This window comes from Castor canadensis, chromosome 1, assembly GCF_047511655.1.
Source record: "Castor canadensis chromosome 1, mCasCan1.hap1v2, whole genome shotgun sequence".
In the NCBI taxonomy this organism is placed as follows: Eukaryota; Metazoa; Chordata; class Mammalia; order Rodentia; family Castoridae; genus Castor; species Castor canadensis.
Window position 1 is genome coordinate 138,539,000 of NC_133386.1, and position 488,810 is coordinate 139,027,809.

Consider the following 488,810-nt stretch of genomic DNA (forward strand, 5'->3'; position numbering starts at 1 on the left):
TTCATACACACGTCTGTGGGGCCCCGGGAGGCCTTCTGAACTTTGTGAAGGACATCTAACTTTAGGTCAGTAAAGCTGTGAGTGGGAAGTGTGCAGGTCTCACAGGAGGCTGAGAGGGTGGGCCTGGGGCTGGCCCAGTCTTTCCCTGTCACCTTGTGCTTCTTGCTCCACACAAGGGACCAACACTTGGGCCTCCCCTTCCACCTGAGTCAGACTTATTTTACCTCCTGACCTGCTGGTAGGATCCAAATTACAGGTGAACCCTGCCTTCTGCCAAGATGCAGCCACAGGGGCTGCTGGAAGGATGGTCGTGCTGGTCACAGAGGACGGAGTGTATCTTTGGGTGCCACCCTGTGAGAAGACAAAGCCCTCCAGGGACATACATATTGCAGGAGTCTATAGTGGGGAAAGGGTTGCTAGAGTATGGCTGAGGGGAGAGTTGGGGTGCCTGGCCTGGAGAGGGGGCTCTGCTTATATCCTTGCATGGGCTGCATGGACTGAAAAACAGACATGCTGTGTCCCTAAGTCCTGGCTGTGAGGAGGCCTCTCCCACAGGCAAAGAGATGTTCAGGACAGAATGTGCTCCATCCCTAGCTAGGGACATGGGAGGCAGACATTATGACTCAGTCAGATGCCATCGCCTGGCTGGCACATTGTATTCTGTTCCAATCCTTGGTCTTGCCCACACCTCCACTCCTTACTCCTCAAAGTCGGGCTGCAACTTGATCATTTTCTTGTCATTCCACTGGCAACTCTAGAGACCCTGCTCTCATCTCATGCCGCTGCAATCAGCTCTGGCCACCAGGGGGCAGCAGCACAACACCAACCAACCTTGGGGCCTCAGTAGACTAAGCAGGGCCAGGGAAGAGCCAGTGCTAAGAGGTAGTGAATTGGGATGAAGCTCTGGACTTCTGTCAGCCTACTTTTGTTCCCAGGAATTTAGAAAACAGAAGGGGCAAAGGGGAGGGAGTGAGGAGTGGAGAGGGGAAAGGAAGAAGAGTAGGGAGGGAGAGAAGTGCTAGATCCTGTCTGCACTCCATCTCTTCCTGCCATTCCCAAGCTTGTTTTTGTCCCTCTCCTGGTTTTGGTTTGACCTCTTAGCATCTTCAAGGTCCTACTCTGACCTTCCACAGACTGGTTGCCCACCTGTGCCCTCTGGTCTCCAGGTATCTGCTCATTCTGGTCAGGACTTCCCCTCCTCCCCCCCACCCCCCATTCTCCCTGGAACACAGTTGTGATCACTCAGCACACGAGAACACATATGCACAGCACACACTGTGAGTCAACCCATGCAGCAGGCTTTGCATTTCTTCCCCTACATATTACAATCGCTGTGCTCATAAAAGCTAGCCTACACGTTTAATCCCACAGCAAGGGGCACTTTCCATTCATGTGCCTGCTGATTTGGTATTTGATGTCAGGACATAAGGCGGAGCACAGGAAGGCTTAGATACTGTGATGTTGCACTTTCTTTCTTTCTTTTTTTTTTTTTTTTTTTTTGGTGGAACTGGAGTTTGAATTCAGGGCTTTGTACTTGCAAAGCAGGTGCTTTACTGTTTGAGCCACATCTCCAGTCCATTTTGCTCTGGTTATTTTGGAGATAAGGTCTTGAGAACTATTTGCCCAGGACTGTCCTCAAGCCTGCCATCCTCTTGATCTCAGCCTCCCAAGTAGATACAATCACAGGCCTAAGTCACTGGCACCCAGCAGCACTTTCTAAGCCTTAAAAACTACTGAGTTAGTTGGCTCCTTAGAGTTCATTACCCTAATCCTCTACAACCTTCCATTTTCATTTTCCGTGCTGGATCCTGTGCTCCGTGGACTTGAAGACAACTCTGTAGCCTCAAGGTCTCAGCCTGCTGTGGGAATGGGGTGGGGAAGGGACAAGAGTTTTCCTACCTCAAGCCAGGTGAGGGAGTGCTTCAGGAAAATTCCTCAGGTGAAACTGAGGGTGTCAGTGGAGACCACAGCAGAAAAGATATGACACACTCAAATGGCGTAACTTCAGGATAGTTTAATGGAGAGACTTTTATACAGGGGTAGACAGGCATTTGAAGGGCTCCACGCAGAGGAGCCCTGATGGCCAGATTGTCAAGACCAGAGCAGCATGACAGCAAGAGAAGGTGGTAGCAGTATATTGGAAGAGATAATGGTCCCTTTCCTCCCCATCCTCCCCAACAGCCAGAGGAGAGGGGGCGGGGGGGAGAGAGGAGGGTCTCCCAACATTGGGAAGAAGGGTAAGCACTAAATCAAGTAGGGGTTGAAACCTTCAACTCCACTGAACTTTGTTACCAAAGTGACTCAGTGTTAGCATTTCCCTTGTGCAGTTTACGGATGGGAAAGGGAAATTGCACATCACCAAGCAGCCAGCGTGGCTGGGAAGGACACAAAGCAGTTGTGTGTTTGTGCCATGCTGTGTCCTCACTGTTCAATCACCTGACGGAAGAAGAAGAAACTGAGCTTGAGGGATGGTGGTGGCAGATCTGGGCCCAACCCTGCCCCTGTCTCCACTGCCCTATGTCCCCCAACCTCCTCTCTCTTTTCCCCAGAGATGATATTTGAATCCTGAGCCACTGCTTTCCTTCAGACTTCTCTAATAAAATATCATATTATAAACAGCAGACATTTATTTCTCATGGTTCTGAAGGCTAAACGTTCAAGGTCAGGGTGGCGCTCCCATAGCTGGGTTTTCTTGCGAGGGCTTTCTCTTCCCAGTTACAGACTGACAACTTCTTTCTGTAAACTCACGTGGTGGAAAGAGGTAAGAGAGCTCTCTGGGATTCCTTTTATAATGGCACTACTATAATTTGGACCCCAAAACCCATGTGTTAAAGACTTGCTATTCTGGCTATTGGGAGATAGTGGAAACGTTAAGAGGTAGGGCCTAGTTGGAGGTGTTAGGTTATTGGGAAAGGGGTATCCTTAAAGGGATAGTGGGTCCCTGGACCCTTTCTCTTCTCTTTCACTTTCCCATCATGAGGTAAATGGTTTTGCTGTACCACATGCTCCCACCATGGTGTTCAACAGAGCCAACTCATCATGGGATGAAACTTCTAAAATTCTGAGTCACAATAAACCTTTTCTCTTTATACATCAATTATCTCAAGTATTTTGTTCCAGTAACGGAAAGCTAATGCAAGCACTAATGCCACTCATAAGGGCTCTACCCTCATGACCTTATTACCTCCCCAAGGCTCCTTCTTCTAATACCATCACCCTAGCAATTAAGATTTCAACATACCAATTTTGGGGGAACACAAACATTTAGTTCCTAATAGCTATATTTGCTAAAACTAAAATTGAATGGGGGAAGAACGGGCTTTAAGCTCAGGCCTCTGCACTGTACTCACTTCTCCAAGGTCAGAACCCAAGATGCATTCCTCCCACCCCCATCCCACTCACACCACTCAGGCTTGTTGCCAGGACTTCCCTCCCGGGCCTCTAAAGGTGAGCTCTCAATTCTAGGAGGCACAAAGTAGAGTTAATGAGAGTGACGGAGGCAGGAGGAATAGCCCTAGTCTTATATCTAAGCTCCACCCTGACTGCTTTGTGACCTTGTGCAGAGCACAACCCTCTCTGGGACTTCCAGTCCCACTAAGAAGCCAGATAATCTCTGGAGTCTCTGCCAGGAGAGAAACTGAGTCCAACTCATTGTGTCTCATTGTGTGCTGTTTCTTAGTGGCATTCAGCAGTTAACAGCCCCAAGAAATGATATCAGGGAGGGGAGGGGAGGAGCAGGGCAGGGAGGCCCCGAGGGTGGGCACAGGGGCTATTTTGGGGCAGGCGGATCCCCCACATCACTGCTGGACAATGGTCCACGGCACCATTGTGCTGGGAATGGAAAGTGCTTTTTCTCTCCAACTGCAAGGGCTGAAAATAGGCCAAGGTGGTGGGTGGATCCCCAGGGGACAGGGTTCTGGCCAATGAGTGATAGGCTCTTCCTTGCCCTTTGTTCCTGGCTGGGACAGGGCAGAGATGGGACACCTGCCTGAGCTGGAGCCAAGACAGGGGCAAGTGTTAAGGATGGAGAAACTGAGGCTCAATGAAGGGAAGTGGGTCGCCCAAGCCACACAGTGGTTGGGGCAGAGGAGAAAGGGAGTTTGACCCTGGGGCTTGATTTTACCCCTCCCCCACCCAGCACCTCCCTCACCCTGCAATCCAGGCCCTGGCCAAGCTCCTCCCTGTACCCACAGGCAGTAGAGGCAGCCAACATTCTAATGTGTGGCCCTGTGTGGTGGCAGTGAAATCCATTCATCTCTCTGGTCACTTATGTCAGAGAGAACCACTACCTCCACTCCAGTCCACAGAACCAAGAGCCCAGTGTGGGCTTGGCAATGCCAGGGAAGCAACTGTTATTTGTGCCTTGAAGGTGTTGGTGGCTGATGCCTTAACTGAGGGACAAGTAGACCTCTCAAAGGGAGCCCAGAGAGGGCAGGCAGGCAGCTTCAGGTCACAAAAGCTGCCAAATTCACTGCCTGATTTGGCCCAGCCTCCTATCCTGAACCTCCAGGTTTTTGGTTGGATCATGGCGAGCATCAGCAGTCAAGGAGAAACAGCTGAGCTGGCTGCTGTGGGTGGGTAGGAGTTCTCCACCCTGCAGGGACTGCCTCTGCCACTTGATATTTGGAGTACTCTCCTCCTTTTCATCTTCTCCCTGTGCCCTCTCTCTGCTGACCTCTAGGCAGGCACCTGAACAGTTTCTGGAAACACACACAGGCCCATCTGCCTGAAAGCCACCCAGTGCCACCAGGGTGGAGGTGGAACCACACCATACACAGGATGGACCTGCATCTTTCTTCTCACAGCCTGGGAAGACCTTGGCCACAGGGGTTCTTGGACTAAGCAGGGCCCCTGTTGCTCACTAACCAGGCACTGTCCTCTGCTCCCAAACATTTACCCCAATGTGGTGACATATTCAATTGTGTCTGTTTCAGGAGGACATTAGTTTGCTGTTGTGTCCCTGGCGTATAAATGGTAAGCCATGTGCCAGGCTCTGTGCTGAGAGCTTCATGTATGTTAATTCAGGTAAGCCTCCCAAAGCCCTGCAAGAGAGGGAGCATCTCACTGACACAACAAAAGTAAGTGCTACAAGATGGAACGACTTGCCTAAGGTGCCATGCTGGAAAAGTGGAGGTGATATTCTGAACCCCATCCTCCCTACACTGCCTCTTTGGTTCTGAACTTCAGGAGTTGTAAGTGGTGTGAAACACTGGACAGGAAATGACTGTGAACATCAGGGAAACTGGAGTCCATCTCAACTCATCCACTTGTGGCCTGTGTCACTTAGGGCAAGCCATAACTGCTGCTCACTCCCTCTCTCCCATTTCCAGCTGCTAAATGTCTGGTGTCTGGGACATGGGCCACTACATGAGTTCCTCTGCCCATATGGCTGATTCTAAGCAGACCACCTCAAATTTGTCATGACAGAGGGAGGGAGGCAGAGGGGCAGCATTGGTGGCCTGAGCTGAATCAAGACTGCTGGAACTACTTGAGGAAAGCATGTTGTCCAGGACCATTCCTGACCTTGGAGGGTAAGGGTGGGATGTCCTCTGGGGACTCTATGAATACTGGGACACCCCAGGGAAAGACTTCTGCTGCCAGAGGCCATGCCCTATCACCTGGAGCTCATTGAGGACATCAGCTGCAGAAGCCCACCTTGCTCTCTTCCTGCCCCCTGCCCTACGCCCTGGTTGTCACAGCTCTGAAGGAAAAGCTGGGCAGCATAGGTGGCACAGGATTCTCAACACAGATGCAGACCTGCCCTGAAGGGGGTGGCCTGGAAGTAGGAGCAGCCTGAGCCCCTGGTTCATGCCCAGGCACCACACTGATCTGAGGACTGACCTTGGACAGGGCCCTGCCCCCCTTTGCACTTGAATCTGCAGCTGGGCTGGATAACCCCTATGTCCTGTCGGGTGACTCATGAGCCCTTTCATAGTGGCCTTCAGGAGTCAACAGCCCTAGGAAGTGATGTCAGGGTGGGGAGGTTGGGAGGGGGCCATGAGGTCCAGAGGGTAAGAGGAGATATTTTTGAGGACAGAGGGGTCACCCCACGTCACTGCTGGACAATAGTCTGGGGCCAGGAGTGGAAAATCTTGTTCTTACTTGGGCTGAAAATAGCACAAGGCGGCAAGGTCAGAAACCTCACCCTCCAGGCAAGCAGTCTAGCTAGATGTTCATATTGAGGGACCAGGCAGTCTGACTAGGCCCATCCCTGGTTCCTCTAGGGTCTCCATTCCCAAGCCCCACCCATGCCACAGAACTAGATGGTAAGTAAGCCCTCCCTTCTGTCCCTCAGGTTCCATGTCCTCAGAAATCTGCTGGCAGTGGTTTAGGAAAAGCTTCCTGGGACTGGGACCGCAGTGTGGTCTCCATCTACAGGGGATGCTGGATTATCCGGGTCACCAGAGCAGCTGTAGGACAGGAATGGGGACTAGGGGAACTTGGGCCTTTGATGACCATAGCTCCAGCCCCAGCCCAGATGCAGAGTAGGGGGCTCTCAAAGTCATGACACAACTCCCTACCTCCACGCCTCAGCAGGGCTGAGAGCTCAGAGCTTTTCACCGGGGAAGGGGCTCCTTCCCCTGGAAGGATGGGGTTCAGCAGCAGCTGGCAGGACAGAGATAGGCTCAGGCCAGCAGGAAAGACCCAGGACAGTCTGAAGAGGTAGTCACCAAGAAAGCTCAGAGGGACACCAGCTACATGAACAGAAACAAAGACCCTAGAATGTAGCTGGGTGCCAATGGCTCACACTTGTAATCCTTAGCTACCTGGGAGGCTGGCAGCACATGAGAACAGGCTGGAGAGGCCTTTGTGTGGATGTTGAAAGCTTCCCAGGCCATGTCCCTGTCCTCCCACCACACGACAGAGCACAGCTCAGCAGGCAACACAACCTTTAGTGTAATTACAGCCTCTAACACTCCCAGCCTAGCACAGCCTCCAGATGGTTTACAACATCGGTTTCCAGATGTTCATCTCTTGGGCCAGGGGTAGTCAGTCCTTTGAGCTGGGTTCACTGTGGCACCTAGTCCCACCCCAGACTACTGAAGGAACTCAGCCCTGACTATGTACTGGGGTTCTCTGGTCTGAGACTCCATACCCACTCCAACTAGCTCAGGCCCAGACTCCACCGGGTGATCTTGATAAGTTATCTTCCTCTCTGGGCCTGTTTCTTCCTTTGACTTGATTATGCAGGACCCCAGCCTAGGTACTGGGGCAGGAATGGCCAACTATCTGCACGGGAATCAGGTGGCACGGGCCCTGAACACTTGCCTTTCTCCAAACCTGATTCCCCAATTCTCACCAGCAAATGATGACTGGGGGCTATCTACGGAGCCGGCTGACTCTCTGGACCACATGGAGAGCATCCTGAGACCTTGCCAAATGACAGAGTCACTAATAGTCTGTATCTGGGGACACTGTCCTGTTTGAACAAGCCCTGATCCCCTATAGCTCTGCCACATAAACCTGCACAGGCCCGAGGAGCTCAGGTCCTAGAGTCGGATGTCTTTAGTGTTCTCACTCCCTGCTTGAATGGACCTGGAGTCCTCACTGCTGGCCAACACTTTCCTCTTGGTGTCACTTCTGCCAGACCTGTGCAGGCCTAGCCGGCAGTGAGCCTGGGGGACAGAGGTAGGGTCTGTGGGTGGCTTGGCATCTCGGGCAAAGCGGACAAGCCTCTGCCCTGCCAGGAAGTAGAGCACAGGGTCAAGGCAACTGTTGGCACTGGCCAGTGGCCGGGTGATCTTGTATGCCATGTTGATGGCATTGAGGGTGTGGCAGCTGAGATCAAGTGAGCGGAAGGAGTAGTAGAGGGTGCGGGTGACGTGGAAAGGCAGGAAGCAGAGGGTGAAGACAGCCAGCACCAGGGCAATGGTGCGCACTGACTTGCGCTTGGCCCGTGGCAGGCCTCCCGTGGTCCCGTAAGCTGGCTTGAGCAGCCGCCGTGCCATGAGCACGTAACAGACCAGGATGACAGCAAAGGGCACTGCGAAGAGCAGGCCCAGCATGACAGAGCTGTAGGCCACAAAGTGACTGAACAGGTCAGGAGCTGAGGTGTCATGGCAGGTGATACGGGCCCCGCGCACACTGGTGGTGACAAAGTAGAGCACAGGTGCCTGGCAGGCCAGCACCAGCACCCACACGACTGCTGCCACCCGGCGGGCATAGTGGGCCCTGCCCCAGCGCAGGGAGTGTAGAGGACGCAGGACGCCCAGGCACCGGTGCACACTGATGCAGGTGAGGAAGAGGATGCTGCAGTACAGGTTGGTGTAGAAGAGGAAGCGAACCAGCTTGCAGAGCACTGTGCTGAAGGGCCAGTGGTCACCCCGGGCGTAGTAATAGACCAGCAGTGGCAAGGAGGCGGCGTACAGTGAGTCGGACACAGCCAAGTGGAACATATACGTGGTGGAGGCATTCCAGTTCTTGAGGCGGCACAAGAAGATGTAGAGTGCCACAACGTTCAGACCCAGCCCGAGCACGCACACCACACCGTAGGACACGGGCAGTAGCACATACTTGAAGTCCTCGTTGAAGCGGCACCTGTAGCCCAGCTCATCTCCATCCCAGGTGTCATTGGTGGTGTCATTCCAGGGGCTCAGGTCTGTTGCCATCACCCTGTAGGGAAGGGATGTGTGGGGAGGAAGTCATCAGGTCACAGTTGAGGCTCAAAGTGAAGTAGCCTGACACACCCACCTCACCAGGGCTAAGAGGGACTCCAAGTGCCCAGAGATTCCCTGTTAAGATGTGCTTAACTATGTCTAGGGCTTTTGTTGTCATCTGACCTGCATCTCTCCCTGGACCCAGAACCTCCAAACTCTACCACCTCAAGAATGTGTGAGGTCCATGAATATCAGCCATCACCTAATTCTAAAACTTTAGAACAGAATGGGCAAACAATAGCCCAGGGCCAAATCCACCCACAAGTCTGTTTTTGTAAGTGAAGCTTTGTTGGAACACACCATACCCCTGCAAAGTCTCAAAATGTTTACTATGTAACTTTAAAAGAAACATGCTGACTTTGCTCTAGAACCTCAGGATAAGAAAATTCTGAGATCTAGAATTCTGAGCTCTAGAATCAGAGGGCCTAAGAGTGGGGTCCCAGAGAAGTATAATTTCAGATTCATGGGAAGGGGACCTGATGCGGACACTCCGTTGTACCCTAGTGCCCACTGCCTGCTGAGGTGTTTCTGGCCAGGGCAGCCCACATCTCTGGAGCCATCACAAAGTTCACCTTTCTCCTCTCTGGGGAGGCTAGAGTATTTCTAAGGACCTTCCTCTTCCATCATTCATTCTATGTTCAAAAAATTTTTCTTTTAGGTATACTTATACTCTAGAACTTTCTACATCTGCACACAGTAGTCCAGCCTACCAGATGGAATAATGACCTTCCTGAAAAGTCCAGGGAAGCCTGAGGTCTGGGGTAGCACTGGAGTAGGGAGTAGAGGAAGGCTTCTTTTGTAAGGCAAATTTAGCTTCTTCCAAGCCTAGCCAGTTTCTCCTTGCACACCATCACTGTCCTGATGTTCCCTTACTTTGTCCCTATTGAGTACATGTCACATGGTATCTGGTCAGCTAGCAGACAGTAAGGGCCTGGAGAGCAGGATGCCACCTTCTTCCTCTCCTCACCCTACCCATGGACCACTAAGAGCTCTCTCAGACCTCGATCTAGGTAGGTGGTGCACACCTGTAGTCTCAGCACTCAAGAGGCTGAGCAGGAGGATCATGAGTTCATGGCCAGCCAGGGCTACATGGTGAAACCCTGTCAAGAAAAAAGGAAGGGAGGGAGGGGAATGGAGGGCAGGGGAGGAAATAAAGAAGGTAAAAGAAAAAGAGCTCTCTCAGCTGGGAGGCAGGGGACAGATATCCCTGTATGAAGGTCACAGAAGTGCTCCAAAGTCCTGGAAGGCAATCTAAAAATCATAGCAGGAGTCCCAGGTAGATCCTCAGACCTCTTATGGGCCAAACCCCAATCTTGGAGAACTGTAGCCCCCAAACTTCCCTCAGAAGGAACTTCACCCCACTGAGAACAGGAAGGGTGGCTTCCTCCAGCTCCAGGTGCATACCCATCTCCCCCACACTGCTGCTCTGCTCCTGCTCCGGGGCTGAGCACAACTGGTCCCTCCTCAGAGGTGGATCAGGCCCCTCCTCCTCCACAGTTAACATCTCACCACTCTGCACAAAGTTTTCTGTCGGTCACTAATGGTGGAATCTCTGACACTGAGAGGTGGAGTGGAGACTTCCCTGTGAACGGAGAGCACTGCCCTTTCCACCTGTTTTAAGAAATCCTGGCCACTGCCCCAGGCCAGCTGGGGACTCCATCACTGTGGCTGTGGTCCAGACTGACCCTGCCTACCCTCTTCCTCCACAGGCCAGCTCACCAAACTGTGAGGTCATCTTCCTAGTCCCCAGTCCCTGTTTTCCAGAGATAGCCAAGTCTCTGGTCTTCTCCCTCAGGCCTCCTCTCTGCCTCTCCTGAATCCAGGCCGTGTGAAGACTACTCTACTTGACTTTCTCACCGGCCCTTCTCACCTGTCACTAGCCCTGCTGTGTCCAGTTCTGGCTGGTCCTGCTCCGGGAGCATGAAGATATGAACTGTTTGAGGAATCTTCCAGGCTTCCCTGCTTTGTAGATGCTGTACTTTGTGTGTGGAAAGTCTTTCCAGAACCCACCCACACTCAGGCTCAAATGTGCCTTATCACTGCAGTCCTCCCCCTCTTCCAGTGCCCCTCAGGCCATTCTCAGGACTTCTTGGCAATTTGTCCTTCCACCCTCTACTCCAATACATTCCAGGTGCTCCTTGAGGTCTGGGTCCATCTGATGCTTTTCTCTGTCCTTATTCCCCAGAGAGAGGCCCCACCTATGGTAGCTATTGCAGGAAATAGAGAATGAATGAATGAATGAGTGAGTGAGCTAATGAATGAATGAACAAATGAACCATGAGAGGCTGTGGGATCCTAGAGGAGTTGAGCTTGATAAAGGTGCCTCTCCTTTTCCTCCCACCTTGGAGGGCCTGGTCTATGGGAGATTAATGGTGCTTAAAGATTTCTCAGCTGCTAAACCTAGGTGGCCAGAAGTCAGCCCAACTGTCCTGGGGGCCCAGCCCTCCTGTCCCAGACAAATTCCTGAGCTGTCTCCCCTCCAACAGATTCAGGGGCCCAAAACCTCTGTCCTCTGCCAGGGCCAGGAAATCATCAGAGGGTCAGATGTAGGTATTCTAGAGACCAGTCAGCTATCTGAGGCCAGCCAGGAGATTGGCCCATCTCTGGCTTAGTTTGATCAGTTCTCCATCCTGGATTCCTTCTGCTATCCTCCCAGTTCTGTAGGGACCAGGCTAGGGCTGAGCAGCTTCTGTGAAGCATCTTTATACTTCCATGTCCACCCTTTGATAGATAATGCCATAAAGATTAGATTAAGTTATTTGTTTAAGGTCACACTGCCAGGAATTGGAAAAATTAGGCTTGACACACAAGGCCAGATCTATCTGGGCCAAAACCTGAATTCATCACAGTCTGGGATAAAGAAGCAGGGCAAGGCACCCATCTTTGATGCCCTGAATCTGACCCAGGTTCTGTGCGCACACGCGCAATACCAAGCACCAGCCCAGCCTCCCAACCGTGGCCCCGCCTTGCACACCTGTACCTGACCAGCCCCTGCTCTCGCTGTCAGGATGCTCAGCGCCTGCTCAGGTTGCTCACTCATGAATGCACAGGCTTGGACTGGCTGCTGGAAGCTCTGCAGGAAACAGGAAAAACAGGTTTCCCGGCCTAGGACCACACCCGGCCTCCAGCATTTTTCAAGGCAGGCAGCTGCCGCAGGGGGCTCCTAAAGACACAGGGAGGTGGAAACCGTGTGGGCTCCAGGTCATGGGAAGCCAGCCAGGCCAAGCCATCCCAGGGCTGCCTCCTCTGCTCTAACCTTGGCCAAAAGAGGCAGAGAAGGGATCTGGTGTGCTTGTCCTGGTCAGAGTACCCTCTGCATACCCCACTTCCCATCCTATCCCACTGTCTACACCCAGCTTACATGCTGTAGGGATGGTCTGTTCATAGCCTCCTTCCCAGACACTCCTTCTCCTAGGTTCAGGAGCGGGTGCTCCTGAGGAGAAGACCTCCTCCTGTATCCTGGAGGGCTGAGCCCAGTCTCCACTGTTCCTTCCCTCTGTCCTGGCTCTGTCTTCAGCCCCACAGCAGGAAGTGATCAATACTCTCTTTGCCCAGCATACACTGCACAGTACTGCCAACATACCTTTGCCCAGGCTAGATCTCTAACTAGAGTCCCCTCCTCGCCTCTTCCACCTCTAGGCATTCCTCCTTGGGTGTTAAAAACACACATATATACCGCACCTGAACACACAGGCACAGACATACCCAGACACATGGACCCACAGAGGTGCACACAGTCACACCCAGATGCTCAAGCAGTGCACACATCGACAGTCTGGACAGTCAGGGCATAGAACAACCTTTGGAAATCACTTGTGCTAAACCCCCATGCCCACCTGCTTCATTTCTCTAATAAGGAGGAGTGGGATCCCCAAGCCCCAAGGAAGAACAGTGCAAGGGTGGGAGAGGAGAGGAAGATGGGCAGCTGCAGGAATAGGCCTGGTGCCTCTGGGCCACTGTTTACTTAGTTCACATTGTCCTGTCATCTTGGGTTGACATGGGCCAGTGGGTAGGATGCTATCTACCTATTTACTCTAGAATCTAGTGACAAGATGAAAGAATGTCACCTTTTCACCCCTCTCCTCCCAAGTGCACAGTCTGTCTCCCCCCCTGGGAAATGCCTTGACTACTTGACCACTTTCCCAAAGTCATCCTCCCATTTTTGAAAAGGCCTCCTCAACCCAACAAGGTTTCAATCTCTCTCTTCCTCACTCCACTTGAAGCCGGTCACTCACCAAGTCCTCTTGGTTCAACCAGTGAAGTTCTTCAGACATGCCCCATGTGCTCCCTGGGCTTCTAGAAGGACTACTGCACCCACCTCTTTTTTTTTTTTTTTTTAATATATCTCTGTGCTTTACAGTCAGCAGAGTCCCTTTATTTCTTAAATTATTAATTATTATTTTTTTTTATTCATATGTGCATACAATGTTTGGGTCATTTCTCCCCCCTCCCCCCAACCCCTCCCTTACCACCTACTCCGCCCTCTCCCTCTCCTCTCCTCCCCACCCCCTCAATACCCAGCAGAAACTATTTTGCCCATATCTCTAATTTTGTTGCAGAGAGAGTATAAGCAATAATAGGAAGGAACAAGGGTTTTTGCTGGTTGAGATAAGGATAGCTATACAGGGAGTTGACTCACATTGATTTCCTGTGCATGTGTGTTACCTTCTAGGTTAATTCTTCTTGAACTAACCTTTTCTCTAGTTCCTGGTCCCCTTTTCCTATTGGCCTCAGTTGCTTTTAAGGTATCTGCTTTAGTTTCTCTGAGTTGAGGGCAACAAATGCTAGCTAGTTTTTTAGGTGTCTTAACTATCCTCACCCCTCCCTTGTGTGCTCTCTCTTTTATCTTGTGATCAAAGTCCAATCCCCTTGTTGTGTTTGCCCTTGATATAATGTCTGCATATGAGGGAGAACATACGATTTTTGGTCTTTTGGGCCAGGGTAACCTCATTCAGAATGATGTTCTCCAATTCCATCCACTTACCTGCGAATGATAACATTTCGTTCTTCATGGCTGCATAAAATTCCATTGTGTATAGATACCACATTGCACCCACCTCTTCATTGGATTCCTTGCCTCCTCCCTGCCCTGCCTGTCCAGCCCACTCTGCAGTCACATGGTCTTGCTAAAACCCAAATACGATCGACTATGTTGAACTCAAAACCCTTCCATGGTTACCTATACCCTCAGGCTAATGTCCAAGCTCCTCTGCCTTGTATTCAAGGATCTGGCTGATTTGGGCCCTGTCACCCTCCAGAAAACCCACTGTCACTGTCTCCATCCTTATCTTCCTGTCTCAACACAGCAAAAGCAGCCTAATGGTTCTATCTTGCTCAGGGACACCCTCCTTTATCTTATAACATTTATGTGATAGCAGAGTTGAGTGAGCACTGTTTGTGAGTTAGGTGGCTTCATGTCTCTCTTTCCACTTAATCCTGACACTCATCTAAACAACCTCTCCCAGGCCACAAAGCAAGCAAACAGCACACAGCTCTGGTTTGACTTCAGAAGCGGTGCCCCTGACTACCACCTCCTACCCTGCAAGACTCAGGCCCTGTCCCCAGGGTACTCCCTGGCCATTCCTCTTTGAGTTCCTTTGTTCTGCCTGTTTGGTCAGGTCTCCAGCATAGGTGTGCCCAACTGGCAGGGCCCAGAGTCTATTATTCTGAGTACTTTCCTAGTGTGGAGTGGCCAAGATGGTTAGTGTACCCATCTCCAAGTAGAAATACTGATAGAGATAGTGCAAGGTCTCACTCAAGGTTACCAGGGAGTCAAGGGCAGAGCCAAGCCTAGCAGGTAGACCATCTGTCCCTTTACCTGGCTCTGCCTCTCCCAGGTTTGAGTCTTTCTCTCTGTGGCCCCAGGCTAGTGAGCTTAGAGTCAGGAGGAAGAGGCAGGGGCAGTTCCCAGGCTGGCTGTGGAATTTCCAGGGTGGTTGGACAACATTCCAGCTCCTCCACTAGGGTGGCTTCAAAGTGTGCCATCCGCCTGGCTGATATTCCCTGTTCAGCTTGGCAGGGGAGAGTGTCCTGTCATCTTCTGGAGACCACTGCTGCTGCCTCTCTCTGCAGGGCAGAGATTCCTGAGGAGAAGCAGAGAATCTAGACCTGGAAGGAGGGAGGAGGGAGGGCACTGGGCAGTTGGGAAGTCCCAGTTCTGCCATTTCCCAGCTGTAGGCCCCAGACAAGTCTCTCAATTCTGAAACCCAAATCTCAATCTTCTCTTACTAGAAGAACAAAATCTGCCCCTGAGGTTGCTAAGATAGTTAAACAAGATGATTCAGACTCATTTTATGAAATAATAAGTTTCAGCACATGGAGAGGGCAAGAATGGGTGGAGCCATCCCAGGAAGACAAGAGGGCCAGGAAGCCTCACAGGAATTAAGGAGAGGGTACAGATAGACTGACCAAAGATCACACTGAAGGCCATCCTCAGGGGGAAAGCAATCTAGGGAGCCCCCCTAATTGTCAGAGCCCTACACACTCCTTCCCTCCTCACCCATCAGAGGCGACCATATCCATGCCTGTCCCTGTGTAGGGTACCTGGGGACTCTAAGGTCAGACACTTCTTTGGGAAATGCTTGTGTGTTTGTGTGTGCATGTGCGTGTGTGTGCGCGTGTCTTACTGAGGTTTGAACTCAGGGCCTTGAGCTTGCTGAGCAGGTGCTCTATCCCTTGAGCTACTCCACCAGCTCAAACCCTTCTTTAATCACTGTCAAGTGATCACTATTGAGATGGAGGGAGGCACACCCAGAAGCAGGCAATGACAACTCAGGGTGATTAGGCCTGAAGAAAGCCAGTGAGGTCCCTATAAGGAAAGGAGGGGTCATCAGGGCCTTCCCTAGAGGACAGGGCACCTGACCTGCATCTTGGAAGATGAGTAGAAGTCAGATGTGGAAAGAGAGAAAGAGAGAGAGAGAGAGAGAAGAGTGAACAAGAGCGAGGGCAACAACCGAAAATGTTAATCACCCCTGTAGCTTGAGATTAGTGGAAGGCAAGGCTGGCTGCATAGGACTAGGTGCGTAGAAGTCACCCCCTGTTAGTTCCCAAATGACCTCCAAGGGGCTACAGGCCAGCAAGCCCCCCAGCCTTGCTTGATGTGTTACACTATGAGGGAGGAAGCAACCAGGCTGGTTGGGGAAACAGTCGAGGGGTAACCTCAGATGTTATCAGATGGTGCCTTCATGGTAGGTGGCCTCCCTTCCAGAAGGACCTCAGGCTCTGTAGTCCCCTTCCGAGATTCCTTCCCTCTGAGATCTCAGAATCCTTGCTGTGGGGCCATTCACTGAGGCTGAGGTCAGAGTATCTGAGTGAAAAGATCTTAGATCAGCCAGGCTTACAGAGCAGGAAACCGAGACCCCCAGAAGAAGGACCTATTCAACCAGGGCAGGACTCCAATCACTGCTCCCACCAGGGCCAGCCCAGCCCAGCCCAGGGCTACAGAGACAAGCTGCTGAACTGAACAGGCTCAGAACCACAATGCCCTGGACTTACTCACCCCTCACCCCCAAGCCTATCACACCCAAATGCCTCCAGCAGACTCAAGAGGCAAGAACCCTAGGTTCCGGCTCCAACTTGGAACCTGTGATATGCTGTTAATCTTAGTCAAATCTTGGGTTCCTCCCTGGGCAAGCTGTTAGTCTGATTGTCTCCCTCGGAGTGCCCCCAGGATTCCAAGGTCATTGGTTCTCAGAGTTGAATTCCAAGAGTGCCTGGTTCTGAAGGGACTGCTAACTGTTCCTTCAGTTTTGTTACTGTAGTTCAGACAGCCTCTGGTTTGAATATTCTCAGACCCACAGGAGTTTGAGCTTGGTAACATGATCACAGTCGTGATCACCAAAGTCCCAGCAAACACTTCTTGATGCCGTGTGCCTGGCTTGAGAGGGACCCTGCAAACCCAGCCTCAGATCACAATCTGCTGGGTCCTTGAGGAGCTCCCAGGCTGGCTGGGGGAAGGACACTGGCATGGACAAGTCCACTTGGGTAATTCAGCATGACCAAGGAGCCCACAGAAATTCCTACCAGTCCAAGGCAGTAGGGAGGCTTCTCAGAGATGCTGGTCTTTGACAGATGATCTGGGGTTTGTCAGGTGGACAAAGACATGGGAGGGCATTGAAGGCAGGAGGGGCCAATGCTAAGACAAAATGGGTGAGGGTGCAGCCTGTCTGTGAAAAGCCAAGAGATCCTATGTGGCTGGCATGGAGGGTTAAGTGGCATGGAATGTGTGGGGGCCTGAGGAACGCCTATGAAAGGGCTCAAATGCCAGGCTGAAGAGCTTGGCCACTATTTTGGCTTAAGGAGAGAAAGTCATGGTTAGAGCTGACCTTCACAAAGATGTTACCACATGGAATGTAGTTATGACTGGGGAGTCCTACCCAGGAGATGAGGGAGGAGACTGTACATACAAGGGTGTGGTGAAAAGAGATGGTCCCTTGGTCCTGGCCTCCCTGTGAGATGGAGAGCATCTTTCCTGCCCCCAGACCAGCCATGGCAGGAGTCTTCCTCCTACAAACTGGCCTGAAAGGCTGTCCACTCATCTAGAAGCCATATTTATGAAGTCTGAGCAAGATCCTCAGTGCCCAGGCCTCTCCTCTGTAGAGCTGTAGTAACAGTGACAGGGTACCAAGATGGAGGACCGAAAGCTGCCCAGCAGGGCCTCGGCTCCCCACACTCCCAATAGGGACTCCTGCTACTCATCTCAAGCTAGAAATGACCCAGGCCTAGGAAGACTAGGTGATCCAGCATGGAGGAATTCCTCTACTAAAGAACCCACTGTGGCTCTCTATGGAATAAGGCCACTCTCCTCTGTATTTCACTGGATCAGTCATTTCCCAAGTGCTCCGTGGCACCTGCTCTGTGCTCCATCTGTGCTGGGGATAGGAACAGAGTGAAAAAAACCAGAGATGGCCTGGCCTTGTCCTGCAACTGACCTCTCTCTAGGATGGGTACAGAGGTCAAGGAGGGCCCCATAGCCAGCTTCCCCTGATTAGGGCCCAGTAATAAGGAAAGGCCAGACCTGAGGACCCAAGGGCAGTCCAAGAGGAAGGTGTGGGCAGAAGGGTGCACCAGACAAGCAGGTAGGGGAAAGGAGAGATATTGTTGGGGCACTTCTGCCTTCCCTCCCCAAATCAGCAAGGCTTCCCTGGTGCTATGAGCAGGCCACAAGAAAGCCCCAAGATAGGCTCTGAAGACAGGATTCAAACTCCTTTCAGCCTGAAAGCCAGAGGACCACCTTGCCCTGATGAGGCTTGTCTTGGATGGGAGGGCTAAGCTGGGGCAGGTAGGTAGAAGCCCCAGGTTTCACCTTGGCTTTGTAACCTTGGGCAAGACCCTCTCAGAGTTTCTATTTCCTTATCTGCAAAATGGAGATAATAATTATTTTCTCACAGGGTCACTGGAGGATAAAAGAGAATTTTTGTAAATTGTCAATAGCAAGCTATCTCTGTGGAGGAGGTTATGTGGAAAGGAAGGCATTCAATAATTAAATTCCAATAATGAGATAATCAGCACAATCCCTTGCTATTGCATCTGTGCTCACTAGAGTCTTCAAAAGGTCTTTAAGCCTACATATCACATTCCTCCCCTGTGTGCGCAAACCCCTTTCCCGGGCTGGGGGGTAGCTCAGTGGTACAGCACATGCTTGGCATACACCAGACCCAAAGTTCAATTCCCAGAGTGTGGTGCACGTGCAAGCTTATGCACGCGCACACACACACACCCCACCTGCCTGGTCCTGGCCTATGTCTTAAAAATCCACACAGCAACCTTGCTTTCAAAAATACAAGGATCATCATTCCCAACTTATAGATAGCAAAACTGATGCCCAGAGAGGCACAATGACCTTGCTAAAGGTTACAGCCACAAAATCAAAGCTCTCATGGGGCCACTCATGAGGCGTGGATCTGGAAACCTCGGAACTCTGCGCATTCTAGGCAAGAGGAGGAAGGTATGGAAGGGCCACAGCCTCACTCTGCAGCCACACTAACCCTTTCTAAGGGTTGCCTGCCTTGTCCTTGTCCTCCTTGAGTACCTATGTCCATAGGCTAGGTGACAGGCCTTCTCTGCAGGGCTTCCTCATGCACATACTCTCTCATCCAGGGCCTTACTGGTGCTGGCCTCCTTTTTTAGAGGCTTGTTGCTCACAGACTCTTCTTTCTCTTACTCCCACCCACAGATAAATGAGACTTCCCTGGTGCCTTAACCTGATCCTCAAAAAATCATCATTACCCCAGCCTAGATTCCCTGTGGACCCAGGGAAGCTGAGGATTCCATGCTGAGGAGAACAGGAACCATTCTGCCCATGGAATCCAGAAACTGGCAGTGCTACTTCCCAGCAGGACCTGCACTTGGGCCTGACTCCAGGGGGTGGAGGTGGGGGGAGACCCAGCTGGTCACTGCAGTCCTAGTAGGGGTTGGGCACTGTCTTTCTCCTGACTGATCCTTCCTACAACACCTCTTGCCAGTTTAAAAGTCTTCTGACAGATTAAAGACTTAACTGTCCTCTCTAGCCTCCTCCCCCTTTCAACGCGACTGCCTCCCTCCCACCCTAGGACAAATGGGCCACCCAGGGTGACCCTAGGAGGAGGATGTGAGCAGCACTCCAGGTTTCCAGGGTTCCCGAGTCTCTGGCCAGGGCCCCACGCTCCAGGGGCAGCCACCTCAGGACACACACAGACAAGTTCCACAAGTTCAGTTACTTGTCCCCCTGGGGCGGTGCACTCACCCACCAACACACAGACTTCCCCAATACCCGGTACACACACCCTGCTGCCAGGGAGACAGTCCACACTCACCGAGATCCACGCTCCAGCTCCAGCGGAGGCAGAGTTCAACCACCACTGTTCAGCTATGCGCTACACCTAGACTCGGAACCGGACCCCACCGGGTCACAGCCCCACGCACCCGGCTCTCTCCCTGCCCACAGCTGAGTCGGCACCCGCGCCAGTCGGACCGGCCGCCTCCCGAGACCGCGCCCTGCGACCTCTCGCCGTGTCCCGTCCCCTCCAGGCGGCCCGCTCTTCGCCTCCACGCTGGGCTACTGCTCAGCGGTCCCGCGTCGCCAGAGCCGCATCCCAGCGCCGCGCGGGGTCCCACGTGCCCGGGAGCCAGCGCCGGGGCCCCCGCCGCGTCCTGCCCAGCCTCGCCCCGCTCCCCTCCGCGCGGCTCCGCCAGGAGGGGGCGGGGCGGACTCTGGACAGACACTGGAACCGCCCCCCACCCGCCCGGATAGACACCTCGCCACCGAGTCACCCGCTTGGGGACGCCGCCCTGCTCCATGGCCTCCGGGTCAGTGCGTCCGCAATGGGTGCTGCGCAGGGATGGGCGGGTCGGCCGAGGCCACCCGCCTCGCTCCCACAAACAGGGAGCACGTGAGGAGAAGTTTTCGGAGTCACCAAAGTTTTACAAGGTTTGCTGGGTGCCTGTCACTGACCACTGTAGGACCTTTGCGCTGATCCGCTGCCTCCACACCGCCCCAGCCCCAGCCTGGCTCACCTCGGAGGGACCTGCTTGGGGACTGTCAGGGCAGTACTCAGAACAGGAAAGCCAGTGGGGGGCATTGAGGGTCCTGCCTCTTTCACCAGCTCCGGAGGGGTCTGAGATCCTTCATCTCACCAGCAGGTCCCTGAACTCCCCATTCTTTTTGGTCCCTCATCTTAAGCTGCCTTCATTCCTTTCTCTGCCCTACTCTAATGGTCTGCTATCCTTATGGACCCTGTTTCTGCCCCTGTCCTACTCTGTGAGCTCAAAAGGGCAAAGACCATGGCTGTCTCAGAGGTCCTGGGAAATGCGCAATCCTTGAACTTGTGGGTGGATGAATGAACAGTGCCTCCCACCTCCCACCCCATCTCTGGTCTAGGAGCCAGGAGTGTAGGTCTGGCCCAGCTTCAGAGACTCAGAGACCCTGACCCAGTTCAGTCCTCAGGACTTCCTTTTCTGTGAAATGGAGCCAGTCACACTCGACTTCCACTGCTCAGTGTTCATCATCTCTTCTTTGGATGACCCAATGGCTGGACAAGTGCAGAGCTGGCCTCTTCCTGTGGCCAAGGAGCTTGCCAAGGGACCCTGGGGCCTTGGACTCTGCTGGGCTCCACATCAGCTGCCTGGGGCCTGGCTGCCAGCCCCAGGAGGGGCCCAGAGAGGGTGCTAACAGCAGTCCTGCCAAGAGTAAGAACAGAGTGGACACACAGAGCTGTGTGGCTGAGTCCCCTCTGCAGTTCTCCTGGGACCTCTGCTTAGGAAACACAAAGACCTCTTGTCCAGCCTCTGCCTGTTGTCCAAGCTGTTCCATGCAGCTTCCAGAGGCCTAGGTATCCCAGTGACCCAATTTGTGGGGCCCAGGCCTTAAGGTTCCAGTGTGGGGAAGTCTGTTTGGTCACTGGAGACCCAGACAACTCCCTTTACTTCTTCACCTTTTCAAGACATCAAACTTATTGTCACTGCTGTGCACTGCAGGAGAAAATATCCCTTTGATACCAAGATGAGGACTCAGGCCTGGCTTTAGCCTTTAGAAGACACACTAAGTGGCCAGTCCAGGGCTCTGTGACCCTGCTGTGGTTCAGAGTCTTAATTTACAGCCAAAGAAATTGCATCCCTGAGGTGCCCCATCAGGCAACTTCGTAAGGCCTGAGGAGCAGAGGAAAGCCTTCTCCTAAGTCTCACTGTCTTCGGTTCAGATTTCAGTCTTGCTTCCTCTCTCCTGTGACTTCTCCTGAGCCTCAGTCTCCTTTTCTGCAAAATGGAGTTAAATAGTCCTGACCAGCTGGCCTGTCTGAAGTTCTTTGACCATCACCCTGCGCTGGCCAGCTGGCCATGCCTTGAGGAATTAAAATTCCCTTTAGTGAGGGGCTGGAGTCTAGGTCCCCTGACACTTCCCCAGACCTTTTGGGGGTCCAGTAGGCTTCACATCCCTAGCAGAGTCCCCCTTCCTTGGGTTGTCTGGGAGCCCCCTTTCCACCTCAACTTGAACACTTTTGCCTTTATGTTTTATTTACATTTCCTGGTAAGAATTTGTTGAAAACACATAGAAGATTCTAAGGCTACGAGAATTTAGAACTATTGATCCAACCAGGAAATTGAAGGCCAATGAGTCACATAGCGAGTGCCACCTTAAGGGGTAGAACAGCATTGAGGGCGCCTCCGGGAACCAGGAAGCCAGAGCAGGCTAAATGGTGAGGCCCAGGCACAGTAAGTCCCCCCCCCCACCCCGCCCAGGTGGGTAATGGAGCCGTGGGAGCACAGGGGAGGTTTCATTAGCAGCTGCAGGTCAGGAGAGGAAAGGCAAAGCCCCAGCGTTCCCCTGCCTCCCCCAACCCTGTGCTTTAGGAGGCTTCTTGGCTCTCCACTCCTGAGGAGGCATTTGGCTCATGCAGGCTTCTCATCTTCCCTCTTCGACTTCTCTTACCTCCCTTGAGAAAACCTTCTGCTCTGAGAATCCATGCTGGGGGTGGAGCTCCTGGCTGGCCTAAGCTCCAGCTCTCTGTCACATGCTAGGTCTCTATCCCTCTTCACTGCCATCCCGTTTCACGCTCTCTTGTGGCTCCACCACTCTCAGAACAGCCCAGCTCCCCTTCAAGCCTCCCACCTATCTGCCTCCCCTCCTTCCTCTGACCTAGCACTGAGCCCTCACTCATCTCCTGCCTGGCGCTTGCTGCTCCCTCTACCTGCAGAACCCCTTCATGCAGGCCTGAGTTTGGCCTTCTCCTCTCGGCCTCCCACCCATCAATCATCTAAGAGTTAGCTCAGGGGTCCTGCCACTATTTCCCCCTCTAAGGCGGATCTCTTTGAAGGAAGGGCTCCAGTCCATCCTGAACCCAGTGGAAAACCCAGCAGCCGGTACTCAACTCCATGAGGATCTGTTGTGAGTGAATGAGAAAGAACTATATATAGTGGCCCACTTCTTTGAGCTGGTCATTGTGTGAAGGCATCTCACTCAATCCTTGCCAGGACCCTGTGAGATAAGTGTTACCATCCCCATGTTTGATATAAAGAAACTGAGGTTCAGGAAGTGGAAATGAAAGTCCAAAGTCATGCCTTGAATGTGTGGTGGGTCCCTAGGCCCTGGAACAGCAAAGGAAGGCCCTGCTGAGTTCTTAGAGAATGGCTGGGCCATGGGTTGGAACCCACTGTGGGAGGTTCCAGTTACACAGAGCCTTGTGTTCCTTGCTCTCTGGATTGCTGCGTGGGCCTCTACAGTCCTCCCTCCCTCCCTCACTGAGGAAATTGTGCTCCTCGGGTTTCCCAGTGGGGGGCCAAAGCTCCCATGCCAAATGCAGCCTGAAAGCTCTTGGCATGCCAGGATGCAGGCACCCAAGGGAGGCAACCCTGGGAAGCAAGAAGCCTGGTCAGGCTTGGGCAAGCTTCCACTTTACCTCTTCCCATCTGGACCAGCTAGCTACATAATTAGTAGGACCTAGGGCAGAATGAAAATGTAGGCTTCTTGTTCAAAATTTAATAACAATTTCAAGGCTGGGGATGTAGCTTGGGGTTAGAGTGCTAGCTTAGCATGCACAAGGCCCTGGGTTTGATCCTGAGCACCACAAATAATAATAACAATTTAAAAAACAATCTCGAGATAATGACAGATAGTGCTTTAAAGTATGAGCCCTTGCTTTCCTCATCTGTCAAATGGGAGAATGGTAGGCACCTGCCCAGGCAGGGTGAGGATGAGGTAGAAATAAGGAGAAAGTGCAGTGAACAAACAGCATGAGGTTCAGTAGGGGACCCCATGGGCACCACTTTTTGTTGTGTTTCAGCACTGGGCAGTGGATGAATTCTTGCCAGGAGTTTGATTCTTTGCAGCAGTTCTTTTCACTGACCCAATCTATGTCTCAGAAGTAAAGTGACTTGCTTAGAGTTGCACAGAGACTTAGTGGGTAAAGACAGGATCAGAGCCCTGGCCTGTCTCTCTGCAAAGCAGTTGGTACTTCTCACAACGCAGGAGGGAAGCAAAGAGGGAGAGGGAAACAGAGAAGGGCAGCAGGAATGGGGGTGGCTGCTCAGTACAAAGAAGGCCACTGTGCAGACACAAAGGCATGACCACAGAGGCCCTGCGGGGGCTGGGCCTAACAGATGGATGGAGCTGTGTGACTCTAGCCATGGTAACTGGAGGAGCTGCCAGGAGCTGCCTCTCAGTCCCTCCCTGGTCATAGTGGAGGTGGAGGGTGACATGCAGGAGTCAGGAAATGGGTCAGCAAGGAGAACCAGAATCAGGGTCAGGCCTCCAGAGACAGAGCTGCCCATCCCACCTGTCTGCAGCTCCTCCTGGGCAGTCTGTCTAACACCACTCACCACCTCAGTGATGGTAGGCTCAGGCAATTGACCTGACTGTACCAATCCCATCATCCACAGGAGGGTGAAACCTAAGCCTCTCGGTGTATCATTCAAGGCCCTTTGTGATCTGCCCCATGCCCTTCCACACTCACCTGGCCAACTCCCCATAACCTGCCCACAAAGTCATATGGGCCATCCCACTATTCTAAACACTGCTTTGTCCTCACATACACAGCCCTGTGTTTGCCCAGGCATTTTCTTCCTCCTGGGGTCATCCTTCCCATGCTGCATGTGGGCTGAAATCCTACCTCTTCATAAACCAGCCAAATGCCACTACCCCTGCCAGCCAACCTTCCTCCACCACCACAGTCAGATTTAACCTCATTCATTAAGGTGTCTGCCACAAATATTTGATTTACCCACTGTCTTCAGTGATCACCCCACCTGGCTGTGTTGTGGTTGTCTGGATTCACGAAGCTGGTCTGGAAGGTGGGTAGCATTTGACGTGGGCCTTAGAGAGCAGGTGGACTGCACTAAGGGTGGCATTGGATAGCAAGGAACAAGAGCACAGAGAAGCAGTGACACCAGCGTCTCTCAAACATTTTTCTGAATCAGTCTGCTTCCTGATTTCAGATAGCAAGGAGTCCAGCATGGTAGGAGTTGAGAGTACAGGGTTGTTGTCAAGGGATAAAGTTTAGAGGATCACAAAGAGCTGTGTATGGTGGTGTGTGTGTGTAATCCCAGCACTTGGGAAGTCGAGGCAAGAGGATCTTAAATTTGAGGCCAACCTGGGCTGCACAGAGAGACCCAAAATAAACATAAAATACACCTGAATTCTACGGCTTGCCAATAATTAACTTCCACTTTTTCTTTATTATTTTCTTCTTACTTTTTTTTTTTTTTCCCCTCTTTGGCAAGACTGGGGTTTAAACTCAGGGCCTCACACTAGCTAAGCAGGTGCTCTTGACATCTGAGCCACTCCACCAGCTCTTTTTTGTGATTTTTTTTTTTTGAGCTAGGGTCTCATGAACTGTTTGCTGGGACTGACTTTGAACTACAATCCTGATCTCTGCCTCCTGAGTAGCTAGGATTATAGGCATGAGCCACCGGCACCCGGCTCCTCTTAATTACTTTGAGATAGCTTTCTTTGGTCTTTTTCATGGAAGTAAATGCCTATTTTGGTTGTCATTCTTTTTGAACAATGTAAACATTTAAGGCTACAGTTTTCCTCTGAATTCAACTTTGTCTGCATTACATACATTAAATTGGATATGTGAAGTTTTCTTTATCGTTATTTTGTAATTATTTGGTAATTGGATTTTTGATACTCTTTGATCCAACCAAAATGCTTTTAGATTTAGCCTTGGGAGATCACATTATTTATTTTTTTGTTTGTTTCAATGCATTCTATTTTTAGATTACCTATAGGACATGTTTTGGGTTTTCCCCCTTTAAAACAATGTCTCTACTCCACATAAATGATGGTCCAAATAAGTGAAGAGCCTAAGATGACATCAGTCCATTTGTCCTACATCTGGTGTGGTATGGATGACAAGCAGCAGGCAGTTATAACAACAGGTGATGCTCTGAGACAGTCAGGGGGACCTGAAAGTGGGATAGCATGATAGGATGCTGGGAAGGGAATCCCCACAGGAATTATAACTATTTTGTGCTTTCACAGCAAAGCCAAACAAGGACATAAATGGGGACTGAGGGCACACATGCAGCTGCAGAATTAAAAATACAACAGCTACAAACATATCCTACTAATCACAGATTCAAGCAAGAGCCAACCTCTTAAAAACCCACCTTCCCTAGTAGTCAAAGCTGACCAAAGAGCTGCCTAAACTAAGCTCAGACACTGAGCAGTCAGGACTGACACTCTGCAAGTTTGAATCCCTAATTTGCATGAAGGACCTGGATAGGAACCTTTGGCAAGAACTCATGCTATATTAGCTACCCCTGTCCCTTTGTTGGGGAGCCTCCTGCCTGACTTGCTCTTGGTCAGAGCTGTGTCTTCCATCTAGCTCAATGTCCTAATAAGTCTTTTTTTGAGGCTGGGTACAGTGATTCATGCTTGTGATCCCAACTACTCAAGAGACTGAGATCAGGAAGATTGTGGTTGGTGGCTGCTTGGGCAAACAGTTCATGAAACCCCAGCTTAACCAATGACTGAGTGCAGTGGTATGCATCTGTCATTCCAGCTATGTGGAAGGTGTAGATAGCAGGATCAAGGTCCAGGCCAGCCTGGACAAAAAACACAAAGCCCTCCCTGAAAAATAACTAAAGCAAAAAGAGCTAGGGCATGGATGGCTCAAGTAGTAGAATGCCTGCCTAGCAAGCACAAGTCTGTAAGTTTAAACCCAGTGCAGGAAAAAAAGAAAAGAAAAGAAAAAGTCTTTCCTGTATTCTTCTGTCTTGTTCTACCATTTATGGGCCCAAGAACCTGGCTCTGTAACAGATCCAAAGTAAATGCCAAATTTGTTAACATTTTTCTATTTCTATGCCATCCTTTAAATAAAATTAAATATGGTGGGCTGGGGGTGTGGCCCAGGTGCTACAGTGCTCTCCTAGCACACAGAAGGCCCTGGGTTCATTCCCCAGTACTGAAAAACAAAATCATTTGGGGATCATACCATGCTCATGATAGTCAGCAGAACAGCCATGCCATCTCGATTCATGTCTTCCCTAATAAAGTCTGGTCATAACATCTGGGGTGCTGAGGTAGGAGGAACATGAGTTTGAGGCCAGCCTGGATTACATAGCAAGCCCTGGCTTTAGAAAAAGAATGAATGATTTTACTCCTTCAGGTCTCTGTTCTGCAAATTTGTCTTTGGTTGATTTTACGTGATCTTTTGTGAAGCTGGTTTCTTTGGACTGCTGGTTCATGACAATATCAACCCAGTGATGACTGTGGTCTCAGGGACTACAACAGAGGCGGTTCCACCAAACAGTGAGTCATCAAGGTTGCTCTCTGTCCTACGGGCCCATCTTGTCCTCCACCTCCAGGCACAGCCTGTCCGTAGCTTCCCAGATCTCATAATTGGGAATGTCTTGGACTGATAAAGTTCTGGTAGATAAGCATGATGGTGGCCGGAAGGAGCCAAGGGAAGCACTTGGGGCAGGAAGGAGGGAGCATGAGGACAAAAGACTTTTTATTTTGACTTTCTAGTTTTAGTGAAGGTATGTGAGGGAAAGATGGCGATTAAACTAAAGTCAATAAAGAAATATTAAGAGCTGGGGGCATGGCTCAAGTGATAGAGCACCTGGTTGGCCAGGGACCTTAATCCTTCTACCAATGTCTCCCACTTAGCTGGGATTACAGGCATCTGCCTAGTTTGTTGGTTGAAATGGGGGGGGGGTCTCACTTTTTGCCTGGGCTGGCCTCAAGCTTCCATCCTCTTGATCCTCTTGGTCTCTACTTCCCAACTAGCTGGGATTACAGGCGAGACCCACCATGACTGATCCTTGAGCGGGGGAGGTTTGATGAATTTTTTGTGTATCCTTGAGTTTCTTTGTGCAAATATAAATGTTTCTACTCTTCCTTTTTGCTTTCTGAACATGAGATGTAGCATATGATACACTGACCTTGCATTTTATCATTTAACAGTGTATCTTGAGGATCTGTCCAAATCACTACACTGGAAATTTCCTCCTTCTTTTTAGGAACTACCTGGTATTCCATTGTATAGCTGCACCATAATGTAACATCCTTAACCAATCCTTCACTGGTGGACATTTGAGTTGTTGCCATTTTTTTGCTAATAGGAACAATACTGCGTGAATAATTTTATGCAGACTTTTTGCTCAGTTGCAAATCTATGTAGGAAAATTTCATAGAGATGCCATTTCTAGATCAAAAGAAAAGTGCATTTGTAGATTTTCAAAGCACTGCTGAATTCCCATGTTGAGTTTGCCATCCCCTCAGGAATTCATGAGAGTGCCTGTTTCTCCATTGCCTCATCAAACCTGCAATATGGAGCTATTGGATTTTTGCCAATGTGATAGGTGAGAAATCATGTCTAGGTGTAGTATCCATTTGCCTTTCTCTTGTTCTCAGGGCATCCCTTCATAAATAAAAGAGTCATTTGAGACCCATTTGTCGGCTGGGATGTAGATCTAGCATGCATATGGCCCTGGGTTTGATCCTCTGTACTGAAAAAAAAAAGATATATAGATTTTGTTGGCACATACCCGTAATCCCAACATTCAGGAGAATGAGGGAGAAGTATTATGGGTTCAAGGACAGCCTGGACTTACATAGTGAGACCCTGTCTCAAAAAACCCATTTGTATTTTCTTTTCTATTATATCCTATAGCCATTTTTCTTTTTTAAATTTTATTATTCATATGTGCATACAAGGCTTGGGTCATTTCTCCCCCCTGCCCCCACCCCCTCCCTTACTCCCCACTCTGCCCCCTCCCTCTCCCCCCCATCCCCTCAACACCCAGCAGAAGCTATTTTGCCCTTATCTCTAATTTTGTTGTAGAGAGAGTATAAGCAATAATAGGAAGGAACAAGGGTTTTTGCTGGTTGAGATAAGGATAGCTATACAGGGAGTTGACTCACATTAATTTCCTGTGCGTGTGTGTTACCTTCTAGGTTAATTCTTCTTGAACTAACCTTTTCTCTAGTTCCTGGTCCCCTTTTCCTATTGGCCTCAGTTGCTTTTAAGGTATCTGCTTTAGTTTCTCTGCGTTAAGGGCAACAAATGCTAGCTAATTTTTTAGGTGTCTTACCTATCCTCACCCCCCCTTATGTGCTCTCGCTTTTATCATGTGCTCAAAGTCCAATCCCCTTGTTGTGTTTGCCCTTGATCTAATGTTCGCATATGAGGGAGAACATACGATTTTTGGTCTTTTGGACCAGGCTAACCTCACTCAGAATGATGTTCTCCAATTCCATCCATTTACCAGCGAATGATAACATTTCGTTCTTCTTCATGGCTGCATAAAATTCCATTGTGTATAGATACCACATTTTCTTAATCCATTCGTCAGTGGTGCGGCATCTTGGCTGTTCCCATAACTTGGCTATTGTAACTAGTGCCACAATAAACATGGGTGTGCAGGTGCCTCTGGAGGGACCTTTGTCACAGTCTTTTGGGTATATCCCCAAGAATGGTTTTGCTGGATCAAATGGTAGATCAATGTCTAGCTTTTTAAGTAGCTTCCAAATTTTTTTCCAGAGTGGTTGTACTAGTTTACATTCCCACCAACAGTGTATGAGGGTTCCTTTTTCCCCGCATCCTCGCCAACACCTGTTGGTGGTGGTGTTGCTAATGATGTATAGCCATTTTTCTATTAGGGAGTTGGTCTTTTTGATGAGTACTGGCCTTTTAAAATTATTATTATTTTAGGAAGATTATTTCTCCCTGTGCCTGCCAACTAAATTGAAAATGATTTTTTTCCCAGTTTGTCATTTGTCTTTGTTTTTTTTCCTCTTTTTTTAATGTAGAAGTTTTTATTTCTTATGTTTTAATTTCTCAATCTTTTTTTCAATCTTTTCCTTTATGGCCTATGGATTTAGAAAGGTCTTTTCTATTCCACAATTTCTTCCACATGCTTCTTTCTTCTTTCCTTTCCCTTCCCCTTCCTTCCTTTCTTCCCTCCTTCGTTTCTTTCTTTCTTTCTGTGCTGGGGATCCAACCAAGGGCCTCATGATGCTAGGCACACACTCTACCAGTGAGCCATACCCTAGCCCCCAGGTTTTCTTTTTCATATTTTTAAATTTCTTTTTACATGTTTTTTTTTTATTCTTTTTACATGCATAGTTATATGTATTTTTAAACATGTATTATAATCTATATCATTATATTTCTTTTTTCTTTTTTCTTTGGTGGTACTGGGGTTTGAACTCAGTGCCTTGCAGTTGCTAGGCAGACGCTCTACCACTTGAGCCACACTCCAGCCCTTTTTGTTTGGTTATTCTTTGGGTAGGGTCTTGATTTTTTGCCTGGGCCGGGCTGAATCTTAAGCCTCTCATTATGCTTCCCTCATTGCTGGGTATACAGGCATGTGACACCATGCCCAGTTTACTGTTGAGATGGACTCTTGCTAACTTTTTGCCCAGGCTATCCTTGAACCACAATTCTCCAGCTTGCTACCTCTCTAGTAGCTGGGATTATAGGTGTGTACTACTGTTATATTTATTATAAACAACATATTGTATAGTTGAATCTTGTTTTTAAACTAAGAATGTGTGAGCTAAGCTCAGTGGCACACACATTAATCCCAGCTATTTCAAATGCTAAGGAAGGAAAATCTCAAGTTTGAAGCCAGCCTGGACAACTTAGAGAGATCCTGTCTTAAAACAAACAAAATCACGACAATGTTATTTTTGCCTTCAATAGCATAGCTTAGTTATTTATATCTGTTTCATAACTAATGTGGTCTCATTTTACTTCATTTTTGCTTCCTTATTGCCTTTTTTTCTTGTACTTTGGTATCTATACATTCTAGGTTTGTCTTGCTTTTATGTTCTATAATGATTTGGAAAGTGGAAATCAAGGTTATGATTATGTAAATCTTCAGATCAGTCAAGCATCTGTATTTAAATTTATGTGTATCAAATTACCAAAGCCAATAAAATGTCCCACTTAATCCACCATGCTGCCTGTTTTTCTTGAGTCTCTATTATCGCCTGCCTTGCTAATGAGAAAACTAAGGCTCACAGTGCTTAAGTGGCTTGCCCTGAGGTCGCCCCATAACATCTACTGAACTCCTCTGGATGATGGGAAATTTAGTAGGCTTGAGCAAGTCCAGGCTGCCCTGGAGCTGGAGTGGAGGAAATCTCAGCTGAACAGCATTGCTGAAAGAGAGGAAGGGCTGCATTCCCCAAAGCAAAATCCCCAGGGTTTCTTGGCCATTGATGTCCAACTCTAGGACTTTTGCCAGTCTGATAGGTGAAAATTCTGTCTCATTGTGATTTGCATTTCTCCAATGAGTGAGACCCAGCATCTCTTCACACGTTTGAGAGCCATTTTCATTCCTGTTTCTGCAACAGCCTATTCATACCCCTTGGGAAGTTCCCAGCAAATAGAATAACTACATCAAAGCTCCCTGGGCTGTTTATTTGAAGAATGCTAAACAAATGACCCTGAGTGTTTTATTCTGTTATAAAGTCATTTCCTGGATAAAAAGTGTTTCATCTGAAACTTCAGAACAAGTTGCTTCTTCCTTGTGCTGTAGGATCTTTTCCCAAGTCCCAGTTTGATTGTTTTTTGTTCACCCTCTCTTGATCAGGCAGAAATTAACCCTGACGAGGTGGAGGCACTACCTCCTTCCTGATACTTTGAACTTTATGCTGCATTGCTTAATAACGGTGGTGTCTCAACTCTACCATCAAATACACAGTGTAGACAGAAAATGAGAAGCTGATGGGGTGGAGGAGAGGAACTGTTGCCTTAGATAGCTATATATGTAAAATTTATTTATTTATGTGTATATACCAAACATGTATATACTAGATTTATACACATGGGTAAATTTAATTCTCACTACAATTTTTTTTTTGGCAGTACTGGGGTTTGAACTCAGGGCCTCACACTTGCTAGGCAGATACTCTACCATTTGAGCCACTCTGCCAGCCCTGTTTTGTGCTGGGTATTTTCAAGATAAGGTCTAGAGCCATTTGCTAAGGCTGGCTTCCAACCAAGCTCTCCTGATCTCTACCTCCTGAGTAGCTAGGATTATAGGTGTGAGCCACCAGTGCCTGTCTTCATGATAATCTTAACAGTAAAACAGGTACAATCTTACGGAGTACAATCCCCATTTTACAGATGACAAAAGTGAGGCACAAAGAGGCTCTATAACTTGGAGACAGGACTCTACTACTCTGTGACATCTGGCCTTAGATTCCGTGCTCTCGCCCACCCCATCTGGCTTCGAAGATCATTTCCGTATGTTAGGGTCTGACCAAAAGCCCATGTGGTCAGTGTTTCTCCAGGGTCCCAGAGAGGCAGTGAGAATCAGTCTGTTTTGTCAACTTTGGAACCATTGGTTCTTTATTGATTAATTCATTTCATTCTTTGATTCCTTCTTTCAAATATATTTACTGAGTTCTCACTGGGCACCAAGTCCTATGCTAGTTACCAGAGATATCAAGATGAATTAGGTATGGTCCTTGTCCTAAGGAGCTTGCAGTCAAGGGGATGGGAGACGGTTAATGGCAGGATGGCACATGCTGTTCTGTGTCAGAAGGAGGAGCAGGTGCTGTGTTAGCCAAGCATGTGTTTCTCAATTTGTCACCATCTGCTATCTGGTTAGCTGGTTAGAGCCCCCAGGCTCATCTCTTATCTCTAGTTTATATAACATCACCGAGAATCTTTGTCTTTCTGCATATCTTCCTGAGCATTTCCACAGGGTAGTCAGATTGGGCTGATAAATTATATCTGTTGTCATTTTTTTAATCCCAGAAAAGTGGCTTTGGTGAGGGCTGGGGAGTCAGGGAAGGAAGGCTGCTGAGTAGGGCAGATGGGCCCTTGAGAATGACCATCGTGGCTGAAGTGTGGCAAATGAATTGAATGGAGGAGATGAGGCAGGCTGCCCAGTCAGGAGACTGCTAGATAGTCCAGGGGGAAAATGAGATCAGAGCAAAGGCTGGAGCTGGGGGAGGGAAGGAGAGAATGAATCTGAGGAATGTTGAGGACCTGGCATAAAGGGACTTACTAATTCAATCAGCAATGTTTAATGAGCATCTAAGTGTCAGGCACCATGCCAGGTGCCAGGAATTCAGCAGGGAACAAGACAAGCACAGTCTGCCTTCACTGAGTCTAGAAGGGAGGATGGACAATTGGGGCTTTTATGATAAAAGATGATAGAAGATGTGACAGAAGTCCAGGTCACTACTGGAGAGCAGAAGGGGGCATGGGAGGGGGGGTATAGGAGGAGATCAGATTGGAAACTGGATTTCTGCTTTGGTTGTAGGACTACATGGTGGTCCATTGTCTGAGCTAGAGGGCTTGGGAAGGCAGAACCTTGTGGACATCTTCTGGGTCCCCCAAGCCCAGGACAGGGGAAACAGTGAGTACACAACTGTAGCTACTTCCCAGTCCCCAGTCTGACCTTGAAAGAGGAAGAGGGGCAGTGGCCAGAAAGAAACTTCAAGTTTCAGGAAACCCAGTGGTTACTCAATGCCCACAAACCATTACCCTCTTCCCAATTACCCACTGGACTTTATGAGGCAGTCATGACTTTCTTGATGTCCAAAAACCAGTGAGTATTTGGGCCTGGACAGTGGGAGGCGCAGCATGCCTCTGGCCATTCTGGGATCATGAGCACAGGCCCCACAGGTTGTTAGAGGCTTTTCTTGGAACTGGCAGTGAGAATAGAACCAGTCATGAAAAGTTCCTGGGTGTGTGTCCCCAGATCTGGGACACTTTCCCCGTGCTCCTCTGCCCCAGCATCAAGCCTCTGGGTCTGGGTCTTTCCACATCTATCTAAGAGCAGGGACTGACCATTACCCTCTGTGTCCCCAGTGCCCAGCCCAGACAACTCTTTCCTCAGCACAAGATAGAAAGTGGTTTTGAGTTAGTTCAGAGTTCGATGCACCCTGACTCCCAGAGAGTGTTCCCCAACTCCAGGAGGAGCTGCTTCAACACTGTCCCATTCTGGTGTGTGCTGAGGATGCTCCCAGTCACACTCCTGAATGGGGCACCCAGGCTCTGAAGGCCTCTCACCCCAAGCAGGCAAGGTACCAACTCATGCCCGCCATTGCCCCTCAATACTTCAGAGCCATGAACTTGTAGAATCTTTGAATCTGAAGAACAGAAAGTTCCTCTACAGTCATGTCATTGATGTCCCCTTGAAGAGTCCCAACTGTCTTGTCCAGGTTCTGATCACAATGTCCCCAACAATGGGAACTCTTCCCATTGCCTTCTGTGACTTGCCCGAGGGTCTCCTCTCTATCTGGAAGGCCACAGAGCCCCCGTCTTCCCACCAAGGCCCAGAACAGCCCACCACAGCCAGGACAGAGATGGGGGCAGGGTCTCTGCAGCCTTTGCTGTGGCACCCTGCCATCCCCGAGAGGTGAGGAAGTGAGCAGGAAGTCACTCTCCAAGGCCATAGTTAAAGTGTCATCATGCAATAGCCAAACTCTCTGTGAGGCCATACCAAAGTCACAAGAGCAAGAGACAGGCCACTATATCATGCAGGAAGCCAAAGTGTTATGGACGATTTTGAAGCAGTGGCCATAGTGGTTAAGTGTAGCAAGCTTTCACATGCTTCTGCTCCTCTGACCTAACTGGGGGCAACTGGAGATGCAGAAAGAATGAACGATAGACAAACATGCACAAAGCTGGGGTCAGGTGTGTTGGGTGCTCAGATGGAGACATACAACAGCCTTATTGCTTTTTTTCTCTATTATTCTCTTCTTTTACTTTGCTTCTTTTCTCTCTATTCTTTAAGACTTTACTTCTAAAGTCTTTCTTTAAGACCTTGCTTCTTTTCTACTCTTTAAAACTTCTTTCCTCAGACTTGCACTGTCCCATGTTCGCTCTTTAGCTTTCTTAAAGCCTCGGTGCTCAGGCTTGCACTGTCCCATGTTTCCTCTAATCTCTAGCATAACTCAGCCACAGCAGCAGCAGTGTCATTCAGCAGCAGTCCCCTCGAAAGCCACCAACCAATCAATCCATCCCCCATCAAAAAACCTCGCATCCTCCTTCAGCGAGTTTTTTTATATCCGGTGGTAAACAAGGAAGTGTTTCGGGAGGGGTGTGACACTGTAACAAGAGAAACCCGAGTTCTACTTCTCTGAATGTAAACAATTAAGGAACAGCAGCTGTGCTGCATGTTGCTTTCTCGCTCTCTTCTGCGGCTGGGGCCATGCCAAACTCAGCCTGTAGATCATTGAGCACAACTGTGTTTATGTCAAGTTTTCATAGGCTTCTCATAATCCGCTCCCCACAGTTAAGAACACCTGTGAGCTGGGCACAGTGGCTCATACCTGTAATCCCAGCACTCAGGAGGCTGAGGCAGGAGGATCTTGAGTTCAGGGCCAACATGGGCTATATAGTGAGACCCTGTGTCAAAAAAAAAACAAAAGCACCTCTGTTATGTCCAAGCTGTATGACTCTTTCTGAGTCTCAATTTTCATGTAGGCAAAGTGGAATAATGGCACTGACTTACCTGGCAGGTCAGTGTGAGGAAGAAATGACTGTGCAGAAAGTCAGCTCAGCTGGAGAAGTGCTCAGTCCTCTCACCTGGTTGTATCTGGAGACAATGTGACCCACACATTCCCCCTCCAGCTCCTAGGATCCCCTCTGGGCAGTGTTCCCCACCAGGGAATATTAGCCCTGCAGACCTTTGGCCAACAACAAATGCCATGGTGTAGTGGGGGGAGAGGCCTGCTCCACCCTGGCCATTGCCCAATTCTGTTTGTCAGCTGTACCTGTCTCATGGCCCCTGCCGGCCGGGTCCTTTTCTACCTGAGAGTAATCCTGGGCTCTCCTTCCTGTCCAGAATCACTTACGTGGATGGCTCTTCAGGCAAGACATTCTATGTTTACCAAAATTTCCGAAGTGCCTGCTGGGAAGCAGCCTGGTGGGGAGATCCAGGGACCAGATACACTGAGGGCAGAGAGGGGCTGGAGGGAGCCACACAATCAAAGAGTCTAGTATTGGGCAGGAAGTAGCCAGGCGAGAACTGCAGGCATAACTTCTGTGATAGGCCTCAGCTCTGCCAATCCAATCAGTTCTCAAATATTAAACAGTGTTTTGCTCTTGTCTGACTCTTAAAAATAATGCGCTTTCATTGCAGTGTTTGAAAAAAGCACACAGAAATAAACACACCCTTCAGTCCTGAAGGCTGAAACAGGAGGATTGTGAGTTTTAGGCCAGGCTACAGAGAGAGAGAGAGAGAGAGAGAGAAGGAAGAGAGTGGAGAGACGATAAAACCAACACCAGCACATTCATTCTCTGTGCCCCTCTCTCCTCCCACTCTGGCTAAATCTGTTTCTCAGTATAGAAAAATCACAGGCAGTCACTTGCCTCCAGGGTCACCTGGTTCATTTGATATCCTTCTGAGTCTTTCCTGCTCACCTCACACACTCAACTCTAAAAGAAAGGGCTACTCACTCCCTGCCTGGAAAAACCCTTCCTCTCCAGGGCCAGCTTGTTCCAGCCATGTCCTCCACACTCTTGTCACATGACCTGGTTTCCAGGCTCTGTAGCCTGGTCACCTTCTCTTGACTCTCAGCATACCCCAGCACATCAGCAAGGCTTCAAAACTCCAGGACAGGGTTGGACAGTCCCTTCTGTCCCGGTCACTGTGCCTCTGCTAGTGCTGCCTATATTGTTTGGCAGTCACCATGTTGGCTCTTGGAGAACCTGTGGTCAGCTCTAATTCTGAGCTTCTTCTGCACTGTTGTTAGTAAAGCAATTCTCCCATAGCCTGCACTGGGAAAATCTTTTGAAGAAACCACATGCAACACACCATGCTTTGCCTTTTTATATGTATTTGCATTGGCCCTTTTTATATGTTTGCATTGTGATTTTTAGATTTTTCCTGGCTTCTTGTTATGGGTGAACTTGATACATGTGCACCACGCCTTTATCCAGCTTGTTGATAAGATGTTAACATGAACCTGGCCCAAGACAGAACCCGTTCCTAAAGTCCTTGACCCATAACCAGAGCCATATGTTTGTCAGCTTCCCAAAAATCTGTGAAGCAATATTGCCTTCTTTAAAAAAATCTAGTCATGTAGGGCTAGGACTGTATAGCTCAGTGGTGAAGAGCTTGCCTAATAATACTAATAATAGTAATAGTCCAATCATGCATTAGTAGACACCTACAGAGTTGAAATCAGATACACAAGCAAATACTCTTACAGGAATGTTCATAGCAGCACTACTGACAATAGCCAAATGATGGAAACAGCCCAAATGTTCATTAATGGATGAATGGATAAAGAAAATGTGGCATCACTACAATGAAACATTAGCCACGAGCAGGAATGGAGTTGTGATGCATGCTTTCAGAAGCATTATGCCGAGAAAGAAGCCAGACACAAAAGATCCCATATTTTGTGCCTCCATGTATATGAAATACAGAATAAATAAATCCGTAGAGACAGAAAGCAGATTGGTGGTTGCCAGGGGCTGAGGGGAGAAAGGTACAGGGAGTTACTGTTGTGAGTCTGGATATTCTTTTGTGGTGACAAAAGCACTTTGGAACTAGATGTGGGGATTGCACCACACTATGTATGTAGGAAATGCATCTGCATTGTGTACTGAAAATGGTTAATTTGATGTTCTGTGAATTTCACCTCAATAAAAAATATATTTGCAAAAGAAAAAATCCAATTATGCATTCATCAGGCAGCCTTGTGCTGAGTATTGGGGAGACAGAAATGAATCAGACCCGGTCTCTGTCAAAGCTTGTGCAGCAAAGTGTTAGAGGCTGAGTTGGGGCAGCTGAGCCCAGAGCTCCAGTGCTGCACTATGCGCTTCACTTTCCTTGTGGGTTCTCTCGCTGGTTATCATTCTGACTGCCATGCAAACTTCTGGAGTACTGTCCTCCCACCTCAGCTTTGGAGAATGCATCCCTTTAGCAACCTGGCTCTAAAGAAACCTGACAAGTCCCTCAGCCATGTGACCGAGCTGAATAGCTACAGTGATGAGAATGCTGATAACATGTACTCTTGACACCATGTGATGCCCTGTGATGCCCGGGGCACTTTACCTCCATCATCTTCCTCAGAACCCAACTCCAATCATGAGGAAAACCCAAGTCAAGTGCCTGTCTACAAAGTAGCTGACCAGTACTCCTCAGCACTGCCAAGGTCATCAAAAACAAGTCTGAACAATTGTCCCAGACCAGAAAGTGGGAAAGAAAACAAGATGACTAAATATAATGAGGTGTGCTGGGTGGAATTCCAGGACAGAAAAAGGACATTAGGTAAAAACTAAGAAAATCCAAATGAAATATTGATTTTAGTTAATAATTATGTGTCAGTATTGACTCATTAGTTATGGTGACTATAAGAAACAGATGAGACAACCAGGCACTGGTGGCTCATACCTGTAATTCCAGCAACTCACGAGGCAGAAATCAGGAGAATCAAAGTTTGAACCCAACCCGGGCAAATAGTTCGTGAGACCCTATCCCGAAAAACCCATCACAAAAAAGGGCTGGCAGAGTGACTCAATGTGAAGCCCTGAGTTCAAGCCGTAGTACCATTAAAAAAAAAAAGAAACCAGATGGGAATATTCAAGAATCCTCTGTACTGTTTTTGCAACTTTTCAATAAATCTAAAACTATTATTTAAAAGACTTACGAATTTATTTTAAAAGTTCACTTTAAAAAATTATCTTGGAGGGCTAGAGGTGTGGCTGAAGCAGTAGAGTGCCTGCTTTGCAAATGTGAAGCCCTGAGTTCAAACTCCAGTCCCATCCCCTGCCCTAAAAAACCCAAAAACATATTGGGGATAATATTCCTTTATCTGGGGATATAGATCAGTGGTAAAGAGTTTGCCTAGCATTTACAAGGCCCTGGGTTCCATCCCCAGCACCACACACAAAAAAATCTTTTAAAAATGCCTTCTTATTAAGAAAATGTGGTATTTATACACAATGGAATTTTATTCAGCCACAAAGAAGAATGAAATTTTGTCATTTGCAAGTAAATGGATGGAACTGGAGAACATCATCTTAAGTGAAGTTAGTCAGACTCAGAAGGATAAAAATCGCATGTTCTCCCTCTATGTGGATTATAGACCTAAAACAAATGCAGTAATATTATTGGACATGGGTCACACACTAAGGGGAGACCACACACAGGAGAAATAGGGAAAGGGAAGGAAACCCAAAACTTGAATTTGGTTGATGTGCTCACTGTAGAGGAGTGAATATAGTAATCCTAAACTGGCAGAGGTCACTGTGGGAAGGGGACAAAGAAATAATGAAGAGGTCTGATAGGGATGAACCAATGTGGGTTGCAATACACAAGTGCATGGAAGCAAAGCTAGGAATCTCTCTGTATAGCTATCTTTATCCCAAACTAGCAAAAATAATATGTCTTTCTTATTATCTCTTATGTTTTCCCTTCTACAAAATCAGAGAACAAGAGGGCAGAATCTGTTCCAGAAGCCTGAGGGAGGATGGGGGGAAGGTGGCCCAAACAATGTATACACATGTGAGTAAATGTAAAAACGATAAAAAAAAAATGCATCCTTCCCTAGGTTTGATCACCAGCACTAAAAAAAGAGAGCGAGAAAGGAAGGAAGGGAGGGAGGAAGAAAAGAGGAAGAGAAGGAGGAAAGGGGGAAGAAAAGAGGACGGGAGGAAGGGAAAAAGGGAGGGAGGGAAGGAAAAAAAGCATCCTTTAAAAATCTTGAAAATGACTGAAATGTCTGTAAGAAGGCTGTTCGGACAGAGATAAGAACAGGGACGTGGACAGAGCAGAATTACTGGACAGGCGGGAGTATAAAGTGTCATTGATTAACTGAATCCATAGACACCACCCTACCTTTCAAGTTCCTAAGCTGACTCAACAAACACATGATTTGGGAGCACCCTTTTAGATACCAGTGCCTTTAAAGTCCAGATGGAGAGAATCAGTGTCTTTCTTCCATAGCTGTAGGACCTCTGTAGTGGTTCTGCTTTCCTGGCCCTGGTCACGCACCTTAGATGAGCCAATTCATTGCCCGCCCACAGGGGTGTGGCCTCACAGCAGATGGTTGTGCTCTAAATCAACAGCAGAATGATATCTTAATCTGGCATAATATCCATAGACACTCCCACCCACCAGCTGGGATCATTTCCGTCTCTACTAAGCAAGCATTCCACCGCTTGGTAAATGAGGACATCACGGATGCCTTTGCCTGGGGCATTCCTCAAACACCAATGCTGGTCAAGCTGTGTAGTGGTGAAGAGGTATGGTTTGGAATAACCAGCCTTAGCTTCCAATCCTGATTCTATGAATTCAATTTTCTTAAATGAATTCTATGAATTCAATTTTCTTAAACTCTGTGACCCTTGGTTTCCATGACTGTAAAGTCAGGGTAATAAAAATGTCTATTTTATAGGAATAATAGATTAGGTGAGATAATTCATGTAATGTGCTTGCTACAGTACCTGGCACAAGGTAATTATCCAAATATGATATCCCAAACTCACATTTACAGCTCCCCTCATCTTTCAGCTGTTGGATGCTGTTAGGATGGGAAGAAGCTATTTGGCTAGTGGGCATACATAGCTGTCTCCTGCTCACTGCCTTCCCCAGCCCCAAGGGCTCCTGAAATGGTATGGATAGAGGGTCTAAAACCCTCTCCTTAGTGGATCCCCTAACTGGCTCTCCATCCTGGTGTTTGTGCTCACTGTGAATCCTCAAAATCAACGGTGATGGTGCTGTAAGCAAAGTAGTGGGTTCTGTGTTATCCAGGGGTGTGGTTCAGTCCCAAATTCCCCTAGAGCAGTTGAGTAGGTTGGGAGCATCTAAACCTCTCTTGTCCTGGCCTTCCCACCCCTAAATCCTATGGTCGCTTCTGTCCCAAGCCTTTGGGGGCCTTGTCCCAGAATTCTTTTGTCTCTCTGAATCTTGTCTCAATAATCAAACCAGAAGTTCTTCCTAAGACATATCTCTTCCTCTTCTTCCTCTTCCTCTTCCTCCTCCTTTCTCTCTCTCTCCCTCTCTTGGAATTAGGGTTTGAACTCAGGGCCTCACCCTTGCTAGCCAGGTGCTCTACCACTTGAGCCATTCTGACAGCTCTTTTTTGTGTTGGGTGTTTTCCAGATAGGGTCTTGTGAACTGTTTGCCTGGTGCTGGCTTCTAACTGTGATCCTTCTGATCTCTGCTTCCTAAGTAGTTAGGATTACAGGCGTGAGCCACCAGAGCTGGCGTTCTCCTCTCTTAAGCAAAGGTAGTATCTGCTAAATACTAGCCCTCACACCTGCTGTGAACATGCCCAGAGAGAGGGGTCACTTCCTGGTTAAGGAAAATTGTCATTGCTATTGTCAGTGATAACTCCATAATCACTGTCAAGAATCACTACCTTTATCTCACCATCAATCCTGTAACAAATTCTGATCTCTTCACAGTGCCTTTAATGATAGTTATCATTTATTGAGCAAATATGATTTATTGAGCATGTACCAGATGCTGAAATAAAGGTTTTCCACACACAGTGGAATCATCTTAAACCCACGCTCTTCACATACAGTCCTGCCCAGCCCTGGCCAGGAGTACAAACCCCAGCCTCCTGCTGCAGAGAAGCATTTGTATCTGCTTTTGTTGCTGTGTTTCTGCTATTGTGGCTATTGCAAGGACAGTTTTAGAGGATGTGCGAGGGCCCCTTGGAGAGGGGGCAAGAAGTGGGAACCTGAGCTGGCCACTAGGCATGCCAAATGTCTCAGCCTGCCCATGAGCTGGTAAAGACTTTGGGCCATAAGCAGGAATTCAGTAAGGCTCCATGAGGGGACAAGGACTTTAAATAAGCTTCAGACTCCTTTCAAGATTCTTGGAAGGAGCTAATGAGAAGTCCATAGACTCCAGACAAACCCATTAGTGAACAGAAACCAGAAACAAGAGAGGGATAGCTAGAACCAAGAGCCAGTGAAAGAAAAGGAAGAGGTGAGAAAGCTGACCCTGAAGGTTACTGGTTAGGAGACTGTAGAAGCATAGCTGTCATGGTCTCATGCAGGTGTCCACATTTGGCAGGGTCACTGTCACATGAATAATCATTAAAATGCCCCACGTCCGCCCCAATACAGACCTTCTCTGCACCAGGCACTTGAAGATACCAGAGAAGGTCAGGAGGTCCAAAATGTGGATTAATGTGAGCTGAGCTCCTGGAGCTGGTCTGGTGTGCGACATTAGCCCTTTAGTGAGGAACCCCAGGTGGTTCACCTAGTGGAGCCTTGGAGGTCTCAGGGCAGCTAGGACCGCTCCATGCACCCAGCACTGTGCGTGGCACACAGTTGGTGCTTACTGAGCACACAAATGAGAGAATGAAAGGTCTTGCCCTTGAGGCATTCACAGTCTGGCAGGGGAGACACAGCACAGCACAAACACGGGAAGCATCTTGACCCTCAGTAGCAGCAGGTTTTACTGTTGAATACTTGGAGGTAGCAAAGCACTTCCAGGAGCAGGTGGAGACGATGTGTCTGGGATGGTGTGAGCCTGAGTCGCAGGGAATGCTGCCTGTGTGCATGCACACACAGGGCTCAGCTGTCCCAACAGTGCTGGAGCTGCATGATTCAGGGCAGGGCGTTGGACTTCAGGAAGGGTGGGGAGACTAGGGAAAGTGCCAGTGAACCCCAGGAGGACCTAGCCTCATACTCGCCTTCCTGCTTCCTTCCCTCCTTCTATAATTTACTGCTTCTGGGCAAAGGCCATAGCAGAAACTCTCAGACAAGTAACAGCTTTGATGACATCTGCAACATCAATTGCAAAGATCAAAATAAGATAAACTGGAGTGAGTTTGTGTCAAAAATAAGCAACATCTCCGAGATTAGTTTTTAGAAAATCGAGGCATCTCTGTGTAATAGGAGGAGCCTCCCAGCATTAGGCAACGGTGGATTACATTCCTGGTTTAGCCACTTACTAGCAACCTCTTCTTCTCCTCATTCTCCTCCCCTTCTTCTTCCCCCTCCTCCTCTTTTTTTTTTTTTTTTTCAGTGCTGAGGATTGAACCTAGAGCCTTGCACATGCTAAGCAAGTGTGCTACCACTGAGCTACTCCCCAGTCCTCAGCTTCACTTTTAATCTGTGCACTGGCAATGGTGTCTATAGAGGACCTGCTCATTCAATCTGGATTGGCTGAAAGGAAGGTAGACATGACCCTGTCACTATCACTGCACTGTCTCAGACCATGGCCATGAGGGGGCCTGGACAAACAGATGCTCAAGCCGCAGGGACCCCTTGAGAGGGTAGAAAGTCATTCACCTGTTGTAAATATTGCAGACAGTGATTATCTATAAAGCTGCCCTGAGCAACATCCAGGCAGAAGAGAGAACAATGTGATGTAACCGGTCCTCCCAGCACCTGGAGCAGAGTGTGCTTTCCCACCCACCAGCTGTCTATCAATCCATCTACTTGTCAGGTTCTCAGCCCAGCGCTAGAAGGGATGACAGAGGAGGAAGATCCAGTCATTGCCCTCTGGAAATACAGAATCTCACAGGGCAGATCAAAAGCAACTGTGGTGTACAGTGATACCAAGCCTCCCTGGGTCACCAGGTCACACACCACTAGCCAGCGCTGCCAAATTCTGGCTCTTTGCATGGTGACCTCTCATCCGCATCCCCACTGATCCTCCTCCATACCAGCCATACGTCTGTCCTCCCTCATCTTTCACAGCCTCCAAATCTGGAAAGTCTGTCTTCCAACCTCAAAGCCCATCTCTCTTTAGGAAAGCTTTCCAGATGCCCTTCCTGCCCTCTTTCTGTCAGAGAGAGACATTTTCATGAAGGCTGCTCTGCCATGGGACCCCGCCTGCACAAAGCCTCTAGTCCCATGGACCAGCCAGACCCTGTGAAAAGGCAATGATCTCCCCATTTGGTGATTGTTTGTTTGTCTGTCTTTCTATCAGCCTGTACTCCATGAAGGCAGGGGCTGTGTTTATCTTGACCACTGTTGTGAGAATGTAGAGCCCGCCATTGGGAAGTTGATTGAGTGGTTCTGTGACAAAGGTCTGTATGACTAATAAAGGCTGAGGAAGGGTTCCTCAGGTAGAGGTGGTGAGGGCAGAGTTTGTACAGGAGGGCAGGAACAGGGCTAGGACAAGACGAGGAGGTAGGACTGAGACACTGCTGTGCAGAAGATGTGGGCAAAGTGAACTGGATGGGGGGACAGAGGAATTCAAGTGTCACCTCCTGGAGCCTTGGGGTCTCTCTGCCTGCCTTACATAGCTCTCAGGTTCCCCCAACTCTGGGTCCCTTTACCTTCCAATAAAGTGTGGAGAAGCCCACGGATAAGGAACCCAGAGGGCGGCAAGGCAGCTGGCAAGAATTCTGCTGGACCAAGAGTCTAGAACCTTCCTGTGTTGAAGTCCCAGCTCCATTCACCTTCCCATCTTGAATGCCAGGTAAAGAGTATGACATCGAAGTTTGAATTTCAGATAAACAATGAGTAAACTTTTTTGCATAAGTAATATTTGAGACATGCTTATACTAAAAAATCATTCACTGCTTATCTGAAATTCAAATTTAACAGGACTCTCTACAACTCCCCCGATGTGACCCCCCCACACTTCAGAATCTGTCACTCCTGCCCTGAGGTTGAGGAGAATACCACATACTCCTCAGAACAGGATTTTAGGACGGCTTTTTTTTTTTTTTTTTGTCAGTACTGGGGTTTGAACTCAGGGTTTCACGCTTGCTAGGCAGCCCAGGACAGGAAGATTATCGAGCTCCATCCTTTCCCTCATATGTGACTAGGAGGCTAAGGCTCAGAGGGGCAGACACTGGGAAGTCAGTCCTTGGTCATCTCTCAACAAATTAGCTGCCGCTTGGGCCTCCCAGAGAGCGGGTAGGTGGGGGGCCAGCTTAGTAGAGATCGGGGCCCGCCCCGCCATCGCACTTGGGCAAGGCAGGGAGTCTGTATTTTCCGGCTCCCGCCCCTGGGCTGTTTCCCGGATCCTAACACCCCCGGGTGAGTCACTCCACCTGCCAGTCTGGATCTGACCTTAGTGCGGAAAGCCCCGGGCTCCTCGGCTTTACCTGGCTGGGGGAAGGCGCAGAGGGGGCGGGGTCGGGGAGGTGTCCGGGCAGCCTGGGTGGGCGGGGCTGGAGCTTGCGGGCGTGGCTTCCCTTCCCGAGGGCGGTCTTTTTTTTTTTCCTCCTTTTATTTTACTGTTTTTACATTTACTTACACGTGTATCCATTGTTTGTACCCCCTCCCCCGAAGGCGGTCTTACACAGAAGCCCGTGAATCGCCCAGCCGTTTGGACCGCGGGGCTCTTTCTTCCAAAGACCCTTCCTCGCTCCTGCTGTTTCTTATCTCACCTTTCCCTGCTTGGCGTTATGTGCAGCTTTGTCGGTCTCCCTTACACACAAATCCTGATCCGATCATGATCTCCAGAACAGGGCCAGGACAGGGCCTGGCACGGAGGAGGTGCTTAATAAACACTTGTTGAAGGAAATGCTCTTATCGCCTTTCACCTTGCTCAGGAACACAGCACGTGATGGCCGTCCTCAGACAGGCATTCGAGTCCACCTGAAGACCGGACTCCGTGCCCTCCTCCGCCTAGGGCCCAACTTGGGCCTGGACTGAGAAGGGAAAGTCAGAGGGTGGGGATGTACTGAGTGAGGAATGGCGGCTTCTGCTTCCTAAGGGGCTGAGCTTTCACAAGCTTGCCCCAGTGCTCCCACCTGGGCCAACAAACGGCCCAGGAGGGCAAATGCAGCATTGATGCCTCCCTACCTGGGAGCAGAGAGGGGGGACCTTTTTTTCAGCCCCTCCCAGTTCTAACCCAACATATTTTTGAGCCACCTTGCTGTGCCAAGCTTTCAGGGGTCAGAAGTCAGGGTGCTGAGCTAGTTGACAGAGTGAGAATTTTGGCCTCTGAGGACAAAGGGGTGGAGCCACACCTGGACATAGCCAGGGAGCTTAATCCCAGAGCCAGGAGCAGATGGTCTGACCACCCTCCTCCTGACATGATGCATCCCTCTCTGTGCTGGGCCTCCTTTTGCCTGTTTGTGTGATGGCAGCTCTGGACCAGCTTATCTCCAAGGTCAACCCCTCCCCCTGCAATGCCTCTCTTCTTTCTAATCTTTAGATACCTCCATCTTTAATCGTCTGCAGAGTCCACTTGAATTAGCTCATTACTCAAGGAGGTGACTCTCGGTGCGTGTGTCTATTTACAGAGTCGGTCAACATATTTATTTATATTCTCCTAGCTTGTTTCAAAAAGGATTTGGGGTAGGCCATTAAATATTTATTGCATGGCAACCAAGTGCAGCAAAGCCCAGCATGTGCACATATACACTCCCTCCCCCCACCCTGCACACACAAGACCAAGGCACCATGAGGAACAGGGGACAGATAGAGCCCCAAGGGACTTTAGAGGGTCAGGGTGAGTTAGAATAAGGCACGTGGGTTCAGAGGGAGAACCACCCGGTTCAAGGTGATACAGATATGAAGTTGAAGGTTCAAACCCAGAGTGTTCTGAACCCAGAGTTCCAGGAGCTGCCTTCGGACAGCTGAGCCCAGCCCTGCCTACAAGGAGTTCCTTGGTTATTGAAAGACTGGGGACTCAGGAAAATTAAATGAAGCTCACTGGCTGGCTTCCGCTGCCCTCTCAGTGCCCCACCTAGCTCAGCCCTCCCAGGAGAGGTAGCCAGAGGACAGCTGAGATTGGGAGCAAGAGGGACCCGAGGAAGTGGAAAGGATTTGGAAGCAGCAACAGTGAGAAGGGCTGACAGGAGGCAAGACTAAGGGAGCCAGAGCTGGAGGTGGGGGAGGGAGAACCACAGCCTCTCCCAGCCCTGCTCATATTTCCCTTCCCACTGCCCATGATCAAACTTCAAGATCTGTTCTGCTCTCCTCCTGCAACATTGCCTGGCTGGGGTAGGGTTGGGTAAAGACTGTGAGAGTCACCCAGGCTCTGGTTTCTCCATGGGAGGGAGCCTGGATCCCTGGGCAGGTGGCAGCACATCTACCTGTGTGGGTCCTGCACGTCCTGAGTCCCCAACAGGCTTTCCAGCCTCCTCTTATCTCCTCTGTCCCTCCCAACCATTCTGTGAGCATGCATCACTACACCTATCTCATAGGAGAGGAAAGGGCTGGAAATGAAGTTCAGAGGGAGAGCATTTGCCTAGCATGCACAAGAACCTGGATCTGATCCCCAGCACCGCCAAAAAAACGAACAGAAAGTTCATAAGGGAGGCAACCTAGGAACTGAATGTGGGTGACAGAGCAAGGGCTCCATCCTTTGTCTCCTCCCTCTGTCACCTACCCCAGGCACATCTGCTCCTGACCTGTGTTAGGCACTACAAGGTGGCTCAAGAAATATGCATTGAAGCTAGGTAATCTGAGCACTTAGGAGGATCAAGAGTTCAAAGCCAGGTAGGAGTCTTTGTGTGGCGAACAGGAAATGTTTCTCTCTCTTTTTCTCCCTTCCCCTAAAATAAATCCTTCAAAAAAAAAAAGAGTTCAAGGCCAGCCTGGGCTCCATAGTGATGAGACCATATCTCAAAAATAAAACAAAAACAAAAACAGAAAGGAAGTAAGGAAGAGAGGAAAGGGAAAAGGCAGAGAAAAGAAAAACAATATACATTGAGTTGGTCTCTGGGACCCTAAGAAGGACCCTTTCCTCCCTGCTGAGAGGCCTCCAGACCTGATCCTGCCCTCCTGGACTGTTTTAGATGCTGGGCCCTCCACACTGTCACCCACAGGGCACAGGGCATGGAGTCCAGTTGGGGGGGGTTTCGCACCAGCTCCACCATCATTGGCTGTGTGACCCTGCAGGTGAGGTGTGGAGGTAAAAGGTCTTCCGGGAAGGACCTTTTCTGTCCTCAGCTCTCTGATCTTTGTGACTTTCAGAGAGGGTTTAGTTTGTTTCTCTGCAAAGAGTGTGCCAGGCTGGAGCAGGCCCGGTTCCCATCCCATCCTGCCAGTCAGTACTGAGGCCACTCCAGGCAGTGGGGAGAGTAGACAGGGTACGGGGTTCTAGTTCCATTTCTTCAGCCAAAGCTGGGCTGATCTGGCCCACTCTTCCAAGACCCCAACTGACCCCAAGTGGTTGGTAACTGACCCAGGCTGAGCCAAGGCAACGTCAAGGCAGTCCTAAAATTAGCCCAAGGCAAAGGGAGCAGAGCTGGCCCAGGCTTCAGGCTCCCACAGCCCCAGGGGTCTGAGTCCACACCCCACTCAAGATGGGAGAGGTCAGCCAGAGTTCTGGCAGTGACTTGCCATGTTGCAGGGTGCAGAGTCACAAAATCATATGAACACATTTCAAAAGGGGCATGGAAGGGCAAGAGGTACCCCTGCTAGTTGCTTGGTCATTCCCAGTCCCCAGCCCTTCAGAGCCCTGGGAGGGACCAGGGAGGAGCATTGCTATTTATATCCTCCTGGAACAGGATTGAGGGGACCAGCCTGTCTTCTCATGTCTGAGTTGGATAACTTTGTACCTTAGGGCCAACTTCCAAGAGCAGAGGAGGAGCCAAGAAGCTGGATATAGGAGCAGGTAGGAGACGCCACAGTCAGTCCCAAAACCAGCCCCTTCCCAGCCACCCTAGGGTTGCAGCTTCACTTGCTTCCCTCTGCTCTGTCTGGGTGTTCTGAGGATCTTATACGAAATGCAGATTCTGAGCTGGGCACGGTGATATATACCTATAATCCCAGCTCTCAGAGACTGAGGCAGGAGGATCGTGAGTTCGAGGTCTCAAAAGAGGAAGAAAAGAAAAAGAAAAGCCAGGCCTGTTGGCTCAACACCTGCTCAGGAGGCAGAGGCTGGGAGGGTGGTAGTTCCTAGGTCAGCCTAGGCAAAAAGTTCGCAAGACCCCATCTCAACCAATAAAAAGCTGGGCGTGCTGGGCACTGGTGGCTCACACCTGTAATACTAACTACTCAGGAAGCAGAGACCGGGAGGATCAAAGTCCAAAGCCAGCCTGGCAAATAGTTCTGGAGACCCCACCTCGAAAATACCCAACCCAAAAAGGGCTGGTGGAGTGTCTCAAGAGGTGGAGTGCCTAGCTAGTGAGTGTGAGGCCCTGAGTTCAAACCCCAGACTGCTGGGCATAGAGGCACATGCCTGTAATCTCAACTACAGCAGAAAACTTAAATAGAAGGGTCAAGGTCCAGGTTGGCTGGGCAAAACCGTGAAACCCTATCTCAAATATAACCAAAGCAAAAAAAGGCTGGGTCTGCATCCCATGTGGTAAAGCACCTGCCTAGCAAGCACGAACTCTGCGAACTCTGCATTCAAACCCCAGTACCTCAAAAAACAAAAAATAAATAAATAAAATAAAAACCAAAACCCAAAAGCAAGCCCAATCTCCACCCCCCACCAGCTGATTCTGATTCAGAAGGTCTGGGGTGGAATGTGGGATTCTTCAAGATTCTAATAAGGTCCCAGAATGCTCTGTGGATAACACCTTAATCAGGAAACGCACTTCCTAGCTGGTGTGGGTGGACCCAAGGCAGAGCTGTCTTCTCCTGAGCCTCAGCTGTTCTCCCCTCCCCTCCACAGTAGTGCCTGGCAGGCACAGGCACATGGCATGCCAGGTGGCTGACCGTTCACAGGTGTGAACAGCAATCCTTTCTCCTCTACTGCATGTGGCTTGTGACAGATTTGGAGTGTACCAAGATGCATGTGCACAATAATAAAATAGAAGTAAAATTGAAAAGTACCTTAAAATTTCAAATAGAAAAGAGCAGCTGAAAATGCTGAGATTGAACCAAGAAGTAAACATAATAAGAATTATATAAGTAAAAACCAGCTAACTTTTATTAAGCATGATGCCCAGGTAAGGCGCTAAGAATATTTCACATAACCTTATTTAATTCTCTTAACTACTCCAACAAGATGACAAAATTGAAGCTCAGAGAGGTTAAGTGATTTGCTCAAGATCACACGGATGATAAGCAGCAATTAGGACCTGGATACACATTTGTACCTGTGTCTATCAAGTGTACCTATCTTGTTGCATGTGAACTTGGGAGTGTGTGTGCAAGGGCAGGGGGGAGCACTGATGCAGGAGAAAGCAGCAAGGAGGATGGAGTAGATGAGATAAGAGTTATGTACTGTGATCCACAGGTGGTTAGAAGGAAGGAGGTACCGAGGAAGGAGACAAGTGGGAATCAGATAAGCCTGAGGCTGAGTTTTCTCACTGCTGGGCTCAGCTCCCACTTCTTCCCCTGTGAAGTGATGTTTGCCTCATGAGGCTCTGCTGGGAGAAAGAAATGTGAGGATTCGAAGTGTCCCACCCAGGGCCTGCCAGGCACACAGTAGGTGCCCTGGCTGGGCGAGCTGGCCATTCCTTTCCCTTGGGACCTAGCTGATTTGCCATTTTTTTGAGTGACTTCTGCTCTGGCTGGCTGCAGCCACCTCACTGGGTTAAGAGGAGGCATCCTGGGGAGGGCCAGGGATGAGGGGCCAAGGCCCAGAGAGCAGCGTTGGGGTCTAGCTGAGAGAGTACCCCAGGGAGGGGAGAGGCAGACACTAGACAGGGTTCAGAGTCTGGCCTTTGCCCTGCCTTGGCAGAGACAGGAGAGGCTGCCATGCTGGAGACGTCCCCCAACTCAGGAGAAGCCCTCTCAGGAATGCAGACACCCTACGCTGGCCCTTGACTCAGTCCTCAGCTATGACAGGCATACACAGTCCTCCAGGCCAGGCCCCCTAGGGACCAAATCTCCTCTGAGCTGGGCCGGATGTCAGGCTGGGCCTTTAGAAGTCCCTGGTGACTCATTGCCTTTCCTCTACCCACAGTCCTGACCCTGCTCCTGGATCTGGGGGGGCCCTAAGGCTGGCGTCACCTGGGTGGCTCCCAGAGTGGGAAGCTGTGACATGTCCCTAGGAAGACTGCTTACCCATCAAATGCACTGCTTGGGGAGGGGGTAGGTCTGTGTAAAAAGGGGGAAACTGTCTGGGTGGATATTTGTCTCTTCTGGGACAGAATGTAAGGGTTCAGATAGGCCCCCTGGGCCCTCCAGAAGCAGGTGCCCAAGAGTGAAGCACCTGGCTGAAGAGTGCCGGCATTTACTGGGAAACTGGATTATGATGCTAAGTTGGCTCACTGAATCCGCCTCCACACATGGAATCTAGGGCCAGGAGAAGGCCATCACCAGGCCAAAGTCTCCCAGAGAAGGGACACAGAAACCACTCCAGCCTACCCACGTTGCTGATGAGCCAGCTTCCAGAGGCTGTGAAAGACTGGCTCTGGTGCCCTCGTGTGGCTTAGGGGGAGAAAGGCAGGGCCAAGTGGAGATGTGGTTAAGCCCCCTGGATGCACCATGAGGGCTCCTTCCTGGGTGCTGTGGTGAAGGGTGTTTCCAGTTACACAGCCTCTGTCCCTACTGGTCACTCCAATCCAAAATCCACCTCCCCCACTCCTGAAGACTAAGGTGAGGTCTGGTCCCTCACACCCCTAGGGCATGCTGGGAAGGCATTGTGAAGATTTCCGAAGTGGCCTGAACTGAATTGAGTTCAGTATAAATGGAAGGAAACAGTGGGGAGGATGGACAAAGATTTATGCACAAGAATAGTCATCGAATCAATGTTTATGAAAGCAAAACTTGTACTGATAATTGTTGAAGTGGGTGATGGGTTCATTACACTGCTGAATTCATTTGTGTGTGTTTGAAATGTTTTGAAATAAAGGAACTGATAGCAAACATAAAGGTCTGACACTAGAAATCTAAATAAATTATGATGCAGCTGTGCAAAGGCAGAATGTCTAGAGACATTAAAAATGCTGCCATGGGTGTTTTTGTTCTTAATCGTAACAGCTTACTTGATATGTAATTCACACGCCGTGTAATTCGCCCACTTAAAGCACACGATTCAGTGGTTTTTAGTGCATTCCCCATGCTTTCAACCATCACCAAAATCAATTTGATAACATTTTCATCTTCCCCAACAAAACTCCATACCCAATAGTCCTCACTCTCCTTTTCTCCCCAATGCTGGTCCCCCCACCCCCACCTCAGCCAAGCCTATAAATTAACTTTGTGTGTCTATAGCTTTATCTCTTCCGGATATTTCATACAAATAGAATCATACAATATACGATCTCCTGTGTCTGGTTTTTTTCACTTAGCATAATATTTCCAAGGCTCATCTGCATTGTATATGTTTCAGGACTTCATTCCTTTCTGTGACTGAATCATTTATCTGTTCATTAATTGATGACATTAAGGTTGAGTAGTGTTCCTATGACTATTCATGTACAAGTTTTTATGTCAATGTATGTTGTCATTTCTCTTGAATTTATACATACCAGTGACATTTCTGAATCTTAAATAACCCGCCTAACCATTGGAGGAACTACCAAGCTGTCTCCAAAGGGACCTGTACTATTTTATTTACATTTCTAGCAAATGTGTATGAAAGTTTCATTTTGTTGCATTGGTTATTATCTGTCCTTAGAATTCTAACCATCCTACTGGATATAGCCCATATAATTTTTTAATGTCATGGGAAAATAGCATTACTGTAATGCTGGATTTTTTTTAATGGGACTGGAGTTTGAACTCAGGGCTTTATGCTTGCAAAGCAGGTGCTCTAGTGCTTGAACCACATCTTCAGTCCATTTTGCTCTCATATTTTGGAGTTGGAGGAGTCTCGTGAACTACTTGCCTGGGCTGGCCTCAAACTGTTACCCTACCAATCTCAGCCTCCAAAGTAGTCAGGATTACAGGCATGGCCTCCAGCACCCAGCTCAGACAGTTGGGCTCCTAGTGTGCTTTTTTTTTTTTTTTGGCTGTGTCAGGGTTTGAACTCAGGGCCTCACACTTGCTAGGCAGGTGCTTTATTACTTGAGCCACTCTGGTAGCCCTGTAATGCAAGATTTTTAAAAGAAGGATAATGTCTACAGAAATCAAACTAAAAACTAATCTACAAAAATGGGCTGGATGTGATGATTCATTTCTGTAAACCCAGCACTTGGGAGAATGAGGCAGGAGAACTTCAAGTTCAAGATCAGCCTGAGCTACATAGTGAGAACTTTCTCAAAAATCCAAAATAATAATATCAAGATGTTCATATGGCTACTGGTGATAATTTTGAGTGATATTTAGCCTTTCCTAAATTTTTGACAGTGTGGACATGAATCAATATGGGAGGAAACCCAATATTGTAAAAGAAGGTTAAAAAAAATGTTGATAGAAAGTACAAGCTGGGCACCAGTGGCTCATGCCTATAATCCTAGCTACTCAGGAGTCAGAGATTGGGAAGATAGTAGTTCAAAGCCAACCTGGGCAAATAGTTCTTGAGACCCTATCTCGAAAACACCCAACACAAAAATGGGCCAGTGGTGAAGGCCCTGAGTTCAAACTCCAGTGCTGCACAAAAAGAAAGCAGAAATAAATGAGCATAAAACACCAAAAATGTAATGAATGAAGCTAATTAAGGGCCAGTGTGAGGGCCGTGGCCTGGACTCAGAGGGAATGGGGAGTGGGAGAGGCAAGAGTCTCCCCATTCATTTCAGGGTGTGCATTGTCCAGAAAAGGAACAGTCATTTGCAGTGGAAGCCAGGGAAGGCTTGGTGAGGGAGGCAGTCCTGCAGTTGGCTGGACTTTGGAGTGAGAGGACTTAGATTTATGGAGACTGGGTGGCGGGCAGGGGAGGGGGTGGTAGTGCAGATTGCACAAAGGCCTGACCTCTGGCACACAGCCCACAGGGACTGTGGTCAAGGGCACCAAGGCCTCTACAATAGCGGACATGGGAGTCTGAAAGACCCTGGCTCTGCCCTCACTTGGTGACCAAGTCAGTGCAGTGAAGATGAGTCCTTGTTTGTGAAATGACCCTGCTAACCTCCTTCTTTACACCTGTTTTTCCCAAGCCCTCTACACTGGGCAAGTGCAGCTTTTGTTACCCCAGGAAATGGCATACTTAGAGCTGTTTTTCTATCTATCTATCTGTCTGTCTATCTGTCTATCTATCTGTCTATCTATCTATCTATCTATCTGTCTGTCTGCCTGCCTGTCTGTCTATCTATCTATCTGTCTGTCTAGGCAGAGTCTCACTTCGTTGCTCAGGCTGGCCTGGAAGTCCTGGACTTAAGTGACTATTCAGCTTCAGCCTCCCCAACAGCTGGGACTCGGGGTGTGCACCAGAGTACTCAGTTTGTTGCTATTTTTTAACTATTTATTTTTGCTGGTACTGGAGGGTTGATCTCAGTCCCTTTTGCTTGCTGGGAAGGCACTCTACCACTTGAGCTACATCCACAGCCCTTTTTGCTTTAATTATTTTGGGAATAGGGTCTCAAGTTTTTGCCTGGCTGGCCTGAACTGTGATACTCCTATTTATGCTTCTCATGTAGCTGGGATGACAGGCATGTACCACTACACCCAGCTATTGGTTGAGATGAGGTCTCACTAACTTTTGGCCCAGAGTTGGCCTCAAACTACAATTCTCCTAATCTCTGCTCCTTCCTGAATAGCTGGGTTTACAGGCATGACTACTGAGCTAACCTTGTCGCTACTTTTTAAAGAACATTCCCCAGATAACTTGCTTAGATTTTGCAAAAATCCAGGGTTATAAAATCTGCCACTTATTATCAAATGTTTTTATGCAAACAAACAAACAAAAATATTCAGGGAGCAGGCACCTGTCATCCTAGCTGAGGCAGAGATCAGGAGGATTGAGGTTCGAAGCCAACCCAGGCAAATAGTTCCTGAGACCCTATTGTGAAATAAAAGGGCTGACAGAGTAGCTCAAGGGATAGGCCCTGAGTTCAAACTCCAGTACCAGGAAAAAAATATCCAGGGAGATAAAGCAAATGTGGCAAAACATTAACAACTGATGCACTGTGGGTAAGGGACACACAAGTGTCCATGGTACCATGCCATAGGCTTGAAGCTTTTAAAGAAAGTTTTTGTGCCAGGTGCCAGTGACTCATGCAAAGATTTTTTGGGAAAAAAAAAAAAAGGCAAGCTATAAAATTACACATGTAATGTGAACCAAACTTGAAGAAAGACACACAAAACAAAAAAGCAAAATCTTTGCAACTTAGAATTAGGCAAAGTTTTCATAACTAAAACATTAGAAACATAATCTATAAATGGAAAATATTGATACATTGGCCTTCATCAAAACTAAAAGCTTCTGCCCTTTAAAAAAGCCTGTTAAGAGAACAGAATGCATCTAGAACAAAAGTACCCCAAATTCATTGATAAGAAAACAAACCATCCAATTAAAACAACGAGCAAGATATTTGAACAGGTACTTCACTAAGAAGGTGTATGATACCAAATAAACACATGAAAAGACACTGAAGGGCTGGGAGGCTCAGTGGTACAGCAAGCATTTGCCTAGCAGTTGTGAGGCCCTGAGTTCAATCCAGTACCAGCCACACACAAAGCTCAAACACACCATTAGCTATTAGGGAAATGAAAAATCAAAAACACGATGAGATAGCACTACACATGTGTCAGCATGGATAAAAGGAAAAAGACTGACCGTAGCTCCAAGTGTGGGTGAGGATGTGGAGTCACAGGAACTCCTTACACTGCCAGTGGCAATGTGCTTATTGGAAAACCATTTAGGAGTTTCTTAAAAAGTTAAACACAAACCTACCACATAACACAGCCACTCTACTTTTGGGTGTTTACTCAAGATAAATTCTAGCCTGTGTCCAAACAAGAACTTGTACACAAATGTTCAAATGGCTTTATTTATTTGTTTATTTATTTATTTTAGTTTGTACACAGGGCTTCACACTTGCAAAGCAGGTGCTCTACCACTTGAGCCACTCCACCAGCCCTTTTTTTTTCAAAATAAGTTTTTTTCAAAATAGGGCCTTGCAAACTCTTTGCTCCGGACTGGCTTCCAACCTTGATCCTCCTGATCTCTGCTTCCTGAGTAGCTAGGATTACAGGCCTGAGCCACCAGTGCCTGACCCTTTTATTGTTGTTGCTGTTTTCTTGGGGGAGGATTTTTTGTTGTTGCTTTTTATTAGCTTATAATAGTTGTACAGGGAGTATACATTGTGACACCTACATATGTGCTTACAATATATCTTAATTAGATTCACCCCTCCAACGTTCTCCCTCATCCCCCCCCCACCTTTTTTAGAACAATTTCAGTAGCTTTCATTGTTCTAGTTTCATACATGAATACAAAATACAACCACCATATTCACCCTCTCCTTATGCCCTTTCCTCTTCACTGGTATCCACCCCCAGACAGGACCTGTTTTACCTTTCTGTCCTTCATTTTTCTTAAGTGTATATTGATAGTTCAAGGGGGTTTCACCTTGGCATCTCTTGACATGTATATATGGTGACAAATAGCTTTCTGTGTAATAGGCCAAAATGGAAACAAGCCAAACATCCCTCAGTGGGTGAGTGACCAAGCAAAGGGTGGTAATACAATGGAGTACTACTTAGCAAAGACCAATAAATGCTGGAGAGCTTCTGGGATGGTGGTATGAGGGGCTCTGCAGACTCACCAGACCCTCTCCTGAGTGGACAACTCTAATTGTTTAAAAATTATAGGTGAGTGTGGTGGTGCACACCTGTAGACCCAATACTCAGAAGACTGAGGCAGGATGATCATGAGTTCAAGGTCAGCCTGTCTTAAAAAAAAATAAAAACAATACACATACAATTACATGTCTACATAAACATTTGTTCCCTGGAAACATGTCCTAAGGGCATATAGCAAGTGAAGGAGCATTTATCCAAGCCAACCTACTAAGTCTCAGTGAGGACAATGAGAGCTTATCATTTGAGCCACAACTCTGTCCTGCCAGGCCCTATCCCCACCAGCTCAGCATGATAGGAAACTCAGCTCCAGGCGGGAACACAGGGCTCCCTCTTCTCCAGGCTCCCCATCAAAGGCTCTGGCACCACCCTGGGAGGGGCAGACCACCAGCATTTCTCATCCTTTCAGTCCTATGCAAAATAATTCAGCTGGACCCTCCCCTCGTTCCACAGACAAAAGTAACTTGAAGGGGACCAATGACCTGAACCTGTGCATTGAAACTATAAAACTCTTAGAAAAATGCAGAAGTCAATCAAATGACCTTGCATTCGGCAATCGATTTTTAGGACACCAAATGCATAATCAACAAAAGAAAAAAATACATAAATTGAAATTTGTCAAAATAAAAAACTTTTGTGCTTCAAAGAATGCCATCAGGAAAAGGAAAAAGCCCACAGAAGGGGAAAATATTTACAAGTCATATATGTGAGGGCTTTATATCTAAAATAGTGAACTATTACAATTCAACAATAAGGTAACAACCCAGGTTTTATACTTGATCTTAGCCAAAAGACAGAGAAGTGATTACATAAACCAATTTTTAAAGGGTTATAAGATATGATTAGGCTTTTTCTCAAGAAGATATGCAAATGGACAATAAATACAAGAAAAGATGCTTGATATTATTAGTCATCTGGGAGATGCAAATCAAAACCAGAATGGAGACCACTTCACATCCATGAAGATGGCCATGACAAAAACTTAAGCTGGGTATGGTAGTGCGTGCCTGTAATCCTAGCATTTAGGAGGTAGAAGCAGGATGATAGTGAGTTCAAGACCAGCCTGAGCTACACAGAAGGATTCCAATTATAAAGTAGCATTATTCAGGTTAGTGAGAAGGTGGAAATATGAGCACATGAACAAAATGTAGTGTATATATACAATGGAAAATTAGTTGGCCATAAAAATAAATGAAATATTGACATGTCGTATGACACAGATACTTCTTATAAACTTTGTGGTATGTGAACAAATGTCAGAAAAGACCATATATTATATGATCTCATTTATAAGAAATGTGTAGAATAGGCAAATCTATGGAGACAGAAAGTAGATTTGTGGTTATTTAGGGCTAGGCCAAGGGGCAGGAACAGGAGAGTGACAGCTAAAGGGCACAGGATTTTTAAAAAAGTGATACAAAGGTACTAAAATTGAATGCAATGATGGTTGTGTACATGGGTGAATATTGTTAAAACCACTGGAATCTGGATGCGTTGGAATAAACTATAGTCCTAGCTGCCGGGGAGGCTGAGGCAGGAAGATCACCTAATGAATTAGAGTCAGCCTGGACAACATAGTTAGATCCTGCCTCAGAAACTCCCACTGAAGCCAGGCTGCAGTGCCTCACGCCAGTAATCCTAGCTACTTGGGAGATTGGGAGGATAGCAGCTCGAGGGTAGCCCAGGCAAACAGTGCACAAGGCCCCATCTCCAAAATAACCATAGCAAAATAAACTGGAAGTGTGCTCAAGTGATAGGGTGCCTGCTATGCAAGTGCAAAGCCCTGAATTCAAACCCCAGTACCAAAAAAAAAAAAAAAAAAAAAAATTGGAAGGAAATACAATCGTCCCTTAGTATACATGGGAGATTGGTTCCAGGACCCCTACAGATACTACACTCTATGGGTGTTAAGTCCCCATATAAATTGGCACAGTATTTACATATAGCATATACCCACTCCCTGTATAATTTAAATCATCTCTAGATTATTTATAATACTTCATGCAATGTAAATTTGATGTAAACAGCTATTATATTGTTTGGGGAATACCAGTAAGAGGAAAATTCTGCACATGTTCAGTACAGAGGCAACTTTTTAAAAAATATTTTGAAAAGGAGGTTGGTTGGGTCTGAGGCCTCAGGATTTGTACATAGGAAGGGCCGACTGTATACCAACAAGCCAGCAGAGGGATGCTCAAGATGGTGGGATCACAGATTATTTCATTTTGTAATTTTTCCTATGTTTACTACAATTTTTCTTCAGTGAACAGAAAAAAATCTAAAGGTAAAAATAATATCAATTTGGCTGCAGGTGTGGCTCAAACCGTAGAGCATCTGCCTCACAAACACAAAACCCTGAGTTCAAAACTCCAGAACCACCAAAAATAATATCAATTTAATTGAAGAAAAAAGTAAGTAACTGCTCTAGATTTTTTTTGGGGGGAGTACTGGGGTTTGAACTCAAGGCTTCACACTTGCTAGGCAGGCGCTGTACCACTTGAGCCACTCCACCAGCCCTGTTCTAGATTTTTAAAGGGGGATTGGAGTATAGCCCACTGGTAAGTACTTGCCTAGCACTCCATGTTTGACTAATAGCGCCACAAAACACAATAAAATAGCCATGCTCTCGCTCATAGACTCACTCCTCTATCCCTTTGTGAGGCTGTTCCCTAAGCCTGGAACACCTGTTCTTCACAGGCAAATTGTCATTCTGCAAAGGCCAGCTTCAAAGCTTTCTCCCTGCCCTTCCCCCATCAAATCACAATGGCTTCCCTGAGGGTCCTCAAAGCATGCACAGTACCCGGCCAAAAAGGTCGTCAAGAGTTAGAACGATGGCAATTCCTCACCCCCCACCTCCTGCCCTGGACTTTCTCTGTCACAGCCTCCTCATCAGGAGTGGTCCCTCTAGGTGGGCCTTCTCCCCTGTATCTGTAGTCAGAATTCCTTTCTTTAGCCCAAGTGCCTAACTCAGCCTGGCACAATGGTCCCACAGAGTGAAGGCTGGTGGTGGATTCTGCAGCTGGATTCACGTCCCCCAGATTGGGCCCCAGGTGGCGCTGTCCCCCCAGGTAAAGAGGAGGGAGCCTTGGAGAGTCTAGGTGTGGGGCAGCCTGGCACCTGGAGATGGGGCTGTTATTCTTCGCCCCATCCAGGGTATCTGTGCCTGGTGGGGACCTTCCAACTCCACAGCAGAGAGGAGCAGTGGCCTTCACAAGGCCACACAGCTGAACCAAGAGGGGCCAGATCTCCTGAGAGGTTAAGGGTGGGGAAGCAGATGCCTGAGCAGTCATTCCTTCCAGACAGTCACCAAGGGCTGATCAAGCGGACTGCCCCTCCTCTCTCTGAGCCCAAACCCTACAACTTCCAGTTGGTGGAGACAGCTGAAAAGAATGGTCTGACTGTGGGTTCGGGTCCTGGTGTGCTGCTGTGGCCTGTGCCCACTCCCCTGAGTCTCAAGGATTCTACGTGTGAAATGAGGGCTGGACCCAAGTGCTCTGAGGCGCCAGGAGTCCAGGATCCCCACTGGGTGGGAGAGGCCCGGGTGTGGGCCAGTCAGCACCTTGGCCACAGACAGGCTGCCCTGGGAGTTGCCAGAAAGGAAGCATTTTCCGGGAGCCGGAAGGGCTGGCAGAACCCAGGGCCGGTCAGAGAGACCACAATGGACCCTTGTGTGGAGGTTTAGCTTGGACGCACCCTCAGGCCCAGCCGCTGGGCTGGGGTGGGCCCTGCTTTCTGATCCTCAGCCAGACCCAGCTCCTGAACAACCAGTCCTCCACTCAGGGACTGGGGCATGAGGTAGGCTCCCTGTCCTGCCCCAGGGTGATGCTCCCAGTCTTGTGGCCAGTGCCTGAGCTTCCACTGGCAGCCTTCCTGGAATCCTCTTGCCCAAATAACCTCATGTAAACTTTGAAGGCCCATCTCCCCACCCAGACAGCAGGTTTCCTCCTCAGCCCACCTCAGGTTGCTTAGACTGTGTAAGTCTGGCAGGCTAGGAGGCCATTTGGGAGACCTGGGTTAATGTTCAGAAGCTGGGGCTTCTGCCACAGGGGACACTTCACATTGGCCATCTTTGTGAGAACCAGCAAACTGTCCTGAGTACAAAAGGAGATGGTGTATAAAAGGGCTGTAAGGGAAACTGTAAAGTACCATCTCCATTTACAAGATGAAAATTAAAAGAGAATAGAAGACCCTGCACTTGGGTCAAATAAAAAAAGGGTTGAAGTCTGAGATGACCAGAACAAAATGAGATATGACCAGCACAAAGGTAGATTTTACGTCTGGCTGCATTAGCAGAAGCATAAAGTGTAGACTGTGGGAGGTGACCCACTGGCTGTTCTGTAGAGCTTTGTATACATTTCTTAGGAATGACTTCCTCACTGAAGTCTCTGCCCAGGTAGTAGCAGACCTAGAGCAGATCATACCGAGTCACTATCCTCTCAGCTTAATGGGGCCATTCCAGGGCTGCCTCTAGAGCCTCTAGGCAGTGAGGGTGAGAGAGCAGAAGAGCTGGGAAGTCTGTGAACATGATTTCCCCTCTAGCAGGGGAGACCGGAAACTGGAAGTTCCTTCCATGTTGGGACCGTGAGAGTCTAAGTTCCTAAATCAGTCTAAGAATCCAAGGTTCTGAGGTCAGTGGTGCCTGGCCTGAAACCACTTGATAGTGAGTTGTCTCAGCAAACCAGCAGCCAGGCCACCAGCTGTGTCTTCTGTGTGGTTTTATTGCTGGGTGTGGATCAATATACCTTTAAAAAGAGCAAAACCTGACAGTGGGAGGTGGGGCCTTGCTGTTCCAAGTTCTCTTCTATTGATCTTTTTTACTGAAACTGGACAGCTGGGAGCTTGGGCAGTGCCTGGAGTTTGCCCCTGGCTTCCCCTCCCCCATGTCCTTGCACTGTCAGCTCTGGGGCTCAAATCTGACCAAGGCTGGAAAGGACAAGGGCACAGGCTTCAGAAGTGGACAGGCCTAGTTCCTACATTGCTGTCTGCCTGCTGTGTTGCTGTGGGCAAGGTGCTTTGCTTCTCTGAACCTTTGTCCTCTTATTTGTTAAACATGGACGAGACCATCTACTTCCCAGGTTGTTATGGGAATTAGAGTGTGTCAAAGAACTGTTGCATAGGGAGGAAGGGATGTAGGGGAGCAGTGGAAGGGGCAATTCAAGTAAGATATATATGATACATTGTAAGAACTTTGTAAAGGCCACAATGTACCCCTAACAACAATAATAATAATAAAAAGAACTGTTGCATAATAGGTGCTTAGTAAACTGGGTGCCAGTGGCTCACACCTATAATCCTAGCTACTCAGGAGGCAGAGATCAGGAGGATCTCAGTTTGAAGGCAGCCTGAGCAAATAGTTCATGAGACTCTATCCTGAAAAAATCCAGGCTGGTGGAGTGGTTCAGGTGATAGAGCGCCTGCCTAGCAAACATGAGACCCTGAGTTCAAACCCCAGTACTACTGAAAGAAAGATAATAGGTGCTCAGTCAATGGGACTTCCTTTTCCTCCGTTCTTTCTTCTCTGCAGACTCTGATGCAGTGGGTGACCCTGCCTGGGCTGGGGGTCAGGACCCTTGGTGGGCAGATTTTGTGGCTCACTGGCTATGGCTCTCTGGCAGGACCACTGGATGGCCTCTAGAGGCCTTCCCTTTCCTCAGCTGCTAACAAGAGGCTGCCTAGCTGGGTTTGACCTACCTGAACATGGTTAGGAAATGGTCTAGCCTGGGAGATAAGACTCAGTTTGAGGCTGGACTCTGTATCTGACACACTGAGTGATCTTGGACATGCCTTTTTCCCCTCTTGACCCTAGTCTTCCCATCTGTGAAATGGGTTGGATGCAGTGGGCTCTGTGGCTTTTAGGTCTGGTAATCCAGAGCTCAGGGATTTCCACAGAGTTGTGAGACCCAGGCAGCATTCCTGTGTACAGACTCCACTGTCCACTGGCTCCTCTGTCCACCCACCTACAGCAACATTGTCCCTGCAGAATCCCCTCATGTCCAGCTTCATGGTCTTTCCTTCCTCATCTCATCCAAGATCCTGAGAGCTTCCTCCAGTGCTCCCTTTTCAGCACTCAGTGTCCCATGTGCCTCCCTAGCCTCTCTAGAATCTTCTTCCTTGAAATCATGGGGTTGCCTCTCGTAGGAAACCATCTTGCCTCTCCTTACTTCACAAGAGCACTTATCTGAGGAGTTCCCAAGCAGCGGTGCACACAACCTGCGTTCTCATGCCCCCAAACTCCCCTTTCCTAGCTCTGCAGAAATCCATGAACAGGCTGAACAAGCAGTCCAGAGGACTTCAGCATAGTGGTCACCCTTGGAGAAGTAGTCAAAGCACTTGAGGCGTCCTGAGCCCTGACACCTAGGGCAAGAAGCAGGCCCTGCTGAGTTGCTCTAGCTCTGCACAGCTGGCAAAGGGCAGTTTTACAGCATCACACCCATTAGGTACACTACAGAGGTCACCTGGAAACATGAGAGGCCACCAGGAGGCCCCTGAGCAGCGTCACCATGGGACTGTGCCCAGACACTGCCCTCCTGCAGGAAGAGAACTGCCCAGGTAGGAGGCCCATGTCACCCTGCCTGACCTGTATCTGGGCCTGCCCCCATTTGGACCTACTTCTGCCCTTAGAGAGGCAGTCAGAGGTAGAACATGTAGCTATCCTTCTACCTGAGACTGTTGATCGTGTTGGCTGCCCTGTCTACCAGGGAGTAGTGGGGAAAGGCTAGGGAGGTCTGGCTAAGGGGTCTCCCTAGCAGCTGGGTGGAGGCTTCCTCTAGCCACCTCCAGTCCTGGGTCCTGCTTCTCATAGACTAGCTGGCAACATCACTCATGGCACCCCTCAAAAGTGCTCCTAGGCACAGGGGCTCCCAGTCACCTTGAGCCCCAGGGCTCTTTGTGCCAGCCTCACAGCTTGGCACAAAACAGATAATGGTGCTTAAATTTCCCCCAATCTCTGCCGTATTTGGAGTCTCCCCACACTGACCCATAAGGGCCTAGCAGGAACCTCCTTCCAACAGAAACAAAGAGGCCTTGAAGTGGGCAGTCCTTGGCTCCAGTGGTTGAATGCTAATGTTAGCTCAGGGGCAGCTCCTGAGTGGAAGCAGGACCATGGAGGGCATGGAAAGAACCAGCCAGTTCCGGATTTTTTTGTTCTGGCCCCAACTTGGCTCTCTGCAGGGCTCCTGGGCCCCCCAACCCAGATGCCTGTGAACTGCTGGATTTCTAAGTTTTCCTTTTCAGTGCCAGGCCTCTTAGTATTTCCTCCTCCTGGAGTGCTTTCCTCATACCTTCTCCCTGGAAACTCTCCTGGCTCCAAAGTCCACTGACTGTGGAACACCAGAGTGACCTTTCATCAGCATTCCTGGTTTTTCTGTTTATCAGCTCACCCAGCCCCAGAGTACTGGTGTTGTTCATCTTATCTGTTTCAGGAGGCTGCTCTGTGGGAAAGCCACACCAGCTGCTGCATCCTGTTTCTCCATCTGTAAAATGGGCACAGTGGTTCCTACCCTTCCGCATTGACGTGAGGATGAACTGAAATGAGTCAGCACAGAGCCCAGCAGTCACTTCAGTTATCCACATATGACAGGTGATGAGAATACCAAAGACACAGGAACCTCAGGGCTGGGGTTCTCAGTCCTTTGGGAAAGCTCCTCTGAGCAGCTGAGCAAGCCTACTGCCCAGGAAAGGGGAGGAGTGGCCTGGGGATATAGGGCCCAGAGAGGGAGGCAGGCACATTATGGAGGTGTCCAGCTATGGGTGGGGTGAAGACCACTCACTGTCTTCCACTGGATACCTGTCATGTGCTGGACCCTCTGCTAAATGCATCACACACTCTGGCACAACCACTCACCCTGGATCACAAGATTCTTGAGGAGTTACAGCTGACACTGTCTCTGTCTCCTTTTCCCCAACCACACCAGTGCTGCCATGACACCTGGCTGAAGATGAGTGCTTCTTCACAAATGCAATTCCAGAAGTGGTACTCCTCCACCACAGGTGCTGGGAAGAAACTGACTTTTTAAACATGATAGACTTTATTTTGAACTAATTTTAAATTTATAGATAAGTTGCAAGGATAGTGCAGAGAGATCTCAGTCTCCCTCATTGTCATTGAGGGACATTACTATTAACTAAAAGGCACACTTTAATTACATCATCCACAATTTTTGCAGTGATGTCATCTTCCTGTCCCAATCCAATCCAGGGTATTATAGCACACTTAGTCTTCATGTCTACCCACTCTGGTCGGTAACAAGAGAAACTGACTTTTGTTCATTTTTGGGACATGGTCCCACTGTGAACTTGTGATCCTCCTGCCTCAACCTCTTGGGTAGTGAGATTACAGATGTGTACCACCACTCCCTGACACCAACTGACTTTTTAACCCATGGTTTCCTATAGGCAATAGAAGAGAGGGGCTTTGGGGGTTTTTTTCGGAGTGAATTTTTTCACTTTCACAATTTCCCTTCAGGAAATCCCTGTTAGACAAGATTTTTCTCCCAAAGCTGCCCAGTCCTATTCTCCCTTCATCTTGATGCCCTGCTCAGCTTTCAGAGCCCTGGATCCCCTGTAGGGCCTCTCACCCATCCCCTCTTTCTCCTGTCTCCCTTTTCTTACTACAGGGATATTTAATTATGCCCTGTCACACAGGAGCCATCATTTAAGATTAATGACTATTATTCTGGGAATTATGAATCGTGAAATTTTAGTGTTATTCCTTCCAGAACTTTACACTCTCAGATGAGTGAATAGGGAAAATCCCCCATGCAATATTTCACTACATTCTCCCCCCTTCCTCTTCCCTGCAGCTCCCACATTTCTTTTGGGAACACTGTGGTTCCAGGAAAGCCAACACCAGCAGGGGAAACATAACCTAAGCTTGACCAATCAATGCATTCCATCCTTTAGCTACAGTGATTGGATGTTCCAATCAGAATGAAGTTAAGGCTTGCTTAGCCATAGTGATTGGCTCAGGAATGGTCTCTTGACCCTGGATGCTCCAATCAGAGTGAAGCTCAGACTTGCTGGCATTTGGTTCACAGATGCTCCCTTTTGTTGGGGTTGCTGGGAGGCAGCACAGTGGAGGTAGAAGGTTGGTGGCCATGTCCTTATTGCAGCTGTTGTCGCAGGAAATGATTCTGCTTTTTCGGTTTTTGTTTTTTCTCCTTAGTCACTGCCTATACTCCACTCCCCCACCCCCAACATACTGTTTTTTCTTTTTGGTGGTGGTCTTGGGATTTGAAGTCAGTGTCTCACACTTGCTAGGCAAAGTGCTCTACAACTTGAACCATACCCCCAGCCCTTTTAGCTTTAATTTTATTTTTTAGATAGGGTTGATTTTGGGGTTGGCTTTGAGCCATAATCCTCCTCTCTCTCCATACTGCATAGCTAGGATTATGAGCATGTGTCACCATGCCCAGCTTTCCTCTTTTTTATTTTTAAACATAATGGGTAATTATGCAACTTCCTAGTCTTGTTCAGTTATTTACTTAGACCAGTCCAATTTAAAGCTTCTGTCTCAGAGGCTGCAGATGTAGTTCAGTGTTAAGCAAAGTGCCTAGCATGTGTACGTTTTGATCCCTAGCACCACATACACAAAGCAAGAACAAGGGCTCAAGGAATGGCTCAAGTGGTAGAGCACCTGCCTAATAAGCATGAGGACCTGAGTTCAAACCCCAGTGCTGCCAAAACAACAACAATAGCAATAATAAAACAGAAGAACAAATCCAAAGCTCTTCAGTCTCCTATCTAATTCCTACCTGACCCAAGGGGATGGGTATGATATGCCAGTGATACACTCCATTCTTCTGCTCCCCCCCTTGCTCCTCCCTCCCTCCTCCACACACACACTTGGGTTTGAACAAGGAAGAGAAACGTGGGAGATTTGGAACCAGAACCTTTGTTGGTTAAAATGTAAAACCACTAGGATTAAACGACCTGACAACCAGTGGGATTTTCATTGGAATTTTTGGGTCTGGATTCCTCTCTCACTTTCTCTGCTCTTAGAGAGGAGTCCCATCCTCACATCTTTGTTCACTGCAACATTAGGTAGGTCCCTGCCTGCCTCAGCAAGAAGGTCCCCCCATCTCCTGTGAGGGGACAGTGGTATGTTACTGAGCTGCCTCAGAAGTGCACTGCCATACTTGGCTTCCCTGGTCCCTGTGAAATGCATGCCCAGTGAGTCAAACTTATTTATTTTTTGAAAAGCAGATGCTGTATTGGTACTGCTTGAGTCACACCTACAGTTCAATTTTGTTCGTGTTATTTTGGAGATTGGGGGAGGAGGGTCCTCAGGAACTATTTGCCCAGCCTAGTCTCGAACTATGATCCTCCTGATCTCAGCCTCCCAAGTAGCCAGCATTACAGGTGTGAGCTACTAGCACCTGGCCTCCTTGCTGTTCTTTAATTTGTCCTTCATCTGACCAGATATTCAGAGACCTGTGAAGTGCCAGCAAGTACCAGACTCTCCCCAGAAGAAGAGAGTAAGCCTAGGGCTTCAGGTTGGCTCTGGAGAACCTTCTATTGGTCTCTGGCCTTCTGCCGGCCCCATCTAGATCCCCTCTGACTCCTCAGGTAGCTCTGGCTCCTCTCACCAAAACCTGGCGATCTGTTTTTATTCTCTGAGGTTGTGCCCAGCTCCTAGCTTCCTCCTCCCAAATTAGCTTAACTAACAGGGAGTATTTCAGGGCAGCGCCATTCAGGGTGCCAACAAGAAAATGAAAATGGAAAGAGGTTTTGTTTGCTTTTGGCGGCACTGGGGTTTGAACTCAGGACTTCATGCTTTCTCGGCAGTTGCTCAACCACTTGAGCCACACCCCCAGGTCATGAAGGCTTTGTTTCCAAAAGGACTATTGATGAAGTGTAAAGGACCCTCGGATGCAGTAACCTGGAGTTAGTAGCACAAAACTGTTGCTACCTCTTGGACTGAATGGCTAAGCAAAGGGAACTGTGATCAAAATCTGGAATGAAAAAGATTCGTGTAGAATCTTGGAAAGGACCAGTGTTCTTTAGTTGATGTACAGAGCAAGTCCATGACAGTACCACAAGAACAGGACCAGGGGAATAAATACCCTGACCTCACTCTTCTGCATCCCTCTGTTCTCTAGATAGGCCTCCTAAAACTCAGAGAAAACCTGAATACACCCTCAAGCTTCACTTGCTTTTAGTTACTTGCTTTTATCACCCATTTTAGAGGTCCCATAGCTAAGCAATATATTTCTGATAGCTTTGCCACAGATAACATAAGGATCACCGCGGAACTGGTTGTCTAAGTGGTTTTTCAGGAATTTAGAGCTACCGCAAACCAGTTGAAACCACCTGCCCCAGACTTGGGTCTGATGGGTGACCTTTTGACTTCAGAGGGCCAAAAATTTCCCCCTCAGAACAAACTCACGCTGCCATTTTCTGAGGAGCCATGAAGTCTGATTATACATGAGCAGACTGCTGATTGCTTCACTTTTTCCTACCTCCAGTCACCTTGCTCCACACCCCAGACCACCCTGCTTTCTATGAGTACCCAGAAATCCTATCCTTGGGAAGGCAGATTTGAGATTTGGGGCTCCTGCCTCCTCATGTTTGGACACTTCATCAATAAACTCTTTCCCTTTTGCACAATTCATTACTTCGGTGATTTTCATACACCACAGATGGCACAATGGACATGTTTTGTAACGTTTTCACTGCTAAATCCAGCTCAAAGCAAGGTGACACGGAGGTCTACAGAGGTCAGCTTCCTAAGGCAAAGAGTGAAGGAACAAGAAATGTTTCTCTCTCTTTTTCTCCGCCCCCCTCACCGCCTCTACTTTATCCTTGCTAAAACTTCTATCTTGTGAGACTCCTTGTGAGACACCTTGAAATGCTTTTCAATGTTTGTGGATCTCAGGGACCTGTGATTTTGTGTGGAAACTGGGAAGCTGTGGGAGCCCCCTTATCCATCCTCTGGTGACAAGAGGAGAGTTGAGGAGGGGAGAAATTGGCAGATAAGGGAGTCCGGTTGCCATGCAATTCTGATTTTTTTTCAGTAAAACTTCTCTATCAATTGCACCCATGGAAGCCAGGCATAGAGGTGTATACCTGTAATTCCAGCACTTGGGAGGCTGAGGCATGAGGATCATAAGTTCAAGGCCAACCCAGCTTACATAGCAAGACCCTGTCTCACAACAAAACCATCAAACAGCGCCCCCACCAAAAAAATAATGAACTGGCCCATGGATGCCTGCTCTAGTTGGGCCAGATTGTCCATGCTGCAGTTAAGCACATCTTGTCCTTGGACTCATGGTTCACAGCACAGGTCTCTTTAATCTTAATATGTGTGGGGAGTGTGCACTTCTTCTTCCTGGTATCCCTAAGTTATGTGAATCCTGGTCTCCCCTATCACTGCATCTTCCTGTAAGTGGTACTAGTCTTGCACAGGAGGAAGGCATTGATTTGGGACTTTTAAAAAAACTTTTTGGTGGGACTGGGGTTTGAACTCAGGACTTTGCACTTGCAAAGCAGGTGCTCTTCTGCTTGAGCCACACCTACAGTCTATTTTGCTGTGGTTATTTTGGAAATGGGGTATAGGGAACTATATTCCCTTGATCCTCCCAATCTCAACCTCTCAAGTAGATAGGATTATAGGTGTGAGCCACCAGAGCCGGACTGACTTGCAACTTTTGAATCATGCTTGATTTTTACTGCCAGAGCTCCACACCCCTTTTTTTTTTGCCATTTCTCTCCCAGCACCATCCTGTACTATTTTGGTGGGAAACTCTAGCCATAATTCAGCACCTTCCTCTCTTGTCATTGGGGCTTCACTCCTGCAAATGTCTGTTCTTTCTGGTAGCATGTGGCCTTGACCAAATGTCTCAGTCCTTGTCTGGTAGACAGCCCCACAGGGGCAGCTCCAGCTCCAGGAAATCCTGTCTCTGCTGCAAAGGCCAAAAGCAGAGGGAGTGGGAACCCAAATCAGCCCAAGGTATCTGCCCCCTGTCCACTTGGCCTCTTCCTGAAAACACTCTAGTTTCTTAATAAATCACATGTCCTTCAAGGCTGGATTAACTGTCAGTTTCCAGCCTGGGGTCACATAGGAAGTTTGGGGGTTTTCTGACATTAGTCTCCTGAGTTGACTTCATAGGGTGTGTGTGTCTCCACTTTTCACAATTTTGCAACTACCGTTTCTGCTATCAGCATCCTGGTTTCCTTTGAAGACTGTCCTGCCTCCACTGGCAGTTCAAGGAATTCCTGTGTGGCTGACCCCACCCTCTCAACTCCAAGGTTGAGGTATAACCCAGTCAGTCTCATGAGATTCAATTCAGTTCCCTTGGGAAGGTAAACTCTTTCCAGGAGGGCTGATGATATCAAAATGGAACTTTTGGAGTCATCCTGTTACCACATGGGGAGAGTAACTGAGAGAGAGGCCAGCACAGAGGATGGCAGAATGGTGAGATAGGGCCAGTTCACCCCTGGTGACTTGACGTGTATGCTTGAATCTAGCCATTCCTGAAGCTAACATATTCCTCGGTTTCACATTTATGTGCGCCACCAAGCCCACTCTACCCAGTCGTGTTTTGGAGTTTTGTTTGATTTGCTTGACATTAGGGATGAATTTCCAGATTTGTAGCCAAAAGAATCCTAATTAATACGCCTTCTGTAAAATCCATTCTTGGTCAGGCAAGAAGGCAGACTTCACAATCTCCCTCCAGCCTTGAGGTAATATTCCCAAACCTTCTCTGTTTGACTGGATTAGCCTGCCCTGGCACTTTGCAGTGATGGAGAGGGAGATGCATGCTTGGTTTTGTATTTAGGGGAATGACTGAAACCCATATTCAGCAGGGAACTGAGCTTCCCATCAAAAACCGTGGGCAGCTGGGCGCCAGTGGCTCATGCTTGTAATCCTAGCTACTCAGGAGGCAGAGATCAGGAGGGTCACGGGGTTCAAAGCCAACCCCAGGGCAAATAGTTCTCTAGACCCTATCTCAAAAAACCCTTCACAAAAATAGGGATGGTGGAGTGGCTCAAGGTGAAGGCCCTGAGTTCAAGCCCGAGTACTGAAAAAAAAAAAAAAGCCCTCGGCAGGACCCTAAAATGCAGTCTAGATGTATCTGTCCTTCTTCCTCCCCACCCTTCAACCTACATCTCACCAAGAAAACTCCAAAGCAAATATTTTCTGAAATATCTGAGTGAGGGGTGGTCATTGCATTGATGATTTGCGTAGAGCTGAAGTAGGGTTTTTGGTTTTGTTTCTGTTTTGTGGTACTAGGGGTTGAGCCCAGCTCCTAGAGCATGCTGATCACCACCTGAGCCACGCCCCCAAACAATCTGCAGCAGTTTTCTCTCTCCCCAAGCAACAGCATGGCCTTCTCCTCCAGTGTTCCCCCATTTTCTTGCATCCCACCCACCTATTTTTGCAGCACAATTAGCCCTATGCTTCTCTTCCCTACCAAGATGTGAGACTTCTCTAGCATAGGAAAGGTCATCACACTGACCCAGCTGCTCTCCACAGGGGCCTACCTCAGTGACAGAGTGCAGTGCGATTACCATGCAAGAATACCTGAATTCCATACCCAGCACTGAAAAAAAAGACTGTTTTCTACAAACCAAAATGCCTTGAGCTATCTGGGTTTTCTTTCTTTTGGTGGGATTTTTAAAAAAAAAAATTATTGTTGTACTGGGGGTACATTGTGACATTTATCAAAGTTCTTACAACATATCATAGTTGAATTCACCCCCTCCATCATTCTCCTTTATCCTCCCTCCCCTCATTCCTGAAATAGTTTCAACGGGTCTCATTTTTCCATTTACACACATGAGCACATAATATTTCTACCATATTCACCTCCTACACCTTTTCTTATATCCTCCTCCCTCCTCCTGGTGCCAACCCCCCAGACAGGTAACTCTGTTTTACCTTCCTGTTCTCTGTTTTGGAAAAGAGACATTTTTGTTTATATAAGATAGCTATACAGGGAGCTTCATTATGACATTTCCATGTATATATGTATTATAAACTCTTATTTTTCTCCTTTCTACCTCAGTCCCCTTCTTATGGTGATTTCAACAGGTTTAAAAACTCTATGTTCAAATTAGAAATAAGGGCAAAATAGTTTCTGCTGGGTATTGAGGGGGTGGGGGGGAGAGGGAGGGGGTGGAGTGGGTGGTAAGGGAGGGGGTGGGGGCAGGGGGGAGAAATGAACCAAGCCTTGTATGCACATATGAATAATAAAAGAAAAAGAAAAAGAAAATAAAATAAAAACTCTATGTTCATTGTTGTATGGAAAGTACAACAACCAGGGCTGGCAGAGTGGTTCAAGAGGTAAAACACCTGCCTAGCAAGCATGAGACCCTGAGTCAAACCCCAGTACTACCAAAAAAAAAAAAAAGGTACATTAACCATATTCACCCTCTTAACTTCTGAACCTGGCTAACTTCACTTAAGATGATGTTCTCCAGTTCCATCATTTAACCTGCAAATGACAAAATTTCATTCTTCTTTATGAATAAAATTCCATGGTATATAAATAAATACCACATTTTCTTAATCCATTCATCAGTAGTGGGGCATCCTGGCTGTTTCCATAGCTTAGCTACCGTGAACAGAGCTGCAATAAACATGGGTGTGCAGGTGTCTTTATTGTAACCTGATTTACATTCCTTCAGGTACATCCCTAGGAGTGGAATTGCTGGACCATATGGCAGTTCTATTTTTAGTTTTCTGAGGAGCCTCCATACTGTTTTCCACAGTGGTTGTACTAATTTACATTCCTGCCAGCAGTGCATGAGGGTTCCTTCCCCCAGCCTCCCCACTCCCCCACCAACATTTGTTGTTGTTTGTGTTCTCGATGACAACCGTTCTAATTTGCATTTCCTTTATGGCCAGGGACTTGGAGCATTTCTTGGACTTCTTCCTTTGAAAAAGCTGTTCATTTCATTTGTCCATTTCTTCATTGGGTCATTGATTTTTTTTTTTGGGAGTTCAGGTTTTTGAGCTTCTTGTATATTCTGGTTATTAACCCCTAGTCAGATATACAGCTGGCAAAGATTTTCTTTCATTCTGGTTGTAGTTATCTCTTCAATCTGCTGGCCATTTCTTTAGTTGTGCAGAAGCTTTTTAGTTTCATGTGGGACTAGGGTTTTTGAACTCAGGGCTTTATGCTCACAAAGCAGGCGCTCTACCACTTGAGCCACACATCCGGTCCATTTTGGTCTGGTTGTTTTGGAGATGAGGTCTTGTGAGCTATTTCACTGGACTGGCCTCAAACCATAATCTTCCCATCTCAGTTACCCAAGTAGTTAGGATTGTAGGAGTGAGCCACCACCTGGCCATCTGGATTTTTCTTAAAAGGCTTGGAGAAAGCTGTTATATATGCCCATACTTACTTGATTTTTTTTTTTTGTCTTTTCTTTTTTGGTGCTGGGATCGAACCCATGGCCTCACATATGCTAGGCAAGTGCTGTACCACCGAGCTATATCCCAGCCCTTTACTTGATTTTTAAATCATTGAACGTAACTTGGATGCCAAATTCTAGTACAAAATAATGATTTCCAGTTATGTACCCCAAGGGAAAATGCTAATATAAATCTGTATTTATTTTTTTTAGCTTTACTGAGGTATAATTGAGAATGAAAATTATATATAAGCAAGACATACAATGATGTATGCATTGTGAAATGTTTACCACAGTCAAATTAATTAACATACCCATCCTTTTACATATTTACCCACATTTTCTGAAATGAAAATTTTTTTCCTGTCATGTGTTGTAACTCTTTAGAATAAAATACATATTCCAATAGTAAATCATCTTCTAACTAGAGATTGGTTTATGAAGTTATCAGAACCCTTTGTTTTTGTGGTACTAGGGTTTGAACTCAGGGCCTTGCACTTGCTAGACAGGTACTTTACTACTTGAGCTACACACCCAGCTTTTGCTATTTTTCAGATAGGGTCTCACTTTTGCCTATAGCCAGCCTCAGACCAAATCTTTCTACTTTTGCTTCCCAAATAGCTGAAATTACAGACATATACCATCACACCTGGTTCCAGAGTCCTTTTAATAAATGATTTTTCTGCTTAACTTGGTTGGTTTATTCTATCACTTGTTTCCTCAACCCTGATATAGTGGATTGACCACCCTTCTCCCTTTCCAGCCCAATACTGCTCTCTCATGGCCTATACTGACTCAGATACCTCCCCTGAGTCAGTATTTCCCAAGACTCCTTTTCTTTGAGTCTTCTGACTCATCCTCTGCTTCCAGTGGCTTAGTGTGCACTCCTCAGGTCTCAGGCACAAATCCCCCAAAGGAAAGAAGAGCTGGATAATCCAATTGCTGTTGCCCTAGTTTGGGCAGAGATTTTTTTTTTAGGTCAGGTCATCTGTGAGGTCTCCAGAAAGTCCATGAACCAGTTTCCTTTAGGGCACTGTGCTCTACCAAATGGAAGGGGGAGTCATGAGGAACACACTGAACGGCAGCCCTTTCAGCAAAATGACAAGCCTGACAAACCCCTGGGGCTTGGTCTGTTCAGAACTGGAGGCTACTGTCCCCTTTCCACATCACATTTGGAATGTGGGACTCATTCAAATCCCAACCCAGGAGAAAGGCTTGGACTGTGTGGGGCCTGCCCAACCAGAGGAGAGAGGCTAGAGCAAGGGAACTTCACCCACAGGGACAGGTGAGGGGAACAGCCAGCCACAGAGCACATGGTCTCCATCTTTACCAGCTGGCACAGAAACTGCGTTGCTCTGGTGACCTGGAAGGCACAAGAACTAAATTTGGATGTTACCAGGGGGCAGAGTCCAGTTTAGCTTCAGAAATCTTTTTTTTTTTCACAGTAAGAGGTGTTCTAGGCAACCTTTGGAGATAGTGAATTCTCTAGCAAGGTTGTAAGGGACAGAATTAAGCCGCAAGGTTAAAGTGCTTGAAGTGGCCTTTTAGGTCTCTTCCAGCCCCGAGTTATTTATCTGTTTCATTTTGTTTTGTTTGAGACAGACTCTTACTGTATAGCCCAGGCTGGCCTTGAATTTGCAATCCTCCTGCTTCAGCCTCCCAAGTACTGGGATTACAGACGTGTACCACCACACATGGACAACCATGAGCTTTGATATTTAGAATACTTGGTTGAATAAATGATGATTGAATGATTAGTTATTGCCTTGTTGGTTGACTAAGGCTTCGGATGCACAAAAGACAAACAACTCAAGGCAGGAGGAAACCTCAATGGCTGTCTAGTTCAACCACTTCAATATTGTAGGCTACACCACCAGTCCTCTTAACTTTCTTTGTTCTTGATTAGGTTGATAAAAACAAAAACAAAGCCAGGCGTGATGGTATCCACTTATAATCTTTTGTTAAAGAAAGTGAATGAATGAATGAATGAAATTAGTTGATTGCTCTAATAAATACAGGACGCTTGATTGAATGAAGACTGGTTCATTCATTGATTAGTTCATTGGCTGGTTGCAGGACTGAATTAGTAAATGTAAATGAATAGTCTGGTTGAATAAAGGTTAGAATTCAGTTCCTTGGTTCCTGCTCCATTTTCTTACCTTGTCCTATATCTTGCTTGTCTTTCTTTTCTCCAAGTATAGTCAAGATTTTTTTTTTTAAATATGTAGTCTCCCTATGTTGCCTAGGCTGCCCTGGAACTCCTGGGCTCAAGCAATCCTGCTTCAGCTTTCTGAACAGATAGAACTGCAGTGTGTATCACCACACCTGGCTTAGAAGGATTTTTAACTGTATGCTGGGTGTGGAAAACATTGAAGATAAAAGATTTCTCTTGCATAATCAAGATTTCATTTTAGGCAAACCCGGATGCCTAGCACGTGCCCGTGGACTGGTCTAACCTGCTTCAGAACGGATAAGAAATATGAATTTAGCACCTTGGCCTAGGGAGTGGAACTGAGGATCACAGCTGGGCCATTTGGCCCTGAGCCTAGCACCTCATCTGGGCTTCCTCTTGTGTAGGCAGAAAAATGTTGTCTCCTCTGTGGGTGGGCAGAGGGCACCTGTTAGGTAAGAAAATATCTTCCCAAACAGTTTTTAGTAGTGCCTAGAATTCCACCAATACAATCAAGCCTTTGCACATAGAGCAGAAGTACTGTTGACGGGGCACATTCTAACCCAAGTTCCAGACTAGCCTGGGCTTTACAGAGACCCTGTCTTAAAAAACAAAAACAAGCAAACAAACAAACATCTGTTATCTGACCTTCTGAGAAAGAAATCAGGATTAGAGAGCCAAATTTCCCAAACAGACTAGCTTCAATCAGCATGATAATGAAGTTCCCTGTATTTTAACCCTTAAACAAAAGAAGTAACGGGAAGTAACCAATACTGATTAGTTAGCTTCTGATATTAATCAGGTGTTAATAATAATCCTACAGAGTGATCATATTCTGTTTCCTTGTACCCATTTTAGGAGAAAAGCAACTTTGCAATTACCAACATGCCTTTTTTTCTTCTTCTTTTGTTTCTGCTTTCTTAAAGCCCTTTCTCTATAAAACCACCTCTTGGGGCAGGAGGTGTAGCTCAGTGGTAGTGCACTTGCCTGGCATGTGGTTCAGCACTGCAGGGACAAACAACAACAAAAAAACCCCAGACAAGACAAGAAAGCTAGCCTTCTCTGCTTGGCTCATTGGAACACTTATTCTATTTATAGTCTGATTCTAGAATTGAAAATAAGCCAATTAAGATCTTTAAATGAAATTGTAATTTTATCATTTGACAGCTCCTCGGGTCAATTTGGTCTGACTGCTGAGCTCAGTGTCTGATGGGGAACAGAGGGACCTGGAAGCTGACTGAATAAACGTGACAGAGGAAGTTAACAGGAAACAGCCTGAGTGCTAATCTAGGCTCTAGCCCTAGGCTGGGGGCCAGGGTGAGCTCCTAAGGATGAGAAGCAGCAGGGGGCACTTGCAGGAGGATTCTCTCTCATTCTCCAGGGTTGTCTAGCCTAGGTACAGAAAGGGATAACATATTTGTCTGGTCCCCCTCACCCTGTTCCACCTCGAGGAGGTACAGAAGCAAAGAACTTGAGAACTAGATGTAACAGGTATGGTATGGTCACTTTACTAGCTTAAGGTAGAACCTATGGTCACATTCTCCACCCCCTCATTAATTTCTGGGGCTCCCACAAGAGCTTATCAGCAAGGAATCCAGTCTTCTGTGGCCTTCTCCTCCACCCCATAGGAGTGCTCAAACCCCTTGGGGGCTAGCTTGCTCTCCGCCCCCAGGTTCACTGTTGGGCACCCACCTTCCCCCTCACTGCTCAGAGCCCCAGCAGTCAGGCACATATGACCCCAAAGTCCAAGATGTCATTCACACTTCTGTGCTCAGGCAATTTTCAATAGCAGGAAGGACCAGAGGGGCTTCTAGGTCCTCAGACCTTAGTCATGAGCCCAAGGCCCATTCATACCAGTGAGTTCTCCTGAGGCTCTTTTGTGATGACCAATTAAGGAAGGTCATTTTAAGACAGAGTCAAACAATTCTGAGCCTTACAAGGGAGGGAGCTAGAATTTCCTGAAAGCTCCCATGTCCCTTGTCTTCCTCCCGTCATGTGTGAACTGTTGGATCTTGCAAGAGAGGCAGCCATTGTCAGGCCCAAAGGGCCCTGTTTTGCTCTCCTAGGGCCTGTTTACATTTGCTAATCTCAAGTGACTGCCAAAGCAGAGAGGGCCTCCTCCAAGGTGACTTGTTAAGTCCTCCTCCAAGGACAAAGGACAAGTTGCTTTCTGCCTTGGCCTTTTCCAGGTTAGTACTTTAGAAAGGAAGTGACCATTAGTCAGGAACTTTTACCCTGTTCCACAGGCTTCCTCAGAAAGGCCTCAGGGAAAGGGAGCTAAAATATTTTAATAACAACAAAATCCAGGCCAACCACCCATTAGGATGACTATTATTAAAAAAAAAAAAAAAAAAAAAGGAAAATCACAAGTGTTGCCAAGGATGCACTGTTGGTGGGAATGTAAAATGATGCAGCCATTATGGAAAACAGTTTGGTGGTTACCATATGATCTAGCAATTTTCCTTTTAGGTATGTGCCCAACAGAGTGGAAAGTTAATGTTCATAGAAACATTATTCAATAATCAAAAGGTATAAATAACTCCATTGTCCATTGCAGATGAACAGATAAAATGTTGAATATCTAAAAAGTGTAGTATATTTGGTCTCTGAAAAGGAATGAATTTCTGATACATGTGACACCAGTGAACATTGAAAACATTTATGCTAAGTGAAATAAACTAGGCAGGAAAGGATAAATACTTGACTTCACTTACCTGATGTTGAATGAGAATTACAGGAGGCCATTGTTTTAGATAAAGCTACTGAACTAGACTCGGACAGACAATGCTAAAAATACAATGGGATGAAAAATACAGTGGGATGCTAACGTTTCATTCATCAAGCTAAAATTAAGCTGATTATGTGACCTTCTGGGAAATCAAGTTCAAAGAGATAATAGCCAAAATTTCAAAACAGGTCAGTTTTATTTTAATTTTAGTTTTGGTGGTACTGGGGTTTGAACTCAGGGCTTCACACTTGCTAGGGCTCTCTGTCTCTTGAGCCTCACATCAGCCTTTTTTTGTTCTGGTTATTTTGGACATAGGGTCTTGTTTTTTTGCCCAGGCCAGCCTGGACCTCAATCCTCCTATTTATACTTCCCTCTGTAGCTGGGATGACAGACGCATGTGAAAACAACTAGTTTTTTCCCCTTGACATGGGGTTTCACGAACTTGCTGGCCAGGAACCTTGATTGTCCAGATCTCAGCCTCCCAAGAAGCTAGAATTACAGATGTGAGCCAGTGGCACCTGTTTTAATTGGCATGATCATGAAGTTCCTTCTGCCTAGTCCTTTCCCAAAAGGTCTGTAGTAACCTGATGTTAACCCATCAGTTACTTTTCTAGGGTTCTGTCTCCCTGTCCCCACCTTGAAAGGAAAGTAACTTCTTCCCAAAGGCATGCTTTTGAAGGGGCCGAAGAAGACTGTTTTCATTCCAGCTTTCCTTGGGCACAGTCATTTCTTTCTTAGTCCGTAGATGAGATGAGAAAGCATGAGAGACAGAAACATGAGGCCAGGACCCTGCACACAGTAACAGCTTCTTCCACTTCATCCTGCCTAGGGCCTATCTTAACTAGAGGGCCTTAGGGCTTACAGAGTCCTCCTTCATGGGGAAACTGAGGTCGGGGTGTAACCTGCCTAAAGTCAAACACTTTCTTGACTCTCTGCCAGTGCTCTATGCCCTGGCTGGGTGGCAAGAATGGACCACCTGGGTCTGGGCAGGATTTTTCTGGGAGGTGATAACCTATGAGTTCTGGGCTCTGAAGCCTCTTCAACTGGACCAGGGTGGAGAGCAGGTCACCTACAACTAGGATGGTCCCACACCCAGATGAAGATGAAGCCACCTTCACCTATGTGTGGTGGGGACACCCCACCTAACCCCAAGCACTTCCCTATGTACACCCCACTTCTCATTGTGGCTTTTCCTCCCATCTGACATTCCAGTCATTTCTCCAGCTTGTGTCCCCAGGAAACCCCTTAGGGTACAGAATAACAAGATAACCGATGGGCCAGAACATAAGGTTCTCAGATTAGTTTACCTGGTCAGCAAACTGTCACATGGAGGCAAAGCCTTCTCCAGGCACTGGTGAACACTGACTTGGAGGACAGGCTTGCCTGGGGCCCAAGGTCAGGAGAAGAACACAAAACAGACACTTCTTCCACCCCAGGTGCTCTTCCAGGCCTGAAATCTGGCCAAGGGACAGAGCTTCAAAGCTTTTCACAGAAAAGTAAGAGAGATTTAGCAGAATCCCACTCCCAACCCCAAAAGTAAATAGCAAGTTTCCTCTAGAGCTTTTCTGTTGAAAAAGGCCCAAGGGCTAGTGCTAACCTCTAGTACACTTGTCACATAGCAGTGCCCAGCACAGAGCTGATTTCAAGGAAGTTTCATTAAGTTAAAAACTCTTATTTAGTCCCAAGAGAGTGTCATCTCCACACTGCCTAAATTAGCAAAGGCAGTGGGGAGTCAGGAGGGAGAGAGAGGCAGGAAACTAACCGTGGCTCTGGGAAGGGACAGGTTTCCCGTGGGATGAAGGACCTCACCCTGTCTGGGGTAGGGGGTCTAGAAGGGCTTCCTGACAGAGGGGACTGTCTGAGGAATCAAGCAGGTACAAGGGTGGGAGTGGAGAAAGGTTCTTAAGTTAGAGATGGTGTCTCTGACATCTCAAGGGCTCCTGTGCTGTGAGAACTCATTGAGAGCTGGGAAAGGAGATGGAGAAGGTGGCTCTGGGTCCCTGGCAGGGTTGAGATGACATTGGATATCTCATCAGTAAACTTCAGAGGGGAATCCTACAAAGCTGAAGTGGGGGGGCTCCCTGACCTCCCAGGAGCTCAGGATGAATTGAAGTGGGCTCTCATCACGGGATGGGAGTGGGGGGATGGAGGGAGGGGAGCCTAGGCCTTGGTGGTGGGTCTCCACTGATAGCCAGCTGGTTGTAAGAGCTCTTTGGCCTGGTGGTATTCTTCCTGATGACCTTTCATCCTCTGCAGGTTACTTCTTTTACATCTGCCTGCCACCTGCCCTCCTGGAAGTGCCATTTCTTTGCCTTGGTCAGAATGCCCAGTGTAGTCTGGGGACCCAGGGAGGGCATGGGTGACAGAGCAGCTCAATTACAACTTGGAATTCTGGTATGTCAGAGCCAGAAGCATTGTTTAACCTGACTTCCTATTTTACAAATGAAGCAACCTTGACTTAGACCCAGAGAAAGGGAGAGAGTCCAAAGCTGTTCAGTGAGTTGGGAGCAGAGATAAAATTAGAACTCTGGCCTTCTGACCCTTGACTGAGAGGCTTTTTTCTCTACTCAGGACCTTGCAGGAAGGAAAACAAGCATTTTGGCTAGAGCAGCAAATCTCAGACTTGATAAGTCTGGAAGTTAAATTCAGTCACAAGATTCTTTGGAACCAGTTTGCTGATAAGCCTAGACTTGGGCATTGACACAGAGCAGCCTCTTCCATATGACATTCTGCATTCCAGCCAAGCCAGAATATTCTCATATTCATTTATTTAGATTATCATTGAAGTGGAGGTACAAAATTTAAAAATCCAGGTATAGGATTTGCAGATATCATGAATAAAGCCAAGGACCTTCAGGAAACTAGGGATTTCAGTTTGAGAAACCATGGGCTGGTAGGACACAGTCCTGGGGAAGATTCAGCTGCAGATTCAGTTGTGATGAGGCACAGTGTGGGGCTGGACTCTCACCCTTTCCCCACCCTGTGCCCCAGCTCTTTCTGATGGGAAGACCTGGGAGTGGGAGCCTGCAGGTTTCACACAGCTCAGAGTCCACCTGGGCTGAGCATGCCTCTGTTGAGTTTTGGGTCCTTGTCTGATGGAGTGGATATGCCTGGAGGGATTGGTGGAGATGGGGGTGGGGTAACTCTTCTTTAGAGTTACCACTGCAAACTGGACAATTTTTTGGTAGGTGTTAAGAGCTAAAAAGGATCATCTTGGGATGGGAGGTGTAGCTCAAGTGGTAGAGCACCTGCCTAGTAAGCTTGAAGTCAGTTCAAACCCAGTACTTCTAAAAAGAAAGAAAGAAAGATCACCTTACCCTTTACTTCTAAAACATCATCTTTCAGAAATGGTTTGCCTCCTAGCTGGCAGCTGGCATTTTCATCCATACATAATCATCTGGTCCTTGTGACAGCCCTGGGATATGAACTCCCTCCGAGTCCTCTCAGGCCCAGTCTTCCTCCCCTCTCACAGTGACTTTGAGGTGCTTTTGTCTCCATTCTCCTGCTACTCCCAAAGGATCTGAGGGGTAACTCCTTTCTATGCTGTATCCCTGGGGCCCAACATTTCACTTGAAGGGGGAAATGTACAAAAGAGCTCGTTGAGCAAATCAGTGGAGATCAAGTGCTCTGGACACAACACATCCTCTCCTTGAGGCCCCAAACACCTCTGTACCTGACTCCCAAGAAAGAAGCAGTCAGGGAAACTGGAGTTGCACACAGCAGGCCTGAACACTGATTTCTGGGAAAAGCAAGGTCAGCTGACCTTGGTGTAGAAAACACCAGGGCTCAGGTCACCTCATTTGGTTTGCTCTGTGCTGGCCTCTTAGCTTTTTTGGCTTAGCAACGCCCAGGATTCCGGGCATGTCTGTCTCTGTCCTTCTAAAAATACCCGGGCTGCCCAGCATCTCCCAGATGTCTGAGTGCTGAGTCTGTGATTTCCCTTCCTGTAATGGGACAGTCCAGACATGGGCAGCCATGGGTGGCAGGAGTGGCTCAAGCAACTGAAGCCACTTCCTCTACCTCCCACCCACCTACCAAGGACTTGGTCCTCCCTCCCAACACTTGCAAAGCAAAGGAGGGTAGAGGCCCTACTGCCTGAATGATAGATCTCAGAGACTGCTGACTCCAGTCCTTTCTTGAGACAGATGCGAGATCCCACTTTGCATGGTCAAACCTTTGGTGATCAATTTGGTTGTGAACAGTTCAAAGGTTACCTAGTGAATAGTGTTGGGGGGAGAAGCTGCTGCTGCTGCAGACAGGAAGACAGGTACTCACCAGGCAGCAAAGAGGAGGCATTTGCCAGGCAGGGAGAAGGGACATAGAAAAAATAAAATAGCCAGGTACAGCAGCAATGCCTGTGGGATCACTTGAGCCCACAAGTTCAAGATCAGCTTGGACAACATAGCAAGCCCTTTGCAATAAATAAATGAATAAATATAAATAAAAATGAAAAAAAATGCATTGGGGATATACCTCAGTGGTAGAGTGCTTGCCTAGCATTCATGAGGCCCTGGGTTCCATCCCTGCACCACAAAAACAAAACAAAGCAAACAACAACAAAGAGGGAGAGAGAGAGAAAGAGAGAGAGAGAGAGAGAAGCAAAAGCACTTCATGATCACCCAGAAGCTAGCACATAGACCATGGTTCACCTGCTGCCTAGGAAAGAGGTGAAAAGGAAGCCTGGCTGGGGAGAAACGGAAGTGCCTGAGGTCTGGTAGTTGCTCTCTGCATGTTGTATGCAGCCAGAAGGAAAGTAAAACTGTTGGGACATCTGGCAGCTTCTGCTCTGAAAGCCCATAGGATAGTGACAGGTGAGGCCTGATGCAGGCTTGTTGTCTTGTCCAGAGCCCTGGTCTAGGAACGGGGCCATCCTTGGAGAGTAGGCTGACTCAAGGATTTGGGGGAAGGTAAAGGAAAAAGCCTTGAAGCAGGTCCATGTTCTTGGGGAAAGCTCTTTGGGCCCAGTTCTCCCATTTGCAAAAATGGGGTTTGGGCTAAATTTGCCTATGCAAAAAGGATTTCTGGAATGGTGTGCACTGGGGATGCAGAGATAATTTGGGCAAAAGGAACCTGGCCTATTCCTCTGCTGCAAAGGACTCTTAGCATTGTGGAAGATAGTTAGGGAATCCTGAGGTAATCCTGATTACCAATGTGTGTGTAAGTGCTGAAAAACTCTGTACATAATGCACACAATTGAGAGGTATGGGCTGGGGTCAGGGAGAGCTGGGGAGAAGGTTGAGTGGCTTGCCCAAGGTCACATAGCTAATCATTGGCCCAGCTGTGGCCAGAATTCTGAAAGAGGACTTCAGAAAAGGATGTAGCTAATAGAAGTCTCTTTAGCATGTGCTTGGTGCCATCATCAAGATCAGAGCAAGGCAAGGCCAGCCTGGGTAGCATAGCGAGACCATGTCTCAAAAAAAAAAAAAAAAAAAAGAAGATCTGAACAAGGTTATGGAGACCTGGAGGATAAATTCTAAATTGGGGAAACAAGAAAAGGTATTGAGAAGCAACGGTATTTAGCTGGCATTTAAAGGGTAAATGAGGCCAGGTGTGGTGGCACATGTCTCTAATTCCAGCTACTCAGGAAGGTGGAGATTGGGAGAATTGAAGTTTAAGGCCAGCCTGGGAAAAAAACTTAGGGAGACACCCATCTCAACAAATAAGCACAGCATGGTGGGGTATGCCAAGCTACTTAAGAGACTTTAGGCAGGAGGATTGTTGTCTGAGGCTGACCCTGGGCAAAAAAGAGAGAACCGGTCTGAAAAATACAGGGTAAAACAAAAAGGGTAGGGGTAGCTCAAGTGGTAGAGCATTTGCCTAGCAAGCATGAGGCCCTGAGTTTAAACTCCCATACTACTAAAAAAAATAAATAAAAAATTTTAAAAATGCGAGCTTTCAGGCAGAGAAAGGCGGGGAAAGGTGTTGAGGGCACAGGAAAGAGCACATTGAGAGTGTGAAATTGCTACAAGAGCCTGAGGAGGAAGACCTGAAAAGGCACATGTCTATGGTATGTTTGGAAAACAAAATGGTGCACCTGAGAGATGAGGTTGGATAGGCTGGCTGGAGTCACTCAGCGAAGGGCCTTGAATATAAACATTAACATCGTGGTTCTGGCTGCCACCATAGCACTCATGAAAAAGCCTGTGAGGGGGACGAAAAAAAAAAAAAGAAAAAAGAAGCAAGTTCTGAAGTTCACCCTTCACTGCACCTATATTATTAGAAAAGGAAATGGTGGGGGCTGCCAATTTCAAGCAGTTTCTCCAAAAGAGAATCAAAGCGAATGGAAAAGCTGGAATTTCTGATAGAGGAGTTATAACCATTGAAAGGAGTGGGATCACCTTAACTTTTGAGGTACTTTTTTCCCAAAGGTATTTGAAATATATTTTAGTATTCCTGAAATATTTGAAGAATTATCTACATGATTGGTTGTGCATAGTTACTAACAGCAGAGTTACAATTTAAGTTACATCCAGATTAACCAGGATGAATAAGAGGAGGAAAATGATTAAAACTCATTCATCTGGAATATTTTGTATGATTTATTGAATAAAATTTGGGAACCAAAAAAAACACTTGGGCTTAATTTGGAGGGCAATAAAGAACCATGGAAGGGTCTTAAGCAGAGAAGTCTTGAGCAGCAACAGTGGTCATTCTGTTACTAGGACGGCAGAGGACAGGGGTTTAGGGTTGGGGAATAGGCAGGAGAGACTGCAAGGAAGCAGTGGCAGAGGATTGAAGGTGTCAGGCCCAGCTCCTGTTGAGAAATTGAGACTTTCAGGAGCCTACAGAGGTGAGGAGGAAATGAGAACTGAAACCTAGGCCCTGCTGTGGCTGTGGTCTGGGCAGGTGTGGTTAGCAAGGAAGTGAAAGGGCTGGGTGACTGGCAGCCCAGCCTTGAAGGAGAGAGACAGCTTGTGGGGAATTCTGGAGGCCTGCTTCTTGTAAGCTAAAGTCCTGTTCCAGGGTGGGGCAGGTGAGGGCCTATGCTCTGAGAAAGGCCATGGGGCAAATGTTCCACCAAGTGCCTACCCGTTGTTCCTGCCCTCAGGGAACCCACTGCCTTCTGCCAAGCCTCTGCTTGGCTCTTTCTCCTGAAATAAGCCACCCCCACTCCACCCTCCCCTCTATCTCTCCAGCACCTCAGGGCTCCTGCCCGGGCCCTGCCACTGCCCCAGAGAGCCCGTCCTGAGTTGAGGCAGTTCCTCAGCCTCCTGTTGCGCTTTTCTCACGGAGCCTGAGAAATGGAAAGACTATCATGTTCTGCCACTGAGGCACGTTTTGTTCTGTGGTCGTGCTTCACTACGTCAGTCACTTCAACCTTACCGCAGGTGCTCCTGTCTCATTCGACTGCCCACAAGAATTGTGGGGAGTGACAGATACACTGGAATCAGACCCTGGGGTCACCAAAGAAGCTGGGATCATGTTTGCCTGCTCTGAAGCAGGAACACAAAGGATTGGTCATGGTTTGAACTGGTTGGTTCTATGTTCTAGGAGAGTCTTGACCTGACAGATCCAGGCAGAGAGCCCTGCATCAGCCAGGAAGAGGTTTTAATGAAGGGACAACTACATTGGGGAATACACAGGCTGAGGGAACAAACAGAAGGACTGGAGGGATCAGGAATCATGTTACTGGAGCCCAGTGACAGGTAGGGCTGCCTGGCTGCCTGGGAACAAGGATGAAATGGGGAGAAATACTCCAGCCTCTTCCTGCTCTCTCCTTACTGTCTGAACCAACACGAGTGGAAGTCAGTTGGCAAGGGGGCCTGATGGCACAAGCCCTCAGGGGTTGGCTTTCTTGTAAGGGATGTAAGTAGAGACTAACCATCTCTACATGTGCCCGGAAGATTATCACCCAGGTGGAACATCTGGATGCAGTCATTTCCCTGTGATCAGAGTTGGGTTGGAGGAAGTTGTTGCCCCAGAGAGGAAAGGTGAGGCTTGACCTTTACATTTATTTTACTACCATCTTCAAAGCACTCTCTAATCCTTATGGTTAAAGAATTAGAGAATTTGGGCTGGGGGTGTACTTCAGTGACAGAGCACTTGCCTAGCATGCATGAAGCCCTGGGTTTGGTCCTCAGCACTGGGGAAAAGAAACCCCAAAAGAACCACCAACATCAACAACAACAGTACTAGAGAATGATAAAAGCTATGTGGGTCTCAAGGATGATGGTCCCAACATCCTCAGAAACTGAGGCCCCGTGACAGGCAGAGCTGTGCTAAGGGTAAGCAGGACCAGGGTGGAACCAAAGAACGTGGTGAAGGGAGATACCTGGAGATGGTATTCGTGAGGTACCAGTGTCTACCTTATACCACATAGCTAGAAACTGCAGAGTCAAGTCAAACAGATCAGTCTTAGAATTTGACTTAAGCTCTTAGCTAAATCCCTAAGCTGAGTGCAGAGAGGAAAGGTATGGGAGTTAGTGTAACCCAGCTTGTGGTGTCTTGTGCTTCAGATCGACCTCGTCCTCTCTTTATTGGCCACACACTCACAAGCCTGCCCCTGGGAGTGTGGCAGTGAGGTCACAGGCCCAGTGCAGCAGGTGAGGACAGAGGGCCGAATATGAACAGGGCAATGACTGGACTGTGCAGTCTTCAGGCAAGACCTCTCTCAACTTGCAGGACTAGGGCCTCCTATTCTGTGACTTGGCTGCCCACACTAATGTGTCACTCCTGGTCAACACCTGGGTCTTTAGACTTTCCAATTAATCCATCCAGCATGCCTGCTGGGTGCCACACCTATCTAGGTGCTGGGATACAGTGGCAAACAAGACCTTCCAGAGGTGTATTGGGATGGGGGCGATGACAGGATGGGTGAGACTGCCAATACATGGGGGCATGGCTCCAGTGATAGAGCATCTGCCTGACAAGTGTGAGGCCCTGAGTTGAAAGCCCAGTACCATCAAAAAACAAAACAAAACAAAAACCCTGAAACAAAGAACAAAACCCCAAAACCTACAAAACAGTGTGATAAGCATCATAAAAAGGTATTGTTTGTTTGAGACAAGGTCTCACTATGTAGGCCGGGTTGGCCCAGAATTCATGATCCTTTTGCCTTAGCCTTCTGATTGCTGGGATTATAGACATGCACCATCATGCCCATCTTTAAGGTGCATTACTTTTTAAAATTTAGAGCAAACATTCAAGAGGAGGACCCACTGGAGGCTCATTTCCCAGGAGTCAGTACTCAAGACTGTCCCCAAACATGGCTCAGACTCTTGCTATTCCTCTATGGAAGTAGCTAGCTCCTATGTATCAAGGCATACTTCCAATGCAGTCTTTCTGGGTTCTTCCCTTAAGACAGAGGAAGCCTCCCCCACACCCCACCTCACCCTCCGCCCCTGAACTACCATAGCACTGTACTTTGAAGTTTCTCATTCAGACTTAAACAATAGTAAGGAAATTCTAGGCCTTGTCTCTCCTGTTAATTCAATTTTTCATTCTCCCCTCCCTGAACACCATAGGTGCAGTCCCCATTTGCTCAATTAAACTTGGCAACCCAGTTCCCATGAGGAGAGGCTGGGTGAGTACAGCAACTATGATAGAGTACTTAACCTCAGGACACCAGAATGAGGCCATCTGGTGGTCCTGCTCCTTCCTAATTGTGTGAGCTCAGGCTAGTGACCTAACCCCATCTTTAAAATCAAGATAATGGAGGTTGAGAAAATCACTGGGTTAACACATCAAAGCCCTCAGAACTGTGCCTGGTGCCTCCTAAGCATCCAAAATAACGTTAGCTATTATTATGACAGCTATTGTTAGGAGCCAGCTGGGTGTGCTTGTGAACAACTCCTCATACCCAAGCAAAGCTGGTACAGACGTGCTTACTGGCTCAATATACTTAGACATGCAGGAGAGTGGGCAACTGAAACTTCACTTGGAGATGGACAGGTGCTTAGGGAAGTCAGGGGCCTTCATTCATTTACCAAATATCTATTGAGCCATTTCTTCCAGTCAGGCACTGCCTCTCCTCCCACACCAAATTTATGCGTCTTCATAGAGAGGGTTAAACAAGAATCCACAGGTGATTCCCAATTGGGCACACCTGGGAAAGTCTGCTTGGATTTTGAGATTGTAGATACACGGTACCATGCTCCAAGTGTGGATCCAGGCTTATGGGGGACACTGTCCTCCAGGGGCAGCTCAGCACAGCAGTGTTGACTGGACAGTCTGGCCCGATTAATTGGGTATACATCCCAATGTGCCACTTACTGGCTGTGTGCCCTTAGGCAAGTTACTTAAGCTACCAATGCCTCATCTATGAGATGGGGCTCTATTATTAAATAGTACCTACCTCAGAGCTGTTGTGGGAATTAAATTGGTTATCTGCGTGCAGTGCTTGGAATGGTGTCTGCCACATAGTAACTATAATAAGGCATGAGTTAGTATTAATGTGCCCAGTGTGTCTGTAGACAAGCATCAGACAGAAGGTGGGGGTGGTAGCAGATTCAATGTTCCTTACCCCAGGATTGGCTCTGCCTACATCGTGGGCGGCATCTGTCTCTTGGGGAGACTCACCACCTGCTCCTTTCCGCTGGAAGAGCTTTCCTGAGCCAGGGAATTCCCTCCCATGGCGACCGACAGCCACTCCAGGCATTCTGATGCCAGATGCTCTGCCCACAGCAGCACAGTGAGAATTAGATCTTGTCTGGGGGCCCAGGCTGGCTGGCCTGGGAAGACAGGCAGGCTCAGGAGTTGGGGGTGTCCCACTCAGGAAGGCCGGAAATGGGAGGGGAATGTGGACTGGGGAGGCTCCTCTGCACACCCTGGGCCAACTTTGGTTGAGGGTGGTGCTGCAGACAGGGGAAGGGCGGGTGCCCAGGGACGACAGGCCGGATGCCAGGGTGTCTGCCAGGCCTCCAGGACATTCATTTTGGCTCCCCGCCCTCCTGCAGGGAGCAGAGAAGCATGTTTTGTTTAGGCATTAACTGGGCAGGCTGTGGGAAAATAGGCAGGCAGGCTTCCTAAGCTGAATAGGGAGGGCCTGCTTCCTTCGTAAGCTAACCCATGTGTGACAGGGTTGCCACCTCCCTATCTTGCTATTCCTCCCTTACAACTCCATCTTTTTTCCCTGGTCCCTGTCTGACCTTTCTCCCTCAGCTCAGCTGGGTGTGTGTGGGGTTGTCCTCTGCATGGAAGATGCTCACAGACTGGCAGCATCCTATACTTGCCAGGATGGGCCTCAGAGAAACTACTTGGTGGAACCCCTGGTGTTACAGATAAGGAAACCGTGGCTAAGGGAGAATCAGGGACTTCCCAGGTCCTCACAATGAGTCAGGGGCAGAACTGGATCACTAGTTGGGCTCAACTTCCCATGTGGGAATTCCTCTTTTTGTTTCATGTTTTAATTTACAAACAAAACCAGAACATGAAGGAAAACTCACATTTGAGGGCCAGTACAGTAGCAGGCACTTTACATAAACATTCCAATTTAATTCCCACCACAATCCTGAAAATGATCATGATTCTGCTTTTACACAGGAGGAAAACCAGCTGCAAAAAGATTCCAAGACTCATCAAGAACCCAAAGCTAGTCAGAAGAGGATCCAGACATCTAACTCAGGTTTGCCCAACCCTAACCTCCAGAAATACCACACTTTCACCCAAACTGACTGTTTTGCTCTTTGGCACCTGATTTTCAGAGCTATACTCACAGTGTAGCTTTTTTTTTTCTTTTTCTTTTTCTTCTTTTATCACAGTATAGCTTTGGATGGAAGGCTCCATCAAGGCTGCATAGGCAGTCACTCAGCCTTCCCTGCCACATTGGTGGTCACAGGCTTACATGGCTCTTCAGTCCTTTACAGATCATATTCCTGACATTTCATTTAACTTGTGCATTTCATTTGACCCCACCTAGGAGGCAGACAGAGAGAACTTGCTATTCTCATTCTATAGATGTGGAAACTGTGGCTGAGAGGAAGTGATATGCCAGAGGTTGCACCCTGCAAGTGCCTGGCAAAGACATGGCTAGAATGTTGGTTTCTTGCCTCCTAATATCAAAATCAGGTGCTCATTGGGTTCTGGGACTGAATGCTAATCCCACCCCCTGCTCTGTAATGCTTACTTCCAGGTAGAGGCACCAGACCTATCACAGTGCATGCCTCTTAAGGACTTGCTTCTGGCCTTTGATCCCTGCTACCACCTGCTAGGACCTGGGCCCTGGCCTTGCACATCCCATTCACTGCAGTGACCTTTGGCCCAGGTGTTGAGATTGGGAGCTCCTGTAGGGCAGATCCTTGGTCTTACCCCAGGGACTTGCTCATGATTAAATCCAGAATAAGAGCCTTGATTATAACACTAGATGGAATCCAAGGCCTACTTCTGTTACAAACTCACTGTGTTGTCCAGGGAAAGCTCCTGCCCTCTTCTGGTGTCTGCCAGCTATGGAGCCGGGATTCTATCTTGAGAGCTGGCTAGAAGAGAAGACAGGCACATTCCCCCACCCCTATCCCCCAGGGTGACTGGAGGGCTGTGTTGAAGGAATTACCTCAGGGAAGAGCAAAGATGGCAGTGGAGGGTAGAGAAAGGTGACCAGGGTAGGATGGAGGTGAATGGGAAGGAGGCCCACAGATTGCATTGTCTGCAGTAGCATCCCCAGCTGGGCTTGGTGGGGCCCAGGCAGGGAAGGGCTGGCATCTGGATGTGCTGACGAGCATTCCTGAGCAGACTGTGCCAGTGGGGGACAGGATAATGACAGAGAGGCGAGGGAGTGGAGAGGGCTGTTGAATCCAGCTGTAGGAAGCATTGGGGATGCCTTGGTACAGTATGGGCAGGTGGTCTGGTGGTTACCTTCTCTGGAGAGGGTCTTGGATGGTGTTAATCTGTCTTGGGTGCCTGCCCTGAATCTGGAGTAGGGTGCAGCTTCTATTGTAGCCTCTAAAGGCCTTCTGTATACTTTGCCTTCCTACAATTTCTCCTAGGACCCTGTGGAATATCAGGATAGCTGGTCTTCTAATGCCTACCTACATACCTGTTCAGGCCAGGTTTTTTTTTTTTTTTTTGTACCTTTAACTGGCCACTTCCACCCATCCCATCACCAGCCCTTCCTTTTATGACTCCTCTTCAGGACAGCTTTTGATTCTGGCTCTGATTTAACCTTAGAATCAAGTTCTGGGAGAAGTGTATTGCAGCACACACTGGAGGGAGAGTCCAGCTTTAGAGCCAGAGGCAGCCAGGGGCAGGCATGGGTCTCCTTTATTAGCTGTGTGCCCTTGGGTAGGTCATTCCACTTCTGAGCATCAGTCTGTGAAATCTGAAAAATGGGGTCACATGTGTTATGAATGTTGTTGTGATGGTTGGAAACAATGTAAATAACAGCCCTTTTTCAATGCCTGTTGAATGGAGGCAAATAAATAATAGCTGTTATTAATTGCTTTCTAGGGTAAGAATTCCATCTGAGGCCTCTATGGAAGGGAGCCAGTACTTGCTTGCACAGCCCCAGGGACAGGGAACTCATCCTCCCCAGGGGCAGCTCTGCCTGGAAAACCTTCTTCCTGAAACCCAGCTGAGGCCTGCCCTAGTTCTGTCTGTAGGGCCACAGTGCATGCTGCTCTGCAACATTTTCCCCAAAGAATCTTAGGAGATCTTACTGGTAACACGGTGCTTGCCTCTATTGCAGAAGCAAGGCTGGGGAAGTACAAAGGGGTACTTTTGAAGTCAGGCTTACATAAGTCATAGAAATCTCTTGCTTTATCCTGTACAGTTTAGAATGTATGGATTATATCCTTCTGAGTCGATTTTCCTTCTGGGTGAACTCGCCCAGTTCCTTTAAACAGTCTTCAAAGTAGACCATTCCTCATGGAAGAGTTGGGTTCTGGTCCCAAATCCATCACATCAGGGCAAGTCACTTATCTTTACTGAGCCTCCAGTTGCTTGTTTGTTTCTTTCTTTCAGTTTCTCATCTGTAAAAATGAAGAAAGGACTGGGGGTATGGCTGAAGTGGTAGAGCACTTTTGCTTTGCAAGTGCAAAACCATGAGTTCAAACTTCAGTCACAGCAAAAATAAAAAGTTTGGGGTACCTGTTAGACAGGTGCTCTACCACTTGAGCCACAAAAAAAAGTATGGCTGAAGTGGTAGAGCACCTGCCTAACAAGCTTCAGGCCCTGAGTTCAACCCCAAGTACCATACATATACACACAAAGAAGAATGCTACCTCCTAGGGTTATAGTGAAGATTATCTCAGAAAAGTCATATGAAAGTTTAGGGTTTGGAAGAGGCACTTAGTAAATACTAAACATTAAAAAATCACTTTAGTTAATTTATATTTTGGCAGTGCTGGAGATTGAACCCAGGATCTCACACATGCTAGGCAAGCACACTGCCACTAAGCCACATCTCTAATCCGCACATTTTTGAAAAAGCCCTTAGCAGATAAGCCCATTTGGTATTGCCCAGAAATATAAAACCTCCAAAGGAAATCATTCCAGAAAGTCATTGCTACTCCTGGCTTTAGCATGGTGGCAAATCAGGTAGAGGATGCCCTCCTAAATTAATATAATAAAGACTCAGAGTCTATATTATTAAAGTGTTGAATGTGAAGAGCTTCACTCCCCCCTCCCTTTTTTTTAAATTTTGAAGGCAAGTTCTTAAAATGTAACCTAGGCTGGCCTCAATCTCACAATCTTCCTGCCTTAGCCTGAATGCTGGGATTACAGATGTACACCACTATGCCCAGCATCACTTTTCTTATTCTGCAGATGGTTCCAAGACCCAGATCAGTGGTCTAACTGGATCCTGTTTCCCAACATTCAGTATCTTTATATTCCCCAGTATTCACTTCATGATAGGGAGGTGAAGGGAGGATAATCTCTGGGCCAGAGTACTTGCAACCAGGACTAGGACTCAGCAAATTTTTGCTAGGCTCCTGCTATGTGCAGGGCACTGCATCTGGGCAAGTGCTGTTATCCCTCCCCTACTGATCCAGTGTCATTCACGGGACAGCTGGTCTGAAACTTGGCCCTAGTGGAGCCTAGGCTGATTCTGTCTTGCTCACCTCTGCATTCCCAGTACTTGGCACAGGCTTTGCACAAAGCAGGAACATAGTAAATTTTTTTTCCAGCAAATGATGAATCAACAACAGACCCTGCATTAGGAGAAATTCTAATTAATACAACAAGTCTCTCTGAAGATGGCATTATGCCTCTATTTTCTAAGTAGGGCAACAAAGGTTTGAAGGAGTGGACTATCTTAAGCCTTCACAATGAATCGGTGATGTGTCTGAGACTGGAGCCCAATCTTGCTACTTTTGGCCTGGCTTAACTGTTGCCCCACAGCAGTGGTCAGGGCTCTGGGCTCCCACCCACCTATGCCCTTGCCCCAAGTCTTCCCTCCTCTAATTGAGGACTCTGATGGGAGGCTGACTTTTGGATGGTCTCAAAGAAACTAGAAATATCAGGATAGGTGTCCTTGTTTACACACAGCTCTAGATAAATCTGACTCCAGCACAGCCCTGACTCTCATAGGCTAACTCAATGTAAACCAGCTGGGTTCAAATTCCACCTTCCCAATTTCTGGCCACATGTGGCAAGTTACATTGATCTATCCAGGCCTCACTGACCTTCCTCTTTTGCTTGAACTGCACTTCTACGAATAGCTGTCAGGGTCTCCAACTTCCAGAGAAACTGGGGGATGATCCAGCTCACCTCCACACAGCCCTGATACTATCATAGGCTAACTCCCTGGGCATGGGGAAGAGGCATTTTCACTCTTTCAAGGAGCTTAAGGGAGGCCGAAACTCCTCCTTCAGGTGGGCTGGACAGGAGTGGGGAGGACTCTGCCTAGATACTGATGCTGAGCGCAACCATCCAGTCCCAGGCAGGCAGGGTGGACTGACACCGAGAGGTCCTTACTCTCAGACAAGGGCTTCCTCCATGGCCTTGCTGCCTCCTCTACTCCCCCATGGTTCTTCTCATGCTACACCTGCTTCTTTCTTTTATTTTTTTTTTTCGGTGTTGGGGATTAAACCCAGGGCATCTAGCATGCTAGGCAAGCACTGTACCACTGAGCGGTACCTGCTGTTTCTTTATAACTTACAGACTCCTTCTTGACCTAGAGGTTCTAGTCCTGTTGTGTGGCCTTCTGAAAGTGTCCGCTTCTCTGCAGACTTCTCTGTGAAGGGGGTGGCGGAGCCTGACCCTAAGACCATCCTACGTTTGTCTTGAGTGCTCTGTAGCAGAAAGCCGTTTGTTCCTTCGCTGGACAACTGCTTAGCCCCTCCTCCTCCACTCCTAATTGCAACCGCATGGGTCTTGCGGCCAGTTGCAGAAAGGACTTGCTCATGCTCAACCTCTTCGTGCACGTATAGTTGGCAGGAAGGAAGGGATGTTGAGGGACCAAGAGGAAGCAAAAAACGCAACTCCCCTACTGCCACCGGCATGCTGTCCCCTCCCCACTGCAAAAATCTCACCGTGAGCGTCGCCCCCCACCCCTAGCATATCTCAACACAAACACTACAACAGCCTAAGCCTGCAGCAGGCAGGAATCAAGGGCTGCCTATGCGCGTGCGTCGGCGCGGAGCCCTCGCCAGCCCACGTGCGCGCCCCCGGCCGGAGACGCGCGCCGCGACGGGCTGGCGGGAAAGCGCGCGGGAAGCCCCCTGCTGCCTCCCGGTGTGGGGGAGGGAGGACGGGAGGCGTTTGGAACGTGCCACTCTCTGAGAGAAAGGGGGGATTTTCACGCTCCGCCAGCGTTTCTACGCCTACCCGCCGTCGACCAATCCGTTAGTTCTCCCCCCACCTCCAGTCCCCCGCCGCGATACTGAGATCCGCGCTTCGGCCTGGCTGTCTCGCCGCAGCCTGGCTGGGCCCCTTCACCCAGTGCAGGACTGAGCGCTTCCCGCGGCTGCCGGAGCGGGGCGCTGCGCCGCGCGGTGGGGCCGGAAATTCCCGCGGCCTGAGTGGTGGAGCCCTAGCGGGGAGCGCGGTGCCGTCTTCCTCCTTCCCGGGCCGGGCGGGGGCGTTGGATACTGCGAGCGCGGACCAGGCTGCCCGAGTGGGTGGGGTGGCGGGGGCGCCGCGGCCGGCGGGCGGGGAGCGCGGACTACGCGACTGCTCCTCACCAGCGGCTCGGCGAGCCGGGAGACCCTCGCGCCCCCGCTCCCGGCCCCCGCCCCTTCGCGGTCTCCGCCTCCTTCCCTCACACACCCTCCCCGGGCGGCCCGGGCCCCAGGCCTTCCCCGCGCTCCTCCTCCCTCTCTCCACATTCGCTCCGGCCAGGGTGCTCCTGCTGCCCGCCGGCCTGGCCGCCTCTGGGGCGAGTCCTTTTCCTCGGGCTCTCCTTTCACATACCCGCGCCCTCGCTTGCTGGGCGGCCCCCTTCTCTTCAGCTTGTCCTTTAACGCCGCCGTCGGGGGGGGGAGGATTGATGTCCCTTCAGCATCATGCAGCCGCCGCCGAGGAAGGTAAGGACGCAGCCGGGGTGGTGCTTTGGAGCTTGGTGGGGATGCTTACCACGAACGCGGTCCGGGCGACGACTGCGCCCCCTCCCCCTTCTCGCAAGGGGCTTCTGGTTTGTCACCGAGTTGCCGCCGGCTCCAGGCGGAGGGGCGGCAGAGGCTCGTCGCCTCTGCTGTGCTGGAGACCCCAAGACGTTCCCAGAGTTTCGGGTGTGTGTTTGTGCGTGTGCGCCTGCATGGCAGTGCTGCCCACTGCCAAGTGCATTCTCCGGGCGGCACCGAGGGGCGGCGGGAGTGGTGGTTGGTGGTGGTGGGGGCTGCAGATTTGCAGAGCCTTGTGTGTGATTGTTTAGTCTGCACCAGGTTGGAGCCCTCCAGTCGGTTGTCGCCACCCCCACACCCCCCTCCCCGTTTGCAAATGTGCAGGGGATTTGTTTCAAGCCTAGCGTGAGGTTTGGCCTGCTTTTCCCACGGGGCTGCGGAAAAGAAGTTGGAATAGGCACCGCTCTCCCACTCCAAAGGAAAGCAATTAAGGATTGACGGGCCCTGCCTCCGCTCCCCCCACCCCCCATTCTTGCCGTGCCCCCGGCTAGGGGGCAAGGAAGCCGTGGCACTTCCCTCAGGAAAGCGAGAAACCCGGCCATGCGTGGCGTGGCACGGCGATCTGGGTTTGCATGGCCTGGGTGGGAGTGACGGGTGCCTGAGCTGTGGCAGCTTCCCTGCTGTGCTGCGCCCTTCCCCAGCGTCCCCAGGGGCCGAGGCTGTGTCCTCGGCTCTTAGTCCTGCAGATGGACACTGGGTGTCTGTCTCCTCTGGGCACCGGTGGAGGAGGCCGTTCTCTCCTCCCCTCGTGGACAAACATTTGCCGAATGCCCCACTCACCCGTGCCTGCTTTCCCCTTTTCTCCTTTCTTAATCCGGGTTTCTCCAGGAAAGGGAATCCTTTTCTTTCGCACGTGTACCCCTACTCTCCGCGTCGCGGGGCTGCAGCGGCCGGGATTCCACCGCCGTGACCTGGAACCCTGGGGTCCAGCCTGGCGGGCGGAGCTCCGGCCAGCTGGCATTGCGGCTCTGCTGTTTGAAGTGCAGCGGCCGCAGGGCCTGGCTGGCTGGGTTAATTGAAAAGCGCTGCTTATGCTGGAAGGTCACTTTTGCGTTCTCCTTTGTGAGAAAGAGATTGTGATTTGATAACCTGTCAGCAAGTGGAGGGCACCGTCCCCAGCCTGCTTCCTCGCTGCCATCATGGAATAATTTATGTAGTGGGTTTAGGTATTTTATTTCGTGATTGTGTAAATTTCAGTGGTTAGACTCTTACACTGTCTTCCCCCACCCACACTCTGCTCACCTGTCCTGATGGTTAACGTTTGCATCTGTTTTTTTTTTTAAGAAATGGAAGACAGGCTCTTTTTAAACTGTTAGACCTGCATATTACTGAGCTTGTGCATGAAATAGAACGACTGGCAGTTTATTTTGCACCTCTTTAACCTGTCATTTTTATACTTATGTATTTCCATTTAGCTTCAGTTTCAAGTTATTTGGCTAATTTTTTCCCATAAATATCGTCAGTAATAAAACTAGATGGCAGGTAATGCATTTATGGTCTTCAAGGAGAGTTGAGCAAGAGGTATATGTTCTGACAAATACTGAGTTTTCCTTAAGGATTTTTTGTTAAAGTTGTATTACGGCCTTCATAAATATATGGTCTATTTTAGGTGAAAGTTACACAAGAACTGAAAAACATTCAAGTTGAGCAGATGACAAAACTTCAAGCCAAACATCAAGCAGAATGTGATTTGCTTGAAGATATGAGGTAAGGTTATAGTAAATAGTTTGAGTACTTTCTATATCTCTGTTTCAAACAACCTTTGAGTTGCCAAGCCCCAGATTCTGATGGTGGAATTTCCTTTTGGATTTCCTGCTTTAAGGCTGTTAGAACTTTGACTAAGCTGGAAATTATAACTGAAATTAACACAGTGCAAACGTTTTTCCCTCAATGGAGCTACCTGTAATGTACACATACTATTATGAAAAGACAAGAGCCTTGAAAATGTCAGTCATATTATAACCATTGAAGTAAAAATTATAAATTACATCTTCCCACTGAATTATAACAGCTATTTATTGATCTTAACAATTACACACAGATTTTTAAATTGACACCTGTGGTTAATGGTTAATATCTGGGGAAAGTCAGTCAACCCCAGATGATAATATACTAGCACTATTTGTTAAAACATATAATTTGCTTTGAATGTTTTTAAAATTATTTTACTTAAAGTTACCTATATTCAAGATAGCTTTGAATTTAATAGATAAGGCACCTTACTAACTTTGAGAAAATGAGTGTCAGAAATGAGTATTAAGTTGGGTGTGATTGTTCATACCTGTAATCCCAGCATTTGGGAAGCTGAGGCAGGAGGACTGTGGGTTTGAGGCCAGCCTGAACTACATAATGAGACCTTGTCTCAGAAAAACAAAATACAAAACAACAAAAAGAAATGAGGGTATTGTAACAATGAGGTAGAAGCATGATTTATTTTACTGAAAGAAATGCCACCTCTTTAATAATCCTGTAGTACAAGCTGACAGTATTTTTATAAAGGGTGGAATATTTTTATAAATATTAAACAATTTTTTAGATAAATATTTTTATAAAAGATGGAAGATGATTTGGATGTTGAAATAGAGCGGCTATCATTCTTGTTTCCTTTGAGTGATACAATTATCAAATTGGAATTAGGTCTGTAAGCCTCATCAGTTGCCTATTTTTCTTTTGGTGTGCTAACTAATTATATGTTGGTTTCATGAAAAATACTGTATATTGTTAGGATAAAGTTACATAATGTTTGATAGCTGAATTATTTATGGCCCAAAGATTTTAGCTTAAGGAGTTTCTTTTTGCCTCTCATATTTTACTTAGGTGCTATTTATGAACATTTTTGCTATAGGTCTGCCTTTTAGGATTTCTGACTAAGGCATATAAATCATTCTCATCCATTTTGGCAATACCAAAATTGTTATTTTTCTGACTGAAAAATACTCTTACTTTAATTCTGCATTTGTTTGTTTTATTTCCTTTTTTTCCCCTTTCTTTTCTGTGGCTACAAGGAAAAAAAATTGCAGTGCCACTGAACTAGATCTCCATCCCCCACAAGTAAGTTTTTAGATTAAAAACTTCCTGTGCAAGACATCTGAAACTTCATATGGTTAAAAATAAAAAAATTTAAACATCTGTTAAGTAAGCATATCACGATATTTTAGTAGAAATCTCTAGAGGAAGGAAGTAATTGATTGAAGCATTCAGAAAGGCAGAATTAGTGTGTAAGTGAAGATCCTGTGAGAGACGTGGATGGTCAGTGGTCATTAAGTCCTGTGTTTCTTCTGAAGACTTGATTACATTCTTTTTGGTTTTTTCTCATTGCCTGTACTGAGAAAGAGCTTAAGGTCAAGAATATGGACGTTGGAGTCAGAGTCATGGGTTTGTGTTGAGGACCTGTCACCTACTGGAAGTGGTGTCTTCTCAAAAATGTAATCTCTGTAAATTTCAGTTTTCTCATTTGTAAAATGGGGCCATAGTGGCCTTCATTCATAAGGGTTGAGCAGATCAAATGACAGGGCAAGTAAATGTAACATACGTTAAGCTAAGTTGATATGATTGTTGCTCCTCTGCTGATTTTTTTTTTTCTGATTCAGCAATTCTGCTTCCATTATTATAGCAATATCCCAAATATCACATTTGTGTCCTCATATCTTCCTTCCCCCAATGTCTCCTTTTCCTTCAGTCTGTCACCAGCTAGGGTTTTAGTTACCACTGTTTCACACCCATGCATCCTTGTCTTTCCTCTTTCCCTGGCCGCTCAGGGCATCTGATTATCTAACTGTGTGCTCTGCATTCATGCCTTTGCTTTTGCTGTTCCCTTTGCCTTTTTGTTGTTGTAGTTGTACTGGGACTTGAACACAGGTATTTGCCTTTGCTAGGCAGGTACCCTACCATCCAGACACACCTTCCCAGCCCCTCCCTTTTCATACCCTTCCTCCCACCTTTTCATCTGACACTTCTGGCTACTGCTACTTCTGCAAATTAATTGTTCCTGTGATCTTAAAGGAAGATTTTGATTTTACACATGCTTTTGGCTTCTTCTCTAACGTGAATTCTTGGAAGTTAGAGGCTAAGTATTAATCTGTATTGTTGTACCATTAGCTAAAGATGGCAAAATTGCCAAATTAATATAAATGATTATACTTAAATGTGCTTTTTTGTTCTTAGGTGAAATATTTTGTGAGCTCTGTTTGTAGGAGTCTATAGAGGATCCCTTGTGGTATACTTTGATTCACATGGGCACTTAAATATACTGTGCTATTTAATATAGAATATATATTTATATATAAACTATGAATGCAGAGATTGGTGGTATGCCAAGGACTAACAGATGATTATTTTAAAGGAGTCAGTGTGCTTTTCTATTCACTTTACTCCCATATAATTGTGACTAGAAAACTATTACCTGCTAAAACATGAGTTTAGGTTTGTCTTCTGTCTCTCATCTTTCTGTTCCACTGATTTAAGAGCTTTAGTGTTTGCTATGGCTAAAGTGTGCTTTGTCTTTTGACACAGTTTCTGAAATAAGGTGGCTGTACTATGTGTTACCAAACATTGTTACATAATTCTACTTAGTAGAAATAAGGATTTCCACCAGCCCCCATTATACAGAGCAAGGGAAAGTACTGAAAAATTTCTGTGGTTTCATATAATGGGAAAAGCTCCATATACTCTCTGTGGGAATACTGTACCTTACCCACTGTTACAGGTATGTCCATGAGTATCCTTAAGAATGCATTTTAAGCTGGGTATGGTGATACATGCCTGTAATACCAGCACTTGGGAGGCTGAGGCAGGAGGATTTGAGAGTTCGAGGTCAGCATGGGCGACATATTGAAACTCCATCTTAAAAAACCAAAACACCACCAACAAAAAGAATGCATTTTATAGAACTGTTTGAATTCCACAAAAGAAACTAAGGAATGATTGTTTTGATGCTATCAAACTCAGTAAGCCTGTAAAATATATTTCACATAAGCAAGACAGTTATTCATCTTTAAAAAATCCTTAAAAAGCCAGGCATTTCCTCATACTGCTATACCACAGACAACTGGGATTTGAAGTCTTTAGAACTACCTTTTCTATACATGTTAAATTGGTTATATATACATAATTTTGGTTGCTTTAGTTAAGAGAAATATTTGGAATTTTGATATTCAAGTGAGCAGTAACATTAACCTCAAAACATTCCCCAGTCATCATCTATTGCCTTCCCTGTTTTATTTTTTGGTGCTGGAGACTGAACCCAGTGATCTGGTGCCTGCTAAGCATGCACTCAACCATGAACTACACCCTCATCCCTTCCCTGTTTTAAACATACTGCAATTGAGACTAGATTTGTCAATTAGCTTCTAAATTGATTCTTCATAAGCAAACAGCTATTTATGGTAGAGAAATGATAAAGGCCAAGATCTATCCTGTGCAGGATTATACTCTACAGAGTGCTTGAAACTAGGTTCAGCATACCTACTTTCATTCAGGTTGTAATGGTCCTGTTGGAAATCTAGCACAGCTCCATTCACATGAATGTATCCTTCAGGTCTCAATTTCCACAAAACTAGCCCCTAGAACTGTATATGTAAGTTTATAAAATTTAGTGACAGTAACAATGGCTGTTTCCCATAGTTCTCTTCCAAGCATTTGAAAATACTGAAATGTCAGCCAAAGAGGTTTTTCTGCTTGTCTACTTTCTGCATCTTTGAGAAGCGCAGGCTTTTTTACCATGGATCATAATAAGAAAAAAATGGTACATGATAGCGTTCAGAGCTATATTCTTTTGATCACTTTTTTTTTTTTTTTGACGGTACAGAGAAAGTTTGAACTCAGGGTCTCACACTTGTTAGGCAGGCTCTCTACCACTTGAGCCACTCCATCATCCTCCAGAACTATATTCTTATTGTTGAATCCTGACTTGATTTTTAATTGGAAGATTGGGTGAGTTACAGCAATCAAGCAATAGTTCATACAAAAAAGACTGAAAATAATATTACCAATTTACAAAGTACTGCTTTTACAGATAAGGATGTACATAAAGTTAAAACTACAGCAAATTCAGAATTATAAAAACCCATTTAAAAGCACTTAGAAAGAGTTAAGACTTTGTGACTTTCTTTTTAAAAATAGACCATGTTACATATATTATATGGTGGTAAACACATTAGTGATATTGTTTTGTATGTTCTTTTCTTCATTTGTATCTTCTTGCATATCTTTATAAAAGTTCCTTCAGAAATTTTAACTTCATCTGATTGTTTTTTTCTTTCTTTTTTTGCAGTTCTAGGGATTGATCACGGGGCTCTGTGCTTGCTAGGCAGATACTGTACTGCTTGAGCCATGTTCTGATACTTGAGACAGGGTCTCACCATGTAGCCCAGGCTGTCCTTGAATTTGTAATCTTCCTGCCTTAGCCTCCTGAGTTCTTGAGTTACAAATGTGTACTTCTACTTTAGTGCTTTTTCTTTTCAGCTTTCACTACTCCCTTCCCTGGAACCCCACAGACAATGCCTGTTATCACCCAGGTGTCCTGCCAGTTTCATGCTCAACTGAGTTAACACGAATCCACTCAGAAAAGGGCACATAGCTTTTTTTTTTTTTAAATTACTAAAATATAAGTTTATAGACAGAAGTTATCCAGTTAGCCATTAACTGGAATACGTTGAATACCTTTTTATTCTTAATATAAAGAAATGAGTAGTAGACAAAGTTTTTAACTTCTTAAAGAGAGGTTAAAACAAAACACATACCCATAGCACATTAAGCTGTAAAGAGGACAGTTTTCTGCTGGACGTGGCTAGTTCCCATCCCCTCACCCCCTTCTCATCTTCTAGAATTTTGAGTGGAGGAGGCCAGTTATAATATAGTAGTCTTCTTTGATGTCCTCCCCTTCAGTTCATTTTTTTCAGGGGTGCATTTTGAGGCTGGTATGTTGGGAATGAAGTATGAGAAGGAATGATAACTCATTTGTTGTTAATCAGGGACATTCCATTCTTTGGAGAGATTTTATACTGATGCATTTCCTGTTGACATTTGTTATCAGCAGTAGACAAACATGCTTTACTTTTTTTTTTTTTAGTTTATTATCTTTTTCCTGTCTCTTTTCTAAGGCCTCTTACCAAGTAAGCTTCTAAATACTAGTGCTATATACTTTCCTTCTTAGTAATGTTTATCCTGAAGATGTGCTAAATAAGAAAGTTTCTTTGCAGGGACCCAGAACATGAAGAACTATCTTCTTCTTTTTTTGTGTCTGGTTTTGTTGGGTAGTTCTTCACCACTCCCACCCCCACATATTTTTGTTTGAAAGCTCAGCATCATTGACATTCTTGACAACTAAAGGACTACCTTCTTAGCAGATATTTTTAGGAGGTCATTATATAATATGGGAAAATTACAGAATTTCAAATTAGATGGATACCATTAGGTTTGTTTAGTTTATAGATGAAAGTGGAGACTGAGGCACAATTAGATGAAGTTGGTCATTTTGGAGAGAACTCTAAGCTATTTTTCCTAATTTCTATGCTAGTATACTGTCTCCCTTGTCAGTGTCTCTCAAGCTTTAAACCAAGGAACTCATCATGGGTACTGTCTCTTGAAATATTTTGCTTGTGTACATTGTTTTTTTTTCCTGTGTTTTTTTTTTCTCTTTTATTCATATGTGCATACAATGCTTGGGTCATTTCTCCCCCCTCCTTGTGTACATTATTAATTAGTGTGTTTTCTTTCTTTTTTTTTTTTTTTTCATACATTGAGCTGTCAGTCTTTTTTTTTTTTCTTTCTCCCTGGTCATTGCTGGGGATTGAACCCAGGGCTTCACATATACTAGGTGAATGATCTACCCCTGGGCTGCATCCCCAGCAAGGTGAGTCTTACGTGCATTAAATTTTGAGAACAGCTGATGGAGACCAGAGATCAAAGCTCAGCTCTGCTACTTACTAGCTGGGTAATCTTGGACAAGTTACTTAATTTCTCTGAGCCTCATATTACTTTTTATGTATGTATGTATATATGTTGTACTGGGGTTTGAACTCAGGGTGTCACGTTTGCAGGGCAGGGGCTCTACTGCTTGAGCCATGCCCCTAGCTCTTTTTTATGATGGGTATTTTCCAGATGGGGTCTTACAAACTGTTTGCTTGGGTTGGCTTCAAACCTTGATCCTCCTGATCTCTGCCTTCTAAGTAGCTAAGATTAACAGGCATGAGCCACTGGCACCCAGCTAGTAGTTACTATTACTAGTGGGAAGAATGTTGTCTTTATTCAAGGTAACAAAAGAAGTTGGTTTTTGCTGTAATGCCGTTGTCATTGTCTTAGCATAAATAATTGTAGAATAGGTATCAGCAGGGCTTGGAAGAAAATCCTAGAGATGGTGGTTGGAATACAAATGTTGGATCACATGACTTTTTTTTTTTTTTTTTGGTGGTACTGAGGTTTGAACTCAGGGCCTACACCTTGAGCCAGTCCACCAGCCCTTTTTTGTGGTGGGTTTTTTCGAGATAGGGTCTTAAGAACCATTTGCCTGGGCTGGCTTCAAACTTCGATTCTCCTGATCTGTGACTCCTGAGTAGCTAGGATTATGGGTATGAGCCACCTGCACCTGGCTCACAAAGGCTTTGGATGGCATAGAAAATGGTAATGTTTGGGAAAACTTGGATAGTGGTGACTGACTTAAAAAGTGGTTTAGAATGTGACCAGTTTATGAGCCAATTTATTTTGTTAATTTTTTATTATGCACAAGAGTATGCTATGCTACAAATTTGACTATATAAGTTTAAAAGAGGTCTTTTAATAAATAAAAATAAAAATTCTAAGTGATAAGGTGTTGCATCAATTTAACTGGCAGCATTTTTTCTTTGCTGGACATAAAATAATGTGTTGTACAATCCGTGCTATATTACATATGATGACAACTGGAATTGTGTATCAGCTACTAGATCTTTTCAGATTAAAACTGAAAACATGAGGAATCTTGACAGAGATAATTTTTTTTTTTTTGGTCCTGAGGCTTGAACTCAGTGCCTCAAGCTTGCTAAGCAAATACTGTACTAGGAGAATTTTTCATTTTTTTTCGTGGGACCAGGGTTTGAACTTGGCTTCATGCTTGCAAAGCAGGTGTTCTAGTGCTTGAGCCACATCTCCAGTCCATTTTTCTCTGTTTATTTTGGAGATGGGGATCTCATAAACTGTTTTCTTCAGCTGGCCTACAACTGAGATCCTCCTCATTTCAGCCCTCCAAGTGGCTAGGATTATAGGCATTAGCTATCGGTGTCCAGTTGAAGGAGAATTCAATAGTGAAGTTGATCTACTGGAACAAGCACTGCTTAAAAACTTACCACCAGGGTTCAGATCCTAGCTCTTAGCATGACTTTGGACACAAGTCACTTAAATTCCACTGAGCCTTATGTTTCTCATTCTTTGTTTTTGTTTTTTTGTGCTACTTACACTGGTTAGGCAGGCACTGTACCACTTGAGCCATACCACCAGCCCTAGGGTTATTTTGATAAATAAAGTAATGCACAATGCATACAAAATATCTCTTGCAGTGCGTAGAGTGTGGACTGTAATTTTGTTAAGTAATCGAGAGCATCAATTCAGAAATTATGGTCTTATCCTCCAAAGAGTTAAACTGAGGGTTGAGAAGTGTAATAGGCTCAAAGATAAACTGTTCCAGGAAGGTTAGAGCATCTTAGTCACCAAGGTCACTGGTGCCTTCCATCTTTCTCTGTTAGTAATGATTCTGTTCATCATTGCTGGATGGCTTTTGCAGTTCCAGTCATCATATTTTCACAAAACTGTTTGAGGTGGAAGAAGCGGAAAGAAGGAAAACTTATCCTTATGCAATTGTTTCCTTCTTCCCTTCCTTTTTTTCCTTCCACTAGGGAAGAATTTTACCAGGAGTTATCCCAATAGACTTTCCCTGATATCTCATTGGCCAAATTTGCTTCATGTATCCATGCATGCCTCACTGAAAAGAAAGCTGAGAATGTACTATCTTCTTGGAGGTTGGGCTTTGCCAAGAGAGAAAGTAATGATGGCAGTAGTGAAACTTTTGCTACATAAATTTTTTGTTCAGTTTGCCAAAGGGTCCTTTTCCAGTTTAATCCTATTGGTTCCCATAAAAGTATTAAAAATGTGTTGGGGTTTGAATATGAGGAATATTGCTGAAATTTCAGTTGTCCTAAGGCTATTGTGAATCAGAGACTCCATATAAATCATTTGTATCCCCTTCTCCCAACTCCTTTTGAATTCAGTTATGTTAGGAGTAGGATTTTGTATTTGCCAGAGGTAAAGTGGGCCAGTAGGCCAGTGGCCTTTTAGGATTCTCCTCTTAGGAATATAGAAGTGGTTAAAGTCTTGACGCTTTTGGTGATCAAAGGCTCCTGCAGGCAGTTTTATTTTATTGATCTCCTTTTGCTTCTTAGGTGAGAGTGGAGCGTTAGTGAAGTGACTGAACTGAAAGCAGGGAAGGACAAATGAGAGGTAGAACCATCTCTGCCTGGATCATTTGCCCTTAATAACTGAGGATTGACAGTTCAGTCTTGAACTATAAGATGTGAAGCATACTATCTTGTGATGGCAAGTTGGTGTTTATAAATCCTTGAAATGTTCGTTTGAATCTCAGGATGCCATTCTGTGCTGTTGGTGTCAGTCTTCAGAATGACCTAATGCACAAGCAGGAGTTTGTTTTGTAAGTCTGGGTTGTGCTGTTGGCTTTTCAGTGACTAATTTGGGAACTAGGTGCAGGAACTTGTATCTCTGTCCTTTATTCCACTGCTGCAGGTTTTTGTTATGTGCTGATCAGAACTAGTTTATAGATCCATAGCTGATTTTTTCTTTTTTTTTTTTTTTTTTTTCTTGGCAGTAGTAGGGTTTGAACTCTGGGTCTTGGTTTGCTGGGCAGGCACTTTGCCACTTGAACCATGCCTCTAGCCCTTTTTGCTGTAGGTTATTTTTTTTTTTCAGATAGGGTCTTGCTTTTTGCCTAGGGCTAGCCTGGGACTGTGATCCTCTTATCTAGGGCCTCCTGAGTAGTTGGGATCACAGGGGTGCACCATGCCTAGCTTATTGATTGAGATGGTGTCTTGCTTACTTTTTGCCTGGTCTGGCCTTGAACTGGATATTTTTATTTCATTTCATTTTGTCCTCACAGTATTCCTTGGGCATGGCTTTATTTTGACATTCCATTCGATTTCCTTTTTGCCTTTCATGTATGAATCTCTTGTCTTCCAAGTGTTTCCTGTTTTGTGAGCTTTGAAATGATCCCAATTTAAAAGAAAATGTTATTTTTGGTGTTACGAAAAGTGTTACTATGTCTGTGGTCCCAAGGAAACAATTGGAGTATATATTTCCACCTGGATTACATTTTGGTGATTTTTTTTCCTTTCCCATTGGTGGCTAGAGGATAAGAGCAGAAGGCAGAGACTTTTATTATATATCTTTTTTTGTATGTTTTGAATTTTGAACTATATGAATATTACCTAGTCTTCAAATTAAAAATTAAGTGATTTAGTAATATTGGTAAATGTTTCTTCACAGTATTACTATGAAACATAACGCGTGTTAAACATAAGTTTCTATAAAAGTTTATATTAGTTAATGCCAAAATGTCACTTTTGACTTTTTAATTAGCTTTTATTGAAGTTATTTTCATTATTAAAAGACTTTAAAATTTATTTCAAGTATGTACAAGTACATACTATAAACTTTTGCAAAGCCAATAATTGGTTTCCAGCTGGTGTAGCTCAGAGTTGGGGAAACAGGCTTTACTTACTACTACGTTCCTTTCTCTCTTCATTGCAGAATTCTTTTGTCCCTAAATAAGCAAACATATTAGGTGGTAGATTCCTGTGCAGCCTCAACATTATTTATTTATTCCTGTTTGTTTATTTTTTATGCAGTGCTGGGGATTGAACCCAAGGCCTTGTGCATGCTAGGCAAGTGCTTCCACTGAGCTATCTCCCAGAATTGGTGGATCAAACATTATATACTGTTTAAATGGCTGTTTATACTTGGTACCTAATTATCTTCACAACTGTCTATATAGGTACCTTATTTCCACACTGTCAGGAACAAGTATGGTTCAGTATCCCTTATCTGAAATGCTTGGGGCCAGAAATGTTTTGGATTTTTTCAGAGTTTGGAGTATTTGCATATACTTAATGAATCTGAGTATAAGCATGAAATTAATTAATAATTCATATACATCTTATAGATGTAGCCTGAAGGTAATTTTATACAGTATTTTTAGTATACCTGTGTTTTGAGTCTGACTTATCTCAAGAGATCAGATATGGAATTTCCTAATGGTGTCATGTCTGCATGTTCAGCATTATTGTTATTCTAGTGTTGTTTGAATAGTGGACATGATAATGAGCAAAATGTTTTCATTGTTTGAATCTGAATCTTCTTGGTTATTAGTAAGGTGGGATTTTTAAAATGTGTTTGACTGTTTTATGTATTTTTCTTTTGGCAGTACTGATGGTTGAATTCAGGGCCTCACACTTGCTAGGCAGGTGTTATGTCATTTGAACCACTATGCTAGCCTGTTTTATATATTTTGTTAATCTTTTTTCCTTAGCCTAATTTTCAGTTTGAATTTTAGTTTTCTTACTGTTCTTGAGTTTTTTAGGTGGCCTTGCACTTGCTGGACAAGTTCTCTACCACTTGAGCCATGCCCCAGTCTTTTCAGTTTGTTTTTCAGATAGGGTGTCAGACTTGCCCAGTGTGGGTAGTAGGTGGGGGGACCCAGACTGGGATCCTCCTATCTCCACCTCGTGACTAGCTGGGATTACAGGTGTGTGCATACCTTATCCAGTAATTTTTTTTTTCTGTTTTTGATGGTATTGGGGTTTGAACTCAGGACGTGGTGCTAGCTACTCATGTGCTTTATCCCTTGAGTCATGTCCCCAGGTCTTTTTTATTTTAGTTATTTTTTTCAGGCAAGGTCTCTCATTTTTGCCTGAGCCTGGCCTCAGACTGCGATCCTTCTACCTACAGTCTCTTCCTTAGCTGGGCTGACAGGCATATACCACCACACCCAGCTTTTTTGGAGATACGGGATCTTGCTAACTTTTTACCTGATCTGTCTTTAAACCATGATCCCCCAATCTCTGCCTTTCAAGTAGCTGGAATTACAGCATTATTTTTTATTCTTTAGGTTTTAGCTTTATTTCAAAAGCTTGCTTCCAATTTGTTGTTTTTATGTTTGCTCTTTCTTTTTCTTTTGAAACAGGATTTTACCATGTAGCCCAGGCTGGTCTCAAATTTTATGATCTTCTTGCCTCTACTTCTTGAGTGCTGGGATTACAGACATTCACTACTATTCCAAGCTTAACTGTGTTTTTTTACTTAAAAAATTAAAATCTAGGTTGCTACATACTTATGAGACACATCTAAAAAACATAGTGCTGCTAAAAATTGAAAATCAAGCAATAAAACATTGTAGAACACAGAATAAAAATGGTTTTATGTTACTATTAAGGGCTGGTGGAATGGCTCAAGTGGTTGAGTGCCTGCCTAGCAAGCATGAGGCTCTGAGTTCAAACCCCAATACCACCACCACCAAAAAAAAAAAAAAATACTATGTTACTATTAGGTAGAATTGAGGTTTAATCATTAATAAGGATAAAATACTTAAAGATGAGTAGAATAGTCTGTCTGGAAGCTCAATAAGCATGAGGACTCATTCACCTAATAGCATATATTTGAAATAAAATAATTACAAATTATAAAATTAGAAGGAGAAATTGACATCTGTAACCATAGTGAGTGGTTTTTAACATACCTCTTTCTGATTATCTATTTTTTGAAACAGAATCTTGCTATGTTTCTCAGACTGACCTCAAACTTCTGGCTCAGGTGATCCCACCTCAGTCTCTCCAGTAGCTGGGATTACAGGCATGCCACTATGCCTGGTTTTTACATTCCTCTTTCTCAAATTGATGGATCAAGCAGATAAAAAACATTTAAAAGTGTATAGAAAATTTCACCTCTGAAATAAGTTTAGTTACATAGAATTCTGAATTTAATATAGAGAAAATTAATTCTCTCTCTCTCTGAAATTCCTGGGTTTGGACTCAGCCTTGCAGCAAAACTGTATTCTTTTCAAATAGAGAAAAATTTTTTTTGATATCATACTTGTTGGCTCATAAAGTCTCCACAAATCCCATGGAAATGGCACCATATATTTTGTATAGTATGTGGTTAAGGGAGGGCTCATGAGCCAAATTGTGCTTGCCCTCCTAGGTCTCTGAACTTGGGTAAGTTACTTAACTTCCGTGCTTTAGTTTTCTCATCTGTAAAATGGAGGTGGTAACAAGGGTACTTCAGAATTGTGAAGATTTGAGTCTAGAACAATTCCTTGTGTATAGTAAAGGGCTCCAGAAATTTCATCATCATTATTATAATATTATCACCATATTCTCTGATCACAATGTAGTGGAAATAGAAATTAGTGATAAAGAGATAAACATCCTCTTTTTCTCTTTGAAATAGAAAAACCTGTGTATATATTATTCAGCAATAAAAAGAAATGATCTGTGAGCCCGGTCATTGTAGTTCAAGCCTATAATCCTAACTATTTAGGAAGCGGTGATTGGGAGGATCGCAGTTTGAGGTCAGCCTGGCCAAAAAGTTTGTGAGACCCCATCTCAACCTGCTGCTGTTGTTCTAGCTATGCAGGTACGCACAAATACAGGATTGTGGTCTGGGCTGGTCCAGGCATAAAGTGAGACCCTACCTCAAAAATAACCTGTGCAAGAAAGGACTTGAGGTATGGCTTAAGTGGCAGAATACCTGCCTAGCACGCCAAGGTCCTGAGTTTAATCCCCAGTACTGCCAAAAAAATTGAGTTATGAATGTACACAAAGTGAATGAATCTCAGAAACATGATGATTGAAAGCCTGATACCAAAGAGTGTATACTGTCCGATTCCACTTATATGAAGCTGTAGTACAGAAAAGAAATCAGAGCTGGGTGTTGCAGTGCACACTTGTAATCCTAGCACTCTGAGGCTGAGGCATGAGGATCTTGAGTTCTAGACTAGCCTGGGCTACATAGTGAGACCCTGTCTCCAAAAAAAGAAAGAAATGACTACGATGGTTTTCTCTAGAGGTTAACAGGTGGGGATTGACTAGGAGGTGGCATCAGGGAACTCTGGGGTGCTGCCATCATTCTGTGTCTTATAGATGTTTGGGTTACACAGGTGTTCATGTTTGCCAAAACTCAGATAATGTAGACATAAAATTTGTGTACTTAGTTATGTATATTTCACATAAAAGACTAAGAAAATACTGAACTCTAGTTAACACTGAATGCTGAAGTATTTAGGGGGAAGTGTACTGATGTCTACAATTTGTGTGAAGTCGCTACAGTTTGCACTTAAAAGAAGGTGGATTAATGGATGGCTCGAGAGATGGATAAATAGATAGGTATGTGATAAGGCAACTATAATAAAATGTTATGCCAGAATCTAGGTAGTGGTTATATGGGTGATAACTATAAAATTCTTTGTTGCATGCTTGAAAAATTTGACAGTCAACTATGGAAACTTTCTCCCAACCTCCTGCTTGTGTTTGGAAACTAAAATCAAACAAAACTACTTACAAATGTTTAGAGAAGAAATCAGGATGAAAATTAATAAATACCACACAATGACAATGAATGCTTTTCATAACAAAACTCATAGGATATAGGGCTTATAGACTGGGTTTAGCATGCACCAGACCCTGGGTTCAGTTTCTAGTATGCATGCATGTGGGCGTGCGCTCGCACACACACACACACACACACACACACACACACACACACGATATGACTTAAAAGGAAATGTATAGTTTTTACTATTTTTTTTTCTTTTTGGTGGTACTGGGTCTTGAACTCAAGCCTCATCCTTGCTAGGTAGGCACTCTACCATTTGAGACACTCTGCCAGCCCTTTTTTGTGTTGGTATTTTTGAGCTAGGGTCTCACAAATTATTTGCATGGGCTGGCTTTGAACCTTGATCCTTCTGACCCCTGCCTCCCCAGTAGCTAGGATTATAGGTGTGAGCCACTGAAGCCCAGCTGTTGTTGTTTTTGAGACAGGGTCTCACTGTGTATTCCAGGCTGGCCTCAAACTTGCTACATAGCTCAAGCTACCCTTGAATTGACTATCCTACTACTTGAGCCTCCTGAATGCTGGAATTACAGATGTGCACCAGGATGCCTAGCTTAAAGAATATGCTAGAAAATAGGAAATTGAAAATTAGTGGACTTAGTGTTTATCTCAACAAATTTGAAAAAGAACAGAATATGCTTTAAAAAGTGATAGGAAGGGAATAATAATAGAAAACTAGGGGGTACTATATAGTGTAAGAGTATCAAAAACCTATTGACATTATTATACATAATGATGATGTTTTAGAAGACTTCTTATTAAAGCCATAGATAAGATAAATGCACTTCTCTGTGATGGTTAGTTTTATGTGTTGACTTGGCTAGTCTGTAGTACCCAGTTTTTAATTATTATTCTGTATGTTGCTGTGAAGGGATTTTTGTGGATATGGTCAGCATCTATGGTCAGTTGGCTTTAAGAAAAGGAGATAGCCATCTATAATGTTAGTGTGCCTCACTAACTCATTGGAAAGGTGGATTCTGCCTCAAGATTGTAGCAACAACTACTGCCTAAGTTTCTAGCCTGCCGGACTGTCCTACAAACTTCAGACTTGTCAGCTCCTACAATTGTGTGGGTCAGATTCTTAAAATAAATCCCTGTATATCTGTCTGTATACCTACCTGTGTAGCTAGCTTTCTTCTCTTCTGTTTCTCTGAAGAACCTTGGTTGATATACCATCTCATATTAGAAGACATGAAAAGAGACACAGAGTATAGAATTAGAAAAAACACCTAAAATTCCCACTATTTAAAAGCAATAATGACCAGGTATGGTGGCACATGCTATAATCTTGGCACTTGGAATCTGGAGTTCCAGGCCAGCCTGGGCTACATAGCAAGGCATTTCTCAAAACAAACCCAACCAAGATGGTCTAGGTACATTTGCCTACAGTAGATACAAACTGTGAGGACTAATAGAGTTGGCAGGTTGTTAGTTATAATAAAATCAATATTGCTAAATACTCTATACATCTCTTTTTTTTTTTTTCCAGCACTGGGGTTTGAACTCAGGGCCTTATGTTTGCTAGGCAGGCGCTCTACCACTTGAGCCATTCCATCAGCCCACTTGAATACTCTAGAAACCAACAATTATAAAAGTAGTAGGGAAATGATCCCATTCACAAGAACAATAATAAACATAATCATAAGGACACCCAAGATTAAATGTTAAGTGCTGTGTCAAAACTTTATGAAGAGAATTTAAAAAGTACTTTTTGAAGCTGTAAAAGAAGATCTGAATTAATGTAGAACTTTGTATCTGTAAATTCAGTGTTATTTAAGTACAGACCTCAAAATACTTTTTTCTCATGTTTGTCAAGTGGATTCTAAATTTCATTTGTAAGAGCAAGATCTAAGAAGAGCTGTAACAACTCTGAAATATCAGGTGATGTTTGGGAGAATTCCCTTATCAGACAGAAACTTGAAGTGCTCTATTGACAGGGGATTATACTGTTTTTACATGACAGGCTCTGTGGTTCGTCCGTTATTAGGATGCTTCTGAATAAATGTATTCTAAATAAATGTATGAAGCTATTTTGTGCAATTTAGAATTTCACCAGTGAGTACTCTTAACTCTTTTGCTTTAAGTTAGCAATATTTGCACCATTTTTTTTCTGTTAAGGAGAGTCAGAATAAAGTGATAATATTTTGTGTGATATTTAATCGTACCAGGTGTAAAGTGAACACAGTGTTTCTCACTAAAGCCAAGTATCAGGCTAAGTGCACTGGACTGGAATTACACTGGTAGCCACTATAAAATATATTATAACCTGCATTTAAGATGAGTTCTGTACATAGTGGGAATGTGACTGTGAGGTCCTTGGGAACTGTTTAAAGGGTTTAATAACACAAAACATTTCTTTGTATTTTTGTCTTAGCATTTGTACTAGTGTAATTTACTAGGATCTAAGGCACCTTATTTCAGACATTGCAAAAGTAAAGGAAGCAGGAGTGCTTTTAAAAAATTTAAAGGCTATTGCAGACCTTTTCTGGAGGAGGATTTACTTGGTTCTTGGGACTCTCAGGAATAGCATGTCAAGTTAACGTGACTTGTTATAGTTAGATTTAATGAATATCTAAAATCTGTGTAAATATAAAATGACATGACAAATGCTGATGTTAACAAGCCCTTTTTAAATTTTTTTAACATTTCTTATTTCTTGATAAGTATATTTTTTCTTACTTGCCAACTTCATATAGATTCATTTCAGTTTAATTGAATTTCTGTGTGCCAGCATGAAGCTTTATGTTTGGGATTACAAAGTTGAGTAAGAGAAATAGGCAGAAATACAGATATTTTCAATGTAATAAAGTTAGTAACAGGACAGATACAGGCTATGGGAGTGTAGAAGATCAATGCTTAGTCTAGAATAGGGTTTCAGGTAGTGATTTCTGCAAGAGGTAATACCTAAACTAAGTCAATCAAAACTTACAAAAATGAAAGCAAGTTTTCAGAAATGAGGAACTCTAAATTTTTTTATTTCACTGCAGGTTTTGAACTAGTGGTACTTAAAGAATAGTACTTGTTATTTTGGTATTTACCCCCTTTATTATATTTTATTTTCCCTAACCTTATTGAGATGTAATTTGCATATAGTAAAACTCATCCATTTAGGTGTGTATAATTTGATACATCTTAATGATTATTTATACTACAGGCGAGTAATCAACACCATAACTTTTTTTTTTTTCATTTTTCTTTTATTATTCATATGTGCATACAAGGCTTGGTTCATTTCTCCCCCCTGCCCCCACCCCCTCCCTTACCACCCACTCCACCCCCTCCCGCTCCCCCCCTCAATACCCAGCAGAAACTATTTTGCCCTTATCTTCAACACCATAACTTGATACAAAGAACATTTCCATCATCCTAAAATGTTTCTTTGAGTCCTTTGATGCCCAGTTTCTAGGTCATTACTATTCTATTTTGTGTTTTTATAGTATGTCTTTCCTAGAGTTCCGTATAAATGGAATCATTCAGTAGATACACTTCGGTCTGACTTCTCTTACTCAGGATCATTTGTTTTTTAGTGTAATGTTTTTGAGATTTATCCTTATTTTGTATATTAATATTTATTTCTTTTTAAAATTACTAAATAGTTTTCTGTTGTAAGCATGTGTCTTAATCTATTCTGTGGAATTCCCAAATGAAGGTGCCAGCATCTGGTGAGGGCCTGCCTCATGCATCATCACGTGGTGGAAGGGCAAAAAGAGGGAAGAGGGCCAAAGCCATTCTTTTATAATGGCATTAATACTACTGGAGTTGCAGAGCCTTTATGGTCTAATTACCTCTTAAAGGTCCTGCTTCTTAATTATGTTACAATGCCAGTTGAACTTCAACATGAGTTTTGGAGGGGACAAACATTCAAACCATAGTGAGCTGTAACTGCAAGTTCTTAAAATCTCTTCATCAGGTGATGGGCAGTTAGGCATTTCCAGTTTGGGGGATTTTATAAATGATATTGCTATAGACACTTGGGTACAAGTGTTTGTGCAGACATATGTTTCCATTTCTCTTTGCTGAATACCTAGGAGAATAATCACTGGATCCATTGACAAAAGTGTGTTAGCTTTAAAAGAAACTGCCAAAATGTTTTCCAGAGCAGCTCTGCCATTTTGTATTCCTGTGAGCAAAGTGTGAACATTCTAGTAACACCTTAATGTCAACACTTGTTCGTTTTTTTAACTTTAATTTCGTCACTTGACGGGGCATTTAGTGATATTTTAATTGCATTTTCCTGGTGGTTAGTGATGTTAAGCATCTTTTCATTTGTATTGAGCATTTGGATTTCTTTTGTGAAGTGTGTATTCACATATTTTGCCATATTTAAAAATTGGGTTGTTTGGGTGGTTATGGCTATACATACCTGTAATCACAGCATTTGGGAGGCTGAGTAAGGCAGGAGGATCTAAATTCAAGGCCAGCCTGTGCACCATAGTGAGATCCTGTCTCAAAAAACAACAATAACGAGAACACCCACAAACAACAGCAAACCAAAACAAAACCACATTGGGTTGTTTGAATTCTTATTATTGAGCTGTAGGTTTTTTTTTTTATGTGCCCTTTGTCAGATACGTTTTTTCACCTGTCTATGACTTGTGTTTACAGGGAGTAAATGTTTCAAATTTTGATGAAATTGACTTAGTTTTTTCTTATGTTTTATTTTAGGAACTTAAGTTTAGCACATACTTTTATTATAGTGATACATTTCCAGTTAACTGATCTAGCATTATTTGTTGGATGCCTGTCTTTTCCCTTTGTGGGATGGATGTTTGTGTGTGTGTGTTTGTGTGTGTGTGTGTGTGTGTGTGTGTGTGTGTATTCTCTTAGGTTCTTGATTCATTGAGTGAGTGATAACGTTGATCTTTATGCCATTACCACACTGTTGGAGACAATAGCTTTATAGAAAGTCTTGAAATTAGAGTGTCAGTTTCCAATTTTGTACCTCTTTTTCAGAGTTGTTTTAGTTATTCTAATATTTTTCTTTTGCTTTTTTTTTTTCTGGCAGTACTAGGGATTGAACTCATGGCCTCCAAGCACTCTACCACTTGAGCCACACACCTAGCTCTTTTTGTTTTAGTTTGTTTTTGATAGGGTCTTGCACCTTCTCCCAGGCTGGGGCTCAGACCAAGATCCTTCTATCTCCTTCTTCCAAGTAGCTGGGATTATAGGCATGTACCACTCTGATATTTTGCTTTTCAGCATATATTTTAGTATAAGCTTATCATTTCTTACAGAAAGCTTGCTAGGGTTTTGATAAGGAATGCAATGCATCTATAGAACAATTTAGGGGAAAATTGCCATATTAAAATTTAACAGTGTTGAGACTTCTGGTCCATGAACATGGTATATCTCAGTTTTATTTAGATCTTTTAAAATTTCTCTTTGCAGCATTATAATTTTCAGTATATGAATATTGCATATATTTTGCTAAGTTTATTCCCAAGGCTTAAAAAATAAATTTATTTTGAATTATATATTAATGAGGGGGTTTCATTGTGATAATTCCATACATACATACAGTGTATCTCAAACAAGTTCACTCCCTGCATTATATTTCCATTTCCCCTCTCACCCATTCTTTTAAACAGTGTTTGTTGAGTTTCATTATGTTATTTTCAGTATCCTTTTCTTTCTTCCTCCCTCCCTCTGATTCCCCCCAGATAGTCCCCCATATATATTCATGTCCCATTATTATTATTGTTATCATCATCATCATTTTAGGTCTAGGTTCCACAAATGAGTGAGATCATGTGATATTTGGCCTTTTGGGCTTGGCTTATCTTGCTCAGCATGATGATCTCCAGTTCTATCCATTTTCTTGCAAATGGTATAATTTTATTTTTATTCATGGCTGAGTAATATTCCATGATATATAGTATATGTACACACGTATAAATTTATATTTATCTAATCTATCTGTATGCACGTACCATATTTTCTTTATCTATTCATCAGTTGAGCACCTTGACTGATTGATCAGTTTTGCTATTGTGAACAGAGCTTCAATAAACATGGATATGCATGTATTTCTCTTGTATATTGATTTACACTCCTTTGGATGAATGGCCAAGAGTGGTATGGTGGGGTCTTAAGGTAGGTCAACTTTTAGTTTTAAGAGGAACCTCCATACTGAATTCCATAGTGGTTGTACCAGTTCACATCCCCACTGAGAGTGTATGACAGTTCCTTTTTCCCTGCATCCTTACCAGCATTTGTCATTGTTTGTTTTTTGATCATGGTCAACTTGACTGGGGTGAGATGAAATCTTAGTGTAGTTTTGATTTCCATTTCCTTTATGGTTAAAGATGTTGAACATTTCTTCATGTATTTATTTATTAGCCATTTGTATTTCTTCTTCTGAGAACTGTGTTCATCTCATTTACCCATTTATTAATTACATTATTTGCTCTTTTGATGTTTAGTTTTTTGAGTTCTTTGTGTATTTTGGATATTAATTCCTTATTTAAATAGCTGGTGAAGATTTTCTTCTGTTTTGTGGGTTGTGCCTTGATTCTGGTAATTGTTTCTTTTGATGTGCAGAAGCTTTTTAATTTGATGCAGTCCCATTTGTCAATTCTTGCTTTTATTTCCTCGGCAATTGAAGTTCTAGTCAGAAAATAATTACATATGCCTATATCTTCCAGAATTTCCCCTATTTTTTCCTGTAATAGTTTCAGTGTTTTTGATCTTAACTAAGATCTTAGATCCATTCAGAGTTGATTTTTTGTACATGGTGAGAGAGAAAAGTCTAATTTCAGTTTTCTGCATGTAGATAACCAGTTTTCCTAGCAAGTATTTGTTGTTAATAGATTATTATTATTATTATTATTTGATATTACTTGGGTTTGAACTGAGGGCCTTGGACTTACTAGGTAGGTGTTCTACCACTTGAGCCACACCTCCAGTCCTTAGATGGAGCCTTTTTTTTTTTTTTTTTTTTGTGGCACTGGGGCTTAAACTCAGGGCCTCATACTTGCTAGGCAGGCGCTCTACCACTTGAGTCACTCTGCCAGCTAGTTGGAGCATTTAAAAGATATTTTCAAGCTGAATGTTGTGGAGCACACCTGTAATTCCAGGATTATAGACTGAGGCAGGAGGATCATGAGTTTGGGGCCAGCTAGGCTACATAGTGAGACCCTGTTTTAAAAATTTAAAAATTGTGGCTAATGATTTTGTTCTTTACTTTGTGTGTTTGTTTCCTGTAATGCACATGTTAACTTAAAAAAATAAAGGTTATTTTAAAAACCTGAGGACTGGCGGAGTGGCTCAAGTGGTAGAGTGCCTGCCTAGCAAGTGTAAGGCCCTGAGTTCAAATCCCAGTACTACCAAAAAAAATTTAAAACCTCAAAAAAATTAAAAGATATTTTCTAATTATTCATTGTGTATATGGAAGTGTAATTAATTTTTAAATATTAGCTTATATCCTGTGACCTTGCTAAATGCGTTTAACAGTTTAATAGCTTTTTAAATAGTCTGTAGTGTTTTTCCTCCACATGAGCATGTCATCTGAAAATAAAGTTTAACTTTTCCTTTTTAATTTATATGCCTCATTACTATTTCTTGCCTTTTTGCATGGTCTAGGGCCTCCAATACAATGGTGACTAGAAATGGTGAGAGTGGATATCTTTGCCTTTTACCTCCTTAATGTCTTCCTGGTTTAAGTAAAAATGCCGAGCCGTTCACCATTGCATTATGTAGCTGTAAAGTTTTCTTAGATGCCCTTAATCAGGTGGTGGAAGTTCACTTTTATTCCTAGTTTCCTGTGGCCTTGTTTTTTAGATGGGACCTTGGTATGTTTCCTAGGCTTGCTTTAAGTTCCTCGATTCAAGCGATCCTTCTGTCTCAGTCTTCTGAATAGCTAGGATTACAGGTGTGCTACCAAGCCTGGCCAGTGTTTATTATTTTTATGGCTTAATAATATTCCATAGTATAGCTATGTCACATTTTGTTTATTCCTTGATCTGTTGATAGATATTTAGGTTGTTTCCACATTTTAGTTGCTGTGGATAGTGCGGTTACAAACATTTGGGTATAAGTTTTTGTTTTAACATCTGTTGCCAGATGTTTTTAATATATACCTAGATGTGGAATTATTGTATCACATAGTAATTCTATGTCTGCTTTTTGAGTAACTGATCAGATGCTTTCTACAGCAGGTATACAATTTTACATTCTCACCAGTAATGTCTGAGGGATTGAATTTGTCCACATCCAGGCCAGTATTCCTCTTCCCCCTCCTCCTTTGTTCCTTGTCTTCCTCCTCTTTCTCCTTCTCTTACTCTTTTTCTCATTCTTCTTATTTGCAGTGCTGGAGATCAAACCTAGGGCCTTACACACATCAGGCAAGTACTCTGCCACTGAGCTAAATCCTCAGCTTTATTTATTATTTTTTTAAATAGCTATTCTATTGGTTATCTCATTATGGTTTTGGTATGCTTTTTCCTAGTGGTTACTGACATGGAACATATTTTCATGTGTTTGTTAACCATTTGTGTATCTTCTCCAAGATCAAACCTGGGGCCTCGCACTAGCATATGCTAGGCAGGTGTACTCCACCCTAGCTGCTTTGCCATTTTTTTTGTTGATGTTTTTGGCCATATTGGGGGTCATGCTTCACAGGCAGGTGTACACCACGTGAGCTGCTCTGTTAGCTCTTTTTACATTGGTTAGTTTTAAAGTAGTCTTGCTTTATGCCTGGCAGGTCTGAACTGTGATCCTCTTGTTTGTGCTTTCCTGCATAGCTGGGATGACAGGTGCACACTACCATGCCAGTCATTAGTTGAGATGGGGTCTCGTGAACTTTTTGCCCAGGCTGGCCTTGAACTGTGATCCTCCCAGTCTCTCCCTGCTGAGTAGCTAGGATTGCAGATGTGAGCCACTATACCCGCTTGGCCTCTGTCACTTTTTAAGTTGGGTTCTTTGTCTTTCTTGTTCTTAAGGTGTAAAAGTTCTTTAAATATTTTGGATATTAGACCTTGTCAGATATATGGTTTGCAAATATCTCCAATCCTGCTATGCTTATGAATATGAGCATGTCTTTGACGTTAAAAGTTTTAAATTTTGATGAATTCCATTTAAACTGTTTTTTCTTTGTTGATTGTGCTTTTTGGTGTCCCATCTAAGAATCTGTTGCCAAATCCAAGGTCATGAAGATTTACTCCTCTGTGTTTTCTTTTGAGAGTTTTAGGCTTTAATTGTTACATTTATCTTTGATCCATTTTCATTGAGTTTTATTTGGAATAAAATAGGGCTCCAGTTTCATTCTTTTGCATGTGGAATTATTGTCCTAGCACTATTTGTTCAAGAGACTATTTCTTTCCCAGTTATCATTGTTGTATCATTGTTGAAAATAACTAGCTATAGATGTTTAGTTTTTTTTTCTGAACTGTGAGTTCTATTTCATTGAACAATGCAGTAAACCAACTAGATGTAACAGATATAGATAGAACACTCCAGACAACAAAGCAGAATATGTGTATTTTTCTCAAGTACACTTAGAACCTTCTCCAGGATAGACCATATGTTAGGCTATAAACAATTATCAATAAATTTATAAAAATCAGAATCATGCAGAGTATTTTTTGTGCCCACAATGAAACAAAGCTAGATATCTGTTAAGTGAAGGAAATCTGGAAAATTTACCAACATGTGGAAATTAAATAACACGTTCTTTTTTTTCTTCTGGTGCTGGTACTAGGGTTTGAACTCAGGGCCTCATGCTTCCTAGGCAGGTGCTCTCCCACTTGAGCCGTTCCACCAGCCCTTTTTTGTATTGGGTATTTTAGAGATAGGGTCTTGCAAACTATTTGCCTGGGCTGGCTTTGAATCTTGATCCTCCTGATTTCTGCCTCTGAGTAGCTAGGATTATAAGTGTGAGCCACTGGTGCCTGGCTTAAACAACACACTCTTAAACAATTAGTGGGCCAAAGAAAAAAATCACTAGGGAAATTAGAGAAGACTTTGGGACAAATGTAAATAAAAACACAACATACCAAAGCTATGGTATGCTGTAAAGCTATTACTAAGGGGGAAATTTATAGTTGTAAATGCCTATGTTAGGAAAGAAGAAAGGTCTTAGTTCAATAACTTAACTTTATACCTTAAGGAACAATAACAACAAAAAAAGCAAGCTAAATCCAAAGCCAACAGAAGGAAAAAAAATATTAGCCCAGAGATAAATGAAATAGAGAATAGAAAAACAGTGAAGAGACTCAGTGAGACCATCCTTGATTCTTTGTAAAGATCAGCAAATTGACAAAACCTTATCTAACAAAAGAGAGAAGAGAGAAGCAAAAGAGAGGAGATTCAAATAACTGAAATCAAGCAGGTGCTGCCGCCAGCCGGGATTTAGGAGGAGTGTAAGAATATTGTGAACAGTGTTCTCCAGCAAGTTAGACAATTTAGGTGAAACCAACAAATTCCTAGAGACACATAAATTGAAACAGAAGAAATATAATTTCTCAACAGACCTATAAACAAGTATAGGCCTTAAAATACATTAAAAGGATAAATACAGCTAGGCACTAGTGACTCATGTCTGTAATGCTAGCTACTTATGTGGCTGAGATTGTGAGGATTGAGTTTCAAGGCCATTCCAGCTACTTTGCAAGTGTGAAGCCCTGAGTTCAAACCCCAGTCTCACCAAAAAAAAAAAAAAAAAAAAAGAATTAAGGATATACAGACACTATGACCAAATGAGGTTTATCCTGTGAATGCAAAGATGGTTCAAAATATGAAAATCAGTTAATGAAATATACCATGTTAATAGAACAAAGGGGGTAAAACATGATTATCTCAATAGAGGCAGAAAAAGTATTTGGCAAAATCTAACACTTTCACAATAAAAATACTCCACAGGCCAAGTGTGGTGGTAAACACATGTAATCCCAGCACTCAGGAGGCTGAGGGAGGAAGATCATGAGCTCCAGACTACATAGTGAGACCCCCATCAAAACTGGTTCAGCAGCCGGGTGCCAGTGGCTCACACCTGTAATCCTTGCTACTCAGGAGGCAGAGATCAGGAGGAGCGCAGTTCAAAGCCAGCCCAGACAAATAGTTTGCAAGGCCCTATCTTGAAAAAACCCTTCACAAAAAAGGGTTGGTGGAGTGGCTCAAGGTATAGGCCCTGAGTTCAAACCCCAGTATTGGGAAAAAAAAAAAAAGATCAGCAAATTGGGAATAGAAAACTTCTTTACTATGTTAAATAATACATGACAGGTCCACAAGTAACATCGTAGACAGTGGTGAGAGACTGAAACTTACCCCTAGGGTCAGGAAGAAGACAAGATGTATATTTTCATTGCCATTCTTTTGTGAGTTGACATTCTGTAATTCTATCTGAAAGTGGTATTTGTTTCACTAATTAAAAAGATTAAATTTAAATACTCATTTGAGGGCTGGGGTAGTTTGTATACACCTGTTACCCCAGGTATGTGGGAAAGTACAAGTAGGAGGATCATGATCCATACTAGTGTAGTTGTAAAGAGACCCTGTCTCAAAAATAACTAACACAAAAAAGGGATGGAGGAGTGGCTCAAGTGATAGATCACCTGCCTACCAAGCATTAGGCCCTGAGTTTAAACTCCAGTACCACTAAAAAAAAAAAAAGTCACATGGAATATATGATTACATATTATCTGCTCCATGGCAGACTTTTCCCGATGAGTGTGTTCTTTAGCTACCATCTTTTTTGTTTGTTTATTTGTCTGGTTTTTGAGACAGAGTCTCATGTAGCTCCAGGCTGGCCTCAAACTGGAGATTCTCCTGCTTCTGCCTCCTGATTGCTGGGATTATAGGTATGTACCACCATGCCTGGCAGCAGTCATGTTTTTTCTGTTCTGGTATTTTCTTTCTTTTTTTGGGGGGGAGGGGCTTGAACTCAGGGCTTCATGCTTGCTAGGTAGGCCCTTTACCCTTTGAGCCACATCCCTAAAACCCCCCTCTTTTTTTTCCCTTTAGTTATTTTTCAGATAGGGTATCACACTTCTTGTGTGGGTTGTCTTTGGACTATAATCCTCCCACTGATGCCTCTTGTGTAGCTGGGATTATAGATGTGCACTTTCATGCTCAACTTGTTTTTTGAGATGGGGTTTCACTAATTTTTTTTGCCCTGGGCTGGTCTTGTACCTACATCTTCCTATCTCCACCTCCCAAGTAGCTGGGGTTACAGGCATGAGCCACTGTACCCAGCTTTTCCTTCTTTAAGAATTTCTATTTGTATAAATCTTACTCCTTTTTCCTTTTTTTTTTTTTTTTTTGGTTTCTTTTTTCTCCTGTAGCACTTTTTTTTTTTTTTAAAGGCTATCAGATGTTGGTAGCCCAGGGTAGCTACTGTCTTCCAGTAATTTTCTTTATGAGCAGGGTTGCATGTATGAGTTTTAAAAAGTTTTCTCCTCAGCTAATCTGAAGCAGAGTTGCTGCAGGGCTGCCCACCGTGTGGGGCCTCATGAGCTTTTTGCCATACCAGCAGTCGGTTTCTGCCAGCATGGCTTGTTTGTGTGATTCCTGATTTAGTTCTGTCTCCTCTACTTCTCCAAACTATGAACAGGGATGTTCCTTCTGCCAGCCCATGTTCCCTGTTTTTGTTGTTGAAAGTGCTGACTTCTAAGTCTCATATCTCAGGAAGTATGTGTGAAGAAATGCACTCCTTCCACTTGAGTTTTGGAGCCTCGTGCCTTATCATTTCCTTTGTCTTGCTTTTTGACCTGTTGTCTGCTTATCTGTCATATATCTCCTAGTTTCATTGAAGGTCATGTGTGTACTTATGGTTCTTTGTTGCTTTTGGGCAATTTCTGAGAGAAGGGGGAGATACAGACTTTTTTCTTATTATTTAAGACCAGAGGTTATTTAAAATGTATTTTTTGCTAATGCTTTGTGTACTCGGTCCAAATGTTTAAACTGGATTAATCTTCATAAATTATAAATTGTGGACTGTGTTATTTTTGCATATTTAATAAATACTTTCATAGCGTTTGTCATGTGCCGAGTTTATTCCATACGCTTTACAAATATGTACTTAGTTAATTCTCATAATAATCCTATGAGGTAGGTATTGTTTTTATTCTCATTTTACTGATAGGAGATTAGGGCACCTGTCAGGAAAATTAACCTGCCCAAGGGCCCCTAATTGATAAGAAATAAGAGCACTTCCTACTTCTTATTTGTGGGTGTTGGCATCATCTGTTTATATCTTATGCTAATGAATCCCTAGAAAGAAAGGTCTTTGTCTTGTTCATCTTTATACGGGCATACTTTGTTTTATTGTGCTTCACAGACTATTGCGTTTTTTAAAAATTGATAGTTTGAGACTGGGTGTGGTGGTGCAATGCCTGTAGTCCCAGCTGCCTTACAGGCTGAAGCAGGAGACTATCTTGAGCCTAGGAGTTAAAGACTGCCCTATATAACATAGTGAGACTCCATCTCAGAAAAATTACATTAAAATAAAAAGAACACAAATGAGCAAAATATTGAGAGTTCATGACAACCCTCTTTTGAGCAAGTCTGTTGGTGCTGTTTTTCCAACGGCTTGTGCTCACCTTGTATCTCTAGGCCACATTCTAGTAATTCTTGAAATATTTCAAACTTTCATTATTGTTTTGTCAGTTATGGTGCTCTGTAATCAGTGATCTTTGTTACTATTGTAATTATTTTGGGGTGCTATGTAACATGGGGAACTTAATAAATGTTGTCTCTCCCTGTCCTTGGGCTTCCCTATTCCCTGAGACAAAACAATGTTCAAATTATTGAATTCGTACAGTGGCCTCTGAATCTTCAAGTGAAGGAAGAGTTACATATATTTCACTTTAAATTAAAAGCTAGAAATGATTAAGATTAGTGAGGAAGGAAGGCATGTCAAAACTGAGATAGGCTGAAAGGCCTGCGTCTTGTGCCAAATGGTTAGCCAGTTGTGAATAAAAGGGAAAAATTGTACTCCTGGGAACACACAGATGATAAAGAAAGTACTGTAGCCTTTTTGCTGACATGGAGAAAGTTTTAGTGGTTTGCTTAGAGCCAACCAGCTGCAACATTCCCTTAAGCCAAAGCCTAATCCAGAGCAAGGTCCTGAACTCTGTTCAGTTCTGTGAAGGCCGAGAGGTGAGGAAGCTGCAGATGAAAAGTTTGAAGTTAGCAGAGATTGGTTCATGAAGTTTAAGGAAAGAAGCCATCTCCATAGCATGAGAGCACCAAGGGAAGCAGCCAGTGCTGATGTACAAGCTGCAGCAGGTCATCCAGAAAATCTATCTAAGGCCATTGAAGAAAGTGTCTATGCTAAACAACAGATTTTACTGCAGGTGCATGCCTTATATTGCAAGGAGAAATAATCTGACACTTTGACAGCTAGAGAAAAGTCAATGCCTGGCTTCAAAGCTTCAAAGGACAAGCAGACTCTCCTTAGGGGCTACTACAACTGGTGACTTTAAAAAAAATTTTTATTTATTCATATGTGCATACATTTGGCCATTTCTCCCCCCGCCCCTCTCCCCCACCCACCTGTCTTCCAGGCAGAACCTGTTCTGCTCTCTTCTCCAGTTTTGTTGAAGAGCAGACATAAGCAATAATAAGAAAGTACAGCGTTTTTGCTAGTGGAGATAAAGATAGCTATACAGAGAGATTCCTAGCATTGCTTCCATGCACATGAGTATTACAACCTGAATTGATTCATCTTTACCAGACCTCTTCACTAATTCCCAGTTACCTTCCCATAGTGACCTCTGTTGTTTTAAGGTTACTATATTAACTCCTTTACAGTAGACACATCAAACACTTGCAAGTTTTGGGTTTCCTGCCTTTCCCTATTCCTCATGTATGTGTTCTCCCCTTAGTGTGTGACCCATGTCCAATAATATTACTGTGTTTGTTTTAGGTCTAAAGTCCGCATATGAGGGAGAACATATAATTTTTGGTGACTTTAAGTTGAAGCCAATACTCATTTACAGTTCCGAAGATCCTAAGGTCCTTAGGAATTATACTAAATATAGGGCAGGTGGAGTGGCTAAAGTGGTAGAATGCCTGTATAGCAAGTGTGAGGTCCTGAGTGCAAACCACAGTAATGTCAAAAAGAAAAAAAGAATTACACTGAATCTAATATCTCTGTTCTATATAAACAGAGCAACAAAGCTTGGATGATAGCACATCCGTTTACAGTGTGGTTCACTGGATATTTTAAGCCCACTGCTAAGACCTGCCACTTGGAAAAAAGATTTCTTTGAAAGTATTACTGCTTATACCCAGGCATGGTGGCACATGCCTGAAATCCCAGCAATTGGGAGGTGGAGGCAGAAGGAGCATGAGGTTGGGGCCAACCTTGGCTACATAGTTCAAGCACTCTGAGACCTTGTCTTAAATGTGTGTGTGTGTGTGTGTGTGTGTAGGTGTGTGTAGGTGTGTATGTGCTCATCTACCAAGTTCCTAGTTGTCCAGGAGCTCTGATGGAGATGTTCAACAAGACTAAGGCTCTTTTAATGCCTCCCGATAGTCTCTATTCTGCAGTCCATTTTGATTTTCAGGTCTTTTGATTTAAAAATGAATTTTGTAAGGCTTTAGCTGACATAGATAGTGATTCCTTTGATGAATATGGGAAAAGTAAATTGAACCAGGGCCTTATATGCACTAGGTAAATGGTCTGCCACTGAGGCATGGGCATGGTGTTGCACACTGCTGTAATCCCAGCTCTTGGGAGGTGGAAGCAGGAGGATGATGAATTTGAGGCCAGCCTGAGCTACATAAGCAGACCAGATTCCACCCTTCTTGCTCCCCCCCCCTAAAATGAACATCTGTAGCTGTAGCTGGCCATGGTGGTACATGACTGTAATCCCAGCACTCAGGAGGTAGAGGCAGGAGCATCCTGAATTCAAGGCCAGCCTGGGCTGCATAGTGAGACTTTGTCTCAAAACAAAACAAAACAAAAAACCAAACAAAATAAGGTACATTCTTGATTTATAGGAGGTCAAAATACCACCATTAACAGGAGCTTGGAAGAAATTGATCTTAGTCCTCACGGATCACTTTTTTTTTCTTTTTGTTGGTACTGGGTTTGAACTCAGGGCCTTGTGTTTGCTGCATGGCTCATGGATCACTCTGAAGGGTTTAAGACTTCAGTGGGGGAAGTAACTGCAGATGTGGATACATGTATGTGGATGAAACTTTAGTTGATGAGGAGGTACTTCTTGTCTATGAGTAAGCAAAGTAGTTTCTTGAGGTGGAATCTACTCCTGGTGAAGATGCTCTGAACATTGTTGAAGTAACAGCAAAGGATTTCAAATGTATGTAAACTTAGTTGATAAAATAGCTGCAGGGTTTGAGAGGATTGACTCCAGTTTTAAAGTTCCATGGGTAAAATTCCATTGCAGTTATGGGGGTAAAAGCAAACAGCAATATATGCTACAAATAAATGGTTCACACAAGGAAAATGTGACAAATTTCACTGTTTATTTATTTGAAGAAACTACACGGACACCCTGCCCTTAAGCATACACCACCCTGATCAGTCAGCAGCCATCCGTATTAAAGAAACACCCTCTACCAGCAAAAAGATAATGACTTGCTGAAGAGTCAGATAATTGTCAGCTTTTTAAAAGAAAAATGTTTCTAAGTTAACACATTTTTAGACGTGTTATTGCACACTTATTGGAATACAGTATAATGCAAACATAACTTTCCTATGCACTGGGAAACCAAAAAATTGTGTGACTTGCTTTATTGCAATATTTACTTTATTACATTTACCTGGAACTGAACCTGTAATAGCTCTGAGATCCTGAAGGTATTCAGTGAATATTGTTGGTATTTTAATATTTTTTATTACAAGCCAAATAATTTGATTTCTGCTAGACTTGTACAGCTTCAGTTGTTCATTTTGCTTGCTTAGGTACAATTTTTTTTGTATTCTCAGTCATTTTATTGCTGTTGCAATATTTTCTGTAGAAATACCTTTAAAAACAGCCACTGTATTCTAGAACAAAATTATAAAGATTTCTTTATGAAAGAGTTGTCAATGTGCTGATACCTAAGCAGTGGTTCCCTTATCCCATTTGCTGCCCACTTAAGAAAATATTTTTTATATCCCATTATTAGTTACATTTAAGCAGTGTCATTTGTGAAATACTAGGCCACCAAATTCAGCAAAAATATGGTGGTCATTTTGTACTTCGTTTGTTTTTATTGCCAAGTTTTATTTCATTGTAAGAGTATATCACTGTTTATCTGTTTTCCCATTGATGGACACCTGGACTGTTTTGACTGTGATTAAAAGTGTTATAACTGTTTTTGTGTAAGTGTTTATGGGCATATGTTTTCATTTCTCTTGGTAAATACTTAGTATTGAAATTGCTGTGTCAGGATAGATATACATTTAATTATATAAGAAATGACAGACTTTCCCCCAAAGTGCTTGTGACATTTCACATTCCTACCAACAACACGGTAGTTTCATTGTTCCTTATCCTTTCTGATATTTAGAGTTATTAGCCTTTTTAATTTTAGCTATTCTGGTGGATAAGTTTATTTTTAATATTCATAATTTATTATTGATATCCTATCTCTACTACTACTACTAAATTTAAACATTCTTAGCTGTTTGTTTTTTTTTTTTTAATCCTGGTGATAAAGTTCAGTGGGCTCATCATTACAGAGATAGGGAGTCCCTCAAGACCCTTCTTAATTCTGATACCAGCTGCAAGTTCAGGAGTCCTAAATCTATCTTCACTTTGATCCCAGCTTCAAGTTTGGAGGTCTCCAAGACTATTTTCACTTCTGACACAACTTACAAGTTTTGGGGTCTCAAAACTACCTTCAGATTGGATAATTTGCTGAAGAACTGTCAGAGCTCACAGAATCCAATATAAAACCAGCCAAGGGAAGAAGTGCCTAGGTCACAGTAGTTCTCGCCCAGGAGGCTTTTTTTTTTTTTTTTGTTACTTTGAATTGAACGCAGGACCTCACACATGCTAGGCAAGTGCTCTACCACTTGAGGTACACCCTCAGTGTAGGCATTTATTCTTATTCCTTTCTAAATAATGTGGATACATTTTTTCACTTTAGTGTATGAGTGGTTGAAAGTAATGTTTTCCTAATTATAGAAAAAATATGGGGTCTGGGGATGTAGCTCAGCAGTAGAACACTTGTCTAGTATGTACAAGGCCCTACTTTGATCCCCAGCACTGCAAACAAAAGCAAACAAAGGATAAAAAGTGATTATTGGGTCCCTCCATAGAATCAGAATGGAAATTAAGAAACCCATGACCCCTTCCTCTTAAGAAAATTTGGAGAATATTCTTTGAGTACTCCCTCCACATATATGTATTTTCCAGGTACTTGTAAGTATGTAGAGGTGTCTATATTTTATAAAGGTATATGTTAGTGTTTTTTTTTTAAATGACATCTTGGTTTATGATGACAACTTGCATTTTTTTGAGGGGGGAAATTGAATTCAGGGCCTCATACTTGCCAGGCAAGCACTCTACCACTTGAGCCATGTCCCCAGGCCTCTTCTAAACCTTAAAAAATACTGGATAATATAGCTTCCTTTATACTGATTCTAATTATTTCATTTAGAATTAAATATTATTTGTGTAATGATAAACTACTAGTCCTTCTTGATGTCTGTTTTATGTGCTGCTCTATCATCAGTACCTATATAGGGCCTGGCTCCTTCTAACCAGCCAATAAATGTATAGTATGAATTATTTGAGAACATCTTTCCATACCAGTATATATAAAGCTGCTATATTCTTTATAATGGACAGATAGGATTGTTCTGAACAAACACAATTAGTCAATTGCAGTACAAGGAATTGAACCCAGAGCATTACATGTTAGGCAAGCGCAGTGCCACCAAGCTGCATCCCCACTCCTTTTTATTTTGAGACAGGATCTCACTAAGTTGCCTAGGCTGGCTTTGAACTTGCAGTTCTCCTGCTTCAGCCTCCAAAGTAGCTGGGATTACAAGTATGTATCACTACACCCAGCTTATTTTGAAAGATTAGTTTGGGGCTGGATGCAGTGGCTCATGCCTGTCATACTCAGGGAATGGAGATTGGGAGGATTGCAGCTCCAGGACAGCCTGGGTAAAGAGCTTGGGCAAGACCCATCTCAATAAATAAGCCAGGTGCGGTGGTTTGTGCTTATAATTACAGTTACACGGGAGGCTGTAGGTAGGAGGACCATGGTCTGAGGCTGGCCTAGGTAAAAGAAATGCAAGACCCTATCAGAAAAATAACTAAAGCAAAAAAAAAAAAAGGGCTTTCTAGACAGTGGTATAGTACTTGCCTAGAAAGCATGAGGCCCTGAGTTCAAACCCCAGTACTGCAAAATAAAAAGATTGTTTTATTTAAGTATTAAATTTAAAAAGCTGTATGGATATAAAATGGTACAACTTTTATGGAAAGCAGTTTAGTAGTTCTTCAAAAGTTAAACATAGAATTACCATATGATCTTATAGTTCCACTACTAGTAATACACCCAAGTTAATTTAAAATGTATATCCACAAGAAACTTGTATAAGTATAGCAGCATTATTCATAATAGTCAAGATGAGAAACAACCCAGATGTCTATCACTAAATGTATGGATAAACAAAATGTACATTCACAGTAAAATATTATTTAGCAATACAAAGGAAGGACTATTGATACATGTCACAACTTGGATGAAACTTTTTAAAAATGTATGTTAAGTGATAGAAGCCAGACACAAAAGGTCACATATTGTGTAATTCCTTTCATATGAAATACCCAGCATAGGCAAATTTGTAAAGTTACAGAATCACATTAGTGGTTACCAGGGGATGAGGGAAGAGAAGAATGGGGAGTGATTATTTAATGGGTAAGGTGTTTTTCTGGATGATGAAGTTTGAACCAGAGGGTTGTACAACACAACATGGTGAGTACACTAGGTGGCATTAAATTGTATACTTTTTCAAATAGGTAATTGATGGGTTAGGGAGTGGCTCAAGTGGTACAGCAGGTGCTTGCAAGCGTGAGGCCCTCAGTTCAAACGACAGTACCACCAAAAAAAATTTTTTTTCCTAAAATGATGAATTGTATGCTATGTGAATTTCACCTTAATAAAAAGTATATGCATATGGTATACATTCAAGTATAAGTCTTTTCTCTGTTCTCATAATACATTAATTATAATGAATAGATTTCCAAATGCTTATTTTGTTAATTTTGGGTGCTAGTTATACTATATTTTTCTTTCTTTGGAAGAAGAAATTAATGGGTAGATATGTAACTATTCAACCAAAACTAAAAATGCAGGATTGGTAGAGTGGCTCAGGTGGTAGAGTGCCTGCCTAGCAAGCCTGAGGCCCTGAGTTCAAACCTCAGTACTGTCGAGGTGTGTCAGTACTGCCACTAAGACTATTTAAATCAGTTGATATGTATGTTTAGAATGAAAGAGTTAGCTCTTTTTTCCTTGTAGACTTCACATGAATATCCTTAACGGTTCAGGGATGTTAAATATATTGATATTGTTTTTGAAGCCATTATCCATCTCCAGAAATCTCTTCAACTTGTAAAACTACACCTATTAAACAATAACTTGCCATTTCCTGCTACTCCCAGCCCTTTCTGTCTCCATGACTTTGACTTTTTAAAAGTACCTCATATAATTGGAATCATCCAGTATTTGTTTTCTGTGTCTGACTTAATTTACTTCAGTAATGTGCTGACAGTTACTTATGTTGTAACATACATCAAAGTTCTTTCTTTTAATGTTGAATACTATTCTGTTGTATGTCTATTCTGTATTGTTTTCTTTTGGGGTGGGAGAGGATCTCACCTAGGGTCTCATGCATGCTAGACAAGCATTCTATCACTGAACTATCTTAGTCCTTTTCTCTTTTATTTTGAGACCCGGTCTTCCTAAGTTACTGAGGCTGGCTTTCAACTTGCGATCCTCCTGCTTCACCCTCCTGAGTAGCTGGAATTATAGGCATGAGCCACCATGCCTGACTCCCACTCACCTCTTTTTTATGGGTGAGGGGATGGTACTGGGGTTTGAACACAGGGCCTCATGCTTGCTAGGCAAATACTTTACCACTTGGGCCATGCCCTAGCCCTTTTTTGCCTTAGTTCTTTTTCAGGTAGGGACATGTATTTTTGCATGGGGGTCAGCCTTAAACCATGATCCTCCTACTTGTGGCCTCCTGTGAAGCTGGGCTCATAGGTGTGTACCAGCATACCAGGCTTATTGATTGAGGTGGGGGATCACATGAACTTTTTGCCTGGGCTTGTCTGGAACTGTGATCGTCCTGTTCTCTGCATCCCAAGTAGCTGGGGTTACAGATGTGAGCCACCACACCCAGATTTCACTCACCTCTTAATGGACACTTAGATGAATAAGTGAATAATGTGTATAAGAATTTTTTTGAGACCTTGCTTTCAATTTGTTTGAGTATATACTGAAAAATGGAATTGCTAGATCACATAATTTTATTGAACCACCATTATATTTTCTACAGTAGGTGTGTGTGTATATCTCTATCTATATGTTTTACATTTCCTCCAACAGTACAAAAGGGTGATACTTTATTATAGTTTTGATTTACATATCCCTGATGATTAGCAATGTTGAGCATCTTTTCATGTACTTGCTGGTTTTATATCTTCTTTGAAGAAATGTCCTTTGCTAAATTTTAGGAGTGCTCTGTATAATCTGGATGTTACTAGAGCTGTGATTTCCAATTATTTTCTCTCATTCTTTTTACTGTGTTGTTTAGTGTCTTTTGAGGCACAGAATTAAAAAATTTTCATGAAGTCTTGTTTATTTTTTCTTTTGTTCCCTGTGCCTTTGGTGTCATATCCAAGAAATCATTGCAAAATCCAACATCCTGAAGCTTTTACCCTATTTTCTTCTAAGAGTTTATAGTTTTAGGTCTTACATGTGGGCCATAGATCTATTTGATTTGGTTTCCTGTTTACAGTATTAGGTAAGGGTCATTTTTGCATGTTGATACAAGTTTTCTTAAGGTCACTTATTGAAAAGACTATCTTTTCCTGGTATTGTTTGGGCATTCTTCATGTAGTAACTAATTGTGTATACATAAGTTTATTTCTGGGCTCTTTATTCTGTTCTGTTGGTCTGTATGTGTGTCCTTATGCAAGTACCACACTGTTTTGATTGCCGTAGCTTGGTAGTGATTTTTGAAATAAGGAAATGTGAGTCCTCCAGATTTGTTCCTCTTTTTTAGCATTATTTTGGCTATTTGGAGGTCCCTTAGATTCCATAGCAATTTTAGAATGAGTTTGTTGATTTCTGCAAAAGCCATTTCTGGATTTTTGTAGAGATTGTGTTAAATCTATAGAGTGCTTTTGATGGTGTTGATGTCTTAACAAGAAGTTTCCCATCCACGAATATGGGACATCTTTCCATTTATATGTTCATCTGTTTTTTCCAGAATTATTTTTATAACTTTCATTGTTGAAGTCTTTCACCTTCTTGTTTAAGATTATTTCTAAGTATTTCATTCTTTTTTATACTGTTTTAAATTGACTTTTTGTTAATTTTATTCTTGGTTGTTTCATTGTGTATAGAAATGTAACTGAGGGCTGTGGATATAGCTCGGTGGTAGAGGATTTGCTTTAGCATGCTGAAGGCCCTGGATTTGATCTCCAGCATTGCCAAATAAAAAGCAACTGAATTTTATATGTTGACTTTGTATCCTTTTACCTTGCTGAATTCATTCATTAACTCTAATAGGTATTTTGTGGAATCATGAAGGTTTTCTACAAATAAGATTGTATCATCTGTGAAGAGAGATAATTTTACTTTTTCTGCTTCAATTTGGATGTCTTTTTTTTTTTCTTGCTTAATTGCTCTTTCTCTCTTAATAGGATTCTAGCATTACATTGAATAACAGTGGCAAAAGTGGGTGTTCTTTCCCTCTGATCTTAGTCTTAGTCTTTTATCATTAAATATGATGTTACTTGTGGGATTTTCATGTACAGCTTCTATTTCTGGTTTGTAAGTGTTTTTATCATGAAAGTGTATTGAATTTTGTCAAATACATTTTCTGCATCAGTTGAGTGTTTGTTTTTTTTTTTTGTCATAGCCCCTCATGCTTGCTAGGCAGGTGCTTTGCCACTGAGGTCCACACCCAGGCCTACTCATGTGGTTTTTCCCTTCATTTTGTTGTAATGATGAATTTTATTTATTTATTACTTTTCTTGTGCTAGGGGTACATTGTGGCATTTACAAAAGTTCTTATATCAAATATATCATACTTGAATTCATCCCTCCACCGTTCTCCTTTATCCTACCTCTTCACCAATCAATTTTTTTGTATGCTGAGTCATCCTTGCACTCCAGGAATAAATCCCACTTGATCTTGATGTATAGTGTTTTTAATATACTGAACTTGGTTTGCTGGTTTTATATTGAGGATTTTTGCCATCGATGTTAACAAAGGAAATTAGTCTGCAATTTTCTTTTCTTATATTTGTCTTTTTATGTCTTTGATGTCAGCATGATGCTGGCCCAAAGAATGACAGTTTTCCTTTCTTTCAATTTTTTGGAACGTATAAGAAGAATTAATGTTAGTTCTTTACATGTTTGGTAGAATTTACCAGTGAGGCCAGATCCAGGGATTACCTTTGCTGAGAGATTTTTGATTACTTACTTAATCCTAGTTATAAGTCTGTTCAGATTTTCTATTTTATTGTGGTGAAGCCTTAGTAGGTTTTGTGTTTCTAGGAATTTATTTAATCTAGTTTTTTATTCAGTTATTCACATGTGCATACATTGTTTGGGTCATTTCTCCCCCTACCCTCCTCACTTCCAGGCAGAACCTGAACTGCCCTTACCTCTAATTTTGTTGAAGAAAAGACATAAGCATAATAAGGAAGACAAAGTGTTTTTGCTAGTTGAGTTAAGGATAACTATACAGAAAGATTCCTAGCATTGCTTTCATGTACAAATGTGTTATAGCCCATGTTGATTCATCTCTAACTGATCCTTACACTGATTCCTGATCCCCTTCTCATGTTAGCCTCTGTCGCTTTAAGGTTTCTGTATTAGTTCCTCTGGAGTGGGGACATCAAATGCTTTCATGTTTTGGGTTTTCTCCCTATTCCTATATCTCCAGTATGTGTTCTCCCCTTGTCATGTGATCCAAGTCCAATCACATTGCTGGATTTGCCCTAGATCTAAAGTCCGCATATGAGGGAGAACATAAGATTTTTGGTCTTCTGAGCCTGGCAAACCTCGCTCAGGATGATGTTCTCTAGTTCCATCCATTTACCTGCAAATGATAAGATTTCATTCTTCTTCATGGCTGAGTAAAATTCCATTGTGTACAATCTTGATCCATTCATCAGTAGTGGGGCATCTTGGCTGTTTCCATAACTTGGCTACTGTGAATATCGCTGTAATAAACATGGGTGTGCAGGTGCTTTTGGAGTAACCTGTGTTGAATTCCTTTGGGTATATCCCCAGGAGTGGGATTACTGGATCATACTGCAGGTCTATATTTAGATTTTTAAGAAACCTCCAAAATTTTTCCAGAGTGGTTGCACCAGCTTGCATTCCCACCAGCAGTGTACGTGGGTTCCCTTTTCCCCACATCCTCACCAACACATGGTGGTGGTGGTGTTTTTGATTATGGCTATTCTAACAGGGGTGAGGTGGAATCTTAGTGTGGTTTTAATTTGCATTTCCTTTATGGCTAGAGGTGGTGAGCATTTTTTCATGTGTTTTTTGGCCATTTGAATTTCTTCTTTTGAGAAAGTTCTTTTTTATTTAATCTAGTTTATCCTTTTTGTTGGCACATAGTTGTTTGTAGCACATTCTTACAGTTTTTTATTCTATGGAATTGTTAGCATTTACCATTTTCATTTCTGATTTTAGTAATTTGAATTTTTTTTGGTTAGAATCTTTGGGATTCTTTTTTTATTTTCCTCTAAGTAAATCTATGTAAGAGTTTGTCAATTAAGTCTTTGCTAGATGTACTCTCAGGTATTTTTCAAGGACAGTTTATGTTGGTTTATTATTTTTTTCTTTTTCTGGGCCTTTGTAAAATTTATGATTTTTGTTGAAAACTGGAATTTGAAAGTAGTAATGTAGTAAGTCTGCAAATCTCCTTCCCTAGAGTTTGCTGTCTTTTATGTGCTGAGGACTGGCTTGAGGTGTTAACATGAGGTCTTCTCAGCTCTATTCTGAACCTGTACCTTCTCCTGGTTATGTGCAATGTTTTTCCAGTTTCCTTGGATATGCAGCGACTTCTGAGTTCTTACCTTCAATACCTGGCTCCCAAAGGGGAAGAAGAGAAAAATGAATGAAATTAACGTGCCTACCTTAAATTCTCTGAAAGCCACTTCAGCCAAAGAAAGAGGGACTTGCATCAGTGTGAGGGAGGTTCAAGCATGGTTAGCCCCTCTTTGTCTGCACTCCTGTGTTCAGCAGTGGCAATCTGTGATTAGAGTACACATCCTTAATGTTTTAAGGACAGGGTTCTTTTTGAGACAGAATCATCAGTGCCATTGTGGTCTAGGATGGCAACAGATTCCTGGTGCTTTCTTACCCACCGTCTTTCCAGAATCCTCTGCCCTTATTAACTCTTGAATACATGGAGACATTTATTATATAGAACCTTATGTTTATATAATTGGTTTTTTTAAAGCACTTTTAAATATGCATGAATCTTTAAAGTGAGACTTTTTCCTTTTGCTATTTTTAATATTAAGGGATTATTCACTCAAAACAAATCATAGTAAGATCTTAAATAATTGCATTTCTGAATCCACAGTCATATTGGTTAATTTATTTAATTTCCAAGTGATAATTTGGCTTCTTGTTTTTGTTTTCTATTCTAGTGCTTTCCCATCCCCTTTCCCACTTTTTCTCTCTTATTTGAAAGATATGGCCTTGCTATGTTTTCTAGGTTGATCTTGAATTCCTGGGTTTAAGTAATCATCCTGCCTCAGCCTCTTGAATTATACTTCTACATTGTACTGTAACTTTTATAAAAAACTGGAGTAAAGAAAATGATTTGACCATTTTTCTCTTTGAGAAGCTGATCATAAATTTGATTTTCACTTTGTTTTCTGCAGTTCTGTCTATATTGGCTGTTAAGTTCAGAAAACATTTTTAGTAGGTACTATATAATGACCATTCTCATAACAGTAGCTTATATCTATATAGGATTTATTATGTACTCGACACTATTTTGAGCCCTTTGTATATGTCAGAAAACTAAATTTTGCAATATCTCTATGAAGTGAGTACTATTATTATCAGCATTTACTGAGGGGGAAACTGAGGCATGTCGAAGTTAAAGGACTTCTCTGAGATCATACTGGCAGTGATAGAACTGGGCTTTGAATGTGGGTCATCTAACTGCAGACAACTATGCTGTTAGCAGTATTTCTAAACTTGTAAAGAGAAATAAAATATTCCTATTCTTTCTTTCACACATCTTATCAGGTAGTATTTGAAGGTGGTTGATAAGTTTACATGAAGTTGTTAAGTTGTACTTTTGGTAATTGATTTTCATTTGTATTTTTAGGACATTCAGTCAGAAGAAAGCTGCAATTGAAAGAGAGTATGCACAGGTAAGCTTGGAGTTGGAGGTCCCTGTTCTAGGCATGCCTTTCTTGCTTTGACCTAAGGTCAGATTGGCTGTGAGAGAGAAGCTTAGTACCCCAACCTTTGTTCTCATTTCTGCCTGTCTTCCTTCGATTCCTTTTTTTGCTGCATTTTAATCTTCAAGTGAGGTGCTCCTTATAAAAAAGATTGTGAATCTTCTGTGAGAAAACATTATTTACAGTATTTGTAAAGTATTTATAGGTATTAATAATAATGAGTACATCTAACAAGTATATTTATTCATTCTCCTTCATACACCCCATTGTCTCCAGTTTATGAAAGGTTATTTTTTTGTAATTTATTTAGTCAGATACTTAGTTTCATTAAAGCCCTATTGATGAGAGTGGTACACCTTCAGTGGAATGGTCTGGAGCTGTTCTAGGAAAATTTAAGCATTTCTTTCTTTAATTTTAATTAGACCCTTATTTGTGCTCTGATAGCTAAATAATACGAGAAGAAATTCTGTTGCTATATCATTTTGCTGATGTGTAGAAAAATCTACTTCCATATGTAAAAACAATTTATCATCGCTTAGACATTTTAGGTCCTTTTAGGCAGTTACTGTCTATGTACAGTTTCCTTCCCCTACCTTCAAAAATTGTATTTGCAGCAAAGATTTAAAATATGAGAGAAAAAAATAGAGTACTGTATTGTAACCTCTATTGTTGCTACTGGTTTTTTTTTTTTGCAGTACTGGGGTTTGAACTCACCTACACCTTAAGCTACTCCACCAGCCCCATTTTTTTTGTGATTTTTTTTTGTTTGTTTGTTTTTTGAGATAGGGTCTTGTGAACTATTTGCCTGGGCTGTCTTCACACCCTCCTAATCTCTGTCTCCTGAGTAGCTAGGATTACAAGCATGAGCCACTGGCATCTCTTTTTTCTTTTTTCTTTCCTTCTTTCTTGTTCTTTTTTTCCCCAGTACTAGGGTTTGAATTCAGGTCCTTGCATTTGCTAGGCAGATGCTCTACCATTTGAGCCAGGCTACCAGTCCTTCTTTGCTTTAGTAAGTTTTAGTAAGTCTCCTGCTTTTTTGCTGGGGGCCAGAGTAGGACTACAGTGCTTTCTGCATAGCTGGCATGACAGGCATGAGCCACCACTGCCTGGCTTCTTTGCTGAGATGAAGTCTTGCTTATATTTTCCCTGGTCTGGCCTAGAGCCACGAGCTTCCCAATCTCTGCTTCTGAGTAGTAAGAATTACACGTATGAACCACCACTTCCTTCTTATATAGTTATGTAGCCTGGTCTGGCCTTCAACATAAGATGCTCTTATCTCAGCCTCCTTGGTGCTGGGACTCCAAGCCTCTACCATATTGCTTAGCTCTTTTTCTTTTTGAGACAGGGTCTCACTCTGTAGCATATACTGGCCTTGAACTTAAGATCCTTCTGCTTCAGCCTTCCAAGTGCTAGAATTACAGGTGTGCACCATCATGCCCAACTAGGAATTTTTTTGTTGTTTTATTTTATTTTTGTTTGGCAGTGCTGGGACTTGAACCTAGGGCTCTTACGCATGCCAGGCAAGCACTGTACCACTGAGCTACAGCTCCAGTCTTGCTACTGTTAATTCTCATTATAAATAATGAAGTTGAGTCATGATATTCTTTCTTTAATGCTTTGTAGATTTTAGCTTTAATTTTATTCTAATTTTATTATAGTCAGGCCTGTTTGCTTTGTCAGTCTTTTTTTTGTCAGTCCTAAAATTATCTATTCCTTAAAAAGTAGATAGAGCTCATTAATTTGAGAAGTAGTTGTTGAGTGTTTATAATGTATCAGTTGCTTCACATAATCCGTAGTATTTCTGTTGAGCCTTCTTTCTGTACATACATAATAAATATTAATGATGATAGCTAATATATATTGGATCCTTACTTTGCACTGGATCCCAGTGTACTTACACTGTGTACTTTACAAATACTTTCTGGTTTAACCCTTTTAATAAGTAGGGGGCAGTGATTATTCCCTTTATAGATATATTTTTATAGGTAGATATACAATACATGTATGTTTATAAAATTGGAATGAAAGTCCATGATAGGCTTTTTTTTAAATTGTTGTTCTGGGTGGAGACTATGATATGCTATTAAAAATATAATACTACAAAGTAAAGCTTTTCATAGTACATTCTTCTGGAACAAGAGGATGTGGGGGAAGAAGATGGAGAGGGAGAGTTGTTGTGTGTCCTGTCCCCCCTCCCCGCCCCCCACTCCAGTATCTTGCTGTGTTGCCCAGGCTGGCCTGGAACTTACCATCCTTCTGTTTCAGCCTCCAGAGTGCTGGGACTGCTGGAATGCACCATCATGTCCTGCAGAATGGATGAATCTTGAGAGTATTGTTTGACACTTCTTTGTGAAGTGAACAGTCATGTAGCTACTACTCAACTTATGACATAGAACATTTCTGGGGCCCTAGAAGTAGTCAATACTCATAATTTTCATTGGTAACCAGTACTCTTTTACCAGGATAGTTGTTTTTGGACTTCTAAGGCTTTTTGAACTTAAATGGTATTTTGAAGTGTATACTCTTACGTGTTTGATTTCTTTAATTCAGCATTAAGTTTTCAAGGTTCATACATGTTTTTGTATCTTGGCTTTTCTGGTAAGTATATGGTAGTAAGGAATTGTAGGTTTGATTTGCATTTTCCTGATGAGTAATGAAGTTGAGGAACTTTTCATGTCTAGGACATTTAGGTAAGTTGTGTTACGAAGTTCCTGTTCAAGTCTCTTATCGGCTGTTTTCTTTTTGATTTATGGTTTTTTAAAGGTATATTCTGGATATGACTCCTTTGTTAGGCATATGTATTGCAGATATCTCTCAGTCTCAGGCAGAAATGTCATGTTGTGTAGCTTGCTTTTTTATATGTTATGGTTTCATTTGATGAAAATTTCTTAATTTAATGAAATAAATTTATTTTCTTTTATAGTCAGTGTTCTTTGTTTCCTACCCTAATCTCTGCTCTTGAATTTTTATTCTTTAGTCTTTCACATTTAGTTTTTGGTCGGTCTGAAGTAAACTTTTGTGTGTGGTGTGGGATTGGGGTCAGGATTTCATTTTCTATATGAATATTCAGTTGAGGAAACATACTGAAAAATCTACCACTTCACCCACACCCTACACTGCATCAAAGTGATATTTTGTAGTGAATTAGGTGACTATGTATGTAGAAGTCTTTTTCTGGACTTTATTCCATTGATGCATTTTTTGAAATATTTTTGTTAATGTTAGGTTTTAATTATTGTGGTTTTATAACAACAGGTCTTGATGTCTGAGAGTTTAAGAACCATCACTGTTCTTGGCCCTGTACATCTCCATATATCATTTTATAATTAATTTCCTCAATATGTTTCCTGGGACTTCGTTTGGAATTGCTTTGACTCTATGGACCAATCTGGGGAAAACTCATATCTTAACAATATCAAGTCCTCTAATTAACCCATGTCTATATTTATTGGTCTTTCAATTTTCTCAGTTTTTTCAGTATTTTAAATATACTAACTCATTGGCACATGTGTTTTGTCAAACATCTCTTTTCTGGAGACTGCAGCCTCTTGTCTCAGTCTGGGTTTTCTCTGCTGAATAATTTTTCTCCTGAATATATATATATATTTTTTTTGTGTTTAATTAATCAATTCTTGGGTCTTATTTTTCTTCTTAGTTTTCTCCCTTTTTTAAAACATTTCTTGCAGAAATTTCCTAAAAATGTTTTGTATTTATTTTTTTACTATAACTTAGTAATATTTTATGAAGAACATAAAATATTCATTATCACACAGTGCTAGAAATTGCTGATATAATTTCAAAGACTTCATAGGTTTCCTTTTATGCATATAACGAAAGTGAAAGATAAATTTTGAGGAAATTATAAAGAGGGAAAAGATAATCTGTTTCTTCCACTTTGTAGAGATAACCATTATTAATTAATTAATGTTCTGTCATATAACCTTTATAGTTTTTTCCTTATGGACATCTATACAATGTAAATATATTGAGTGAGTTTATTTCACCATGCTGGGCATGGTGGTACATTCCTATAATCCACTTATTCGAGAGGGAAGATCTTGAGCTCATGATTTTAGGGGCAGCCTGGGCAACATAGAGAGACCGTGTCCTCTAAAAAACAAAAGACAATCTACTGTTTTGTTTAGTGTATCTCTCTTTTTAGTTACCAGCATTTTTTCTTTTATGTCATCATTGAACTATCTTTGTATTACAATTTTGGATAATTACATTTTATTATTTTTTTGGTATGTTGTCCTTTAATCTTATATTGGATGTATAGGTTTTTGTTTTCTTAAAGTATAAATGATGTTATGCTGAACTGCTTTGCATGCATCTCTGATTATTTTCTTGTACCAGTTCCTGTAATTGGAATTTGTAGGTCAGAAGATGAATATTTTTAAGACTACTAATATTACCCAGTCTGCTACACAAAATATTTATGTTCTTGGTAGCCTGTTACATCCCATGTTATGACTACTATTAGATGAGAGATAGCATTAAATTTTTTTGACTTGTTTCTAGGAGAAATTATTTTTGTTGTTGTAAGAAACAGTTTCTAGTTAAACTATATGACACTCTGCTCTGTCATTTGCTTGCATATTTTGAAGGAGCTCTTTCAAAATTAATTAGAAGAGGTATTTTATCTTGGGCATTTGCCAAAAGGGGAAATATAAATGATAGTAAATTGGTTAAGGTATTTCTGAAATGTTTTTATATTCAGAATCTGACTCTTCTAAACAACTTTTAGATCAGAGCCATCCATTTCCTTGTTTTTCATAGTGTATTACCTTTTGTACTATTTAGTGATATCTTGTTTCTTAACAGAGTGTCCTTTATTGCCTCCAGAAATTTTCCATGTTGTTCACATTTTCATGCAGGAAATTTCTTGACATTAGCAAAATATTTCAGTGTAAGTTTTTCACACAGCAATTAGATAATACTTAAATGTTTGTTGATAGAAATATCTTGGACTTATGGTTATCTCCTCAAGCCAGTAGACCAATAACCAAATTCCTGTGCGTATTGGCAGCAGTTAAGAACTTTTGTTAGTGGTTAGTTGCATTTTGATTTCCGAGATCTCAAAATGTTAAAAAAAAGGGTATTTCATTAATAGAATTGATAAAACATATTTGTTGATAACACATATTGATAACACATATTTGTGTTTCCCTAATATAAGAATAATGAATGAAAATTGGGAATATTTGAATGTATTAGATTTTATGAGGAACATTTCTCTTGAAAGGTTATGAAACAAGGTAATTGGGGGACCATCTTGGCTTTCGATAAGCACTGTAAAAACACTCCCAATACAGGAATATTGACTGGTGTTTTCTTTTTGGAGGGGGGAAGGGGTCTTGCGATAGAGCCAGACTGGTCTCCCCCTGGAGATCCTCCTGCTTCAGTTTCCCAAGTAGATAGGATTACAGGTATGCACCATCACACCCAGCTTCGTTGACCATTTTATTAGGATAAACACTTAACTTTTTTTTTTTTTTTTGGCAGTACAGGGGCTTGAACTCAGGTCCTCACATTTGCTAGGCAGGCATTCTACCACTTGAGCCCCTCCACTTAACTTTTATGCCAGACTTTTTATTAAAGTAGCTGTCTCTTAAAATCTTTTAAAATATAGCTACAACTCAGAGTTTATAATAGAAATCTATACAGTAGGATCAGCTTATGGAAATTTTCTTTATGATTCAAGTTATCTAAACTATATAATAAGAATCAAGGATAGTTATTACTTTAAACCATAAGTGATGAATTTTCCATTGTGATAAGCAGCATTGGATTCTCTAATATTTTCAGAATTGAATGAATATTTTAGCCTAGTGACTTTTTTTTTTCTAGTTTCTTCTTTGGGAAACCCAAATCTGTTTAATTGTTGAAAGAATAGTACTAAAGACTTTTATTCATTCTTCTCTATTAAACAGTTACTAGCATTTTGTTACTTTAGCTGAGTATATTTTTTATGTTGTACCATTCGAAAGTAAGTTGCAGCAATTATGATACTCTACGTACTTCTTCTGAGAATATGAATATTTTCCAAAATAATTGTAATGTCATTATCATACTTAGGATAATGAGTGATAATTCTATAATATCACATAGTATATGTAGAGTGTGTATTTTGATTTCCCAAATGTCTTTTATAACTCTTTTTACCCAAAGATCCACTTAATGTGTACATACTACTTTGGTGGCGGTGTTGCGTGATTATCTCCTTCAACCTTTATTGATCTTTCATGACATTGATTCTTTGAAGAATCTGGTCTGTTGTCTTGTGGAGTTTTCTGGGCTTTTTAGTTCGTTATTAAAGTTAGGTTACATTTTAGCAAGAATGTTACATAGAGAATTTTGAGCCTGATAAGATTTTTATGGTTTGTTTTGGTAGCCGTAATAGCTTAGAAAACAATATTAGCATAGGGTGGGGTGGCTGAGGAGGATCATGGTTTGAGGCCAGCCCTGGCAAAAAGTTAGCAAGGCCTTATCTCAACAAATAAACTGAACAGTGATAGCATGTGCCTGTCATCCCAGCTACACGGGATGCAAAGGCAGGAGGATTGCTGTCTTGACACCAGCTGGACATACGAGACCCTATTTGAAAAATGGCTAAAGCAGGAAAGGACTGGGCAGTGTGGCTTAAAGTGCTAGAGCACTTGAATTCAAACCCTAGTATCACCAGAAAAGAAAGAGAGAAAGAAAACAACATTGACATTGGCCAGTTTTTAAGCCTGATTGATAATATTCCAAAATCAGTTGGATTTTGGATTTCTCTATCCAAAATTGATAAAATTTCCAAAATCATCTCAGCCATTTCTTTCTGTATTTTTGCTATAGCACATTTTGCTAGTGCTTTAAAAATATGAAGTTTTACTATGTTGAAGTATTCGGTAAAGCTTAGAGAAAAATCAAGCATGAGAATTTGTTTTAATTTTAAAACATTTCAGTTTAAGCCATTTAATATTTAAAATACTGAAGCTTATGTGTCTTTATTACATTTATAAACGTTTTAAAATCAGCTGAAAATTAGAGCACTTACCATATTGGGAACTTTTCTTTGGATAGTCTACTGGTGTTTATATTGGAAATATGTGGAACATCTTCTCCTACCACACTGTCAAACAGCAGTGTTGGTAATGACACCGCCACAAGCTTCCTTTTGGCAAGGCCACAGTTTTGGCTATTACTTATTGTTGGTACATCATCTAAACAGGGAAAAAGAAATGAAATCTCAGTTTATGTGCTTTCAACTTTTACTTTTCTTCATCAATTTTACCAGTTTTTTTCTTCCCCCTTGGTATTGGAGATTGAACCCAGGGCCTCATGCATGCTAGGCAAGCACTGTTTACTTGAGCTATGCCCCCAGCCCAATTTTACCAGTTTTAAAACAGTCTTCAGAAATATAGTGGTGCCTTTCAGTTCCTTTTCACTATATTCCTTTGTTGGCTGTCTCTGTCAGAAGCTGACATTGGTGTTTTCCTAATTTGACCCCATGATGAAAGGGAGTGTATGCTCTAGACTAGGATTGACCACATTTTATTTTTTTTGATAGTATACTATTTTATTTATTTACTTTTTGTGGTGTGGTATTGAACCCTGAGCCTCACCCATGTCTGGCAAGCATTCTAACACAGGGCTACATTGCCACCCTGATAATACAGTATTTTAAAATTAGAAGTTTATTTAAGAGTCTGTGAGTTTTCATATGTTGAGAAAATACTGAACACTCTTCTAGGTATTATTGATATAGCAATGCCCAAAAAGGGGGTGGGGGTGGGGGAAGTCCTTGTACTTAACAGAGCTTCTCTTCTGTGGATATGTGTGTCTTCCAAATATATTACCTTCTTTCTTTGAAAGCCACTTATGTGGCATTTTAGTCTATTGGAAAAGAGTGGCCTTTCTAGTGGCATATGCTGTCATCTCTGTACAAAAGACAAATTGGCCAAAAAGATTGAACATTTGTGAGATTTAGAGAGTATACAGATGAACCATTCGAAAGGTTTGGATTCATGTGAGTTTGAGGAAAGGAAATGGATTCATGTGAATTTGAGATTGATCATACGACAGCAATTTGAAAAATGGTTCTCAAGCACATACAAAGTAAACATGTAATCTATCTTTAGGGGAAGAAGGAAATGTTGCAGAACCTTATTTGCAGTTGATGGAATTTGAGCAGTGAACCTTTTCAAGTTGCTTTGGCAGTTTCAGTTTTCTACAAGAGTACTAATGTTTTGTTTTTAGGCATGGTTTGTGAAGTTCACTTTGTAATTCTCTGGAAATAACAGATGAATTTCGTATCTGCTTATATAAACAGAACAAATGGATCTCTAAAAGCACAGAAGCCACATAAGAATCATTGAACAGTGAGTGTTAGATCCTAGGGTAAAATCAAGCCTAGCTTGACTGAATATAGCTAACCACTGAGGTGTTGGTAAAATCATTTGCAGTAGTCAAACTGAAATTGCTGCAGGCAAGTTCTGCGTGTTAATGTACTTCCTGTGGTCTTTGGCAGAATGCTGCCGGTGAAAGAAGGATACAAAAGGTTACTGTGCCTGAGAGAAAGAGCAGGAAAAGATTGTGGACTTTAGGGGTGGCCACCTTGCTGAAGGACAAACACAGAGTAAACATGGCAGTGACCCTGTGGGGTCCCTCTGTTGCACCTAGAAACTTTTGCTTTTTTATTCTTAAATTTTAACAAATAAATTTACAGAATTGAGCATACTACCCAAGAGATTAGTGTTTGTGGTTTTTTGTTTGTTTGTGTTTTTGGTGAATTTCATCCATATAGAAGCTGCAGTTCAGCTTTATGCTGCTAGTGTTCTGTCCGTTGCTATTAAGAGAGAAAGGCTATACTGCATTCTTGAAGTTTTCTTCTGGCAGGCTTACCCTGTAACCAGTAAGGACATAGGGCAACTATCATGCAGAAATACTCCATCTGAAAAGTGAGGGTTAATTTCTATATTCATGTTGATGCTTTTTAAATGATTTTGGTTTTTTATCTTAATATTTTATCTTATTTTTCTTTGGCTTGCAGAGGTGTTTAGAGATACATTTGGAAAGAAGTGTAGTTTTTTCTGAAAATGCCTAATGTATTTTTATTTTTGAAGTTTTAAAATTGCATTAGAAGAAGGAATGGTGAATATAATTAAATGTGGGTGAATGTAGTACTCCTGGGCCACATAGATTTGCTTGCTTATATCTTTTTGTGGAGGTTCAAGCACACCTCTTAAAGGAGCAAGCAAAAATCATTGCTTATGCTGCTTCCTGTGTCCCGTTTCTATTAATGAGTTTAGTGATTAGGCCAGGATAAAACAGGGGTGAGTAGGGAGAAGAAATGAGACTCAAACCATGCTTTTGAAACTTTTATATGTAATGTGCTTCTCTTCTTTCTTGCTTCCTTTTTAATTTTAATTCCTAATTTTTTGAGACAGGGTCGTTCTCTGTAGCCCTGACTTGCAACTCATGATCCTCTTGCCTTAGTCTCCTGAGTACTGGTATTATAGGCATGTACCACTATACCTAGCTGCTTTTTTTTTTTTTTAACTTTTTATCCCTTTTGTACTAGGCTTAGTGGTCTGCACATGTTTTGACTAGTTATTTGCCTGGTTCTACTAGTTGAGTTTGACTCCCTTGCTCTAACCATTTGTCAAAAAAACATGACTAAAGACAATACACAGACTTCTCTTATTTCAACCTCTGTATATAGGTTTCAGTGCTGTGGACTCTTCTGTCTAGTGTAGGTCAAACAGCATATATTGAGACCTTGTGTGTCAGGCATTGTTCTAAGCACTTTACATGCATTAACTGGTTTCTGTTTTCTCAATAACCTTTTGGGAGTACTTACTACTATTTCTCTTTTACAATGTAGACATGGAGCAAGTAAGCAAAATTACTCTCAGTCTTCTGCCTTATGTTCTCTTCTCTCCCTTCAAATAACCTAGCCCCTGGGCATATTTTAAAAAGCTCAATAAAGAAACAGGATCAACAGGTGCAGGTGGCTCATGCCTGTAATCCTAGCTACTCAGGAGGCAGAGTTCAGGAGGATCGCACTTCAAAGTGAGCCCAGGCAAATAGTTGGTGAGACCCTGTCGTGAAAAAACCCTACACAAAAAGGGCTAGTGGAGTGGCTCAAGGTATAAGAGACAGGATAATTTTAAGAGAGACATTGGCAGACTGAAGTGCATTCCCAAGATGACCAAGATGGTTGGGGTGGAAATGATACAATGTGGGAAAATGGTTGAAGAAACTGCAGGTTTTCAGTAGCCTGCATTATACATTTCATGTGTGAGTACATTGTGGGGATTTGGCTGGTGTTTGTATTTGTAATTCTGAAGTGCAGAACTAGGAACAAAGACTAGAGGCATCAGTATAATAAAAGGCATTCTCTAGGTGGAGGAGCTCCAGAGTGGAAGGGACAGTGTCTTCCAGGACTGCTCAAGTAAAATAATAAGTAGGCCATCTTTTGTTGATACTGTAGTAGGTATTTATGTAATACAGTTTTTCTCCTTAAAAGTTTTTTTCATTTAATGTTCCCCACTGCTCATAGTATTGTAGGACAGACACAAGTGAAGCTTCTTCCTCCTTTGAAGGGTGCCACTTTGCAATTTCTCCTTTAATTGTTCTAGTTTTACTCCTGAATCAAACTGAATTCTTGTTTCCACTGAGGTATGTTTCGACCTTGAAGATCCACTTAATTGGTTCAATTTCCATCTCTTGAAAAGTCAACATTTATCAAGCACTTATTTTATGACTGCTGGAGATGTCAGGAGGCTGTGTGTGTGTGTGTGTAGGATGATGGAATGTAAGTTGCTCTTGAATGTTACCAAGTAAGACAAGGAGTGGTGGAAAATAAAGCTGAGTTGCACAGGAACCATGTCATGTAAGAAACATGAGAAATAGCTTTATGAGATCAACTGCTTTATTATATGAAGGCTGGGAGCATCTTTGTTTACCCTGTGATTTCTTCTTAGAACAGTGAAATTCTTGTAACTGATAATTATCCCTTTTTGCTTTGGCCACTTGGAAATTCACTTTAGCTGTTGAACAGGGTGATATTAGGGATATGGCAGATCTACTACTGACACAGTAGGGAAGTTTGGTTAATTTTAATTGTTTCTGGTTTATTTCAAGGTTGTGTCTGCTTTCTTTTGCTTATATCCTTCGACAATTCTGTGTAAGTCTTTGTTACTGGCAAGTATTGGTAGCATTTGTTTTCAGCCTCTCTTCAAGCAGTAGTCTCACCGTATTCCTTTGATTCAAGGCATGGACCTGCCTCCTGACACCTGTACTGCTTGGAACCCTTTTAGTTTCCTTTACATTCCTGGGGTCACACTATCCATCACCCTCTCTTTAATCTACATTTCAATTTTGCTCACAGTTTTGCTTTTCTGGTTCAGGAGGATAGTTACATTATTTTCTTCCCCATCTTTTTTTTTTTTAACGGAACGCTTCACGAATTTGCGTGTCATCCTTGCACAGGGGCCATGCTAATCTTCTCTGTATCATTCCAGTTTTAGTATATGTGCTGCCAAAGCGAGCACCTTCCCATCTTTGTCTTACTCATTTTCTCTTTTTTAATTTTAAAAAATCTTTTATACGTAAGGATTTTGCGAAGAATAGGTAGACAGTGCACAAAAGTATGAATTAATTGCATGATCTTTATTTGCAGCCTTTCTTAGATAGTCTTTATGGCTCAGATAGTCTCTTTTTGACTCTTGCATTGTGTGATATACTATTAAATATTTCTCCTGAAAAACTTTCTGGCTCTAATGGGTTCATTTCACTGCCTTTGATTTTTTGTTTTGTTTTGTTTTAACAGTACTGGGGTTTGAACTCAGGACTTCACACTTGCTAGGCAAGCACTCTACCACTTGAGCCACTCTGCCAGCCCTTCACTGCCTTTGAAAACTGGCATAAGAGAAACAAAAATTTGCTTATCCTGGTATTTTCCCACACTGTTGGTTTTACAGTGATAAAATGAAATGATATATATGTCTTGAGATAAATCATGAGTTCTTGGAAGATTATGTTTGAATTTGCTGGTGACACATGGTAGTAAAAATATGCATAAATGATAACGTGAATAATGTGTCCATCTTCTGAATGCCAGAATCTGGTACAGTTAGATATTTGTAAACTTAATGTGTGTTATTTTTCTTGAGGTTCAACTTCAAACTAGTATTTACATTTGAGTTCATTGAAAGAACACCTAGGCAGGTGTACTGCCACTTGAACCACCAGGGCAGGACTTTTTCATGTTGGGTATTTTCAAAATAGGGTTTCAAGAACCATTTGTCTAGACTGTCCTTGAACCACAGTTTCGGAGGGCTTTGGTTTTTAAGACTAGAAACTCAAATTTATCAGTTTATTTGGGGGGAAATGTCCCAATACAACAAATAAGATGTGTAATCTGTTCATATAGAATGGGAATCTGTCTGGTCAAGATATTAGCTTTAAACACACCAGAAGAAAGCTTACAGATTAGACTGTTTAGTAAGCATTTAATTTGAACTGAGGAAGTGAGTTTGTGGGTTTATTTTTAGGGTGGAGAGGCTTAGATTTTTTATGTACAATTTTATGTCCTGCATATTTTACATTTTGACCATTTTTAATGTAGAGTTCAGTGGCATTAAATACATGCACAGTATTATGCAGTGGTTATCATTATTTCCAATATGTTTTCATCGCTCAAAACCGAAACTTTGTATGTATTAAGCAATAATTCCCCATTGCCTTCCTCCTCAACCCCTGATAATGTCTAATCTACTTTCTTGCTATGAATATTCTCATTCTTTGTATTTCATATAAGTTGAATCACGATATTTGCCCTTTCTGAGTTCACTGTTCTTAAAAATATATTTTTTCCTCTGCTGCAGGATTGTCTGAGTAGTGGTCTTCAATTTTTTTGTAGTGCTGGGCATTGAACCCAGGGCCCTCACATGCTAGGCAAGCACTTTACCATGGAGTTGTATCCTTATCCCCCATATTTTGATTATATATTCTATGAAAAGTTTTAAGTGGTATACCTGTGTATATGTTTATTTCTAAGATGTATGCATGCTCTGTGTACTAATATATTGTGAATATTATAGACTGTTCATTAAACTTAAAAGAATGAATAAAACCTTAAAGAATGAAATAAACATTGGCAATACCTTTTGATGGCATCCTGCTATCATTGTCTCATATTTCAAGGTATAAAAGTTTATTTCTTGACAGATTTTATTGCTGAGTCATTAGAGCTACTTCATATTGCTTCTGACAAAGTGGCTCTTTTGTGGGGGTAGAAAGTTTCAGCTCTGTTGTTTGCTTGCATTTGAATTATTAGTATTTATTTCAGTCCGTGTTTCTTTACTAGAATCTTATAAAAGTGTTCTTACTCATTTTGTGAGGGAACATTCAATTAAAGTGATATTTAATCCACAAAATAACTCAACAGGTACATATAAACTGCAGCATGTTTGAATTTTTTGCAAGTGAAGGTGGTGCTATACTCCAGAGCTCAGTCTGTGTTCTAGAACGTCTTTTCTTTCCCAGAATATCTTGTGAATTTTCCATGGGATCAGACTGATACTCTGTCCAAGTAAGGAGCAGGAATGGGCTGCACCAAAGGTGTATCTGTACTTAAATGTTAGTACTGTTTAAGTGGTTTATTATACAGGTGATTCAAATATTTTCTTTATATATTTATATTGATTGGCCTCCATACTCCTCTGGGGCACATACATTGGTCTCAGTCTCACTGACCTAAAGTCACATGCTGGTCGTCTTAACACCTTTTCCTTAGAGTGGCTTGCTTAATCACTGTGATTATAATCTCATCACAAAATTAGAGGCATTAAGGCTTCAGGTCAGATAAATAGCAATAAATCTCTGTGTAGATTCCATTTTCCTTCCCAAATGTGCAAATTAGACTCCTTGTTGTGTGTCCTAAACACTATAGTATCTGTAGTAATAAGTTTAAAAGTATATATTGAGGTAAGGAAAATAAAACTTTTGCTTTCAGAAAGCATATAATTTTTAAAGGCTTCATTTTGAGGGGTAATTTTATTTTCACTTGTTTTTCTTATTCTCAGAAAGCAAGGTTTTGTACTGGGTTGGATAATGTCCCCCCACAAAATCATGTCTGTCAGAACCTGTGAATGTGACCTTATTTGGAAGCAGGAACTCTGCACATGGATTAGAATAGGCTGTAATACAGTGACTGATGTCCTCATAAGAAGGGAAATTTGGAAAGAGAGATACAGAGAAGAATTCTGAATGTGACAATGGAGGCAGAAATTAGATTGATCAATCTGTAAACCAAGGAATGCCAATGATAGCTGGCTACCTCCATATGCTAATAGAGATGTATGGAACAGATTCTCCCTCAGAACCTCCAAAAACGGAACCAACCCACTGGGGACTGGTGGCTCATGCCTGTAATCCTAGCTACTCAGGAAGCTGAGATCAGGAGGATTAAATTTCAAGGTCATTTGGGGGAAATAGTTTGTGAGACCCCATCTCTAAGATAATCAGAGCAAAATGAACTGGAGGTGTAGCTCAAGTGGTAAGTGATAGAGCACTTGCTTTACAAATGCAAAGCCCTGAGTTTAAACCCCAGTCCCACCAAACAAACAAACAAAAAAGGAACCTGGACTTGTAACCTCTAGAACTGTGAAAGGATAAATTTCTGTTGTCTTAACCCACCAGACTGTGTGCTTTGTTATAGCACCTATGGGAAACTAATACAGTAACTCAGTATAATTTCCCTATTCAAAATCAAGTTGAGCTTCTTGATATAGCTACCTGAATAAGTGTGATTGAAAAAATGGATATCGTAAAAAGAAAAAAATGAATGTCTGTCTTCTAAATTATAGTAATTTTTGGAGTATAAGTATGTGCCATTATTTTATTTGAATTGTTACACTAACACTATAAGGTAATCACACTTTTATTTTTCTTTTTTTTTTCAGCACTGAGGTTTGAACTTGTGGCCTCACACTTGTTAGGCAGGTGCTTTACCATTTGAGCCACTCTGCCAGCCCTTTTTTGTATTGGTTATTTTCAAGATAGGGTCTTGCAAATTTTTTGCCTTGACTGGCCTGGAACTGCAGTCTTCCTGATCTCTACCTCCCAAGTAGCTAGGATTACAGGCATGTAATCCTATAATCATAATTTTAAATTGACAGACTCTAAAAGGGTGGCTCTCACTCAGACTGAGCCTTATTATCCAACTAAAAGCCTGTGCTCTTTCCTCTGTCACTGTCTCTCTGTACACTTCAGAGGTCATGTTCTGGTAGTGGCAATCACTCGTACTTACAGTTTTTCTTCTTTACCTCATAATTTAACTTTGTAAATTCTGAACAAATAAAAATGATAACCCCTTGTAGATGTCTGTCTTTTCCAAACTCTGTGCTTCTCATTTCTAGCCAGAGACTAGAATATGGAACCAAACTATGCCATTCTAGTTCCATGAGATTGTTGAGTAGTTGAAACCAGGAAGTATCAGAGATTTATCATGGAAGTTCCAGAATTTTATTTAGAGAATCAGAATGATGAGAACACCCATTCTTATTTATTAATAGCTTCAAATACACTAAGCAAAGCCAAGTCATTGGATGCTTACTGTTTCAGTACACCCAGAAAGTAAACTAGCTGCCAATAAAGACTAGTATAATTGGTAAGGTCTAACATATTCTATTCTGTTTGTTTGTTTGTTTGCTCACTTACTGGTTTGTTTTTTTTGAGAAAGGGTCTCACTATATATCCCAGAGCTTTCTTATCCTCTTCACCCTGACTACTGGAGTTGTAGGTATATTCCACCATGCCTGGCAACATACTCCATTTATGATGGTTGGTCAGAAATAAAATTAAATCTTTCTTTTTTGGGGGAGAAAAGGTTTTTTTTTTTTTTTTTAACTTAGGGCCTTGTGCTTGCTAGGCAGGCACTCTTACCACTTGAGCCACAACCCCTTTCCTTTAGTTATTTTTCAGATAGGGGCTCACATTTTTGCTTGGGGCCTGCCTTAGACCATGATCCTCCTACCAACTGCTTCCCTCCCAGTGTAGCTGGAATGATAGGAAAGAGCATTACTATACCCAACTTATTGATTGATACGGGGTCTCACTAACTTTTTGCACAGGCTGGCCTCAAACTGTGATCCTCCTAATCTCTATCTCTCAAGTAACTGGGATTATAATCAAGCATGAGCCACCATGCCTGGACAAGATTAAACCTATTACCTATTTTTTTTTTTCTTGCAGTAGTGGGAATTGCATCCAGGGCCTCTGACTTGGTAGGCAAGCAGTCTACCACTTGAGCCACATCCCAGTCCTTTTGTTTTGTATTTTATTTTTGAGATAGGGTTTCACTCACTTTTTGCCCAGGCAAGCCTTGAACTTGCAATCCTGCTGCCTCTGCCTCCAAGTAGCTGGGATTACAAACACGTGTGTGCCTATTATCTATTCTTAGTAGAAGAGAATAAAATAAAGGGAAGAGCAATAGTCCTGGTTGTATTCTTACATTTGATTATAGATGTTTTGGGGAAATTTATGACAATTCAGAATGAACATTGAAACATTGCAGGGATGAAAAATGTATGTATGCAGTTTCTCCATCTAACCCTTTATTTAAATAATGTTTATTAATAGTATAGTTTGGCTAACACTGAGACCCTACCATGTAGCAGGCACTGTCAGGTGGTAAGGATGTTATGAATAAAATTAGATAATTTCCTTTGAAGAACATTTTTTTATTGTTAATTAAAAGAAGTAACATAATTAACTGCGTTTGAGAAAGATAAAAACTATTTGCAAGTGTGTTTTACAAGTAGAGTTTAAAAAATGGATGGAAAAAATGTTATGTGTGGATAGAAAATTTTATTTGATAATCCACATTTAAAATTTTGAGACTACTATATAAAGGGTCTTTTTGTTCATAAGCTGGAAGAAGAGAAGCAGTTTCTGCAAAATGAAGGTTCCCCCCCACTTACATACATTTTTTTCCTTGGCAGCACTGGGGGTTGAACTCAGAACCTTGCACTTGCTAGGCAGGTACTCTACGACTTGAGCCACACCACCAGCCCTTTCTTTATTACTTATTGTTGAGATAGGGTCTCATTTTATGCCTATGCTGCCTAGACCATGATCCTTCTATTTGTGCTTCCTCATGTTGCTGTAATGACAGGCATATATCACCACCCCCAGCCATTGGTTGAGATGGGATCTTGTGAACTTTTTGCCTGGGCTGGCCTGAAACCACAATTGTCCTGATCTCGGCCTCCCAAGTAGCTAGGATTACAGGCTTAAGCCACCATGCCTGGCTTTCATTTGTATTTGTTGAGAGGAAAAGTACAGCATTGGATTCTTTATGGTAGACTTCAATTGCAATACTAAACATTTTTTTCCTTCTTAAAATAAAAAACATCACATGGCTGTTTGTTTTTTTTAATAAGTCTCATTCTAATGGAGAAATAGACTCAAACAGTTAAAGGTACCTTGTCTGGTTTTGCCTAGGAGAATCCATTATCCCTCATGAAATACAGACATATCAATGCTCCTCATTAGAGAACTGCTTCATAGTGTATGAATAACCTGTCCTTCAGACCATCAGTTCAGGCAAGTTTAAATTTTAGACATGTATCTGAAATCACTTTTCATCTTTCCTTTTTATATATTGGCCTTTTGTTTGAGAATCAGTTGTTCTGAAGGAGGACTGCCCCCTTGATGTGCTCTGTGTAACCTGCCAGAGTGAATTTTGGACAAGCAACAGAAGCCTGTATTTTAAGTCAGTTGGTTCCACACATAGCTTCCACATTGGCTGAATACCACCTAACCTTTTAATATGTGTGCAGAAAGACTCACGAACCAAAATTTAATTTTATAAACCAAAGTTATTCTATCCCAGTCTGTTGCCTGAGTCAACTTAATTCTCTTAAGTTGTCTTGCTTCTTATTTTTTTTTCTGAGAAAGGAACAAGTGAGCTAATGCTTTTGTTGTTGTTGTTATTTTATTAGCATATATTCATTATACAAGGTGGGGGGGATTCATTGTGACAATTCCAGATAGCCTTACATTGTACATTGGTTCGATCGCCCCCACCATCTCTCCTCTACCACTCCCTCCCTGCCCCATTTAAATCAATTGCAAAAGGTTTCATCATTCATAAATGTGTATAAAGCCTATCAATCATATTCTTTCACCTTCATTTTTTCCATTCACCCTCCCCGCCCCCATGCTTCTTTAAAAGAGGGAACCATAACACTAAGCAGGAAACATTCTTTTTTTTTCCTTTTTCTTTTATTATTCATATGTGCATACAAGGCTTGGTTCATTTCTCCCCCTTGCCCCCACCCCCTCCCTTACGACCCACTCCACCCTCTCCCTCTCCCCTCCCCTCAATACCCAGCAGAAACTATTTTGCCCTTATTTCTAATTTTGTTGTAGAGAGAGTATAAGCAATAATAGGAAGGAACAAGGGTTTTTGCTGGTTGAGATAAGGATAGCTATACAGGGAGTTGACTCACATTGATTTCCTGTGCGTGGGTGTTACCTTCTAGGTTAATTCTTTTTGATCTAACCTTTTCTCTAGTTCCTGGTCCCCTTTTCCTATTGTCCTCAGTTGCTTTTAAGGTATCTGCTTTAGTTTCTCTGCGTTAAGGGCAACAAATGCTAGCTAGTTTTTTAGGTGTTTTACCTATACTCACCCCTTCCTTGTGTGCTCTCGCTTTTATCATGTGCTCATAGTCCAATCCCCTTGTTGTGTTTGCCCTTGATCTAATGTCCACATATGAGGGAGAACATACGATTTTTGGTCTTTTGGGCCAGGCTAACCTCACTCAGAATGATGTTCTCCAATTCCATCCATTTACCAGCGAATGATAACATTTCATTCTTCTTCATGGCTGCATAAAATTCCATTGTGTATAGATACCACATTTTCTTAATCCATTCGTCAGTGGTGGGGCATCTTGGCTGTTAGCAGGAAACATTCTGTGGGGGCACTCACACTGCACTGCTTACCTATAAAGTCCAGGAGTGCAGAATTATGTTTTGCTCATGATTTATTTCTAGTTCTTAGTATAGTACCTGGCACGTTTAAATGCTTAAATAATATTCCATGTATGAAAAATGAAGAATTCCATCTCCATATCTGCTCTGTTGAATGTTAACATTCTACACATTGATAACATGTTATTCTCAAGCTGAGAAACAGGTATCACTGCAAGGAATTCAAAGTGTGTCTTTTTACTAATAAGTAAAAGTTAGAAGTAGCTCATATCATGTAAACCCACTCCTTTACATTTTTAGAAATTAATCATTAATAAAACTTACATTTAAATAGCTTGCCAAAACTTTTTCTTTTAGTAGAATTAAGCCCTCATATCCCTTTAATAATTTATCTTTAAAGTACTTTATTGTGTAAGTATGTATAATTTAACAGAATTATACTTAGTCTTCATAAACTAACAAATGTGAACCAAACATTATTAACTCAAATACTTTTTTTTTTTTTTGTGGTGGTGGGGATCAAATTCAGGGCTTCATGAATGCTAGACAGGACTGTACCACTGAGCTATATCCTCAGCCTCAGAAACACTTGTTTTTAATGAACTATTAGCAAAGAATTATTAATTCAGGTAAATACTATTTTTATTGGTTTAAACATCGGAATTTAATTTGTTGTTAAATAATGAGAGCAACCTTTAGATTTTTAGGGTAGATGCAAAGTTAAATAAAATGTGATTATTTATCTTTGAAAGGATTTATAATCAGGTAGGATACAGTAGAAGACAGAATGAAGCAGTTTCCAAGTTAGAACTATATGCAGCAAGTTGATAAGCAGAGAGAAACAATCATTACTAATAGTGATTAGGGCACAAAGACTGGATAAGACATTCAGAATTAATTACTGTTGGAAAATTGTATACCAATTCCTGACCACTCAGGCCCTCTTTGGCCTATTTGGCTCAGTTCTTTCCCTATTTGGCTTAAACACTAATGCATGTCTTAAATATTTTTAGATTTTTTACATTAAAAATTTTGATAATTTGCTAAAAAAAATGAATTTTTGGAAGATGAGAATTTTCAGTTTACTTAATCACTCTATAGTTTACCTATCCGTAAAATAGGATAATAATAACAATGCCATGTAGAGTTGTTACTTGCCTTTTTTTGTTAAGTGTACTTTCTCATGGATAGACATTTCATTGTAGAATAAATTGTCTAGAGACTCTTTGAGTGTATCTGTGCCAAAAATCCTTTTGTAGACCATTGAAATCAGAACTACCCTGAAAACAATAAGAGGGGAGACTTGAGTGTTCTGAGCAGGTTTAAAAATTTTTTATTTTATTTTATTGAGACAGGGTCTTGCTATATAGCCCAGCCTGGCCTTGAACTTAGGATCTTCCTCCCTCAGCCTCTGGAGAGTTGGGATTGCAGTGCATGCCACCATGCCTGGCTTAGAGCAGGTTTTAAATTGGGGATTTTAAATCTGTGCCTGGGTTTTATGCAACTGCTTCTTTGCTATCAAAGATTTTTTTTTTTTTTTTGAGAACATTGACTTTTAGGTTGGAAACAGTCTTATCATTGAGGATTCTAGAACTGGATGCCATTTAATCTCAGTACTTCTTCCACTTTAAAAAACATTTGCTCACCAGGTGCTGGTGGCTCATGCCTGTAATTCTAGCTACTCAGGAGGTAGAGATCAGGAGGATCACAGTTTGAAGCCAGCCTGGGTGAATAGTTTGCAAGACCTCATCTCAAAAACCCTATCACAAAAAAGGGCTGGTGGAGTGGCTCAAGGTATAGGCTCTGAGTTCAAATCCAAACACTGCAAAAAAATTTTTTTTCTGACTCCTTAAGAATGATTAGAACAAAAGTTTTTTTTTTGTGTGTGTGTTTTTATTTCTTTTACTCATATGTGCATACAAAAAGAACAAAGTTAATGAGACCGTCTCCCTTTCTTCAATTTGATTAATTTAATTTTTGCTGTTAGTGGCTTCTTTATCTTTCTGTATTGTCTTTCTATCTTGACAGATCATTTAGATCTGCCCTTGGAATAAAATTTGACACATTCCAAGCACATTTTGTACCTAAAGTATTTTGAACTCAGTTATTCAGTTGCTATTATATTGAGGATGTGTGTGTTAAAGTTTAACATGCTTTTGCTTTCTTTTATTTTGGGTAATTCTGAACATCTAGCAAAGTTGAAAGAATGTTGTAGTTAACACTCAAAATACTCTCCATGTATATTTTCTTTATCAGATAGCTATCCATCTGTTGATCCTCCTACTATCCATTAATTCATTTTGTTTTTAGTGCAAACTAAATTATGGAAATTTGGACACTTAATCTCTAAATGCTGTAAGCTCCCACCAGTTTTGCTATGTTGCCTAGGCTGGCTGTGAATTCCTGGGCTCAAGGAAATCCTCCTCCCTCAGTCTCTACAATAGTCAGGACTAAATGTGTGCATAATGGGCCTGGTTCTCAGAGTTTGTTTTTGAAAGGTCTATCTTCTCCCTTTTTATTTCACTCAGAGTTGGTGTTTTAATTCTTTTTTCCTCACTCTTTATTTATATGTTTTATTTTAATATCAGGATGAATCTACTGCAGTCAGTTCTGTTACTAAGTTCTTCTCAATACTCAAAATTAGATTTACTTTTTCTCTGGGTTGGAATTTTATTTTTAATTCACTTGTTTTATTTATTTATTTATGTTTATTTTTTGGGAGACAGAGTTTCACCATGTCCTACGTTGACCTCAAACTCAAAATCCTCCTGCCTCCTTCACCTCCTTCATCAGTGCTGGGATTCCAGGTGTGTGTCACAACACCTGACTTTGGATTTTTTGTTTATTTGTTTAAAAAAAAAAAAGGTGCTTGACTGGGTATATAACTCAGTGGCGGAGTGCATTCTTATCATATGCAAGGTCCTGGGTTCCACCCCTGGCACCTAAACAAATAAATAAATAATAAAAAAAAGGTACTTCATAATCATTTTAGTTACTTTTGTGTGTTTTATGACTTATATAAGTATAGGACTTCTCACCTATAGTTTGCAATAGGAGTTTTGAAGACACAAATTCCTCTACATCATTAGACATAAGAAGCAGTGCTTGCTTTTAAATTACTTAGAAGATTTCATGTAGTTATGAGCTCTTTGTGGCTAGGGATTGTATATCACTGTTTCTTGTAGTTCACAACTTCACAAAGGGAAGAACCCAAATACTTGATAGATTGACTCTTTGATGTAAGTGTTCAAAATATTTTAGCACTGTTGTCCTAAGGTTGAAAATTTTAAAACAAATCTTATGTTTTTCAGTAACTTTCAAGAATCTGTGTTCATCATGTACACGATGTGTATTGTAATGGAATTAAAAAAATCATAGGAAATTATTTAATAAGTGTATACTAGGGAGGCATTGTTCTCAGAATAACAGGATATCCTTCCATTTTTTAGGCTTTGCATTTATAATACATAAAAGACTAATGACATACTCTGGGCATAATTTTTTATAGAAATCTTATTTTAAAATAATTTAAGTATGGACATTAAATTACATAGCCACAATTAATACCCTTAATACATTATTTTAAAATTGGAGTCTAAGTAGCTAGTAAAATCTAAAGCATATCAAACGAACATTACCTTCTGTACTGCTTTGATTGTTGTTTCTTGAAATCTCTATAAGATATAATGTTTTGAAAGTATTGAAAGAGCAGTTAAGTGAAAATTATACCAGGAGGAAGTCTTTTCTTTCTCTGCTATATGTGGGGACGCATACACACTCACTCCTATATTTGGAACTCTTGTTTTTGCCTGCATTCTTTTGACTCTTATCAGATTTAGTTTCTTCCCCTATCTGGAGCCATAATTTTGATTCTTTTAAAATTAAAATTATATAGAAGCTTTAGGATACCAAGAGACAGAGATCACCTAGAGGGTTTACATACCATTTATGTCCTGTCACAGATAATAAAACCCAAACAGTACCTAGACTTCATTTAAAAATAATCAGCTTAGCCAGACGCCGATGGCTCACACCTGTAATCCTAGCTACTCAGGAGGCAGAGATTACTAGGATCGCAGTTTGAAACCATCCCAGGCAGATAGTTCAAGAGACCTCATCTCGAAAAACCCATCACAGAAAAAAGACTGGTGAAGTGGTTCAAAGTGTAGGCCCTGAGTTCAAGCTCTAGTACCGCAATTAAAAAAAAAAAGATTAGCTCCTTGTTCATCTGTATTCACAACTTTATTCATTCATAGAAGGTCAGATCTTAGTCTCCTACCCAGTGCTATAAATGCTAATTCAAACCAAGAGTTGGCATTCTGGGCTCTCATCTGGAGCCTGGAACCTCTGGGGAGTTGGGTGGGAGGAATCACACCAGCACAGGCCCCTCAGGTTGGTCCAGAATCTTTTCTGGTTCCCTAACTCTGATAATTTCATTGGAGGACTTATCCCATTTGCTCAGATCTTGAATCTAGGTGCATAGTATCAGTAAAATTAATTCTAGAAGAAAAATGTGATATAGTTAACCTGGCTGTGAGACTCTGTTCTTTCATCTTGGCTGCTCTGTAATGACCCATGGACACCTCTATCTGCCCACTTGTGAGAAGGCTCGAGAAGGTCTGTGATAGCCAGGTCGTGAGCCAGGTTATGGAGAGCTTCAAACCTGGGTCGCATGTTTGTTGCAGTTGCACTCTGGTTGAAGAAGTAGAAATTGTAACAGTGGAGAGCAGGCACCTCAGACCTCTGAGCCAGGGAATGACTAGACCTCAGAGTTAGCAGTTCATAGTCAGCTTGAAGGTGTGGTTGGTTTTGAAGTCACAGTGATTGAGACCAGGGTGTGTGATTTTCCTACATGTGTTTCTGCCAGTTCCCCCTCCAGCATACATCTGCACCTGGCTCTTCTAATGTGGGACTTCTTAAACAAGATATTGTCAGTGCAGTTGTAAAACTTTTCAACACTGTGCCTGGCTGCGTTGAGGACTCCCTGGGTCATTGTCTTTATTGCTTTGGGAAATTATGTTCTTATGTCTTAATTAAAGTCCTGGGAGAAGGGGGCCCCTTCTCAAGACAAGGCAGGAGGTGAGTAGCATCCCAGCCGGCAGCTGAACATCACTTTTTCTTGCCCTCTGTCTGAAGTTAGAATGTTTAATCATCCAAAGGCTCCTGACTCCAGTGCTGCCAGAGCTTATTGAATAATGGGAGCAGGAAGATAGAGGAGGTGTCCCTGTGGGTTATGTTTATCCTCCCAGAGCAGGGATTGGCCACTGTTTTTTTGTTTTTGTTTTTTTGTAAAGGACCAGATAGAAAATATTTTATGCTTTGGGAGCTGTGTGGTCTCTGCCAAATTACCCAATATTGCTGATGTAGAGTGAAAGCAACCATATGCAGTTGGCAAAAAAAAAAAAAAAAAAAAAAAAAAAAAGGGCTCAACTGTGTTCCAAGCTTTATTTAGTGAAAAAGAACAGAAAGCAGGCTGTAATTTGATGACCTGGGAATGCTCAAACTATTTTTATGAAGGCCTCCCCTGTCCCTTTGTAATTTGTGGATAGATACTTTTGTAAAATTCAGTAAAATGAATTATTGAATAAACAACATAGACTTAACATTCAAGTTTAACATTTTAAATGCCACAGATAACAAATTACATTTCAAGAAGTAATCAAAGAAAAAAAAGAATTGGAGAATCTGAAATGTTGCTATGGAAAGTATGTTCTTGTCTATTAATTTGGAGAATTGCTAATAACTTTATCATTCCACTATATTAAATAAATCAAAAACTAGAAAACTGAATGAAATTGCAGTTCTGCATATATTAAATTCCTCTACACACACTAATACTGTGCATGTCAATATTTGAAATTTTTAAGGTAATAAATTTACTTCTTGATATTAATTTATCTAATATTGGTTGCATTGGTAGCAGTGCCATTTACAAAAGATAAGGTATATGTAAACTGTTACAGTGTTTTTTTTTTTTTTATAGCATTCACTATAGAGAAACCATGGTGCGGTTTTGAGAATTGGAGAATAGATTTAAGACCAGGCATGGTGGCACATATCTATAATCTCAGCTACTCAGGAGGCAAAGATTAGGAGGATTAGGAGGATTGCAGTTTGAGGTCAGCCAGGGCAAAAAAGTTAGCAAGACCCCATCTCAACAAATAAGTCTAGTGCAGTGGGGCACTTCTGTTATCTCAACTATGCAGGAGGTTTAGGTAGAAAGATTGAGGTCTAGGCCAGCCTTGGGCAAAAAGCAAGATCCTATCTGAAAAATAACTTTAAATAAATGGCTAGGTGTGTATGGCTCAAGTGGTAGAGGGCCTGCCTAGCAAGCATGAGGCCCTGAGTTCAAACTTCAGTACCACCAGAAAAAAAGAATAGATTTAAAAGAAATTTTAGCAAGCTTGGGATATTCATGTCTAAACTTTCCCCCCCCCAAAATGAAGCAGGTGATTATTTTCAGAATTCATTTTAATTTTTCACTAGTGATGAGTTCCAACAATTTTATGAAAATGTGTCTCTCAGTTAAAGAAATGGATCATAGATCTGTACATTTCTTATATATGGTGTTCTTTTGATGGGAAAGATACTGAAATTGCCTATCAAATTTGGCCAGTGATGGTCTTTCAACAATAACCTCTCTCTCTGTCTGTCTCTCTCATATGTGTGTGTATGTATATATATATATATATATATATATATATTTTTTTTTTTTTTAATATAATGTTTGTTTTTTTGAGACAGGATCCTGCTATGCAAATTAGGCAGTGACCCTCCTACCTTATAAGGCCTCCCAAGTGCTGGGATCATACGTGTGTGTCACTATGCCTAGTCTATAATATCTTTTTTTTTTCATTTTTCTTTTATTATTCATATATGCATACAAGGCTTGGTTCATTTCTCCCCCCTGCCCCCACCCCCTCCCTTACCACCCACTCCACCCCCTCCCGCTCCCCCCCTCAATACCCAGCAGAAACTATTTTGCCCTTATCTCTAATTTTGTTGTAGAGAGAGTATAAGCAATAATAGGAAGGAACAAGGGGTTTTGCTGGTTGAGATAAGGATAGCTATACAGGGCATTGACTCACATTGATTTCCTGTGCGTGGGTGTTACCTTCTAGGTTAATTCTTTTTGATCTAACCTTTTCTCTAGTTCCTGGTCCCCTTTTCCTATTGGCCTCAGTTGCTTTAAGGTATCTGCTTTAGTTTCTCTGCATTAAGGGCAACAAATGCTAGCTAGTTTTTTAGGTGTCTTACCTATCCTCACCCCTCCCTTGTGTGCTCTCGCTTTTATCATGTGCTCATAGTCCAATCCCCTTGTTGTGTTTGCCCTTGATCTAATGTCCACATATGAGGGAGAACATACGATTTTTGGTCTTTTGAGCCAGGCTAGCCTCACTCAGAATGATGTTCTCCAATTCCATCCATTTACCAGCGAATGATAACATTTCGTTCTTCTTCATGGCTGCATAAAATTCCATTGTGTATAGATAATTATACCTACTTCATAAAAGATATTGCTCAATAGTGGACTATATTGTTAGTATCTGTAGAGATGTTGATCTTTTCATCATATTCTGGTTTTGCCCTTTGATTTTAACTTGGCCATTTAGAAATACTTGTATGCCTCCCTCCCATGACACTGTAAAGATCATTGAAAATACCAAACTTATAATACAATGCCTGATTCAAATTCAGACTAACTTTTTAAAAAATTGTCTTGTAGTAACATTAAAAGCTAATGTCATTTTCTATAGAACACTTATGCTTGACAACCATGGAACGTTACAGTATGTATTAACAGCAGTGTATGACCGATTTTGACATCATCACTCAGAGAACACTCTCTAATATAAGTAATCTAATTATTCTTTGTCACCAAGTATGCTGTTCAGACTTATAGCAAGTTTCCCCATGAGATAAGCTGTCTGTTGGCTTGTATTTGAGTAAACTCAATTTGGGTAACGTCTCCAAGCATATTTCCCTGACATTATGGCTATACCATTAGAGTGCACTGTTATCTGTGCGTTTGTTAAGTTTCAGTTAAAAACACTACTAGGTTTGTCTGTTCTATGACTTGGTCTTTTGTATCATTAGCCAGTTATTGAGTGTTTCAAACTATGGTGTTGTTGAAAATTGGTTCTTTGTTGGATATTTGCTAAATATTTCCAAGCAAACAACTTTGGTGGATTTTTCTCCTTAATGCCTGTGTTATGTGTGTGTTTTAAAATACTAGTATTCCAAAGAGCTACTCTATAAGAAGCTTGGAAAATCTTTAACATTAATATGTGAAATATGGAGCATTTGCTTCTGTTGGCTTTGTAATTCAGAAGGCTTCAAATACATTTTTTTATTTTTAACTTCTTTATATTTTCTATATAAATGCTGCTTAGAATTTGATGATTTTGTTTTGTAGTCAGTACATCTCTGCAGATAGCACATTGTGGTTTTAACACTTCAACACTTTACTGTCAGTAATGCTATGTGAAATAGCATGGACTCTTTGGTCTTCATTTCTTTGAAATCACTTCCATACTTATTGTTTGGTTCACTGTTGCTGCCTCATTCAGAGAAGATAATTTCTCCCCAAAGCTGGCCAGGTAAGTCTTTTGCTACATACACAGATTAGAAGTTAAAATACCTAATTGCTTCCTTAATTCAACTAAAATTTTAAGTTATAAAATCTGGGCTTGATTAAAATTAAAGAAAATGATTATAAAGTGATAAATTATGAATAGAAATGCTTACATTTTCTCAGATTATTTTATATTTGCATTAATTACAGTTGAAAAACTAACCAATATCAAACTGCTGTAAGTTTCTAAGTACTTTTAATTTCCATGACAAGTTGCAGTTGGAGGACCTTTGTTCTGATGTAGGTCCTATGGAGGACCATGGTAACAAGGGGAAGGGGTGCTCTGACTTTTCAAAAGGTAGAAATTCCTGGTCTTTGCTGAAACCAAATTATAGTTCTTTCCTACTTTGTTTGGGTTCAGTGGGACAGTCTTCCTACATATCTTTGTATGTGTAACCAACAAAAATAAAAGCTTTAATGAACTAATTTGCAGATGTTCCCATTCTGGATATGGAAAGGCTTGTTGAGGAGAAGTGGTCTTAGTTCATATCTTACTTGTTCACTTGATACTGAGACATCATTTTGTTGGAGGCTGGGTTTCTGTGCCTGTTTTCTGATGACTCTGGTGTTCTTCCGTAAAAGGGCTCTATTTAAGAGCCTGAAATGTTTAGTAGCTAACTCTTGAATCTATTTAAATAAGGGTAACCTATTTCATATATGTTTATAATTTTATTTCTGTATGACTTTTATCAATGTTTATGTACATCTGCATATCTCTCCTGCCCCATCTACCTAAATAGGTTCTTTTCCACTTATTTCTGTATATTATTGAATTGCTTTACTGATTTCATGGGGCGTTGGAACTGGAAGCGGTGTGAAGATCATGTGGTTCAAACTTTTTCTTTTTTAATGGCACTGGGGTTTGAACTCAGGCTCATATGCTTGCTAGGTAGGCACTCTTACCACTTGAACCACTCCACCAGCCCAAGTCCAGCCTTCTTTGTATTCATTCTCTCTGTTTTGTTTTTGTTTTTTAAATATAGAAAAGAGGTTGGTAACCTCTTACCATCTGTCCTGACACCTGGTTTTTTTTTATTCAAAGTAAAGTTTTGTTAGACCACAACCACACCCATTTATCTACATGTTATCTATGACTGCTGTTTAGATACAGTGAATAGTTACCATGTAGACCTTCCCCGCCACTCCCCCACCCCGCCCCACACCCGGTGCTGGGGACCAAACTCAAGTGCTCTTCTACTGAGCTAAATCCCCAACCCTCCACCCCACCATGTACACCTTATGGTCTGCAAAGCCAAAAGTCTTTACTTTCTGGTCCTTTACAGAGAAGTTTGCCAACTGAAAGAGCCTCTAGCTGAATCTATTCAGTATTTTACCAACCCTCAAAGGATTCAGTTTTTAATTAGAAAGTTTTTATTTATGTTGAATAAAAACTTCTCTTTTAAGTAATCTTTCTGGGTATGTATTAGTCTTTTAGGAATTGGAAGAGAACTTCTTTTTTTTTTTTTAACCTGTTCCATCTTTCTACTGTTCTACTTCCCATTCCTAGTCTTCCTGGTCTTAAAAAACTAATTCATTTGAATCACACTTGAATGTCCTTTGAAATTCAGTTTTAACACATTTACTTATCATGTTGACTGTCATTACTCAAGCATTGGCACACAGATCACAACCTATCTAATATCCCTGCAGGTGTGGTTGGCTCAGACTTTTCATGTTTTTCTTTAAAATTTTGCTGTGCTTCATATACACTAGGCACCCAACTCTGTTCTTACTGTTTCTGTGGGCTATGTTACCGTATCCTTTTAGGTACTGTATATCACATTAATGCTCTTACTGAGCTTAAACTCATAACCATCAAGTTTTTCACATATGTTGCTGTGAAATCAGATCATCTTCTTCTTATGCTGAACCATAGCAGAACTTTTACTCCCATTGGATTCCCATTGTGCTAGTATGTTGAGAAATTTTTCATCTTAAGTAGTCTGTCATCCACATATTTACTGTTCCTCTTAGCTCTGTCATGTGAGATTCAGTAGCAGTGAGTTACTTCATCAACACCTTACTATGTTTGTGTGGCCATTATTGAACACAAGTGAAATTGTTCCGGGAATTTCTTATAGTTTATCTTAAGTTGAACTATTGCTCAGCAAATATTCCACCCTTTCCCTTGAGGTGAAGCATACATTCTTTGCTTCACTGACTTTAAACTTGGTCATATGATGCAGTTGGGCCAATAGAGTGGAGATGGAAGTGACAGTAGGCCTTTTCTGAAATGAGGCTTTAAAAGGCTTGGCAAGTTCTTCCTGCACTCTTGTACTTCTGCCATTCACTGTAAGGAGAAATTGCTTCCCCAGAATGAAAGAGTTGTAAAGAAAACCTGAACATGACTGCAGCATTGAAGCAGACGGACTCTAGCCAAACTGTAGATTCATGAGGAAGAAATTAACACTGATTATTATAATCCATTTGCATTTTGGAATTGTTTGTTACATAGCATTAACTTAGCTGGTTCATTCACAGTTAACCAGGCCATTCTGTTTTTGGAGAATATCTCTGAAATGCCTATTAACTGTAAGTAACAAATTAAGCCAGTACTGACCATCAGTTGTAAACTTCGGGCCCAGTATGTGCTGAGGCATATGGCATGAGGTGAGAGATCCTGATACACATATATCTTGCTGCTCTAGCTATGCTTAAAATGCTTTGGGCCAATTCTTTACATTTGCAGTTTGACTTACTACCATTGCCAAATTTTTGTATTATTTTCCATTCTATTTTTCCTGTTCCTTCTTATCTCTTGTGATTTTTTCCCCACTTCCTACCCCCTTGGAAATAACTCATGTTTTCACAGACAGTATTACTATGTAAAGAAATAACAGAACAAGAGCACTAGAGTTTTGATTCAGGTTCTACTATTTGTTGACATTTTCAGCCTACACAAGTTACTTAAACTCTTTCCTCCTCTACATAATATGGTATTGTTGCTAGACTTAAATGAGATGAAAAGTCCACTAGCCAGGGGTCATTTGTATATATAATCATTTAGTAAATATTTACATCCTGAATTATGAAGGATACAGTGCCTGACATGTCATTCAACACTCAATACATTTTAAAGCATTTTGATAGTCATAATCCTAAAAAAATACTTCTTGGTGTCACATGAATGCCAAGTGAAAGGAAAAGAGAAGAGACTCCATTCCCATTTATGGATGAAGGAACACAGATATACACCAGTAGAAATCATGGAGTTGTGTTTAGAATATAACATGGCATGATATTCTGTATCAGGACTTTTTTTTTTGCATTATCTTTGGCAGTGACTAGATATTGTCAATGGACAGTATTTTTGTTCTGAGGATGTAAATCCAAAACAAAATATAAGATTGCTTGTCCTTTGTTTCCTCTTCTTGTTAATGTTGTCAAAAATTTAAACCCAAGTACATATGATGATATTTAATATCATGGATGATCTTAACTTTTCTTATAACCCTGGGTAAGATGCAAAAAAAAAAAAATGAAGTAACTTTTCTCTCCAGTTATTTGAGCATGTACCTTCTGTCACACATTTTGACAGCCCCAATTCATAAGAATGTTTTTTTTTTAACTTTAAAAATAGTGGTGTTTCTAATAGCTCAAATTATGCACAGATACAAAGGAAAATTAATTGGCGCCTTTATTTCTTTTTAGATTCATTGTCATGTTTAGCATGAACCTTTTTTTAAAAAATCTATGCTCATTTAACTTGTAGTTTTCTCCTTTATAAAATAGTAGGTTTAGGGCTGGGCTATAGCTCAGTGGTAGAGTGTTTGCTGAGCATGAACAAGGACTTGGGGTTCCATCCCAGCACTGATTTTTAAAAAAGGACTATTCTTACATTTATCCTACATTTTGTCTCTTTTAATTAATTACTTATTTAATTATTTTTTGGTGGTACTGGAGTTCGAACTCAGGACTTCACTCTTGCTAGTCAGGTGGTCTACAGCTTGAACCACACCTTTAGCCCTTTTTTCTGTTCTGTTTATTTTTGACACAAGGTCTCCCCTTTTGCCCAGCCTGGTCTGGATTGTAATCCTCCTATTTATGTATCCTGCAGTAACTGGGGTGACAGGCATGTGTCTCCATGCCAGCTTATGCTGTTTGCTGAGATTGTCCTAGAACCACAACTCTCCTGATCTCACCTCCTGAGTGACTGTGATTACAGGTGTGAGTCACTGTGTCTGGCTTGGCTCTTTTTTGGTTTTTGTTTTTTTGATGGGACTAGGTTTTGAACTTAGGGCTTCCCTCTTGCAAAGCTGGTGCTCTACCTCTTTAGCCACACCTCCAGTCCATTTTTGCTCTGATTATTTTGGAGAATGGTCTCTTGAATTATTTCCTTGGGATGGTCTCAAACCTCTATCCTTCCAGTCTGAGACTCCAAAGTAGCTAGGATTACAAGTGTGAGCCACTGATGCCCGACATGGCTCTTTTATTTAACAATATTTATATCATTGATTTTTTTCCCCCCAAGTGAACACATAAAGATTTCATTTTTATTGTCAGTGTCATAGTTCATATTATGGGTGTAAATTATTTGACATTCACATCTATGGATCCACATTCCATTGATTGAAGTTATTGAAGACAATACTGTAATGAATGTTCATCCTCACTTTTCATGTTACAGTTGTACTTTTACTCTAATAATCAGAAAATGGCATCCCTGCAAGCAGAGCATACCTGTATTTAAGTTTTTAATAGACACTAATTGACAAAAAATTAATTTTTTTAAATTATAAAAATTTTAAAATGCTGTGTCAGATTTTCTACCAATAATCTATGAGGACCTGTTGTGACTTGCCCTTACCAGAATTGGATGCTGTCATTCGTTAAATCTTATGCCAGGCTGTGAAAAATGGTATCTAATTTTAAATTTCATTTCTCTGAATGCTGGTTTTTATTCACATTCCCATGTTTGCCTCTGTTTGCAATACCTTTTTGCTGTACTGACTATTTGTATCCTTTTTTAATTAATTGTTTTTCTCTCTAACATCATTTTGAAGGGGTTTTCTGAAAGTACTTGTAGGAATTCAGGCAGTAGGTCTTTTTTTTCCCCCATTGAGGAATTTTATTTATATGTGTGTTCTATATCCCTATTTAAAGGATCCCAGGACTTTCTCTCCTGTGTGTTTTTGTCTTGCTTCTTCATGACCTATGATGCCAGCTAAATTTGTCAGTATAGTGAAACCAAACTGATGGGATTAGAAAAGATTATTCTGCCATGTCTTTGAGCTGCACATCAAATCTGCGTCTGATCATGTCACACTTGTTTAACCTGCCTGTAAAGTTCATAACAATTTTCCCAGCTCTGTGATCATCAGAGATTTCAAATTACCCAGTATAACCGTGTTTCATCATCATAGTGAGAAACCAGATGATGGCAAAAAAGTCTTCTTTCTTTTCTTCCAGCTTTTGTTTAGAAGATTTTTATATAACATAACTTGAAAATTAAATGAATACAAATCAAATACATGCATTATTTGACTTCTATACAATATTAATTTACCATTTGCCTAATTTTAATGTATTTTTGACACATGTGCTCAGTCTCTAAAGAACAGAGTTTGGGGCAGGGTGTGATGTTCACATTCATAACCTCAGCTACCTGGGAGGTGGAAATAGGAAGATAGTGGTTCCAGTCTGGTAAAAAGTTAGACTGTCTCAGAGAACAAGCTGAGTGTGGTGGTACACGTCTGTAATCCCAGCCACACAGGAGGCAGAAGTACAAAGACTGCAGTCCGATGCTGGCCTGGGCAAAAGCAATACGCTCTGAAAAATGAGTAAAGCCAAAAAGTTGGAGGTATGGCTCAAGTTTGAGGCCCTGAGTTCAAATCACTAATAAAAATAAAAATAACAGAATTTGAATTCTGTTTTTATAGATTGGTAGAATCTGAGAATTCATATTTATATATATGTGTGTGTATGTGTGTGTGTCTATATATAAATTTTTTTTTTGTTACTGGGGTTTGAATTTAGGGCCTCATGCTTGCTAGGCAGGTACTCTTAACACTTGAGCTGCACTCAGCCAGCCCTGAGAATTAATATTTTTGTGACTTTGGACACATTGTAAAGTTTTAAAAATTGATTAATTCAACATTAATAAATAAGGCAATAGTCATAGAGGTTTACAATTGGGCTTAAGAATGAAATATTTATTCAGTATCTTCTGTGTTCCAGTCACTGTGCTACACTCACTTCATAGGCTCATTTTAGTTCTTAGGACAACTGTAATTCTAACAGCAGAGGGAGTTCTGAATCTCCCAGGGGAGCCGAGGACATTTTTGGTAGGATGCAGACTGGAGTTAGCCCCTGCAGTCCTTGTGCTATGCAGACGTGCATCCTGTGTGCCTGGCCTGACTGCTTTAAAACCACTTGCAGGTATCCTTTTTGTGAAGAGCCTTTCTGAGTATTTGCCCATTTCCATAAATTTGTATTTCTTTTTCTTATTGTTTTATAAGAGTTCTGTGTGTATTTAGAATTTTAAAAAAGTGTTAACATGGATTAAAGTACTTTCTTCCATTGTGTGGCTTATTTTTTATTCTTTTAAAAAAATTACTATTGATATGGTTGTCAAAAACAATGAAGGGTTTGAGATTTTAACCTTGGTATCCATGGTTCCAGGGAGACTGCCACTGAGGAAAAGCCAGGAATGCTCAGGATGTATAGAGTTCAGTACTCTAAAATTACTCAAATTTACCTGTATCATATGTACAGTAGATCTAAGCATCCATAATTTGAGACTGTATGAAGTAGGTACTGGCACAAAAATTACTTTTGTATACATTAATACTGCTCATCAAAAACTAAGTTCCTCTAATTACTCCATCCATTAAAAAAATCTTATTTCATGCTCTTTATCTTGAATACTGTGGATATTGATTTATTTTTTCCCATAAGGCTACCCAGCTTTGCTAAAGACATGCTGCTTTCAACAGAGCTAAAATTTTTCCTTTATCACTTAAATTAAGCACACTATATGCCCTTTTTTTTTTTGGCTTGGGAGGATTACCATAACTTTTACCTTGCTTTTTGGGAGGCGTATTTTCACAAATTAAGGGCAGGGAAACACTCAGCAGGTCACACAATGGTCTAATACAACCAACAATAATGGGACTGAGAGCTTCTCCATATCAACTGAACTGAGTAATGCATGTGTGGGAATTTAAAATTTTGTTTCTGAAATTTCTTTCAATTTTTAAAAAAGTTTTGACCATGCTTGGTCAAATAAATCTGCAAATAAAGGGGGCTTACTGCACTTTCAGGCTAACAAGTTTGCCTAACACCGTTCTAGATGTTGGACGAAGAAACAGGACTCCTGGGTGAGAGACTAAGGACTTCATTTCTCATGGCAGTAGCAGTAGCCACAGTGTCAGCACTGAGGTGCAAGTTCCTTGGACCTCAGTTTCCAGAGTCAAGTCATGTGCAACCCCTAATGGATTACATTAGGGAGGAGGAGTCCAGTTTAGGAAACCTCAAACCTGCCCTTTTCTCCCACAGAGACACCATTTCTGTCCAGGATATTAAGCAGACATGGTGAAGAGCTTGGAGCAGTCAGTCAGTGCTTCTGCTTTCAAGACAAGTAGAAAACCAAGAAGCCCAGGTCCCTTTTAATGGACAGCGGCACCTTTTAATAAGCAGACGCTCTTCACTTTAACATAGGTGATGCTAATCTCTTTCCTTTGTGATTATTCTTCATAATATGAAAGATATCCTCTAATACTTTCTTCCAAAATGTTTATGGTATTTTTAGACCCATAATTTCTCTTAAGTTGGTTCAGTGTATAGTATGAAGCAGAAGTCCACATCTGTTTTTTGCACATGTACACGCCCAGTTCACTAGCATTGTTTATTTAAAGTACAGCCCTTTTAGAACTGATCTGCAGAACCACTTTTGTCATAAATTGTCCATATCCATGGGTCTGTTTCTGGGGTCTTTTTTTTTCTTTTCCCGTTTCACTGTTTTTTGACATCCTTATTAAAATATTATGTTGCCTTAATTCATATAGCTTTCAAATAAGTTTTGATATCTTATTTGAGTAAGTGCTTTTACATTGTTCTTTGTTTTCACTCTTTTTGGCCCTTTGCATTTTCATATAGATTTTACAGTCACTTGCCAAGCTTTGCTAAAAGACCATTTGGGGTTTTGGTTGGGATGAGATTGCATTTATTCACAGATTAGTTTAGAAGGGATTAACAGCTTTATAATGAGATGTCCAATCAATTAATGTGGTATATCTCCCCATTTTAAAGGCATTCTTTAATATCTTTCGATAGAAGTTTTGTAACTTTTCAGCAGAAGGTTTGAACATTTTTATTGAATTTAGTTCTACATACTTAATGTGGTTTTTCATGCTCTAGGAATACATAAAGTTCTGCAGACCTTTAGGCTAGATATGTTTCAGAATCCAAAACTTGGGTTTTAGAAATGTTATGCAAAAATGTTCTGTATACACCATATCTTACATCTGAGATAGCACCCTGTGATCTAATACATTAATATTTCCTGATGAAAAATAAGAATAACTACTCCTTTTGGGGTACATGAAAACTATAAAACTATAAGTAACTCTACCTCAGTTCAGGGGAGACTTTGCTGTCAAATGAGTTAGAGATAAATTTTGTCTTCATCATTTTGTATTTTGGACTTGTGAACCTTTATTATAACAATGTCTTTAAAAAATGTTGGTTTTTATTTTTACTCATATGTAGAGCTTTGATTTCTGATTTTATATTTAACAGTCTTACTGGACCTTTCTTTTTGTAGTGCTGGGGATTGAACCCAGGAACTTCTGCATGGTAGACTCTTGAGCTCTACACTGAACTGAACTATATCCCTAACCCTAGAAGTGTGCCGCTATGTAAATTATCACAATTTTTTTTTACTTATTGTGTTAATGGACCAGTTTTTTTTTAAACAATTATAAAAAGTATTCCTTTGAACTTTTTGGTAAGTGTAAATTTGTGTGCATTTCTATTGGGTAGCTAACTAGGAGTAGAATTACCAGGCCATAGAGATACATCTTTTTTACCTTTAGTAGATCTGGCCAGTTTCCCAAAATTGTTGTCTAGTCTGCCCTCCCAACAGTAGAGTATGGTGGTTCCAATTGTTGCATATATTTAGATCTTGGTACCTTTAGTTTTTTCAATTTTAGCTATTGTGGTTAGTAGTCTTTGTGCAGATTGTGGAGGGAACCTGTATTTTTTTTCCTTTCTGTGGGCATCTGTCCAGCCTGGCTGCTGACTAACTCTTCAGTCCAGGAACATAAATTCAAGCTAATATGTTAGTTGGAGGACTAGCTTGAATTTATGTTCCTGGATTGATCAAAATGTAGGAATGAAGGAATGGAAGGACATTCATTCACTTGAAATATATTTATTAATCCCCATTACATGGTGCCACTGTCAGAAACAGAACATTGGGCAAGGTATACCTTGAGTCTGAGCAGAATAATGGATTGGATGTAGGTCCTCCATAATCATGGATAGTGGTTTCCAAACTTTTAAATGATCCACCCCATACCGATACATTATGCACATTGAAAGTATGCACAAGTAGAAAATAAAATCATAAGCTAAATAAACAGTATTTTAAAATATCTTACTTTTAAAGAGACAATCATGAGATGTACAAAAGTTTACTATGAGACTTTGTGGTAGCAAACAAACCTAAAATCCTAGTGGCTTACAAAAACAAAAGTTTGTATTTTTGGTCATCTTGTAAGTACATCGTGAGTTGGCAAGGGCCTAGCCCCACATTGTCATCACCTCATCTTCATTCTGGACTGTCTGATGGAGTGAGTGGTCTCTATTTGGAATGTTTATATATAGGAAATGTTATATATATAGCCCTGGCAAATCATGGCCTTATTCTTACAACTTTTATATGAAAGAGTTAATATATCATTTCTATTCATATTATACCAGCTAAAGTAAGCTACATTATTAATACTTCCTTACAGAGGGGCAGAGATGGTGTGTGTGTGTGTGTGTGTGTGTGAGAGAGAGAGAGAGAGAGAGAGAGAGAGAGAGAGAGAGATTCATTGAAATCATATGGTTCACTGCTTGGCTTTTTTTTTTCTTTCTTTCTTTTTTTTGCAGTGTTGGGGATCGAACCTAAGGCTTTGTACACGCTAGGCAAGCACTCTACTACTGAGTTATATACCCACCCTTGGGTTTTTGAGACAGGGTCTTACTGTGTAGCTGAGGATGACCTTGAATTTATAGTCCTCCTGCGTTTGCCTCCTGAATATGGGATTACAGATATAATCCTGGCTCAATTCACCCATTTAAATTGTGTAATTCAGTGGTGCTTAGAATATTCTCAGAGTTGTACAACCATAACTGCCATAATTTTAGAACATTTTTATCACCAAAAAAGAAACGTAGCAGTCACACTCTAATTCTCCACCCTGTTAAATCTTCCTGGCCTTGGGCAGCCATCAGTTTACTTTCTGTCTCTGTGGAGTTACCCAGTCCAGTCAGTTCCTATAAATGCACCCAGAATGTATGTGGTCTTTTGTGACTGAATTCTTTTACTTAGCATACTGTTTTCAAGGTTCTTCTGTGTTGTACATGAATCACTACTTCATTACTTTTTATTACTATGAAAAATATCTCACTGTATACATACAGTTATGGATATGATGTATGTTTTATTTGTCCACAAGTTGAGAACATTTGAGTTACTTGTACTTTTAGGCTATTATGAATAATGCATAGACATTTCACATACAAATTTTTAAGTGACCATATGCTATCAGTTCTCTTGGGTATATACCTAGGAGTGGACCATTTGGTAACTGAATTTTTAGTATTTTCAGAAACTTCCAAACTCTTCCAAAGTGACTCCACTATTTTGCATTTTTAGCCACAAAGTGTGAGGCTTCCCAATTTTTCTACTAATGTGGTATTAGCTATTTTTTTTTTTAATTTTAGCCATCCTAGTTGGGTGGTAGAAAATATTTTAAAATAGGAAATAGAATGTACGACATTAAGTTTGTCCACTCTATATCTACATGAGAATGTTTTGAATTTTTTTTGTTTCTGTCTTTCTTTTTTGGCTGTACTGGGTTTGAACTCAGGGCTTCATGCATGCTAGGCAGGTGCTATACCATTTGAGCCACTCTACCAGCTGATTTTTTTTTTTTTTTTTTTGAACCAGGCTGGGCACTGTGACTCAAGCCTGTAAACCTGGCTATGTGCCTAGGCAAAAAGTTCTTAAGACCCTATCTCAACTAATGGCTGAGTGGGATGATGTATACCTGTTGTATAGCTATGAAGCACAAATAGGTGGAATTGTGGTTCAGGCCTGCCTGGGCATAAAATGAGACCACGTCTCAAAAAACAACCAACACCAAAAGGACTTGGCAGAGTGGCTTAGGCAGAGTGGCTTAAGTAGAGTGCTTGTCTAGCAAGCTTGAGGCCCTGAGTTTAATCCCCACTACTGCAAAAAGAAAAAAAAAAGCATTTTCTCACTGTAGTCTTCGGTCTTTAAGAGCTGAGACTGTGACTCACTCATCTGTTTGAATTTAGGACCATGGGATGAGTGGATGCATGATTTAGACTTGTTAAAGACACGATAAGTGCTGTCAGAGACATAAAGTACTTTGGAAGAGCTGACCAAAAGTAACAGTCATTTTAAAGGTGAGCTAACTCATCTTGAAAAGAAATTTGAAAGGTGTTAATCTGTTTCATGGGGACAGTGTAGGAACTAGATTTTTATATTAGTACGACTACTGAGGTTAAAGAAATTATCTGCTTATGGTTGTCTGTAATCTTAATTCAACATTAAAAATTATAACGTCTTATTTTAAAATAATATATTTGATATCTAAGCATTCGAGAAGAATTTTCCCTTAAATAAATTTAGGGCAGGAGAATTTTGTGACTTTTTGCAGCATAAACATTCTAGAAACTTGAGATTCACAGGAGTAGAAAAGATATTTATGTCACCAAATTAAGCATGTGGTGTTCCTTTTACTACAGAAGTGAGGGGTAAGTAGGCAAGAGAGGTAAGAAAAATAAATTGGTTTTGAATCGTTTAGAATTAGAAACTCAGCAGCAGTATCTACTCCTAGAGAGAATTATAAAATCAGGTTTAGAGTGAGTAACTTAAAACCTGCCATATAGAAACTTAGGAACCTGATGACTTTACTCAAAAAACAAAAACCTCCCAAACTTTGATAACATAGCATTAACAAATGGCAGAAAATGAGTGTTCACTTGTTAATGTTGTATTTCAAATCTGATGGGATTCTATCTTTAGCCTGTTGTATTATGATCCTGATGAAAAAGAAAAATGCTTTTTACATAAATGAAGAAAGAATGATTTTTATTCTTCCTTTGCTAGAGGATATTTATCTCATGCCTAAAAAATGAAGTAGCCAAAATTTATAAATTCCTAACTCAGCTTCATGGTCCACACCTGTGATCCTAGCACTTGGGAGGCAGAGTCAGGAAGAGCTAGAGTTTAAGGCCAGCATGGACTGCATAGTGACACCCTAGCTCCAAAAAAAAAAAAGAAAAGAAAAAAGTTTATAAGTTCTTGTTTGTATCTCAATGATAAGAAGGTACAGATGTTCAGCCAGGAGAGCTTGGGGGTGAGGACGGGATAAACTGTGGATGGGGTTTGAAAATTATACATCAAACACACACGTGTGCATGTGTGTGGCTTTATATATCCCACATGTATTGAAGTAGTGCCCTTAATGAAAACACTCTGCCTCCAGCAATTAAGAAAAAAAAACAACAACAAAAAAAACCCAGCTCTGCTTGTTTTTCCACATGACTGCGGAACAATTGCAGCTTCTACTAGGAGCTGTACTCTTGCTTCTGGGAAAATACCAGGGTCGCTGGTATTTGCATAATCTTCTTTAGGGCTATTGTGGGCGGGCTTGGGCTGCTGACACTGAGCTGCAGACTGGCCACCTGTCCAAAACAAATGAACTCAGCCTTTGTGCCACATTATCTGAACTCCACAGTGTTACTTCTGAATAAAATGTTATGAAAGTATTATCTATGAAATTTTTGTGTTAAACTTTTGCCAGGAGAGAAATTTCCTTTTTCTTCTGCTGGCATAACTATGTATTTCCATGCTTTTCTGGCATATTTTTGTAACTATGTAATTAATATCCTCATTAATATTAAGTTGGGATATGAAGATTTTACAAGAAACTTTGAAAATGATTTGTATTCATCCTACCATAAACTAATGTTGCCCAATGTTTTCTAGCAGTCCACTTTACTTATGTGAAATAAACATTTAAAGTAAGTAAAGAAAGAGGAAATATGAGGGTCTTGAACTAGTAACCAGTCCTTCATTTTCCTTAATAATTAGTTCAGTGATTCATGCATGAATTTAGGGAGTCTTTGCCCTAAGAGTATTCCCTGATGTTAATTAATTTTTTATTAATCATCTACATTTAGTTTGTAATGAATATGTACATGTACATTCAGCCTATTTTTAATTACAGGTGACAGACTTGCATGTGACATAATGTTGATGGTTTTTGTACTAAATGGCCAACTGAATTGAATTTATATATTAAAATTAAATTTACAGACTCTGTCATCATATAGAAGTGTCAGTGCCAAATATGTGATCAGTGAATTAGTAAACACTTTTAAAAATTACTTGCCAGTTTGTTTTGCCTGGTCATGATAGTAACCACTTTTAGTTTTCATTAAATATTTAGTGAATGAATGGAAGGTTGAAATGAGCACATTATTAAATACCTGTAGTAGAATGTACATCGGATACTTTGTATTCATTATTTCATTTGAATATTCTAGCAGCCTTTTTATTAGCTCATAGTAAGGAGTTTCAACATGGCATATGCGTATAATGACCCTATTCCCCCTCATACTCTTTCTTGACCCTATTCCTTTCTCCTTTTCCTTTCCTATCCAGTTCCCTAGTAGTCTCCCTTTTACTTTCATGAGCTTGGTTTAGTTTGTTTTACTTTCCTATAGCTTCCACAAATGAGAGAAAGAATGTGGTATTTGTCTTTCTGGGACTGGCTTATTTCACTTAATATAATGATCTGATTTCCATCCACTTTCTAGCAAATGATGTAATTTCAATTCCTCTTAATGGCTGAGGTTAAATCCATTGTATATATACACCACAATTTCTATATCCATTCATCTGTTGATGGGTACCAAGGCTGATTCCATAACTTGACTATTGTGAATAGTGCAGTGATTAAAATGGGTACATAGATAATATCTGTAATAAGCTGACTTTGATTCTTTAGACTGTATACCCAAAAGTGAATGGCTGGATCATGTGGGAGTTTTCTTTTTAATTTAATTTTTTTAGGAACTTCCATACTGATTTCCATAGTGGTAACTAGACTAATTTACATTCCCACCAGCAGTGAATAAGATTTCTTCCCCTCCCAACCCCCCACATCCTCGCCAACATTTATTGTTGATTGTTTTCTTAATGATAGCCATTCTGACTGGGGTGAGGTAGAATCTCAGTGTAGTTTTGATTTGTATTTCCCTGATGATAGCAGCCTGTTAAGACATATTGGTATTGTCTTTTCATTTTTTTAAAAAAAGACTAAGCTTTTGAGTAGTTTTAGGATCCTAGCCAAATTGAGCAGAAAGTATGGATGAGTTCTCATAACCACCATCCCACACCTGCACAGCCTCCCCTATTGTCAACATCCCAAACCTGGGTTGCACATTTGTTACAGTCAGTGAACCTGATACACGTTTTCACCCCAAGTCCAAGATACTTTAGGGTTTACTCTTGGTGTTATCATTCTATATGGAATTTGATAAGTTTATAATGACATGTATCTTATATTGTAGTGATACACAAACTCACATATAATAGTTTTATTGCCCTAAAAATCCTTTATGCTGTTTGACCCTCTCTCCCCAACCCTTGGCAACCAGCTATCATTGTACTGTCTCTATAGTTTTGCCTTTTCCAGGATGTCATATAATTGGAACCACACAGTATGTACCTTTTCAGTTTGGCTTCTTTCACTTAGTTACTGTGTATTTAAGGTTCGTTTTTGATTATAATGATTTGTTAGCTCATTTCTTTTTGGCACTGAATAACATTCCGTTGTCTAGATATACCTCAATTTATCCTTTGCATATTGAAGTATTATCCCTATTTTATAAATGATGAAAACGAAGCTGTTCTCAAGTAAATTATCCAAATAAATAGATAATACATATCAAGTTTGAGAATAAAATCCACAATCTAAATCAGTAGTCTCTAGACAGGCACTGGCACTCAAATCAGCTGTCTCTAAAGTAGGATGCACATACATATTGGGTGAATACAAGATGATTATTTATGTACATGGATGATTTTTAGTGGCACCTGCACTTTTTGTTTGCTTTTGTGTGTTGTAATATATAGTTTTCATGTGACTAAGTAGATTTACAGATGATATTTTTCTTTCTAGTAAACTACTTATATAGCTTTAGAATATCACTGGGAACATAATAAACTCCTTGGAAATAAATAATGCAAGCACAAGCAAACACCAAGAAAAGAGCAGATTGTATTTTTTCATAAAAGTTGTTCATCATATTAAGTATAATATAAAAATTATAGCCCTAAAAGATCTGAAATAAAGCCCAAAATAGCTTGTCAAACCATTTAACAATTTATAGCCATTTTCATAATGGTAAGCTTTATCATAAACTTGTAATTCTTGAGAGAGCAGTCATTGATACATAAAATATTAACATATCTTGATTTGAAAGAAATTGAAAAAATTGTTTATTGTGTATTTATCTCATCTTTTAAAGTTGTGTTTTGTTTATGTTTTATGATGTATATAAATATGAAGTATCTGGATATGACTTACAACTATATACTTATGAATATACATGCCCCTAAATTACATACTTATTATATGTAAATATATGCTCACACATTTACCCATGAATTGCACATTTATTTTTATATAGTGTTTAAATTGATCTAGTATATGTAAATATATAAATTAAATGTTTTAAAAATATTTTATTATCATTGCACTTGGGGTACATTGTGACATTTACCAAAGTTCTTACAATATGTCATAGTTGAATTTACCCCCTCCGTCATTCTCTTTTTATCCCTCTTCCCCTATTCCTGGAACAGTTTCAGCAGGTCTTATTTTCCCACTGTCATACATGAGTTCATAATATTTCCTACATATTCACCCTCCTATACCCTTTCCTTATATTTTCCACTGGTGCCAACCCCTAGACAGGACCTGTTTTGCTGTCCTGTTGTCCATTTTTGAAAAAAAGTATTTTTGTTTGTATAAGATAGCTATACAGAGAGTTTCATTGTGACTTTTCCATGTACACATGTATTATAACCTGAATTGGTTTATCCTTTCTATTTTTCTCCTTTCCAACTTGGTCCCGTTTTTATTTTATGGTGATTTCAGCAGGTATAAAAATTCTGTATTCATTCTTCTATAGGAAGTGTACCAATCATATTATATTTAAATGTCTACATTAAATATGGTTTTTTTAAGGGGCATGTGTCTCTGATTTTTTTTTTTAACTGATGAATTATGTAATCAAAAGAGTTTGGGAATTAGACTCTAAACTGTATTAGTACATTTTGAAACATCTCTTGCCAACTTAATTATTTCAATGTTGTAGTCTTCCTCTCCCTTTTAATCTTAAATTTATTTGGATACATGTTATCTTCCTGTCTCTATTTTTTATTATTTTTATTTTGAGACAGGCCCTTGCTGTGTAGTCCAGGCTGGCTTCAAACTTGTGATCGTCCTGCTTCACCCTCCCTAGTACTAGGATTCCAGGTGGGCCCTACTCTTTCCCTTTCTTTTGTGATCATGTATGTTCATCTTTCTAACCACAACAAGCCCTTCCATCTGTGTGTTTTTGACCCTAACACTTCCAGTTTGGTTGACCTTGTTTTTATTACTCTTCTCCATTTTCTCCTGATTTTTAGTATTTTCTTTTTCCTATTGGCTTCTCCTCAGCCTACAAGTTTTTCTATTTTTAAATTAACCAGCAAAACCTTTAACATTTCTCAGACTTCTTCCATTCCTTCATATTTTATTTCCATTTGAAAGTCTACACTCACTAGACTTTTTGAGAGCTGAGAAAACACATGAGGATCATTTTCAGTCTTTCCAGCATCTGGTACATTATATGGCATGGAGCAAATATGTTCTAAATATTTATCTAATGGTGAACATTATATCATGAATATATCACAGTACTTGGCACAAAGGCATAGTCTTGGCTCTGTAGAAAGTTAGGCTCTATTTAGGGAGGCAAGACCTACTTGTAAGGAATCTGGAGATCAAGTCCAAGTAAAGGAGTTGTTTCTCTCCAGTGAACCAACTGTAAAACTGCATTGTAAGAAATAGAATTTGGAGTAGAAAGGTACAACTTGAAAATGGTTGTAGGTAAAAATAAGCAGTGTTTAAAAAAATTTTTTTTGTTGTTTTTTTGTGGTGCTGATGATCAAACCCAGGGCCTTGAACTTGTTAGGTAAATACTCTGCCACAGAGTTACATACCTAGCCTTTGTTTTTTTTGGAACAGGGTTTTACTATATAGTTCAGGCTGGTCTTGAATTTGGATCCTCTCGAGTGCTCGGCCTCAGCTCCTGAGTGCTGGGAATACAGACATGCACTACCACATCTAATGTGCTTCTGAAATTATTATGAAGACTTAGATAATGTTGGAAAGATGTAAGGAGATACATTGGGATATGCTAAGTTGACATTACTTAATAGAGGTTATGTATACTAGACTGGGAGTCAGTAGAGAAGTCAAGCCCAAAAGTTACGTACTGGAAAAAAAACTATACCAAAGTGGGAGCCATTTCATAATGTACATAAACATTACTTATTACCTAGTAAGGGATCTTGTTGAAGTGCTTAGTTTTCTTGGTCTAAGAGAGTTCAACTGGATAAATTCTTTTTTTAACTTATTTTTTATTATATTGTTGTACTGGGGGTACATTGTGGCATTTACAAAAGTTCTGACAATTTGTCATTGAATTCACCCCCTTCATCATTTCTTACCCCCTCCCCCAATTCAAGGGAATAGTTTTAACAGGTCTCATTTTTCCATTTTCATATATGAAAATAATACATACATAATATATAATATATACATATAATAATATACATGCATATATATATATACATACACATAATATTTCCACTACATTTACTCTCCTATACGTTTTCCTTATGTCCTTCCCACTTCCACTGATACCAACCCCCAGAGAGGACCTGTTTCAAATGGGCAAATTCTAAGTTCTCTGAATCAGTCAAAATTTATTAGAGATTGGTACAGTTGTATATAACATTTCATCTGAGAAGTTTGTTGTTTTTGTTTTTTTTTTTTTTGTGATACTCGGGGTTGAATCAGAGCCTCATGCTTGCTAGGCAGGTGCTCTTCCACTCTAGTCATTCCACCAGTCCTTTTTGTGTTGGTATTTTTAAGATAAGATCTCATAAACTTTTTAACTGGGCTGGCCTCAAACATAATTCTCCAAGCCCCACCGTCCAAGCCTAGCCTGGGAAGCTTTTTTTTGTATATAGCAAAAGACTTGTATATGGGAAAAAACTTAAGTTTTTGGTAAGTCTAACAAAAGTTAGAGTAGTCTCTATTTTTTGGAATGACTTTCATATAAAATAAAATAAATTTTCCCATTCTTTGGTATAGAATTTGGTTAGGAATTGGATATACTGTGATACCCCAGAGAACTACCCTCCTCTCTTCCTGTGTCACCCCTGTCTTTGTGAGTGTGCACTGTGCACAACAAGCTTGTTAATTTTTGTAGCGTTCTAAGGAAATTAGGACTTCTATATCAGAATGTAAAATCCAATTGACAAAGTAAGACAGATAATACACAAAAAGTTACAAAATAAATAATATCACTAGAGCTATGAGATTTACTTAATTAAATGCCTTATTAACGTCATCATGTATAAGGGCCCTAAATTTGTAGGAAGACATGAAATGTGGGTCAGAATATCCAGCGAAGGCAGGAATGTTGAGTGGATATGAAGGAGGAGTACATTCTTTACCAGTGGAAGGCTTTGCAAAAGTGCAAAGGTAAAAAATAATTGTGTGTAGAACCATAAGATACTAAAAAGGCCATTGATTGCCAGGAGTTGAGAGGAGAGAGGAAGAGACAATTAGGCAGAATATGGAGGATGTTTAGGGCAGCAATAATAATCTCTATGATTATTATTAATGGTGAATTTAGTCCAAATCCATGGAATCTGCCACACCAAGAGTAACCCCTAGCATAAACTGTGGACGTTCTGTTATGTGTCAATGTAGGTTTATCAGTTGTAACCAAAGTACCACTGTGGTGGTGGTGGATGTTAATGGTCAGGCTATGCATGTGTGGGGCAGGGGATACATAGGCACTTTCTTTACCTTCTGAGTTTTGCTGTGAACCTAAAACTGCTCTTAAAAATAATCTTTTATTTCAAAAGTCAAGAGAGAAGAATATAATGGAATTTTATAAATGCTTTCTAGGTGGTAGATCTGCCCAGTTGAAATCATGTATTCTTAAATATATGATTTAGTATCAGTATTTAGCAGTACCTATGTAAAAACATTTCAAGCAGATGAACATTTGCAATTGATTTTGATGACAGGGCATAGTAACTTTATACCCCAACTAAACAGAAGCTCCATATTACAAAAACTGTACTCTAATATATTTTGAATTTTGCCAATTAAAATTATGGAAAAAGTAATTGTGAGTGAACACAATATTCCTGGAGGAAGACTTCTTGTTGATTGAAGTACAAATGCTTTGTGTACAGAAGAGTTTGCTTTATGGATGAATAAGTAGACAAAAGGTACTTATTTATTGGATTAGTTAGTATACCACAAGTGGAACTAAAATCTGTAGGCTATATTTTGAACTTAAAAATAACTGAGTTTTTAATCACATTGATCATGAATATCATTTATCAAGTACTTGCTGTATGCTGAGTATTGTTCTGATCATTAGATTTAGATTCACTTATTATGAACATTTTACAGTTGGGGAAACTGAGGATCAAAATGGTCAATGAAATTATCCTAAGTGTTATTATAAAGCTGGGATTTGAACTCATATTTGTTTGACTTCAAAGACCAGGTGGAGGACTGGGGGCATTGACTCAAGTGCCTACTTAGCAAGCACTAAGCCCTGAGTTCAGCCCCTAGTACTACTACAAAAGACCATGTGTAATGCTGTGAAATATTGTACCAGAAGTTTTGTAGAACCATTTTCTAATCCCAGTTCTTTCACTGGCTTACTTTTCCTCCCTATCTGAGTTGGTTCATTGTTAGTTGCTTCACCTGAAAGCAAAATATTTGTTTAAATATTTGATCATTCTCGTTTTAATAAGGATAATGAACATTTCAGCAGTGTTCAGTACTTAGAGTAACATTCCCATCTAGTAGAAAATTCTCAGTAAAACCTTCAGTAGTTAATGTACGCCATGTATTGCCAAGAGGTGATGGTGGTGGTTACAACTCACTTACTTATTTAAACAACACTGCAGTAGATACTGTTACTGCCTTTATTTTTGAAATAAGGAAATGCAAGATAAAGGCAAGTAGCTTAACTTGCTGAAGTCCAGGGGTTATACCAAAGCATGTATGTCTGCTTATAACCAACATGCCAGTGGTTCTCAATAGTAACTGCACATTGAAGTCACTTGTGAAGTTTATTAAAAAAACAGTGTCTTAGTCCCAACATCTCCTGTCTGATTCTACAGGTGACATTTATTCTATAGTACTTTAGCTGCCCTGTGGCATGACCTTTTAACATTTGCTCAAAAAATTCTGGTGGTACTTTGTACCCAGGAGTCCTGAGGAGGAGGAGAAAGAGGAAGAGGAGGAGGCAGCTCATTAGTTCTGTGTCAAATTTACTTGATCTTTGATAAATAAATTGTAATACCCTATTTAATTTTACTTTAAAATTTATAGATAACCATCATCTTTTGCAGATCAGTTTATTGAAGTTTAAAAGAAATGAAAAACTTGCATTGTAGGTTATATAGTATCAAAAGAATTGAGGTTTACTGTGACTTTTTCTTTACTGTGAATGGATAAATTTGCTGAGGTCTGGATGTTATGTTTTATTGATGTAGTTCCTAACTTTAGATGTTTTTGTGAGTGTGGAAACTTTGATCTTTATTTTATTAATATGCACTCAGCTCCGATGCCTAATTTTAATATTAGTAACAGTTTCTTGTAAGTAATCATTTATGTTACAAGCTTAGACAGCTGGAAATTGCTTCTATAAAGAAGAGTAATGTTTTCATCTTTGCCCACAAAGTCAAATTAGACACACTACTTGAGTTTTTAGTTTCATGTTTTGAAGTATGTGTAAGTAGTTGTTCTTAAAAATCCAACTTTAACATATCTATAAATGCAATTAAAGCTTCAGAAGGAAAAACTGACTTTTTAAAAAGGCAATGTATTTGCTAATAATATTAAAAATGTCTCTTAAATTCCCATTATTTCGTTTGCTAGATAAAATTTCTTTAGAATATTATTGAATGTTTCTGTGCCATAAACAATGTTCATCACCATATGCAAAACTGATTTTTCCTTTTTCAGTAATCTGGTCCCTAAGACCTCTTCACTTTAGTTAATGAGAACTCAATGTTAAAATTGGATGTTAAATGAAAACTTGTGCTCTGTGGGAGGCACTATTAATAAAATGAAAAGACAAGCCACACACTGGGAGAAAATACTTGAAAACATGTATCTGATGAATTATTTGTTTAGACAATATACAAAGAATTCTTAAAACTCAATAATAACCAAACAACCCAGTTTAAAAGTGGGCAAAAGACTGGAACAAACACCTCAGCAAAAAAAAAAAAAAAAAAAAGACATATACAAATGGCAAATAAACATATAAAAGATGCTCAGTATCTTATATCATTAGGAAATTACCATTGAGATACTACTACACACCTGTTTAGCCAAATTCCAAAACAATGACAGCACCAAATGCTAGGAGATGGAGCAACAGGAACTCTTCATTGCTAGTAAGAATGTAAAATGGCACAGACACTTTTTGGAAGCTAAAGCTAAACAGTCTTCCATGATCAAGTAGTTATGTTCTTTGGCATTTAACTGAAAGGTGTTGAAAATACCTCCCCACACAAAAATCTGTACATGAATGTTTCTAGCTATTTTATTCATAATTGCCAAAACATTGAAGCAGCCAAGATGTCCTTTAGTAAGTGAATGGAGAAGTGAACTGTCATTATGCAGACAATTATGACAGAACTGAACTGTGGTAAAAAGAATTGAACTGTCAAACCACTAAAAGACCTGGAGGAACTTTAAATGCATATTACCAAGTGAAAGAAACCAAGTATTTGTATGATTTCAAATATACTCTGGAAAAGGCAAAATTATAGAAAGTGAAAAGATCAGTTACTGACAGAGGTTGTAGGGAGGAGGTGGAAGAAGGGAGAATGAATATGTGAAGCATTGGAGAAGTTTAGTCAGTGAAACTATTGTAATAATTTAATGGCGGATACATGGTATTGTCCATTTGTCAAAACTCAGAACTGAGCATTATAAGAGTAAACGTTACTGCAAACCATGAACTTTAGATAATAACCTACCCTTATTATTTCATCTGCTGGAACAAATTAGACGGACTATATAAAAACTCTACTCTTTCTCTTCTCTGAAAAATAAAGCATGTTAATTAAAAATGTATGTGTATAATTGTTCACCAAAATGGAGAATGGTTCAGTTCAACAATTATTTACTAAGCAAAGATTGTGAGGAATGCTAGGTTTTTATAGCTCTGTTCTTTAAAGAACTTACAGACAGACCTCAGTCAAAATATATAGTGATTTGAGGTAAAATATATGGTTATATCTGAATGAATTGAATAGTCTGAAAGTATTTTAAACTTTGAAATAAGACCTGGATTTGAACTAGCTGGGTGATATTATGCAAATTACTTAACCTTTTAAAACTTCTGTTACATCTCCTGCATAAGGAGATGGATATATAAGTTCATCAAGACGTGTGAGCCGTCTGACACATAGTAAGTACTCAGACATTAGCTCCAGAGATTAGTGATGTATGTTTTCCATCTGACAAGGGAAATGGAGGGAGAATGACTCTCATTTGCCTTGAATGTTCAATCATGTTTTGGTAATTTCTTCTGGATTTCTGCCTCTAAACCCAGATAACTGTGGTCAAGCACATGAGATTATTTGCTTGCTGATTTAATACATTCCAGTTTCTGCTTTCTAGAAGGAACTGCTTTTGCAACTGTCTTTGAGACCAAACAGACAGTTTAGTCCTGCTAATATAACACTTTTTTATTGTTTGAAAACAACAGAAGAAACCAGTTTATTTTCCTCCCCCATAAAAACTCCAAGTCAAGAGGCTTACAAATAGATGTTAATCTTCATCTTGAAAATATAACTTCAATTTAAAAAGTTTTTTATAATTACAATTTTAAGGATGTTTACTGACTCATTCATGTTGCAAAAAAAAAAAGGTCAAAACTATGGATGTTTTGCTCTAAAAATCTAGATGCTTTAATTTATGTGTTCCAATTGACTTTTTTTTTTTTTGTGGTGCTAGAGATCTTTTTTTTTTTTTTTTTTTTTTTTTTTTTTTTTTGTGGTGCTGGGGATCTAACCCAGGACCTCAAGCACACTAGGCAAGTGCTCTGCCAGTGAGCTACACCCCCCAGCCCTGATAGTGTTTTAATAAACTCCCCTAAATTCTTTGGAAGGTGACTGTAACAGTGAAAAAGACTGCTTTTGTAACTAGTAATTCCAGAAATTTGGAAAGAAAAATTCACAAAGTAGAGGGGGAAGAAATAGTCACAAAAGCATAGCTATCATTTCTTGGTTAAGCAATCTACTGAAAAATAGGGAACAAAAAACTTGAAATTGTAGCCTAAGGCTAAGTTGGTGCATTCTAGTTTGTAGGGTTTTCTCTTGATTAAAGCTTCCATAGAAATTGTATGAGGAGGGCTGGTAGAGAGGCTCAAGTGGTAGAACGCCTGCCTAGCCAGCAGCATAAGGCCCTGAATTCAAACCCCTGTACCACCAAAAAAAAAAAAAAAAAAAAAAAATTTACATTAGGACTAAATAGAGGAATTCTACAGGAGAAAACAAGATTTCATGGGGGAGAAGAAGGTTGAAGAAAACTTGAAAATAATTAATTCCATTTAATATTTAATATTGGATAAATTTGGTCTTGCACCTCCTTAAAAGGAAAAATATCTTTTTAAAAAATAAACTTTTAACTTGCACACTCACTGGCAAAAGCATTATATAAACTAGACCTCTACATGTTCTGTGTTCAAGTTCAACATAATTTATGCATATACTTTCTTGTAAGAAATAGTCATAATGATAGCAGCATTTAGTGGCGAATGAAGCATATGTCAGGCAGATCAGGTCTGTGTCTCTTGTGTGTGTTAAAGGCAACACTATAAGTTTTGTGTAAGCACGGTAAATTAAGATGACACATCCCCATCGTTACTAGAACTGTAACTTTCTAAGGAAATATCTTTTATTTAAAACACCTTTTAAAATATGTTTTTATAATCCAACATTAAGCACTATACTAATGTTTCTTTCACTCCACGTTGAGTTTTAAAAAGACATTGGTAGGGCTTTTTAGAAGGTTGTGGTTTTTGTGTTTTTGAGACAGGGTCTTGCCTTGTAGCCAGGCTGACCTCAGATCCTCAATCCTCCTGCCTCAGCCTTTCAAATGTGGAGTTACAGGTACGAACGCCACACATGACCTGGAGTGGCTTTTTAAAAGAAAGAATATCTTCATGGAAAACTACTTTAAGGATGGAGATTTTCTGAGTACTAAAGAAGAATTTATTATATAATTAAGAGACGCTTCAAAGAACAAGTTGAATGTATACAAGTAAAAATTTACTTCACCAGCGTCTTCCACATTTCCCCCACTATTTTTTACATCACCATTTTTTTTTCATCTAAGTTATGCCTTCTTTCTAGTCTTACTTGGTAAAATTTCATTGTGCTTTTTCAGACCCAGTGCCAATGAGTACCCAATTCTATGTAGGTTTTTTTTCACGTCCCTCACTTAAGGAAAGACAGTAGCTTTTCATCCTGTGCATCTGCCAAACCTAGTTTTGTCTGTTTTCTTATCCAACAGCTCTCTCTTTAATTAAATAGCCTATCTGTTTATTGACTCCTTAGGAGATACCATCATGTATCCAATTGTAGAATACTAAAATCCTAGGATCATCTTTGTTGTTTCATTCTTTCTTTTCTTTCCATAGCTAGACCATTACCCAGAATGTTATTTTTCTTGCTAAAGATCTTTGTAGTCAATCTGGTTCTATCTCCAAAACCTCTTCCACTGTTCTAGTTGTTGTCATGTCTACCAGAATATGCAGTAGTCTTCTCTGGATCTTAAAGTGAGTCTCTTATAGACAACATATGGTTGGATCTTTTTTCTTTGTTGTCTTCTTCTTGTTTGCTTCTTTCTTCCCTCCTCCTCTTCCTTTTCTATTACCACCATCACCCCCACCGTCATCAATATCAGCATCATCAGGTCTCACTATATAACCCAGGCTAGCTTTGAATTTATAATCCTCCTGCTTTAGCTTCTGTGTAGCTGAGATTATAGGCACATGCCACTGTGCCTAGGTTTGGATCATGATTTTTTTCTTTCAATCTGCATTTTTCTTTTACTGTTTTTATTACGCTATATTTGCTGTACAGGGGGATTCATTGTGATAATTCTGAATAGCTGATATTGTACATTGGTTAGGTTGCTCCACCATCCCCCCCCACAAACCCCTCCTTGTCCAACTTAAAGTAATCATAAGAGGTTTCATTGTTCTATTTTGTATATGAAGCCCATCAACCATATTCCTTCACCATCATCTCCTCCATTCACACTCCTCCCCCTCACAAGTATCTCCCCTATTGTACCTATTTTACAGTCCTATCTTTCGTAATTAATTCCAAAATCAGTGGTCAAAGGGTTTTCTCAGAAGTATCCCTGCAGTGGGTATACTTTACTTTGGTCAGTTCAAATCCATTCTTTCAATTTCCATTTTTTTGATTAGAGAGTTGGGTCCATTTATACTTAAAGTAGTTTAATGAGGAAAGAAGAAACTTACTTCTGTCATTTTGCTATTAGTTTTCCATATACCTGTATCTTTTTTTTGCACCTCGTTTCATATCTTTCTCCTCTTCTCCCCCCCCCCTTTTTCTCCTCTCTCTTGATTGAAACTGGGGCCTTTACACATGTTAACCACAAGCTCTACCACTGAGAGCTAGTCTTTTGCAACAAATGTTTTAATTCTTTTCCCATTTCTATTTGTGTATAATTTATAACTATATTCTTAGGCTTACTTGTTTTATTTTTGTAGGGTTGGTGGCCAAACCCAGGCCCTTGCATATGCTAGGCAAGTGCTCTGCCATTGAGCTACCCCACTCTCACCTATAACTATTTTCATTGTGGTTACACTGGAGATTATGTTTAGTGTCTTACAGTCGTAACATTCTAATTTGAATTTACATAAGCCTAACTCAATAACATATACAAACTCTGCTCATTTATAGCTGCTTCCCCACCCCTATCAGTTATAAGTGTCACAAAATTATATCTTTGAACATTATGTGTATCAAACATAAACCAATAATTTAATAAACTCGTCTCTTAAAATACGTGGAAAACAAAATGCAGAGCTACAAGCCATTGTTACACAATACCAGCTTTACAACTGCCTGAGTGTTTACCTTTATTGAGATCTTTATTTCTTCAAACAGCTTCAAGTTACTGCCTGGTGTTCTTTCATTTCATTTTGCAAGACTCACTCTAGCATTTCTTATAAGGCAGGTCTGATGGTATTGACTCACTTCCTCAGCTTTTGTTTATATTGAAAGGCTTAATTTCTCCACTTTCAAAGGAGAGTTTTGCTGCATGTAGGATTCTCTCTTGACAATCTCTATTTCTTTTTCATACATTGAATATGTCAGCCCACTGTCTTCTGGCCTCCAAAGTTTCTGAAGAGAATTCTGCTGATAATCTTGAGAATACTGTGTATGTGGAAAGTTGAATCTCTCTTGACACTTTAAGGATTCTGTCTTTGGCTTGTGAAAGTTTGATTGTAATGTTTTACAGTGTGGGTCTCGAATTCATCTTTCTTGGAATTTGTGGAGCCTCTTAGATGTTTATATTCATGTCTCTTGAAATTTGGAAAGTTTTGACTATTGTTTTTTCAAATAATCTCTCTGCCCAGTTCTGTAACTCTTCTTCTTACACTTCCACACTGTGTATGTTTTTACATTTGAGTATTCCACATGTTTTTTAGGTTCTCCCTCTCCCCACCAACCCCCTCTTTACATTTTTCACACATCCTTTTCTTGACCGTCTCCACATCTTTCTTTGGTTCTTTGAGGAAATTTAAGACACTTTTTAATTTTTTATTAACATGCATTAATTGTACATAGGGGTTTCATTGCGATATTTTCCTAGATGAACGCAATGTACTTTGTAAAGTTCATTCATTCCCTCTGTTAATTTTCCCTTATCCCTCCTCCCTCCTTGCTCCTTTTTCATATATCATTCAGTAGGTTTCATTTTGCTGTCTTGTGTATGTGTGTGCGTGTGTGTGTGTGTAATGTGCTTCAATCATGATCACCCCTCAATACCCACTCCTTTTCCTCTCCCCACTCTTACAGACCCCCCCCACAGTCCTCCTTTGCATTCATGTCCTGTTATTGTTATTATCACTTTTGGTATAGATTCTACATATGAGTAAAAAGATATATTTGGTTTTTTGAACTTGGCTTATCTTACTCAACATGATGATCTCCAGTTCTATTCCATTTTCCTGCAGGTGATATAATTTCATTCTTCTTTATGGATGAGTAGTACTCCATTTTGTGTGTGTATCACATTTTCCTTATCCATTCATCAGTTGTTAGACACTTAAGCTGTTTCCATAGCTTGACTATTATGAATAGTGCTGCAACCAACATGTGTATGCAGGTATCTCTTTTGTATGTTGACTTACACTCATTTGGCTATATCCCCAAGAGTGATACAGTAAGAAGACACTTCTTTTAAAGTCTTTGACTAGTATATTTGCCATCAGGTCTTTCTTAAAGCTGTTTCTATTGGTCTTTTTGTTTTTGTTTTTTGTTTGAATGAGCCATAATGAAATCGTAGTTTTGGACCCAAGACACAAACTCCTGAGATTCTATATGCCAGGTCTGGCCACCTACCCCTAAATGCCAAATAAAGAGGCATGGTGAAGGCAAAGAAAGGAGGTTTATTACACTGTTAGGGACATGTGAGAAGAAGCAAAGTAAGCACTTAGCTCATCTTCAGCCATCTTTAGGGTACAGACATAAGCTATTGGTTTAAGTAGACAAAAGATCTGCAGGCATGGGACAAAGGCATGCATAGTTAAACAGTCCAGTCACAGGTGTGACCTGATTGGTCATTATCTCAGTCTGTGTTCTGGGAGAGGTTCTGGAGCTGGGCAAGTAGTCCATCCTGAGGAATGTCTACTGATGGATGTAGTTTCTGCCCCTTGTCATGAAGATATTTTCTGTCTTTCCTGGAATCCAAGGTGATTGCAAAGTGACTGCAGAGAAAGATGTGAATTGGAGGACAGATGCCATGCTTTTCTCCTGCCATTAGTTAATTCATGGACCCAAGGGGGAGTCAGTGATTTTTAGAAAAAGCAGTTTGAGTAACTCTTAAAATTCCCCCTTATGTTTGAACATTCCTCAGTCTTGAAGGAATTAGGGTTTCTTGGCCAGTGATAAATTGCAAGAGAGGGACAGATAGCTATCAATAAAGTCAAAAGTAGACTTTAAGTCTAAAACTAGAAACACCTCTATAAAGCAGAATACAGTCAGAAGAAGTCAGAAACTTCCAGTTAAATAGACTGTGTAGGGGAACCCATTTTAAAATAACTCCATGAACATAGACTACTAAAAAAATAGTCATTTTTGTCTTTACTTAAATAGAAGACCTTGGCCAAAAATATGAGCTTGCCTTCTGTCAGAGGTGTCTGTAAGGGCCTGAATGCCCAGTAGCCATGGGGAAGAGTACTTTAAAACCTTTTGGCTTTAGTAAATGTTGGGAGGTTTGGCACAGGTGACTACATTTGGATTGTGACAGCTTTTCCTCCTTGTTTTTGAACTGTTTGTGTATGAACAGTCTCTTCTGAAGATTTTGCCGGTTAACTGTTCCTGGTTAATGAATGTTCTTCATTGCTAGGAATACCAGCTTTTCCCGGATTTTTTAATCAGGTCCCATGTTGAAGGGGAAGCAGCAGGCAGTTTAGGTGAGATCAGTGCCAGTAAGACCCATTTGGCCAAATTATAAGTACCTGAGAGGTTTAGAGGAAGTCGCCTTAGGTTGGCGTCCTTTTTTTTTTTTTTCTGTACTATAGATGCTGTCCTGACATCTTAAAAATGCTGCAGAGTATCAACAGACAGCAGTTAAAAGTTTCACAAGAAAAAGACAAAAAAACTGACAAAGATAAGTAAAAGATTGACAGATAAGTACTTGTTGGAGTCATTTCCACAAGTTTGATTGCAAATGCTCCAGAGAAGGACCCAGACTGCTAATGACAAGACTTAGACTAGGTATGGTTAAAATACTGAAAAGTAGTTTAGCATTTGTTAGAACATCTAGTTATTTCTGTTGTAGATAGCATTTTAGGAAAATAACTATGACTGGCAGCATTGCATCAGTAGCATTAAGTGTTCCTTGTTACAGTAAGACATAGACACAAGACTACAAAATCTAGCATCATTGAAAATTTTAATTTGGAGAATACCACCTACATGGTAGAGTTTCTTTCTAAGCTTTTCATTTCTGAAGGATCAGACATTTGGGGAGTATAAATATATTACAGAGGAACTGGCAACAATCAGCATCAAAGGTACATGGATGTCAGACATACATATTAATTAGCTTTTTTTCCTTTGGAGTAAAATTTAGAATTTTTGACTAGATAAGATAAAAGGTACAGAATACTGATCAGAAGACAAAATTCTAGATCTTTTACAAGTTAGGGGGCAGTGATCCCAAATAGCCTTTTTTTTTTTCCCAATGTACAAGTACATCTCTCTTAACGCTCACTTGGTGAAGACAAATAATTGTAGGCTAGATTTTAAATGGCAGGATTGCCCAAACAGCAGGGCTTTTTCCCTAAATATTACTGATTACAAACAGTATAAATGTTAAAGGGAACATTACTTGGTCATTTTATATATATTAAATTTACACACTTTTACTTCTGTAAATGTTTGCACAATATTTAGAGTCTAGAAACACAGCTCTATATTTTTAGTCACAGATATAGATTACACAAGTTGTGTTAGAATTATTTAGAATAGTGGTGGCTTCATCCCACACAGTTATAAGGTGGTCATTTAAGAGAATTTTACATGAACAGGTACTTAAATAAACTGATTTAGTTAAGGGTTAGCTTTTTTAAAGTTATCAAAAGCCTGACAAGATCACAAGTAACTGTTTTGATGAAATCTTTACTTTAAGCCAGTTTTTTTAAAAACAAATGTTACTAAGAGCAGAACAATATCGAGATAGCCTTGTCATTCTAGACATAGAGAATTAGGTTCTAGCTTTACTCAGTACACTAAATTTTGATGTTAGATTTTGAATTTGAAAAATTCTTTAGGCAACTTTTAAATTATAGCTGACTTAATTGCATACATAAACTTTTGATTAGATTTAAGGCTATTCTAATCGTCACTTTAAAATAATCTTTACAAAAATTTTGAACTTAGACAAAGTTTTTTCTTTTCCCAATAAAGTGAAATACTTTAACCACCTTATATTTCTTTTTTTTTGTCTTTTTTTTTAATCTACTTTTGTCTGAATATCTTTCTTTTTTTTTTGTCATTTTTCTTTTATTATTCATATGTGCATACAAGGCTTGGTTCATTTCTCCCCCCTGCCCCACCCCCTCCCTTACCACCCACTCCGCCTCCTCCCTCTCCCCGGCCAATACCCAGCAGAAACTATTTTGCCCTTATCTCTAATTTTGTTGTAGAGAGAGTATAAGCAATAATAGGAAGGAACAAGGGTTTTTGCTGGTTGAGATAAGGATAGCTATACAGGGCATTGACTCACATTGATTTCCTGTGCGTGGGTGTTACCTTCTAGGTTAATTCTTTTTGATCTAACCTTTTCTCTAGTACCTGTTCCCCTTTTCCTATTGGCCTCAGTTGCTTTAAGGTATCTGCTTTAGTTTCTCTGCGTTAAGGGCAACAAATGCTAGCTAGTTTTTTAGGTGTCTTACCTATCCTCACCCCTCCCTTGTGTGCTCTCGCTTTTATCATGTGCTCAAAGTCCAATCCCCTTGTTGTGTTTGCCCTTGATCTAATGTCCACATATGAGGGAGAACATACGATTTTTGGTTTTTTGAGCCAGGCTAACCTCACTCAGAATGATGTTCTCCAATTCCATCCATTTACCAGCGAATGATAACATTTTGTTCTTCTTCATGGCTGCATAAAATTCCATTGTGTATAGATACCACATTTTCTTAATCCATTCGTCAGTGGTGGGGCATCTTGGCTGTTTCCATAACTTGGCTATTGTGAATAGTGCCGCAATAAACATGGATGTGCAGGTGCCTCTGGAGTAACAGTCTTTTGGGTATATCCCCAAGAGTGGTATTGCTGGATCAAATGGTAGATCGATGTCCAGCTTTTTAAGTAGCCTCCAAATTTTTTTCCAGAGTGGTTGTACTAGTCTACATTCCCACCAACAGTGTAAGAGGGTTCCTTTTTCCCCGCATCCTCGCCAACACCTGTTGTTGGTGGTGTTGCTGATGATGGCTATTCTAACAGGGATGAGGTGGAATCTTAGCGTGGTTTTAATTTGCATTTCCTTTATTGCTAGAGATACCACCTTATATTTCAATATAGACTCAGGAAGAAAAGTATTCTTAATCTGTTTCTCTATATAATAGCAGTTAAAAAACCACATTTGTTAATGGATTCAACTATAAAAGAGTTGAACGCAAATTATACTTATGACGAAATGAAACAGATTAAGGTTACTGTCCATATAGTCCTTTTCTTCAGTCCTAAGGCAGAGGATAATTCTTGAGATTGACTGCCATAACCACCATTTACTGTCCATATCTTTTTTGGAAATTGTAAACCTTTTGGAACTCAGTAGAGTTCCAAAATAATTGCATCAGACACATTCTGCCAGTGCCATTGTTGTCTGTGCTGGGAGACAGACTCCCGGTGCCTTCTATTCTGCTTGCTTCCCCAGATCCTCTCCTCTTCTATGTGGTTTCCATATCTTTTGTTTTTCCCTAATGTTAAGTTCCACATAACTGTGAAAATGATCTTTTAAAAATGCAAATTGATTTTTACTTCCTTATGTAAAACCTTTCGCTAGCACCTTTTATTGTTAGTGTATATCTTATACTTAACATACCTCTCCTGGTCTTCACAGTTGTCTGTTGACTGCCTCCCCATTTATCTTTTGATTTTTAATCATACATACTTCTCAATCAACTCTAACTGTATATTCAGACCATTTACTCTTACTCATAGTTCCTTCTGTATTCTTTCTTATGGCACTATATATCTATATCTGCTTTTTTTTTTCTTTTTTTAAAGAAAGAGTCTCACTGTGTAGCCCAGGCTATCCTTGAACTCGTGATCCTCCTGCCTCATCCTCCCAAGTGCTCAGATTACAGTCATGTACTACCATACGCAGCTTTGTATCTCTGCTTTTTATATGATTCTGTGGTGTTACAATATTATATTTATCCACATAATGTTTTTAGTCAAACATAGCATGTATCTATGTATTTAGTCATATACATGGAATGATTATGAGAGCAACAGAATGTTATTGATTTTGTATATCATTTACCAGAACATATTTGCTTATGCGTTTTGACTGTTGTATAGCTTTTAAAACCTGTTGTAAGGATACACTGATACAGGGATATAATTTAATCAGAAAAATATTATAATTTTGTAAACTAATTCAAGATGATCTGTGTCAGACACAGATGAAGTATCCTTCATCTACTCAAATTCTTATAAACTAAAAACAAATATGTCACCTTGTTCATTATTGTATCTGTGTACTACACCAGATGTGTTTTCCTTTCAATTTTTATCCATTTTTAAAATTTTTTATTAGAAAAGAGCAGGGCAAAAATCCTGTCTTGTATTAAAGTATCTTAAAGTACTTAAAAACATTTTAAAAATATGGTAGCTATTAAATGCAATTTGACTTTTTACTTAGCAGTAAACCTGTACACATCCATACATATTAATTGATGATTAGTACTTCTAATAGCATGCTGCAGTCTTCTCTCTTGTTATTTAAAGTCTAAACACAGAAATTGCTGAAATAATATAACTTTTCCAAGTAATATATTCATGAATTCTAAGATAAGGTCCAAAAAACTTTTTTGTTTCTTTTTTTTAAAAGAATAGTTTTGAATTTACAGAAAAATTGTAAAGATAGTACAGGGTTCCTATGTGCCGCTTACTGTTTGTCCCTTATTACTATGTTAACATTATTATAGCACATTCCTCACAACTAAGGAATCAACATGGGTATATTACCATTATTGAATATTCACACTTTACCTACTTGGTTTCTTCCCTATCTAACATATCACATTACACTTAGTTCTTGGTCTCTTTATCCTTCATTGGTATGTGATAATGTATCATGCTTTCCTTGTTTTTGATGGTCTTGACAATTTTTTGAGGACACAGGGTCTCCCTATCTAGTCCAACTAACCTCAAAATCTTGGTCCTTCTGCCTCAGCCTCCCAGGTGCTGAGATTACAGGTTTGTATTACTCCACCTGGTACGATCTTAATAGTTTTGTTGGGTTATTAGTTGGGTATTTTGTACAGTGTTCCTTAACTTGAGTTTGTCTTATGTTTTTCTTATGATTGAACTAGGAATATGGGTTTGAGGTAGGAACATTATAGAGGTGAAGTACCATTCTTACCACATCATGTCAGGGGTATATTGTTTTCAACATGATTTATTACTGATGATGTTAACCTTATCATTTGGCCAAAATAGTATTTGACAAATTTCTTCAATAAGTTACTTTCTTTCCCTCTTGCTTTTTAAGTGACTCAGTATAGCTTCAAGGATTGAAGTTACAGTATTCCCCTCTTAACTCCTTATACCAATCTCTGAGGTTATATCATGTATCTATCTACAGATATATTTGTCATTGCATTTTGTCCTGGGTTCCCCTTACTTCCTGATTGAGTTTTAAAATTTTTCATGTATTAGGAAACATTCTTTGTATAGTATGGTTGGATGATTTTTGGTAAATGTGTAGTGTCATGTTTCCTTTACCATGAAGATTAGTTTATCACCCTCAAAGTTATCTGTGTTTTCATTACTGTGACAAAGTACTTAAGACAATTAACTTAAGGCAGGGAGGATATATTTTTGTCTCAGTTTCAGAGGTTTCAGTGCATGGTCAACTTGCTACATTGTTATAGTCCCGTGGTAAGGCAGAAACATCATGGTGGAAAGGCATGGTGGACAAAGGTGCTCATGTCATGGTAGCTAGGAAGGAGGGGAGGGGCAGGAGAAAGTCAGGGATAAGACATGTCTTTCAAAGTCATACCCCTGGTGATCTACTTCCTCAAGTGAAGTCCCACTTCCTAGTTTCCACCACTTCCCAATAATGCTGTCAGATTATGAATCTCAATGGGTTAACTCATTAATTAGGTCAGAGCCCTCATGATCCAATCACTTCTTAATAGTGCCACCGGCTGGGAGCCAAACTTTCAATACATGAGCCTTTGGAACCAATTTATATTCAAACCATAACATTCTTTGTACTTCCCCTAGTCATACACTTTCCCCAAACCTCTTGCAACCACTGTTTTCTGTTCTTATGATTGGTCTTTTCCAGAATATCATATTAATAGAATTATATAGTCTGTAACCTTTTTATTTTGGTTCCTTTCACTTAGATTAATTCAAGTTGTGTGAATTGTCCTTTCTTAATTGCTGTATAGTATTTCATTCAGTGATATACTATAGTTGGTTTATTCATTTACCTGTTGAAGGAAATCTTGGTTGTTTCAAAGTTTATGAGTAAACATTTGTAGGAACTGGAGACATGGCTCAAGTGGTAGAGTACCTACTTCACAAGCCTTGAAGCCCTGAGTTCAAACCCCAGTCCCACTAAAAAAATAAAAAACAAACCAGAAAACCCAGTAAACATTTGTGCTCTGAGTTTTATGTGTATATGTTTTCAAATCACTTGGCTAAATATCTAGAATATACTGACTTAATCAAATAAAAAAAGGTTTTATGTTTAGCTTTATAAGAAATCTTCAAAAAAGAAAAAAAAGTAATAAAAGCATTTTGTGCAATCTCAAAAAAAAAAGAAATGTTCAAACTTGTTTTCCAAAGTGGCTGTCCTATTTTTCATTTCCACTGGCAGTGAATTATCCTATTTTTCTGTCCTCTTTTACCATTTGGTTCTGTCAAGTTTTTAGGTTTTGGCTATTTTAATATATGTGTAGATAGTGGTTTCCATTCTTTGAATTTCTGTAATGCTTATCTGTCATCCTTGTAAAATTATTCATTAAGGTATCTGCTCAGATATTTTGCCATTTTTAAATGGGTTGATTTTTTTTCTTACTGATGAGCTTTAAGAGTTCTTCTGTATTTCAGATGTGTGTCCTCGTCACATAGGTGATTTGTGAGTACCTTTTCCTAGTTTGCAGGCCTTTTTATTCCCTTTAGAGTGTCTTTTGCAGAGAAAAGAGTTTAATTTTGATAAGGTCCAATTTGTATTTTTTCTTTCATGTATCTTCTTTTGGTGTCTATGTTATGACTCCTCACCACAAACAAGGAGATTTTCTCTTCTGTTCTTATCAGTACATTCAGATCTGTGAATCATTTAGAATTAATTTTTGTGTAAGTTGTGAGTTGTGTTGTAGAGATTGATCTTTTTTTTTTTTTTAATTCGGGGCATGTGGTCAGTTCTGTCACCATTTAGTGATAAAGACTGTCCCTGTCCTTTCTCTATCAAATCACCTTTGCCCCTTTATTTGGGTTTGTTTCTGGGGTCTCTGTACCACTGATCTATGTGTCCATTCTTTGGCCAGTACCATGGTTCTATAACTTTTATGCCTTGAAATCAGGTAGTGAGAGTCCTCTGATTTTGTTTATTTTAAGAATTATTTGACCATCTTATACCTTTGCTAAAAGCAAAAGTATATGTACAGAAGAAAGGTGTTCTGGGATTTTGATTGTAATTGTGTTGAATGTATAGATCAAATTGGGAACGACAGACATTGTAGCAATACGAAGTCTTCCAGTCTATTAAAATGAAACATCTCTATTTAGGTCTTCTTTCATTTCTTTCATTTTGGAGTTTTCTACATATAGATTCTACACATATTTTATTAGATTATACCTAAAGTGCTTCATTTCCCCCACATGCTATCATATTTTTTTAGAAAATTTCAAATTCCAATTTCTCATTATGGATATATAGGAGAGCAATTGATTTTGGTATATTGACCATATAGCTTACAACCTTGTTAAACACAATTATTAGTTCCAGGAAATCATGACATCTGTGAAAAAGAAGCTTTATTTCTTCCTTTCCAGTATCTCTACCTTTTATTTATTTTTCTTAAGTTTCCTTCTTTCAGTTTTTTTTAATTGTTTTTATATTTATTCATATGTGTATACACTGTTTGGGTCACTTCTCCCTCCCCCCACCCCGCTCCCTTCCAGGCAGAACCTGTTCTGTCCTCTTGTTCTCCAGTTTTGTTGAAGTGAAAACATAAGAGATAATAAGAAAGATAGTGTTTTTGCTAGTTTGAGGTAAAGATAACTATACAGAGAGATTCCTAGTGTTGCTTCCTTGCACTGTGTATTACAACCCACATTGGTTCATCTCTGCCAGACCTCTTTACTCCTTCCTGGTCACCTTCCCATAGTGGCCTCTACCTGTTTTAAGATTACTATCTTTGCTCGCCTACAAGTGGGCACTTCAGCCACATTCAAGTTTTAGGTTTCCTTCCCTTTCCGTATTCCTCCTGTATGCATTCTGCCCTTAGTTTGTGAACCATGTTCAGTGGTGTTTTTTAAAATCATGAATGAGTGTTAAATTTTATATATTTTTAATTCTGTGTTTGGCCAGTTAAAATGTCAATAGAGCCCAGGGTGTGGTTGGTACATGCCTTTAATTCAGGCACGCAAGAAGTTGAAGTTGGGGGTTGGAAGTTCAAGCTCAGCCTTGGCAACATAGCAAAATCCTGTCTCAAAAAAGAAAAAAACAATTAAAAAAAAAAAAAAACAGGCTAAGCATATAATGCTCAGTGGTAGAGTGCTTGCCTAGCATATACAAAACTCTGTGTTCAATCCCTAGAACATATACACACCCATAGTCAGTAGATGTTGTTTTTCTTAATAAATTTAAATAAAATTAATCTTTATTTCCTAAAGAAAAAGGCTAAAATATACCTTTCTTGTTTAATACATGTAACATCTATAATGTGAGATTAATATTTCACTTCATCTTGAAATTAATGGAAAAGTAAAGGCAATTTATTGTGTTATTTAAAATAGTACACTGTTTAATTTTTCCTAGTACAATTGCATATTGCACAAAACAATAAAAATATTTGAAAGTGTTTCCCTAAAGAGGATGGGAGTAAAGTTTTGCTACTATTAAAGTGATGGAAGACTATTGTAAAGGTAGTCATATCATCATATCACTTTGAGAAGTGTCTAACTTATGCAGTGTACTTGTTAATTTTAAAAGATCATTTGCACAACATTGGGGATTTCATGACAAGAAGGCATAGTATGTAAAGATTATGGTTTCCTAATATTTTAAAGAGCCATCTGATGGCAAACCCTTAGTAAAATTTAAGTATCAGTTTCACTCTATGCTGGAGGAAGAATAGATACAGAATAACCTGTGAGGGAGCTGTAACTAGTTTGCTCTGGTGAATGGGCTGAAGGTTAAACTATCAATCCATTTCCCAGTGTCTACTCAACAGTGGCTTTCTTTGTGTTTCTTCACTTGTTAGAGCAATACAGCAACTGTTATTGAGAGGTAAAACAAAGCAAGCCTTACATTAGACACTGACGGCTTTTTAAAAAGTTGGAATGGGATGTCACTGGATGTTCCAAAGGGTATATTGATAGTCCTGCATCTTCATGGAAGACACTTCCCAGAACGAACTGTATCAGCTTTACACATCAGTGATGCTTAAGTCAATACAAATAAATGTACGCCATGTCAACTAGTTTTAGAGAGTAATGCCATGGACCGTGAGTGATTTTACTTTAAAAAAAACACTTTTAAAAAAATGGCAGGCCATAAATTTATTTCCTTTAACAAATTAATTAAGATGGATAGTTTCGTATGCAAATAAACCATTCATCCATCAAATATAGCTCTAAATATAATGTTAAAGGCAAACCAATTAAAGTATAGAATGTCCTCAGAGGCATGAAATTTTATTTAGGACCTTTCTGATAACGGCCACAGAGTATTTCTAAACATCCATGCAGATTAGATCTTGAACAGCTGCACAGAGCACACAGAAGTCATGATTCCAGGCCCTGGGAACTAACTTGAATAAAGTCTTTCATTGAGAGATCTCACTGTTTGTCTATTTCATGAATCTTGTCTCATCTCTGAAGGGCTCATTCAGTTTAACACAGTTTAGCTTTGTGGTTTAGAGCTCTATAAAAAAATTTAACAGGTTAATGTAATTTCATAATTTTCTTGAGAATTAGATAAAATCCACTCTCAAATGATGTCTTTTGCAAAGATTTTTGATAGCTTGGGACTCTAGCTCAAACTTACCTGGTTATGAACTCTATGACCTTAAGTAAATTTTGAATCTCCTTTAGGGTCCTATTTCTCTGTGGTTCTAACAAGGACTAATAGAGTTAAAGAAAAATGATGTGTGAAAGTGCTTGTTAATTAGTTCATTCGTTCTGCATAAATTTAGAGTGTTGTCTTCTGTCCTTTGTCTTTGTCCTCCTCATAAAAGGCTCATGTCTTATCCCATGTTCTGTGTGACATGTTCTGTAAACACTTTAGTGGTAATTAAGCTTTAAAAGCTACTGACATATCACTTAGATGTGATTTGTTAAGAAAATGTCACAATCTTGTTCTTATCTGGTTACTTATATCATATTTTACCATTTTTTAAAAATAGAGACTTGTGTTGCTTTCATTTCATGTTGTATACTGATTTCCCCCTACAGATTAAACTCAGGGATCTTGACTTATTTCAGTTTTCACACAAATTAACATGTAGTTCCTTCTAGGTATGGAATAAATTTCTGATTTTTGTCATTTCTTTGAAATATTCACATACATGTTCATTTTCAATAGTGAGGATACTAAATTTGACTATAATTTTACTGAGAAACTTACTTGTAATACTAAGGCCAATGGCTCACTTTAGCAATCTGGTAGATTTTTTTTCCACCTTTGAATATACAAAAATTAGGAACCAGAGAAGTTTAGATCCAAGTATTTCTAACAGAATAGCAAAAACACAAAAGGAGATTAAAATATACTAGAAACATAATGTAGGTGGAATTAATTTATGTAATCACTGGATATTATTAGAAACAACTAAATGCTAGCCTTTTTACTATAGCCTAGGGATATAGTGATCTAAAAAAAATGAGTCAAGATCCCTGCCTGATGGAGCTTATAGTCAATAAATAGACAAAATATTTAAACCTGGCACTGACAGTATATAAGGATTATGAATAAACAGGATGTATGTAGGAGAGTAACTGGATAGAGGTGAGCTGATTTTTATACAGTGGGTAGAAAAGGCCTTTTAGGGAAAGACTTAAAAGACCTGAAGGATGAGGATATGCCTAGATTGTATGCTGGAAATATGGTTTCTCTCTTACAGGAATCAGGATTCCATGGAAAACTAACTCATCACAGGAAATGTAAAAGAAAGCTAAGACACAATCGAAATCTATTAGGGTCATAAAATGGGAGCCAACCTGAAGGGTCTCCTACAGATCACAGATGTGGCAGTTAGAGTATTAAAAGATTAGTGACTACAATTATTTGGAACACATCCATTATTTAGAATACATGAGTTTATAATGTTACTTAAAACATTTGTTGCTCATTGGTGGGCCAAAACTGAACAATCAAATACTGATCCTGTCTTTCCTCTAAGAACAGTACATCAGGGAAACAAATAGTTCAGAAGGAATAGTTCTGTATAGAATTACAGCCAATAAATGTAGGAAGAATGATAAGTCATTATAGTAGAATCAAATGATATTCAATGCCTATGCAATGGAACTTTTCACATTTTACTATGTATACTCATGAAGATTTTGTGTTAGGAAATAAATATAAAAATCTGTGTAAAGGGAGAGAGGAGGAATTCAGCAAGTAGGAATGGGAGTGGTGGGAAGATACTTCATGAGACAAGAATAGTGTGAACAAGGCACTGAAGTGACAAAATACTGTGCATATTCAGAGAAGACTTAGTAGTCAGGTTTCCCCAAAGTACAAGATATATTAAACGGAGGTATAGAGAATTATAGTTCATGTGAGTTCTCAGAATACAAAGTACCTGGAAATGGTGAAATCAAACTATATTGCTAAGTACAGGAGAAACTTGAGATTCAATGGTACTTCAGTTCTTACTATTCTTTGGACTGAATTAGTGTTATTTTAACAGAGACATTCAACAGTGAATTTAATTAAAACAAATTGATTTGGCCTCAAATCTTATTGGAAAGATACCATGTAAAGTGAAACATTGATTTTACTTGAGCAAGCTTTGCTTAGGCAATCTATTACTATGATTATTCTTCGTTTCAGCTTGATATTCTTTTTATAGCTGCAAGTAAAGATATAAATATCCCAAAGTCAGCAGTTTCTTTATTTATTACATTGGGCCTTGCTGTAGTATTAGGGGACCACATACATGTTTTACATGTTACATATAAATATATATGTTATGTATTTGGAATGACAGGTTTAAACTTACTTCCCAATAAAATGATCTTCTGTGTTTGAATCCCCATACCTCCAGCATATTACAGATACATATTCTGTTTTGTTCAGATTCATGTTATAAGGATAATAATAGTGAGTGAGTATATTTCTAGATAAAACTTTTTTAATCTGAAGTGACATGTCATGATATTTTTAAAAATGAAAAGATCCTTAAATCTGTCATAAGAATTACTAGTATGGAACAGCCTCAAAGTTTATTCATTAATTTTATAAGCCATTGTGTATCTGTCTGTTCCAAATTGAATGCATTTTTCCTCTCCTGTTATGTAAGAGTTTGGCTGCTGGGATTTAGAAATGCATTGTCCATGCCTCAGGCATTGTCCATGCCTCAGTGGAGGAGTGTTGAGACTGAGATGTCAAGGTGTGTAGTCAGAGCTTGGTGGAGATGGACAGCTGTGTTCCCTGTGACTTACCTGTTTTTATAGCTGGTGAATTGAAATGCATATCACTTAGGTTTCAATTTTCTCATCCTTATATTCATTTTTTCCTAACCAGCGAGACTAACCAATGAGAGAAGGTTGTAGTATTCTGTTATTTATTATTGGTTCTTTACTTCTGAATTAAATTTACATTTAGAAAAAATGGTATTATCTAAGTAATGTATTTTAAGGGAAAGAGCTTCCTTTATGTCATGATACTTATTTTAGAAAAAAATATATTTTTTAACAGGGTATCCAGAAGTTGGCTAGTCAATACCTGAAGAGAGATTGGCTTGGAATAAAAGCTGATGATCGGAATGATTACAGGTAACTTACTAAGTGGTTTTTCCTTATTTTCTTTAAAAATGGTTTCACTCAGAGCCATATTACATTTAGGTAACATAACGCTCCAATTTTTAAAAGAATTGCTTCTTCTGTGTTTTTAAATATTTCAAAATTTTTATGTTCCATGACCTATAAAGATATTCTCTATAAATTAGAGCATTTTAATATGTCATAAGCCAGTTATATATTATTTAATTGATACCCACATACTGAATTTAAAGAAGGTAGATGACAGAAGTTATAAATTGTTTTCTCAGGAACCTGTGATATATTATTGCAACAATAATGAAACAAAATTGTTGTGCACTAGCATGATCACTGGATTCTTTCTTTAAAAATTTTTTTGATGGTACTAGGTTTTGAACTCAGGGTTTTATGCTTTCTGGGCAGGTGATCTGCCACTTGAGACATGCCTCCTGCCTCTTTTGCCCCTTTGCTCTGGTTATTTTGGAGATAAGGTCTTGATTTTTCCCCAGGCTGACCTAGACTATGATTCTTTTATTTTATACTTCCTGCTGGGATGACAGGCATATACTACCATGCCCAGCTATTGATTGAGATGGGGTCTCATGAACTTTTTGTCCAGGCTGGCCTGGAACCACAATCCTCCTGATCTCAACCTCCCAAGTAGCAAGTATTACTGGTGTGAGCCATTAGCACCTGGCTATGATCACTGATTCTTTACTTCTACAATAAACTTTAAATCTGGAAAGGTGAGATTTTGTGAGACTAAGGGAAAAGAGTTGCAATTGATTATTTTAGTGAAAAGTGCTTCTGTTACAGCACAGTACATGTGTATATGTATAAAAATAGGGTGTCCAGCTAGCTAGCTAATATCCCACTTTGGGTTTTTTTCTGTACTAGGGATTGAACCTAGGACTTTGTGCATGCTAGGCAAGTGCACCACTGAACTGTATACCACTAAGCTATACCCCCAAGTCCCCTTATATGACTTTTAAAGAAGGTAGGTAAAGTAGAATACAAATTTTGTCTTCAGTGGTCTACCACTATCTTAAAAGTATAATTTTGGAAGTCTTTTTGACATCCAAAGTCTAAACAAAATGTCTTTGGGACTTCAAAATTTGAAAGTATTTGTCTTTTGTCTGAGGGCTGTCCTTAATGTTCAGAGACCCAGAAGTCCAAGAATTCAACTTTCAGTCTGGTTGGAATTAAGACTAATACACATGAAGCAATGGCAAAAAAAAAAAAAAAGTCCATGGTAAACTCAGTATTGAAACATATGGTTTAGAGTATAAATATGAAATCAAGCTGCTGAAATTGTCAATAAAGAATGACCTCATTGGAGAATGTCTTAAGAATATGGAAATGAGGTTAGGACACTGACAGATATACAAGAAACACTAGTAGTTCTTTAAAGTGGCAAATTATAACTCGGAAAGTGGCTGCTGGCTGTAACAGTAGAGTGGTATTATTTTAACTTAGAATATTAACGTGAAACAAAATAAAAACCGAGATTTTTTAAATAGGGTTTTCAGTATCTACGAATTTCAGCTAAGGGGGAAGAGAAATCAAATTCTAGGCAAAACAGACAGTGAAATAAAAGCTTGAGTTGAGACTGTACATGCTCAGTTTTGCTGTACGTGGTCAGCCTAAACAAGAAAGAGAATTCCAACTTACAGATCAACTATATTCCAAGTTTGTTTGAAATTCAGGATTCAAGTTACCAAAGAAATAAGGATAAAGGCTGTTATCCCAAGATATCTTATAAAATCAATTTTAAGTATTTTGAGCCATCATTTACTAAGTATTTATTGTATAGCAGACACTCTTCTAGAGACTTTATTCATGTCCATGATTATAAAAACAGTCCTGTGAGATAGATACAATTATTCTTATTTTGTATACAAGGATACTTGGTCTTGGCATAATGCCTTAACCAAAGACACACAGACTGTTTAAACATTCATTCACTCATTATCTTTATTCATGACATACATACAAAATAACTGTTACATGTCAGCTGTTAAACTAGACTTCAGGATTAGAGACACTAGAAGCTATAGTGCCTGTCCTTCAGGAGTTTACAGGAGATAGCCATTATAAATAGTTACAGTATTAGGAAGTACTAGAGGTGCCTTGGGACTGTAGAGGGAAATAGAGACTTGTAGAGCTTAAGGACTGTGCATGAGCTTGCTCAGCAGACAGCTGGTGAAAGGGATTTGAACCAGAAGTAACACCTTAAAGGCATGGAGCATGGGAAAACATGAATATTAGGTAATGGTGAGCAGCTCAGTATGACCTGGTGTGAAATATATAAGTTGGAGGTTAAATAAAGTGGTGGATGTGGAGAATGCATAGGCATTAAATAAGACTTTGCATATCACATCATGAAATTTATATTTTTATTTGGAAGATAACAAAAGCATTAAAGAATTTGCAAGAGAGAACTGATAGGATCTACTTCCCCTAATTGAAGTATGAAGATGGATTTAGATGGGCATAAGGAAGAATTTTGGAAGAACAGAATTGTAGGAATTTAATCCCTAATCATCTTCATTTGAACCATGGAAATTATAGTAAAAAATCATGTTGTGGGAGACATTTCAGAGGAAGTTAAGAGTCTGAAGCTAGAGGCTTAGCAGTTGATTTGGCAGAGATTTGTTTTTGGAGTTTGTCAGATTTGTTCTGAAGCAAACTATAAACAGTTTTCCTTTGGATCTAAAATAGCTCTTGGCACATAGAAGGCGCTTGATAAATATTTACTAACTGACTAAATGAAGGAGAAGAAGGAGAGGAAGGATTGTACGATGACTGCCAGTTTTTTAATTTAGGCAACTGAGAGGGTGGTGGTGCCATTCCAGGAAAATGCTATAGAAAGATCAGCATTGAGGGTGAGAATGGCAATGGACTATTTAGGGTTTTTTTTTAATTTAGGTTTTTTTGGTTTTAATCATTTGAAATCACGTGTTTAATTTTGTTACTTGTATTTGTATCGGTATTCTACAAAAATCATATTCAGGTTATACGTTTTTCATTAATTAGCTAAATAGTACAAAAGAGTATTAATGACATCAAGTCCAGCTTCATCATCTTTTCCAAACCTCTTTTAACAGAACTAGAATTACTGGATACATATGCTTCTGTAAGTTGTTTTCTCTCACCAAATGTGTGTGCACACATGCACATATACAAAGTCTATTTTAGATAATCTTTCTTGGCAGTATGTTCATTCTTTTTAGTGTCATAGTATGGATGAACTATAGTTTTGTTATCCATTTCCTTATTGTTAGTTACTTAGTTTATTGCTATTAAAAATAATGTTATAGTGTATAATTCTGGTATGTGCATATGAATATCTTTATACATTTTGAAAATCTATCTGTATGGTAAATTCTTAGATGGAGAAATGCTGGGTAAAAAGTTTGTACATTTAAGGTGTTGATGTTAGAAATGGTCCTTCATAAATTCTGTTACCAGAATATTTTACATTTCTTTTAATGTTATTTTTTTTACCTGTGTATTATCAATAGTGCATGTGATCAGTCTTTTAAATTATTCACCAGTCTGATTATACATGCATCATACATGCCATGAAACCACCCTGTTTGCCTAAAAACTAGACTGGATTGTTTTGTTTTGTTTTGTTTTTTCAGTATTGGGGTTTGAACTCAGGGCCTATACCTTGAGCCACTTTACCAGCCCTTTTTTATTATGGGTTTTTTAAAGATAGTCTCTCACAAACTATTTGCCCAGGCTGGTTTTGAACCACACCCCTCCTGATCTCTGTCTCCTGAGTAGCCAGCAGTGCCCAGTTTTTTGGATATTTTTTTAATCTTTGAGAACAGGTTTTCTGTTCTTCTTCTGTAAATGTTTCTCAGAGTTCCCTCAGCTTGCTCATGATTCTGCTCTGTAATCGTATGTATATCCTGGCTTCAAATATTGTATATAAACTGGCAGTTACGTATTTTTATTAACTTTTAGCTTGGAAAACAAAAAGTCAGGTGCCTCCAACTTCAGCTTCTTTCTAGGTCTCATCTTCTCTTTTCTGGAATGTTAAATAGCTTCTCCTCTACCTTTTACAATTATATTTGCTATAGTGCAGCAAACCATCTTTGCCTTTTATGGTCTTTGTTTGTTCAGTAGGCCTAGTACTATTCATCTCCTTGTCAGTCAGATGAAATTTAAATTCTTTTTTATGTTATTCAAATCCATGAAGAAACTTGGCCCCAAATTACATGTCTTTTCCACCTCTGGCCACTTCTTTCATCCTTGGTTCCTCCATCCTTGGGTGCCTTAGTTGTGCCTTAGTTCTTATCACAGCTCACTGGACTGCAATCTGTCTTTTTCCTGCCCTTATTTCTGTTATCTGGACTTCGAACATTCTTCCTTCATACTGCCAAAACAACAGTGCATGACACTTAATTCATTGAAACACCACACCTACTCCTTATTATCAGTTACCATATAAATTAATCTTAGATTGTGAACTTAGTCACATTGTTTAAAGTCAACCCAAGGTGTGGTGCTAGGGAAGATGGCTTTGTTTGTTAATTTAAAAAACTTTTTACTTTGAGATAACTGTAGCTTCATGTAAGAAATAATATAAAGAATGCTCTTAAATCCTTTATCCAATTCCCCCAGTGATAACATCTTGCATGATTATTATATAGTATCATAACAGGGAAATTGATGCTGGTACAGTCTGCCAGCCTAGTTCATTATCCATCAGTTTTATATACATTTATTTATGTGTATATATGTGTAAGTTCTGTGCAGTTTTATAACCACCGCAGTAAGGATGAATTTGTTGGTTTGCTTCATAATGAATGTTTGTGTGTTGAGAGTGGGGGGCTGGGAATTTAACACAGGGCCTCACACATGCTACACATGCCCTCTACCACTTGAGTTACACCATAGCCCTTTGTTTTCATATTTTGTTCTTGAATCAGGTTCTCCCTAACTTTGTCCTGACAGGCCTCCAATTTATGATCTCCTGCCTCCACCTCTGGAGTAGCTGGGATTAAATGTGTGAGTCACCACACCTTGCTTCATAATGAAAAGTTCTTTTTAGTAAAGTTTTCTCTGTTTTCCAGTATGATATTCATATAAGAAATAGTTTACAGCATGATCTTAGGTGTATGTGGACCAATGTTTTTGTGTTTCACTAATTATAACTTAATTATTATGTCAAGTGTTTTTTTATTAAGATACTGACAGATAGTTGTATGATATATATGTATTAGTTTAAAAGGTAAGTCAATTTAGTAAAATAGATAAGAACATAATGATACTGTAGTTATAGGACAAAAGTAGTGTAGAATGTATATAAAAAACTTTGAATGTACAAATCTTGGTATACTCTTACCAGAATGAAGAGACTGAAATAAGAGCTATCTTATATCAACAGAAGAGCAGAAGTTTGGGAGTCAGACAAAAGGGCTGAAATCTCGGCTCTCCTCTCCCCAGTTCCTACAATGCCATACCCCATACTCGGTACTGAGAATTCAGTGGCGAATAAAACAAACTTCTGTCATATGGAGCCTACATTGTAGTGAGGGAAGACAGTAGACAAGTGAATAATTGAATATACATGTCAGTTGGTGATAAGGACATAGTGCTGGGGAGCAGTGGCACTGCAGTCACTTCTGTGTAGAGCATAGACATTGGGAATGGGTAGAGGTAGAGAGGTCAGTTATGAGACTGTTGTAGTAATCCAGGCACAAGTTGATGGTGGGTTAAAATAGGTGGTCTTAGTAGAGGAAATAAGTTGTAGTCAGATCCTATGAGTCTAAGTGAACATGATTTCTTGAAGCAACACTTGTGGGATGTGAGAAAAAGAAGACTCGATTTTGGAATTTGGCGTTTGAGCAACTCGGTTTGATTAACTGCCAATGAGATGAAATAGAAGGCCCGAACAGAGTCTAAGGAAATCAAGAATTTGTTTTTGGCTCTGTTAGGTTTAGGATGCCTATTAAATATCTCATTGGGTGTGCTAATTAGGCATTTGAGGGTTAGGGAAGAAGTGGAGTCAGGGATGAAAAGTTCAGGAGTAGTCAGCATACTAATAGTATTTAAAGCTGTGATCCTGAATGAGCTCTTCTGATTAGTGAGTGTGAAGAGAAGCAGGAGACTGATTCTGGGGCACATCAGCATTTACAGGGCTGGGATATGAAGAGGAACCAGCAAAGGAGACTGAAGAATGGCCAAGGAGGTAGGAGTAGACCAAAGAGAGCAATGTCTCAGACGTCCAGTATTTTTATTTCCCCATTTGCATGTGCCCGGGCAAAAGTTAGTGAGACCCTGTCTCAAAAACAAGCTGGGTATAATGGTATATACCTATGGTCCCAGCTATTCAGAAGGTGGAAGTAGGAGCATCATGATCTGAGGCCAACCCTGGCAAAGTTAGCACAAGACCTTAACTCAGAAACAAAAAACTAAGGTCAAGGGTGTGGCTTAAGTGGTCGAGAACTTACCTAGCAAGTGCAATAACATGAGTTGAGTCCCAAGTACCACGAAAAGAAGTAATTGAAGGAAAAGTGCTGGAGCTTTGAACAGTTAACAAAGAGCTGCTTGTTGAGCCTGAGAGTTGGTTCCAAGGTGATCATGTAAGTCTTCCCAGAAGAAGTCCTATTTAAGTTGAAATTCGAAGAGTGAACAGCAGTTAACTAGGGGAAGGTGTGAAGGGAAGAGGGTGCTGAGGAAAGAACATAGACAGAGGGTCCCTCCCTCCCTTCCTCTGTGCCATCACAATTCATAATGATTATTCATTTTCATCATGCTTTTTAATATAAGTGTAAATTCGTAATTACTAAGTATATTACTAAGTTTGTCTCTCAGTACATTCTTTGGGAAAATCTGTTATTTGAGCTGCTTAGTAGTTTACACTGTAAGTCCCATCAAGCCATGGAGGATACCAGTTTTGCTGTTAAGTCTGTCAGCGCTTTTGTGCTGGCAATTTCTGCTCATGAAACACACTGAACCTTTTCAAAGGGATGGTGATATTTATCTGCCTAAATAAATAAATGCTGCCATCTAAAGTAATTGGTATATTACATGGACTAATCTCTAAGACTCCTGGGTCAAGAACTACAGTTTATCAAGTTTGTTTTTTTTCTAATAGGCTGGGATCCAGGCAATTTCACATTTTCTTCTTTATACATGGTTATGTGTTGACCACAGCTAGCATTTTATGTAGCATATGATCCCATGTAGCAAATCCATGTGAACACCAGAAAGGATGTCTTGACATATAAATGCTATAATCTATCAGATTACACTGTAGGTATCTCATTTTAAAAAACAAAATGCTATTTATTATTATGAGAAGTTGTAAAATACGTTTATAACTAGTAGATGAGCATCCTAGAATTGACCTAAGTCATTTAGCAAGTTAGAAGAAAAGATTTGAAAAGAAAGTTGACTAGAAAAAGCAAAGGATGAATAATTCTTTGACTTTACCAAGAGATTTCTGAACACATTTATAAGCAAGGTATGGGACTTGCTTGGAGGGCCTCCAAAGTGTAGTGTAATGCTGGCGATGCATGTTACAACAGAGAGACAGATGTACAGCATAGATGTAGTACCATAGATTTCTTTTATCATACAAAATAGACTTCTCAAAAATATAAGCAGCTGTGAAATATTTTTTCCAGCCACATCAGTTTATGTAAGACAGTGTAGCTGAAAGAGTATGTACTTTAGAGATATCCAGTCTTCATCTTTATCTTTATCTCAGTTTAGCCATGTTCTTGGGCAACCTAGAGTTAGTTATTCTCTGACCCTCACTCACCTCATCTGTAAAACAGGAAAAATACCTTAATGAAGAAATAAAACTTAGCATTTGTAGTGATAACCTTGTGACTTTGAAAGTCTGAAGTATAGCCAATGAAGCCGGGCGCTGGTAGCTCATCCTGTGCTACCAGCTATTTGTGAGGCTGAGATTGGGAGGATCATGGTTTGAGGCTAGCTCAGGCAAAAAGTTCACAAGATCTCAGCTCCAAAATTAGCAGAGCAAAATACACTGGAGGTTCAGCTGAAGTGGTAGAGCACCTGCTTTGCAAGTTTGAGGCCCTGGGTTCAAACTCTAATCTCTACCCCACCTCAAATAAAGTAGCCAATGAATCAAAATTCCCTGTTATGGAGGAATAGAGTATGTGCTGTGCTAAAATATTGCCTATAACCCAGTAAAAAAATGCCTAACAGTTATAAAGAAGATATTCATTCTCTCTGTCATTGCTAGACAGTGAGCAGAAGGTTAGCCAACTTTTTCTTCCTTATCCCTGCCTAATTCTTTTCTATCCCTCTTTGAATTTAGGAGTATGTATCCTGTTTGGAAATCTTTTCTCGAGGGAACAATGCAGGTAGCCCAGTCTCGGATCAATATATGTGAAAACTATAAAAACTTCATTTCTGAGCCTGCAAGGACAGTGAGAAGCTTAAAAGAACAGCAACTAAAAAGGGTATTGTTTCTATTTCTGTTCTTGTGTATATTTTAAATATTTCATTGCTACATTTGTAAGATTATACCAACTCTCGTTTAAAAGTTTGAGCTTTTAAAAAAAAAGGTCACATTATTTCTGAATGGCATTTTACTAGTATTTCACAACATGCTGCCTTTAACTACTCTATTTTGCTAACTGATAAAGATGAGTGTATTTTGAACCTGTGGAAATTAGGAAAGCTCAGTAAATATTTCAAAGAATTGGTACTTTTCAGTATAGCTAAAGTAAGTACAACTACATAGTTTCACAGTATTGGTTTGATATATATTAAAATAGTTACATTATTAATCCCACTAAGTCTTGAAATAAGTTTGTATTCATCAACTTCAGTTTCAATTGGAATCATTTCATTTTGCATAACTTAAAGAAAACTATTGTATCCAAATATACTAGTAACTTTATTTTTAAAAATCTAATGTACTCTAAAGTTTTATGATGAAAGTTACATGTATGAATTAATATTTTTCAAAAGGACTTACTTCTTTGATCATACAGAAATTTAACATTCATAGGAAAATGTCATTGTTTAATGTGATTTTTTTTTTTAAAGTGTGTAGTTGATGGTAGATGTTTAATCTCTGACAGCTATGTTCCAGAGCTGTGTTTTGCTATCCTTATTTGTTTTATAAATGTCATCTTATAAGGTAGTTACTATTTTAACTTCCATGTTACTGGTAAGAAATTTGAGACCTGGTGGGGTTAAATAAATTGTTCAAAGCCATGTAGTTAGTAAGTCGAAATACAAAAATGTGAACCCAGACTGTCTTACTCCAAAGCCCAAGTTTTTGGCTCACTGTAATGTGGGAAGTTGTATCCAGGAATGGTGAACACACCATTCTCCCTGGGATGTCAAGGGTTCTTACTGTTCTTAGCCTAAACTGTATGTGGTCCTAATTCACTCCGGCTACTTTCATCTCGTCTTAACCTGGGATAAAACTGCGTTAGGTCCTAGAAAAAAAAAAAGCAGATGTTTATATTGTGTTCTTTCTGGAAATAAAGTTACCAAAATGGAAATTATCATGGTGCATAATAAATAAAATTTTATAGAAGTTATTAATACTTCAGCAAATTTTAAATGATTTAGATTGATTATCATTTGGATTTTCAGAAAGTTTAAAGAACAAAAGCATAAAAAAATGCTTGCCAAAGATGATTTCAGTAGCATAAAATCAATGTTAAAATACATACATGTGTATAAGATTTTAATCTCTTTAGACTAGTCATCTAATATTAATTGGTTGAAACCATTTATATAAGAATGCCTATGTCTTATCTTTACTAAAAATTATCTCTTTGAAAGCAAATATGGTAAACAAATTACCACTCACCAAGTGTTTGTGTGTGTATGTGTGTGTTTATGTAGGATGGTAGGAAGAGAGAATTAGTATAATGTTCTAATTAGGAGGAAATACTGTGTTTTCCAGTTTCCAGTGCATTTACCAATTCTAATTCAGTGACTGGAAAGTTCTACCTTTTCCAGTATCAGAATCTTTTGAAAAAATTTAACTGTATCTAATGCTTTTCTCTTTTACTAGGTAGAATAGTCTCAGACTTGAATTTAACCTACATTCCTAAGCAAAAAATGTTTTGTGAGATTTGACAATTCCCTTATCTGTGAATTAACTTGTTTTATGTTATAGCTGATAATAATGGTGTTTATGTTCCATCTAGGCAATTTTTGAATAGTAAGAAGTACATATTGAGCATACTTTTCAGTCTTTGGGATTGCAAATGACTGGAATCTACTTCAAACTGGCTTAAGCCAAGAAAAGAATATTGGTTTGTGTAACTAAAAATTCCAGGACTTCAGGCATGGGCAGATCCAGGAATTCAGACACTGGTATTAGAATTCACTTTTTCTTTCAATCCATTGGCTCTGCTTTCACCAGTGGCTTCATTCTTTAGCAACTTTCTCCATATTGTGGTCCCCAGTGCTTCAGATTTATAAATCTTACTGATAGCAGTCTGAGATTTTCCATTTTCCCAAAAGTGTCCATAAAATTACAAGAATTGTTTCCATAATGACTGCATCATTTTTGTACTCCACCAACAGTGTATAAAGGTTCCAGTTTCTCCACAACCTTGCCAGTACTTTTTGTCACTTTTTAAAAATAACAGCCAGGTGTATCTAACAAGTATGCAATAATATTTCATTGTGGTGTCAGTTTCCCAGATGGTTAGTGATATTGAGCAGTTTTGTCATTAATTTTATCATTAATTTTTCCTCCATAATTAGCTTCTTAATTTTATAATTTTATATTTTTCTTTTAACAATTAGCTTAGAGATTATACTATACTAATTTATTCATTACCTTAAGTCAATAATTTTACTGTTCCCAAACCTTGTTCCAAATTACCTTTGTGGTCCACCTTGTGCTGGTGGTGCAGCTCAAGTGATAGAGTGCTTGCCTAGCAAGTTCAAGGCCATTACTTCAAACCCTGGTACTGCCAAAAAACAAGCAATTCAGTCATCCTTAAATTAGTATTTTACTACCTCATGAACAATAGAAAAATATTCCAGCAGTATAATTCTGTTGCCTCCCCATTATAATTTTGTGCTATTAGAGCTTTTAATTTTGTCCATTGTCTTTTACAATTTCTCTGTGTTTCCAATATTTCCACCCTTTCTTCTCTATACACCTCAGTCATTAATACCTTGTTCTAGTTAAACACTTACTTTTTGGAATCTTAATGTATTTTCCAGTTCTAGAATTTTTATCTGACTTAAAAAAAATATATTCTTCTATACCAACGAGGAACAAATTGAGAAAGAATATAGGGAAACAATTCCATTTATAATAGCCTCAAAAAAACCCCAAATACCAAGTAATAAACTTAACAAAAGATGTAAATGAGCTCTACAAGGAGAACTACAAACACTGAAGAAGGAAATCAAAGAAGACTACAGAAGGTGGAAAGATCTCCTATGCTTATGGATTGGCAGAATCAACATAGTAAAAATGACTATACTACCAAAAGCAAGTTACGTGTTTAATGCAATTCCCATCAAAATTCCAATGACATTCATCACAGATATTGAAAAATCTACCATAAAGTTCATTTGGAAACACAAAAGCCAAGGCAGTACTGAGCAAAAAGAGCAATGCTAGAGGTATCACAATACCTGATTTCAAACTATACTACAGAGTCATAGCACTAAAAACAGCATGATACTGGCATAAAAATAGATATGAAGACCAATGGAGCAGAATAGAGGACCTGGATATGAATCTATACAGCTATGCCCACTTTATTTTTGACAAAGGTGCCAAAAACATATGATGGAAAAAAGACAGCCTCTTCAACAAATGTTGCTGAGAAAAGTGGTTATCTGCCTGCAGAAAACTGAAACTAGATCCATGCCTATCACCCTGTACTAGTATCAACTCAAAGTGGATTAAGGACCTTAATATCAGACCTGAAACCTTATAGTTAGTACAGGAAAGAGCAGGGAATACTCTGGAAGCAATACGTATAAGGCAAAGGACTTCCTCAGTAGAACTCTGGCGGCCCAGCAACTAAGAGAAAGGATGGACAGATGGGACTACATGAAATTAAAGAAGCTTCTGCACAACAAAAGAAATGGTCTCTAAACTGAAGAGACCACCCACAGAGTAGGAGAAAATATTTGCTAGCTATACATCAGACGAAAGACTGATAACCAGAATATACAAGGAGCTCAAAAAAACTAAACTCCCCCCAGAATCAATGCACCAGTAAAGAAGTGGGCAACTGAACTAAACAGAAGTTTTTCAAAGGAAGAAGTCCAAATGGCCAAAAAACACATGAAAAAATACTCACCATCCCTGGCCATAAAGGAAATGTAAATCAAAACCACACTAAGATTTTACCTAACTCTTGTTAGAATAGCTAGCATCAAGAACAGTACCTACAACAAATGTTGGCAAGGATGTGGGGAAAAAAGAACCCTCATACATTGCTGATGGGAATGTAATCTAGTACAACCACTTTGGAAAACAATATGGAGGCTTCTTAAAACACTAAACATAAATCTGCCATATGATCCAGTAATCCCACTCCTGGGGATATACCCAAAGGAATGCAACACAGGTTACTCCAGAGGCACCTGCACACCCATGTTTATTGCAGGACTATTCACAATAGCCAAGCTGTGGAAACAGGCAAGATGCCCCACTACTGACGAATGGATTAAGAAAATGTGGTATTTATACACAATGGAATTTTACTCAGCCCCAAAGAAGACATTTACTTGTCATTCCCAAGTAAATGATGGAACTGGAGAACATCATCTTAAGTGAAGTTAGCCAGGCTCAGAAGGCCAAAAATCACATGTTTTTCGTCATATGCAGATACAGATTGTGGGGAGCTGACAGGTGTATTGAATAAGCTGCGTGTTTGAGTTTGGCACAGCCCCAAACCGCAGAAGGGAGCAAATACAGTTATGCCCAGTAAAATTGCACGCTTGATTGGCACAGCCTCAGCTGCGGAAGTGGGAAGATGCAGTACAGCTGTTTTTTTCTTTAATGTTTACATTTGGAGAGAAGCTGTCACAGGTTCCTCCTGTTCCCAAAGATCACACTGTCACCCCCACCCCCAAGAAATGCCTGTCTGCCTCGTGTTGCTACTGTGTATAATAAATGCACTGGAGGCGGCGGGGCTGGTGTGTCTCAATCAGAGCACCCAGCCTACCTGGCCCCAGCTTTATGCATGTTTTGTCCACTGTCTGTTGTCTTTCCTACATCTCCCATTGCCCCCCCAGTTAGGTTTCTAGGACAAGCTCGTGCAGGACGCGAGAATAGATCTAAAACAAATGCAGTAATATTATTGGACAGGATCACACACTAAGGGTAGGAATAGAAAAGGAAGGAAAACCTAAAACTTGAAGGTGGTTGATGTGCTCACTGTAGAGGAGCAAATATAGTAACCTTAAACTGGCAGAGGCCACTATGGAAAGGGTAGTAGGAAGTAGTGAAGAAGTCTGGTAGAGATGAATGTAGGTTGCAATACACAAGTGCATGGAAGCAATGCTAGGAATCTCTCTGTATAGCTATCTTTTTTTTTTTTTAAGTGGTAACAGTCAAGTCAGAAGTATTTAATTGATGAGAAGAAGATTAACTCATTGGGACACAGTGAAAATATCAACATAAGCCATCAGTTAGAAAGGCAATTATTTGGAGTAAGCAGCACAAAGAACTGTATATAATAGAATTCATATTCCCTTAAGATGTTGACTTATGTTTGTTGTTTATTCATTATTATTTTTAAATTATTTATTCACATGTGTGTACATTGTTCGGGTCATTTCTCCCCCCACCCCCCTCTCCCACCCTCTCCCCCCTCCCTCTCTCACTTCCAGGAAGAACCTGTTCTGCCCTTATCTCTAATTTTGTTGAAGAGAAGACATAAGCATAATAAGGAAGACAAAGCGTTTTTGCTAGTTGGATTAAGGGTAGCTATATAGAGAGATTCCTACCATTGCGTCCATGTACAAATGTGTTACAGCCCAGGTTGATTCATCTCTAACTGATCTTTACACTGGTTCCTGATCCCCTTCTCCTGTTAACCTCTGTTGCTTTAAGGTTTCTGTATTAGTTCCTCTGGAGTGGGGACATCAAACGCTTTCATGTTTTGGGTTTACTACCTATTCCCATACCTCCCATATGTGCTCTCCCCTTGTCATGTGATCTTTATCCCAAACTAGCAAAAAGTCTATGTCTTTCTTATTATCTCTTATGTTTTCTCTTAAAGAAAACTGAAGAACAAGAGGGCGGAACAGGTTCTGCCTGGAAAGGGGGGAAGAGGGAGGTGGCCCAAATAATGTATACACAGGAATAAATATAAAAACGATAAAATAAAAAATACATTCTGTATTTCAGGTACAATTCTCCATGTTTTTCCTTTATCCTCTTTTTTTCTTTTCCCTTCCTGCAGTGCTAGGGATTGAAAACAGTGCCTTGTGTATGGTAGAAAAGAACTGTAACACTGAATTACATCTCCAGCCTCTTTCCTTTACCCTAATCTCTTATAGTTCCACTATCTGAACCACATTGGGTCTCTGTTGTTTGCTGATTTTTTTTGTTTTCCATGACTTTGGGTCTGCTACATTAGTGTGCCTCACAGTGCTGGGATAAAAATTGTGGAGGCTCTGGGACATGTTATTTCCAAAAAGGTGAAAATTGGCAGGCAGATAGAATGCTAGAGCTTTTTCCTGATAGGTTCTGGTGTTTTGTTTTTTTTTAGGACTGGTTTATTTTACTCACTCCTGTGGTCTTAATTAAAAGTAGGAGGTGCTTTCCACTCTGACAAGCTTTGAACCTTGAGGTTTGTCTTCTCGGCATCATGTAGCTGCTATAATCTCTGATCTCTGCTCAGTCTTTGGACTCTCCGCTTCTGTTGTCTACTGAATTTCTCTCAATTTCATTCCACACATGACTGGTAGAAGTCAACTAATGACTGGGGAAAGTGCATACAGATTTTTTATTTGATCCTGTGTGGTATCCTTGCAAGTTCCTGTTCTTTTGGCATTCCTGGACTCTTGTGAAAATCCCATCTTCTGTTCATAGCCTTTTCCTTTTTTCCCTTTCCTTTCCTTTTCTACTAGAGTTTGGACTCAGGGCATTGCCCTTGCCATGCAGGTGTTCTACTTCTTGAGCCATGCCCCCAGTCCTTTTTGCTTTCATTCTTTTCAAATAGGATCTTGCCTTTATGCCTGGGCTGGCCTGGACCACAATCCTCCTATTTATGCTTTTCCCATAGTTGGGATGACAGGCATGCATCACTGTGCCCAGTGTTTATTCAGTTCAGATGGGGTCTTGCCAACTTAGTGCCCTGGCTGGCCTCAAACCACAACGCTCCCCATTTCCATCTCCCTTGTAGCTAGTATTACAGGCATGAGCCACTGCACCTAGCTTCTTTTTTTCTTTTCTTGGCAGTAGTGGGGATTGAACTCAGGGACTTATGCTTGCTACTACGCAAGCACTTTACCACTTGAGCCACACCCCTAACTATTTTGCTTTTGCCTCAGACCTCTGTCTCCTGAGTGGCTGGGTTTACAGGTGTGTACTACCATGCTTGGCTTATTTTTCAGTGAGGGTATTGCTGACCTTTTGCCAGGTTGACCTTTGAACCACAATCCTTCCACCTCTACCTCTTAAGTAGCTGGGATTACAGTTGTAAACTACTATGCCTGGTCTATTGTTTTGTGTCGTGATTCAGCAAATGCCCTGGGGAGGGGGAACAAGAAGCCAGGCTGAGTTTAGATTTTATTTAGGCGTATGCCCCTTCTCCCAGGCCTCACCATTCTGCAGTACAATGTACACTGTCTCCACCTTTTACACCTCCCTAACTACAGGCAGTAGTCTGATCCAAGTTGTTCTGTCATCATCAGAACCAGTTTTGACTCAGTATTCTCCATGACATTTTGAAGTTAATATTTCTAAATTTTTTTCTCTATTTTGGCTCTTTTCTTTTATAATACTTGTAGGTAAACATAGACACATTGAAATTACGAAGAGCTTGAGATTATAATGAAAATTATAGTGAGAGGGTATCATGAGAATTATACCATAACCTTTTCCAGATCAGAACAAAAGCCTCAGTAACTTATGGCTTTCTGCCCTTATTATATTTACTTACCCATGTCTTTGTCCATATCTTTCTCATTTATGCTGGAGTTTACTTACTTTCCTTGAAATCATTGTGATTCAGAGGCTGAGGATATAGCTCAGTGATAAAGTATGTGCTTAGCATGTGAGCCCTGAATTGATGTCCAGTACCACACACAGATAAAAAGAAATACTTTGTATACTGTCAGCATGTCTATTATAATGTCATTTGACTTTCATAATGACCCTGAAAGGAATGTATTACTATTTTTCAAATGGTGAAACTGAATGTCACAGTATACCTCCAGTACAGCAATATGATAATAAAAAATTACATTGTTAATTTAAAAAAAATTAAATACTAAAATTTTAAATTAAAAATGAAGAAACTGAAGTCCAAAAATGTTGCAGAGATTTAGTTAGTAAATAGGAACTTGAATATATTTCACCTAATTCTGAGGTCTATATGATCTTTTATCTGTTTATTTACTTTGGCAGTACTGGGGTTTGAACTCAGGGCCTCACATATGCTAACCAGGAGCTCTACCACTTGAGCTACTCCACCAGCCTTTTTTTGTGTTGGTTATTTACAAGATAGGGTCTTGAACCAAGCTCCTCCTGATACCTGCCTCCCAAGTAGCTAGGATTATAGGTGTGAGCCACTGGCACCTGTCTATATACAACCTTTTATTTTTTTTTTTAACTTTTATTATTTTTTTAAGTTTTTATTTTATTCATATGTGCATATAATATTTGGGTCATTTCTCCCCCTTGCCCCACCCCCTTCTTAACCCCTCGCCCCCTCCCTCTGCTCCCCTTGCTACCTGGCAGAAACTGTTTTGCCCTTATCTCTAATTTTGTTGAAGAGAGAGTATAAGCAATAATAGGAAGGACCAAGGGTTTTTGCTAGTTGAGATAAGGATAGCTATACAGGGAGTTGACTTGCATTGATTTCCTGTGCATGTGTGTTACCTTCTAGGTTAAATCTTCTTGAACTAACCTTTCCTCTAGTTCTGGTCCCCTTCTCCTATTGGCCTCTGTCGCTTTAAAGTATCTGCATTAATTTCTCTGCATTGAGGACAACAAATGGTATCTAGTTTTTTAGGTGTCTTACCTATCTTCATACCTCCCTTGTGTGCTCTTGCTTTATCATGTGGTCAAAGTCCAATCCTCTTGTTGTGTTTGCCCTTGATCTAATGTCCGCATATGAGGGAGAACATACGATTTTTGGTCTTTTGGGCCAGGCTAACCTCACTCAGAATGATGTTCTCCAATTCCATCCATTTACCAGCATATGATAACATTTTGTTCTTCTTCATGGCTGCATAAAATTCCATTGTGTATAAATACCACATTTTCTTAATCCATTTGTCAATGGTGGGGCATCTTGGCTGTTTCCATAACTTAGCTATTATGAATAGTGCTGCAGTAAACATGGGTGTGCAGGTGTCTCTGGAGTAACCTGTGTCACAGTCTTTTGGGTATATCCCCAAGAGTGGTATTGCTGGGTCAGATGGTAGATCAATGATTAGCTTTTTAAGTAGCCTCCAAATTTTTTTCCAGAGTGGTTGTACTAGTTTACATTCCCACCAGCAGTGTAAGAGGGTTCCTTTTTCCCCCGAATCCTCGACAACACCTGTTGTTAGTGGTGTTGCTGATGATGGTTATTCTAACGGGTGAGGTGGAATCTTAGTGTGGTTTTAATTTGTATTTCCTTTATTGCTAGAGATGGTGAGCATTTTTTCATGTGTTTTTTGGCCATTTGAATTTCTTCTTTTGAGAAAGTTCTATTTAGTTCACTTGCCCATTTCTTTATTGGCTCATTAATTATGGGAGCATTTAGTTTTTTAAGTTCCCTATATATTCTGGTTATCAGTCCTTTGTCTGATGTGTAGCTGGCAAATATTTTCTCCCACTCTGTGGGTTGTCTCTTCAGTTTAGAGACCATTTCTTTTGTTGAACAGAAGCTTTTTAGTTTTATGAAGTCCCATTTATCTATGCTATCTCTTAGTTGCTGGGCTGCTGGGGTTCCACTGAGAAAGTTCTTATCTATACTTATTAATTCCAGAGTATTTCCTACTCTTTCCTGTACCAACTTTAGAGTTTAGGGTCTGATATTAAGATCCTTGATCCATTTTGAGTTAATATTGGTATAGGGTGATATACATGGATCTAGTTTCAGATTTTGGAAACTGCTAACCAGTTTTCCCAGCAGTTTTTGTTGAAGAGGCTGTCTTTTCTCCTTCGTGTATTTTTAGCGCCTTTGTCAAAGACAAGTTGGTTATAGTTGTGTGGCTTCATATCCGGGTCCTCTATTCTGGTCCACTGGTCTTCATGTCTGTTTTTGTGCCAGTACCATGCTGTTTTTATTGTTATTGCTTTGTAGTATAGTTTGAAGTCGGGTATCGTGATACCTCTAGCATTGTTCTTTTGACTGAGTATTGCCTTGGCTATTTGTGGCCTCTTGTGTTTCCATATAAATTTCACAGTAGATTTTTCAATCTCTTTAGTGAATGTCATTGGAATTTTGATGGGAATTGCATTAAACATGTAGATTACTTTTGGAACTATAGACATTTTTACTATGTTGATTTTACCAATCCATGAGCATGGGAGATCTCTCCACTTTCTATACTCTTCCTCAATCTCTTTCTTCAGAAGTTTATAGTTTTCCTTGTAGAAGTCGTTCACATCCTTTGTTAGGTTTACACCTAGGTACTTGATTTTTTGGGGGCTACTGTAAATGGAATTGTTTTCATATACTCTTTCTCAGTTTGTTCATTATTAGTGTATAGAAATGCTAATGATTTTTCTATGTTGATTTTATATCCTGCTACCTTGCTGTAGCTACTGATGGTGTCTAGGAGCTTTTGAGTAGAGTTTTTTGGGTCGTTAAGGTATAGGATCATGTCATCTGCAAACAGGGATATTTTGACAGTTTCTTTACCTATTTGTATTCCTTTTATTCCTTCTTCTTGCCTAATTGCTCTGGCTAGGAATTCCAGTACTATGTTGAATAGGAGTAGAGATAGTGGGCATCCTTGTCTAGTTCCTGATTTCAGAGGGAATGGTTTCAGTTTTTCTCCATTAAGTATAATGCTGGCTGCAGGTTTGTCATATACAGCTTTTATAATGTTGAGGTACTTTCCTTCTATTCCTAGTTTTCTTAGAGCTTTTATCATGAAATGGTGTTGGATCTTATCAAAAGCTTTTTCTGCATCTATTGAGATGATCAAGTGGTTTTTGTCTTTGCTTCTGTTAATGTGGTTTATTTTTATTTTTTTTTATTTTATTTTTTTTTTTTTTATTTTTTTTTTTCATTTTTCTTTTATTATTCATATGTGCATACAAGGCTTGGTTCATTTCTCCACCCTGCCCCCACCCCCTCCCTTACCACCCACTCCACCCCCTCCCGCTCCCCCCCTCAATACCCAGCAGAAACTATTTTGCCCTTATCTCTAATTTTGTTGTAGAGAGAGTATAAGCAATAATAGGAAGGAACAAGGGGTTTTGCTGGTTGAGATAAAGATAGCTATACAGGGCATTGACTCACATTGATTTCCTGTGCGTGGGTGTTACCTTCTAGGTTAATTCTTTTTGATCTAACCTTTTCTCTAGTACCTGGTCCCCTTTTCCTATTGGCCTCAGTTGCTTTTAAGGTATCTGCTTTAGTTTCTCTGCATTAAGGGCAACAAATGCTAGCTAGTTTTTTAGGTGTCTTACCTATCCTCACCCCTCCCTTGTGTGCTCTCGCTTTTATCATGTGCTCATAGTCCAATCCCCTTGTTGTGTTTGCCCTTGATCTAATGTCCACATATGAGGGAGAACATACGATTTTTGGTTTTTTGAGCCAGGCTAACCTCACTCAGAATGATGTTCTCCAATTCCATCCATTTACCAGCGAATGATAACATTTCGTTCTTCTTCATGGCTGCATAAAATTCCATTGTGTATAGATACCACATTTTCTTAATCCATTCGTCAGTAGTGGGGCATCTTGGCTGTTTCCATAACTTGGCTATTGTGAATAGTGCCGCAATAAACATGGATGTGCAGGTGCCTCTGGAGTAACAGTCTTTTGGGTATATCCCCAAGAGTGGTATTGCTGGATCAAATGGTAGATCGATGTCCAGCTTTTTAAGTAGCCTCCAAATTTTTTTCCAGAGTGGTTGTACTAGTCTACATTCCCACCAACAGTGTAAGAGGGTTCCTTTTTCCCCGCATCCTCGCCAACACCTGTTGTTGGTGGTGTTGCTGATGATGGCTATTCTAACAGGGGTGAGGTGGAATCTTAGTGTGGTTTTAATTTGCATTTCCTTTATTGCTAGAGATGGAGAGCATTTTTTCATGTGTTTTCTGGCCATTTGAATTTCTTCTTTTGAGAAAGTTCTGTTTAGTTCACATGCCCATTTCTTTATTGGTTCATTAGTTTTGGGAGAATTTAGTTTTTTAAGTTCCCTGTATATTCTGGTTATCAGTCCTTTGTCTGATGTATAATTGGCAAATATTTTCTCCCACTCTGTGGGTGTTCTCTTCAGTTTAGAGACCATTTCTTTTGATGAACAGAAGCTTTTTAGTTTTATGAGGTCCCATTTATCTATGCTATCTCTTAGTTGCTGTGCTGCTGGGGTTTCATTGAGAAAGTTCTTACCTATACCTACTAACTCCAGAGTATTTCCTACTCTTTCTTGTATCAACTTAAGAGTTTGGGGTCTGATATTAAGATCCTTGATCCATTTTGAGTTAATCTTGGTATAGGGTGATATACATGGATCTAGTTTCAGTTTTTTGCAGACTGCTAACCAGTTTTCCCAGCAGTTTTTGTTGAAGAGGCTGCTATTTCTCCATCGTATATTTTTAGCTCCTTTGTCAAAGATAAGTTGCACATAGTTGTGTGGCTTCATATCTGGATCCTCTATTCTGTTCCACTGGTCTTCATGTCTGTTTTTGTGCCAGTACCATGCTGTTTTTATTGTTATTGCTTTGTAATATAGTTTGAAGTCAGGTATTGTAATACCTCCTGCATTGTTCTTTTGACTGAGTATTGCCTTGGCTATTCGTGGCCTCTTGTTTTTCCATATAAATTTAACAGTAGATTTTTCAATCTCTTTGATGAATGTCATTGGAATTTTGATGGGAATTGCATTAAACATGTAGATTACTTTTGGGAGTATAGACCTTTGTACTATGTTGATTCTACCAATCCATGAGCATGGGAGATCTCTCCACTTTCTATAGTCTTCCTCAATCTCTTTCTTCAGAAGTGTATAGTTTTCCTTGTAGAGGTCTTTCACATCTTTTGTTAGGTTTACACCTAGGTATTTGATTTTTTTTGAGGCTATTGTAAATGGAATTGTTTTCATACATTCTTTTTCTGTTTGCTCATTGTTAGTGTATAGAAATGCTAATGATTTTTCTATGTTGATTTTATATCCTGCTACTTTGCTATAGCTATTGATGATGTCTAGAAGCTTCTGAGTAGAGTTTTTTGGGTCTTTAAGGTATAGGATCATGTCGTCTGCAAATAGGGATATTTTGACAGTTTCTTTACCTATTTGTATTCCTTTTATTCCTTCTTCTTGCCTAATTGCTCTGGCTAGGAATTCCAGTACTATGTTGAATAGGAGTGGAGATAGTGGGCATCCTTGTCTGGTTCCTGATTTTAGAGGGAATGGTTTTAATTTTTCTCCGTTAAGTATAATGCTGGCTGTAGGTTTGTCATATATAGCTTTTATAATGTTGAGGAACTTTCCTTCTATTCCTAGTTTTCTTAGAGCTTTTATCATGAAATGATGTTGGATCTTATCAAAGGCTTTTTCTGCATCTATTGAGATGATCAAGTGGTTTTTGTCTTTGCTTCTGTTAATGTGGTTTATTATGTTTATTGATTTTCGTATGTTGAACCACCCCTGCATCCCTGGGATGAAGCCTACCTGGTCGTGGTGAATAATCTTTTTGATGTGTTGCTGAATTCGATTTGCCATTATTTTGTTGAGGATTTTTGCATCAATGTTCATTAAGGAGATTGGCCTATAGTTCTTCTTTTTGGAGGTGTCTTTGCCTGGTTTTGGGATAAGTGTAATACTGGCTTCATAAAATGTGTTTGGCAGTTTTCCTTCCCTTTCTATTTCATGGAACAGTTTAAGGAGGGTTGGTATCAGTTCTTCTTTAAAGGTCTGATAGAATTCAGCAGAGAATCCATCAGGTCCTGGACTTTTCTTTTTGGGGAGACTCTTGATTGCTGCTTCAATTTCATTTTGTGTTATAGGTCTATTCAGGTGATTAATTTCCTCTTGGTTCAGTTTTGGATGATCATATGTATCTAGAAATCTGTCCATTTCTTTTAGATTTTCAAATTTATTTGAATATAGGTTCTCAAAGTAGTCTCTGATGATTTCCTGGACTTCCATGGTGTTTGTTGTTATCTCCCCTTTTGCATTCCTGATTCTACTAATTTGGGTTTTTTCTCTCCTCATTTTAGTCAGGTTTGCCAGGGGTCTATCGATCTTGTTTATTTTTTCAAAGAACCAACTTTTTGTTTCATTAATTCTTTGTATGGTTTTTTTGGTTTCTATTTCGTTGATTTCAGCTCTTATTTTTATTATTTCTCTCCTTCTATTTGTTTTGGGATTTGCTTGTTCTTGTTTTTCTAGGAGTTTGAGATGTATCATTAGGTCATTGATTTGGGATCTTTCAATCTTTTTAATATATGCACTCATGGCTATAAACTTTCCTCTCAAGACTGCCTTAGCTGTGTCCCATAGGTTCCGGTAGGTTGTGTTTTCATTTTCATTGACTTCCAGGAACATTTTAATTTGCTCTTTTATTGCATCGATGATCCATTCTTCATTAAGTAATGAGTTATTTAGTTTCCAGCTGTTTGCATGTTTTTTGTCTTTACTTTTGTTGTTGAGTTCTACTTTTACTGCATTGTGGTCAGATAGTATGCATGGTATTATTTCTATTTTCTTATATTTGCTGAGACTTGCTTTGTGCCCTAGGATATGATCTATTTTGGAGAAGGTTCCATGGGCTGCTGAGAAGAATGTATATTGTGTAGAGGTTGGATGAAATGTTCTGTAGACATCTACTAGGGCCACTTGATCTATTGCATATTTTAGATCTTGGATTTCTTTATTGAGTTTTTGTTTGGATGACCTATCTATTGATGATAATGGAGTGTTAAAGTCTCCCACAACCACTGTGTTGGCGTTTATATATGCCTTTAGGCCTTTCAGGGTATGTTTGATGAAATTGGGTGCGTACAGATTGATGATTATTATTTCCTTTTGGTCTATTTCCCCTTTTATTAGTATGGAATGTCCTTCTTTATCTCGTTTGATCAATGTAGGTTTGAAGTCTACTTTGTCAGAGATAAGTATTGCTACTCCTGCTTGTTTTCGGGGGCCATTGGCTTGGTAAATCTTCTTCCAGCCTTTCATCCTAAGCATATGCTTATTTCTGTCGGTGAGATGAGTCTCCTGTAAGCAACAAATTGTTGGATCTTCTTTTTTAATCCATTTTGTCAAACGGTGTCTTTTGATGGGTGAATTAAGTCCATTAACATTAAGTGTTAGTACTGATAGGTATGTGGTGATTCCTGCCATTTAGTTATCTTAGTTGTTTGAAGGTTTGATTGTGTGTACCTAACTTGATGTTACTCTCTACTGTCTTGCTTTTTCTTATCCTGTGGTTTGGTGCTGCCTGCCTTTTCATGGTTAAGTTGGGTGTCACTTTCTGTGTGCAGGATCCCTTGCAGAATCTTTTGTAATGGTGGCTTTGTGGTCACATATTGTTTTAGTTTCTGCTTATCATGGAAGACTTTTATTGCTCCATCTATTTTGAATGATAGCTTTGCTGGGTAGAGTATCCTGGGGTTGAAGTTATTTTCATTCAGTGCCCGGAAGATCTCACCCCACGCTCTTCTTGCTTTTAATGTTTCTGTTGAGAAGTCTGCTGTGATTTTGATGGGTTTACCTTTGTATGTTACTTGTTTTTTCTCTCTTGCAGCCTTCAATATTCTTTCCTTAGTTTCTGAACTTGTTGTTTTAATGATGATATGTCGTGGAGTAGTTCTATTTTGATCTGGTCTGTTTGGTGTCCTGGAGGCCTCTTGCATCTGTATGGGAATATCTTTCTCTAGATTTCGGAAATTTTCCGTTATTATTTTGTTGAATATATTACGCATTCCCTTCGCTTGCACCTCTTCTCCTTCTTCGATGCCCATGATTCTCAAGTTTGGTCTTTTGATGGAGTCAGTGAGTTCTTGCATTTTCTTTTCACAGGTCTTGAGTTGTTTAATTAATAGTTCTTCAGTTTTTCCTTTAATTACCATTTCATCTTCAAGTTCTGAGATTCTGTCTTCTGTTTGTTCTATTCTGCTGGATTGGCCTTCCGTTTTGTTTTGCAGTTCTGTTTCGTTCTTTTTTCTGAGGTTTTCCATATCCTGGCTGTTTTCTTCTTTATTGTTGTCTATTTTTGTCCTGAGTTCATTTATCCATTTATTCATTGTGTTCTCTCTTTCATTTTGGTGTTTATACAGTGCTTCTATGGTTTCCTTTATTTCTTCTTTTGCTTTTTCAAATTCTCTATTTTTATTGTCTTGGAATTTCTTGAGTGTCTCCTGTACATTTTGGTTGACCCTATCCAGTATCATCTCTATAAAATTCTCATTGAGTACTTGTAGTATGTCTTCTTTTAAATTATTCTTGTAGGCTTCATTGGGTCCTTTGGCATAGTTTATCTTCATTTTGTTGGAGTCTGGCTCTGAGTTTCTGTTCTCTTCATTCCCCTCTGGTTCCTGTACTAATTTTTTGCTGTGGGGAAACTGGTTTCCTTGTTTTTTCTGTCTTCCTGTCATTGTCCTTGGTGTTGTTACTGTCCCTGTACTGTGTGTAATTAAGTATTTTCTAGCTTGTAATAATAACAATGGTAATATTGAGAACGGAAGAGTGAGCTGAGATGGAAAGCAAGAAGTTAAAGAAAAGGGGAAAACAAATATACAGACAAGAGGGAGAAAGCAGAACAAGGTATCAGACAAGAGAGTTTCAAAGGTATAAACAGGGAGTGTTAGTGTACTAATCGACAGTAAACTGAACAGACAATAGAGTGACAGAGAGAGGATTGAAAATCAAAGATAAAAAAAATAAAAAATAAGTATATGAAAGTAATATCTATTTATAAAAATGAATTAAAATAAAATGGAAAATAGAAAATTAAAAAGAAAAACAAAACCAAAAAACCAAAAAACTTCCAAGTTTATATGCAATGCAATTTCAGTCTTAATAATTTGGATGTCCGTCTCAATCTCCAGTCCTGGAGTTGGTGCCTCAGATGTTGTTCTGTAGTTGTCTCATCAAAGGGGATGCATAAAGTAGAACAAAACTACACTCACACACACACAGAAGAAAAAAAAAAAAAGCCCCACCAAGTGTCCCCAGTTCAAATGCAATACAGTTTCAGTAAGTTTTTCGGCTTGCAGGTGTAATTCGGTTGTTCTCTCATCAAAGGTAGGGAGAAAAAGAAAAAAAAGCGTCTGGAGGCAGTTCTGAGAGTGGTATCTGCAACTGTGGCTCGCCTGCCTGCTGCTCTCAGCCTGTAGCTGGCGGCGTTATTTATGCAGATCTCTGGGGTGAGCTTAGCACTCACCTGGTCCCACAGGCTTTGTTTGCTCAGAGTTCTCCTGTGCGGGGGAGGGGGGCCTCTGCTACAGGCTTTTCCCTTTCCAAGCACTGGGAAAGGCGACACTGCCCCGCGTTGTCAGGCCTGCGTGTTTATTTACAGTTCACGTGGGAAGTGGGTCTTCCCTCCTCTCACAAGCGTCCCGCTCCTGGTTGCTGGCGCGCCCCGCTCCCGCCAGAGCCTCTCCGGCCCGCCCGGCTCGTTTATTTACAGTCCCGGGAAGGAGTCCCTTCCCCCAATCTTCAGCGCTCAGGGCGCCCCACCCTCTTTCCAGCATGTCTTAACTGTTCTTATTGCTTAGTACTCAGTTTCTCTTTTTTTCCCGGGTGGAGGTCAGTCTGTCCAGGGGGCTATGCTGCTTGCTGCTCTGGCCCAGGCTTGTCTGTGGGGGAACCGCGGTACCGCGAAGCTCACCTGGTCCGCGTCTTCCCAAGCCGTATGGGCGCCGGCCACTGGCGGCCCGGGGGCCTCCTCGGTTCTCCGTTTAACGTGAAGTGGAGATTCTCTGTGCCGGCTGGAGATGTGGAGGAGTCAAAGTTATGCCTTTTCTCGGTGATTATGCCTGCAAAGTGTGTCTCCAGCGTCTCTCCAAGATTTCACTATAGGAGGCTCGCTTTCTGCTTCCTTCCTCTAGCCGCCATCTTGGAATCCCATCTGTTAATGTGGTTTATTACGTTGATTGATTTTCATATGTTGAACCATCCCTGCATTCCTGGGATGAAGCCTACTTGGTCGTGGTGAATGATCTTTTTGATGTGTTGTTGAATTCGGTTTGCCATTATTTTGTTGAGGATTTTTGCATCAATGTTCATTAAGGAGATTGGCCTATAGTTCTCCATTTTGGAGGTTCTTTGCCTGGTTTTGGAATAAGTGATATGATAGACTTTAACATCACAAAAAAATGCACAATCAGTTTATTTTATTGCTATTATACAACAGCAAGTGTCATTTCATAATCATTCTTCTCCTGCCTTACCTTAATGTCAGTCATTAGCAGCACTTGGGCATTTCTCAGAATGTGATTGTTAGGCAAGCCTGGTACTGTTCAGTACAGCCATTGGGATGGAACGACCAGCTGTTCACTGGATTTTAATTTGCAATTTGAAGGGTTCTAAGAGTGCTATTCGTCTCCTATGTTTCTGTCATGAAGGCGTGTGCATGGTCCTTAGGCCAAACTCATTTTCTGTAAGCCTGAAATAAAATTAAAATAATTGCACTTTTGTATTTTACAGTGTGTGGACCAGTTGACAAAGATCCAAACTGAATTACAAGAGACAGTGAAAGATTTAGCTAAAGGCAAAAAGAAGTACTTTGAGACTGAACAGATGGCTCATGCAGTACGAGAAAAAGCTGACATCGAGGCAAAGTATGTGTTTTAGCATTCTTAAGGAAATAATTATGCAGATAAATGTTATCTTTGCTAATACTTCATTCTCTGTTAATATAGGGCATTTGAACCTACAAATGTTAGGTACGTTAGATCACATTTTCTTTTGTGTTGACTGATTGTTATCTCTTCTTGTATAGCAAAATGGGAATATTTGATTATAAGAAGTTAAATTTTGAAAAGGAAAGAAGATAAATGAACATTATGTTTACAAATTTGAAAGCTTATTGGAACTTTAGTTAAAGTTGCTATGGTGTCTAAAAATCAGGGTTTAAGAACCTCATTTTTATCATGCTAGATTCTGAATTAGTGGTTGGAAATACTGTGATCCTCATGATGTTATTGAAGGACCATGGTCACGTCAGTGAGCAAGAGTACTGACCACATAGGAAACTGTGTCCCAAGCACTATGTTTTCTTTTACAACTGATTCTAATATTTATGCTTTTTAATGTATGCTGTAGTGACAATTGTGTCAATTCCACTTTATATGTGAATTATAATCCCTTTATTTTGCCAATAACAAGGAAAAGAAGGAACTGACAATTGGTGATAAGGTGATACAAAGGAAGTAATACAGCACAGGTTTTTGAATGAAACTTGAGGGAGTCTGAAGGTATGTTTTTAAGGAAAAACTAAACTCTTGTTATAGAACTAGACTCTCAAGAGGTCTATGAGCAAGAGAGTTGAGGTTCTTGTGCACTGTACAAGGTGCAAAACATAGGAGTCTGTATTCTTAGGCATAAAATGACAGCTTTGGACACTTGTACAAACAGTCCAGCAAGGGCAGGTGGCTTTCTAACATGTTTTTTGTTTGTAAGAAAGTTAAACAAGTACATAAGCATCTTGTAAAAATTCAGTGAATCATGGAAAGTTTATTTAGTATGATGGAATTGTAAATGAATGCTCAAATACTTAATGTTATAGGAAAGCATATTTAATATTTCCCTATTTCAGTTGATAGTTTTTATTGTGTAATTTTTTGAGCATACAAATATTTCCTGTATTTTACTGAATTCATCTTCCTAGTAAGACCTGAAGTTTTTAGATTTGGGGATGTCCATTGGGAATATCCTGTCATAATGGCTTTTAGCATCTTGTTTATTAAACTCTTAGGAATTCTAGAATTGAGAATTGACAAATTTGTAGGGCATATGTAAACACTTAACTCAGCCATGGCCCAGCGGGTGAAAATGAGGACAGAGGTCAACAGTTCCTGAGAAGTATAGATTTGGCAGAGTCTAATTCACAGAGCTGATAACAAGGAGCTGCCTTCTAATATGGCTCAAATCCAAAGTGAGACATTTTAGTTCAATGTGTAACTTCTCTAGAAAATTAATTCAGCAACAGAGTAAGAATTGCTTCTGTATCTTCATTCATTCACTAAATGTTTATTGAGTGATTACTTTATATTGGGTACCATGAGTATAGAGATGAGTAAGGTAAAGTAAGCTTTGTGCCCTCGAGGAGTTTGAAGCCTAGAATTAGGAAATGTGTTTAAAAGTAACTTTATGATTTGCTTATTCATAGTAAAGTCACTCCCTAGTAACTAATTATGGTAGATATATGAAAAGTTATGAATGCATAGAAAATGGAACGATTAATTTTGCTCAGTGATAAGGTAAGCCTTTATAGAAGCAGTGACATTTGGACCCAGTTTTGAAAATTAGTATGATTTTTCTAAGTAAAGATAGAAGAGGGACTGCAAACTGGACTACATGTGTGTTAATGTTATAGATCATGAGATAGACACCTTAGACCACAGAAGGAAGAAGGATGTAGTTTGAAAGAGACATGAACTTCATTTTGGATATGTAGATTTTTGAAGAGCCTGGGGGAACTGGCATGGATGTTTGATAGATAGTCAAATATCTGCTTCTAGATGAGAAGTTGGGACTGAGGATCTTACTTTGGAGGTCAGTTACCCATCAGATGGTAATTATAGGGGTGCAATCATGTATACAGTGAGGTGCGAATTTGAGTTTGGAAATCTAAGGAACATTAACATTTGAAGGATAGATGAAGAATAGTATACAGCATAGTTCATTATTTGTATAGTGTATCATTTTTTTAAATCCTGTCTATTTTTTTCTAGATTGTAGTCTTTGAGGACAGATACTGTCTTACTCTGCACTAATACCTACCTTAATACCATGCAAGAAATACATGCAAATAAGTCAGAATCCAAAAACTTGAAACTTACATTGAAAGATCCAGGTGCAGCTGAGCCTAATGACTATAAAAAATGGGAAAGTGAGAATATCTCAATCTTTCTTACTGTAAATAAGTGCTCTCTTATCCAAAGTTTGTGGCCTTTGCTTTTCTAGATCAACATGAATAGGAATCTGATTAATAAAACAAAAGGGTAGGAAGTATCAGGAATACCTTAGATCCATTTTTGTGTGTGTGTGATGCTGAAAACTGAACCCAGCTAGGCAAGCACTCTACCACTGAGCTACATTCCCAGCTCTAGAGCCAGTTTTCTTTCAACAGCAGAGAAGAGTGGGATGCATGTGTGTTCATCCTTGAATGTTTTCTCTCTTGTTAGCATGATAAGTAGTTGTCTTTGTTATCCTCTTTACAGTGTCTTTACAGAGATGGCTGCTTCCTCTTCCAATCCCAAGTGGTCTGCAAATGTATTTCATACAAAGGAATAGCTGACAGCACATACCTTGAATTCTCCCATGGCAATCACCATGACACTGCAGTCCAGACAAACATTGCAGCCTCAGAAAAGTCACTGGTCATGGAAGTGTTGCTCGTTTCTTAGTATTTGTCTGTTGACATTTGTCCTCTCAAACTAAAGGGGATCAAGGGAGATAAGAACATTAGAATGGGAGAAGATTAAATAGAGAAAACAAAATCTTAGAGTCTAAAAACCTCAGTAAGCTCAGAATATCTGTAGGAGTTGTGGGGCACATAGCCAGGCACCCAAACATGAATAGATTTTTGAGTGGAAGGAATAATGCAAGCAAGGACTTTCTAGAGCCTGTAGTTTGCACTCTGGGGTTGTTACAGCTTATCACACATAGCCCTGGAAGCCTGTTAACCTTTGCCTCCACAGGCTGTCCCTGAGTTTCTCCAACCTTTTTTATAACAACTAAAATGTGTGAAATTGTATGATATTGAGAATAACATGTAGTTTGATGACTCTTACTTATGAAGAGACACCAATAGATTTTGATTTTTTTGTTAAATTTTATTTTTGTCATTGAGAATATTTTCATTATGTTAATCCCAGCATTTTCTATTGTACCATAATATTAAATTCTTGTGTTAAAATAAAGGCTATTGCTCTTGGTTTTCTATTCTAAAATCAGTTTTAGAATAGGGTTGTAAAGTTATTAAAATTTTAGTATTTATGATATTCGGTAATTTTATTGTGATATAATTTATAACTTCATTAAACTTTTTTTCTATTTTTATTATAGGTCTAAACTTAGTCTTTTTCAATCAAGAATCAGTTTACAGAAGGCCAGTGTAAAGGTAAGGTTTTAATGGTATATTACACAATTGAGAAATCTCAGCTTATAAAATAAAGAATTGGATCTTTCAAGGATAGAGATGGGTTATTTCTACTTTAGGGAAGCATTTTAAGGTCAGTACGTTGGGGCTGGAACTTTCCCCCTGATTCATGGGGGTTTTTACCCAGATACCAACATTTTGGATATGGCTTACCTCTTGAGGCTGCTTTAGAGATAGTTTTCTGTGCCTTACCTGCTTAGCAGCCTGTGTCTTTAACTCTTAGTCGGGAAGACAAAGTGCATGGGCTTTAGGAGTGCTACAAAATCCATTTCACTCAGCTTTATACTACTGAGCAGATCTTCTGGACCAGATGTGAGTTTTCCTGTGGAGTTTTCAAGCTGTGGAATACCTGATAAATAAGCTAGTGACCTGGCTGTACTGCCAGGCTCCTCACTAACAAGCTGTTCCTCTGGCATATTAGGAGTATTGATGTTTTATAATTCCACTAGATTTACCCATGTCTTCAAAGATACAGTGCTTTATTTCAAAACCTTTGTTTTTCCCATCTGAATAAAATAAGCAAAATATTTTTGAATTCTCTAGACGGTTTTAGCAGTATGTTAAGTATAAATAATAAATACTTTAAAAATGTTCTTCCCATATATCTGGTCACTGTTTCATTCCTCAATAGTGATTAATAATTTATATATATATACACACACATTTATATGTATACATATATATACATATAAATGTTTTCTCCACATCTTTACTCTTGGTGGAAAGACATTAATTGTCAAGAAGAATACATAAATATTCTTAGGTGTTTTGCAGTTAAATGTCAGTTTGCACTGATTTTATTTTCCTTCCATTTTAGTTGAAAGCCCGGAGATCCGAATGTAATTCTAAAGCTACCCATGCAAGGAATGATTATCTTCTTACACTAGCAGCAGCAAATGCTCATCAGGATCGCTACTATCAAACGGATTTACTTAACATTATGAAGGTAATACAGTTTTAGAATCTGTGGTAATTTTACTTCATTAAAAACAAAGACAGCTCAAAGAGCTGGGTGTTAAGTATTACTGGATTGAGTATACATTGTATTTCACTGGAACATTTTTGATATTGTTTGGGTAACCTCTGTTTTATATAACTTGTACTTGGGATTGAACTCTGGGCCTCCAGCTTGCTAGGTAAGCTTTCTACCACTTGGGACCCTAGCTCTGGAATTAACTTTTAGTGTAAGATAATGTTTAAGGCTCAGTAATACGGTGCTCGTCTAACATGCAGGAGGCCCTGTTTGATCCCCAACACTGTAAAAAAAAAAAACGCAAATTGTTTAAAACTTAATCACAGTGAAAGGTTGTATTAGTCTTTAACTACTATACATATTTGCTGTGTAGTAGGTTTTGATATACAAGATATAAAATTGACATATGAGATATGAGATAATAACTCTTAAACTGGAAACTGCTTCTGAGCTATTTCCTGAGACTCAGGTCATTAGAATCCATAAAATATTGAAGCTATGAAGAATATTCAAGTACCTAAAAGCTGATATTTCAGGGTTTTTTGTAAAGGCTCTATCCTTATTTTCATTAAAACAAGTTTTATAAAAATTACATTTTAACAAATATGCTTATTTTTATAAAAGGAACATTTTAATAGTATATCCTAAGTAATCTAAATTCTTTATTAACCAGAATTTTGGCCTTCAACCATGTTGTTTTTAAATTTAGACTTTAAAAATCTTCATAATTTTATCTTTCAATAGGTTAAAGCATATGTTAATATTTGATGCTTTTGAGGTGGCAATGGGACAAACAAAAGAAAATTGTTTGAGGTTTAGGAAGCTATCTGTACTTTGGGTGTTTCTCTGAAATGCAGGTGTGTATCCAAACTCCATCTTCTCTTTTCCCATTTATACTCTGTAGTTTTAACGTTCACTGAAGTAAAGGAAAGGGGGTGGAGAAGAAAACCATAGTAACTTACTTTCAGTTGCCCATTGTTGCTGGCAGACAAACTCCAGTTTGGATTGCATCTCATTCTATCCTATTTTCTCAAGAACTGAAATGTTGGATTATTCTTTCTCTTGTATTTTTAACATTCCTTTCTCAAATGTAAGGTTCTTAATGACTCTCCAACACATGCACTGTTGAAGTTGAATGGCTTGCTAAGGAATCAGCATTTGAGAATGGGGGTACAGCTGAAGCAGATGCTCTTTTTTTCTACAGAGGCTCTGGAAAAGAGATCAACTCTGTCTAGAAACTATAAGTTCATTTCTTGAAAGAAGACACAGGACATTTCCTGGAACCTTCAGAGATAAACAGGAGTGTTGAATGAAGTCAAATTGGACTAAGAACTATCCTTTATAAAATTGTTTCTTTTGCTTTTATTTATTGTTTGAAAACCTCCGTTTAATACTGTCTGCCCTGTTGTGATTTCTGCTGGTTAGAAAATGAAATAGCAAGAGACGGGATTGTTTTGACATCCAGATGAGAGCTCTGCATACCTTTTCCCACAAAGGACTGGACCTAGAGGTTTAACTGTTTTATTGTCTTATTAGGTGTTAATAGTGCTTCAGACTTACAAGGACCAACTAGAAACCTAGTCTCCCATTCTAACATGGTTTCTGTAGGAAAATGTATATATTCAGTTTCAAATAATGCATTTATTAAAAGTAATTTTTAGCACAGCTTGTACTTAAGTTGTGATTCCTTATATCCTGTGTATGTCTACTATCAGATCAATGGTATGATAACTGCAAGTTGAGTGTACCTTGTCTGAAATACTTGGGAATAGAAGTGTTCATATTTTGGAGCATTAAAGGTTTCAGATTTTAAAATTAGGGAAGCTCAACCTGTATATATTTTCCCTATGAATACTTTATTTTATTTTTCACACTATTTATTTATTTATTTATTTATTTATTTATTCACTATGTAGCCCAGGTTGTCTTCAATCTCTGTCCTCCTACCTTAGGCTCCTAAGTGCTAGGATTATGGGTATGTACCATCATATCTGGATCCTAGGAATACTTTAAAATGAACATTATATTAACTTCAGTAGCAGCAACAATAGAATCCTTTCCTGAGGGTGTAGCTTAGTGGTAGAGCATATGCAAGGCCTTGGGTTCAATCCCCAGCACCATAAAATTAATAAAAAAACAAAATCTTGTGTGTTTAAAATTGAATCTGTGGGAAAAAAAAGGATAGCCTTCAGTAAACTAGGAAAGATTCCTTTCTTGGGGGAGGAATCTGTGTTTTATCAGAAAGAAAGAGGAGTAAGCACATAGGTAAATGTCACAATAAAATCCCCCATACAACTAATTGTATAGGGAAAAAAAGAGGAAGTTAATGGGCCTGGGTAACTCTCAGATTATTAAGTGTCCTTGAGTTTAACTTTGTGGTGATTGTACCCTAGTTAAAAGATCCTATGATCTTTTAAAAAGTGTACGAATAACTTCAAAGCAAGGGATTTGATTCAGTTATTTAATCATATACAGTTAATAGTCATTTACAGTGTGATACCTACTCTACTGGACCAGGCTTTGGAAACGGCAAAGACAAGTAAGACATATTACTCAGCTACAAAAAAGCTGAATCTTGTGAAAAGGTGTTTATGTGTGTGTGTAAATGATTTTAAATTAGAATAATGAAATAACTCACAACTAGAGGACTGATAAATAATAAAAGCTATCTTTTTATTGCTCAATATTTCTTTGACATTATCGTAATCATTTTAGAGTTATCTTTTATCATTATCCTGATTAGCGTTCATAGTTCATTATTTAAAAAATAATTTAATTAGCGTCTTTAAAAAAGACTAATTTGTAGATCTAATCTTTGACCTATGAATGAAATGAAATAAAATCCTAACTCTGTATGGATCCAAATAACCTCTTTTTCTGTATCTGCATCTAAGTAGCAAAGGAATGCTGAAGAAAATTTTCAGTATGACAGAGTCATGATCATAAATTGGAACCAGTCCTAAACAGACCCTCAGCACTGCTCAGATATCCTGTGTTTCCCTATTTAACGTTCCCTATGTTTTTTAACAATTATTTCAGCTTTTCCCTTCTCTTCAAACTTAATCCTTCTCTTTCACACTTTTTTTTTATTCATATGTGCATACAATGCTTGGGTCATTTCTCCCCCCTCTCCCCACCCCCTCCCTTAACACCCACCCTGCCCCCTCCCTCTCCCCCCCACCCCTTCCCCATACCCGGCAGAAACTATTTTGCCCTTATCTCTAATTTTGTTGAAGAGAGAGTATAAGCAATAATAGGAAGGAACAAGGGTTTTTGCTAGTTGAGATAAGGATAGCTATACAGGGAGTTGACTCACATTAATTTCCTGTGCATGTTCTCTTTCACATTTAACAAGTGAATGTTTGGGGTTTTGTTTTTGGTGGTGCTAGAGTTAGAACGTAATGCCTCATGCTAGGCAAGCATTCTACCACTGAGCTACACCCCTGGCCCCACATGGGAGTTTTTCTCCTAAATTGCAGAGAAAACGGTAGCCATTGAAAGGGAGCTCCATTGTCCACTGTCTGCCTTCATGTGTATTGAAGACTTTGAGTAGTCTCACAGCAGAGTTGTTCTTGTGCAAAGATGATCTCTTTCCCTCAGCTTTGGATCATGTCGCATTCCTTCCTCCCTTCTTAAGGACCAAAACAGTATTCTGTTTTCTGCTTATATTTTGTAGGCATTCTGTTGTTAACATTCACACTTGTTGGGATGTTGGTGATGGTTGACCTTATCATGCCTGCCTTTGGAGTTACACTCCTCTGGTCTGGATTAGTTGCCTTCTGTGTCTTATGCAAGCAGGGATCCTGAGGTCTCCCTTTGTCTATCTCCTGTCCTGGATCTCCAGTTTTTTTGATATCATATGTCTTATTTTTTCTTGGTTTTTACTTTGATGGAAGAACACATCCTCTGGTACCTTTTTGAGAGAGTAGGCATGGGAGGTAAGTCTTTTTGAGATCCTATGTTTATGAAAATGTCATTCTGTGTTTGTGCTTAGGTACATAGTTAAAGGTTGAAAACTATCTGTAGTCAAATGTTGGAGTCCAGTACTCTATTGTTTTTCATCTATGTAGGTATTGGGAATCCAGAGTGCTCCTTGCCCTTAATTCTTTGTGTCTACTTACCGCCCCCCACCCCCTGCTTTTTTTTTCCCCAGTGTTGGGGTTTGAACTCAGGGCCTTCACCTTGAGCCATTCCACCAGCCTTTTTTTGTGATGGAGTTTTTTGAGATATGGTGTCATGAACTATTTTCCTGCGCTGGCTTCAGACCGTGATCCTCCTGATCTCTGCCTCCTGAGTAGCTAGGATCACAGGCATGAGCCACTGGCGCCTGGCTTTTTTCCTCTTTGTAGAAGCTTATAGTGTATTCTTAGTATACTCTTTGATTTCTTAGATTAATTCTTCCCTTTTATTTTCTCTTTCTAGAACTCAGTAAGATGTTGGATTTCTGGGTCTGGTTCTTTTTTGGGGGGGGCGCAGGGGGTGAAGTGGGGAGTGTTGGGGCAGGGTCTTATTACATAGCCCAGGCTGGCCTCAGCCTGCTGAATATTAGATTACATGTGTGCGCCATCATGCCTGGCTTCTGGTCTGGCTCTTTAAATTCATTCATTTTCTCTTTTTCTCTTTCTCTCTCTCTCTCTCTCTCTCTCTCTCTCTCTCTCTCTCTCTGTCTCTTTTTCTCTCCTCCCCCCCCTCTCCTCCTCTTCCTCCCTTCTTCCCTCCCTCTCTCCCCTCCCCCCCTCTCTCCTTCTCTCTGCCTTACTCCCTCTTTCCTCCCACCCTCCCCTCCCAAGGCCTTGTGTCTCCTGTTTCCATCTTTGTATTTTCTGGGAGACTTCTTCAACTTTACAGTTCAACTTTTTAATTGTTTCAAAATGGTTACAATTTCCAGTTACTCCTTTTTGTTCTTTGTTTTTATGTGTTTCTGCGGTGTGTGACAATATATTATCTTTTTAACTCTGGTATCAGTAACAGAATTTATTTTAAAGTTTCTTCTCCTTGTATAGCTTAGTCTGTGGTAGGTCTTGTCAACTTTTGAGCTTCACTATAGGATGATCTAGTGAACCATTTGGTGGGGAAGCCCCTATGTCAGTATTCTCAACTTGCTCCTCTTGAGCTAGTCAAAAATCCTCTGTGGACCCTTTGCCACTTTTTCAGTGGGTTGTTTTCTAAGGAGGACTTCCTTGACCTTTTTAACCTGGTCACACCTCCTTTCCATGAAATGGTTTATCTCATCTTGCTAGTGCTTGCATAGTTGCAGCTTTACATGTATCTGTGTGTTTATGTGATAAATGCCTTATCTCCCACTCACCTGTATATCCCACAATGGTTATATCTGTTATACTTGAGACTTTCTGTTTAGTATAGTATATGATTCCTAATGCATGTTAACTGTTTATAAATTAATACTTACTGAGCCAGTGAATCACCAATCTTGTTTAATCCTCATAAAATAAATCATCCACATGTTATAAATGAGGAAATTATGGCAAAGTTTGATTCAAAAGGGCCAGTGTCATTAACTCTTTATAGAATACTGGTTCTTTGGACTACTTCTTCCTTTGTTAAATAGGGGATAATCCTACATTATCTTTCTGTTTTGGCTGTGTGAGGAGCAAATGAGATGATAAAAAGTCCTTTTGCTAATTTTCAAGCTTCATATACATGTCATATATTATTCTTTTTAAATAATAAAAGTCCTAATATGTTTTAGGTAAGTCTTGGATTTTTTTAAATTTGTTTTGATTTTTTGGTGAGAAGAAGAGTATAGAAGAGACTTACAGTTCTTGGGAGTAGTAATGGACCAACTATTTAGGGACCTAGCATTGTTAGGTACTCTGGGTACTTTTAAAAACACTATTTCATTTAGTTTTCATAATATCTTCCCTAATAAATGTTATTGTGCTTGTTTAACAGATCAGATATCAGGTCCAGCTAATATGTGTTAATAGCCAGGATTTAATCAAGGTCTCTGCCACCTCAAAGTCTATGTTCTCTTCTATATACCCTGATGGGTTTTTTTTCTACATACCTTTCCAGTTTCCTTAATAGTAAAAATTAGTGTAATAAGCACACTGAGAAAATCAAGAATTCTGACAGAATTGTAAAATAAATTTAGCAACTGAAAATTACAAATTTTGTCATGTTTTAATTATTCCAAAGAATAAGATCGTGTTGGTATCTGAATTTTAAGTATTTAGGCATGTTCTCCAAGTAATGTGTTTTCTTCTTTATGCCAGTGCTGATTAACTAGATAGTAAATATGCTGTTCTGGGTATACCATCAGGCAAGTTTTTGAGTATCACTCTAAAAACTATTGCTAGACTCTGGAAATCAGATAAGTGATTTTATCACATCTATAGGAAGCAACTCAGCTAGCTGCGGGGAAGTGGTTTGTTCCTTGAATGTTCTTTTTCTATGTCATGTTCTTGTATAATATACGACCTGGTACTTTTCTTCCTAGAAGCTTGTGGAATATTTTCATCAAGGTTTGGATGAAGAAGAATGAAGTACAGTGCATCAGAGTAGAGAAGATAACAAATGTCAGCCTAATGAAAGACTTTAAAAGCTTAGTAATATAAGACCTTATTTCTAGATAAATGTTCATTGTCTTCGGTGGAAGCTAAACATATGGGCAAAATAATCAAAGGTAACCATTTTTCTGTTTGACAGAAGTCTAGAAAATATAACTTGACATATCTTTTTACAGACTGTTGTACAGTCCCTTTTCTGGCTAAGTATTAATTTTTCCAAAAGTCTTTCTCAGTCATATTTGGGTTATATAACTTTCCTTTTTGATTTTGAGTTGTGGCTGTTCTGGTTTCTCTGTTATGTCTAGCTGTGTAATTTGTTTGCTTAGTGAATCAGCATAAAAATCATGTTTGGTCACTGAATGAATTCGCATGGAAGTCTCCAGATCTTAAGCCTGGCTCTTTCTTTCTCTTGCTTTACATCCTCTTTCTTTACATCCTCTTTCTTGGGAAGATTAATCATTCTGCCCAGTTTCTATTAATACTGTATGATTCTCAAGTCTTTTTACAACCTTGTGTTTGTAATTATCCATACATGTGCCTTTCCCCTTGGTGGCCTAAACTCTCTAACCTAGAGGCAACTTATCTACCCCCACTCCCCCCGTGCCCCATTCCCCCACTCTGCTTTCTCTTCAGTAAAAAGCCAGTCCTAGGTTTCAGGTAACAAGTACTATCAATCTAGCTTCAAAAGCTCTAAAGCTATACTTTCTAATATGATGGTCCTTAGATACATGTAACTGTTTAGCTAAAAATAAATAAATTTCAATGTTCTTTTATCAGTCACTGTAGCCACATTCCAAATGCTCAGAAGTCATATATGACCATACTACCATATTGGATAGTGCAGATATAGAATACTTCATTATTTCAGAGTTCTGTTGGTCAGCAGTGCTCTGTTCTCTTCCCATTGCTACTTGATCTGGCTGTCATCAACCCTGCTAACCATTTTTCCCAGTCACCACAGCCATGATTATATTCTGTTACTTCAGAATTAATTTTGCTTGTACCCCAGACCTTTAATTGTACCTTATAATAGAACAGAAATTGGAAGACATTTTCTGTAATATTTCTGATAGTAAGTATTTTAGGCATCTCTGTTGCAGTTCTCAACTCTGCTGTTTAGTACAGCCATTGACACTTCACAAGCGACAAAGGTGGCCATGAACCAGTAAAATTTTATTTCCAGAAATAGGTGTTGGGTTGAATTTGACCCACTGGCCTTAGTTTGCTGACTTTGGTATAGAACTTTAAAAACTGTACTATGAAATTTTCTAACTTCATAAATATTCCCAAAGAATAGTAAATACCCATTTGTTTTAAATGGCTTCAGAAATGAAGCACCATTAGTACAACAGAAGCCTCCTGTGTGACTCCAAAAAACCCATCCCTCTAATTTATCACATTGTAGTCTCTACTCTGATAAGAGTGTCACCTTAAATGGGTTGTACCCTGTTATATTTCTACAACTTGCTTTTCCCACTCAACATTATATTTGTTGAGATTCATCCATATGGATTTTTAAACTTTTCTATATACTATTCCAGTGTATGTGTTTGTGTGTCACAAATAACCTACCGGTTTTTAATGCAAATTTTAGTTGCTTATAGCTTTACTGTTATAAACAGTGCTGTTGTCATAGATATTATATATGGCTCCTGGTATACTTGTGCAAGAAATTTCTTCAGGGGAATATACCTAGAAATGGTATGCATTAGGACCTTTACCAAAGAGTGCCAGATTTTGTTACCTTTTAATGTTGCCTGCATATTATCTTCAACTCAGCAAGCATTTGTGTTTATGCTAGGCTATAGGCCTAGGCCATGCAGCGATGCACTGGACATGATCCATGCCATCAGTGAGCTGAAAAGCCCCCAGAATACACAATATGGGTGATAGATCCTTTTCCTGTTAGAGTGATTATTCAGAATTGGCTTCCTGTGATGCAGAAAGAAAATTAGGATGCTCCTCGCTAGTCTTTACCAGACTTCTTTTTTTTTTTTTTTTTTTTCATTTTTCTTTTATTATTCATATGTGCATACAAGGCTTGGTTCATTTCTCCCCACTGCTCCCACCCCCTCCCTTACCACCCACTCCACCCCCTCCCGCTCCCCCCCCCTCAATACCCAGCAGAAACTATTTTGCCCTTATCTCTAATTTTGTTGTAGAGAGAGTATAAGCAATAATAGGAAGGAACAAGGGGTTTTGCTGGTTGAGATAAGGATAGCTATACAGGGCATTGACTCACATTGATTTCCTGTGCGTGGGTGTTACCTTCTAGGTTAATTCTTTTTGATCTAACCTTTTCTCTAGTTCCTGGTCCCCTTTTCCTATTGGCCTCAGTTGCTTTAAGGTATCTGCTTTAGTTTCTCTGCATTAAGGGCAACAAATGCTAGCTAGTTTTTTAGGTGTCTTACCTATCCTCACCCCTCCCTTGTGTGCTCTTGCTTTTATCATGTGCTCATAGTCCAATCCCCTTGTTGTGTTTGCCCTTGATCTAATGTCCACATATGAGGGAGAACATACGATTTTTGGTCTTTTGGGCCAGGCTAACCTCACTCAGAATGATGTTCTCCAATTCCATCCATTTACCAGCGAATGATAACATTTCATTCTTCTTCATGGCTGCATAAAATTCCATTGTGTATAGATACCACATTTTCTTGATCCATTCGTCAGTGGTGGGGCATCTTGGCTGTTTCCATAACTTGGCTATTGTGAATAGTGCCGCAATAAACATGGATGTGCAGGTGCCTCTGGAGTAACAGTCTTTTGGGTATATCCCCAAGAGTTTTACCAGACTTCTAAAGCAGTCATTTTAAAATAAGTTTAGGAGCCAAACAACTTTTTAAAACCCCTACATGGAGTCTTTATATATAAAGTAGGTGAAAAGGAAGTGACTTGGTTAAAGCTGTGAATCTTCTTCATCCTTGTGCTTTTCCCACCCCCACACGTGCCTATACTGTCCTTATTTTTTCTGGTTCCTGAAGCATTATGCTGAATTCTAGCATGTCCTGAAATATATATTGGAAACAAATGGCTTTTTAAATTTATATTTTGGTTTTAGGAATCATTAATAGTACAAGAGAGTTGCACTGTGAAAATTTCATAGAGCAGGTTCATGCCCTTCATTATATTCCCTTCAGTAAGTATGTTTCCAGACAACACTGCAAACCAAAAAAATAAAAAAAGTGTAAGGAGGGACTTTGTGTGTGTGTGGTGTGGAGGGCCTCTCACATGCTAGGCAAGTACTCTACCACTGAGCCACACTCCCAGCCCCAGGAGAGAACTTTAAAGAAACTTCTTTTTAAGTCAGTTTTTTAAATTTTAAATTTTTTAAAAAATGAGTTTTATTAAAGTATAGTTAACATACAGTAAAATGCATTTTTAAGTATATAGTGGGTCAAATTTTGACAAATGTGTAAATATGTATAACTGAGCTGGAGTTGATAGCTTGCTTATGCCTGTAATCCCAGCTATGTGGGAGGAATATGTAGAAGGATTGTGTTGTAAGGCCAGACTGGGCAAAAATTTAGTGACACCCCCATCTTAACAAACAAGCCAAGCATAGTGGTAACATTCTGTAATCTCAGATATATGGAAGTCATAGGTCGGAGAATCATGGTCTGAGGCCAGCCCAGGCAAAAGCAAGACCCTTTCTGAAAAATAAACTAAAGCAAAAATGACTAGGGGTATGACTCAAGTGGTAAAGTGCCTGCCTAGTTTGAACTTGAGTTCAAACTCCAGTATTGCCAAAAAAGGGGCGGAGGACGTATAACCATGTAATTACCATCATAATCACAATCAGTAGTTCTAACTCCCCAAACTTTCTCTCTTATACCTTTGTAATTATGCTTGGTTTCTACAATAATGTAACACATTACACAAACCTACAGGTGTTTTAATAAAAGGAAGCCCCCCACCTTTTATTATCCCATAGTTCTGTAGGTCAAAAGTCCAGGTGGGCATAGCTGGGTTATCTACCTTGGTCCTCACAAGGCTGAAGTCAAGGTTGCCTGAGCTGGGTTTTTTCTGATGGTTCTGGGAACTGATCTGCTTCCAAGGTCACTTGGGTTGGCAAAATCCAGCTCTTCATGATTCCTTGCTTTTGATTCCTTGCTTTCTTGCTGGCTGTAGGCAAGGATCATTCTCCTAGAGGAGAGGTTGGCTCTGTCCTCTGCATGTGACTCTCTCCACTAATGACCCAGCAGTGGCATATCAAATCCTGCTTATGGATTCCTGTTTTGAATCTCAGACTTCAGGTTTTGCCACTTGATGAAGAAAACCCTGCTTCTTGGGGGTTCATCTGGCTCAAGGGCCGGAGTGCTTGCCTAGTGGGTTCCATTCCCAGTACTTCAACCAAATAAACAAATAAACATAAAAGGCTCTTGTGAGTAGGTCAAACTTACCCAAATAATCTCCCTTTTTCCATTTAACATAACACAGTCACAAGAATAATGCCACATTGTATTCATCTGTCCTACCTGTACTCAAAGGGGTAGAGATGTACAGGTTAGGGCCACTGGGACCATTTTATAATTTTGCCTATCTCAGCAATCTTGTGTATATTTTGTTAAATTTCATTCCTAAATATTTAATCTTTCTCAGTGTTCCTGTAACTGTTATGTTTTGTTCTTTCAATTCGTTTTGTTAATATGTAGAAATACAGTTTATTTTTACATACTGACCTGTTGCAGTTACTTTGTTGCTCTATGTAACAAGTTACTGCTGAGCTTGGTGGCCTAAGACAGTAACAGCATTTATTTTGCTGTCAGATCTGTACTTTGGTTAGAGCTCAATGGAGATAACTTATCTCTGTACCATAGCACATCAGCAGGCTAATTCCAAGGGCTTGCTTTCACGTGTTTGGTGGTTGATGCTGCCTAAGGGCTGAAACCTTCCAGGGGCTATCAGGTGAGGCTCTTGGCTTCACCACTTCTCTTAGCCTTTCTCACAATATTATGGTTGGGTTCCAAAGACAGATATGTGTGTATGTGTGTGTGTGTTGGATTGAGGGGGGTTAGAACACGGACTAGGCACAAACCATACCAACTTTTTGTGAAATAGTCTCAGAGATCATATTGTTTCTCTTCTGTTGCACTGCATTATGGAAGCAGTTATAGAGTTTTGTCCAGGATCCAGGGTCGTTGAGGGAATAGACTACTTTTTAATGGAGGCTGGCAATGTAATGAAAGTATATTTGTGAACAGAAATACTGCTTTGGCCATTTTTGACAAAGGCAGTCTGCCCATGACCTTGTATCTTTCAGTCTTCCTAAGTTTACTTACTAGTTTTAGAAGATTTGGTTTGGGTTGGGGGTTTCTTTGCAATTTTCAGTGATCATGTCAAGTTGAATTAAGATAGTTTGACTTCTGGGCTAGTGGAGTGACTCAAGTGATAGAACGCCTGCTTAGCAAGCCTAGCAAGTGGGATGCCCTGAGTTCAAGCCCCATTATCGATAAAAAAAAAAAAGATAGTTTGACTTCTTTCTTCCTAATTACTGTATTACACTAGCTAGTATCCTTTCACATACTGTGAAAGTGGACATCCCAGTTCTGAGATCTTCTGGGGAAACCAAGAAATCCACCTTTTTAAAAAAATAATGGTAAAATATCCTTAACATAAAACATGGCCATTTTAACCATTGTTAGGTGTGTGTTCATCGGCACTAAGAATGAGCTTATTGTTGTGCAGTCACTACTACCATCCATCCCCAGAACGTTTTCATCTGAAACTCCACAGCCATTAGACCATAATTCCCCATTCCTTTTGCCCCAGGCTCTGGTAACTACCATTCTACTGTCTGTCTGTATGAATTTGACCACTCTAGGTACCTCATATAAGTGGAGTCATACAGTATATGTTCTTTTGCATCTGGCTTATTTTACTTAGCATAACATCTTCCAGGTTCATCTCTAGGGCTATGGAGTGTAGCTCAATGGTAAAGTGCTTGCCTGGCATGCGTGAGGCCTTGGGTTCAATTCCTGCTGCTGCCTCAAGAGGTTTATCTGTATTGCAGTATTGTGTCAGAGTTTAGTTTTTAAGGCTGAGTAATATTCCATGTAGTTGTGTACTACATTTGTTTATTAATCCATTGATCCACCTTTTGGCTATTGTGAATAATACTGTTGTGAGCATGGATGTTCACATATTTTTGAGTTCTTATTTTCAATTCCTTTTGGTGTATACCCAGAGTGGGATTGCTAAATTAAATGATATTTCTGTGCTTAATTGTTTGAGTAATCACCATATTGCTTTGCACAAGACTGTACCCTTTACATTTCTATCACCACACAGAAATGCCACTTTTTCTGCATCCTTTCCAGCACTTGCTGTTGGCTTTGCTTTTCTCCCCTCTCTTCCTCCCTCCCTTCCTTCCTCCCCTCATCCTCTCTTCCTCCCCTCCTACCCTCTCTCCCTGTGAGTGCTTGGCAATAAAGAATATAATAACTAATATTGCAGTTTAGTGCCTCTGCCTAGATTTGTGTCAACAATCCACCATTACTTTTGTGCCATTGGTGTAAATGTCAACACAGTGGAAAAAGAAAATAGCATCTTAGTATTCATTTTAAAATAGTTTTGACCTGATGAACCCCCTGAAAAGGTTCAGCTACCTCCAAGAGCTTGCACATTACATTCTGAAAAACTTTGATTTAAAATATGAAAAGAACAGTTATGAGTGAAAACATGACATCAGAAGTTTTGCCAATTTTATTGTCTTTTTTTTCTGTATAACAATTATAAGTGCCTCTTTATCAAAGAATAAATGAGTGCTTTATGAACCATTGAGATCAGGGACCTTAAAACTAGAAGTAGAAAAAAATAGAAGTAGAAGAGCTAAGACATCTACAAAAATAATTGCAATCTAAAAACATGTTAGAGGGGTTGGGCAGGATGGCTCATGCTGTAATCCCACCTACTCAGGAGATGGAGATCAGGGGGGTTGTGGTTTGAACCTAGCCCAGGCAAAAAAAGTTAGCAAGACTCCATCTCAATAAGTCAAGCACTAATGAATATGTCTGTAATCCCAGCTATACAGTCTGAGGCTGGCCCCAGGCAAAAAGCAAGACCTGCTGGGTGCCAGTGGCTCATGCCTGTAATTGTAGCTACTCAGGAGGCAGTGATCAGGAGGGTTGCAGTTCGAAGCCAGCCTGGGAAAATAGTTCTTGAGACCCTATCTCGAAAAAACCCATCATAAAAAAGGGCTGGTGGAGTAGCTCAAGATGTAGACATAGTTCAAAACCCAGTACCACAAAAAAAAAAAAAAAAAGAAAGAAAGAAAGAAAAAGAAACCCTATTCAAAAACTAAGGCAAAAAAGGGCATGAAGCATGGCTCAAGTAGTAGAGTACCTGCCTAGCAAGCCCAGGACCCTGTGTTCAAAACTGCAATACCATCAAAATAAATAAATAGATAAAAGCATATAAGTAATAGCCATCATTATTGAGTTTTTAACTTTACATAGGATTTGTATTTTTTTATATAATATCTCACTTAATCCTCAAAGTGACCCTGTATGTATGTTTTTATGAATGTAAATGTTACAAATAGCTATAGGCCATCAGCTCTCATTAGAATGTAAACTTTTTAGTTGGATGTCTTAGTGCACACCTATAATCCCAGCACATGTTGAGTGAGGCAGGAGGATTGTGAGTTGGAGTCAGCCTAGGCTACATGGCAAGACCCTGCCTCAAAAAAAAAAAAAAAAAAGTTTCCTGAGAGCAGGTATTTTGTTTTGGCCTGCATTGTGTGCTTACCACCCAGAATGAGGAGGAGAGGTTGCAGTGGCCTTTGTTCATGGAGAACTTGTGTTCATAGAGGAGCTAGCCTCTCTAGAGTGGTGGCAGAGGATGGGTCTTCACAGGGTTAGACTCCTGTGAGTAGGAGTGGAAGAAACCACTACCTGTGGCCATGGGGAGAGGCATGAGAGTACTTGCTAACAGTGCTAGCAGGAGAGTTTTTAAGTTAAATTGGAAAAAGTTATTTGACCTTGAGAAAAGTATTCTAAAATACCACTAAAGTAGTACTACATTAAGATTCTATCTCACCCCAATTAGAATGGCTACCATCAAGAAAACAGCAGCTGGCAGAGTGCCTGCCTAGCAAGTGTGAGGCCCTGAGTTCAAACTCCAGTATTGCCAAAAAAAAAAAAAAAAAGAAAAGAAAAAAAACCAAAAATACTGGTGAGGATAGGGGGTGGGGTGAAGGAACCCTCATACACTGTTAGTGGGAATGTAAACTAGTGCAGCCTGTATGGAAATCAGTATGGACCCTGCTATACCACCTTTTGGCATATATCCAAAGGAATGTAAGTCAGAATTCAAGAGCGACACTTGCATATCCATGTTTGTCACAGCACTGTCACAATAATCAAGCTATGGAAACAGCCTAAATGCCCAACAACCTATGAATGGGTAAAGAAAATGTGGTACATATACACAATGGAGTATTATTCAGCCATAAAGAACAAAATTATGTTAGTTACAGGAAAATGAATGGAACTGGAAATCATCTTATTGAGTGAAATAAGCCAAGGTGAAAAAACCAAATAACACATTTTTTGCTCATATGTGGAATCTAGGTCTAAAATTTTGATAAAAATGGTACATGAGTATAAAAGGGGACTGTCAGTAGAGGATAGATATATAGATATATATCTATCCATATCTATTTATGGATAGATAAATTAATGAAACCCACAAAATGCTGTTTGCAAAAGGGGAGAGGAGGGAGAAAAGCTAAGGGAATATAATAGAGGAGGTGAACTTGTTCAAAGTCCACTGTACCCATCTATGAAATTTTCACAGTGAAACTCCCTTGTGCTGTTGATTCTTAACTTTTAAAAAAAAAATCATTTGACCTTGAAAGAATGCTGAACTACCACTAAAGTAGTTTTTTAAAAGACAAGCAGATTAGAATTTGAATACTTGACTATTACCATTTTTTAATGTAGTTTTATATAAAGTATATTTTTCCATCAGATTTTATTATTTAGTATGTTTTTGCATATAAAGGCCATTTTCATATATTAGAGATGTCAGCTGCTTTTTCTCACTGCACTGTAAACTGTTCGATTTTTGGCAATATTCCTAGATTCTGTAGCATCTCTTCTTAATTCAAAACTTGAGGCCTGGACTGTGGTAACATGACTTTGGAATTAAGAAAGGAAGTGGTATCTGAACAGAGAATTTTCAACATTTTTAGCCGTTTCTGCCCTTAGTAGACGTTCTTGTTTTATTATGTATCTCTCCGTGTGTTGTTTTTCCTTTTCTAACCATTTTGAAAAAGCAAATAGCACTTATTTTGCTGTTGTCTGGTGGGTGTCGTTTATGGTTCTCAGGCTGCTGTAATGATGTTACAAAATACAATATAAAGATTATATTCTATCACAGTTTAAAATATCCCTGGCCACATGTAAATGTTTTTTTGAGCAAAAGTCCCCATTCTTGTAATGAGGGTCAGGTCTCATTTGTGTGTAGTAGGTAATGTTTTACCTGGCACGACCAATAGGTAGATTTCAATTTCATTCAGTAATGTATTTAAACCTAATTGTTATATTTGTGTTTATATTTATATATTATATTGTGTTTATATATATTTGTGTTATATATAAACAATAACACACTTGGAATTTGCTGGACTACATTTTGCATTTCAGACATGGCTTTGTAATTTCTGATTGGATTTCATTTAAAATTGTTTTAAGTTAACCTAATCAGTTGATGCCATATTTCCTTGATACTAATATTCTGACTTTTTTTTTTTTTTTTTTTTTTGACGATACCAGGGGTTGAACTCAGGGCCTCATACTGCTAGGCAGGTGCTATTCCACTTGAGCCATACCCTCAGCTCTTTTTGGTTTTAGTTACTTTTTTTTGGATAGGGTCTCTTGCTTATTCTGGGCCCACCTGGACAGCAGTCCTCCAATTTAGGCTTACCACATAGCTGGAATGACAGGTGCAAACCACCATGCCTAGCTTTTTTTTATTGGTTGAGATGAGGTCTCCTGAGTTTTGGCCAGGCTCAAACCTCGAGCCTCCTGAGGATTACAGGTAAAAGCCAGCATGGCCAGCCTCTAATCTTTCGATGTTGTTTCCCCTTCCCCATATTCTCTAATGTCTTTAAAAAAGGGAAGATAATTTTGTCTAAATTTCCACTTGTATAAGACACAGAGGAAGAAGCAAACACGTGATGAATATTCACTGTACGCAAAAAATTAAGACAGACTATTCTTTTTCTATTTCTGTCTCTCAAATACATACTCTGAAAAGTTAACTAACAGTTAACACATGCTGTAAAGCCTTAATACCAGACAGCTTTTCTACACAATTCATTAATCTGATTTTTATTCCAGATATAAATAACTCAGAGCCAAATTAGATGATATGAAACCATTCTAACATGATCCAAGAAGGAGAAAGTCTGTAGATGAAGATAATAAGCATTGGGATACAGCTCATTCTCTCATAAGGTTTTTGAAGGGAGTAAGTAGACTGTTACCCTTGAATTTAACATTCTAACTAGAGACTTCAGTATTAGCTTAGCTCTGACAAGAAGATGAGGCTTTGGGAACTTAAGAAAACCAGCTGTCTAAAGTGATACCCTAGTGTACTATTCTAAATTGATTTTAAAGAAAAGCTATTTAAAGGTCACAGTATATGCACATATACATGTGTATATAGTAATAACCATGTTTTTTAAGTAAGATTAATTCTTGGACAAGGCCTTAATATTAGCTACCAATTTATGGAGAGAAGAATAGTTGTGTTTTGGTTTTGTTTGAATAGATACTATAAAAGCAAAAGTACCCACTAAGACCATCACAGTGACCTGAAGCTATGGGTGTAAAGCAGAGGATAGATTCAGAAATTACACAGAAAATTCTGCTTCTGATAATGATGATAAAAATTAACACGCATAAAAGGCTTACTGTGTGCCGGAAACTGTGCTAGACTCCAGATGAAAAGATAACAGAGATGCAGCCCTTGTCATTGAAGGAATGAGGAAAATAGATAACCAGCATTGTCTCATACAATAAGGAAGACTTCTCAGAGGTGGTGACATTTGTGTTAGATCTTGAAGGAAGGAGGGGTAAGAATCCCCATTCAACAAATTAGTATAATAGTATTTAAGCAGAGGAAAGAGCCAGTACTAAGGCAAGAACAGTACATGATTTGATGTAGTTGTGAAACCAGAGTTTTGGACCCACAGTCCCAACTCCTGAGATTCCATATGCCAGGTCCGGCCACCCATCCCAAATGCCAAACAAAAAGGCATGGTGAAGGCAGATAAAGAAGGTTTATTACATGGCTCTGGACATGCCGTGGGAAGAGGCAGAGTAAGCATTCAGCTCACTTTTAGCCATCTTCAGGGTACAGACATGAACTATAGGTTTAAATAGACAAAAGAACTGGGGCAGTGGACAAAGGTATGCATAGGTAACAATCCCAGTCACAGGTGTGGTCCTGACTGGCGGAGTTCTGGTCAGGCAGGTGGTCTGGTCCAGTTTTGGGAAGTTACCACCTGGAGGGAGTAATGTGCTTCCTGTTTGAGAGGATTACTCTGGCTTGAGATGTGAATTATTCTTATTGGGAGGGTGGCACCTCAGGTGGCTCTGGTTCCTTGTCATAAACATGTTATCAGATTGTCTTTTCTGGATTCTAAGGTGATTGCAAAGTGACTGTAAAGAGAATGGCTTAGAGCAAAGACAAATACAACATGGATGCAGGGATGCCAAGCTTCTCCTGTTTTTAGTTAATTTGTGGGCCTAAGTAAGGAGTCAGTGCTTTTTAGCAAAAACAGTTTGAACATGTCTTACAGTTGGTGTTATTGGACAAGAGATGAGGGTGATATCATTAGCTTCACAGTTGCTGCACAAAATCATAGAAACTTGAGATCCACAATGAAAAGCATTTCAAGAAGTCTCACAAAAAGAAGAGTCTCCTAAGGTGAAAGTTTTAGCAAGAATTTATTTTAGTATATTAGGATAAAGTAGGAAGAAATAGAAGAAGGAAAAGAGAAACATTTCCTGCTTACCATGAAGGAAATGGGAGTAAAGACTCAAAATGGTGATTCGTATCTACAGTCTTTATACTTTCTGAGATGGGGGAATACACATAGTCATGCAGTATAGCAACCCCTAATCATTAGAGACAATTGGTGAGGGTGGCCTAATAGGGTGACCTAACATGGCTGAGTGGGTACTGTTTATTATTCAGAAACATGGAGATGTGATTTGGGCCTACACAGGGACAATAGGTGAGTTTTAGGACTTCTTTTTATCAGACATGCCCTCCAATTTTGTCTTTACCCATTTATGAAGAGTTTGCAGCTTCTTAACATCTCAGAGGAGAAGGCAGATGCAAACAGCCTCTCTATGTCTCCCTGTTCTTGTAACTTAACTTCTAAAAAGAAGTGGTGGGAAGGGAGCTTGCTGCTTTGGTTTTTTACTTACTTCCCTCTAATTTCTGAGTTTGACACTTTTAATATTTATTATTTTTACTTTCCCTGAGGCCTCATCTATCCTGTTTAAGTTGAGAAATAAGCTTAGAGCCAACAACCAACTGTCCTTTTCCCTGTATACATTCCACTGTTTTTTTTTAAACTCAAGATATATTCTCATTTATTCCTTTAAAATTATTCCTTTTGATTTCTGTTCTGTCATTATAACTTTGAACAGATATTTGAATTCTGATTCTGTCATCTTCAGTATTAACCATGCTCTTCATCTTTGTATGATCCATAAATTTGATAAACTTTCCTTCAATTTATTCCTTCAGGGATTAATAAATCCTTGACATGGATAGAGCATGAGGCAGATAGAAGAGAAAGTTGAGGACTTCTAAAACTATGCAACTTAGTTTAGAGCACCTCAGATTATAACCCTCACTCACTCTCTCTGAGCCCAGAGAGTCCCTTTTGAATTGCAGATCCTTTGTTAAGCTAGAAAGAGTGGAAATTTCCTCCCACCTGGATTTAGGTTACCTGAAAATTAGCATAAGTATATGCATGAGGATGATTCCAAGATGGTGGCTAGAGGGAGGAAGCAGAAAGCGTGCCTTCTAAAGTAAAATCTTGGAGTGATGCTGGAGATACACATTACAGGAAAAACCACCGAGAAGAGGCAAAACTTTGACTCCTCCACACCTCCAGCTTGTGCATAGCATCTCCACATCATGTTAAACAGAGAAACCATGAGGGCTCCTACGCTGCCACCAAATGTCAGTGCCCAGACAGCTTGGGAAGATGCAGACCACAAGGTGAGCTAAGCAGCACATGGTACTCCCACAGACAACCCTGGGCCAGATCAGCATAGCCCCCTGGACAGACTAACCCCCACCCAGGGAAAAAAGGGGGAAAAAACTAAATAATCAGCAATAATGACAAAAAAAACACATAGCAAAGAGGGCGGGGAGCCCTGAGAGCTGAAGAGGGGGGAAGGAAAATCCCTCACAACAAGCCGGCTGGAGAAGGCAGGAGTGGCGGCACACACCCAACAACCAGGAGTGGGAAAGCTTGTAAAAGTGGTGGTGGGAGGAAAACGTCACAGGAGAGGGGGGAAGACCCTCTTCCCATGTGAACTGTAAATAAGCAAGCAGGCCTGAGAAAGCTGGTGCAGTGTCACCTCTCCCGCCCAGGAGAACTCTAAGTAAACAAAGCCTGTGGGGCTAGGTGAGTGTTAAGCTCACTCCTGAGATCTGCATAAATAAAGCCTCCAGCAACAGCAGGCTGACAGCAGCAGGGAGGTGAGCCACAGCCTCAGATAGCCATTCACAGAACTGTCTCTAGACTCTTTTTGTTTTCTTTCTTCCTTTGATGAGAGAACAATCGAACTACACCTGCATGCTGAAAAACTTACTGAAACTGTACTGCATTTGAACTTGGGACACTTGTGGTGTTTTTTTTTGTTTGGTTTGGTTTTTTTCCCCTTTGATGAGACAATGACAGAACTACTTCTGAGACACCATCTCCAGGACTGGAGGCTGAGGGACTAACCAAAATTATTAAGACTGAAACTTTATTGCATTTGAACTTGGAGATTTTTAAATTTTTTTTATTATTTTTTTATTTTATTTTTTCTCAATCCTCTGTCTCTCTAATGCCTGTTCAGCTTACTGTTGATTAGTACGCTATCTCTCCCTGTTTATATCTTTGAAACTTTTTTTGTTTCTTTCTTTTTTTTACTTGTTTATTTGTTTTTCCTCTTTAACTTCTTTGCCTTCCTTCTCCTCTCACCCTTCCATTCTAAATATCACCATTGTTATTATTACAAGCTAGAAAATACTTAATTGCACATAGTACAGGGACAATAACAACACCAAGGGCAATGACGGGAAGACAGAAAAAACAGGGAAACCAGTTTCCCCACAGCAAAAAATTAGTAGGGGAACCAGAGGGAAATGAAGAAAACAGATACTCAGATCCAGACTCCAACAAAATGAAGATAAACTATGCCAAAGAACCCAATGAAGCCCACAAGAATAATCTAAAAGAAGAAATACTACAGGTAACCAATGAGAATTATAGAGATGATACTGGATATGGTCAACCAAAATGTGCAGGAGACACTCAAGAAATTCCAAGAAAACAAAACTAGAGAATTTGAAAAAGCACAAGAAGAAATAAAAGAAACCATAGAAGCACTATAAACACCAAAGTGAAACAAAGAACACGATTAATAAAGAGATAAATGAACTCAGGACGAAAATAGACAAATTAAAGAGGAAACAACTCAGGACATGGAAAACCTCAGAAAAAAGAATGAAACAGAATTGCAAAACAAAATGGAAGGCAAATCCAGCAGAATAGAACAAACAGAAGACAGAATCTCAGAACTCGAAGATGAAATAGTAATTAAAGGAAAAAACGAAGAACTATTAGTTAAGCAACTCAAGACCTGTGAAAAGAAAATGCAAGAACTCACTGACTCCATCAAAAGACCAAACCTGAGAATCATGGGGATTGAAGAAAGAGAAGAGGTGCAAGCAAAGGGAATGTGTAATATATTCAACAAAATAATAACAGAAAATTTCCCAAATCTAGAGAAATCTATTCCCATAGAGATGCAAGAGGCCTCCAGAACACCAAACAGACCAAACTAAAATAGATCTACCCCACGGCACATTATCATTAAAAAAACAAATACAGAGACCAGAGAAAAAATATTGAAAGCCATAAGAGAGAAAAAACAAATAACATACAAAGGTAAACCCATCAAAATCACAGCAGACTTCTCAACAGAAACATTAAAAGCAAGAAGAGCTTGGGGTGAGATCTTCCGGGCACTGAATGAAAATAACTTCAACCCTAGGATACTCTACCCAGCAAAACTATCATTTAAAATAGAAGGAGCAGTGAAAGTCTTCCATGATAAAAAGAAACTAAAACAGTATGTGACCATAAAGCCACCACTGCAAAAGATTCTTCAAGGGATTCTGCACACAGAAAGTGAAACCCAACATAACCATGAAAGGACAGGCAGCACCAAACTGCAGGAAAAGAAAAAGCAAGAAAGTAGAGAGTAACCTCAACTTAGATACACACAATCAAACCTTCAAACAACTAAGACAACTAAATGACAGGAATCACCACATACCTAACATTAAGTACTAACACTTAATGTTAATGGACTTCATTCCCCCCATCAAAAGGCACCCTTTGATGAACTGGATTAAAAATGAAGATCCAACAATTTGTTGCTTACAGGAGACCCATCTCACCGACAGAAATAAGCACAGGCTTAGGATGAAAAACTGGAAGAAGACTTACCAAGCCAGTGGCCCCCAAAAACAGGCAGGAGTAGCAATACTTATCTCTGACAAAGTAGACTTCAAACCTACATTGATCAAACGAGATAAAGAAGGACATTCCATACTAATAAAAGGGGAAATAGACCAAAAGGAGATTACAGTTACCAACCTATATGCACCCAATGTACGCACACACTGTGATAAAATATAAAAATATATATTTGGTCTCTGTTCCCCTATTTCTTGGCATAGAGCTCCTAAAACTCCTGTAGGTAGGGGCACTAAATCTTTCATCCTGGTATTTGGTCATTGTCCTAACTTAGAGCTTCTGAACCCTTTGGAATTTCTTTTCAAATAAAGCCACTCTTGGTGAGCCTCAGGATGTGTGCTGGTTGCCAAGGTAACTGACCATGATTAGAAGTCATTCCTCCAACTTCTCAAGAGGAGAAAAAAGGTAAAAGTTGACTTGTTCCCCAACAGCCAGTATGTAGTCAGTTGTGCCATCAATAAAATGATGTCTCCCTAAAACCCCAAAGGACAATCAAGGGAGCTTCTGGATAGCGGAACATTTGGTGGTTCCTGGAGAGAAATGAACTTCTACCCTTTCTCCCATACCTCACCCTATGTACATCTTCCAACTAGTCATTCATCTGTATCTTTTGTATTATACTTTATAATAAATGAGTAAATGTGCATAAAGCATATCCCCAAGTTCTGTGAGCCACTGTAGCAAATTAATCAAATCCAACCAAGGAAACTCCAGTTTTCATATGTTCAATCAGAAATGCAGGTCACAATCTGGGACTTGTAATTGGCATCTGAAATGGAGAGGCCAGTCTTGTAGGACTGACTGCTTAACCTGTGAGGTCTTAACTGTCTTTAGGAATTAGAAGACATCTAGCTGATGTCTGCTAGAGAATTACATCCAGTGTTAGAAGTAAGAATATTGAATAGTGAGTGAAAGTAGAAAACACACTTTGGTTTTTTCCTATCTCTATGACATACACATCGATAGATCTGTCTTTTGTATCTATTTGTGGGGTATGTATGTGTGTGCATGGGTATGTGGGTGCACACATTTGTATGTATGTAGATATAAAGTAACATTGAACTGTTAATTCCAAACCAGTACTTCAAGGATTCTTTCTTGTCTCCCTCCTTTCTATATTTGTTTGTAAATAACCTTTTTGACTATGAGAAACTTGACTTCCATCAACCTAAGTACACTTACTTATTTGCTCAACCTCTGTGTATTACTTATCTCCTGTTCGTCCTGGTTTGGAAAAAGATCTTTTTCCAAAGATCTTTTGCTCTTCCCATTCACAGTAGAGGCAACTATATCCTCACAGTTGCTTAGGCTAGTTGTCTTAATGTCATCCTGTTGCCCTACTCCAAACCACACGTCATCCTGTCCATAATTCCTTTAAATAGACATATTTTTCCTACCTTCACTGCTACTATTCTAATGCAAGCCATTGTCTTTGCATGTACCTTACAGTCTTCTATTTGGCTCTCTGCTTCACCCCTAATCTCAGTATCTGTTGCCTACATGATATCCAAAATGAACCTTTAAAAACCAGGCAGATTATGTTTTGCTCAAAACCTACTAGTAGCTTCTCTTCTGAGTTTAAAATTAAAAATTCTTACCTAGGTCCTATGTTATTTACCACTCTTTCCCTCACTGTAATTATTGGCCTTCTTAGTGTTTTACATCAAGCACTTCCCATCTCAGGACCTTTATACTTGCTATTTCCCCAAACAAGTTCCCTTCCTGGCATGTATCCACATATCTCACCTCTCCCTTGCTCCATTCAGGTCTTTGCTGAAATGTGACTTTATTTGTGAGGCCTTTTCTATCTTATATAGTAAGATAGTATCTTTTCTTCACTCTCTATTCCTTTACTTTGTTTATGTGTATTATATTTATTACAGCCTGACAATATTTACAGAGCAGGACTTTTGTCTTTTTTTTTTTTTTACTCTATGCAAATATCTCTAGCACCTAAAATAACATTGAAAAATAGACTCCTTGTAAGCATTAAAAAACCAAGAACTTCAGGGTCTCATTCATAAGTGGGAATCTTTTAAAAAGTTTGTCTCATAGAAGTTGAGAGTACAGTGGTGGTGACCTGAAACTGGGAAGAGTAGAGGAGGAGTGGGAGAAGCTAATCAATGGATACAAAGTTACAGTTAGATAAGAGATTTTCTGGTGTGCTCCGGCACAGTGGAGTGACTATAGCTAACAAGAACATCCTGTAAGCCAGATGCTGATGGCTCATCCCATTAATACTAGCTACTTGGGTGGGTGAGCTTGGGAGGATCATGGTTCAATCAAGGCAAGCCCTGGCCAAAAAAAGTTAGCAAGGCCTTATCTCAACTAATAGCTGGGCATGGTGGTATAAGCCAATCAACCCAAGCTATAGGGGAAGCTGAGATCAGGAGAGTGTAAATATATAGTGGTATATGCCCATCATCCCAGTGACAGTGGGAAGTGTAAAATAGGAAGATTGTAGTCCGGGCCAGGCTGGGATAAAAGTTAGACTTTCTCCAAGTAACCAGAGCAAAAAGGACTGGGAATGTGGCTCAAATGGTAGAGTGCCTGCCTCACAAGTACAAAGCCCTGAGTTCAAACCCTAGTACTGCAAAAATTAATTAATTAATTAATTAATTAAAAACTATGCCTTTCAAAAAGCTAGATGAAGCATATTGAAAGTTTTCACCAGAAGGAAATGATAAACATTAGGAGAGATAGATAGATATTTTAACCTGATTTAAATATTACATGATTATACATGTGTAGAAACATTACACCATATTTAATTAATATGTATAGTTTTTATGTATCAGTTAAAAATTAAAAACAAAAATAGTAGGTTGTTTAATGACTTCTTGTGGATTCATGTTTAATAAGTTCATTTGGGTAAACTTTATTTGGGTGATATGTTAACATTATCTTTTATATAGCTATAAATTCAATGTTTTGCTTGTTTTACAAGAAGACTTAGTGTCACATAAGCTCTCAACTGACCTTAAGAGAGTTTCACTTTCAAATTGTAGATGTTTCAAAAAATTGAATTAGAGATTTTTTTTGAAACAGAAGCTGTTAATGGAATTGGTGAACAATATACTTACCTACAGCTGTGTGTGTGGAGCCCAAATATCTAGGGTTCGACTCACTGCCCTAATTTCTGGTGCTCATCAGGTCTCCACACCATGTCTCAAAGAATATCCTTCTTTACTAATCTTTCTTTCTGACCCAGTGCTGTCATGTGTCTCAGTGTTTTCTGGCACATTTATTCTTCTTAATGTCTGATATCAAATTTATCTCATCTTCTACTTGGAATACAGTAACTTAACAAGTTCTTCTTAGTCTTTCTACTTTCAGTAACCAAATATTTGAAAGTTCATGTATGTTAGAACCAGTGGAAGAATAGCTATGTTTGTGTCAGGGCAGACTAAGGCTTTAGAGAAAGGCGAAGTCTTGACTGTAAGAAAAAGGAGATCCTTTGCCAGGAAAGCAAGCCTTACTCCAGGAGGAGGCTTTCAGTGCTTTATTATGTTTCTTCATTGTTGAGATGTTGTCTCTTCATCTATGGATACAAGATTAATAGTATCCTTTCCATACCTTGTAAGTATGTGTTAGTGCCTAGCACACAGCAGGGATTTTTTAAGTATTCAATTTTCTTCTTCCCTTATCTCCCATCATCTTAATGTAACTTAATGTCTTGTCTACATCAATAAGCTTTTAGGCATATTAACTAATTTTTATACCAAAATAAAGGTGGTGAACATCAAAAACAACAAAAGCAGAATTGTTTTTTGCTCTAAAAATACTGAAGGCTAATATTAGATTAGTATTTTCCTTCACAGAGCTTATATATCTTCCTGGAACTAAAATAGAGAAGGGTTGCTTCATCTGAGTGACCAAGCAGGACAACACAAGTTACAGTACACAGGGAGTTTCCAACTGTACACTCATGGGTGCGCTTCCTCCTTAACTTTATCTTCATTTGGTTAAAAAAAATTATATATATATATATGTTAGGAAGCTTTGTGGGGATATTTTGGTTCTTACCCAAAATAAAAGCGCTCTCAAGTATACCTGTTGAGAGTGGCAAGAACATGTGGAATCTAAATGTTATCCTAGTGAAAGAATCATGGTTATTGCAGTAATCTTATCAACTAGTGTTTTCCCTCAGCCTATGAGTCAAAATTTTATTTACTGTACTAAATTCTTGCTTCATTTCCTCTGCAAGTATGATTGATTGCAGTTGGATATTAAGAATTTATAGAGACTGAAAAGGTAGACTTCAAATCAATGGGAAAATAACATAATGAAAGATAATGGTATTAATGTCCTTTAAAAAAAAAAGAAAGTTTTTGGTCTTTATGTCATACAAGACTAAAGTAAATGATAGGTTTGTTGACGATAAATGTAATAGATAATGGGTGAATACCTGATCTTAGTGTGAGGATGAGATTTTTTAAGTATGCTAAGAAAGGTAAGTACTTTGGAAATTGTAATAGATTTGCCACTACCAGAATTTTAAAATGTGTAATAATAGTAGTAACAATAATTGCTGACTTTTATTGAGCTAAGTGCCAAGCCTTATAATAAGTGCTGTAAGTCTAAAGTGCCAAGGTTAAGAAACCTTGCACAAAGCCACACTATTGTTTCCTAGTCTTTAGCACATTTCCACTCTGCTTGCTACTCTGTTGCTTAGCAAATTATATTAGGTTTTTGTTACAGCAGCATCCCACTATAAAATACTAATTCTGTATCAATTAAGATAAAGGATAGACAATTAAAATAGGGAGACCCAAAATGCAATGGCTCACACACCATAGATGTTAATTATTTCTCATGCAGTTTAGTAAGGGTAGAAAAGTGGGTTTTGCCTCACAAAGTTATTCAAGGACCCAGCTAACGGGGTGGCTCTGAAACTGGAGTTGTAAGCCCCAGGCCTAAATACCACATGTTCCACATGTCAGGTCCAACCACTTGCCCTATAATTAGACAAGGTGATGGGCATAGAAAGGAGTTTTATTATATGGCCAGGACAGCAGTGGAAAGAGGCAAAATAAGTACTTAAAGCCCATCTTCAGCCATTTTTGGGGTACAGATATGAGGTTTAGGTTTAAAAGAATGGGGCTGGAGGAGAGAGTTATTCAACAGTCTTGATCACAGGTCACAGGATTGGATGCTATCTCAGCCCTTGTTTTGGGGGGGAAATAGGGGGGCTCCAGAGAGGTTGTCATGGCTATCATCACTGGCCAGAATAAGCAAGTCATTGTTGCCTTGAGTGTGTTCTGCCCTTCAAGTCTCTGCTGTTTCTTTCCTTGGGGGCAGTTTTATCCATCCCTCCTAGTAAATATGTTATGCTAAGTCCTGTCCTTCCTAGATCCAAGATGATATAGGAGAGAATGACTCAGAGCAAGGGACAACAGAAACAAAATGGAGGCAGGGATGCCAAGCTTTTCTCTTGCTTTTAGTCAGTATTTTTCAGGAAAAGCTGTTTAAGTACTTGTTACAGCTCCACCCACCACTTTCTCTCATCACAGTCTTGACCAAAGCTGGGTCAAAGATTTACGTGAATTCTAGTCAGTGGGTAGGAGAAAGGGAATGTGAAGAAGATACAGCTATTGTCCTTAGAGCTAGTCTGGAAAGTGGCATATATTACTCTGCTCACATTGTAATAGAGAGAGCTTGGTCACATAGCCATCCTTAATAACAGGGGAGGCTGGGAAGTGCAGTCCCACCATGTACCCAGAAATCAAGAAGAGCATATTTTAGCAGTCAACAACAAGCACTTTGCAGCACAACCACTGTCCATGCTGCCTCTAAATATCTGATAAACCACATGATACCATGGGAGTTAAAATATTCTTGTAAGTCAGTAAGGGAAGTAAAAGCATCCTAAAGGAGTAAAAATACTAGAAATTCAGTTTTTAAAAAGGGAAATAAAATAGAAAAGTGACCATAAATCGGTGGTTAGTTGATTTCCCACAGAAGTACCAAAACCACTCAATGACGAAAGAGTACTCTTTCAACAAATGGTACTGGCACAACTGAACATCCACATACAAAGAGAATGAAGTTGGAGTTCTACCTCACATGATGTGTAAAAAATAGACAAAAGACCCAAATGTAAAAACTAAAACTATAGCTCTTAGGGAATAAAGAAGTATAAGTATATGTGACCTAGGCAATATTCTTAGATACCACCAAAAGCACAATCAACCAAAGGGGAAAAAAAAAAAAAGAGACAAATTGCAGAGTTTAAAACACTTATACATCAAAGGAATCTGTGAAGAAAGTGAAAAGACAGCCATGGAATGGAAAATATTTTAAAATTTCATATCTAGTAAGAGTTTAATATCTAGCATATATAAAGAAGCCTTATACTAAATAATAAAGACAACCCAATTTTAAAATGGAAAAAGAATTTTAATAGATGTTTTTCAAAGAAGATATGAAAAGACACTTAACATTAATCATTAGGAAAATACATATCAAAACCACAATGAAATGTCATTTCACAGCAAAGCTAGAATTTTAATTTTTGTCTTTCTTTCTTTTATTTTATCATTTTTACTTATATGTGTGTACCCGCATCCCACGTATCCCCCACCCCACTCCACCCCCTGCCTCTGGGCAGAACCTGTTCCTCCCTCTTGTTCTTCAGTTTTGTTGAAGAGAAAACATAAGAGAAAATAAGAAAGACATAGCGTTTTTGCTAGTTTGACATAAAGATAGCTATACAGACAGATTCCTAGGGTTGCTCCCATGCACTTGTGTACTGAAACCCATTATTGGTTCATCTCTGCCAGACCTCTTCACTACTTCCTGGTCCCCTTCCCATAGTGGCCTCTGCCAGTTTAAGATTACTTTATTCACTCCTCTACAGAGAGCACATCAACCACATTCAAGTTTAAGGTTTCCTTCCCTTTCCCTATTCCTCCCATGCACATTTTCCCTTTAATGTGTGACCCATGTCCAATAATATTACTGCATTTGTTTCAGGTCTATAATCCACATAGCAGGGAGAACATGCAATTTTTGGCCTTCTGAGCCTGTCTAGCTTTGCTTAAGATGATGTTCTCCAGTTCCATCCATTTACTTGTGAATGACAAGTAAATGTCTTCTTTGGGGCTGAGTAAAATTCCATTGTGTATAAATACTATATTTTCTTAATCCATTCATCAGTAGTGGGGCATCTTGCCTGTTTCCATGGCTTGGCTATTGTGAATAGTGCTGCAATAAACATGGGTATGCAGGTCCCTTTGAAATAACTTGAGTCTCATTCCTGCAGGTATATCCATAGGAATCGTATTGCTGGATCATATCGCAGATCTATGTTTAGTTTTTTAAGAGGCGTCCATATTGTAGTCCAAAGTGGTTGTACTAGCTTACATGCCACCAGTAGTGTATGAGGGGTCCTTTTCCCCCACATCTTCTCCAACATTTATTGGTAATGGTGTTCTTGATGGTAGCAATTCTAACAGGGGTGAGGTGGAATCTTAGTGTGGTTTTGATTTGCATTTCCTTTATGGCCAGGGATGGTGAGCATTTTTTCATGTGGTTTTTTTTGGCCATTTGGACTTCTTCCTTTGAAAAACTTCTGTTTAGTTCAGTTGCCCACTTCTTTATTGATTTTTGGAGCATTTAGTTTTTTGAGCTCCTTATATATTCTGGTTATCAGTCCTTTGATGTATAGCTAGCAAATATTTTCTCCCACTCTGTGGGTGATCTCTTCAGCTTAGAGACCATTTCTTTTGTTGTGCAGAAGCTTTTTAATTTCATGTAGTCCCATTTGTCCATACTTTTTCTTAGTTGCTGGGCTGCTGGAGTTCTACTGAGGAAGTCCTTGCCTATACTTATTGTTTTCAGGGTATTCTTTGCTTAGCTAGAATTTTTTAAAAAGAAAACATAACAAATATTGATGAAAACATAAATTCCATGAGAATGTAAAATGGTGCAGCCAATGTGGATTAACAGTTTGGCAGTTTCTTAAACTGTTAAACAGAACCGTATGACCTAGCAATTCCATTCTTAGTTGCATTCCAAGAGAATTAGAAAGGGGTGTTAGGACAAAAACTGTGTGCTTTGGGCTGGCAGAATGGCTGAAGTAGTAGAGCACCTGCCTAGCAAGCGTGAAGCCCCGAGTTCAAACCTCAGTACCACTAAAAAAACAAAAATACCTGTGTGCTCAAATGTTCATACCAATATTATTCATAATGCTCAAAAACTGGAAACAACCAAAATGTCCATCAGCTGATGAATGGATAAACAAAATGTGGTACATCCATACTGTAGGAATAGATCTTGAAAACGCCATGTTAAGTAAAAGAAACCAGGCACAAAGGGTCACATATTGCATAATCCCATGTATATGAAATGTCCAGAGTAGACAAAGACATAAAGACAACAAGTACATTAGTGGTCCTTGCCAACGGCTGGAGGAAGGGGAACTGGCAGTCAGTATTTAATGGGTATAAGGTTTCTTTTGTGGGGTAATGGAAATGGTCTGGAAATAGATAGTGATAATGGTTGTACAACTTTGTGAATATACTAAAATGGTAAATTTTATGTCATGTGATTTACATCACAAATTATTTAAAAACTAATAACTGAAAATCTTCCATCACACCACAATTTAAAAAATGGAAATTATGACAGTGTTAATATCAATTCTGTCTATTAAAATGGTAAGTTAAAAATTTGTTAGTACATTCTTACACAGTGGGTTTTTTTCATGGAACTGGCACTTGAACTCAGGGCTTCACACTTACAAAGCAGGTGTGCTACCATTTGAGCCACACCTCCAATCCTACACAGTTGTTTAGAGGGACCTGTTGGTACTGCATGTCAAGTGCCTTAAAGTAGACCATACTCTTCTGGAATGAGTAAGGGAGAGAGAGGGCTAGGGAAAGGTGGCTCAGTGGGTACTAAGTTATAATTAGATATAAGTGAAACATTCTAGTGTGCTAGTGCATAGTAGGGTGACTATAAATAACAATAATGTGCTATATATTTCAAAAAGCTAAGAAAAAGGATTTTGAGAGTAAGGGAATGATAACTGCTTTAGTAGATATGTTTATCTTGATTTAAACATTATACAGTATATACATGTATTAAAACATCACATGGTACCCCATAAGTATGTGCAATTTTATGTTTTATGTATCATATAAAGTTAAACAAACTGTACGTGCCTCAGCAATCATATCCTAGGAATTCTAAGAATATAAATAGATATCTATGAAAATAGTTGTTTATAGGTATGATGATCACAATAGGGTTAAAAATTGAAAGCAACTAGCCAGGCACTGGTGGCTCATGCCTGTGATTCTAGCTACTTGGGAGGCTGAGATCGGGAGAAGCGAGGTTCAAGGCCAGCCTAGACTGTGAGACCCCATCTCCAAAATCACCAGAGCAAAATGGACTGGAGGGGTGCCTCAAGCAGTAGAGCGCCTGCTTTGCAAGTGCAAAGCCCTGATTTCAAACCCGGTAGGTACCACAAAAGAAAAAAAAAATTGAAAGCAACTAGAATGTTTAAAAACAAAATATTTGATAATTTGAAGTAATTGGAAATGTGGCAATCAGTAGATAATTTATGATTTATCTAAATGATGTCATAAAAATTATGTTGTACAAAATTATTTAATGGCAAGGAAAATGTTAAACTGTATTAACTGATTAAAATGGATCACAAATAATATGTAAAGTATTCTTTAAAGTCTATTTTATATGCTCACATATTCATAAATTTTTTAGCATACATTAATAATACAAAGGTGTTTCATTGTGATATGCATATATTTATTTATATGTATGGATAATTGAGCTGGGGGTGTGGCCCAGTGGTAAAGTATGTGTCTGTCATGTACAAAGCCCTGATGAGTTCAATCCCCAGCACTATGAAAAACAAAAATTAAAAAAATGGAAAATGTACATATGTGAATAGTTATCAAAATACTTAGAAGTAACCAGGTGTGGTGGTGTATGTCTGTGATCTCAGCACTTGGGAGGCTGAGGCAGGAGGATTGCAAGTGTGAGGCTAGCCTATGCTACATCGGGAGACCCTGTTTCAAAACAAACAAAATATTTAGAAGTGACCTAGAGATAGTAAGATTACCTATGACTTTTGTTTTCTTTGGAGTTTTTCTATTGTTTTCATTGAACATGTATTCTATAATCAGAAAATTATTTCTTCAGTATGTTTTCACCTTAGTGATGCAATTTTTAATCAGGAAGTCTATGGACTAGCCTTTGGGAGATTTCAAAGTAAGGGCTATCCTAGCAGAATGTGCTGGCCGGTATGTGTCCTTTAGGACCAGCAGTATAGTTGGATGGTTATTAATCTTTCATTACAGTTTCCTTTCTTGCTACACTTGGTGACTAGGGCTGATTAGTTCATTTACTTAGAATAAGACCTTGTCTTCAGGCCAGGCGCAGTGGCTTACAGCTGTAATCCTATCTGCTTAGGAGGTGGAGATGAGGAGGATCATGGTTGGAAGCCAGCCTGGGCAAAAAGTTTTTGAGAACACATCTCAACCAATAAAAGCTGGACATTGTGGCTCATGCCTGTCCTCCTTCAGAGACCCCTATTGAAAAAATAACTGAAGCAAAAAGGGTTGGGGGCATGGCTCAAGTGGTAGAGCATCTGCCCAGCAAGCATGAGGCCCTGAGTTCAACCCCCCACTCTGGCCAGAAAAAATTCTTCAATTCCTATCTGTGCCTTTAGTTTTAGCTATAGCCAGACAACTTGAAGTGTGGATCCTAACTTGAGGGCTCTAAATGGGAGAACGTAGACAGATTTTTTTTTTTTTTAGATGAAGCATAGCTATGGGGAAACCTTAAATCTGTTTCTTTTTTCTTGGCTGGGTTGGATTCTAGATGTGAGTACGAAAGAGAAGAGTTCAAGTTTGTTTTGTGATACATTGAATTTCTTACCTAGGGAAAGTTTGAATCAACTTACAACTAGAACCTAGGTCTTCCACTAGATTGAAAGCCCTTAACTGAGGCAAAAGATGTATCAGAAGATGTTCAGGCTTTAGAATCATACAAACCTAAATTTAAGTTTTTCTGCCTCTTACTAGTGTGTAATGTTGTCATGATGTGAAGAAAGGTTTAAAAGTACTTTTTCCCCTTCTGCATAATATTTTGACCATTTGTTAATTTGTTAGTTTTATTATCATAGAACATGATTCCCTCCCCACCAAAGAGTTTAAGATTTTTCTTTCCTAATTGCCTTCACGCCATATAAAATGCTAATACCAGATAGACTATGTATCTGTTTATGTACTGTGGCTGTTTGGAGGGTCATGAATCATTACAATATCTAAGATTTCTTTTGACCCCACCTCACCTCACACACCAATTTTTGACCCTTTGAAGATTCTGTCACCCATGTTGGTAATGCATGTCCCAGAGACCTGATATTTGTGCTCTGTTAAGTATGTAACTAGGCAATGTTGCTTGGTAGAGATGATGCCTGTTGAGTAAATGGTATCTAATGGGAAAACTATAAATATTTGGTGAAAAACCATATTTTTGAGTTTAGGTGAGGGCAGTGACCCTGGTAATGGCAAATCCCTTGCAGGGACCTGCAATCTTTGCCAAGAGTGTTGTTATAAGAGATGTTAGCCCACAAATCTGTTAAACCCACTGATGGTTCATTTTCTTGGAGCTGACTCTCACGTGAGCATTGAGGAGGGGGCTGGGAGGCAAGGAGAGTAGCTCTGGCTGCTGTGTGAGGTATGCATGGACTACTGTGAGACTACTCCCACTAGGCACACCCATGCTGCCTGTCATTTCTGTTCTATGTCTTTCTGAGTATACTGGTGCCAAGCATGTCCTGTGACTGTGAATGTTTAATGGAGTCTGAGAAATTTCCTTCAGCATTATGCTTAACATCTTGAGATTCAGTTTCCTGCTCAGTGAAATGAAATTATTACCAACCATGCAGGACTTTGTGAAAACTTGAGATACTGTACAAAGCACGTAGCACAGAACAAATATTCTATAAATGGTAGTTATTATGCTGTTCGTATTTTTCATCATATTTTGATAGATGTTTTCATAATGCCTATTTTCTCTTGCATTAGAGGACATTGTCAGATGTTGGCATTTTGAGCATTAAAATTTTGATCATATAATTGTTTTAATTCCTTGTCATGGAGTTAAAAAGCTAGCAGCATCACAATGAATAATGATTAAAGCTTAATATTTATTAACAAATGACTTTGTAGCAGTTTGCAATACCCTTATGTGCCTTAGAACAAATATCTTGATTATAGATGTTCATTACCTTACAGCTAATTAATAAGAAATGTAGTGTCTTATTCATTCATTCAGTAAATATTTGTCAAATACTAATTGTGAGGCACCATTCTTAGTGTCTAAAATCAGTGAACAAAAAAGCATTCTTTCTCTTTTGGAGTTTACATCTAGCAAAGATAGATACAATTAAAATATAATAAGTAATTATGCTAAAAATGGTATTTTCCCAGTTCAGTTTTAAAAGTAGAGTTTTTCTTTATGGTCTTGTTTTTGTATTCATATCTGCTTTTTCCTGTAATGAAAATGTCAGTGTATCTGTTCATTTGTTTTAGTCTGTAGAATGCACCAAAAAAACCCCTAAAAGTTATAATATCAATGTCACTATTGAAGTAGAACCACAAAGTATAGTTTGATGTTTCCTTGACTTTTAAGAGTCTTTCGATATTGTGATCATTTATGACCCTTCAAACGGCCACAGTACATAAACAGATATGTAGTCTATCTGGTACTAACATTTTATATGGGGTGAAGGCAATTATGGTCAACTTAGGATTTTAGTTTTTTATTCTTTTTAAATATTATTTCATTTTTGGATATGGAAAACATTTAAAACATTTGTGTGTTCAGAAGTCAGATTTACTAACTCAGGGTATTCTCTCTTCCATCTCTAACCCCTGCCTACTTCCTCACTCACCCACTAATCTCATCTGTCATTCTCTTCTTTTTTTTTATTGTTTTATTATTTATATGTGCATATAATGCTTGGGTCATTTCTCCCCCCTGCCCCCACCCCCTCCCTTACCACCCACTCCGCCCCCTCCCTCTCCCCCCCACCCCCTCAATACCCGGCAGAAACTATTTTGCCCTTATCTCTAATTTTGTTGAAGAGAGAGTATAAGCAATAATAGGAAGGAACAAGTGTTTTTGCTGGTTGAGATAAGGATAGCTATACAGGGAGTTGACTCACATTAATTTCCTGTGTGTGTGTGTTACCTTCTAGGTTAATTCTTTTTGATCTAACCTTTTCTGTAGTTCCTGGTCCCCTTTTCCTATTGGCCTCAGTTGCTTTTAAGGTATCTGCTTTAGTTTCTCTGCGTTAAAGGCAACAAATGCTAGCTAATTTTTTAGGTGTCTTACCTATCCTCACCCCTCCCTTGTGTGCTCTCTCTTTTATCTTGTGATCAAAGTCTAATCACTTTGTTGTGTTTGCCCTTGATCTAATGTCCGCATATGAGGGAGAACATACAATTTTTGGTCTTTTGGGCCAGGCTAACCTCATTCAGAATGATGTTCTCCAATTCCATCCATTTACCAGCGAATGATAACATTTCGTTCTTCTTCATGGCTGCATAAAATGCCATTGTGTATAGATACCACATTTTCTTTTTTTTTTTTCATTTTTCTTTTATTATTCATATGTGCATACAAGGCTTGGTTTATTTCTCCCCCCTGCCCCCACCCCCTCCCTTACCACCCACTCCACCCCCTCCCGCTCCCCCCCTCAATACCCAGCAGAAACTATTTTGCCCTTATCTCTAATTTTGTTGTAGAGAGAGTATAAGCAATAATAGGAAGGAACAAGGGTTTTTGCTGGTTGAGATAAGGATAGCTATACAGGGCATTGACTCACATTGATTTCCTGTTAGATACCACATTTTCTTGATCCATTCGTCAGTGGTGGGGCATCTTGGCTGTTTCCATAACTTGGCTATTGTGAATAGTGCCACAATAAACATGGGTGTGCAGGTGCCTCTGGAGTAACCTGTGTCACATTTGAGTATATCCCCAAGAGTGGTATTGCTAGATCAAATGGTAGATCAATGTTTAGCTTTTTAAGTATCCTCCAAATTTTTTTCCAGAGTGGTTGTATTAGTTTACGTTCCCACCAACAGTGTAAGAGGGTTCCTTTGTCATTCTCTTCATTTCCTCCCTTTTCATTAAACTATTAATAACTAACTCAGGCAATGTAAGTTTCACCTCTACTACCTTCCTACAATCAAAGGTAGAAACCTTAATAATTGGTAAAATCAAGAACCAAATGGAATTTTTAAAGGCCTGTAAATTAGACATGAACTAGATTCATTTACTACAGCATTATAAGTCTCCACCAAGAGACTTGAGCCTTCCCGATTGCTTGAGTTCTGCCATCCTACTACCCTCTATTCAGTTTCTCACTAATCTTCCCTCTCACACCTTTCCATCAGGCATCCTAGACTAATATTCAGTAGTAACAAATCCCTCATTTCCTCAACCTTAAACATATATAGAAAATGTTTCAAACATATAGAAAAGCAGAAACTTTTCCAGCCAGGTGTTTTTTTTTAATTTACCTTATGTTTTAGCATCAGAATTTTTTATTTTTAATTTTTAAATTTATTTTAAATAGATAATATAAAAACATAAATTGTACATATATTAATGGTATATCATGTAATACAAGTATACATTGTGAAATTTTGAATTTTGATTTTCAAAACATTGTTCTTTTTTTGTTGATACAGTAGGCACACCTTATTTGCAGATATATTACATGTGGCTTTGACCAAGCACAGAATAAATGAAAAATTAATAAGTAAATAAATTTCAAAAACAAAAATTTTCAATTCCCATGTGTGCATCATGCAGTTCAATTGATGTGGAAAAGCTCTCAGTCAGCCCCTCATTACTGTCAGTTGTGCTTAAATCATCATGTGAGCTGCTTGTGTTTATGAAAATATGCCTCCCAAAAAGCCAGAAAAGTTGTGGTAATCCTACCAGGCCAAAAATGGCATGTAATGTGTTTAATTTAAGTGATAAAGCAAAATTTGGGGGTTGATTGAGAGACAGAATGTCTTTAGCAGAAATTGGGTGGCATTGTGGAAAAATGAATCAGACATTGCGGTGCAGTACTGAGCTCTGTGCATCAAGAGCATGCTTCATTTCTCCTCAGTTGTGGTCTCCTTGGAGCCATACATGGATACCAAGGGTTTACTGTACTTTTTGTGTCCCTACCTAAAGATCATAAAGATATTATTGTTGCTTTAATTTTCATTCCCTGATTACTGGTGAAGTTGAACAGTTCATTTTTCATGTTTATAGGTTATTTGGGTTTCTACTTCTGTAATTTGTTCATTTGCTTTTCTAGTTTTTCTTCTGAGATGGTTGTCTTGTTCTCATTGATGGTTTCATATCTTAAAAATTTGTCTATAAATTTTCTATAAATTCTTATAATGAACAATTGATTTTTACATAATATAATGAAAATGATCATTTTTCCTATTTTAATTTATACTTTTTGTATTTTATTTAAGAATTTCTCTCCATTCCCAGGTAATAATGATAGTCTGTTATATTCCTTTAATAGAATTTTCAAGTTTTATATTTTACTTTTTGAATTTACAATTTGTTTTGTTTAGTGTGAGGTAGGAATCTAATTTTATTTTTTCCTATATGAACAAGGAATTTTCTCTCCACTACTTATTTGACAGTTCATTCATCTTTCAGTGATTATATTGCTATCACTTTTACATAATGTGCTTTTATACATGTATTTACCTGTTTGGGAGCTTTCTGTTTTGTACTGTTTGTCCATTTTTTTGACTTATGCCAGGATACAAACTGTGCTCTGATTGCTCTATAAGAAATCTTCATCTCCAAAAAGACAAATCTTATTAGCCACCTCTTCCAAATTTATTATTCTTTTATTGGTTTAACTTAGACCAGGAGTGGGCAAACTGTGGCCCAGAAGCTAAAAATGGTTGAAATGGTTGTTTAAATTAGTGTTGCAAACAAATAAGTAAAGCAAAAGAAGAGTGTCCTTTGGTCTCACATCATCTGCAAAACCTAAAATATTTACCATCTGTCTATCCTTTAGTTTAAGCTATTTTTGATCTTTTAGCCTTCTATGAGACCTTTAAGATCAGTTTAAGTTCCTTGAAAAATCCAACAGATTTTAATTGGAATTGCATTGAATTTGAAGATTAATTTGAGAAAGAATTTAGAGTACTGAGGCTTTATTCTCATTCCTTTTGCTTTTTCTCATGTCTTTCAATAGAGTTTTATAATTTTCTCCTGGAAGGTCATCCAGATTTATTCCCAGGTACTGGAGAATATTTGTTGTTATTGCAGTTAAAATTTTTTAAATGTTTTAAGTTTTTTTTAAAAAGGATCATACAGATGTTTTTATTTTCTTCTAAATGTTCTAAAATTGTGTTTTATAAATTTTGATCTTTAAGGCATTCATAATTTGCTTTTATGTATGGTTTAAGGTACAGATTCCATTTTCTCCTTATGCATAGCTTTTTATCCCAGTACCATTTATTGAATAGTCTAGTTTGAACTGACCTCCGTTTTAAACCAGTATCATATCTGTGCAGATCTATTTCTCGATTTGGTATTCTATTTCATTGGTATCTTGTTTATCCCTGTGCCAATATCATGCCATCCTTCAAAATTATATTGATTTGTAATAGTCCACTCTTATCTTTAGAATCAGCTTGTGTACCTTGTGCATATTTTGGTTGGAATTACATTAAATTTATAAATTTCTTTGATGACATATCTTATTATTGAGTTTTCTCATGTCTGAACATCATTTTCATCTGAATATATTAAGGATTTTTTTCTTAAATCCTTCAGTTAATGTTTAAATTTTTCTCTCTGGTATCAAATATCTTTTTGTCTGTTTTGTTACTGTTTTAAACATTTTCCTCACATTTTAATTTATTTGTTGAGGTTGCATATAAACACTGCCTATATTACTACAGTAGTCTTTTTTAAAAGCAGCTTTCTTGATTTTCACACCATAAAATTCACCCGAGTATAAAAGTCAGTGATTTTTTTTTTTAGAAAATGAGTAGTTATGTAACCATCACAATTAAGTTTTATTAAATTTCTACCACCCCTTCAGATCCTCATGCAGCCAGTCCCTAATCCCACTCTCACACCCAGGCAACCACCAGTCTGCATTTTATCACTATAGATTTGCCCTTACTGGACATTTTATATTAATGGGATTATGTGATCAACGTACTGTGTGATCATTTGTGTTTAGTTTCTTGCAGTTAGCATATTTTCAAACTTCATCCACATTGTAGCATGTACCAGTAGTTCATTCCTTTTACTGCTGCATACTACTCCAATTATGCTAAAATAACACATTTTTTATTGTTGTACTGGGTGGGGGTGCGTTATGGCATTTACAAAAGTTCTTACAATGTATGAAATACATCTTACTTGAATTCACCCCCTCTATTATCTCCTTTAACCCCCTATCCCCCTTTTCTGGAATAGTTTCTCCAGGTATCATTTTTGTTTTTACATACAAGTATACATAGTATTCATCCTCCTACCTCCTTTCCCCACCACCTCCCCGCTTGCACTGGTACCAAACCCCACCTTCCTGTTCTCTGATTTTGTAGACAAGAAAAGAAAAACATAACATTTTTGCTTGTTTGAGATAAAGCTGGTTTATCTACTCTATTTTTCTTCATTCTACCCCTTTTCTTATGGTGGTTTTGGTCAGTTTAAAAATTCTATATTCACTCATGTGATACCACAGTTTTGTTTAGCAGTTTATCAGTTGAAAGACATTGGAGGGCTGGGAGTGTGGTTTATGTGACAGAAAGCCTTATAGCAAGTGTGAGGCCGAGTTCAAATCACAATATCACCAAATATAAAAAAGTTAAAAAGGATTTTTTGTGGGATTTGGCCATTAGGAATTTTTTTAACAAATAATTCATGTACAAGTCTTTGTATAGACAAATATTTTCATTTCTTGTGGATACTTAGGAATAGAATTCCTAAATCATATTGTAAGTGTATGTTTAACTTTTTGAGAAGTGCCAGGCTATTTTTTAGCTTACCAGCATGTGGCCTTTTTGATAATGGCCATTTGTGCCAGAGTATTATGGTCTTAACATACATTCTCTTAGTGATAAATGATTCTAAACTTCCCTTCAGGTTCTTATCAGTCATTCGTATGTCATTTTGGTAAATGCCTATTTGTATCTTTTGTCTGTTTTTTAAAATTAGATGTTTCTTTTTGAGTCATGAATTTACATATTACAGATATGTTTTTAATCAGATATGCAACTTACAAGTATTTTTCTCCAGTCTAAGGAAACTTATTTTCTTAAATGATGTCTTTTGAGGTGTGACATTTATAATTTTTTTTTTGGTATTGGGTTTTGAACTCAGTGCCTTATGCTTGCTAGGCAAGTGCACTACCACTTAAGCCACTGCCAGTCCCTAATTTTGATACAATCCAATACAGCCTTTTTCCTTTATGGGATCATGTTTTTGGTGTCATATCCAAGATAAACCTTACCTTTTTCAAGATCACAAAGCGTTCCTCCTAGAAATTTTGTAGTATTATTTCTTCTATTTAGGTCTGTGACTGATTTTGAGTAAATTTTTTGTGTATGGTGTGAAGTGAGGGCCTAAATTAGGTTTTTTGTTTTTGTTTTGTTTTGTTGCATAAGGGTGTCTGTCCCAGCTGCATTTATTTAAAAAAAAAAGTTAATTTGCTTTGCAATCAGTTGACATAAATGTAAGGGTTTGTTTCTGAACTCTCAGTTGTATTCCTTTGATCTATATGCTTATACTCACTTCATTACTGCACTATTTTGATTGCTGTAGCTTTACAGCAGTTTTGAAATTAGATGTACATCCTCCAACTTAGTTCTTTTTCAAAATTGTTTTGGCTATTTTATGTCTTTTACTTTTTTATATAAAGTTTAGAACCATTTTTGGTCACTTTTTATCAAAAAATAAATAAAAACCTAGTGAGATTTTGATTGCAACTGAATTAAACATCCAGATCAATTTGAAGAGAGTTACTATCTTAACAATAAAAAAAAGTCTTCCATTCTATGATCAAGGTATGTTTCTCCTTTATTTTTAGATCTTTTGTTTCTCTTGGGATAGCTTTGTAGTTTTGAGTATACAAGTCTTGTATTTTTTTTATTATTTTATAAGTTTATGCTGTTCTGAATGGAATATTTTTCTTTATTTCATTCTCAGTTGGTACTTTGCCTGATGTCTGAAAATATAACCAGTTTTTAAATACTGATTTCGTGTTGTATAGCCTTGGTAAACTCATTTATTAGTTCTAGTAGGGCTTTGTTGTTAATGACATTTGTTTTTGTATCCCTACATTTTTCATATATGTACATTAGTCATCCGAGAATAATGACAGTTTTACATTGTGCATGCCAGTCTATCTGCCTTGAATTTCTTTTCCTTACTTCATTGCACTGGTTGTTTCTTTTTTGTTTCTGTCTCTCCGTTGAGATTCCTTAGTTGTTCAGTCATTGTTATATTTTTCTTTAATTCCTTAAAAATAATTTCCCTTGAACATATTTATAAAACTTGCTTTATAAAGTCTGTATCTGCTAAATACAATATATGAGCCACTTCAGGCAATTTTTATTGGCTCCTGTTCCCCTGAGTGTGGATAACATTTTCCTTTAAATGGCTTATACTTTCCGTTAAAAAAATGGGCATTTGAGATAGTATGTTGTAGAATATCTGTATTATTTTTCCCTCCTAAAGGTGGTTTCTGTTTAGTTGGGTTTTTGATTATTTTATTGCATATTGAGACTAATTCCACAGAATCAGTATATAGCCAGTAGTATCGCCACTCAGTTTATTTGTTGTTTTTATTTTCAAGTTTGTATTCCATGATTCACCCCCATGTCTGCTTCACTCCCTTGTTTGCCAGTGACCCTGGAAGCCCTCAGACCCTGGAAGCCAGTTAAGCTTTTTACCCTCTTTCTGTAGTGGGTCTGTTTAGTAGCTTGGAACTGCTTTCCAAGTTCAGGTAGTCTGACCTTGCTTTTACTTTCTGCTGTGTCCTCTCCCAGTTCTCCATAGCCTGTGCCTCCTTGTCAGATAGTGATAAGTGGAGAACTTACATGCCTCTTTCATTTCCAGAATCTTTGTTAAATCTGGCTAATCTGCTGGTCATATGCCCATTCTGTCTGGGAGCTGAGACCTACCTAGTCCAACAGAACTGCTGGCCTTTCAGGTACACCTCACTGGACAGGAGTTTTTGCCCTCTGTTCCAGATTGACTTCCTCTGGCAATGAATCTGCTGATTTTTACTACTCGCTTTGTCCTGGTAGAGCTATTTCCAAACTGCACAGAAATGAGAACAGCCCCAGGTAGAAATACCACAAATTGCTACTGTTCTTACATGAAGTTTAGGAATTTTTCAATTTTTGGGTTTGCTTTGATTAATTTCCAAAGCCTGTAATGTTGATTGTGACAATTTTATCCAGTTTTATAGGAAGGGGCTGACAACCAGTTCATTTTGTCATACCAAAAGTTCTACCTTAATAAACCCACTTAAAAATCTGTCATCCTTAAATTGGTCGAGTTCTAATCGTTTGTAGATTCTCTTTTATATGTATATATGTATATATATATATATGTACACACACACATACATATACAGTCATCAGATGATAATAATTTATCATTAATTTTACAGCTCATTTCTTTTTTTTCCCTAACATACTATATTTATTCAGGCCGCTAATACAAGGATGCCTGATGTAATTGGAGAAATTTGAAAAAGTATGACATTTGCTTTCAGGAATAACTTTTTATCATAGTAAGAAAATTACCATTTACTACCAGTTTCTAAAAAAAATTATATGGTCATGAATTACAATGGAATTTTATTGCTTTTCCTGGACTTGGGGGTTAGTTTGTTGTTTTTTTGTTTCAGGGCAGATTTTCCCATGCTTTGGAAGATCACATGCTTTTTCTTTTTCATAATATATCAGTATGTTTTATAATCTTATTCTTGGGATGAATCTCACTTAGTCATGTTGTACTTTTAAAATGCACATTGCCAGATCTGTTTGTATCTTTTCAGATTTTTATATGTACTTTCACAAGGAAAATTGATACTTACTTTCCCTTTTTATTGTTTGAGTTGTTCCAAAGTTATGCTAATTCCCAAAATAAGTTTGGAATCTGTGTCTTTCTATTTTCTGGAATCATTTTTTATAAGCCAGGGGTGATCTGTTTGTTTCTTGAACTTTTGGTTATATATCCCTGTTAAGTTATGTGAACTTGCTGTCTTTGGGAGGTATGACTACGTTTATCCATATATGTTTCTGCCCCAAGCAACATTTATTTTCTTCTTAGACTTCTTGCAGTTAACTGTGATCTCTGTTCCCACTTAACACTGGACCTACTATAGTCTGGCTTCCACTCCACTTGCCATAAAACTGTTCTCGCCAGTGTCAGTAGTGACAACTTTGTTGCCTTTTATCTTTGTTATTCTTTACCTCCCAGCAGCATTTGATCCCACTCCCTTTTTCTCAGACCTTCTCTTTTCTTAAATTTGATGAGCCTACTTCACTAGGTTCTTCTATTTCTGGTTGTTCTTTCTTACCCTCTAGCACAGCTATAATAAAACTAAAATGAATACCATGATATACAGCATAACATTATTGATCAATAAGTCAGTATCTCTTATTTTTCTTTAATTTGAAAAAAGATGTATTTTTTGTTTGATTATCAAAATACCAAAAGAAAATCTGCCAAGTTCAGAAAAGCCTAAAGCTAAAATTAAAATAACCACACTGCACACACTAAACATACTGTTGATGTCACCATGCCCTATTCTTTCATCTTTTCTATACATATATTTCATACAGATATTTCAGAATTGGTACCATCTTCACTTAAGTATTTTTCTTTTTTCTCATAAAATACATTGTGACCTATTCCTGACTTCAAGCATTACTTGAAAATATAATTTTGGGGTTTTTTGTTTGTTTATTTGCAGTACTGAGGTTTGAACTTGGAGTCTTGTACTTACTAGGCCAACATTCTACCACTTGAGCCATGCCTTTTGTCCCCAAAATAAGATGTTAATAATTGAATGGTATTCAATCATACTAACATGCCACAAATTTTATCCCTTTTTTATGCTTTTGTAAATCTATAGTAAAGATTCTTTTGTACAAATCTTTGTATACCTCTTTGATAAACTCCTTAAGGTACCTATAAAAATGCATTCCCTGGTCAAAACATTATTTATACTTTACATATAGCCTTCCAATTGTGTTTCAGAAAGATTCTGTCAATTTACACTTTAAAAAGCAGTATATGAGCTGGATGGTGCATCCCTGTATTCCTAGCTTTTGAGAGACTAAGGAGTATTGTGAATTTAAGGCCAGCCTGGGCTATATAGCAAGTTTCAGACCCTGTCTCAAAAGAAAAAAGGCCAGTGTCTCTGAGTTTTATCATTAAATAACTATATATGTATATATATATATATATATATATATATATATTTGCATATATATGCAACAATTTGGATGGATATAGACTATTCTTAAGAGTTTTAATTAATTTTTAAGTTTTTGCTTACTAATAAGTTAAACATTTTCACTGTGTGTGTTAAACAACTCTCTGACCAGTTATGAGTTGAAGGAAAGGATCATTGAAAGAACAATGCTAAAAGTAGAATTGGGGTCTACAGTTTATACTAAAAAAACTGATACCCAAAATAATCTATTAAGTACCTAAATCCTCTTAGATTTTATTTTAGAAGTGAAAGATACAGTGACTATTAACAAATGTTTGTATTTCAGGCCATCTATTAACTCATAGTTTAACAAATATTTACTGGATACCTTCTATGTGCCACTCACTAAGGACCCATTAATAAGCAAGACCCATCTGATCTTGGTCTCCTGAAGAGAAAGAAAAATTTTAAAATAGCTTTATTTATTAACTATTTATTACTTGCTACACATTATGGTAACCTCACTGAATATATTATTTCAATATTAAAATCATATTTAATAACTACACTTTATAGACAAGCATGTTTCTGATCAAACCTATTACTTTAACTTAAATACTAATATGCTTTATTTATAAAGGGCTTTTTAGAAACAAAAGTGTGAATCTGTGATAAGCATAAACATATACAAAAGCCCCATTTAAATATTGTTGTGAGACTTCAGTCTTTGGAATCTTAGTAGTGATAAGTTTAAAAGGCTGATGGCAAAGCTGTTTCCTAATTAAAGCTAAAATTTATTTGTACTGCTTCTATGAAATCAGAGCCAAGCATCTTCTGTATTATACCATAAATGCCTTTTCAATTTGAATTTGCTTGCACTTTCTAACATAGAGGCTATTGCCGTGTCCCATCAGACACTAGGGGCTCTTGCCAGAGGACACTGTTTAAACTGTAAGCAATCCATAAGTGTTCTCAAAGAAGCTTCTTGGGACTATTTATTACTTACTTACAGAAAATGCTACCAACCATCTTCATAGGTTTTCTAAAAGCCAGGAAACTGTATAAGATCAAAATGTAACAGAGGAATTGAAATGTCTTTACAATTTTAGACAGTCAACTTTTAACATCTAAAGTTCTGTAAGTAACTCTTTAAAGAAAATTAAGTTATAATTGTAGTATACCTTAAACTTTGGAATAAAGAAGTCAAAATTTAATTTTTGTTTTATAATTTTAAGTTCATTCCTTAGAAAATAATTTGGGACACAATCTGTTGTAGCTGCAATCTTATAAAATTTGGGGGGAAAGTTTAGTTGCAGTTTTTTTTAGGGAAGAATTACTGTCATTGCTGCTGAGAAATGGATCCTGTGTTTCTTAGCCTTCCTTCTTAAATGTCCTTAGCTAATGTTCTTTTGTGTGTTTCAAATACTGCTTAGTATAGCAGAAGTTTTCGCTGGAATTGACTTCAGTCTAGACATGTGAATGTTTATAATGAGGAAAGCCAAATTCTTCTTTTGTAGACTCTGTTCTTGAAAGATTTGATATTCTAAATGCCTAAATATAAAAAAAAAGGTACGATTTGGCTATTGTATTAAAATTTGAAAAATACTCTATCTTATCTGTTGTTAGTAGCTTAGAAGCAATTTTATTAATTATAAAGACCAAAGCTTTTGTGACTCTAATCTTACCATATTTTTAGAGAAAATATTTATAGGGCTGGTGGAGTGGCTAAAGTGGTAGAGCGCCTGTCTAGCAAGTGTGAGTTCAAACCCTAGTACTGCCAAAAAAAACAGATACATAAATAAACAAAAAGAAAATATTTATAATCTTAAATCTACTTTACAGGATAACTCAAAGACTACTTTTAAAACCTTCTAAATCAACTCATTATGAAAACAAAAATAATCAAAATGATAAATTAGTCTTAGGCTAGCATTGATAACTAATCATTTCAGTAGTTAAGAATGGAACATTCTGTGAGTAAAATTGTGGCTCCTGTAGAGAAGAGAGTAGACGGCACATGGCACTGTGTTCAACCCTTTCTAAACGTGCTGTTGCTTAATTAGCTGTGTTTGCCCTTCGTTTTTTTATTTTAATTGTTGTGCTGGATATGGATACATTGTAGCATTTACAAAGGTTCTTACAACTTATCAAATATACCATACTTGAATTCCCATCTCCATTTCTCTCCCCCTGTCCTATGCCCTTCTTATCTAGACCTCTGAGACTTTCTCAGTTCTCCAAGCCATGTCAGGTTTCTTGGACTTCTGATAATGCCCTCATCTAACTATCTCTGCTCTCCTATCATCTGAATTCCAATATAAATCTTGAAATTCAAAATCCTCCATAATCTGAATCTACCTTATTTCCCCAGCCTTACCTTTGGCACTCTTATTTTACTTCAGGCATTGATATTCTGCCATTGAGGGCACTGGGGTTGTATTTCTCTACCTGGAATGCCTTCTTCCTTTCATTCATGTCAAGCTGGGAATATAGTTCCTGAAAACTCCAGCCAGCATTATTCTGTTGTTTCCCTTACTACTAATACATAATACTCATCCTTACTTCATTCTGTAGTTTTTATTAACACCTACCTTGTTCTTTAATTGTTTCACATATTTTATCTTGTGTTCTGTGTTTCCCATGATGCCTAGCATAATATAAGCTAAGAATCCCTTATCCAAAGTGCCTAGAAACAGACAGTTTTAAATTTTGGACTTTTTCAGATTTTGGAATAGTTGCATAAACTTTCCCAGTTGAGCATCCCTAAGCTGAAAATCTGAAATGTTCTAAAATCCAAAACTTTCTGAGCATCACAGCACTCAAAATGTTTCAGATTTCTGAAAGTTTCAGACTTTCTCATCACTATGGCAGAATACCTGACACAGACAACTTAAAAGGAAGAAAGATTTTATTTTGGGCTCAGCATTTCAGAAATATGACAGTACATCATAGTGGAGAGAATGGGGCAGACAGGAAGCAGAGAAAGGACAAGGGGACCAGATTAAAACCTTCAAAGATTTGCCTTTGATGACCTTCTTCAGGTAGGCCCCACCTCCAGAATACCACTACAGCTGGAGTCAAAGTATTCAACACACAAGCCTGTGGGAGACATTGCACATTCAAACAATAACATTTAGATTTCAGATTTCAGATTTTTTGGATTTGGATACTCAACCTGTACTGAACACCCTCAATCATCATTTCCTCCAGAAAATCTTCCTTAAACCTCCATGTTTACTTGTGCCTCTCTTCAATCACTCTGTACAATTAAAGTTATCCTATTATATGTTTGTTTCTAGTGCTTGACCAAGTTCTCATGGTTATGTATTAAAAACACACATCCAAATACAATCTCAACCATTAACATAACTCTTAGCACAGAGTAGGTTCTTAAGAAATAATTGAACTCTTAAATATGATTACTTTATTATGCTTATCACAAGTTTTTTTTTTATTATAGTATCCCAAATTGCATAGATAAGGCAGGCACAAAGAAATTTAGCTTCCACCTATGAGTGTACCATTAGCCTAAGATTGTTCCTGTTGGAGGCTGCTCTTAGGCTATAGAGGATCAGACCATATTTAATGTAACCAGCAATTGTTGTTTTAGAAGAGAACAATGGAAACATGTAAGGGTAACAGACTACTTCCTTTCCATTAATAGTCCCATATGTCTAAGAAATGTATGTTAACTTTTCTTTAAAATTTCAATGTAATGGACATTCATATTACCAAAATCAGTGATCCTGCTTCTGAACAAAGCTTGATATTCTTCATACTAACTACTTTGGCATTTCAATACCTTAATTCAAAAACACACAAAAAAGATACATTTAAATAACACAACCAAAGGATGACTAGGAGAAAATTCTAGGACTAAATTGGAATGCCAAGTATTCTTCTGCTTACAGCAGTCCATTTACTGTCTTATGTTTCTCTGGTTTCGACATCTAAAGATCTGAACTTCTGTCATACTTTCTTTTAGAAGCATTTCTCTACCAGGTCTTCTGTACATACAGCTTTGTACGTTTCCAGCTATGCATCTGTGCTCTACCTTCACTACCTGTGGGTCCTCAGAGCCAGTGCTAAGGAGGAGCTTCTCTTTGCTGCTGGGGTGGTATGGTTTGTAAGCAGAAATCTGCTATTTGAATGTTTAGTTTTTAACAAAAAAGTTATGAGATATGTAAGGAAATATGGATGTATGTCCCGTACAGAGGAAGAAAGTAGGCAGTAGAACCCTCTCCCCCCCACCCAGGAAACCTGTACCTGGGACTTACTAAACAAAAACTTTGAATTGCCAATTTTCGATATATCCAAAAAGTAAAGGGAACTATGTCTAAAGAGCTAAAAGAAAAATGACAACTGCCCCCAAATAGAAAATATCAAAAAAGAGATAGAATTTATAAAAGGGAGTCAAACAGAAATTCTAAGTTAAAAAGTATAATAACTGGGCTGGGACTGTAGCTTAGTGGTTGGGTGCTTGACTAGCATGTCTGAGGACCTGGGTTCAATCCCCAGCACCATAAAAGAAGAAGGAAAAGTGAAGTAACCAAAATAAAAATATATTAAAAAGGTTCAGCAGCAAAATTGAACTAGCAGATGAATCTGTGAATTTAAAGGCCAATAAATTGAGATTATCTCATCCAGGAAGGATTGGGTAAAATAATGTCTGCTTTAAAAGATAATGCATAAAACAATGATTATAAAACATTTTGATGGGCTTATAATTTTGAAGATAAATTGTGATAATATCATAGGGATGAAAGAGAATGGAGTGGTATAGGAACAAAGTTGTTCTGTTGAAATTATTTGTATTAATTCAAACCAGAGTATTTTGAATTAAGATGTTAATTGTAATCCCTAGACATGAACTACAACTATAACTCCTAAAATATAGTTAAAGAAAAAAACATCTCTTTAGCAGACTTCATAAGGAGGTATATCTCTTTTATTTTGTAGGTGAGGAAATAGGCTCAGAGAAGTTATACTACTCAAGTAACTAATGAAGCCAGACCCAAAAACCAAGTCTGTCATAAGAGCCTTTACATCAGCCTTATTAGGCAAATAGGTGAATTTTCTAGTAGGGATGGCTAAGTTTTATTACTTCATTAACTGTCATTTGCAAGTAGCATACTCTTGACTCCATAAAATCAGGAAATTAAAGTTCAAGAAGGTTCAGTGTCCTCCCAGAGTGATGTCACTAGCAAGAAGTGTGACTGGGATTTGAATGCAAATGTGTTATTCGAGGCTTTCTCTTGTCCTGTGCTGCAGTGGGGTTGCAGCCAAGGTACTAGGGGGTTATAGCACACTCACAGCTGGATGCCCATAAGCAGTACAGTGAACCTCTCTCAGCCTGACTTCTCTTGCCTGCTGGTTAGTAGTAGACAACAGAGACTTCAGAAAAGCAGTAATGAACTTTTTTTCACTTCTTGGCTTAGTAATTCATAGACCGAAACTTTATTATTGCTTTCTCTTTCATAGAACCTGAAATAACTCAGAGCTTTTAAGTAGAACAACTAAGTATATACTTAGGCTGTGTTTTTCTAATTTTACTTTGTATCAATTGACAAATTCAGCCTACTGTTAGGATATTTACTGTAATGCAAATGCAGCCCAGAATTTACTTTGATTTCTTTAAATTTATAAAGAGCTACTTTCTCTTTGTGAAAGATAAACTAAATCAGTTAGGCAATAGGTGTTTTCTTCCAACATCAGCAAAGGAAGACTGTAAAATCTCATGATTTAATTTTCAGACAGCTGATGTTTATCATCTTGATATTTATTTCCTTGACTTTTACCAGACTATTTTAGAAATGCCCATTGCTCTCAGAAAAAAAGAAAAGAAAGACAACTTTTGTTTTTCTAGGTTGCATTGAGGAAGCTTAGGAGATTTCAGCCTAACACTGAACATAGAATCTTTGACCTTCCTAAATCTAAATAAAGTTCTCACTTGAGGGGAAATTGCATCAAATGCTTAGAAAAAACATAGGTGTTTTTTTTTTCCCTCCTAATTCCTAACTCATCATAATTCACCTCTTAAAACAAGTTCTAGGGAATTTATCTTTCTCTGTAAAATAAATGTTGAGTGGAAGGAACATCCTAGAATTCTGTTTCTGAATTTGCCTTAGGATTCTTTTTTTTTTTTTTAATATTTTGAGAATTTTTTGAGCTTGAGTTCCAAACTCAACTGATTTTAGAGGTCAAGCAGATAGAATGAAAAATGTGAGCAGAGGTAACATGTGAGGGAACAGTTGTACTTAATCCAAGCTAATAGGAAAGAGCATGCCTAACGGCATTCAAATTCATTTTCAGAAACACTGCTGGACCACTCAAATATATTGCTGATTAAGACCCCATGTTTTCTCAGTTTAGATATTGCAGAATTCTTTTAGAAATTCATATCAAATGGTCAAAAGTTTGAATATTTTCAAAATGTACACTTGGATGAATTACCTTTGGAATTTTTGCATATTAGAGACAACCAAGGAACATATACTTCCAGATTAATTCATATTTGTATAGACCTTAAAAGAATGCCCTCTTGCCATTTCTGAGCTTGTGTGCATTCTAATTGTATCATTGATGAAGAAATTTATGGCTCTTTACACAGGTCTCTTAACTAAAGTTTGTGCATATCTGCTCATTGGAAATTGAGCATACATGTGTACTCTGAGAACATTTTGCTTGCTCAGTTAAATTCTGAGTTGTAGACAAATCTCAGTGCATATTTACTATTCATGCCCTTATCAAACTTTTATTGTTGTGATTCTTTTTGTGTTGGGGGGACTGAGATTTGAACTAAGGGCTTCACACTTGCTAAAAAGCCCTTAACCGCTTGAGCCACACCTCCAGTCCATTTTGCCCTGGTTATTTTGGAGATGGTTTCTCACGAACTATTTGCCCAGGCTAGCCTTGAATCATGATCTTCCTGATCTCAGCCTCCCAAGTATCTAGGATTACAGATGTGAGTTTTCAGTACCCAGCTGTTGTGATTCTTTTATCATTTATTATAAACTTTAAATACTTATTACTTGAAATTTATAAGAAATAAATGCAGCATTTGGATTGTATTTGATTCAGTTTTGAAATAAAAATTATCTACTGTAAGGTTTTTAATCTGTTTAGTTGAAGAGACTCAGGAATATAAAAAGGCAACATAATTTATCTCTTAAAACAAGTCCTTGGATTAGGTAGTTCCTGTACCTAATATCATTAGGCTTACATTTCAGTTATGGGGTTCAGTGTGACTTCATTTATATTTTTAAATCTGTGGATTCTGGGGTTGTCAGGGAGTGGCTTAAGTGGAGGGGCACCTGCCTAGCAAGCATGAGCCCTGAGTTTAAAGCCCTGAGTTCAAATATTAAATCTGTGAATTCTGATTCAATGTATTATTTGTTAAACGGGTTTTTTTGAACATTGCCAATATGTCAGACTGCATACTTGGCGCAGAAGATGCAGTGCTAAACATGATCCCTTCTTCATGGAGCTTAACAACCAAAGGAAAGGCAGACAGGTGTCACAAGTGCAAAGTTAAATGACATGAAGTAAAAAGAAGAAAGATATACAGAGTAGAGAGTGAAATGGGTGGGCAAGAGGGATACCTGGGTGCAGGGCCACAGGAAATTTCTGCAATAATGCAGGTAAGGACTAAGAAAAGGACTCTGAGGTCTGGGCATGTAGGTCAGTGGTAGAGTGTGTGCTTGACATGTGTGAGACCCTGAGGTTTGATCCTCAGCACTGCCAAAATAAATAAATAAATAAATAAGGACTTGTATTAAACCATTCTGATTCCCTGCACTCACATCCACATAGCTAGCACAACGCCTAGGTACAGGCAGTGCTCAGTGATGAAGTCATAGAGACCGTGGGGGCATTTGGTTCAGCTGAAAATACATGCCTTCTCTTTTTGAGTTCACAATGTCTATGCTATAATTTCCTATATGTAAGTAAAATACTTCAGTGACTTTCTGCAAATACAAGGCTATGACCTACCAAGAGCATTTTTAAGCCAAAAACTTTGTATCTGAATAAATTATGTGTTTCTTTTTTTATAAAACAAGTTCATGAAACTCATGTCTTAAGGTTGGAATTTTTATTCCAACTCAACACCAACAGTGTCTGGTGATTTTACATAACTACTACTACTACATAATACCTTAAATTAAAGGTATTTTGCACGGCCTGTATTTTCAAATGGTGTTCAATGGTGCCATCTAGTGGCTAAGGCTCCACAGAAGGTGAAACTTTATTACTCAATGTGTGGGGGACAGAATTATTTTTAAGTCAGTTTTATAAGTTTAATACAATAACCAAACATAAGAGAAAAAGAAATTTATTGGAAATTTTCACTGAGGAATCGTATATAGCACCAACACAGCAATAAAATAATAAATAACAGTTAGACTATATTAAAATTTTAAACTTGTTTATCAAAGACACTATCAAGTAAAAAGCCTGAAAAATGGAAGAAAAAATTTGAAATTTTTATCTTATAAGAGTCTAGAATCATATATAAAGAACTCTTACAACTCTTACAACTTGACAGCAAAAAGACATCCTGATTTTAAAAAAAATCAAGAACTGTTTCTCCAAAGAAAATATTAAAATGTCCAATAGGCACATGAAAAGATACTCAACATCATTAGTCATTAGAGAAATGCAAATTAGGGCCAAGGGTATGGCTCAAGTGGTAGAGTGACTGCTAAGCAAGCATGAGGTCCTGAGTTCAAACCCCAGTACGACCAGAGAGAAAGACAGATGCAAATCAAAGCCACAGTGAGATACCGTCTCCCATCTACCAGAATGGCTTGTATAATTTCAAAATTTAGAAAATAAAACACAAAAGAACAGAAAGTGACATGTGTTGACAGGGATGTGGAGAAACTGGAACCCTTATGCATAAGTACAGCCACTGTGGAAAAGTTTGACATGTTCCTCAAATAGTTAAACATAAAATTGCAGCATAATCTGGCAATTCCACTCCTAGGTATATTCCCAGTTGTCAAAACTAAAATAAAGGTAGAAGCAGATCTCCAAAACAAGAAAGGTTTTATTTGGAAGTAATATCAAAAAAATGAGGATTGCAGTCAGGATGCATGTAGATGGTCTGGGGTGGCCTCTGCAACTTCTGGGAAGCAAGTCATTATGAAAAGAAAGTTCATTGGCATTTTCAGTGCTTGAGGGAGCTGGCAGGCTCTGAATGGTGAGCAGAAGCAGTCACTCTGTAAGGCTAGCTGGGTGCCAGTCCTGTCGATTGCTAAGAAGAAAAAATATGGACTTAAAAGATAAGGAAGTTGGACTTCAGGTATGACTCAGATGGTAGAGTACCCTCTTTGCAAGCATGAACCTCTGAGTTCAAACCCCAGTACCACCAAAAAAAGATAAGGAAGGCTGTTTTGCTGGATTGACCTAGCAGGGAAGTTCCCAGAACAGTCATTGAGACCTGAGTGTTTTTCTCCCCATAACCTCTGGGCTCTGTTTTAGATATGTATAACAAAATGCATTCATTTGTATGCTCAGTTTCAAAAATTGTACATAAATGGTCAAAGCAGAATTATTCATAATAGCCAAAAGGTAGAAAGAAAAAAATTCCATCTAGTGATGAATAGATAAATAAAACATATTATATCCATGCAATGGAATATTATTCAGACATAAAAAGGAATGAAATATGATTACATTGATGAATCTGGAAAACATGCTGAGTAACAGAGGCCAGGCACAAATTACATGATTACATTTATATGGAATGTCCAGAGTAAGCAAATCTATACAAACAAAGATTAGTGGTTGCTGGGGGCTAGAGAGAGGAATGGAGAGTGGCTACTTAGTAAGTATAGTTGTTGTTTGGTGGGAGTAAGGGGTGGTGATACAAATGTCCTGGAATTAAACAGTGGTGATGGTTACACATTGAATAATACACTTTAAAATTATTAAAATTGTCACTTTTATATTAGATGGATTCTACCTCCTTTGTTCTTTTTGAAATAGGATCTTGCTGTGTAGTCCAGACTGGCCTGAATCTCATGATCCTCCTGCTTCTGCCCCTGTGTGCTTGGGTTACAGGCATGAACCACCATGCCTGATTGCTCAAGTTTTAAGAAAACCTCCATTGATTGGCAAGAATCCAGAATGCTATTTATTATTATTATAAATACAATTTTATTCTGCTTGGTCTGCTTTTTAAAAGAGTATTTGATACATACTTTTGATCTATTCACTTTTCTTAATTTTTAATTTTATGACTGTATATATTTTAATGACTATATGCATCATAGCTTAATCATTCCTCAAATGTTCATTGTTTTTCTCTTCTTTTATTATTTTTTTCAATTTTAGAATCTGGTTATAAATGCTTAAATAAAAGAATGAACAAGAATGCTAAAATAAAACCCAGAAACCTCCATTGATACTGTATTGGTGTTTCTTCCCCAAACTGGATCTCTGAGTCACTTTTTATTAAAACATTTCTATTGTTTGTTCTCTGTTTTTTAATAATCTATACTAATTTATAACTCTACCGGTAATGGATGAGGAAAATGAAGGAGACTGATGTTGATTGTCTATTCTGTCCTAGGCTCTGTGCCTGGATTCTTTCTTTTTATGATTTCATTTAGTTTCTGCACCTCACCTATCATGAAGTATCTACAGAAGCCAATAGGCATACAAGCAAGATCAGAGCCCAGGTGTTTTTGCTTCCCACTTGTGCCCTGTTTTCCCCTTGGCTTTAGCAATGTTGGATTTTACCTGTGTTCATTGCTATTTATTACAGAGATTTAGCATTTCCAAAGTGACATTAACTGTTCTTACTCTTGCATAATAATCTGTATCTTTTGTCCTTTATTAGTGTGTTGTAAACTGAACATCCCTAATTTTTTTTGTAGACAGACATTATGTGTGAAAGCTTTGTCATAATTTTTTTTTGTTTACTCCTCTATTCCAGGCTCTTGATGGAAATGTGTATGATCACCTCAAGGATTATTTAATAGTTTTCAGCCAGACTGAGCTAGAAACATGCCAAACTGTGCAGAACACATTCCAGTTTTTATTAGAAAACTCCAACAAGGTAAGGTGCCATTCGTGCAGTGGGTGGTATTACCATTCTAGAATCTATAATGTTTTTGCACACACTAAAAATGAAGATACCAGAGACATTAGAAGAATGCTTTAAAGAACATTTTTTGCAATACTGGGCATTGAACCCAGGGCCTCATACATGGTAAGCAAGAGGTCTACATCTTGAGCCATGCCCCCAGTTATTTTGTTTTTACTCTGATTTTGAGATAGGGTGTTACTAACTTTGCCCAGACTGACCTTGAACCTATGATCCTCCTGCCTCTGCCTCCTACATTACTGGTATTACAGGCATGTACCACCATACCTAGCTCAGCTTCCCTCTTAGCAACACTGGAGAATGATCTGTTCTCCTTGTGGATGAGTTGGTTAAATCAGTGCCACAACCAGGGGCAAAAAGAGAGATGATACAACTGGCTAGCACAAAACATCAGTCCGTTGCCTTATGCAGTGCCTCAGAGAAGAGTGATTTAAGAGTTTTATCTTCTACTTAAGTGAATTATTAAAAGTTTTTGTTTGTACTGGGGTTTGAACTCAGAGCTTCATGCTTGAAGGGAAGGCACTCTACCACTTGAGCCATACTTGCAGTCCTCAAATGAATTTTGAATGCACTCTCCTCAATCACTTGGGAGAACAAGGTAATATATCAATGCAAAGTAAATAAAGGAACACAAAGAGAAAATTGATAATTGAATTTTAAATAGATATTAAATACTTTAATATCTTGGGTTTTTGTTATAAATTAAATCTTTTCCTATATATTGTCATTCTTTTCACTTAAAAATTTTGATCTACCAACTTTGCAGACATGTCACACTATATACAGAGAAAATAAATGAAATTACTTTTCTTCAGGCTCTGATAGATTAACATTTTTTTGCAGCAGTGAAACTGTCCTCTAGAAGATACAGTATTTCTGTGATGAGTAAATGTTATTTTCTCTCAGATAAATGCATAGTAAATGCCTCCAAACAGTGCATTCATTTATAAAAATATATGCATTTTGTAACAACTACTTTAAAAGATCTAGTTCAATTCTCTTTTTTGGCAGGGGAGAGTAGGAACTAGCTAATACCTTTAGAAAATGTTTGGGAAGGGGTCAGGGTATTCATCTTCAAAAGATAGTGTTCAAAGACAGGAATGAAAGGGTGCACGGATTATCTTAAATACCTTCTTATGTATATTTATTTTTAGTGGATCTAATTCCCAATTTTGTATTTAGAAAAACATTAAAAATCATAAGTTGATATGAAAATAAAACATCAATTGTTTGATGTACATCTTGTTACATATTTATTTTCCCATATTTTTATCCCCCCCCCAATAATATACCTAAAAGGATTGATGTGTAGAAAGAAGGAATGGATGGATAGATGGGTAATAAGTTTTTAAAAGAAAAAACTAAAATGTTAATTGTAGAATAATGATAATGGGTATATAGCTGTTTATTAGACAATTCTTTTTATGTTAAGGTATGTGTATTTGAAATTTTCCATAAAAGATTGTTGGGAAAAAGTCAAATTGACTTTGTTCCTTCTATGGAATGATGTGTTTTTGACTACGGAGCATATTTTTTATTAGATACATTCATTGTATGGGAGGATTCATTGTGACAGTTCCAAGTAGGCTTATATTGTACATTAGCTAGATCACCTCCACCATCTCTCCCCTCAACCCCCTTGCCCCACTTAAAGTGATTCGAGAGGTTTCTTTGTTCTGCTTCATATAAGTCTATGAAGTCCATCAACCATATACTCTCACCTAATCTCCTTCATTCCCCCTCTCTCTCCCCCTCCCAGTAGTACCCTCCTCCCCACACACACTACCTATTTCACAGTCCTGTCTTTCGTTATTAATATTTAATATTCAAAGGTATTTCTCAATATATCTCTGCCATGAGTATACCTTACTTTGGTCCATTCAACCCCTTCCATTTTGAGCATATTTTTTTATGTTTATTGGTTAATTCAGGTTTTCTGGTATTATTTTTCCTAGTACATTTCAGTAATTTACATTTTCCTAGATAGCTGTCCATTTTCAGATTTGATGGCACAAATTTTTATAAGCTTGTTTGCCTCTATAGTTGTCTTTTTATTTGTAATACTGTTTGAACTTTATTTTGATCAGACATATCAGTCTATTTTAGTGGTTTAGTTTTGCAAGAGCCAGCTTTTGTTCTCCTTTTTGTTCTATTTCCTTAATTCTTGCTTCCAGCTACATTATTATTTTCTGTATTCTTATACTTTATGGTCTCATTCTTTCTCAAGCATATTCTTTTATTTAGGCCCTATATTTTCAATCTTTCTTAAAAGTAAATCCATGTAAAGCTAAAAAATGTATTTTGCTGCTTTAACTGCAGTCTGTGATGTGGAGGGCTTTTGTTATTATTTCTACATTTTTCCCTTCCCTTCCTTAACCCATAAATTATTTAGAAGTGACTATTGCAGTTTACATTCAGTGGGCATTTGTTGCAGAGTGACATTTTCATTTCTAATTTTATTAGAAACTATTTTATTCTAATGCATTTATTCTAACTTTATCAGAGATGTTATCCCCTAGTAAAATTCTTTGAAATTTCTTTTTCCAAGAAAAAGTTGGATTGGCTACATTGTCCTTAGTTTATAAAACAAATGTTTATGTAACAAATGGGTAATGTTGTACATGCACTTAATTTCCTAGGTGTTTTTAGCACGAGATTGGTATTCCCATGCTTATTTTATGAAGAAGAATACAGGGAGTTTTTGGATTTGCCTGAGGGCATACACTCACACTTAGTGCTTTCCTTACGGTCGTGCTCTTCTGCTGTATTATATTGTGCTGTATTACTTCTTTAGCTTATATTATTTTAACTGAAAACGAATTAAGAATTTATGAACCACTTTGGACACATAAAGAGATAAGCTTTCATTTTCTGTATTCACTCATGAGTGTCTCGCTGCCCAGGGATTAGGTACAAATGAGATGCCCTTATGAATAAAAATTTAATGCAAATGACATACATATCTGAGAGATGTGCACTTTTGTTCCAGGTGAGAAGAGCTCACACCTACAAGTTTTATGCCATGTGCTGTCCTGTTACAAAGAGCTTGTTATGCTGCTCTTGTTAAACTGCTGAGAACAGCTCAGTGATTGTAGTCTTTGTATTCTATATCTTTGTTACTTTGTCTTTTGGGGTAAAAATCTAGTTTTTTCCACATTCTAAAATGTAGCATATTCCTAAAAATATTTTGGGGTGATTTATACTGACATGACACACAATAAATTTAAGATGTTCTCTATATCTTTCATCCTGTAAATGGAAACAGCTGGCCTTAGGCGCTTTTATTAAAGTTTAATTATTTATTAAGCTTGTGTTTCCCCTTAATATTTTATGAAATTCTTTGTATATGTAACTGAAGCAGATGTTGACACAGATATTTTCTGTAGGATAGTAACTCCAAAGATAGCTTTGCTAGCCTTTATAGTGTGTTTATGTACTTCCTTTCTGTTTGCATAAAGAAACTCTTACCAATAATTAGCTTTTTGAACAATTTATAAAATAAAAATGTTACTCTGTATTTCTTTGGAAATTAAGTTATCCACTGTTAGCATGTTTAATACTTTAAATACTAAAGAAAAAAAATTTAACAAAATGAAGAGAAAAATCATCCGATCATTCCAGTGGACACAGAAAAAGCATTTGACAAAATTCAACATCCTTTTGTGACTTAAAAAAAAAAAGCAATAACAAGGAATAGAGGGAACTGACAGAACATGATGGCATTTGTGAAAAATTTACAGCTAATATCATACTCTATAATGAAGTCCTCAAAGGTTCCCCCCAAGATCAGGTACAAAATGAGAAAGCATACTGTCACTACTGCTATTCACTTAATTAGATAAGAAAAAAGAAGAATTAAAAGTACCTCTAGTCTTCTCACCCTAGAGATGACTCACTTTTACTACATTTCCACGTCTTGCCCAAATTCTTCTGACCTTCTGATAACATTTTTTGCTGCGGTGACTTGGATCTAATATATCTTGACTCAGATCTAATCTGTTCTTGTAAGAGGCATGGGGCCTACTGCCTGATCTTTCCAAGGGTTCCCTTTGTGCTATCTCTCAGACTCAATTAGATGAAATTCTCTATGCTACAAGAGACACTTAAAGATAAAGCAAGACTGTTCCTTGGTACAGATCACAGGGAAACATGGATGCTGGAAGAAAATGAGGCACCAAAGGAATTGTTGGCACTGACTCACATACCTAACCTAGCTGTCACTGCCTTCCAGCCTGAGATCAAATCAGACCAACCAGGACATTTCATCCCAGCAATGAGGACAATACCTACCATGACATCTCATCCTGGTGATAAGAAACCATTCAGAGACAAACAGTTTAAGAGAAAACTGTTGCTCTCTGGCTCAGACCTAGGTCCTAGTGACATGGCCAAATGTACCAAGAAGATCGGATTGGAATTGTAGGTAAATATGACACTGCTATGGTGCCTCCCTCCAGAAAATGGTGAAAAAACAATGAAATCAGCCAGCATGCCAAAGTACACCTGTTCCTTCAGTAGCAAAATCAAGATGAAGAGATGGGCTGTGGGAATCTGGTACTGTGGTTCCTGCTTGAAAACTGTGGCTAATGGTGCCTGGTACAACACCACTTCCACAGTCACACTCAAGTCTGCCATCAGAAGACTGAAGAAATTGAAGACCAGTAGAAGCTCTACCATTTGAGACATCCTTAGCCTACAACAACATGGGTTAATTTATATAACAAAAGTAAACAAAAGAAAATTGTGCAGACAAGTGGGGAAATTTTCAGATTCCAAATGAAGTTACTTGTGCTCCATCCATCCAAAAACAACTAAAGCTGAGCGGTTAAAAGAAAAACAAAAAGTACCTCTGTTTGCAGATGACATGATTATATATAGAAAATCCTATAGAATCCATATAAAAACTACTGGAGGTAAAACAGTTACAGATTCAGGATCAAAACAATAAACCAATTGTGTTTCCATACTCTTACCAATAAAGGATCCAAAAAGAAAATTAAGAAAACAATTCCAACTATAATAGTATCCAAAGAGTAAAATACCCAGAAATAATTTTTTTTGGCAGTACTGGGTTTGAACTCAGAGCCTCACACTTGGTAGGCAGGTGCTCTATCACTTAAGCCATTCATCTAGCCCTGTTAGCTTTACTTATTTTCCAGATAGGGTCTTAGGCTTTCTTTCCCATGCTGGCCTTGAACTGAAATCTTCCTATCTTTTCTTCCAAAGTAGCTGTGATTACAGATGTGTACCACCATACCCAACTTGTTTTTGAGATAGGATCTCACTGACTTTTGCCTGGGCTTGTATGCAACTTTGATCCTCCTCTTTCCACCCCCAAGTAGCTGGGATTAAAGGCATGTGTCACCAAGCCCAGATCTCAAATGGCCTTTCTTTTTAGAAACAGAAAAGTCAAACTTAATATAGAATTTGCACAGAGCCCTTAATAGCTATAGCAATACTGAAAAAGGGAAAATAAAGTTGGAGGACTCTCACTTCTAAATTTTAAAATTTACTACAAAGTTATAAGAAGTGAAAACAGTGTGGTATGGTTATAAGAATAGACATACACACCAATGGAATGGAATTTAGAGGTTAGAAATAAACCAGACTTCTGTGGGCAATTGATTTTCAACAAAGGTGCCTTGACCATTCAGTGGGAAAAGAATATTGTCTTCAACAAAAAGTTCAGGAACAAGTAGATAACCATATATGTAAAGGAATGAAGTTAAATCCCTGCCTCTGGCGGTTTCTAATGAACTGAAATGTGCTACAAATGAAAGACAGTGAAGGGTAGGCAATGGAGCAAAATAGAACTTGGGTTTCCATGCAATCAAATGTTGCTGTTTCTACCCTTTCCCAGGGTATATAATGCAATGAATTCTTTTTCAGCTGTCCATCTTTCTGTGCTGCCAGTCTTGCTGCTTTCTGTTTGGCAGAATTCTCCTGCATAAATTCCTTCTTAGTCTGTCTTCATAGTATGCAGATAGTGTTCAGGATACAGCCTTCTCCAAAAGGTGCCAAGAAATACTCTAAGTATGCTATTTTGTAGCCAAGCATGGTGTCTCACAGCTGTAATCCTAGCTACTTGGGAGGCGGAGATCTGGAGGATCATGGGTCAAGGCTAGCTAGGCAAAAACCAAAGTTAGCAAGACCCCCCCCCCATCTCAATTTATAAGCTGAGTGTGCTGGCACATGCCTGTCATCCCAGCTAGGCAGGATGGTATAAATAGGAGGATTGGGTCCAGGTCAGTCTGGGTAAAAGTGCTAGACCCTATCCAAAAAAACTAAAGCACAAAGGGCTGGGGTGTGTCTCAAATGGTAGAACACCTGCCTAGCAAGTGCAAGGCCCCGAGTTCAATATATGTGTGTGTGTGTGTGTGTGTGTGTGTGTGTGTGTGTGTGTATACATATATATATATACACACACAAATGTATATGTATCATATTGTCTACTCTCCGAATCTGGGCTGACTTGTAAACTAGTACTTACCAAATTTGGATTCTTGAGAAAATAGTACACGAGTAATAATTCTTACCTAAAGCGAAAATAAGATGTGTAGCGCGCTATCATTTCTTTTTGACAACATAGTGTTAGGAGATTTCTCATTTGTTTAGAAAATAGCTAAATATAGTTACTGGACATTTTATCCTTTAAAGACTTAAAAGTATCTTGTTTTCTCTTTAGGTGGTACGGGACTATAACCTTCAGCTGTTTTTACAAGAGAATGCTGTATTTCACAAACCTCAGCCCTTCCAGTTCCAGCCTTGTGACAGTGATACTGTAAGGGAGTTCCGGGTCCTTGTTTCACTCATTGTGCAGTTGTGTTTGTGCTCAAATAGCCATGATCCTTGGAATAGGCAGGAAAAGCTGAGTGTGTCTCATTAATTTTATAACAAAGCCATGAGGGTGCAGAGAAACCATGATGTATCTTCTATCTAAAATGTGGCTAATGCACCCAGTGTCATTATTTTCACAACCACATGAAGTTAAATTAGAAGATAACTTACTAAAAATCTGAACACAAGTGAGAGGAGAAAAATAGTCAATAAATTTATTCAAATATAAATTGTACTTCTTTCCATGAAATTCTTCATGAAGAACAACCAACCAGTGATTAAATTTTAACCAGAATGGAATTAATAAATGGGATAATAAATATGTGTGTGAAAACATTTTGGTTGACTTTGTAAAAATTATAGGCCCTTGATAATTCCCTTCAGATTTTAAAATGTTAACATTTTAGCATAAGCCCAATTGGCAACTTTTAAAGAGCAGACATTAAACATGCATTTTTTCTGAGTTTATGAAAAATGTTTGCCATTATTTGCATTCTTCCTTTTTTTGGCAGTACTGGGCTTTGAACTCAGGGCTTTGCATTTGCTAGGCAGGCACTCTAACACTTAGGCCACACTTCCAGGCGCAATTTGTATTTTTAAAAGAGATGAAATTTTAATGTAATAACATAAAAATGAAATTTGGTATTACAAAAGGAGAAAGCACATGTGGACATAACTAGCACATTCTGTCCTTTTAAGCAAATGAAGATGGATGTCAAATTACATTCATAACATCTTTTGGTAAATTTAGAGTCAGAACAAGGAAAACTTACAATATAGTTTCCAGAGTTTAATGGTAACAGTTTCACAGACATACATTTGCCAAGGATATTCATTACTTTTCTTATATTTTTGGTAGCCCTGTTAGTGGCTACATAAAGAAAGATAGGAAATCACTATTTGTCTCTGGATGATAGTCTTTGCCCTTTGTATTAGTGCCTTTCTTAAAAATCAACCTGCTTTTTCTTAAAGATTCAGTGACCACTCCTCTATAATTTGACCTTCTTTTAAGCCTGGGATGAAAGTCAGGGTATGAACAAGTTTATCAAATTTCATATACTTGAAATTATGACCAACTTGAAATGATTTTATCTTTACCCATTTGTCATTGAAATATCAGAATAACTTTGACTCTCATCTTACTTTTCCAAAGCCCAACTGTAGCCCTAAGTTCTTCTTTCTTTGTTTCTAGACACTGTGCTAAATGTTCTTAGCTGTTCTGTCCCTGTTTGCCTTAAAATTCTAACTCTGTGCTGTTTTCTGTCCTTGTGCAATCTTTACTGGGCAGAGTTTAAAAGCTGCCCAACTGGTGGATATTGAGCTCTCCCCTGTCAGTGCTCTGAGAATGACCATAGCTGAGGTATACGGGGGTGTGGGCCAAAGGTGGGAGGGATGGGATATTTGGGTATGCATGTTGATGAAGGGTGGGACCTGGTGTTGGGATGCAAGTCATATATATGTGTAAGGGGCCACTGAATGCATCATCCATGGCTTTCTGTTTTTACCTTACAAAGTAGGAATGTCCTTTACTGTGTATAGTGAAGAGATTGAGCTTCTCATTTTCATCCTGTCTGAAGCACCTTAATTTTCCTCAGCATGGTGTGCTAATAGTTAAAAGGGAAACTATAACCTAAGAAGGAAAAGTGACTTGACCGGAGTCATGTCATCAATGAATGGCACAGAGCTACTGGGATGGCAGTGCTCTTTCTACTATACATTCTGTCTTCTAAGAAGGAATGGTCAGTGGTAATGAAGAATGCCTATGCTTTTATAAAAATCACTAGATTGTGAATCATTAGGAAAGTCTTTAATGATTTTTAAAATGTTAACTATATTTTGTGTATAACTTGTGTTTTGCTATAAATTATTCTTACTACCCATGAAGAATAAAATCCCAAATAACCATTTTTTTCTTTTCAGTATAATGTAGTATTCCTTGTGAGAATGAATTCGTTGTTTACTTGCTGGGAGTTGGTAGCAGTCAGCCTACCATGAAATGAGAGTACCTGTTATTGCCATTAACTCACTCTTCCTGCAAGGCAAAACTTGGACATACAGAAAGAACTAATTGCTTCTGTCTTTGGTTATATTTCTGAAATTGTTCTTGTTTCTAATTGTTTTGAAGCATATTTCGGTTAAACAAACTCTGAGCCTCTACTGTATGTTCCAGTCCCTCAGCTAGATGCTGATGGTAGCTATTATATGCTAACCTGCAGACCCCAGACTAGATGAGCTCACTGACATGTACACAAATAAGTACAGTAAGGCCTGTTGTACATGATAGAGTGCTATTTGTGTCCAGTGATTGGTATAGTCAGTGCATCCTGATATGGTATGTTTTTTAAACAAATTTATTGAGGTATATATATTACCCAATTCAGGTGTATTCAGTGGTTTTTAGAAAATTTATCAAAGTGTTACAGCTGTCATCATAAATAAATTCTAGAACATTTTCATGACCTCAGTAAGCTTTCTCATCCTCATTCCCACTCCCTGCCACAGATAACCACCAGTTCTACTTTCTTTCTCCATACATTTGTGTCTTCTAGGCATTTCATATAAATCATACAATATGTGTAGTGTCTTACACCTTCCTTCTTTTTACATAATGTCTTTGATATTCATTCATGTTGCATAATGTACCAATACTTTGTTCCTTTTTATTTCTGATAACCATTCCACCGTATAAATATACCACATTTTGTTTATTTGTTCATAATTGGTGGATATTTAGGTTGTTTTCTCACTTTTGGCTCTTACAAATAATGCGTGAACATTTCTGTGCAAGATTTAGTATGAATATGTTTTCATTTCTCTTGGGTTGCTGGGTCTTGGTAAATTTATGTTTATGTTTAATTCCTTTTTTTAGTAAACTGACAAACTGTTTGCCAAGTGATCATTTTACATTTCCACCAGCATTTTCTGTGGGTTCTCATCTCTCTACATCTTCAACATTTGTTTTTGTCTGTCTCTTTTTTGTTTTGTTTTGTTTTTGATTTTGTGGTGTGAGGCTCAAATCCCAGGGCCTCATACTCTTTAGGCAAACATTCTGCTAAACTCCTTCCCCTGATTCTTTGATTGTAGCCATCCTCATTCTCGTGGATGTGAAATAGTATCTAATGGTGGTTTTGATTTGGATTTACCTAATGACTAATTATCGAGTCTCTTCATGAGCATATTAGCCATTTATATATCTGTTTTGGTAAAATATCTATTCAAATCTTTTGTACATTTTTATTGGGTTGTTTGTTTTTTCATATAATTCATTTCAGATTGCAATGTTTTCCTACAAAAGTCCAAAATATCCAGCTGAAAATATATAGTCACAGTATTCATGGAGGAATTTAATTAAGACTTAGAATTATTGAACCTCCTTTTCTGGCTTTTATTTCCTGCTGATAAAACTCATTTTCGTGTTATCCTAATATATGATTATTATTTTGACTCATGTTTTAGAATAATTTACCAAAAGGAACTGATCAAGATGGCTTTATAAAGCCATACTTATTTCTATTCTGTAAAGACAAACTAGGAAATATTAGTATTAACCATTAAATGATTATAAGCAAGTTTTGTTTGATGGAATAACTTAGTAGCTATCTCATGGTTAATATTGAAAGGAGATTTCCTTGCCTATATTTCCATATAGAGTTTTGATTTCTAAAATGTCCTTTCTTTACATCTTCATTATTAGTGTCTCTCAGGTTAAAAATCCAGCAAGTTAAAAATCCTTCTAAAATAGATAATATTAAGATCTCAATGTTGGAGAATCATTCACCTGTCTTCAGGCTATACTGGTGTTAGACATTCACACAGGTGTTTTATAATGGAGAAGTCATAGTTTTGGGTATCCAAAAATAGCTGTTTATTTTATATATATTTGACTTTTGTAATTCAGCTTCCTCATGTCTAAAATGACTGCCTTCTTGGGTATAAAAACTAAGCATTTGTCTCAATGCCTGGCACATAGTAAAGAATACAAAATAGATACAAAATACAAAAATACAAAATAGATGAATACAAAATAGATGTTGGCTGTCTTTCTTTTCTTTTCTTTTGGTATCTTTACACAAGAAAAGCATATTTTTTCCTTTTTGTTGTAGGTTTTCCCCTAATTGCTGTAGGAAGTACCAAAATATCAAACAGAGATGACATTACAAAGATTATGAACTCCAGCAGTACTCAACATTTGTATTGGACTAATTACAAGTCCCTTGGATCTCATTCTCTTATTCCAAAAAGTCAATCTTATCAGCATTTTCCATAGCATTTTATAAGCCTGAAAGGCAATTTGTATGGAATAAATAGTAACCAAATTGAGCATGGTGGCACATGTCTGTAGTCAAGGCCCTGGGACTGAATCAGGGGGACCACTTGAGTTGAGGAGTTCAAGACCAGTCTGGGCGATACAGCAAGACTCCCATCTCTAATAGCTAACAATTAGGAATGGGGGATGGCTCAGGTGGTAGAGCACTTGCTTAAGAAGTGCAAGGCCCTGAGTTCAAACCCAATACCACCAAAAAAAAAAAAGACCCAGAGCTAATAATTAGTGTCTGTTCTTACCTACTATTAGGACCTGTAATCTTCAACACCTCTGCCCTATGTACATCTCAGTGTGTCTTTTCATTACCAGAACTACTAATGAATGTCCTTCAAGACATTTCCCCACATCCAATGAAAAAGTATACGATCAACATGTATAAAACTTAGATACATATAATCTATACAGATGGGTTTCCTGATAGAAATGAGAAGACCCTTTCCTCTTTACCTTTCTTGAACTATAAGTAACAAGATCTTCAGAGATAATGGTAGCAAAAAGATAACATTAAATTTCTGATAGGATATACACAAAATATATACATATTTTACTATTATTCTAGCTATTCTGATATTTAGTTTTTCCTTCTATAGATTAATAGTTACATTAAGTAAAATATCCACTTGCTTTAGGGCTTTCCCACATTTAAGTTTTACTTAAGTAGAACATTTTATACGTCTATTAAAAATAAGCATTTAGTTAAAATTGCCCTTGTCTATAAAAGACTGTATCAAGTAAATATACCGCATGGGAAATTTATCAGAAAATTCTCAGTGTTTTGGTGGAAATTCTGTTTCCACTGGTGGAAATTTTGTGTTGCATATAACATTGTCTCATAAACATAAAAGACAGTGATAGACATTCTGTGGAAAATCCTCCTCTTGGGCAAATGGGTATCATCCTCTTACATATGTGCTGGGCACAGTATCTGAAAATCAAAGTCTAAAGACATGAGTGTCGCTTTCTAGAATCATCAGTGTTGACAGTCAAGAGTTCAAAGGGCTTGTTTTCATTTCTACAGCCTTTCAAAAAGGATTTACTTCCCTTTCCTAGAAAGCCTACCATCTATATGATATACCCTCTACTAGCTTAGTCACCTTTCACCTGTCTGGTTCCTTCTCTAAGCATCCACAGGTGTTGAGAGCTTTGCATAGATGCCTTGGTGACTTCCTGTGTTGTTTACACACTGGAGGCTGGAAATTTGAGGAGTGGAGTTTGTTTTTTGCTTATTTGTTTTTGCAGTACTGGGGTTTGAACTCACGGCTTCCTGCTTGCTTGGCAAGTGCTCTGTTGCTTGAGTCACACCTTCAGCCCTTTTTGCTCTGGTTATTTTGGAGATGGGGATCTCGCTTTTTGCTCAGGCTGCCCTGGTCTGCAATTGCCTTATTTTAGTCTTCCTGCCTTTGCTGGAATGACAAGCACATGCTGCCATGCCCAGCTTTTTCCCATTTAGATGGGTCTTGCAAACTTTTTTCCCAGGGCTAGCCAGCCACAATGCACACCACTGTTTGTACAGGCATGAGCCACTGATGCCGAGTTAGGATGTTTGTTTTTTATTAGGCTCCTACAAAGATCCAGTCAGTTTTTACTTAAAGAGGTTTGTTTGCTTGTTTGTTTGAGATGGAGTCTTGTTATGTGCCAGACTGGCCTGAACTTGTAGGCTCAAGTAATCGTCCTGCCTCTGCCTCCTAAGTAGCTGGGACTATAGGTATACACTACAAAGTCAGGCAAAAAGGTGATTTTGAGAGTAAGGAATAATTAACTGTGTTAAAATAACAATATGTTAGTAAACAACACAAAGAATAAGATCAAGTATTTAGCCCAGTAAATGCCTATGTATCAATAAATTGAAAGATAAAAGTAGTACAAATCCATTGAATGAGGGTTAATAAGATTGTTCCTGGCATGCCTCATTGACATAACAACTCTAACATTATCTTTTTTTGAAATTGGATTAGAATGGTAGTCTTTCACAATGCTGGTGTTTTTCATTGACCATAGATGACCATCACTTTTTCTGTTTTGCAAATGGTTATATTTTGGGTATAGTCTTAAAAAGTAATGACTGTTTCCTCTGTGAAAGCAGCTTTTCTCATCCAGCTGTTTTGCCCTTTCAGGCAGTGTTGAGTGGTGAGTTGGCCAGAATGTCACAGCTAAGTCTCTTTCTTTGGGGTATAAATGTACTTTAGATTTCAGTGCCTTTTATGGTGGGGGGTGGTGGTACTGGGGTTTGAACTCAGGGGTTTGGGCTTGCAAAGCGGGAAGCAGGCACTTTACCACTTAAGCACACCTCTAGCCCACTTTTGCTCTGGTTATTTTTGGAGATGAAGTTTCACAAACTGTTTGCCCAGGCTGGTCTCAAAATGTGATCCTCGAGATCTCAGCCTCCCAAGTAGATAGGATTACAGGCACAAGCCACTGGCATCTGACTCAATGGCTGCTTTTTTTTAAGGAATTAATAAATTTCACAATATGTTTTGTACAAGTTTTCCTTCCTTAGTCATTCATTTTCAATAGATTTTGTAGTGTATTTTTTTTTTGACAGTGCTGGAGATCAAACTCAGGGCCTGTCCATTATAGGCTAGCATTCTGCCACTGAGCTACATCCCAGGACCCCGTAGTAAAAAAAGGGTTTTGTTAGATGACATTTAATTGTATGAGCAAGAGAAGGCTCTCAGTCCTAAAGTCAGCTCTGAAAACTGGTACTAAAATATATGGCACTTAGTAAATTAGTTCCCTTTCTACTGTTCATTCTGCTCTTCCCTCCCCCTCACAATAATCTTTCAGAAAATTTATTCTGATATAGTGTGTATATTTTCTTATCATCTCTGGAGGCACATCCTAATAATCTGGTGCCTTGGCGCCCTCCCTTTGGAATCAGGGCATCAGGTTGTACTTGTTTAACCAGCATTCTTGGAGAGCATTCTGTGTCCTGTGTGGCATGGTCCTGGACGCCAGCAATGCAGGAAGTGAGATATTTCCCAGGTCTCAGATTGCCTAAAACCAAACAGGAACCTGTGCAACATTCAGCATAACTTGATGTTTGCTTGACCTCAAGTGGTGACTCAATAAATGTCTAACAAATGGATAATGTAATGGAGATATGTCAAAAGTAAAAGAGCCCCAAGTCTATCTGGAAAGGTCAGAGAGTTTTCCAAAAAGGTAGTACTTGAACTGAGATTTGAAGAGTATTTGTGACCAACAACAAAAAAAATTAAGAGTCATTCCAACCAGAGGGAATAATACTCAAAAGCTCAGACTTGTATTTAGACATTTATTTTCCAGGAAAAGATCTCTGTAATTCTGAAATTTTTTACTAAAATCTTATGATTTCTAAAATCCCGATGTTTCCAAAGATCAAGAATCACATTTACTTGACCTCCCCTACTTTATAGGCTACTCAAACTGAGCAAAATAAAAGCTACCTACCTTTTGTTTAAAGGTTGATAGGAAAGTCCTTTTCTAGCATTCCTCTCCAGGTTCTAATTTATTTGAATTATTTTGTGCTACTATTATTCTAAGAATAATAAAATAATCAAATTGAATAAGTGAACTTTCCCAGTGCTATTTGAAATTTAATTTTTTAATTTTTAACATTTTTGTTAACATATATTAGTTGTACAAAGGAATTTTTGTTGTAGTATTTCCATACATCCATACAATGTGCCCTGATCAAATCCACCTCCTCTGTTGTTCCCCATAATCCCTCCTCCTCCTCTTAAAACAATTTCAACAAGTTTCAGTGTTCTGTTTTTATACTGGTGTATGGACTACTTCAACCACATTCACCCTCTTCACTCTTTCCTTTCACCCTCCCCACTCCTACTGATACCCAACCCTAAATGGAACCTCTTTTACATTCCTGTCTTTTTTTTTTGGCAGTACTGGGGCTTGAACTTGAGGCCTTGGGCTTGCTCGGCAGGTGCTCTATCACTTGAGCCACTCTGCCAGCCCTTTTTGTGTTGGTTATTTTTGAGGTAGGGTCTCGCTTTATACCTGAGCTGGCCTACAGTATGATTCTATTTGTGCTTCACAGCATAGCTGGGATGATAGTCATTTTGCCCAACCATTTAGTTGAGATGTGGTCATGCAAACTTTTTGCCCTGAGTGACCTTGAACTGCAATCCTTCTGATCTCCACCTCCTGAGTAGCTAGGAGTACAGGCTTGAACCACTGTGCCCAGCCTTGTCATTCAATTTTAAGGACTAGATTCTGCATATAATAGTGAATATGCAATATTTGTCATTTTTAGTCTGGCTTATTTTATTCAATGTGATGATCTCTAGATCTGTCCATCTTCCTGAAAATAATTTCTTTCTTCTTTATAATAAGGCTGAATAATACTCCAATACTCCTGTGTGTGTGTGTGTGTGTGTGTGTGTGTGTGTGTGTGTGTGTGTGTGTGTCTCACATTTTCTTTATCCATTCATCAGGTGATGGGCACATAGGCTGATTCCATATTTTGGCTGTTGTAATAGTGCTGCTATAAACATGGGTGTACAGGTATCTCTACTGTATGTTTGTTGCCTTAAATTCCTTCAGATACATGCCCAGGAGTGGTATAGCAGGATCGTATGGTAGTTCTATCTTTAGTTTTTGGGGGAGCCTCCATATTGATTTCCATAGTAGCCTTCACTAATTTACATTCCTACCATGTATGAGGATTCCTTCCCTCCCCCTCTCCCACTAGCATTTGTTGTTGTTTGTTTTCTTGATGATATCCATTCTTACTGGAGTGAGATGGAATCTCAGTGATGTTTTGGTTTGAATTCCTTTATAGCTAAGGATGTTGAACATTTCTTCATGTATTTATTAGCCATTTGTGCTTTGTTTGAAAACTATTCATTTGCCCATTAATTGGCTTTTATTTTTGATGTTTAATTTTTGGAGCTCTTTATATATTCTGGATATTAATCTTTGATAACTAGCAAAAATTTTCTCTCATTCTGTAGATTTTCTTTAGAGTCTAGTAATCATTTCCTTTGCTGTGTAGAAGCTTTTTAATTGGATGCAATTCCATTTTTCAGTTCTTGTTCTGATTTTGTGGGCAATTGGAGTTTATTCAGGAAAGTTGTCACCTATTCCTATATCTTCAAAGGTTTTCCTCTAGCAATCTCAAAGCTTCTGATCTTACATTAAGATCTTTGATCCATTCATAATTGATTTTTTTTACAGGGTGAGAGATAGGGATGTAGTTATAGTAAGTCTATTTGAATAAGTGAACTTTTCTAGAGCCAGGTTACAGTACTATTTGACATTTAATTTTTAAATTCTTACATTCTGCTTCAAGAAGATAACAATGTTCTTTATGTACTTAATAGTTCATATATGTCACTATTCTTTTGTATGTTTCAAAAACATTTTAAAAGAACAAACAAAAAATTAAATTATCCCGTACTTTTAAAAAGAAGCAGTCACTAGCAGTGCCTTTGCTAGAATCAGCCACTGCAAATACTACATCTTATGTGAGAGTGATCTACTCTAGATCCTTGGGTGAGAAAATGTCTCATCTAGTGATGAGAAAATTTTTGTTTCAAGTAACTTTCAGTTTGGTCGTTAATAACAATGATTACCACTATTGAGATATATATATATATATATCTCCAATGTTTAAAATATGACCCCAACTTAGCCTAAGATTGGTGGCAGTTTTACCAAATTTTAAAAGTAGCTAAGACCCAGATTAATAAACATGCCCAAGATTATAAAGTTAGTAAATGGTATAGAGTGGATTCAACGCTAAGTCCATGTGACATAAAAACCTATTCCTAGACTCTTCTGAATACACCTTTCTACCCTTACACATCAGATTCCACTGGGTAACGTACACTTCATTTGCCTCTGCAGAAGAGTTTTAACATTTTAATGTTCCTGACTTCTGAAAACAGATGTAAATTAGAATGCCTAGATCCACATTCAAAGCAATACAGTAAAGTAGCCCAGAGTCCTGGTTTCCCAAAGAATTATTGGAATATAATATGTAATTGCAACATTTGGTTAGATTTGAATTTCATTATTTTACAATTCATTTATTACTACACAGTCTAGCTTTAACTGAAATGTCTACATAGAGTAAAAAATTTCACTATTGCCTCATCACAATCCCGCAACAAAAATACTAAAAATTTTAATCCAGTTTGATGGAATGACTCCATCAAATTCTGTTCTATCAATTTTGAGCTATGTGACCGTACAAATGAATCTCTAAGATTCTTTACTTTCTAAAATGTTCCTTTTTATATTAGAAATCCTTTTGGAAAAATTCATTTTTAAAAAATTGTTTTCTAATTATTTCAGTAGTTTTTTATGGATTTGTAGGAGTTTAGAGAAAATTAAAATAGTTTAGTGGTTAATAGCTCCGATTCTGGAATCAGAATCAAGGTTGTAATACAATATTTGGGAGAAACTTAAATTTTGTAAACTGTCTGCCTTGATTTCCTTTTCCATAAAATAGCTGTGTGACTCATAAGGTTGTTATAAAGGTTATGTGAAACACAATAAGGATTAATTATTACAGTTGTTTATTTAGATTTTGCAATTTGTTCTTTGTGAGGACGAATAAAAATGATTTTGATCTAGCAAAAAAAAAGCCCAAAGAAAGGGTGAACTACGCTGAGGTTTGATAGCAAGTTGGTGATGGGTCTCTAAAAATTGAACCCTCTATCTTGGGGAAGGGAGGCATGACTGTGCTATTACCATATTGCTCACCTCACTCACGTCCATTCAATGATTCTTTAATCATTGAAACTGGTGTTTCCATTCTCACTTGTGCAGTGGCTTCAGTGTTGTAGTAGGTTGACATTAGTACTGTTTTCTTCCTTCCTTAGCTTAGCTAGTGTATTCATACCCAAAAATCAATTCATAATTTTAGAGATGAAGCTGTCAAGTTCAGCAACATACAACAAAAAGCCTGAGGTCATTTGTGGTTCCGCACTGCCTTCCTTCTGGTGACTTTCTGTGACATGAGGCATTGCTTCCCATGTGGTAGGGCATACCTTGTGTTTTCAGTGCTGTTTATAGGAAGTCCCTCTGGTCCAACTACAGACTGATAATAGTTGCAATAAGGATAACAATACTTTTCTCTCTGTTCTCTCTTGTGATACAGAGCCGACAATTAGAATCAGAAACTGGGACCACAGAGGAGCACAGTCTAAATAAGGAGGCTCGGAAATGGGCCACACGTGTGGCACGTGAGCACAAAAACATTGTTCACCAACAACAGGTAAGTGTAGTAAAGGGTCCTAGCTACATTCTACTTAAGTCAAATGTCAAACAGTTTCAAGAAGTTGAATTTTGTTAATGTGAAAAATGTCTATTTTTTTCCTGTATTTTATCAGCAGTCATCATTATGCTCTTAGTTATCTGCCTTGAAAATTCCATAAGCCCTCTAGCAGGAGCACATGACATCATCTGTTTAGAATTGCCTAAGAAATGCTAGTAACGGTGTATGCAATCTTTGGGGCAGGGAAGAGACACACATATGTTGGGTAAAGGTAGGCTTTCAGCCCCCAAGACAGATTTTTTAGACACAATTGTAGATTCCATGAAACTATATTTCTAAGTCTAAACTCTAAGTAAAAAGCGTTTGTTTTAAGTATATATAGTTTTCTCAGTTTAATTTCTTGATATCTCTATCCTGTTTTTGTGCCTTCATTCCAACGTCTTAAATGAATTTCCCATACTTATTATCTCTATATCCTCACCTCCCACTTGATTACCAGCCCATTCATTTAGGCCTTCCCTCCCTTTCCTTCCCTTCATAAAGACTAAACTTTCAAAGTCATCAATAATGTCTGTATTGCAAGATCCAAAATGGACGCACACTGGTTTTTCACTTCTTAACCAGTCAGTGATGTTTGTGTGACATTTTATAAATTGAGGCATTCACAAAGGCCTGTCCACAGTTGGAGAGGAGATAGCAAAGTTCTGGAAGAATGCGTGAAATGGGAAGTACCGCAACATAGCAGTCTACCCTCAACATAGCTGTTCACTGCCTCTCATATGCAAACACACCCACCTCTTCACCCAAATCTCCAAAACCTGCTTTATGCTAAAAGCTTTAAACTCAATAAAAATTATAAACCAACAAACCCCAGGCAGGTAAGACACAAAGAAAATCACACCAAAGTACAGAATAGTCAATTGGTTAAAAAGCATTGATAGTCAGTGATGAAAACCTAAAAACGTTTCTTCTAAGATCAGGAGCAAGATAGCTAGTGTAAAAGATGCGATTTTCACTGTATCTCTTCAACTTTGTATTGCTAAAAATCCTCTCCAGAGCAGTTAGACAAGAAAAAAGTGATGCAAAAGGCATCTGAATTGGAAAGGAAGAAGTAAAATTATCTCTGTTCACAAGTGACATGATCTTACATGTAGAAAATTTTGATTCCACCAAATGACAAACAAAACTGTCAAAGCTAATAAAGGAATATGGCAAAGTTGCAGAATACAAAATCAATACACAAAAGTCAGTGCATTTCTGTACACTAGTAAAGAACAATCCAAAAGGGAAGTTAGTTCCCAGCACTATAATAACAAAGGAATGAAAGAAGGGAAGCAAGGAGGAAAGGGAGGGGGCGGGGTAAAAAGAAAAAAAAAAGTAATTCTAAAATGTTAATGAAAGAAATTAAAGGGGGTGTAAGTACATGGAAAGATAATGCATGTTTATGGAATGAAAGTTACTGTTGAGATGACAGTAACAGCCAGGTGTTGTGGCTCATGCCTGTAGTCCTAGTTACTCAGGAGGCTGAGGCAAAGGGATCACTTGAGCTCACAGGTTTGAGATCATGCTTGGCAACACAGTAAGGCCCCATCTCAAACAACAACAAAGAGATAATAGAATGATCTACAGATTCAAGACCATCCCTGTTAAAATCCCAGTGGGACAATGTCCAGTATTCATGGAGTGGAAGACACTGTTAAATGACAGTAGCACTCAAGATGATTTTCAGATTTAATGCAATCCCTGTCAAAATCTCAACCACGGTTTTTGCAAAAATAGAAAAAGTCATCCTAAAATTTATATGAAATCTGAAGGGACACTAAATAGCCTTAAAAAAGAACAAAGTTGGAGGACTCATACTTGAGATTTCAAAGCTTATATAAAGCCATAGTGGTTGAGGCAGTATTGAGACTGTGAGTTATGGCATATGGACACACTTGTATACCAATGTAGAACCATGTAGACTTTGAGACATGATTAGTTTTTGAAGTCTCAGTATTTTTTAATGCAATATAGTTCAAACACCCAGTAGGATTTTTTTGTACAAATTGACAATGTAGCCTGGGCTACATAGCTAGACCTTGTTTCCTGTGCTTGCCATGTGTGAGTCTCTGGGTCTAATTCCCAGCACCCTCCCCCCAAAAAAATATTAATGGCATTTCAAATCTTTGGGGAAAAGATTAAGTAAATAGTGTTAGAGCAATTGTGTGTATATATATACTTTTTTTTCTTTTTTTGCAGTACCAGGGTTTGAACTCAGGGCCTTATGTTTGCTAGGCAGGTGCTCTACCACTTGAGCCACTCCACCAGTACATGGGTGTATATTTTGGAAAAAATATACAGTTAGATTCCTTTTTTCTACTACATACAAAATGAATTTCAGAATAATTAAAGAGCTAAACACAAGATTATTAAAAACTGGAAAAACAAGAATATTTCTGATATATTACAAGTAACTTCTTAAACAAGACACAAAACTCAGAAGTATAAAAGAAAAAAATTGACACATGTGACTGTAAAAAAGAGAAAGAAGATGAGGAGGAAATGCTTTCACCATAAATAATAGGAAAAGAACTAATATGGAGAGAGAAAAGTGCTTAACTAATAACAAGTAGGGAAATGGATACTAATATGTGCATAGAAGGAGAAATACACAGGGCCTGCAGCATATGAAATGCTGCTCTCTTTCAGTCACAGACATGAAGATGAAATCATGTTTTGAAGTATGGTATCTGCGTAATTTTAAAGCCTGGCAGCATCCAGTGTGGTAGGATATGAGGAAGAGTAAATATAATCTTTTTGGGGGATAATTTGGCAATGTCTGTTAAAGTTCAGGTGTACAATATTGGTGCTGGGGCTGTAGCTCAGCAGTAGACCACTTGCCTAGCAAGTACACAGCCCTGAGTCTGATACCCAGCACCACTAAACAAGCAACCCAATGAATAAATGAATGAAATATACAATTTCCACCCTTCTGAAGTACTAGAATTTGAACTCAGGGCCTTGCATGTGCTAGGCAAGTCCTCTATCACTTGAGCCATGCCTCCAGCCCCTTTTGTTTTTGTTATTTTTTTCAGATAGAGTCTTGCATGTTTACCCAGGCCAGCCTTGGACCACAGTCCTCCCATATACTGTCCCCACATTGCTGGGATTATAGATGTGAACTGTTACACATGGTTTGTTCTTTGAGATACAGTAGGGTCTTGCTAACTTTTTTTTTCCTGGACTGGGTTAAAATTGAGTTCCTCCTATCTCTGCCTCCTAAGTAGCTAGGATCATAGGTGCAAATCACTGCACCTGACTTACCATTTCCACTTTCATGTTTTTATTTTAAATATTCCCAAATGTGTTCAGTCACTGACTAAGTTCTTTGTATAGTACTACGTACAATGTTGAAAAGTTTGAAAATTCAAACAGCAATAGATTAAACATGAATAAAACAGTTAGAGCTGGAGGTATGGCTCAAGTGGTAGAGCTACTTACTTACCAAGCACAAAGCCCTGAGTTCAAACCCAAAGTACTGCGAAAAGAAAATATGATACAGTTAAACTCTAGAATCTGTGGATTACTTAAGGAGAATGAAGTCAGTTTATTGTTATTAACACTGTAAGATTTCCTTAAAACTTCGAGGAAATGATAGGTCTCATTTCACTTTTTTTTTTTAGTACTGGAGTTTGAACTTAAGGCCTCATAGGCAAGTACTCTATCACTTAAGCCATACTGCTTGTCCTTTTTTTGTTTGTTTCTGCTTTAGTTATTTTTCAAATAGGGTCTTGTGTTTTTTCCCCAGGGCCATCCTTAGACCTTCCTACCTAAACCTCCCATATATCTGGGATTATAGATTTGTACCACCATACTCAGTTTGTTTGTTGAGATAGGGTCTAGCTAATATTTTGCCAGGCTGGCTTCACACTGTGACCCTCCTGATCTTCACCTTCTGTATATTAGGGTTTATATTGTGAGCCAGGCCAGCTTTTTTTTTTTTTCTGATGGGGTACTAGTTGTCTTGGGGTAGAGAGCACATGATAGATTGTGCAGTGTAATGGAGACTTGTATCATTTTACATTAGTTGTTTTGCGACAATACTGTATATTCATGTAAATTCTAAAAGTCAAAGGAATATATCTCAGGTACCCTCTCTTGGGACCCCCTCAAACTCTGGGGGCTATACTCTTCCCACTTTACACACACACACACACACACACACACACACACACAGGTATACATGTTAAAACATATGCAGTCTAAGTAAGGTCTCTAGATTGTGTCAGTGTCGATTTCTTGGTTTTTATCCTTTGCTGCAGTATTCCCCACTCATCACAGTTTGACCTTACATGGTTTCAGTTGCTGGTCAACCACAGTCCAGAAATATTAAGTGGAGAAGTCTTGAAATAAACACTCTGTAAGTGTTAAGTAAAGTGTCACTGAGTTCTACTCTGGGTGTGGATCATCTCTTTATCCAACATGTCCATGCTGGATGTTCTCCCCACCTAGGATATACTGAGTAGCTGCCTTGGTTATAACATCAGCCATCATGGTATCACAGTGCTGGTGTTAAGTAATCCTCTGATATACTTAATAATGACCCCAAAGCACAAGACTAGCACCCTGATGTAACATGGTTAATTTTGGTCCTAAGTGGCAATGTTGCAGGGCATGCAGGAAAAAACATAGTAAATACAGGATTCGGTACAATCTGTGGTTTCGGGCATCTCTTGGGAGTCTTGGAATGCATCTGCTGAGGACAAGGGGGTCCTACTATATAGTTATATAAGTTGGTACTATTGGGGGAAGCTTGGCTGAAGGTGTGGCTCAAGCAGTAGAGTACCTGCCTAGCACACACAAAGCCCTGAGTTCAAACCCCAGAACCGCCAAAAAAAAGAAAAAGAAGAAAACCCAGAGGGAAGTTAAGCAAAGGGACTCTGTTATAGTTTTGCAACTTCCTATCATTCTATAATTATTTCAGATTTTTAATTAATTAAATGAAACAAATATAATGGTTAAAAAAGGGATCATGGCTTCAGTCACTAGAGCTTTTTGAATTATCTAAATACTCTAAGTTACCTAAGGAAAGAGGATGAGAAGAGAGACAGTCATCATTCTCCTGTTTTCTCCAATAGGTTCTAAATGATCTGGAATGTCACGGAGTTGCTGTATCAGAACAAAGCCGAGCAGAGCTGGAACAGAAAATAGATGAAGCTAGAGAAAATATTCGTAAAGCAGAGGTAAGGTGGCAGGTAATTGTGGCATTTTGTCCAGCTGCAGTTACAGTGTCCCAGCTGTGATATCCACCTTTGAAATTGAATTTCTGTATCTGTATCAAGTTAGGGTGACTCACCATCTTCCTCTGTGGCCACACTGCTATTTATTGAGTACCTGCTTTATAGAAAGCAGTACTTATGACCAGTCTGAACCTGCTGTGAAGAGACTATAGTCATGAAACATAAATAATGAAAGAACTAAGTCACAATGAAGATATAAATTTTAAAGTTTTCACAAAGTACATAATAAATCAATCACAGTGATGGTAGAGAAATTGATTTATAGAAACTCAGAGCCTAAAAAAATCTCCCCTATATGAAAGGTTCTCTGGATCCAGGGGGAATGAACTGGGTTCTTAAGAATAAGAAAGATGTAGGACTGGATTTGATGGTACACACCTGTAATCCCAGCTACTCAGGAGATAGAGACAGGATGATCACAGTTCAAGGCCAGCCCTGGTGGTACTCTACCTGAAAAATGAACTAAAAGCAAATGGACTGTGGACTTGGCTCAAGTGAAAGAGTGCTTACCTGGAAGTGCTAGGACTCTCAGTACTGCCCAAAAAAAAGAATAAGAAAGATCTGGTTAAAATCCTAAGAAGAAAGGTAAGGCTGGGCATGGTGGCTGAAGCCTGTAATCCTGGCTACTTGGGAGGTGGAGATCAGGAAGATTGGATTAAAGGCCAGCAGGGGAAAACTGTTCTCAAGACCCCATCTCAACCAATAAAAGTTGAGCATAGTGGCATATCTTTGTTATAACAGCTAGTCAGGAAGCCTAAAGAGGATTTCAGTCCAGGCTGGCCACAGCATACAGAGAGACCCTGTGTCAAAAATAACCAAAGCAAAAAGGGCCATAAGAGGGTCTCAGGTGTTGATGCGCCTGCCTTGCAAGCATGAAACACTGACTTCCAACCCCTGGGTACTAAAGGACTGGTGGAGTGGCTCAAGCAGTAAGAGCGCCTGCCTAGCAAGTGTGAAGCCCTGAGTTCAAACCCCAGTACTGCAAAAAAAAAAAAACAAAAACAAAAAACAAAAAACCTTTACAACCCCTGGGTACTGGCAGGTAAGTGAATTTTGATGAGACAGAGAAAAGGGAACAGCACAAATTTATGCCCTGCAACCTCAAGAGGCAGAACTTGAACCAAAGGATGAAGATAGGAAGGAGGCAAGTTTAAATTTGGTGTCGGAGATGTTTTCTAACAGATCTTTCCAGTGGTAGAATATGCACCTCTGGGACATAACATAGCGCACTAAGTGGCAAGATGATTCTGGCAAGTGTCTGTTGGGGACTTTATACAAGGAATTTGCGCATTGGTTGAGAGTTCATCTAAACTAGTGATTTTTCAAACACCCTTTCAGACTCTAGAGATTTTTAATAAAGTGCTTCAGTGCCTATGGGGTTAGGAAAGTGGCAACATAGGCATGCACAGGGAATTCAAACATGTTTTTGGCACAACTCCAGGGAAGTGATGTGAGCCAGGGCAGGTTGCCCTCACCCCACCTCCATTTTGTTCTTGGCATGCTCTGACACATAGCCTCCCTGCTGAGGAGGGCAGGGTGTGCACTGAATAGTTATTTTCCTCTCCAGGTTCAGGGTCATGGCTAAACCACTACCCTACAATGGTGGCCAAATACTGTTGGCAGGCCCTTGCCTAGTGAGGGAAATTCTGACTTCTGGTTAAAGAGTTGTTCCTGTTTGTTTCTCTGTGCTCTGGATGAAGCCATAGTGGGAGAGGAGTGGTTATTTTGAGACAAATCTCAGACATTTTTCTGAAGAGTATATTCTTGTATTTTCCATTTCCAGGCTCCATCCATGGTGTCACCATCTAGTGCCTTAACTCCACCAACCTCCCTCATCCTTAGTATAAGTAGCAGTAATAGTTACCAGTCACACAGTCTTCATTTAGGCCTGTTACTTCCATTAGCAGGTGCTTGTTAGTTTAGAACTAAAAATACAAAGTGAGATTCCTACAGCAGAATGTCTCACTTCTCCTATTACAAGTATTTAAGTCTCCATTCTCAAAGATAATTTTCTTACCAAAATAATAGAATGTGCTAAAACCACAGTGTCAGATCCATTAACTTAATTGTGAATATCTGTACATTTTAATTAATCCTGCTGATGTCATAAAATGATCTCTTAACTTGGTTTCTCTTATCAGATATAAAAGTCAAGCTAAGCTAAAATTAGCTGGCAAATATGAGGGCAATATTTATTTTCTTATAGGATTGTCATAATGAATTTTTTATATAAACTAGACCATAGAGTGTTCAGAGCGATTGAATCATATCTCTTTATACCCTTTTCCTTTTTTTTTTTTTTTTGCTAGATTATCATTTACATTGGTTTTGTTAGCTACTTTGTTATAAGTGCCTAAACAAAACAAAGCTGGTTAAAATTCCATTACATCCTTCATATTTACTTTTTTCTGGTGGGATTGCAGTTTGAATTCAGGACTTCACACTTGCTAGACAGGTGCTCTACCACTTGAGCCACACCTCCAGCCCGTTATGCTCTGGTTATTTTTGAGATAGGGTCTCTATTTTTGCTCAGGCCAGCCTGCACCTTGATCCTCCTATTTTAGACTTCCTGCTGTCACTGAGATGACAGACACCTGCCACCATGCCTAGCTTTTCCTTTTGAAACGGGATGTCATAAATGTTTTGGCCCTATCTGGCCTAGAACCTTGATCCTCCTGATCTCAGCCTCCCAAGTAGCTAGAATTACAGGCATGAGCCACCAGTACCCAGCTCATGTTTGCTTTTTAATTCCAACTAATATGAATGATACCCTCCCTTGCTGATCAATCTGCTTCATACAGTCTTTTATCTATTATGCTTCCATTCCATTTTTACTGATAATTAGGATGAAAACCATGTGTGGTGCTCAATAGTAGATTAAAGAAACTTTTTCAGTGAGAATAAATTAAAAATATAAATGCCTTATGCTTTTCAAAATAATAAGGGTTATATAATGATTAATTATTTCTTGGCTGATTAATTTAGGGTAAATTAACCGATTAGCAATTTAATGACTACTTGTTATATGCTAGATAACTGAAGAAAAAACAAAGAATAAACAAACAAATCAAAAAACATAGCAAATGCTACCAAACAAATTATCTATGTAAAGTTCATGGGTTTCTTATGCTGGGAATTTGGTTCAGTAATAGAGTGTTTGTGTAGCATCCATGAGGCCCTGGCTTTGGTCGCCAGCACTGCAAAACAAAAACAAACAAACAGAAGAATTCTTGCATCTGTGTTCATGAGCGATATTGGCCTATAATAGGTTCTTGGTTTTGTTTTCTTAAAATCAGCTACAAATGCTCATAACCCTTCTGTTTTCTAAAAGAATTCCTGTAAGCCTGTAAGACTGAAGTCACTTCTTTGTAAAGTTTGAAGTATATGTTTCATGGCTGTGGCTCATGTTTTTCTGCTTTGCAAATACTTAGTGTTTATAAACAATTGAGTTTTGCTTTGGTTGCCAGGTCATTTACTTATAGGACAGCTTCATCATGTTGAGGCTTATTTTGAAGCTGTGTTTAGTATAATCAAGAGTAGCCTTTCCAGTAATGTTAATTTAGCCCTCTGTCAGTGCTGTGGTTGTCAAACAAGGTGTCTCAACTCAGATCTATGACATCTTTCAGCCTTGATCAAGCTCTGAGAACTTTTTAGTTCATAGCTCTACTGTAGATGCTCTTTTCCTGGTGGTTATTCTTTGCTTTTTCTTGTAGAGTCCCACTTCATATATTTTCAACTTACTATGAATTTGTATTCATTTCAAATGACAACAAACCCAGTTGTCATTTTTTTATGAAGTTCCATATTACCTAAATGTGGGAGTCCATTCAAGCCGACTTCTGAGTACTTTTCACCTTGCCCCCAGTAGTTTTGAACACTTTCTTTCTTTTTTTTTTTTTTTCAACTCAGTTCAAGGTATTTTTATTTTATTTTTTATTTTTTTTATTTTTTTTTTCATTTTTCTTTTATTATTCATATGTGCATACAAGGCTTGGTTTATTTCTCCCCCCTGCCCCCACCCCCTCCCTTACCACCCACTCCACCCCCTCCCGCTCCCCCCCTCAATACCCAGCAGAAACTATTTTGCCCTTATCTCTAATTTTGTTGTAGAGAGAGTATAAGCAATAATAGGAAGGAACAAGGGGTCTTGCTGGTTGAGGTAAGGATAGCTATACAGGGCATTGACTCACATTGATTTCCTGTGCGTGGATGTTACCTTCTAGGTTAATTCTTTTTAATCTAACCTTTTCTCTAGTTCCTGGTCCCCTTTTCCTATTGGCCTCAGTTGCTTTAAGGTATCTGCTTTAGTTTCTCTGCATTAAGGGCAACAAATGCTAGCTAGTTTTTTAGGTGTCTTACCTATCCTCACCCCTCCCTTGTGTACTCTAGCTTTTATCATGTGCTCATTGTCCAATCCCCTTGTTGGAACACTTTCTTTCTAGAACAACAAGTTGTCATAGACTCACCTTGTATCTTCTCTGCCCAGACTTAGAATTAGCCATTTCTCTAATGAGGTTTGATTTATTTTTAATAGATAAAGGTATTCAGACACCAATATCTGTTACTCAGACACCAGTATCTGGACTATGAAGGGCTGAGCTTATTGCTATGTCATTTATTCCTTATCTTTTCTTTGTTATAGATAGAAATTTATTACTGTTTTATAATTATGAGTTTATTTTGATATACCAGTTAAAAATTTGAGGGATTTTATTCATTGTATTTGACTTTATATCTGTTTTTTTTTTTCCTTTTACACTGAAAATCTTGGTTCCTAATAACATCTTACTTTACTTGCTTTATCTTGAAGTACATATTAAACAGTATCAGAACTACAACACAAGTAATACTGTTAATAGTAAGCTACTGAGCAAAATTTTATATTTCTTTGCAATTCTCTTTGAATGTAAAATATATCTCTAAAACAGTTTCTGCTTTTTGTTTTAAGAATGTGTTAGTCAGTTTTCCATTACGTAATAAGTACCTGAGATGATCAACTTATAAAGAGGAAGTGTTTGTTTTGGCTCACAGTTTTGGAGGTTTCAGTCCATGATCAGTTGGCCCATGGCTTCTGAGCCTGTGGCAAGGCAGCACATTAACCAGGGAGTGGGTATTGAACAAAGCTGTGTACCTTATGCTCAGGACACTAAAAAGAGAGCAAGAAGAGGGGACAGGGTCCCATTGTCCCCCTCAAGGGCACATCTCTCGTGACCAGACAACCTCCCACTAGTGCCAGCTGGGGACCAAGTCTTTAAAATTTAAAACATGGACCTTTTGGGGACCTATAAGATCCAAACTATAAAAAGAGGCTAGCTTATATAAGACTAATTCTTACAGATAAGTTATTAATCTGAGGTATAATATTAAAGCAAAACTATTTGATAGAACTGGGAAATGACCCAAGGCATTATATGAAAAACTGAAGTGGAATCACCTCTTGAAAGAACAGTCCCTCAGTTTGTTGAGGGGCAGCATGCTAGAACTCAAGCAGAGAGCCTCATTCTTAATAAGGGCTTCAGGATTGCTGTCTTGCAGCCCTCAGATTTGCAGATAAATTGCCATCCAATTCCTGAGTCCACATGAGGAACAGATACTCCAAGGAGCTTGGCAGGAAACAACAGCTGAAAGGCAAGAAAACTTGAGTAAAAATTTCATCTGTTGCTTATCACAGAAAAGCAAACACTAATCACTAGAATACTGGAGTGATTATATTAATGCAGAAAAAAATAGATCTGAAGACAAGGAATGTTAAGAAGGATTATTCATAATGATTTAAAAAAAAAAAGTGATCAGCCGAGCACCCCTGGCTCACACCTGTAATCTAGCTGCTTGGGAGATTGAGATTGGGAGGATCGAGGTTCAAGGCCAGCTCAGGCAAATAGTTTTTGAGACTCCATCTCCAAAATAACCAGAGTCAGATGAACTAGAGGTGTGACTCAAGCAATAGAGCGCCTGCCTCCTTCACAAGTGTGAAGCCCTGAGCTCAAACTCCAGTCCCACCAAAAAAAAAGGAGAAGGAGAAAAGAGCTTAGCTCATCAAGAAGATATAACAATCCTACATGTGTATGTAACTAATAATAGAGCTGCAAAATGTATGAAGCAAAACCAGGTAGAACTGAAAACAGAAACTACAATTGTTGTCAGAGATGTCAGTGCCCATTTGTTAATTGAAAATCAGTAAGACTATAGAAAACTTGAACAGCACGATTAACCAGCTTTACTTATTTGGCATTTATAGAACATTCCATTGCAAGGAGTAGAATATATGTTTTTGTTTAAATATACATGGACCACTTACCATTCAGCAAGACCATATACTAGAATATAAACAAGTCTCAGTAAGCTTATAAGGATTGATGTCATACAGAGGAAGTTCTCTGACCAATCAGAACTAAGTTAAAACTCAGTAACAAAAAAATAGCTGAGAAAAAAAAAAAAGCCATATTTATTTAAGACAGTTTTGTGACTTTTGCAATTTGATTTATGGAACAGTGTTTTCACATATCTTGAATATACAGGATTTCTTACAATATTTGTTGTGCACTTTCTGCTCTACCCTATAAAGAAGCACTTTAATTCAACTTCTACTTGGTCAATGGAATTTTATTATGCATGCAAAATAGAGTTACTAAAAGAAGAAAAGAAAAAGAAACATCAGTTCTTTTGAAAAATTACCCTAATAGAATGAACATGCACTGTACAAATTCTTTCAACTTTTTTATATGTTTGGAATTTTTTTATAATATCATGCTAGAAAAAAATTTTTAGAAAAAATATCTGGAAAATACCCAAACATTTGGAAATTAAGTTATTTAAGCACAGTAATCTGTTGTTTCCTTTAGTAGTCACCTCAAACTTTATAACAAAAGCATTGTTTTATTGCCTTTCACTATGCTGGATGTTGACTGTGCATTTCTTTTACTGGACTTACCTGAGATTGCTCAAACCTCTACATCCAGCAAGAGTGTTGGCTGGAGTGCTGGTTTAAACTGGGAGGGCTGGGTCCTTTCCCCATGGGTTTTTCACCCTCAAATTGGCTTAACTGGGCTTTGCCAAATGTTGGCACATTCCAAGAAGTCAAGCACTACAAGCACTTGTTGAGGTGCCTCTGCTTCCATCAAATTGGCATCCCATTGACCATACCAAATCACAGGAACAAGCCCAGAATCAGTGAGGAAAGGGGACTGCATGGGTAATGGGAGGAATGGTTTGTTGGGACGATTATTATAAGAATTTATCGCAACTGGTATTGCCTTGATTAAGTCATTCTTCTCATCTGTAAAGCAGACTTTATGACATCCAGCTATGAAATTTTTGTGATTTGTGAGTTTTTTTAGATTGCATGAAATAGTATAATCATATAGTCCCTAGTATATATAATAAAAGTTGTTTGGAATTTTTTAAGGTACCAAAAATAGACAGGTAAATATTATTCTCTACCACTATTGATTCACTATGATAAGTGCCCTAAATATTAGGGTTGCAGCAGATATAGTCCTTATCATTAAGAGAAATGATATTTCAATGGCAAGTGAATTGTGCCCTAATTAGATTTACAGACTTTAAAACTGTTGGAAAATTTCATAAACTCAACTGATGTGGCACTTCGATGTATTTATTTTAAATTTTGATCAAAATCAAGGCAATGGCTATATTATTACACCAATATCCTAAGAGATCTGGATCTTTAAAACATTATTTTAAAACCTCTACCTCTTAAAGGCTCCAAAAATGATTTGGTTACATTTTTGTTTAGTTGCATTTTGTGTACAGAGAACTGTTGTATTAGTCAGACTTTCACTGCTGTGACAGAACACTTTAAGCAAAACAACTGAAAGGAAGAAAGATTTACTTTGGCTCAAGGTTTCACAGATTTCAGTCCATCATGGCAGGGAGGGTGTGACAGAGCAGTTTCCATCATGGCATCCAGGAACACATAGAATGCTTATGCTAGCTGGCTTTCTCCTTTCCCTTTTTATTCCATCCTGTCCACACCCTATAGGGCAATGCTGCCGACATTCAGGATGGGTCTTCCTTGCTTGGCAGACACTCTACCACTTGAGCCACTCTGTCAGCCCTAAGCCTGGAGATTCTATCTTAAAACAATTCATGTGAAAATACCAGAAAGATTTTTGTTGTTGTTGTTTGTTTGTTTTTGCTTGCAATACTGGGCTTTGAACTCAGAACTCAGGGCCTACACCTTGAGCCACTTCACCAGAACTTTTTTGTGATGGGTAGGTTTGTCAAGATAAAGTTTCCTGAACTATTTGCCCAGGGCTGGCTTCAAATCATGGTCCTCCTGATCTCTGCCTCCTGAGTAGCTAGGATTATAGGCATTAGCCACCAGCACCTGGCTTGGAAAGTTCTACTTTTAAATAATTGTTAAAATATAAGCAACTGGAACCTCTGAGGATTTCAAGGAAAACAAACCAAACTCAGTTCTTCCTATTCTATACTCACAACACAGATCACTTCCATAATCCCAAAATGTTTGGGATCACTCCCCACCAGCAAGCAACCAAGTGTTCCTGTAGTGGGCACCAGATAGGCATCCTCTAGTGCAACTCATTTCTGATATTAACTGGAGGTAGTGTTAGAACCCACAGGCTCAGTCCCCAAGGCTTGCCTCACTTCAGATACCCTCACAAGTCCAGACCTCCAGAACTTCTGACCAACTAACCACAAAATTGAGGTTCTCAACAACTCCTTCTTTTAGGTTCAATTAATTTATTAGAGCAGTTCACAGAACTCAAACACTGTGTACTTACTACCTTATTATAAAGAATATTGAAAAGGCTACAAATAAGCAGCCAAATGAAGACACATACAGGGTGAGGTCTGGAAAGATTCCCAGCATAAGAACTTCCATCCCTGTGGAGGTAGGGTGTATCACCCTCCTGGCACAGCCCCTTTTGTTCACCTGTCCAGAAGTTCTTCATTCCTTTCCTTTAGGACTTTTGTGGAATTTGATTGAAGCTTAGATAACCATGGGAAATGTGACTGGAACAAAAAGGTATAAGCTGATGCTAATAGACTGAGGGTAACTCAGCAAGGCCTGTCCAGATTTTTCTTGGTCTCTCTATGCAGCATTCCATTCTTCCAGGTATGGAGCAGGACCCCTCTCAAAATGGGGGTCGTAGGATCTTCTATCAGACAGGGTACAGAAAGGCAGAAAAGATTATAGTTTTAATTACCTGCCTTGGGCCAAAGAGATTCTAGTTTCTATGGTCTGCCTTGGGAAGTAAAAGGCAGACAGAAGTAAGTCAGAGAGATTTTGCCTAAAGTACTCCAACATTACAACAAAAGACTATCTTTTACCTGTATTATTCTGAAGCTGCTCCAGGAGTTAAGGACAATAAACCAAATACGTTAATTGTTCTAGTTACTTAAGAAATTATAAGTGCTATGCAAGTTATTAGCTGGGAATGTGGACAAAAGCCAATATAAATACAATATCAAAACCAATACAGATATAATATCACAGAACTCTAAAAGGAAGACAGCAATACTTAATTCTGGAACTGCAACCTAAGTCTAAGTTTGCAAATACCATGTTCATCAGGTACAGTTCTGATTTCCAAGAAAAACCTTGTTGATTAACTTAAAATTTTTTTCATTTCTTTAAAATGTATAATGTTGGGGACAAATTGGCTATTCTTTTATTTAGAATGGAGTTAGACCCTGTTAAAAGATAAACTTAGGCACAGAGTTACTCTGAGCATGCTTTCATGATTGAGTACTACCAGCCTTATGCAGTTTGAGACTCAGGGAAGTCTATAGGCATAAAAGAATAATAATAATAACAACAGCAACAAAAACCATTTGATCGGTTACAATAGAGCAATAGCCTTATTTGGATGATTCCCAGTGGAAATGCCTAGTTAGAAGATAGTTGGTTAAGCTTAAGTTTCATTTTATCCTTTACACTGAGTAGGCCATCTTAATCTAGCAGCCTCCCAATTAGTTGTTTTAACACCTTCTACCTCACATTCTGTATAAAAGTTAATTCAAGCAAATACCTAAATATAACGAGTAAAGGTATAAAACTCTCACAAGAAACCATAGGGGCAAATCTTGGATTAATTTCTTAGATTTGACACCAGAAGCCCAATCAATAAATAATTAAGACTATCAAAATTAAAAACTTTTGAAAGGATGCTTCAAGAAAGAGAAAGCTCAGAGAATGGGGAAAAATATTTGCAAACCACATACCTCATAAGGGACCTGTTTCTAGGATATGTAAAAATTGTTTATCATGAAAAGAGAAAGATGAAATAAAAAGAACAATGAAAAGGCAATTAACCCAATTTAAAATGGACAAAGGATCTGAGTAAAATTTCTCCAAAGATGATGTACAAATGATCAGTAACATGCGTTGACACCATTAGTCATCAAGGCAATATAAACAGTATGATGAGATACCACTTCATACCACTAGCCTGGCTAGAATCAAAAGGCAGACATTAACAAGTGCTTGCCAGGATGTGGAAAAACCCTCATACCAGGTGCGGGGGTCAAATGGTACATCCACTTTGAAGAACCATTTCCCCAAATGATTAAACTTATGACCCAGCAATGTCAGTCCTAGGAATATACACAAGATAAATGAAAACCTGTGTTCACACAAAAACTCATACATGAATATTTATGGTAACAAAAAAATTTTTTTAAATGTTCATCACCTTAGAAATGGGTAAGCAAAAGTGGAATGTCCATACAATAGAATGCTAGTTGACTGTTAAAGGGAATGAAATACTGGTCATGTCACCACAAGATCATTCTTGAAAACATTCTAAGTGAAAGAAGGTAATCGTAGAAGACAACATATGATTTAATTTACATTAAATGTCCAGAAGAGGCAAATCTATAGAGATAGAAGGTAGACTAGTGATTGCCAGGGGCTACAGGGGGCATGGAGACAGGAGAGCAATAGCAAAATAGTACTGAGTTTCAGGGATGATTAAAATATTCTGAAACTGACTGTAGATAGTTGCATATACTATGAATATGCTATAAATTGAATTGTATACTTTAAATGAATGAAATGTATGGTACGTGAACTATATATCAATAAAGCTGTAACTGAAAAAGGAAGGGAAATAGAGAAAAAGAAATTATCAAAAAAAAAATAAGCAAGAGTATTTACCAAGTGGTGTGCCTGTAAGCTGAAAACTCTAGTTACATTATATAGAGATCTGTATGAAGCCAGGCACCAGTGGCTCACACCTGTAATCCTAGCTTCTCAGGAGGCAGAGATCAGGAGGATCACAGTTCAAAGCTAGCCCCAGCAAGTGTGAAGCCCTGAGTTCAAACCTCAGTGCTGCCAAAAAAAAAATCTATATGATTCTCAAAGCCATTGATTTTGAACTTTGAAATTGTTAAGATGATGGATTTTATGTAAGGTGAATTTTATGTCCGTTTTTAAATACAGCTTTTCTGTGTATGGTCCTAGGATCAAGTTCAGTACCTCAGGCATACTAGGCAAGTACTCTACAATTAAGCTATATCCCTTATCTCTTACCTCCATTTTTTTAAATTTATAACCTTTAAAATCTTAGGATGACAAAATTAATTCAATAATAAAAACCTACTGAAATACTCAGGTCAAAGCTCAAATTGTTTTTGATGCCAACTTCCCAAGCAGAGTCCAGATCCAAATTGTAATCAAAATTGCATACCAAATAGGTTCTGTGAGTACTTGTTTTTCCAACTCTCACAAGAAAGCCACTAAATGAGGGTCCTCAAAATTATCTCAGTGAAACTCCACTGTTAAAGAAGAGACCACCACTCTACCATGTGAAACAAAGGAGCTGAGTTTACTTCTTGCTAAGCAGAAGAGAATGATTCTTACAAAACATACTCTCTGAACAAAGCCAGGACTTGATATGTAGAATTTTGAGAAGTTGACCTTTAGGGATTGGCATATTTTCAAAACTTGGAATGTTTTAAGGAGTAGCTCATTTTTAACCATGGCTTTTATTTTTATTCTTTTATTTTTGGTGCAGGCAATTGAACCTAGTTCCCAGCACATGCTAAGTAACGTGTTCAACCCCTGGCTACACCTGGAGCTCCTTAGCATGTTGTTTAGAAATGGCAGACTATCAGAGGCATGGTGGTGGGAGGCTGTGGTTGTCTTTCAAAAGCACAGAGCTGTTACTGGGTGGATGATTTTCAGAGGCATGACTGTTTGACCAGAGCAGTTACTGTTTGATTGGGACAGGGTTAAAACTGGTTTTATGCTTACTTGCTCATGGTTTATGAAGAAGGGCCAAAGAATAGGCAGTCATTTCCTTTTTTGAATTTAGAGAAGAGGATCTTTTTACTCTGAATTCCTGGTATTTCTGACAGCTATGTCATAATTTAACTTAAAAACAAAAACACTATTAATCAACAAACAAGTTAATCACTAAAGACAACCAAATCAAAGGGGAATTTTTTAAGTTTATGCTGAAGAATGTTAGTATCATTAAAGAGAGATACTTTATTATCAAACATTATTATTAAAGGGAACCAAAAGTCTATATAACACAGTATCATTGAATGGCAGTCTTTCAAGATTAATTTCAACTGGAGTGCCAGATCTGTTCAAAATAAAATATTTTCTTGGAAGAGAAGTAGAAGTGCTTTTTAGTAGAGTACTCATTCAAAAAGAAAAGAAAAAGAAGACTACTGAACACATACTAGGAGAATAGTATTGAATGTCTGTGTTCCAGTCCTAAAGGAGCATCCAGTTATATAAAAAAGGAAAACAAATAGCTAAGTATAATATAATACCTATCACATTATAACTAGATCTGCATAGGGTGCTTTAGGAACAGAGAGAAGCATATGATTAACTGCCTAAGAACAGAGGAGGAATAGTTAGAAAAAAAAAATCTTCATACAAGGATAGTGTTTCAACTGATCCTCAAAAGATAAGGGCTCACCAGCATCTAAAAGCAATGTAGGTAGTCATAAAAGATAAAAAGCAATGAAAAAATAGCCAGATGTGGTGGGACTTGAATTTAATTCCAGCTACTCCTGAGACAGAGGCAGGAGGATCACAAGTTTTGAGACCAGCCTCGACAAAAGCAGCTACAAAATACTATCTCAAAACAAAACCAAAACAAAACCAAAACAAAAATAGGAGCGCAGTTCAAGATATAGAGCACTTGCCTAGCATGTGTAAGGTCCTGGGTGCAATCCTTAGCACTGTTGGAAAAAAAAAAAAAAAGCAATGAAAAGGCATTGTAAACAGAAGGACTGGTGTGAACAAAGGCACAAGAGTACATGGTGTGTCAGAAGAAGGGTCGGTGTGGGAGCACAAGGTGTGTGGAAAGGCATAGAAGAAAATACTTCCATCAAAGTGTGAAGATCCTTTATTCCAGGTTAAAAATTATTTGATTCTTCACTCAGTAAGTAGCCTACAGTCATGGAAGTTTTTAAGTAGGGGAGTGACATGATGAGATCATTCAGATGGTAAACCATGGATTATAAAAGAAAAGAAAAATGCCAGGGTTGGGTTAAAAAGCTCCTGAAAGGTGGTAAGGGAGGGGGTGGGGGCAGGGGGAAGAAATGACCCAAGCCTTGTATGCACATATGAATAAAAAAAAAAAAAAAAAAAAAGCTCCTGAAAATGCTGGATTTCAGAATGTTCTGAGGCATAGGAAAGGAAAGCAGACTTTATGGCACACCAGTCCCTTCCTTTGGTAACTTATATTTAATGTGTCATCCCATACTGTGCTCTTGTCAAGATACAAGTATGCCGACTGATAGCAGGTATAGCTCAGTAATAGGAGCAAATGCTTAGCATGCGTAAGGACCTAGGCTCAATCTCCAGCACACCCTAAATAAATAAATAAATAAAAGTAGGTCCATATTCCTGTTCTTGAGCTCATATCTTCTTCTCCCCTCCTATCCTCTCTGCAAGTGAAAAACTATCATCTAAGAATTACTAATGGATGTCAAATTACTAATAAGTGGGGATTAACTTAATCAATGTGTGGGCAATTGCCTTGATTTCTGACTAGTTTCTTGGTTTTCTTAGATAATTAAGCTAAAAGCTGAAGCCCGGCTGGACCTGCTAAAGCAGATTGGTGTGTGTGTGGACACGTGGCTAAAGAGTGCCATGAACCAAGTAATGGAAGAACTGGAAAATGAACGGTGGGCCCGCCCTTCTGCAGTGACCAGCAATGGCACTCCGCACTCGGTACAGTTTCTTTTCTTGAATGTAGTGGCTGCCTAACTTTCTCTGTTCTTTGGTTCTGTAGCCACTTAGCCAGAATTTAAAAGAAAAGATAATGATTTGCTAGAGGTGTGATTTTTTTTTTCCTTCATCCTGTCACTTTATTTAAACTTAGTATAGGAAAACAAGGAAAAATAGTGTGTTGGGATTTTTTAATGTGCAGTGAAAAATACATTAACACTAATTAGATTATCAGTGCCTGTCTACCAAACTCATTATTCCATTCGTGAAGTAAATATGCTTCTTGTCTGGAAGTATTAGAATAGAAAACTTATATTTTGGTTGGTTGGTTGCTTTTTGGCAGTACTGGGGTTTGAACTCAGAACTTCATGCTCAGAAGGCAGTCTCTCTATTATTTGAGCCATGCTTCCAGTCCTAATATAAAAAACTTAATCTAGTGTTTCTGAAGTTCTTGGAGGTCTTCTCTGTTGAAAATAAACATGAACATTCAGAGAGTTGTAAAACATCTTTTGAAAGTGTGTGGGCTTACTCTAAAGATGACTGTAGTCCTCAAGGGCTCTCCTGCTTCTGTCACAGGGAGCCAGTGCAGGTGGAATTGACAACACAAGCTTGTTTTCTTACTTCAGGTCCAGGGCTTTTTCTATTCCTGTGTCTTCTAGTTCAACCTTAGTTTGTCATATTGGACACCTGAGTACCAGAAAAGTTCAGTGATTTTCCTGATGCTACACAGGTGTGGTGTGATGCATACTTGTCAAACCAGTCAGCAATAATGCCTGCTGCTGTCTCCCACGCATTACTCTTGGTCATCCTCCTCTTTATTTCCTAAATGCTATTTACCAGTGTATTTCTTTTCTTTAGTTTTTTCTTTTGCTTATTATCTACCTGATTCACTGCTCCACACAACAAAGTACCTGGTACATAGTAGGTATTTAACAAATATTTGTTGAAGGAAGAAATGAGTAGATGGATGGAAGAGTGGAATAGTAGTAAGCTAAAAGCTAAAACTCTAATCTCCTGAGTTCCCACTGTACACATTGTGCCTCTTTAATACTTGTGTCCTTCAGATATAAGGCATCCTTGCTAGAGAAACTGGCCTAAGTTTGAAAACATTCCTGGAAGGTTTTGTCGATGTTTTCATATAGCATTTTGATTTTCTAACAGGAATGCACTTGCACATTTAAAAAGGGTTGAGTATGATTATACATTTTAAGGAAAATAATCTATTGAAGGTTTATTTTTATTTTTACTATTAATGGTAAACCAACTAGGGAAAAAACATACACATCATCCACTTGACTTTTGGGATTAGAAGAGCTTGCCCTGTTTTCACTAAAACAGAGCATGCTTGTGTCACCTGACTCTGCTTCCTTCCTGAATAAATCAGAGATGAACAAGGCTTGATCTCTCCTCAAAGAGTTTTCAAGCTGGGAAAGCAGACGGACTTTCATAGATCTAGTATGACTGGGCCACTGTGTGGCAAACTCAGAATTGCTCACTTCTAACTCATCAGCACACCTTGGAAAAAACCACTTCACTCCAGGTTTCTTAGGGAACATAAGGTTAAATGATTCTTAAGAGTTCCTTAAACCCTAAAGTCTCCTGATTTCTGTGACATGCTATCAAAAAAATCCAATGCTAGCTGTAAGAATAGGGAAGAATTTTGCCCAGTGAAGGAAATGTCTTTCTTCATTTGCACATGAAGAATTTTAACAGGCGATAGAGGACTCCTGAGTGTGAAGGAAGGGAATGAAGGAGATTTCAGCTCATCCAGAGGCATCAACTCATCCAGAAGGGCCATTTTGCAGTCTAATCACGCCTTTAAATTTTATCATACATTGATAACATGAGGGGATTAAATTGTGATAATTCTATACATGTGTACAGTGTACCTTGAACAAGTTCCTCTAGCCAGTCTTATGGAGTCTGTGTCTTCCTTCTTTCAGCTGACAGTTATATTTGGTAGATCTACCAATAATATAAAGGAGCGATTAAGTCACAAAGTAGCTTAATGAGACCCCAATAGTTATTTGAGCTGCTTTTAAATAATACTGAAATAAATTAGAGAGGATTATATCTCTTTATACTGACAGCTAACTGGCTGAGGAACATGAAGCAGAAATACACATTTTGGTGACCAAGTATGTGCTTCCATTATAGATGCCAGCAAAAGCATTAGTCGTCTGGAAAACATGATTAATATTACTGTTAGACATTAACAGCATTACTAAAAGTGCCTTCTGGAAGATAAATGTTTCTAAGTATGCAATCTATCTTATAGAATAAGGAAGGAACTATACTTGGGTGTTAACTCTTTGTGTTCTGTCTCACATTGTGGTACAGAATATAAGGTTGGGGAAAAAAAAGAAAAGAATTCCAGAATGTAGCAGCACTGTCTAAAAGGAGAACAGCCTGCTGATATAGCTAGTCAGTTATGAGTAACTGGAGCCTAAACCTAAGTTCCTGAGATTGGACTGCTGCCAGTGACCCAGTCAGCCTTTGTCACTCATCTTTCCCTTCTACTTACCTGCCTTCTCTTACTCAAAACTTGTACCCCATCTACAACATAACTTTTGAAATTATATTAATTTTATAATATAAAAATCTGTGTAAGTAAAATTACAAAAAATTAGAAAATACAATAAAGAAGCAAATGACCAATATCTCCATTCTTACAATACCACAGATGGCAATAATGGTTTATTTCCTTTCTTTTTTATTTATTTATTTGACCGACAAGGACAAATTACGCACATTTATGGTATACAGCATGATATTTTGAAAGGTATTCCATCCTTATTTTGCTGTTGTTTCTAAACATTTATCATAATTAAGTTAAATTTGTATATTTTTTCTGATATATAACATTCCTCATTACTGCTTGTCTTCGTAATTATCCTTGAATGTCTCTAGTGTTATTTAGAAAGGTATGCTAGAAATAACCTAACTGTTCTGTTATACATTCAGTGTTTACATTTCCTTCAGATTTTCAGTATTCTAAATAATGCTCTAAAAAAAAACATTTTTTACATCCAGTCAGTCCTGTGTATCCCTCAGTTCTGCATCAATTGATTCAACCAACCACAGATCAAAAAGATTTGGGAAAAAAATTACAACTGTGCTGAACATATGCAGACTTTTTTCTCTTATCAGTATTCCCTAAGCAATACGGTATAACAATTATACACAGCATTTGCATTATATTAGATAATATAAGTACTCTAGAGATGGTTTAAATTATATGGGAGGATGTTCATAGATTATATTGAAATGCTACACCATTTTATATAAGTAACTTAGGCATCTATGGATTTTAGTAACCACAGGGAGTTCTGGAACCAGTGTTCCTTAGATAACAAATGACTAAGTGTTTCTTTTTTTCCATATTGAGAATTTTTTCTGTAATGTAGATTCCCAAAAAGAAGTATGTTTAATAGAATCCTTTGAACTATTTTTATTCTTTCTGTTTTCTTTTTCTTCTAAGATTTTCTAGAGCTGACACGATTTCCATGACTTACCTATCTTTATTCAACTTCCCCCAACTATTGTACAAAAGCACACTGACAGTCTGCTTTGTTGTGCCTTACGAGTCTGAGCATTTGCAGAATTGTATGGAAATAAATTCTGACTGCTGGGTATAGTGGTACATGTCTGTAATCCCGGCACTCAGGAGGTGGAGACCAGAGGACCACAAGTTCCAGACTATCCTGGGCTGTAGTGAGTTTCAAGCCAGCCTAGATCTTTTCTCAAAAGAAAAAAGGAAGAAAAAAAGAAAGGGAAAGGAGGGAAATTCTGACGGCAGTCATTATGAAGACTATGCTGAATATGATTGAAAGACAACGAAATTAAATATTTTTAACCTTTGAGATGGCAGTTTAGTTCTCAGCTGCCTAATTACCCCAAATAGTCCTTGCCAGTGGTGAGTTAGTGTCTATGGATTGAGAAAAACCAGTCTCGCATACTGACAGCCAAGACCAAAAGGTGAGCATTGAAAAAATGTAGAGAATTTTTCAGAAGTGTCTCCAGCTATACTATACTATGCTCTTTGACTTTCTCCATAACCATAACAAGTAAAATACCAATTCAAGTTCTTCCTGTAACTGGCCTAAGGTAACCTGTAAAAATGGTTTACTACTCTCTTGACTCAGAAAACCCTACAACAACAAAGAGGATTCAAGTCTTTGTGTTCATTTTAAGAATACCTGGGGGGGTTGGGAAAGAACACCTGAGAAACTGCCCAGGCCATCAAAGATATGCCTATCAAAAAAACCAAAAAACAAAAAACCATGTATCTCAAAGATGACACTTTGAAGAAATCTATTGTGCCTTTCAGGTATTATAATGGTGGAGTTGTTAGGTGTGCCCAGGCCAGTGAAGCTGGACATAGGGCTGGTGGCCCAAAAAGAGTGCTGAATTTTTGCTGCACAAAATTTTAAACAAAAATGCAGACAGTAATGTTGAAATTTAAGGTTTAGATTCTCTGGTGTCATGTCCAGGTGAACAAAGCACCCAAGATGCACCACTGTACTTCTAGAGCCCATGGCTCAATTAACCCATACATGAGCTCCCCCTGCCACATTTGAAATTCTTTCAAACAAAAAGAGGAGTTTCACAAAACATACCCAGAAGAAACTGAAAAAAAATAAATAAATAAAAATAAAAAAACCCTTACAGCATGAGACTAAATTCAACATAAAATAAATAGAAATAAAAGTTTTTTAAAACTATCAATCCAAAGGCTGGTGGAGTGGCTCAAGTGGTAAAAGCACCTGCCTAGCAAGCGTGAGGCCCTGCAAACCCTAGTACTGCCAAAAAGAAAAAGTACCAATCCAGCATTCCCACTAATGAGTATATATTACAGAGGAAATAAAGTCAGTGTGTTGAAGAGATATCCACAGTCCCATGTTTATTACAGGACTATTCGCAAGAGCCCAGATAGGGAATCAACCTAAATGTCTATCAGAAGATGAATGGATTTAAAAATGTGATACACACACATGCATGGTAATATTACTCAGCTATAAAAAGAATGAAGTCCTGCCATTCATGACAACGTGGGTGGACCTGGAAGATATTGTGTTAAGTGAAATAACCCCAGCACAGAAGGGCAAATGCCATATGATTTTACTCATGTGGAATCTTAAAAAGTTGATCCCAAAGAATTAGAGAGTTGAATGGTGGTTTCCTGAGACTGGGATGGTTAGCAAGGGATAAGGGGAAATACCAAAGGATACATAATTATAGTGAGTCAGGAATAAATTTCAAGAGATCTATTGTGAAGCAAAGTAACTATAGAGAATGATAATGTGTTTATTGTATTTTCCCAGCACTAGGGGGAAAAAACCCATTGCTGATATTTATTGCATTCCTAAAAAATGTAAAGAAAGTGGATGCTGAATGTTCTTACCACAAAAATGTGAGGTTAAATAAGTAAATAAATAAAATCTGTATACATATGAAATTACTAGACTATCCAACAAAAAAGGTAATGAGCCAGGCGTTGTATCACGTACCTGTAAAACTCACTGCTTAGGAGGCTGATGCAGAAGGATAGCCAGTGGGAGGCTAACCTGGGCAACATAATGAAACTCTTTCAAAAACAAAACAAAATGATAATGATATTTCTAAGTAGTAAACTACTATGTGTATATCACCAACTTTTGTGTGTGATGACTGTTCTTAGGAAATGAAGTTCATTCTCAGTTTAAAAAACTTATGCTTAACTGTGTGCCGGTGGCTCACGCTGTAATCCTAGCTGTTCAGGAGGCAGAGATCAGGAGGATTGTGGTTCAAAACCAGCCCAGGCAAATAGCTCACAAAACCCTATCTTGAAAAAACCCATCACAAAAAAGGAGCTGGTGCAGTCACTAAAGGTATAGAGCCTGAGTTCAAACTCCAGTACCACAAAAACTTACGCTTCATCAACTATGATTCCTATGAAATACAAAAGTAAACTTAATTTCTTAAAAACAAAAAAAAGGCCCTGACGCAGTTCCTTATCTGTAGTGCATGTCAAAAAATACTCATCTGCACATGATAAAAGCGAGAGCACACAAGGGAGGGATGAGGATAGGTAAGACACCTAAAAAACTAGCTAGCATTTGTTGCCCTTAACACAGAGAAACTAAAGCAGATACCTTAAAGCAACTGAGGCCAATAGGAAAAGGGGAACAGGTACTAGAGAAAAGGTTAGATCAAAAAGAATTAACCTAGAAGGTTTAACACCCACGCACAGGAAATCAATGTGAGTCAATGCCCTGTATAGCTATCCTTATCTCAACCAGCAAAAACCCTTGTTCCTTCCTATTATGGCTTATACTCTCTCTACAACAAAATTAGAAATAAGGGCAAAATAGTTTCTGCTGGGTATTGGGGGGGGGGAGAGGGAGGGGGCGGAGTGAGGGGTAAGGGAGGGGGTGGGGGCAGTGGGGAGAAATGAACCAATCCTTGTATGCACATATGAATAATAAAAGAAAAATGAAAAAAAAAATACTCATCTGAACCCCAAGATAAGCAGTGACTCCAGTTCTACCAACCAAGTTTAAATTACCACCAAAAGGAGGGAGTTCACATTGATAAAGGGTGAATTGTGTCTCAGATGCTGTGTCAGGTACATTCATACCTTACCTGTACAAGCACAGTTAATTAATGAGCACAATAATCCTGAGGGTATTTACAGATGAAGAGATAGTCTTGGGAGAATTAAATATCTCTCAAGGGCACCCAGCATGTGAGGAGAGGTAGTATTTGAGCCCCAATGTATCTGCCTCTAAAGCCCTGATCTTATGTACTCCCTAACTCTGTGACTTTCCCTGTATTCTTCTAACCTTTGTCACCATTCATTTTAATTGCCATGCATTCATTTTTCTTTTTAAATAATTGAATGTCCTATATCCAGTGTAATTAATGGTTATGTAGCATCTTCAAGTACTGTGTAGCCAGTTGCCATTACAATTCCAAAGCTCTGTTAATATTTTAACTGCTTTACTGAGGAATAATTGACATACAAAGGACTGCACAGATTTAAAATACAAAGTCTGGCACATTTTGCCATATGTATACACTAGTGAAACCATCATCACAATTACAATAGTGAACATATTCATTGCCCTCAAAAGTTTTCTTCATTCTTCTTTGTAACCTTTCCTTCCTATCCCTCAGTCAGCCACTGATCCACCTTCTGTCACTTATGGATTGATCTGCATTCCTAGAATTTATATAAACAGAATCATATATATTCTATCTTATATGGCTTCTTTGGTTCAATGTGATTATTTTGAGACTCTTCATAAATACATAAATATCAATAATTCATTTATTTTAATTGCTAAGCAGTATTCTGTTGTATGGATATATCACAAATTGTTTATTCTTCTGTCTGTTGGTGGACATTTGGATTGGTGAAACTGCAATGGACATATGCTTTAGCTGGATGATATAGTAGGTATATGTTCAACTTCATTTTTTTTTTTTTTTTTGGTAAGACAAGAGTTTGCACTTAGAGCTTTACACTTGCAAAGCAGGCATTCCACCACTTGAACCATACCTGCAGTCCATTTTACTCTGGTTATTTGCAATGGGGCCTCACAAACTATTTATCTAGGCTGGCTTCAAACCATGATCCTCCTGATCTCAGCTTCCCAAGAAATTAGGATTACAGGTATGAGCCACTGGCACCCGGCTATGTTTAACATTTCAAGAAACTGACATTTTATGCCTGGCACTGTTGGCTCACACCTGTAATCCTAGCTACTCAGGAGACAGAGATCAGGAAGATCACAGTTTGAAATCAGCCCAAGAAAATAGTTCAGGAGACCCTATCACGAAAAAAAAATCACAAAAAAGGGCTGGTGGAGTGCCCTTTTTTGCCCAAATGGTAGAGTGCCTGCCTTGCAAGTGTGAGGCCCTGAGTTCAATTGTCAGTACCGCCAAAAAAAAAAAAAAGAAAATGAAGCTAGACTGGTGATGTGGCTAAAGTGGTGGAGCACCTGCTTTGTAAGTCTAAAGCTCTGAGTTCCAACCCCAGTTCCACCAAAAACAAAGGAGAAAAGAAAAGTAATTAAAATGTTATCTTGCCAGGTGCTGGTGGCTCACACCTGTAATCCTAGCTACTCGGGAGGCAGAGATCAGGAGGATCGAGATTTGAAGCCAGCCTGAGCAAACAAACAAAAAAAAAGATCCTTCACAAAAAAAGTGCTGGTAGAGTGATTCAAGGTATAGGCCCTGAGTTCAAGCCCAAGTACCATCAAAAAAAAAAAAACCTGACATTTTTTTTCCAACGTGGTTGTACCATTTAACATTTGTAGTTATTCTAAAACCTTGCCAACACTGTGGTGGTTAGTCTTTGTTAATTTGTTGTGCCAATAGGTATACAGTTGTGTATCATTGTAGTTTTAACTTACATTTTCCTAATAATGTTGAGCATCTTTTCATGTATTTCTTTCTGTATATCTTTGGTGATGTCTAGATTTTTTTTTCTTATTTTGACAGTACTGGGGTTTGAACTCAGGGCCTCACACTTGCTAGCAGGCACTCTACCACTTGAGCCACACCTCCAGCCCTTTTTGCTCTGCTTATTTTGGAGATAGGGTCTCACTTTTTGCCTAGGCTGGCCTGGACCGAGATCCTCCTTTTTAGGGTGCTTGCTGTTGCCACAGCACTCAGGTTTTTTCTATTGAGATGGAGTCTCACAAACTTTTTGCCCAGGCTGACCTCCAGTTATGATCTTCCTGATCTCAGCCTCCCAGGTAGCCCAGTAAGATTTTTGAATCTTTTTAGACCTACTAAGACTTCTTTCGTGACCCAGTTTATATCTTGGCAAATGTTCCACATGTACTTGAAAAGAAAAGAATGTACTTCCTGCTATTGTTAGATGTTGTGTTCTATAAATATTAAATAAGTAAAGTTGTTTGACAGCATTTCACATCTTTTCCTTCTTAGTACTCTACCTGATGGCCTATACCTTATAAAGTTTTCCACTCTTTTAGAGGAGAACAGGAGTTATTCTTAAACCTGTGTGAACTCTTAGGTCCATTTTCTCTAATCCTTTTTGGTTGGTCTATTCCCAGCTTCAGGTTCTTTCTTCACACACAGTGCTGATCAGTAGTCAGCTAAAGACTTGAGGGGGACCTTGTGTGACTTTCCCACGAGCTTTCTATGCCTCTCTCTCTCTCTCTCTCTCTCTCTCTCTCTCTCTCTCTCTCTCTCTCTTCGTCTCCCCCTTCCTCTCTCTCTCTCTCTCTCTCTCACTAGTCTGAATTCTGGCCTCTTTGGCCATCCCAGATTCCCAGTTCCACCTGTCAGTTCAGGGAGACTACCATCCTTTGTCTGGCTTCCTTCTCTTTGTGTTTCAGCCTGGAAACTTTTTCCAAAAGTACGTTAGGCAAATTGTTTGTTTCCCATCCCCTAGAGATCACCAACCTTCATTGTTTGATGTCCAGTGTATTGAAAACTGTTCTTTCATATATTTTGAAGTTTTAAAAACTGTTTCTGGCTAGAAGTTTGGATCTTATCCCTGATACACCATCTTGCTTAGAAGCAGAAACCTACTTTCCTCATATTTAAAATCTTTTATAACTACCTGTGTTGTATTTGGAATAAGGTTCAGTGTGACCAGTTCTCTGTCCAGATAGAGTTTCAGAGGTTTATTTCCTACAAGCAGCTGCCTTCCTTTGTATCTAGATTCTCTGAGCCTCATAAAAACAACAAAAGCTAATGATTTATTTAGTGCCTCCTAAGCATCAAGCATGTGTTAGAGGTTTAAAATGCATTGCCTCATGTAATCCTTATGATAACGGTGTGAAGTAGTAGTCATTAGGTGAGGAAATTGAATGGAGAAGTCACTTTGCCCAGAATCACACAATGAGAAGCGCATAGCTAGCATTCATGCGAGTCCACTAGCTCCAGACCTGCTGCTCCTACTCATTCCAGCCCACAAAGCTAATGATGCGCAGCAGGTCATTTTGCGGAATACAAGAAGATGGCTACTGCTAGGCTCGGGCAGCTAGCACCTGTAATCCTAGCTACTGGGGAGGTTGAGATCAGGAGGATTGAGGTTTAAGGCCAGCCCAAGCAAATAGTTTGATACACTCCATCTCCAAAATAACCAGAGTAAAATGGACTGGAGGTGTGGCCCAAGTGGTAGAGTGCCTGCCTAGAAAGCACAAAGCCTGAGTTCAAACCCTAGTACCACCAAGATACATAATAAATAAATTAAATAAATACATTAATTCTTCTTACTGCCCTTGCAGTACAATATACAAAGAAGGAAAAAGGGCTGGCGAGTGGCTCACGTGCCAGAGTGCCTGCCTAGCAAGTATGAGGTCCTGAGTTCAAGCCCCAATACTGCCAGGAGGGAGGGAGAGAGGGAGGAAGAATGGATTTGATTAAAGTTCTATCAAGTGACAGGAAGAAAAAGGGTTGAGAGAGGAGCAGTCATTAAATAGGAGAGAAAGAATGTGATTTTATAAGTGTTGGGTCAAGAAAACGTCACAATTATGAGGGTGGAAGAGGGAAAAGGAAGAAATTATTCTGAGATGACATGCTTTGGAGAGCTGCTCGAACAGCGCAGAAGCACGGGGCATTGCCTCTGTTGTCACTGCAGCCTTTCAATCCCTTCCATAAGTTTCAAAAAGGAACTCAAAATAGATGGGGGGGGGGATAGAGGGGAAAGGAATGTTTAGTATCAACTTCTGCTGTCAAATTAAAATGTTTTGGACTGATTCCCAGCGCTGAAGCACAGTACATGTTAGTATTCCATGTATGTTTTTGAAAACTTGGTCTACTCCCAGTTTTATAAATTCATGAGTGTTTTGTTTCATTGTAAGACCCAATTCTGTAACCTTTCTAGAATCTGAAGGCACAGTGTTCTAAGTATATGAAACTATGTGGGTTTCGGGGGGACTGGGGGGTGGCGGTACTGGGGTTTGAATTTAGGGCCTCACACTTGCTAGGCAAGTGCTCTACCACTTGAGCCACTCCACCAGCCCTTTTGTGTGTTGGGTATTTTTCAAGATGGGGTCTCATGAACTATTTACCCAGGCTGGCCTTGAATTGAGATCCTCCTGATCTCTGCCTCCTGAGTAGCTAGAATTACAGGGGTGAGCCACCAGCACCTGGCTGGTTTAAATGTTTAACTACGTTTAAAGTTAGTTTAATGGCAAATTCTAGAATGTGATCCTTATCTTTTAACATGACACAATGCCTTATTGGAAAATAGTAGAATCATAAGTCAGACATTTAAGAAGTAAAGATCTGAGCCTATTTTGCCAATAACCTTGCTGACCATAGGTGAATAAATTGTAAGATGAGGCACAAGATTACCTCACTCAGCTGCAAAGAATTTTTAGTAATAGTTATAAACAAAAATATTTCAGGGACCCTGGAAGCTGTGACAATAAATGTAGCAGGAAAAAATATAGCTTATTCTTCTGAAACTTCCTGAAATTCTATAGAATTTTATTAGGAAAATAGCAGTTAAGAGGAGAGTCACTTTTAAAACATTAGTGATAATCACACAAGGGAAAAAGTAGAACTTGACAACAGAGGTCCCTCTTCCTTTAGGGTCACTATAGGCAGAAACCCAATCCTTTTCCACACTCCTCTCCCACTTCTTCGTTTGGCCTTCATGTGGAAGCTCTTCACTCACATTGTGAACTCCTAAAGCAAATGCCATGTCCTTCACTTCGTATCTGTCAAAAGCCTCATATCATGTACAGCATATACTAGGAGGACCCTCAAAATTATCCTCTAATTAATTGATTAATTAATGGTTCTCTGTGTAGCCAAGTCCTTACCATTCCTTACAACTTAGTGTGTAAACATCCATCGATGCCTTTGTATGTTTGAACAGTACAGAGGTATATAAAAGGCAAATCAGTTATTTCCTGTATTCCCCAGTCTTGTTTCTTATTCTGCCCTCTACTGTCAAATATCTATGCTCATAGAAATGTTATTTGTATTTAATACATCATAAGGTAGTACTCTAGATAAATACATGTGAGTCTAAATCTTTTTTGCAGTACTGGGACTTGAACTCAGGGCCTACACCCTGGGTCAGTCTTCCAGCCCCTTTTTTGCTATGGATTTTTTTGAGATGGGATCTCAGGAACTATTTGCCAGGGCTGGCTTTGAACTGTGATCCTCCTGATCTCTACTTCCTGAGTAGCTAAGATTACAGACATGAGCCACTGGTGCCTACCATGAATCTAATTCTTTAACACTCAGTACCATTTTATTTAATATATGCTTTTATAGCTATAGTTTTAATCTGAGACTCAGATTCAAAATTACTTTTAGTATGCCTATAATCTCAGCACTTATTCAGGGAGACTGAGGTAGGAGGATCCCAAGTTCAAGGGCAGCCTGGGCTACATGAATTTATTGTCTCAAAAAAATTACTTTCCATGTGTTACATGGTAGAAAGGACTGCACCTGTTCATCTTTTTTTTCCTTTGGTGGTACTGGGTTTGAACTCAGGGCCTTATGCTTGCTAGGCAGACACTCTACCACTTAAACCACTCCGCCAGTCCCCCTGTTTATCATTTTTAAGTATAAAATTCAGAAACAATAACTAATATTCACATTGTTGTGGAACCATACATCTTTAGAACCCTCTTCATCTTAAAAAAGTAAAATTCTAGCCGACAGTGATGGTGCACACCTGTAATCCGAGCATTCAGGAGGCCTCATGAATTCAAGGCCAGCCTGGGCTATATAGGGAGACCCTGCTTCAAAAAAAAAAAAAGTTAAAACTCAGTGCATGTTAAACAATAACTCCTTGTTGCTTACTGTCAGCCCTGTCAATTGCCATTCTACTTTCTGTTTCCATGACTTTGACTATTCTAGATGCTGCATATAAGTGAAATCATAGTGTATATCTTTTTATGACTGGCTTATTTCACTTATCAGAGTGTCCTCAAGAGTTCATCCACGTGATAACATGTTAGAATTTCCTTCCTTTTAAAGACTGAATAATATTCTACTGTGTGTATATTCCACAGTTATTTTAACCATTATCTGTCAGTGGGCTCTTGCGTTGCTTTCCCCTTTTGGCTATTGTAATACTGCTACTGTGAACATTGGTTTACCAGTATCTATTTGAGTCTGTGCTTTCAGTTCTTTTAGGTGTATACCTAGAAGTAGAACTTCTGAATTATCTGTAATTCTGTTTACTTTATTAAGAAAATGCCATACCACTGTCTTCCACAATAGTAGTAGCTGCCATTTTACATTCCCACTAGCAGTGTACAAGGGCTTCATTTTTCCACATCCTCACCAACACTTGATATTTTCTCATTTTTTTGAGTGGGAAGTGGTGTTTCATTGTGGTTTTGGTTTGCATTTTCCTAATGATTAGTGATACTGAGCATCTTTTTAGCACTCAATACCATTTATTGATCATTTATGTTACCTTTTTCAGAGAAATGGAATCCTTTGCCTGTTTTTTAATTGGGTTATTTTTTGTTGTTGAGTTTTAGTCATTATGTATTCTGAATATTAATCCCTTATCAGATAGATGATTTTTCACCCACTGTGGGTTGCCCTGTCACTCTGTTGTCCTTAGGTGCATACAGATTTTTGCTTTTAATGGTCCCGTTTATGTTTGAATCTTTTGTTCCTGTGGTTTTGGTGTCATATTTACAAATCATTGCCAAATCCAGTCTCTTGAAGCTTTCCCTTGTTTTCTTCTAAGAGTTTAATAGTTTCAGCTCTTTTTCCTTCTTTCTTTCTTTTTTTTTAAGTCAGGGTCTCATTATCATCCTAGGCTGGCTTTCAGCTTACTATGTAGCCCAGGCTGGTCTCACACTCACAGTCCTTCTGCCTCAGCCTCCTGAGTGCTAGGATCAGTGATTACATGATTGTGCCACCATGCCCAAATGAGCTAACAGTTTTGCTTCTTATGTTTAGGTCTTTGATGCATTTGAGTTAATTTTTATATGATGTAAGGTTATATTTCAACTTCATTCTTTCTCATATGAATATCCAGTTTTATTTATTGAAAAATTGTTCTTCCCCCACTGAATGGTCTTGGTACCCTATTGGAAATAATTTAACCATATATGTAATATTTATTTCTGGGATTTCTATTTTATAACTCGTTTTTAATGTATGGTATTCATTTATAATGTAGTTATGTCATACTTCATTCAAACACTGCCCTGTTGTTGTGTCCTGGTTTTTGTTACTACAAGCAGTAAAACATCATAGAACATAGTCTTACAATTCTGGTGCTTTTGTTTTTCTGGTGCTTTTGTGATGTAATCGCAAAAGTGGAATTACTGGATCAAGTGGTATGTTATTAGCTTTAGACAGTGTTATTTTCCAAAAGAAATGTGTGAATTCACATTTCTGCCAGCCATAAAAGAAAGACTGTTTCTCTACATCCTTGATTGCACTTAGGAAGCATTTGTTTTTGTTTAGGAAGCTTTTTAATGTTTCCTCAAACTATCAGTTAAAAATGGTTAAGAGTAGCCGGGACCGGCACTCGCCTGTAGTCCTTGCTACATACAGAGATCAGGAGGATTGTGGTTTGAAGCCACAAGACCCTATCTCAAAAGAGCCAATGCAAAACAGGCTGGTGGAGTGGCTCACGTGGTAGAACACCTGCCTAGCAAGCATGAAGCCCTGAGTTTAAGCTCCAGACCTACCCCCGCAAAAAAATAATAATGATTAAGAGCTTTTGTCAGTCATTATTTAACAGTGAAAAGTGACAGGACACTGATAAATTACTTCTTATATATTGGAAAGATACTTTACTTTTAATTCTTAAAAATCTGTCCTTTCATAACATGAAAAATGCAAGTGAGAATAGTCACTTATGTATAGTTGAACAGGTAAACTTACAATTCGAAGCAATCAAATTTTAAGTATTTTTCCTGTTTTCCACCATTTTCTTGAAATAAGCAAATTAGCCAATGACTTCTGATTTTTCCTAGCTTAATACAGACACTGAAAGAGAAGGAGGAGAAGAATTTGAAGATAATATGGATGCTTTTGATGACAGCAGTTCCAGCCCATCTGGCACCTTACGGAATTATCCACTCACCTGCAAAGTTGTTTATTCTTACAAGGTTTGTATCTCTCCAACGTATTGCTGATAGTAAATTGTGACAACTCTGAACATACATATAACTGTATCTGCCAGCCTGTCTTACTGTGCCTAGCCTAAAATTGGTGTTGAGTTAGTATCAGAGGCAATATAACATAACAGAGTTTAGACTCTGACCTCTCTCTACCACGTATGAATTACGTGACCTTACACTATTCCCTCAGTCTCTGTACCCCATGTTATAGTGATAATATTTTAGGATTAATGTGAAGATTAAATGAGGTAGTTCTTCTATATCAAAGCACTTAGCACAGTACCCAGCATCTCATAAATTTCCAGTAACTAGAACTAGTACCCTTATTGTCACTTGCCTGCTTGGCATAGATCCTCCAGTAGGATGACCCTCAAATTGATATCACAGGAAAACTTTTACAAAGCAGTTTTGGGAACTTTGCCTTTCCTCATCCTAATATAATAATATCTTGTTACCCATGTTAAGCAGGGACTTAGATAAATGCCAGAACTTCCAAATCTTATTTGGTATAATAGTTTTTAATCTCTCTCACTCTTGCCTTGATTTTCCATTTCCTTTTTACTCAACACAAAGTAAATTGAGTTTCAGTTCCTTGGTTTTCTTAGCCTCCATCCACCCATCTAGTTCATCAGCCAATCCTATTGAGTCCACCTCAAAAACATGTCCTGAATCTGGACTGTGGATATGGCTCAGTGGCAGTGCTTGTCTCTTATGCATGAGGCTCTGGGTTCCATCTCCAGCACCACAAAAAATAAAAAGAAAAGAAAAGAAAATACACACACACATATACATATACATATGCATATGCATGAAGCTACTCTCTTTACCATCTTCACTGCTATCATCTTGGTCTCAGTCCAGGTGATTGCTTTGATGACTATACAGTGGGCCCTCATAATTAATATCCCTCTTTCATAGTTCCCGCCCTGCAGTCCATTTTCCACTGTACATCCAGAATTATCTTTAACACATAAAAGAGATGATGTTATTCCCTTTCCTAAAAACCCTTTTAAGCTTCTATCACATGTAGGAAAACAAAAACAAAAACAGACAGCAGTCTCTTTCCTGGAATCTGTAACATTCAGCCTGATCTGGTTCCAGTCAATCTTCCTAGCTTCATGTCCCACCTCACCCACTCTCCACACATTAGCCACTCTGGCTGCCTTTCAGTCTCCAAGAGCACCAGGCTCCTTCCTGACCACACATGTTTGTACTTGCTGTTACTTCTGCCTAGAACTCTGTTTCCCCAAATTTCAGTTGGCTACCTACTTCTCTCTCTCTCTCTCTCTTTTCTCCCCCCCCGCTTCCTCTCATGGGACTGGGGTTTGAACTCAAGGCTTCATGCTTGCAAAGCAGGGGCTCTACCACTTGAGCCACACCTCTAGTCCCTTTTTCTCTGGTTATTTTGTAGCTGAAGTCTCATGAACTGTTTGCCTAGGCTGGCCTTGAACCACGATTCTCCCAATCTCAGCCTCCCAAGTAACTAGGGTTACAGGTGTGAGCCATTGGCACCCAGCCTAAATCTCTTCATTGGCGCTCAGCTCAAATAGTGCCTCCTGAGGTCATCCCTAGCCACCTAAACACAGCCAACTCCTCTCAGTCACTGTTCTGTCCTGTTGCCCTATTTATTTATTTATTTATTGGCAGTGTTGGGATTTGAATGCAGGGCCTCACACTTGCTAGGCAGGAGCTCTACCACTTGAGCCATTCTGCCTGCCTTCTGTTGCCTTTATTGAACAAAGCAACGTGAGATGAAATCAAGCACAAGAGAGAACAGTGCAATCAAGGGATGCAGTAAACCAGAGATTGGTGGCTCTCACCTGAAATCCTAGCTACTCAGGAGGCAGAGATCAGGAGGCTTGCAGTTCAAAGCCAGCCCGGGCAAATAGATCTCGAGACCCTATCTCAAACAAACCCATCACACACACACACAAAAAAAAAGGCTGGTGGAGTGGGTCAAGGTGTAGGCCCTGAGTTTAATCCCCAGTTCCGTAATTAAAAAAAAAAAAAGAAAGAGATTGAGATGCAGTAAACATGAGATGTATAATGAGGCTGCTGTCCATCAGCATTATGTTTTCACATTATAAAACTTTTTTTTATAAATAGAAGTATACCCTAATATATATGCTGTAAATACATAAACCAGTAGCAGAGTCATTTATTACCAAGTTTTATGTTCGGTACATAATTGTATACATATACTCTTATATGACTGGCAGCACAGAAGGTTTGTCTACACCAGCATCACCACAAGCGTGAATAATTTGTTATGCTATGATGTCGTGATGGCTACAGGGTCATTAGATGGCAGGAATTTTTCATCCCCTAATTTTATAGGACTGCTGCATATGGGCAGTCCATTGTTGATCAACATGTCATCATTTTTTCTTTTTTTCTTTCTTTTTTTTTTGTGATACTGGGGTTTGAACTCAAATCATTGTGCTTGCTAAGCAGGCTCTCTACAGTTGAGCCACACCTTCAGCCTCCAATATATCATCATGAAGCACATAACTTTGTAACATTATGAACGGCCAAATGCTGTTCATATTTTTTTGGATCCCCTCTGGAGGTTCATGAAAGCAGAAACTTGGTGTCTGTGTACCTTGTGTGTGTGTCTTCACCTGGGACAGTGCCTGGCACATAGTAGGTCTTCAGTAAATAATTGTAGAATGAATAAGTGCATGATTTAAGGATGGTGTAAACAAATGAGCTCTTCTTTGGCCACTATCCTGATAGTAACACCAGTAGGAAAGAATGAGGCTAAAGGATTGCAGGGGGAAATTCTAGAGAGAATCTTCCAAGTGTCCTACACTCCTACCACCACCAGCCCTGCTACCCAAAACTTGGCAATATATACTCCTCAACATCAGTGATTCTGAGACTTTTTTTGAGTTTAATATCTTTTCATGATACTTAAATACATAATACTTCCTGTTTTCTAAAAGGAGTAGAATTTTTTTCCCAACATAAATTATTTTTGTTAGGAATGGAGTTTTAAACTCAGGGTTTGGTGCTTGCAAACCAGGCATTCTTCTGCTTGAGCCATACATCCAGTACATTTTGCTCTGTTTTGGAGATGGGGTCTCCAAGCTGGCCTTGAACCACATCTTAGCCTCTTAAATAGCTAGGATTACAGTTATGAGCCACCATGCCCAGCCCAATGTAAATTATTTTTAAAATTTGAAATCATTTTCTAAAATAACTTGGAAAGATCTTACAGGGTTATTATAAAACCATGGAAATTCTTTCCTGATATCACTTCTCATGGTTATATTTAGTGGAAAGTTCTAGAAGTAAGACTTAACATACTAAAATGAAGAGGGTCTGAATCTGAATGATTTTAAACAGCCTCACATTCATCCGACATTCCCTCCATTGGTATATTACAGGTATGTCCCTATGGTAAACCAGACTATAAAAATCTATTTAGGGACTGGAAAGTAAGCTCATTGATGAAGCACTTGCCTAACATGTGTAAGGCACTTGGGTTCAATACCCAGTACTGCAAAAAAAAAAAAAAAAAAAAAAAACCTATATAGTTAATCATTGAATAAACATTTATTGGGTGCCCAATATGTAGTTACTTTTGAAAATCAAGAATGGATATAATGTTATCCCTACACTCCAGGAATGAGTAGTCTTAGAGGAGGGGGTGGATATTACACTGAAAAAATAGAACATGTATGAAAAGATTTATAGTAACGGTAAAGCCACTGATTCTTCCTGTGATAGTCTGGAATTTTACAGATGAGGTGGCATTTAACTTAAGTTGCAAATAAGGTCCTTCTAGATACAGTGAGGAGAGAAAGGAACCTCCTAAGCAGGGAACAGAGGTTTCAGAAACAGTGTGGTAAGAGTATGGGTGTTTAGGGCAGGTTGCCTTTGGTGGTATGGAGCACTGAGAGAGGGGACAGAGCAGCAGACATAAAGTATTTGCTGTCAGACGGTAAGGACCTGGAGTACTAGGCTCAGAAGTTTGTATTTCCTCTTGCCTAAGAGGAGCCACTAAAATCAGATAGGACTTTGAAGAAGTAACCCTGGTTATAGTGTAGACACCCAAGATGATAAGTTAGAATTAAGAGACTTTAAGCCAAATCATGATTCCTGTGGTTCAGTCCAACAAAAAAAAAAGTGTAAATTAACCTGGTGAGAACAAAGAAAAGCTATATATAATGCTTAGATTCCAAAGCCTTAAAAATACTCATAACTTTTAACCATATTAACATCTACCCTAAGGAAATTAACCATAGTATAGAAAATGTTGTAGATACATATGTTCTTTCATTCTAATATACTTTATAATAGCTCAACATTAACAGTTCAAGAATTGAATAATTAATTAGTCATACCTGTAACATACCATAACATACAACATTACTGTGAAGATTATTGAAATTTACCTTAGTAATGAGTTTTTTATAAAAGAAACACTAGGAGGGCATGGTTGCAGGTACCTGTAATCCCAGAACTTGAGAGGCCAAAGCGAAATATTGTGAGTTCAAGATCAGCCTGAGGGCTGGTGGAGTGGCTTAAGTGGTAGAGTGCCTGCCTAGCAAGCATGATGCTCTTGAGTTCAAACTCTCGTACCACCAAAAAAAAATTAAAGGCCAGCCTGAACTACATAAGGAGACCCTGTCTCAAGAAAACAAAAAAGGGCTGGAGGGTGTGGCTCTAGCAGTAGCACACTTGCCTAGCATGTACAAAGCTCTGGGTTCAATCTCCAGTACCACCATTAAAAAAAAAAAAAACGTAAATTATAAATGTCAAATCAGGATATCAAATTATATGTTACTCAAAGATGTCAATTATGAATATTTTTCAGCAGTATACAATGAATATTACTACTTTTAAGTTCAGGAAAAACATATTGTCTCAAAATAAAATACAAGAAATTTGGAAAGGTATAGGTGGAAATGGACGTGTAGCTGCCACTGTATATTAGGACTTATGGAGACAGTCTGAGACCTGTGTCTCACACTGACTACTTGCTATCCATTGTTGGGATGAGAAGAAATGCAGTGTCTGCCTTAAGTAAATCATTCTGGTGGGAAGCCCACAAGGACAGACAACCTAGTGCCTCGGAAGTCAGTATTACAGGGTTGTGCAAGGTCTTACAGGAACAAAAGGAGGAGGAAGCAGCTACTTCATGATAGAGGTGGTCAGGGAAGGTATTTTGTCCAAAGCAATAATAATAGATATTATTCTAATAATAATTCTGATTTCTTCAGTAAACCTATAAGGAAGAGATTATCGAACAGCACGTACTCTCAACAAATATTATATGAGCACCTCCATGTAGCAACTGTGCTCTTTTCTAGGTTCTGAAATGTAGCTTTGATCAAAACAGGAATCTCTGTTTTCCTGGAGCTTGTATTCTAGTAGGAAAAAAGAAAAAGAAAACTGAAACTCAAAGACATCCTGTGATCACTGGCCCATAGAAACAGACTAGCACTGAACTTCCACCCACAGCAGTGCAGCCCATTCAGCAGATCACACTGCACAGAAGGAACACTCAGGAGAGCACAGAGGCAAGGAGGAACAGGGCGTCCTCGGAGAACACGGGAGTGTGCTGGTCCAGTTTCCAGAGGCTCTTGGAAACCTAAGTCTTAGGTCTTGAGTGCCAAGCAAAACTTGACCTTATTAAGTGAAAAAAATGGTCATCAGCGTGTGTGGATGGTGCACATGCTATAGGGCTGGACAACTTACATGGACCTCTGTGACTTATTCACAGAGGCAGCAATATATTTAAAGATGCTCTGTCCTTCTTTGCTGTCACACAGATTAAAGTCTGTTTGTGTGGACACTCTTAGGTCTTGTTATGTAATTAGGAAAATGTCTTTATCACAAAGGTGTCTTTTAGTTGGGCATGTCTGTGATCCCAGCTATGTAGGAGGCATAGGTAAGGAGGATCACAGTCTCAAAAACTTGAGTTATTGAAAAATAACTAAAACAAAAAAGGGGTGAAGGTGTAGCTCAAGTGGTAGAGCATCTGCCAAGCAAGTGCATGGCCCAGAGTTCAAAACCCTACTTGGGGGTGGGGTGGGGAATGCCTTTTGCTCATATGTTCAAGGCATAGTGTGCTTTGTGGGTTTTTTGCTTGGTTGGTTGTCATTGTCATTTAGTTTAGTTTTGTTGCCTTAGCTTCCTGAGTGCTGGGATTACAGGCATGCACCACCACACCCAGCACACAGTGTGCTTTCAGAATACCAAAGAAAAAGTGAATGGGGTTTTTTCTTCATATTTTGATGTCATAGATACTTTACTTAAAATCTGGTCCTGGCGTATTTTTGGCCATCTATCATCAATATTATTTTGGGGGGCAATACTTGGGTTTGAACTCAGGGTCTCACACTTGCTAGGCAGGTGCTCTACTACTTGAGCCATGCCCGCAGCCCTTTTTTGCTTTACATACTTTTCACTTAGGGTCTTGCATTTTTTGCTAAGGACCAGCCTCAGACCTTGATCCTCCTATCTACAACCATCCACACAGCTAGGATCACAGGCACACACCACCGTTCCCAGCTTATTTGTTGAGATATGGGTCTCACTTTATGTCTAAGCAGGCCTGGACCACAATCCTACTATTGATGCTTCCTCACATAGCTGGGGTGACAGGCACACACACACACACCATCACACCCAGCCATTGATTGAGATGGGGATCTCAAGAACTTTTTGCCTGGGCTGGCCTTGAACTGCAATCCTCCCAGTCTCCATGAGCCACCACACCCAGCCCTTCAATACTATTTTTGTCTAATGAATCATCCAGAATCTGAGTTTTGATTAAATGTTTTAATATTTCGGAAATGAAAACTAGGTCTTAGACTGTTTTTTTGCCTTTATAACTTGGAGATATTCTACAGTTTGAGATTATGAGATTTGTAAATCTGTATGGTCTCAGGTGATAGTTTTAACTGGTCTTGGGAAAAGCCTTTAAGGCTGTTTATTAGAGAGCCAAAAGATGCCAGTAAGCCCCTGTCTTTTACATGTGACAGGCAAGGCTCTCAAGGAAGCATTGACAGAGTTTTTAGCCCTTCTGTGAGTCTCTTCTCAGGTCTTGCAGTTTTGAGGGCAAATCTGGTGGCTAATGCTGGGGCGGGGTAGACTAAAACCATCCCAGCTTGTGCAAAAGCACCTAAGAGGATCAGCAGGTTTCCACACACAAGTTGGAGGAGAATCCAAACCTTGACCAATCTCAGTCATTGCTTTTCTCACAATTTTCTTCAATCCTAGGCACTGCTCAAGCTAACATCTAATCCATGTGCATAGTTCTCTGCATTTTCACTGCATGCACCGCCATGGTAGCTCTTACAGCAATCCATTCCAATGCCTTCTCTGCCTGTTCTTCCCAGATCATGGTTCTGTGCTTATTCATCCCACGTTGACTCCCCATCCTCAGAGAATGGCAGGACTGTCAATTTGAAGAAATGGATGCATCAAGTTGAGTAATTTACCAGTAGATACACAGCCTGAGTGGTGCTGGGTCCTCTGTATCCAGCACGGTGCTCTGCTCACTGACCCTGATCGTCTCTTGAGGATCCAGTTTTTGTTGCAATTTTATTTTGTTTAGTTCTTCAAAATAAAACTTCACCTCATTATGATAGTTTTACCACATAAAAATTTTTATGTTTCTCAAAATCATTTTAATATGCCGATCCCCAGTTTTTGTTACGTCCAGCTCACATCTGCTCTTTATCTAACCTTTTTAATTTTGTCCATGACCATCCTACATTGCAGGCTTCTCAACCAGATGAGTTGACCATTGAGGAACATGAGGTGTTAGAAGTGATTGAAGATGGAGATATGGAAGACTGGGTAAAGGTATATTCCTTTGCTCATATCACCCCTTCTTGTGACATTTTTAGGAGTTCGTTTTGGTTCTTGTTTTACACTGTCCAAATTGTGTGTGCAAACCTGTTTTGTCATGTGTCTTTTACCCAGGCTCGAAATAAAGTTGGCCAAGTGGGTTATGTACCAGAAAAGTACCTACAATTTCCCACCTCGAACAGCCTGCTAAGCATGCTGCAGTCCTTGGCTGCTTTGGACAGTCGGTCACACACGTCGAGCAATTCCACGGAGGCAGAGCTCGTTCCAGGCAGCCTCAACGGAGATGCCAGTGGTAAAGACTGACATAAGGCACTCTTTATTTGGTCATATTTGACATAAACTGTATTATCTGGGAGGTTAATTAGTTAATTATAATTAGTTCTGTACAGTAGAACCATAAAATTGATCTTCAGTTCATTAAAACATTGCAGCTTTACATTCCAACATTACTCAGCCTGTGTGATGCTGTTTGGTTATCATGGGAGCACAGGGGTGGTTACAAAGCAGTCCAGCTGTATTCTTACCAGATTTGTCTTTCTCTTGCTCCCCAGTCTGTTTCGTGAAAGCACTTTATGATTATGAGGGCCAGACAGATGATGAGTTGTCTTTTCCTGAGGGAGCAATCATCCGTATCTTGAACAAAGAAAACCAAGATGATGATGGCTTCTGGGAAGGGGAATTCAGTGGCCGGATTGGAGTTTTCCCATCGGTGCTGGTAGAAGAACTTTCAGCCTCAGAGAATGGTGACACTCCATGGATGAGAGAGATTCAGGTACGTGAGAGGAGGGAGAAAGCTGAATTAGAAGATGGTTAAAAAAAATTAATCCTGTTGATCCAGGCAAAAGTGGGCTGTACTCTGCCTCACCCTCTTCATTTGATCCTTTGTTGCTAGGAAACCAGAGACTTGTTAGTTAGGCCCTTGTAGGATATGACCATATTATATACCCATTCTCCCACATTCTGTTCCCGAATCCATTTCCAAAATACTGTATTGTATATAACACATGAAAGATTGGTTTTGTGGAAAGAAGGAAACAACGCTGGGGTGGGATGAGGGGAATGTATTGTCTCTGGTTATTTATGTAGTACAGCTCTTAGCTGACTCCTGTGCCCTCACTGTGACAGCCCCACCCCACACTCAAGTGCCCTAGGCTTCACACCTCCTCATAGGGACATGTGTCACAGCAGATATGGCAGTTGGAGGAATAAGGAACGTGTTTGCCAATTTTGTAGGCATGGTAATTGTGACCACTTAGCCTGACATGTAGAAAACCTAGGGAAGTCAAAAACTCAGCGAGATATTTTTCCTTCACATTCACACACAGGATACAACTTGTCTGCATTTTGTTCTTCACTGAATTGATCAATTTTGTTACATTGCCATATAGAAGAACCCTAGAGAATGGTTTGACTTGGTAACTGTTTAAGATACTAAAATCAGTAACATAATGAGGTCTGTGAGAGGGAAATGTTAAGTGTAACATAAAAATGGAGTTGGGGTAGATATTTTAGGCCCATTTGCTTGTAACAGTTTTAAGTTAGATCCAGAGAAGAGGAACTTGTGCTGAGGGGCGACTGCCTTCCCTTGCTGCAGATCTCTCCTTCCCCCTTGCTGCAGATCTCTCCTTCTCCCAAGCCGCACGCCTCCCTGCCTCCACTGCCATTGTACGACCAGCCTCCCAGCAGCCCTTACCCCAGCCCAGATAAGAGGAGCTCCCAGTTCTTCCCCCGGTCTCCTTCAGCAAATGGTGAGAGTTCTTCTGGGCAATAGTCTGAATGCACGTTCACTTCAGAAATCAACCTGTTTACCTGAAGGACAAACAGATCTGCATTAGCATTTTTTTTATTGCTCAACAAAAGAAATATATTGAGCCTCTTTGGTTCTCTCCTTAGAAAACAGCCTCCATGCTGAATCACCAGGATTCTCACAGGTGTCAAGGCAGACTCCTGAGACCTCATACGGCAAACTGCGACCAGTAAGTCTCCTAGCTGGAAGAATTATAGATCGCATAAGTAATTTTTCCCATAGCTTCTGTGTTACTGATTCTGCTGGGCAAGGGTTCAGGAAGATAAAAAGAGCAATTTTTGATCTGGGGACCAGTGGCTCATATATGTAGTCCTAGCTACTTGGGAGGCTGAGATCAGGAGGAACATGGTTCAAGGCCAGCCCAGGCAAATAGTTCTCAAGAACCTACTCCAAAATAACCAGAATGGACTGGAGGTGTGGCAGTAGAGCACCTGCTTTGCAAATGAAAACTCTTGTCTTCAAACACCAAAAAAAAAGTATTGAAAAGGAAGCGTATAAAGTTGACTCATCTAATCAACTCATTTCAGTTTTCTCACTGAACCATAGTAAGATCACAAGATGATTGCTCTGCAGGAGTATTGAAATTGTAACAAGAGATATGAACATTAAAGTGGTATAATTATGAAACAAAAGCAATTTTTTAAGCAAAAATTTATTAAAAACCTATTTCTGGCCTATATTTGCCTCTTTGAGGGACATTAAAATGAAATAATAAGATATAGCCTCAAAAACTTTCTGTTCTCAAGGAGAATATATTCTGACAAACAGTTACTGTGTTACTCTTTTGCCATCTCAATTCCACCCCTCCACTACACTCCAAGGCCATAACTTTCATACTGGTAACGCAGTGGATACTTTGTAGTTTTATTTTCTTTGGCCCTTTATCAACAATTCAGTCCTTAATTCCTTAAACCACCGGTTTCACTGATTAAGCAGATGTTCGTTTGAAGGACTTGTTAGGAGCTGGGGTTTTTATTTTAAATGTGCTAGGAAGCCATTGCAAGGTGGTAAGCAGGACAGTGTTATAATTGCTTTTGCATTTTTAGAACATTACTACTGGCCAGATGTAATGGTGTGCACCTGTAATTCCAGCATTTGGAAGACTGAGGCAGGAAGATTGCAAGTTCAAGGCTAGCCTGGACTACACAATGAGACCCTATCCCTTAAATATGTGCACACACACACATGCATTGCTGTATCTTCTAAGTAGAGAATAATGGAAAGTGGCAGAACAGACATGAGAAGCCATTAGGAGGCTGGGACAGTGGTCTAAGCAAGCGACAGTGGTAGCATGGGCTGTCGGAGAAGAGGGACTGCAGTGAAGGAGGCTAATTTGCTTATTTCACCACACTTCCCTGGCTTACATCTACCTCTATGGCCTTCCTTCTCATGGACCTTCGCAGGCTTCTCTGCCTCTGTCTTTGCTGATAGTCCTTACGGCTCTAACCCTGCACTGCTTCTCTTCAAGTTACTGAACACATGCTCCCAAGCAACCTCATCTAGTCTCATGGCTGTGAGAACCATTTATATTTGTAAATTAGATTTATAAACTTCAGACTTGTGGCCACCTCATCTTACATGTCCTGGTCTCCAAACAGCCAAGGGAGGTATCTTCCCTCCCAGCACGCTCCTCCTGTGTTGCCTTTCTGGTGAGTGACAGCCCCTCTCCCAGCGCTCTGGCATCATTCCCCATTCCCCGCTCACCTCCCAGTCACCACAGATCCGCTAGGTTTACCTGGGAGATAGCTCTCTAAGCTTTTTACTGCTGCTTCCCCACTCCTGGAACCCAGTTCAGATGACAAAAAGTCTCCTAAATCATCTTCCCCACTCTGTGTCTTCTCCAAATTCTTGTCTGACTCATTGTTTACATCTGATACTTATTACAACCCACCAAAGACCTCATTGTCTACAGAGTAAAGTGTGACTTAACAAGGCACTACACAGCTCGCCCAGCCCACCCCTCCAGCCTTCTAACTCCTTCAGCTCTCCTTCAGTACATGCCAGTATGTTTCCATTTTCCATGCTTTGCCATCTTGCTGCCAACTCCAGGGCTTTGCTTTGGAAGGGCTTTAGGGACCCAGCAACTCTTGTGCCCATGAGGCTTTCAGCCTAGGCAGTAATCTGATTTGTGGGATTGACATTTCAACTGGAACAGCACCTGCTTCTCAGGGTAGGAAACAGTAAAGATGTATGGAACTGCATGCTCAAAGCATTCCTGAGATCCTTGGGTGCCCTTCTCCTTGAAGACTGGGGTTTGTGGATGCTCCAGGCTCTGAGTCAGGAAGCTGACTGTCAACCCATATCATTGCCTCCTGCTCAGGTCCGGGCAGCTCCCCCTCCACCCACGCAGAACCACCGGAGACCAGCAGAGAAGATGGAGGATGTGGAGATCACGCTGGTGTGACGACAGTTTTGCCCTCCGTTACTCCTACAATCAAGGCCAGGCTTGGAGTTTGGCCAGTCTTGTGTTTTAGGCACCTTTGCATGATGATGACTCTGAACAGAGCAAAATCAAGAAGGATTCTATGTGACTGGGTGGCCTGGTGAACTCCTCCCACTTTTGAATCTTTTGTGCCTTTTTTTGTTGTCATTTTCTACATCATCTCTCCTACCATAGCACAAATCCTAGAGGGTCCTTGAAGCAAAGAGGGGAGCAGCCCTTGTAGCCTAAAAGTGGCCCATTTTTATATGAGACTCAGAATCCTGCCCCATTCCAGGGCACAGTCACAGAATTGCTGGTCATGTGCATTCGTACAGTATATTACTGTGGCCACAAGGATGTGGCAAAGATCTCGTCTTTCTTCAAGTGGCTTTTGCTCATCTGATTAAGTGTTAATCAGATCATGTCGGCTACACAAGGAAATAGATGGAGGGTTTTGGGAGAGGCTGGCTCCTCCCCAACCCCAGACTGAAAATGAATCCTTACCAGAAGAAAGTGGACTGCCCTGAGTTTAGCGCCATTCGCATTAACGCACATCTCCTCTACAACTAACAGATTTAAAATGATAACAGTGCCCTTGTATTAATATTTATGTCATTCATTTAGTTTTAGTGGGGCTAACCTGGAGGGGCTGAATGAATAGCCACATCTTGCCCATCACATAGACTAATAGGAGGCTGTGGCTAAAGCAGAAATGGAGCTTCCAGTCCTGAAATGAGCTGGGTTAATGTTGTTTTTGTCTTTGGGTATTTTTTCATCTTAGTTTGTACAGCATATACTCACTGACCAGTATCCTTAGAACCTGAATGTCTGACAAACTGAGGACACATGCTTACATTGCTGAGCTTCTCTACTCAGGAGGCCTAGCATTATTTTATTCCTAAGCCAGTGTGCTAGCTCTGACAGCTGGACTGTGGTTGGTGCAGACCAACTGTCACCCGTGGAAAATACAGCTTCAGGTCTCACTGCCCTGACATCTCCTTGGGAGGAAGAACCTTCATTTCCATGAAGGAAACCAGCTTCCTATGAAAAAGGACTGAGGATTGCACACCTGCACAAGTGAGATGGATAAGGATAAGACGAGCACCTTCTGACACCGCAGGAAAGCCAGGGCAATCGATCTTGGTGGCCTATAGCAGCAGGGCCCAGAATGAGCTCTGGCTGTCCACTCCGTGGAAGGTAGGGAGTGCATTACCTAGGAACAAAGGGATGTTTGCCAGTTCTTTTATTTTTGTTAGGAGATCAAATTTACAGAATTTAATCCAAAAGTTGTATTACACTTTGAAAATTCCATTCCTCTAAGAATCTTTATAAATTTGAAATGCTCACCTAATGTCCCCATGGGATTTTTGACCAAAAGTAAGGTCTAAGCTGAAGAAATTTTCAGTTAATTACTTGATCACTTCAGTGACTATATCCCTTGATGAATCTTCTCCAAGATTTTGGATTTTGTTTTTGTGTTTTGCATTTCTTAACCTGTTGATCTATTTGAGGTCTTTTTATGTTTATCAAACTTATTCTTAAGTTTAAAAACTAAAGGGTGGCTTTTTTAAGATTTAAAATTTGCCCATATTCCATATTTTCAAAGACCTTATTAAATAGAGCAGTTCTTGCCACCCAGTCTTGTATTCTCTCTTTAGCTAGCCAAATTGTCCTTAAATTTGGGTTTTCCATAACCTCAGAGAGTTATTTGAAATATTTTGTTATATTTTAACATATTTTTTGGAAGAGCTGCTAATTTTATTTTAAAAAACAAAGTTGTAAAAATATTCATCCTTTTTAAAAAATAACCCCTCCCTCCAGGCTATATAACCCAGTGTCACCATGCACAGGGCAGGCTCAGAGAGAGCCTCTGTCCAGATGTGCTTTCTTTACAGTGGGTGTAAAAAGTTTGTATTTATTATGTATAAAATGTTGAATAATAAAAAAATGGAAATAAGTTTTCCAAGTGTATTTATAAAAAGACTTATAACTGGTGGAGTGGCTCAAGTGGTAGAACACCTTCCTAACACATGTGAGACCATGAGTTCAAACCCCAGTACCACCAAAAAAAAGAAAAAAAGACTTGTACAAGCTTTAAAAAAATGGCTTATTACAAAAACACTCCTGGACCCTCCTTAAACCACTTATAACAGGATGATATCTTGGGTAGCAGAGATAGAAATAAATAGGTAATAGTCTTTGCCTTCAAGGTTCTTTCCCAGAGCAGAGAAATGACAAATACATATGTGAGGCCCATACTGTAAGATGTGCGCAAGAAAGGGGACGCAGCATGCTGGTGAGCTGAAGAGGGAGCTCTGATTTTGCTCACATTTAGGGGAAGGTCACTGAAGTCCCCTCAGAGGATGTGACTGCTGGCTTCCAGGAAGTGGTCATTCTGGATGCCTCTCCCCTTTCCTAAATCTCCACCCTGAGGAGCAATGAATTGTGTGAAAGGAGATCCCAGAAGTGAGTAGAGGATTCCTGGTTAGAGGCAGAGTCCCTCTGGCTTCCAGCCAGTCACACAGAAGACTAAGGTTCAGTCTATGGGGAGGGGCTCCACAAACTCTCCTCTTTCCCAGAGCTAGGGATGTATGGTATATACTCTTCCAAACATTTTTCTGAGCGTAAAACTCGTAAGTGTACACATTGCTTGTTTATATAGGTAGGGTTATGTAACATATTCAAGTTTAAGTCATCCTTTTTACTTATTTTATATTTTTGTTTTTGTTACTCATTCTTTTCATGGCTGGGTTTTTTTGTTTTTTGTTTTTGTTTTGTTTTGCAATACTGGGGTTTGAACTCAGGGCTTTGTGCTTGCTAGGCAGGCACTCTACCACTTGAGCCATACTGACAGCCCTTTTTTACTTAGGTTCTTTTCAAATATGATTTACAATTAAGCCCAGGCTGGCCTGGACCATAATCCTATTTATGCTTCCCACATAGCTGGGATGACAGGCAGGCACAACCATGACCAGCTTCTTACTGGTTGAGATGGGGTCTTGCAAACTGTTTTACCTGAGCTAGCTAGCCTCAAACTGATCCTTGCCTAGCTCAATGGCTGCTTTTTATGGCTTCTTTCTTTTTGGCGGGGGGATACTAGGGTTTGAACTCAGGGCCTCACACTTACTAGCAGACACTCTACCACTTGAGCCACTCCACCAGCCCTTTTTGTGTTGGGTATTTTTGAGATAGGGTCTCATGAACTATTTGCCCAGGCTGACTTCAAACCACAATCCTCCTGATGTCTGCTAGGATTACATATTTCTTTATAAATGTGTTCCAGTGTAAATTTTGGGTAAATTCCTAAGTGTGAGATTTGAGAGTCAGGTATGTGTGTTTATTTTTGTTAGATTTTTGTCAAATTGGTCTCCAAAAGAATTGCATTCATTTATATTTCCACCAACAAAGTATGAAACAACAACATGGACTTGGGAGTTAGAATGTCTGGTTTAAATCCTGGCTGTGCTACTTGACAGCCATGGAGATTGATCCTCAGTGTTGTCATCTGAACCTAAGAAGAAGGCTACAGGTCCAGAAAGGACATAGGAAGTGTGTAGCACAGGGTCATCTCCACAAACCATCATCTCTTCCGCCTTCAGGGTCCTCAACATCAGAACTGGGATCCTTGATATTCTTCTAGCCACCCAGTAACGCTCGGGTATCATGAGGCCTGTGGGAAGAACTGTGTATGAAGTGCCAAGCCATAAATCTAGGAAGAACTGTCAAAACACAAAATATTTTCATCTGCCTTCCTTGCAGTGAAAGCTGTTCACATTCAAGTCTAATGAAGCCTAGTGTGTAACCAGGAGCAGAGTTTAGCTAGTTGCCCAACCAAATGTAATAGCTAAATGCTGGCCTCCTTCGTCACAGGAACTATGCAGTCCAGCAACAGAATTACAGCATATCATCTGGGTCCCTTCATCTTTGAGCTCACCACCCCAGCCCACATCCACAAGCCAGAGACCAAGTCATCTGACTTTAGCCCTGCCATTACTTAATGAATCACCTCTCCCCTCAAGCTGCCAACTCTAAAGGGAATGGAATGAGGTGACTTCCAAGGTTATCCAACTCTTGTTCTGGTTCAGTTCGGTTATTCTAGATGTACTCTTTACATGAGAACATCACACAAAGGTCACAGTATTTAAGAACAGGCATATATGAACTTCTTGGGATGCTAAGACATTGAAAAGAAAATTCAAGTCACTGGACTCATCCCCTGGGACAAAGCAGATCTCATACCCTAGTCACAGTGCCATGCCAGGCTAGTCACTCACTGCCCAAGGAGCACAGCCACAGCTTTTGGGTTTGGTTCCATTTACTGCCCAGCCATCTCTAAGTGGCCTTATGACAAAATCTGTCTGCTCTGAATCTTTGCATTTATTTCATTTGTTAAGAGGTTGTTTCTTAAAGGAGAATAGTGGAGGGGGTGAATTCAAGTATGATATATTTGATAAATTGTAAGAACTTTTGTAAATGCCACAGTGTACCCCCAGCACAATAAAAAAATAAAAATAAAAAATAAATAAGTGGGGAAAAAAAAAAGTTGTTTCTTGCCAGGCACTGATGACTCATGCCTGTAATCCTAGCTACTCAGGAGGTGGAGATCAGGAGGATCATGGGTTCAAAGACAGCCCAGGCAAATAGTTCAAGAGACCCTATCTTAAAGAGACCCAACATAAAAAGGACTGGCAGAGTGCTCAAGTGGTAGAGCACCTGCCTAGCAAGGGTGAGCCATGAGTTCAAACCCCAGTACCACCAAAAAAAAAAAAAAGTTGTTTCTTGCTAGACTTAGTGGTGCATGCCTGTAATTCTAGCACTTGGAAGGCTGAGGGAGGAAGACCAACAGTTCCAGACCATGCTGGGCACTGGTGGTGCACACCTGTAATCCTAGCTACTCAGGAGACAGATCAGGAGGATAGTGGTTTGAAGCCAACCCAAGCAAATAGTTCAGGAGACCCTATCACGAAAAAAACCACCACAGGGTGGCTTAAGCAGTAGAGTGCCTACCTAGTAATGTGAAGCCCAAAAAATAAAAAAAGGGAAAGAAAGAAAACAAAGCTGGACTGGCGGTGTGGCTCTACTGGTAGAGTACCTGCTTTGTAAGTGCAAAGCCCTGAGTTCAAACCCCAGTTCCACCCAAAAAAAAAGGAGAAAGGAAAAGTAGATATTAAAGTGTCATCTTGCCAGGCGCCGGTGGCTTATGACTGTAATCCTAGCTACTCAGGAGGCAGAGTTCAGGAGGATCATGGTTTGAAGCCAGCCTGGGCAAATAGTTTGAGTGACCCTGTCTCAAAACAACTCAACACAAAAGAGGACTAGCAGTGTAGCTCAATGTGTAGGTCTTGAGTTCAAACCCCTGTACTGCAAAAAAAAAAAAAAAAAAGGCTAGCAGAGTAGCTCAAGGTATAGGCCTCAGTTCAAACCCGGTATTACAAAAAAAAAAAAGGAGGGGTGTGGTGATGAAGAGGCTCAAATGGAAGAGCACTGGCCTAGTAAGCATGAGGCTCTGAATTCAAACTCCAGTACCACAAAAAGAAACAAAAACAAAAACAGGAAGCCTAAGATTCCTAGCTAGTTACCAGGGCTTATGCCTGTAATCCTAGCTATTTGGGAGGCTGAGATCAGGAGGATCACAGTTCAAGCCAGCCCAGGCAAATAGTTCACAAAAACCCCATCACCAAAATAAGCAGAGCAAAACCCTGAGTTCAGACCCATCCACAACCCCCACAAAAATAAAATAAAATAAAATAGACAGATTCAAGTCAGGCTTGGGTGATGACCAAGGGGCAGTGGGGTCCCAGAATAAGGGCTTTTGTCATTTCTTCTTGAGGCGTCAGGCTCACTAAAGCCTGAGTTTGGACAGGCAGTGGCACTCACACCTACAGAATAGCCCCTAGGAGAGCTGTGTCACTTCTAGGGGGCACAGAGCTTTGGGTCTGAAAGTTTTACAAATGGTGACATAGAACCTGGATGCCACTGCCTTGCTCAAGATATTTCAAGAGACAGACTGAACCTAGATCTCAAGAACACCAACCAGCCACTATGCAGAACCTGAATCCATTTTCACCCAAAAAGAATCAGAGGTCTGAGTCCTTACCCAGTTGTGCTGTGTGACCCTGAGCAAGCTCTTGCCCACTCTGTGAGCTGTAGTCCATGCACAGCAAGGGCACAGGCCATTCCAGCTTTGAGTAGGACCCCAAACTGAGGCAGTGCCTCAACACCTGAGTACTAAATCCAGTAAGTTTACCAGAGCAGTGACCCAGGTAAGTCTGGAGGGGCTTTCAGCATGGACTCTGTTCTTGCCCCTCTGGTGAAAAGGCCCAGGGGAGCAAGCCTTTCAGGCCACTCCGCCTCGGCTCTTCTTCCTCCGTGAAGCATACTAACACAACCCTACTGAGAAGAGACAACACCACCCCACATATGTGGCCACATTTGTCCCCAAGAGGTAGAAGGAATCATTCAGGGGAGCAAAGCAGCTGCTGTCCCCAGGGGTGGGTCACATCATTGCCTGGGTCATCTAAGCACAGTGTCACTACAATCCTGTGAAGTACAACAGAAACACTTAATAGAAGGGACTTGCCCCACATGGAATCTCCCAGGATTCACATTTTTTACTCCTCTGTCCCTGCATGTCCCTCACTTCAAGACACACTAACTCTCCACACTCGGTTCAGAATGGAAGAGTGAAGATGCAGAGAGGGAGCCAGGTTAGACACAAAGCTAGAATCACATCCTCCCTCATGGACCACTAGGGGAGGAGTCCTATAGCCACCCAGCGGGGAGCCTGAAGTGTCACATTTTGTTGAAAAAGAGTATGATGCAGTCACAATCCATTTGTGTCACTAGCTGTATGATCTTGAATGACATAAATTTTAGGCAGAGAATTGAAATTTGTCCTGAAATCCTACAACTTGACACAACCTGTTGAGTTTCCTCCTAGATTCTTGCTCTGTTTGCTATGTTACTGGCGTAAGCTGCCAAGAATTATATCAATGCCAAAAAGCTCATTTTTTCCATTGATAGAAGAAATGGCACCTCCTTCACAAATGAAGCTGCCAAGAGCAGAGTACAAATCAGAGCTGACATATCCTAATGATCCACTAGGATTGTTGGTCCTTCCAGCCACCAGTCCCTGGAGGGAGGCAGGCCTCAGGAAACTGGCTGGTGACCCCTGGTGGCCATTAGGAGTCAGGGCAGGAGGACTGGGGCAGACCTAAGAGGGCTTAAGATTGGAAGAATGTTGGACTCCTAGAACCTTAGAATTGAGTCCCTGAAAAAGAATTTAACCACTCAGTAAACATTTCCTGAAGCTCCTCTGAGCCAGGCCTGATCCCAGGGAGAATAGTGTGTTCCCATCCTAGCCTCCTTCAAGAGCCAAGAGAAAAGCATGTGTCAAGCACATCCACAATAGCAAGGGAAGGCAGATGCAGGCTTACGGTGGCACCCAAAAGGTGGTATATTTCTCTGAAGGCAGCAGAGGAACTTCAAGGGGTTGGTCATGTGACCATGACACCTTAGAAAGCCACTGTGGCAAGGAGGGAACTACTAGCCAGGGGAGAGCCAGTCTGGAAGGTGGCCTACAGTGGCACCAGGGATGGAGTGTATGGCACAGCAGTCCCATGATCTGGTGCTGAGAAGCACAGGCCACACAGAGGAGGATAACAGCCAGAGCGGAGGGGCCTGCCAGACCAGGCCGGGTTAAGTGATCTGGGAGCCAGCAGTGCAGGTTTTACCATTTGACCAACACTTGTCTCCACAGGCCTGTGCCTGGCCCTAAATTGGAGAAGGAAGTGCCAGGTACCAGGCTCAATTGGCTCTGCCTCCTACTCAGAAGCTCATTGTGTGGATTAAATTTGGTGTCACTGTGAATGAAGTCACAAGCTCAGGCCTGGCCCCCGTTGCCCTCCCCTGTCCTGGCTCTGCCTTTGGGGAAAGAACAGGCCCTAATCTAAAGGCAGCTCTGGTGTATCAACTACTCTGGTATGCCTCTGGTTTGTTAGGATCCTTTCTGCCAGGATCCCTAGCTTACCCCCCTGTCCCTCCTCAGGCATAGTCTATCCTGAGTTCCTGAGCAAGAGAGCCCGCTGTGTTGGTTTGGCCTCAGGATTAGGTTGGACCAAGGGTCATATTCCCAAGAGTTGTTGCTTTTTGCTGCCTCTGGGCCTTTCTTCATGCTGTTCTATGGTTAGACTCGAACAGCCCATTTTCCTGATAGGGCAGACACTGCACTACTCAGCCCCAGTTCTGTACAGAGGGGAGGGGGCCAAGCCCCCAGCCCAAAGGTCTCCTTATTCCCCCAAATGCTGTAAAGAAACAACCGACACAATTTAAATATAATTTTGTTTTTTTCCACTTTAAGGACAGGAAGTAAGGAGACAAAGATAACAAAAACAACTACAATCCCACCAACCCACGTTTGCACTTAAACCAACAGGCCAGGTCCTGCCAGGCCTTCCTCCCCCTTAAACCTGGAGGCCCTCCATCCCTACCCCTGCTGACTCTGGAACCCTGTGGACTAGAGGGAAGCTGTTTAAGCCTTCAGACCAGAGCTCCAGCCAAGGGAGGGTATCATGGCCCTAGTGCCAGAGCACAACCTTCCTGCTCTGGTCCACGCTCACCACATGGCTCCCAGAGAAGCACCAGGCCACAGCATTGACAGCAGCACTGAGGAGAAAGAGGGACAGGTTTTGGGGCAGGGTGGGGGGAGTGTGGGGGGGGAGGGGTCAGCGAGAATGGGTCTGCAGCCTGGCTCTGCCCCTCACTATTGGACCTGGAAAGCCCGAGGTGCCTTTCTAAACCCGTTTCCTTATCTGTTAAATGGGCTCCCAGGGCTGTGGTGAGAATGGTCAAGGGTGCAGGTGGATGGTTTGGGGCATGTCAGAACCTGTTATCAGCTTGGCAGGACTAGGGCCAGGGCAGGCAGGTGGTAACCATGCTCACCAGTGGGGCCCCCGAAGGCTGCTCTCCAGCTTCCCAGTGTCTACATCCCAGATGTAAAGGGCTCCGTCCCAGGAGCCTGCCAGTGCATAGCTTCTGTCAGGGCTGCAATGGCCACAGCAGAGCATGAGAAAGAGGCTCAGAGATGAGGACACACAAACAAGAACCAGATGGGCACAGGCACATTCTTATGAACACACCTGAACACGGCTTTGGTCCAGTCAGAACCACACTTGAAGCCATCAGCCCTGAGGACAGACAGAGCTGGGGTCAGAATGGAGGTGGGTGCCAGTCCTGTCCCCAGCCAGGAACTTCAAGAGTGTCTTCTCTTGGTCAAGCAGTCAGGTACTTCAGCAGGTCCTGGTCTAGAGGCCAGTCAAGGAGGGCCCCACAGGGCCTCACACAGGAGAAGGCAGACCCAGTTGCCCCAGGCTGGTACCTGAACACCTGGCGGATATTGAAAACACGCAGGTCGATGATCTTGAGTGTATCATCACGAGAACAGCTGAGCAGATGCAGCTGGTCATGGCTGAGGCTCAGGGAGGTGACCCGGCCCTGCACAGGGATGATCTGGGTACAGCGGGGTCCCCTGAGGAGCAGGAACAAAGATGGGTGAGGAACTGCCCCTGTACCCCCAGGCCACTCCCACAAGGGGCTGGGTGCACCTGCTTTCCCAGGGCCTGGATCACTGAGGCTGAAGCAACAGTGACCACTCTCCCTCCTCCCGACTACAGCCAATCCCTCCATCACAGCACTACGGCAGACTGACTTCAGAGTCCTGGACACCCTTAGATCACTAAAATAAGCCCTGGAGTAGAAATAGGGAAAAGTCTAGCTTAAAAACAGAAGAGAAGGAAAGGTCTCAAAAGTCAATCATGCAGACCAGATCAGCAAGTGTGAGCCTGGGCAGGCCCAACAGTGGCTCTGGCTATGTTTTCTTTTTGTTTGTTTAATATTGGGGGTACTAGGGTTTGAACTCAAGGCTTAGTCCTGTTGCTAGGCAGGCACTCTACCACTTGAGCCATACTTTTTAAACCACTCACACCAATGCTGGGCTCTTTGGTTTAAAAAGCAACTAAAAAGGTTTTTTTGCTTTTGATTAAAAAGTGTTAATGAAATGCAAAAGGTGCTTGTTTTCGTCTTGGCTGTAAGGGTACAAGCACAGTCAATGCTGGGCTGAGAGCCACTAAGGTGATGTAGCATCCCAGGAAGGCTGAGTCTCAAAGGACTGTGCCCAGCAGAGGTCATCAGCCAATGGTGCCAGCTCCTTGGCCTCACTTCCCAAAATACCACCACAACCTTCCCTGCCATGGCCAAAGAAAGGAACAAGAACTCCAAGGCCCTGACCCAGGTTTCTACAACCCCTCCCCCACCCCCCAGGCAGCCCATGCCTGTCACCTGCTGTCCCAGAACCGGATCTTCTGGTCATTGTGGCCACTAATGATGATGTGGTCCCCACATACCACGTCATTACAGTAGGAAACGACGTTGATGGTCCTGGAACCTGGGGACCAAGGGGCAGAGCCCAGGGTCTCAGAAAGTTGTCGGGAGCCAGCCCATTGGACATGTGGAGTCACTGAGGTCCAGAGGGGACAATGTCTTCCCAAGACTGGAACCCAGGTCTTCCCAACCCAGGGCCCAGTCCACCTCTTCTTTACCTGCCTGAAAGCCAAGGTTACCAAGAAACCTGGCAGAGCACCAGTGAGGGGGACAGAAGGGTCTATGGGGGTTTCATCCCCCCAATGGAAATGAATCCCAGAGTGTGACGAGATCCCCTGAGCCTGGGGCTAGTGGGGCTCACAGTAGGCGCGGCCGAGGTCCCATTCCTTCACTGTCCGGTCTCGGCTCCCAGTCACCGCCTGGTGCTTCGTTAGCTTGAATTTGGCAGCTGTTACCTTGTCCTTGTGTCCAGACAGTGTCTCCTGCCCCCCATACCAGATATGATCAAGGGCGTGGCCAAGACCCCATAATAGCCGCCCCTCCCCAGTCCTGAGGCCTGATCCCTGGCCTCCCAGTCAAGGCCTCACCTTGGACTGTGCTTCCCCCACGTTCCAGAGCTGGGCGGCCTGGTTGTAAGTAGATGCCAAAACCTGAGCGCCCTGGAAAGATGAGTGGGGAGGGTCTGGGTCTGTGCCAGGCAGAAGCAACATCTCTAGGCCAGAGAGCTGTGGCGCAGACTGCCTCAGAGCTTCTCGTGCCCAGGTCACCAAGGACAGCAAGGAAGCCTCAAGCCCAGGGAGGAGGGTATGTGTAGCAGCCAAAGGACTCACTTCTAGGGCACTCATGATGTGCCCTCAGGTCCCAGGTCCCCAACCACCCAGTGTGTTGATTGTTCTCACCGAGGGGTCAAAGTCCACACTAGTGATGCTGCCACCAGCTCCCTCAAGGGTCTGGTTGGCCTTTAGGCGACCTGGGGGGAGCAGGGAAAGGAACAGATAAAATGAGGTCACCAATCTCATGAAATAGCAGAACTGAGACGAGTAGAGAGGTCAGTCTCTCCTGAGTTAGAGGGCAGAATTGCTGGGTCTCTCCTGGGCCTGGGCCAGAAGCTGCACCTTCTCTAACCGATAGTGCCCACTCACTTCTGGTAGAGGTGCCACTGCTGGTAGGTGGCAGCTAGACCATTTACAGACAGGGATAGAGAGGACCAGAGAGGAGGGACTGTCCCTAGGTCACATAGCAGGTAGAACCAGGCCAGCTGGAAACCTGCCTCTTCTAGGAAGCCTCCAGGAGTTGCAGAGTCCCCAACTCACCCCTACAGAGTATAGAACTCGGGACAAAGTAGACAGTCTGTGTTTGTCTCCTCACCATTGTTTGTTTTTGTTTTTATTTTTTCAGTGCTGGGGATCAAACCCAGGGCTTTCACATGCTAGGCAAGTGTTCTAGCACTCAGCTACTCCCCCAGGTCACCTCACTGAGCTTTAGGGGCTCAAGTGATGCTAGAAAAGGAGATGGCCTGGTGGTCCCAGGGACTTGCTATTCCAAGGCCTGACCCTGTAAGAACTCATGATACTGGACCTCACCTTCCCCACAGGGACCATCTAAGCTCAGCCCTCCCCACCCCGCAGGCCTGGACCCCAGATGCTGCATATGCTTCTTCAGAGCAGCAAGCAGAGCCAAGGAGTTCTCTAGCCACTGCCCACAGGAATACTCCAGGTGGGAAGCACAAAGACATTCAAGACCTTGGCCCACCCAGGAGCAAGCTGAGGATGGGGTCTGCAGAGAAAGCACTGGGTTGGCCTCCAGGGAGGGTCCCTACCTCCCACGACATTCCAAAGATGGATAAGACGATCAGCCCCACCAGTGGCCACAAGGCTGCTGTTGGGGCCAAAACAAACAGCATTGATCTCAGAGAGGTGGGCATCCTGTGGGGAAAGAGGACATTAGTACTCCAGTCTGCCCCATGAGTGCCTCTTTTGTGTCCACACATTGGCTCTCACTGGCTTGCTAGCTTGGTATCCTTACCCGGGTCTCTGTCCAAACGTTGAGTTTCAACCTTGGCACCAGCAGGTCTCCTCAGCTCTTCCCAGACCCCTGAAGCAGCCTCTCCACTGTGCCACACCATACGCCCTGCAGGGCAGCCTACCCTCCCAACCTGCTGTCTCCCTCTCCAGCCCATGCCCCATTGAAAAATGCCTGCGTGGCTCCCACCACAGGCTGTGAAGGCAAACTCCTGCTCCTGCTCAGGCTCGGCCTTGCTTCCCTGGCCTGAGCAGGCCACCCCTGGTATCTGCATTTCCAAATCACTACCCCACACACATGGCCCACCTCCTCCCTTACCAAGACATCCCGAGCATGGGTAGGAAGTCGGGCAGCCACGCACACAGGGATGCTTTGATATCGCTGCTCGGGGGCACCTCCAATTGAGTGACCTCTCCTCTTCTTGAAACTGCAGGAGTAGGGGTGTCAGAAGGAATTCAGCAGGACCTTCTGACATGAGTGCTCCAAGCTCCCCTGAGGCAGCAACAATAGGAAGCAGACATAGCAGGTGGCAGAACATGACCCTAAGGTAGAGTGTGAGCAGGTTCCCCAACCCAGCCTGATCCCTGTGGAGCTTAGGGGGGAGGGAGCAGTTCACAAAGACAGCACAGCAGTGGGGCAGGGTTGGTGGGAATAGAGAAATCTCAGGACTGGGGTTTCAGTCCTGACCTTGCCACTGTTTGGCTCTGTGACTCAACAAATCTTAGCCAGTCCTGAGCCTCACTTCCCAAAGGAATTCAGAGTTCCCATCCAGCACAGAATGGAGCTCTTGGGTTCCTGAGAAGACCTTCAATGAGAACAGGAGCTGGTGGCTCACGCCTGTAATCCTAGCTACTCAGGAGGCAGAGATCAGGAGGATCACAGTTCAAGGCTAGCCCAGGCAAATAGTTCACGAGACCCTATCTCAAAAAAACCATCACAAAAAAGGGCTGGTGGAGTGGCTCAAGGTAAGCCTGGGAGGTAGTTGGGCAGGAGTTGGGCTACTGTCTCAGGGGCCAAACAGAGACTCACACACAAGACATCAGGCACCACATAGATGAACAGACAGAGCTACATACACAGACCAAGCCTGGGCTCAGGAAGCCTGACAGGGGCTCCAACAGGCCTGAGCCCTTCACACACATGTGCACACACACTTACTCCAGCAGCCCCTTCACCACATCCACACAGCGGGACAGTGTCAGAGAGGTGGCTGAGGCAGACCTGGGGCAGAAGGGAAAGACACGCTAAGGGAATGACCAGTGGGTGTGCAAACAGCAGTTGTTTATCCCTACACTTGGCTCGAGGCCTGGAGGCTCATGACCTCTCAAGCCTGAAATAAGAACTGACTCCTTGAAGACTAGGAGGAGTGTGACCCAGACTAACCCAGGAAGGTGGAGGGACTTGGCGGTGAACATCTCCCCAAATCTCCACCATGATGGTAAGAACTTCCTCACCAGCCAAGTGTTCACCAACAAAAGCTCCTAAGAGGCTGAGCCAAGGTCTATGGGACAGGGGGAGGACGGTGCTCCCAAGCTGGGAGAGCACAACACTGGGGCAGTGGCCTGCTGAGCAGCCCCAGAAATGCCCAAGAAAGGTTTTAGATGGCCCAATGGGGCTGCCAAGAACTTTGGGGACCAGCCCCTCATGACCCTCCCCAAGGTTCCTTCACTGTCCCAGGGCCTGGACACCAAGAGCTACAAGGAAAGACTGAGGAATGGGGCTGGGAGGGGCAGCCTCAATGACAGGCAAATCAAGACATGGGGGACTGAGTGGAGGGATACCAAAGGATTCAAGTCCTTCTCTCCACGGTGTGAGCACACTCTACACATATTCGTTCATCCACACTCTCAGGTAAGCTCACCAAATGTACACACATGTGCCTGCGTCCCCACGTGGACACACACAGCCTCAGCCTTGACCAGTTTCCTGCTTGGTGACACCTATTCCCATGACTTATGCCCCACCCTCAGCGTTCTGGTCTTGGTAAGGAAAGAAGTCAGGGCACACTGACACCAACCGGCTCCAGGTACTGGAGGTCAGATCAGTCTTTGGACTGTACCCCAGGGCCTCTCCCCAAGTCCACCCACCCTCGCCAGAGCTGGCCCCAAGATCCTAGAGGAAGGCTGTAACAGCCTCTGGGGTGGAACCCAACTCAGAGCTCTGGACAGCCACCTGGGTCCTCACCTGAAGGGCCTCTTCCATTTCTCACAACCCTCACTCTCCAGGAATGCCGACTCACTGCCCACGGCCACAGTCTCCTTCCCCTCCCTGATCCCATCGCCTGGAGTGTTTGAGCTCCTAGGAGAGGAAATGAAGACCAAAGGACCAGGTCAGCCCCTCCCTGCCCTAGCATCCAACACGGTGATGACCTGAATTTCTAATGATGAGGTGCCCAGAGGGCACTCGTGATGGCTTCTATGACCACACAACTCTGCCTGTATCCTATGAGGGGCCCGAGCTGCAGCTGTGCACAAGTGCACTTCGATATACAGGTGGGGGGTGGGGCCGGAGGGACCGCAGGGGCGGAGGGATAGCAGGGTCAGATCCGGTCCCTTCCCACTCTTACTCGCTGATGCTCACAGTCCGCTTGGCAACCTTCTTCAGCTCCTGGGACACCCGCGCCTGGTTGGCCCTGTTGGGGAGAAAACCATCTTAAGGGCGGGACGCGACACCTTGCACCCAGGTTGGAGCGAGACGTCCGGCCTTCAGAAGGGGGGCGGACCCGGCTTCAGGTCCCCAAGGGGAGGTCTCGGCCCCCACTCTTCTGACCACCGCAAAGCCAAATTCCTCCTTGCAGGGGGCGGAGCCCTGCTCCCTCACCGCTCCCGGCGCTCATTGCGCAGGTTGCGCTCGGCGGCGGCGCGCGCCTTGCGCTGCACGAGCCGCTCCAGCAGGTCGCGCGCCTCCTCCTGGAGCCTGCGCAGTTCCGCCTCCCGGTGCTCGGCGTGCGCGCGCAGCGCCTCATAGGCTGCGTGCTGCGCGGCGTTCTGCGCCCGTCGCTCCTCCACCTGTAGGGCCTGCTGCCTGCGCGTCTCCTGCAGCTGCGCCACGCGAGCCTCCAGAGCTGCCAGCCTAGAGGGTCGGGAGAGCGAGCGGTAGGCCCCAAGCCTCAAAGTCCAGCTAGACTTCCCCATGGCCACGCGGCCAGGCAGGTGGTAAGCCGGATGTCCAGCCAAGCCTTCACCCTGTTCTCGTCCTCTGATCCCAACCACACGGCCTAGGGGAAGTGTGGGGACATGGGGAAAGCCCTTGGGCCCAGGATATTCTCCATCCTAGAATAGAGATGACTCCGAGCTTCCCAGCGGTGGGAACAGTCCCGCTAGCCCAGCCCACGTCTCACCTGCCTTGCCGCTCCTCCAGCTCCGACTGCAGGGTGCCCAGGGCTGCGTTCTTCTCCACCACCTGGTAGGCCATCTGGAGGAGGGGGGGGGGTAGAAGGTAGGGGCAGGTGGGCCTGGATGCCTTTGTATGGCCCACTCCAGCCTCTTGGGCAGAAGAGGCTGCTGGGCACCGAGCCTGCCACCCCACCGGCTGCTCCCTTTCTGACAAGCTGAGGCTTAGACGAGTGTGCGATCTTTTATGGATGCACTGCTACTTCCTGGAACAATGAAAGATCCTAGGATCTGGAGTCTGACCCCACGGTTTTAATCCTAGAGATGCCACTTTTCTGTGACGCAGGGATAGTTATTTAACCTCTGAGCAAAAGGAATCTGCTCAGTTTCCTCACCTGTAAAATGAGATGGGGGCGCTTACCTTGCAGGACAACCCAGAACTATTACAAGGAATATTTCAAACAATGGCAAACGCTTATGTAGCATTTACATGTGCAATGCTTTGTTCTGAGCACCGTACACGTAGTAACTCTTTTAGCACCAAAGGGAAGCACTGCCATTCTCGTTTTACAGATAAGAACATCGACAGAGAGGATGAATGTCTTGCCCAAAGTCACACAGCTGAGTGACAGAAATGATATATGAGCCCAGCCCACCTAACTGCATTATGCTTCATTGTTTACAGGACAGGTTCAAGGATGTGAGCTCTTCTGTACACCTCTCCAATTACTGACTTCCTGTGCCACCCTGACTGCTGGCCTGCCCAAGCACAGGTCTCAGCAGAAGCACACAGGGCTAATTGGAATACAAGGCCCAGACTAAATCCCGGAGCTGCCTGGACAGAGCCAGGAGTGGGGTAAGGGTCATCTCTGGACCCCTGCCTCTGAGCATTCCTGCAACTGAGAACAAAGGGGCTGGGGAGGCCACAGGGATGAAGCCCAACTCTTTCATTTTGGTGAAAGTGGGAGAGATGGACCCCAAGGCAAAGCTGTGCCCACCAGTGTAGCAAGAAATGTGAGAACCACAGACTCAGGGCCTCTAGCCCAGAAAATCACTGACACTGGGGACTTTTTTTGCTAACCTGTCCTGGCTCTTTGTCACAGGGGCCTGATGAGGGTGGATTGAGGAGCCAGGTTGGAGCTGCCCACTTGCCTTGGCACAGCTCCCTGTGTGGGGCCTGGGAAGGGATGTGCACATGCAAGTGGGCACCTACTTTTTTAGTTGGCCCAATTCATAATCACTCTGCAATCCAGCCACCGCCTCAACTTCCTCACCTGTCATTTGCTTTCATTTATGTTATGCCATTGGGTATTTTTTTTTTTATACTTCTCAAAATCCAAATGGTTAGAAGTAGAAAACAGATTAGTGGTTGCCAGGAGCTAGGGATGTTGGGGGGAGGGAGTGTCACTAAAAATGGGTAGCAAGAAGGGGATCTTGTGGTGATGAAATAGTGCCATATCCTGTTGGTGACACAAGTCTACACATGATGTCACATCATTGTCAAGTTGCAACCACAACAGTGCCTCTGGAGGAGAGGCTCTCCAATGCACTCATAACCCAACCCTACTCTTATATTGGCAGGTGACTTGGCCTGCCTTAATTAGATCTGTACTTACTGGCCCTTCAGTCACCTCCCATGGAAACTCCCTGGGGTCTTGTTTTCGGCTTACACTTCCCATTTCTTTGGATATAGCAATTGTCAAAAAATAGTTACTGAAAAAATTGAGTGGAGACCACTGGGCACCAGTGGCTCACTCACGTCTGTAATCCTAGCTGCTCAGGAAGCAGAAATCAGGAGGATCTGTTTGAGGCCAGCTTGGGCAAATAGCTGTTGAGACCCTATCTCAAAAATACCCAACACAAAAAAAGGGCTGATGGATTGGCTCAGCCCCTGAGTTCAAACCCCAGTACCACAAAAAAAAAAAAGAAAGAGTGGAGATCACAGAAAGTGGATCTGTGTGGATGGAGGTTCAAATCCAGGCTCAATCTAAGCCTCAGTTTCCTCTTCAGCAAGTTTAAAGCTGAGGAGAATTAACAGAGATCATACTTAGCCCTGTGCCCACAGGAAGTCAACGTCAATGTGGTTCTCCTCCATAGTATGGAGGAGATGGTGATTTTAGAGGTGATGTCCAAGAAGCAGCTGAGCAAGAGAGTCCAGAGCTCAGAGGAGAAGGCTGCACTGGAGATGGGTCTGGGAGTCAGCAAAAAAGAAAATCCCTAAGGTTGTGGGAGCCAGTGAGCCTACCCACACTCCAAGAACACCTCATCTTAAAGGGAGGGGACAGGTGAAGGGACCACATCTGCCCATAGACTACATCAACCTCAGTCTGCAGGTGTATACTGAGCATCACCTGGTGCTGGCCCTGGGTTTGGCTGGGCAAGGGGTGAAGAATGGGCAGGCTAAACAATCTGGAAGTGGGAACAGGCTGCCAGGCCCTACACACCTCCCTTTCTCTAGCCACTGTTGGAGCCACTTCATCTTGGGCTCTCAAGGGCATTCTGACCCCCTTCCTAGCTTCAAGTCAGAGCCCAATACACACCAGGGGGTCACTCAATGCCTGCAGCAGTGGACTCAGGGAAGGCAGTAAACTGGGTACCACTCACCTGCTAGCTTCCTTGACCATATCCCCCTGCCCCAGTATTCTGGATTCTGGCCCTGCCCCATTCTCAAACCAGGTCCAGCTTACCTCACCACAGACCAGCTGGAGACCCTCCTTCTCCTCCTGCCACTTCACCCTCAGGGTGGCTGGTGATGAGACTTGGTCTGAATCGAGCCCTGACTCCTCCCTGCCAACCAATCAGAGAGTGGTGCTCATGGGCCCTCCACTCACTTCAGTGCCCAAAGGCCCCTCCATGGGTACCCCCATGAAAAGTCTGAAGAGCCATTAACTTTCTCCTGGGGAAGGTGGAAGCCAAAGAAAGAGCAAGTCTCAGAAATGAGCTGTCCATTACCCCTGGGCTCTAGGAATTCTCAGACATTGGGTTCCCTGGCCAAAGACTCTCCTAAAGAAATACCTGCCAGCTGGGTGTAGTACACACCTGTAATCCCAGCACTGAGAGGCAGAGGCAGGAGGATCATGGGTTTGAGGCCGGCCTGGGCTACACAGTGAAACCCAATCTCAAAAAAAAAAAAAAGCACCTGCTAATTCTGGTCCCAACCCACTCCTGGCTCTTGTTGTCATTCCCTCTTTGGAATAGGTAGCAAGACCCTTTCTGTAGGCATCAGGGAAGACAGGGAGATGGAAAAAGACTGAGAAGGGAAAGACAGGATTGTGAGATCGAGAGGGGAAGATGGGCAAATGCAGAGAGAAGGGTGGGAGAAAGCAGATTCTAAGCAGCTGGCAAGAATGAACCCAGCATAGGCAGTGTGGGCTGGACCAGGCACAAGCAGCCCCTTGTGACCATTGATGCATAAACTCACCAGGAGCTCTGGTGGATGGTGGAGATGACATCGTTTGGCCCTCGCTGCAGCTTCTCTGAGAACTTAGCCAGCAGCTCAGCCTTCTCCAGGAGACTGTTATCTGGGGTGTAAGAGGGTGAGCCTGAGGCAGACACTCTCCAGCAGACCCCTAGCATACAAGTTACCTCTGGCTGGAGGACTGCAGGTGCCCAAGAACACTAGGAATGAGGAAGCTACTGGGAGCTGGGCTCTGCCCCTTGCCTGAGGGTCCTCTTCACAGCATTGGCCCCCAGGCCCACCCAGAAGAGGGCCTGTTCTCCCAGGGAAAGAAGGACCACTACTGTTGGGGACAGGATCTGCTGGCGGTCCTGAGGGAAGCAAGAAGCCTGGGGTGGATTCATCCCTGCCCTGGGCAGGGCCTGGCTCCAAAGCATAAGAAACAAAAACTCCACCTGCCTATGGCCTTCAGCAATTCACTTCCCCTCCAAGGGCTGTAATTTTGCAATAAAGTAATCCTAACTTCCCCAGAGTACAGTCCCCCAGGTCAGAATAGAAAGTCTTTGAGCAGTTATCCAACAGATCTTAAATTTGGTGGTTTAACCCTGGAATACCCCCTACCCCCATCCACAGTCACTTCCTCTTTTCTTACCAGTTCCAGGGCAGACTGGGGGGTGGTAAACCCAGGCCTACCTCCTCACCCCTTCCCTTACAGGGTGCTCTGCCTGTCACCTTGCCTGAGGTCCCTGAGTCTGACCTAGTTCTCACACAAAACCTCACCAGAGCCCCCAATGTGCACCACTGCTGCTACCTCCCCACCCCCTACCCACAAGAAATCTAAACAAGGTCCCATTATGCCTGATTTACAGGTAAGAAAGTTGCGGCTTAGAGACACAAACTGCCCAAACTACAGTGATGTCTGTTATCTGAATAGTCTCTTGGGTTTCAGTCCTCCGGAGTCTCTCCGGGCCCTCAGACTTGCAGATCCCAGAGTGGGGTTGGGAGGAGTGACTTTTCCCTCAAACTTGCATAGTTCACCATCCGTCAGCAGTGGAGAAGCAGGCTGCCTGGAGGTGGAGGGTTTTAAGCCTGAACAGAGAGGACCAACCCCTGGAAGGCTGCAAAGAAACTTCCCAGGATAAGAGCAGATTTGGTTGTGGGCATGCATCAAACCTTGCCCCAGTGAAGAAGGGAGGGTGGTTAAACTTTCAACCCCAAACATACAATCTCAGGTAACCAGAGGCCCTACACACAGCTGCACACCTATTTATCCGGTCTTGAACTGCCACTCCCTCGCCTGACCAGCTGCCCAGGAAGAACTGTATGAGACAAAGCGACTTTCCTGGATGAAACCATCTCCCTAAGCTGGGCTCTGCAGGGCACAGAGGTGCTCCATGAGCCTGCGCCAGACTCACCTATCGGTGGCAGGGCCTGAGGTTCAGAGTTTCACTACTTCCTTGGATCGGCTAGGTGGCTGCTCTGGACACGCCTGCCTGCCTGCCTGCCTTCACTGGTATACAGGCACCAAATGAACTGACAAGGCCCTACTCTGGGGGCTGCCCGAGAGGGAGGCACAAGAGATCCTGAAAAACTAATATTGGGGGACGACTTGTGTCGAGGATGCCCAGCTTGTGGAAGGCAGAGCTCAGCTTTGAGGGGTAGAGGAGGGGGTTCTAAGCAAAGCATCGGTTGGTAGGGGCAGGAATCTGGCCGGTCGGAAGCGGTTCAAGGCACAAGGCCTCGGAAGCGAGAAGGCGCTGGTGTACTTGGGTCACAAGTCAGACAAGCGGGACAAACCCTCTCCCCGCGCCTCGGGCCCCGTCTCCTCCGTGGCCATCTTCTAAGCCCCAGGGGCGCACTCACAGGCCGGCACCAGCTCCAGGAAGAGTGCTTTTTGCGTACGATCCCGCTGCCGCAGCTGCCGCACAATGTGGCGCTTCCAGCGGGCGGCGGGGGCGCAGGGGGCGCCGGGCCCGGCCATGGCCGCTGTGTCCCGCCCGCGAGCCGCTCACCTCCCGCCCGGGAAGGCGTGGTCGGGCGGGGAGGGGCCGCGCGGGACTCCGTGACGTCATGGCAGCGACGGGGAATCCCCAGGTGGTACTAGGGGCACGCGAAGGGGACAGCGCTGGACACAGATGTAGCGGGGAGCCGCCTCCGGGTCCACGCCGCGGCGGCCCCACCAAAACTTTTACTCCAGAGGAGGCTTCTGTTGCCGTCAGGGGTAATGAGCGGGGAGCGGGGTCGGAGGCCGGGGGACACCTCCCCCTGGCGTGTTGGTGCGCTCCGGAGGCGCGGCCTCCAGGGCCCGCCTTCCTTAACCCGCCGCGGCCCGACCCAGTTCAAACCTAGGGGACCCTCACCCCGCCCGGGGACAGGCTGCGCTCCAAGCCCGGACGTGCGGGCCCCGGCACCGCACCCACAGCGTGACAGAAGCACGGAGGCGGAAGAGGCTGCTGCGAAGAGGCCCCGCTTTCCCGAGACAGTGGCGTTGAGTTGGTTGGCGAGGGATCAACTAGGAGTGGGCCAGAGAGAGGAGGAAAAAAAGACTCTAGGCCGTGGGAAGAACAAGTGCAGAAGTTCCACGACATAAAAATTCCCAGCGAGGGCTGGGGTGTGGCTCAGAGGTACAGCGCTTGCCTAGCATGTGCGAGGCCCTGAGTTCAAGCCCAGCCTCCCCCTACCCCCACCCCACCCCTCCAAAAAAAATCGGAGCTGGTTGGGGACAGGAAGCAGACCCACCCATAAGAGAGGAAGGTTTGGGGACTCAGTTGGTTGCATAAAATCTAGGTTCCTAAGAGTAAAGGGATGCAGCCGATTTTTGTCTGGAAAACCCCTGGTCCTGAAGACAGAAGCGGCTTGCTTGCCTCAGGCTGCCTGGAGTGGGTGGCTGAGCTGGCCCGCAGCCCAATATCCTGGCTCAAGGCCTAACAGTTCCCTCATTTGGGCGGCCTCTGGAGGAGTAGAGGACATCTCTTGTGGGTACACTTGACAGTGAATCATGGGTTTGCAGGGAACGGTGATAAAACTCTAGCAAGGTGCCTGTCAAGAGCTCAGTGGACTCAGACAGGGTGGGGAATGAAAGGAAAGATCCACTGGACCCGTCTCCCTTCCGCATGCTGGGGAAGGCCCACCAGGCCTTGCTTTCAGTGAATTATGCCCACCTAGCCATTCTCAGAAAATAGGAGAAAAAAAATGGGCAATGGTGGGCAGTCCTCCAGACCCTGGAGGTAACAGGTCTGTGGAGGTTCTTACAGAAATGGGGCCAATGATACCCCAGGTCAGCTATGCTTTGGAGCCCCAATGACCTGGGCTCAGTCCCCAACATGTTACCATCTTGGATACTCATGGCCTTTGCACTGGCTTTTCCTGATGCTGGAACACCTCTTCAGTTCAATGGGCTCTATTCGTCCATCAACTCCAAGATCGCTTCTCTTCTCTGCCCTTGCACTGAGTTAAGGCTTCTTGACACCAGCCTGGGCCCCCACAGCGCTATGTATTCTCTACCACCAGTCATCACACCATGCTATGCTCTGAGGGGTTCCCTTGGGACAAAGCCTGATCCAGTTATCTCTGCACCTCTAGCAGCAGCCCAGGCCTGGCTTGTCTGTTGAAGAACTACTGCTGTGGGTTGTGACACTCTCCAGAAGGCATGCCCAGGAGAAGGGCATGGATGACTTGGGCACAGAGGCTGTATTAACAGGGCCCTGCCTGACTATGAGGTGAGCAAGCTGCTACTCTCAGGGGAGGGGTTGTGTTGGGGGTAGGCTTCATAATCCTTTTTGACTCACAAAATGTTCCCAGGAAATTGGAAATAATTTTGTCATTTTTGAATAGCATATGACAAAGAAGTGATTGACTTTGAATAAAAATGTCTCTACCTTTAGAATATGAAAGACTGTGTTACACAGTTCACTTCAAATGAAATTTTAGATAACGTGAAGGCAAGTTTCTACTTTTTTTACATTTAATATGCTGTTCAATTTATGTAACAAAAATATGATTCATTAAATATAAAAAATTACATCATAATTTGGGGACCTAATGTACTTTTTTTTTTTTTTTTGGTGGTACTGGGGCTTGAACTCAGGGCCTACACCTTGAGCCACTCCACCAGCGCTTTTTAATATGATTTTTTTTTTTTTTTTACGATAGGGTCTCAGGAACTATTTGCCTGGGCTGGGTTCGAACTGTGATCCTCCTGATCTATGCCTCCTGAGTAGCTAGGATTACAGGTGTGAGCCACCAGCCTAGGTGTAAGTTTGAAACCTAAGCATCTCCAGGCAGCAAGTGTAATTGTTCAAAACAGAGTTTAGTCAGCACAGCGTGGTACTCGCAGAATAGAGTTGAGACCCGGAAATCAATCCATACATCTACGGTCCATTGACTTTTATTGTTGCTGTTTGAATCGGGGTCTCACTATATTGCTCAGCTGGCTTTGAACTTGCTATGTAGCCCAGTCTGACATCAAACTCAAACTCACCATCCTCCTTTCTTCATCTCTGGGATTACAGATGTGTGTTCTCATGCCCAGTTGTGTGGCTACAATTTAAAAAGAAAAAGAAAAAAAGGACTCCCAGGCCAACCACTGTGGCTTACATCTGTAATCCCAGCTACTCAGGAGGCAGAAATTGGGTGGATTGCAGTTCCAGGCCAGCTGGGGCAAAAAAAATTAGTGAATAATGAATTTCAAAATCTCAACAAAAAAACTAGGCACGGTGGCATGCATCTGTTATCCCAGCTACCGACAGGCATAAATAGGAGGTTTGTGGTCCAGGCCACGTCAGTAGAAATTCACCACCCTAGTCAAAACATCAGTAAAACAAAAAGGGCTGATGGTGTGGCTCAAGTGGTAGAGTGCCTGCCTACCAAGCATGAATTAAAAAAAAATCCCAGTTCCGCAAAAAAAAAAAAAAATCCCAGGTATGTAGTGAGGCCGTCTCTAAATAATAATAATAATAATTGTACCACCACCAATGGACACTCATTCATTGCTGGTGGAAATGTATCCTGGTACAGCTAACTGGAGAACTGGAAGCTTCTTAAAGGGTAAACAGATAGCAGTCACATGAGCCAGTGATTCCATTCCTAGGTGTACACCCACAGGATCCAAGGCAGAGACTTGAACAGACGTGCGCGTGCACACAGTCACAGCAGCGTTACTCACAAAGTAGAAGCAGTGTCCATCAACAGCTGAATTGATAAAGAAAATAGGATGCTATACATACAGTGGAATATAATTCTGCCATAAGAAAGAATGAAATTGTAGCAGGGTGCTGGTGATTCACGCCTGTAATCCTCATGAGGCAGAGATCAGGAGGATAGTGGTTCAAAACCAGCCCCAGGCAAATAATTCTTAAGACCCTATCAAGAAAAAATCCATCACAAAAAAAGGGCTGATGGAGTGGCTCAAGTGGTAAAAGCACCTGCCTAGCAAGTGAGCGACCCTCAGGTCAAACCCCAGTACCATGAAAGGTTAAAATGACAACTTTTGAGCTGGGCGCCAGTGGCTCCGCCTATAATCCTAGCTACTCAGGAGGCAGAGATCAGGATGATCGCAGTTTGAAGCCAGCCCAGGCAAATAGTTCCGTGAGACCCTATCTCGAAAAACCACCACGGAAAAAGCTGCTGGTGGAGTGCCGCAAGGTGAAGATCCTAAGTTCAAGTCCCAGTACCACACACAAAAAAAGAGACAACTTTTGTGTAACCTATATTTTGCCACAATTTTTAAAACTCACTAGAGCTGGGTATGCAGACTACTTTGCCATTGGTTCCAGGTATTCAGGAGGCTGAAGCTAGAGAGTCTTTTGAGCCTAAGAGTTCAAGGCCAGCCTGGGTAACATGTTGAGATCCAGGCTCAAAAAAGAAACAACCATCTTGAGACAATTAGCAGGGCTTTTGTTGTTGCTGTTGTTGTTGAGATGAGGTCTTACTATGTAGTCCAGACTGGTCTTGAACTCACAGTTGTCCTGCCTCAGCCTGCTAAGTGCGGGGATTACAAGCATGTACCACCATGCTCAGCTCTGCAGTTATTTTTATGCTTCTTATTAATTAGTTGTTTATGTCCATAACCAATTTCCCACCAAAGATTATAATTAATATCTAAAAAGTAAATAGTTTAAAAAAATGTGAAATGGCTAAAAACATCCAGAGTCTGGGGAAAGTGAATTCATCTGTGGTTATCTTCATTTGCTTGGGCTACTATAATAACATACCTTAAAGGATAATTTATAAACAACAGAGGTTCATTGCTCACAGTTCTGGGCTGGGAAGCCTAGGATCAGGGCACTAGCAGATTCAGTGTCTGGAGAGGGCGTGCTCTCTGCTTGCAAACAGTGCTTTTCCTCTGTGCCTTCTTTGGGTGGAGAAGGCCAGGGAGCCTCTTCCAGCCTCTTTTTTTTTTTTGAGACAGGGTTTTGCTACATAGCCTCCATTGACCTCTAATTTAAAACCATCCTGCCTCAGCCTCCCAAGTGCTGTGAGGCCTTAAACCTATTTTATTTATTTATTTATTTGTTTGTTTGTTTATTTATCCTGGGACTGGGGTTGAACTCAGGGCTTTGTGCTTGCAAAGCAGGTGCTCTATCACTTGAGCCACACCTCCAGTCTATTTTACTCTGCCTATTTTGGAAATGGGGTCTCTAGAACTGTTTGCTGGGGCTGGCTTTGAACTGTGATCCTCTGATATCATTCTCCCTATTAGCTAGGATTACAGGCGTGAGATACCTTTGTCTGCCCTTAAGCCTTTTTATAAAGGCACTAACCCCATCCAAGACGTTGGAGCCTTTGTGACTTAATCACTTCTGAAAGGTCCCACCTCTTACTACTGTCATTGGGGATTAGGTTCCAGCAGACAGAGTTTAAGGGGGATGCCAACATTCCACCGTAGCCCTACTAATGTGCCCAAACGCCACAAGCACGCCCTGTAGACTGTTACTTTAAAAGGAAAACAGTATTTGGGATGGGGCAGAAAGAAAGTGCACCGCCTTCTCCCCAGGGGAGGAACTTGCAGGGACAAGCATCATCCAGATTGGCTAATGTGAAAAATGCTTTGAAATGGGCAAAAGGGTGAAAATGACCCCATATTATTCAAGAAGTCAGGTCAAAGTTATGTGAGTAAGAGGAATACAAATATCTTCAGTAGATGATTTACGGCAGAAGTGGAGTGGGGTGAAGTGGCAAGAGGGTCCTTCACAAGGAAGTTAAACCCTCAAGTTGAAGTGTGTTTGATTTCAAGAGATGTTAGGGAGGGCTGGGGATGCAGTTCAGTGGTAGAGTGCCTGCCAGCGTGTGTGAGGACCTGGGTCTGAGCTCTAGCACTGTAACAGGAGAACGAAGGACAAGGAAGAGGAGGAGGCTGGGCACAGGTGGATTATAGGTGAGTAACCTATAATCCTAGTTACTCAGGCAGCAGAGATCAGGAGGATCGAGTTTCGAAGCCAGCCCGGAAAATACCTCACGAGACCCTATCTCAAAACACTCAACACAAAACAGGGCTGGCTGAATGACTCAGGTGGTAGCACCTGCCTAGCAAGTGTGAGGTCCTGAGTTCAAATTCCAGTACTGCAAAAATAAATACACTACATCTTTCTAGAAGTGGGAATCTGGTAGAAGATGGATCCCATTTCTCCAGTTCTTCCTTTAGGGTAGTTTTCTGTACATGGAAAAGAACAGAGTTGATAATTCTACTTAAGAACTTACTTACGAAAATATCATTTCCCTAAATTAAAATAGCAGTTGCTTTTTTTTTTTTTTTTTTGGTGGCGGTACTGGAGTTTGAACTCAGGGCTTCACACTTGCAAAGCATGTGCTCTACCACTTGAACCACATCTCCAGGCCACTTGCTCTGGTTATTTTGGAGATGGAATCTCATGAACTATTTGCCCAGACTGGCCTCGAACCACAATCTTCCTGACCTCTGCCTCTTGAGTAGCTAGGGTTTCAAGAGTGAGCCACTAGCTCCCAGCTGAAATGACAGTTTCTTGATTGAAAAATTATACTTTACCTGGCTACCTTCCTAGGAACAAGTAGATATTTTTGGTACAGCCAAATTTATTTTACCATTGCCCCTAAGTTTTAAAATATTTGCATTATAATAGTTTATAGTGTTCCACAGTAAAATAATATCTGTCATTTTCTACTGTAACGTGGAGACAGACTCTTGAAAACAAAACAGTCTTTCAGAATCCATCCAAGCTGTCAGCATCATCCACACAGTAAGAACAGCCACACAGAGCCAAAAATATAATTGTCAACCCCTGGAGCCTACTAATAGCACGTACATATCAGCCATATATATGGAGACTGCAGGGCAGTGCTCCAGAGAGGCAGCCGGCGCACCTGTAGGGGAAAAGTCACAGTGGAGAATTAGCCAGCCCTGCCCAGTCCATTTGTTTATTGAGAGATTGTGGCGTCTCGTGGAGGAGCCTGCAGCCTAGGTCATGGGCCACACTGAGAGCAAGCTGGGCCGTGTCCTGCCTTGTCCCACTCTTGACATCTGTCTAAAGTATAGAGGTCTAGGGCTGGAGGGGTGGCTCAAGTGATAGAGAGCCTGCCTAGCAAGAGTGAGACCCTGAATTCAAAGTGCAGTACCACCAAAGAAGTAAAGTATAGGGAAAGTCTCAGTTCAAGTCGGCACAGATATGGAGACTAATCTGCAATCAAGTGAAAACCGCCACCTTGCGAAGTACCGATTCTCAAGTGCGGCCCCATGAGCTGCATGTCTTGCACCAGTGCCACAAAGCGGCTGGGCTACGTCAAGACTTTCATGGTGGCCTGCAGGCAGCTTCAGCACACCTGACGTTGAGCTGACGATGAACTGCTCAACACCGTCCTCCAGCGGGAGATCTTCCTCTGGCAGTCGTTGGTGGCACTGTCTTTACAGTTCCAGGAATGAAGTCAACATGAAACCAATAGCAAAGACCCCAAGGACAGCACTGACCTTTCTTGCTCAGGACCCAGGGACCAAGGTTTTATACCTGTGTGGGCTGCTATAGTGGCCTCGGCCAAGGACAGCAGGAAGTAGTTGTTGGATATCTGTAGTGCTCAGTGTGCCCGCTGCCTGCCACTGACAGTGTGACAATGGCCAGCTCCAGCACCACATACAGTGTGTCCTGTGCCTTCTGCAGCATGTCCATTAGCAGGGCCCAGCATTGCTTATCCCAGCCTCAGGCAACCACATCTGGTGATTAGGTGAAATTTAAATGAAGCAACATTTTTTTTTTTTTTTGGTGGGACTGGGGTTTGAACTCAGGGCTTCATGCCTGCAAAGCAGGCGCTCTACCACTTGAACCACACCTCCAGTACATTTTGTTCTGGTTATTTTGGAGATCGGAGTCTCTCAAATTATTTGCCAGGGCTGGCCTCGAACCACGATCGTCTTGATCTCAATCCTCCCAAGTAGCTAGAATTACAGGCGTGAGACACCGGCACCCAGCAAATGAAGCCACACTTTGATAGGCTCAAAGCAAGGTATTGCCATGTATAAAGTGGTAACAGCAGGTCTGGCTCACGCCTATAATCCTAGCAATTTAGGTGGCAGAGATCAGGAGGGTCGAGGTTGAAAGCCAGCCCATGCAAATAGTTCTCGCGACCCTATCTCGAAAATACCAATCCCAAAAAAATGGGGCTGGTGGAGTGGCTCAAGATGTAGGCCCTAAATTCAAGCCCCAGGACTGAAAAAAGAAAAAAGTATAGAGGATTATGTTCAGAAATTTTAACTGGCCGGGCATCAGTAGCTCACACCTATAATCCTAGCTACTCAGGAGGCAGAGATCAGGAGGATGGAGGCTCAAAGCCAGCCGGAGCAAATAGTTCACAAGACCCTATCTCAAAAGAAACCCTTCACAAGAAAGGGCTGTGGAGTGGCTCAGTGTGTAGGCCCTGAGTTCAAATCCTACCGCAAAAAACAAAACAAAACTCTTTATCTGGATCTCTGCACATGGATTGTAAATTCTGTCATTTAGTGACTTAGATCCCACCAGGCAAAACTTTCATTCTTGTTCATATAATTTCAAACAGCCAAGCTTCTGATAGCCTATGATTTTAGAAAATAAGACTGCTCCGTTAGTAAAAAAGAAGTAGTGACTCAAAGCAGGGGTCATTATGTTACTAATCAGCCAGCTGGAGTCCTTCTGCTCTACCTGAATAGAATTGTGGGTAGGCGAGGAGGAACCCGCCACTAATTCCCCCACCCCTGGCAGGTTCTGTAATCCTCACCCAGCAGCAGGTGGTGCCCTCTAGTGTCACAGCTCTTGTTTGCTCCCTGGGTGTCAGTATCCTTTAGCCCAAAACAAGAGTTATGACTCTCACCCCTGCCATGTCAGGACCTGCAGAACTTGGACAGCAGTGGCAAGTTGTTACAGCTCTCTTCCTGTGACCACCGTCAGTAGTCTCTCTTCTTTCTGGTTCCCTGTAGCTTTTATCTTAGCTGTTGTCACTGCTATGGCAGCTATTACCACTACACTGCTGGTGCTACTGCCATTTCTGGCTCTGCTACTGCCTTTTATCACTGTCTATGCTGTCACTACATTGGAACCCTGTTGCTACAACTGTTGCTGCAGCCACTAGATCTGCTTGGCCAGCTCCACTGTTGTTTCTGCCACTACCAGCCTGCCCTGCCATCATGGCAGCCAACGCCAGCCCCACAGCTGCTCCTGCCACTGCTGGAGCCAATGTCACAGCTGACAATGTTGACTCTGATCTTGCTACCATGGTCACTGGTGCCAGCTTTGCTGCTGGGACATCTATGGCTACTCCCACCTCTGCTGCTGCCTCTGCCACCACTTCTCTTTCCTTTGTGTTACCAGCTTAGCCACTCTACTAATGATGAAAATCTAAACATTGGCAAGTCTTCCTTGGGCCTAATGTTACAACACCTGGGGGGAATGTAGGGGCACACAGGAAGGTGCCTCCTGTCTCACTCACAAAGTGAGGCAAACAGTCTCCCTATATAGCCGGAAAGGGGGTGTGACATGGGTGCCAGCACCAATCATGGAAGTCCCTATGCAAATGAAGGAGTATTTGCACCAATCACAGGTCTTCTGTGGGGCCAAAAGGGGAAGTGTTCCCCTCTGGCCTGGGTGGAGGTGGCTGCTGGGTCATCTAGAACTTGCCGAGGCTTGTGATGGTAAAAAGTTCAGTGGAAGATGTTTGCTGGCACAATGCCTTCAGGAGCCAGAGCTGTGCTTTGGCAGCAAGCAGCTGTGGTTGTCCTGTAGCTTCCTCAAGGTGTCTGTGTTGTGTCCAAGGCAGATGGTGCTGGCATGAGGGCAGTCCAACTGGCTACCTGCCAGAAAGCAATCAGACTGCAGGGGAGGACCTAACAGCTGTCAATTAGGGAGTCAAATTGTCCCAGCCCTCGACATCTTAGCTTATTTAAAGGAAAACTAAACATTAATGAGGGCGCTTACAATAACAAGTTATCATTAACTTCAGCAGTGTTTTAACAGTACTCTAATAATGCTTGACTCCTGCCCCAGTGTCCCAGGGAGAGGCAAGTCCTACCATCTGTTTCAGTTATGACATTTATAGCTACAGCATGTCCTTGAGAAAAATATTTCCTGTTAACTTTACAGCTGGCGTTCTCTCTGTTATTCCAGCCAAATGAACAACATGGGAGATTTTTACAGTCCAAACTAAGTTTTAGGTTTCTAGGGACAAACAACGGAGGAGGAATCTGCAAAAACTGTTAAGAGCAGTGAGTAGGCAGAAAGAAACTAAAGTGTGAGCCTCACAAAGCAAGGAGGGTGACTGCTAGTGTTAAAGATGAAACAGGTCTAGTTCACTGAACTGTCCCACATTGTAGCTCTATCCACAGGTGGTCATTTAAATTAAAGTTAATTTCAAAGTACATTCAATTATTTATTTATTTATTTATTGCAGGTGGGGATCAAACCCTGTACTTGCTAGTCAAGTGCTCTATCACTTAACTGCAGTCCTAGTTCTTGGCCTTTTTTTGTTTGTTTGTTTGGTGGGACCTAGGTTTGAACTCAGGGCCTCAGGCTTGCAAAGCAGGCACTCTACCACTTGAGCCACATCTCCAGTCCTTTTTGCTTTAGTTATTTTGGAGATAGGGGTCTCAAGACCTGTTTGCCCCTGCTGGCCTTGAACTATGATCCTCCCAATCTCAGCCTCCCTAGGATTACAGGTGTGAGCCACCAGCCCCTGGTGCCCTTAGACAAGGTCTCAGTGGTACTGGAGTTTGAACTCAGGACCTCAAGCTTGCTAAGCATACACTCTACCACTTGAGCTACTCTGCCAGCCCTGTTTTAGTGTTGGGTTTTTCGAGATAAGGTCTTGAGAACTATTTGCCTGGAGCGACTTTGAAAAGTGATTCTCCCGATCTCTACCTCCTGGGTAGCTAGGATTGCAAGCGTGAGCCACAGGTCCTAGGCTGGCCTCAAACTCTCCATCCTCCTACCTCCATGGAATTACAGGTGTGGTCCCCCACACCCAGCTAAAAAATTTTAATTCCTCCATGGCATTTAGCCATGTAACAGGTGTTCAGTAGTACAGACTATTGGCTACCATATTGGATGGTGCAGACACAAAACATTTCCATCATCAGAGAAAGTTCTATTTATTGTTTATTTATTTATTTGGCAGGACTAAGGTTTTAATTCAGGACCTCATGCTTGCTATGCAGGCACTCTACCACTTGAGCTACGCCTCCAACCCAGTAAGCTCTATTTAACAGCAGTAAAATTAAGGAGCCCCAGGCAACGGTGACCACTGTGGGTGCAGTCTCTGAGGAGTGTTGGTGCTGCAGGAGCCCTGTGGGAGGTGCAGACAACCAAGGAATGGTGTTTCTTCAAAGACGCGAGCCCGAACTGCTGTGCGCTCCTGGGCTAGCTACCGTGTAACATACGTAACTCAAACCTACCACCCCAGGCTCAGAGCCCTAGCTCTGATACCCCGCTGCTGGCACAAACCCTCCAGCGTCCCCAAACTCCATTTCCCACAATGCGGCGGGCTCTTCCATGACTCTAACTCTTGGACTTCTAGGAAACGTAGTTCTTAACAGCGTTTCACCTCTGGAGAGGTGCTAACCGCGAACTACAGTGCCCATGAAGCTGTGCTTCGACCGCTCTGTTGGGATTCGCCTCGGGTTTCGTGTTTACGGTGATGTATTGCAGAATCGGCACCTGGAGCTTAATGAAGCGATAACTGAGATGCAAGACTCCTGGTGACAAGAAGGGCTGCGGTCGTGCCTCTTGCCTCTGCTCTGATCGCAACTGCTCCTGGACACATGGAGCCGGCTGGGGCCCTAGGGAGCCGTGGTGGCATACCCACCAAAACCACCAGAGGGCGCAGGGCCGCCATTAGCCCTAGAGCGAAGAGCTGTGGGCCCCGGGGCGGCCACTGGCAGGTAGCGCACGCTCAAACTCGGGCCGCGAGGGGCCGTAAACTCCGAAGAGCGCCTGCGCGGCCCCAGCGCCTAGGGATCCACGCGCGGGGGCGCTTCAGCAAAGATGACAATCTCAGATAGTAATGCAATGGTCCGGTCGTCAGCCTGTGGGCCTTTCTCTTACGGTTTCAAAGCACAGCCCTCCTCATTGCCTCTCCTCATTCGATCCTCACACGGTCCTTTTGCACTGAGGGCAGCAGGCTGAAGAAATGCACATAGATAAAGAGTCCCAGCTCAGGATTCCAGGACTCTAGCCCAGCCTCTGCCACTGACTTGCTGTGTGTGACTTGGGTAATACTGTTTCCTTGGGAACCTAAGCTTTCTCGGTATAGATGGGATTAGCTTGTTGGGAGGATCAAATGAGATCCAGGGATGAAAATGAAATTCCCAAGCAGTCTATTAAGACAAAAGATTATTATAGTCAGGTCATTGCAGACTGAGGGACCCATTTCCTCTTCCTGAGAATTGCAAACTTGAGGGTCCCAAAAGGGGCAAGGGCTTGCCCCAAATCTCGGCAGTGTGGAAACAGAGCTAGAGCCAAGCCTTCCTACCTTTAGGCCTGGAGCCCTTCCTTGCACCCCAAGGACCAGTGTCTGTTGGTCCTTAGACACCACCTGTACTGGAAAGGTCTCGGACAGCCCCTGTTCCAATGCTTCTCCTGTCCCACCCCTGCTTGATGGAGGAGGGCCCTGCTCCATTGACATGATCACCAGAGTCCTGAAGCTGAAGAGAATCTGGAAAATCCTGCAGGAAGAATAGTACTGTTGGAGATGTACAGACCCTACCTACTTCTCAGGACAGTGGCCTAGATGTGACAGATGAGGGGACCAACTTTGAATGGAAAGGAGTGTGTGGGTGTGGGTGGGTGACATTGGACTCTTTCTGAGCCTGGGAGTTACTAGTGCTCAGGTGACTCCAGTTGGGGCCGGTGCGGCAGGAGGTAATAGTAGAGCTGGTCTGGGAGATAAGGAGAGGAAGTGATGCACATTGAGCTGAGGCACGAGGAGCCATTGGGGCAGGTGGGGGAGCGAGGTGTGCCATGGTCTCACCATGCCATCTGTAGTGGTCTTGCAGCTTCCCCTAGGGAGGTGAACTTTTCTGTCTTTGTAATGGTGGATCTGGGCTGTACATAGCTGTTTATGGAATGTTCTCAGAGGTTCTGGGGAAGGTGAGGGTAAGGACTGGAAGACCCTGAGATTTGATTGCAGATGAGGCGTCCTCAGCAATTCAGGAAAGGTAGGCAGAAATAAACATCCAAGATCCTCCTCATTTCTAAGTATCTAATTCTCAGGCCTTCACTTATCAGTTCTGTTTTACAGCCAGGGAAACTGAGGCTAAAGAGGGAAAATGACTGCCTTAAGGACACACAGAAGTTGGGACGAGCTGGACAAGGATAGGGATCTTTCCATTACATGGTTGTGATCAAACATCATCAGGGATCACCGGTTTCCGGGTCCCCCTGCATTCTCCAATATGCAGTCTTTCTCTTCTCTTTTCTCCAACTAAATTCTCTACAAATAAAATCTTTCCGACCTCTGTTCATCAAACATTTATTGAGTGTCTAATGTATACTCTGAGAAGAGCTTCCTTAGAGTAGCAAATGGGAGGCAGCATGGCAGCCAGACCTGGTTTTCCACCAGCTCTCTGAATGACAACACAGTGACCCTGGATGAATCATTGCCCCTCTCCAAGCCTCCAATTGTCTGTAAAGTGGAGCTGGCAAGCCTTATCCAGGGTTGTCTTGAGGTTTAACTATAAATTAAATGAGTTAAGACCTGTCTAGTGCGTAGAAAAGCACCAGGCACGGGGTCAGCACTTAATGAATGCTGGCCACCATTGTTCTGGGGAAAGACAGGTTGAGACAGGTTACAGATGGAGTCTGCCCATCCCTCCAGTACTTCCAAACCATGCCCCAGGTGCCTGCGTTTCTGGAAGTGAAGGGCGTGCCCAGGCCCCCATCTTCTCCTCTGGCCTGGGGAGCCTGGCAGGGACAAGATGTCTCATGTGTTGACACCTCCATGTGCACACAGTTCTCTTCTCCACAACCTGAGACCCATAGCAAAGATGATTCTTTCCCCAAAAGCACATTCCAGCCCTGGACAGACCAGAAGCAGACCCTGGGCTTCAGTCCCTGAAGGGCAGAAATCCGGGAAGGCTGAGAGCAGGTTCTCAGCCTGTTTATCCTGAATGGAGACAGGACTTGCCAGACCAGACATCCGAGACCCACCCTGGCCCACCCTGCCAGGTGGATCTGGGTCCTGTGGTAATTTCAACTTTGTTTAGTGTTTTTAGTTTTTGTTTTTGTTTTTGGTGGTACTGGGATTTTAACTGAAGGACTCACGCTTGCTAGGCAGGCATTCTACCTCCAGCCCTTTCTTGTGTTGAGTATTTTTTTTTAGTGGCACTGGGGTTTGAACTCAGGGACTCACTTGTGAGGCAGGCAATTTTACTGTTTGAGCCACTCCACCAGCCCAAATTGTCTTTTTTTTTTTTTCTTTTTTTTTTTTGGTGACTCTCAGGTTTGAACTTAGGGTTCCATGCTTGCTAGGCAGGTACTCGGTAATGTCAACTTTGGCCCAAGCTTCCCTAATGGAAGTCTGGTTCAACTCCCCCTTATTTACAGAGGAAGAAAAAAGCCCAGTAGAGCCAATAACTCAGCAGGGTCTCCACATGAAGGAGGGAGGGAATCTGGTCCAGAACCCAGCCTCCTGACTTCAGGTCAGGAGGGCTCTGCCTGGCAGCCTAATGGAAGGGGCCAGCAATTGGCTCCACTTCTCCCCTGAGAGCCATCACAGTCCTGTTTGGAGCCAGCCCCTGTGTGGCCACCCCACCCAGATTCAGGGCTCTGGTTGGAAAGCAAGGAGTTGGGAACAAGGAGACATAAGGAGAGGGAAGTATAAGACTGCTCAGAGCAAAGCCCAGAGCTAACCTGGAGCATGTGGGAGCCTGGAGCTCTTCTTGGTGTGTGGCTCCTGTAAGATTCTGGGGCCTTATTAATCAGTCTAAGGCAGCAGAGGGTAAAAATACCGTGGGAGCACAGTCCTGGAGGAGAAAGCAAAGCAGACTCAGGAATGAGTCACGGAGCCAAGCCCTAAATTTAGAAGGTGCTGAAGGAGGCAGCCTCCCCCAGGGAAGGCTTGGAGATACCCGTTGACCAAGGGTGTCAGGGACTCAGGGTGGCAGGAATCCCCTGAAGAGCAGTGCCTCATGGCTGCTGAGCCTCTTGCAGGCCTAACGCAGGAGTAGGGTTTTGACCCCAGAATGAACCTTAACCCAGGGCAGAGACTTCAGCCCCATTCTCAGACAGAGCCTCCATGGAGCCCACCCACAGCAGCCCTTTACTCACCGGGTCCTGGGCCTGGGACCCAATCCCTAAAGCAGAGAGCTCAATGCTATGCTGCTCCATGGCTGGACATGGCTGGGCTCCTGGTGCCCAGCTGCTGTCCCAGCAGCCAGTGTCCCGCGCTTTGAGTGAGGCCTCCCAAAGGGGGACAATCGGGCCTTTTCCAGCTCTTCTTGGAATTGAGATGAGGGAGGGGGACAAGATGTCATCCTACCCACCTCTGCTTCACTATTTTTTTTTTATTTTAGTGGTGCTATTTGTTAGGCAGGCGCTAGGAGGGACATGCTCCCGGTTGAGCCATGTCCCCCGGCCTCTGCTTTACTTTCAACCCTCCAGGCACCAGGTTAACCCAGGTCAGGAGAAGAGAGAGGAAGAAAGGAGGCCTGGCCTTGGGGACAGATACCAGACCTGGAGGGAAGGAGGCTCAGGAGACAGGCAGTGTTGGCAGCTGCAGCACTTATTGGGTACTCATTGTGGGCTAGGCCCTGAGCTAAGCACTCCATATGTGGTAACTTGCTCTGTCTCCATTGCTATGACATAAACCCTATTAGTCTCACCCATCTTAGAAGTGGGACAATGGAGACACCGAAGTGATTCTAGACCACACACTGAGTACAAGGTTCTTTATTATTATTATTATTAAACATGATTTTTTTTTGCAGTACTAGAATTTGAACTCAGAGCCTCATGCTTGCTAGGTAGGTGCTCTTACTGCTTGAGACACTCCGTTAGCCCTGAGTACAAAGCCTGGCTCCCCAGTCCAAGCTATTTTCCTGGATTGCTGAGCTGGGTACTTTACCTCATCCACTCAGTCTCCTCCCCCATCCTTCCTGCAGTCCTCCGGTCCCTGTATCCAGAACCACTGGGGCTGCCTTCTGGGCTTTGCTGCTCAGAGCACCACCAGGCTCAAGGGACTTTACAATTTACAGGTCCCTCCCTGTGCTCTCCTGCCTTACTCCTGCCTTAGTCCTGGGAGGTTACTTCTACTCTGACAAGACATCAGGCCTAGAAAGGTGCAGGTAGGCAGGGCTTGAGCAGAATTTTGGGGCTCCCCGCTCAGGGATGGATGGCCACTGCTACTGGGACCCCTGCTGACAATGTCCGTTGGGCACTGCTGCCTGCAGGAACTTAGTTCAATCTTCAGTTTCATTGTTGGGTCGATGCAGCCTTCCAGAAGCCCTGGGATTTCCTTTCACAAGCATCTGTGCCCAGTCCCTCTCCTGGGCTCTGTGCTCAGGCTGGGTGGGTGGGGGTGTCTTGAGTTTGTTGGGGAAGCACAGAGTTGTCTAGGCCTTCTTCTACCAGGGTGGGCAGGAACTCCAGTCCTGGGATAATGACCCCTTTCTCACAGCCCACACAACTTGCCTCTTTTAGTTCCTTCTTTATTTTCAAAGTTGAGCCCTTAGGGCCTGACTCAGGACAGTTTTCACCTCCTGTAAAAGCTCGGGATCACCCTTAGGTGATGAGAGAGGGCAGGGGCCCATCCCCTGAGGGAAAGACTCCTCTGGGAGGCTTTGTCAGCCTGAGGGCTAAGGTGGCTCATTGGAGCTTGGACATGCCCAGGGTTTGACTTCCATACTCAGGGAACCACACGCTGGAACACCTAGAGAGGTTGTTTCTTGCGAGGTCTTATTTTCCTTAGCTGTCAAATGGGGTGGATGGTCTCTAACTTTAAGGTTGTTGTAGGGGAAGTGAGACAGAATGAGTCTGAAAGACCTTCCCTGGCCAGCGCCTCCTCACGCACGCACATGACAGCGTGTGCACCCCTGTGACCTGCAGTGTGTGCAGAGTGCCAGAGGTCTGTGTGGAAACGGGTGTGAGACTGTGTGGCGCTACAAGGTTTGGCGACGTGGATGTGGCAGTGCCTTGTATGCAAGGTTGCCAGATTTAGCAAATATTTGGGATGTACTTGTAGTTTAAAAAAAAGTTATTCATAAATTGAGTGTGGTGGTGAACAGCTGTAATCCCAGCATTCAGGAGTCTGAGACAGAAGGACCAAGAGTTGGAGGCCATCTGGGATACATAGTGAGACCCTGTCTCAAAAAAAAAAGCATAAGGTATGGTGATGCATTTCTGTAATCCCAGGTATATCAGGGGTAGAGACAGGAGGATTGTGGCTCCAGGCCAGCGTGAGCAAAGATAGTGGGAGACCCTATCTAAAACACAAAGTAAAAAATTTTAAAAAATGTGGGGGTCCTTGGGGCATAGCTCAAGTGGTAGAGTGCTTATGAGGCTCTGATTCAATTCCCAGTACTGAAAAAAAAAATAGTGTGTTTTTTTTTTTTTTCCTTTTTTGCTAGTCTGAAATTCACATTTCGCTAGGCACCCTGTATTTTTATCTGGCACCTTCACTCTTGTGCTGTGTGTGACACGTACGTACACACACCTGTGTCAGGCTGGCCATGTGTGAGAGCAGAATGATGTGTATCTGTGTAGGGCTGTGATAGGATGTCAAGGTGTCACCAGCAGGAGTGAGGAGTGACGTGACCCTGAGTAACTATGACTCCCTGAGGCTCTAGCAGGTCCCTTGGGCATGTTTGGGCTGTTAGCTTAGTGAGGCCCAGGACAGCCAGGAGACCCACCCTAGGTAAACATTTTAGATCCGGGACCAGGTGGGGCTGGGACAAAGCTCCTGCTCCTGTACAGGACACATCCCTCTCAGGGCCAAGCCAGCCCTGAGTCCTTCAGAGTGGTCTGAGCCTTCCTGAGGGCTGATGGAACCACCTCTCCATTCTACTGCTTCCTGGTGACATCACACAAGTCACCCTGTAATCCTCTAGAACATTCCTCCCCACTCCCCATCCCCATACTGCCGAGTTTCCCTGGACAACCTGGGAATTTGCTCCACCAAACTGGCAGGCAGGGTTATCCCCTGGGGGCTGGGGAGAAGAAGGGGTCAGTGTGGGGGCCTTCTCATCTCCCAGAGGGGAGATTGAGGCAGCCATCTGTCTGTCTGGCTAGATGGTGAGTATGGGTGGGCACTTAGGAACAAGGTAAGACTTGCAGATCCCTTATTGTACAGGGGTGACACTGGCAGGGTGACAGGGATTGGGGAAGTGGGTTGCTGAGAGAAGGCAGTAACTTGCCAAGGTCAAGGGGAGGGGTGGTATAAAACTTGGGGTAGGGGAAAGGAACCTCCGGTTAGGAGCCAGGACACCTGGGTTTTTTATTTCTGCTGGTCCCTGCTAGCTGGGCCTTGGTTTCCCATCTTCGAGGGTTGGGTCAGATGACTTTAGTCTGAGGGTCTTTAGACCTGGTGCAGGGAGTTAAAGAGAGTGTTAGGGACCAGGTCAAGGGGTGATTCCAGACAAATGCCCTGTGATCCCTACTCTAACAACTGTCGGGGACAGTGAGCAGAGTCTGTGTGAATCTCTCTCAGTGACCCCCAGAGTCCCCCATTCTAGGAGTCACAGTCCTGAGGTACTAGAGGTCCCCCTAAGGAGGACTTGCCTTGTGATTCAGGGCCCTCCCACAGCTTCAGCTGCTCCCTCTGTGAGGGGCACATGTAAGGGCCAGGCTTGCTCAGTGCGCTGGGTAATGACTTCACACTCCGTGAGCTTCTCAGTTTGCTAAGCGCCTTCTCTACTCACTTTCACCTTGTGTACACACACACACACACACACACACACACACACACACTGCCTCCCCATGCTGTCCTTTCTAGAGCTGGAACCTAGAGATGAGCCAGACCTGGCTCTGCTCTGGGGCTCACAGAGGTGGTTCATCTACCTCTGGTGGAAGGGCCTGGCTCTGGGGCAGGAACCTGAATGAACGCAGTAGTTATCACCCTTTACCAACCTTTCCCACTGTCTAATCTTTCATGACAATCTTACCAACCACATCAAGAAGTTGCCTTAATTTTTTTTACAGGACCCACACATTTCTGGACAGTTCCAGAAATTCCTTCCCGCCCTACCCCACCTTCTAGTTATAGTTTTGGTTACTTGTCTGGAGGTGAAACTTGTACATTTGCAACTCTTCATTGCAATTATTCTCAGAGAGTAATATTATTCCAGATGAAGAAACAGACTGTGCCATCTGCTTCTGGTCATATAGCTAGGGAAGGGTAGAGTCAGGTTTTGAACCCAGGTTCACTGCCATGCTGTGGAAAGCAGGGATGGCCTGTTCCAGGACTCTTCTCCAGAGCTGTCCTCACCTCCCGGCTTCACTCTGAGCTGTGTGCCTTTATCTCTGCTGCTCAGGGTGTGTTGAGACAGTGTGGATCTACTTTGTCATGTTCAAGAGGCTGTCAAGAGCCTCAGAGCCAGGGACACCTACATTTCCTGGGGGAGGGGAAATGGAGGTTTGCAGAGGCACATTAATGAGTAGGATGGAGTAATACCCTTCTGCCCACCCACTGGTCAACTAGCCTGGTCTGAACATGGACCCAGGGGTGAGCCTGGGACATAGTTGCCTGAGCCTATGGGGCCAGGTCACATAATTTTTCTGGTCTTAAGACTCCAAAGATTCATTCTTTTTATTTTATTTTTTAGGTGGGATGGAGTTTGAACTCAAGGCTTCATGCTTGCAAAACAGGCACTCTATTGTATTGCTTGAGCCACACCTCCAGTCCATTTTGCTCTGGTTATTTTGAAGATGGGGTCTCGTGAACTATTTCCCTGGGTTGGCCACAAATCTGGATCCTCCCAAATAGCTAGGATTACAGACATGTGCCACCAATGCCCAGAAAAAAGATTCATTCTTGGTTAATCTCTGTTTGGATGTGACTGATGGTTTGGTTCCTGCCATTTGCACCTCCCTGGATTTCTGTCCCTCAGACTGGCAGCCCTCTGGGATGAAGAGGGCCTTCTGTCAGTTTGCCCTCCCAGCCACCTCCTGCTGTCACCTCAGCCTTATCTTTTCCCCCTACTGCCTACCCTCTGTCAAGATGTGTGTTATTGGGCCCTGGAAAAGGCAGGAGCACTGGTTCAGTGTTACCATCTCTTTTTCTCATGGCTGATACCAGAGAGTACAGTTCACAAAGCAGGCTTTGGCTCTGCAGGGGTCCCCTTTGCGTCTTCCATCAGCCTGGGAGTGACTGAGGCCTGGAGAAGGCAGTGACTTACATAGAGTTGGAGTTGGAGTTGGACCAGAGGCAGACGGTAGCAGATCAGAGAATCAGAGCCTGGGCCTCCTGAGCAGAGAGCCAGCCCCCCCTGCCACCTACTCATTCCTAGACACTTCTAAAGAGTGTGGGTTTGAAGGGTGTGTGTGATTATCTGGCTCTACCTCCCACACTGCAGATGGGAGGCCTGGAGATCTAAGGTCATCACACAGGCCTCATGGGGACCTGCAACTCATTTTACAGTACTCATTATGCAGAATGCCCTTGCTGTCATGGATCCCTGTTTGCTCCTGCTCATTTTTAGATAGAGCCTGATTTACAAATATCTCAGTCCTAAGCATTTCAGGAAGAAACACCTCTATCTGTGAACCTACCCATGCTGACTACTTGTTTTTCCTCTTAGCACTTGTAAGAAAAGCTATTCTATCCCAGAGCTCTGGATGGTGAGGATAGGAGGTGCCTTTTGATGCCCTCCTCCTATAGATGGGAAACTAAGACCCAGAGAGAGAGGGCAGAGGGCACAGCAAGGAGCCCTGGGTGGAGGAGGCTGAGACCTGGCTCTGGTCAGACAGCCATAGACTCACTGACACTGGGCCATTATCAGAGTAATTGTTAGGCTCTGCCTATCCAGAGGAGCTAGCCGCAGGGCCTCCCTGTGGACCAGGGCCAGTGATAGGGACAGGCTTCCACACTCAAACTGGCCTGGCCTGGGTTCACATGGAGTAGCTGGAGGCAGATCTGGTTCTAGGATGCAGCGGGCAGGGGTGCTCCCAGGTTGGAAAGAACGCTTGTGGACAAATCTCCCCCCAGGCTATAGAACTCTGGTCCTGTCTGCTTGGGAAGGGACAGGGGAGTTCCCAGAGCTCTGGGCCCCTATACTCTTGAGAACCTAGTCCAGTCCATGGGAGCTGTGTATGCACACAGGTGTGCTGAGGAGGGGTGGGTGTAGACCAGGGCCAGAGTCAGGGGCTGGAGGAGTCTTAGTTAAAGCTTTTCAGTGTGAGTGAGACTGGAGTGGAGATTTTGCCCAGGTCGGGCCAACCTGTGAACCTGGAGTGTTGGGGGTTGTCCGGGTTCGCACTCACCGCTGGGAATTGGGGTGTGTGTGTGTGTGTGTGTGTGTGTGGTCTTTGCCAGCTCTAGGTTGTTGGGGGTTGCAAACTGTGGGCATTACTGAGTTGCTGTGGGCTATCATCCCTGCAAATTGGTTTCTTGATTGTCATTGGGGGAGGGGGTGACCACTTTTTTATCTCTGAGGTGTTGTGGCTATCGCATGCCTGTGTGTAAATAGACTGTTGCAGAAGTGTGTACCCGCGAGGGTGGGAGGGGGTGGAGAGATGGGGTTCATAATTAACTTCCAGAGTCCCTCTCCAGCTCCTCGTCGTCCTTCCTCTGAGATCCCACTCTGCCTTGGCCACCGCACATCGGATCCCCAGTCCCCGCGGGAGGACAGCCCCTCCGGGGCCGGGTTCTCTCCCGGGGCGGACGGGGGCGGGCGCTAGGACCCGGCGGGGCGGGGCGGGGCGGGGCTCGGCGCTCCGTCAGCTTTACCTCCGCAGCCTGGAAAATACCGAGCGAGGCGAGCGCAGCCCGGGAGCCCTCAGCCCAGCCCGGAGGGAGGAGGGCGGGAGGGGGCGCGCGGGGCGGGGGGCGCGGGGCGGGGCCGGGCGGCGGGGACCCACTGCTCCTCCCCCCAGGGCCCCCGCGCGGCCCCCGGTCGCCCGGGCAGCGGCGGCAGCGGCGGCAGCGGAGGCGCTCGCACCCCGGCCCCGGCGGGCCCCGGCGGAGCAGCGGGCACAGGTGAGCGGCCCCGCCCGCGGCGCCCCAGCCCGCCCCCACCGTTCACCCGCGCGCATCCCGCGCCCGCGCCGCTGCCGAGTTAGTTGAACCTGTCCGGTCAGCACTGCCGTCCGTCACCTCGGGTCCCCCGGGTCCCGACGCGCTCCCGCGGGCCATCCGCACCCGTTACGCAGCCCCCGGGCCAGCCCCAGGGAAATCCGGGGTCGCTCCTTGGGGGGTGGCCCCAGTCACTGTCCTGTGCCTGCCCGCCCGCCCTGCCCCGGGGGACAAACCCCTTCCGAGCTCCAGCCGTCCACCAGTCCAGGACCCTGGGCAGCCCCACCCGCGCCCCCAGCGCACTGACTCCTGTCCCCAAACCGGTCTTGCAGGTCCCAGGAAGGTGGCGTCAGCATCTGCAGCCGCGTCGACTTTGTCGGAACCTCCACGGAGGACCCAGGAGAACCGGACTAGGACCAGGGCCCTGGGCCTCCCCACGATCCCCATGGAGAAGCCCGCGGCCTCCTCAGAGCCCCAGGGGCCTCGGCCAGTCCTGGGCCGAGAAAGTGTCCAGGTGCCCGACGACCAGGACTTCCGTAGCTTCCGGTCGGAGTGTGAGGCCGAGGTGGGCTGGAACCTGACCTACAGCAAGGCCGGTGTGTCAGTGTGGGTGCAGGCTGTGGAGATGGATCGGACTCTGCACAAGATCAAGGTAAGGTTGCCTTATTGTACCTGCTGCCTCCACTGCACCTTACTGACTCTGATCCTGCCTCAGCCGCAGATACCTGGGGGGTGCATCTGGGCCAGAGTTTCCGACTAGGAACCAGGAGGAGGCCAAGCCCCATCACACAGATGGGCCAACTGAGGCCAGCAGAGGAAATGTGACTCATCTGGCTCATTCAGCTGGAACCCAGGCATGCCCCTGTCTGCACCAGGGACCCCTCTCCCCAGAAAGCCTCCACCTTGTCCCTGACTTGAGCCACCTCAGGCGGAGACTGACCCCATTTTCTCCTTTTCTGGTTCTCTCTGCCTGAACTGGGTCTCCTGCAGGGCTTTGCACCCTTGGGTGGCAAGGATCTGATTCCTCCTGCCAGATCTCCTGCTCTTCCCTTCCCTCCCTGGCTGCTTCCCAGTCTCTGAGTCTCCAGCAGGGGCTCAGCATTGTAGCTGGCTGTTTCTGAAGGCAGGCCTTGGATGTCACTGCCTTTGCACAGGGCCAGGCTGGGGGTGAGCTTGGGGTGGAGGAGACTTGGGGTCAAGGGAAGTCAACTGAGAGGGCATTGACCTCACAGCTATCTCCCTGCTTCTGGCAGCCCCACAGTTCTCTCTCTTGGCTATGACAGGGCAGGCGCGGAGTTTGATGGGACAAAGGCTGGTGTGAAAACTCTGGTCTAGGGGCCTCAGTAGCAGGCTCTGACACATCTGTCATTGCTGTAAGTGCCACATTTTGAAGGTATCAGTCTCCCTGAAGAGGGCTCCTAGGGTAAGGCTGTGCCCCTACTCTCTTCCCCCTTCTGCTGTCCTCCCGAGGCTGGGGCGGGGGGCACATTCCTGTTGCCAGGGCCACGACACTAGATACTTTAGAGAGGTTCCCCCTCACCCCCTACCTGGAGCCTGGTCTCTGATTTAGCTCAGGCACCCTGGCCTCACACTAGGACTTGAGGTGTCTGACCTTTCCCCTTTGATCCTGTGCCTTTCTGCCTCACTTTGTCTTAATCATTTACAGCTTTGTCCATCTGCCCAGATGATCTGGCCTGCTCCTTTTGCCTTCCCCTTTCCCCTTCTATGACTTTCTGTCTGTACCCCTGCCATTTGACTCTGTTTGGGTTGACATGTGCACCTTCCCCTCTGGATGTCTGTCCAGGCCTGAGGACCCTAGGCTGGGCTGCTCCAGAGCCTGACATGTGTCTGAGCCTAAAGAGCAGAGAAGGGAGGGCAGGTGGTAGTTCCAGCTTAGTGCTGGCTGAGCTTAGGGTCCTGTTCTCCCCACAACATCCACCTACAGGACAGGGGCATTGGTTGAAGCAAGGAAAGAAAGGGGCAAAGGAACAAAGTGAATGAAGAGTGAGCAAGGAGCCTGAATGGGACCTAAGAAAGGCTTAAGGCTGAGAGGGTACAGAGTGGGGGGTATAGCTTCCTCTTGGGGCTGGCTTTCCAGAGGGGAGAGGAGAGGAAGGTGCTCCCACCCTCGGTCAACAGGGCGGAGCTGTCTCCTCCATCTGCCTTGGTTAATGAGTAAACCCAATCCAGTTTAGGGCTGGAGTTGGCAGGTCTTGGGACCAGGCTGCCATAACAGACCCCTTGTGGCCAGCTCAGACTTGGGAGTAAAGTTGTCTTGGAAAACTGGGTTATTGTGGGCTTTTGGGCAAGGTATTACATTCTCCCTAATAGCCAGAACCACAGCCTCCTTCCCTCTCAGGTTGAGCAAAGGCTGGAGGTGCAAGCCCTGTTTTATATTCCCCTCCTCTTACCTGGGGTGCAAGTGAGGATATTGAGGCCCAGAGAGGGACAGGGGCCAGCCCAGACACAGCCAAATTCCAGGAGAGTGGGCTTAGAGCCCAGATATGTTAGCCTTCTAGTCTCACCCCATCTCTTACTTTCTTCCCCATATTGCCCCAGCTTTGTTCCACACAGTGCAGGAGGTGAGCAGAGTCTGGGCTCTGGGAAGAGGCTGACACCTTGGTTATGGGCATCACCAGGGTCCAGCTCCCCAAGTCAGGCCTCTTAATATAGCAGATAGAATTCTGGGAGATGGGCTGAGGCCTCTGAGCTTCCTGTCCCCAAGATTCCAGGACTCCCAGGTTGCTATGCAGCTAATCCTGTTGTGATCAGAGCCCTTGCTCTGAGTCAAACCTTTTCTCTTTATCATCTACTTTACCCTCAGGCCAGTCCTGGGCAGTAGTAGACTTTCTCCAGGTTACAAAGAAATTGAGGCTGAGAGAAGTAATGACACTTGCCAAAGGTCATACAGTAGTCAAGGCAAGAAATGGAACCCAGGCCAGCTTGGCTTCAGAGCCCCTGTCCTTCTGTGCATGGCTCACATCCTTAGGCAATACTGTGGCCTTTAACCTCATCAATAACTCTTTGAAGGACTCCATGTTCTCATCACCCCATTCTTTGATGAATGACAAAGCTGAGGCCCACAAAGGGGAGTGGCTTTCCAAGGTCATACAGCAGGTTGAAGCCAGTCTCAGGGATGATTGGGTCATTCCAGGAGAGACTGGGACTCAACTGCAGGTGTCTGCTGAGTTTCTGCCCACCTCCCCTTCTCTTCTACCCCAGGAAATGCCTTATGCTCATGATTGGGGTGAGGGGGGCCCAGCTACCTATTTACCTGATTGATTTCTTCCTCCTCTTCTCCTTACCCCTGTGTCCAGAGGTTCATGGAAGCCACCATGGCTCTGGGCCTAGCAGAGCCAAGACAAAAGAAAGGGGCTGTTGGTGGTCATCTCCACCTTTTCCCTCCCTCCTGGCTTTCAGCCTGGCCTGGCTGCAGGCCTGTACTGTGCTCTGGGTACTATACAGGAGGCAGACATGGGCTCCTGATAGTCCAGGCCTTTTGCCAAGGCAAATGCTTGTATATGGATTCTGAGTATGAGGCAGAGGGCAGCTTGGAACCTGAATCCAAGTCTCCCAAAGTCCAGGACTGCTTCCTCACAGTGTCCTTGGTGGTGTGAGACATGGGAAATGTGAAGGTTGTCAGCCATTTAGCCAGGGCCAGTTGGGCTGTGGTGTCCTTTTGCTGTATGTGACCTTGGGTACATCCCTGCTCCACTCTGGGCTGTTTGTTTACCCGCCATTGGGCCCTCCTGACTCCAAAGACCTCTGAACTCAGTGCCTGGGCCAGGGCATGAGAGAGATGAGGAGTAGGGTGACAGACACCAGATGACCTGGCCTGTCTACCCCTGCCCTGCGTACCATATGCTCAGGTCTCCTGAAGTTTACTGCATGCCCAGGCTTGTATGTGACTAGCCATGTGAAACACAGAGAATACCTAGACCATTCCTCAGGTTTTCAGACCCTGGTAATTCCAGGTGACCCCTGCCTGCTGTACAGGCCACAGGTTCACAGGTAGATTCACAGGTTCACAGAGGTAGGGATAAGCCTGTTAGGAGCCAGAGCCCACAACAGGAGCAGGATGGATGGGCAGGGGCTTTGAGGGGCTTGGGTATAGAACAGGTGTAGGAGTTCTCTTGGGGAGTATGACTGAGAACCTGAGGTTCCTCTTGCCACAGGAAGCTGGGCAGTGGGGACCTGTCTCCACTGACTTCCGGTCCTACAGCCCCTCCTCTTCCCCTTTGAAGGAAGCTCTAGCTGCCCTGTCCCAGCCATGCCTCACTGTCCACCTGCCCTATACCACAGGTCTCCTGCATTCTGTGCTCTTAAGACAACACTCTGAGGGCAGGTAGAGTGGCTCAAGTGGTAGAACATCTCCCTTGCAAGTGTGAGGCCCTGAGTTTAAAGCTCAGTGCCAGCAGAAAAAAAAAAAAAAGACAGCATTCAGGTCTTACTCTCTGCTCCCCTTCCCCACCCCCAGCCCCTCATTCTCTCCCCCATAGCATTCTTGGGGATGTCCCAGGACTCTCTTAACAGTCTGTATGACTCAGAAGTCCTGTGGGGTAATCTCATGGAGCAGATGTGAAAACTGAGGTTCAGAGCAGGAACCTTTCATTTGTGAAAGGCCAAGTAGCTACACCCTGGATCAGAACCAAGGTCCTTGGGTCACCAAGGCTGAACTCTCTCCACTCCTTGGCCTAGTTATTAGTATGGGTGGGTCCTTCCATCTCTAGGATCCCAGGTAGTCTCACTCTCTGTCCTTGGGTCTCCCTGTGCTGTATCATTGTGGGAGGTATCCTGAGGGGACCCAGCTGGCAAGAGCCCAGTCTTCACTATGTGACTTTGGGGGTCACTTCTCCTTTCAGGATCTGTTTTCTTATCTGTGGTAGGAGATAAGGGGTGGGAGTTAGTCTGGTGTTTTGGCTTTGAACTAGGTGAGTTCAGGTCCTGGCTTGGCCTTTACCCCACTCTGAGGCTCATTTTCCCCATCTCTACAAGAAGTTGCTGGGCAGGTGATTTCTGGAGGCTGTCTGAACCTTAGGCCAGGATAAGGGGGGACTGTACTGCTGAACACAGGGTAAGGATGGACAGCTAAGGCCTTGACAGTCTGTGCCAGCAAAGAGGTCCCTGGGTGAGGACTCTGAATCCAGGGTTAGATCTGAGGATCCCTGCCCTGGCTCTGGCTCTGACTTGGCATGGAGGCAGTTGGAAAAAGATGTTCTAGAACTGGCATGGGGGACCAGGCTCCCAAAGAGCATGCTCCAGATAGTTAGTGTCCAGACTTTGGCATTGGAACTCAGAGAAGGGAGGGTCGGAGGTGGCTGGGAATGTTAGGGAAGCCTTCCTGGCAGGTGCCTGGTTGAATTGAGGATATAGGGAAGGTAGCACAGGATCCAGAGTCCTTACCATGTGGCCCTGGCCAACCTGCCCTTGCCTAGGCTTTCAGCTCCCTCATCTGTTATATGTGAGCAGTAGTGCTGCCAGGCCTGTCTTCTGGGACTTCTGGGACTTTTCATTTGCTCATTTAGTGACCATCCCCTGATAACCTCTCTCTGCCTTTCCCTGTGCTGGAGGTGGGGGATAGTTGGGACTCGTACCCTACCCTCAAAGGGCTCCAAGTTGGGTGCTGAGACAGACACTTGTTACAGGAAACCTAGAGGCATCTGAACTGAGCAGCCTTGGGGGTCAGGGAAGGCCTCACAGAGGAGCAGTACTCAGGTGGTCCCTTTGGAATTGGACAGAGAATAACGAATACAAGTCTGACAGCAGTGGGAGCATTCCATACACAGGGATGTCCAGAGACAGGGCAGTGCGTCTGTAGGTGGTTGAGTATGGGAGTTGGAGGGGATGAGAGGGCTAGACCAGGGCCCCAGGCCTCAGAGCTTGGAGATCCTAGGGTACCAGGGTTTTATGCAAGGAGGGTGGTGGGAGAGGCCACTGTTGTTATATTTGTCTGCCTTGGGAAATGGAGCTAGGGTTTGCGTCTAGAGAGATTTAGGAGAGACAATGGAGGGGACATGGTGACCACAGAAAACTGCAGTTATGTAAGCTGTGGCATGGGTTGAGGTGTAAGATGGTAGGGATGTGTAGCCCCCTTGGCACCTGCCCTGGGAGGGGTAGCATGCCTCCAGTCTGTGTCCCCTCTGGGAGCAGGGGAGCCCTCAGTTCCCAGGCTGGCTCTGTGCCCTCTACACCCAGCTCTCCAGGCTCCAGCTTTTAAACTTTAACGAGCCTCAGCTCGGTTTCCAGCTGAGAGTCTTTAAAGTTTCAGGAGATGAGAGAAAGGAGTGAGTCCTGGAGACAGCTGGGTTTTCTTTCTTCCTCTGCGTCCCCATGCCTGACTGGACCACCTGGAGCCAGAATTGTGGGTGCTATGGCCCCAGAGGCCTGGCACTTGGTGAGGATCTGCAACCTTGGCTGGTTTGCTCCAGATTGTTCCTGAGGGGCCAGTGGCCAAAGGCCTGTGTGCCAGGTGGCTACTGAGCCTGAATAGAGATAGAAACCTATTCCAAGACTGACCCCTCACCTTTACTCCTGACCTAGGCAGATGATTGCTGCTCTGGCAACAGGTAGGGTGAATTGGCTTAGACCAGGTTTCAGGCTGGAGGTGTCCCCACCCTTCTTGGTGCTCTCTATGTCCCCTCTGGCATGCTAAGGCTGGCCAAGATGCTCTGGGGCCCCAGGAGACTTACAAACATGGGCACAGAGAGTTCCATGCCAAATAGAGACTCCTCTAACCTGTCATTCAAGGAAGCCCCAAGGCAAGTGGCACCGGATAGCTGGTGCTGTTCTCTGGAGCTTTACCCTATCTGCCTTTCTGCCTCTCAGCTTGGGCTCCATGAAGGTAGGCATGTGCCTTGTGTCCTAGGGCAACTGAACGATGCCTGCACATATGGGAAGTAGGGGGTGACTCCCACCTTAGGTCTCATCTGTGGCGCCTGGGCCATTTAGTCTCACCCTATAGGTTTCATGTCACTACACCCATCTGCCACTGGCTCCCTGAGACCCCCTCCACCATCCCTTCTGTCTTTGGACCCTTCTAGATCTCCTGGGACCTGGTATTGGGTAAGAGAAACTGAGTCTTGAGGCAGAGGCCTGAGGCAGAGGGGATGGAGCTCCATTGTGTCTCCAGCATTCATTCATTCATTCATTCACACATGCACATATTTTTGGATTTTATATGTTTATTGAGTACATGCCAGAATTGTGTTATGTCTAGGAATTCAGCCTCAAACCACATGGACCAGATCCTGCTGTCATGGGTTTTACATCCTGAGGGGGAGCCAAGCAAAACAGAAGCAAACAACTAAAGAAGATGCCAGAGGATGGCTCTGTGTTATGAGGATGATGTGATGGGAGTGAAGGGTTCCATGCCTGGGGTTCTGTATGAGGAACTGGATTGTGGGTGGCTGTGGCTGCGTGTGTGTGACATGGCCCTCAACTGGGTGGACTATAAGCTCCCCCCTCCCCCCACAGAGGCAGGTATCAGGGTCCCCACCTCCTTTTTCTGTCCAGGGGACTGACTGACAAGGCTCAGTCAGTTCGTATTGAATGCTCGTGCCTGTGCCTACAGTTGTGTCTGTGTCTGAGTGTGAGACTGTATATCTGTGTCTGGCATTACTCTGTGTGTGAGTCACACCCCCTCACTGCAGGAGCAGAGTTGTCTCTGATCCAATTATGTCTCCTTAGCTGTCTCCTGGCAGCTCCACCCCCTGGCCCAGCTCTGGCTCTGCCATGGTTTCCCCTTCCTGCCTCCACTGCAGCCTCTAGGGCTCAAGATCCCCCTTTGACTGTGTTTTCTCTCTCTCTATCCCTAATGTCTCCACTTGTCTTTTTCCCTTTAGTTTTTCCCTGTTGTAGTTATTTACTCAACAAACTTCTTATGCCTTCTATCTACTCAGCCATCCAATGTACTGATGCTGGGGGCCTGGAGACAGATCAGACCTGGGTCCTGCTACCAAGAGATGCAAGGCCTGGCATGGGGAGACAGATGGAGACAGCGGCAGTCCCTTTAGAGAAGTGCTGGGATGGAGACTTAGGCTGAGGAAGGCCAGTGACTGACAGCATGGTGGAGGGAAAGGGGGCTTCACCAGGAGGCAGTGTTTGGGTGGGGCTGAGGGCCCAAAAGGAGTCAGACAGCGGGGAGAGACGGTCTGTGAGTTCCCCAGTGAGGCAGTCTGCCCAGGGGTGGGAGTGCAAGCTGAAGAAGAGGTGCTGAGGACTTCTTGGAGTTTGGATTTTATCCTGAAGGGTGAAGAGCGTGTGGAGAGCAGAGCCTTTCAAGCTGGGCAATGCTGTCATCACCTCTGGGTTTTAGAAAACTCACTGGCTGCAGGGGACAGATTGGTCGGAAAGACCAGAAAAGAGGATGTGGCTGCAGGGTCCAAGCAGTGATGGTGGGGCCTACTGGGGTGGGCAAAGAGGAGCTGCCAGGAAGTCTGTGGCTGAGCAAGGGGCAGAGTTGGTAAGAGGTGAGTAAAGGATGAGTGTAGAACTATGCCCAAGTGCCAGCACAGGAAGGGGTTGGGGAAGGGGTGGGCACCTCGGGAAGATGGTACCATGCCACTGGACATGGTGAGTTCAGGGGCCCAGGCATTGATGCCCAGGAGGGTGCTGAAGATGAAGAGGGTACTTACTAGGTCTTGGGGGTCATCATCAATGGGTGGTCCCTGAAGCCCTGGGAGGTGTTTACTTTCTTTATCTGTGTTAATGTCCAGTGGTAGACCTGACCTCTGCCTTGTCTCACTGGTTCCCCTGCCCCCCGTTCTCTGTCTGTTCTCCCTCCTCCTGTCTGGTTCCCCCCTCCGTCCCCAGGGCAGGAATGGAAAAGCTGGAGGACCAGAGCAGGAGGTCAGCCTCTGCGATGTCAGAGTAGGATATTCATCACTGCTTTGAGCTGGGGCCTGCTGCCTGATCCTGGGGTGGGGGTGGGGGTCCAAGGAAGCTGCTGGAGACCAAGGGAGGGAGGGGATGAGGCAGAGCAGGGATGAGTCACTCACCCTGGATGGAGAGCAGCAGAGAAGGGCTTGGCTGGGTCCTCTCAGGGAGCTCTGTGTAGGGGAGTCATGGCATGACTGCCACTCTACATCACAGTCTTGGGAGGCCCATTTTTGGAGAGAAGATGGGTTGGAAGTAGCTTCTGCCAGAACCTTTTCCCTTCAGAGGAGAGGGCCACAGGGACTGCCTGGCTATTTTGCAGGTGGGAAAACTGAGCAAAAGGAGGGGAAAAGAGACTTCACATTGGGCTCACAGCACATATACTCTGTGTCCTTCTAGCTAGCCCCCCACCTCTGGCAAAGACAGCCTCAACATCCCCTTCCTACTCCACCCAGTCTCCCCCAAAAAGTTTGAACTTCTAGCATGGATACCTCTGTGACAGTCCTCATCTGGCCAGGCACTGGCCCACTGGGATTCCTTGGATACCTCAGAGAACAGAGCCTGGTTCTAGGGGAGCAGTCTTGGGGTGGACTTTGGGTCACACTGGTCCCAGGTTGGTTCCTCCACTTTTCTGAGCCACCATTTGCCAAAGGCCATGATCTTCCCTCCTCCCAGGTAGCTGAAGGGATGGAATTAGATGAAGCTGTTAAAGCCTAGCATGGAGCCTGGCACAGTGGCACACCATTGATAACTTAACTGAATGGATGAATCAATGAATGGTTTGAGGTACCCAAGGGACGGCTCCATTTCTGGCCTTGTCCTTGTTCACTCAGGGTCACAGAGGTTACCTGGCTGCTGTATGTGCTTCTCCTTCCCCTGCCAGTGGCTGTTTCTAGTTCTCAGGCATGTGCCAGCACCTCTGCCAGGAGTTCTTCCCTGTCTTTGATCTGGGTGCCATCTGCTCTCTGGCCATTGGTTGGGATTCAGCTTTAATGCCCCTCCCTGTACCTGTATCTCGGCTTCCTTCTGTCCCTGCCCTGACCCTGCAGGGACATCATTGCTTGTGTACCTCCCCTTCATCCCCTGGCCAAGGGTGGGTGGCCTGAGTGCCCTCTGGCTCCCACTCCCAGCACAATGCCAGTCTTCTTTTATTGGTGGTACTGGGGTTTGAACTCTGGGCCTCAATGCTTGCTAGGCAAGCGCTCTACCACTTGAGCCACTCTGCCAACCCTACAATGCCAGCCTTTGGCAGAGCTCAAAGGCACATAAGCCCAGCCATACTCTGTGGAGTACCTCCAAGTTACCTGGCCGTCAGAGCAGGCAATATTAGACCTGGCTCAGCTGAGTCCAGGTAATAAGGACTTGGGAGTTCCATATGACACTTTTAATTAGGAAAAGAAAGTGAGGGTTTTGTTGTTTTTGTTGTTCGTTTATTAGAGAGGGTCTCCTTATGTAATGCAGTTTGACCTCAAACTCACAGTCTTCCTGCTTCAGACTCCTTAGTGCTGGGATTACAGGCATGTACCCATACACTCAGTGAAAGTGTGTTTTGTTTATATCTTGTATAAACTGTATTATAGCAATAGTAACAGGAATCCAAAAATGAGAGGTGATGCATATCTGTAGTCCTAGTTACTAGGGAGGTTGAAGTAGGAGGATTGCTTGAGCTCAGAAGTTTGAGGCCAGCCTGGACTATATAGCAAGACCCCTGTCTCAAAAAAAAAAAAAAAGAAAAATAAAAAATAAATCACTTAGAGCCTTTGTTCCCTGAAGTAGAACTTTTCCTTGGTTCTTCCAGCTCTCCTGCAAAGATGAAGATAATTCATACAGGTTTAAACCGTGGCATAGGTACCAGTTTGTATCCATTTAAGTTTGTATCTGTAGATGTTTCTCATATTGGTAGATTTATTAATTCACTAACATTTCCAGAAGCTGCTCCCCACCAGGCTTGTTCTCGGTTCAGAGGGTGCAAAGGCCCAGCGCCCTTGGTGCCTGCTCAGTCATCATTAGGGTGATGTGTCATTCTAACTGAGCTAGATCTGCTGATGCTGGTGTTCCAGGTTACTCTCCAATATAATTTGCTAATAACAAATGCAATAATATATCATAAATATTGTAATGACTTTCTCCTTGTTTTATTTTTTCCTGAGTATAAATTTCTAGTCTTGGGATTCTGGGAACTAGTTTGAAAGACACATTTTTATGATTTTTTAAGTATTTGCCAAAGCCAGGTAGAGTGGTTCATGTCTGGAATTCCAGCACTCAGGAGGTGGAGGCAGGAGGATCTCCAGTTGGAGGCCCACTGGGTTACATAGCAAGTTCCTGTCTCAAATGACCCAAAAAAAAAAAAAAATTGCCAAATTGTTTTCTAGAATAGTGGAACTATGTTTGCTGCCACTGTGTAACAGTCTTTTTTGGAGTACCTCAGGTTCTCACACATGCTTAGCACATGCTCTGCCACTGAGCTACACCGTAGCCCTAACTGTGTAACAGTATTACCTTATCCTCACAGGCAGTGGGTATTTTCTGTATTTTTGTTAATTTACTAAGTATCAATTGATACTTCAGTATTTTGTTTTTTCAGTACTAGGGTTTGAACTCAGGACCTATACCTTGAGCTATTCCACCAGCCCTTTAGTGTGAAGGGTTTTTTCAAGATAGGGTCTTGCCTGGGCTGGCTTCGAACTAGCGCCTGGCAATAATTTTTTTTTTTAAGATTTTTTTTTTAAGACAGAGGTTTTTTATTGTGTTGCCCATGACTGTCTTGCCTCAGCTTCCCAAGGAGTTGGGATTTATAGGCGCTGTATTATATCTAGCTAATTCACTTTTCTTTATCAAAACTAGTAAAGATCCTTTCTTTGCCTAGGGAGGTGGGGGTAGTCAGTACTGGGGTTTGAACTCAGGACCTCCAGCTTGCTAGGCAGGAGCTCTACCACTGAGCCATTCTGCTAGTCCTTTTTGTGTCAGTTATTTTTGAGATAGTCTCGCTTTTATGTCTGGAGTGGCCTGTACTGTGATCCTCCTATTTGTGCTTTCCCCATGTAGCTATGATGACGAGCGCATGACACTGTGCCCAGCCATTGGTTGAGATGGGGTCTCGTGAACTTTCTGCTTTGAACTTCAGTCCTCCCAATCTTCACTTCCCAAGTAGGTAGGATTACAGGCTTGAGCCACCATGCCCAGCTCAGAACTAGCAAAGATCTTAAAGCCAGTTGCAGAATCTGCCTCTTGGTATTTCTGAGACACCTCAACACCTGTACTCCTTTGTAAGAAGATGACAGCAGAAGTAGCAGTGATCCTCAAGACAGATTTATAGGCATCCAAGGGATTCTAACAGCTGCACTGTGCTATGGAACTGCACAGGAGCATTGTGGGCCATAGGCCTAGGCCCTGCTCCTTGAATTAGAGAAGCTCACACAGGTGCAGCCTCACAGCCTCTCTGTTGGCTCACTTGTCCATCCTCAATCAAGGCAGCAGGTCTTTTTTTTTTTTTTTTTCTTTTGCTGTACTGGGGTTTGAACTCAGGGCCTCAGGCTTGCTAGGCAGGTGCTCTATCACTTGAGCCACTCCACCAGCCGTTTCTTGTGTTGAGTATTTTCAAGATAGGTTATTGCCTGGGCTGGCTTCAAACTGCATCCCTCCTGATCTCTGCCTCCTGAGTAGTTAGGATTACAGGCGTGAGCCACCAGCAACTGGCAAGGCAGCAGGTCTGATCTGAGCATCGTTATATGCCAGGGGCCACCAAGATGAACAAGGGGCCACAACACTGCATGCAAATGAATGCAGTGAGCGCATGCCCACTGGGAATTTAGGGACAGGACAGGTTGCCTGGGTAGGGAACAGGCTGAAGTTTGAAGAGACATAGAAAGGAACCACTAAGGGGAAATCCCAGGGAAGCATTTGGGGCAGACCTGGAGGAGAAAGTACCTCAGGACCTCGCACAGCAGGGCTGATAAACATCTTCCCTGACCCCTCACGTCAGCTCCTTGAGACATCTCTTTTTTCCTGGGGAGGGAATAAGGGGAAAGTCTTGGGAGTCTCCATTCTAGGGACCCAGAAACAAGGGGCAGATGCTCCCTCAGCTCATCCTTGCGGGGCCTCTGGGAGGCGCAGAGTGGAGGGCCCTGAGCGGAGGGCCCAGGTACTGAGCCTCTGACCTACTATGCCCAGACAGTCTGTGCCTCTCAAATCTCTCCTGGTCTGACATGGTGACGGCAGGTCTTGGCGACAGGTTGTGGATGCGGAGGGCTGTCTGCCCCTCTCTGCCCACCCATCCTGTAGGGGGATCTTGGCATTTTTGGGGTGACCCTATATACCCCACTTTGGGTGTCAGCAGGAAAGCGCACCTCATGGGCAGGGCCTACAAGGTCAGGGAAGACTGTTGAGGCCTGGGCGGGAGGAAGGGCAGCCACTGGCCAGGGCTTTATGTGCAAGTCTGCCTTAATCCTCACAGTACCACTCCAAGGGAAGGAGGATCCCTGTTTAACAACGAAGATAATGCGACTCAGAGATTCCCTCATTTGTCCAAGCTAAGGCCACATAACCGGGAGTGGCAGGGCAGAGACCTGTCCCATGCAGACAGCCTAGAGCTGCTGGGTAAACTGTGAGCCTGGGGGTGCCCCATGGGGCCTGGCAGGGTAGTGTGATGGCCAGAGGGTCCTCAAAGCAGCTTCCATATGCAGAGCCCCAGTGCTCAGTTTCAGAAAAGATGCTTTTGAGCCCAGAGAGATCCCAGGATTGAGTCAGAGATTTTGCTCAGAGAAAGCATCGTGAGCAGAGCTTCCCTGGTCAGCAAGCTCTTCTGAATGCAGGGAGTGCTGTGTCATAACAACCACTTAACCAAGACAATTTTCATTTGTCAGCAGGTTCGGTTTAGCTGGGTGAGTGTCCTGACACTTTGGAATCAGGAACACCTGGACTCTGGTTCTCTGCTCCACACTGTTAACTGTGTGGCCTTGGCCCACCATTGTTATCTCTCTGGGACTCAGTTTCAGCATCCGTAAAATGGGGATAGTGATCCTCACCCACGTGTTTGGAGGATAAGAGCTAATGTCTACAAAGTGACCTTGAACTTCACTAAATTTCAGCTCTGAGGGGTCCATGGTTCAGGTTCTCCTGTCTGCACTGTGGGATGATGAATGGGTCAGTCAGTTGGAGTACATGGTAGTGGTTATTGAGGTTGGGATTACTGGTTAGGTTTGAGATTGATTTGATCCTTTGGGCCCCATCCCCATTCGGGAAGCCTTCCTCTCATTTGAGTCTGGTTCTGTTGGGAAAGAGATTAACAGCTACTCCCCTGACTGAACTGTCTGCTGAAATGCTTTGTGTTGAGAAGTTAGTTAGAACAGCCTGGGGGATATATCCCTTCTCTGGGCCTCAGTTTCCCTAGTAGTGATCTGCAGAGTGGTGGTTGAAGACATCTCTTCTGGGTTCCGAGGACTTTGGGATAATCCATGTGATCCACAAATCCCATGGGCAAAGATATTGGGGACCTCTGTGGGAGGTCTTGGGAGGGCCAGACTTGGGGCCACCTGGGTGCGAAGTTGCTGGTTACTGCCCTGGCCTTCGATGCTTTTTTTTTTTTTTTCGAGATACTGCGGCTTTGAACTCAGGGCCTTCACCTTAAGCCACTCCACCAGCCCTATTTTTGTGAAGGGTTTTTTGAGATAGGGTCTCGTGGAACTATTTGCCTGGGCTGGCTTCATACTGCGATCCTCCTAATCTCTGCTTTCTGCGTAGCTAGGATTACGGTTGTGAGCCACCAGCACTGGGCAGCCTTTGACTCTTAAAGCCAGGGATACAGCCTCATGCAGGGGGACCCGACTTTCTTTCACACCTCAGTTCAGCCTGCCCCCTGGATCTTGGGAGATAGGGCCATCCTTCCCCCAGTGCAGAGCCCTGCTTCTCTAATGCTGAGTGAGGGCCTCCCCAGAGAAACTCAGGGCAGGGAGAGGATCATGAGGGCTGATTGAGACACAGTCTGGGCCCTGGACCCTGCTCTGTATTTATCTATGTCTCTGACCTGCCTGAAATGCCCTACTCTGCCCTGTCAGCGGCTCAGCTCCTTATGTGTTAGACTCACTTGCTTTCTGCCCCCAGTTCTTGTGCCTCATTCCTCCAACCCTGCTCCTTCTGTTTTGTGAAATTATGTCCCAGCCCCTCTTACCATGCTACTTGGTGGGACCTCTCTGGGGCAGGCAGGCCTCAGGTCTGGCTCGCCTAAAGTTGGTTGCCTGACACACAGCAAGTTTCAGAAAGTAATCAATGGGTATGGAAGGGCTGGGACCCAGTTGAAACAAGAGAAGAACCAGGCACAAAATCTAAGAAGGTACATACAAATTCTACCTAGTCCTTCCTAGTGTGGAAGGGCTTCTCGTACAAGCCTACCAAATATAATAGCTATTTTTTTGAGTCTTCCGTTCTGTGCTAGGCATATTACATCTGTTATCTCATCTAATGATAGCATCCTCAATGATAGGTACTGGATAACATTTTATTTATTTGTTTTTTTGGTGGTAGTGGGGTTTGAACTCAGGGATTCACACTTGCTAGGCAGGCACTCTACCACTTGAGAGCCACTCTGCCAGCCCTTTTTTGTGTGGGTTTTTTTCAAGATAGTGTCATGTGAATTATTTACCAGCCTGGCTTTGAACCTCTATTTTCTTGAGCTCTGCTTCCTGAGTAGCTAGATTATAGGAGGGAACCACTGGTGCCCGGCTATCATTTCCATTTTTCATGCAAGCAAACTGAGACTTGAATTAAAATCTTGTGTCCAAGGAGAAGAGCTGGGATTGGACGGTAGGATTGCCTACCCCAAAGGCTGCAGGGATCTCTTGACCATCTTCCTTACTTGTCCATTCCCTTCTGCCTGTGGCTCTTGGGACCCTCAGGGTGCCCAGGGGTTCTGAACAACCTCACACTCATGGGGATGTCCATGTCCTGGGGATTTGGAGAGAATGAAGTGTTGGGGACACATTCTTTAATTTCTCTGGTGTACTTGCTCCCCTGGACCACAGGTTTCTCAGCTATAACATGGCTACAGTCAGGCTCTCTGACATAACCAGGCTTTAAAGGCAACTCTAAAGTAGAGAGCAACTCTACTTCAGTCCTGGTTTCCAGGGGTAGCGCCCAAGGTCCATCCAGATGAACTGACTCACCCAGGGTCCAATAGCTGTGGGTTCCAGTCACAGGTCTGCCCACAGTCTGTAGTGACTCAGTTCTACCCCACCACCTGTTCCTCCCAAAGCCTCTTAGAATTACACCTTGTGGGGTGTGGCCACTGCCAACAGCTCAGGAACAAAGCCAGATGTAATTTCCTCTGCTTGGTGCTTGACATCAGCAGTGCTGCCTCCTGGGGGCTGTAGAAGGGGCCTGGGCCAGGAACCAGGCCCGCTACTACAGGTGGGAGGATGCCTGCCCACACTCACTTGAAACGGGCCACCTGGCCTGCCTTTGTTTCCTTGGCTGTACCACAGCCCTACCCAGGGATCTCTCCTTCCCAACAGAGCCTTGCTGCTGGCTTTCCTCCACAGAGTCTGTCACCAGCTTGGGAAAACTTTGAAGTGTTCCTCTTTATCTTCAAGATAAAGTATTATGCAATGTTTAGGCCTGAGGGGTCCCTCTGCTGGCTTGTGGCTCAGTGTGCTTTCTGGACTTTTGGGCTCTGTAGCCACAACCCCAGCAATCTGGAAATGTTTGGAAGAGGGGGATGGGCAATGTCAGGGCAGTGTCCCCTTCCCTGCAGCCCTGGGTGCAGCAGGGCTGGACTGGGGGGTGGGGGTAAGCTTGACCCGAGGGCAGGCGTGATCCTAGGCTGGAATCTAACCTATGTAACTGAGTTGTATGGTCCCTTCCCTCCATACACTCACTGTCCAGGATAACATGTTTGAGGAGTTGCAAAGCCAAACCAAACATGGACTTAGAGAAATCCTGGTTTCCTTGGAACCAAACTGAGTGCTGCTTGATGGTAAGAGCACAGAAGAGCCCATTTGGAATCTGCTGCGTTCTTGCTGTGTGATCTGGGCCAGTGACTTCATCTTCTGAGCTCCAGGTTCTGTTTCAAAGCACAGGATTGGTAGATAACAAAAGTTTGTGTGAAGAGCAAGCATGTGCTGAATGTGGTACAGCCCTTGGACCTCCGAAGGTTGTTTGGATGCTAATAGCGATCTCCATCCTGCCTCTGTTGGCTTCTCCAAGCCCCTTTCTCACCACCAAATCCTTCCCACCCTGCCATTCATTTATTCGTCCGCTCGATCATTCATGTCTAGGCAGTCTCCTTCAATCTGGCACCCTTCTCCGCAGTCTAATTGAGCGTCTTGATTTTCACAATCATGGCACTTACGGGTCAGTTCTTTTGTAAAATGCCCCCCATTTGGGGTTTGTCTGATGTTTCCTGTTATTACTATTATGCACCCTTGGGGAGCTATCTCATATGTGCTATCTGTATTCGTTTTATCCTGTTTGTTTTCATTTCATGGTTGTAACTTGTCCTCTTGCTCATGATGTTCACCTTGAGCATTTGATTGACATCTGTCAGCCTTCTCCACCGTGAACTTGCTGATTTCTCTTTGTAATTAATAACTACTTGATAGGAAGTTACTTTGAAACTATGTGAATTCCCTATTCCTCATCAGACATTCCATTTATTCATTCATACCTAGATATACTTACCTTCCTTAGTTTACTCCATGGAATACAATGTTGCTATTATTATTTATTTTAGTACACCTTGTTTCAGATTTAGTTCCTGGTAGAGTGTTTAGTTTGCCTGGAACTATGGTTCCCAGGACTTCAGACTTTCAGTAGCAAACCCAGAGTTCTTATTAAACCTTGAGGGAGTTGCTCACTTGACCAGTGGGAGCCTTTCAGACTGGATCCTGTCTGCTGGATAGGGTCTTATCATTCTTTTAGTTATTTCCTTACTTGCTGGCTAATAAGATGTTACAGGTTCATCCTATACTGCTCTTGACCCAGCCCTGGAATCACCCATTTCTCCAAGAGACTATACCACACCACACAAAGTCATTTATAGCTGGTGTGTCTAGATCAGTCTGCAGTCCAGGGTCACACTTTACATGTGGTAGTTTCATCCTCTAAGTCTGTCTTGTCTGTTTTCTTTGTTACAACATTGACCTGTCAATATGAAACTGACCTGAAGAGACTGGGCCAGTAGCCCTGCTGAATTGCCCCTAGCTGGCTTTGTCTGGTTATATTCTCGTGGTATCACTTAGCTGGTTCCTCTGTCCTTTGTATTTTCTGTAATCTGAAGTTATGTGCAAGGCTTGATGAGTTTCTTGGTGCCTATAATATCCAACAGGTGTGGCAGCCTGTCCTCACTGGGAGAAGGAAGAGGCAATTCGACCCCTCTTTAATATGGTTGCTCTGTTTTTTTTTTTTTTTTTTTGGCTGTACTGGGATTTGAACTCAGGGTCTCAGTGCTTGCCTAGGCAGGCACTCTTACCACTTGAGTCACTCCACCAGCCCTTTTTTGGATTGGGTTTTCTTGAGATAGAGTCTCGCAAACTATTTGTTCCAGGCTGGCTTCAAACTTCGATCCTCCTGATCTCTGCCTCCTGAGTAGATAGGATTACAGGTGTGAGCCATGGTACCCTGCTTCATTTTCCCTGCTGAGTAAAAGTAGTATGTATGGGCTCCATGCACTTTCTGAACATACTTCCTGGGACATCTTTGTAGACTACACAAGAAAGCTCTTCTATTTGCTGAGGTGAACTTGATCTTGGGGTTGGGATCTTGAATGAAAAGAAAAAAAAATCACAGACCAAAGACACTGAGTTTCATCTAGCTGAGTGCAAAGTTAGGGAACCTGGTTCTGTTTTTACTTGCTTTCCAGACATGTGAACTGGGTTAAATCCCAGCCCTGCTGCTTACCCTTGGGCTTGGGCAAGTTACTTAACCTCTTTGAGCCTCAGGTTCCTCCTTGGATTTCTTATGTGACAGAGTTGTTGGGAAGGTTAAATAAAAGAACGTATGCTCGCCTGTTTTCTCCCCTAGATGGAGAGCTCTTTGAAGATGAGGCTAATAAGTAGCAAGATCTACAAAGATGTTTGTTGAATGAATAATAAAACATGAAGAGGAAGACAAGTAGTAGGGCCAAGTGATAAGGATTATGAGAAGAAAGAGGTCATCTTTTTTGCCACTTGCTTTTTCATTTCTGCTTCCATTTAACGTGTACCAATCTCAGGCTCCATGCTGAATCAACTGAGTCTCTGCCCAGGAGTAGCTCACAAGGGTGGGAGGGCACTGATGTAGATTCATCCTGGAAGGTCTGCCTGGAAAGGCTTCCTGGAGGGGGGTGGGGATGAGACAGGCAGGTTGTCCCTGGATAGTGACTTCTGGTGTAGCTAAACCAGGCTTGTGGGAAGAAGTGAGTCCATGCTGGGTCAGAGGCCCGTTCCTTCTTGTCCTACCCCTATGCTTATGTGTCCTCTGGTGCCCTGGCCAGGGCTCTGAGCCCTGTGTGATCCTGAAAGTCCATGTCTGTCTGCAGTGCCGGATGGAGTGCCTCGATGTGCCGGCAGAGACGCTCTACGATGTCCTACACGACATTGAGTACCGAAAGAAGTGGGACAGCAACGTCATCGAGACTTTCGACATTGCCCGCTTGACAGTCAACGCTGACGTGGGCTATTACTCTTGTGAGCACACTGATTCCAGCCCCCTTGGACTCTATCCTCACCACTGGCTAAGCTGCCTCTTCCCCACTCCCCTCTCTGTGACCACTCCCATGGCCAGGCTGCCCAGAGACCTGAGTGCTGAGCTCAAGGGCAAACACAAGAGTACACTCACCAACACACAGGCCTCACATGTTCATGAAGACACACCATACACAGACATGCACACACACCATTGAATGCAGAACCCACAGTCACATGCCATATATTCAGACAACTTTTTACGTGTACACACACACACACACACACACACACCACACACACACACACACACACACACACACACACACACACACACGCTCCCTCCCATTGGCTTGCATTCATATATGCAAACAGACCAGACTAGCAAGGAAAGGAGCAGGGATAAGCAGAGACAGTAGGGACAGTGTTCTGCTCTGACTTTGCCCTGGGTCTAGCTGTGGGACTGTGGTGGTGGTGGGGTACCTGTTGGGATGAGGAAGAGCTGACAGTTAACTAGGCATCCCGTTTCTGGCCTCTTCCTCACTCTCCCTTGCAGGCAGGTGGGCCAGTGGTCTAGCTGAACTGTCCCTTGCCGTCCACAGGGAGGTGTCCCAAGCCCCTGAAGAACCGTGATGTCATCACCCTCCGCTCCTGGCTCCCCATGGGCACCGATTACATCATTATGAACTACTCAGTCAAACATCCTGTGAGTCTACCTGTCTTCCCTGCTAGGTGGGCAGGGGAAGGTGAGGCAGGGTCAGGCCATATCTACCACCATGACTTCAGTGTGACTTTGGGAAGGCATAGGCCCGCTGGTCCCCAGTTTCCTTCCTGTACAGTGAGATAATGGCTTTGTATCCCTGATGGGACTCTCAGGATCAGAAGGGGGCAGCATGGACATCTCTGTGGATAAGGGGATGGGATGAACTGACTTCAGTTGTCTGGACTCTGGGACAAGGCTGGTGGGGAAATGGGCAAGTAAGAGGTGATCAGCAGGGTATTGTTGCCCTCCTGGATGGGTGGGCCACCTTGGTCTCCCTGGGCAGGAAGGATAGATAGGACAGGCAGGTATGGCTGATCTGGACCAAGGTTAAGTGCCCGTGAGCACTCATGAGCTCTGACCCAAGACTGGGGACTTTCCCGAGGAAGCAGGGAAAGGCTTAAGAGGGGCAAGGATAACTTGCTGTTTCCCTTTCTCTTTGCCCATATCAGGTCTGGCCTGGCACAAATGCTGACGATGTGAACTGGTGTGTGTGTGTATGTGTGTGTATCACAAAGACATCTCCTCTGTCCCCACCCTGAGTCTTACCTCCCTGTGCCTTCCATTCCCAGAAATACCCACCTCGGAAAGACTTGGTCCGAGCTGTGTCCATCCAGACGGGCTACCTCATCCAGAGCACGGGGCCCAAGAGCTGCGTCATCACCTACCTGGCCCAGGTGGACCCCAAAGGTGAGGGCTTGGCCCTGGCAGCCTGTCATGGGATCCTTCCTATACCCCAGGGGTTGGGCCTGATCTACTAGCGATCTGGAAGGCCATCTATTAGGAGCTGTTTTGTATTTGGGGGTATCTCCATCTCAAGCCAGTGATTTGAAAAGAATGGGCCAAGGTGACAGCCCCATTCCTCTGAGGAGGCTCAGAGCTGTCTTCTTGGGTTCCAATAGTCCCAGCAGACCTGTTTCTGCTCACTGGCTGCTCCTGTTTGCTTTGTCTGTCTTTCGGGCTCTTGCTTTGCCCATCCTGGAGCCTTGGGGCTTCCAAGCCTGTCCTCACAGTGGTTTAGCTACTCCCATGGCTGCTGTGTAGCTGACCACATGTCTCTGTCTGCTGAGACCCAGATCACTGTGGCCATCACCTCCTGTGTATCTACCTCAGTATGTCTTCAAGGTACCTGAGTTGCACTATGTCCAAAGCTGGACTCACTGTCCCTCCTCCGGGCCTGCACCTTCTCCTGAGTCTCCACCTTCCAGTCATCCTGCTGAGCACCTTTTGGCCTGCTCCTTCTTTCTCAGCTCCCAAGTCCAGTCCCTGATTCTTCCTGATTTGCCTTCTAGGATAGCTCCTGATCAAGTCATGTCTCTTCCTACTCAACCACCTTGTCTGGCCATACCAGCTATTGGAGGAATTTTTCTAAAATGCTCCTTGTGGCGCTCATCTGCTTAAAATGCTTCTGTGACCCACTGTTGCCCTTAGAGTACAGTCTGAGTCCTTCTCCAGGTTTTCCAGACCCTCCATACCTTACACTTTCCCACCCTGCTGTCCAGGCAGCCTTTTCCTCAGCTAGATGTCTACACCTGTCCTCCATCTTTAGCACTCCAGGGCTGTGTTACTGTCCCCTCTTCTGCCCCTGATGCCCAGGGGAGTGTGTCTCTGCTCCTTCCTCTGTGGGCCCATTCCCTCCACAGAATATCTTGCACACAGCTGGGCCCCCAGACAGTCAGTTCCTCTTTGGGTCCTCCCAAGGCTTGCCCAGGGTAGGTGACACATTGAATGTGGAGTGAGTGGTTGACTGATGAGTGAATAGAGGCTGGTTAAGCTTTGAGCATCTTTGCTGGGTACATCCCAAGTCCCACAGCACAGTGGCCCAGGCCAGGGCTCCCTGGTCCTCATCAACTGTGTGCATCAGGGAGTAAGACAGGTGGAGAGCTGAGTTGTGGATTCCAGGTCTGACCAGGCTGGGGTATTCAGCCAAGGGTCCTGGAAGGACAGGCAGAGGAGCGGCTGAACATCAGGGCCTCCTGTTAGAGGGGTTAGGTAAGAGAAGGGGTAACAGTGTGAGGGGAGGAAGGCTGTAGGCTGGAGCTTGGTGGGTCAGAATTTCAACCCCCAGTAGCTTATGGTCACCTAGGACCCTGTGCCTCTTCCATGAAGCCTTGAGGACAGAAGGGACAGAGTTGAGCCTGAGGACCTTGAGCACCTCATGTAGGAAGGAGTGAGGAGAGCACAGTCTTGTAAGATTGCGTCACTCACCTGCTTCTTTGGAGAAGAAGGTGGCCTCCCTGAAGCCCAGGCAGAGGGAGGGATTAGAAGTGGAACTGCGTGCCTGAGGCCACCTCTTCCTTCTCTCCTCCCTGCCCTTCCCTGCCCCCATAGGCTCCTTACCCAAGTGGGTGGTGAATAAGTCTTCTCAGTTCCTGGCTCCCAAGGTGAGTGCCCTCGGCGGGAATGGATGCTGGGGGCAGAGCTCTCTGGGGTGAGGGGGTGGAGTCAAGGATGGAGCTGGGTGTGGCTAAGACACCAGAGGGCCCTGGAGGGGCTGGGACAAGCTCTGGTCGTCACTGCTGCTCCTGATGCCTTGGTGGGTCAGCAGGCCATGAAGAAGATGTACAAGGCGTGCGTCAAGTACCCCGAGTGGAAGCAGAAGCACCAGCCGCACTTTAAGCCATGGCTACACCCGGAGCAGAGCCCGTTGCCCAGTCTGGCGTTGTCGGAGCTGTCGGTGCAGCACGCAGACTCGCTGGAGAACATCGACGAGAGCACAGTGGCAGAGAGCCGGGAGGAGCGAGCAGGCGGCGCTGGTGGGGAGGGCAGCGACGACGACACCTCTCTCACCTGAGAGCGCCCTGCTATCAGGACCGAGACTGGACTGGGGCCAAGCCTCGGGCGCAGAGCTTCCCGCACCTCCTTCCCTCCCCCACCCTGCCTCCTGGGGGCGATGGGCTCGGGCCCAGGTGGCGGTGAGGCCTGGCTGGATACAGCCCCAATAAATGATCCCACAGCCTCAGCCGGCTCATTCCTGTGCCTGCTTCCCACCCGCTCCTGGCCCGATCTACAGTTAACTTTTTTTTAACGCTATTATTGCTCTTCTGGCCTTTGATCCTCAATTTCCCCATGTGTAGTTGGGAGGGGGTTTGTCACCTCCTTGTCCTTTGTTCCTTTCTCCCTATCCATTAGCTCACTCTTATCACTTGGTTGTTTTTATGTTTACTTTGCTTCTGCTAGGCTCTTTGGATGACATCTGCTCTGAGGGAAGGAGAAGGTCTGGTCAGAGGTCAGGGTTCTCCTGGGTGACCTCTGGTCCAAGGCTCCTTGGGTCCAGCTGGGCATATGATACTCTCCCTAGCCTGGAGGAGGGTGGTCAGGGTTCAGGTGAGAGTCATGACTCCAGTGCAGTGGAGGGACCAGGCTCTGTGATTGTCCCCTTCCTAGGTCATGTCAAAGATTCGGAACTTTGTTAACAGGAACAGTCGGGCCCCTGGGACCCTATCCCTGGCCAGATGCCACCCCCCTCACCCTCTGCTCCACCTGGCTGCTCTGAGATCTTGAGGGAGGCTTGGGCCTACCCTGATCTCTGTGGCCCCTCTGCTGCCAGGTCCAGAAGTTAGCCCTGTATCCTGCTTCTCCCTAGTGTTTTTCACCTCAAGTTCTCTCTAAGGTCTGGCGCTGTTCTCCTCTCCTGGCAAGCTGCTGGCCTTAGTGCTTCCTGTATAAGGCACTATCTACTCAGAGTCAAGTCTTTCCCAGAGGAAAGGTAGATGGCAGGGGGTGGAGGGGCAGATTTACTCACTGAGACGGGTTCCAGTTCCACTTTGCCTAGTACTGGCTCTGTCACTTTGGGCAAGACCTGGAACTTCTTAAAGCTTCATTTCCTAATCTATGATCTGAGCTAATAAATTTTGCCTTCAAGCAAGGGTGCGAATTGAGAGAAAAGGATCTGCCCAGTACTTGGCCTGCCATGTAGCGGTGCACTAATTAATAACACCTTCTCCTCTTAGGGTAAAGCCACTATGCCCACCCGGGTTAGAGCTATTCTTCCAAATATCCCCATTATGCATATGGAAAACTAGAAGCCCTGAGAAGTTAAGGCCTCTGGCTTGGCTGGTCCCAGAGGTGCCCTGGACACAGGACCCAGAATGCCTGCTGAGCTTGGGGCTCTCACCTGTGTAAGTGCTGGGAGGAGAGGTGAGAATCTGTTTCTCTGGCAGGAGTATATAGCCTCAGGAAGGGAAACGAGGTGCCCTGGAAGAATGCGGTGTAGAAAGGCTTCTGGGGAAGGTGGTGGGCCATGGTGTCCCGCCTGACTTCCACGCCCCCTATCGTCCTAGGGTCGTGCGATTCACGGCTCCCGGGGCAGACTCACCAGTACCGGGGCAGACTCGGGGAGAGATGGAGCCTCAGCAGGTGGGGTTCGGGGTGGGCCTGGGCCTCAGGAGACAGAAGAGGACGTTCAAAGCAGCGAGAGGGGCAGGGCAGAGCCTCTGACCGACCGGACCGGCTGGCGGGCCAGGGGGAGGGCTCCAGGACCGTGACCAGGCGGGGGGGCGGGGCCGGGCCGGGCTCCCTGCCCCTTCCCGGCGCTCCCCTCCCTGGGGCGTCACGTGGGGCGGGCGGAAGCGCCCCGCGGGGTGGGCGCGCCGGGCCCGTTGCCGCGAGTTGGCGGCGGCGGCGTGAGTCAGTGGCGGCCCCGGGTCCCCGCGTGGAGTCTTCGCTCAAAACAGGTCAGTGCGGCTGCCCGGTGCTCCCGGTCCTCAGCCCCCTCGCCAGGTGTGGCCTGCAGTGTCCCCATTCCGCAGAAGGGAACGCCGAGGCGGCGCTGGACTCCGTGACCGGGGTCCATTTCCCGGGGTCATCTTGTCTGTTTTCCTGCCTAGTGGTTGGGGTGAGGGTCACCTCCTGAGGATGGGCTGCCGGGTCAGAACCGTAGGGAGGACGGCGAGCTGGCAGACTCCAGCTTCCAGCCCTCAGCCCTTGGGCATGATGGCCCCCAGTTTTCTGGAGCCAGCTTGGCCTGCGGGCGCCTTGTTTTTTGTCACCTGTAAGGTGAAAAATCCCATCCCATTGACCGCGGAGACCTTTCATATCCTACAGCTCCGCATGACCCTGTGCCCAGGACCTGGGGCTCCAGTGACCTTGGGCAGGCTACTTCCGGTCTCTGAACCTCAATTCCCCACCACCAAATGGGGGCATGGCCTCCCCAGAGCCTACCTGGCCCAATTGCTGGCGAAAGGAGTGTGTTCTGTGAATGGGGTCAAGCTGGGAGTGGGTGGTTGGGCCTGGAGAGAGCGGCCTTGAAGTACAGCCAGGGGCAGTGGAGTGGGTTTTGGTACTGTGGAACCCTGATCAGGAGCTTTCTCAGATAGGCTTCTGACATATGCACTCCCCCCAAATCTGGTGTTGGTGGAGAGCTTCCCTGATCCACAGCGGAGAGGAGTCAGGGAGGAATACAGGGTCCGATCTGCCTGTTCTCAGGGAAGAATTTGGGTGCTGGTTTCAGGGTCCCAAACTGAGACATTCATTTCATGATGCCTGTCCTTGAAGAGCCCAGAGCACCCAACTCCAGGAGACCTTCTATCAGGATCATTACAGGGTAGAAGGAGCCCAGCAGCAGAGACAGGTGTGGTCCTGGGGAGGCCCAGGGAAAAGAGGATCAAGGTTCAAAGCTAGCCTGGGCAAAATAGTTCATGAGACCCTATCTTGAAAAACACTTGTCACACACTCACACAAAAAGGCTGGTGGAGTGGCTCAAGGTGTAGGCCCTGAGTTCAAATCCCAGTATTGCCAAAACAAGGGGAGTGTCCCTATAGCTCCTGCAGAGGCAGGTTCTAGGATGGTGTGTTTGAGGAATGGCAAGGAGATAGGTGTGGCTGCTGGGGGTCGCAGGGGAGGAGTGTTCAGAGGACTCATCCTTGTGTCCCATGGCTGGTTGGGGATTGGGTAGACCTTGTTCTGGGGACCCTGCCTTTCCACTGGCTACTTGCTTACTGGAATAGGGTGTAAGAAGGTGTTCCAGGCAGACTACTGATGACTGGTGAGGCAAAGGTGGCCCGATTGCTCCTGGGCATCATTTGGGCATTCAGTCCTCCTCACTAGGGCCCAGCCACCCCACCACCTGGGCTTGGGTGAAGCAAGAATCAGCCTTTTGTGTGTGTCGTGTGCACCCCTTCCCCAAGTTTTCTCCCTGTCCAAATTCCCAGGTCCTTTGGAACTTCAGGGTTCAGAGATAGGCTCCTTCTTGCCACTGCTTCTGTGCTTTTGTCCTGTGTAATGGCACAGCTTAGGAAGGGTTTTCTTGGAGCTCTGTGGGGAGGGGTCTTTCAGAGCCACAGGACTGTCTGGGATCTGAGTCCTGGAATTCCATGGCAGCCACCAAGTACTGTGTGACTCTGCAAGTCCTCATACTTTTCAGAGCCTCCATTTCCCCATCTGCAGGTTGGGGTGATAAACCCTGGCTTCAAGTCCCAAAGAGAGTCTGGGCTGGGGCAAGAATCAAACCTGAGTCTAGATCCTGCTCCCAGCATTGAGCACTGGAGGGAAGGGCAGGCAGAACCAGGGGAAGGGGCAGTTCAGAGGAGTGGGGGTCCTCGGTACTGAACTTAGTGGTGGATGAGGCCCAGGGCATGGGCTGGAGGGAGGGGAGTCCCCACCGCTCTCCAGCTGTCCGGGGCCTCTTCTCTTCCCACCCCACTCTCCCTTGGCTGAGCTCAAAGCCAGCCGCCAATGCCCAAACAAGTGGCCTCTGTTCCCAGGGGAGGGGGAGGGGAGAAGTCCCTGGGCTCCAGGCCCGTCTGTCCAGCACTGACCCTGGCCCCCCGCTCCACACTCTAGGTCTTAACTCTTGGGGGCCTGGACTGGGCCCTGGGCTGCCTTAGGGCTGGTGCCCCGAGCCCACCACCTGTCCCTTCCCCCTGCTTCAGGCTCCAAGGGTTCTGAAGGCAATGCAGTAGGATACCTTCCCTCAGGAGCAGCATCCATTCTCAGGCTAGACTCAGCTCCCACCACAGCCCTGTGCAGAAAGGGGTGTTTCCTGTTTTAAGGTTCTGAGCATAAGGGTATGGGGGGACCCCAGATATCCCCCTCCATTGAGCATTCCCCACAGAACTGAGGGCCTGAAGCCAACTCAACACCAGACCTGCAGGTCTGATCAGAGAGGACATGACATCTTGTCCACCTACCCGCCCCCCCCCCCCACCGCTAGCCAGGCCCCCAAATCTGTACAATTTAACTTGGGCTCTGGGGAGGACAGTCCCTGCTCAAAAAGGCAGGGATGATGTGAGGGCACAGTGTGTGACCCACATGTCTTCCACTTGACCTTCCTGTCAAATGTCTGTCTCTTACCCTATGGGTCATAGTTCAAAAAGCCAGCCTGTTTCATAATTAAGACATCTGTTCTAGATCACTGGGACAAAGTGGCTGGGAGGGGATATAGAGTTAAGTGACCAGTTAAACGACATTATTATTTAGTCCAGTGAAATAAATTATTTAATTATAGTAGTAATAGTAGCTATTGTTTCTTGGAAGCTATTTGCGCGAGGCAGTGTGCTAAGAATGTTATGTACTGATGACATTCAATCTTCAACAATAGTCAGAAAATCTGAAAAATGAGAATGGTAAGCACCATTCCCATTTTACAGATGAGGGAAACTGAGGTCAAGAGGTTAAGTGATTTGCCAGGGATCATCCATTTCTTAGTCTAACTGGGAGTTTGAATTTCTTTTGCTTCACACTGAGCACTCTGAGCGCTGAGATACATTGTAGACAGAGAAGGTCCAAACCCAGTCCCAACCCGGGAACTCCTGGTCCGGGTGATCAGAGATTGGAGGGCCACCTGGTCAGTGACATGGCTGGTGACCAGCTGTGGATCCGGGATGCTTGCATGGGATCCTGCTTACAGACTGGACTAATTGCCCCCAGGGATACAGCCCTAGAGTGTGTCTCCCAGAGGCCCAATTTCTTGTCCTGTTCCCCCTGGCTTTTGGTAATACTATGCTTCTCCTAGACCCCATTTTGCTGATGAGGAAACTGAGGTCCATAGAAGGTAAGGGACTTGTAGCGGTCTTTCAGTGAGAGCTGGTACAGGAACACAGGCTGTGGGCTTCTGAGTGTTCTCCCCTCTCTGCTCGGGACCTAGCCAGGGCCCTCTGAAGTTCTGAGGTTCCTTCAGACACTATCTACACTGCCATGTCACAAGACCCAAGTCTGTCTCCAAACAAACCAGGAACCGACTTTCTTAGAGTGCCTGGGGTCTGCCATAGCTGGGTATTGGGTGGATTGGGGTGGGAGGTGACTGAACAAAGCAGGAAGGGATTCCCAGCGCCAATAGGCCAAGGCACAGAGACCACCTATAGTCAAGTTGTGCTGCTTGGGGCCATAAGGACCCAAGGAGGGTTCAGTGATCAGAGTCACCCATGGGAGATGTGCCAAAATCTTCCTTGTCATCATCTTTATTTTGAGAGAGCAAAGGTGAAGGTGGATAGGCCAGACCTCTCCTGGTCATTCCTCTGTCATTATCCCACGGTGGGGATTAAAGATCATTTGTGGAATCTTGGCTGCCTGGGGGCCCTGGGGAACCTGGACTTTGACCTGGCTAGGATGAGGAGCAGTGTGGGGCTGAGCTGCATGTCAGCCTCCAGATCCCTGGGTTCCCCTGCCAACAGTGTCCCTACTTCCCCAGAAGGCACTCCCCTGCCCACCCCTGGAGACCCCTTTTCTTTCCTCTTATCCCCTGTTCCACCAGTCCCAGGTGTGGACGGAACAGGACAGGAACCAAACAAACTGGACAGGTGAGAGGTGGAGACAGCCAGGGAGGGAGGGCCTTTCCCACCTGCCTATCCCCATCTTCACATTACATACTCTTGGGCTGTCAGGTCATTAGATTCTAAGTCTGAGATTCCAGGCGTCAGAGAATGGAGTATTCTAGGGTTTGTTATGACTACAAATCCCAGCTTCTGAATTTCTGAAAATCTAGGTTCCAAAACCCTGCAGAGCCTGGAGTTGGGGTGGGTCACCTCTGAGTTGAGACTGAGCTATGTGGAGCCCTGTGCCACACTGCAGCCAAGCTGGTGCTGAACCAAGGCCTAGAGTTTGGTGGGCTGCTGGATGGTTCAGAGGCCTGGCTGGAGCTCTGCTTTCTATACCACCATGCTGGCAGAGTCTGTAGAGCAGGCTTTGGGCCCTTGTGGTAGCAGAGGGGCAGTTGTCTTGTGGTGGGAAGAGATGGGGCCAACCCTGTGGACACCACGGTGCAGTTAAGGGGAAGCCCAGGTAGGCTGTTGACTGGCTGGGTCACTGAGCAAGGTCAGGGTCATACTGTGACCATCAGAGCCAGCATGAACTCATCAAACCCAGGTCAAGCTTTGAAGGATAAGGGGCAGACTAGGGGACCTGATGTAGCAGGGTGGCAGGTAGAGACTTGTGTCAGGAAGTCTGAGGGAGGCACTGCCTTGCAGGAACCTGGGCCTTGGCTGAGGGCCTCTCTCCCAGCTCCTTCATTGTGGACCTCGCTTGTGTTCAAAGGGCCCCAAAAGACCCTAGACACAGAGTGGGGCTGCCCCTGGGGACTGTTCTTGGCAGGACAGAGCCCTCTTCCTGGGAAGATACCCTGTTTCTGGGACATGCTTCTCAGTCACCTCCCTCCATGGGGACTCTGTGTGGGTGTTCTGAGCATTGGACATCCCAGTGGTTGGGGTTGGTGGGGCCTGGCTTTGTGTGTTTGATGTGTGAGCTGGGTAAGGCTTTCATCCACTTGAGTCCCAGTTCCTTCATCTCTCTGACTTTGTTTTTTTTTTTTGTGTGTGTGTGTTTGTGTGTGTGTGTGTGTGTGTGTGTGTGTGTGTGTGTGTGTGTGTGTGTGTGACACTGGGGTTTAATTTCAGGGCCTCGTGCTTGCTAGACAGCTGCTCTTACCACTTGAGCCACTCCACTAGCCCTTTTTTGTGTTGGATATTTTCGAGTTAGGGTGTTAGGAACTATTTGCCTGGGCTGGCTTTGAACAGAGATTCTCCTATTTGCCTCAGAGCTGGCTTTGAACCTCCATCCTCCTGATCTCTGCCTCCTGAGTATCTAGGATTACAGGCATGAGACACTGGCACCCGGCCCTCTATCTCTTTAGTGAGGACCTTCAGCAAGCTGCTGTATTGGTTTGCACCTAAGATGCAATGTTTGTTCCAAAAGGCCTGGAAGGGAGAACAGGACCTCCCTACCCCAGGGACAGGGCTCCAGATGACAATAGGATAGCTTGGGGTGCAAGGGCACCAGAGCATCGGCTAAAGGTCTACCTCCTCCCTCAGACCAGGACTGGTCCTCCTCCTTCTGCCTCTTTCTCAGCTAAGCCTGGGAAGGCTGAAGATGGAGGGATATGAACCAGGACACTTACTGCTTCTACTTCCTGTGGCCTCAAAACCCACATTTCTCAGTGCAGAATTGGCCCAGTCCACTTGGAGGGGGGTTGCTCCAGTGTCTTTGAAGTCATCTGAGGGGCCACCCCCCACCCCAGGTCTTCCAAGAACAGGTTATGGGGAAGAGACTGAGCTTGTGCTGTGGGCCAAGGCCTGGGTCTTGCTTCTGACTTGCTGTGTGGCCCTGGTTAGGTTCTTGGCCTCCCTGGAACTCACCTCTCTCTGTAAATGGGGAGGGTTAGATGATATGGTTCCCAATGCCTAAGGAGCAGGTGGTTGGGGTGGTGGGGTGCTGGAGAAGGTAGGCCAGGGTCAGGCAGCAGGAGGCTGGGTCCTGGCCACACTTGGGCTGCTGACTTGCAGTGTGGCCTGGGCTACTTGCTGTCTGTGTGTAAAATTGGGAAAGGTTTACTCAGTCAGTATCTGTTCACTGAGTGTCACTTTTGGGACACAGGGGAATTAGTGCCTGTGTACGTGACAGACACAGGCACAGTGACACTGGTATGATCAGTGCTGTGACTGGGGGCATCAGAACCTGCCTCTTGCAATAAGTAGCCCTTGAGCTGGGAGGATGGGGGAGAGGAGGATATTCTAGGCAGACAGATACTTGTAAGCAGAGCCCTGGTGGGGCAGTGCAGGTGTCAGGGAATGGTGGTGGAAGAAATGAGATCCCAGAAGAGGGGCAAGAGGCAGGAGGCAGTGGGTGAGACCCTCTGAGCCCCATAGGAGCAATAGGGAGTCACGGAAGGTAGGCAGGCGGTAAAGAACAGCACCTGCCTGAGAGTGGTGGTTGATCTCAGAGACTCCTGGGAGCCTGGCATGGTTCTTAGCTACTCAGGGGATAGGTGGCTTGGTGGACATCATGAGGGGGTCTGAGAGTCAGCACTTCCCCTGTGGGGGGGATTTCCCTACGGTGTTTTATCAAGACAGCCAGGAGGAAGTGGCTAGGGCAGCCTCAGAGGTGGAAGGAAGGGGCAGGCCCAGCCGCAGAGGGTTCCCAGGAGCCTCAGTCAAAAGTTCTGCTTCTAGACCTCTGTTCTGAACCTTGACACTTGCCTTTCCCATTCTGCCAGGTGTTCTCTGTCACCACCTTCCTAAGCAGATTGAGCTGGGTTCAGACCCAGACTGAAAGCCTTGTAGTTCAGCCTTCTGTAGACCCTGCCCTTCTCACCCCTGCTCGTGTGTGTGTGTGTGTCTCTGTCTGTCTGTCTGTCTGTGCACATGCAATGCATGCCCAGCCTCTACCACTGCCCACACTGACCTGGGAGACTTCTTGGGGAAGGATTTGAGGCAGAGGAGGAGGGGGACTTCAGGAAGATGAACAGCAAAGGCTGAAAACTGACAGATGTCACACCACATGAGGAGTATCCACTGTGAGCCTGGTCTCAGTTTCCATTTGTACATTTCACATATATTTATTGAGTATTTTTCTGACTGCTGTTCTATCCACTGGAGATACAGCTGTAAATATAAAGGCCTGTGACTCCCAGCCAAGGCAATGGACATTAAGAAATAAATACATAAAATAGTGAAAGGCGGGAGCTGAAGAATGAAACATGGTAAGGAGAGAGAGATGAAGGGAGCTCAGGTAGTCAGGGAAGGAAAGCCTTGGATATGAGATAAATGTAGGAAGAAACCATGTACTTGTCCGTCCAAGACATTCTGGTCAGAGGTGCTAAGCGTCTGGCTCTGAGGCAGCAGTCCATGCATCCTGTGTCATTGGTGTAAAATCAGCAGGGAGACAGGATACACAGGGAGAGATCACACAGGCTGGCCAGGCCATGTGTTGGCTTTGCCTTTGATTTTGAGAGAGTGGGAATCATCGGAGGGTTAGAACTGGTCAGATTTGGGATCTGTTTTGAAGACATGTTTATGCCCACAAGCCTGCAAGATGAAGCTATCAGAATTCTATTATACAGATAAGGAAACTGAGGCTCAAGTATTTACATGAGTTCCCAAGTCTCACAGCAGTACTACCCTATGTACTACCTGTTTGTTGCTGTGTGCTTGGTCCCCTGCTGCCTTCCATGGCTTCCTGTTTGAGCAGCTAGGACGAGTGTCTTAGTACGGCCTTCAAGACCCTTTTCAGATTGCACTCATTCTTCCTCTCCCACTCCTGCCTGCCCTCCCTGTGTCCTTTCGGGGTCTTGCTTGTCTCCATGGTGTGCCTTCTGAGAAGAGGGAGCAGAGAGAGGAACCTGCGCAGACTTTGACTCAGACTCTGGCTCCTGTGTGACTTGGAGTAAGTTACTTCACTTCTCTGAGTCAACTTGTCTATAAAGTGGGCTAAAACCACCTGCTTTCTAGACTTATGAGGATTATGAGGCATTTCATGGGGTACATTAATGGGGTGCCTGGTGGATGGTGAGGGTTCCATAGGTACAGCCTTTGGGTGCTCACAGACAGGAGTGGTGACAAGGGTGGTGGGTGGTTAGGATGCTCCCTTTGGCCCTGTTGAACAAGGACTAGAGAGGGGAGGCCCATCAGGGAGTCTCCCTGCTGCTGGCTGGTTTCTACAGTGGTGGAAGCTGAGGTCACACATCCATTTGGAGGCCAAAGTCAACTGGTCCCTATCCCCCCATCCCCAGCACCACCCTTGCCCCAGGCATCTGTCACCTCCACCCCACCAACATAGTAGCTTCCCCTTTCAGGTCCAGCAGCACAGAGCTGCTTACCTTCTGGACTCTCTGTTCCAGAGAATGGAGGGCCACCTAGGGAGAAGGCAGGTGTGGGCTCCTATGCTCCTAGACCACTGGTTCTGGGGTGCAGAGAAGCCCACCAAGAGCCCTCCTCTGCAGCTTTAGGATCAACAGCAGCTCTCCCCTCCCCCACCAGCCCAGTGCTGGCCCTTGGCTGCTCAGGTGCTTGACAAAGGTCTGGCAATGAGAGCATTAGTGACCCTGGTCTGTTCCCTCCTGCTGCCAGTGATCCTGTCCTTAGCCCTGTGCACTCCTGCCCTCTTGTGGTCAGCCAGCTTCCTGTTTCTCATTTAGGTGCTCTCAGTTCCCTGTCCCGAGGGGGCAGTGGTCACACTGGAGGATCTTCCTGGAGTCATCTGCCATACCGCAGGTCTCCCCCTTGCCCAGAACATGCCTCTTCTGTTCGCAGGAGGTATCCTGGGAGGACCCCAGACCCAGAAGGGCCCGTCTGTGACTGAGAGCAGGAGGCCAGGCCAGGCCAGCACCAAGCTGTGCTCATGGTGGAGTACCTGGGAAGCACAGGTGTGGGCTGCTTGGGTTGCCTCAGGGTGGTAAGGGAGCAGGGAAGGTGGCTATGAGCTAGGGCTGTGGAGGGCTTGGATTAGTGTAGGTGCTCTGCCTAATGTTATATTTGCCCAGTGGGTTCAGGGGTGCATTGGCTTCAGGTGGGGGAGAGGCAGGAGGCAGTCACAGGGCTAGGGGTCCAGGCCCCATGAGAAGCCAAGGGCTGTGGTGGCTCAGTGGTAGGAGCACTTGCCTAGCATGTACAAGGCACTGGGTTCCATCCCGCAGCACCACAAAACAGAGAGGCCTAGGGTAAAGGATGGAGGCCAGGGTGTGTCAGAATCCTGCCAATGAGGAATGAGGTTCCTGGAGAGGAGGCTTTGGGACCAAGCCACCCATTTGGGGGTACATGGGGTCAGAGAGGAATAGTATGTGATAGATTTTTTTCATAGGGCCTAAAACCAAAACCTTTTGCTGTGCATGGTGGTACAGGCCTGTAATCCCAGAACGTGGGAAGAGGATCAAGAATTCCAGGCCAGCCTGGGCTATCTAGTGAGACTCTGCTCTGTCTCAATAAAATGAAAACCAAATCAAAATGCAACTAAACCCTTTTACTTTCAGCTTCTTTTATTTGCAAGTGAGGACTTCAGAGATTCATACCTCCTCCTTGCCTAACCCTCCTCTGTGGCGGGGGTTGGGCATGAGGAGTCCCTGGAGAGGATGGGGCTGAGTGGGGTCATGGTGTGTGTGTGTGTGTGTGTGTGTGTGCACAGATCACAGGCCCTGCAATCTCCTGTTTACTAGTGTGTGTGTGTGTGTGTGTGTGTGTGTGTGTGTGTGCGCACAGATCACAGGCCCTGCAATCTCCTGTTTACTAGTGGGCCTCTGGGTTTCCCGGTTGGAGGGTTTGGAAGTCCCAGGCTACACCCTGTGCTCTGGCCTCCTGGCGCCTGGAAGGGAGACCTTATTTGATTAGCTGTGTCTGAGAACCTCGGAGGGGCAGGAGAGCGAGAGGCAGCTGCAGGTCTGGTCTGCAATCCAGATGGCCGAGGACAGCAGCAGTTTCATTTGTAATAGTTTCCTTAGTAATCTGTGCACGTTATACTTCAAACCATGAAGCTGCTTTATATGGATGGTATTGGAGAACACACTGACATAAACCCAATTCTAATGACTTAAAATACATTTATCATTACCCTCTAAGCTGTTAGTTTTACTACTACTACTACTTCTTCTTCTTCTTCTTCTTTTTGTAGTGCTGAGAATCAAACCCAGGGCTGTCCTCCAGCTTTTTCCTTTCTAATTGTAAACTACAATTCCCAGCTTTTTCCTTTCTAATTGTAAAACTGATATGCAATTGTAAAAACTTCAAACAGTACAGACATGAAGTTTATAGAAAGTGAAAGTCTCTCTAGATGCAGGTGGGGGGGGGCGGGGGCTGCTAGAAGCACAGCTCAGTGGTAGAGCACTTGCCTAGCATGTGCAGGTCCCTGGGTTTAGTCACCACACACGCACACACGCGCACACACACACACATACACACACACACACACACAGACACACGAGATGGGTGTCAGCATGGGAGTTAGGGTTAGGCCTGAAAGAAAAGTCTACGAATGTACACTGTCTTTTAGTCTTTTTTTGGTGGTATTAGGGTTTGAACATAGAACTTCATGCTCGCTAAGCTGGTACTCTACCACTTAACTCATGATCCACCATTTTTTACTTCTTTAGTGTTTTTTCTTTTTTAGGTGGGTTCTTGTGTTTTTGCATGGGCCATGAAACTGCTACCTCTGCCTCCTAAGTGGCTGGGATTACAGCTTCTCATCACCACACCCAGCTTGTTTTTGAGACAGGGTCTTCCTGATTGGCCTCTAACCATGACTTTCCTATCTCTATTTCCTGAGTAACTGGGGTTATAGGCATGAGTTACTGTGTCTGGCCCCATTCACCTTTAATGCCCCATGGTCATTAATGAAACTGTGGTTTAGCATTTAATTATAGTGGTGGTGTAGGCTGGGTAAGAGGGTGTTACAATGTCATGCCTCTCACCAGGTGGGGATGTCCATGTTGTTGGGTAGGGTGGGGTGGGAGCCCGAAGAGGAGTACCGAAGCCCAGCCCATTCTCTGCTTCCCCTGTCACGGGGTTCCTGGAGGGAGAGGCATCTTTTTCTATTCTAAGGGCTCCACCTGGGCTCTCCTTTCAGAGAAGGGAAGCTGGGGAGGAACTGGTGAGTGCAGGGTGGCATGGGGACTGTATGGTGTCTTGGCTGTAGGAGGAGGGCCATCATGTGGAGGTATTGGGCTGTAGCTCTGCAGAGGGCATGGCTGGAACTGCGGTGAGGTTCTCATTGGTGGTCAGGGGATCTGAGAACCTTGGGGTGCTGGGGTTCTGATTGGAGCCTGGCTGCAAGCCCCAGCATCTTGGCTGCTGCAGTTAGGACCAGCTGTGGCCTTAGGATTAGGGACAGGAAGTGACTGCCTTAGGCTCCGCAGAGTGAACAGAAAGCGCAAGTCTGGCTTTTCATATACATGTGGTGATGTGTCCTGGTCATCTGGGTGCTGGGCCCTGTGAGGCAGGGAGAGAAAATGGAGGTCTAAGATGTGACATGATAGATATACCATGCTTAGGGCTTCAGGCAAGCTGGGACTGGAGCCTAGGCTCGCCTCGCACCCTGGGTTCAGGCCTGGAGCTTGGGGGGACTGGTTCAGGCCCACTTGGTTGCTGAGTCTGTTCTTCATTCACCTAGGCCTGGGGGCATTCCCTGCTCTCCCGGGCTCCCAGAAGACAGACCCTACCACATGGGACAGGGCAGGGCACACCTGGAGCCAGGGAGAATAACAGGACAGAGACCCAGGTGGGACTAGGGCAGGAGAGCCTAGTAGGCCCTCTCGGGACTTGTATGCAGCAGCCACGAGTCCCTGAGAGGCAAAAAATAGCTTATTGGTCCTGGGGTCCATCAGCTACCCTGCACTCCATGTCCTGGCGCTGCACTTGCTGCCTTGGAACTGAGGGAGCTGGCTTTTGCTGGGGAGTGTCACTTCTGTGCTCTCTGGGCTGGGAACCCCACCCCCATCTAGTTCCTCATATCTGCAGGAAGTATCCCCAAGGCTTCTTGCACTGTTAGCCTGAGCTAGTGGAGTCCTGCGAACGCCCAGGAGGGCGACAGATGCCTGGGACGGTGGCCCTGCCCGTAGGTACTGGTAGGGCAGGGGTGAAGGTGGGTGTTGAGGACGACATTGTTGGGTTGAAGGCTGGGTGGCAAGGAGGGGTGTGCAGCCCTGGGCGACTGCTGGGTGACTGCTGGGTGGCAGGGAGGGTGTGTGGCCCTGGGTGACTGCTGGGCGACTGCTGGGTGACTGCTGGGTGGCAGGGAGGGTGTGCGGCCCTGGGTGACTGCTGAGTGACTGCTGGGTGACTGCTGGGTGTCAGGAAGTGGTGTGTGGCCCTGGGTGACTGCTGAGTGACTGCTGGGTGACTGCTGGGTGGCAGGGAGTGGTGTGTGGCCCTGGGCGACTGCTGGGTGGCAGGGAGGGGTGTGAGGCCCTGGGTGACTGCTGGGTGGCAGGGAGGGGTGTGTGGCCCTGGGAGGTATGTGGCCTGAGGGGGTAGGTTGAGGTGTGTGTTTGTCGTGCAGGTGGGGTGTGGTTTGTAGAACCAATTGACTGCTTGTTCTTGGTTCCTGTGTGGAGAGGTCGGAGGGCTTTCCTGAAGTCAAGACGCTGGGGTCCTTGGCCAGCTATCTGTGCTGGGAAGCTGGACTGGGGCAGGGTGGGGCAGTGAGAGGAGGTGGAGGGGACAAGCTGAGGCCTCAGGCTGACCCTGGGCTTACCTCACTCCCTTCCTCACTCAGGAACCCAGAGCTCTATGCAGAGGGTTCTGGTTGGTGTGACCTGGGGGGTGGACGTCCTGGTTCAGGAGACTCAGAGCTGAGGGTGAAGGAGCCGGACATTTAAGGCTGCTCGACCAGCGACTCACATATGCAAATCAGAATGCAAAGGAGGCTTGGGGACTGGAGGGACCCACTCAACCACCCACATGGTCAGTAGGCCTGCGGGTCACCTGCAGTGAGTCACCAAACTTCTTTGGGTGTCCTGTATTCCTGCCCCACTGGACTTCCATCTGCAGGTTAGCCAGGTCTTTTCCTGTCCCCTGGTCTTGCACATTCAGTTAGTCCCCTTTGCCCGAACTGGCATCCTTCCTTTCTCCGTCTGGTGACTTTTTACGCAGCCTTCATGGCCCAGCCAGGAGCCCTCTGGAGGTCTCTCTGATTCTCTAGCCCAGAGGCAGCCATGTCCTCTGAGGACCCCGCAGGCTTTGGCAAGTGACCTGAATAAGTCCCCATCTCACACACAGGACGTGGGGTAGAAGTCCCAGGGCTTGGGAAGGTATGAGGGCGAGTGAGACGGAGGTGGGAATGTGGCTGGGGCTGGGCACACAGTAGGCTTAGGGGATAGAGGAAGCTTGAGTGTGCCTAACATTGACTCAGCTCCAGGTCTTCTTGCTGGGTTTGTGAAGTTGGTGTCACCAATCAGTAGTGGGTAGGGATGCCAAGAGAGGGATGCTGGGCTGGCACCGAGATGGGGCAATAAAATTTAAGCTTTGGATCCAGAGAGAGGGACTCAAGCCAGACTTGAAGAAGGACTGACTGGCAAGGATTGGAGATGACCCATACTTACTTCTGGACTGGGACTGGGAGGACTCAGGACACCCCAGGCCACTTTTGGGGTTGGGTAGAGGGAAAAACCCCCTCCCTAAACAGCAGCCAGAGAGAGAGTAAAGCAATGCTGAACTGTGTGGCTCAGCCTTAGGCCCAAGAGGTTGAGCGAAATCATGGAGGACTTTCTGTAGGAGGTGGTCTGGAGGGAGAGGTTTGGGGGGGCTCTCCCTATGTCAGGCAGGGGCTGGTGTCGGAAGTGACGTGAGGGAGTTGTGGACAGGGCCAGCCTAGCCTAGGTATGTCATTGAGAATTTGGGCAAGTCATTTCCTCCCTGTGGGTATTTGTTTCCTCACCCATAAGGGGCGGGACTGGACCGGGTTGAATGAAGTGTGGGGAGCCGTCGGGGGCACAGGGAGCCTGGGCAGGACTTGGAGTAGGGTGGGACCCTGGCCTGCCCAGCTGAGAGATGCTGGAGGGAGATGAAATCAGAGGTAGGATGGTGGGGTGTGCCAGCCTGAATGGGCGTTAGGGTGGGGGAGGATGAGAGGGACCTGTAACTGGGATGGTGCTGTTGCAACAGGATGACTAGGGCTTCAGCCTCCAAACCCAGGTGATAGGAGAGCCAGGGAGGCACTGACCCTGGGTGTAAAATTTAAGGGGACACCAAAAAGCTTAGTCATCAAGGTACATAATATTTTAAGTCCATGATGAACAAAATCTGGTGGAGTGGCTCAAGTGGTAGAGTGCCTGTCTAGCAAGTGTGAGGCCCTGAGTTTTTGTTTTTAACAGAGAGGACAGTATTGGCAGTGTGTTCTTCTCTTTAGCGTGTACTGCACTGGCGCAGACTTCTTATGTCAGGAGCTGCTTCCTCCAGGAAGCCACCCTCTGTGCCCCACCCACAAGCCATTTTTGCTGGCTGGTGGCATTTGGTCCCCTCCAGCCTGAGGTTCCTGGAGGTATCTGGTTCATGCTTCCAGCTCCTTGAATGGGACTGTCCCAAAGGGACAGTGCTGAGTCTGTAGGTCTCTGACCTTGGGCAGTGTCCTTTAGTGCAGGAGTAGGAACTTGAGAGAGGCCCAGAGGGGCCAGGCTCTTCTTAGGGAAAGGAGTGGTTTCCTCTTTCTCAAAACCCTGGCGGTCCCAGTGGGGTGATTGGGACCATTGTCATCCCACTTGCGCTGTGCCCTGCAGCGCCTGGCCTTAGCAGGTGCCCTCTGTGCCTGCAGTGGCTTCTGAGAGTCAGCCAACAGAGTGGCTGAATCGAGAGCCACACCCCCAGTGGAAATCCAGTGCCGGCCACGTGCAGTGGAATTTGCTAGTCATCTCAATGAAAGAAGCAGGACAGAAGTGGGGGTGCAGCTCAGTGGTAGTGTTTGCCTAGCATCAGTAGAAACAATAATTTTAAATTAATTTTAATTGATATTTTAAATAGAAATAGCCACAATATTATCATTCATCATTAACCAAACAACTGAGATATTGTACAAACTTTTTTTGTAGCAAGTTTTCAAAATTCAGTGTACCTCATTTCAGGAGCCACATTTCTTTCATTTCTTTCTGTCTTTTTTTGGTGGGACTGGGACTTGAACTCAGGCCTTCATGCTTGCAAAGCAGGTGCAACCACACTTGAACCACACTTTGCTTTGGTTATTTTTGGAGATGGGGTCTCGTAAACTCTTTGCTTGAGCTGGCTTCAAATGGCAATGCTCCTGATCTCAGCCTCCAAAATAGCTAGGATTACCGGCGTGAGACACAAATGTTCAAAAGCTGTATGTGGCTACTGCTGACTACTGTGTTAGACCAGGCAGTTGTAGACTATACTCAAATACTGTTCCTTCCTGGTGGCCAAAGTCACACTTTGGGCAGGTTACTTAGCCAACTTCTGCCGAGTTTCTTCATCTTAAAATATGGGTGACACTTATATGTGCCTTAAAGGTTGCAGTGAGAATTAAATGGGTTAATGTAAAGTTCTTTGATACCTGTTACAATAAGCACTGTCTTCTTTTTTAAAATTATCATTTGAATAGCACTGCCATTTTTGCCAACATTTTAATCCAAAGTATCCATTAAAATTTGATTTCAAAGTACTCACTTTAAAAACATACCTATTTTTTGGGGTGTGGTGGTTCACACCTGCAATCCCGGCTACTCAGACAAGAGATCTCAAATCTAAGGCTAACCCTGGCAAAGGCAGTGAGGCCCTGTCTCAAAAACAAAATAAAAACAAAGAGGCTCGGGGCATGATTCAAGTGGTAGAGCACTTGCCCTGGGTTCAGTCCCCAGTACCACCAAAAACCAAAACCACACCCGTTTTACCCCATCCTAAGCAATGATAATTGTATAGTCTACTTATGATAAATACCTACTAGTCAACTGTGAAATGGTCACGAGTTCCTCCCCCCCCAAAGCCATTATGCAGAGCACAGCACGTTTTGGGTTAACCCAACCTGATGGCGGGAAACCTGCTCTGGGCCTGGGGGAAGGGGACCTGTCCATTCCACTGTCCCCCGCTGTCCCCAGCCCCATAGAGCTGGGCCATGTGGGCTGCAGGGACTGTGGCCTGCCTGCAGGCCTGTTGTCTCTCCTCCCCTGAAAACCGCCTCTCTGGCCCATTTTCCTCAACCTCCTCACAGGTTTAGGATTCAGCCCCTGGGGTCTCATGGTCCCACCTGTTGCCCCGCTTCTGCCCCATCCTGCTCTGTGGTCCTGAGGCACAGCGGAGAGGGTCCTGGTCCCCGGGGTCTCCTACCTCTCCTGCTAGGTTCCTGTCAGAAGCTTGCCTTAGTCAAGGGGCTGCATCTGTTCCCTCCTTGTCCAGTTTGCACAAGCCTGCCTTGTAGCCATCCCAGCCACTGGCCCTAGGGGAGGACTAGGAGCTAAGTCCCGAGTCTCTTTTGCACTGGTGTGGCCCCCACTTCTGGCAGGCCTGTGTGGCTGGCTCCCTCACCCTGCTAGAAGGCCTTCCTCTGGTCTGACTCCACTGCCTGGCCTTCAGGAGCCATGGACCGGTTTTCTTCCCTGTCTTCATCCTCCACTCTTCCCCATCCCTGCTCTCTTCTCCTTTCTTTGGTTTTCCCTATCCCCTTCCTCCTTCTCCTGGCATCCCAGCTGCTCAAAGTGACCTGCCTCATGGACTTTCTCCCCTTTTCTGTCTTTGCAGCTTCCACCTTAGGCTGCGATGTGGAGCCCTTTGGAGTAGCTGTGGCAGCCAGCTTGTGAGTGAGGAGCTGGAGGTGGGAAGCCACCTGGGTGCAGCAGCCTCAGCCCAGTGCTGAGGCTAGAGGTCCCATTGTCCATTTTGAGAGCCGAGGTGGCGGACAGAGGGTGAGGCCCACAGAGCTTGTGAAGGGCTCTTTGCCTGGCTCAGGCAGGGAGGGCAGGGTAGGGACCTCAGGCTGAATTGGGGGTGTCAGCTCACTTGATTCCCCCTCCTTACCTGGTGAGTTTTGGTCTCTTTCTCACTCCTAGGCTGTCACAGTGATCACATTCTGTTTTAAATTTTGTTAATTTTGGGGGTGGGGGAGGAAAATAGTACAAAATTAAAAAGAAGGAAATAGTGACGCCTGTCTTCCCAACTGCCAGCTCACCTCCAAAGCAGTTTCTTGTTTATCTGTCCCAAGTATGCTGTGTATGTATTTGTGTATGTGTGTATATGTATTTTTTTCTTTTTCTTTTACCCAGATGTTTATATCACAATGTTCTGCATCTTTTCCACTTAACAAGAAATCTTTGATATCAGTTTAGCCTGCCAGTCTAAACCAATTCCAGTTAGGAAACTATATTCAAATTCTAGTTCAGTCCTAGAGGACCTGACATCTTTGTAATGTTGAGAGCCATGGTACCCAAGAACTTTGAATGTATTTGTTTGTATGCCCCTTTGGCTCCTTCAAGTAGCCATTTTGTTGTTTTTATTTATTTTATTTTTATTAAGTGAAAAGCCTTCCTCCCTACCTGAGGTGGATTTCTAGGGAAGCCAGAATTTGTGATCAGCGTTCCTTTGTGGATCTAAAAAGGGGTGTGAGCAATGTGTGTATATGCACATGTGTTTTAGTGAATTTTTTTAAAAGTAAGGTATTCTTGTGTTCTTCCTCCCACTAAACCCCCCTGCAAAGGGCATCTGAATTGTGTTCACTGCAGGTCCATGAGCTCTGTGTCTGTCTCCGTTCCCTCCTGTGCCCTCACCCAGCTTTCCTCCCCTCAGGAGAGGTACCTGGTATGGCCTGGCCTGTGCTCTCTTCTGAGGTGCTTTATGCGCCTCCGAATGCTTACAGACCCACATTCTTCCCTGGTTTCTTTCACTCAAGAGGCAGAAGGTTACAATACTGCTCTGCACTTGCCCTCACTCACTTAAGTGAGCATACCATGACGGTGTGTAAAGAGCTTCCTCATTTTTATAGCACTTGGTGTTCTACTGTATGACCGCCCTGTAATTCAGTTAATTATCCTCCGATTGATGGACATTTTGGTTATTTCCAGTCTTTGGTTATTATTCACAGTACAGTAGCTAATAACCTTCTATATATGTCATATAAAACTGCAGGATAAACGCCTGCATTTTGACCCAGGGTGGCTGGGTCAAAGGGTGGCAGCTTGTGGGGCTTTCCTAGGTCCTGTGGTGTTGTCCTTCCTGGAGGAACACCTGCTGGCTGGGGAGGAAGGAAGGGGACCTTAAATGCTCAGACTTTTTGCTCGTTAGAAGTCTGATCAGTAGAGAGCAGTATTTTGCTGTATTTTACCTTTATAGTTTGTTAAGTTCCTTGTCTCATGTTTAAAGGCCATTGATATCTTCCTGATTGTGAATTTCTTTATTCATATTCTTGGCCCATTTTTCTGTTAGGTTATTATTTGTATCTTATTTCTAGGTGCTTTTCAGCTTTTAGGAAGCAAGTAGGATGTGAGATATCCCTAGCTGTTGCTTATCTCTCGCTTTGCCTATGGTGGTTTCTACCTCTCAGGATGCCTGATTTTTATGTACAGTCATGCATGCTTACTGACGGGGAAATGCATCATTTGGAGCTTTTGTCATGGTGTGAACATCACAGAAAGGATTTGCACAAACCTAGATGGTCTAGGTCAGTCACTTTTTGTGACTAGCTAAGCCTCCATGTGGTGCCTCCATGTGGTGCCTCCATTTGGATGAGAAATGCAGTAAACATGAGATGTATATGACTCCTGCTGGCATGACCCAGCTTGGTGCTTTCCAGTAAGTAGGAAGAACTACACTTTAAAATAAGGATGAACCAGGCCCTGGTGGTCCACACCTAAAATCCTAGCTAGTTGGGAGACTGAGATCAGGAGGATTGAGGTTTGAGGCCACCCCAGGCAAATAGTTTGCAAGACCCCACTACAAAAAAACCAAAACCAACCAAACAAAAAACCCCAAGCAAAACGGACTGAAGGTATGGCTCAAGCTGTAGAGTGCAAGTGCAAAGCCCTGAGTTCAAACCCCAGTCCCACAAAACATGAATGAAATAAAATAAGGATTAAAAAGTGCCATGTAGCAAATACACAAAGCAGTACCACTTATTATCAATATCAAGTGTCACATACCTAGCTAAGTGTATGTGCCATACATACTTCTATATGACTGGCAGTGCAGTTGGTCTGTTTACCCCACTGTCACCACAGGCCAACTGAGTGTATTGAGTGTGGAGGTTAGGATGGCTGTGAGGTCACTAGGTCATAGGAATTTTCCAGCTCCATTGTAATCTTCTGGAACTGTTGTCGTAGCAATGATGTGGACCATCATTGACTGAAGCATCGTTAATGTGGCACAAAGCAGTAGTTGTCTTTTTTGTATGCCTTCTGGTTTGTGTCATTTCCAAAAGGCTTTTGCCTCTTTGAGAGGATTCTTCAATCCTTTCATGATTTTTTAATTCTGAAATCTTTGATCTACTTAATTCATTTTGTGAGGTATGAGGTAGATGTCCACCTTAGTTTTTTCTAGATTGCTCTGCAGCCATTCCAACAATTTAGACATCCATCTTTCTCCCACTAATTTGAAATGCTCCTTTCATCACATACTAAACTCTTACTGTACTTGCGTATCCTTTTGAATTTCTATTCTGTTTGATTGATCTGTCTGTTCATATGCCAGTCCCATATACTGTTTACTCTGTGTGTGTGTGTGTGTGTGTGTTTTGGTGAGACTGGAGTTTGAACTCAGGGCTTCACACTCTCCAGGCAGGTACTCTACCACTTAAGCCACTCCACCAGTCCATTTTGCTCTGGATAATTTGGAGATGGGGATCTCTTGAGCTATTTGCCTCTGTTGACTTCGAACCAAAATTCTCCTGATCTCAGCCTCCCAAATAGCTAGGATGATAGATGTGAGCCACTGGCACCTGACTGGATATTTCTTATTTCTTATGACGCCTACTCTTGTGCTTTATGGTTTTTTTTTTTTTTTTTGGCAGTACTGGGGCTTGAACTCAGGGCTTTGAGCTTGCTGGGTAGGTTCTCTATCATTTGAGCCATGCTCCCAGCCCTTTTGGTGTTATTGTGAGATAGGGTCTCGATTTAGGCTCAGAGCTGGCCTAGGCCACAGTCCTTCTGTTTGTGCTTCCCTGCGTAGCTGGGATGACAGGTGTGCACTCCACACCCAGCCACTGACTGAAATGGGGTTTTGCAAACTTTTGTTTGATCCAGCTGTTCTTGAACTTCGATCTTCCTGATCTCTGCCTCCCAAGCAGTATGCAGCTGTATTTTTTTTTTTTAGTATGGAACACTTCACAAATTTGCGTGCCGTCCTTTTACAGGGGCCATGCTAATCTCTGTATAATTCCAATTTTAGTATACATGCTGCTGAAGTGAGGGTTTTATGTTTTTCGATGCTATTATAAATGGAGTCTTTCATTCTACTTTCTAACTGGTTACTGCTTAGAAGTGATTTGTTATATTAATTTTGACTACATTTTTCTTTTTTTTTTCCTTTTTTTATTGTGCTGGGTGGGGGTACATGGTGACATTTATAGAAGTTCTTACAATGTATACATTTTTCTGCAGTCTGTGATAGTTTCTCAGTTGAGCTGTTGTGCTTTCCAGCTCAAAACTATTATTGGCAACTGATGGATGGTTGGTCTCTTTTTTCCTAATTTTTTATAACTCTTGCGTATTTGTGTTATTTAGAACTTTCAGAGCAATGTGAGTAATAACAGTAATGATGAAGTGGATATTGTGTCTCATTCCTTATTTTAATGGGAATTTTCTATTTTTCCATTAAAACAAGATTTTGTTTGTTTGTTTAAGGCACTATCAATCTGTTTCTATTTTAGTTAGGCTTTTCTTTTGTAAGTAAGCTGAACAATGTTATAGTTTGCCTCTTTGTACTGTGGATGTAATCTGGTGACTTTTCTCTTTTGATCTGTTAGTCACCTTCTTTTCAAATCATCTCTGAACTGTTACCAGGCCAGGAGCTCTTGAGTTCAGGATAGAGTCCCTATTATCCTTTCCTTGCCTTGGTGGCGAAAGACATTACTCATACCTTTAGGGCCAGGACCCTGAGGCTGTGCGATATGAGTTGCCTCACCTTCCTGAGTGAGGGGAGGCTCTTCCCCAGACTGGGTATGCAGAGGGGCCAGCCGTGATGCCTTTTGACCCCACACATGCTCACTGAGCCCCTTGGCCTGGCCCTTATCTGGCGACTAGTGCCTCAGAGGGAATTGGGCCCTGACCTCGGTCTTGTGGACGGCAGGTGAGGGAGGGTGGCCCAACAGCCCAGCTGTGCTATTCACTAGTCTTACAACAGAGGCCAAGGCTCTGTGTGGGGGTGTGAAGTGTGGGGTGGGTCATGGAGGACTTCCTAGAGAGGGAGCTGTGAGCTGGATGCTAGGGCTGCAGTGGCTGGGCAGAGAGAAAAGCCCGTGTGTTCAGAGACCTGGCAGTATGTGGCCTTGCTTGGCCCATGGGGCAGAGGTAGAAACTCAAGAATAGATCCATGAACCTGTGATTTGAGAGGGGTTTTAGGACTTCAACATTCGGAATTTTAATCTTTTAGGATTGTCATTTGGGGGATTTTAGACATTAGGGATTTTGGTCTTTTGGGATTCAGTATTTGAGATTTGACATTCAGGATTATGATTGTCATGGCCTAAAAGAGCCACAGAGGGATGCTGGTCTTGGGGACCACTCCTGGGCTGCCGTGCCTCTGACTCCTGCCCCTCTATTTCAGGTCTGGACTGAGGCCTGCTGGCTGGGCCTCTGCAGGCAGGAACCATGGCGGAGGGTGGGGATGCTGCACTAACGGTAGCCGAGTGGCTGCGGGCGCTGCACCTGGAGCAGTACACTGGGCTATTCGAACAGCATGGACTGGTGTGGGCCACTGAGTGCCAAGGCCTCAACGATGCCCGCCTGACGGACATGGGCATGCTCCTGCCCGGCCACCGTCGCCGGATCCTGGCTGGTTTGCTCCGTGCCCACACACTCCCAGCTCCTGCACCCCGCCCTGCCCCACGGCCTGTGCCCATGAAGCGCCACATCTTCCGCTCACCACCTGTACCGGCCACTCCACCTGAGCCGCTGCCCTCAGCTGCTGGAGATGAGGGGATACCTATCGCCCCTCCCATCCCTCCCCGCAGGAGCTGCCTTCCGCCTGCCTGCTTCACGGCCCAGTCCTTGGCTGCCCCAGTATCTGTGCTGCCCCCACTGCCTGCCAAGCGACATTTGGTGGAACCAAGTGTTCCACCTGTGCCTCCTCGCACTGGACCTCCCCTCCCGCTGAGGTGAGTGATGCCTCCTGTGATGGGTGAAACTGGAGCAGAGGGTCCTAGAGACTAGGACCCTCTAGGGGTGTTGGTGACCTTCACAGTGGAGTACACAGGGTGTTTCTGGTGGAGGGAACCACATGTTCAAGCTCAGAGGAGGGAAGCAGCCAGGCCCCTTTGACAAATGTGGCTGGGTTGTTGCATGAGTGTGGGTGAGGCTTGGGGAGGGCGCTGTGGCTTGTGGTGCAGGCCAGGTTGGGGAGCCACGCAGGACTCCAGCAAAGAGTCTATCTGAGGGTAGATGCTATCAATCTGGCTGCTGGGGAGGGTGATAAGGATAGGCTAGGACTAGCAGACACAGTTAGGTAAGGCTCCTGCTTAGGCTGTGCTAACACACCTGGTGGTGAGGGGATAGATTGGGGTCAGATGTAGGCCCTAGAGTGACCAGGATTTGTGGCTGCCAGGACACAAGCAGAGAGGGCAAGGGAAGCTACAGTAGCCCCCAGGTTTCTGTTTTGGGTGGCTGGATGGGCAGTGGTGTCACCTCTTGATCTTGGAGCCAGGACCAGAAGTGAGTTTCGGAGGAAGTCTGAGTTCATCGAGGGACCAGGAGTGTGCGGTAACATGGGGGGGGCGGTCAGGGTACGTTCTGGCACCAGGACATGAGGTGTGGAGAAAGTGGAAGGTCTAGGATGATGGTTTTGAGGTGAGGGGGGAGCTCCTGTCATACATTGTGCTTAACAAATGTCACCAAGTCCCAGGACACCTCTGAGGCTTCACCCTGTTTTCTCTCCCTCTTCTCTGAACTATTTTCTCCTCTCTCTGCTCCTAGTCTGCCTTGTGTTCTTGACTTCGTCCTGGGCCCAGCCAGGAGGGAATGGCTAAGGCAGGGCTGGATGTGGACTTCCTGGAGGAGGGATGAGCAGAGAGATGTCTCCTGGTTCCTGTTTTCTCTGGGCACTGTGTAGGGCATTCTGTTCACATGACTTTTGATTCCTGCAGCAAGCCTTCTGAGGAATTTATGTCCTGGTTTGAAGCAGGAAAACTAAGGCTCAGAACAGGGAAAGGAGTACTGGCTGGATCCACTGAAGTAGGCTGGGATGTTCTCCTCACTCAGAGAAGAGCAGTAAGCCAGGGATCCCTAAAGACCACACCAGGTGTGTGGTGGTGTGAGATTTGATTGGTGGAAGCACAGAAAATTGTGCCTTTCCTGAGTCACACGGTTGGAAAACAGGTACTAGGGTCCCTGAGGAGCCTGGTCACGGCCTATACCAGAGTTTTCTTGTACTATTCCGCCATCTGCTGGTCACTCTCCTGCATACATGCAAGAGTAATTTCTATTCTTCCAACCTCATGATCCAGAGAGAGAGAGAGAGGGAGAGGGAGAAGGGGATATGAGAGAGTTAAAGTCTAGAGAGTTTGGGGAGCTCATCACCCAAAAAAACCTCCTCATCCTTTTCCCCAACCCATGTTGCCCTAGATGTCTTAGAAAGGGAGAGGCCTTCAGAGCAGGCTGGCAGGAAGAATGAGACCGGGATAGGGTCCTAGGCTATAGACCAAAGTATGAACAGTCAAAGCAAGCAAGGGTAGGGCTCCCTCTTCCTTTCTTCTGGGCCTGTTTTCCCCATTGGGTGTCCTCCATAGCCCTCTCCCACTGACGTTTGTTCAGGAGACTTGCAGGGTAGGATGGGAGTCTTTTTCATACCCACGCGTACTGGACCCTACTTTCAGAACCTCAATTTGAGCATAGCCATTTGGCCAACTTCTGGGGAGGGTCAGGCCCCCATGACCTTCTAGCTCCAAGTTAGGTGTAAGTGGCTCATACCTGCAATCCCAGCTACTTTGGAGGCTGAGATTGGTAGGGTCACAGTTTGAGGCCACCCCAGGCAAATAGTTCATGAGACCTCCCCCATCTCCAAAATAACCAGAGCAAAATGGGCTGAAGGTGTGGCTCAAGCGATAGAGCACCTGCTCTAGAGCATTAAAAAAAAAAGGGTCTGACCCTAGGTAGGTAGAGGGCACTAACTAAATCCATTCTGTGCTAAGAGAATTTACAGAAAAATTACAGCAATCCCTTGGGATCTAGGGGTGATTGGTTCCAGGGTCCAGTCATAAGAATGCTGTAGTATTTGTGGATAACTTATGCACATCCTCCCATGTACTTTAAATCGTCTCTGACTGGATTCCTTATAACATCAAATGTAATGTAAATAGCTGTTACACTGTATTGTTAGGAAATAGTGACTAGGAAAGAAGTCTGCATACATTCAGTACAGATGGAATTTTTTTCAAATGTTTTCAGTCTGCAGTTTGTTGAATTCATGGAACTCTGGGATATGGAGGATCAACTATGTTCCCCACAGTTTGGAGCCATTCCTAGGGCAGAGTGGGTTGGAGGGTGAAATGCCAAGCTTGGGTCCTTATGCCCTAGGATTGAAACATCTGGAGTTGTGGTCACCTGTGGTGTGTAAAGTCTTTACAGTGGTAAAAGAAATCATAGCAGATGGAGCCTCACCCGTTTCTAACAGGCTAAGGCCAAGCCCTGAGGTGATCAGGGAGGGGGCCAAGATAGAGCCCTTTGCTTGGCCACCTTGTCCCCTTCTCCCCTTCCTGTGATGCCCAGGCTCTTGGTACATGGTAGAAGACTGCTTCTGCCCCCCACTGCAGCTTTCTACCTCAGTCTCTCCTGACAGGATCCTTCTGCTCCATTTGCATTGCACCTCTTAATCTTGGGGACTGAGTGAGCATTTTTTCATCATGTGTGCACGTGTACTCTCGGGATCAACTCTACAGGAGGACTTGCCTGGGCCAGTTTGGGTGTGAGCAGGCACATTTGTGCAAGCTGTCAGGGTGGTGGCATGTCTGTGTATTTGCACATTTGTGCAGGTTCTGAGGGTGGCCATGTGTGATCCTGATAAGTCTAGGTGTGCAGGGATCTGTGTGTTTCAGTGGTGCAGTGAAGTGTGTGCGAGTTCATGGGCTTGTGTGCATTCTACATGTGCCCATGCTTATGCTGCTGTGAGGACCCCAATAGCATGTGGGTACATTTGTGAACAGTGTGTGCCTGCTGTTTGGGCGGACAGTTGGCACACATGTTATTTGTGTACAGTTAGGTGTGAGCCAGTGTGTGTACATGTGTATCCATGTGCTGCTAAGAAGGTGAGCCTAGTAGTGTGTCAGCTCTCCTAGGGCCAGAATCTGTGTTAATTTTGTTTGCTGCTAAGTGCACAACCTCTGAGCAGTGCTGGCTGCCTGACAATCCCTCAGTATTTGTCAAGTGAGTGGAGAGGTGAGGGCTGCCATGAGCTTTTTCACTGCAGATGCTGAGCTCAGGTGCAAGTGCATGCATTTGTGTATACAGGTGGCTCAGCACATGGGAAGGTCTCAGCACACATTGGCCACAGGGCTAAAAGGCCCTGAGTCCACCTTACGTCCCTTCTCCTCAGTCCTTCTTCCCAACCTACGTGTCTGGGAAGGGAGAAACCTTCACAGGAGGCCAGTGGGAAGCATGAGGCTAGGATAGGATCCTGGGGCTCAGACCAAGATGTAAGCAAGTCAGAAACCAAGCAAAGATGGAGTTCCCTCCTTCCCGCCTGGTAAGGGCCAAGATTCTCAGAACCAGGTCACATTCTGCCTGGCTAGGGAGGCCCAGAGTCTGTACCCTTTATAATTACTAAGCTTATGGTTGAGAACTTGCCGAGGACTCTAGAGATGCTAAGAAACTTGCCCAAAGTCATCCAGCCCTGCTGAAGGGAAGCCAGTGTTCAGACCTTGCCTCCTGGCCTTGGCCTTGCCTACTCAGCTTCAAGTATTACACACACGAACTCTCTGAACTTGCTTCCCAGAGTTACTCCACACAGCTCTTCCCAGCTTACAATGGGCCTCAGTTTTCTCCTCCGATACTTGGGTGCCTGGAGATATTTTGGGGAAAGGGAGTATTTGCCTGCATTTGGCAGCAGCTGGCTGGTTACTCTGAAAGACCTCCCTCCTGTGCCCCGAATGCCTTGCAGCGCAGCCAATCCCTGGTCTTTCTGAAGGCTGATCACTTGTTACTGGGGCAGAACCTGCTCCCTTCAAAGAGCCAATTTCCCAGCCTCTCTGAGCCTCCTGCAGGGGGATGGGGAGTGGGAGAGGCGACTGCAGGGGTTAGCCAGGGCCAGGACTTCTTGGGCACCGACCCTGTAAGGCCTCATGGGACCAGCAAACAATGCTGATTTTCCCATTTTAGCTTCGGGGGGGGGGGGGAGTGGGGGTGCAGTCCAGGGGCGGGGAGGAAGTGTCTGCCCCAGGGGATTCTGGGTGACTTTTCTTTCTCAGTCAGTGTTTTCAGGAAGTGTGTGTGTGTTGGCCAGAGTTACAGGGGAGGTGGAGGAGGCAGAGAGCAGGAAGCAGGGGAGACTAGAGCTGGATATACACACACACACACACCCACACACGCACGCACACGCGCGGGCACACACACACACACACACACACAAACACACACACACACACGACTTACACTCAGAGATACCAATCACAGGCATGCAAAGACATACCTGGTTCCCAACACCTCCAAGGGACTAGAGGCCTGGCTGTCTGTGAGACCAGGTCAGGCCAACAAAGGCTTGCATGGGCAGGCCCAGGACAGTCTTGCGTACATACTGAGCCTGCCTGTCTGGAGCCTTGGGAGTACTTGAGCCCAGGACCCGGTGGGCCTCTGAGGGTGAGCAAGGGAAGCCCTGTTTGGGCTGTTGGGCAGGTGGGAGGGAGACTAGGGGCCTGGGAGGGCAGGAGTCCCTGTGTGGTTATCTGGCTGTCACCTTGAGCTGGGTGCTCTACTCCCCTTCTCCTTTTTGCTCTCAGAATTTTCTGTCTTCTCTCACTTTCTCCACTTCTGTTTTTCCTTTTCCTCCCCTTGCTTCTTCTTCCTTCTCCCCTGGGCTTTCAAGGTCTCTGTCTCTCCATAAGCCTCTCCCTTGGGTCCGCCAGGAGCCAACAGTACCCAAGGCCTTTTCTGGGCCTTTCTCAGACTCTACTCCACAGACTGCCTTCCTGTGGAATCTGCTCCTCAGAGCTCTGGTGCTCATCTTCTTGGTCTTGGCATCTGCTCCTAGTTCCCTGCACCCCTCTGGTGATTCCCTTAAGGAGGCTTAGGTTAGCTTATCTCATTGTCAAGTTCAAGGTTGCTGTGGTTCTGAACACCCCAGCCTTGGTTCAGGGTGACTGGGGGTCATGTAGAGGGCTGGCACTTCATTGGTATGGGTCCTCCCAGGGCTGGTAGTGTGGTGCCTGAGGAGTATGGGGACTGGTCTCCTCTCCCCCAGTTACCATGGATCCCTAATGAACCCAGCAACCCAAGGGTCACTGGGGACATAGAGTGGCCTCTACTCTGGACTGTCACCTGGGATATGGGGAGGGGCTTGACAGTCCTGAGCTCCCAGAGGGCTGAGCTTCCTCCCTTGCTGTCCTCAGGAGCCAATGAGGGACAGGCCCAGAGGTACATAGAGCTGCCGTGGGAGATGTGGCTCTGCCGCCTCCTGCTCACGACAGCAGGGTGGCCTGTAGGGCCACTCAGTTGGGACCTGTGTAGTGCTGTAGAGGCCCAAAAGGCCTCGGAGCCTAGAGGAGGTTGAATGGGCTTCATGGAGGAAGAGGGTGGGTCCTGAGCATGCAGGAGTTGACTGTCTCCAGTCATTAGATGGCAGAAAGCCCCCAGCAGAAGCCTGGCACACAGTGGGTGTTTATCCAAGTAGTGCCCATCCCAGGGAGAAGGGCTGAGAACAGTGAGCAAGGCTGTGCAGTGGATTTTGGGTGAATCAAGCACTGATATAGTTGCTGTTTGGCAGGGTGGGGAGCTGCTAACTTTTCTAGATCAGGATGTTGGCAGGGTGGTGGTCATTTAGTCATTCAGTACACACTCACTGGAGCCCCCTCTGTGTTGGGTGATGTGAAGGCACAGAGGAGATTGACCCTATGAGAGGCAGGCTGCAGACATCCATTCCAGTAATGCAACCCGGGAAGGGATTCTGTGCTGTGGCCTGGGCAGAAGTGAGCAGGACAGAGGCCTGTGGCCTCATGGTGGAAGAGGAAGGGCAGCAACAGGGTGGAGGAAGCAACAGGCACAGGACTGAGGCCCACTTGATGAGGAGGCCAGGACATGAAGGAGGAAGTGGGCAGCTGGGAAAGTTTGCCCTGTGGAAAGAGGTGATGGGGAAAGAGACAGATGTCCAGATCACTGGACCTGGTCTCACCTCACATCTGTGCTGATGAGAGTCCCAGGACTGGATTGGCCTATGTGACATCTCAGGGGAAAGGTCCTGATTCCAGACTGGGGTGTAAACTGGGCCCCTTGTCCTCTGGGGTCATCTCAGTGAGCCAAACATTTACAGATACAGCCATGCTGAGCAATCGGAAGTGTGAAGACTGGGGGAGCCCCAAGAAGGTCCCAAAGGAGCCTGAGGCATGAGGGGAGGCCCACAGAGATGTATTTTGAAGGAAGTAGGAGTTTGGCTGGTAGGGAAAAGTATTGCAGGTGGAAGGAATCCTGTCTGCAAAGGCTTGGAGTGTGTGTTTATGAATACAGCTCAGCTCAGTCAGAAAGAGCTGGACTGTGATTGGGAGGTAAGGTCAAGGCCAGTCTGATACATTCAGTTGCCCCTCTCTGCAGCCTACCTGCCCTCAAAGTGAGCCTTGGCTCCTCTGGCCAGAGATGACTACAGACAGAAATATTGAAAGAGAACCAGGTGCAGGTGGAGAAGGAGGCAGCTTCTTGGCCTGACCTACAGGGCTGAGCTTCCTTTGGCCTCAGCCAGGGTGAGAAAACAGTGCTGATGATCTGTGGCGGGGGCTCTGCCTTAATGCCTGCAGGCAGGTCAGAGGGGACACTGAAACTCAGAGGGGAAGTGATCGACTGATGATGGTTGAGCTGGGACTCAAACCCAGGCCTGCCTGTCTCTGAAACCCTGTCTCCTGCCTGGAGTCCACACATCTCATTCTGCCTGGCATAGACTCTGTTTGTGCCTGTTGCTCTGTCATGGTTATTGACAACCCCGAAATGTTTCTGGTTTATACGATGAATGTTAGGGTCACTCTACTCTTACCCATTCTGACTTGAAGTCCTCATATGTCTCTCACCGCCCCCCCCCCCCAGGTATAAGGTCTGCTGTGTATTTTTCCCTAATGCGTAAACCACACTTCTTAGGCTGAGGACCTAGGCTAGGGTGGATCAGCCCTGCCTGAGGAGTTCAGTCTTGCCATGGATGCTGTAGCAGGGAGAGCAAATGGTTCATGCTCCTCTTGACTAGTGGAGAAAGGCGGAAGGCTAAGAGTCAGGGGCATGGGGGCAAAAGGGGAGCAGCTCTAGAGGCATCCCGGAGCTGCCTAGAAACCAAGGGCCATGGATTGGCACTTTAGATGCGGGTAGGCTTTTCTTGTAGAGCAGGGAGGGCAAGAGATGGAAGCAGTGTGATAAAGCTTGGAAGGGCTGTTGTGTTCATGCTGTGGGCTGGGACTGAGGCCATTGGGCAGCAATGGACTGGGGAAAGGATTGGATCAGGGGTGCTCCCCAGGCCCTATTGTCAGTAAGGGACACTGCCTCCTCCCTTGGGGATTTCCCACACGCTGTGCCTTCCTGACCCCACTTCTTCTTTCCTGGGCCTGGCCCTGACTCAGCAGGGCCCATGCCTGTGCTAAGCAGCCAGGAGGCTTCCTGGAGGAGATAGTTAGAGTGGGGCTACTATTTAGTGTAGAGGGTTACAAGAGACCCCTTCATCCTCCTTCCTGGGACATTGTCCTCTTCCTGTGAAGGGTCTTCTGGGAGGAGCCCTTAGACTGTGTCCCCTCTCCCTTCTTGTCATGGTCATAGTGACTGGCTGTTAGAATTGTGAGTTGTCTCTCTTGGACAGAATGCCAGCTCCAGAGCTGCCTACATTCTGAGTCTGGGTGGACAGATCCTGACCTGGCCTAATTTGTAGGTTTAAATCCCACCAGTGGGGATCAAAGACAATGACTTAGATGTTTGATGCCTCAGTTTCCTTATCTGTAAAGTGGGACCATAAGCTTACCTTATAGAGCTCTTGTAAGAAGTAAATGAATCCATGTAAACCACTTAGGAGGTAATTAGGAACACATGTAGACACACATAGTTAACTAATAAGAATGAATTAATCCAGGTATTCATTTATTTATAAATCTCTGCTTAGAGTTTGCTGGGAATACAAGAGTAAAAACGTTGAGCCCATTGATGGGTGGCAGGCCTCAGGGTGGCAGACCTCTTGGAGGCAATGAGGTCGGTGATGAGGTAGACTGGACACAGTGCCTGGACCCTGAGACTGGGGAGCAGGTAGGCACCCTATCGCCACCCTCTTCCCCCCAATCTGGGGGAGCTTTGGAAGCCAGGCCCTCTTGGGCCTGCTTGGCATTGGAGACAGGGAGCTTCCTCTGTTGCCACCTCCTCTGAACCACAGTCTGGCCGGCCCTGGCCCTGCTGGGTTCTGCTCTCAGCTGATCACAGGCTGGGGTTTCATGGGCCACTTCCTCTTGGCCTCTGGGAGGCAGCAGTGTGATGGATTCATGTGCTTGTCAGGAAGTCTCTGAGGACATCACACTAATCACCTTGGGGGCACCCCCAGGTTATGCTCTTGAGCAAGTGGGCACTCAGTCATTTGGGTCACCCTGTCAACTCTAATGACCAACTTGTCTGCCTACCCACAGACCCATCTACCTGTCCATCTGTTCTTCTGCCCATCACCTGTCTAGCAGGTTCTTGTCATCTGCTCAGCCAGGCCCTGCACTGAACTGTGGGGATGTTGAGTCAAGGCTGCCCCTGCCCTAAAGGGACTTAGGGCCAAATGGGAGAGAAAGCTTGTGTGCCCACTGGGGGATCTTCTTGGGTCCAGCTGAATATAAACCCATAAGACTACCTTGAGCCCCTGGAGAGTCAGTGGGGAGAGCAGTTTGCCATCAGGGCAGTGGCACGTCTGCCTCTATTGTGGGGTCCTTAAAGCAATCCATGCCACCAGGAACCACCCTCCGTGGCCCTCCAGGGGACAGTTGAGGGGTGAGGGACTGAGGATCAGAGCAGGCAGGTGGTTTCCAGGGAGCCAGCCTAACCTAGAAACCTCTTGCTCCAAGGGTCAATATGACTTCCAGCATCTTCTAGCATCTCACACATGTGACTTCAAGTCCTTGCCTGGATATGCTCAGGTACAAGTTGCCACAAGCCCTGACTTGTGCTCCAGGGGCAGCATCCACTGGCAGTCTCTCCTGGTCACGATGCAGTTCCTGCGCAGGCCAATGTTGCCAAGGCAGTGCTGCCTGGTAACGTGGCTGCCCTGCAACCAACAGCACGTTCCAGGGGAGCAGCTGGCAGCCAGCTGCACGTCTGACTCCACTTGGAAGGGAAAGGGACAAGTTCTCCTCATGCAAGGAGAAGGGGTGGCTGTAGTACTAAGACTGGGAAGAAGCCACAGGTCGTAAGATGCATGTGGGGTTCAGATCCCAGCTCAGATGCGATGCTAGCAGTGAATATGGCATGAGGGATGTACTTTGAAAACTGTCACCTGGGATGATGACTGAAGCTCACAAGGAAAGGAAGCATAGCAGGGACTGGGTAACGGAAGGAGGGGTGGGGGAGACTCAGTTGTACAGGACAAGAGGGGAACCAGTGGAGGCAGGAGTGGAAGCTATAGCTACAGGCTGACCTGTCATGTCCTCCTAGTCCTCCTTGCTTTCATGACAGTCACACACTGGCAGTCACTGCTGGGAAAACGGGGGAATAAAGCAGGCCAAAAGTAACCCGGGGGAAGCTGCCCACTATGCTACTCTTCCTCAGCCCCCGTGGGATGTGGACAGACACCTGGTGGGACCAGGCCTCCAGGGTTCAGCACTTGGTCTGGCTGGTGGGCCTGTAGCATCCCATGTGCACGTGACACAACTTGGCCATGGAAATAGTCCCCACTTTACAGAAGAGGAAACCAATGCACTGAGAAGCCAGGCACTTGTCCCAGGACACACAGAGACTGTGAGGCAAGATTCAGGCCTGTCTGTCTTTGGCAGAGCCTTTCAGGAGACACTTAGCTGCAGGGAGCAGTATGCTAAGATGACAGGTGCGCTGTGGTGGGATAGCAAGGGTCCTGAACCTAGCCCTGGAGGGTGGGGGAGGTGTTCTGGGGAGTGATAGTGGAGGTGAGGGGCCCATGTTTTAGGAGATGAGTATGGTGGGATGAGGGGAGCAGGAGAGGTTGGAGGGCACTAGAAGGTAGTGAACATTCAAGTCTGGGCAAGAAAAGAGGAGACCTGGATCCAGAAGCTCACAGTTCAGGGGCTTGGGTGTTGGTTTCTGGGACTCTGGTCTGTACCTTTGACCTTGGCCTCGATGCTTGTTTCAATCCTGTGCCATCCCTTTGTCAGCAAATGCCTTCCTCCCCTTCAGAATGCAGGTCAGGCTTACCTTCCCTAGGAAGCCTTCCTCACCTCCTTGTTCTGGTCTCTACCTCTCCTCCAGCATGGAGGCCTTGGGGGTGCATGCAGAGCCCTGGGGACAGCTGACCAGCTCATTCAGGCAGAGTTGCTTGCTTCCTATAGGCTTTGGGGAGTCAGGAGGGCTTTGGCCAGGAAGGTAAGGCAAGGGGCTGCATGTTGAGGGCTCCCATTTCTCCCATTTGGAGAAGTGTGTGTAGGGAAGGGGTTTGCTACAGCCCACATGAGCAGGACTCACTGGGGTTGAGCTCTGGCTGTGTTGCACAGTGATGCCAACTTTTGTTCTGTTCCCAGCCTTCCCTCCAAGGAGGAGGGGTTATTATTGCCACCACTGTCATCCGGTCCCCAGCCAGAGCCTGTGGAGCTCCTGTCCACCCTCCCATCCACTCTACTCCAAGGGCCTTTGCGGCCCCCATCTTCCCCTCCCTGTCCCCCGGAGATCCCTCCCAAGCCTCTCCGCCTGCCCCCCGAGTTCGGTAAGTGCTGTAGCTGGATGGCACTCAGGGGCTCCGGCGGGGTGAGATGGAACTCTGGATGTTTGTCTGGGATTGTCCCTGCAGAGCACGCAATGGTCACATTCCATTTCTACTTTGGCCATGAGCCCTGTGTGTGGCCTAGGCTGTTCCTGGGCCTCCCTGAGCATCCTTCTCTTTATCTATACCTGCCATCCTGACTGGCAGGCGTGGGTCCTGGTTGACTCCGGACTCTGGAGATAGCCATGTTCCAAGTCTGACCTTGGCTTGCTCCCCATCGAGTGGGGTTTGCTAGTCCTGGGGTGGTCTGGGTTCTTATTGCTTTGTTACCCTTTTGTGGACAGTCCCCACCCCTGACCCTAAGTTTGCTGCCTTTTCAGCCCTCCTTGTGGTGGCCCTGCCTCTCCTTTGGTATAAATAGCACTTCCTGTCCTCTACGCCTTTCTTTTGAAAGCCAGGCCAGGCCGGGAGGTGGGGTGGGGGAAGGGGGAAAGTCTTCCTGGTCTGGGGGTGGCCTTTGTAAAGCCAGGCATGGTGCTCAGGGAGAAGCAGCTGTGCTCCCTGCTTCTGAGTGTCCTGTGCTCCTCTCTTGCCAGATGATTCTGACTACGATGAGGCCCCAGAGGAGGGGCCTGGGGCCCCTGCCAGCGTGATGACCAAGAAGGTGGGGTAGGGCAGTGGTTGGGTGTGGGCTGTTTACCTGTGGGTGAAGGGAGGGCTGCCTACTGACCTCGTAGACCTGGAGGGCCCCCACACAAAGTGAGCAGTCATTTTTCAGGCGCGCTCTCCTTCCCCACTTCATCATCTTGATATACAGGGGTCTGGGGTCAAGTATAGCCCCAGAACCTTGGGCCAGGATTTGTAGCTCTGGTCTGTGACTCCTTCTCCAGGCTTTGGCTGCATCTGACTGAGCGTGTGTGTGACCCCCTCTGTGTTTCTGTCATGGAGTGGCTGTCCCTTTATCTTTGTTTCACTTTCTGTGTTCCCACGGTACCCTCTTTCTGTTTGCCTCGTTTTCTAGCCCTGAATCTTTCTCTAGCTCTCTATCTTTCTGTCTTTATCCTTATCCTAGGTCCATGTGTGTCACTGATTCTCCTTTCCCGGTGACTCTGGGTCCCTGTGTGGTCTCAGCTGATGGGGGAGGGGTAGGAGGAAACAGAAGTAAAAGTGCTGAGTTGTGGGTAGGGATGGAGTGGACAGGTGGGCGTGGTGGCTTGGAGGGTGTGTGATGATGAGTGGGCCTGGGGGGGCAGGAGGAACCCCCACTGAGCCGAGTCCCGCGGGCCGTGCGCGTGGCCAGTCTGCTGAGTGAAGGAGAGGAACTGTCTGGGGATGAAGAAGATGAGGATGGCCATGCTTATGAGGGCATTCCCAAGTGAGTTTCCACCCCACCCAGCTGCCCTCCCTCTCAACCCTGGCCTTCCCATCCCCTTAGCCCCAGCCTGCCTCTCCTTTCCTCCTCTTGTCCTAGTGGTGGGTGGCCCACCAGCAGCCTGAGCCCAGCCTTGCCCAGTCTGATCCCTGAGCTCCCACCGTACCCCATGGATGAGCTGCCTGGGGGCTCCACCCCCATCACACCAGTCATCAAGGCTGGCTGGCTGGACAAGAACCCACCGCAGGGGTGAGTGAAGTCTCCTGGCTCCTGCTGGTGTCTGCACGGGGAGGGCAGTGCTCCAGGACTGGGAGAGTCTGCCTCCAGACACACTGTACCTATCAATTGTCAACTACCCCTCCTGTCACCCCCAGACCTATGTTTTATTGTCGTTAAAATTGGAAAGTCCTACTTGGAGTCTAACTTCAATCCCTTTTACTGTAGGTAGAATCCATTTTCCTCTAGAAGGCTCTCTGGGATCTTTCCTCCTCTGAACCTGGCAACTTTGTGTGTGGTCTCTGGGAAGGGGGTGTGCTGGGGCACTCCTGGAACTTCTCCCCTAACCCCTAGTCCTTTGCTCTGCTGTCCTCCTGCCTCTCCAGATCGTATATCTATCAGAAGCGATGGGTAAGACTGGATGCTGACCACCTGCGATACTTTGACAGTAACAAGGTGAGGCCTGCATCTCTCCCTGACTTGACCCCTTCTCCTGCATGGGCCTAGACTGAACCCTGACATTGGGTCTGTGCAGAGTCCCTAGCTGATTCTCACTAGAACTGTAGTCTGTCCCCTGGAGCTGTGTCCTGGCCCGCGGACTGGCTATGGGCAGTGGGCAGGGCCAGCACAAGGCTATCTTTGGCCACCTGCAGCAGACTGGCCTGCAGCCCTCATTTTAGCTAAGGCTGGGGGACCCAGGGAGGCCCACCTGCACCCACTGAAATGCAGTCCCACTTTCTTCCTCAGGACGCCTACTCTAAGCGCTTTGTCCCCGTGGCCTGCATCTCCCGTGTGGCTGCCATTGGGGACCAGAAGTTTGAAGTGATCACAAACAACCGGACCTTTGCCTTCCGAGCAGAGAGTGATGGTGGGGAATTCTGGGGTTATGTGTATGTGTGGCGGGGGGAGGCGACTGGGAGTCTGGCCAGATAAGCGTGGTGGGGAGAGAAGCAAGGCACATGTGCTCCTCCACCTCACACTCAGGGAGGCATCATCCCTTTGTGGATGGGGAAGGGAAAGGGCACCCTCTGTGGCTGGCTCTGCTTCCCAGTCTCCCTGACCACAGAGCCACATGTCCCCAGGTTTAGGGCAGTCGTGCAGTGACTTGCCTTAGCCTAAGTGGCACAAACTGGGACTGGGGCCTGAGTGTGTTCAAGTCAGAGGTGCAGCAGAGTGACAGGCCAGTTTGGGTTGGCTTTCTGGTAGAGGTATTTCTGAGGAGCCTAGGACCAGGAAGCTCCTGGGAAGTCCCTGCCAGAACAAGCTCAGGTGTGATCTTCACCCCTTTCCCACAGTGGAGCGGAAGGAATGGATGCAGGCTTTGCAGCAGGCAGTGGCTGAACAGCGCTCCCGGGCCCGGCAGTCTAGTGCTTATCTGTTGGGAGTGCGAGGCTTGGAGCAGCCTGACCGTGCTGGCAGCCTGGAGCTTCGAGGCTTTAAGAATAAGCTGTATGTGGCTGTGGTCGGGGACAAAGTGCAGCTGTATAAGAACCTGGAGGTGCGAAGGGTTCTGTCTGGTCACTGAACCTACCCTGCTCACCTTAGTCCCTCCTCTAGGCCCATGCCCACCTGGGCTCTGCCTTCCTTGCATTGAGCCCAGCACTTTGGCTATCCTGCCTCTGATTGTGACTCCACCTCCCACGTAGTCTCTGAGCACTGCCTTCCATCCCCACCTGGTCTCCTGCATTCCCCATTGCTCATGGGCTCTTCACCCCTGCTCAGATTTCTGGGTCCTTCCCCTCCTTCTTAGGCGCTTCCCAGTCCCACTGGTGCCACCTTTCCCTCCTCTCCCTGCTCTTGGGCCCTATGCTCTCCTGCCAGAGCTTTGCCCTGATTCCCTCCCTCCTTGTCAGGAATACCACCTGGGCATTGGGATCACCTTCATTGACATGAGTGTGGGCAATGTGAAGGAAGCAGACCGGAGAAGTTTCGACCTCACCACGCCCTACCGCATCTTCAGGTGGGCCCCTCTCCCCCTCTTCCTCCCTCCTTCCCTCCCTCCCTCTTTGTTTTGCACAATGGGGGGAAATCTGCCCCTCCTTCTGGGCTGGGTTCCTTCCCTTCCCTTCCCTTCCCTTCCCAGCCCTGCCCCACCAGTGTAGGTTCTTTGCCATCACTAACCTGCTGTGGTTTCTTGGTTCTAAAAGTCTCCCTCCATCCCGCCTCCCTCTGGCCATCCTGCTTTCTGTGCCCGCCACACTGCTCACAGGGTTATCCTTCTGGCTTCTGCTGCCACCCTCCAGCCTGCCCCATTGCTGCCCTGAATGCTCCCCTGTCTCAAAGGACCTGTGCACTCTTTGTCTGTCCTTGTGTTCCTCCCTGGGCCTCAGCTGTCCTTCAGTGTTGATCTCTTCTGTGGGCAGCCTCACCACTCCTGGGTCTTCGGCCCCTACCTCTGAGGTGCTATGTCGTGTCTGGATTCTAGCCCTGGGTCCACTCCTGGCTAGCTGTATGACCTAGAACACCAGGAGCTTAGGACGCTGTGACACTGTGGGAACTGTTTTGTAACACTAGCCTCACTGCCACCAACACTGAGCCCAGCTGGCTATCCAGCAGGACCTGCCTGAGCTCTGGACCTGCCAGTCTGATGCTTTCTGGGTATCTCCTCTATGCCTCTCCCCAACCCCCACCTTCCACCCTTGGAATCCTTGTCTGTCCTAAATTTTGTGCAACCTATCACCATCCCTGTCTGCTCCCATCACTCTCTGCTCTTCACCCTACTGGCAGAGGCCTGGCGCCCTCTGGCCCCTGACACTTGCCTTCTCTACTTTTGGCTGCCTGAGTCTCTTTGCTACATCCACAGTGACCACAGAGTCATGGCCTGTTTTGTCGAAAACCAAGTTATTTGCTCATTTCTTATGTTTGATGTGCTCTGATGGCGTCATGGCCTGGGTTCTTTCCCATAATCTTTAACTACTACAAAGCTATAACCTGACACTCTGTGAGGTTTCCCTCTCTGTCCATTTCACAGGCCACCCTCTCCCCTGGTTAGTTACTGTCATAGCCTTAATGAGGTTGATATGGTGTTCGGGACAAAGGGCTTCCAAACCCCTTTTGTCACTGTTGACTGTGAGCACACAGAGGTGGGCCTACATTTGTCTGAGGCACTGGCAGCTTTGCAAAGTGGTCTTCAGCCCCTCTCCTAAAGTGCTTGATGCTCACGGCCATTTTATCTACAGAAGTGATGCCTTCCTTGGCCCAGCAGTGGGTTACGGGTGGTGTGGACACTTGAACACACAAGGTGTGGCTTGGAGGTGGTGGTGGCACCAGGGAAGGAGTCAAAGAGCTCTTTTATTTTTTTTGGGGGGGGCACAATCATACATTTATTGTCCAGCCAGGCCTTCCCACCCTGAAGGGCAGCAGACAGAGGCAGGGCTTCAGGTGTCTGTGTATGTTGGACCGGTGGAGTTCTTTGTGGGATGAAGGTCACAGTTGGGGCTGGGGATAGGAAGAAAGTTGAGGATGGGGTGGCAGACATGTCTGTACCTCCCTCCTTCTCACTTATATCTTCAATAGGTTCACCATCGTCCTCAGGGTGAACTCTGACATCCTCTGCCAGCCAGCAGGTCCTGGGATGCTCCCTTTATATGTGCTGTCCCCCCTGTGTAGAGTACTGTTCTATCTTGTCACCTGGCTCAGCCCTTCTTATCTGTTCCATCTTAGCCGGGCATCATTTCTTCCCATTCCCCAGGACTTCTCCACACCCATATATTTCTCTCAGGTTCAGTGTTCTTGACTTTGTTCACAATCTGCCTTCTCCAGACCCAAGATGCTCCCTCTTCTGACTCAGGGCTCCCAAAACCTTGTTTCCTCCCCAATGCTGCCTGCAAGTCCCCCTGAGGTCTTTCTTACCAGTCCTTCTACTCCTGTGTCCTCAGCTTCTCAGCCGATTCAGAGCTAGAAAAGGAGCAGTGGCTGGAGGCCATGCAGGGAGCCATTGCTGAGGCCTTGTCCACCTCGGAAGTGGCTGAGCGCATCTGGGCTGCGGCCCCCAACAGGTTCTGTGCTGACTGCGGGGCTGCCCAGCCTGACTGGGCCTCCATCAATCTCTGCGTTGTCATCTGCAAGCGATGTGCAGGTGTGTGTGCTGGGGCTCTGGGAAGAGGCAGATGGGTCTGTTAGGTGGATGGCAGGCAACCTGTCTGGCAGGCAGTGTTGGAGCCACAGTTCCTGAAGTTGCTCTGGGTGCTGAGCCACTCCTGCTGGGATTGGTCTTCAGTCAGTCGTGAATGGCACAAAGAGGGAAAATGGGTTGTTCAGGGCTACCTGGCAAGTAAGTGAGCCAGGACTCAAGCCCAGGTCTGTTGGGGTCTCCTCCAAGGGAGAGGTTGCTCTGAGTGGGGCTCCACACACAGAGGGAGGAGCTGGTGTTTTGTCCAGGGGACCCAGGGATGTGGTCAGCTTTGTGGGCTAGACTCTGTGTGGTGGGTGGAAGCTGAGGTTGGGCTGCTGCAGGATCCAGGAGCAAGAAGAGGAGGAAGCGCTGAGCCTTCTGGGGCTGTTTGGGATTTATGGTGTAAATGTCTGGATGATGGATCTGCTGAGGAGGGTGGAATGAAAGAGGGTGGAGCCCAAGATGTATTTATCTATTACCCTAAGTGATCAGGGGTCTGGCCTTTGCCATACCTGTGCTAACTGCAAGTATGAGGCACTCACGGGAGCCGACAGTGTTCAGGTGGTGGTTTTGGGTGGCTGCAGGTAAGAATCCCCTCAGGTGGGGATCTAGGAGAAAGGACGGGCATAGGGAAGTCACTGAGCTCAGGAAAGAACTCTGAGACCTGTGTGACTTCCAGGGCAGATGTTCAGGGGCTTGGGGTCATGAGGTCTGGGTGCAGGATAGTGGCAACCCAGCTGGGGACCAGATGAGGAGGTATCAACTCATGGAGGTGATAAGCTGAATGGGGTAGAGGTGCTCAGTGGGAGGTTGCGCAGGGATGTGGGGCCAAGGCCAGAACCAGGCAGTGCCAGGCACTCCTAGTGCCTCCAGCACCCCTCCCTGCTCCTGGGGTCCATCCTGGAACTTGTAGCTGAACCATGCTTAATTCCCTCCAGGCCCAACCCCTTCCCTCTGCTTTCATCCCACAGAGAATTATTAGGCACTAATAATGTACACAGTAATAACGTCCTGGGTGCCAAGGACAGAGCCTCCAGCAGGTGGTCAGGGTTCCTGCTCAAATCCAACTGGCATTCCAGTCAGACAGGAAGAGAATGCAGGAACCAAAGTACCGGTTTGTTCTAGAAAGAGAATGTGCTGTTGGGAGCCCTCTCTGAGGAGGTGACATGTCAGCTGAGTCCTGAATGACAGGAAGTGGCAGCCATGGGGAGATGGGGGAGAGAGTCCAGGCAGAAAGCTGGGGTTGGAGGGGAATGAGGTAAGGAATTTACATGTAATTCTGGGGAGCAGCCAGTTGTTGTAAAGCAGGATTTACAGTGAGAGGATTTGCATTTTAAAGCAATCAGCTGGCAGGGCAAGTGGAAAGTGGCCTGCAGGGGCCCAATGTGGCATAGGGAGCCCAGGTAAGGATTAGGGGGTGGGGACCCCTCGGTGCTCTAGTGTGGGGAACAGGGGTGCACACCAGGTTCCAAAGCTGGGCTGGAAATGGAGCTGCAGGCCTAGCCCCTGGGGCCTGCCTGTGAACCCTGGATGGGCTCTAGAGGCGGCTTAGTGCTCATGGGAGAGGCAGGCCTCAGGTGACCAATCCGGCCCTTGTCCGCAGGGGAGCACCGGGGCCTGGGTGCTGGTGTGTCCAAGGTGCGGAGCCTGAAGATGGACAGGAAGGTGTGGACGGAAACACTGATTGAGGTGGGGATGTCCCCCATCCACCATGCTTGCTGCTGATAACCATGAGCTTTGCTCCTCTCAGCTGCTCCTGGAGCTCTCAGCCTCCTTCCATCTCTCTGAACCCAATGCTGTGGAGCTGGGAAGATCTTTGTGATAATCTAGTAGGTGGGGATTTTGGAAAAGCCAACTTCTGGCAAAGTCAGCAAACTAGCCAGTGAGTTAAACATGTTTTTTTTTTTATAGTTCAAGGGATGTTAAAAAAAAAAAAAAAGGAAGAAGATGTAACAGAGCAAAGCCTAAACTATTTACTATTTGGTCTTCTGATCTAGTTTAGCTGTCATCCTATTATACAGATGTGGAAACTGAGGCCCTGGACTGGGTTATAATCTACCCGGGATTACCCAGTAAATCCATATTGACCACCCAGCCCTGCCCCTTTCATCTCCTTCCTGGCCAACCTGGGGCCTTCTCCTCCACTATGCACGTCCCTCAGAGCTTCTTGCCTCTCCGATCACCTGAATTTATATGCATAGTGGGTGCGAGATGCTTGTTTTGGGCATGCAAGTTCATGTACATTTACACCTGTGCGCTTGAACGCCCCGGGTTCCCTGGGAACCTGCAGCAGGAAGCTGGGACCAGGGAACTACCACACAGGGACTTCCTGGTAGCCCCAGCCAAGCTGGGGACTCCAGAGCAATTTAGGTGTCACATTCATATTTATGTGCATTTGGCACATAAATGCTAAGGACTTTGCACTTGTTAATTAATTGACTTTCAAAACAATCCTGTGTTAGGATTAAAATACCCAGTATACAGATAAGGACATTGAGTTCCTGGGAGAGAAAATAACTTGTTGAAGCCCCAGAGTGAGTCATTAGTGGCAGCAACTGTTCCTGCTTTATTCTCTGCTGCGACTCTAGCATCCCACTTAGGACATAACAGAGGGGAGTGGGGAGCCCAGGAAATGGCTGTGAAATGAATAATGAATAGAAGGAACTACTTCCCAGAATGCCACACCCCTGCCCTCTTCCAGAAACATCCCCCACTCCTCTTGTCTGGAGAGGGATGTCAGGGACAGAAATATTTCCAAAATGTCTGTCCACCCCATTGGCTGACAGGTTAGATACCACTCCTTGCTTTGACAGTCTCAGGAATGCAGTGTTCCAGATGTGGGGCTGGGTGGGGCAACAGCAAGGCCCCCGGGGACCAGGCGTGAGGTCTGAGGCGCCCACCTGTCAGACTGTCTGCCTCTTGTCCTGTCACTGCGCCAAGGAACTGGGCTCAGAGCCCAAGGCTGGGTGGGGGAGCACCATGGTCCCCAGCAGGCCATGCTCCTCACCTTCCCATTTGGGGAAGTGGATGGGTGGCCTGGCTTGACAAGCCCCTTGCCTGACAATCTGAGGACCTTCCAGATGTCGGCTGCCCTTCTGACTTCTTGTCCACACTCACAGCTCTTCTTACAGCTGGGCAATGGTGCTGGAAACCGCTTTTGGGCAGCCAACGTGCCCCCCAGCGAAGCCCTGCAGCCTAGTAGCAGCCCTGGTGCCCGGCGGCACCACCTGGAGGCCAAGTACAGGGAGGGCAAGTACCGCCGCTACCACCCACTCTTTGGCAACCAGGAGGAGCTGGACAAGGTCAGGGCACTGTACCTCAGGGGCCCCTGAGATGTCTCCTTGTCCCTGCATTCTCAGGTCCCTCAAGACCACTCCCTTTCTTCCTATGGCCTCATTCCTCTATTTCAACCAATTTCTTCCACCAGCTCAGAGCAATAAGTTGGCATATGGGGAAACTGAGGACTGGAGGGCAGTAGAGCCTCCCTAAGGAAAGTTACGGTGATGCAGGGAGGAGCCAGGCCTGGCGCTTGGGTCAGTGCCATGTCCCAGCATCTGTCTGCCTCCCTCCTGATTCTCCCCCACCCCATCCTGTTCCTTCTGAATCCTGCCAAAAGGAGTGAACTTGATGGGGATGCTATTTCCTGTCGGGCTCATGAAAAACAGCTGGACTGTGCAGAGCCACCCCTATCCACACCCCACTCAAGAAGAGGCCCTGATGGGCCGGGAGCCTGATCTGGCTCTGCCTGAGCAGGAGGCAGGTCACTGTGAGGCAGGGGGATGCCATTTGTAACCTTTGGCTGGCCCTCAGCTCCTCCCCATCTGGGCAGGCTCAGTCCAGCTCTAGAAGCCCAGTGGGAACCAGGCCCCCACCTCCCAGGGACCCAGGCGTCCTGCCCCCAGCCCAGCCCAGTCTGGCCTGTGAGCCAGGAGGGTGGCGGCTCCCATTGGTTGGGAGGGCTGGGCAGGCGGTGAGGAATTCAAATGTGGGAGGAATTAGCTACAAAGCCCCCCTCTGCCCCGCCACAAGACAAGAGAGTGCCTGAGATCCTCCAGGGGCTCGAAGGCTGACTATCAGCTGTGTGCCCAGGGGCTGCCACAGGGTGAGGCCTGGGCAGCTGGAACCTCTGCTAGGTGAACCCTACCCAGCCACCCTCCCTTGGCCTTTCTCCCCCTCTTTGCTGTCGTTCTTCCACCCCATTCTCTTTCAGTCTGAGGATGAGCTCCCAAACCCGGGTGGCTCTTTCCTCTTCCTTTCTTGAACACCTCTATCCCTGCTAGCTCCCCACTCCCTGCTTGGGTTGACCCTCTCCCTTTCTCCAGGCCCTGTGTGCTGCAGTCACCACCACGGACCTGGCTGAGACCCAGGCGCTCCTGGGTTGTGGGGCTGGGGTCAGCTGCTTCTCAGGGGACCCAGAGGCCCCCACACCCCTGGCTCTTGCCGAACAGGCCGGGCAGACCTTGCAGATGGAATTCCTTCGGAACAACCAGACTACGGGTGAGCAACCAGTGGGACTGTCCTCCTCGGTGGCTGGGGAGCCCTGTTGACAGGGTCTAACCCTTTTAAGGGGTGCAGGGTGGGGTCTCCAGGGGCTGTGCATTGCTTTGGGAGGCTTGATTTTCAGGCCACTCCTCTAGCTTGGATTACCACTCCTTGAGAGGTACTGGAGCAACAGTATATGACTCAAGGCAGGTTTGGGTTTGTGTGTCAGGTCCCACTCGTGCTTCACAGTCTCCATGACTGTGTCTGTGGGGGCCCCTTCCTGGCTTGCAGCATGGGTCCCTCGGGGTGGCATCTGTGTGCTGGGGTATATGCATCTTGGCGCTGCTCTGAGCTGCTTCCTCACACCAAGGGACCTTGAGGGCTTTGGGTTTGTGCATGCATAGTGGATCTGTGGCTGTGTAGGGTGGTGGTGCGTTTCTCCCTGTGTGTGACTACACAGCAGCTCTGTCCTCTGCTCTGTCTGGGTGTAGCCCAGTCACAGACCTGGGCTGGATCCCATTTGGCTCCCAGTCTTGGAGTGGGTGAGGAGGGGGCTGTCGTGGGGCGGGTGAACAGTGCGGTCGTGGCCCAGGCCTGGCCTTTGGGGCCACATCCTTGGGCTGAGGGTGGAGCTCAGTGGCTGGGGCTCTGGGCTCAGGGCCATTAGTGGGTGGGGTGTGCTGGGCTGGAGAGAGCCCAGGTGTCCAGAGAGGCTCAAGAGACCACCCAGCTGGCTTGGGCTTGGGGGTGGGGAGAGAGGACTCAAGCGCTGACCGCTGGGAACAAGGCTAGAGCCAGGCTACTTTGCTGGACTTCGCGCAGTTTGGGACAGACCTCTCTCCAGGGATTGTTGTTGAGTTGGCCCAAAGCCCCCCAGTTCCAGTGTGCCTGGCCTTGCACCTCCAACAGGGAGCACAGGGTGGGCAGGGCGCTGGGAAGTCTTGCTGGGAGGGGAGGCCTTGGGAATGGAATGGAATTCCCCCAGGTGGGCAGAGGTGGAAGAATGGCTTGTGCAAAACCCAGGAGGGGGTGAGAACCCGAGGGACTGAGGAGCTAGGGCTGGAACTTGAACATGAGCCCCAGTGCCCAGCCCTGTTAGGATTAAGGTGGGGGCAGCCAGCATGAGCAACCATTGTTTCTCCCACTCCAAAGAGGTCCCTCGGCTGGACTCACTGAAACCTCTGGAAAAGCACTACTCAGTTGTCCTGCCAACTGTGAGCCACAGTGGCTTCCTCTACAAGACTGCTTCCGCTGTCAAGCCGCTGCAGGACCGCCGCGCCCGGGAAGGTGGGTATGCTACACCACACCCTGGCCCATGCATTCTGGCATGGCTACAGGGCCAGGAAGCTAGGGCTGACCAGGATGGTGGAACCAGGAGGGTGCTAGGTAGATTCTGGCAGAACCGCCCAGAAGACTTCCTGGATGTGGTCTCTTGTACACAGTAGGTACTTAATAAATGAGCTCATTGGGCTGGGGATGAGACATGGCACTGTAGAACAGTCACTGCCAGAGCCTCCCGGAGACCTTGTCAGGTGTGGCTCCATCTGTCCCATGGATGGTGGACGTTTGAGGGCTGAACTTGAGGCTCCATCCCTCTCTGATCCCTGACTCTGGTACAACCTGAAGTCTTCACCATACTCCCCAAGAGCATGCAGAGTCAGCCACCCTTACCTTGTAGACCCCTCTCACCTCGCTCACTCTGCCCCAGCTCTGTGTCCTCCTCACTACTTCCCAGATGCACCAGATTCCTTCCTACCAGGACCCCCGCATTCATTTGCTGTTCCCTTTGCTCTAAATGCTTTTCTCACATATCTGCATGGTCAGTCACTTCAATCCGGTCTCCAGTTTAATGTCACATCTGCAGAGATGTCATCCCTAACCGCCTTGTCCAAAGCAGTGTCTCCCATCTCTCCCTTAACCCTGCTTTTTCTTCCACCACTCATCTGATGTCTTTTTCATTTAATTTTTTTTTTGGAGACAATGTCAGGCTGGTCTTGAATTTCTGGATTCAAGAGATCCTCCGGTCTTGGCCTCCTGAACAGCCCACCTGGCTCAGTAGTCTTCCAGTGTGTACATCTATACATGTGGCACCATTGTAGCCCCATACCTGGCAAATGCTCTAGGGAACTGAGACAGGGCTGCACCTCTGGAGGGAGCACTCTCTTGGGGACAGGCTCAGAGGGCAAATATCCCTCTGAGACAGGGCCCTCGTAGACAGGGTGAGAGACAGAGCCTGCTGTGGGGAACATTGAGGCTGTTGCTCACAACATCTCTCAGCACCTCCTGTATGAAGCACCCCAGGATGAAGCCCTCCAACTCCAAAAGGAAGTCCTTTGGAACTCTGTGCTGCTCACGATCTCACTGCCCCTGATCTACCTCCCTCTGCCTAATAATGTCATTTATGTAACTGCCTGAGTCATCCTTTTTACCCTGGGTGCCAGGAAGCTCTGAGCCACTGGGAAACTCACTGCTGTGAGTGATACAAGCTTGCATGACCTCGATGCTCAGTTCTCTCTGCCACCTTTCCTGGTCCAGATTCCTGTTTCTGCTTGCTGTGGGACCTTGTGGTCTTCTCAGAGGCAGGGTGGAGAATGATGGGTGCTTTGGCAGAGGAGGGTGGGCACCGAAGCTTCCAGTGGTATTTGTGCTGTGGGTAGAGCACAGAAGCTGGAAGTGGCCAAAGAGGCAGTTGGGGCACACCCAGCGGGGCTTTTAAAGCCAGGTTGAGGGGCACGGACTCTTCTGAGGATAAGGCGTAGCCATGGTTGGGGTTGAGCAGAGGAAGGACAGAGACTGATTTTGACTTGATCCCTCTTGGGTCTTGGAAGAGGCCAGGCTGGAGGAGAGGAGACTAATGAAGAGGTTACTGCAGAGGTCTGGGGAAGAGGATGAGGCATGTGCTGGGCTGGGGCAGTGGGGTGCAGAGAGGTGAATGAACTGGGGTAACTTGTGAGTTAGAATGAGGAGGATGTGGGGAGGGGGCTCCCTCATTGCTGTCCTACTCAACTTATCCCCAGAGTTCAGCCGACGCTGGTGTGTCCTTAGCGACGGGGTGCTGAGCTACTATGAGAATGAGCGGGCAGTGACGCCCAACGGGGAGATTCGGGCCAGCGAGATGGTGTGCCTGGCAGTCCCCCCTCCTGACACCCATGGGTGAGCACCCCGGCCAGAATCACAGACTGTTGGCGCTGTGAGGTCCAACTTCTGACTGGGGACATGGAAACCAGCCCAGAGATAGGCAAGACCTGCCTAGAGTCACAGCAAATTGGGACCATATAAACACTGACCCAGGTTTCTTAAGGCCCCCGCCCAAGGCTTTGCTGCCACCCACCGCTTATGGAGCCAGGGGAAGGGGAAGGGAAAGTGGGCAGAGAATAGTAGTTGGTGGGGGGCAGGGCTGGACAAGGTTGGTGAGCACTGGCCTATGTATTTTCAGCTTTGAACACACCTTTGAGGTGTACACAGAGGGAGAACGGCTGTACCTGTTTGGGCTGGAGAGTGTGGAGCTGGCTCATGAGTGGGTCAAGTGCATTGCCAAGGTGGGCCTGGGTTAGCAAGGCAGGTGTCTGCCAGGCAGGGTGGGACCTCCTGGCTGATCCCATGAAGATTAGCTCCCCCATCTCTGGTAGAGCAGGAGCTGAGAGGAGGGCAGCAGACACAGGGCAGGCCTCTCAGGCCAAGGGCCTAATATAGACTGCAGCCTTTCCCTTGGGGACAGGTCAGGAGATGTCTCAATCCCGCAGCAGAAAAACTGAGGGCCTGGCACAATATTGAATTTGAGTAGCAGTTAGAGCCAGTTTAGGATGGACATCTGCCTCCAGTGGGGTGAGCTCCTTGTCCCTGGAGGTGTGTAAGCAGAGATTGGAGGGAAGAGGCAGGGAGGCTACAGAGAGCTCTACTCTTTAGATCAGAGCCAGGTGTTCTTCCAGCACAGGCCTGTGATTCTTCCTCACTCACTCGCCTGCTAGTGAGTTGTCTCTGCCTCCTGAGGATTAGTGCTTGGAGCCGTGTGGGCCCGGATGAATCAGTCTTGGTTCTGGCTCTTCAGTAGCTCCCTGTGGGTGGAAGAGACAGATGGGGTCCAGACTGCAATAGTGTAGTCAGTGCTACAACAGATGACCAGAATGTTTGATAACTGGGGAGACCAGAGAAGGCACATCCCAGTTGGTGTCTGGGAAGACCACAGGGGAGGGCATCTCTGAGGGGTAGGAAGGAGGGTGGGTCATGATACCAAAGTTTGGTCACTGTGCTGGGTGCTGCCCTGGGGAAGCGAAGAGGAGGCAGGTGGGAAGAGGGCCTTGCCCACAAGCCAAGGAGCTGGGGTATCCTGGGCAGGCAGTGCTATTGGCTCATGCATTCTCTTCCTGCCTTCTCCCCCATCAGGCATTTGTGCCTCCTCTGGCTGAGGACCTGCTGGCTCGGAATTTTGAGCGGCTTGGGCGCCTACCGTACAAAGCTGGCCTGAGCCTCCAGCGGGCCCAGGAGGGCTGGTTTGCCCTGACTGGCTCCGAGCTCCATGTTGTCTTCCCAGAAGGGCCCTGTGATGAGCCTCTGCAGCTCCGGAGACTGCAGGAGCTTTGTGCGTGGACTCAGACCTGGACTCCCAACCTCCAGGGCACCCTATCCTGGCCCCCAGTCCCCCAGCCCCTGCCCTGAAGTCTGAGTTCTATCCTGGCCTAGCTAGAAGAAGCCAGCCTGCTCTCCCATATTCTCTCCTGTCCTCGGGGTGCATCCCAGTAACCTTCTAGGTTGGTGGGTGGATCCCGAGGGTGTGTGCCCAGAGAACCTCAGAAGGGAGCAGGTTGGGGATCATGAACAAGGCCTGGGCTTTACCTTGACTGGCCCCTCCACAGCCATCCAGGGGGACAGCGAGAACCAGGTGCTAGTGCTGGTGGAGCGAAGGAGGTGAGCCATGGCTTCCCTGAGGGGCTCCGAGAAGCCTGGGGCAGTCTGACACACCAAGGGGGAGGTATGACAGGGAGATAGACAGAGATGGAACAGTGACTATCCCTGCTTCAGGACGCTGTACATCCAAGGGGAACGGCGGCTGGACTTCATGGGCTGGCTGGGGGCCATCCAGAAAGCAGCAGCTAGCTTGGGGGACACACTGTCAGAGCAGCAGCTTGGAGACTCGGACATTCCTGTGATTGTGTACCGCTGTGTGGACTACATCACCCAGTGTGGTGAGCCCCCACCCCATGGCCCAGGCTGTGCTCCTGTCAGAGAGACACCCAGCTCCCTGTGCCCAGGTTCCCTCTGTAAGTAGCTGCGTGGCGCTTTCCAGGCCTGACCTCTGAGGGCATCTACCGCAAGTGTGGGCAGACATCAAAGACACAGAGGCTCTTGGAGAGCCTGAGGCAGGACGCACGCTCTGTGCACCTCAAGGAGGGTGAGCAGCACGTGGACGACGTCTCCTCTGCACTCAAACGCTTCCTGCGTGACCTGCCGGATGGGCTCTTCACTCGTGCTCAGCGCCTAGCCTGGCTGGAGGCCTCAGGTGGGCCCTGCAGCCCATGGCCAGCCTTGTCCATTCTATGTCAGGATTTCCCTAGTCCCCGTAGTACTTTTGGACTAGACATGCCCCTGCCAACAGCTCTGGCTCCCCTGCCTCCTCTGCTTTTCAGTCCCCTTGTCACTGTGTACAGAGCCAGGGTCCCTCGGAGGCAGAGAGCTCCTTATCTTTGCGCTTGTCCTGCTTTGACTTGGAGGGTGCAAGGAATGCAATCGCCCAGCATGAGAGGCAGAACTGCTAGGAGGGTGGGGTGGGGAGGTGGTGACACGTTTCTGATCTGCTTCATCTTCCCCCGCCCCCCAGAGATTGAGGATGAGGAGAAGAAGGTCTCCAGATACCGAGAGCTCCTGGTGCATCTGCCCCCTGTCAACCGGGCCACAGTGAAGGCCCTTATCAGCCATCTATACTGGTGAGGGGCCATACTGGTGCTAGGCTTTCGGAGAATGAGGTGGAGAAGACTGTACTCCCAGTCTGCCCGACTGCCCTCCCCTGGGAACCAGCTAGGCTTGTGGACTGAGTCATGACTGTGATCTACCCTAATCATGGTTGCAGGGTGGAAGAGGAGGGGGTTTTTCAGCTTTGGGCCAGGGTTCTCTGGCCAGATATCCTAGCTCCCCAGCCCTACTCCTTGCCAGCATCCGAGACATGTCCCCTTCTTCTCTTAGGTAGGATTCTACTCTGACCAGCATCTTCCTTGGTCTCACTCTCATGGCCAGTCTTGGACCTGTTGGGCATTGGGAAAAAGGGCTGGGAACACTCTGAATTGGACCCCTTGTTCATGGCCTCCCTCCCCTCCTCAGTGTCCAGTGCTTCTCAGACACGAACCAGATGAACACTCACAACCTGGCTATTGTGTTCGGGCCCACGCTCTTCCAGACAGATGGGCAGGACTACAAGGCCGGCCGGGTGGTAGAAGACCTCATTAGCCATTATGTGGTGGTGTTCAGTGTGCGTCCCAGCCAGGGGGCCGGGGAGGGCAGGGTTGAGCCTCTCAGATGGCAGTGACCGTCTGCCTCTTCCCCTTGCCCTTTCAAGGTGGACGAATTGGAGCTAAAGAAGCAACGGGAGGAGGTTACTGCCATTGTGAAGATGCGAGTGGCTGGCACTGCTAGTGGGACCCAGGTGGAGGCTGGGGTCTGGGTGGGACTCAGGTTGGCTGCCTGCACCTACTCCCAGACCTCCAGCCAAGCTCTGTCTTTCTGCAGCATGCAGGTGACTTCATCTGCACTGTGTACCTAGAGGAGAAGAAGGCAGAGACTGAGCAGCATGTCAAGGTGGGAGCTAGGGACCTAGAAGCCAAGAGATCTGTAGAGTGAGGCTGGGCAAGTAGCAGACCCAGATGACTGGGGGAGCAGGGCTTCCATCCCAAGAAGAGGCCACTTTGGGACTGTTACCTGGCTAGTGCCTTCGGAAACCTCAAAGACACCACTCTGCATCCCAGGACTCAGAGGACCCCGAGGGGTGGGTTTGGGTCATGAGTCACACAGCAAGGCTGTGGTAGGGCTCGGGGCCAGGGCAGGCTGAGTTTTCCTTGTCCCCCACAGATTCCAGCATCTATGACAGCAGAGGAGCTTACCCTGGAGATCCTGGACCGCCGCAATGTGAACATCAGGGAGAAGGACTATTGGACTTGCTTTGAGGTCAATGAGAAGGAGGAAGCAGGTGGGCGGCCACTAGGACTCGTCAGGGTGTGGGGTAGCCTGTCTCATCTGGGTTGCAGCCCCAGTCTGTCCTCCCGTCCTCTGCAGTGTGGGGACCAGGGTAGTGAAAAGGGCATTGGATGACATTTGTTTCTCATTGACATTTGTTGTCACACTGATAAAACTGTGGTCTCAGAGGTGATGGTGACAAGGAGCTCTCAGGAGTTGAGGTGATGTCTGTAGTGTGGTTGTTAGGAGGGACAGGGAAGGGGGTAGATGATGCCAGCTGTGACAGTGCTTTCCCAGGTATTAGTGAGAATGGTGTTGCTTGCAGAGGTGACGATGCCGAATTCTACAATGGGACTATGGTGACATCATTCTTGGTGGTGAAGGGGTGATGATCACGCAAGCAGGATGGCATGGTGGGAGTGGGGTGGTGGCGTAGGTAAGGAGGTTTTCATGGTGATATAGATGGCCTGTGGTGGTGAAGGGTGGTCCTGACATCAGCAGAGGTGAAGGGTGATCTTTGGATTGCTGGAAGGTTATGTGCTCTACTGTTACTTGTTGACTGCCAGGCAGTGAGTTGAGGAGCCAGGCGTACTGTCCCTGTCCTCGTGAGGTACTGTCCCTATCCTCATGAGGTTCTGTTTGGTAAGGGATGGAGACAGTAATCTTGCAATCACACTGAGAAATGGACAACCACAGCTGTGTTAACTGTTGTGAAGGAAAGGCACAGTGCCACAAGAGCTTATGGCAGGGTCTCTGGCTTTGGATTCCCTGAGCCAGATGTGGAATAAGAATAAGGGGTATTTGATGGGAAAAGTACTCCCAAGCAATGGTTGTAGCACAGGCAAAGCCCTGGCTGGGACTGGAGGAAGCAGCTACACAGGGCCTGACAGCAGTGCAAGGCCATTGAAGGTTTATTTACGGGGATTTGAAAGGCTGCTGCTTGTTGCTGGGTGGGGAGAAGCAAGGCAAGAAAGTTACAGCACATGCTGAGGCCACTTTGGAGGCCCTGGTATTAGTCCAAGGTGAAGTTGGACAGGGTAGAGCAGTGGAGAGGGACAAATTAGAGATTTGATATGGGGAGGACAGAGGGAGCAGGGAGTGTTTCTGGCTAGAGTGGCCTGGTCAGTGGTAGTGCCATTGTTTTCCCTAATGGTGAACATGGACTTGGTTTTGGTCACACCCAGGTGAGTCAAGTCAGAAGCTTGGTTATGGCAAGGGTGGTCATGATGGTGGTGTGTCATGGCACTAGTGGGCAGTGGGATAAACAAAGATGTGTAGATAATGTATGCCCATGTGCTGGCCCTTGGTGGTATCAGGCCATGTGGTCCCAGTGACATGGTGTGACCTCTCCCCAGAGCGGCCCCTGCACTTTGCGGAGAAGGTGCTGCCCATCCTGCATGGACTAGGCATGGACAGCTACCTGGTGGTGAAGAAGCACCAGTCCATGGAGGCCATGCTGCTGTACCTGGGTAGGTGGTGCTACAGCAGGTACAGGGAGGGTGGTACTTCCATCCAGAGCCAGGATAGTACCAAGAAGCAGCAGCTCAGGTGCAGGATACCAGGTGGGCAGGCTTTCATGGAAACTGGGGCAGGGTGGGGCAGTTTCCTTCATCTGGGGACTTGGCCCCCAGGCATCTGTGGACATGAGTGGGGGGCTTGGCACAGCCCATGCCCACTGCAGTCCTCTTCTAGCCAGCCGTGTGGGTGACACCAAGCATGGCATGATGAAGTTCCGTGAGGACCGCAGCCTCCTGGGTCTGGGACTGCCCTCGGGTGGCTTCCATGATCGCTACTTTATCCTCAACAGCAGCTGCCTGCGGCTCTACAAAGAGGTCCGGGTAAGTGGCCCCATGGATTCTGACCTGAGATGAGCACTTGCACCCTGAATGCTCAGACACCCCTGTACAAGCTTTCCCCTTGTCTGCAAGAGGGAGTGTCCCATCTCAGAGTCCTGGGACTGCACGGTGGTTGGGGAGAGCTGTGGACATCCAGGGACCCTCCTGCTATGGCTGTGGGACCCATTTTACTGTGCTTTGTAACCCCCATAAGCCTTGGTATCTGGATGCCATCACGTCACACACGTGTTCTATTTACTTGTGCCTGTGGTTTGTCACGACACACATAAGATCATGCTACATGGTGACACCCCCCTGCCTGGTCATTTCCAAGATCAAAGCCTTCCCAGCTCACTCTCCATGTCCACCCTGTCCATGAGCTGGGTTCTCCCAGACCAGACTCCTTGGCACCCTCCGTCTTCTGTATATATATGCCGTTCCCTACCCACACTGCACACACTATCTGGCTCTAGACCTGGGACGACACCTTCCATAACCCTGATCCTCTATCAAACAGAGCCAGAGGCCATGGAGCGGGGCCCCTGAGACCGTGAGTAGTTGTGGGTTGGCTGCCAGCTGCCTTGTCTTACACCACCTGGGGGCCAGGCGAGCTGGGTGGGAATATGGGGACACATCAGGGCTCTTGGCTCTCTCCAGACATGGTTTCCTGCCCTCTTGCCAGTGAGCACTGACCCCCACCCTGGAGCCTATAGCCTGGGTTCCAGCCTTCATCCCTAACCCTGCCCCAGAGTCCTCTTCTTAAGACAGGGTTCCATATCAGTACAATACTAAAATTTTCCATAGGACTCAGGAAAGAAGTTATAGAGTCAGTAATGCAGACCCCAAGGTTTGAAGTAGGACTCTGATTCTCATCTCCCGTCACCCTTGGTGCTGCCTTCTGTCCAACCCTAGAGATAGTCCCAGAATTATCAGAATGTCCTTGCCTGATCCTAAAGTGCAGGGGTGGATGAGAGAGGCTGTGGGACTTTCCCCACTGGGATGGGAGTACCTGCTTGGCTGCCCTGGCTCTCTAGCAGATACTTCTGTCTGGAAGAAGGCCCTCACTCAGGTTCAGCTGAGAATTGCCTCAGGTGTTCCTGTGCATTCCAGCTATGTTTAGAGGGCCACAGAGCATAGATGCCCTTCAGAGACAAGCAGCAAAGACATGGTTCCAAGCCCAGTGGTCTAGCCTGAGCTCCCACAGCTGCTCCGCCAGGGTCTTCCTGCTCCTTGCATCTCTTGAGGACATCTGGACAGTCCTGGTAGCTCTGGTGGAGGCATAACAGATGGACCAGGACACTCACCTCCTTTTATTTTCATGTTACTCCTCTGTTAATGCAGCTTGGTCTCCGAGGAGCACCACCCCCACTTCTCTTTGTCTCCCTCTGTGATTGCATCCTCACTTCTGAGCCTGTCTACCCTCCAGTCCATCCACCATGGTTCTGGGATGTTATCTCACCCTCCCTTTAGCATGCTTAGTTAGCCCCATGGAGCAGAGCAAGCCCATCAGTGTGGGCAGAAGGGAGGGAAGGTGATTCAGGCACTGGAAAGGCAGCTGCTGGACATGGAGGGGAGAAAGGTGGAGTGCTAGAAAAGGGGACAGATCTAATGTTTATGGAGCCAGCCTTGGTGCTCAGCCCTTCATGCTTCAAGAAGTATAACCCACACTTCTGTTCTGTGAGGAGGGTATTATCCTCTTCACAGGGGAGAAAACAAGCTTTCAGCAACTTTCCCGAGGCTACTTGGTGGTAGAAAGAGATCGAACTCAGTTTTGTTGGTGTCAGAACGCAGGCTTTGTGTTCCTGGAAGTTTAGGTGCTCAACGATGTGGTGAGGAGGACAGTGGGCACAGGTGGGCGGTGCTTTCTTCACCCCACTGACAACAATGCCTCTGGCCTGGCAGAGCCCAGAACCATAAGTGGCTTGGCCATTGAGGTGTTCATAATCCTGGTGTTTATTGGTTCATGGAACAGCAGGACAAAATACATGCAATTAGAATGATCCCAGGCAAGTCAGACTGTGTGGGCACTCACGCCCATCTTGCGGGTCTCCCATTAGAGGTACTGGGAAAGGGACATTCTTAAAAGAGCTTGGTTTTAGCAGAGGCCCTTGAGCGTCGAGGGTGAACTTCATTCTCTGTTCTTGACCTTGTAGCTTGGAGGTGCCAGAAACATGAGCTGTTTAGTTAGAAGTGAAGTCCTTGTGGGATTTCTTCTCAAAAGGTGATATATTGACTGATGCTTTCCCTCCTCCAGAACCCTGTAGCCTTCCTGCCATCCACACATACACTATGCATACCAGTCCCCAGGAAGTAAGACCTGAGAGTTGTGTTTTCAGATGCTCTGAGAGCCACAGTGTAGTTTGCAGGCCTTGATTCTTGGCCCAATTGGGGCTGTCATTTACTGTCACACTCACAGGTCTGTATCCTCTACCCTGACTCACTTCACTCCTAGTTTTTGTCCCCTCCTTCTCAGCCTGACTTCTTCCAGGCCTGCAGCTGTTTTCCCTGAGCCAGATTCCTTCCATACCTGTAACCCTGTGTTCCTCACATTCTTCTACTACCAGGCCAGAGCCTTGTGTTTCCCCTGCCTGCCATCTCATCTGTGTCACAGCCTGTCTCAAACTCCCATTCCCATTGCTGGTGTCTTCCAGTTTGCAGGTTGACACCTTCAGTTCTCCAGCTTTGTGTTTTCCCATTCACGGACAGGTATCTTCCTCACTGTGTTCTCCCCATACTTTGCTTCTCCTGTACCTGCAGACTCCTTGCTCTTCCCACTGCTTAAATTCCTTTGCCTGCAGCCTGGAATGTTCCAGGACCACTTGGGCACATGACAACTGTCAGGTCAGGTGCTTTCCATAGAGGACCTGGGGCTCCCCCCTTCAGGCCCTAGGTCATTACAGGGTCCCTGAAAAGTCCCTATTCAGGCCCTCATAAACCACACCCGCTGTGGCAGCACACAAGTTTTCTCCAGTCCCATAGGTAGCCCATCCTTTTGTGATGTCGCAGGAAGTCCACCAAATCCCAAAACTACATCCTTTGGTCATCCTGAGACCTCTCTTCTACTGAGGAGCCATGCCTGGGGGTGGCTGGGAGCAATGTGGGGAACAAGGTGGAGATGGCTCAGTCTTGGACCCCCAGTTCTGGTTGTAAGTGGATTTCCCTCCCCTGCCATCCATGCTGGTGGCCTCACCTCCTAGGGTGCCTGGGAAGGAGAGCACTCCAAGCACATGGCCCCCAGAGCAGGAGGAAGGCTTGTTAGCTTGACCTCCAACCAGCTTCTTCCTTGGGGGTCACTGCTCCCATCCCTCTCCCTCTGAGCCCACCTGCTCCTTCCAAGGGCAGACCCATATGCAGAGGCGGGGGCCAGGTGAGTGTGGCAGTGATCTGGTTCCCCTCCCCAGTACATGGGTCTCTTGCTTCCTGTCCTAGACCACTGGGAATGTCTCCCTCTGGCCTACTGAACAGCCATTCAGCTTTAGCTTGAAACATTAGCCTTTGATGGAACCAAAGAGCTAGTGACTACTAATCCTTCTGTTCACACGGTCAACCCTGGAGCCTCTGGGGGGCAGGGGAGGGGTGAGGAGTGCATGACTGATTTGGACAGAGCAGCCCACTGAGGCACTCAGATGGCACCTGCCTGATCCAGCATGATACAAAGGATGATGCCCAGAGTTCTTCGTGCACCATCCAGTTCAGGCTGATGCTAGGAGTCAATTTTCTAGTTTTGCAGGGCAGCAGTGTGGGGCCGGGATTCCCTGCCCTGGTCATCCCTGCTAGGACTGCTGCCTCCGGGACTGAGGGTTGACTGTCTGATACTGCTGCAGGGGACAATAGCCAAGCCTAGGGCTGGGGGTTGGGTCAGGCTGGACTGGAAACAGAGAGGGCTTTGTCAGCAAAGCTTCCTGGAGGAGGAGCCCCATGCTGGAATGCAGAAGTGCTGGGGAGGGGGAAGGGTGGTGCCCAGGTAGGAGAGGTACCCCTGTGCATGCTGGACTTACTAAAGTGTCCTCCTCTCCTCTCCCACCTAGAGTCACCGGCCTGAGAAGGAGTGGCCTGTCAAGAGTCTCAAAGTCTACCTGGGTGTGAAGAAGAAACTTCGACCACCAACCTGGTGAGCTGGGATGGGGAAACAGGCCTGCAGCCAGGACCTGTGGGAGCTTAGAACTAAAGGGGAGGCATAGCCAGGGTTTTGAACTTAATAGGCTTCGTTGTGGCGTTTCAGGAGGTGTAGTCCCTTAACCATCAGAATTACTTAGACGTATCTTAGGAATAAATTCTCAGGTGCTGCGTGGGCCTCCTGAGTCTTGGGTTCTGGGAGTGGGGCCTAGGACTTGTTGATTAAGCTGTCCAGGGAGCTCTGGCACTCACATATGTCTGAGAATCGCTGGCCTGGTTTAAAATCCTGTCTATCTCCAAGGACTTTCTATGCTTCAGTTCCCTATCTGTAGACTGGGACAATAGGACACCTCTTTCCAAGGGTGATGGAAAAGTGACATATGCCCTCTTGCCCTTATGCATTGCCATCACCAGTTTGGTTTTGTGAGTTGCTTTTCATCTACTGGCTGTGACTGACTGTCTCTGGGTCTAGGGCAGGCCTGGGATGGGAATCAGTAGTTTTTTGTTTTGTTTGCAGTGCTAGGGATCAAACCCAAGGCTTGGCATGCTAGGCAAGGGCTCTACCACTGAGCTACAGCTACAGCCTAGACCTGGAGTGGGGGTAGGGGAGCTAAGGACAGGAGATGGGGTGCTGAGAGAGGAACAGGCAGTGACCAAGGTGTACTCCACTATGAGAAGACCCTGGTTCTGCCCAGCTGTGGCCTAGGCATCTGGGCTCTGTCCTGGAAACCTCCACAGGTTAAGTGACCCACTCCTTCCACCCCTCCTCTACAGCTGGGGTTTTACAGTGGTGCATGAGACAGAGAAACATGAGAAGCAGCAGTGGTGAGTGAGCATCCCATCCCGAGACCCAGGCTGAGGAGGGACAGTAACCTAGATTGGCTCTCCCCTCCTTGTCTAGTTCTGTGCCCTTTTGGGAGACCCTGGGTTGGGGAGATGGGCAGAGTGTCGCCCCTCAGCCAGGCTCTTTACAGTGTCCAGACCTATGTCTTCCCTGCAGGTACCTTTGCTGTGACACCCAGATGGAGCTCCGGGAGTGGTTCGCCACCTTCCTCTTTGTGCAGGTACCACGCTCAGGGTCTGGAGATAGGCAGAGTCCTGGGAGGCTCCGCTGGAGAATGGGGATGTTTGCTTCTTCACTATTCAGGCTGTGTGCTGCTTCAAGGAGATTTCCAGTTGCTTCCAATTCATTTGCCTGTGCTTTCAATAAGCCTTTTTTAGTTCCCACTGTAGTCCATCCCAAGGCCAGGAATGCTAGACCCAGAAAGCACTCACATCCCTGACCTTGGGGTACACCCATTTAGAAAGGAAAACAGATTTAGATGGGTCCTCTTCTATTCTAACACAATCAGTGCTGTGGTGACAGAGGGAAGCCCAGCGACCCTAACCTGGTAGGTATGGGTGGGAAGGGGACCACAGTGGAAGAGGGTATCACAGGCGCTGGGGAGAGTTCACCAGGAGGGGTGTGGCTTCTAGACAGAGGAATGTGAAAGAGAAGTGCAGGCCATCAGTGGGTGCACAGGGAGAAACCAGGAGGACCAGAGGTCAGGCACAGAATCTAAAAGCTATGCCGAGGATGTTGAACTTGATCAACCAGGTAGTGGGAAGAGTTTCAAGCAAGAAAGAGAGAGAGGCGTGTGGGATTGAGCTTGAAAAGGGCTCCAGGGAGCAGGGATTGAAGGGCAGAGCCCAGCTGAGGAAGCTGATGAGCGGGCTGCTGCAGTGGCCCAGGCGGAAGCAAGGTGGTGACAGCCCCAGAGCCAGAGCAGGGCAGGGGCTTAATACAGAAGAGTTTGAACAAAGATGTTTGCAAAGAGCCCAGAATTATCTAGGGAGAAGAGAGACAAAACTACAGGGCCCTGAGCTTCCTGGTAGCCAAGGCCTAAATGGAAACAGGATGGATTCTATAGTTCTTTGGTTCCTGGTGAGAGGAGGCACAGATGAGTTCCTCTTGGAGAATTGTTTTCTCAGAGCTGCATTCTTGGAGAGGTTTGTGGATTCGGAGATGGGAGCTGTTGAGTAACATAATTGGCTGGGTTCCACAAGGGATGCAGTCATCTTCTGCTAACAGCTGCTTCTCATATCGGCTGGGATCAAAGCTGAGGGTTACACCTCAGATCATAGCTAGAGGCTTTTCTGGGAAGGGTGGGTGGATTGGAGCTGAGGTGTGGCCCAGGCTCTAGCACCCTCCTCCCTTGCTCCCCAGCATGATGGCCTGGTGTGGCCTTCAGAGCCCTCGCGTGTGTCCCGGGCAGTGCCTGAAGTCCGGCTAGGCAGTGTGTCATTGATCCCCCTGCGTGGCAGTGAAAATGAAATGCGCCGGAGCGTGGCAGCCTTCACTGCGGACCCCCTTTCTGTGAGTGGCTTTCCGTCCCTGTGGGCAGGGCAGGACCTGACCTGCCTTCACCCCACTATTCCTGAGTGCCCTCCAGCCCCTCCCTCTCTCCTCAGTAGGTTCATAGAAAAAGAGCCTCCTCTGCCTGGCCCTGGGGACCCCAGTTGCTGAAACTTCTGCAGCCACTCCATTGCTGGCTGGCCCCTCTGACTGTCACCAAGTACTTACAGAATCTGGGCTTCTGTACTCCCTACAGCTCCTCCGCCATGTCTGAGCACAGGAGTCAGCCTGGCTCTGGGACACTGCCACTGCCACTGGGAAGCCTTCCTGCTCAGACACCCTCGTGCCCTGTGTGCCCGGCATGAGCCAGCAGGGGTGCATGAGGAAGCTGTACCTCACATCCTACATCCGACTGCAGCATGGGGCTCTCTGGCTGTGGTGGGAGGCAGCAGGGTCTGCCCTGGGTGGGGACCCTCCTGGCTTTTCAGGTGTGTAGCCCTCCTGGCCTGACTTGCTCACCCAGGGTCACCCATCCTGAGTTTGTGGGGTTGGAGAGATGGGCAGAAATCAGGAGCTCTGGAGGACATCATCAAGGAGAGGCCCTGGGGCCCTGCTGGAATGGAGCCCAGCCCCTTGCCCAAAACTCCAGGTTAGCCAAGAGTGGGTGTTCTGAACAAACATTGAGCCAGGTGGTGAGGGAGCTCTGGGGAAACTTCTACAGGGCTGAGAGCTGGACTTTGGGGACTTCAGCCCCCTTCCAGTCTGTACTGGCTGGGAGGACCCAGGCTGCCGATGTCCCTTCCCCACTTTGGGGGCTTTTTGATAATATAAATATATCTGTATATTTTACCCTGTAGTGCTGAGGTCTGTGATTGCTTGGGGAGATTGGTGTCCTGGGATAGGTGGGAGCAGTTGGTCCTGGAAACTCAGAGGTGAGCCTTAGTACCCTGACGATGGGAGCCCAGATCCTGCTGTCTCCAGGCCTGAGCTGTCCAGACACTGCTGCAGACAGTATCAGCCTGGCTCTGCGCCAGCCCTGTTGTACCCCTGTGCAGCCAGGCTAGGGAATGCCAGGTCTAGGCCAGGGCAGACTCCAGCTGGGCCTGAGTGCCTGTCCTTGCTGCAGTCTGAGCCAGGGCCTGGGTGTGCATGTCAGTGGCTCAGCGCAGTCTGTGCTAGAAACACAAGGCCACAGCTCATAAGAGCATTTGTAAACTGGAACGAACTAGGGTTGGACCTGTGTCCACCTTGCACAGGTTGCTGCACTTGCTGGGCACTGTCTGTCCCTCTCCTCTAAGCAAACAGGACCTTAACTGGCAGGGGGGATTGAGCCGATCAGAGACAGAGTGAGGACTCCTTGGGAATATGCCAGACATGTCATTGCCACCTCTCCTGGAGCCTCATTACCACTTGCTCCCAGGGGCCCAGCAAGCAGACCTGCTGACCTCCACAGACTAAGCCAGTGGGACTGGGCAGAGCAGGTGCAGGATGGACCACATGACTTCTCACTAGTGATCCAGCTCAGTAGAGAGACCTGGGTACTGGTAGGGGCTTTAAGGACCTGGATCCCAGGTTCCAGGGTCCCTTGACCCCTACTGTCCTATTTCATGGACTGTGCCAAAGTCCCTTGAGTTTTCCAACTCTTGTCCTGTTCTGGGTGGGCTGCTCCAGGCCAGACTGATGGATCAAATGTCTGACCACTCTACCTTCAGGCAGGACAAAGTTTATGGGCTCCCTCATCCAAGGACTTGGGCTGGAATTCTTCCCTGGATCTGACCTTGCATTGACCACCTAACCTTGAGGCCTACTAACCTCGAGAGTGGGTGTGCACCCTGCTAGGCTGACACTCACTACCTTGACTTCGGGGCTGACAGCAGGTACTGCATTGAGACACTAGGGGGCAGGCATGGTCTACTCATCGCTGTTCGGAACAGTGTCCAAAGGCCTATAATGTGCTGGTCCTGGCTCAGGCTTTGTTGTGCTTTGGGGTGGAACAGACCCTCACTCTGCCTTTGGCCCCTAGGCTGGTAATATTCTGGAAGGCAGCACAGTACAAGAATGTGTAAGGGTATTTGTTTGTTTTGTTTTTTGCAAGGTACTGGGGTTTGAACTCAGGGACTTGGTGCCTGTCAGGTAAGCTCTCTACTACTTGAGACACACTTCCTGTCCCCAGGAATGTGCTTTGGACTCCAAGGCTCTAGGACTTAGAAAAAGGAGGAGCAACTCTTTACCAAGTGCCTGGCTGGGAATGCAGCTCAGTGGTTGAGCATTTGCCAGCATGCACAAGGCCCTGGGTTCAATCCCCAGAAATACCACCAAAAAAAAATTTATCACCTTTACCAAGCACCTACTATGAGTCAGTGCCTAGGCTTCGTGTGCTATCTGTCCTTTTTTGGCAGAGGAGGGAAGCCAGGCAAAGAAGGGAAGACAACTGTCCCGAGGTTACACAGCTCTCCTTAGTCAGGCTCGAGGCCCTCTTCTACTGCCCCACGTTGGAGGGGTGTCCTTCCTTGACTCCCCTCCTGATTCCAGCACTGTTTTCCTCTCTCACCAGGGAGTGGCCCTGCTGCTCCCCAGGAAGAAAATAAGAGCAGGCAGGAGTCAGTGACAGTGCAGAGTGCTTGCCCAAGGGGTTGGGGGCTGTGTCCCAGCAGGAGCCTTCAAGGCTTAACCTTCATGAAATTTGACAGTAACGACAGTATTGGGTGGATTAGGACGGGATGATCTGTTGGCCCTTGCCACAAGGATTCCTAAAAATGAGGCTTCTTAGGACCCTGGGTGGTTTGTGCACATGTGATTTGAGGTTGCTGGGGGTGGTGGTGGTGGCAGATGAAGCACCCAGAACTAAGCTGAAGAAGCAACTTGGGGACTCTTCCTCGAGGAGCGTAGTTGGGGGTGGGGGTTGATGTTAGGGGAGGAGGACAGGGCTTTGAAGGCCAGCCCAAGTCCAGTCCTAAACCCTGGGGACCACAGGGAACCCTGGAAGAGAAGGTTGCAGTGAGAGCCAGAGCGGTAGGGCATGTGGATGAAGGGGAGGCTGAGAGAGAGAGAGAGTCAGGAAGAGCTGCTAGGCAGGCTGGGATGTCTGCCTTTCTCCCTTCTTCCTCCTGGCTCAGCCTTCCTACTCCATAGTGTCTGGCAGCAAGGCTGAGGGAGACCTCTGGTGAGCAGGGAGTCAGTGGGACAGAGAGGGGAAGAACTGGGCCCTGCCTCCCACTCTCCTTGCCCCTGAGCCCAAGGACTGTAGGGGGCCTGGAGCTGAGGCCTTCTTTTCTGGCTCTAATGCTTTGGTGGCTC

General features: G+C 43.1%; 6 protein-coding genes, 1 long non-coding RNA gene and 2 other non-coding genes across 46 annotated transcripts; 4 read left to right on the top strand and 5 right to left on the bottom strand.

Moving 5' to 3' along the window:
• Positions 1-6,873: 6,873 nt before the first annotated feature.
• On the bottom strand, positions 6,874-19,861 carry P2ry2 (purinergic receptor P2Y2). Of its 12 annotated transcripts, none has more exons than XM_074083584.1 (4): positions 19,451-19,861; positions 11,632-11,730; positions 10,528-10,864; positions 6,874-8,613 (listed from the first exon to the last, which is right to left on the bottom strand). In XM_074083584.1, the coding sequence occupies exon 4, from the start codon at positions 8,607-8,609 to the stop codon at positions 7,491-7,493; it is 1,119 nt and encodes a 372-aa protein (XP_073939685.1). In that variant the 5' UTR covers positions 8,610-8,613; positions 10,528-10,864; positions 11,632-11,730; positions 19,451-19,861; the 3' UTR covers positions 6,874-7,490. The 12 variants fall into 12 exon arrangements, with proteins under 12 accessions (XP_073939685.1, XP_073939657.1, XP_073939652.1 ...); XM_074083556.1 differs by having other exon boundaries at positions 11,632-11,820; XM_074083551.1 differs by lacking the exon at positions 10,528-10,864 and adding an exon at positions 14,476-14,740 and having other exon boundaries at positions 11,632-11,820; positions 19,451-19,860.
• Positions 19,862-88,702: 68,841 nt separating this feature from the next.
• Positions 88,703-360,923, top strand: Fchsd2 (FCH and double SH3 domains 2). 8 transcript variants are annotated; one of them, XM_074083602.1, is made up of 22 exons: positions 88,703-88,828; positions 96,370-96,467; positions 136,906-136,951; positions 206,357-206,433; positions 214,727-214,871; positions 233,413-233,546; positions 233,628-233,651; positions 236,998-237,052; positions 237,909-238,037; positions 293,813-293,935; positions 300,669-300,764; positions 302,109-302,180; positions 312,247-312,363; positions 317,484-317,588; positions 331,672-331,833; positions 346,764-346,898; positions 354,648-354,731; positions 354,852-355,029; positions 355,289-355,509; positions 356,356-356,485; positions 356,631-356,713; positions 358,865-360,923. In XM_074083602.1, the coding sequence occupies exons 1-22, from the start codon at positions 88,721-88,723 to the stop codon at positions 358,946-358,948; spliced, it is 2,406 nt and encodes an 801-aa protein (XP_073939703.1). In that variant the 5' UTR covers positions 88,703-88,720; the 3' UTR covers positions 358,949-360,923. The 8 variants fall into 8 exon arrangements, with proteins under 8 accessions (XP_073939703.1, XP_073939708.1, XP_020019508.2 ...); XM_074083618.1 differs by lacking the exon at positions 88,703-88,828 and adding an exon at positions 94,351-94,664 and having other exon boundaries at positions 356,332-356,485; XM_074083607.1 differs by lacking the exon at positions 302,109-302,180 and having other exon boundaries at positions 356,332-356,485.
• LOC141425780 (uncharacterized) lies at positions 88,825-95,784 on the bottom strand. 5 transcript variants are annotated; one of them, XR_012450866.1, is made up of 4 exons: positions 94,714-95,518; positions 92,259-92,348; positions 90,932-91,166; positions 88,825-90,517 (listed from the first exon to the last, which is right to left on the bottom strand). XR_012450866.1 is itself a non-coding variant. In XM_074083741.1 (3 exons), exons 1-3 carry the CDS (start codon positions 95,719-95,721, stop codon positions 91,099-91,101), a joined length of 339 nt encoding a protein of 112 aa, XP_073939842.1. In that variant the 5' UTR covers positions 95,722-95,784; the 3' UTR covers positions 88,825-91,098. The 5 variants fall into 5 exon arrangements, 3 of the variants coding, with proteins under 3 accessions (XP_073939842.1, XP_073939824.1, XP_073939835.1); XR_012450870.1 differs by lacking the exon at positions 94,714-95,518 and adding an exon at positions 94,001-94,280 and having other exon boundaries at positions 88,825-91,166; XM_074083741.1 differs by lacking the exon at positions 94,714-95,518 and adding an exon at positions 95,541-95,784 and having other exon boundaries at positions 88,825-91,166.
• Positions 148,418-148,524, bottom strand: LOC141416103 (U6 spliceosomal RNA). The gene has a single exon (XR_012440995.1). It is a non-coding gene; the product is annotated as a U6 spliceosomal RNA (small nuclear RNA).
• A 1,366-nt stretch (positions 360,924-362,289) lies between the features above and the next one.
• On the bottom strand, positions 362,290-380,092 carry Atg16l2 (autophagy related 16 like 2). Of its 5 annotated transcripts, none has more exons than XM_020163915.2 (18): positions 379,958-380,092; positions 378,119-378,218; positions 377,385-377,484; positions 374,706-374,779; positions 374,186-374,437; positions 373,932-373,997; positions 373,550-373,663; positions 372,524-372,586; positions 371,684-371,792; positions 371,163-371,268; positions 370,243-370,313; positions 369,931-370,002; positions 369,705-369,825; positions 369,302-369,407; positions 368,343-368,492; positions 368,104-368,151; positions 367,907-368,008; positions 362,290-362,636 (listed from the first exon to the last, which is right to left on the bottom strand). In XM_020163915.2, the coding sequence occupies exons 1-18, from the start codon at positions 380,073-380,075 to the stop codon at positions 362,603-362,605; spliced, it is 1,806 nt and encodes a 601-aa protein (XP_020019504.2). In that variant the 5' UTR covers positions 380,076-380,092; the 3' UTR covers positions 362,290-362,602. The 5 variants fall into 5 exon arrangements, with proteins under 5 accessions (XP_020019504.2, XP_020019503.2, XP_073939775.1 ...); XM_020163914.2 differs by lacking the exon at positions 362,290-362,636 and adding an exon at positions 367,299-367,630; XM_074083674.1 differs by lacking the exons at positions 362,290-362,636; positions 372,524-372,586 and adding an exon at positions 367,299-367,630.
• On the top strand, positions 374,433-393,026 carry LOC141425782 (uncharacterized). The gene is made up of 3 exons (XR_012450871.1): positions 374,433-374,770; positions 375,383-381,813; positions 390,698-393,026. It is a non-coding gene; the product is annotated as an uncharacterized lncRNA (long non-coding RNA).
• Positions 393,027-401,609: 8,583 nt separating this feature from the next.
• Positions 401,610-424,991, top strand: Stard10 (StAR related lipid transfer domain containing 10). 4 transcript variants are annotated; one of them, XM_074083698.1, is made up of 7 exons: positions 401,610-401,707; positions 402,076-402,395; positions 421,125-421,272; positions 421,872-421,975; positions 422,602-422,719; positions 424,361-424,413; positions 424,575-424,991. In XM_074083698.1, the coding sequence occupies exons 2-7, from the start codon at positions 402,189-402,191 to the stop codon at positions 424,821-424,823; spliced, it is 879 nt and encodes a 292-aa protein (XP_073939799.1). In that variant the 5' UTR covers positions 401,610-401,707; positions 402,076-402,188; the 3' UTR covers positions 424,824-424,991. The 4 variants fall into 4 exon arrangements, with proteins under 4 accessions (XP_073939799.1, XP_020019509.1, XP_073939810.1 ...); XM_020163920.2 differs by having other exon boundaries at positions 424,578-424,991; XM_074083709.1 differs by lacking the exon at positions 401,610-401,707 and adding an exon at positions 401,783-401,803.
• Positions 424,992-426,589: 1,598 nt separating this feature from the next.
• On the top strand, positions 426,590-486,362 carry Arap1 (ArfGAP with RhoGAP domain, ankyrin repeat and PH domain 1). Of its 9 annotated transcripts, none has more exons than XM_020163901.2 (35): positions 426,612-426,705; positions 443,407-443,570; positions 448,417-448,966; positions 459,704-459,885; positions 460,479-460,546; positions 461,136-461,257; positions 461,354-461,503; positions 461,857-461,926; positions 462,218-462,338; positions 462,766-462,968; positions 463,324-463,430; positions 465,349-465,548; positions 467,188-467,273; positions 468,704-468,886; positions 469,907-470,081; positions 471,219-471,353; positions 473,084-473,219; positions 473,503-473,605; positions 474,450-474,645; positions 474,920-474,971; positions 475,086-475,249; positions 475,351-475,563; positions 475,882-475,987; positions 476,379-476,526; positions 476,614-476,700; positions 476,784-476,852; positions 477,123-477,240; positions 478,583-478,696; positions 478,920-479,065; positions 479,580-479,612; positions 483,091-483,173; positions 483,953-484,003; positions 484,179-484,242; positions 485,385-485,534; positions 485,770-486,362. In XM_020163901.2, the coding sequence occupies exons 3-35, from the start codon at positions 448,461-448,463 to the stop codon at positions 485,785-485,787; spliced, it is 4,359 nt and encodes a 1,452-aa protein (XP_020019490.1). In that variant the 5' UTR covers positions 426,612-426,705; positions 443,407-443,570; positions 448,417-448,460; the 3' UTR covers positions 485,788-486,362. The 9 variants fall into 9 exon arrangements, 8 of the variants coding, with proteins under 8 accessions (XP_020019495.1, XP_020019490.1, XP_020019493.1 ...); XM_020163899.2 differs by lacking the exon at positions 426,612-426,705 and adding an exon at positions 438,717-438,805; XM_020163906.2 differs by lacking the exon at positions 443,407-443,570 and having other exon boundaries at positions 426,590-426,705.
• On the bottom strand, positions 446,960-447,063 carry LOC141416303 (U6 spliceosomal RNA). Its single transcript, XR_012441066.1, has one exon. It is a non-coding gene; the product is annotated as a U6 spliceosomal RNA (small nuclear RNA).
• Positions 486,363-488,810: the final 2,448 nt, after the last annotated feature.

Coding starts and splice junctions, on each gene's coding strand:
- P2ry2 (XM_020163897.2), bottom strand. CDS start 8,609: ATGGCAACAGACCTGAGCCCCTGGAATGACACCACCAATGACACCTGG.
- Fchsd2 (XM_074083602.1), top strand. CDS start 88,721: ATGATCATGATTCTGCTTTTACACAGGAGGAAAACCAGCTGCAAAAAG. Junction 300,765..302,108: donor AGCCTTGTGACAGTGATACT/GTAAGGGAGTTC, acceptor TTTACTGGGCAG/AGTTTAAAAGCTGCCCAACT. Junction 355,510..356,355: donor CATGGATGAGAGAGATTCAG/GTACGTGAGAGG, acceptor CCCTTGCTGCAG/ATCTCTCCTTCTCCCAAGCC.
- LOC141425780 (XM_074083723.1), bottom strand. CDS start 95,302: ATGGCCGGGTTTCTCGCTTTCCTGAGGGAAGTGCCACGGCTTCCTTGC. Junction 92,349..94,713: donor TCGCCCGGACCGCGTTCGTG/GTAAGCATCCCC, acceptor CTCCTAATGCAG/GGTCTGTTGTTGATTCATCA. Junction 91,167..92,258: donor CAAGTACTGGGAATGCAGAG/GTGAGCAAGACA, acceptor TCATTTTTACAG/ATGAGAAACTGAAAGAAAGA.
- Atg16l2 (XM_020163914.2), bottom strand. CDS start 380,075: ATGGCCGGGCCCGGCGCCCCCTGCGCCCCCGCCGCCCGCTGGAAGCGC. Junction 373,998..374,185: donor CGCAATGAGCGCCGGGAGCG/GTGAGGGAGCAG, acceptor TCTCCCCAACAG/GGCCAACCAGGCGCGGGTGT. Junction 368,009..368,103: donor TGGACCAAAGCCGTGTTCAG/GTGTGTTCATAA, acceptor TGGCCATTGCAG/CCCTGACAGAAGCTATGCAC.
- Stard10 (XM_074083698.1), top strand. CDS start 402,189: ATGGAGAAGCCCGCGGCCTCCTCAGAGCCCCAGGGGCCTCGGCCAGTC. Junction 402,396..421,124: donor GGACTCTGCACAAGATCAAG/GTAAGGTTGCCT, acceptor GTCTGTCTGCAG/TGCCGGATGGAGTGCCTCGA. Junction 422,720..424,360: donor GGCCCAGGTGGACCCCAAAG/GTGAGGGCTTGG, acceptor CTGCCCCCATAG/GCTCCTTACCCAAGTGGGTG.
- Arap1 (XM_020163906.2), top strand. CDS start 448,461: ATGGCGGAGGGTGGGGATGCTGCACTAACGGTAGCCGAGTGGCTGCGG. Junction 476,701..476,783: donor GCACTGCTAGTGGGACCCAG/GTGGAGGCTGGG, acceptor GTCTTTCTGCAG/CATGCAGGTGACTTCATCTG. Junction 483,174..483,952: donor AAACTTCGACCACCAACCTG/GTGAGCTGGGAT, acceptor CCTCCTCTACAG/CTGGGGTTTTACAGTGGTGC.